This window comes from Ursus americanus, chromosome 16, assembly GCF_024610735.1.
Source record: "Ursus americanus isolate L20-20 chromosome 16, mUrsAme1.1.p, whole genome shotgun sequence".
NCBI lineage: Eukaryota > Metazoa > Chordata > Mammalia > Carnivora > Ursidae > Ursus > Ursus americanus.
The window spans coordinates 63,305,325-63,798,383 of NC_142142.1; the positions used below are offsets into that span (position 1 = coordinate 63,305,325).

General features: G+C 44.3%; 5 protein-coding genes, 2 long non-coding RNA genes and 1 pseudogene across 25 annotated transcripts; 2 read left to right on the forward strand and 6 right to left on the reverse strand.

Moving 5' to 3' along the window:
* Window positions 1-5,920: 5,920 nt before the first annotated feature.
* LOC148108831 (uncharacterized) lies at window positions 5,921-19,219 on the reverse strand. The gene is made up of 4 exons (XR_015727030.1): window positions 18,495-19,219; window positions 16,114-16,290; window positions 15,046-15,147; window positions 5,921-7,112 (listed from the first exon to the last, which is right to left on the reverse strand). It is a non-coding gene; the product is annotated as an uncharacterized LOC148108831 (long non-coding RNA).
* Window positions 19,220-19,284: 65 nt separating this feature from the next.
* LOC123792497 (uncharacterized) lies at window positions 19,285-29,496 on the reverse strand. 6 transcript variants are annotated; one of them, XR_015727031.1, is made up of 5 exons: window positions 29,112-29,496; window positions 28,700-28,748; window positions 28,454-28,579; window positions 27,378-27,499; window positions 19,285-27,284 (listed from the first exon to the last, which is right to left on the reverse strand). It is a non-coding gene; the product is annotated as an uncharacterized LOC123792497 (long non-coding RNA). The 6 variants fall into 6 exon arrangements; XR_006779701.2 differs by having other exon boundaries at window positions 28,454-28,748; XR_006779700.2 differs by having other exon boundaries at window positions 19,285-22,424; window positions 22,520-27,284; window positions 28,454-29,496.
* A 14,812-nt stretch (window positions 29,497-44,308) lies between these two features.
* On the reverse strand, window positions 44,309-158,534 carry YAP1 (Yes1 associated transcriptional regulator). 6 transcript variants are annotated; one of them, XM_087868496.1, is made up of 9 exons: window positions 157,814-158,533; window positions 154,274-154,524; window positions 103,672-103,787; window positions 81,146-81,265; window positions 65,296-65,477; window positions 63,117-63,164; window positions 52,486-52,616; window positions 49,215-49,327; window positions 44,309-47,933 (listed from the first exon to the last, which is right to left on the reverse strand). In XM_087868496.1, exons 1-9 carry the CDS (start codon window positions 158,144-158,146, stop codon window positions 47,695-47,697), a joined length of 1,533 nt encoding a protein of 510 aa, XP_087724622.1. In that variant the 5' UTR covers window positions 158,147-158,533; the 3' UTR covers window positions 44,309-47,694. The 6 variants fall into 6 exon arrangements, with proteins under 6 accessions (XP_087724622.1, XP_045653552.2, XP_087724625.1 ...); XM_045797596.2 differs by having other exon boundaries at window positions 81,152-81,265; window positions 157,814-158,531; XM_087868499.1 differs by lacking the exon at window positions 81,146-81,265 and having other exon boundaries at window positions 157,814-158,534.
* Window positions 158,535-162,767: 4,233 nt separating this feature from the next.
* On the reverse strand, window positions 162,768-194,716 carry CFAP300 (cilia and flagella associated protein 300). Of its 6 annotated transcripts, none has more exons than XM_087868504.1 (7): window positions 194,484-194,715; window positions 193,637-193,805; window positions 186,917-186,992; window positions 181,561-181,727; window positions 177,848-178,020; window positions 167,425-167,498; window positions 162,768-164,605 (listed from the first exon to the last, which is right to left on the reverse strand). In XM_087868504.1, the coding sequence occupies exons 1-6, from the start codon at window positions 194,591-194,593 to the stop codon at window positions 167,456-167,458; spliced, it is 738 nt and encodes a 245-aa protein (XP_087724630.1). In that variant the 5' UTR covers window positions 194,594-194,715; the 3' UTR covers window positions 162,768-164,605; window positions 167,425-167,455. The 6 variants fall into 6 exon arrangements, with proteins under 6 accessions (XP_087724630.1, XP_045653590.1, XP_045653591.1 ...); XM_045797634.2 differs by lacking the exons at window positions 162,768-164,605; window positions 167,425-167,498 and adding exons at window positions 171,506-172,175; window positions 173,024-173,090 and having other exon boundaries at window positions 194,484-194,706; XM_045797635.2 differs by lacking the exons at window positions 162,768-164,605; window positions 167,425-167,498 and adding exons at window positions 171,506-172,175; window positions 173,024-173,090 and having other exon boundaries at window positions 193,724-193,805; window positions 194,484-194,701.
* Window positions 194,717-212,213: 17,497 nt separating this feature from the next.
* Window positions 212,214-304,890, reverse strand: CEP126 (centrosomal protein 126). 4 transcript variants are annotated; one of them, XM_087868507.1, is made up of 14 exons: window positions 304,349-304,890; window positions 299,284-299,403; window positions 269,078-269,223; window positions 264,579-264,690; window positions 253,646-253,844; window positions 248,410-250,528; window positions 235,530-235,642; window positions 232,851-232,926; window positions 231,024-231,233; window positions 226,274-226,338; window positions 217,903-220,448; window positions 216,660-216,804; window positions 216,249-216,339; window positions 212,214-216,096 (listed from the first exon to the last, which is right to left on the reverse strand). In XM_087868507.1, exons 1-11 carry the CDS (start codon window positions 304,474-304,476, stop codon window positions 220,386-220,388), a joined length of 3,351 nt encoding a protein of 1,116 aa, XP_087724633.1. In that variant the 5' UTR covers window positions 304,477-304,890; the 3' UTR covers window positions 212,214-216,096; window positions 216,249-216,339; window positions 216,660-216,804; window positions 217,903-220,385. The 4 variants fall into 4 exon arrangements, with proteins under 4 accessions (XP_087724633.1, XP_087724634.1, XP_087724632.1 ...); XM_087868508.1 differs by having other exon boundaries at window positions 216,660-220,448; window positions 231,024-231,227; XM_087868506.1 differs by having other exon boundaries at window positions 216,660-220,448.
* A 4,788-nt stretch (window positions 304,891-309,678) lies between these two features.
* On the forward strand, window positions 309,679-324,990 carry ANGPTL5 (angiopoietin like 5). Its single transcript, XM_045797631.2, has 8 exons — window positions 309,679-309,811; window positions 311,627-311,771; window positions 313,467-313,570; window positions 314,094-314,187; window positions 316,275-316,375; window positions 318,670-318,790; window positions 320,782-320,967; window positions 324,433-324,990. Exons 1-8 carry the CDS (start codon window positions 309,716-309,718, stop codon window positions 324,750-324,752), a joined length of 1,167 nt encoding a protein of 388 aa, XP_045653587.2. The 5' UTR covers window positions 309,679-309,715; the 3' UTR covers window positions 324,753-324,990.
* Window positions 313,604-474,124, reverse strand: LOC123792493 (uncharacterized). Its single transcript, XM_087868510.1, has 10 exons — window positions 473,986-474,124; window positions 470,007-470,073; window positions 340,230-340,281; window positions 339,017-339,228; window positions 336,109-336,237; window positions 326,008-326,173; window positions 319,873-320,323; window positions 319,031-319,179; window positions 318,023-318,245; window positions 313,604-314,564 (listed from the first exon to the last, which is right to left on the reverse strand). Exons 1-4 carry the CDS (start codon window positions 474,076-474,078, stop codon window positions 339,054-339,056), a joined length of 387 nt encoding a protein of 128 aa, XP_087724636.1. The 5' UTR covers window positions 474,079-474,124; the 3' UTR covers window positions 313,604-314,564; window positions 318,023-318,245; window positions 319,031-319,179; window positions 319,873-320,323; window positions 326,008-326,173; window positions 336,109-336,237; window positions 339,017-339,053.
* LOC123792449 (UMP-CMP kinase pseudogene) lies at window positions 430,603-437,196 on the forward strand (annotated as a pseudogene).
* Window positions 474,125-493,059: the final 18,935 nt, after the last annotated feature.

Genomic DNA, 493,059 nt, shown 5'->3' on the forward strand with positions numbered 1-493,059 from the left:
ACTTATTAATAACAAAGTGTTTAATTTTTTTTTAAGTAGGTCCCACACCCAGTGTGGAGCCCAGTGCAGGGCTCGAACTCATGACCCTGAGATCAAGATCTGAGCTGAGATCAAGAGTCAAGACGCTTAACCAACTGAGCCACCCAGGCACCCCCTTCTGGTTTTGTTGTTTTTTTTCAGCCAATCACATAACACTGTTGATTATGGTTAAAATATTCTACATATTCATTCATGTTAGAAAAATGTGTAGAGCCATTATTGACTTGTACTATGAAAAATTTAATATCCATGTTAATTCTCATACGTATAGAGCTAGGTTACAAAGAAGCTTTTCTGTTGCTTGGAGCTTCACGGTTTGCTTGCTCATACGCAGTGTGGGATGAGTGAGAACACAGAAATCATGCTGCCAGGTTTTGTCTTTGATTATCGAACATTCAGCAAACATTCTTGTTTCAAGAAAATCTTGACTGGTCATAGGAATAAAGGCCACAGCACAAGAAACATAGTCAGTGATATTATCATAGTGTTTTTGGTGACAGATGGTAGTTACATTGAGGTGAGCACAGCACAATGTGTAAACGTGTCCAATCACTATGTTGTACACCTGAAACTGATGTAACATTGTGTGTCAACTATACTCAAATTAAAAAAAAATTATTTAAAAAAAGAAAATCTTGAATTGGAGTTAACAATAATCTAAATCTCTGTAAAAATCTTCTACAAGTCAACCAACGAACATTGGTAAACAACACAAGACCGTCCCATTCGGTGTCTTCTACTTCCTGCAACAGTTCCATCCAGTGGGGCCGATTTGTAGCATTTGTATGTACGGACTGAAAAATTTTAGTAACTATCCACGACACTTTCCATGAACCTGATTCAGAAAACTGAGTAAAAAATATTTTCAATATGGATCACTTGGTGAAACAAAGCAGTGAGGGAAACATTAGTCTCTTGTTTTAAAATTCCTATAAATCTACACTTTTAACCTACTAACTGAAGCTGTTAAATAGAAACTAATATTCTTCATATTTATCTGAGATTGTTTGATAGTCCTAAAAGGTTCAAATACATCTATGTCAGAGTTTGACTTTGTAGTCTGTGAGTTAAGAATACTTCTTCATAAATTTGGAAGTCCTTCAAGACAAAACATACCCGAAGTATTAACTGGGCACAACTCATCTAAAACTAAAAAACAAAACAAAACAAAAAAATTTGCAATCTTACAAATTTTAAATCAACTGATCTTTGAAATTCTTTAAGAACACTTGTGCTCTATGGGCAACGGTTTGGTGACGCCACTGAAGATAGTGGACTTTTTGTAAAATACGATCTTTACTCTTTTCCTAAGAATTTTATAACAACATTTCCATAACTGAGGTACTAATTGCTTTTACCGTGTTGCCATCTAAGAGTGATTTCTCCGGGCTCCTGGCTGGCTCAGTCAGGAGGGCGTGTGACTCTTGATCCCAGGGTCATGACTTTGAGCCCCACCTTGGGTGCAGAGATGACTTTAAAAAATAATAAACAAACTTTAGAGATGATTTCCTTTCCTGAGCAAGAATCTAAGCCACTTAACATTCAGCTAAATTGTATGTTCAGATGTGGTTAAACGTAATTTTTAACCGTTTTTATTGGATATTTATTTCTGATTTCAGGGAACTGATTTATTCTTTTCAAAACTTTTGTGACTACCAAGAGGAAACATCAAATTCACTACGTAGCTGCAGAAAATGTCCCTCCTGTCATGTACTTTATAATTTTAGAGAAAATGTACACATCAAGGAAACAGCTTTTTCGTTTCGCTCTGTCATGACACACGGCAATATCCGCTCACTGTGAAATTTGAGGCGTATCTTCTTCTAGCCCTTATTTTCTTCTCTTTTCTGCTCTGGTTGTGGGACCGGCTTCTGCATGTCCATTTGATTCTCCATCGTTAGTATGCCCTAGTTTTAAACTTAAAATTTTGTCAGTTCTTAAATTTAAAATTAGAATCATATAATTATAATTAAAATAGTAAGTATGTCCACCTACTTACCAATTTACATAGATATCACTATAACCTGTGCTATCTGCAGAAACATCCGGATAATCACATGACAACGTCACACTGGTGTGTAGGAAACATCATTTAGGTCATTTTGTTGACACCGGCCAGATTGGTGATGTGTTTGTGTGGAACGTGAGAAAAGCCAGCTGCCCAAAATGCACAGGACGACACCGCAATTCAACGCTTAACGGATTCAACCCTATCAAAACCATAGGGTTGTATGTTATGGGGAAAAAATTCTACACTGGTTCAATTTAAATTTTTCAATATAAGTTAATTAAAATGAAATTGGAATTAAAAATTCAGTTCTTCAGGGGTGCTAGCCACCTGTGGAGTGCTCAGGAGCCCACGCGCCCAGCGGCCACGGAATTGGACACGACAGCCTGATGCCATCCTTGCTGGTCCTGAGTTGCTTTGGAAGCCCTGTGTGGACCTGTTTGCTATGCAACCCACCCCTCATGCTTCCTGACGGACCCCCGCTCCGACGGCTCTCGCCGTCCCTCCTGCTCTCCACCGAGACCATCCCAGGCTGCCTTTGGCTTTTGGGCTCCCTCCCCCAGCAGCAGCTACTTGGTTAGCGCTTCTGCCTGTCCAGCCTGACCCCTGCCAGGTCTTGGAGGGAATAGGGTAGGACACGTGTCCGTAAGAACACAGAGGTCAAGATAGATAAGGAGGCTGTAAAAAGCAAACGGCAACTGTAAAAAATGTTTGTTTCTTGTCTTGAACAAATGACTTCCAAATGAAAAACATTATTTAATCGACAGAGTTATTTGTAAAAATCACACAGACTAATAGAAAAACTGAAAATAAGTCATCATTCTAATTTTTAAAAAACGAAAAAAAAGGAAATTTTGGACAGTTCAGAGTCAATAACCATCTTGAGCAAGATTCTATGAGGAATGAGTCAAAGGGTAGTAAGCAAGCTTTCAGAAAACGCAGCATCGATGTGCGCCCAGGCCTGACACACCCACTTCCTATTTTGCTGAGACCCGTGGTAATTCCGCCTAAGTCTGAAGCTCATCAGAGCACCCGGAGACGCCTTGCGCTCTCTTTCTGGCAGAATGGACACAAACTGGCCAGATGATGGCATGAGTGGCACTGATTTTCTTTCAAGTAAACTCTACCTCCAGCGTGGGGCTCACAGTCACAGCCCCGCGATCGCGGGCACACGGTGCATGCTGAGCCAGCCAGGTGCCCCACGCGGCACTCAGCTTCATCTGACGTCAATCCAACGTGATGTTTGTCAAAGAGATTCTCCTCTCCCTGCAGATTCTAATGACGTCTCCGAAGAGATGATGTCTCTGGGTCCGACTTTAAATGTGTCTTTGTGATATTTTAGTGAAATAAAATTGAGAGTCACTGGAAGCTAAGCAGGAAGACACTGCTCATCCTTTTCTAAGAGCAGCAGAAATCCCGGACTGGGAGCTGGAACACTGTTAGAACGCAAGCCCTCTGCCGCTGAGGTCTGTGGTTAACGTTGACCTCACCCAGCATAAAATAGCTCAAGCACAGAATTGCAGAGATGTGATTTGTAGTACAGCCTGTGTTAACGCGGCTCCAGAAATGCGCACAGACCCGCGGACGTGGCCATGGTAACAGCAGTCTCTGCTTCCTGTAATTACTGGAACTCTACACCCATGCAAATCCCTCTTCCTGGGTGGCCCCCCCGCTGGCTTCCCCTTCTCCTAGTGGCCGGTACGGGTGTCCGCAGGAGCTGGCCCCTGTCTGGTCCCACGCCCCGTGGCCTCTGCCCCCGTGGCTGGGTGCTGGCTGCTCTTGCTGCCACGCCTGTCTGGCACGCCCCCACAGAGCTGCCCCAGAGCCCCTCACCGCACCAGCTGTGGGAAGGCGTCTGCTCCCACCACCGTTCACCCGCACTCAGCCTCCACTGTGCCGTGCTAACACTGATCTACCAGCATAAACACCGTTGTTCTGTGTCGAGGAAGGCAGAATTTGTACCCGGGAGCAGAACTGGACGTCGCAGGAACCTGCAGCTTTATACAGTTGGCCCTCAACCACCGTGGGGACCAGGAGCGCCCATTCCCCCGCCGTCAAAAGTCCCCTATAACCTTGGGCTCCCCAGCATCTTAACTACTAAAGCCTACTGCTCGCAGGAAGCCTTAACCTAGACGTGAGTGGTTGATCAGTCCACGTACCGCACGTGTTACATACTGTATCCTTACGGGCAAGTCAGCTCGAGAAGAGAGAATGGGATTAAGAAAATCCTACGGGAGGGGCGCCTGGGTGGCACAGAGGTTAAGTGTCTGCCTTCGGCTCAGGGCATGATCCCGGCGTTATGGGATCGTGCCCCAAATCAGGCTCCTCCGCTATGAGCCTGCTTCTTCCTCTCCCACTTCCCCTGCTTGTGTTCCCTCTCTCGCTGGCTGTCTCTATCTCTGTCGAATAAATAAATAAAATCTTAAAAAAAAAAAAAAAAAAAAAGAAAATCCTATGGGAAAGCACCGACCGAGCTGGGCTGAACAAAACCCCAGGTCACCCCGCGCAGTCGGAGGCTCTGCTCTACCTGCTTTCCCAGCCTCTGCACCCCACACAGGTGCGGACCCCGAGCGCCTTCTGCCTCTCCCGCCGTTCACCCCTGCCAGGGCAGACATTGAGGACCGAGAGCTCACTCCTCCCGCGTCTGCACTCTACCCTGAGGCCTCATGACTTTCCCTCCTGGTGTTGGCCACTGTCCTACACTTAGCGTTGCCACAGCCCTACGCGGCAGTGCACAGGCTCGTACTCCCCTGGGCTCTGCACGCACTGGAGGCTAAGTGTGACCGACGCCAGGATGCCCTGCCTCCCGGCCCGGGACAGAGCAAACCCCTCGTCAGTACTTGTTGGGTCAATGAAGAAAATTTCAGTGTAATACACAGAACTTCGTAAGCACGGAAGTGTTCAAACATGGAAAGGACTTCCCCCAAAGGTAGTGACTTTCCCGTGAGCGGGGACACAGCTGACCCCACGTCGGACAACACACGCAGCTGCTGACTGGAAGTGCACGACACCAGAGACTCTGCATTTCCACGAAATGTGACTATTACGGCTTCCCGTAAGCCGCCCGGGGCGAGCTCCGAAAATGGTTTGCTGTTCACTTGACCCAGAAAACCCCACAGAGTCATGCAAATCAAGAGGTTCAAATCTTCGTGTTCACTTTGACACACGTGAAACCGCCCAGGCCATCAAGGGTACGCGGATCCCGAAAAGCCACCAGTTCTGTGAAGGCTGTCACCCTGAAGAAGCCAGGTCTGCCGTCCTGGCAGCGCACACGTGCAGCGGGAGGTGTGCCGCGGGGCGGGGGCGGGCAGACACAGGGTCGGGGTCGGGACACAGGGTGGGGGGGCTGGACACAGGGTCAGGGGTGGGACACAGGGTCAGGGGTGGGGTAGACACAGGGTCGGGGGCCCCAGAAAGAGTGCCTAATTCTTACTGCATGTGCGTAAAAACACAGAGTCATGCTGAACCTCAGGGTTTCGATGTCGGCTCTCTGGTCATGGAGCACATCCAGGTGAACAAAACCCACAGGATGTGGTGCAGAACTTACTGGGTTCACGTCGGACGAAGCCACACGCGGGCTCTCCCTGCCACGCGGAGACGATCCTGACTGAAGACAAGCAGACTGTCCCTAAGCTGGAGGAGACGGCTACACGCAAGAATCAGCCATCCTAGGAGAAACCCAAGAAGCAAAAGCTCAGGGCCCAGAGTACATTCTGCATAAAGCAAACGCAAATAAAGTTTAAAAAAGCTGACTATCATAATACTAAGGATAAAAGATGAAGACACAAATGTTGTGGGAGTTTTCACCAGCACAATGACTGCTCTCCCCGTTCCCCAACACTCGCCCCACCTGCACTTGGCCCCCCATCCCCATCTTCATGTAATCCGCACGCGGCCACTGGAGCGCCCGGCCCACCTCAGCCCTGTCCTGTGAGATCTGTCTCGAGCCCGAGTTCCATCACTGGGGGTGTCCGAATGTCTATGATTTTCTGGAAGGGTACATGTTCTCGTGACCCCCATGTCTCAGGAGTCCTGCTCCCCAACATGCTATGTCTGCCAAGCCGAGGACTCAGACCTCCAGAATCACGGGGTCCGTCATGCACAGCCCACAATGATGGGGACACGTCCACGCAGACCTGTGCACACCCCCATCCTCTCATCTTCCTCCTCACAGAGCAGCACCAGACTCCTTCCTTCTGCAAAGCGATGACCCCCACACCCCCAAACACTCACCAAAGTGTCTGTGCCCCCAACAAAGCGCTGGTGTACCTCGGAGGGGCTGTGGCATGCGGTGTCCCTGTGACTTTTTTAATGGCCTCTTTCTACTCCTACGACGTACTCTGCACTTTTACTATATCCCAATATGCTCAATTTTTACCTTTCAGCCTGAACTGATGCAAATGAACTTCATGCCGGAAAGAATCCGTGGATGGTAAATGAGTTCTTGCTCAGAAAAGCTAGAAAATTAGACATTAAAAAGACCCGACTACCTAGCTTTCTGGGTAAACGAGAACTCACTTACTATTTTTATCCACGGTAATAAATCCGATTCCCTCTTTCCCCACATGACCTATCCAAACAAACAAACACAAAAACAAGAAGTTTATTATCTTTCGGGACGATAACATTAACACACGCATACTCACAAAATCAGAAAATACAGACAACTAGGATGACGGTTCCGAGGGCGAGTATTTTGTGAGTCCTTACTACGTGCTGGACACTCGTCTGCGTGCTTGGCCTGCTGTTCCACGATATCACCACCTGCCCTTGTCGTGTGGACACGGAGAGCCACACAAGTCACGTCTGTTTCTCAAGACCACACAACCAGAAAACAGTGCTAACGAACACGACCTTATCTGGAGCCCATCGTCTGGGGTAATGTTTACCGTCACAGAGTCCGAGCACAACGTCCATTCCTCTCTGCTCACCCGTCCGATGTTTCCCTTGGTGTGAACGTCAGGAGGCACTGTCACGGGTTCGAGAACGCGCCCCGGGTTACTTGACTACATTTCAGAGACAAGAGATCATTTCTTGGTACACATCCCTTCTTCATATTCCTGTTCTGGATTGAACAGTAGTAACAAAGCTGATGATTAGTTGTTTTCCCATTAGACCAAAAACAGACCTTTCACATGTTCTCTCCCTAAATCAAACTACTGTCAGTTGATTGTTCAAAAATAAACATTTCATGGATTTCTCGGCGGGGTTTGACATCCAACAGCGAACCTCCCTTCAGCGGTGCCGTGAGCACCTTCTAGTGGCAAGGAAGCGAAACGTGGCAGGATGGCTCAGGTTTGCTGGGGTTTTTTAAAGTAGAAAAACAAGCATGTTTTATGGCTTCCTGGTATTTCTACTTTTCTTTCCTTTTGTTCAATAAAGCTGCAAAGAGCATGAAATTCCAAAAAAGAGACTAAAATATTTTGAATTCAGTTCGGAGCGTAATTCCGTTGTAAATGTGAAAGTATGTAATGTAGTCGTTACAAAAGGTCAAGAGAGTTCAGGGAATTTTAGGTGCTTTTTTGTTTTTTGAATGGTAACTTTTCACAATGTCTCAGATTTTTAAACAACTCCTGGCTAATTATTTTATGTCCTGACTGGTGTGAGGACAGATCGGCTGACGGAACAGTATCGTGCTGTGTAGTTAACTGAGAAGGACCCTGCACCCTCCAATAGCATCCCCGTACTTGCATTACGCTGTAATTTCTTTAATCCTTTAATGCCTTCTTTAAAGTTTTTAAGCACATCCAGGTGAACAAAACCCCCTTTAATTTCTTTTCTTTTTTGAAGGTTTTTTTTTCCTGTAAGTCATCTCTACACCCAACATGGGGCTTGAACTCACAACCCTGAGATCAAGAGTCGCGTGTTCCACTGACTGAGCCAGTCAGGCGCCCCTGAGGGAAGACACTGAAACACCATGTTGAAGACTTTTTTTTCGACATGGTTCAGAACTCTGGACATAACTGCTTTCCCTTGTATGAGAAGTCTTGCTACGAGTTTTACTTGATGGCTTAGGGTTTTACGATTCTGAGGACAGGATCTAATAGGGCCACGGCCATGAGCTGCGTCCTCTGTGTCACTGCTCTCGGTACCCCCCTTCTGCCAGAAGAACGGGTACAGCGCAGGGAGGCCGTGCGAGGCCGGACACCTGAGAAGTCCATCCCCGCCCGGCCTGACCCGCACTCCCCACCCCAGGCAACATGGCAGCTGAACTGCCGGAGGAAGCGGGACAGTCTGCCCCTTCTCCTCCGGAAGGCGGCTTTTGCTAGAGAGGACAGTTGTTGCCATGAACGAGACGACGTCCTGCCCCCAGTGAGCCGACGCTGCAGGTGGGGGACAAGATGGTGCACAAATAGATAGGAGGGGGCATGCTCTGAGGGCACAAGGCAACGGCCGTTCACACAGACGGCCACGGAGGCCCCAGAGTGTCGGGTCTGGGAGCTGGGCCTGGGCCGGTGCAGCCGGGCTGAGTGCGCGAGGCTGAGCGCGACGGAGCAGGGCGGCTGGGAGCGAGGAAGGTCACGAAGAGATGCTAACATTTTACCGCTGACACGTAGACGGTGTGGGGGAGACAGGCACCGGCCCCGGGGGGTCCAAATTCTAGAGCCGACGCCCCCAAAACCCGACTACTGAGCGCCGAGTGTTGACCAGAAGGAAACAGACTCGGCGCTACAAGCACCGCGTCCTGTGCTCTCGCGACGAAGTCGCCAAGACCCGCCGCGGAGCCGACCGCGAGGAAGAGGAAACGCGTTGCAGCGCGGTCCTGCGCTGACCGAACAAAACGGACGTGGAAACGGGCCGGCGCGCTTCACACCCGTTCGTTCGAGGGCCGACTGTACGTCCTTCATCCGTAAGTGCCGCCTGAAGATGAGGTAACGTACACGGCAAAACGGATGCTGTGAGGCAGCCCCAGGGGAACGCGGACTAAACCGGGGGCGCGCAAAGATGGCACAAAAGACAAACACCACACGGAAACTGCACGGCGGTTGGCTCGCCCCGTAACCGAGTCTGGGGCTCGCACTCGTCCTCCGCGGGGGCACCGGAGCCGGGGCATCTCCGCCGGTGCGCGGACACTCGGCGCGGCCCCTTCCGCTCCTCACCCACGTGACCCCCGCAACCCCGCGGACGCCCGCTCGGCCTCAGCACCTGCTCCCCGGACGGCCCGACGGACGCGGCTCCCCGCCCAGGCGCCGGACGGACGCTCCCAGTCAGCCGCCCCGCCCCCCGCGCCGCATCGCGCCCCCACGTCCGTCCGCCCGAAGTTTCCCGCCAGCAGGGGGCGTGGCCATTGGCTTCCCTGGTTTGCGGATCCAGGCCCGGCGCCGCCGTAATCCACGTCGGAACTTTGAGCCGCAGCTCCTGTCACCCAGAGCATTTTACGTACCGTCCTGCTCTCGCGTACTTTGAGCGCACCTCCGATTCTGAGGGCGGAAACGCCCCTTGTGTCCGCACCAACCAGGGGCCTGGTCTCCGGAACGCCCTGCAGGAGCGCGCGACGGGCGCGAGGGAGGACGGCCGGACGCAGCGACCCACCTACGCGTGAGAAGCTGCCTGTTCAAGCGCCGTGAAAATGCACGCACGTGAGGCGCACGGGCGGGAGGCAGCAGGGCGGGCAGCGGCGCTGGGGCTGACAAGCCAGAAACCCCGGGCTCCACGGAGGCCGGAAGGCGGCCGCGGCACGTGCAGGTTTCACAAAGTGCTGTCACTTCGCGTAAGAAACAAAGCCACGGAAGCTGGGCCTGAGGCGCAAGGGCAGCGAGATCGGGCTGAAGGGTCCGAACGGCAGGGCGGCTGACGCGCAGGGAACTCCTCCGGGAGGAAAAGGGCGACGGCGGCACGCGGGCCGGGGCGCCCTGGGTCAGCGGGCGCAGCCCTGGCAACGGGCCCGGCCGTGGGGTAGGTGTGAAGTCTCTGCGACGGGAAATTATAGCGCTTCGTTTTCTTTTTTATAATGAACAAGTAGCTCAGTGTATTGTCTTCATTTTGGGCTCCCGAGTCTGAGACACCCCAGCTCAATAACTGCTGAGGGCCGAAGGTTTGGCTGTCCCCCACTTTGTTGGCCTGAAAAATCTGGGAACTGGGATAGAACAGATAATGAAGGGGCAGCCACGAGGGGCTGGGTCACGGGGGTCCGGGCACACGGGTTGATGCGATCCTGCCTCAACAACAGCCACCTTGCCCCCGTCCCTCCGCTCCGAAGATTTGCGGCACGGACCCAAGACGCTGCCACCTAGTGGCAACTCCCATGAACTCACCATCCACCCACTCCACCCACCCATCCATCCATCATCCATCCATCATCCATCCTCCGTCCACCCACCCATCCATCCATCATCCATCCATCCATCCTCCGTCCACCCACCCATCCATCCATCATCCATCCATCATCCATCCTCCGTCCACCCACCCATCCATCCATCATCCATCCATCCATCCTCCGTCCACCCACCCATCCATCCATCATCCATCCATCCATCCTCCGTCCACCCTCCGTCCACTGTTTGTTTAACAGCAAACAGTGAAGGGTTGATAACAGTCTCAGTCCTAGAGAGACTGACAATCTAACGGGGGACAGACAAGCCCCAAACCCCTCCGTGGTGGTACAGCCCTCTGCAACTGACTGAGTTCCCATGTCTCAAATTCGGGAGCCCAAAACAAAGATAATACACTGAGCTACTTGTTCACTTTTTTTTTAAGAAGTGAAAATTATCTTTTAATGGAGAAAAGATTATATCATGTTTGGGTAAAGTACCCTCTGAATGAGCCAGCTTGAAAGTTCCTTTTGCACCATATTTTTTAGCTGCTTTATGCTACCTGAAGAACTCTCCCTTTCTTCAATTCTTGAACTTTCTAAGACCTTATGCTAATCTTTAACCTGCTTAAATGTTTTTTTTTATGTTACTGAACACCATGGGGGGGAAGTTTAAGCTACACATTAAACTCTTTATTATTAATAAACATAAAAGTGTTTAAGTCTTTTATTCTCATAGTAAAGAGTCTGACTCCATTACTGATGTGAGACAGGTGACAACTGGCAAGCCCCACCACTTCCCTGCACTGCCCCACATCTGGGCAAGCTGATACGAAACCTGGGGTGTTTCCTCCTTTGGCACCAAAGGGAAGCACACGTCACGCAAGTATGGCCAACATGGAATCCCCACCCCTGATCCCAGTGGAAGCACACGTCACGCAAGTATGGCCAACATGGAATCCCCACCCCTGATCCCAGTGAAAGCAGTCAGTCTCCTCTCCCTGGATCTGCTCGGGAGCCACCCTGTCCTCCCCAGAAAGCCTCGTTATGGGAATAATAAGACTTTTCACACCCTCTTGGTGTGGACATGGCATCATCTCTCTGGACCCCCAAACCGAGTCTGGGGGAAGGGAAGGGTCCGTCCCACCTCTACGTAGTGGCCACAACAATTCTAGTTTTTGAAACAAATACGAAAATGTGTTACATGATTATAATTACTTACCTGACTATTATCTATCGATTATATTTTATATTCTATATAAACGCACTCATTACAGTTCAAGTAGTAAAACACAATGGTTAAAAAGGTTAGAAGATACTTTTGACACAATGATGTGCACTTTTATCCTCAGTATGTAAAGAAAATTTAGAAAATATAAAAGTTCAACTGGAAGGGAAATATCGTTAAACAGACCAGGAGCCATGACTAGCATGTAAACTGAGGGACACCCCTTAGAGCAAATGCGTCCTTGGGGGGACACCGCAAGGGAGAAAAACCCCATTACGGCTCTCGGTGGCTCTCCCCACACGGGACTTTCTGACGCTTCCATCCTCCCCTCTCCCCGGTCTCACAGATCCAGAAGGAAATAGGTCAGTTCTATCTGAGTAAGAATACCACCCACAAACGGCATTACGTTAGTGACCTGGACAGGTCAGAACGCCGTGAGCAGCAGTTCAAATGCATACGCTCTGAAGGAAAACCCCTGTAAGGAGCCGTGATGCGCGTCCGTGCGCAGGAAGCACCCCATCACCAGCCCGGCTCCTGAAACCAACAGCACGGTGTGTGGGAACAAACTGGGAGGTAAATACAGACTAAAAAAGAGAGAGAGAAGGAAATACCTGCGTGGCTTTTCTTCTCTAATTTCATGGCTCCAAACACAGAAAATGTAAAATCTCGGTCTGGATTTTCTCTGTCAAAGCTGGTCACGTCAGCTTCCTTTCTGCTTTGTCTTCCCCGGTTTTGAACCGCAGACTTTCCGAGGCAAACGACAGGTGGTGAGAGGCACATGTAGGTCGGCGTCTGTGCTGCTGTGTGCCCCACCCTCCCAGAGCTCGGAGCCCCGGGTCATGTTACTTCGAGGTCGCCCGGCACATGCAGCATGCTCATGCTCCCCCATCCTGCCCTTTGTGCCCTGGGTTGAGTCTCCTCAGACCCAGCACTGTGTAAGTTTCTTGGGTTGCAGAAAGTGAGCTGCATTCCCTTCGACAGCCCCCGACACACGCACGAGCATCTGGGTTTGCCCTCGGAGCAGCAGGAAACGGGAGCAGAGGCGTGAGTGAGGCTCCGCTCCAGTGACCCCCTCTCTGCATCGGTGGTTCCCGATTCCACATTCTTTAAAAAGAGGATAGGGCAGCCCGGACGAGATTGCTCGTCTGACGGGCCCTCTCTGGCCTCGGGGCGTCCTGCAGGCCTGGCCGGCTGTGGGCGGCTCCCAGCCCGGGCGCAGCGGCGCTGAGCACGGCGTCCGACCCAGAGGGCACCTGCCTGGCACGGGCCCTTGCGCTGATTTTCCGACACTCCCCAAGGCGGGTGCACGAGAGTTCTCAAGGCCAAGAGCCAGTGCGCCCCAGGGTTGAATCCTGATGACCCACCTGCTTACAGAGCTGAAGGCTGGTGACAGGTGTGTGACGCTACGTAAAAACAAGCATAAAAAAGGCAGGAAGGTACTTGCTTTCCATTCTCTAACTTCCAGAAAGAACGCAGTGATGTGTACGTAGTCTGACACTCGCTCGTTGGCAGAGAGATCCGTGCTTCTGTCAGGACGGGCTGTGCCGGCACCCCATGCCCCAGGCACCTCAGCACCGCGGGGACCCTGCGCAGTCCTGCCGGGACCTCAGAACGTGACCCGCTGTGGAAACAGGGTCCTTGCAGATGTGGGTACGGTGAGGACTGCCATGGGCCCGACGTGCAGGGACACGGAGACGATGTGGCCGGCGCGCAGGACACACTCCCAAATGCGGCCCCCGGGCAGAGCGTGTCTCTGAAGGCGAAGGAGCTTGAGCAGCAGCAGAGGCAGGAAGGTCGCCGACCTCACGTGCCCACCGCACCCACGTCCCCTGAAGCAGGTCACGGGGCTGTTGTGGGGGAGAAGCCCCTGCCAGACCCAGACCGGGCGGAAAGCAGCAGCCCTCTCTCTGAGACAAAGGGACACCCGGCCTTGCTGAGCATCCCGCAGCTCACCACGCCTGCCTCCTACTCCCGGCCCTCTGATACCCCTGCCCCTTCATCAGACCCGTCCAACCGTGTCCTCACGAAGGCTCCCGCGCCCCACAGAACTTACACACCACACGTTTACAGGCGTCGTCCTGTTACCGTGTCAGCTCTGGGGGCAGATGCAGCCAGGGACCCTACAACGCTGGAGGAAAAGCTCTCCCTCCCTGACCAGCGCCCCTCAGAGGCTGGGAGACAGCGTGGGGGGGTTTCTCCCTCCCGGCCACCAGTCAAGGAACCCTCTACTGACATGCTGAGTTCGGCCTTCTGGCCTCCTGACGACCAGACAATGTCCTCCTGTCATTGGGAGCCATTCAGCTTGTGACGCTTTGTTAGGACAACCCGAGGAGACTGACAGACTTTCAGAGGTCACTACTGTTATTTGCCCACAGTTTGCACAGTTACCTGCCCGAAATGCGTGTTCCTGAAAAGTTTTATTTGGGTTGGCAATATGTCCACCCCAAACACCACATTTCCTAGGCAGGGATGGCCAAGGGGAGAGAAGCAAAAATCACTGAGAAGACTCTTCAGGGGAGACTGAACTGTTCTCCTGCCAGCAACACCGAGGTCGGGACCGGAGCTCCCGCGGCCAGGAGAGGCCGGGGTGGGAACCGTGCTCCCAGGACGTGGCACAGCGGGAGAAGAGGAGCTTGGGCCCCTGGTCGCTGGGGAGTTGCCCTATGAGCCCTGGGCCTCCGCTTTACAAGACGGTGATCAAACAAACCTGAGCTTCGTTCATATCACCGGGCTCTGGTGAAACCCGGTCCAAATGTCAACCCCTACTAAGCGCCGGAATCCGGATCTGACTCCCAACACACAGGATGCTAGGACCTCACCTGCTTTCCCGCCAGAGGACGCGGGAGGCGACTAGCGCAACTGCACGTACTGAATACAGCATGGATGGGTCACGCGATACCACACAGCAGACAACAATCCCCAGGACGTTAGTGTCCTAATGGGGGCCGACGTGTAGTATCTGAAAATACATCTGTGTAGGGCGTGTGAGCGTAAAGGACTATGGAGAGAGACGGCTCAGTACAGGTGGCTGGAGAGCGCTAGAAAGACAGAAGCCAGACTCGAGGTTTTGTCAGGGTGGTTGTGGGAGCCCCACTGGGAAGGTGACGTTTGGGCCGACACCACGACAGGTGGACAACCAGAGGAGAGGCCTTCCAGCAAGCAGCAGCAGCAAGTGAGAGGACCACGAACAACCCCCAGCTCCCGATCTGTACAATGAGATCACTGGACAAAATCATCTCCAACACGCCTTTGAAGTGTTACAGGGTCTGTGGGAGCGCGTCCAACCAAAGGATGGGCTGGAACCTTGCTTCAGAATACCTCCCACCTGTAAAAGGTCCCGCCTGGAGGCTCTTAATCCAATGGCTGTTTTAAGTGTAATGGGAGTGGAGATTGTTCCAAAGTCCAATAAGCTTTGGAAACTGGCTACTTGCTGCAGGACTTCTCAGGTCCTTTAAAGCACCAGTGTAGACAACAATGATCCGAAAGTGAATTGTGGCATGTAGACTCTGCCAGACTCACCTGATCATGGAAGCCTTTTTAATTGCAGTGTACCCGAGGAGACTGTTCCACGGAACACACTTTGGGAACAAATACTCTACCCTGGGGGCTGGCAAACATTTTCTGTAAAAGACGAAATAATAAATATTTTAGGCTCTGTGGACCAAATGTTCCACTGCAACTATTTGATCTGTCCTTCTAGCTTGCCAACAGCCACAGACAACACGTCATTATAAATGAGTGGGCACGGCTAAGACACTAAACTTCAATTTAATACACTCCTTACATGTCACAAAATGTTAGTCTTGATTTTTTGGCCACACGCAGCTGGAGAGAAGACTGGGTTCGACCTGCAGGTTGTACTTTGCCAACCCCGGCTTTAAGTGTACATTTATCCTATTTTTTTTTTTTTTTTTGGTAATTGGTACATTTGTTTTAACGCACTGCCCAAGGTCACATGGCTGGCATCTTGATCAGCAAGAAAGGTGGTTGCAAATCACATTCCCAAAATGTATTTGAGGCCAAAAATGGTTCAGAAGAAAAATCACATTTTTGGACATAGCTCCTTTATAATTACTTCTTGATAGAAAAATGGAGTTTAATTCTGCACTTACATTTTAATTCTACTTTGAAAACAGAATTATTAAGGGAAAATGGCATATATTTTTCTAGTACTGATTTTTATTTTCCTCTGTAAAATTTTTGAAAGTCTAATTATCATTCTTTCTCTAGAAGAAACTCTAAACGCACTGTCGTTCTGTGGAAAGGAAGCATTTGCATGCAGCCTGGCCTCACCCAAAATTGCACTTACTGTCGTCTGGGACACGCTCACCTGCCCTGCTCCTGTCCACCGGGGTGTCTACTTACTATGATCACTGCTAACAAACTTACTATGATCACTGTCCCCTTTACCTCTCTTGCCAAAATCTAAGTACCCGCATGCTCCTTTCTCTTCCACTCTTCCTTTAAATCTGTGCTCACAGTAAATCAGAGCCCCGCGCTCACGATGATGTAAATGACTTATAAAAGCAAACAGTTGTAGGTCCTGTTGGGTGTGTTTGCATTTTAGCAGAAGGAATGAAGCTTTACCTCTGGCACTCCCATCCTTAAGCGGCTGGCAGGAGGGAGAACCAGGTCTTCCAGGAACCTCAGGTAAGTTTCCAGTTCAGACATCACATCCCATAGGAAGTCACCTCCCTCAGCTACGAGGAGAAGCTCGCCTTGGCCCCGGTGTTCACAGACAAGAACAGGTACTTCCTCCCCTCCCTGTAGAGAAGGACAAATAGTGTTCCCTCCACTCTCTGAGTTCTGGGCTGACACCTCCTGTAATAAAGGACAGATTAACGAGAAAAGCACGAAGTTTACTGACACGCACACTTGGTACATCTCTGGAGATACCCCGGGGGAAGTTAGTAAGTCCCCGAGGTGGCCTGAGCCACCAGCCGAAATACCATCGTCAGGACAGACAGAGAAGGTGTGTGTGACTGAGTCTCCCCTTGTCTTCCTGGTGCAGATGGAGATTTCCTTTATCAGTATCAATGTCCCTTGCAAGAAGCAGGTTTTGGGGCGGCCCATTCTGCTTCCTTCCCAGCAACATGCTGAGCCTGAACCGGGACTTCAACTGGCTCCATTCTGACCTCAGTCTGTACTTTCTAATTAATTAAGTTCTTTCCAGCTTCTCTCTTAACTCAGGCAAAAGCCAGGTGGGGCGGGGGGCGGGCGGGGTGAGCACAGAGACTACCCCTCACGCAACAGGGACGGCCCTGATGCCAGCAAGACCACGAGGGACCTGCCTTTGCCGCCCGCCTGCACGGACCCACCGACCTCTGCCCCATATGCTCCTCATCTCAACCTTGGCGTACTTTCAGTATTTGGGACAGTCTCTGAGACGCCAGCCCAACGTCCTCCCGGTGTTGGCCTCCCTGAAATAAACTCCTTCCAGTGTCTCTGTCTTCAGATGCTGTCAGCGGCGAGTGTCCTCACCTGGTCTGTTTGGGGCCCGAGAGCAAGGTGCTCTTGCACCCCTGAGTCCCGGGTACAAGCCCTATCTCAGAAAACCCAGCCTCTGATTGGAACGCTTACGGGAAAGACTCAAAAGGCAAGGGCCTCTCCCTGCCGGGATTTTCAAGCCCTGACACATGAAGGGAAAGGATTGAGGAGCGTGGCTGGCTGCTGACCACTCACGTGGGGTGTCGAGTTTTCTATCACCGACACTTCCTTAGTCTGACTTTTGTAAGGTACATAAAATACACCAATGAGTATTCAGCCCACTGAGAAATGCTCGCTCTGTCCACCGTCACGGGCTTGGGACTGTCACTCTGTCTGAGCAACAGTCATGTAGAGCAGAGACAGACCCTCAGACACACCCGCGAACAGAAAGCTCTGGTCCAAGGACAGAGTCACCCCACTGCAGCTCTAATGGAGTTCACGCAGCAGGCACTGCATTTCCCTGCCCTTCCGTTCACTTGCTTCTCCACCAGGGGGTGCAATTTCTGAAAGCCTTTATGTTGACGTTTTGCAGGGAACCAGAGAGAGGAGGCTGAGAAAGAAACAGGACCTTCGCGTTCTCACATTACATTATACTTTCCAGCCCTTTGAAGTTAGCGCAACCCTCCACTAAGTACTTGGCAAACTTTAAACCATACATCTGTGAGGCTGGGGTTTTCCTTCACATTACCTTTCACCTACTTTAAAATAAACCACTCATTGTTCAAAAGGGAAAACTCAAATTTGTATTTTTTTAAAGTAATCTATAATGGAGTAAAACATTGCTGGAAGGTTTGCAATTAACTCATTTACTGTGCAATAAATCTCTAAGAAAGAGAACGGGGAAATCAGTTTCAACCTTGAATATGTAGGCCTCTGTTTGCTTTCTTTAATTAACAAAATATAAACACTTTTTTTAAATTAGAAAGGTACATGAACCTGATTCTCTAAATGTTTACATTACACAGAACCCCACAGAATCAAAGGGGAAAAGTCATAGCCCACTTTCTCGTGCTTCTTGATTTAATATTAAAATAATGGAAGCAAATGTATGGAAATAAGTTTGCAAATCATATTAGATTTAAGTTTTGGTTTCGCCTACATTTTTCCAGATTTTGTCACTAGGAGATCATAAAAACTATCCTTAAAGTCACGAACGACAAGGCCTGCAGGGCGCTACACAGACAAATGAGCCAGGGTGGGGGCTCTTTAGCAGAAGGCAGCCTCCCCTTCTGCCTCCCCGACCTGACCGCCTGGTCTCCCACGCAGGGCCTACCTGCCCTGGCCTGACCTTAGGACTCTGTTGGTGGTTCTCCAAACATCCCCCCGCCCAGGCTCTCATGCCTTGCGAACAGCAGCCTCTCTGCCTGCCAAGCCCTCGGCCCTAGGAAGAGCTCGGGAGGAGCTAGGCCTCTCCGCTCCCCCGATCAGGAGGAGCGAGTCACTCCTCGGTCCGGGACGGCCGGCGCCCTCGACGCAGTTACGCGAAGTGAACGTGCGGTGATCACGGAGCTGGTCCGGCGGGGAGCCGTCCTCTTTATCGCCCACGGATCCCGGGGATGACAGCGCCGAGCTGTCGGGCTCGAGCCTGGCCTTGGCCGGCAGCGCTCAGGCGCTCAGGCTGGGTGGACACCGAGCCCCCAGGGACGCGCACCGGGGCTGGGAGCACGGGTCACAGCTCGGACTGCGGCGTCTGCGGCGGGGATGGAGGAGGCACGGACGCCAGACGGCTGTGCGCCGCGGAACGCAGGCCGGCTCTGACGCGGGGCTCGGGGTCAAGGCAGGGCACGCAGCTCCGCGTCCTGTGACGACACGGCTCACCGGAGGGCGGTCGGGCTGCGGCCACGTGCGGAGCAGGTGGCTGCTGGACGGAGGCCGCCAGCCCCGTTTCGGCGCGTTGTGCGCTCAGCGGACTGGGGGCAGCGCGTTGACTCGACTTCCACCCATTTCCACTGACACTGTTTCCACAGGGAAAGGGGCCTGGGTGCTAACTTGAGTTCCAAACGGTTTCTTGGGACGCAGGCCACGCGTCGTATGGGACTGGCTGCTCCGAAGCTCCGGGTCAGGAGGCCAGGGGTTGCAGCAGGCTGAGCGCAGGCGCAGTGAACTCCACAGACAGGACCCCCCCCCCCCCCAACCCGGGGCAGGCAGCTCCGCGCAGGCGCAGTGAACTCCCAAGGGAAGGGCCGCAGGCAGGTCTGCGCAGGCGCAGCGAACTCCGCCGGCAGGACCTCCCCCCCCCCCCCCCCCCCGCGCGGGCAGCTCCGCGCAGGCGCAGCGAACTCCGCGGGCAGGGCCGCAGGCAGGACCGCAGGCCGCCCCGCTCATCTGGACAAGTCACCACTTTGCTGCATCAGAGAGCGCTTGTTCTTTTCCACCACTGAGAAGTGATGTCTACCAGCGTGCCGGCCGGCAGGAACAGAGCTCAGCTTTCGCAGCGCTTTCCTGGCCTGTGCACTGGGGGAAGATGACAGGAAGCGCACGACGCCGGGAAATCACGGCCTTTGTGAACAGAGGGGTGACGACGTGCAACGTGGCCGTCAGGTAGAGACAGCGCCTACACCTCGGAGGAAGCGCCTTGCGCTGACGTCAGGCCGTCGTCCCCGCACAGTGCGCGTAGAAGAAGGTTGAGGCTGGGGTGTCTCGGGGACGCGCCCCAGCCTCGCGTGCGGGGTGTACGCGCCGGGCTTGCGGACTGCGGGGGGCGCGGGCCCCGGCACGTTGGTCCGGCCTGCAGGAGCGCTCTGGGTGCCAACGGTAAGGGCTGGGCCCCGGGTCGTGGGCTCCAGAGTCCGGAGCGTCTGCCGCCCTTCCGGCCCTGCGCCGTCACGGCTTAGCGCTGGCGGGGGCTGCACAGGGGGCTGGGCCGGGGGCTTGCCCACGACCGGCACACCGATGCCGGGGACTGCCCGCGAGACAACGTCCGGAAGCTGCTGTGGACAAGGGACCAGTCCAAATTACGTGTCAGCCGAAAGGCGAAAATCGGCACCTGCAGGGAAAGACGCGCACACGCAGAGCTCGGAACACCGCCGGCGGACAGGCCTGTCCCAGTGGCGCAGTGGCCCAGGGCATGGGCAGACCTGGTGTCACAGGGTCACAATCACCCCGTGCACAGGCAGACCACTGCAGGGGGAGAAGCGAACAGCATCTGGGGCACAGAGCTGCCTGAGGGTGGGGGCAGCGACCGGCCGCTGGTAGCTCACTGCTCGACTGAGCCCAGGGCCGGCAGTGTCTGGACTTCAGGGTCTTGGAACGTTAACTCAGAGAAGCCATATTTGAAGGGTGGCAGAACGCTGTTCACAGGGCAACGTGTATGATTTTAAAAATGTCTTTTGAGTACCTCTTGTTCCCAATCACTGGACAAAACCTGGGAATTGCAAGGGTGGATATAGCACAGGCAGACAGACACTACTGTGTGCTGCCTGATTCTCTTCATGGACAAAGGAGGATTCCACAACTGCTGGGAGCGTTGTGGGCAGAGAGCCCTCAGCTACCAGGTCCCTGCAGGGCCTGCCTCACCCCCAGAGGAGCCCACATCACCCAACTTTGGGGCTGCCCATAGGGTGGACTGAGCCCTCCACTGAACCTGCGTTGCTACTCGGTTTCTCCCTCAGCCCAAATCTCCTTCTTGCCCTTCATTGCCTTCCCTTCTATAGGAATTGACACCAAGAGCACTCACCAGTCAACCTACTTCACACGGAACCCATCCCACAGCACATAGTCTCAGAAGGACCAATGAACCTGGGACCATCCCCTCGGAAATGAGAACGCCGTCACTGGTAGTTACTGGAGCACACACAGCCCAGCACAGCTAGCAGTGGAATTATTAAAAACTGGCACCAAGAATAAAATGGATATGCACCAGCCCTGGTATGGTGTAGCACGTGTTTAAGAAATAGGGGGGAAACAGTAACTCATGGGCAGCTCTTGCTAAGGAGGAGTAATGCTTTGGAAAAAAAAAAAACAAAAGGCCAAGAGTAACTAAAAGGTGAGCATGAAAACCAGAGGGCCTCTTTGGTAGCATATAAAGAGGCTCTCATGGCCTGTGGTGGGAAAGCAGAGAAAGCCAAGGACCAGACCAGGACTTAATGGTAAGAACCCAAATGCAGGTCTGCTATGCCAAGGTCAGGGCCCTAGATGGGAAAGAACAGGACCCTGCATGGAATATGATTCATCTCAGTTGATGACCCCAAACTCTTGAATCCCAACCCTGAGCCTGCAGAAGATGCCCACCGATCCTGCCAGGGGCTAGCACTCCCTACTTTCTCGAGGGTATTGCAGAGGTCTCTCCCCTGCAGACAACCTGTGTGCTCCCGTCCTCAACATCTATAGTGAGCTCACCGCTGGCTTCAAGGATAATAGGTTAATTCAGAGTATAACCGAGATGGGGCCAGGCTGATAAGGAAGGGAAGGAACTATTACAAAGAAGTTGCCATTGCCGGCTGGCGTGTACCTGCAGGGGCCAGGAGATGATGCTCAAGCCTGGATGAAGGAGACGGGAACATAAAGAAGGATCACCTTGGATCAAAACACCCTGGAAAGGACCCCAGGAGATGCAGCAGACATGCTACCAGGATGGCCCCCAGGTGCATGGAAAAAGTGAAACCCATTCTGAATGACAGAGACCTGCCCCCAAAATGGAAGAAAAGACTAAAAGGCTCAGAGAAACAGGCATGCCTGTGAAGATCTACCATGAAAGGCTGAAAAGCCCATTGTTCCATGTGTTGCACAGAAAAGCCCAAGGATACCTTACCTGCAGAGCACCGAGGGATGCATGGGGGAGGGGCTCCAGCATCACTAAGGGGTCAGTGGTGGCTCCTCTCCAGGCCAGGGCTCCTGGTGGGAGATGTCACTACAGAATAGGGATTACTAACAGCTACGTGAATGTTAGGACCCCAAAACAAGAGGCCAGGTGGAAGGGCTGAGCTATGAAAAGGCATGTGGTTGGAATTACTGTCGTGAGTGTGGCAGGATCAGAGGGGCAGCCAGGGAGGCCTGACCCACGGAGAGTTACGGAGACGGCTGACAGAACACAGCCTCGTTAGGGGCAAGATAGATGGGTAGCTGACGAGGGTTCTACTCCATCTGTCTCATCAAAAGAAATCAAGGATGGATAAACAGGAGGTTAAAGGCAGCCGCTCCGTAAAAAATCACAATCCTCTGAAATGTCTGAGCCTGGGCCAGTTTTCCAACTTGGAGCCCACTGACCAAAGGAGAGGCCCAGTCTCCAAGGGGAAGGGCCCTGAAACACCATGGCACTTCTACGTGGTTACGATCCCCGAGCCCCAGACACCAGTGGCCACGTACTTACGGAGCTGCGCACAGGGAACCGGGAAGAGCCAGATGCGTCGAGAGTCCCGGGACACTGGGTCTGCTGCGTGCACCCCGTACAGGGTGCGGCCTATGGTGGGAACCTAAGGAGTGGAGTCCAGGTCACGGTGGGCCCGCCGGCTCTGCAGGACACCCCAGCGTCCACTGCCCTAGTCCCCAGGGGTATCGCTGGACGTACTCGCAGAACCTCACGTAAGGCACTTGTTCTGTGGGGTGAAGACTGTTAGTGAGGAAGTCGGATACAAGCCTAGAGCAGGCCTCCCTTCACTCCGCGAGATCCCACGTCAGGAGCAGTATCTCAGCCCCAGGAGACGGCATCCGTGAGTGAGCACTCGTGTCCGGTGGAGACGGGCGGCACCGAGCAAGTCAGGGACGGAGTACGGAAGTCTGGATGGAGTGGACAGGAAGACAGCGTCTGAGCCAACACCCACAGAGTGTGCGGGTGGATTCGAAAGAAAGAAACTGCCTCCAAGGTGTTTGCTTTGAGCGTCTGAAAGGACAGCGTTGTCATTTTCCAAGATGCAGAGGAGAGCGAGCGGGTTGTGGAGAGCAGCTGGACACCCAAGTGTGCGTCCGAGAGTTCGCTGCCGGACGTGGGAAGTGGGAGCTCTGCACGCTTACCGTAGGAGGGCTTGAAGGCCTGCACGATCCCAGCAAGAGGCTGAGCGTCTGTGAGGCAAGAGAACCACACGGCGAATCTTTGGGATGGAAGGAAAGCCAGGAAATTGGGAAAGAAGCCTATGGGGTAGAAGGAAAATCACAGACCCTACAGTGTCTGGAAACCAAGTAGACAGTCTTTCAAGGAGGTGAGTCTGTCAGCTGTGTGGGACCACGCTCCCGAGACAGCCGAGACCGGGCCCAGAACAGTGCTCTAGACTTTGCAATGCAGAGGTCATTCAGGACCTTGACAAACGCCATTTTGAGGTCAAAAACATGATTGGAATGGATTCGAGAAAGAATGGGAAGAGCAGAAATAGTGACAATGAGCACAGACAACTCTTCAGGTAGTTTTATTATTAAGGGAGCTCTACACCCAACATGGGGCTTGAACTCATGGCCCTGAGATGGAGGGCTGCGTGTTCCATCGACAGACTCAGCCAGGAGCCCCTACAGAGTTTTGAAGAGAAACAGGGCTTTAACCAGGGGAAGGAGGTCAACAGTTTTTTATAGTGCTGGAAGTACCATGTTTGTGATGAGACTGGTCCTGCAGAGAGGGAAACTGGTGATGTGGGAAGAAAGAGGAAGACAGAGTGATGTCCGGGAGCAGCTGAGGGGAGGGGTCTCGGGTGCTCGTGGAGGCCTTGGCGTTAGGCAGCGGTGTGGGCAATTCCTGCATAAAAGCAGGAGGAGAAGGGGTGCCTGGATGGCGCAGTCGGTGAGCCTCTGACTCCTGGTTTCAGCTCAGGTCTCGATCTCAGGGTCAGGGGATCGAGTCCTGCGCTGGGCTCTGTGCTCAGCACACGGAGTCTGCTGGAGATTCTCTCAGTCCCTCTCCCTCTGCCCCTCCCCCACAAATAAATAATCTTAAAAAACACACACAAGGAAAGGCAGAGCGCAGGGGTGCAAATGCAGGCCCGCGTGTAGCTGTGACAGAAGGGTGTGAGCGTCTGTCTGCTTCTGTTTGTTCGGGGCAGTAGGAAGAGAGCGAATCAGCTGGGCGTTTATAGGTGTTCAGGTTTTATTCGCTGAAGTACTGCGAGCAGGGGTGTGACGGGATCAGGTGCGAGCCTAGTGATTCGAGACTGGAGGGCTGTAAGGTGGTGAGGCGTACGGAACACTGCAGATGGGGTAACGACGGGTCTTGACCTTGGCAGTGGGAAGGACAGGACGCGGCCCAGAGACGTTCAGGAGGTGACAGGTGTGGTCAGACGTCCTAAAGCAGGCGCCTTGCGGCCTTACCGTTGCCTGGTTTCCTGCAGGGCCCCGACCGTATCTCGTATTCCAGACTGACTCGTCCCTGACCAGACGAGGAAGGATGTGAGCGGCAGAGACCTTGTCTTGTTCTCGGTTCTGCCTCCTACACCTGCAAACAGCCTGGTGCTTGCTGCCGCCGGAGGAGGGCGTGACGTGAGGCACAGACGCAGGCAGGGTCTTGCCTGGCACACTGGGAGCGCGGGAGTGTGGAGACACGACCAGTCCTGGAAGTCCACTCGACCTGGAAGTCAGAAGCAGCGTGGAGCAGCCCCGAGGCGCACAGCCAGCCTCGCTCTGTTCTGTGGGCCAGGATGTCCCCGGGAGCTCGCAATTCCCTGTAAGGATGGTGCTGCTCAGCTGGTGACACGGGAGCGTCACTAACACGTGGACGAGCGGCTCACACGCAGCGCTCACTGAGTCCCGGCCCGATTGGGGTTAACCTGCCTTTGTTAAGTCATGGAATCCTGTGGGGAAAGAACAAGGAGAAAGGCACAGATTTCTCTGCGACGGCTGCTGGGGTGGTGGGCGTGGTGAGAGCAGCGCTGGCTGGTGCGTTCCCTCCCAAAGTCCCCTGCACTCCCGTGGCTCCGTGCCCACGTGTCTCCTGCGGGACACCCGGGGCAACAGCTTTGCTGGGGGGGTGATGGCCAACCGAGTCGTCGTGTCCTTGAGGGAAAGGAATATTTTCTTTCTTTTCTTTGCATCCTTGACACTTCCTGTGACAGGGAGAAGCCCCCGAACGCAAAGCTGATTTTTTTCCTTGCCGAGGCCTAACTGATGAATGAAAATCGTATGTGTCATGTCAAGGTGTACAGCTTGACGTGACGGCATACACGCTGTGGAACCATCACCCCACGCGGTTACTTTTTCTTTTGAGTTACTATTCGGTAGAGTTTGGGGAAACACAGCCTCAGGAATGGTGCTTTTCTCCGCTGGAACGTACGGGACCGGCTGATGTCCAGCCGTGCGAACGTGGTTGGGGAGGCAGGCCACAGCTGCTTGGGGGTCTTGGAAGTGTGACGCTGGCCCCGCGTCTGGCCTGCAGGGGTGCGGTCGCTGACGCTGTCGCTGATGAGCAGGGCTGAGGCTCAGACTGGCCTGGGCCTCCCTCATGCTATCACCAGAGCTCGAGGGGGCCTCTCCTCGAAGCCCCTCATCTCAGCGCCTAACGTGGTGTCTTCAGTTCCTGCTTGTTCAGTAAACAAATTAATAACGTGATTTTTTCCTCCCACTCCATAATAGACAATAGGCCTTAAAAGTCCATAAAAACAGGATCTTAAAAAAACGAAACATTCAAAGCCAACTAAATGTCTAATAATAAAGTAGGAACGCTAGGATTCGTGTGGCTGTAGCTTGTGTACCCTCTGAGCACAGCACAGCGTGGAAACGTATTTTTGACAGAATAAGAAATGAAAGGAAATGATACAAAAATTTATAAGACAGCAAAAAGCATACAAATAACAAAAAAATAAAATATACCGAAACAATAACAATGATTGTGGTTTAGGGAGATGGAATTAGTAAGTGATTTTTGTTTTATTCTTTCTATTCTCTAAGTGTTCTTAAATGTGTTGATATTACTAATTATAATTAAACATTTTAAGATTTTATTTTTAAGCAACATCTCCGCCCAACATGGGGCTCAAACCCACAACCGCGAGACCGAGAGTCAGCTGCTGCCCCAGTGAGCCAGCCAGGCGCCTCTCTAGTTGAACATTTTCAAGCTGGACCCACACTTCATCTGGCAATAAAGCTACTGTCCTCGATACCATGCAAGATACGTCCCCAACTCACGGTGCAAGAAACGAGAAAGCACATCTGGACAGAAAAGAAAGATGAAAGGAAAAGGTTTTGCCTGGCATGTGTCCGTAAATTCAGTTTCTCCTGAGAATGTGAGGGAGGACAGATAAACATCTGCTATTACCCTCACCTGTGTTCCCCATCTACTTAAATCTGATGTTTCCCTCTGTCCGTCTTCACATCCCTGTTCTCACTGGCACACAGGCCCAGACTGGTTCCCAAACCAGGACTGCTCCAGACTGGTCTAAGTGCAGCATGTCACGCTCTGTTCCACTCCCCAGACCTGGAAAGACTCAGTCTGACCAATTCCAGGGCAGGTCAGTCACACCTGCTGGACCCTGTCTTATCATCTCCCTCCCCTCTTCCTCCATGTCCCCACCAAGCCCTGGATACCCACCTATCCTGGAAGCCCCCACCCTTCCCCAAGGCCACGGTGTCCAACACCAAGGAGGGCGAGGGGTCAGACGGACACTTTGACTTCTACTTTTATTTATTTTTAATTTAATGTGGGCTCCATGCCCAACGTGGGGCTTGAACTCACAACCCTGAGATTAAGAGTCAAACTGCTCTACCGACTGAGCCAGCCAGGCGCCCCAACACCTTTGACTTCTGGCTATGATTTTAGCAACTGTCTGTGTGCTAATCAGAAGTAAGCATATAAAATTGTTAAATATACGTATATATACGTAAACAAATACATAAAATTGTCATATCCATGACTGAGTCATATACATAATACGTACAAAATTTATATATGTAATTCAAGTACATAACTTATAAAATAAATAGGATATATACTATTTTATTTACTCTGGAAAACCTACTAGTTAAAATATGCCAATTAGTATGCAAAATAGATTTTAAAGATGAGGAACCTGAGAGAGGTATTAGGACACGAATCCCTTTGGTGGGGAAGAATTTAGAATATACTGCTATTCAACAAGGAATGTTAGAGATCTTAAATCCTTTTTGAAATAAGATGGAAAATTAGCAACTACAGGAGATTAATGGAATCCAAAAGGAGCCATCCAAAATGAACTCTAATAAGGAACTAAAATTTCTTAGAAAATAAGTAGTTTTCCATTTTATTTAGAAAAAACATCATGAAATGAAGTACCTTTTCTCAGTCTGTGACTCCCCAAGGTCAAGAATTTCCCAGGTACGGGCATGGCTTTCTGAGAAGCTTCATCATCATGTGGCCCCTGCAGCAGCACCGCAGAGACAGTCATCTGCATACAAATATGAAAGGGCTTGACCCTCCTTCCCCGAAGGTCTCCACGGAATCTCGTGCCAGTGGAAGCCCTGGTGTCTCAAGCACTTACGTTGTCACCAGCCTTGCCGATTTTGGCCTCCAGTTTTCATGTACTCTCCCCTGGCTCAGTCCCCGTTTGCCAAACGCTGTGCCATCTCCAACATTACGTTCCTTCCCGAACTTTACGGAATCCTGTGAATTTGACAAGATTTACAGTGTCACTTAGAAATCAATTTCCAATGACAGTGGGGCGCCTGGGTGGCTCAGTCAGTAAGCATGCAGCACTCAATTCTTGGTTTCAGCTCAGGTCATGACCTCAGGGTCATGAGATGGAGCCCTGTGCACTGGGCTCCGCGCTCAGTGGGGAGTCTGCTGGAGACTCTCCCTCTGCCGCCCCCACACTTGCACACTCTTGTGCACTCTCTCTCTCAAATAAATAAGTAAAATCTTAAAAAAAGAAATCAGTTTCCAATGACAAGAAGACCGATGGACAGGCAAGGACCTAGATCCAAAGGAGTGTTTGAGGAGGAGAGGTCATTGGGTTACAGTTTCAGGCTCTGCCTTTAAATGCTCGTGTGATACTCACTGCTCTGATGACCCACATCCTCCCAGAGCAGGAAGGAAACTTCCAGCGTTTAGTCAAACTCCCATTTTGCCATTCAGCCTCAGGGCACACTCCCAGATCACACGACAAAGGGGGAGCAGCTCAGGGCTACACTCCAGATCTGCGTTGTGTCCTCTGCAATCCTGGGGGGCGGTGGGAGGCGATGTGGACAAGACTGGCTCTCTTGCAGGTACCCCCCTCGGAAAACCCAACTGCTCGTCCCCAAACCTGCTCAGGGACCCTCTGCAGGCCAGGCCAGCGCTGCTCGGACAGAGCCCAAAGCCTGCACCCAGCCGTGTGCGATCACATCAGTGTTCACTGGGCCTAAACGAGCACGACAGCATGTTAGCAGCTAATCCTGAAAACTGCTGTTTCATAAGCAATATTCAGGGGCGATCACGGAAATGAAAACAAAACCAACCAACCAACAACTCCCATATCCTCTAACAGGAAACAAAGGGAGAGAGGTCGGCCCCACGACTTGTTCAGGGCCCACACTCTCGCAAGCCCGAGCCTGAAGCCTCCGCCTGGCCCAACCCCACCTTATTCCACTTTTCTCCAGAACATTCTGAGGGAGGGGCTGGTCTTCTGCAAGCAGACGACAGTTCTCGTGGCCTCCTGGCTTCCGGTTCCCAGCAGGGCACGTGCAGGTGAGCGACAAAACCCATCTACATGGAGGCCGTTGAGGAACACAGGTGTAAACGTTTTCGTCTTTTTCCATCTGAGTAATAAAATTCACCTTGGGACCAAACTCGGTTCAGTGAGGGGTATTTTAAAACCCAACTCACCCCCGCAGTCTGCAGCCACTTCTGAGAACTCAGGATTCCGAGGCCTAACCTGAAAAATTCCAAATAGCCTTTTTAACACCGCAGAAGAAGTCGTTATCCGGCCAGGGGAGCTGCTGACGGTGAACGTGGACGCCAACCCATGCGACCTCTCCCCAGAGGAATCTTTCTAAGGATAAAAATCTACAGCCACAAAAATTTCACCACTTGGGCGTTCTCTTCTGATTTGACCTCCAGCTTCACCTTTCCGGCGGGTCCCAGCTCCTCCCCTCATCCCGCCTCTGGTCTAAGGGCCACCGACCCGCCAGGCCATGGCCTTCTCGGCGTCTCCTCCTGCGGGAAGCCCTCCTGGCATCTCGAAGCTGCTGTAGGGCCTCTCTCAAGGGCTCCCGGCGCGCTGCCCGCTGCCACTCACCTGCCGTTTCCAGCGGCCACGCTTCCTGAGGGTGTTTTACGTCATAGCCCCGGTGCCAGGAACCCAGGGGCCCTCGGCCGCCGGAGTTGAGTCTGGGAAGAAACTAACCCTAACGAGCACCTGCCAGGGCCAGGCACGAAGGTGATTTACGGACATCTTTCTGTTAACCGCCAAACATCTCTCAAATGTAAGAGTCGGTAGCCCTATTCTGCGGATAACGACACTGAGTCTCCAGAGTTCACTCCGGCACACGCGGGAGCAAGAGAGCCGTCCGCAGCCACGACGCTCTGCCCCCGCCGCCGGCCTGCGCGCAGGCGGGTCAGCGCGGAACCGCAGGTGGGAGCGCGCAGGCGGCCGCCCCGTGCCCCGCCCTCAACCCAGGTGGCCCCGCCTCAGCCGGGTACTCGCCCACTCCTGCCCAGGGTCCTGCTCCACCTGGATGCCCCGCCCACCCTGCCCGGGGTCCTGCTCCACCTGGATGCCCCGCCCACCCTGCCCGGGGTCCTGCTCCACCTGGATGCCCCGCCCACCCTGCCCGGGGTCCCGCCCCCACTTGGGTGCCCCGCCCACCCCGCCCGGGGTCCCGCCCCCACCCAGGTGGCCCCGCCCACCCTGCCCGGGGTCCCGCTCCACCCGGATGCCCCGCCCACCGAGCGCACAGAGCGGAGAGCCGGTGTCCCCTAGGCCTGCCCGGTACAACGCAACGCGGAGGCGCAGCAGCCGCAAGCCGCGTCCGGGACACCAGCGTCTGCAGCTCGTCGGGGGGCGGTTATGCCCCCGCAGCCACGACAGGGGGTGTCCCGCTCCGCCGGGCCCCGTCTCTCGCACCCGGAGCCCGCCCTCCCCGCGCTCGCTCGGCGATGCGCCCCCGGGCCGGCGCTCTGCTGTCCCTGCGCCCGCAGGGGTCACCGCGGACAGCCTCCCTAGCGGCCCAGGCTGTGCACCGGAGGTCAGCAAGGAAGGTCATTCTCAAGTACCGGGCTCTGCAAACAGGCAGGTGAACGGACCGGTTCGTGGCGTCTTTTACGCACCGAAGCTACTCAGCTGCGTTTGAGGCAAACGCCTGCAAATAATTGCATTTTACGTCTCCCGTCTTTTCCTCCCCGTTTCCAACCCAGGCTTACGTAAATCTAAATTACTGTGCGAATTCTGGACCGGCTAGATAAGTTATATTCAACCAAGAGACTTTGACCCTAACCCATCCTCCTCCACACGTTTCTAGCAGAATGAGTCCTGGGTCCTACAGGAATTGCGTGGTATTAGTTTCAATGATCATAGGGGCCTGAGTATGTGTTTCATTTTACAGAAGGAGGAGTTCATGCTGAACTGCATCTGGGACATTCATTCAGTTACAAATGCTTTTTAAATTTTAATTTAAATATTTAAATAAGTGCTGCCTTTTCTTGGGATGATGTTATATGTTTACGTAACAATGCTGTCATTTCTCAAAACGTTTTTTGACCTATTTTAGGTCATGAGAAAAGCATACCCCAAACACCCAAAATTTCGAAGGCAAGATGAACAGACACGCCGCCTTCAAGTTTCTTAAATTCACAATTAGCGTTCTTTCAACATGAGCAGACTAAAATGTCTTTTCTGAAACAAAAAGGAACATGATTAACCTTATTTCACCAGAGGAAACACATGGTGTCCTTTAACACTAATCCCAGATTCCGATGAAAGGTGTCGCGGGAGCAAGGCCTCTAACTGAAGTAACCGTCTCCTTTCGGAAAGGAGTCGTACAAAGCTCACTTTGCCCTAACAACAACAGAGCACGCCAAAGCTTGTCTAATGCTTGAATACACTTACTTGAAAATCACGGCATTTTCAGATACAACATTTGGAACTAAAGTGCTTGCTGTCCATCTGTCTGCTTCCCTAGCGGGCAGCGCAGCGTCCCCAAGAGCCCCACGGTGCTGGGCTGTGGACGCTGCAAAATCGTAGCCCCGACTCAGATCTGCGTCCATAGCCCTCGTTCCCTGCGGTACCTCTGGCTGCACCTTCCGGCTCCCCTCCGTCACAACCAGCTGCTTCTGCTTTCCCGCAGAGAAGAGAGGTGAAGGCATGAGCTGTCTTCTGCCAAAATCTGATACCCATCGCTGCATTTCCTGCGTTGGCTGGAGGCAAACAGAGCTCATGATGCCATTTCACACGATTTTTGACCCCTGTGTGTTATATAATTTTTTTCAATGATTTCAACTTCTCCTCCAGTTTTTGCACAAAGGTTGATAAAATCTCTAAGAGAAACTTTCTACGATCTACAAATAGGATATGGTCTAAAAATACTTAGAATATGAATAGAGAGGTTAGTCTGAAGAATGACCCTTAAGCAACCGGGAGTCGAAAACCCATGTGTAACTTTGGACTCCCCCAGAATTTAACTATTAAAAGCCAACTGCCAACCAGAAGCCTTACCAATAACATAAAGCATCAATTAACACATATTTTGTATGTTACACGTATTGTATATGGTATCCTTACAATAAAGTCAGCTAGAGAAAAGAAAATGTGCTCAAGAATTAGGATTAAGAATCATAAGGAAGAGAAAATACATGTACAGTCCTGTATTTATCAAAACAATCTGCACATACGTGGGCTCAAAGTTCAAACTGCGTTGTTCAAGGGTCAACCATGCTGTTAAAAACTGAACAACGCTAGGAACCGGAAAAAGGCCACTGAGAGAGAGAAGGAGGACTTCTCAGTGTGCCCTAGGGAACCAAAAGGCAGTGTTCGGGAAGAGAGCAGAGCCGGCTGAAGAGACCGTCTTTGGACAGATTTATGGTCCCCTGGCCCACTGCAGACGTGATTGACAAGGAACATGCAGGGAACGCGGGACTCCGGACGGGACTGTGAGCCTCATCCCACCCGAGTGCTCCCGAACTCACTGCTGGGTCTCAGGGGGCTGCCCCTAAGTCGAGCCGGCACCGGGCAGAAGTGCTCAGGTGCACACAGGTGATCTCTACGAACGGCCTACTGTGACATCAAAGGAGCAGCGTGAGATGGCTTTCTTTCTCCAAATGGGCTTTCCTCCGGCTCCTTCTCTCACACTGTCAGGCTCCCTGTCATATCTGGACGCTCCGAGGTGGAAACGCACTGTCGCTTAGGACTCCCCGTGTGGCTGTGGCTGCCAAGCACGGAATACAACTTCCTGTGCAGAGATGGGACCGTTGTCAGTTCTCCTAAAACAAAACTAAGTGCAGCAAACCCAGGGGGGCTTAGCACATCGTACCAACAAATACCGAGTAAACTTTCCTTAAGGAGTCTGTTTCTATTAGTTTATTTTATAACTCTGCTATTTTCCAAACATTTTAACATATAAGAAATAACCAAAGTTCAGGGGCGCCTGGGTGGCTCAGTCGTTAAGCGTCTGCCTTTGGCTCAGGGCGTGATCCCGGCATTCTGGGATCGAGCCCCGCATCAGGCTCCTCCGCTGGGAGCCTGCTTCTTCCTCTCCCACTCCCCCTGCTTGTGTTCCCTCTCTCGCTGGCTGTCTCTATCTCTGTCAAATAATAAATAAAATCTTTAAAAAAAGAAAAAGAGAAAAGAAATAACCAAAGTTTTGAATTAATCTGTGTAAAATCTCGTACTTGAACATGGGACAGGTTCAGGATATCAGTAAAGCACAAAGATGGAATACAATGTAGTAATTTGATTTTAGGATCTTCGTATCCCCTACTGTGCTACTCTGGACCATAAATAAAATGGAGACTTTAAAATGCCCTTTTAAAATTTTTAAAAACATTTTATTTATTTATTTGAGAGAGAGAGAGAGAGAATGAGAGAATGACTGGGGTGGGGGGGAGAGGGAGAAGCAGACGCCCGCTGAGCAGGGAGCCCAATGCAGGACTTGATCCTGGGACTCTGGAATCATGACCTGAGCCGAAGGCAGACGCTTCACCGACAGAGCCACCCAGGTGCCCTGAAATGCCCTTGTTTAAATGTTGAGGTGATGTTGGGAGCTGAGCTCTTTCTCTGGCTTCCCGCTTCTGCAGAAGTCTCCGTCCGCCGCTGTGGCGGGCGCTGGCACGTGCTTTCCCCGGCTACTCCGGTCTGCAGTGCAGGCGGGCGACCCACGTCTTCCCCAGTCCGTGTCCTGTCCAGCACTCGGGGTCGGAAACCAGTGGTACAAGAATGCAGAAACCATACCCCCTCTGCTGTGGCACAGGCTGGTGGCTCATGTGGCCACCTCCCAGGGCAGCCATGGCCGACACTGCGCGTCCTTGTCCGCAGGGGATGCCAGTGCCGCGAGGGGCAGCTGTGGCTCGGGTGTCCGTGTGACTTCGTGACTCCCAGCTCATTGGTGGCCTCTGTCTCCGTCTCTGGCTCCTGCAGTCTGTGATCCACTCAGTAAATACGTATTTTTAGTCTACTTGTTTCTGTTGCTCACAACAAGCGCCTTGATTCATACAGAAACCAAGGACAGGCAACAGCTTCTTGGGGAATAAGGAGACTCGGGATTCATGATCTGGACGCTGGTGACAGCGTAAGAATCCGTCAGTGTGAAAGCCGGCGCCCCGAGCGCCTGAGCCGCAGAGGCAAGCTGCTCAGCAGAAAAGCATCTCAAGTGCTCATTAGCGGCCTCGCGGCGGAGAAACGCGTGGTGACAGACACGGAACAATACAGAAGCCACGAGGAGCTGACCGATGGGAGGGCTAGTGACTGCTGGAGTCCTCAACTGCTGGCCATGGACCAGCTAAGAACAAAGACCTTCTATGACGGTACTTGTAGGAAAATGCGGGCTAAGGTGCTTGAAGCCAAACTCAAAGTCGGGTCTCACTCATTGCCCAGTTAGTGGAATGCACAGATTCCAAAGTCAGAACACTGGGAACACACGTTGCCAAAGAATTGAAATAGATCTCCGTGTTCTGAGCCTCCCTTGCTGGAGGAAGTCTCCCTGTTCCCTCGTCACGAGCCCGTCTTCCTTGCCTACTTGCAGACCCCACAACAATGCGGCCTGCTTGCAAGAGGAAGCCAGGTCTTCACGAGCCCTCTCCCTGAGCGGCCAGGTACAGTCAAAGTCAGGGGAGACGATTTTGCTAGCTTATATTATATTAGAAAAGAAAACGATGGAATTACGTAGGTGGTATTCTGATGGGGCTCAATTGAGTAGGAAAGAATAAACTTTTAGATTAGACGAAATGATCAACGTGGGTGAGTTACCAGAGATCCTGAAGTCACCGGCTAGATAGGATAGCTGGGAGCCATTCCAGACCTAGGCTTCATTGTTGCAGCAAGCGCTGGCCCACCAAGGCACTCGCCCAGACCCGCCACACAATGTTTCCAGTAGGTCTGATGATGCAGGAACCACGAACACAGGGGAACCAGGGCATGTATCTGCAGTTGCCTAAGAAATTCCTTTTATGGACATAGGAGGACCCCTGAGTGAGGACCTGGGCTGGCCTTCTTCCAGCCTCAAGCGAGCTGAAAGGCTACTCCCAGGCTTCTCAATTCTGCCGACCCAGTGGACCCACGACTGTGTGAGGGCTGCTGAGACCGCCAAGGTTGGGATACTCCTCTGTGGTTAGCGACAGGGACCCGGAGGGGGTTTGTCTACTCCTACCAGCATGCAGTCTTGATGACCTGCGTATATTCTGAAGGAACTGTCAAACCAAGAGAGAGAAGTCCTGGCTCAGTCCGTGCTGTCGTTCCCACCACTGTGCAGGTGTGGACCACCTCCGCGGTCTGCCCTGGATGGCTCCTGCTCATGGACGCTGACGTGCTAGAGGTCCCTGCGTGCACCATGGGGGAAATAGTTCAAAGACTCGGGGACACAGAACGTTGCAGTGAACCTTGAATGGTGAACTGCTCACTCCTCTCCCATCTTTGTCCCTTGAAGAGCTACAAGACACTGTTCCCCAAAACCTTGAGAAATATCGGCAAGGAGAGCACCAGCTCTAACCCTGACCCAGGGTCCTGGGATCGAGTCCCGCGTCAGGCTCCCTGCTCAGCTGGCAGTCACTTCTCCCTCTGCCCCTCCCCCTACTTGCGCTGTCTCTCTCTCAAATAAATGAATGAAATCTTAGGAAGGAAGGGAGGGAGGGAGGGAGGGAGGGAGGGAAATGAAAGGAAAGGATAGAATATCCAATGGAAAAAAGACAGTCTCTTCAACAAATGGTGCTGGGAAAACTGGACAGCCACATGCAGAAGAATGAAACTGGACACTTCCTTACACCACACACAAAGATAGACTCCAAATGGATGAAAGACCTCAGTGTGAGACCTGAAACCATAAAAATCCTACAAGAAAACACAGGCAGTGATCTCTTTGACACTGGCTATAGCAACACTTTCCTAGATATATGACATTAGGAAAGGGAAACAAAAACTAAGATAAACTATTGAGACTACACCAAAATAAAAAGGTTTTGCACAGCAAAGGAAACAACAATATGAAAAAGCAACCTATAGAAGGGGGAAGATATCTGCAAATGACATATCTGATAAGGCATAAGCATCCAAAATATATGAAGAACTTCTACCACTAAACATCAAAAAACCAAATAATCCAATTTAAAAATGGGCAGAAGACACGAAAAGACATTTTTCCAAAGAAGACATCCAGATGCCAACGGACATGAAAAGATGCTCAACATCACTCATCATCAGGGAATACAGATCAGAACCACACGAGATACCACCTGATACTTGTCAAAATGGCTGAAATCAAAAGGACAAAAACAACAAATGTTGGAGAGGATATCGAGAAAGGGGATCCCTCTTACACTGTTGGTGGGAATGCAAGTTGGTACAGCCACTCTGGAAAACAGTGTGGAGGTCCCTTAAAAAGTTAAAAATTGAGCTACTCTATGACCCAGCCATTGCACTAGTGGGTATTTACCCCAAAGATACAGACGTAGTGAAGAGAAGGGCCATATGCACCCCAATGTTCATAGCAGCATTGTCCACAATAGCTAAATCGTGGAAGGAGCCGAGATGCCCTTCAACAGACGACTGGATTAAGAAGATGTGGTCCATATATACAATGGAATATGACTCAGCCATTAGAAAGGATGAGATCTTGCTATTTGCAACAATGTGGATGGAACTAGAGAGGATTATTCTAAGTGAAATAAGTCAGTCAGAGAAAGACAAATACCATGTGATTTCACCCATTCTACCATTCCATATGTGGAATCTAAAAAACAAAAGAAACAGGCAAATGAAGAAACCAACCCAAAACCGCAGACTCTTAAGTACAGAGAACAAACTGACGGTTGCCAGAGGGGAGGTGGATGGCATGAGTGAAATAAAGGGAATTAAGAGGTACAAACTTCCAGTCATAAAATAAATAAGTCTCAGAGATAAAAGTAGGGCACAGGGACTAGTCAATAATACGGTAATAACGTTGCATGGTGACAGATGGTGACTACACTCGTCACAGTGACCACTAACGCATGGAATTGTTGAATCAGTATTTGTGCACCTGAAACTAATAGAACATTGTATACTAATTACATTTCAACTTTTTAAAAAAGAAATCTTTAGTAAAAATGTTTTAAGAAGCCCCCAAGGGATTCTAATGTTCAGTGAGGGTTTAAAACTACTTCCCTACGGACACCTGGGGGGGCCAGTTGGTGAAACATCTACCTTTGGCTAATTGTCATGATCCCAGAGTCCTGGGATCGAGTCACGCATCAGGCTCCCTGCTCAGCGGAGTCTGCTTGTCCCTCTGCCCTTTTCCAGGCTCATGCTCTGTCGCTCTTTCTCTCTCAAATAAATATAATCTTTAAGGGGGAAAAAACCCGACTTCCCTAAACAACGAGCTCTTTGGAAGTTGGGCCCATGTCTGCTCATCTCTGGTATTGAGTCAGTAAACCCGTCAGAATCCTGCCTGGCATGCACCGGGCTCGTGATAGCTGAGCTGCTGTTCGTGGTCGGAGCGGTAGGCGTAGAACTCTCCTCTGGCCGGTACAGCTCCTGACGCGGACGCCTTCCCGCCCAGTGAACTTGCACCAATCCAGCTACACCTGCTGATGACAAAGAGGAGAGAGAGCCAGAGATTTCGAGGGCCGGGTGCCTCCGCGGACCGTCCACTGCATGCCTGAGTCACCCCAGGGGCTGCTGTGGGCCTACGGAGCCTTCCAAACCGCGAGCATCTTGCTGCACTCCATGTACACAGTTCTAGGAGTTTTGAGAGTAATTCTGGCTCTGTGATTTTTATCGGTGTGGTTAGGGGATAAATTCACGGGAGTCCACGTCTGACTTGGCCAGTTCCGTTCCTGGCTCTGCTGCGTACCAGCTGGAGGCTGCAGAGAGAGAGGCCCCTAGAGTCCCTGGGTCCCGTTCCGTCGGAAACTTGGCCACACCCCCTCTCATCTCCCTCTGCGACCTGATGGCCTTGACTCCCCAGTCATGATGCAGCGGGCCTGGCCCCCCGGCGACCCTGCCCCACCCAGCAGCGAGAGCCCCAGAGCCTTCCCACAGCCAGGGAGCGCCGGCCCCACCGCCAGCAGCTGAGCGGGTGGTCTTGGAACCCAGGGGGCACGATCCTTTTAGCCCAAAGAGTCTGCACTCTGCTCCCCCAGAGACCATCTCCTGGTTCCACGGGGACCAGAGCACTCTGGGAGTCCAGCTCAGGCTGTGGGTAGGTTGGGTTTTTTTGTTTTTTTAGATAAAAAGGACTATCTGATGTTTCACGTAGCCTGGTCTTTGTCCCGATCGGGGTGTCTCGGCCTGGCAGCTCAGCGACGGCCGCACGGACGCTCCCCCTGCGAGCCCCAATGGGGTGGAGCGCTCCGCAAACACACGGGCGACCCACAGAGACGCCGCAGAAACCAGGTCAGTTCCTGCTGGGGCTGGAATCACAGGATTGCCAACCTTCGCTGGTGACTCACGTGACTGGGAACGAGTCCGGGTAGGACCAGGGATTTTCGTTTGAATCACGTACAGAAACGTGCTAATGGGACTTGACCTGCGTTTAAAAACAGTGAAGAGACAGACCTTTCACTCTATGTGGTGCATTCCGGAGCCTTGCGTGTTAGTTTGGGCTTCTTTGGGTGGTTTTGCTCTGGATTCTAAAGGGGATGTAGACAGTTGTCATTGTGGTTTCCTGGGTGTCACGTGAGCTAAATGGGATCAGACTCCCGAGCTGCCCCTCGTGACAACATGGCATTAACAGAGCCGTGAGCGTCGTCTGGCACCTGCGTTTAGCCAACACTTTCTGTCAGGGATGCTTCCCTCACACCTCCCCCTGCTCCTCTCACGGCCACAGCCCTGCCCTGTGCCCTGGACGCCAGCAGTTTCCCCACCGGCCCCTGCGCCCCTCACGCAGCCCCGGGCTCCTGGTGGCAGTGCCTCACGCTATCTGCCACACACCCTGTGCGGTCACATCGCACCCCTGCGGCCTGTGTGCAAGGCCTTCCGCCTGGCCTCCCCCGCGCTCCTGTCACGGTGCCCCAGCTACGGGGGCCCACATGCGTGGTTTTTTCAGGGCTGACAGAAGCTCCTCGTCCCTCAAGGCTGCAGAGGATGCGCCGTCCGCCTGCCCCAGCACCAAACCAGCTCCCCTCACCTGTCCTCCCGGTCCTGGTGTGGGTGTCCTGGGAGAGGCTCCCTCCCTGACTAGGGGATCTCTCCCACACCCTCGCAGCTCCCAGACTCTGTAGGGATCAGCAGCGACCACACTCCCGGGGACTGTGACCTCCTGCAGGTCGGCCTCCCCAGTGAGCCGGCGGGCTCCACGAGGCAGGGAGGGCTGTTGTCCTGTCGTTGCCGTGACCCCGCACCCACCACCTCCTGCCCAGCAGGTGCTGTCCGCACGGACCTAAGGCAGGAGTCGCTTCTACACAGCAGGCTTGCTCTCCCCCTATGACTTCCTTCACCCTCCTTCTGATAGGGCTCAGTCTCCCCCTGCATGGTCCCTCTGAACCGCCCGCCAGCCTCTGCAGGAGTGAAGGGTGTAGGGTGCTGGGAGCCCGCCAGCACCGCCCCCTGGGGTCCTGCTCCCTCTGCGGCCTCTCGACCACCTGCCTGCACCTCGCACCGCTGGCTGCCGCTGGTCTGCACGAGAGCCGGGTCAGTGGAAGCAGCTTGGAGACGCGGGCAAGGGTGGCCTCTGCGCCCACGGCCGTGTGGTTGGCACCAGCTGCCATGTGGCTCGCGGCCCAGCGGCCCACGTCTCTGTCCGTGGCTATGCAGAGGGGCCTGCCTTCGGCACCCAGGGAGGTGCAGCGCGCTCTGCTCTCCTCAGGCCCACGAGGTCCTGTTCTGTGACCCCCCACTGACCTGCTCACGGGCTCCAGCCTCCGAAGAGCTGCTCTTGGTGGCCTCACTGCGAGATCCGGAAGTCTCACAAGCGAGAGATCTGCTCAGACAGCTCCTTCCCCTACATTTTTTTTAAAGATTTTATTTATTTGAGAGAGAGACCGTGAGTAGGAAGGGCAGAGGGAGAAGCAGACTCCACACTGAGCAGGAGCCTGACATGGGGCTCGATCCCAGAACCCGGGATCACGACCTGCGCCGGAGGCAGACGCTTCACCGACGGAGCCCCCAGGCGCCCCTCCTATCTCTGTCTCTGTCTCCGCGTGACGAATGCAATCCAACCCCACAGTCTGATTCTGCTGCTGGGGAGACAGCCGTCGCCCCACCGCCTGGCTTCCATGCACCGGGCGCAAGGACAGACCCCAGCCCCAGGGCAGCGAATCAAAGAGGCCGAGTCCATTGTGAGCGTCTGGGGACACGCACGCAGAGATCTCTAAGGCCCTCTACTCTGTGCCAGCCTTTGGGTAAGTTCAGGCACGACTTACTTCAGATTCGGTTGCACAGCCTGAGCTTTGAAGGGCTCTTTGAAGGCCCCGGTCGCTCACTGGACACGCAGGCTCCCTGGACAGGAGCCATGAGCAGCCCGAGGTGGTACGAGGTCAGTTCTGGGCCCAGAGATGAACGACCTCTCAGCCACCCCAGAACCGGCCCAGAGCGGCGCTCGCCACACAGGGACTGCGGCTGTGCGGTCCTGGCCGCGGTGCCAGAGCCTGGCACGGAGGAGGCGGGCGGCGTTCACCGACTGGATCCGTCCAGTGTCCTGCCCAACGGAAGACCCGCCGTCCCCACACGCTCCTCCCAGCGCCTCTGCTTAGTCGCAGCCCCCGGGCTGTGTCGGCGCCGCGGGCACGGGGCCTGTCACCATCCTCCTGGAGACGACGCTCTCCCGGCTCGCGGTGCCAGCTCCACGCAGCACTTCACCGTCTCCTCTCTCCTGTCCCCCGAGCAACGGGAGCGAGGTGCCGGACCGTCTACCGCGTGCGCAGAATCTCACCTGACGGCGTGTCTGTTGAGCCAAGTGCACAAGCTTCTGAAGAAACGCGCAAGGAGATTTAACTGCTCTCGGGTGCAGTCCCTTCGGGACTGTGTGTGCGTGGACGGCCACGTCCCCCCGGCCGGGGCAGGCGGCAGGGAGGATGAGAACCAAGGAAAGATGGTTTTGAGCCCCAGTGAGCATGACTAGCCTCGGACACAAACACCTCCCGGGTATGGGCTACACCCTCACCTCCTAGTTACCTCATAACTACACTGTGGGATCTGGACCCAGCTCTGAGGCTCACAGTGAAGACAGTAAGAACACCACCTTCCCGAAGGATTCGGTACGATCAAATAAGATAATACGTGGAAATGTTTTGATAAACTGTGGAGAAATGAAATATCGTTACTGAAAATAGCATAGTAGTTGGGGTGCCTGCGGGGCTCTGCCTTCGGCTCAGGCCATGATCCCAGAGTCCTGGGATCGAGACCCATGTCGGGGTCCGCGTTCAGCAGGGAGTCTGCTTCTCCCTCTGCCTCTGCCCCTCCCCCACCCCCCGTGTGCTAATAAATAATAAAATCTTCACAAAAGAACAGCACACTTGTAGAAGAATGGGGGGTGACGCGGCGTGTACGCTCAGGACAGCGAGGCAGAGCTTCTCGTACGTACGCAAACATGCGGGTACACCTCCTCGCATCGGAAGGGTTCCGAACGCACCGATCACAACACGACTCTAAAGGAGAGTATACGGAGAGAGACCACAGTTACGTAAACAAACACTGCTTCTGAGGACCGTCAGTTTGCGTACAACCAGAGCACTTGGTTTTGGTCTTCATATCCAGTGTTGGAGATCGTGTAGACGGTAGTGCTTTCACTTCACTCTTCATGGAAAAAGTCTTCAGGTCCCACAGTAAGTGACGGCAGTAGTACATAAACTTGATGAATTTGCTTTTAAAAACTGGCCACATTTACAGACCCCAGCAACGAAACCGTTGGAAATGTCCAGGCTTGAGAGTTCTCGTTAATGACTTTGGAGGACTGACAGAGATTGGCCGGTAGTTAATTTTTAGTCTGAATGAGTGTTACATTTCCTAAACAATATTCCCAATTTGGCCCGGGCCTGCCAGTCTGTTTCAGATCAGTGATGCGTCTTTCCGGGACAGTTCTGAGCTGGTTTGTGCCCGGTGGGGCATCAGCAGAATTCTGACGACACAGCACACGGACTCATGCTGTTCTCCTGCAAATCCCACTGCAGAATCCCACAGAAATTCCTTCGGCCTAGAATGCAGAAAGAGCTACACTGTTGTTCATGGTTGGGACTGTCACAGACAACCGAATCTCAAGGCCACATTCTCCTCCACACAGTACCGCTGACATTGCGACTTCCCGGAGCTCAGAAAACACCGGACAAGCGGCTTCCTCAGCACCCGCACGCGTACTTTTGCAGGCTGTGGCTTCCGGCTCCTCAGTGAGCAGGACTCTGTATGTTTCATCAAATCTCAGGTCTTGGTTTGTGGCCACCCTAGTGATCCGAGTCCTGTGCAGATGCGATATTCTGACTTGACCCGCAGCCAACCAGGAGGCCCGCGTGGGGCCCCAGCTGCAGACGCGGCTCTGGTCCTCAGGAAGGAGAGGTGCTTGGCTACCCCTCACTGCCAGCCACGCTGCGCTGGCCCTCAGGAGCTCGTGCAGGCGGTCCTGAGACGTCGCACGGCCTCTTCACTGGATCCTGCCCCCTAACCTGCAGCTCTGAGAAAATACATTTGTTTCAGTTGGTGGGGGCATCATTTCAATCTCGTGTAAACGCCCCGTAGCCTAAGAACGTGAGATGGAACGGCGCAGACGGCCTTTGGAGGGACGGCGATGTGGCCGCTCGTGTCCCACAGTGAACGTTACGCCCAGCAGGACAGTTCTCCATGGACGCTGTGAGGGCCCCAGGAACTTGTTTCATCCTAGAAGACACGTGGGGACATCCACGGGAGAATACCCCAGCTGAGGTGTGTCCTCTCCCTGAGAACTCAGTCCACGGCCGGCCGAGCATGGTAAGGGTATCCTTGCAGTTCAGATCCTGTTCTGTTTCTTGAAGAGGCTCCTTTGCTAAGATCCAAGCCCTGTCCACTCACTCACTCACCGTGAGTATGAACTCAGATCTATTTCACAAAGTCACAGTAACTGGTTTAAAAAAAACAAACAATTATTAACAGCTTTCCCCTTTTTGGCAAAACCGTTCCAAGCACCAGATTGGCTGTTCAGGGATTTTGCAAAGTTGGCTCTTCACTCAGGTGTCCCCAAATACTGCTTTGAATAGCACACAGATACTGATTTTCTTTCCTCCCATTTCTTTCTTTGGTTTTCCTGTTGCCGTTTTTTAAACTTCTGACAGGGTCCTAGCAGCTTGGATGTCAGGTCTCCTGGTTCAGAAGTCTGTTTTCTGTTAAAATATGGCAGATTTTAAAATTCAGAATATCTTCTCAATCCCATCTTGCTTTTGCTCATGCCTCGATCCTGCACCTGTGTCCCTAGTGACAGGACGAATCCTGCCAGTTCAGGGCCATGTTTACATGCAGGGAGGCACTGACTTCACATCGAGTTTTTCTTTATAGCCAGAGAACATGGCAAAAACATTCTATGTGTGATTTGGAAAAACTGCAATACTAGATGTCACGGAATTGTTTGATCACTCATTCAGTAATTACATTTTTCATCAAAAAAGACAGTTTATCGAGTTTCTTGTGACTGGTGAAACCGAGCGAGCCCGTGCCGACTTCTGAAGGGGGACAGGGACGGGACGTGGTTGACATCGGCAGCACCAGTGTGCGTGGAGCCCCGCGGCCCACAGGTTTACCCAGAAGTCAAGCCAGATCTCCCAAGTGAACAGAAGCCTAGTGTGACTTGTAGCTGCCAGGACGAGGGCCAGCCGGTTGCTCACGCAGAAGACAAGAAGACATGACGGGGTCCAGGCGGCAGGTGGGGGACACTCTTCTTTTGCAACGCCAGCTGACATGAGGGCAGCCGGGGGCACGACGCAGAGCTCACAGTCTACTGGCCTCTCCCCCAGTCACCATGTGGCTTTACCCGTCCCCGTCTTTCTCTGTCTCCAAAAAACCGTATTTCTGTTTACCCCAGCTAAGCAATTCATGTATTCATTAATGGAGCTATTTTACTTATTTTGGGTCTTTCAAAAAAAAAAAAAGAACACTACTCTGTATCAGGTTCTAAGTAAGACTACTAATACTTCCCAAATATTGAGAAAGCACACCCTGTTCTCTCTAGAGGGTGTGCTCCCCGCATCCAAGCTAATCACACTCCTGTGCGGTGCTGCTGACTCACGGCAGCTGAGCCGGTTGTGCACAGGTCGTCCTTACAGGTCGGCCCTCGGCATCAGGAGGACGGGAGCCGCCCCACAGCACGCACACTGCCTCTCAGCACAACGGCCTCGTGGCACAGGCCTGCGGACAGAGGGTACGGCTCTGAGCCGACACGGACAACCACTGCATTCCGGATGAGGGACAGGACACATGTCAAGGGCCACAAAATGGGTGTTTTCTATCGTAAAGAAATCATACATGACGAAAGAGGAAGTTTTCAGATTTCCCTCGATAAAACTGACGTGTGTCAATGAGTGAGGATACCACACACACAAGCACACAAATAAACCATCGTCAAAGACAATCAGATCAAAAAAAAAAAAAAGACAATCAGATCTACTTCTTACTCGAAGTTCAGGACCTACCACCTAAATCTGTGAATGTTTTTATTCATAAAACAGTAACTATTTCACCAATGTAAAGGATATCGTACTTCCAAAGTCCCAAATGCCAAAACCAACCTTCAGCTTAAACCTGCGTACCAGTTACGATGATAACCACCTATCCTTTCCTTCTCATTGTACTTGTTCCACCGGAAGACCGCGAAGAAGCCAAAAAAGTCTTAAATATATTGATCGTTAACACCAACAAAGAAGAGTTTAAAGAAAGAATATATTTGAGCCACATAAACAAACACAAAGGTATTACATAAGAGAAAATAATGTAACATTTTATGTAAGTACCTAACATATGAGCATGCTCTTACATCTAGAACAAAAAATAAAAAGGTAATATGGGTACTATATATATATATATTTGACAAGTGTGCATTAAAGAGTTCTCTATTATAAAACATTTAAATTGTGGAGGATACTTTTCATGACACAGAAAACAACTGTTAATATAGGCACACCCACAATTCTTATAAAAATATGCTTGCTGAAGATAAAATTCATCTGAGCACTCATCTCTCAGATGTGCCAAAACTATGAAGTTATTAATCACAGGATACGACCTCCCACTTTTGTCCTGTGAGTTTCAACACTGACTGGTACGAGTTATGAGTTACAATTAATTACGGTTATTTCTCAGTGTTTCTGTCAAGCTCCCTACAGGATGCATCTATTTAACATGAATACTTAAAACAACAATATAATTTGTATATAAAAGTCACTTAATGTTCTTTTTTTCCTTTTCGAAAAAAGGCACTATATTTAGAAAAGAGTTATGACCACAAGTAGTGCTTTGGAAAATCTGAAACTCCCAATCAGTGTGCTCCAACAATGTGAGCGTATCTAAGCCCTAACTGAAAAGAACACAAAATGTAAAAAGCTGATAAATTTAAAGATTATAAAATTGGTTTATTGTGAAAGCAATTCAAGAATACCCAGTTAAAATCTTACCCCGATGCTACCCAATAAAACCGAGAAGGCATTCAACACTTTAACATTAGGAACAAGGACAAAGAACAGGACAGACCACATCAAGGCTGTGATTCAAAGTCAGAAAGAGGAAGGACTGCTCGGTGTCCTTCAGGTGAGCACAGAGGGCACGGTCGGGTACCCCGTGCCACTATGACACTGTGGGGTGACTGGGCAAACTGGAGTCCGGGGGACATGAAGAACTCTATATTCCTGTTTCATGGGTGAACTCGAGTAGCTGAACTTTTAGGAACAGCTGCCTTTAGTGACAGCGGGGTGCACAACAAGTCTTGGGGGGAGCTTATCGAGTTCTCCATCACGGTCCCACTACGCTCCCAAGACCCCTCCCGCGTCCCCCCACCCCTGGTCTGAAGGTCCTCTGCCGCTGTTCAAGATGCGCACTGGGCCTGCGGCCACCGGCACACCGTAAGCCTCGCAGCCCTGCTCCGCAGCACGCGGCAGCAGACGGCACCCGTCACCCGCACGCTCAGCGTTCTAGGGAGAACTCCACCACTGCTCGTCGACAAGACCAACGAATCTGCACAGTGGCTGTTTCCCCTCAGACCCACTTCAAGATCTACTTTGCTGTTTTCTTAATAAAAAGGCTTAGAGTCAATAATTACGCACGATCGACCTAGGAATCATTATATACAGCACAGTGATTGCATTTTCTGAGCACTGAGTACTTAATGTAAAACCTGTCGCTCCCAACTTCTGAGTCCTCTCAACGGAAGGGTCAGAACTCGGCTTAGATTCTGTAATAAAACCAGAAACCCATCTCCCCAGGCTGAGGCTTTCCATAGCAGTTTCAGCCCTTGAGAATAAGAGTTAGTCTAGAGCTACTGAGAGACCCTTCTGCACAGAGGTGGCGGCCGCCGCCACTCTAACTCACGACCAGCCATGACCTTCACAGCTTAGACTGACACAGTTGATTCATGCTCATTTTGTTCCTTTAAAAAATACTCTTTGGAGACCATTATTATTATTCCTGTAAGATACATACTCTAGTTATAGCTCTTCCTGTAAAAATAAAAGTATAATCATGATTATCTCTATTTCTTTGCTAAATTCAACTACCGATATATATTTATTAATCCGATCACTTTACCAGCTATCTCACGACCTCGGCAGCACCCTATACACTGTCCAGGGTCAATTCTCAGCACAGAGAAGCAGGAGCAAGTCTCTCTTCAGTAAGAACATGCTTGTAGGCAATATTTCAATGTAGTCTTTAATGTGTTTGTTACAAGTGGGAACTAAAGGACTAGAATTTACTTCCAAAACTAGGGCAAAGGTACATTTCCAAACCTAAAGGAAGGTAAACCACCACGTAAAGCTTACTTCTGTCATGTACATTATGAACCTACTTAGTGATTTCCCATCGAGGCTAAACATTAGTCCAAAGGAGTGTCAAGGGGAAAATCAGGCCTTATCTTGTTTGCTCCTTTCAAATTCATCAGATAATACCGTGTGCCCAGAGAGCGCACAGTCCTCCTCTAGACACTCTCCTGACAACAGCCCTTTCTACAACACTGAACTACCTCTCGTGTCTGCAGACTGCCCCAACCAGATTTCAACTACCTGTGAGATAGACAGTACGAGCCACGTATTCTAAATGCATACATTCAAAACTACCATCTTAAAATAAATTGGAAAGTAGGGAAACCTTAAAAAAAAAAAGATACATTCTGCTATCACACTATTATAAACATTATAAGTGTGTGTGTGGGTATATAGAGAGAGAGCAGATAATCAAGATTTAAATAAGATGGTAAAAAATCAGGAAATGTAGATTTTACCAAAGGAACTACAGTAACCACCCCAAGCTACAACTATAAACAGAGTCACTACTATGGCAATCTGTCTAGGTTCTGGAAAAAAAACTAAAACAAAAAAACACAACCCAACCAATCAAAACAAAAAAAGAAAACAAAAACAAACCCACAACAAAACCCATCAAAACCTATACTAGAGTATGTGGCAGTAATTAATATATTTCTATGGAAACTGTCTCATGCCTTATAAGCCCCTAAAATAAAATCAAGGTCACTACGTGACTCACGATAGCACTAGGAGGGAAAACACCAGAAGTAAAACAGTCTTCAGCCTTGGTCGTAGCTAGACATCAAATCAGCATGAAGTACTGGACATCGACACGACATTTTTGGCTTGGCAGACCAGTGAGGCGTGCTTTCCACTGGCTGACAACTGCCTGCACTGCGTAAATGCCGTGATATGGAGCGTGTGACTTCCGAGTCTGAGAATGCAGTGAAAACCATCGGTGAACATCTGACCGGGCAAAAGGAATGGCATCCATCCTCCAAACAGGCTCACTTCCCCCAGCCCCCAAAACAAACAGTAGTTATAATAGCAAAAGAAACAAAAAAAGGTTTTTTTTGATTCTTTAGAGCCAACTATGAAAGAGGTCAGCAATATATAAACAGCAGCAACGGACAAGAGAAAGAGATATCGTGGATGAAAGCATCTTGCGAGACGTCTACTCATCTTTTTCGGTATCAAGCCAGAAGACTGCGACTGGCTTACTTGGAAATTTCGAGCGTACGTGGGTTGTCTCCTTAGATCCTTCACAGATTTGGAATTCAGTCTACCTGAGGGCTCTACAGCCACGTAAGAAAGCTTTCTTTATCGAGCTTGGTGGCAGCCAGCACGGACTCCATGTCATTGAGGATGTCAGAGCTCAGGGCCTCCTGCAGACTCGGCATCAACTCCTCCCCTTCGATGTTCATCCCGTCTCCCTCCAGCGTGCCAAGGTCCACGTTTGTCCCCGGAATGGCTTCTAAGTAGTCTGGGAAACGGTTCTGCTGGGAGGGCAAGGTGCTTTGGTTGATAGTGTCACCTAGTTGGGGCAGAGACAGAGAATAAGGTCGTTTTTGAAAAGCTACCAGCGGAGCTCTATCACGCAAGCATTCGGAAATGCACAGAGAAGGAGACACACTCCCTACTGACCTCCTGAGCCAACGCCCAGGATTTATTTAAGGCTAAACAATGCGTAGAAAACAAAATAATGCCAAATCTACTTCTGCTTCAACATTTGTTCAGGTACCGAAGCAACAGCTCGATTACTTATAACGATGTGGTTGGCACAAAAGGGGATCGTGAGAGAAATAAAAATCCCTCGAAACATTATCTCCAGCAAGGAGAGCAAGGAGGCACACAAGAGCATCACCGCTGCCCCCCAGATACACACCACTGTCGTGAAAGCACATACAAACACTGGCACGCGCCCCTCTTCCCCTGAAGTGCGCTGTGGGCACACTAGCAGGAAGACACTGGGTGCACACTGCAGTCCACTCTTGCAGAGTCCCATTCCCAACTACAAAACAAGCCTCCCTGACGTCCGCGGCTAGCTAAATCTTCTCGCTTTCCTCCTATGGTCCCCAACGTACCCGCCATGACACCGTTTCTGAACATGACAGCTCCACGTTCCTTAGAGCTTCAACAGACACAAACCAGTAAGAGCCACAGGGGTTTGGAGAACAGAGCAATGTGGGGAAAGGAGTAAGGACAGCATGATGGAAAAGACCTGGGTGTGTAGGGTGAGTGAAGATTTAGGGGAGTGAAGAGGAGGAGCTGGTGAGCACTCGAGAAAGCATCAAAGCCATGCGCTGAAGGAGCACAGGCAGAAAAGCCGTGCCAAACACTCTGCGAAGCCATCGGCCAGAGAGCTGGCCAGCGGGAGAGCTGATCCATGCCTGGAGCGTGGGGCAATCAGGGGTCAGCAGACGAGCCCCAGGAGCCGGCTTCCTGACCCCCTGTTCTCCTGCGCCCCCAACACCTACCCTGGACCAGAAACCCTCAGGGGAGAGGAGTGAGGACACCGAATCCACATAGGTCCATGGCAACACACTTCTGGAGAAGGCCCTCACTGCCCTGCCAGCTAGCTCAGGATCAGGACCCTAAGCGCTGGAAGAAGTCACGTCATCAGTTCTGTTCAAACAGAGCGACGCCGTCCATGCTTAGAAACTGGGACATTTTAATTGCAAACTGCCACAGAGAAACAGAGCAGGCCCGATCAGAGCGAGGTTTATGGGGTCATGACTGGTTTTCTTCCCAATAACCTTTGCTCCCAGACCCGGCGACAACAGCCGTGTCCCTGAGGCCAGCAGAGGACGCCCACCTGTGTCCATCTCGTCGACACTGTTCAAGAAGTCGTCCGGGGTCCGCGGGACGCTGTAGCTGCTCATGCTCAGCCCGCTGTCCGTGCTCTCGTCCCGCGAGTGGTAGGTGCCGCTGCAAAACAGGGGCGTCAGACACCGACACTTCCAACGACTCCAGGGTCAGCACGAACCCTTCAAAGCACGGAACGAGCACCCACCCCTTCGCTGGGGCTCAGACAAGGCCCTTGGTGGGCAGAGGCAGGCGGCCTGAAGGGGCCCCAATCTCTCCTACCAGGCTGGGTCTGGTGGCAAGAAAGGAAAAAAAGACAGGCGTGCAGCTTTCCTAGCGGGAAGGAAGTTCTTTGTGCGGGTGTTCTCTCTGTAATACCATTTGAGGCTGGGGATCTGCCTGGCCCACGTATTTCGAGGTCTGCATTTCCCCAGCGGTACCGCACAGGCACACGCAGGAACACAGGCGCCGGGAGACTCAGGCAGAGAGTTCAGGCCAAGGAAAAATCAACCCAAATCAAAGAACCAGGAGTCCTTTCTGGGCTGGACCCAAAGGGAGGTGTCACTGTCCGTGACATAAGAAGCCCCCTGGGAAGCCTGGGCTCCTCACTCAAGCAGCCCGTGGTGATCTCAGGGTCGTGAGGTCAAGCCTCCCGACAGCTCCGCGCTCTTCAGGGAGTCTGTTTGACATTCTCTCCCTCTGTCCCAACTCGCACATGCGTGCTCTCTAAAATAAAAAAAAACAAGTAAAAAAAAAAGGGGGGTGGAGGAAAAACATCTCTCCTTCCTTTCCTTGGGACGGCTCCTTACTTCTTCTGTTTAGGGGAAAAAAGAAACCCCAAACACCTCAGCATGAGGAGAGTCCTTAGAACTCCAGTTAAAGGAGAGAGACTTAAACAGGCACACACCTTCAGTAAAAACAGAAAACTACGAGCAAAGATGGATTTTAACTTTCGGCTAAATGAAGTCCCACCCACGCGTGGTAAGAACCCTCCTGCACACACAGAAACTTCCGAGCCAGCAGCGCGCACACACCACCTGGCACGGACTGGGAACTTCGGGGTTCTGCGAATTCTAGAAATCTGACAGCAAAGTGCAGTAAAGGGAACGGGTATTCTTGACGCTCTCTGACCCTGACATGAACGTTGTTAGGTGTCCTCCAAGCTCGGACACATAAGCAGCTGTTTAGCTCACACAAAGTTAAATAAAAAACAGCTAACTAGTAGAAACAAGCTCTGTCAGTTGCTCAAAGTTGAAAACTCAATCTCCCACCCCAAACTTCTTCTCTTCACACTCCCCCAAAAGAGTGGCTCTAACCTCCCTGCTCCCACCGCTACACTGAGCCCCTGCGTGACTCCACCCGTCCCCCCACTGCTACACTGAGCCCCTGCGTGACTCCAACCGTCCCCCCCACCTCTACACTGAGCCCCTGCATGACTCCACCCATCCCCCCTCACCACTACACTGAGCCCCTGCGTGACTCCATCCGTCCCCCCTCACCACTACACTGAGCCTCTGCGTAACTCCATCCGTCCCCCCCACCTCACCGCTACACTGAGCCCCTGTGTAACTCCATCCGTCCCCCCCACCTCACCGCTACACTGGAGCCCCTGCATGACTCTCAAGCTTCTGACAGATGAGTCAGAAGCCTCACGAAGACCCAAGAAAACATCTATGTGCCTCTAAGGCCATTTTACCCAACAGTGCTGCTTTGGAGAAGGCCTCAGGATGTGGCTGGTTTTTACCGTGTCCCAAGCCCTGAGCTGGACAAGGGCCTGGTCACCACTCCACTCCTGCGCGAAGCAGCTGAGCTCACATCGTCATGTGGAGCTCTGTCCACGCCATGGGACAAGCATGGGGGCCACTTCCTTGCTCACGGCTGCAGCCCACTCATCCCACAAGCAGGTGGGACAGGCAAGAGCCCAGGCTCAGGGGACAGAGAGGCAACGACAAGGTTTCTGAGAGACGCATACCGTCGAGGAGAGAGAGGAACACGTACACTAATGAATCACACTCAAGCACTACGTGAGCAAAGCTTACTCTGAGAACCAAGAGGGGGAGCCTGGAAAAGGTTCTCGGAGGGGAACACAGGACCTGGCCGTGAAGGATCTCGGGGTAAAGGGGAATACAGGGGGACGCTGCAGCAGGGCTGAAAGCTTGGTGGCAAGTGGAGGTAACGGGTGTGTGGAGCCCAAGGGATGTGTATGAATCCAGGAGACAGCAGGGAAACCGTCGAGGGTTTCTGAAGCGTTCCAGGCAGATAAGTGTTTCAGAAACGGGGGGACGACACAGAGTGGACAGAGAGAAGGTTCTGCCCTCATACTGATAACACTGATGATCTCACACCCCATGATCTTTACCAGGAAACACAATCTCCAACGACAGCCCAGCGCGAGGGGGCCTGTTTCTCCCTGTGCCCCTCCCCCTGCTTGTGAGCGTACGCACTCTCTCTTGCTGTCAAATGAAAAAACAAAATCTTAAAAAAAAAAAAAAAAAAAAGACAACACATGATGGAAATACTATTACACTAAATGTTTTGGTAGAAGAGAAATTTCATTTTTCTAAGATCATGAAGTTTTCAATTCACCTGGTGAGAAATGAAAGCACAGTATAATAGCTTTCTTAAACCAAAGTACCTTTAAATGTTTTTAAAAGTGTGGTGTTTAAAACTGGTTTAAAAAACCTAAAAACCTAAAGTACAAAGACAAGAGAAGTATTTGTTCCATATTTTTTAAAACTGAAACTCCATCAATATTTTACAGCCTAGGATGAACTGTCGTCAAACCTGAGTTTTAAATGTTTTGCAGGCAAACCTGTCGGCTCACAGCCACAGTGCCACTCCCATGTGACAGCATGTGCGCTCTGCCCCACAGGCGAGTGTGCGGCACCCACTGCCACGCCGAAGCAAAGCCCGCCCGTGGTGGCCGCGGGCTGCTGAAGGAGCTGCCACCTTCCATTTCACTCCTTGAGCCGCAGCCCTTGAGGCCGTGAGGCCGTGGGAGCTGCTGCAGGGAGACGCAGGTTCCCCACCCCCAGGGCAAGCTCCTCCTGGGCCCACTGACGCCTGCCTCAGTGAGCTCGAGGACGACCTTTCACTGAAGGGGACACACTGCTCCTTCACGACTCTTCCACGTCAGCGGACCGCGTCCTCCCACAGGAGAGGCTTTGGACCCTGGAGCTCCGCGGTGGTCACCGTTCGTGGAAAAGGTCATTACAGCACAGTGCGTGGCCCCAGGAAAGCTACGACCTTTCTCGGACACGGGCCAGGGGCAGCCCACCCACCTGTTCAGAAAGGGATCCGAGCCACTGGTGGTCATGGTTCTCAGTTCCTGAGACATCCCAGGGGAAGGCACGGGGTTTGGAGTCCCACCATCCTGCTCCAGTGTCGGTAATTGGCTACGAAGAGCTAATTCCTAGAAAAAACCAACACAAACAAAATCAGTCTACCGATAACAAACTCGTTCGATTTACAGAAATAAAATGCACGTGACAGCACTAAGTGCACCGAGTTCAGGCGTTAAACACCTACTCAAAGCTCACAGGGTACCCGGTTAGAAGGACCAAGTTCTACAGTTACATTAGATAAATTCAAGGTTTATCTAGTCTTACCAACCCCAGATGGGATGCACTGGATTACCTAATTTCATTGTATTTCTCTTCCTTCCGCAGACCGTCCCATGGGGAGGATGGCAAGTGTGGTCTTTCAGAAAACAATGCTTTGCACAGTTTATTTCCACTCACCAGCCCTCATCAGATTCTGTGCTCGGCACCAGTACTCAAAGCAAAGTCGGAGAAACACCACTGGACAAGGACTGTGGGCCACCGGTGCCCCTGCCGCGCCCCCACCCCCACCCCCACCGTCCCACGCCTGCTGTCAAGTGTCCCCACCCACCTCACGCTCCTTCATCGGGAGCTCAGAGCCACTGGACAATCTCTCAGCAGGACTCCACCTGGATTGCGGGCCAAGGCTGGGGGGTCATTATCAGAGGGCCTGTCTCAACAGGCGTCCAAACGGCCCAGGCCTCAGCCTCCTGTGTGTCCAGGGCCTTGACGCAGGGTCACCTCACTACAATCATCCTGATACCTTCCTCGCTACTCAGTCCTTTCTCACCTTCTCTTTCGCCCAGGCTCCCTGACAACTCCCACCGGCCCCTCACGCTCCCATAAACCTCCTGACTGCAGGAGCACAGGCTCCCTCTCCCTTGGCTTTTCTGGTTAGACTTGAAATGTGGCTTTTTATTGCAAAGGACACTGCTGGCTAATCACACAGGCACGCCTGGGCGACATCAGAGCTCTGCACCCTCACCCCTACACCTCGTGCAGAAACGATGCTTTTTACTCTGGTTTATGCCTGAGGTCTCAACCAGAGGGTCATGACAGAACACAGGCGGAGATCCACCTTCATTTTCACCAACTTCTACCTGAAATTCAGCATTCTCTTCAAATACAAATACAGCAGACGAACACCTGTATTCGCTGACCTCTGACTTTTCATCAATGGACAGCATTTTCACATCCTGTTGTAGTTGCAAAGATCTTAAAATACCATTTATACTCATTACCATTTCAATACTACAGTAGTTGTAAGATGTGCTGGTAGGTGGTTATCTACATGTTAATTACTAGGTGAATGAATGATTCACTCAACAGGGCAGCTCCTCGACCTTCTGGATCCTAATGACCTTGACCTCCACCTCTCTGAATCCCGACTTGTTCGGCCCAGACCATGTGGCCTCAGTCTGGAGTCCCATCTGGGATGAAGATCGCGGTGTCACTTCAGTGCACCTGCGTGCACAGCCCCCACTCCCGCCATCCCTGCACCTAGCCCGCATGACCACCTACCACTGAGAGCCCCGCATCTCCACACAGCAAGAACACGCACCACGCAGCAACACTTTGCAACAGGCTTCGCACTTCCTCCCCCAGGAGTCCTGCACGCATCCATCCCACTTTCTGGGACATTTTCTCCCGCCCAGTTCCCCCATGACCCCAGTCCCTCTCTACCTGCCCTCCAACCTCAGGGACTCTACTTCCTTCTCTCTCCTACTATTCCGGCTGATTGGCTTTTTTTTTTTTCCCATTAAAAAAAAACTGAAGGGCTCCTGGGGGGCTCCATCGGTGAAGCGTCTGCCTTCAGCTCAGGTCATGATCTCAGGGTCCTGGGAATGAGCCCCACATGGGGCTCCCTGCTCAGCGGGGAGCCTGCTTCTCCCTCTGCCCCTCCCCCTGCTTGTGTGATCTCTCTCGCTCGCTCTCTCTCAAATAAATAACATCTTTTTAAAAAATTTAAAACACACACTGAGATGTATCATACAAGACTGCATTAGTTTCAAGTACAACACAATGACTCGTGTTAGTACACACTGTGAAGTGACCACCACACTCATCTGTCTAGCTACCATCCATCACCAGTTACAAAAATTGTTTCCTTAGAACGAGGACTTTTAAGATTTATTCTCTCAGCAACTTTTAAATATGCACTTATTATGCAGTATTATTAACTATAGCCAATAATTACAATTATTAATTACAGTCACCAGGCTGTAGGGTCATCACCATGACTTATTGATTTTGTAACTGGAGGTCTGAAGCTTTTGACCCCCTTCCTGCACACCCTTGGGAACCACCAATCTGTTCTCTTTAATTATAAGCCCGGTTTTTTGTTTTTTAGGTTTCACTTGTAAGTGAGATCACATGGCATCTGTTTCTCTGACTCACCTCACTCAGCATAATGCCCTGTAAGTTCATCCACATTGTCACAAACAGCAAGACACACACACACACACACACACACACACACAAACACACACTTCTTTATCCATTCAATGATGGATGCACACTCAGGCTGTTACGTGACTGACAGCTGAATGGACACTGAGGTTGTCTCCACATCTTGGTTACTACAAATAAGCTGCAGTGAACAGAGGGGTGCATGTATCATTTTGAATTTGTGGTTTTTGTTTTCCTCAGATCAAGACCCAGAGGTGGAACTGCTGGGTCACAGGGTAGCTGTGTATTTAACTTTTCGAAGGACCTGTGTACTGTTTTCCACCAGTTTGCATTCCCGCCAACAGTGCACGAGGGTTCCCGCTTCTCCACATCCTCACTGACACCTGTTTCCTATTGATTTGAGCCATTCCGATAGATGTGAGATGCTATCTCATTGTAGGTTTTTTAAGATTTTATTTATTTGAGAGAGAGAGTACGTGTGCGCGCGAGTGTGGGCACCAGCTGGGGGAGGGGCAGAGGCAGAGGCAGAGGCAGAGGCAGACTTCCTGCTGAGCAGGGAGCCTGATACGGCACTCGATTCCAGGACCCCGGGATCATGAGCTGAGCCAAGCAGACGCCTCACTGACGGAGCCACCCAGGCGCCTCATCCTGGCTTTGATTTACATCTCCCTGATGATGAGTGACGTTGAGCATCTTTCGATGGGCCAATTCCCGGTTTCTTTTTCTCCTTCCCTGCGAGCCTGAGCTCTGAGCAGATCATGTGAAATACACATGAGCACCTTTCACGTCCTGAAATATACGCATAATTTTATCTCAACAAATTGCCACCTTGACTCAATGTTAAAAAAGTGCTCGCTTCATTTCTATACTGAGACTGCTAAGAAATACTAGAGAACAGTCAAACAGCTACTCAGCCTGTTATAAATCAATGGTCTTTGGCTTTGAATGGGTGCTTAGTACCACTCTCTGATTTTGTCCTTTGGGCGGTGTTTCCTCACGTTTTCACAGTCGCCACCCCACATGTGGCACATGCTCTCAGGTGCATTCCCACCTCTGTCCCATGTGAGCAAGGACACCGAGGCCAGTGAGGACTCTGGCTCTGTGGCTCCTCCTGCCATCCCTTTCTGCTCCCCGCAAAGCTATCTCCAGTCACACCCATCCCTGGACCTTCTCAGAAAGCAGGTGTTTCTCCCCTCTTCCTGCTAGAGGCCAACCCACTGTGCCAGTGGCTTCTGTGGACTCCCGTCGTCTGTGTGCCCTGCATCTGCTCCCGGCCCCTCCCACATGTGCTTTTTGACTACAGCACTTCTTTCTTCCTCGCTGTTTCGGACTCGGTTTCTGTCCCCAGGCAACTCTCTGTGATGACCCTAACAGTCTTCAGCATGTATGTAACATCCTCTCAGCACTTATCACACAATGTTGTAATTATTTACTTCTTCTCTGTCCCTGAAGGGCCCCCAAACGAATGAATGGGCAGTTCTGGAGCATAAAAGAGTAACTTCCGACTCTCTGAAGAATTTACGTTGCTATTAAAACATGAGGCTGTAAACAGGAATGGACTTGAGTGTGAGAAAAACCTAGGCCCTGGATGACGCAGAGGCTCGGAGCTCCGTGCGGAGGCCGCGGACCTTCCAATCTTCCAATCAACAAGGGCCTCGGTCCCGTTCACGTCCACCGAAAGCGCACACTGATTCTGCAGCGCAAGCACGTGACAGGACACTAACCCGGAAGTCACTGCTCAAACAGCTGGCACGTCAGTTATCATTTTTACAGTGTTTTTTACAAATTTTTATTTTACTCCTTTTGATAAGTTCCCACTTTTCTGAGATTATTTTTTGAAATTAAAGCTAACTGTCAGGTGGTACTTGGATTTTGCCACTTTGCTTGTTCGAAGCTGCCCTATTTTTACTCGCTGCTGTCTCTGACAACTGAATTTCTGCTGCCAGCACACAGAGCAGAACCATCTACCCACACTCACAAAGGGCGTGAATTTGGAGACAGGCGTAAGGAGATGCCCAACGACCCTGAAGGACTAGAGACATACTTCTCTGGGCCATGACGAAGGGCCATCCAGAGACTCATCTAAAGTGGGCCTCAAAGGGTCAAAGAGGAGGTACCATTTCATTCCACTGGTGGGAGTGGGAGGCTGTCCGCGTTATCAACCAAACAGGGAAGAATCTGGCATGAAAACAAATATAACGCGAGAAGGACAAGGACATGTCTACACAGGTTGTAGAAACCATATCAAGATATGAATATTCAGCTCAGTTTCAAAACTTCTAGTTACAGAAAAAGAACACAACAGATAAGACCCCCTAAGTAATTTCTGAACAGCTTTACTGAGGTATAATAACTTATCCACATATTATCCCAAAACGGATACATTCTTAACATAGTCCAGTATTTGAAAACAAATTGCTTTAAGTAATTAAAGTTGACTTGGAAGCCCCTTCCCCAAGTCATAAATTCTTAATGTTAATATTTTCATCTGTTGTTCATGTAATTTATTTCACTGGGTTCAACAAGGAAGATGGAAAAATTCTGTTGATATTTGAAACAAACTGTCAAAAACAGGGGAAGGAAACTATATGCATTGATGCCTTATTTTCCCTCCCTGACTGAGGACTGGACTTCAAATGAGTATAAAAACAAACACCCGTACCTCCCGTACAACACGCACACCGTACAGACACAGCTCTACGAGGGCAGGTGTCAGAGGTGGAAACTGGGGCGTCTTACACCGCGCTCCACCGCATCAGATCCCACAGGAAAGGGAGCGTGGAGTCAGAGCGGGCCAAGCCCCTGCAGACGCCGCCCAGCTCCGTGAGGAGCCGTGAAATCACGGCTTAAGTGACTTCAGAGAAAAATAATTATAATACGCCTAAGTATGAAACAAAGTTACATAATCTGAATTTTTAAACCAAAAAAATACATTCCATAGAAATTTTTTTCTCCATTATACTGCATTTAAAAATAAAGCCTGTATATATCTATATAAACCATACAGAGGAAGTTTACTGTGATAAAGTCGTTTTAGCAAAACACACTTTGGATGAATATGGACATAAATTTTGTAATTGGGTAAATCTGGCAGAGCGGTTTCAAAAACAAGGTTTGGGACATAACTGGATCGTCTCTAAAAACGGATTTCAGTTGAAACAGTTCATGTTGAAAGTTATGTCTATCTCTAAGGAGTTTCTGACTCTGAACAAATGCCTAAAATTAGAATACTAAGCTAAAAATACAAGTTTGTTAAGCTTCTCTTTTTCCCAAAGGTAGTTAGAATAAATAGTTTGACAGACTTTCAAAAATGGAGAAAAGCAAGTTATAGAAAGTTTAGCCAAAATTTAATCATGCTTCTGTATTTCAAGGGTCAAAAAGTTCTTTCAGAGTATTTGACTTTTTCTAAATGAAGCAAGTATTTTTAGCTCATATTCTTCTGTAATAATACAAAAATGTGGCAGCTTTTCCCACTGAGCTTGTAAACGTTAGCTAATGTGGGACACACTTGGAGTCACAGCTATGCGCACTGTAAGTGCAACGCATGGTCCCAGCTCTGTCTGCAGGGGACTTTCCAGGATGGTCTGTAAGGGAAAACCCAAGTTTGCCTGCTTTATACAGTGGACTTGTATGGCCTTGGGATCTAGCCATGAGCCACTGGTCCTTTTTATATTTCCCTCCTCTTACTTAAATAGCAGTATCATTTCCCACGGGGTAAAAAAAGACACTTTAAGATAATATACATCTGATAGTTAAAGTATTTTGGCCCCATATAAAATCAGTACTTTGGTTCACACCATTTAGAAAAATAAGGAGAAAGGCAGAAGTCAGCAGTCTGGAAACTTTTACAATATTGCTGGGTTACTGAATTCTTAAGGTACCCAAAAGAAATCAAAGCATGTGTCTCCACAAAGTCAAAAATTGGGACAACTCCAATGTCTATCAATAAGTAAAAAGATAAATAATCGCCAGATAGCCCTACAAGGGAATCCTAGTTAACAATAAAAAGGAAGAATGAATGAACATGAACAAACCTCAAAATAATCGTAATAGGTAAAAAATTATGACTCCATTTATAGAAAGTTCTATAAAATACAACACCAACTTTAAATTCCTTTCTTGAGGCAATTTTGTCTTTAGCGCGCACTAAGCTATGCAACGGTCCATCCGTCCATTTTAGGTAACACGTGGCACACAACAGAAGGTTGGTTTGTGTTTCTCTGGGTCACTGATTTGCTTAAGAAGTTTGGTGAACTAGAAATCCAAATTTAGAAATGGAGAGTAACTCTAAAAATATACATCTTATAATAGCTTGTCTTAGTGATAGCAGTGTCTGTCCACAATTTTAAAAACAGAGGAGGAAGAAAGCTATTTCTTCTAGCTGTTCAAGACAGGCCTTGCCATGCCCAGCTTCCCGGCTCAGCATTCAACAGCCACACAAGATTGCAGTATGTCTGAGGGATTTTAAAACATTTAGCCAATGTTTAGAATGCTGCTTTTTAATGTGTGTGCCACTTTACCAAATCATCTTCAACTTCAGAGCAACATTTTTTACTTAAAAAATGTGTACACCCGGCTCGGGGGATTGTTACGGCACTGAACCCCGAAAGGCGATCTCCGAGACAGACTTGCCGTCTGCCGTTTCCAGCAGTATCCTGGGATTCAGCACTCTTTCTGACAGAGGTCTAGAATTAGGTCTTCTATAATTGTGTTAATTATAATGTCAAAGGAATAAACACTTTAACATTCTTCAAATTATAGAGACCTTAATGAATAAAACAAATGAGATAACCTATCAGAGTAACATGGGCGTGAGGCTTAGAGTTCCCAACATGCCTGTTAAAAATAAAATAAACACCTTTAAATAAATTTACGGTTTATTCAATATGAGGACTTCAAAAAGAGGAGGGATAATCTTGGGGAAAGTTAACTGGACTCTGAAACAGCTTTTCTAGCGTCTGTTGACAGGAAAGACAATTTGGAGGAATAAAAAGCCAAATTTTCTACTGGTACTAAATTCAGGGAAAACAAGACTGATGATGGCCATTGTTCTCGCGTGGCCCTGAACAGTGGTATGATTTGCTCCGTTTTGGCCAGAACTGTGGACATCCACCCTCGTTCAGCAGTGCAGGTGCAGAGTGTGACTCAGTGCTCTCCACGCTCATATGAAGGGCTTTCCCGCCCGCTGAACCAGGGGCTGACTCTGATGTGTATTTACTACTACCCATCAGGAATGGCAACTAATACTCATTAGGTGCAAAGTATTTGCAGCTATACTTTCTATGAAGATTGAAGCAATTATTTGCTCAGAAATTAACTTGAGATACCGAGACAGAGCAGTCTTGTCTCTATGCTCTGAGTCGTTTCAAGAATCCTGAGAAGGCCAATAAGGATGGGTTTTGACCTAGGCCCTATAAAGGAACTGGAGAATCTGGATGGGCAAGAGGGGAGGGGACAAGCTCCTGAGCAGAATCAGGGCCAGAGGACAGAAGCCAGAGGAAGAGGGAGGGAGGGAGGGAATGAGGGAGGCTGCTGCAGACAGTGGGGCGGGGCAGGACAGGCTAAGGAATCCAGCCCAGCTTCATCTCATTGGTGTTGGGGAGCCCCATTCTCAGGCACAAGAGAAGGCAAAAATATTCACTCAGGGGTACTATCTTTCTCAAAGTGTTTTGTTTCACAAGACCTTGAAACAGAAACTGTGATGCATTCCTAACCGACTCTCTCTAAAGGTCTCCCAATTTACAAAGCGGTAATTGATATATTAGAAAGAAACAGATCTAGAAAATTGAACATTAAAGGCTCAACTTCCAGGAGCAAAGATGACGTTTATAATTTTGAAAAGTTTCTTCTGAAAACAGAAATAGCTTTTGAAGCATAGAAGTAGTGAATAATCAAAATGAAATTAAAAACCTTAAGTTCTCTGAAGACGTTTTCCCGAAATTCTGCAAACAAACCCTAACAAATTAAGCTGATCATTTCCACCTTTAAGATATACTAACACCTCTAAAGTGGTTTAATTTTTCAGAATTCTGCATTAACCTCTCCCACACTGACGTCACTTTATGTGACCAGAGAACCCTCCTATACAGTCTGTGTAGTTAATCCTATTTGGAAAAAATTAAAAGACAGCTTTTGAAATGACTACTGTTGTAAACATTTTGAAGTCTGGTACCTTCCCACATCCCACAGCATCTGAAGTATATAATTACATACCTAATTATAGAGTAATGACACTGATTTCAGGTTGCTTGGTAACTCATGTGTACTAATTCCTACTAGAAAAGTAAAATAAGACTTTGAACAGTGTTTGGCACTCAAATATTGGATCTGTCCCCCTTTCTCCATTATTCTTTTATGCATTCTGTTCCTTGAGACTGGAAAGCTTTTCTTGGCTTTTCCTGGTTACCGTGGCAACCCTCCAGAGAAGACTCCTCTTTGTGAAACCGTTTCCTGGCATCTACCTGAAGGCCATCCGGAGAACAGGTGAGAACACAATGCTTGCCTGACACAAACACCACCATAGTCTATGTTTTTGAGCTGCTCCAAATTCAACCCCACACCAAATTTCATAACATTTGTTGACATCCCCACAACTGCCCGGTAAATACATTGACAAATAAAAACTTATACAACAAATCGGTACTTCATTCTCTAACATACCCGAGGTTGATTTTTCAAAACCTCTTTCAGGTTTCTTGTTCTGGCTTAAACAAATCTAAGGAATCAAGTCTGCAATTTTAATACCATATAAATTTAATAGAATTTTTATTACTTGTAAGCCTTACCCTTTCTGAAACTTTACTACTAAAAAAAAAAAAAAGCTAAGAACTGATAATTTTAATAAGAGCTACTATTTACACTTACACTCAAATGTGAAATAAAGACCTTAAGGTATTTATTTATCAGATTTACAGTTGAAGATCTCAGTAGGAAAAAAAAGAAACAACTTCAAGACACTTTTGGCATGGAGGACTTTTTGCTTAAACCCAAATCTCATTTGAGTTAATTTCTGCTCCTTAGTCTCCACCTCACTTATCACAAAGAAAAGCCTTCTTTCAGAAACACTTCAGAGCAAAATCAAGGGAAATATCCTCACTTTTTAAAGGCCCGTGCTGCGGGCTCTTGCCAGGTCTATGTGGTGACGGTAGCTCTCACCGCGAGGATGAGCTCTGCTCCATGAAAGACAACTTCCGGGAGTCATGTCCTTACCCACCTGCTGTCTTGCTTAACGAAGGCATTTATGGGATACGGAAGAGAGTTTTTCCTCTCCCCAAGTTAACTGGTCTCTATGGGGACTATCTCTGACATGACTGGCATGGACTCCGATGGGCACGATGACAGTATCCGAAATGAGTGGAATTCTGCCAACTCCCACTTAGGGCACAGGCTCTTCAACCCTGTAGCGCACAAGGTGGCGCGTGGTGGCTTCCGGCCACCATCGAAAAGTGCAATGACCCCCTAGCTCTTCAGTCCTTTAAATCTTGTGAACCCTGAGCACAGAGAATCTGTTTGTTTTCAAGACTGAGACTCTTCCCTTCAATCAGATAAGGGCCTGAGTCAGGACAAATGGCCACAATCTCTCCATCTAAGTAAGATACCTTTTCAACCAGGGCTCTCTGGGGTTCATCAGGGAGACAAGCTGATAAAGTCAACACAGAAACCCACAACACAGCCCAAGCAGACCCTTCCCTCTTCTGATAATTGTGATATTCTTCCTTTGGAATGCCCTGGAAAGAATTTTTCCCCTAAGAGTAGATGAGGACTCTCTTAAAGTAGTCCGCCCAAGGAGACAAGCCGTGCCATTCTGTTACTGTTCCAGTGATTCGTTCCTATCAATCATTATGAATACTATTTTAAGTTAGGCAATGACAATCGGGCACACCTCCAGGCTGACAGGAGGTACGACTGAGACATAACACACTTCAAATATGGAATAAAACAAGACTTCCGTGGACTCAGACTGAGTGCTAGAAGCTCTCTGGAAGGAGCAGGGAGGAAGAAGGCAGCGTAGACCTTCTGGGAATGGCAATGTTAACGTTAAGTATTTCGGAGAAAGACGGCTCAAAGTCACACCCTGGGCTAACGTTCAGTGAGGACAGGCCCCTGGAGTACAAGTTTCTCACTTTCCTAATTTAATATCTTTTTTTTTTTTTTTAACGCTAAAACATCAGATAAGAGCCTACCTGACATTTTGGAGAATTTGCTGTGCTGGGATTGATATTCCGCATTGCCTAAGAGTAAAAAATAAGATGGATAAAAATTACTTTAAGCCACATGGTTTGGCTGTGTAGGCTGACTTACAAATTTCATCCAGACATGTCACCATAGCACAGAACTCCCAAGCCAGCCCAAGAAGCAGCAGACCGAGGAAGACAGGAGCCAATGGAATCACCACGTAAAAAACTGAAACCTCAGGAGTACTGAACAGCAATGAGGACAGGACAGCAGGCTTTAAGTGTCAGGACTCAAACAAAATCGGATACTGGTCAGGGAGGTTTCTGTGCTTCTGAGTATTAGAAGGAGCAGGAAAAATGTCATTGGATGTTCAGTGATAAGAGCAACTAACAAGGGAAGAAATTCACAGGAAGCCAGACTTCAGACTTGCTGAATTTAGTCTGATCGCCAAAAACAAAACCAAAAAAACCCTAACCAACAGACTATTAGTATGAGAGAACAGAGCAGGTCTGTCACTTCAACATGAGAAAAGACAACACAGTTGGTGTAAAGAAGAAACAAAGCCGCCCTTAAAGGAAGTTAGGCTGTTTTGTCTAGGACCCATCACCCGCAGTAAGAGTGAGAATAAGACAGAAAAATTCTCCAGAAGGAAGAGTTTTATAAACAGCAGCATCGCCCACCAAAACAAAACACTACAAAACAACAAAACAAACAAAAATCTCAGGCTGATCTATGGCATACAACAAAATGATGAATGGTGACATGAACAATTAAGTAATTTTTCCTAGTAAGATTTCTTGGTTTTGATAGTCTACAACTCGTGTGTGACACCCAGACTTGTGTGTACTCACACCAGCTAGCCATGAGTAACAAAGCGAAAAGCATTGCAAACAGGCTCTTCCGCTGCTTTATTTCTTCTAACAGATGCACAATTATGTTCTTGATGGTGCTACCTTGTTCTGATGATAAAGTTTTATTTAAATGAAAAATACCTTCTCTTTACAGTCATCTGTTAGTCAAAGGTACAATAAACGGTGTTAATAGGCTTCCTTTCTCCACCTTCTTAATGGCAGATAAAGAAATGCGTCTGTCAGGGACCACGCCCTGACACGACACCGCAGCAAGTGCTCACTGGCCTCCTTCCAGCTTGCTGTGGGCGCCCGGCACGCTAGGATTACACGGGGATGACCGTGCAAGGTGGGTCTGTCTGGACCTCCAGGGCTGAGTCCCCTTCCCCAGGGCCCAGTTTCTCAAGTCCCACATCAGAGTCCGGTGACGCCACCACGACCGTGCACGTCCAGCGACACTCTTGGGACACAGCTCGCCTCATGAACGTGCCTGATTCAAGGCCTGCACCCTGGGAGCAGAAATGTGGAGTGTCATGGTGTCCTCATTCTACACTTGGGAGGCTACAGTTCAGTGGAAAAATAGCAGATACATGCGTTTCATGTGTGTGGACAAAAAGAATGTCAGTGAACAACGAAAACGAGAAGCTAACCATTCCAAACACCCCGAGGACAGGACTCAGGACAGAGAAGGACGTTCTGTCTTCACACACCTTCACCTTCTGCCTACTTTCAAAATTGCACTGTTTCTATTGTCCAAACAATTTCTATGAAAATTACAACATACACTGCTCTGCTAAGACTGCGTCCTGGTCCCTGAACTCAGACCTCACCTCTGGAAAGGAGAGACCGTCGACCCCTGGTTCTGACATGGGGGCTGCATACCCTCCTGACAAAGGAGCCCGACAGCACTTCCTGAAAGAAGACTCACGGAAATGTCAGTCCTGCCGCGGCCCCACCTGAGGGAACGCGCAGAGCAGGTAATTTTAAGGCACAACAGGATTGTCTAAACTTGGGGTTGCTTGTACCATTTTCAATAAAACGTCTCAGATTCAGCGGAAACCTGTCTGCTCATTATGGATGCACTCCCCCAGACAGGGCTCCCCTCACAGCGGCCTCAGAGTCCGGTCACCTACAGCTCTGAGGCCCCCGGACGCGGCCTGTGTGCCACGCCGCGGCCGGTGGGGGACAAGGCCCGAGCCGGAGACCGCGTGTCTGGGTTGCTGCAGAGGTGAAGGACCAGCGCTCCGCTGAGCTACTGAGCGCCACAGGGAAACGCCCGGACTGCACGCAGGAAGCACACCCCAAGAGCAGAAGGCTGGCCTCTAACCTGGGGCCTCACCTGGCGGAGCAGCTCCTGCTGCTTCAGGCGCAGCCGCTCCTTCTCCATCTGCAGCTGCTGGAGCCGCATCTGCTGCTGCTGGCTGGAGCCGCCACTGCCCAGGACGCCCCCGGGAGGGCTCTGTGGGGCCAGGGGCGGGGGCTGCTTCACCGGGGCGCTCTGGCTGATTCTCTGGTTCATGGCTGCAATGAAACAAAACATCTATCCTGAACAACTGGCACCAACTAGGAATATTCAACATAGCCTTTTTGCCTTTAGGGCAGGAAAACTGGAAATAACCTGAAAATCCATCACTAGCACAATGTTGGGTCCACCTGTTATTCCTGTTGCTGCCACTGCTGTCCTTCAAGACACGAGGCAAGGACCAAGAGACAGGAGGGAGCTCCCGTCTGCAACCGAATGGAACGGCTGAAGACGTATGAGGCTAAAAGCCAGGTGTAGGACACAAAGTATACGGAAGGGAGGGGAAATACGTATTCCGTGCAGATCCAGAACACAGGAAGGGACGCACGGCCCAGAAGCAGCTAACGTCTGCTGGCTCTGGAGCTGGGAAACCCCGTGATGAGAGGACGGAGTTGCAAAGACATTTTTTGGTAACTTTTGACATCTGAATGTGAACACATTGTTTATTACAAATATAAATACAGATTTAATTAAAAATACATCTCCCAAAGCAAATGACACAAAGCATTCTGAGCAGTAAAGCCCATTAAAATGCTCAATCCCTGGGGTGCCTGCAGGCTCAGCCGGGGGAGCGTGCGATTGGAGCCCAGGGTCCTGAGTTCCAGCCCCATATCACATGTAGAGATGACTTAAAAATAAAATCTTAAAAAATAATTAAAATGATCAATCCTTAATATACCCTGCACACACACACACACACACACACACACACAGAACCTCTAATAAAGCAAGCAGACGTAAGCCTGCAAGCACCTGAATGTCTCCTCTGTCTCCACAGTCGCCTCAGGCCGCCCAGGCCGTCAGCACTGTCCCTGTGGTGGGGCCTCTGACACCACGTGACAGTCAGTGACGACGGCTTCTCCGACCAGTGGGCTTCTGCACTGACACAACCCTGATCAAACCACGGATCCTACAGCCTCCCTGAGCAGATGCCACGTGTTAGGACAGGAAAATGGTAACGACAGACCACCTTTCAGATACACAGTCAACTGTTTGAGGTGAAATTTTGGGTCCCTGCTTCAGTAAGTGTTTAATATACACCAACCAAGAGAACCTCAGGCCCTGACAACTTCACAAACGTTGAAGGAAGAATACCAGTCTTCTACAACCTTTTCTACAGAAGATTTTTGACGAGACCACCATAATCCTGACACCAGGACGTGAGAAGAAAGGAAAAGGACACACTGGTCTCTCTCACGATGCTCATTACCAAACCCCTGTGACTTATGGGGTCCCAGGCACATGCCCAACTCCTTGTGAGGGTTTCTCACATGTCCCCTGCTGCCCCACAAAGGCCACCTGGTCAAGGCCAAGGGCACAGGGGCAGAAGGCCCAGTCTTTCCCAGAGCCCACGATGCACGGTAAGCACCCCTTCCCTCACGCCACCGCCACCGGGCCGGGCAGAGGATCCTGGTCACGTGTGTGTCCTCAGGGCCTGGCACAGCGTCTGGCACAGAGCTGGTGCTAGAAACACAGAGTGCTCGTGGAGGCATAAGTTTCACTATGTGAGATGTGCTAACAGAGAAACCCTACCACCAGTGTCACTGAAGACTGGCCAACTCTGCCATGATGCCAGCACCACAGTGACACAGAACCGAGGACGTTACCGCAAGACCACTTCTGCTCCTTCACTCAGTCCGCCTCCCAGGCCCCTCGCTGAAGTGCACGGAGGCCAGTCACCACCGTGTCCTACTTCCTGCGCCTGCCTTTTCCCTCCAGACTTTGGGGTTTCTTTTTCTAACTTTTTTTTTAAATCTCTTTTTTTAAAAATAAAGATTCTATTTATTTATTTGACAGAGAGAAAGACACAGTGAGACAGGGAACAGAAGCAGGGGGAGTGGGAGAGGAAGAAGCAGGCTTCCTGCCGAGCAGGGAGCCCCATGCGGGGCTTGATCCCAGGACACCAGGACCATGAACTGAGCCCAAGGCAGATGCTTAACGAATGAGCCATCCAGGCGCCCCTCTTTTTCTAACTTTTTTTTTTTTTTTTAAAGATTTTATTTATTTATTTGACAGAGACAGCCAGCGAGAGAGGGAACACAAGCAGGGGGAGTGGGAGAGGAAGAAGCAGGCTCCCAGCGGAAGAGCCTGACGTGGGACTCGATCCCAGAACTCCGGGATCACACCCTGAGCGGAAGGCAGACGCTTAACGACTGAGCCAGCCAGGCGCCCCCTTTTTCTAACTTCTTGACTTGAATTTACTTAGTTCAAATTTTTTCTTGGAGCATTTAAAATCCATAAATTCACCTTTACCTAATGGTTTTCCCGAGTACCCTACATTTTGAAAGTGTAATTCATGACTGTTCTCTTCCAAGTATCTGTAGTTTCTGCTATGATTTCCACTTAAGTCATGAGCTACTTAGTACACTAGCTGCTATGCTTCCAACATCTTTTAAAGTTTCAAAATAATTTCCCTAAACATACAGAGAAGTAGGAAAAATACAGACGTGAGATAAACCCTCACATGCTTCTCATGCAGCTTTCCAATCAATAAACAGAGACAATTAATCCTGTTTCACCTTTATCCCCACCCACTGTCTCCTGGATTACTGTCAAGCAAACATTACAGCATGTCACCCATAAATTATCTCAGTATGGATCACTCAGGGTTTTTACTTGGCTTCTCTGATCTTGTAAGTATTTTCTCTCTCCTGCCGAGAAGTGCGGCTCTAATAACATTAATATGCATTATCCCTCTAAACGTATGCAGTTATTTCAAATAACATGAGTGAACTTACGCTCAGCAAAATGATGATCAGAAAGTTTCTGGTTTCTTTATTATTGTTGGTCCTTAAGATGTTTCACTGGGTGCATACCTCAAATCGCTGTGGTTAAATCGCCTGAAGGAATTCCTCTCCAGGCGACTCAGCCACCAACTCACAATCACGGTTCGCTTGTGACACCGCGCTTCAGGACTTGCAGACTCGCTTTACTTCGACCCACCAGCCCCCCAACAGTCCCCAGTGTCCTGTGCATTTTTTAAAACACCAAGCAGACACAGGCAGACCTCTTAGCTCTGCGGTGGCACCCACGCTATGACGGCTTCACTCCTCTGCCCCCCGCTCTTACTTGGTAACACATCCTTGGGATCACTCCAAAGCAGAACATAGAGGTTTCCTCTCATTTTCTCTTAAAAATAGGTAATTAGGATTCCATTTCACCAATTTTCTATTTGGTTTTCACTATTTCAGAACAAGCTCATACACACATTATTTTGTCTTTTTGCTACTGTATCTTGGGTCAGAGTCCTAATGGGGAGAGACCACTTAGTTAATGGTTAAAAACAAGTAGTGTCGCCAAACCTCCCCCCTTCTTCCCTTACACCGCCGCGGCTGCACTTCTTGCATCCCCCCCCCCCCCCGTAATGTATACAGGAGGCTTTTTTCCCTCTCAAATCCTTGCCAAACTTTTGAATTTTTTGCCAATCTGAAAGATGAGAAATGGTCTGTGTGACTTCACTTTGCTATTTTTTTATCACCAAAGTTTGAACAATTTCCCTATTTTAAGGGCCATGTGTATTTTTTACATCAATTGTGTTCCTATCTTTTCCAATGGGGTTATTAGTCTTTACATTCTCTACTTGAGACCATCTTTACAGACTAGGGGTGGACAACTGTGGCCATACAGAAGCCAAAAATAATTTCCCTGCTTAACATCTGTCTCTTTAGTTCGCTTTTTCTTTTTTTTACACGTAAGTTATTTTTTAAGCAAATTTATCAATCTTTTTGAAATTTGAGCTGTATGGTTTCCCCATGCCCAGATGGCAAAGGAATTCATCAACTTTTTAATTCAAAAACTATATGCTTCCTTTTAATATACTTACTTGGCAATTCAATCCAATCCATTTGGAATTTATCCTGGAATGTGGCGTGAATGAATCAAATTTTATCTTTTTGTTCCTGTTAGTCCCACTAAGACTTCTGTAAAGTATATCCTTTCCCCAGAAACATCTTCATCACAGACTAAACTGCTGTATGTTGTTGTTCCTGGATTTTCTGTTCTGTTCTGTTCACCTTATACTAGGTACCACAGTTTTAATCACAACATTAATGATATGTGTTAGTACCCAATAAGGCAAACCACATGTATGTTTTTTGAAGCTAACTATTTTATTGGGCACTGTGGTTAAAAGAACAAGGTCTGTGCACCGATTCCTGAAATTTGTGACTTGACACATAGTCAGATCCTTGCTTTGGCACCACAGCCTGTTTCTCTTATCTCCCTCGTTCCTAACACTCTGAGTTCCTGATATCCTCAGGAGCGGAGGACCCTAAATCTGGCAGGCCCCTAGCTCTGCCTGCCCTTGCTCACTGTAGTATGTGGGTTTTATTTTCTGATCCACAGAGATTGTTTTTTAAGAGTTATGACCTCAGTTATGTCTTTTTGGTTATCTGCTTTTAGTATTTTGTTTGGCAGAGCAGAGAAGGGACGTCAAAACAGGACTTGCTGTCCCATATTGTTGGAAAGCCTTATTAGTCTCTTAGAAGGACCCATGAAAGTCATTTACTTATCATTTGTCTTTACAAAGAATAAATGGCTTAAACTTTCATAATCACGGTTTGTAGTTTAGTATTTTGTAAGGGAATAGATAGGAAAAAAAGCCAAAAATTTTACGAGCTAAGATCGGCCAGGCACCCATCCACAGCCTCATTTAATACAACTGCTCACACCTACTTGCCACCAACACAAGATGCACAACCGACAGGCATCACCACGGTCTTTACAGTCAAACCAACCACGACCAGAATCAGTAACCCATCTAATAGTCAGCTTCTTCAGACTGTCTTCACGGGCAGTCCTACGTCCCTTTTGCGGACACTGTGGAGATTAATATATGTGAAGCACCCATTTTAGCCTGGACAACAGGAGATGTGCCATAAATGTTACCTTGCTCCCTTCTCCAGAGTAATTCTTTCTAAACTTTAACATTCCTGCTCTTACAGAAAATCATTTTGCCCTCCGCCTTCTCCCACTTTACCAGGCCACTTGCATTTCTAAGCATGCTACAATTCACAGAGATATGCTTATCTATCTTTCCAATAAAATCTAAATGGAAAAAAACGGGTAGTGGAGATGAAGTGTCCAGTCAGCCGGGAGGCATCCTCCTCCTCTGCACAAACACGTTCCTGGCACTCCACTGCACACTCGCTGCACTTCCCCTCGCACATGTCTCACCCATCGTGCTGGGTCAGTTTCGACAGTATGAGTTCGATCTGAACTGGGGGGCTGATCTGAGAATCCATCACACGCAGTGAACACCTCATAAATTGCCACCTAGAACCAACAGCTATTGGGGAAAATATGTTTTCAGTCCCAAGCAATAACATAAATTAATTTTAAAAAGAAACTGCTAGGAAACGGTCCGTTATTAAGTTGAGGAGTGCTGGAATATGAAACTTGATGAACTGCAAAAGACATTATAGAACGTTACATATTTCATCTGTTAAGAAACACGTGAAAAGCTTCCGAGCTTTCCACACTGGATTTTTATTCAGTAATAGAACATTTAGAAGTTAATATAAATATGTATATTTTTTGTGAAAACTAACTGGACAACATAACTGCATGAAAGTGAAGAGGCAAATATCCTCTACTTCCCAAACGCTTCCCAGAATTAAATACCAGAAGCAGTGATCATTCCTGACAGTGACCACCACTAAAGGCATCATGAATTGGTTGGTAGGGTCTTTTTCAGATCTAAGCTTACTTAACTGTTCAAAACCACAGAAAGAGAGAAACAGGATAGCAAGAGATGAAGAAAAACCAACTCTGCAGAATTAAACAGAAGTCTGCACAAAATCTGCACCACAAATAGTCTCCTGTTCGTTGTGTTGACCTGACCGCGGTTTCCTATGGATACGGGCAGTGCTGCGCGCTCTCCCCACGAAGAGCTTATGTAAATGCCCAACTCACACAACCTTGCTCATCTCCTGTGGCTGAGGCTCATGCCCCTCCCCAAGCAGCCCGTTCTTCACCTTCTGAGCGTCTCCAGCATTTCAACAAAGCGCGGAGCCCGCACCCACGCGGCGTGCAGCAGGGAAGCAGAGACCTCACAAGCAGGCGGGGAAACAAAACAGGCTTTGTTTCCCGGGAACAGGGGGCAGGGCAACTAGAAAAGGAGAGACCAGCAGTACCCAGCTCTTCCCTCCATGACCAACTTCTCCAGTTTTAATAATATTTCTAGAAGGAAAAGAGAAAAAAATCCTTAAAACATGACACAATTTATTTAAAAGCTATTATTTTCAAATCCGGAGTCTGTGCTGCCTGGACTGTGAAATAGTAACTTTCAAGTTTTACTTAACAAATCTGTCCTGTCAGCTTTATGATAGCAAGCTATCGACTAAACAATTACTGAAAGCCCACTGTCTCCGTAAAACAGGGCGTCATCCCCACGGACGGGTCTCCTCCCAGACCTCCTTCTCAACATCTGCATTCTCAAGCTTCAGAAAGTTTTTAGAGTTCCATAACATAACCTCAACCTTGGAATATTACAAAGTGTTACAGATCTGGTAGTCAACCATAAACCTGGGGATAATAAAGTCAATCCTAGCAACCTCATTAAGCATGAATTTAAAATGAGAATCAGTGTTTGAACTTTTAAAACACTAACTGGCACCAAGTCCCCTACAATCCAAGAAGGCGCGTCTCTACTCGACACTGCATGCTTACATATCGGCGTGGCTATGTCAATTCAGAAACAAATTTTAGGTTTTGCACATACTTCAGGGATGCTCAAGAGTATAAAATAGTAAACTTGTTAAAAGAAATGAATGCTTTTCTAAAAACACAAACAAATAGGCAAATCTCTCAATCTGAAAACTAAAAGCAAAACACAAAACACCCACTGCTAGCTAAGTGTTCACTACATGACCTAGGGGACTGGAATCCACATCTACAAAAAATTGCTACTAATTGGCATAATAATTTATGCATTTAAATATAAAATGGTTTTTTCAGTGAAAATTACTTTTTGATTCACTCTGAGAATCTGCCTCTTACAAAAGGTAAAAAAAAACAGGGTCCTAATCTAATGACTGAATTTTTTTTTAAAGACTTTATTTATTTATTTATTGGACATAGAGGGAACACCAGCGGGCAGGGGGGTGGGGAGGGAGATGCAGGCTTCCTGCTGATCAGGGAGCCCGATGCTGGGCTCGATCCCAGGACCCTGGGATCATGACCTGAGCCGAAGGCAGACGCTTAACGACTGAGCCATCCCATGAATCTTTTTCTTTCTTTCTTAAGAGATTTAAAAGATTTTATTCTCAGGTGGGGCTTGAACTCACCACCTGAGACCAGCTTGCATGTGCCACCTTTAGAGCCAGCCAGCCCCCCCCTCCCGAATCTTTTCATCATCAATATGCAAAAGATGTTTTCCAGCACTCCACTGAGCTCTGGACCTAAAGGACAGTGCTGTGCCAGGAATGATTTTTTAAAAAATAAGTTTTCCTGGGGCGGACCACGCCACTCTCCGGTCTGCGGGTGTGGGTCTAGACTCCACACTGGGTGTAAACATTACTTAAAAATAAAACCTTAAAAAAATAGCAAGTTTTACTGAGATATTTCACCCTTTTAACATTTATAGATTCACAAACTTGTGTAGCCATCACCGATTTCAGAACATTTTCATCACCAAATGAACCCTCGTACCCTCTGCAGTACCCCCTCCCCCAGCTCCTGGAGGCCACTGATCTGTTTTCTGACCTACGGACTTGCCTATCCCAGCAGAACACATGCGCGGAACAAAAGCACACGTGGCCTTCTGTGACGGTCTCGTGTCAGCCAGTGTGCGTCCGAGATCCAACTACGGTTAGTGTGTGTCAACACTCCCTTCCTTTCTACTGCCAAGTACATGGCAGGATACGAGCACAGCGCGCTGTGCTCGTCAGCTGATGGACAAGGACTGTTGTAAGGCCGCTATGAACACTCACGTACAGGTTTTCGTGTGGACGCACGATTTCGGCGTCCTTTACACGCATGCCTGCGAGTGGGGCTGCCAGGTCCTAAGCTGACTGTGTGTCTAACTTTCTGAGGGTCTGCCAAACTGCTTTCCAAAGTGGCTGCATTGTTTCTGGATCCCAGCAGCAGTGTATGAGGGTTCCAACTGGTCCACATTCTGGCCAACACTTACGGTCTTCCCTTGATTTCAGCCATCTGATGCGACATCACGCGGGACCATGCCAGGGCTTTGCTCTGCTTGAGGTGGTAGCAGCAGGCCTCCTCTAAGCCCCTACTCTAGGTCTTGTCCCAGGCATAGAAACGCCCCCTTCCCACAGACTGCACTTCTCTCCTTTCCCAAGTACCAACCCACAAACCCCCATAATTGGGCTGAAGTTTTTAAATCCTTAAACTGTTAAAATATTGACATCGAACATCATTACTTAGGTCCATTCAACTTCTTTCGAACACGTATCAAAAAGACTAGCATGAAAATTTATTATAATGGCATTTTTCAAAATGCAATTGTGGATGGAGCTTACAAAAAACCCAACAGCACATTTTCTCCTTATCACGTCATTAAGCAGTTTGGGGCAGGACACAGGCATTGCTAAATGAGGTGAGAAGAAAAGGGAGAAAGTGTGCTAACTAGCTTTCAGTTCTCTCTGTCTCCAGAGTATACCCATGTTTGCCCCCTCTACTACAGAAATAAAGTCTAAAGTCTCGTTTGGAGAGAAAGTTCACATAATGAGACTATTGGTTACAAGAGAAGGGGAATTATATTTTGAAACATACCTGCCATCCTGAAGTCATTAATGACTACACCGTTCCATTAATAACTTTATTTCCAATTACATGTAACTTACTACTATTAATGCTCTTTTTCTAGGGGAATTTATAGTTTAGAAGACCACGCATACCTTAGTTTTGGCTGGTAAGTACAAACTTGGACCTTCTAGTCTAGAGCTTGCTTGACAGGGTTATTCTCGTGCCTCAATGTCCCTCTTCGGAACAGCCCTCCCTGACTGGCCAGCTTCGCCCCACATTATTCCCTTCCAGAGCACCTTGCTTGTCATCCATCCCTCACTGTACCTAACACGTCTGGTCATGATTTATGTAGTAGCCTACAACCCCCCCCCCCAGTGGCTACCAGTATGCTTGGCACATAACTGGCACTCAAACACAGGTCGAAAGTCAATCTGAAACAGTTTCTCTCCCTGCTTAGCAGGATGCTGTCAGTAACGCACAGGACACTCTCCAAGTTGAAGCAAGTCCAGAATGAGCTATAAAATGACCTCAGCAACCAGGGTAGCAGAACAAAGTGAGGATAAAACCAAACAAAGAATAGGCACCACTCTCCTTCTAAGTCGTTCTGATTTATTTCCGCAGAAATCCATCTGACTTTTCCCTTGGGAAGTCTACAATCCGTTTCTTGCATCGGAATCTCTGGGTAGGCACAGAACGTGGCGTCAACAACGGCTTTCTTCACCAGCACATCTTATAGGAGACTTGCTATCAACGCAGAGTTGGTAACACGTAACTTGAAGCAGTTTTCTTTTAAAAGCTAATTAAGGTTTTTTTGTTACTGTTTTTTGTTTGGTTTTGGTGTTTGATGTTAGGCGCTTCAGTACCATAAATAAACCATTAACTTAAATTATTGTTCAGTGACTTTGGTGATCCTAAGTTTTAAATATGAGTAACTTACATAAAAAATCATATTCCTTCAACTTTGTAATCACTCGCACCACTGAGCCGTCACCAGATACAGACAAGTGCACTAACGAGTCGTCAGTCCTGTTAGTCCTGCAAATTGCTTACCGTGACTGACAAACTATCTTGGCCCCACCCTCCTGAACGAACATTGAAAACAAGACGAGACAAACACCACACAAGCACAAGTGGGACTGCAAACCTCCAGTACCGAACTAATTTTGACATTCCATAATCTTATGCATTAAAATATTCACTTCCGTAAATGCCTGTTTAACACTGTGGTGCACGCGGCCGGGACGCGTGCTTCACGTCCCCGTGCCTCACGTCTGCGCCTAGCAGGCTTTTGCTTTCCATCAGGGCAGCTTTATGGGGAATCTAAAATTTTAGAAACAAAGCATACCAAAAATGCACCATCCTTCAGGCAATAAAGCCAAATCCTGCTCACAGAAGCCTTTTAAAACTCCTCCATGCTTCCAAGAGACAAAACTTACCAAGTCCGCATAGCACAGACCCCCCCCCTCCACCACCATCAGATTGGTTTGCCGGGCACACTCACCATGTGATAAGGCTTATCTTTAGATTAAAGGTTGAAAGATCTGTCTCCTCTTCGAAAGTAATTCCCAGCAGTGACCAGAGGACCAAAAGCTAACCCTGAATGATGCAACAGAGTCCACAGACGTCTGAGACCTCAGTGTGCTCAAACCCATAAGAGCCAGGTCCACAGCGGTCGCTGATGAACCGTAATCCAGCATATTGCATTAAATTAAGGACTAGAAGTCATTCTCAAAAAAGCATCCAGGATAATTTAATCACATCTAAGTCGAGAGAAGTCAGGGGGCAGCTGGGTGGCTCAGTCGGTGAAGCATTTGCCTTCGGCTCAGGTCACGATCTCGCAGTCCTGGGATCAAGCCCCAGGTAGCGGGCTCCTTGCTCGGCAGGGAGTCGGCTTCTCCCTCTCCCTCTGCTCATCATGCTCTCTCTCACTCACTCTCTCTCTCTTTCAAATAATAAATAAAATCTTAGAGAGAGAGAGAGAGAGAGAGAGAGGAGGAGCCAGGTATTCTTCTGAACGAGTCGGTTAGATTGTGATTATCAGAAAAAAACTCCGTTCTCTTGATTCCCAACTGAGCAGGTAAAATTTTCTCTATCACACTGCATTTGAACTCAGTACATTATGTAGTAACTACTACACAGAAAACAGGCTGCCAGGTAACTTCTGTAGATTGGACAAAAGGGTTTTTGGAAGGCATATAAAACGCCAGGTGAGAGCAATGCCACAACGGCCTTTCTCAGTGGATAATGTCCACAGGAAACACTGTACTGTGAATTAAAGAGGCACTAGTGAAATGAAGGGCATCCAGAGGAGGGGAGTGAACTGGTTCAGATCCCAGAACACCTAGTGCACGAATACCTGTGGTGTCTCCAGGAGAACACTTCTGGGACTGAACCATATTCACGAATTTGAAGGGAAGTCAATTTCTAGGTAATAAAGGGACACATAGTTTCTGGCCATTGGAGCATTCCTTAAATAGAATGAACTGCCAAGCTCATAGTCTAGGGAAAGGTCAAAACTGAGGAAGACAATCTCTTAAGAACTGATAGAGACAAGGCATGATAATTCACGTAGAAGGCTTTACAATTCTCTTCTGTCAATGGAAACTCATTCCCTTTGGGTCATTTCCTCAAGGTGAGTCACAATATAATACAAGTCACTGCATTAACTTACACTGTCATTTTCCCTCCGAAACCTCCATGTATCTCCATGTATCAGTGTTGAATGAATTAGGGGTGCTTCCAGAAGATTCCCTGCATGAAACCTAAATTTCCAAAAAGTTCTAGGTCTGACTCTAGTTCCGTCATTTACCTATATCAACTTGGAGAGATCACAGCTTCCCTGGACCTCAGATGGACTCCTACTTAGAGCCCTCCTCCCTTCCGCCCCCAGCTCTTCCGTTGCTTTAACACCACCTCCACTGGTGGTGTGGGGAGTCCACAGTGGCTGAGTGGCTCTGTGGCGTCCCGGGGGCAAGGGCCACAGGTATTCAACGTCCCCCAGTGTCACAATACTTCTCACCACCCAGCTACACTTGGAAAACGTTGGTTAGAGGAATTACAAATTTCTTTCCAAGGCCAAATTTTGTGAGATTTATCTGTTAAACTTGTCATCAGCAACAGCCCTTCTTACCTAAACACAACAAACTACTCTTTCCTCTCTATCCCAAGTATCCTGTCCTTAGTAATACAGTCCACAACCAAATACTTGAAATTTAGGATCACCAGGAAAAATTTAAAACAGGGTAAGGAAAAAAAAAAAAAGACTATTTTTTGAATGCATGATTATCAAGAGACCTGGTTCAATAAGATTCAAACGACTGGATGCTACCCCCCTCCAACCAGGACTCCGCGAGCGGGACACATGCTCAGCGCCCGTGGCCTTCAGGGTATCTCCCCAGCTCTCCTAGAGCAGACTTAGGCATGCAGCTGGTCACTGGGTAGGTTTTCATCCAGACTTGAATACAACTTCACTTATAACAGCTACCAAGAATATCTGGAGTTGGAAGGAAAAGGTTAACGAATATCTAAAAAACTAAAATTTGTTAAGACCTCTAAGTATTGACTCAAAACATTTAACTTTGATTAAGAAAGATGTGAACAACTTTTGGCTTTGGGACTTAATAAATATGTATTTTTTATTCTTGTAATCTTATTATTTTAGGAAATTTTCTCTCTCTGTCACATGCATGCACACACACACACACACGTTTTGGGAAACCTTGGGCTCCAACGACCTGGGACATCTCCACGCGCAGAGCATCTGTGTGCACAACCGCTAGCAGTGAGAGGACACTGTGTTTTTGCCACCCTAGATTGTTCATTATATCCTTTAAAACTCAAAAGATGTGTTTTTCAGCCCAAATCTCTGGTCCCAGTATCTCACTGCACCAAACATGACTTTATTCCGTCTCTTTTACCAGTGGTCAGTGGCACCAGCACTCATCGCCAGAACACGGACTGCCGAGCATGGTTTAGTGTGCCCTTCCCCATGCAGTGAGGACAGTAACAGACCTAAACGAGCAGTTCTCTGATGATTCGTGTTTTGGAGATCTCCCATTCTAAAGAACAGAAATTATTTTTTGGGGTGTTTTCATTAGGGCTTTTACCAGAAATTATTCATAGGACTACTACATAAAACAGTATTTCTACAACATACAAGGAAACGTCAGACTCCTTATGTTTACGATATAAAATCTCCAGGGGAAAACAAAGGGTGTTTATATGACTTTAATGACCTACATAACACTCAAGCACCAATTTTCTTTAATCTAGGATCAAAACATCCCTAAAAGGATTTCTTAAAAACAAACAAAAGCCCTCCTTTTCTCAAAGCCAATAAACAGCAGGGAATCCTTAATGCCACTGGATGGCACGTCATGATTTCTTATAAATTACTAATAAACTCTCTAAAATAAGTATCAAAACTACATAGTTTTTTAAATGCTAAACAAGAAAATCAGATAAAAGAAAACCAATCCACAACACACTGTTCTTTAATTCCTTGAAATTGTATGGACAGTTTACCAGCTTTATGCAGGATGCGAAGGACGGATGAATTATTCTAAATATAATTAATCTAAAGCATCTTATACAGAAATGGGAGAGGCTGGTGTCTGAAAGAGGGGAGTGGAAACAGCAAGCTTCCACAGAGCTATATCTTTCATTTCAAAATGTCAAGAGACGTCAGTCAACGTGACCTAAGCTAAACATGGGTAAATACTTTAATACAGATTTGGGAAATACAGGAGAGCAAAGCTCGCCACCATGAAAATAACCTACCGTTTGTTTGTGTCTGCACAGCTCAGAGGGTCAGAGAGAGGCCAGTTTATAGTTTTTTGGCAGAGATAAAACACAGTCCACCACAGAACATGAGATTTCAAGGAAAGCTCCTTCAAATTCAGCAGCTAGCAGCTTGTCTCTCTTTGCTGTCACTCCCGATCAGAGAAGCCCACGCTCTCTCCTTTCCTGCCCCCACCCAGTCATACTCGAGCTCTCGGACTGAAAAGGTCTGGAACAGATTAAAAGTCGGGCCACAAAATAAAAAGCCCTGGCATGTTATCAAAGCTGTCTGGAACACACATACACAGTGGGCCCAAAAAGGGAAACTAAAGGCGGTAAGAGAATTTTATGAAACTTTTTTTTGGCACGCCTAATTGTATGTTTGCGTGTACACACGTGCTAAAGGGAGGGCGGGGGAATTTCTTTTCTTTCAGTACTTTTTCTCATTTGAAACAAAAGACTAAGCCGTGTGTGTAATTAATGCATCTACTGAGGATCCCAGCCAAGTTGTTTTATTTCACTATTTTAACTGAAAGTACTTACACAAAAAAACAAAACAACTTTGTTCCAATTCCTGATTTCTGCAGTTAGCTAAGAGTTAATCATCATCTTTCATAACCTTATGTTGGGGAAAAAAACCATAGATGATTTTTTAAAAATTTCCAAAATGCAGACAAGCTGATCCACTTCACTAAAGATGATTTAAGGAAACATGGTGGCTGTCGCTCCAGTCCATACGAATGGCAGCATTTATTAAGTTCTCTACCTCACTTGGTTTCCTATTTCAACCCCAAGGGCTTATTCAAGTATTAAGTAAAATCCAAAGTTGCAAATTATTAACATGCCACATTACTTTTTTAACACCCAAACAGATCTGAAAGCTCAAAAGGCTAGCATTTAAGCCAAACCGGACATCTGTCAAAATGATGGTCTCTGCCCTGACCCCGCCTGTGACTTCACTTGAACAGGGGGTTCCGTCTGTCCACAGCTGTCCAGGGGCAAACCCACACGTTGGAGTTTCATAAAGGTAACATATACACATAGCAGAACTGTTCACAGTTCTTTTACCCAATCACGGCTGGTCAGAGTTCTCCTTTCTCTTTTGTCCCCCAGGGCTGTGTTTGGAAGGCATTCACAGAGTTAATTCCTCTTTCCCGTAAGGGCCTCACAGTTGTTGTGAGGTCAACCCCTGTGAAGCTTCAAAGGTTCCCCGTCCCCTCTGTCTGACCTACTCAGTGATGTGCACACTGTTTTCATTTAGCTGCATCCAGTCCAAGATGAAGACTTCAAAACCACAACGCTGTGCTCCTTTTCAGATTCATTTTTCCATGGCTTTGGAAGAATATCTCAGAAACCCAACTGAAGAAACTGAGAAGAGTGAAAAAATATGTATAAAAAGCACTACAGAGCTTGCACACGATTTTACCAAAATGTGTGCATTTGTGGGGAGAACATTCTTTTGTGCAAATGGTGACTTAGTCATGCAATTTGGAGGGGAAAATAGCTTTGCTTTTTGTTTCCTAAATAAAAAAAACGAAGGACCTTTCCTTAAAAAAAAAAAAAAAAAAAAAAAAAAGGCAAGCCAGAGTGAGGAGAGAAGGGAGAAATGCGTTCCCTGGTCTATCTCAAGGGCGACGGCCCCCCCCCAGCCCCTCCCAACTGAGGACAGCAAGCACGACACCGCCCAGCACAGGACAGTGCTCGCTGCTCTCTGAGGTCGAGCAGAAGCAGATGCGGGGTCACAGACAAGAGCTGGCACCCCAGGTTTCACGGCAGCCTGGCGCCCTGAGGATGACTGCGGCCAGAAGGACCATTTTAAGCAAAATCACGATGTCTCCCAAATGTGAAAGGAACCGCGAGCCTCAACTCCCGTTAGTAAGCCTCTACAACATTCCCCAATCCTACCCCGAGGAGTCCAAACTACAAAGCTGATTTACGTCTGAATTTCTCTCTCAAGTGTAGACGGAAAGGTATAAAATGAGGTATAAAAAGCATCCTGGAAAAGCTGGGTGGGCAGTCATTTTTTTAATACTATAAAGCAATGCGATTCTGTTTCAGTCAATCTTCCCAAAGTCTCTCTCTCTCTCTCTCTCTCTCTCTCACACACACACACACACACACACACACACACACACACACGCACACAGTTATCAAAAGTATCTAAAAAGGTTTTGAGATGAACCTTTACCAAAACGAGGGTCAAGCCTTGGGTCTAGCCAAGAGGTGGTCTTGTTCTTATGGTTTATATAGTATATCTCTCCATCCTGAGTCATGCCTTGTTCCCATCCATCAGGAAGAGGACCTATAAATACAGAAAAAACAATCACAGTCGGTTTTTATTTGGTGCAGCTAAAAAAAGTGGGAAGGGTGCTAATTTATAAAGAAAACAGGTCTTGACAAAACAATGTATTAAAACAGAATTAAACATGTGTTCAGAGAAGAAAAGTAAACCTATATACCTGATTCTTCTCTACTTCATAAAAGAAACTACTAATTAATAAAATCCATATCCCCAGAGACATGGATAGGAAAAAAAAAAAGAGTCGTGAAAAGTCCTTTCGGAAGTCATGACCCAAATAATTATCACCACTGTTAACATGGCGCACTCAGTGCCAGGGCTCAGGGACGCCCCATCCAGTGAGCTTAGGGACCGTGCTTTCCGACAGACATCAAGGCTCTTCAACGACGAGGACACCAAGTGTCTTCAGAACACGTGAAGTGTTGTGCACATTCTGTTCATGTAAAGCACACTTTGGCTAAGTCTGCCAAGCTCCGTTTATTTCCATGATTTATGTGCCTGGCTCTCACCAAGAAAACGACCACAGAGAAAACTCCATTCCAGAAAAAGCTTATTTTTAGGTAGCCCAGAAGCCGCTAGGAAGTGGGGGTGGGGGCTCAGCGCTAAGTCCGTCACGGGCTGGGCAGAGGGCGGGGTGAGCACTGCAGCTGTGCAAGGCCCACTTCTCAGGAAGAACGAGGAGAGAGACAACTTCAAGGCTACAGAGCATGGGAACGACACCTACGAGATAGGACGGACGGAAGGACCGAGGACCTCCTGGATGCCGGACACTGCCCAAAGCAGACTATGTCCGACAGGTCATGTAATCCTCACAACCACCTCACGGCCCACACAGTGGCCGTCCCTCCATTCCAACGAGGACACTGACACATGGGCTCCATATGGTCTGACATCGCACCTGAGACCCAGCAGCCAGGTCCCCGAGCTGCTGTTCCTTCTCAGCCACCTCCCCTCCAAGACCAGGCACTGAGGGGGCTGCCTGTGCAAAACCGGACTGCGTTCCTCATTCGTAAACTGGCAACGCAAGCCTAACTTGTGAGGGATGCTGAGTAACTCTGCTTAAAGAAAACACTCACAAAGGCCCACGGGACCCAAAGCCACCCTCATTCCAGACCAGTTTCCTTTGTTTGGAAACTGACCAATTCACTACTACCCCACTGTCAGAGGTCTGCTGTGATGGGGATAAAATGGTGACATTGGAGAGCTCCGTACTCCGAGAGGCCCTGGGGAAGCCCCTCCTGCCGTCCTTCTTGTGCACTTCTGTCCACAGTGAAAGCTAACCACAGCCAGAGCTGGAATTTGCCACAGGGGCCCCATATTCACTAACAGGTGAGTGGGAAGCAAACTTGTTTAACACCTACAGATGGAACCCCTTTTCTCGGTAGCATTCACTGTCACTTGGGCTGTTTCACTACCAGGAAAACAGGACCTCCGTAACTGAAGACGAGTGCTTGCGAACGACCTTTAATTGGGAAGCCGGCTCAATGCAAAAGTGACATTCTAAGTGCCTGAGACCCCCTGATGACCAACAGTCAACAGCAGGTGTAGGATGGCTCTGAACACCTCCATCGACAATACCAGCACATCCCATTACAGCCTCCAAACCTGCCGTTTTCACTGGCACTGCTGTCCACCTTGGCCGACTGCGTCAGAACCCAGAGCAGCGCCCTGCACGCAATGCAACCAGCCTGTCCTACAGATGACAGTCATGTTCTTTCTCTGTGACCCCTCTGCTCCGGGGCATCTCTAAGAGCTCAGCCGTCACGAGTCACAGCTCCCTTTTCTCAGCCACCACAGAGCTCCCTTCCTTGGTGCCTGACTTCTCATCACCTCTCCTCATCCCAGCGTCCTCTACCAAACAGCAACCGGGGTTTTCTTCTTCAAATACTGTCTCATCAACTCTTCCATGTAACTTATTACTTGTAAAAGCAGTTCCTTTCCTCTCAAGCATCAAAAGGAAAATGAAGACTGGACTCACTTCTTAACAGGTGTTCTTCACACACCCGATCCCGTCCCCTCAACTTCTCACAAAACCAGGCCATCTCTTTGTGGCTGCTGCTCTTCCACAGACGTCCTTTGACCCCGCCCCTTAAAAACTCGTATTCACCCTGCAGGACAGCTCAGAGGTCAGCTCTTCGAAGCAGCCTTCTCTGAGTCTTCTGTTTGACCCGTGCACACGTGTGTCTTCCTGCTGGCGAGACGCTCACTCGTGTTTGCACGCACAGGCGAGCAGTGTCTGACGAGCTGCTCAATAAATACCTGAAGAAACAATGAAGGTCCTGCCTTGATGCAGTTTGAACTTTCTATAAATGAGCTTAAAATCAAGTAGTACATATATTATTTTCAATTCACATATTTATAAACAGAATAATAAATGACATGTTATTAAACCCAGTGCCTTTGTTCCTTAAGCTTTTTGTCCATAAATGCATGCATTTTCACAGTTCTTTTTTTTAAAATGTTAAAAATTACAGAAATGCAGAATGGAAAAAGTATAAGTTTTTTGTGACCTACTCCCAAGGGCAAAGGCTCAACAATTTCAGTTTTGTGCTAAGTTCTGGGTTCCTCTCCTGTGCCTATGTCTCCGTAGCAGCTGTGTACTCACTGATGTCATGCTCCACCTGCCCCATTCTTGCTTTATTCACTTAATAGATTATGGGCATCTCTTCTTGACACAACACATAGCTCTTTATCCTTTTAACGGCTTCATACATCTTACTGCACAGGCAAAGCTCTGAGATGTTGTGGGTTCCGTTCCAGATCATGAGAATAAAGAGAGTCAAATGAAGGTTTTGGTTTCCCAGTGCATTTAAAAGTTAGGTTTACACTACCCTATTAAGTGTGAATTAGCATTAGGTTTAAAAAAATAATAATTTGAAAGGTTTATTGCTAAAAAATACCATTATCTGAGCTTGCAGTGAGTCCTCATCCCTTTGCTGGATGAGGGTCCTGCCTGGGTGCCGAGGGCTGCCGACGGTCAGGGTGGTGGCTGCTGGAGGCTGGGGTGGCCGTGGCAAGGTCTCAAGGCCAGACAACATGCAGTTTGCTGCCCTGATCCACTCTCCCCGTCAGCAACGATTTCTCTGTAGCACAAGAGGCTGTTTGACAGCATTTTACCCACAGCAGAACTTCTTTCAAAACTGGAGTCCGTCCTCTCAAACCCTCTGCTGCTTTATCAACAAGCTGACGTAATATTCCAAGTCCTTTGTTGTCATCTCAACCTTCACAGCACCTTCACCAGTAGATTCCATCCCAAGAAACCACTGTCTGTGCTCACCCGTGAGAGGCACGTCCTCATCGGTTCAGGTTCGATCATGAGATCGCAGCAGATCAGCCCCGTCTTCAGGCTCCACCTCTGACCCGGCTCTCTTGCTGTTTCCACCTGTCTGCAGCAACTTCCCCCACTGAGGTCCCGAACCCCTCACAGTCGTCCCTGAGGGTGGGAATCCACTGCTGTGAAACCCTTTTTCGTGTTGGTATTTTGACCTCCTCCCATGAATCACGATATTCTTATTGGCATCTAGAGTGGGCAATCCTTTCCAGAAGGTTTTCAGTTTACTTTGCCCGGATCCATCAGAGAATCACCATCTATGGCAGCCATAGCCTAGTGAAATGTATTTCTTACACAGTAAGACCTGAAAGTCGAAACAACTCCTGGCTCCATGGGCTGCCGGCATGAGAACAAGATTCATCCCACTGTCCGTCTGCATCAGAGCTCTGGGGTGCCCGGGTGCACTGTCCATGAGCAGTAATACTTTGAAAGAAATCCTTTTATTCTGAGCAGTAGGTCTCAACAGTGCACTGGAAACACTCAGTAAACCAAGGTGTCAGCAGTTGTGCGCTCACCCAGGCTTTGCTCTTCCATTTCTAGAGCACGGGCAGAGTCGACGGAGCACAATGTGTAAAGGCCCCAGGAACTTTCGGAGTGGCCAATGGCAGGGGCTGCAACTGAAAGTCTCCAGCTGCATTAGCCCCTACGCAGAGAGTCAGCCCGTCAGCCAGGCACTGACTTCTCCTCTCCAGCTATGGAAGTCCTAGACGGCGTCCTCTTCCCATAGAAGGCTGTGTTGTCTATGTTGAAAATGTGCGGTGATCTCAGCTGGGTCTTCTGGATCCACACATCCATGTTCCTTAGCCCTCACAAACCAACTTCCCCCAGCTCCCGGCTCTTCTTCTGCAGCTCTCCACACCCCCCTCAGCCTCCAGAGAACTGAAGAGGCCAGGGCCTTGCTCTGGACAGGTTTTGGTTTACAGGAATGTGGTGATTGGTTTGATCTTCTATCCAGATGACTGAAACTTTCTCCCCCTCAGCAATAAGGATGTTTTGCTTTTTCATTTGTGTGCTCACGGGAGTAGCACCTTTCATTTCCTTCAAGAACTTTCTTTCACATTCACAACTTGACTGTTTGGCACAAGAGCCCCAGCATCAGCCTGTCTTGGCTTCGACATGCCTTCCTCACTCTGGTGGCTTCATCATTTTCTAGCCTTTGGCTTCAAGGGACAGACTTGCGACTCTTCCTTTCGCTTGACCACTCACTGGCCTGCCGTCAATATTGCTGTGTCTCAGGAGGAAGGCGGGAGGGGAGGTGGGCGATGGGGACTGGCCCTCAGCGGGACAGTCGCCACACACACAGCATTTATTAAGCTCACCGCCTTACACGTACACGGCTCATGGCATCCCGAAACATCAAAGATCACGGATCACAGATCACCATAACAAGAACAGTGATGAAAAAGTCAGGACTATGACAAGAATTGCCACAATGTGGGGCGCCTGGGTGGCACAGCGGTTAAGCGTCTGCCTTCGGCTCAGGGCGTGATCCCGGTGTTATGGGATCGAGCCCCACATCAGGCTCCTCCGCTAGGAGCCTGCTTCTCCCTCTCCCACTCTCCCTGCTTGTGTTCCCTCTCTCGCTGGCTGTCTCTCTCTGTCAAATAAATAAATCTTTAAAAAAAAAAAAAAAAAAAAGAATTGCCACAATGTGACACAGAGAGACAATGTGAGCGAACGCTATTGGAAAAATGGCGTTGACAGGCCTATCAGTGCAGCATTGCCATAAACCGTCAGTCTGTACAAAACAGTCTCTGAGAAGCCCCCCAGAGTAAACACATGAGAGTTCATGGATCCCTGCTCCCAGTGTCAGATATCAGAGGGGTCCCTAACTCGTGTGTCTGCTCTAAGGAACAGTACAGCACACAGTCCCTGGGAGCAGCTATGGCGGGGCCACCCCCGCCACCACGGCTCCATCACAGCCACCGCACGCCGATGACACGGCCCACATTCAACCCACATGATGGCCTTGTGTGCCAGGCACCATTCTCATCTCTGTCATATGGATGATGAAACACAGGGACGTCCAGAGACGTCATCCATCCGGGGAGACAGGAAACCTGCTCAAGGTAAAGATGTGAACCCGGGTCTCTGACGTGACAGCTTCTGCTGTTAAGCCTGCAATACGCTGCTTCCCAAACATATCAACATATTCCCCAAAACTCAGGGAAGTGTTTCCATACATTAAATTTGCAAAGTGAAAATAGTGACTTTATCCCTTTATACACAAGTTTAAGTCGTTAAGTATTTATCATATGTAATCCTATAATATCAAGTATTTGTTATATATAAATCATTAAGTATTTAGTATTTCACTAAAAGCAGTAGACTTCAAAAATGAAATTCAGGAAACTTTTCACTAATACCTTTCTTACACACCATAACCATCAAAACCAGAGCTGTGAAGGCACTAATTCCAAACATGAAGGCACAAAGAGAACAGGCCGACTGCTAACTACGGAGTGAAAGGTGCTGGTTTTCACACATATTTCTATACATAAAGAATTAAATGAGGTACTGATGAGACAGAATTATCATACAATTTTATAAGCACTCAAATTAATATGCCAAACAGAAAAGAAAACAATGCTTTCTATATTCGTGTGTATTTTTCATTTAAAACGCTGGGTAACTATAATGTTATATGGAAAGAGAGGTTCAAAATAGGATGTTTCCTTTACATAAAAAGAAAGCTACTGACCAAAGGCAAAGGAGCAGATGAGGAAAGATGACCTTTAAATATCATCGGACCACAATCGAATCCTTAGCAGTAGAAAAAGAAAACTGAAATTGGAAGCAAATCTTCAACGTTAAATGTGAACTAAAACAATACAGACCCAGGGGCGTATGGGTGGCTCAGCCGGTTGAGCGCCTGACTCCTGGTCTCAGCTCAGGTTGTGGGTTCAAGCCCTGTGCGGGGCCCCACGCTGGTGTGAAGCCTATTTGAAAAACAAACTGAAAAACTAAACCTAAACAAACAAACCAGATCCGGGCTTTATACACACAAAACAAGAATTTTTAGTTAAACGGACCTTAGAAGAAATTCAGTGACTTGATACTTAATGCAGGATTCTAAGTCATTATGCTAAGTTAATACGTCAACTGTTGAATAATCATGAAAAGCACAGAAAACAAGAGGGATAGATTTCCTGAGTCATGAGGTCACACGGGCTACTAAAAGTTTGACTCAAATGTGTTCGGGCTAGCCTTAGAACGGAGTAAGGTCCTAAGTCCAAGGGGAAATCTGGGCTTCCCACGTTAAGAGAAGACCACAGGGATAAATCAAAATAAATTTAGAATGCCTTTGAGTTCAATTTATATTCTGACTGAATGTGTTATAAATATAATTTCTTCAATATGGATAATATAAAATGAAGTAAAATACAAGTAGCAAAATGTTATTTACATAAGATGATTTAAAATTTGTGACCAAATCACCTGGAGGGTTTGTTAAAACACATGTTGCTGAGCCCCACCCTTAGAATTTCTGATGAGAAAGTGAGGGGCTGGCCTGGGAGTGCCCACACGACGCTGATGCTGCTGGCCTGGGGACACACTGGGAGAACCACCGACTTAAATAACTACTCAGAATTTGTGAGCTGGCACAGAACTCCCTCTTGCCTACGTCCAGCTTATACACAAGTACAAGTATTCACTATTATGTACCATGGGCAGTTCACAGACCGCACTCTCAAGCGCTGTGTGTCTGAGAACGGCACGCAAGGAGGTCTGCTAGAGATGCTGTGAATGGCTTGCATCCATCAGGATGAAGCAAGTCGTAGTAAGAGTGATGCTTTTTCTCCTGTAAACAAACACACACACACACACACACAACAACCCTGGATGGCTCAAGCAACTATGAAGGAGAAGTACACCACAATTTTTTTGTCCGCTAATGACAACATGAAAGTGAAGAGTAGGGCCCTGGAGGAAAGATGTCACTAGAAACTCTTGACTTTCTCAATTCAAATGAAGAACTCTTGTCATACAGTACAATTTGGTTACGTGTGTTTCCTTCTAGGCTAGGCTGTGAAATGCCTGGACACAGAGTATTTATTTTTGTGTACACTGTGCATTTTTCTATTTTACTGTCTAGCAGAGTGCCCATGACCCAGAAAGAGGGGAGTAAACATTGGCTGAAACTAATGGACAAGAAATTCAGTTAAAACCCTTTATTTAGCTAGTGAAATAAAATGTTCTGAATTTTCCTTTTCATGTAAGCTCAGCCTCTCCATCATCTGGCACGCCTTAAAGGGAAGGCACAGGGATACCGCAAACTCTTTTCTTTGGTAAATCTGTACCGAGGTCCTACTACAGTCGGCCATGATTCTAGGTTCTGAGATGCATAGTAAGCAACAAGCAAAACAGTCCCTGTTTGATGGCACTCCTGTTTTAACCAGGAAAACACACAGATATGTCAAGTACAGGGCTGGCTGGTGAGTGCAGGGAGCAAAAGAAATAGAGCAACATGAAGGCCAACAAGCCTGTGGACCAAGAGGGGCTGCACAGAGGAAGCAACCTCCGGGCTGAGAGTCCAACACAGCGCAAGCTGAAGCCTGTGGTGATCTGGCAGGAGCGTCCCAGGCAGGGACACAGCAAAGGGACCGTGTGCGGGGGCAGAGGGGCAGCGGTGCATGGCTGCCAGAAACTTTCATCATTTCACAACCAGTGCAGTGCCGAACAGCTAACACATAAAGGGGATTCCCAATCCTCAAGGGTAAGAACAATTCTCTAAGCTCAGGGGCAACCTCTAAGCAAGTCAGAGCGGTCCATAAACATTTTTGTGCTAAGTCATGTTCACACACACTGAACACAGGCACTCAGACAAGGCACAGGTGTGGGAGTTTTTCAAGGCTCACCACCACACCAAAGTGTTCTGGGAAGGAAAAGGAGATTAAGGCGCCTGGGTGGCTCAGCCATTAAGCATCTGCCTTCGGCTCAGGTCATGATCCCAGGGTCCTGGGCTTGAGCCCCACATCCGGCTCCCTGCTCAGCGGGAAGCCTCCTTCAGAGGTCAGCATTTTAATGACATATAAAGAGGGTGAGAAATTTTCTTTAAAGTAACTTCTACCACCCAACGGGGGGCTCTACCAACTGAGCCAGGCAGGTGCCCTGAAGAGGAGAAATTTAAATTGGGATAAGCGGAAGAAGAGTGGTAGGCTACCATTAAAGTAATTCATAAACGAAAGTTACGTACCCTTGGGGAAAATAAAATGTTTCGGTAGCATTTACTACTACCGGTGGAATGATAACTCATGTACCACAGGAGTGCAACTTCCTGCAATACTTTAAAAACAAATAAAGTACCCCATGTCATAACACAGAAGGTGACTCCACACCAACGTCCTGCTCTTGCCTCGGGACCTTCTGCATTAGTGATGGCTCACATTTGCAACGTCTCACCAAACAAGAACATCTTGATAAACTACCCCACAACCCTAACCCTAGCCCTAACCCTCCCTCTCACCAGCCCCACGATTCAGGAATAATGTCATCACCCAGGACACTGCAAGTTCACTAAACACACACCGATGAGTGGTGCAAACACAGAACTATCAGGAAGTCATCTCCTTCCAACGCGGGAGCAGCAGCTGGAAAAGATGCCGCGACCTCTGAAAGGTTCTAACACGGACCAATCTGAGTTTTGGAACCGTGGTCTCTTGCGTCTACGATGAACCGCAGAGCGCTCTTCCTATACGCAAGGTATTCTAAGTTCTCCGTGAGCGTCTCCTAACTCACTTCACAGACCCACGGAGTGGCTACTGTTACTCTCAGGCACAGAAAAGCTGCCCAAGCTAGCAGGCAGCGGACTGGGGACTCCAGCTCTCCCGAACCCGTGGTCTTGAGGGCTGCGCTACAAGCACAACCAACCTTCACTGACAACTTTCAAGAAACCCCACAGCTGCAGCCGTGTCCACACAGAGGGACTCCCACACTTGAATGCCTCTCAACAAGGTCAACTCAGGTCGTTCTCCTCCACCAACTAGACACAGACACTTCACAAAATACGTCCCCATATTCTGAGTGGATTTCCCTTTCAACGACAATTGCATCTGCTCCTCAAACAGAACTAAGGCAGACTTTCACACTTCAGGACTCGGTTTTAGCAGCGGCCTCCAAACCGGTCTTCATCGCCGACCACATTCAACGCGGCAACGTCATCTGGCCTCGCTTCCTCCGAGGCCGGGGCTCTCTGACTCAGGCCTCCCTGAGGCCCACAGCGGAAGTCCTCGAATCATTCCGGGGTTACTGACGGCCCTAGACAGGCAGGCAGTACAGGCTGCTGCCTCGGTCCTGAGCTCGCAGCCACCCTCACTCCCAGCCCTCAGCACACAGTGTCCCCCACTCTCTCTGCAGGCCTCCGCATCCCCTCCAGGGGGATACCACTTCCCCAGAAGGACTTTGCCCGCTGATCACTGCCTCTCCCACGGCATCAGGTCCCTGCTCTGTGGTAAGAGGATTCCATCATGCTGTTGATGCAGCAATCCACTCAGTGTCGATCCTCCCAGCTGCACGCCTCACTCAGTCCGTCTGTCCAGTCCCACGCAGTGTCACGCATTTTCACCCCCACATACAGCCCCATTGCTCCCACTTGCAGCCTGTGTCCTCCTCGCCTCCACTGTTTTTTTATATTTATTTTTATTATTTTTGATTTATTTTTTCAAAATATTTAATTTATTTATTTGACAGAGAGAGCATAAGCAGGGGGAGCAGCAGGCAGAGGGAGAGGCAGGCTCCTCGCTGATCACAGAACCCGACATGGGGCTCGACACGGGGTCTGATCCCAGGACCCCTGCGTCATTACCTGAGCCAAAGGCAGACACTTAACCAACTAAGCCACCCAGGAGCCCCTAGCCTCCACTGTTTTTATCCACTGAAATCCTACTCTATTCTCACACTATAGCTTTGGGAAATTTCCTCAATTCTATCCCATGAATAAGGCTTTTCCTCACCGATGTACTGAAATCGCACTTGTTTTTGTTTTTTACTGCAGACTGTCTTGAATTTGCTGTTTTACACTGAGTTTAACTATAGAGCAGGTAGTAGCATGGGAAGAATTTATAATTCTGCCCCAGAATATAGAAAAAGAGGTCTCAATTTTTTCCTAAATGGGTGTGCTCAATTTTCAAGGTTGATCAGGACAAACATGGCAACAGCAACTGGAAACTGCCACTGGGGTTAGTGATACTATCATCTGCAGACATGTAGCTTCCAAACACAAGGGCGCTCAATCAAGTACACGCACCCTGGACTAGTCAGCGGTTCTGCGTCCACAGACAAGCATCTGAAATTTACACGCTCGATCTCATACGTCCCTAACAGTCCCTACTGAAATCCTGCCCTGAATAAAACTTCAGGTAGACATACGTGAAACAGTTGTCATGTACAATCAATATTAAGTATTATTGTCACTGTTTTTTGTGGCTTCAATAACACAAATGTGGGGCAAATATTTATAAATGTACGAGTAGAGGAAAACGCAGTTTATAAAATCAAGTTTTGGTAGAAGAAATAGGATTTCTCCTCAGTTTCTGTTGCAACAGTTTTACTCTCAGGGTGAAAACTGACTTCAAGCACGCAGCCCCAGGTCATGAGGTCAAGGCTGTCATTCTTGTGTGCAGGCCTAGAAGCTAAAAAGATTATGAACATACTGATTAAAATCTGCTTCACAAAAGCAAGAGTGGTGACCAGTCCATTTCTGTTTCTCCTTCAAGTCAGGGTGTACTCCTGGGTCACACGGGTAGCGACGAGAGTCTTCTGCTGAACCAGTGGTCGTGCTGGGAAGCCCAAAGCCCTGGCACCACTTACCTGCACTCCGGGTCCCCAGCCACGATGTTCACGTCCCCTTCCCAGCACACGCCGCACTGCGCTCTCATCTCTCCCTAGACCCCTGCCCTTCCCGAGAGGCCCAATGTCTGAAAGAAGCACGGGCCTCTCTTGTCCTGGTCTCCCCACAGCTGACCACTGCCGCCACACACAACCAGTCCGTGGAGCTGAGATGAGCAAACCCTATCCGTGTAAAGAATGACTGATCGGTCTTATCAGGTCACATCTACCAGATTCTCAGTTTGTGCTTTTATAAATCACAGATTTGTTAAGAGTTGGTAACATTTTACAGAATTTTTATATTAAATAAGTGTTCTATAAAATGATGGATTCCACGTGTCAGTTTGTATAGACTTTATTCCAGTAGGAAACAGGGTAACATTAAAACAGCAGTAAGGAAGCAGACCTCTCGGACTTGTGTGGTTCTGAGCTCACATTCTAGAGTCTCCTGTCTGGTGGCAGCACCACCTGCGGGCCCCTCAGACGCACCATCTCAGCTCCCACTCCACCTGCTGAGTCACAGTCTGATTTTAACAAGTCCCCAGGCGAACCCTCTAACTACCACACACCAAGAACCACCTACCTATAATACAGAAAACTAGTAAGGCTGGCTTGTTTCTATCAAACTCTTTCACAGAGCGACCTACCATTAGCTCAAACTTGACCAACACCACAACACTACCATTCAGGGGATTTGTCGGTTAAAAAAAAAAAAATCACCGTTGATGCATTCCAAATGCAAGTATGATTTCAGCTCTCCATTAACACTCTAGAAAGACAGTGGAGTTCTGAGAGAATGGCAGGAGGGACCTATGGTCAATTCTTGGACCCTATACTTACTATCTTTCTAACCTTGTGCAAGTTCCCTCACCTACTCAGTGCTCACTTTCCTCATCCACAAAGAGGACAGGAGCACTCTTGTCCATTAGTTGTAGAGAGGTTTTAAAAAAAAAAAAAGTACTTGACAGAGGGCAGAGCTTATAGCTGGTACTTTAAAAAGTCAGTTCCCTACTCTTTCCTGGAATAGTTGTGGAATTTTGTTCCAATAATGTACTTAACTTACTAAAATTCACACACAATGCAAAGAGACAGGTTGATCAGTAAATAAATCTGGGTCTCAGAGCTGAAATGATCAGATAACAAAACAGTGAGCCCACAGGTTTGCCCTTCCATGACAGAAGGGCCGTAAAAAAAGGTCCTGTTTTTGGTGGCCTCCCAAACTCTTCAAGATGAAGCTCAGACTTCTCGGCTGATCACACAAAGGCCTTCTGAGGACGTCCACCGTCCCACCACGAGTTACGTAACTGGGAGTTTCAAGCTCCCTCGCCTTCCCTTTCCTTGGGCACACGTCACCTCACGCTCACCTACTAAAGCTCGGGTCCTGCATTCAGCATTCTGTACCAGCACCTCCAGCCCCCCCACACTGGTTATTACAACTGCACCTGACGCGTCTCCCTCCTGTAAGAAAACATGCTCAGGTCGCATCACGCCCTGTAAGCTCCTTTACGCCACGGCTTCTGGGCTACCTCTCCCCGAATCTGTTCCCCAAACATCCCTCCGCAACTCTGAACTGGCTGTTGTGTGATGCGTGGAACATTCTTCTCTTTCCCCCAGATACCTGCATGGCTCTCGGCTCACTCACATCTCTGCTCAATTACAGGACACCTGGACTAGAGACGCTAACGCAGCACCACCTCCCTCTACCCCCAGCCAAGTGCTCTCTGACCTGTAACTGATTTTTCTCTTGCCATTTTTAACTATGCGACACACTGTCCGTTTGTGGATACTCTGTACTCTCATGGGCTATCAGAGTGCGTGGCACACGGTGGCCATTCAGTGTTTGTTGAGGGAATGAATGAGCGCTTGGCTTCTAAGCTGCCTTCTCTAGCCTCCCAACCGCCTTCACACTGTCCTCTCCTCGCTCAGCACTCAGTGCTACGCCTGCCGTAACATTCACTGTTGTCGTTATACGGGGAAACCTGTCCTAACTTGACTCTGCAATCTCAGTGGCCATGAGAGTGCTTGGTACAAAGTAGGGCATGTGGTATTTGTGGAAGGAATAAGTGAGAAAGGGAACAATTGTCTCAAGGTGAAAATGACTTTGTTAAAAATCATTTTCATGTTGGGGGCGCCTGGGTGGCTCAGTCAGTTGAGCGCCTGACTCTTGATTTCGGCTCAGGCTGTGATCTCAGGGTCCTGGGACTAAGCCCGGTGTCGGGCTCCATGCTCAGCACAGAGTCTGCTTGTCCCTCTGCCTCTGCCCCTCCACGTGCATGCATGGGCGCGCCCCCTCTTTCTCTCTCTCTCAAATAAATAAATAAGCAAAAACTTTTAAAAGTTTTTAAAAATTTTCATCTTTGTGACAGCTGAAAGAACTAACGTCCTAGAGGAAAAGGCCAAGTAGAAGCTCAGAGAACTTTCTAGAATACAACCCTTTGAACTTTCTTCAGTGCAACTGGAGTCTTTTATATTTTAACTTAATAGTTCAGACTTTCGGTAAGTAAATTTATGAAAGAGCAGTTTCTTTAAGTTCAGACTTTAGAATGCTTAAAGAAACTACCTTTGAAAAAATATTTGACCTAATATGAGCTCTGCTACCTCCTCTATTTATTGTTGCAGGATTTTGTTTTATTTCACTGATGCTGCCTATATATGGTAGTCAATGGATATCATTTTTAAAGAATTAGCATTTTAATCTTTCACACAAATATTCCTCTTATGAGTCATAAAATTACTGTAGCAATAGAGTAACCAGAAGTATTTGGAAATCAGTGGGAAAGACAAAAATAATGTTCTAACACTATCCAGAGAAGAAATAAAACAGGCATCTATTTTTTTCTTAAATGTAAATAACTGAAACTTTTTCTCATCCTCTCTATTCCAAAGCTGAGCAAAGTTTCCAAAATTCTACAAATAATCACTGAAAAGAGAGTTGAACATGGACACTTCTATTTGTAATAACAACTTATGTCCAGAGAGAGCTGGCAACAAAGACGCTCACACGTCAACTTTTTTCTTTATATTCTTCAACAATATCCTCTGACTCTTCGAAGTTAGTCTGTTGGTTAAAATAACAGAACATTAGGTTCAATATTTGCACAAAAATCTTCTTAACTTCCAGAATTCAAATGAACTTCACTTTCCCGAACAATTCCTTCAAAAACTGCTAGATTTTTAAAAACATCTGTTATTTGTGCCCTAAGATCAGGTCCAGGGAGCTCCACAACCTTGAGTCTGTCCACGTCTCGCCTTCCGTACAAGACAGCCGCTAACACAAAGCAAACAAAGACAGGAAGGAAGTACTCATCTGAAAATGGAGCCCTACGAGAAATACTGACCTCGAGCTACTAGAAGACGGAGAAATGCTCCATACCGACCTTCCACCATGACTGCTGGGATTTCTTCAATAAAGCAATGAAGAAAAGGAATACTTTTAAAAATGCTGTAGATTGCAGAGGCCAATACATGAATATGTAAACACAACCCTCAACTTCAGGATAACCGACTTGAAAGTTTTCTTATGTATTTGGAGACTTGGGCGACCCTTTCCCTGGGGGTTTATTTTAGACTCAGCATTAAGAAAGACAATTTATCAGCCAACATCTATTGTTCCATTTGCCAAATGCTGCTGCCTTGCCCAAGTAATTCTAAGTTTTACTATTACTTAGAAAATATTTTTAAGTTAAGAGTCATGACTGGAGTCGGTTAACACTAAGAGCGATCCCCAGCGGACAGAGGGAAAGGCGCCCACCGTCACAGCACCACAGGGGCCACCGGTGGCCCTGCCAGGAGCCACGCGCCGGGACGCAGCGGAATCCCGAAGCCACGGCCATCAGACAGTGCCGCGTGCGGTGCGTGACAGGGCAGAACACCACGGGAGAAGGCACGGTACCGGCAGCTACGGTCATACGCAAGCCGCCGGACACGCTCCCTGGATTACGGTTTCCACTCCCCAGCCCTCTGGTCTTCATGGCCACCACGCACTGTCCACTCACAGCAGTCCTTCATGACTGACTGCTCCATGGTTTTACATTAGAAACACGGTTCTTCTTTCCATATTACTAACCATTCTTCAGGAACTTAACTATCAAATCAGTCAAGACACAAACTATGTGAAATAAACCAAGTTTCCTGAGAATTAGTTATACTGGTTCTGATTATTATGCTTTTGTTTTTTACTATTTTCCCTTTTCCTGTGGCCTTCTTTTCTTAATATACATACATTCCAAAAAGAAAACAACTTCGGTTTAAAAAAAGGTATTTGGAACAGGAGCTTGAGAATAACTAATAAAATACACCGTCTCTCTTACTCCATTGACTGCTCTGACTTTGGGCTTTGTCACAGTTATAGTCCTGTTTGATATACTTTAGTGTATCTCATTCCATTTGTTATGACTTTAGGTTAACAAAATTCCCATCTTGTAACAGTCAAGAACGTTCACAAGAATCAAAAAAATTTTAACTCAAGTAGGAGAAGAAAACCATATTTTATATAACACTCTACCATCTATACCAGAGAATCTCTAAGAATCTAAACGCCAGAAGTTAACACATGACTTGGGTAAGGGCCAATGACCCGTATTTGTCGATAAAAAATTATTTTAGGGGTGCCTGGGTGGTTCAGTCAGTTAAGCGTCTGCCTTTGTCTCAGGTTGTGGTCCCAGGGTCCTGGGATCGAGCCCCACATCAGGCTCCCTGCTTTGTGGGGGAGTCTGCTTCTCCCTCTGCCCCTCCCCCTGCCTGTGCTCTTTTGCTCTTTCAAAAAAATAAATAAAATCTTTAAAAAAGTAAATAAAAATAAATTTATTTTAAATGAAGAATGGCTACCTGTTAACATAAATGGAGTAAAATGTGAACTACGGGATCAGGTGACATTTACTTATCATGTACGCTGTATATACCGAGCACTGTGTCTGCTGCTGATCTGTGACCGCGCACCCATCACCGGCCGTGTCACAGGGACTGCGGCATTCCATCTCCAGGACAGCCCCATGCTAGTCCTCTTCTTCCCATCTCCCAAGTGAGGGAACGCAGCACAGGGACTTCCTGCAGCTTGTCCAAGATCTCGCAGGCAGGGAGTGACAGGTGGGGTTCAAACCGTCATCCAGCCGACCCTTACTCCCTGCCCCTTCTCCACTCACTCCAAAGAGGAAGAGCAGAACTCGAAGCCGGTGAGCCACAGCACAGGAAGCAGGAATTACCAGCTCCGAAACCTGCCGTCAGCTCTGCAACTTTGTTCCACACGCCTTTACCCTTTCTCTGCTTTTTAAGGTTAAAAACCTCTCATCTACCTTTTAACCTGTCCCTTTCCCATTTCACATCCACTCTCAACCATCATTTTTCTGGGGAACCATCTCTCTGCCCTGCTAGTTTTCGGTGCCAGTACAGAGACTGCACAACGCGGGCGGACAGGGAGGCAGAGCAGCACCCCTCCCCCGGCGTGCTTCTGAACGTCTTCCGCCACCGCAAAGAAGGTGCTGAGCACATTCCTCTAGCATGCATCATCTTTCTTGATCAAGTGGGCACCTGCTCCACCCACCGTGACGTATTCCCCAGGAATTCCACGCGGGTGTTGGGAACAGGGAACTCTGAAAGTGCTGCGCTGCCAGATCTGGACACTAGCCAAATAAATGCCTCACTTTAAAACATAAAAACAACAAATCCTTTAAAATGTACCTGTAAGAAGACATTTGACTTTGGAGTGTTACCAAAGGTATAATTTTAAAAAGCAGAAAATAGGGTTACCGCTTAATTTAAATCAAGGCTTATGATTTTTAATGGTTCTGAACAGTTAGCAGCCCGCTGGCATCAGGTTATCTCTGGATCATCACAGAGTGTACTTTCTTGACTTTACTCCTGCTTTGAGACTCAGCTATCTTGCGGGTCACCGTTAACAAACGACTACTAAAAATTTAGTATCTTCATATAGATAAAGCTGTTTAAAGGAGGACTATCACTTTTCTCTCCCCAAGTCCATATTTCCTAATGTCTAACACAAAAGTCACTAATGTTGCCAAACTCTCAGTATGTAGGACTATTTTATATAGATTCCAACCAGGCATGGAAGGGCTATTAATTCGCTTAATAGAATTTCTAAAGGGCAATCATCTCAAGTAATTTAAATAGTTTTTTTTTTAAAGAAATCTCTACCCAGGGTGCCCAGGTGGCTCAGTTAACGTTTGCCTTCAGCTCGGGTCATGATCCCAGGATCCTGGGATCGAGTCGCGCATCGGAGTCCCTGCTCAGAGGGGAGTCTGCTTCTCCCTCTTTGCCCCTACTCATGCTCTCTCTCTGCTTGTGTTCTCTCTCTCTCTCTCTGTCAAATTAAAAAAAAAAAAGAAGAAAGAAAGAAAAAGAAAAACTAATCTCTCCCTGAAACGTGGGGCTGGAACTCCTGACCCCGAGATGGAGAGTTGCACACTCCACCGAATGAGCCAGTCAGGTACCCATCATCTCAAGTAATATAGGACAGGGCTTATATATACCATTATATAGGTCCATATTATATATTTTAATGTAAACTAAAATAAGACTATTACTGGGGCGCCTGGGTGGCACAGCGGTTAAGCGTCTGCCTTCGGCTCAGGGCGTGATCCCGGCGCTATGGGATCGAGCCCCACATCAGGCTCCTCTGCCGGGAGCCTGCTTCTTCCTCTCCCACTCCCCCTGCTTGTGTTCCCTCTCTTGCTGGCTGTCTCTCTCTGTCGAATAAATAAATAAATAAATAATTTTTAAAAAAAGGCTATTACTGAATTACTCAAATTTCCTTTTAGTTGTTTTTTTTTTTTTTAAGATTTTTATTTATGTATCTAAAGAGAGCACGTCCCAGGTGGGGTGAGGGGCAGAGGCACAGGGAGAGAGAATCTCCAGTAGACGCCCTGCGGAATGCAAAGCCGACTCCCTGAGATCACGACCTGAGCAGAAACCAAGAGTCTCCAACACAGCTGACTGCACCACCCAGGCTCCTCTCAGTTTTCTTTTCCTCTTTTCAAATTCCTTTTACAAGGTTCACTGTCATTTATTTGCCAATTAAATGGACAGTTAAAGATAGAAATTAATCTACGTTACAGAATCTAGTAAGTCATGCCTCTAGAACCCTTTCCAGGTGTTTCACTGGCAAATACGTGATTTCTCAATTATATATATTAACTGGCGGCCAATTACAAACCATGGGTAACCAGTGTAGCAATAAAATCCATCATTTCAACCTCATATTTTGAAAAAGGAGTTAAAACAGAAGTAAACTGATCACTTTGTTAACTGAATTAGACTGAATGCAAGAAATAGGATTTCATAACGTCTTAGAATTAGAATTTTAAAAGACCAGTCAGTATGGTGAACCATTAAAAAATTAGACAGAGCAGGTCTGGAGAGTCTAAAGAAAATGACCGTGTTTTAAGGAAGTGGTCTGATTAGAAACAGACCAGAACACAGAGCTAGATTCATTCTTTTTTAAAAAAAGCAAAGCCAGAAAGTTTTTATTTAAATAATTAACGATAAAAATGTAAATCCAGTTGAATTCAGGACGACTGACCCAGTGTAGTGCTTCAGAAGAGACCTGCGGGTTTTCTCTTTTATCTGAAGTTTCAGATTAGCAAATTCAGAAGGTATTCCCTTCAGGGTGAGAACTGTAAATACCGAGGCTTAGCTGGAAGCCATTTGCTGCTTTGTTACAGCAAGTGCCCTCAAAATTCACTGAAATACCCCCACAATTCTCCTTGCTCACTCATTGTCTCCAGGCTCTAAAAGATGCTTATCCAAGCACAGGTGAGTATCTCACGGAGAAACCTGACAGAGAGAAGGTCCTTCCCTCTGGCAGCGGTGGTTTGAGAAACGGGGCGACCTCCCTGCAGAGAGCACGGCCCCCACGCCGCGTGGGTGCTGCCAGAGGGAGGAAGGGGGCCCCTGGCCTGAGACCTCACCCCGGACAGCAGTCATTCTACAGGAGTGTGAGGTATAGCAAGACTACAGGGCTCGTGACACTCATTTTAGAGCATTTCAAGACCGTGTCAAAGTCCTGTTTGTTCTTGAAGGGGCACTAACCTGGAAGAAACGAAAGACAAGACCGAGTGCGTGAGCCTCAGCCGCTGGCAGTGCTCAGCCGCGCGGCAGCCTGGGCCTGGCTCGGGCCAGCTCTGCGCCACTCGTACCAGTGACCAGATTCACGATAATCCACACTTACAGGAATTTTCATCTCTCCTTAATTTAACGTCTTACTCTCATTCTGAAACTCTGGTGACTCCCTTTCGTTTTTAGGATCAGTTTTTGGTTCTGGGTTAAAAAAACACTTGTTAGTTTTACCACATCCATCTCTTCCTTTCTTCACCCTCAGACTGTCCGACCAGTCCATTACAGACAATGACCTTCAGTGCCCTCCTTCGGTAACCCCGCTCCTGAAGGCGCAGTGTGTTTTACGGCCTGCAGAACCTCCTTCAGCAAACACCCCCACGCCCGCCTTCTGCGCAAGCAGCTCCCCAGTGCGCCTCCTGGGCATTCACAGGTCCTGTCCCCCCGCTGGCTTGGAGGCTCTTCTCTGTCACTTGTCCCAACCCTGCTTCTCGCACAGCAGAGTAAGAGGACGGGCTCGGGAGCCCCGTGACCAAGCAGTGGGTCTTGGCTTCGACCACTGACCAGCTATGTGATTTTGGAAAAGTTACTTAAGTTTTCTCAGAAGGAGAGAGAGAATGATAATAACAGCATAGAACTCCGGGCGCCTGAGTGGCTCAGTCGGCTGGGTGTCTGCCTTCAGCTCAGATCATGATCCCAGGGTCCTAGGATAGAGTCCTGTGTAGGCCTCCCTGCTTGGCAGGGAGTCTGCTTCTCCCCCGCCCTCTCCCCCTGCTTGTGCTCTCGCTCATAAAATAAATTAAAGAATCTTAAACAAGCAAACCAACCAACCAGCACGAACCTCAACGGGCACTGGGAGGGTTAACCAACAGAGTCCAAGCAGAGCCCAGCGGAATGCCTGAAACGGCTCACTCTTCCCACTAACTCCCTCCTCCTACCACGGATACAGGCCCGTGTCTCTCTGACGGGGCTTGGCCCATTTCAGGCCGGTTCTGTACCTCCGAGCTTCTGTCCATACATGCCTCCACCCCTAAGACCACTCTGCTCCAATTGTCCCTACCAACGTCACCTCTGTTTACCAAACACAACTACAAAGAAGCATGCCTGCTAATTTACATGCAGCGTATAAAACATATATTTTACAAAAGAGTTGCAAATATAAACATAAATATTCTGAAGCCCACTAAAACCAATCTGATATATACTTTTGATTTTAAACATAAATTTGAATACAAATTCTCCCTACTTCCTCAGGCCATTACCATTAGAAAATTTAATAAGAAAAAAAAAAAATAAACCAATGTTCTAAAAGAATCACAATCAACCCTGTTAGATGCAAAATGCCTAAATCTTCCAAAATAAACCTTAAATTAATGAGTTATTTATTACTAGTTTCCAAGGCATAGTTTTAGGTGGAGTGTGACAGAATGAATAATGTGAATCATCTTTGGACTATAAATACAAGACAGCTTTCACAATTTTTATTTGGAAATTCGATGATTAAAAAAAACCTAGATGTCAAGTAAAAATATTAGTCACATACTTGCATAATATTTTGCCTTGAAACTTTTGATTTAAATATCACATACAACACAGATTCTGAGAATAAATAAATATATTCTTATTAAAATAAGCTAAAATGGAAGATTTAGGGAATTAATCTTTTTTCAAGAGTTTATATAAAGAAAGTTTATGACAAGACAAGCTTAGTCCTGAATCTTGTGCCATTTTTGCTTTCAGCACTTAACTCTTCAGAATTCAAGTGTTCAGCCCACCAAAGGCAAGAACAGAGTTCCAGAACAGCAGAAACGCTCCACACACTGGCATCATCTCTGGGGGCAGAAGGACATAAAAAATTCTATGAGCTCTCTTAGGCGAGGAGGAGCCCTTTGTCAACCCGTTGTCTGGACCCCCATACGCTGGCAGCCCCTTCCCAAAGGCTGCTGTCTGAGAACATCTACAGGGCAGCTGTCCACGCTGTGGTCAGTGTGCTGGACAAGGAGGATGGACACGCTGAGAAGAAAGCCATCGAGGCCCCAGGGTTGCCCGTTACTGTGGCTGCCACCTGTGCTCGGAACCAGGGCACTCAAGCAAAGGGGGTTAAGTGTGGGGCGCAGGCGAGTGATCAGAGCTCCAGCCCAAAGGCTCCAGTCCCTGCTGCCAGGACTGGGGCTGCATCTTCCCAGAGAAGGGCCGCCTTTTCCCACTGTGCACAAAGATGCATAATGGGGTTAACTTTGGCCTTGGGCCCACATAACAAAGGTATCTAAGGGACTAGAGAAGTAACTAAACCTTTACTGAGTTCCTGTTCTGCATAGAACTGTAAAAAAAAGCTTTATACTTACTCATTTATTTCCTTTAATATTTCCCGCTCTCTAGTAATGGGCATTATAATCCGCATTACGAAGATGAGAAAAACAGCAGGTTTAAAAACATTGCCAAATAAGAACAAAGATTCGTATTTGGGTCTGTTGTCTGTGAAAAGGGTAGAAATGTGTTCAATAATACAACTAGATCTCAGAAAGATGCTTGGCGTTTATACGCTGCTACCTTCCAGCTACTTTCAAGGCAGAATAAATAAGTACTTTAAAAGGTAGTTAAGAGGGGCGCCTGGGTGGCTCAGTCGGTTAAACGTCTGCCTCTGGCTCAGGTCAGGATCCCGGAGTCCTGGGATGGAGCCCCATGGGAGGCTCCCTGCTTGTCCTTCTGTCCCTCCCTCTCCCCCTACTCATGCTCTCCCCCTCTTGCTCACTCTTTCTCAAATAAATAAATAAATAAACAAACAAACAAATAAATAAATCGTAGTTAAGAGCACCATAGCTTCACTTCCCATCCAAACCACAAAGGGAAGAAAGCAAGCTCCAACTCTAGGACAAAAGAGAGCACAGAGTCACACACAAGCCCGCCAACACCAACCAAACGAGGAACCTGAGATACTGACCTCAGAACTGACACTTTCCAAGTGCTGGCTTTTGGCTGGCAGCCCCTCTATGAGTTAATGACTAAACAAGGCCTGGGTAAAGCACACTCATGTGAAAAGGCAGGCCTCCCACAGAAAAACCAGATAGAAATGACCTGCCCCCATGCACCGGTTTCCTTAAAAGAATAATTACCATTTTCTGCAGAGACTCCTGCACGTGCACAAGCCTTCGTCAGTGTGTTGGGACCACAGTGTCTCACTCACCTGAGGCCGAGGTCATCAGACTCTGCTGCACTGGGGGGCTGGTGGGCGCCGTGACACTCATCTGGGAGAGCATGGCCTTCCTGGGGTCCTGCCACGTTGTCGTCTGGTCGATGTGACTGAGACACAACAAACCACCGTGTGAGACAACACACACCAGGTCCTCGGAGCCCCAGCCCCACCTCCCAGAGCGGAGCAGGTGGTGCTCTCCCGCAGCCAGGCCCGGCTGCTCGCCCGCCCTTCCTCTGCCAACCTCCCTCACCCCTGCGCCACGAGGTCCACTCTCATTTCCCACATCCTACCCGAGCAGATCTGAGAAACCACGCTTGCAACTTTGAGGGAAGGGAAACCATTTTCAGCTCGGGGACTATTATTATCTGCTTCTAATTTACAGATAAAAGGTAATTTATAAATTAATCATCCATGACAGCAGTCATGACCAAAACCCAAAATTCACAAGGGAACCACCCACTTTTTCCTCTGGGAGCAAAGAATGCCAATTAACACATACTTTTTAAATCTAAAGTCCCTTAGTAAAACACAAAAGGATGGAAAAGTCTTGTTATACGTATAGACTCCAAAGCCCAGACAGAATTTAAAACCTTCATCTGAAAGTTTTCACTGTCTTGTGACTGTCGAAGGTCTTTGTTAGTTGCTGCACAAAACATTTAACTGTTAAATACTGCATACTGTTAACTTACTACAAAATATCTTATTACACATGCATAGCAATTTGCTCATCTCTAAACCCAGATGACAAGGGTTAAAGACTGTGAACTGCACAACTCCCAGGCAGCTCACACAGCATCCAGTGTAGGATCATTCAGAAATACCAGTTTCCTTTTTCCAGCAAAGTTTGCCTCAGTGAAACAGAAACACTAAATATGTGAAACTGCTTAAGAAATTATCCTGAAGAAATAGCCAGAGAAGTATTCACACACCGATGTGAAGTTCTGTGTAATTTATAAAAGCAAAAATTTGAAAGCCAGCTAACATCTAATGGAAGGGATTGGCCGATTAAATAGTATAACGTATGACAGACTACAACACAGCTACTGAAAATCTCTTAGAAGAATACTTAATCACATGGAAAGTATTTGTAATACTGCTATTTATTTTTATAATACTGCTTTTTAAAGTCGTTTCTAAAACAGTATGTACGGTGTGAGCCTACATGTGTGTGTGCTGAAAACACAGGAATAAGGACAGCCATCAGAATGCTGTCACAGTGCTTATTTCTAGATGGCAAAATTACAGAACTCTGCTTTGCTATGCTAGGTTTTCCTATTATTAAAGATTTTATTTATTTGACAGACAGAGACAGCGAGAGAGAGAACACAAGCAAGGGGAATGTGAGAGGGAGAAGCAGGCTTCCCGCCGAGCAGGGAGCCTGATCCCAGGACTCTGGGATCATGACCTGAGCCGAAGGCAGATGCTTAACGGCTGAGCCACCCAAGCGCCCCTAGGTTCTCCTATTATTAAACAATCATAAACTAACATTACTTTTGAATGGGGGGTGGCCAAAAATAAAGGGTTATTTTTAAGAAGCCCCCTCCCCCTCAATCATTTTTTATATGACTGTTTAAATTTCAAATCTGAGTTCTGTCTTCTTGAATCATCTCATGTCAACGGTAAGGAGGTGACACTCTAGCACTAAACTTTCGTGAGATGGAGCTAGAATGGTCACACACCATTTACTTACTTACTTACTTACTGTAAGACAGTAAGAAAGGAGCGCTGCACTCTGGCTAGCGTGAACCTCAAGGATTATCCACTAGCAATGGGAGAATTATTTGGGTTCCCAGGCAAGAAGAAAGGGGATGAAAACAGAGAGAGGGGAACGTGGAGGGCCTGTCCGCCTCCAAACGGCAGTGGGACCTGTCCAGTCGAGGCTCCTGCAGACCAGCTAGAAATACTCAGAGTATTTATTTATACAGTGGAGCATACACTCTCTCCAGCCCTAACTGACCAGCACGCTCTCCCAGCAGTTACACACTTCTGAGCACGAGCACCAGCATTCGCTCCGGCCCAGACAAGGCAGGTGAAACCTTGTTTCTGTCCTGCCGTGGGAGCACCCCATCCCAGAAGACCAGGTCCTTGCCAAACCCAGTAAGAGCTCATGCTTCTTCCCTTTCAACCCTCCCTGAGCCACTGAACAAATAGAACCACAGAACATCTTCTAGACAGGCAGCATTTCTCATGATTACAGATATCAAGCGATGCGCACATGGTAATTAATACAGTCGTGTTGGAAAGAAGCTTACAATCCACAAGAACACAATTTAGAGAAATGCTAGGAAACCAGGAAAGGAAACGGCCGAGTGACTACTACCAGCTCTTAAATTTCAAAGTATGTGCCCCTGCCTACTCCTTGCCTCTGGTACTTCCTAAAATGCCCCTGCCTGTGAGGGGTACAGGAGAGGAAGGAGACAGACTGGAAGTGAGTTCAAGATCCTGACTGTAGATGGCTTTCTAAATACTCCACAGCTGCAGTTCTCTGAAAACTAAGCAATTCCACAAATCACACTAATCCGTTCATAACTGAAGAGGGCTCTACCTGAGGGGTGAGGAATATGGAATTTCATTCTGATGGAATATGGACACCAATCTGTACATTTGTTCTTAGAGTTTCCTCCTCCTTGAAATCAATCGGGGTTTGAATACAGAGAACATATAGTTTTACTACTCTCAGAAGATCAATTACTTCACTGAAATGTTATGTAAGCATACAAATGCTAAAATTTCTCTTCCTGAAACAGCTGTTAAGCCCCAGTAAGTTAGCTGAGAGCCCCATAAAGCTGTACTACGTTACCTCAGCTAAGGGTGCATTTACTTAAAAACATCTACACCTCTCAGTAATAAAGATGTCATCTAAAGTGTCCAACTATAAAAGCATGCACTTAGATGCCAAAGAAAATGCGAAATAAAATTAACTTAGATTTTGTCTTAACTTATTCTGTAAGATTAAATCATGAAAAACACGGTTTTATCCTAGTAAGTCAATTTGAAACAGTATACCCCAAAATATCCAGGCTTCCTTTTCATCGTGAGAACAAGAATCTTTATAAAAACATTTCATACTTCAAAGAAGTGTTCTTGCTAAGACCACATGAATAGTTTGCAAGGTCTGCTTTTCCCCTAGATATGTCATGGTACCTTTCCTCACCTCCTCTGGTCTTGGCTCTCATGTCATATTCTCAGAGAGGCCTTCCCTATCCATGTCACCTAAAACCTACCCTACCGAAACTTACACTCCCTCTTCTTTGCTTTTTTTCCCCCCGGATAATCCGTTATCATTACCTGACCTATTTTACTTTTTTGCCTGTTTCCTCCAACTAACAAAAGCTCCAGAGAAATAGGGACTTTTACTCATTTTGTTAACTACTACAACTTCAATGATTAGAAGAGTGTTTGATAAATATTTGTCGATGAATTAATGAAAAGAAAGCTTTTTTTCTTTTTTGCCCTAAGAACATCAAACTTTCTCTCCAAGTCCTTGTAGCCTTACTGACTTTATCCAAACATGAAATTACTGGTCAGGATGACAGATACTGCAACTGGCAACGAGGACACTCCTGGCCGCAGTGGCAGGAGAGCTGTGGTGGCGTGATGAGCCTCCAGCAAACAGGAGGTAAGCAAGCAGACAAATGCGGCTGTGTACAGGGAGGAAAGCAAAGGAGTTTCTGCGTTTTCCAAGATGAAGAAATCCAAGTTTAAATGTGAACAGAAACAGAGGAGCTGAAAATGTGCTAAGGGATCCCTCAAGAGTTAGAGTAATCCACCAGAGGGGAGGAAGAACAGAATGCAGACACTGCTTCCACAGGAACACGGGGTGGATGGGCAGAAGCAAAGAATTTCACTGGCTGGTAAAAGCAGAGTGAGTTCTGGTGTGAGGACTTCAATTCCCCTAAGAAACATTAAGATGACTAATGAGGCTGGTATTACTGGTGATCCCACTGTGCAAATAGAAAGTTCAGGAACCTGGGCGCCTGGGTGGCGCAGTCAGGTTCTGGCTCAGGTCATCATCTCAGGATCATGAGATCAAGCCCCACATGGGGCTCCCTGCTCAGCGGGGAGTCTGCTTGAAGATTCTCTCCCTTTGCCCCTCCCCCCTCAATAAAAAAACAATCTTAAAAAAAAGAAAAATGAAAAGAAAAGAAAAGAAAAGAAAAAAGAAAACAAAACAAAACTCAGGGACCTGTACAAAGTCCCATATCCAGGACACAAAAGGACTGCATGTGATATCCAGGAATTCTGAAAACAGTTTATGTACCAAACAAATACATGGAAAGGACACCACTCAAAAATGTACATGCTTTGTAATACATACTGAGTAACACAAAGACTGCATAAATACTACAAGGATAGAATAAAAAGGCATGGGTATTAAAGATTCAATAAAAGATGCCAGAATAGGGGCACCTGGGTGGTTCAGTGGATTCAGTATCTGCCTTCGGCTCAGGTCGTGATCCCAGGGTCCTGGGATCAAGTCCCGTGTCGGGCTCCCTGCTCAGTGGGGAGTCTGCTTCTCCCTCTCCCTCTGCTGCTGCCCCTGCTCTTTTGCTCTCAAGAAAATAAATAAAATATTAAAAAAAAAAAAAAAGATTCCAGAACACTATGAAACACAATTTCTATCACCACTGGAGTAGCAGCTCCTTGAAGGAGATGCACCTGGGAGAGTGCTGGGCCCCAGCAGTGCCTGGGGAGTATGTGCTGATCTCAATGCATTTAATGTGTTTAATGTGATTAAGACTTCATGTAAATGCTAATGTGAAAAAGGGTTGAAAAGAATTTTGTCACTCAAACTATACTAATTCTAAAAATGTCGAATTATAAATAATAGAATCAAAATATATAAACCAAGGAGATGAAATTAAGAAAAACTCATAGAACGGTATTTTCAGAGTTAAAATATGCATAGTTGGGGCGCCTGGGTACCGCAGTCCTTAAACGTCTGCCTTCGGCTCAGGGCGTGATCCCTGCGTTCCAGGATCGAGTCCCACATCGGGCTCCTCTGCTATGAGCCTGCTTCTTCCTCTCCCACTCCCCCTGCTGTGTTCCCTCTCTCGCTGGCTGTCTCTGTCACAGAAATAAATAAAATCTTTAAAAAAAAAATGAAGTTATACGCAGCACAGAAACAAATTAAAGATTCAGTTTATCATGTTCCTAAGAACAGTCTAGATGCTGAACTTACTACAAGAAAATAGGAAGTGTGAATTCCTACAAGCCCCTTCAAAATATGTAAATAAATCTTTGCTATTATTTTGGAAAAGAAAAGCGGCTGGATTTATGACCAAGATAGACCCGACGATCTCACTGTGGAGCAGCCGAAGCTGGTGGACAATGAACTCGTCAGCACTCCAGCCGACGCGACGGAAGCAGCTGCACTCTGCCCAAGGTCCACGTCGGACGGCAGTCTCTCCTGCGTACACAAGGCCACCTCTCCCACTGGCTTTTGTCTTTCTTATTTTACACTGCAGAATGTGGTCTCACACATTGGATGACTTAGCAAAACGTACACAGAACCAAAAGTAAACCATGAGCAATGGACTTTCTGCAGAGTCCCCCAAGTTCACTGCAGCTATGATGTATTTCTCCCGTAAGATGACGTCTTACGAAGCTCAAACCTGGGCCTTGAACATGCAGGGATTCTGACCTTATAAAGAAGAACACTACTATTGTCACATCTTCAAATTACTGAGGAAACCGTAAGAACAGGAAAGGCTCCTTGTAGCTACGATGGGGAGCCCCCAACTCTCACCTCCCCAGGACCACCGTTCAACGCGAAGGATGATATTGCGCCCTAGTTTACGGACTCCTCAGAAAAGGGAAAAGAAAAAAACCACTAACAGAACAAAACAAAACAACCTACGACGTATTAAGACGGCAGCTCTGTCCGAGGGCAGACGGGCAGTAGGCGGCAGAGCTGGGTTTCAGGGCAGAACCGACGCAGCACCTGTGCTCTGTCCTCCACAAGACGCTTTTTTTTTTTTAATATTTTTTTGTTTATTATGTTAGTCACCATACAATACATCCCTGGTTTTTATGTAAAGTTCGGTGATTCATGAGTTGCGTATAACACCCAGTGCACCATGCAATACGTGCCCTCCTTACTACCCATCACCGGTCTATCCCATTCCCCCACCCCCCTCCCCTCTGAAGCCCTCAGTCTGTTTCTCAGAGTCCACAGTCTCTCGTGCTTCATTCCCCCTTCTGATTACCCCCCTTTCTTTATCCCTTTCTTTCCCTACAGACCTTCCTAGCTCTTATGTTCCATAGATGAGAGAAACCGTATGATAATTGTCTTTCTCTGCGCGTTATTCAGATTTCTCAAGACTAACCTTTCCATCACCCCCGCCCCCAGCGAACCCTTGCAGAAAGGAAGCACAGGGAGACAGAAATCCCTGCCCAACACCCAGGACCGCACTCCCCTGCAGTTCTCCCGCTCAAACCCAAAGGGACTGTGGTAGCTGAGGAAAGTTCCTAGGGCTTTCAGATGATGAGATCAATGATGCACAAACCTAACTTCTCACAGCTCCCTCGGACACTAGGGGAAGAGGGAGGAGAAACCCTCTACATAGATTCTGAAGGTCACGAAATGTCCCCCAGGGGTGCCTGGTTGGCTCAGTGGGCAGTGTGCGCGACTCTTCATCTCAGGGTTTTAAGTTTGATGCCCACGGTGGGTGTAGAGATAACTGAAAAAAAAAAAGAAATGTCCCACAGACACTTTTCCACACATGAGATACACGTGCTGCCTCCCCCCAGAAACCCTGGGATTTACCGCACAGAACTGAGTGGCCAACGACAGCATGGGAGGACCTGGGGGTGGATGCAGTCAAGACCTCCCCCCCCGAAGAATGGACCCTTGCACCACAGCTCTCATTCACTGCTCAGGACAATCCTTCCCTAACCAATGGGACACGGGGCTCAGAGAAACTGAGGGGCTGGCCTTCGGTCACACTGCTAGTGAGCATCAGAGCCACTACTAACGTGTCTTTCAGCTCCTAGCTCAGTGCTCTTGTCACCCCATCTGACTGGTCACTAAGTCGAAAAGGATTTTCTAAAATGCTAAATGGCCACTCCAGCAGAATAGAATTTCTTCAAGGAATATAATTAAAAAAGAGACTCAGAATCCTTTTAAATGCTTTCTTTTCCAATTCATCAACTATTAAGACTAATTCAGGACTAGCAAATGAGCTCTGCCATCAGAACAGAAACCTGTCTTTATTACAGAAAACGTACATACAATCATTAGAGAATGTTAGTGATCGGTGAACTGCAGGGACACTGGTAAAGACATAAATCAGTTACGCGGCTATGACACTTACCACTTCTCTTCCTTTAAATTGGTGGTTTATACTCTAAACACGTATGCTGGTTTTTGTTTTTTCTACTTTGTTTCTTAATTTAGAAACAAGATTTCTGGCACTGGTGTAATTTAAGATACAGATACGGTAACATGCAAGTCACTTCCCTAACTACGCATTGTCTTCTTGCTGTGCCAAAGTGTTGAAAGACTCCCGTCAAATCATCTTTCAGAATCTACCAAAAGCAGCTCTTTCTACTGTGTACGTCAACAAAGACTGTCACAGTGGCATATACACACAAATGCATTCTACAAAGAGTAGTGAGCCCACTTTGGAAGTGAATCCTAGAGAATGGCTTAGACAACACGTATCTCATTAAAAAATCCCTCATGCAAATTAAGTGTTATCAGCACCATATAAATCAACAGCTATATAAGCCTAATATGAATCTGATTCTTTCAAAACATCTGCTACACTTCTCGAGACTACTTCAGGTCATCTCTTCCCCAAATGGACTTTTATAAAACACCTGATTCTACCAAACTTTTCCAAGACCCAAATCTCTCCTCTCAGAAGCTTCTCTGTTCTGTTGGAACAGCAAGAAAACCAAGGTGGACATGGATTCAAGTCCCAGCTCTGACGGTGATAATCTGGGTCGTACAGGCAGGTCATTCTGTCAAATGGTTTCATCTTCAGTAAAATGGGAATGATCTGTTTACTTACGTCCCGGGGTTGCAAGGATTCAATACAGCAATCTGTATAAAAGCAGCTAGTATCGTGGCATCAAGTACACAGCAGGCCCTCAAATCTATTTCCTGACTTCATTCCTGTGCTAGCCCAACACTGAAGACAGAAAAACTTGGTGGGGGCTGGGCCATGTCAGAGGACGTGGAGTGAGAGGACAGGCGTGTGAAGTGAGGACGGCAGGTCTCGGGGAAGGAGACAGAAATGATGACAACGCCTCTGCACCATTAGTCCAGCGCACACAGAGCTTTCAGCTAAGAGGCAGAAGGAACGAGAAAAGGAGCCACACAAGGGTAGCCGTCCTGCCTTTTGGGACAGCAACAAAGGAATCTGGGAATAAAAGAAACCTCAACCCCGGAACCAGACGTCTCAGAACACTCACCGGTGAAATCTCTTCATACAATTTTTTCACATAAGCCACGAGAGGCTCAAGTCTATTGACATAAACCAAGGCCAAAGGGGGGGGGGGGCAACATTACTTATGTACCAGCAAAGCCCATTCCAACATATTCAAAGATGCTCTTCAAATTCTTGGCTGTATGCTGTATTATCAAATACTGACTCCATAATCCTTACAAGGGACCCAAGCGACATAATGGGAAACAAGTTTTACAGTTATAAAAAAATACTGATGAAGTTCATTCTCTTTTTTTTTTTTAAAGGAGGATGGGGGAGAGGGAGAGAGAGAATCTCAAGCAGACGCCACGTGGGGCTCTATCTCACGACCCTGAGATCCTGCATGTTACATACACCACTGGCTGCAACGGCCATGGTCTTCTCCACTCCACGCCTTTCATTTAAAACAGAACAAAACAAAACAAAAAGCACTGAGGACTTTCAACAACTGAGTTGATAATGTACCAACATTTTTATTTAGAGCAATGGTTCTCAATTTAGAAATGAGGTGGGGGGGGCATTTTTCGTTATCACAACACAATTCTGCAAACATTTAACGGGGCGAGGGTGCTGGACACCAGACTGCCTGCAATGCAGTCTTCAACAACTTTAGAATGTCCTCCCAGACATTCATGGAGGCAAAAGCCACATGTACACATAAAACTCCACCTCATACATAAAGTATATTTTGCACAATTTTAATTATATGCCAAAATTTTCTGGAAAGTAATCAACTACACTTAGTTTTGTTGGGAAATCTGTTAACAGTATATCTTTTTTGGATAATCACATTATCAACAGTTAATACCCCCTTGGTATTTTTAGTTACCAACTCAACACACTTGGTCTTTATTCAAAAGTGTCACATCCAGGGTACTCAGACATAAGCAGGGGACTACTTTATTACAACTTGTAAAACAGTCATACCCAAGCATGTATGTTAACATACACATCACTGTATCAGAAATTAATTTTTCCTGCACAATACATACTGTTGATTTGTAAAATTATGTATATAGTTAATTTCATATGAATTTTATTTTACTTAAATTCAATTAATTCACATATGCTGTATTATTCAAGGGGTAGAACCTAGTGCTTCAACGGTAGCATATAACACCCACAGCTCATCACATCACGTGCCCTCCTTCATGCCCATCCCCCACTTACCCAATCCCCGCACCTACCTCCCCTCCAGCAACCAACAGTTAGGAGTCTCTCATGAATTTTATTTTAAAATAATAAATACTTCCCTAACAATTTCCTGCTAAAAGGGGCTGATGGGACGGACAGCGTTAAGAAGCATGAACTACAGGGTGCCTGGGTGGCTCAGTGGATTAAGCGTCTGCCTTAGGCTCAGGTCATGATCTCAGGTCCTGGGATCGAGCCCCGCGCCAGGCTCCCTGCTCAGCGGGGAGTCTGCGTTTCCCTCTGCCCCTGCTTGTGCTCTGGAATAAACAAAATCTAAAAAAAAAAAAAAAAAAAGCAGCAGCGTGAACCAAAGGCAGAGAGGGGGTCTTCATGATGCACCTCTCCCGTGGGGCCTGGGGTCCACCCTCCCACCTCATGCATAAGCACAGTGCGTGGCCCGCAAGTGCTCATCACCATGGCACCCACCGAAAGCTTCTTCCATTGGCCTGTTCTTGAGCCACCAAGAAATACTGTGACCTAAATCCTCAACAGGGTCAACTGTCCTGCAGGGATTGGCACCTTATGAGTCATGAGTCAGCAAAATTTTGAGAACAGAGAATCTTGTGCCCATAAGTGCTGGAGTAGCGAGAAACACGCAGCACTATTCCCACATCCAGTGTTGAGCGCGGCACTGCAGTGACACGGAGACAACGGTGAGGACACAAGGAGGCGGGTGTTCTGGGAGGGAGGGTGGACGGAGAACCAGGAGTTAAGTGTCTCCTAAGGGTCACTGCAAAGGCCTTGTCAGTCTGTTGAATGTCAGTCTTGTTTAAAATCCAGAAAGAGTACCACAAACGGGGCAGCTCTGAACTAACCGTATCCCACGACTCGTCGCTGCCTTTTGTAATCCACTTCTGCGCTGTTTTTCTTCTAAACCAGTAAAACCCACCTTTCACAAAATCCCAGCAGTGCAGTCTTTTTAAAGATTTTATTTATTTATTTGAAAGGAGGGGGGGAAGAAGGGGGGGAGGGAGAAGCAGACTCCCTGCTGAGCAGGGAGCCCGACGCGGGACCCAAGCCGCGGGACCCAAGCCGAAGGCGGACGCTCCACCGACTGAGGGACCCGGGTGCCCCCCAGCAGCGGAGTCTTGTGAAACCGCCTGCACCTGCCCAGAGCTACCCACCAAACTGGTTCTTTCCAACTCTGCCAAGATTCTGTGATGTCGACGCCACCAATCAGCTGTAAGAATTTAACAACATAATAAACTATATGAACAGAAACTTTCTAAAAATACATCTGACCAGTGTTTAATCTCCTAAAACACCTTCCAGACCTTCTTCATTGTGTTGCAATAGGGGGAAACCAAAAAATTTAGCATAAATGACCTGCTTATAGTAACCCTTGATAAAATGCATCTTTGTGAAATCATCTTTGCTGCATGGGCTTTTAATTCAACTGTTATGGGAAGGGATAGAAATCCCTAATTTTTAGGGGCACCTGGCTGGCTCAGTCAGTAGAGCATGCAACTCTTGATCTCAGGGCTGTGAGTTCAAGCCCCACACTGGAGGTAGAGATTCCTTAATAAATAAAAGTTAAAAAAAAAAAAAGTGTTGAAACAAAACAACCAGTCTCATTAAAAAAAAAAGAAAAAGAAAAAAGAAATTGCGAATTTTTCCCAATAAAGGTAAACAAAAAATGAAATGACAGAAATACACTCTGCTTCTATGTTAGAGACAACTGAGCAACCAAACCACCACTATCCCTAAAGAAAGCAAGACAGTTCGTACTTACATATGTGTAAGACCATAAAACCTAAATATCTAATGAAAAGCCAAGCAGTCAAACTAAAGAGAAGTTGACTTTTAGGGAACAACAAAAATAAAATTTAAACTGGAAAACCAGGAATAGTACAAAATAGACACGAGGAACATTTTAATTTTTTAAAGTGCTATTACTACTATCAGGCCCTCAAAGTACTATGATGGCAGGACTGGTTTTAAAATTTAGAAGAGTGGGCAGTCAGCCCGGATTTATTGCTCACTTATCAAGCCCGTGTTTGTTGTGCAAGTGTTATTTATAGAGTCACATGCTAGAGGCTGTTCCCAAGCTAGCTAAACCTACACGCTTAATTGATTCTAGGAACAATGACACACTGTTCAATCTAATCCTTCCACGAGCTACAATTCCTAAGCCATAACCATATGCTTTTTATAACTGTATAGATCTACCGTGGACTACCTTTAGAACCCTCAAAAGTTCAGAGATGTGCACATACTGTAACTTCTTGAAAAGGATGAAAAGACTTACGTACTCTGCCCTTAGGATAACATGGTTTTTGTATTACTGGAAATCAGAACCTGACACTGAAATTTAAATAACTCAGCTATCACTAGAGGCTATTAAAATTGGGCTAAAATATGAACAAGTGTGGGCAAAAACACATAAAAGCAAATGTGACAACTGACTATACTCTACAAATTGTACACCACTGTCGTCTGACCCCACGCCCTTAGGTTACATAAAATTAACATCTGCTCACAAGTATGAAATCAGTTGAAACACGACTTAACCACATTGCCATATGAGTGACATGCTTAAATGCGTCTCTCCGCTTGGAAACGGTTGTTCCTCAGGGAAGGGGTGAGGATGGAGCAGCTGAAACTCAAGGGCACGCTTCCTGAAGCAAACACCAAGTTCTCTGAGCCCTGATCCCAGACGGCGTTCACCACAGCAGCGGCCAGTGGCATTCTAGTCATCACGCCACAATGACTGAAACACTCTCCCCATTCTGTACCCTTCTTACTTCATGCTACAGACAATGACAGACGTCACAGTACATACTGACATTCACCGTTGTGCTTAAAGAACCAAGACCAGAATTCAAGTCTCTGGATTCTAAATTACAAGGTCTACCTACCTCCCTTCTTAAGAGTCACCTTAAAAAGAAAGAGAATAAAGAGGGGCACCGGGGGGGGGCCGCGTCTTGGTTTCAGCTCAAGATGTGATCTCAGGGTCGTGAGATCGAGACCCATGTCAGGCTCTGCGCTCAGTAGAGTCTGCTTGTCTCCCTCTCCCTCTGCTCCTCCCTCTCTCTCTCTCAAATAAAATCTTTAAAGAAAGAGAGAGAAAAGAAAGAGAAAAAAGGGCAGAACTATGACCAAATCAAAAAAAAAAAAAAAAGCTGAGACATTTAAAGAGACAAATGTCACTCAAAATGCAGTCCTTAAACCACTTACGCCAGAATTACCTGGAATAATTTTAAGCACAATGAGTTCAGACAGTAAAACATCCAGCGACTTTATGTATTCTTCCACAATCGGAAATCTACACAGAAAAAGAGCCAAGAGAGAGAATCCAGTCTCTTCAAACGATGACTGGTTTTCTCATATTCCCACTATGTTTAAATTGATATTCCTGAGCAAATACTGTTTTAAGTGAAACTACTACATGTCAGATGTCAACAAGTGATCTTTCTTGCACCGTGTTTGAAGACCCTGGCAGGACTACCCTCTCACTGTATAACTGTCACTCTGGGGGTAGGAGAAAACCCGTGAAGATGAGCCAACCGGTGTGCTAAGCACCAACTCTGACCTCATCTGCCACGGCAGGATGGAGGCCGGCGGCCCTCGAGCAGGGACGGAGAAGCAAGACAGGTTTAGGCAGTCAAACAAAGCCATCATCAGCTTTCTGTGTCTCATCAGACAGCAGAGGCTTCCAAATAAGGATCTGTTCACGCTGCTGACTCCTGTGTCTACGGTGAGGAAACCAGTTACTGACAAACCTGGGACCATATTCAACTGTTAATACGACAGAATTTCAGCAACACGGGACCAGCACACCAGTCCGGGAAATATTTCCCAGATGGTAGGAAAGAAAACCCACACTATGGGACACCTGGGTGGCTCAGTCGGTGAAGCTTCTGCCTTCAGCTCAGGTCATGATCCCAGGGTCCCTGGATTGAGCCCTGAGTCAGGATCTTGCTCAACAGGGAGTCTGCTTCTCCCTCTGCCCTCCCCCACCCCAGCTCATGCTCTCTCTCTCTCTGTCAAATAAATAAATGAAATCTTAAGAAAGAAAGAAAGAAAGAAAGAAAGAAAGAAAGAAAGAAAGAAAGAAAGAAAGAAAGAAAGAAAGAAAGAAAGAAAGAAAGAAAGAAAGAAAGAAAGAAAGAAAGAAAGAAAGAAAGAAAACCCACAATAAGCACTTCTAAGCGAAGTAGGCAGATAGGCCTACCAAAACAAACATATATGGAACTTTTAACATAAACTGCTGGCACTCCCTGCCCCCACCATTTTGATGAAAATAATAAAATTACCTTATACACTTTTCTTTAATCACCACTTGCCTTAAGCAAGAGTTTAGTAACACTGTAGAATGTCTTCAATCATCTAAATTAGCAAAATAACTAGGCGAGGGACCCCAAACCTACAAGTTAGCTTGTATTCCCCATTGCAGTTTCAGGATATGATGAACAGTGACAGATGGTTTCTACAGAAATGAGCAGGGAGCACAGTCTTACTTAGCCTTAATTGCCGTTCATTAAATGTTCTATAAAAATTGTTTTTTTTGGTGTTTTGTTATTTACTAGTTGGCTGTCACTTTAGAGGCTATCACTTGTCTAACTCTGAACCTCTGTTAACCTCCAGACGTTCCCCGAGCAGAAGAAAGAAGGTGACACAGCGGTGGTTCACTCTGCTCACTTACTTGACACTTCAGGTTCCTAACCTCGGTCAAGTCCTTTGACCTTTCTGGACCTCAGCATCAGCTTCCAATACTTCACTTTTTGAATGTCTACTGTAACATTTTATCCATATAACCATTTTCAAAGTAAGTATCTGATGGTAACACATGGAAAAAATTTTTTTTTTTTTTAAAGATTTTGTTTATTTATTCGACAGAGATAGAGACAGCCAGCGAGAGAGGGAACACAAGCAGGGGGAGTGGGAGAGGAAGAAGCAGGCTCACAGCGGAGGAGCCTGATGTGGGACTCGATCCCATAACGCCGGGATCACGCCCTGAGCTGAAGGCAGACGCTTAACCTCTGTGCCACCCAGGCGCCCCACATGGAAAAATTTTTAATTGTTTTAATTTATTTTTTAAATTCCAATTAACATACAATGTAGTATTAGTTTCAGATGTGCAATGTAGTGATTCAACACGTCCGTACATCACCCGTGCTCATCACGACAGGTGCACTACCCCGTCCCCCCGCCGCCCGTCTCCCCTCTGGTCACCATCAGTGTGTTCTCTATAGTTCAGAGTCTGTTTCTTGGTTTGTCTCTTGGTTTTCTTTTTTCCCTTTGCTCTTTTGTCTTGTTCCTTAAATTCACATGGTATTTGTCTTTCTCTGACTTATCTCACTTGGAATAATCCTCTCTAGTTCCATCCACATCATTGCAAATGGCAAGATTTCATTCTTTATTACGGCTGAGTAATACTCCATTGTATGTATACCACATCTTCTTTATCTACTCATCAGCTGATGGACAACTGGGGAAAATATATGCTGAATGGAGTGATAGACCCACTCAGCTAAACTCCAGTTATTGGTATTAGTTGATCATGAAGACATGAATAAACTTTACACGAAGGACTACTACAGATACTAATAAGGTGCTTTGCCAGGCCTATGTATTTTAAATGTGGCAAAGGGGGAGTAGGATTCTTTCATCCATAGCCAAGTAAACACCACCCGTCTTCCCTCTACCCATTAAGTTCTCTTCGTGTAGTCATGCCATGCTGTTTTTTGTTTTTTTTTTTTTTTTAAGAAAATGAAAGCTAGACACTCGTCCAAGCCACGCTGACCTTATTAAGCAGGGCTGGTACAGAGAATACGCAGTAGTCTATCAACACTGCATTATAAATACAGATTAAATGCCTCTGCAGTCTCCTCTGGACTTAACATGTTCACTAAAAAGAGAAAAATCACTTTTTAAGTTCCCCAGTTCACCCGAATGAGAGTATTTGTTCGGGCTGAAAACTAGCATTCAACTTTTTTTTTTAAAGTTGCAACTGAAATGTGATCCTGTCACTGAAAATACAGTTTTCTTCTTTGAACCTTGCAAGTTAAATGACTATGAAATTCAGTTATACTATGAAATATATTAACACCTTCTTGAAGGGGATTTTTTTTTTTGGATACTGGTAGAATATGTTACTAAAAGTCACAGGTCATTACAAGGGAACTAACGAGAAGGCTATTCTGCAAACACCACGTCACAGGCACGACCGCAGGTCAGTGGGCTGGATCCTGATTTCACAGGAGACACTGCTCGAGGGACAGGCTGCTAATCTGTAGTTCTCAGGAGTTCGTCTCCACAAAGGGTTCCTGTGTAGGAAGAGGGCATCCCTCTACTCTGGGCATGAAGATGTCAAACATCTACCAGTTTACTGAGGACAAGTCCAAGCTCCAGGAATCAAAAACACGAGGACGCTGGTTACTAGATTGGGAGTTTCACTAAAATTCTCTTTAAAATTCTCTTTTGTTAAATAAATGATTAATAACTGACAGAGGTTCCCAAGAGCAAGAACTTTATTTGGTTACTTAAGGAATTCATATTGTAAAACTTGCAATTCACATATAATGTAGTCACATAAAAACGACAGATTCTTTAAAATAGTGTCAGAACCACTAGATTTTAAGGTGAGAAGGCTGAAATACCTCAGTATGAAATAAAAGCTATTTCTTTGTATCTTAAAAGAAAAAAAAACACTCTCTAAGCAAGGGTTTTCATAAAACATGTTGTCCAGCACAAGCCCAGTGAGAAGGGCCCAGCAGGCCATCACGCCTGCCCACTGTGACCCATGCCACCTGTGCAGCCACGGAAAGCATCCGTCACCACGGTGCAGGACTGAAGAATGGAGCTGCTGGACAGACACCAACTAGTAAAGTGGCTCGAAAGGGACGGCTGAGACTAGGCCTAACTGGAATGCCCCAGTCTAACCAGATAAAGTCCAAGGGGAGAGAGGACTCAAATCACCAGTGGAAAAAATCTAAAATTCTTAAAATAGGAAAACGCCCTTTACACCTGAGGGAAGACTTCAGCCACTGACTGGTTCACGTCTCCCTGCTTCTACACACAGTACCCTGGCCTTCTAGCCCCCAACCCCACCCTGGCCAAAGCCTTTGAGGCGGCTCAAATGCCCACCCCCAGGAAGGCTCCCCTGGGCTCGCCCCACCTCCACTGGGCCCCTAAGAGCTCCAGCAGCCCTCTCCTACTTCCTTGAAAGCTCTCACAGAGCCGCCACCACACTGACCTAAGACACGGCCGCATGTTCCTCAGCCCGCACTAGACTCTCAGCTGGCTGAGGCGCAGGACTTGCCACACATCATCTGTGCTCACACATGTCTAACAAACAAAAGAGGACAGTCGTGGAGTCGTGCAGATTTATGATGCTCTATGGACGTGTTAAGCATTGTGGGGGAAAAAGGACCGGACCACCATAACAAGTACTAAGGCAGTAAAGAAATCTAAGGATCTGAGAATTCATTTCACTATTAGTATTAAGCCAAACTCGATTCTATTCCATGAATCATTTCAGATGCATGAGTTAAAGTAGAAACACATCTGTAGGGGCGCCTGGGTGGCTCAGCCGTTCAAGCCTCTGCCTTTAGCTCAGTTCATGATCCCGGGGTCCTGGGATCAAGGAGCATGTTGGACTCCCTGCTCAGCAAGGAGTCTGCTCCCCCCTCTCCCTCTGCCCCCCACCCCCCGCTCATGCTTTCTCTCTCTTGCTCTACACTCTGTCAAATAAATTAAATCTTAAAAAGAAAAAAAAGAGAAAGAAACACATCCGTATCAAGAGAATTTTTATGTTATCAGAAAGTAGCAGCAGGGGAAGACCGAATATTTGTTAGAAGAACCCCTCAAGATCTCAGAATTCCTTAATCCAACTTATTCATGTTACAGATTGAGAAAATGGCCAATCAATGGTAAAAGGGACTTGTTCTCCTATAACCAAAAATGTCCAAATAAAATCCGGTGGCTTCTGAAGGAGGGAAGGTGAGGAAGGGAAGTAAGGCACAACAAAAAACTGTTAGTTTAAGCAACCTCCGAAACTATGTAAAAAAGATCCCGGATTTGCACATCAAAAGAAACAATGAACGAAATGAAAAGACCAAATCTTCAGATCTGGAAAAAATATTTGCTAAACCATACATCCAATATGGAGTTAACAGCCAAAATATACAGGGAACTCATACAACTTAATAGAAAAAACATTAATCCAATTAAAAATGGACAGACAACCTAAATAGGCATTTGCCTGATGAAGATACACCCATGGCCAATCGGTACTTGAAAAGATGCTCAGTGTCACTTATCATTAGAGCCATGCAAACCACAATGAGATATCACCTCACACCTGTGAGAATGGCTAGCATCAACAAGACAAGAGATAGCAAATGTGTGCGAGGATGTGGAGAAAAAGGAACCCTCGTGCACTGTCGGTGGGACTACAAACTGAGCAGCCGCCACGGAAAACAGTGTGCAGTTTCCTCAAAAAGTTAAAAATAGAAATACCGTAGGATCCAGTAATTCCATGTTTGGAAATGTATCTGAAGGAAACAAAAACACTAATTCAAAAACATCTATGCACTCCCAAGTTCACAGCAGCATTATTTACAGTAGCCAAGATATAGAGACAACCTACATGTCCCTCTACAGATGGATGGATGAAGAAGCTAGGCATGTACACACATAATGGACTATTACTCAGCCACCAAAAAAACAAGGGAATTCTGCCATTTGTGACGACAGGGATGGACCTTGAGGGCATACTGCTAAGTGTGCTACGTCAGAGGAAGCAAAGACTGTACGACCTCATACAGTAAGATGTGTAAGATTTTACGATGTGGAATCTTAAAAAGGAAAAAACTAAACTCATAGAAAAAGCGATGAGGTGGGGGGTGAAGGGAGGGTAACCGGAGGGAAGTGGTGGCATCCCGCTGTGAGATCTCCAAGTCCTGGAGGCGGGATGCACCCCAAGGACGACAGTGAGCACTGCTCTAGGGTACAGCTGGGAGTGGTTCAGACACTTAGTCCAAAAGAGTTCTCATCTCAAGTAAAAAAGGTTCTTTTTTCTCTTTTAATAATGTAATTATTGATTTGAGAGAGAAAGCATGTGTGAGCAGGAGGGAGAGAGAGAGAATCTCAGGCAGACTCGGAGCCGAGTGTGGAGCTGGACACGGGCCCAATCCCACGACCCTGAGACCACGACCCGAGCTGAAACCAAGACTCAGACGCTCCACTGAATGAGCCACCCAGGTGCCCCCTCTTTTCCTTTTCTATCCCCCCCACACACACACACAATTCCCCAAGAGGAAGTGTAGAAGTCAGTTCAAATCGCAGGCGTCAGTATGGCCCGAGAGCAATGGGCAAGCCTCGCCTGGAGAACCACCCTGGTGAGCATGGCTTCTCCCTGCCACGTATTTGTTCTTATTCTGTACCTACCCAAGATGATGGATGTTAACCAGACTGACTTACGGTAATCATCTCACACTCCATGAAGTCAAACCACGGCGCTGCACACCTTCAATTTCAAACACGTACATCGCTCTAAGTCAACTCTACCTCGGTAAAACCGGTGAGGAAAATCCCCAAACTTTTTCTTCTTTCAATAGCCAGTTTAGGTCTCGTGAAAGTGTCTTAATGATCTTTTACAAAATTGTTATAGTACTTACGCTGTTTTACCTACTATCCAATCATTTAAACATCCAAGTTCCTAACACTGATCATGATACTAGGTATAGGAAAACAAAGATCGATAGAAACATTTCAGTTTATAGGGATTCTAAGTCTACAAAATGTTTCTAATTATTTGCTTTGTTTTCCTTTCTTTTATAGAGTAAGGGACAGAATAACAAACTCAAGTCAGGGACAGGGAGGAAAATCAGAGTATGCATTACCTATTCCGACATGGGCTGTTCGAGTCTCTCTCCCATCACCGGACGACAACACAACTTACTTCTGCCGATTAAGGCAGACTCTGGATTGTATTCAGATCATTCACTTATGTTCCAGGCACAGCTCAAGTCTTCTGCATCACTAATTGGTGATTAAGTCAGTACAAATGAAAGAATCGTGGAGATCAAAAGGTAATCTTAAACAGAACAGTCCAGTGTCAGGACCAGAGGGAAACCTACAGACCAACTGTCCCATTCTATAGACTAGAAGTGCAGACAGTCAGTGAGTGCTTGCGATGGGCTGGTAACACACATTTCCTGACTCACAGAGGAGCACGGCTGCCACAGGCAACACCCAGCCTATCTCCTAAACCGCGGACAGACGGAGCTTGGTCTAGAGGGGCTGGAACGAAAGGTGTGGGCACCCCCTACCTGTCCCAACACCTGCTGACACCAAGGTCACTGGGAGAAGCCGCATCGACAACTGCTTTGATGCCAATGACTCAGGTTGAAAAACAAGTCAGAGCAAAGCCATTTTATCAGCATTTTGAAGCTCACCATTAGCCGGGTGAGAGGTGCTCACTGCAGACGGTATGTAACCCACACCGGGTAGGACACTTCACATCCAGGTCAGCAATATGGAAGAAGTGTGCCCTGCACAAGTCCCTTTACAGGTAAGCGAAGGGACCTCCTCACTGGGATTCTGAGTGTTTGGTATTTATTTACTATTAACTACTAATAATAACTGCCTTAAACCACAGGGAAAATATCTGGAAGTTACACGGAGGCCTCTCCTGATCACTCGTGGACACAGAGCTGTGTTCAGTAAGGCGGTCTGGCCTCCAGCTAAGTGGGTGGTGACACAATGCTTGCAAGGTGAGCACTGTCTCTGACCTCCTAAGTCCAATCCTCCCTCGCTTTTCACAGGACAGGACTGAGGTCCACGATGGACTCGACCCCGTGGCAGAGATCATGACAGAGTATCCAGAAGAGGGACAACTAGAATTCAAGTCCCCTTTTTCCTCTGCAACCCCAAACCTCTCCCATACCACACAAAAAAACTAACTCCAAAACCGAACAGTAATATCTGAGCTATAGTTCATTTAAAACACCTAACCGAACACATACTAAGCGCCAAGTACCGCTGACATCGAAATGGGTAAGACACGGTTCCTGACCTGGAGAAGTTCCCACAGAGGGAAGAGCCACAACGAGGACATTTTAATAAACGAGGACAGAGAGGGAAGCTCACGGTACTTGTGGAGAGATTCTTGGTCCAGCCTGGGGCCACAGAGGACACACAGAAGAGGTAACTTCCAACCTGTGCAATGAGCTGGTTGAAAAGGCAATAAAGCACTCCCCAAAGAAGGGGCAAACGTGAGCTCCATCATGGGTGGTTTCTGTCCATTTCAATAGAAGAGCCCAAGTAGATTTTCACTGAACCCCTCTGGCTGAAAAAGATTAACATGATTCTAGCGATCAGATACATCTCTAGACATTACCAAATGCCTCCAGGGAGCAAGAGGACTAAACCAGCCACAGTTAAGTCTTAATAAAGATCACGCTCTACTCCAAGAGTCCCTTGTTACACAGCTGACATGCTACATTAAAACGTTACCTTTTAACAAATACTAGGCCGGGGCGCCAGGGTGGCTCGGTCTGCATGTCCGACTCTGATTCTGGCTCAGGTTGTGACCTCATGGGTTGTGGGTTAGAGACCCATGTCCTCGCTCAGCAGGGAGTCTGCTTATCTCTCTTCCTCTGCTCCTCCCCCAACTCGTGATCTTTCTGTCTCTCGCAAATAAATGAATAAATAAAATCTTAAAAAACAAAAACAAAAAGAGGGGACCGGGGTGGTTCAGTTGGTTAAGCATCTGCCTTCAGCTCAGGTCATGATCCCGGGGGGTCCCTGCTCAGCAGGGACCCTGCTTCTCTCTCTGCCGCTCCCTCCTGCTCTGCTCTCTTTCTCTCACATAAACAAATAAAATCTTTAAAAAATAATAAACAATAAAAATAAACCAAAAACAAACAACACAAATGCTAGGCCAATGGAGATATACACAAAAAACAGAACAGTTGTAAAAGTAAGCTAGATCCGGGAACACGTGAGTCACCAGGACAGGCAGGGCTACGTACCCGAGAGCACCCATAGAACACCCGCGCTATCAACAAGCACGGATATGGTTCCGCATCCACCGCTGCAGAAGAGGCCGTGAGAAACACTAATGATCCTAACACTCAGTAAGAGCCATTTGACTCCAAATTTAGAAGTCTCTATTATCTCTACTGATAGAAACTTTTACTGAGCACCAAAAAATCCCCCAATGCTCTCCCACATTCCCTATGCTCCTTCCAAGTGAGGACAGTCTAGCGGCTAGTTCTTACCCATGGGCGATGAGAAGCTGTTTCTCTTTGAGGCCAAAGCACGGACAACAACAGGTGTGAATCGTGCCTGTTTCTCTGTCCTCTGTGCAAAGACACAAAAGGGAAACACGGCAACATCACCCAAGAGAGACACCCGGGATGCCTGGTCACCACAGGGATGGGAGCACCCTGGAAAGCTGCCCGATCACAGAAATTATTCTGCGAACGAGAAAGGGTTCAGGCACTGAAATCTCGGGGTCGTCTGCTTCCCAGCATCACCTCGCCTGTCCTAATACAAAGCACAGAAAAGTCGGGGCACCTGGGTGGCTCAGTCGTTAAGCGTCTGCCTTTGGCTCGGGGCATGATCCTGGGGTCCTGGGATCGAGCCCCACATCAGGCTCCCTGCTCCGCTGGGAGCCTGCTTCTTCCTCTCCCACTCCTGCTTGTGTTCCCTCTCTCGCTGGCTGTCTCTCTCTTTCTGTCAAATAAATAAATAAAATCTTAAAAAAAAAAAAAAGAAAAGAAAAGAAAAGTGCCGCCATTTGATGTGTCCACTCACAAGTACTTCCTGAAGAATCTTCTCAGGCTCTAAACTCCTTACCTGTCACACAAAAGAAATAAGGGTTCGATATGTTCACTATGATTATGATCTTGGATGAAAAAGGGAAGGACGGACCAAAGTAGACCTTGCTCCAAAGAAGATGCAAAGGTCAACGGGCACAAGAAAAGATGCCGACATCACCAGTCACTGGGGAAACACAACTGAGCTACCGCCTCACACCCATGGGGAAGAAGACTAGTGTCGCTGGGGACGTGGGGCAGTTAAGGACCCATGCATGCTGACGCGAATGCAAGATGGGGCAGCTCTCATGGGAATGGTGGCAGCTCCTCAAAACCCCATCGAGTTACCATATGAGCCAGCGATTCCACTTCTAGACATACACCCAAGAGAAGTGACAGAAGGGACTCCAACAGATGGGTGTATACCAACATTCAGAGCAGCATTATTCACAACGGCCAAAAGGTGGGAACAACCCAAGGGTCCATCAACACATGAATGAACAACTTAAACAAAAACACCAACAATGCCACAAGAATGAAAGTCTAATACACAAAAGGACAAATATTGTCTTCTTTTACTTACAGGAAGCATCTAGAATACGCAAATGCACAGAGAAGAATCAAGGTTTCCACTAGGGCCGGGAGAAAGGAGAATGGAGAGTCACTCTTTAGTACGACAGGTACAGAGTTTCTGTTTGGGATTATGAGCAAACTGGAAGGGGAGACTGGGACAGCTGCATAATCCTGTGAATGTAATTAATGCCACCCAACGGTATGCTTTAAAAAGTGTAAGTGGCAAACTTTACAGTATGTATGCACATGCTATGTACCACAATTTAAAAAAATGATTTTAAAGGAAAATAAGGAAATCACACAGACTGCTGGATGGGTCTTTTTCACAGCCTAAGACCTGGTGAAAATTCTTCTAAATATGCTACTGAACCACATCTTCAATTGTGTCTTCCAAGAATTGCAACCAGCTTCATCTCAAAAGAAGTTCAGTGAACCTGCAAACAAGGAAAAATTAAAAGAAAAGCAAGATCTCTCTGCAGTCTCTGCTGACTCTCCAAATCTGCTTGACGGCACTGGCAGACCCAGGCTCCAGCAGCCAACAAGCAGGGCCACCACGGAAGGGGGCAGAAATTCCTGAAGGGAACCAGAGCTATGGCCAAGGAGCTCCAGCCACCAAACTGAAGGCAGATGGACCGCCTTGCAAGCAGTCCACACAGGTAAAGGTTCCAGAGCTCATTCCGTACTCCCAAGAGGCATCACTGTGGCTGACCCTGCAAACACTGGATTCTGGCACACGTTGAAACAGAACACTGAGCTGAGTGGGGTGAAGGGCTCGGTGCACGGCTATCAGACGGACAGTCCCCACACCACCGTCAAAATCACGGACACCTCTCCTAAATGGAATCCTAAACCATAAAGACTCTATGTGGATTGAAAAATGTTTGATAACTTCATGAAGGTCAAGAAAAAGAAATTTCACACTATAATTACAACCACATAAAAAAAATACTGTTTGGATATATGCATTTCCATAAGGAAATGTGGACAAAAAGAAAAAGATTTGCATGTATAAGAATTTTTTCACCTTTTAAAAGTTTTATTAACACTCTTAATCTGATGAAATAAAAATATTTTAAGGATTAAAGCATGTATCAGGCCAGTATACATGGTATTTTTAAATCAATGGAGGCCATGCACAACTCTGCAGGCATTGTGGGAACTGGGAAATAAATACTACGAGATGGAACCGTAACTCTCTTGAGGACGCCATCTCAAGGGAGAGAGGGAGTAGAATCAAGCTACTGGATCACCACATACGTATTAACTCAGGCTTAATTTGATAACTAAAGCTATTCGTCATTAGACTTCATATCTCAACAATTTGCCATGCAAGATAACTGAGCACTAACCCATCACTTTACAAGTTCCCCAAATGCTGGCTGGCAAGACTTCAGTTGGCCAAAGGTGAAAACATCCTGAGACTTCTTGTTTGACAGACACAAGACAAGACACACTCAAGTGCCACTCCCAATTTCTGTGAAAGGAAGTGAGCCCACTGCTTGCAGTCTCTGGGCACGGCGGAGAGGGCCAACGGTCCTCGGCAGACCTCGTGCACGTCCCACAGCTGTCTTCTCCCTTCACTGCCGACAGCTTCTCCTGTTCACTTAGCCTTGAGAAATTATAGGCAGTGACAGCCTCTGGGTCCACCACAGGATTTGAAATGCCCCCCAGAAATACACACTCCTCCATGTATGTGATTAGTCCATGAATGGTCCTGGGCGCCAACTACAGGCAACACCATCACTCAGGGAGACCCAGCCCCAACCACACTCCCAGGTCTCAGCAGGACAAGGACTTGAAGGGAAATACATTTACTATTTTATACAGCCGCAAACAAAAGTTATCATTTTCAGTTTCCCAAACAACTCCTTCTCACTTTCCCATGAGCATAAAAGCAGTGCTAAATCATTTATATGCCCTTCCTTGTTCACTTCCCACACTCAGCTGTCCCAAGTTTGGCCAATCAGCTCACATCCCTCTTTAGAGAGTTCATTAAACTGGACGGCCTGCCTCCCAGGCCACCGTCCATACAAGGATTCCTTAAACAGAAGTCTGGTCTCTCCCTTCCCTTCAGAACAATACGTCCGGCCTCCCCTTTCATGCGTCCCCTGGCGGGACCCCTACTGCCCCCTGCGTATCTCACCAGCTTCTGTTCTCTCTTGCAGATGGACAGGCCACTTCTTACCCAGCACACACGTGACGCTCCATCTCCCTGCACAAACCAGGCCTCTGCTCTCTCTTGTCCTGCAGCCCCTTCAAATTCTGACCTTGTAGCAGCTCGTTCAGGAAACTGTGGACTGACCACTGGCTAGTGATCATCCCATCAGAATGGGCTCAAGGTACACAGTATTCACTGCACTGCTCTGGAGAAACAATCTCAAGTTTCCTCCACACCCTCCAGCATGGTGTTCTGCCCACCGTGATGGTCACTTTAATAATGTAAAGAAACTCATGCTTCAAAATGTAATAAAAACTACACAGCAATATGCGGAGAGATATAAGACAATCTACCAGGATACCGCAGGCAGCAGTAAAAATGTCCTCATCCAACAGGCTCTCCCATGCTGCCAGTGGAAAGTGAATAGTCACACCTTTCCTGGAGCGGGCTCTGCTCACACCCAGGGACTCACACTCACTGCACAGAGCCCGAAAACACACGGACAAATGCTACCAATGGGCACTGACATCACGCGCAACTTACTTGGGTTTTTTTGGTCTTTCTGTTTTTCTAATTCTCCCCTCTTCGCTGAACCTCCGCCACTTGTGCAATAACAAATATAATTTGTATCTGTTCTTAAAAACAGACTGATCAAACGGTGGGGACTGGCAAACACGTCTCAGATGTCGGTGTGCTGTCCAGAGAACAGTAAGATAGCCTCTAGAAGGGCCCACCCAACCTCTCTAGGCGTTCCGGTGTTGTGCAGCTACCCCCAATTTGACAGCAACGCGGAGCTGGGTCCTTAAACCCAACACAGCCAGGCCCTCCCGAAACCACGAGCATGGGGCACACCGTGAGCACACAGGACTTACTGGACGGAACGAACCACTGCTGAGCCACGCAGGGCTTAGTCGCAGGTCCTGTTTTGTCAGTTCTTATCTAGGACACAAGATTTTCCAGACAGATAAGCTAAATCCAAGCCTGTCCTCCCTCTGCAGAAACATGGGGTGTCATAAACCTACACTTACTTCAGCTTTCAAACCAATGGTGTTCCTAGGCTCCTGGAGAGCCCTGAAGCCAGGCATTTACAGAGAAGTCAGGATGTTGACTGGCAATTTAGAGATCAAAGCTGCAATCTCTCTTACAAGTCAGCTGAGAAACAACCAAGCGTCCCAGGTCTATGCATGCCCTCATGTTTTCTTATGTTACGAAATGCCTAGAATTTAAAACAAACGTTAAAAATTCTTATTTCTAACACAGACGTACTCTGTACTCATTATTCTAAATAATCAAGGATAGTCATAGTTACAGTACACTCAGAAAAGTCACAAGGATGATTTTAAAGCTTTTTAAAGACTTCTAAAGCTTTGTTTTACCACAATTCCACAAGATACTCTAGTAACTTCTAAATCCTAAATAAATGTTCCATCTCTTTTTTTCATGACTGTCATTCTGATTTCTTTTTTTTTTTAATATATCAGTTTTTTAAAGCCCAGGTCATGACTATTATTAAATATAAATACAAGGTTATAAAAGTTTTGTTAACAGCTATTGAATGATTTTTAGAATAATTCTTTGGTAGAATAAAACGATGGTAGGGAAAAAAGACTTCCTAAAACCTGTAAGATAAAACAGCAACACAAGGGACCTTCTCGGGGCGGAGGGAGCCCAGCACTGCCAGGAGCCCATGCTCTGTGCTCATCAGGGGCCCAGACGCCCACTCCCTTCCGCGCACACAGGGTGTAGTTCATGTCCTTCAGGAATTCATGTTACCAACTGAATTTAATGATTTCAAAAGGTAGGGGAGACCCAGAAAGATCATTTTAATTAACTCCATACTCTAGCATGTACACTCCCTAGTGGGAGGAAATTACCTTCTTCTCCTTTCAAAGTAACATAATCTATTCATCCAATGGACATCGCTTGTGCACGAACGTGAGGGTTTCCCTCTCACTGCTCGAAGCCAGTCTCAGGGTACTTAACCCCGTACAGTTATCACACAAACCTTATTTTTGTATGAGTGATTGAGAATAAATACTATTAAAGCTAAACTCTCTCATTCTAACTTACTGTCTTTCTTTTAAATTTAATTAAGTTTTTTACTTTAATTCCAGGGTAGTTAACATCAGCTCCATGTACAACACAGCGATTCAACAGTTCTGTGTATCACCCGGTGCTCATCACGACAGGTACCCCTTCATCCCCGCCCCCCTCCCCCGCCCTCCTCCCCTCTGGTGACCATTAGTGTGTTCTCTAGAGTTAAGAGTCTCGGATTTTTTGTCTCTTTTTAATTTGTTCACTTTTTTTTTAATTCCCCATGAGTGAAATCATATGGTATTTGTCTTTCTCTGACCGACTTATTTCATTTAGCCTAATACACTCTATTTCTATCCATGTCGTTGCAAATGGCAAGATTTCATTCTTTTTCCATGGCTGAGTAATATTCCTATGTATGTGTGTGTGTGTGTGTATACACCACATCTCTTTCATCCACTCACTAGTCCATGGACACTTGGGCTGCTTCCATAATTTGGCTATTATAGATAATACTGCTATAAACATCAGGGAGCACGTATTTTTTTGAATTACTGTTTTCACATTCTTTGGGTAAATACCAGTTGTGGAATGACTGGATCGTAGGGTAGCTCTATTCGCAGTTTTCTGAGGAGCCTCCACACTGTTTTCCAGAGTGGCTGCACCGATTTGCACTGCCACCACCAGTGCAAGAGGGTTCCCCTTTCTCCACATCCTCACTGACACTTTCCTTATAGGAAATTATCTTATTTCTTTATAGTGTCAGAATATGGACTAAAATTTATATCTAGGAATGACTAGGAGTGTTCTATTATGTTGCATTACAAATCCCCACGGAGCTATGACGAAGAGTATATGAGAAAAGCAGCTTAAAGGACACAGCATAACGCCTGGCTAACTCTTCATTTGTATTTTAGTACAGAATACTGGGTGAGAGCACGGACTCTGGTGCTGGCCCGGCAGAGCTGGAACCGGGCTGTGTCACCTATCAGCTGTAGGATCTTGGGTGGAAATGTGCCTTAGTTTCCACATCGATAAAATGGGGTAACAGAGTTGCTGTGAGGATTCCGTGAGTTGCTCCACAGGAAGGACTTACCCAGTACCTGACACATGTGAACACTCAACAAACGCTAGTCGATATTGTTATCCCTGTGTAGGGATCTGAGAGTAAGTCAGGCCTGTGAAATTCACTCAAACAGAGGGAAAGCCCGATGAGGTGCTTCAATCGCATTCAACGCCGTGTGAACACCAGCGGTCAGGCGCCGTGTGGGGAGACCAATCAGAGCCGCGGCCTCACCGCAGCACACAAGCCGTGTGCGTACAAGCCCCAGCACAGAACCTCACTTGTCTGTGGCATGTACCCTCTTTCATCCAATCTAAGAGCTCAGGGGCGCCTGGGGGGCTCCTTGGGTTCATCTCTTGGTTTCGGTTCAGGTCGTGATCTCAGGATCCTGGGATCCAGTGCCACCTCGGGCTCTGCGGGGAGTCTGCTGGAGATTCTCTCTCTCTCCCCCTCTGCCCATCCCCCTGCATTCTCGCTCTAATATAAATGGGTAAAACTTAAAAAAAAAAAAAAAGCTACAGAAGTTGAGATGGGAAGGTTCAAATATGGTCACTACAAGCTAGGGAAGAATTTGGGCCAGTGTCTGAGCCTTAAATGACTAAAATAAAAAATGGGCAGAGGCTGAGGGGACCCCCTCTGGGAAGCAGCCCTAACAGTGAGCACAAGCACCTGAACACACACTCACTGGGGTGCCTACTGGGGGCTGGGGGGGGGGGGTAAACAGAAAGGAGGCTAGAAAGGAGATCTGGAGCCAGGCTTCGGACCCGCATCTCTAGGTGAGTGGTTCCGTGGACTTGCACACTGCTTATAAGTGTCTTAACTAATTTATAACCAAGCAAATTAATTCTTTGATATAACTGACTCAACTAAGTCAACCTAAGCAAATTTCTATTAAGTGACCTATCTTAACTACTTGGGTCAGGTAAGAGCACTTTTCTTCTGTATCTCTCTGGTGGACCATGATTTTGCAACCACTTTTGTCCTGAAAGACTCCAAAATATTTGGGCATCAAAACACTGCAAATTTTGAAAAGCATGAAGAACAAGATGACTAAGCAAAGGAGTAGGAAAAGTAGAAACACAGAGAAGACAGCCTGGATCTGAGAACAAGAATCCTGAATCTTGTCCATCAAATGCAGGCCCATGAGGCTGTGTCCGGATTGTGAACAGTTCAAACTAACAGGCTGAATACAAATACTTCTCGCCTCCGCAACGAACCTGCTTCGCGTGCTTCCCCCCGACTGTTCTGTGCCTTCTGTCTTCTCAGGTCAGCACTGATGGCTTCTAGGGTTTAAGTCTGCAAGGATGAAAAGACCTGGATGGTACATTTACCACATGTTTCTTTTCAGGTTAGCATAGAGACTTCTCTTTGCACCTGAAGACAACTTCTGGAGGGCCAGGTCTCCCCTACCAGGGCTGTCGGTCCTCTAGAACTCCTTCCCAAACCCTGAAGAAATCATGCACATTTCCCCTCTCGTCCCTACAAAGAAACAAGTTGCTTGTCCACTCAAAAGACATAAAAAACCAACCAGTGTATCTGGGATTCTGACTAATTACTGGAGAACATCGCAAGCACTGAGTAGAACTCCAATCCTTAAGCAGAGTACCTCTATTCTTAGGAAACAACAAGGTTTGGTTCAGTCCGCAACACTCCTGGCCTCTGGATCAAGAGGTCACGGTCTCACATTTCACACAGGAACTCCAGTTTACAACCCGTGCTAACACTCCTGCAGAATCCTTCAAGAGGTATTAAATGACAGTCCCATCAAAAACCAAGTCTCCCGCAAAACTTCAAACCTCGAAATACAACGTGGAAACGAACTAGACATACTAACTCCTCTTTTAAACAACAGCCCATGTGCTTAGAATCAGGAGAGAGAAAAAGAAAGAGAGTGAGAGTGACTAGGTTTTGGCCAAACGTAGGATAAATGAATTAGATTTCATAACAACATTGGCATTTGCTTTTAAACACTGCCCTGGTTCCAAAGAGAGTGCAGCAGCATGTGCAATAAAGATCTCATTAAAAGTCAGCTCTGGTGTCTAAATATTTCTATTAAATAATTTAGCTTCACACTAGGGTGGTGGGCTAAAAATACAGGACAAATTTTTGCAGACACGAGAGGCCGTGTGGAGAGACTTCATGTAGACAATCCAGGAGCACACGAGTCAGACAGGGCGGCACCAAGTGATTAACAGCCCTTTACAAAAATAGATAAATAATGGTGCAATACACACACTCTCACTGGAAACACTAGGCTGAATTCCTGAAAGCAGAAGCTGATTCTGTACTTTAAAATAGGCATCCTAGCAAAATCAGTAAACCTAATTTAAAATTTACACAACAGGTATCTTAATTTAAAGAACACCAGAGTTCCTAAAATGTGCAGAGGCCCTTAAATAAAACTATGTTTTCCTTACTTAAAGTTATACAATGAAATATTTTCCTCCCATGGAAATAAGTCAGCCATAGGATCATGTTAAAAACTCCATCACTTGAACTAATTTTCAGCACAGCTGGGAAAAAATTATGTGTGTGGGGGTGTAAATAAAGTTTTCAAATGCCACGAATTTTCAGTTTTCATTTTCAGTGGGCTTGTCTGGTCTCATGACTTCCAGTGTTCAAACAGCTTCAGCTGAGCATAGGTTTGGAGCCAGAGGCAGCGGAGGTCAGGCCGCCCCCCCGCACGGACACGGACTGCCAGCGCTGGAGTGCCTCCCAGCACACACCTGCCACGCTGCCCGTCCTTATGAGCAAAGCCACTTTATCTTCATCAGGTACTATGAGCAAAACCACTGCTGTTACTTAACACTCCCAGAGGTGGGAAATCCCAAGCAGGACAGAACCGCCAAGCAAGTTACCATAAACAAGCATCCATTTGCATTTGCTACTGTTTTCAGTTATTTTATTGGAGCAGAGCAACGCGAGCTAAATGAAATCCTTACAGATTCTAACGCAGTACATAAACACTGACATCTAATGTGTTGGACTAAAACACTGATTTTCAGATAAAGCAAGATGTCGTGCAACCTCTTCTCCCTTCGTGCCTGCTCTTCACAATCAACAAAGCCAGGTCACAGCGGACAACAGAGATGATCCTTCCACGGCTCGTGCAGTCCTCTCACACGCACTACTGCACACACACACAACATCGTGAAGGGACCGCGGTCAAGCAGAGGTGGGCGTGGCGGCAGGAGCGCGGGAGTGCTGGCTGAACCTCCAATTGTGTGACAGGAAAATCCACCCATTTCACAGCTGGGTACGCGCGTCCGAGCCTATGAAGGAGTATGTAAACATACATGAAATCTAAAAATCCTTCTCAATTCATTCCAGAACTATTTGATAAGGGGATGTACACATCATAATCACTCAGGAAGCTCTCATAGGAGTAGGTAATTCATCCTTACCGGGGTCATTGCTTCTAAGGAACATGGTAAAGAAGGTAAAACATCCTGGTGTGTGCTTAGAAGGCAGACGGAACGTCTCTTTTTCTAGGCAAAAATCAGTAAATAAAGCATCCTATATTAGTTCAACAAGTGTTTATTAATCCCCAAATGAGTACTCAGTATTGAATGAGCCTCTACAGGAAATACAGTGTAGACTTAACTCAGTCTACAAAAAAATCTGTTGTAGGTCAAGAACTAAAAAAACTTTTATGATCATAAAGAGACAGCCACAGATTTAACAGAAATAGTTTGTGGGTGCATCTGTACGTTTCTGCACCTCTTCAAGGAAGACCTGCCGTCTGTACGACCGAACGAGACCCACAGAAGCCCGCGCAGGACAAGGCACAGTAAGCGTCCTTGCGAAGCACACACACAGCACGTCTCCACGACACGACGATGCGAACCGGAAACACTAACAGCAGGAATACCGAAGGTGGTACACAGACTTTATACACTCAAAAGGAAGTGTCTTCATGTGTTTTTCTCTCCAATTAACGCTTCATACGATCACTACCCTGCTCACAGGACATCAGCCTCTTCCACACCCTGGAATGAATAAAGTACCTGAAGACCACCAGCAATTTGTATTACGGCCTACAGTGGGCGTGAAGACAAAATTCTAAGTTACATGTGACAATCAAACTGTCCAAAACTAAATTAAAACAGACGATATGGAGAATGTGTGGCGCTGCAGTGCTGCAGCCCAGCCGGCCTCGGACAGCACTTGCCGCAGGAAGCCAGAGAAGCCTCTGGCTCTCAGGGACGGCGACGAGAACTCCCAGTTTCTATGCTAACCGAGGAGACACAAATGAAAAAGAGCCGAAGTTTCAATCTCCAATTCTTGTTTCTAGTATCTTTAGATAATAAGCAACTAGTGACGTGTCGGTATTTTCTCAAACAAAACCAGGATTTCTTAAAATCGGTGTGCATTCTTACCTAACTATACGCCAAAACTAATCACCGAGTCTTCATCTAGAAAGGTCAGCCCTGTCTCCATCCCTAAATATCAATTCCATCTTAATTCCTACCTAAATCCCCTCATGTCAGCGTCTGAGCTTCTTTACTTTCCCTTTTCCTCCACAGCTAAGTCACAATAACAAAAATCCCTCCTCTAAATATATCCCTCCTGTTGTCCAAGTTACTGTTTTTGCTTAACAGTGGTTAATTATATACTAAACTTAGTATACTTTATGCTGAATGGAAAGCACTGTAAATACAACATCATGTCAGACAAGACATTGTATAAAGACCTGGGAAGTCATGTAAAGGTTCTCACTGATTGTCACAGAATTTGAGATCACACATTTCAATCCACTAAGTCTACAGAGGAGGCAGGAGAGTTAGCCAGTCAGCCACACTGCTGGACACTCACTGTAGGCCAGCCCCTACACCACGTGCTAGAGACAGAACGATGCACTGAAAAGGGCCCTGCCACGGCGGGGGGCCCAGCAAACAATCAGGCAACTGAAATTCAAGAGGGAAAAGTTTTTTAAACCAGATGTACGATTTTACTAAAATCACAGAATTGTGAAGTTACTAAAGCACAAATAAAGACAACGAAAGGATTCATTATTCAGTGCAGAATAAAATCCTTCTAAACAACCAAAGACCAGACTGCCCCACAAACCTCCAACACAGCGATCTCGTCTTTTTCTGGGTTACCAACACAGACTACTGTTGAGCCCATGCCATTTCTAACTGTTCCCGCACTCCCTGCCTCCTGACTGAGGACAGAGACCCTGGGGCTTTCAGTCCTTTTCTTCCTCGCTCTGAGCATGGCGCTGAAGCCTTCAGAAGGCAGCACAACAGAGGAAAAGAACTATTTCTGAAATGACTGGGAAAGACACGGAAAAGCAATTCTCAGCATTTTTGGGGGAGCAGTTAAGACGTGCCGGCACGATGGTGGGTGTGGGGGGTACAGCACGTCTGTAGGTGAAACCCGACTCCCAGCAAGGCCCATGGGAGGCCAGAAGAGGGGACAGTAAGGCAGACTTGGGGCTAGGAAAAATCTGGAAAGACACTCTAGGGGGCATGTGTATTTCATCTAAATAGTTCCTGGAAGGGGGCAGTGAGGAAATACAAAAAGCAGTTCCCACTATTTTGCTAATGGCAGAAATGTCCAAAATCTCAGCTTAGGTTAAAAACTAAGAATTTTCTCTGAATTGTAATTGCCACCATTAAGAGACTCACTATTTCACACAATCTAACTGTGGAACTCAAGGAGATTATTCAGAGATCAGGGTGCCTTTTCTACCAGGCCCCATGTCATGTGCGGGACATCCTGCGTCCTGCATTCGTCCATATGGGGGGGGGGGCTGCAGACACAGTAAGTTAGGACATACTTATCTCCTACAGATAATGTGCGTGACTAGAAAACCGTTTCAGATAGCCTACATTATCACAGCTACAAATGTCAACACTTCCAGAGAATCTGAATTAAAAGCAGATTTCAATTCTTGTAACATAAATCTGGATTTTATGAATTGATGCTTTCTTGAAATTAAAATTACAGGCATTACTAAAAACCATTTTTCTCTGTCATTTAAAATTTTCCTGAAATGGAATGCAGAACAGCGGGAAAATGGATTTTTTTAATAGAGTGGAGAATATCATAGAACAGTACCTGAATTTTTTATAGAAAAGCTACCAAGTTTTAAAAGTTTGACACAGAAGAATAGAAAGGTTATAAAATTCAGATTAGAAGTGTCCTGTTGAAAAAAAATAAATAAATAAAATAAAATTAAAAAAAAAAAGTGTCCTGTTGGACACATGAAAAAATGTTCAAAATCATTAGCCATCAGGGAAATTCAAATCAAAACCACACTGAGATACCACCTTACGCCAGTTAGAATGGCAAAAATAGACAAGGCAAGAAACAACAATTGTTGGAGAGGATGTGGAGAAAGGGGATCCCTCCTACATTGTTGGTGGGAATGCAAGTTGGTACAGCCACTCTGGAAAACAGTGTGGAGGTCCCTTAAAAAGTTAAAAATTGAGCTACCCTATGATCCAGCTATTGCACTACTGGGTGTTTACCCCAAAGATACAGACGTAGTGAAGAGAAGGGCCATATGCACCCCAATGTCCATAGCAGCAATGTCCACAATAGCTAAATCGTGGAAGGAGCCGAGATGCCCTTCAACAGATGACTGGATTAAGAAGATGTGGTCCATACACACAACGGAATATTACTCACCTATCAGAAAGAATGATTTCTCAACATTTGCTGCAACATGGACGGCACTGAAGGAGATAATGCTAAGTGAAATAAGTCAAGCAGAGAAAGAATTATCATATGATTTCTTTCATCTATGGAACATAAGAACTAGGAAGATCGGTAGGGGAAGAAAGGGATAAAGAAAGGGGGGGTAATCAGAAGGGGGAATGAAGCATGAGAGACTATGGACTCTGAGAAACAGACTGAGGGCTTCAGAGGGGAGAGGGGCGGGGGAATGAGATAGGCTGGTGATGGGTACTAAGGAGGGCATGTATTGCATGGTGCACTGGGTGTTATACGCAACTAATGAATCATCGAGCCTTACATCGGAAACCGGGGATGTACTGTATGGTGACTAACATAATATAATAAAAAATCATTAAAAAAAAAAAAAAGTGTCCTGTTGAAGATAAAACTATTAATTTTTTTTAAAGATTTTATTTATTTATTTGACAGAGAGAGAGACAGCCAGCCAGAGAGGGAACACGAGCAGGGGGAGGGGCAGAGGGAGAAGCAGGATACCAGCAGAGCAGGGAGCCCGATGTGGGACTCCATCCCAGGACCCTGCGATCACGACCTGAGCCGAAGGCAGACGCTTAATGACTGAGCCACCCAGCTGCCCCAAAACTCCTATTAATTTTATCCTAAGCAGAAGGAAGGTCACTCGTTTTAGTTCATCATTGCTGTCATCTAAACAAATACAATTTCCAAAAACATTCGGATAACCCAATTTCATTCAATGATGACAAAAAAACCACAGATGAGACTTTTTTATTTTCGACCACTATTAAAAAATCCCCCAAATGGACGCCTGGGTGGCTCAGTTGGTTAAGCGTATGCCTTCAGCCCAGGTCGTGATCTCAGGGTCCTGGGATCGAGTCCCACGTGGGGCTCCCTGCTCAGCGGGGAGCCTGCTTGTCCCTCTCCCTCTCCCCCCACTCCTTGTGCTCTATAATAAATGAATAAAATCTTAAAACAAACAAACAAAAAAAAACCCCAAAACACCAAAAAAAAAAACCACCCCAAAACTCTATGGAGAAATGAATGTTTTCATAGGTAAGCAACAAAGTTACATAAAATCCAAAATCAAACTCCTCCCAAACACAGACTCCAGGTCTAAAGGACGTATACGTTACGCTGGAATTCCTTTGACGCGTGAGTCCCAACATCTGTTTTTGTGAGCTTAAGCAAAACTGCCGGATAAGTTCTGCGTTCGCTAAGACAACCTGATTTTAAGCAACTACAAGGGAGTGGGGGCCAGGGGGCCACTGTACTCCTGGGTGCTGATCAGTTTCCTAAGAACTCAACAAGGAGCTTGTCTCCTGCATCCTGGCTCGCAGCAGCAGCAGTCCCCAGCTCTTGCTGCACACAGGCCACAGGGTGGGGGCCGGGCGGGCGGCAGGGGCCGCAGGCAGAACCCCTGGCAGAATCACGGCCTTGCTCAGCAGCTCTGCTCTGATGGCTTCAGATTGCAGGCCTGAGGAAATGCTCCATAAATAGCGGCTCTTTTTTCTTGTAAAGCCTCCTCATAGACCTAATACAGCTCCACTACCAAAAATGGAGGGGTCACCATAGACCTTTTCCCTTTTTTTCAAGTCCAAAGAACAACTAGGGATATCCTGCTCACCACGTTACTCATTCTGGGAGTATGAATCACAGGGCTAAAATCTGATTCACTGTTTAAATTCAACTTTTAGATAACGTAAATTACAATGGATTAAAAACCATATTTGTAACTCCTCAATTTCACGAAGAGGAAAAGAACTGCTGTTTTTAGAGGCCTTGGTTCTGACATTAAACGTGGGAGAACGTGTTCACTAACTGCCCGTGAGGCAGCGTTCCTCACGTGTTCGCTCATCCGACAGGTGCCGCGGGGCCACAGCCGAGCAGCACCGGTGCCCGGACACGGCTCCCGCTGCACATCACTTGTATTCTCGCGTATTCACACACACACCTGTGACTTCATCACTCAGACAACTCACCAGTCTGTGCAGTTACAAAGCCTCAATGAATAAAGTCAAAACTACCGGCAAGAACAATGCAGATTTTTCTCAGCTCCGTGGAATTTGGGTAGGGAGAGAAAGCAGCCCCGTAATTCAACCAAACACGAGGCGGTACCTAAGTCCACACTCGTTTCTGCTGTGGTTTTCCGTGTGGATCCATAACTCTGTTAACCCAAAGCTAAATAACTTAAAATGAAACTGTTTTTTTGATAAAATACGAGAGTCAAGTTTTAGAGGATGATTTGAATTAGACGCTAATTGGAATTCACAGGCTTGAACACAAACCCTCAAGTGTAACCAAAAAGCCCACACTCTGTCTAACCCACTGAGCGGTTTCAAAATAACCTGGCTGATCAGATGGTCTCCTGAAAGGAAACACCTATCAACTTATTATATTACATTATTCACAAAGAATGAGATTTTACTTCACAGTATAAACTGTTTTCCAGTGAGATTATGTTCCACCCTGAGTTTTTTTGGCCCCAGATGGTAATTCATCTGTCCTGCACATCATTTCTTACAATTTCCCATCTAGTGTGGTGGACACACACACAGGCGAGGTATTCTGCAGTTCCTCCCATCGGGGAGCACTCCACTTCTCAAGCTCTTGAGTCTGGGCTGACCCTGTGTGGAGCTTATTAGACCCATAGGGCCTCCAAGAACAACAGCGGGCTCAGGAGCACACAGCAGGAAGGCAGCCGCCTTCAGGGCAAAAGGACCTCAGAGCGAAACATACCTTGCCAGCACCTGGGAGAGGCACCGGAGAGAAATCCGGGTCCTGTGTCAGCCCCCAGCTGGAGAGCTTCTGCTTGGGCAGCCCAGCTTACCCAGACAGCCCGCAGCGAAGGAGAAGGGCCTCCACGTGCTTTCCTGTGGGAGCTGACATCTGAGCGGCCGCAGATGCCGCTGCTGTTGACTACACTCATTTCTCAATCACCAGCATTCCTCCAACTACCAACGGACTCCTGCAGCCACAGTAAACTCAGAGTTTATATAAAGAAATTAAGAATGTTCTGCCCCCACAAAACTTTTATTAATAAATTTAAAGTCCTCCATGTGTTTTATAAGGCAAAACTTAGGGGCACCTGGGTGGCTCAGTTGGTGAAGCGTCTGCCTTCAGCTCAGGTCATGATCTCGGGGTCCCGGGATCGATCCCCCATCACCGCATCATCAGGCTCCCTGCTCAGCGGGAAGCCTGCTTCTCCCTCTCCCTTTGTCCTTCCCCCGCTTGTGCGCTTACTCTCTCACGAGCTCTCTCTCAAATAAAATCTTAAAAAAAAAAAAAAAAGATAAAACTTAGTTTCCACAGTAACTTATACTGATGATAGGCAGAATATTAGATTTGTTTCACTATTTATTTATTTATTTATTTAAATTTATTTATTTGACAGAGATAGAGACAGCCAGCGAGAGAGGGAACACAAGCAGGGGGAGTGGGAGAGGAAGAAGCAGGCTCATAGCCGAGGAGCCTGATGTGGGGCTCGATCCCATAACGCCGGGATCACGCCCTGAGCCGAAGGCAGACACCTAACCGCTGTGCCACCCAGGCGCCCCTCACTATTTATTTTTTTTAAAGATTTTATTTATTTGAGAGAGAGAGTGAGAGCGCGCCTGAGCAGGGGAAGGAGGAGCAAGGAGCCGGATGTGGGGCTCGATCGCAGGACCCTGAGACATCATGACCTGAGCTGAAGGCAGACGCTTCACCGACTGAGCCACCCAGGTACCCTGTTTTACAATTTATTTTAATAAACTGATTGATAAGCACTCAAATATTTAGTTTGGTAACATAAAATGGACTAAGCCATCTGATTCTGCTTGTCTAAAATGAATTCTAAAGTTTAACTTAAAAAAATTCTTTAAATCTCTGAGAAAATTTTAGGTATCAGCAGCTTTCCAATGCAACTTTAACAAGTAAAGAACCAGGGGCGCCTGCCTAACCTGGTAGATGAAGCATGTGACTCTTGATCTCAGGGTTGTGAGTCTGAGCCCCACACGGGTGTAGGGATTACTCAAATAGATAAAACTTCAAAAAAAATAATAAAATAGGGGCCCCTGGGTGGCTCAGCCAGTTAAGTGTCTGCCTTTGGCTCGGGTCATGATCTCGGGGTCCTGGGCTCGAGTCCCACACTGGGCTCCCTGCCCGGTGGGGGGCCTGCTTCTCCCTCTGCCTCTCTGTCTCTCATGAGTACATAATTGAAATCTTTAAAAAATAATTGTAATAAAATAAAATAAATAAATAAAAAGTTAAAAATTGTTAATTTCTTACACTGAACTTTACTATTAATTCTATTTGTACAGCATATGAAATAATGTAGGAAAAGGGCCCATATTCACTTTCCATAATGCTAACAAAGTTTACATGATAAACAAACGGACTACGGTAAGCTGCGCTTAGTACCAGAAAAATGGAAAGAAACCCTTTACCGAGCATTTTCTGACAAATATTGTCAAAAAATAGCAAAAAAAAAAAAAAATCTTAAAATAGGCTGCAACATCAAAATAAACTTTCAAGCTGCACACAGGATAAAACTGTATTTTCAATGTTCTTGTAATGAGTGGTCCTCACTTTTAAAACACTTTTCCCAAGCAATGAATCAGACCAAACCATTTAATGGTTTTTCAAGTGTTATGATATTGGAACTGTTGTGTTGTGTTTTTTCTTTATTTTAATGCCCAAAGTCAGGGTACAGATATAACAGTTAATAGGTTCATTTTCATGAAGGGAGGGAGTCTCTCAAAGACACAAATGTCATTCAAGAGGAGAAGGGCAAACCCTTTAGCTGCTCCCAGAAAAACTGTGTGCAGCTCCCTCTTGACTCCCCACTCATCCACGTCCGAAGACGCGGAGTAGAGGGTGCTGACCGCATTCACAGGAGCATTCACAGGTCGGGACTAGAGCCTGCTCAGGGCCCCCTGCCACCACCTCCTTACTTCTCCCCTGGACTACCAGGCGTCTTCTCCTCACTGGTATCACTCTCCAACAACACGTTTACTCCTTCTTCATCTAATTCACAGTCAACTAGTCATTGTCCGTGGAACAAACTTGTAATAACCAAAGTAGAACTACTATTCATTTGCACCCAGAAAACATGCAGTATTTTTTTAGTAGGACTAGTTATCTGAGTTTAAGAACAATCTCAAACTTACAAAATTAACTTCAGAATACAGAAAGTAAATACTCTAGCATCTTTTTAGGATGGAGCTGAGTAGCCCCAGTAATTACGCAGGGACTACAGGCATTCATCAGGCTGGCCATCAAGCAACGGACTCTGAAATACATGAGCAATCGGAGGGATGGCATCCGTCATAAACACGGCGAGAACAAGAGGGCAACATCTGCCTTTAGTGAGCTTATACTGAGTTAGCCTCAGCAGACTCTCCATGGAGAGAGTCAGCAACGAAAAGGCAAACAAGATAACGTGCAAGAAATGGGAATCTTGAGACCTATCCAGGCCTGACTGACATAGTATGAATCTGGTTCCAACTCCACAGAGTGGGACCCAGCAAACCCTTAAGACAATGTCTGCTCCCTAAACCCACTACGCAGGTGTTTATGAAATCAAGAGACCTCTATGCACGTCTACTGAGCTCAAAGAAAACAACAAAGAAGAGCAGAGAGAAAGACCGCCAAGTACATCAATGCCAGCGACCCAACACACACCATCCAGAACCAAGTGGCTCTTTCTTGAGAAAAATCATCATGTTTACAGAAGTGGAGGGGGTCAGGCTACTGACAGATAGGCTGTGCCAACTCTTACCTACGGTGTGACAGACACAAACTGGAAACTCATACACAGGCGCACAAAGGGCGTGCTTCGTCTTCAAATAAAGGACAACAATCTTAATTCTACGTATCACTGTCTAGTAACAGTGTTCATTTTGTCACCCAGAAGAAGAGATCTGTACCACGCCTAACAGGAAAGTCTGCACACCCTCCAGCTGGGAGGGGTTAAAAGTGAACCTATTACGTCATCTGGAGCCCATCCAAACTACACGATTTCGGAAACATAACCTATATCAGTCTGAACATGTGTAGAGGAAAAACAGAAACATCTGTATTTTGGCCAACTATTCCCCAGAGGGCTTTAAAAAAAAAAAAAAGTTATGCAAGAGGGTTCAGTAAATTTTAACTGTGACCCCCATTACTGGTAAGGATTAGTTCCAGGCAGGTCTCAGAAATCTCCATTCATTTAGCTCCTTCCTAACTTTAGCATTTGGCTACTTTTATATACTCCCTTACTCTACATATTTAACTAAGATAAGATACACTGACTCTACTCCATTCTTCTGTAGCATACAACATTTTAACACCTTTTCCAATCCAGATTTATCCACGTTTTGATATCTTTCACACTGTTCTCTGATGGCTAGAGTGCTCTGGTCTGGTTTTGTATTGCTCATTTAGGACTATGTGTGGTTTTTTAAAAGGTTTTCTTCCTCTTCTTCCACAAAGTATTTCCATATGTAACTGCTTTTTTACCTAATCAAGGCAGAGGCTGCTGAAAAAATGGATCTGGATAAATTCAATGACGTCAGCAACAAAGGGGCTTAACACATGTCAGTCACTACTATGGGTGAATCCATTTAAAACGAAACCCAGTTTTCACAAAATTCTAACCACTTACCTCTCCACGATTTTATCACAGGTAGAAAACATTCTATGTTGTTTTATGACATCTACAATAACCTATTGAAAAATGAGCACTTGCCAAGGAAAGCAACTGCCAAAACAAAGATAAAACCAAGTTATATACCTCTGGAGGTTAACCTACATTAAGTACACCAATAATATCTAACCAATTTAGATATGCACAAATGTTTTCTTTATCCTAACACCATCTATACCGATGCAAACCAGGGGGAGGAAGACACGACATAATTTTGTAAGGCCGTTTTACTGTATAGCCGTGTATACCAGACAAAGAACATGAAAATGACCTCCAAGCAGGAGCATCTCCATGGTCACATGGAGGAACAGGAATCAGGTCTCCCAAGCTTCTGTCCCTGCACACTATTTCAGAATCTGAGCCCTCCGAACAAAATGTCTATTACCTAGTTGTGAAAGTATACAGTTCCCCCTTTAGGGAAATCTAACACAAAGATGTAAACTAGCACAACTATCACTAAAGGGGACAAATGTAACTGAATTAATCATCTGTCTAGTAAAAGTACTTAATGAAGTATCCATTAAAAGTGATCCTGCAGGGGCACCTGGGTGGCTCAGTCAGTTAAGCGTTGGACTCTTGGTTTTGGCTCACAGCACAACCTCAGGGTCGTGAGATCGAGCCCCTCGCTGGGCTCCACACTTGGAGCGGAGTTGGCTGGAGACTCTCCCTCTGTCCCTCCTGTTCATGCTCTCTCTGTCTCAAATACATAAATCTTTGAAAAAAAAAAAAGTGATCCTGTAATATGTACGTCAAGTCATATGCAATTGTCAGTAGTCACGGGGGCATAGAAAACTGGCAACTTTACATAGTTAACCTATTACAAATTGGATTCACGAAAATTCATTTTACCTACAACTTCTTAAAAAACTATTGCATACCCCCCTCTCGGCCCAAGTAGGAGATGGGAAATTTATGTTACAGAGAAATGGACCCAGAGGCTCTGGATTCCGATGCCTGCCACAGCCAAGAGCAGGGATAAAGCCGCTTAAGCCCTACGCTGGTGTGCCCTGAAACAGGGGCAGTCAGTCTTACCCACCACCTTCAGTACTCTTGGATGGGAGAGGATGGCAGGTTTTTATCGGAAGAAACTGGCCACTACAGGAGAAGGGGCATTTAGGGCCCCGCACAACTTGAGGGCCTGGTTGGTCCCAGTTATACCCCTCTACAGTAAAGCCCACTAAAGAAATGAAAGCAGCCAGAGAAAATTTAAAAAGAAACATCCAGGGGCATCTGAGTGGCTCAGTAGATGAAGGATCTGCCTTCAGCTTAGGTCATGATCTCAGGGTCCTGGGATGGAGCCCCAAGTGGGCCTCCCTGCTCAGTGGGGAGTCTGCTTCTCCCTCTCCCTCTGTCCCTCCCCCAGCTCATGCTCTCTCTCAAATAAAATCTTTAAAAAAAAAAAAAAAAGAAAGAAAGAAAGAAAGACCCACTATGTCAACCATACTCAGGAAAAAAAAAGGAAAGAACAAAAAAACACCCACTACGAAATCCTCAGAGAGATATTCTATCACTACATCCATGAAATAAAAATGGCATGTTTTTAAAAATAGCAAAGGAACAATGAGCTCAGAAAAAGAATTCCTGGAAATTAAGAATGATGAAGAGCTCTTGGGGAAAAAAAACAAAACAATGATTAAAAAATTAAAAGCTAGGGGCGCCTGGGTGGCACAGCGGTTAAGTGTCTGCCTTCAGCTCAGGGCGTGATCCTGGCGTTCTGGGATCGAGCCCCACATCGGGCTCTTCCGCTATGAGCCTGCTTCTTCCTCTCCCACTCCCCCTGCTTGTGTTCCCTCTCTCGCTGGCTGTCTCTATCTCTGTCGAATAAATAAATAAAATCTTAAAAAAAAAATTAAAAGCTAAAGTTAAAGGAATCTTCCAGAAGGCAAAACAAAAGGATTAGGGAAGAAAAACAGAGATAAAATTAAAGAGTTATTCTGATGAGCAGGAATTCCAGAAGAAGAAAACAGAACAGAGTGGAAGAAGTTATCCAAGAACCAACAAAAGAAATCTTTCCCCGGACCCAAGGACAAGCTGGGCACCTGCGCCACGGACCTTAAAGAGGCAACTTACCTTCCAAGCCATTTTGTGAAATCTTCACAATTAAGAAGAAAAGGTACATACCAAGGCCTATCTTGAAATTTAAGGACCTCCCCCAAAGATAAAGACAAAAAATACTAAAATCCCCAAAGGAGGCAAAACGGGTTTAACTGTTCAATGCGAAAACTGGAAGCTAAAATAAAATGTAGCACTGCCTTCAAAACTCCAAGGGAAAATAATCTTAGCCTTGAACCCTACAACCTAACTGCCCATCAAATGTCAACGACAAAAATGTTTTTACACATAGAGGATCTCAATGAAGTTACCTACCATTCACCCCTTTTCTCAGTAAATTCCTGAAGGATGAGCCAACTCTTACAGTGCACAAACCAAGAAAAACAGTCAACAGGGTTCCCAACAGACAGAGTGATGCAGGCACTTGCCAGGATGAGAACAGGGGAGCCCCCAGGGAGCCCCTGTAGGACGACTCTGAAGCAACCATTCTAATCCAGAGCGCAAAGACAAAGAAAGGACTCAGGGTTGTTTCCAAGGGGGCAAAACACCAACAGAAACAAACCCTAATGAAAAAACAAGGCAATTAACAATTCCAAGAAAATATCAAAGCTGTTCAGAAACTCCTATACGTTATACAGCTCAGCTACAGGCAAACGGGAAAGAGCCTTAACACTGTAAAAGTCCCTAACAAAAAAATTAGGAGGATTAAGGGAAGAAGGATTTTAGGAGGTGCAGAAACTTTAAGAAACAGCAGTACAGCACATTTCATAAATACGGAGGAGTTTTCTTAAGTATGTGGGGGAGGGGAGGGATCTCGAGTTCCAAGCTTTGCCTCGGGAGAATGCAAGCCAGAGATAAAGCAAAGTGGGCCAGAAGTGCCTTTTTTCTTCATAAATCTTATAGTACTAAGGGACTTCCTAAAACTATGTATATGTTATTTCCCCTCAAAATTAAATATCAAAATACGTATTTATATGTGAGGCTGTGAAAATGAGAATCTTCAAACCCCTCTCTCCTTGGCAGAATCTAGGTGCTTCTGGCCCTACTTTCTCCTCTCCTGAATTTTCCAATTTCCTCTAATGAACACGTCACTTTCATAATAAAAGAAAACATGTTACTAAAAATCCACAAAATCTGACTGACACATGGAAGAGGAAGAAGAGGAACCACAATTTTATAAATGTAAAACAAAACCCCACATTCACGCTCATACGGAGAGACAATCCACCTTACACCTCCCCCGCCCCCCGCCGGCCTCCTAGATGGTGGGGTTCAGCTCCCCAGAAGCTACTCCAGGTTAGAGGCACTTCAAGATACGTGGGAAGTTAAATTTCAAACAACTTTCTGGTGCACATTCAATTTTGTGAAAGTTGAGTTACACTGAGTAAAGCCATCGTTCCTCTAAACCCCAAACCAAATAGTCTATGTCAAAAAGCACATCTCTCTAAATGTACTTTTTGGTCAAATAAAGAAACCTTACCTTAAGAACAAATAAAAACCCTCCTCACTTTAGGCTAAGTAAGCAACTGCAAGAGGAAGAAAAGAGCTTTCAACAAACCATACCCTCCCCACTCCCAAATCAGGACCTGGCTGCTGAGGAATTTGATAAGTCTAGTGACTAACAGTACCCATGAAGAGATAGAGAAGTAATAGCCCTAACCACAAAGAAAGCACTGGAAATATCTGGTGGAGGAAAACAGTAGTATTTTAATAGACACCCTTATTGGCGTTATTCTGTTAAGTTTCTACATTATTCAGGGAAACAACATGTTATCGACTGATACGTTAAAGGTTTTGATTCTTCTCATGCTAAGAGCCAAAAGAGGATTAAACTGACCACTCTTTCTTGTCTAAAATATTAAAAGGGAAGAAGAAAGAAAAGGACCATTGTGATTTAGACCAAACTTCTTTGCTTTTAGAAGGGGTCGAGCCCTTTGCAAGTAAAAGTGCTCCCCCTCATAGCAGTCCTCATCTCCAGGAACTCAATGCTGCAGGACTTGCACAGCCAGAACCACGAAACAATTCTTCTTCCTAAAAACAGCAACGTCCCTTTCACGCCTTGCAGTTTTGATGGCCCCTAGAATCACTTAGTAACCAGAGCTATGGAACCACACAGCCCTGAAGACCTCCTCTATCCAATGCTACTCAACTATTATTCAACTTTCAAGTCATAATTAATGGCTAAATTATGCTATTACTGAAGGGGGTAAATTAAGTATGAATAATCTTAAAACTTAACAACTGATTTTTAAAATGACTTCACTCTGATTTGCCCTCAGCCTAAACTTCAGTACACATTTTGACAAAAGGTTAGGCTTAGAGTCTGCCTCTCCCCCAAATCCTCCAGGTAAAAGGCAATTCACATTCATGCTAGCAATACTATTCGAGGGTGCTAATTTACATTCTTTTTCTAACTATCAAGTAAAACTCATTACTCTCCATTACTAATGGGGACCGATCTCAGGATTTCAAAAACATGTTTTCTTAAGTTTCAACTATTCAAACGCTACCTAGCTTTTTTTCTTAATAGTTAACGTGAGGCTCTTGGGGAAGAGTATTTTTTCACTGTCATTTTTTACAGAAAATGAGCCAACCATCTTGCAGCCAACTGAGAGTCTGCTGTATTTCACAGCTAGTTTGTCAACTACCTTTCTTAGTTCACACAAAAATTGCTCACTATTCTCCTCAGGAAATAAATTAATCTCTGTGTTCTATTTACTCTGTCACATCCGCTAACTCCAAACTGTTTTTCTTCTGCCCCTGTACTCAACGGTGCCTCCAGTTCTTCTGCTTAAGTCACGTGGCACTGTGGCCACTCTTCCCCAGGCCGCCCACCCACTGAGCAGCGCAAGGTGGGGGGGGGGCAAACTTTCATCTTCCCTCCCCTCCACTGAGCCCCCATAGCAAGACAAACAGGCACACACCCGCCCTCCCCGCAGACAGGGAAACACACTCTGTGATTGCAATCTGAACTTTTTTTGTTTTTGCAGCTTAATCAACATTTAATGGCAATATTACAAGCTTTCCATTTTTGATGGGAAATCATTTGGGTTACCCTAGTCATATCAAGAAACCAGAAAACAGAACAGCCTTCTTCTCTATGAAGCCGTTCCTTTTTAAAATATCCAATCTGTATTACAGAAACATATACTGTGTTTTTAGTCTCTTACTGGGCAAGTGTGTGGGAGAAGCATACGTCAAATTATAGTACAAAATGGTTTAATCATCTCCTTTAATCAATACATTTCTGGGGTAGCTTTAATTAGGGCAGTGGAACATGCACTTGTGAAATAACACGGAGCAAAAAAAAAGAAGCAAACCACTTACAGTGATCAATAACACCTGCAAGCAAGTTCATTTAATGTTGAAATACTGGCCAAGTTATATGCTGTGCGATGCTGAAAATCTCTGGAAAAATACCTTCTTAAAATGTGGATCAAGACACTCAATGTAACTTGTCATCAAATCATGGCCACAAGAAACCTTCAATCTTCAAGGACTCAAAACACTGTGGCCAGTTATTCAGAAAATGACAAACAGCAGAAATGAAACAAAATCATCTTTAAAAATTAGAACATTATTACAACAATGCAAATTTACAAACTCTTAAGATCAGTGAATCAGATTTCTTAGACCATATTATAATTCTATATGGTACATTATATACAAGAAGTTCTTTGTAACTATGACCATTAACAGTTACAAGGTATCAGATTCAGTAAAATAAAATCTGAGAAGTAAAAACACCCCTTGTAACCAGAAATATTATAGAATACTAATTCAGGAAGTTATTCAGCAGCTTATAAAGAAATAGGAAGTCGTTGACCACCTACTTGAAGAACCATTTCCTGTAGGAAAACTGTAAGACAGCTGAAGAACGCAACAATTCTCAGAGTAATACAGGGAAGAATTCATTTAAAACAAAACCTCGATATACAATGTTGACAAGATTAGTTTTAAAACAATAAACTCACTAGCACAAATAGTACACGTAATATACAGACGGAGCTTTCCTCACCTCCTTCGATCATACCAGAGCTCAAGTACACGTTGGTGATAAATGCAGCTCCCTTCCTTACCACTTGCCAGGCTAAGAAATGTCTTTTCTCCAGATCTCACTGAGCTATGGAGGGCTTCAAAAATAGCAATGATCACCTGCTTATAATCCTTCAGTAATTATGCTGCTTTGAAACTAGAAGATGGGCCAAATGACTTCAAAAAGTCATTCATCTATGGTCACAAGGCAACAACTGGTTTCCAAAGTCAACATTTCTAAGTTTTCAATCAAATTACATCACCTTACATGTTTGGACCATTCACAGATTTCTTCATGCCAAGTATAAACCTCAACAAATTATATACTTAGTAACTTAAAAGTTAGTTCCGATGATTATTTAAAAAGATGTAAACGAAAATAAAAAACAAAAAGATGTATATAGGGGTGCCTGGGTGGCACAGCGGTTAAGCGTCTGCCTTCGGCTCAGGGCGTGATCCCGGCGTTACGGGATCGAGCCCCACATCAGGCTCCTCGGCTATGAGCCTGCTTCTTCCTCTCCCACTCCCCCTGCTTGTGTTCCCTCTCTCGCTGGCTGTCTCTATCTCTGTCAAATAAATAAATAAAATCTTAAAAAAAAAAAAAAAAGATGTATATAGTAAAATACAGTTTTTCATCATTGAAATGAGTATAAAGTAGCCAGTATAAATCTACATTCTACATCTCGATGGCAACATGAATCCTCTTCAGACACAAGAAAAATACAAATATTGGTCCCAAACAGAGCCTGACTTGAAAACATCACAACGAGGATAAAAATGAACTTGGGACAACAGGCACCTTGGCTCCAAAAGAAGGTTCACTTACCATCATCTCTGACTCACAGGACATATACTAATGAGCTCATTTACCTGTGCAGTACACAAAAATGTCGTTTATGGCAACTCATACTTCCCCGGCCTGGTTTACCTTCCCCACAGACCCATTCAACTGGGGTGTTCAGGGTGGTGTGGTGTAGACACCTCGACCCTTCGTTAACCTATCTTTATCAATATCATTAAGAGAAACATTTGTTCTCAAAGGAAAAACACTGGAAACTTTTTTAAAATGGACATACAGAATATTTATTTCAGGTCAAAATAACAAGATCACTGAAAATAACAAAAACGTGGGCGGATGTCACCTGTAAGCAACTATTACAAGACACAAAAGACTAAAAAGAGCATAAACGCTGCTCTTTAACCATATACTTTTAGCTACAGGATCAACCAAAGAAAGGAGGCAAGCAGGCTATTAAGCTGTTTAAAAAATTTCCCCAGGTCAGCATGTGACCCAGCAAGGAGAGGTTCAAAAAAGTATAGGCTTTCTTTTTCCTTGCAAGGACCTGGTTAGGGTATGTCTCGGGAAACCGTTCCTTTTCCCTTCAAGACACATCCCTCACAGCTAGCAGCTCTTTCAATCATTTACTTTGGATGTCTCCTGGAGAACAAATGATCTTGCTCATGCAGATGAGTTTGCCAGACTTGTGTGTACTTTCCAGTCTCAGGCCCTTTATTGTTCTGGTTGAAACCTGACCCTTTGAAATGGATACCAGGACACCAGAAAACAAATTTTAAAAAGAAGAAAAATGTTATAGGAGATGGGGGCAAAAAAACGGTAGAAACTTCTCAAGATCAAACTTTTTTCCCTGCTCTTCTGAACAAGCCTGTCTGAAAACCCTATATTACATTACAAACCCTGGAAGACAAGCAATATAAAATACTTACTAAGACTCACACAACAAAACAGTATCACTAATTGTATTATCTGATCTAATAAATAAATGTTACATTTGCCTTAGGAGTAGACTGCCAAGACAGACTTCAATCAAAACTTGGATGGTGTGTCACTTTATTACCTCACCTGATTAAACAGCAAGAAGTAAGCAACTTTTTAAAAACATCAATTTCAGTCATAATAATTACTTTAAGTTTTGTATACACTTAAATCCAAAAAGCCAGATAAAAATACTTAGGTCTTATCTACAAATTCAAAGTGAGAAAGGATAAAATTATATTTTGATCTTTTCAGCCTGAATGAAATTTTGCCATTTTGTTAAAGACAAAAAGTCTCATAAAAATAAATAATGCAATGGCCTTGTTTCTGTTTTTCCAGAAGAGGATTGTTTTGAAGACCTGCTAACTTGAAAGAAGTCTGCCACCGAGCAACTGTATAAACATGAAAACTCATACTACCTCTCTTTACATTGCGGGGGGGGGGGGGGGATCAATCACATCAAACTGCAGCTAAAGGGTTTGCAATTTGACAATCTCAAATATCATAATCTTTTTTTTTAAAGATTTTATTTATTTATTCGACAGAGATACAGAAAGCCAGCGAGAGAGGGAACACAAGCGGGGGGAGTGGGAGAGGAAGAAGCAGGCTCCTAGCGGAGGAGCCTGATGTGGGGCTCGATCCCGGAACGCAGGGATCACGCCCTGAGCCGAAGGCAGACGCCTAACCGCTGTGCCACCCAGGCGCCCCTCAAATATTGTAATCTGACTCCCAAAGACGACCTACTTATTCTGTAGTTCTTCTCTACCAATAAAATGTCCATTTAAAGAGATGTCAGTTATGGCACTTCCTAAGACTATGCTAGCCTGTAATTCCCATAATTTGAAATGCTTCACAGTACTCTTTCAGTTTTAAGCTAAGCTAATGAGAATATCCAAACTGCCACAAAAGAAAAGATTATTAAAAAGCTCTGAACCAAGAATCAAGCTTTCATAACGTTACCCAAGCTAAAGAAGGTAATTAGGTCATTTTAAAGTAAAAATAGAAACCACACATTTATGTGTGTATGTATATATATGTATATATTACAGGTGTATCTATATATATATAGATAAAGATAAAACTAAACTTGACAAAACATAAAGTAAAACGTAAAAACCAATGATACTTTACGTCCCGATACCACCTTGCTGTGCTTTTCAAAACAGGTTTTCACTTACTTTAAGAAGTACCTCTGACCAGAAGAGGTCTTGGCCATCTCCCAGCCCGCGGGCAGAGGCACGTCATCCGGGATCTCGAAGGAAGACTGTCGAAGGTGCTGGGCGGTGGGCGCAGCTGCTGGGCCAGAGACCACTCCGGTGGGCGTCAGGTTCCCTGGGGATACGGCTCCCAGCTGCAGGGAAGCTGGCGAGGAATGAGCGCGAACGTGCTGTGGAGTCAGGGCGCCCGCAGTGCCTGCATCAGTACTGGCCTATTGGGAACAGTAAAACGAAAATTTCTTTAAAATTATTTTTAAAGAGGGTCCCTTTAAATTTCCTTGACAGGATTTCATGGCAACCAAATATCTAAATACCAAAGGCAAAATTTAAGTTTGACACAGAGGAATATAGGCTTATAGGTGTGTATTTTTTAAATGGTTTGTGTGATTTTAAAGTGTACTTTCACAAACATTTGTTAACTTTATAAATCAGCAGTCCATCTAAGTTAATTTCTACCTAGCACACATTAGATGTGCAGTCTATATATTTTAGAGGAAAACTGTACAAAATGAATGGAACATTTCTACAGTATGTCAGATTTTAAAATTCCATTTCTTAAAAAAAATATTTTATTTATTTGAGAGAGAGAGAGACACACGGAGACAGCGAGCGCGTGCTCACGAGAGGGTGGGGGGAGGGGGAGGGGAGTGGAGAAGGGGCAGAGGCGGAGGGAGAGGCAGACTCCCCGCAGAGCAAGGAGCCCCAGGCGGGCAGATCTGGGGACTCAGGGATCATGACCTGAGCCAAAGGCAGACGCTTAACCAAGTGACTGAGCCACCCAGGCACCCCTAATACTTAATTTCTAAAAGACCAAGGCAGTATGGGTGCTATTCTGAGCTCTAAAACATCCCAGGTGTAACACGACCCAAGGAATACAGTAACTACACGCTTCCTCTTTTTCAGCTAGGCTTTAAGTAGTTAATGTTTCTTTCCAAGCCAAGACCTAAACACAGGACAACTGTCATTTTTTCTCACCATGGGCCAATGCCATCAATAAAACCATCACAAACTACACAACTTTTAATGAATGCAAGATATTCAGAATCAAACGTTCTTAAAAGACAGCTAATGAAATCAAAACCCAACCATGTATTCCTACCTAGACGATAAAACTGTGAACATACACACCCAGACCCCAACGATCTCAGCTCCAGTCCACACTGGCTACTGGGACAGCGAACAATGATTGGTGTCTGTGAGCCTCAGTTCTGTCATTTGCAAGAGGGCTTCAGACACAGGTGTGTGTACACAGAAGCGAATTTATATCCAATAGCTTGTGGACAACAGTATTTATAACCCACACTCGTACTATTCACAATCCAGCACGGCTGTTTAAATTCCTCATTAGAATTAGGGTCTGATTATTAAAGTAAGAATTTCCTGGACCGATAGGGGAAAGGAGACTACGAAAATCAGCAGAGGCATTTATGCCTTAAAGTCAGCCACACTGCTGAGCTTACCATCAAAATAAACCTCAATTAGGAAATCACTAGCAGAAATAAAAACCAAACTTACAGAAGCACAACACTGAGTTAAGAAACTTATCAAAAGCAAACAAAACTAGAGATTATGAATAGAGTATGAATCCATAAACCGGACATAATTCTCGGGGTTATTTACTAGAACTTTTTTTGCAACTTTCCCGTTGTAGTTCTTCTTGGCTTACAGATGCCACAAAATGAGAAAACTCAGTCTCCTTTTGTGTATTACGCTTTCAAAACACTCTCAGGAGCCCGCAGCCCAGCTGTGTCGTCTGTAAGGTGCACCGCCAACACACATTTCCCCGGAATGAGTCCGAGAGCAACCTCCAAGCCTAGGAGAAGGAAGAGCCCCCTAACGTGCCCCCCCCCCCGCAAGCTGCAGCGTGCACGCAGCTCGACTGTTTCTCCTTCCTCCTGCCGAAGCCAGGCTTTCGCCAGCAGGTTCCCGGAGTTTTTCCGAGTTCCCAAACCGCTTGGTCTGCAGCAGCAGAGCCTACAACAGGCCTCACAAACAGGAGGGAACGGGGGCGCTCACTCTTCTTTCCACTCAAGTTACAGCCCGACTGGACCAACTGCATCGCAGTATTTGGAAAACCAATTAACTTTTGGGCAAAGTTCCTATGCTCAAGTTTAGCCCGAAGCAAGCTCTTTTCAAAAAAAGAAAGCGGCAGCAAGCAAGCCCTACGCAAACAGCTGTCCGGAGAGCGGTGGGAATGTGCACACTTTCCCAACAGTCTCTCCCCGGGGCTGGATCGCACCGGCCAGGGGAGCGGGCGTCGAGGGCGCCACAGCCGCGCTCCCGTCCCCGGGGCGAACTCCAGGGCCAGGGCGAGCCTCGCATTAGTCATCGCTTCCCCAGCACCGCGCGGGGTCGCGGCGGCGCCACGCAGCCCCGGCACCCCAGCCCCGCGAGGTCCCGCTCCCCCGCGCCAAGGACGCGGTCGGCGGCCCGGACGCCCTCCCCGCGGGAAGCCGACCCCCCCAGGTCCCCCCAGTCCCCCACGAGGGGCCCCCACCGTTCCCCCCCCCCCACGGAGCCGACCCCTGACAGACCCCAGAGTCCCCGCATGGTCTAACCCCCTCAGTCTCCCCTGGGAGCCGGTCCCTCGAGTCCCCTCCCCGGGACGCCCCCTGAACCCCCGCACGGGCCCCCCAGTCTCCCGCGGGAGCCGGACCCTCGAGTCCCCGCACGGGCCCCCCAAGTCTCCCCCGGGAGCCGGGCCTCCGAGTCCCCTCCCCCGGGGCGCCCCCTGAACCCCCGCACGGGTCCCGACCCCGGACTACCCCCGTCCCCCGGGCGCCGGCGCCGGGCGCTGACCCCGCAGCGCCTTCCAGGAAAGCCTGGACGCCGCCCGCAGAAGGCGCCGGGCGCTCTCGGGAGCGGAGCGGGAGCGGGGAAAGAGCCAGAAAGTCCACGCACTGCTCCAACCCCCACCCCTAATCAACACTGCAAAACAAGAGAACAATTATCCGACTCCCCCGGACACTCGCGCGGCCCCACAGGCTCCCCGCCACCAACTCGGCCGCCGCGGGCCACTCACCCCACACGGAGGCCAGCGGCCCCTCCCCCGGCCCGACCCCCACCCCCACCCCGGCCCCCCGGCCTCCTCCCCTCCCCCACCCCTCCTTTCCCCCGCCCCCTCTCCCCCTCGCGCCCCCCCCGTCCCGTTCCCGTCCCGGCGGCGGCCGAGGTGCGGGGCGCGGACGCGCGCACATTGTGCGAGCCCACCCGGCCCCCCCGCCTTCCTTCCTCCCCCTCCCCCGCGTCTCCCGCCAACCTCCCGGGAGCCCCAGGAAGAAAGAAAGGAAGAAAGGAAGAAGGGGAAAGCACGCCCCCCGGGGCCGCGGCCGCGCCGACCAACTCTGAGGGAAAACAAATCTCGGCCCGGGACTCCGGAGGCGCCTCCCGGCCGGACTCCGGCCCCGCTCCGGGTCCCCCGGCCGCCCCCCGGCCCCCCCACACCCCCCCCCCGCGAGCCCCCGCGGCCCGGGCCCGTCTGACGGCCGTTAGGGCGGCTACCTGGCGGGAGTGGGACTTGGGCTCCGGCGGCTTGAAGAAGGAGTCGGGCAGCTTCCGCAGCCGCATGGGCACGGTCTGGGGCACGTTGGCCGTCTTGGGGTTCATGACGGCGTTGAAGAGCGCCTCCAGGTCGGTCTCCGAGTCCCCCCGGACGTGCACGATCTGGTGGCCGGCCGGGGGGGCCTGCGGCGCCGCCTGCGATCCCGGCCCCGCGGGCGGCCCGGGCGCCGACGAAGGGCCCTGGCCCGAGGGGGGCTGCGCGGCCGGCGGCCCCTGGCCCTGCGCGGCGGCGGGCGGGGGCTGCGGCGCCTGCGGCGGCGGCCCGGGATCCATGCTCCCCGACGACGCGGGCGACGACGGCTCCGCCCGGGCTCCGAGCTGCGGGCGTCCGCGGGGCCGGCGGGGGAGGCTGCGCCGCAGGCCCGCCCGCGCCCCGCGGCCCCCCGGCGGTCTCCCCCGGCCGCTGCTCCTCGGGCGGGGCGGCGAGCGCTCGGGCGCTGCGCTCCCCCGACGGACGCGGGGCCGCGGGCGGCCGCTCCCCTCCCCCGCTGCCCGGCTTCCTCCGGGGCTTCCTTCCTTCCTCTCTTTCTTTTCCCTGGCGGCGGCTGCGCCCGACTGAGACAGAAACTCGCCGCCGACGCCAAAACTAAAGTTGAGAGAACCGCCCGCCCGAGCGGCGCGCCGGCCCCGCCTCCTCGCGGCCCTTCCTTCCTCTGCGCGCCCGCCCGCCCCGGGTCCGCGGCCGGCGCGCGCAGAGACGCTCCCCCGCGGGCCGCCGCATTCCTGCGCACTCGCCGCAGCCCCGCCCGGCCCGCCGCCGCCGCACGTGACCCGGCCGCCCGCGCGCGCGGCCCCGGGGGAGGCGGGGCGGCCGGGCGGCGCCCAGGTGCGGGCGCCGCGGGGCGGCGGGGGCGGCGCGGGGTCCCCAGCTTCCCGAGCACCGACCCGCCGCGTCGGGGGCTCGCGTTCGGCCCCGGCCACCTCGCCGGCAACTGCGAGCAAAAACTGGCGTCGTTTAAAAGTGAACACTTTTTTTTTTTTTTTTTTTGCAGTTGAGCTTGCAACATAGTCATGACCCACCTCAACAGCAGAAAAGAATCCCTGCTGAGCTTGGGTCGCCCGCATTCGTCCGCATAGCTGCCTGTCATCGTGCAGTGCTCCCCTGACCCTGTGCCAGGCACGGGGGTGGGGGGAGGCTCCGAGCGCCTGGGGAGGGGGGCCCGGCCCAAATCCTGCGGCTCCGTGGGAGTCCTGTCCCACCTGCAAGGAGGCCCCTGAAATCACGCAGAAGCCATGGAAATTTGCTTTTATTTTTTATTTTTAAAGGTTTTATTTATTTATTTATGAGAGAGACAGCAGGGGGAGGGGCAGAGGGAGAGGGAGAAGCAGACTCCCCACTGAGCTTGATTTCAGGACCTGACCCAAAGGCAGACGCTTAGCCGACTGAACCACCCAGGCGCCCCGCACCCCCGAATTTGCTTTTAAAGTCATACAAATTCATACATTCTGATGTTTTTTTAAAAGCATTTTATTGAGATGTGATTCACATACCATACAACTCAGTTCATTTTAGCAAGTCAGCGAGTTTAGTTTATTCACAGGGTTGTGCAAGAGCACTCTGACTTTCAGGCTTTGATGTTAGCCCATGCTCAAGAAACCTAGCTTTTTAATGATTTTGTCTGTAATGCTAGTGAAGCAGATGTATACATAGGATTGAGCAAGAAAAGGTCTCCTGGTCTTCCTCCAGCCGGGACATGCCCGGGAGAATTCTGAGCCGGGATCTGGATCCCTCTGTGTGTAGGCAGGGCCTGCAGAGAGGCTCCAGAAATCTGGAGATTGTCAAGCAAGATTCTCACCCACTGCTCTGGACCCTGCCTTCCTCCCAAAGGCTCTGCAGTCAGTGAGTCCCTGACTGCCTCTCGGACTTCTCCGCAGCCCCAGCCCCAAATGTCAAGGCCATTTAAGCACAAACTTGTAGGTTCTGGAGTTACAGAGATGTGAGTTCAGACACTAGCTCCACCATTTAGTAGTTGGGAGACCTAGGACATGTGACTGGTTTCCTGTTCTTTTATTTAATATTGGGGTCAGAGTAATAACACCTGCTTCATGTGTTGGGGCCTGAAATGAGTCAAATGAACAAAAAGTATGCACTTATCCCAATTTCGGGCACTTGGTGCATTCCGCGTGGACGTCAGTAACGATCATTGTCCCATGTTCACAGACTGCCTGTTGTGACGGTCTCTGCAGAAACCCCTCGGGGGACCCTACTGTTGTCCCTTCCTCTCACTTCCAATAGTTAGTCCACACAGAAGAAGCCTGTGGGTAGAAACTGTGCATTAGAAACTTCAACTGGGGGAAAAAAAAACTTTTTAAGAACCAAAGTACTAGAAAACCACTGTCTTTTAGCTAGAGCACTCAATGCTGGGAACACTGTAATTCAAGGGTTGGTGTATGGCAAACGCTGCTTTCTTTATTATTGTTACGCCTGCCACTAAATGGAGAACAGATTACTTTGATAAGTGGATTGAAACACTGTTAGGAATGATTTTATGTCCTACAAGGACCTCTGTAGCACCACCCAAGATTTTGTAATTTACTATTTCTTTTCCATAAAATTTCGGTCACAGGTTAGTAAGGGATGAAGATGACATGTATTCAACCCTTTGTCCCCTCTCTTCTTCCCCAGCAATTACCAGCTTAAGGCACCTTGAGACAGGGAGTCCTCTCCATTGAAAGACCGTGATTTCCAGCGTCCCTGAGGATCACATCTCAAAGAGCTAGCGTTTAGGATGATCTGCTGTGACCAGTGCAGGGGCGGCTCCAGCTCCCACATCCACCCTCCATCCCACCCAGAAATACCCCGCTGTGAGATCGCTCTCTGCGGTGCCACTCTCTGACTAGCCATTGGGTTCCTTGGTTTCCTTACTCACACCTCGTTGGGTATTAATCTCTTTTCTACCAACCTATCACTCCCTTTTGTTTCCACTTCTTTCCCAATTCGGCTGAGAAATCATAACTCAGGGCGCCTGGGGGGCTCAGTCAGTTAAGCATCTGACTCTTGATTTCAGCTGAGGTCAGGATCTCAGGGTCGTGAGATGGCACTCCTATTGGAGTGGGGAGTCTGCTTGAGATTCTCTCCCTCTGCCCCTCCCCCTGCACACGTGTGTGCTCTCGCTCCCTCTCTGTCAAATAAATAAAATCTTTAAAAAAAGAAATCAGAAATCATTGCTTCAACCTGTCATAGCCATCTCTGCCCTCCATTCCATGCCCTGTGTATTTCTGCAAACTGGATCTGTTAAACCAGACAAGTCTGGTCACCTGTCTTTTCCATTCCAATACCAAGGCTTAGGGGAGGCCAGGCCCCACACTCATTAAAAGCTTCAAAGCTTTGACCTTGTGTGCAAGTGAGGTTATACCATCATCCCAGAGGTGTATCTACACGGTTACAAGAAGGCATTCTTTGTACAGCTCTAAACTTTGTCCTGTTACCAAATGACGCTGTGTGCAATGCATTATGAATTAATATTTTAGATAAATTCTGTAATCATCTGGTATACCTGTGGATATGGTTATATTGGATTGTAATCATTGCATGCTAAAATGTACACATTTGAAACATACCCTGCTCCTTCCACGATTTAGCTATTGTGGACAGAGCTGCTATGAACATGGGGCGCATATGGCCCTTCTCTTGTTTGTCACTGTCTCTTGGCATGCCAGCATGTTTGAATATATTAGGGGCTTAAAAAGAGGAAGTGTCCAGCCCTCTCGCAGCCTCCAGAAAGCCTGACTACGCCCCAGTTCTCAGCGACAACTGGAGGGAATCTTGCTGGGCAGTGCATTGGTGCCACCCATATTTATGGTCTCTAATCATGTTTCCTTGTATCTGCAGTCAGCTTCTCTCTTTTTTTTTAAAGACATTTTTTAAAAAAATTCTGTGATCATGTGGCAACTTAACTTTCATTGCCACTTTAAGCTTCACAGTATTTTTTTTTTTTAATTTATCTGAGGGAGAGAGAGAGAGAGACAGCAGAAGAAGGCAGAGGAGCAGAAGGAGAGGAAGAAGCAGACTTCTCACTGAGGAAGGAGCCTGACATGGGGCTCCACCCCAGGACCCTGGGATCATGACCTGAGCCGAAGGCAGACACTTAACCCGCTGAGCCACTGAGGTGCCCCATAACACCCCTTTAAAGTTAAAAATTAAAATTAACAGCCTGTCGTAGATGAAGAAAGAGGCAGAGAGAGGTCAAATAATGTGGACCTACCTCTGAACCTACATTTCTGACTCCAGAACTCAAACTCTCCACCAGGAAGATTATACTCAATTTCAGGCAGTTCGCAAGGGTTATTGACAAATTTATGCTCACAGAATGATAAAGGGGTGTAGGAACCCTGTCATTTCAGGAAAAATGTACTTCTATTGACCAATAAGTAGTGGTTTAGGGCGATAGGGTCTTCATGTCAAATGCTACAGACAGGAGCACCGGGTGGCTCAGTCAGTGCCGGACTCACCTCAGCTTCTACATGATCTTGGGGTCCTGTGATCGAGGCCCCACATCGTGGGGTCTGCACTCAGCAGCAGTCTGCGTGTCCCTCTGCCTCTGCCACCACTCGTGCTCGCTCTCTCTCTAAGAAATAAATAAAATCTTCAAAAAATATTAAGGACAAAGCTGGGTTGATCACTGGGAAGTCAGATTGAAACTATGAAGACACAAATTCTCTCGTTGCAAAAAAGGGGTTGTTCAGGAAGAATGACCCTGTGCACTCCCAGCCTGGGCTCCTCCTCTGTTTCGGGCTCTTGCTGCTGGTACTCAAGGTGCGACGGCTCACAGCAGGTGTAGCTCCGAGGACACGTTTGTGCGTGTGTTTGTGATGCCGATGACGTGCCAGGCCCAGGCAGTGATCAGTATAATGAGGCCTATTTTCAGGATGATAATGAAGAGTACACAAAATAGCAAGAATGAATAAGTTTTTATTACGGCATCGTGAGGATTAAGAATCCTGAGATTAGGGGCGCCCGGCCAGCTCAGGGCCTGGAGCAGCTGACTCCTGATCTCAGAGTCGCGAGTTCGAGCCCTACACGGGGCGCTTTTTAAAAAATGATTTTACTTTTTAAAAAATCATTTAAATCAGATTTCTTTTATTCTAAAATGTAGCCGAAGTTATCCACATGGAAGAAATTAAAGTTAGTCCTGAGAGCTAGACGTGAAGAATTTTGGAGTCCGAAGCCCTCCACGCTCAGGGCAGACCCACGTGGGGCATGTCGGGGAGGCCCCAGAGAGCCTTTCCAGGGCTGTGCACGGTACAGAGCCCACTTTCCACATCCCGGCTTGAAAGGAGAGGCTACTGAAGCTCATCATTTACTATACTTTACTAAATTATACTAAAAATGGAAGGTGACTTCTAAAAACGCTCAGTGTATTATGTTCTCTATCAGTGGTCCCAAACCAGCAGCATCAGCCTCACTGAAAATTTGTTAAGATGTGTAAGTTCTCAGGCCATAACCCAGATCTACTGAGACTCTGGAGGGGGACACAGCAACCGGTTTTAACAAGCCCCTCTAGGTGGTTCTGATCCATGCTAATGTTCGAGAACGACTACATTATAGTATACTCCACATTCTGTTTTCGTTCTATGAATAATAAGTATCAAGCTTTGTAAACATGCAAGGTAAATATCTTCACCCTTTTATAGGTAAGGATCCCCTTAATCTTATTATTTATTCTATTAATATCAAAATCTAGCATAGATTATGTATTTGATAATTGAAAAGATCATGTTGTAAAGGACCTCAAAGAGTGATGTCTTGAGTCTTATCCGAAGGCTGACAACGAATCCTATCTTAAAAGATCCATTAGGTAGTGATCCCAGTTTGTTTATAGTTCTAACATTCTGTGGCTATGTTTCGACATACGCATATCTTCAATACGGTATGTGGCACAAGAAATGCTTTAAAAGCCATTAAAAACTAAATTTCTTTTGAGCATTTAATATGCCAAACTCTCTGAAAGTGCCTCAATATCTAACAGACGTCCTCTTTAACCGGAGTTTCCAGTGCTCCGTCTACTAAACGGAGAACATCTGGACACCAGCTCTAATTACTGTTTGAACACTTGAATACGATTTGTAAGTCGGCCCTCCATCTCTTTTTCTAGACAATCCCAGTTCCTCCTCCTCTACTTGGTGTCTTGTCTCTTTCATCAACTCCGCAACCGTCCAGCAGGCTTCTGTGTCCCCGCCAAGTGCTCCGTGTTCTTCTCCAGGTAATGTCACCGGACAACACGCTACACTGTCCAGGATCAGTATTCACATGCTTATTTCACGTCATCTACATACTTAAATATTTACGTATTTTCTAAATGTGAAAGTGTAAAATTTAACATTCTGTAGAAGTGATATTTGAACTCTTGAAATGTGTGCACGGATTTGTTGTGTTGAACTGAAGAACAGCATTTTGAGCTAAAAGTGAAGGAGACGGCTTGGCCCAGGTCTCCTTTTTCTCGCCAGAACCTGACGTCTTGAGGCAGCAGCCCTGTCCCACAAGGCGGCCACAGCCACAGAGTAAATGGAAAACTCCGTTCCGTAAGCACACTGGCCATGCTTCCAGGGCTCAGTCGCTGCACATGAGGCCAGTAGCTCTGGGACGAAGCAGCACACATCTAGAACATTCCCCTCATCGCAGGAAGTTCTGTTGGGCAGCAGTGGGTGAAATGGCCCAAAGCCATACAGCCCGTCGGTGGCCGAGCCAGACTTTCCGGTTCCTGGTCCACACATATCCCGCCGTACTACTCTCTTTTAAAAGAAGGAAAATATGATAGATTACTTATCCTATCTACAACATTTATTAAGTTTTTCTACAAAGCACTGTGCTAGGCAAGGATCTTGACCCCAAGAAGATTTCAAAGAAAATTACTTTGGGTGAGATCGTCACCCGTAGGGAAAATGGCAGGTGTGTTAGTCACCTCTCCTTTCTGGCTCCCCGCTGTCAAATGTATACATGTATATAAATGCATGTGTCTATGGAAATGTCTGCAGTCCCTTTGACCTTTCTTGCTCCCATCCATCTTTTGGGTTCTATACCGTTTTCCCTCAAATGCCATTTTCACTCATGCTCTCCCCCTTGAAACTGTAGTGTATCACACATGACCAACAACTATGATCACATTGACAACGACTCATATTTGCATGACACTTTTACTGGCACATACGTTATCCTTTTTCTTTTCTTTTCTTTCCTTTTTCTTTCTTTCTTTTCTTTCTTTCTTTTCTTTTCTCTTCTTTTCTTTTTTTCTTTTCTTTTCTTTCCTCTACACACGACCAACAACTATGATCACATTGACAACGACTCATATTTGCATGACACTTTTACTGGCACATACGTTATCCTTTTTCTTTTCTTTTCTTTCCTTTTTCTTTCTTTCTTTTCTTTCTTTCTTTTCTTTTCTCTTCTTTTCTTTTTTTCTTTTCTTTTCTTTCCTCTACACCTCTACAAGTGCGGCTTGAACTCACAATCCAAGATCAAGGGTCGCACGCTCTACGAACTGAGCCAGCCGGGCGCCCCATCCCATTTCATTTAATTCCTATCTTTCTTTCCAGATTTCAAGACCTTCAATCAACTGTTGCCCTTTTATTTCATAAGATTGTTTTTTCTCAAACATTTTAAGTAGATTTGTTCTAAAAGTTCTAAAACCAGGAACATGAGCGTCATCTTTGACTTCTCTCACCTCCACTCCCCACCTCCAATTCAATCCATCAAGCAACATTGGCTCTGGGTCCAAAAATACATCTGGAATACACCCACTTCCCTCCATACGTTACTCGGCTAGCCTTCCCATAGCAAAGTATCACTGAGTGAGATAACGGAAATTAATTTCCCCACAGTCCTGGAGGCCAGAAATCCAACCACAAGGTGTCGGCAAGGCTGGCTTCGTCTGAGGTTTCCCTCAGCTTGGAGACGGTGGTCTCCTGGTGTCCTCACACGGCCGTCCCTCGGGGTCTCCGTGTCTTAATCTCTTATCAGAACACCAGTCACATTGGGTGAAGGCCCACCAACAGCACCTCATCTTACTGTAATGACCTCTCTGAAGGCTTCGTCTCCTCATACAGCCACATTGTGAGGTACTTCCACACATGAGTTTTGGGGAGGACACAATTCGGCCCATTGTGCTCCATTGACACCGAAGCCATCCATGCCCAAATTGCCTTCATGTCTGACTAGATGGCGATGCTTTCCACGTCTTCTCACTCCATCGACCGTACAATAGCCACAGTGCTCTATCTTTTAAAAACATGCACCACTCCCTTGCTTAAAGCCTTAGAGTGGTTCCCCGTTGCACTGCCATTAAATTCCAAACTCATTTCGATGGCTTATAAGATGTGTGTGATCTATTTCCCCAACTTCAACTCAGGCCATTCCTTCTTGCCTGCTCTGTGCCATTCGCAGCGACGTCTGTCCGTTCCTAGAACCCGCTAAACTCATCTCCATGTCAGGCCATGTGCATGTGCTGTTCTCCTGAGAACATTCAAATGCTTACGTCTCAGGTCACGTGTTACCTCCTCAGAAGAGTCTTCTCAGACTAACCACTCTTTCTTAAACATTTTTTTTCTTATTTTTTAAGTGAGCTCTATGCCCAACATGGGGCTCAAACACGCGATGCAAGATGAAGAGTCCCATGCTCCACCGACTGAGCCAGCCAGGTGCCCCTTGGGCTAGTCACTCGCGATTTATTTCCTAGAAAAATCGTAATTTATAATTACTTTATGCACTTTATCGTATTTTTGTCACTAGGCTGTATGTTTTTTAGAAGCAGTGATTTTGTGTTTTGTTCACAGTGTCCCGAGCATTAGCACTGTGCCTGGCGTCCAGTAGACTTCGTTGAATGGTCTCCCTCTCTCAGCATCTCTGCGCTCTATTCAAGGACGTCTGTAATCCCTCCTCTACACCATAGCAGGGAGCATTCTCTCGCCTGGAAACTGTTCCTCCTCTAAGCCAGTCTACGACTGTCATTCTCTCTTAGTTTTTTTTTTAATTAGAAATATTTATTTTTACGATTTGTTGGTAAATCTAAAGCATCATGAGGCATTTAGGTATGTGGCCATGAAGAGAACTACTTCGATGTATCATTTGTATTTCTGTGCTGTACATACTACCATTCCTCTTCTCTAAACCTTTGTAGTCATTTCCATCCCAATACTCTACTAGTAACCAACATATTATAAAAATACTGACAATGAACAGATCAAATAGCATTTCTCTTTTCTGTCACAATAAAAAAACTCCTGAAGAAAAATATTACATTGATTTTACTATTTTGCTCTGTGTTTAATAGTTTGTTTTTTAGGGGCGCCTGGGTGGCTCAGTCAGTGAAGCGTCTGCCTTCGGCTCAGGTCATGATCTCAGGGTCCTGGGATAGAGTCCCGCATCGGGCTCCCTGCTCAGCGGGGAGCCTGCTTCTCCCTCTTCCTCTGCCCCTCCCCCTGCTTGTGCACACACGCTCTCTCTCTCTCTCAAATAAATAAAATTTTTAAAAAAATAGTTTGTTTTTTCTTTCCATGTGCAATCACTTTAAAAAATGTTTTCATTATTGAAGTACATTGACCCGCAACGTTACCTTAGTTTTGGGTGCAGGAGAATCCCATGTGTCACTCAGTGCTCACGCGACGAGGGGGGTCACCGTCTGTCACCCTGCAACGTTATCAAGCTTTAACCGACTATGCTCCGTCCGCTGTGCCGCTCATCCCCGCAACTGGAAGCTTTGATCTCTCGACCCCCTGGCCCCTTCCCCTCTGGTGACCACGGGTTTGTTCTCCACATTTAGGAGCCTGTTCCTGGTGGTGGTGTTTCGTTTGTTAGACTCCACATGTGGCAGCGCATGTTACTTGTCGTTCTCTGACTTACTTCACTGAGCACAACACCCTCTGCTTCCCTCGTGTTGTTGCAGAACCATCATTTATTATTATTTTTTTAAGATTTTAAGTCATCTCTGCACCCAACGTGGGGCTTGAACTCTCAACCCCGAGATCGAGAGTCACAGACTCCATGGACGGAGCTGGCCAGGCACCCCCAGTTCCCTCTCGTTATGGATCGACCTTGGCCCCGACCTCTCCAGGTGCCCTCGGAGCTTTGGTGCTGTGTTTAGCCTTCACGTGTGAAGTACTTTTAAGCAGAATCTCTGTTTTATTCTATCATATGTTACGGGAATACAGGTGAGAGTTGACCAAGAATTTGGTTGAATTAAAGTTAATTTCTATTGTCATAGCTGGTTTTCACTTTACTATTTCTGTCACATGCCTTTCTAGTCATGAAAAAGGCAAGGAAAATAATTTGCAGATTCCTAGCTTCTGCTAAACCCCAGGGACTTATTTTTTCTCTTAAAGAAAAAAACCGCACACACACACACACCACCAAACCCAGTTTGGCCTGCCTATCGCCATGACCTCTACTGTGTGCCGACTCAGGACACGGAGCGGGTAGGGATGGCCGCGGCCGGGCTGCAGGGCGGACGCTGCTAAATGTGGCTTTTACTGTACGACTGCACGCTTCCCTTCTGTTCTTTGCTCTGCTCTTTTGTTTGTGTCTGTCTCTCTCGCTTAAACTGAAGCAGTGGAGAGCAGAGCACTGGGGTTGCCCACCGTCACCACGGACGTGGCCAAGGAAATACACAGGATCACGCTCGGCCCCACACAAACAGTGAGAGCATCTAAAAACGTAAATACCCCTTCACGTCCATCAGACCAAAAACCACGACAGCTTGTGACTCCTGTCTCCAGGAAAACTTCAAGGTTCTTGAGAGGGACTGGGTATTTCTCTGTAGGTCTCACCGCACCTGACACTGTCACAGGCACTAGAACGGAAACCCTCCAACGTAGACATTTTGTCTAATTTGCTCACTGCTGTACCTGCAAGGGCCTCGGAAGTGCCCAGCACGGGGTCGGCAGTCCACAGACACTTGCTGGAGAAGGAAGGACCTGGCTGGCTCGCTGGCTGACTAGGAAGCCTGCAGGCCTCTCTTGGACCGTCAGAGTCAGGTTTTCAAAGCTGTGATGACCAACGTTGATTGAGCGCGGCGCTGGGACAGGAATGACAGGGCAGGACAAGGGATTTCCCCTCCCCGACCACAACTTCCTACCACAGTTCCCACTTCCCAGTCCTCGGTACCGCAAATACTCAACATGTCATTATTAACCATTGCTAATGTTTTTGGGGGCCATGTTTGATGTTCTCTGCTGAGCATTCCATTGTCACACACTTCAGGATGCCCAGAGAGGTTTCCCTCGCTAGTAACTCAAGACGGGTCAATTCTGTGCTTTGACAACTATGATAATCTGCTAGTCGATCTTTGGACTTTCTTCATCCCCATTCGTCACCGCCAGACTAATCTTTCCAGAACACCACTTTCCTGATGCTACTGCCCTGCTCAGAAGTCTTCATGACCACTAGGCAACCCCATTTCCTGGTGGTGTGCCCGCAGCCCCCAGAGACCAGGTCACTCTGCCTCCTCTGTGTTATTACCCACACCTCCTCCACAGGACTCCTGAGCTCTAGCCGGTCGGGTGTACTGGAGTCCTCAAACCACCTGTGGAGTCCCCCAAACCGTCTGTATTGTCTTTGCTCACGAGACCCCAGGGTCCCAAGCTCTCTGGTCTTCAGCCTAAGGCCCCTTTGAATTGTCCAAATCACAATCCGGTGAGCCTTCGTCCCTTAAGTAACGTCTGGAATTTCTGGAATGCTCTCAAGTCCCAGGACACCGCTCTGTGGTCACCTGTCCCCATGGTCCAATTCCCCCTGCAGAGAAACCCTGCCCCCCTGGGTGGTCACAGGGGCTGCTTCCGAGACGGCTTGGGGGGCCGCTGCTGCCCTGTGTGCCCAGGCTGCCTGTCTAGTCCCACCGGTGTGGCTACATCAGGATCACAGCAGTGTGCGGAACGAACATGGGGCTGAGCGTGAGGGTGCTCTGGGACCTTCCTCACCCGTCTCCCCATGCCCCTCCCCACACCTGCAGTCACGCCAGAGAAGAGATGCTGAGCATCAGTCAAGCGCCAGGCACTGTGCTAGGCTCCCGGGTGTTTTCATGACAGACACTAAACAGTTACAAATAGGCGAGCTGAGCAAATCATTCTACATGTGTGACACGCTGCCAACGGAGCTCGGGGCACACGCGCACGTCCTCCCCATTCTCTGGGGCCCAGAGCAGGGGAGCTAGTGCCCCACCTCTCATGCCAGCTCTGGTCAAATCAGCAATAAAAGAACCTATGAAAAAGCAATTCCGAACTTAAGGAAGACAGTTTTTTACATTATTATGCAGTTCAGCTCCCGATTTTTTCACATTTCCTCAAATATAGAATGAAAAGAGCCCAAATCCACACACACCGAGACCAAGTGCTTGGCCCCGTTCTAAGCCCAATAAGATGTATTAACGTATGTAATTGTCACAGTAACCTACAAAGGGAAGCCCTGCTCTCCCATTTTACAGATGAGGCAAGTCAGGCGGGAGAGGTTGTAAGCAGCTCAGTCCCACAGCAAGTACAGCAGAGGTAAGAGCCCAGGCCGCCAGGCTGCCCGGCCCAAACTCCTCATTGCTGTGCTGCTGTACCCTCAACACCGATAATGCGCGTGACCACAGAGGGTCACTGAAGTGATCGCCCAGAACCACGGGGTCATCTTCCTCAGAGGTGTTTTGTGCCTCCGCCTCTCATGCAGAGACAGGACACTGGCCACCCCACAGGATCCGTCCCCAGCTTGGGCTCGGGACTTGGACCCCAGGGCCAGGCTCCCGCTCCCTGCCACCTCTCGCGTCCTGCCCCCACACTCCCCTGTCCAGGTGCTGATGCCCTGCCCCTCCTCCGTGGAAGCCAGACTAAGGCTGGACTCAGGCAGCAGCTGGGCTCCACAGACACACTCTTACATGTGACCTTCTCTGGTAGGCTTAGAGAGACTGGGTCTTCCCAAAGTAAACAGCACAATGCCTCGCTACAAGAACCGCTGATTGACCAATTGACAGATTAGGAGAGGGTCCTCAGGTTGTAGAGTCTGTGTGGTATGCAGCAGGGCTGGTGCGACGTTTTAGTTCTTAATGTTACGTTTCTTATATGGCTGAAAAAATACCTACAGATATTAGGAACATATCTGGAAAATATTCATTCAATAAATATTTGATATGCCAAGCACTGTATTAGAAATGAGGCAAACTGTCCTGAGCTCTATACCCTAATTGCCAACTGTTTTCCAGATAAATCCACAGGGACAAATCCCTATCCCTACAACACAGAAGCATATTCCAAACTTGCCTCTCCTCAAAGTCTCAACATTTTTTGTACGCTCTTTATCACCTTTGGGATGCCCATCAATCATTTCTTTCTTTCTTCCTCCCTCTCTCTCTCTTTCAAGATTTTATTTTTAAGGATTCTCTGCCTGCAACGTAGGGCTCAAACCCACAACCCTGAGATCAAGAGTCACATGTTCCACGAACGGAGCCAGCCAGACTCCCCCAGTCATTTTTTCCATTAAAAATCTTAAGTCACATATTCATGCTACGAACGTAACGAGGACACAGGAGAATGTAATGTAAGGCTCTCTACTTGTCTGCCAGCTCAGTTCCATCAGGGCAACTCTCTGTGCATATGTGGCTCCTCTCCTAGCTGGGGGATAGCTGCAGTTTTAATTTATCATGTGATAAAAGAGTTTACGATTACTTTCAGATCGTTACTTTTTTATTGAGGATTTTAAGTGGGACAAATGAAGCAAAGGAATTCCTACGCACTTTACAGCCCTAGAGATGTAAATCTTTATGCAATGAAGAATGTAATGAAATGAAACTCAGATTTAAAAAGCAAACAGTTCATATTAATGACCAATAGAGCGATGTTCAGTTTCCCGCCACAATTTCAACCCAGAATTAATTAGCTTCTAAAACAAAACACATGGAAAATTGAGGGCTTACATAAACCTTAATGCAACAAATATGAGCTAGATTTTTAGTTCTTTGTAACTCTCTGTAAAAAGTCCACAACTGTACTGGCGTGGATTGTGCTCGGGATGGACTGTGGCCCTTACGTTATCTTCCAGATACGTTTAAAGAAAGGCATCTCGGTACTTGTCTCCTTCTGCTCCAGGCAGGTTCTCTACATTTTACTTGAATTAACTTGCAAAGTAAATGTTTACCTATAAATTGGCATTAAAATTAAAAACTGGTAAATAAAACATTATCAAAATAGGTAATCTGAAGGAATACCGTTAAGACATCTCCCCCACACCGTAACAGTGGTATAAAACGTGAACATGACGCTTGATCGGGTCCACGATGAAGTAAGAAAACGTCTGTTCGTGACTCTTTGTCGAAGGGTAGCACGCACCAGCAGAGTCCTGCAAGAGGTACAGCTGCATTGTAGATTAGTCTACCACGACATTCAAGGAATAGCCAACATATTTAACTATTATATATTTTCTGTTAAAATGTCATGAAACATACATCAAATCTTTGACAGTAATTGGTAATTAACTGATATTTTAAAATATCTATTGACAGCACAGTCTACTGCACTAGGTACGTACAAACCCACATAATTCTTGACCTTAAGGAATTCATAGCCCAACAGGAAATCTTATCTTTTGACAAGTATTTTTAAAGTGCTACTATTGCAAAAATTTCTATTTTGCAATTTTTTTCTACCTTTGCTTTCTTTTAGAATGTGGTCCTTACCTACTATGAGGGAAGCAACTATGTTTCCCTTGTTTATCAACAAACAGTGCCCTAGCCCAGCACGGCAGCTGTACACAATAGATGCTCAATATTTACTGATTGAATAAAGATACTTAGAAACCGCTTCAAATGTGCGGGTAACCTTCGCATGACCCTAGAATTTGAGCGTCGGATTCTGTGATATAAAGCCACGTACGGCGTTCTTACTCGTGTGCCGCATACATGATGGCCTGACAGACTAGAGAGCCGTGCCCCACTCCATCTGACCCACAGAATCAGGCCTTAAATACGTGAGGACTATTATTAGACACGCACGACACAGAGGAGGGGAGAGGTTCGGGTGACTCTCCAAATAAAGGCAAACCTGATCAACTTTTACTTTTAACAAAGAACTAAATACCACCCTATTTCCTCCTCAGCACAACCTTGACCTGGCTGCTCACTGCAGTTGTAACAGTCCTCCGAGTAACAAGTGATTAAGCTGATCGTCCGAATCCCCCTCCACACTTACATACGCTGTGACTTTAAAGACGGAAGACGTAATTTGTATTTTCTTGGTCTGAGGATTCTTTCGAACACTAAAATGGGGGAAAGGGGGCACATTTTAAATATAGCAAGCACTGGCATATTACATTTAAAACACTGATCGTTTTAGTTTTCAGGTGTTCTTATTCATATATAACAGAAATAGGTCATGTCCACCTAGACTGGTTTGAGAAGGACGGCGTCTGCAGCTTTATCCAAGGACAGGGCAAGGTCACCTAGCTGAATGGCAGAAAACGGAACTTGAGGGTGGGAGGCGTTGTGCTCTGATGATGAAAGGTCTCCCAGTCCAGAGACAGTTATTAGAACAAGAGGAGATAGTAAGAGTCGAACTGGAGCGTACACGGCTCTACGGGGCAGGTACGAGCACGTGAACTATGGGATTAAACCATCTCAGCACACAGGCCAGTTCTGCCCATTGGGCAGCATCAACCCTCCTGAACGTCACTTTTCTCCCAGGTGACGTAGGCGTGCCGGTTCCCTTGAGGATTACCTGAGAACTGAGTGGGATAAGGTCTAAGAAAACTGTTCGTTAAGTTATGGATTATTAAATTCTGTCATGTGACAGTCGTTTTCTCTCAGTCACTCTCCCCACGGAAGATCGCCTGTGGCAATGTGTAGTGGGGGGCGTGCTGGGACACGGGGGACGAGCCACAGAGAGAGACTTAGACACATGATCTTTGTCGTGCTTTACAATCTGCCAAACGCCCTCATATACTGGACTCCATCTGAAGATACCACAGCTCAGGGAGCTTGGTTGGCACTATTTTACCAAGTCTATAGACAACAGAACCAGAGAAGTTAAACTAGATATTTAAGACATTCCGACTACAGGTGGTATTTCTGGGAACAGAGTCAGGTGACATGGCGTGCGGTTCCTTTCCCTGCGCTCGCTAACACACGGCTCCAAGGCACTCCTCACGTGGGACACATGTAGGTGACATTTAATGGAAGATACACGTCTTCTTCACTTTACAGGCCCAAGTACTGCTTCTCCTTCACTACGAATTTAAACCCAGAAATCATGCAATTAAATTAATTTCCATATACCTCTATGACATGGATTGAGGTCACTTTCTTTTTTTAAGTAGGCTCCACGACCTGCGCAGAGCCCAACATGGGGCTTGAACCCACCACTCTTGAGGTCGAGACCTGAGCTGAGATCAAAAGCTCACCGCTCAAGTGACTGAGCCACCCAGGCACCCCAAGGTCATTTTCTTTTATTTCTCAAATGCTTAACACGTACTGCTTAAAACCTGAAGACGACACTTACAATTCTGTGCTTACGCAAGGGATGACTGTAACTACGACGTAGGAAACACTTACACCGTGCCCACCGGTACGACACCCGAATCAACCCACGGAACACACCTACGGCTACCACTGACTTTCAGTCTGGATCTGGAGGTGGTTATAGGGTATGAACATATAACAATTCACTGTGCTGCAGGTGCACTGGGATTCGTTCACTTCACTGTAAATCAGCCCAGTTAAAAAAATGATCAAAAAACCCCCAAACAAACCCCTATGAAAGTTTGTGCTTATCAAATAAACTTAGAAGAAAATTTAGTGTTTAACAATCACTCAAACATACCAACATGCACCATGCGTAAGCATGTTACTTACAAAAAAGGAACTGCCATTTGAACGTTATTAGAAGTCGGTTCCTAATAGAAATAAACCATATTATTCCATTCTATTACCTCTGATTCTGTATTACTATTACTTTAAAGTAGCTCTAAAATAATTTCTATTTGTTATAGATCAAGTAGAGAGTCCCCTGCCCGATATCTCCCAGGTGACAAGAGGAGGAAAGACAGAGTGACGCTCGCTCGGGCTCCAGGCTGCACTACTAACAGCAGACCTACGTCCGACCTGCGGCGTCACCCCTCACTCCAGATAACCGAGGCTTTCCAGTGCGAGAACATGGTTTCGGTAGAGTTCTGTTTAAAAGTGTGATTATACTAATGGTTTAGAAATAAAATAACGAACAGTTTCTTAAAATCATCTGTGCTAACTTCTGAGGCTCCATCCCACATTGACTCTAAACAAGTTGCACAGACCATTCTAGGTAACTCTGCTCATTTTGAGAAACAAGAATCCCACTGTTTAATTAGCGTCTGAAGCCATAATCTAAGTCTCTCAGTTCAAATCATAAAATTTCACATCTGGGGCAGATATGCAGTTTGGAAAACCTCTTCAAAAACTCTGACAAGAGCATGTGTTTAATATTGGAAGCAGAAAAGACAACGGCACCTTTAGTAACTACGCAATTATTTCTGCATCGACATTTCTGAAACGTAACAACTGTTCATTCACTCTCTAATGAAATGGTTCTAAAGTACCACCATATTATTTAAAAGAACCATAATCCTTGAAAAGAAGGCATTTTCCAGAACATTTAAAAAGTGTTATTTTATAGGACTTGTAATAATGGACGAGTGAAAAATATCTTAAGAATGTTTTTACCCTTCTGCGTGAGCCAGAGACCACTAACACCCAGCTCTGTGATGTGCGTCCAGCGCTACAGACATGAGGGACGGACTTTTCCGGAGGGGACTGGTGATGACGTTTCTCTGCAAGGGCACAGCTACTATGTGTACAATTAGAAAGACAGCAGATGTTTTTCTAAAAAATGTGAAAACATCCAAAACTCAAGGGAAGGAACAGGAGAAAATGATTAATTTGGTTAACTGGTTAATTTGGCTTGTACAAATGACTTGTTTGGATATGTGGCTCAGGATTCTGAAAAATTACTGACGACACTTGGTGTTCCCACATCCCTTGATAACAGCTGTGTTGATCCACCCTATATCCTTACCTTAACCAAATGACACAGCATCGGACCTGAATCAACACAACGCAAGTTAGAGAGGCCGCAGGCCGTACAAGTGATAAGCAAACCAACGCACAGCTCTGAAGGGACTGGGATCATTTAATCCGTTCGATTGCCTGGTGTTGGCACTTACACCAGCTTAAGCAAGTGTTTATTCTAATCTTAATTTTCTACCAAAGTTGCTTTGGGAAGACAATTCCACATCTCCTCCTCATCCAGCAATGAAATTCATAAGCGTGCTTAAACTCGGGGCATCAGGAGAAATATTTAGTGGTTCTCAAGTAGGAGCGATGCTTTAAGACTTGTGACGTGTCTCCTGTGGGCAGGGGACAGACTGCCCTTCTCTCCACCGCCCTCAGGGACTCTATCCCGTCAAGACTTCCTAACTCCCACCTACCCTGACAAGCCCCTTTCCGAACTTCCGGGGGCATTTCTTACAGTCTCAATAGCGGCAAACATTTGCTTATACCAAATTGAACACCTGATTTCATGAAATTTTTACTTATTAAATATTTTAAACAATTCCTTTATGATACATTCGTTTCTTGTAATCTCCTTAAGGTCAAGGACTATCTGATGCTCCTCTTGTCATCTCTCTGGACCCTGGCACAGCTCTGTGCACAGAATTAACACCTGCTGGTTGCCTGATAAAGTGATTCTGTGGACCCGATTCCTACCCTTTCTGTAAGATGCCCTGAGTTTTGAATCCTCATTTTACAAGTGGCCGTCACCCCCGGAGCCGTACTTTTTCTTAGCACCCAAGGAATGTAGGAGAGAGTCATAGGTGAGAATCCAGGAAAGGGGACGCTGGGGAAAATGTCAGTTCCTCCAGGTCTAGGTTCTGAAGTTACTACTATTTCAAACACCTCCAGCAGAATCCCCTCCTCCGCCACACAGGCTGGTGAGGAATTCCTCAGGTTCATGTGGCCAATGAAGCAGAGCACGCTGTAGTGGCAGCAGTGTGTGTGTGACCGTGCGTGTGCGCGTGTGTACGCGAGTGCATGTGCACGCACGTGTACATGTGTGCGTGAGCGCGTGTGTGCGCGTGGGACGAGGTACACCGAGGGGACACTACAGGCAGCGCTAGGAGGAAGCTTCGTGAGCTGTAAACGCTAAGGACAGAATATCTTGGATGAAAGTATGCATATGTTTTCTGAAATTCTGTTTCTAACATAGCTCTTTTCACCATCTTTATGTACTGACACAATAACTTTTTCACAAAAATCAGAGGCAAATTAAAGAAAATGTTTTTAAAACTGTACTAAAACAACAAAGTAAGATAACTAAATCACGTAGCTTGTTGTGCAGCTGTAGGACACACGGAGCAGAACTGACAACTGAGGTCAGTATGGGTAACAATCAAGAGTCCAATGAGACGCAAATTCTGCTGTTTTCCTATTAAAGTACAATTTTGTAACTAAACCCTGGGACCCTTTGCTTTCACTGTTTTATCGCTTTAGCCTATAAAGGTACCAGTATCTGCATCACTGAAAAACCCAACCCAATGAAAGCAAAAATAAATGATTTATAAAGTTTTTATCCTAATCTGATCTTCAAAAAGAAAAAAAAAAAAACCCTAGTGGGATACCTAAAACAAACTGGGACTTGGGATTAATTTGGAAAGGTAAAGATCGCACCCAGATGAAAATTCTTGCACCTCCTTCGAACACAGGTGATACTTTACTGCTGGTGCAGTGAATTCACACATGCCGAGGGATCTCTCGCACAGGCCTGGGGGACGGCGCCGTGTGGCGGGCTGGCAGCCAGTTTGCAGGGGAAGCAGGGACAGGTGGGTCCTGGCCTGGGAGAGCAGGGGTGGCTGGGAGGCGGGGCGGGGCCCTGCGTTCACACTCTTGGGGTGCTAACAGGACCACAGCAGACGCAGGTGATCCCGCTGCACACAGACGACGCGCTCTAGGAGCCAGCGATGTCCCTGCTGTGGTCTGGCCACATTACCTCACTAGATCTTTATAGAGAAGCTTCGTGGTTTCCAAATACGGGGAAAGCACATCTTCATACTGACAAAGGGCTCCACCGAGGCAAAGATGTTTGAAAAGACAAAACAGAAACTCTTCTCTGTCAGGTTGGCTGAATACTTCATACTTTTCTGAGTCTTCCATGAGCAAAACCTATGGATGATGATAAAATTCATCTTAATGAAACATGATTTGAGGTTCTAATTTTTGTTTTCAAAAGTTTCAATTTATTTATTTACAAATAATCTTAGGCCTGTTTTAAGAACGAACCCTGAACAACTGGAAGGAGTGATCTACGAGACCGGCTCTCATTTTCCCTCCATTTTCTCAGGAGGTACTGATGTTCAGTGGCAGGAATAAACCTGAATCGAAGCCTTCTCTTCCTTCCCTCTGCACCTTTGCTCTAGTTTCTGTCTTTAGTCCTTGTACTACTGCAATCTTAGCATGGAGTCACCTGAAATCTGGGCAAACAAGGAGCTGTAAAAAGGTGGAGAAACCTCTCCATCCCATAAGGCCTACAACCTTTGCTTCAATCTGGAGGCCACCCCAAGGGTGGTGTCCTAATCCCCCCGAGCGTGTGCATGGCCTCCCTGCCCCGCTCACTCCACTGTGGACTCTTCAGGCCTCTTCTTCCTACACACCACCAGTCCACACCGACTCTTGCTCTCTGGAGACCCTGCCAGCTCCTTCAGAGAACAGTGGGACTGGGTCTGATGTGGGCGATTTTCTCATCTTATGGGGCATTACACACAACGGACTAGTTTGTTGGCCGCGGCAGCTACGAACAAGGGGATGAGTGTACGCTGTAACATACGTTTCTTTTACCCAATTGTCCACATTCTGATCTCAAATGAATGTTCATCACAAGGTCACCAGACAGGAGGCATTTAAAAAACAATCAATTCTGGGGCACCTGGGTGGCTCAGTTGTTAAGCCTCTGCCTTCGGCTCAGGGCGTGATCCCGGCGTTCTGGGATCGAGCCCCACATCAGGCTCCTCTGCTGGGAGCCTGCTTCTTCCTCTCCCACTCCCCCTGCTTCTGTTCCCTCTCTCGCTGGCTGTCTCTCTCTGGCTCAAATAAATAAATAAAATCTTAAAAAAAACAAAAACAAAAACAATCAATTCTGTGGTGTTGTCCCTGTGCAGGTGACGCAGTTCGTGAAAGCTAAAGTTCCACACAGGAGAAGACAGGTCCCGGGACCCGGACGCGCCACCTGCCCTGTGGCCCGCGGCCCCCTCCCTCCCTGGGAGGAAATGATGTGAGTTTGCAGCTACCTAAAGATCTGGCTTAACGTTAAGAGCGACTAAAGCTCTCAGGAATGACAAATTAACACATTCCTTGCGTGAGCACTCTTGTTACTGAACTGATTAGGCCGTGCAATTTCAAGATTACAGGAATGTGAGTATTTTGGGAATAAAGGTGAAAACAGTACGCATGTCTGGCTGCTCTCCCTCTCCACCCACAGCAGAGCCCGGCAGCGTCAGGGCCCTTGGAGAGCAGGTATGAGATGGTCAATGCGTCAGGCTGTAGGTTGCGATCAGCCCTACGGGACTCTGTGCCGCTGCACGGCTCGGGCTCACGCTGGAGGGCATTCACTCATTTTTTCAGCCAGAGAGCAACCAAGTTAAACCTTCCCTGTTGTCACAGAGTGGCAAAGAACACAAGAGCAAAACAGAGAGGCAACACGTAGGAAAACAGACACCCAGCACTTCCTGAACACAAGGGCTGCTCCTGGAAATAACCAAGACAGATCTGCAGAGCCGAGAAGGCACACCCGCCCCTGGAAGGTCGGCTGGCGAGCTCTCTGAAGCCAGGGACAAGGGCCTCGAGACCAAGGGGCACGTGTGCGGGCAGAGAGCAGTGACGAGACAAGAGCTGGCATCAGCAGCGCCCAAAAGAAGGAGCGCCAGACGAGACTAGCGATGCGATCTAAAGGTGAACTTCCCGTCCTTGCTAAAGAAGAGTAAGTGATGCCGGATTCTCACTGTGCAGTAGCCGCACCGTCTTCTGTTACACGTAATACACTTCACTACAGAGCAACGATACGGTCTCTCCAATTGTGTGTGCGTTTACTCTCAATGACTTAACTGTATTTTCTTGAACTAAGAGTTCTAGGTGTTCCACTAGTGTAGATGAACACACACTGGCTGGATACCTCCTGGTCCCCAACACACACAACTCCTGTGTGCAGAGCGCGTAGCAGTGACTTCCCTAGGTCATGCCCATCTAGATTTGCAAGAAATTAGACTTTGACTTCCATTCCCTCTTAGGGTAGAATAATGTGAGTAATTAATAGTAGTCATTAGTATTCCTGGAGCCTTACTGAGTGCCAGGCACTGAGCTACATAATTCTTACATCATCCCTACTTTACAGATGAAGAGAGAGGTCAAGTATCACAGTTATTAAATGGCAGAGCCTGGATTTGAACCTGTGTCTATTTGATACCAAAGCCCTAAATTCTGGGGCCCCTGGGTGGCTCAGTCGGTTAACCGGCAGGTCATGATCCCTGCTCAGTGGGGAGCCTGCTTCTCCCCCTCCCTCAGGTCCCCCCCCCCCCCGCTTGTGCTCTCTCTCAAATAAACCAATAAAACCTTTTAAAAAAAGAAGCCCTAATTTGTACCCACTTTGTAAATAGTCTTTCTTCATAATTAAAACAATGATAATAAATTTCATTTTATAACATTTCATACTTTTTAAAAAGTGCATTTAAATGCTTTCTCAACTCATCTCAACAATTTCAGAAAAAAGGCAGAATGGGCATTTTTATTATTATTGTTTTATTTATTTGAGTAATCTCTATACCCAACGTGGGGCTCAAACTCATGACTCTGAGATCAAGAGTCGCAGGCTCTTCTCATTGAGCCAGCCAGGCACCCCAAATGGGGCATTTTTAATAAGATTTATTTATGGCGGGGGGGGGGAGAGGCAGAGGGAGAGGGAGAGGGAGAGAGAATCCCAAGCAGACTTTGCACCAAGCATGGAGCCCAACATGGGGCTCAACCTCACGACCTGAGCTGAAACCAAGAGTCAGATGCTTAACTGACTGAACCACCCAGGTGCCCTGCCTACCCCCCCCCCCAGGCATTTTAATCTCTATATTGTACAGATAAGATCTTGGGGCTCTAGGTATTGAGTGATTTGCCTCAAGTTATTATCTTAAAAATAAAACTCAGGAATTAGGTAAATAATCTAGGTCTTCTGATTGAAGTTCAATACACCTCTTGCTAGAACCACAACAAGTTAATCAAATGGCTTTTTTGATCTCAGCAGTGAGATAAGAGGATTTTTACTACAGGGATGTTTTTATATATTCGTTGGATACGTTCAGAGCCCCATACTGAGGACAAACAGCCATCAGCTGAGCAGGTGAGGCTTTCTCTGCTCCAGCACCACTGATGTTCTGGGTCAGAGAACTCCGCGGTGGGGGCGGGGCTGCACATGGTAGGGTGCTTGGTGGCACCTCTGGCCTCGACACATTAACGTCAGTTGCGTCTGGTTGAAAACTGAAGTATACAACTAAGTTGATAGGAAAAGTCCCACCCAAGGAAAAAATCTACCAATGTAATGACTATTGCTGATCATTATTCATTGATAAGAGGTATTTTATATATTTTAGGCTGGCAAAAGTTTTTGACATTAAGCATTTCCTGAAATAAAAATTTATTAGTGAAATTTTAAAAATCTGTACTTACTTTTCGTAACTCATCAGAAATAGGAAAGGGATCACAAAAAGAATCTAAACATTTAACGATATGTCCATTGTCTCGTACGATATCTTCATCATACAACCGATTAAAAAATGACATTGAAAGCTGTGTACAAGGAACATTTATAGCTTCAATTTTTTTCACTTCAGTTCCTGAAAAAAAATTATTTTACAGATATAAAAATTAACTTAGTATTCTCAATTATTTCTAAAATAAATACCACCATGCAGAGATTCTAAGTAGCCAAATATGACATATATCAAAGGACACATTGGTTTAGGGACTTTATTATAAAGTTCTTACTTTGCAGTTTGTTCATTTTTATTAATCATTAAAAGTCTGGAACAAAATTTCACTATTTCAGGCCTAGATGAGGGATATGTAAATTAGAAAATGCTTGAAAATGAGATACATGTTTTGTGTAGGTGTTCTGACCTCAGTTTTAATCCATATGTTAGAAGTGCCTATAAAAGCATAGGAACGTTTTGCAAAATGATTTTGGATTTGTATTATGTTCAATGCCTTATAATTCATATTTCAAAAACTTTAATTAATGTAAGTAATGGGTGTTTCTAAAGCCCTGAGGATGTCTTGAAAATTTTTCTCCGCATTTAAAAATTTCTCCCTTGTGATCTCATTTACAGCGTTTATTACGAAAAACAGCTTTTCCAAGTCAAGGTAAGTTTCAAGCCTGGCCCCAATCATGTCACAAGTCTGGAATCAGAGAAACTTGTAACCACGGTGCTCTTTCTGTTTTCCTCTTGTACCTCTACCCCCCGCCCCCCACCCCACCCCCACACTTCACACCTTCCCGCACCCCAAACTGATTTCCTCAATGTGTCCTTTGGGAGTGGATTTTCCATTATGAGAAGTTCTTCTAAATTACAGAAAGGCACAAGGATTAAAATGAGCATTTTTATTATTTCGTCGAAGAATCACTCAATTTCTCTTTTATGCGCCCTCATACACACATGCGCACACACACACACACTCTCAGATATAAGGGAGCGGTGTTCTTTCTTGTGAGTTCTCCCTAGAACAGCATACCCAGATGGGGGAGCCCTTGCTCCTCCCTCTCCCTGATACATCTGCTTCATCTCTGACTCCAGATGTAGCCTGAGCTTGAGAAGAGTAACACTGGTGATTATTTGCACTTCCTCCTCCTGGCTGTCCACCCAGTCTGGCTAGGACCTGCTGCTCTTCTTCTGGTCCTGCGCTGGACTTCTGTGGAGGCACGATGGTGTCTGGAGACAGGAACTGGGTCTCGACAGCACAGCGTAGATCCAGACAGTCTTTGAAGATGGGCTGGTTGCCACTGGAGTTGGAGGGACTGATATTGGGCAACATGCCCTGTTAATAAATCTACCCTAGCTCTGATGCGGGGAGTGGCAGCAGGGTTTGGATGGTGAGAAAAGGTAATTAAATTCAAAACACTTCATCGGAGGCACGGAAATAGCATTTGCTATGGACTGAATTATGTCCCTCCAAAATTAATATATTGAAGTCTAACCCCCAAATGTAATGGTATTTTGAGATGGGGGCTTTGGGTCGGGTCAGGACTTCATCAGATGAATTTTGAAGGGATACAATTCAGCCCCTAGCATTCTACCTCTGCCCCTCCACCCAGTTCATGTCCTTCTCACATGCAAAATAAACTTACCCTATCCTAACAGTCCCCAAAGTCTAACCTCATTCTAGCATCAACCCTGAAGTCTAGAGTCCAAAGTCTCACCTACATATTACCTCAATCAGATATGGGTGAGACTGGAGGTTCAATTCATCCTGGGGCAAAATTCCTCTCTCACTATGAACCTGTGAAACCAGACAAGTTACATGCTTCCAAAATACAATGGGGAGACAAGGAATCGACATTTCCATTCCAAAAGGGGGAAGCAGAAAAAAAGGGGTGATGGTCCCAATCAAGCCTGAAACCTGGCAAGGCAAATTTCACGAGATTTTAAGCCTCAAGAATAATCCGTTTTGGTTCAATGTTCTGCCTTCCCCACCCACTGGGGACGGTGGCCCAGCCTCTGAGGTGCTCCCCCTCTGTGCGTTCCTGAAACCGCGGGGCGGCCCTGAGGATCCAAAAGTTGCCTTTCAGTCCTTCTCTGCTCCTGAAGCATGGCTGTGTCTGTAGCCAAATGGCTCTCTGGTCTGGTCCTGTAGGATCTACGAAGTCTGTCCCCTGTAGTTCAAACTGGGCACAATTCCACCTCCATCCGGGCTTCTGTTGAAGTGCCTGGGTGAGGCCGAGTTACGTGCATTCTCTCATATCACACAGCTGTTCAGCCACATTTGTTCTCTTCAGACTAATCTTTCTCATTTGTTTTTGTTTGTTTGTTTTTTACAATATGATAAGGCTGAGAATATTCCAAATCTTCAAGCTCTGGTTCCTCCCTAACAATTCCTGCTTTAATCCATCTCTTTCCTTTCTTACTTTATTACAAACATCCGGGAAGAACCTGGCGGCTCCTGCAACACTGGGTTTAGATCTCTCTCAGCTAAACATACAATTTTATCACTTGCAAATTCTACCTTCCACAAAACACTACACCATCATTCAGCCAAGTCTCTGCCATTTTATGGACTGTTCTTCCTCCCGTTTCTGACAACAAGGTCCTTATTTCTGTATGAGACCTCCCTAGAATCAAGCTTCCCATCCATAGATCTGGGCTAGGATGCACCTCAAAACCCTCCCAGCTGATACCCATAGCGCAGTTTCAAAGCCACCTCCCCCTCTCTAGGTGTGTTACAGACACGCGCTGCTGCTCGGTGCCACAATCTGGACTAGTCTGCTTAAGCTGCTATCACAAAAACCAGAGACTGGCTGCTGTAAACGAGAGCCGCGGATTTCTCACCATTCGGCAGGCTGGGAAGTCCGAGATCGTGGCCCAGTGGACCTGGTTCCTGGTGACGCCCTTCCTGACTCGCACATGGCTGGGAGCTCTGCTCTCTCTCTTGTTCTAAGAGCGCTAACCCTGTCCTGAGGGCCCCTCACGATGTCATCAAAACTTAATTATCTCCCAAAGACCTCATCTCCAGATACTATAATGTTGCAGGTTAAAGCTTCAACATAAGAATTTTGGGGGGACATAATTCAGTCCATAGCACATGCTACCAGTTACGTAGAAATACGGTCAAATTATGTCTCCAGCATTTACAAGATACGTAGTGCATTGCTAGGATCACAAAGTTAAGAATGTATTTTCCCCCATGATACTAGCATTAAAATACACAGGTGTTCCCTATTTATTTGCTGTCCACATTGGTGCTTTTCTGACTGTACTTGTTTTAATGCTAAAATGGCAGAGGCAGGATAGTGGAGACGTCAGGGTCTTGAAGTCCGGAGCCTGGATTTGAATCTCAACTCTGCTGAACCCGGCCAGCTGTCAAATGGTGGCAAAGACATAGCTCATGAAGCTGACTCTTCGTCTGTGAAATAGGGACCACACTAACACCTCTTGGAGTTACTTCGGGAATTAAAGGACGTAATGACTAGAATGCTCTTAAGTGAGCACAGACGACGCATCCGTTCTACGTCCACCAGCAAAGAGCACAGCATGTCCGTGTGCAGAGGGCCGTGGCTGCTGGCGGAGGGGACACAGCGGCCCCAACAGCGGCAGGCCAGGCACTAAAGCCGGCAGGGACCGAGCTGCCGTCATCGCACTCTTCAAAACGGTTCACCTGCTAGAAGAATGTCTGCTCGCTCAGGTTTAAAAGGTGTTTATTTGCTTATAAAGGCCCACAGAGGGAAAAAGAGGGAGGACAGTTGATAATTCAGAGAAAGAAAAGCTGGCAGGAAAAAAAAAAGAGCTAGTGGGAGAACACTTGCAAACCACTGGAGACTTCTGCCTGGGAAATGGCGCTAATCTCCTGCCAACTTGTCAGAGGACTTCTAACTGACTCTGTCAGGCGCATGTGGAATTTCAGAGCCTCTCTCTTTGCAATGCCTTTTGTAAACACCAGCACAAAAGTCAGGACTGTTTTACTGTTTTGTGAAGTGTGTACCAATAGAGGGGAAGGTTGACTTTTTTTAACGAACCTTCTTTTTGTAAAACCTTCTTTTTGTAAACGAATTGACTGAAGTTACTGTAAACACGTTTTACACACACTGCGGTATGTATGCGCCTCTGATGATTTCCTCTTGACGACTCTGAACCAGTGGCACATTTGCTCAGATAGTTTAACTCCGTAAGTACTCTTAAGATCACAGCGTACCAGCTTTTTCCTTTATAAATTATGCAGTGGTCTTTAGCCAAAAGCAATAAAATGTGACCTATTAATTCTAACATCATGAACTGTTTGTAATCTTGTTCTTGACTAATACTTTAAGCAAAGTAATTTTTGTGTAAGACTACTAGAATTCCATGAACATGCAATGTACGAATTTACCAAAACAACCCCATCTCATTTAAAATCCACTTACATTTCTCTTGAGCACAAATCCACATTACTAACCAGATTTTCCTCCTAAAAGGAAGAACGATTTGTTCTCTTGTTAAAACACCTCAATCTAAAAATTGAAGTACAGTGTTCATGTTTTTGTTTTCAAAACAGCATTCTCTATTAACTCTGGTTTATTCCTTGACCTGAGAGTTACTTAAGAGATTTGAGTGTTATTAAGTGTTTGGGTAATTTTTTTAAAATTAATTAATTTTGGGGAGGGCAGAGGCAGAGGGAAAGAGAGAATCCTCAAACAGACTCCTCGCTGAGCACAGAGCCCAACAACCACAATGACGCGGGGCTCAATCCCTGGACCCTGAGATCATGACCTGAGCCAAAATCTAGAGTTGGACCCTCAACCCACTGAGCTGCCCAGGGACCCTGGGTGATTTTCCTTAAAGATATCTATGTTTCAAGGTACCATGAAATTATGATGTATATAAGGTTCTCTTTGTAAGAATGTAAGACTCTCTCCCGTGGTCTTATGTATTACTTTAGGAATTGCTCTGTGGCAGTGGCTCCCTCAGTCAGAAATCCAGGGCCCCACCCCCACTGACTGGGCCCCGGAATCCTCCCATCAGTGGACTCTTCCGTGACGCTCCCTCCTCTTGCTCGTACACTACTGCTCTGTTTTTACCCATGTCAGCCAGTTTCTGCAGTTTCCCTCACCGTTCCCTGCATCTAGTGGCGTCCACGGAAGGGGCACAAGAAGTACTTCCCCAGTGAAGGCAAAGAGAGAACGAGCGCTCTTGTGCGCCAAGCCAGGACAGGACCCTGATGTGATCAAACCAGCCAGTCATTGCTCACAATGTGGATGTGAATAATGAAAATTCCTGAGCAAAATTTTGTCACAATAATAAAACAGTCATCTGAAAAGATGACAGGAAATTTTATTTACCTAATGTAATCCACTGTCCAGAAGAATCAGAAAGTAACTTCAAATTGGGAATAACATTTGGGTCTTTGAAGAAAGCCTAAAATACAAATTTGAGGGGAGCCAGTTAGATATTTTATTATAAACAGCAGTCAGAATTAACTTCTAAAATAACTGTAATAAAATCTCATTTAACTCAAATTGGGGAAGGAGGACAATTTTAAATGGGTAAAATGTCTAATAAATGTTTTATAAAGAGATGAAGTTTTGTTAACTTCAAGTTGTTACCCTCAAATATGAACAAAACTGTATATCCAAGTACGGATATCTTCGGGACTTAATAAATAGAAATTCAAGATTTCCGGTGAAAAGTAGGAGGTTTTATATTTGAAAATTTTGATTTTCTTCAATCTTCAATCTTGCTTTCCCAAGTAATTGTTTTAGTAATCGCCACTCCCCTCACCCCACCCCCCCAACTAGAGCTAAAAATCTGAAAGTCATCAGCAACTGAGCTCTACCCAAGAGCCACATAGAAAAGTGACATATTTGACCTTCACCAGACCATTGCTGCTTCTGCCTGGTCACACTGAGCCTCTTTACTTTCCTTGAATGGGATGTCCCCTCCCTTCTCACAGACTTTAAACTTCCTGATTTCTCCACCTTAAAAAAGAGACTTCTTTAGTGTCCTGCTGGAACCAGTTCAGGACAGCCTGACAGCTAAACTCTCAGGAATCTTTGTTCGCTGGTTTTTATTTTATTTTTATTTTTTTATTTTAATTTTTTTTAAAGATTTTATTTATTTATGTGACACAGAGACAGCCAGTGAGAGAGGGAACACAGCAGGGGGAGTGGGAGACGAAGAAGCAGGCTCCCAGCAGAGGAGCCCAATGTGGGACTCCATCCTGGAACACCAGCCCAATGTGGGACTCCATCCTGGAACACCAGGATCACGCCCTGAGCCCAAGGCAGCCGCCTAACGACTGCGCTACCCAGGCGCCCCTGTTCGCTGGTTTTTAAACTACGGACCTTGTAGGTCAGGTCGCAGATTTTGATCTTGATCTAATGCTGGTTTAGACGAATGAGCATTGTGATCTAAAGGCAGTAGGAAGACACTACAGAGATTCAAGCAAGGAAAGATGGGACTAGTTCTGTGTTTACAGTTCGTTCTGGCAGCAGTGTGCAGAATGGACTGAGCTGCTAGTAAGAGAACAGTGTGGAGGGAAGGTACCACAGAAATCCAGAAAGATGTGATGCTCACATGAGTCAAGAGGACAGCAAGGGGGGAGGTAGAGAAGTGAATGGATCCAGTGACTATTTAGGAGGAGGGGACAAAGAGGGGAAGAGGAACCACAGATGACCCCTAGAATTTTTGCATGAATGTCATTTGAGGCTGAGAAACGGAAAAGTGAAGAGGACTAGGTGTGCAGGGTGAAGATTAATACAATAGGTATCTGTGAATGCCCACATTATGCAAGGCAAAAACTCCTCTTTCCGTGGTGTTTACATTCTATTGGTGGGGGAATAAAGGTAAACACTTCAAAGGTATCCTATGTGCCCAATTACAAAAAAATAACTTTTCCCCAAAACTATTCCTCAGGAAAAAAAGAAAGTTGCCTTATAACTTTATAAAGTCTTCCAAGCTAAAGAGGGTTTGTTCAATTATCTTAAATTGCATAATATACATTTTGAAAAGAAACATAAACTGGAATTAACCTGGTTTAATACTGATTAAACGTGGAATTAATACTGGTTTCGAATGCTTTTTAGATGTCTTCTGCAAAAATCAGTAAAAGGGAATTTTAATTCAGATTTAGTAATTATTCCTGGGGGGAAAGAATATCAACTCATTTTTTTTTTTTAGTATCGACTTATAATTGAATTTTATAGGCCATTATAAATGGAAGTAGTCTAAGTGACCTGCAGTGAACTGACCCGGAGTCAATGGAAATGTCTTCATAAGGCCCCTCAAAACAAGCAACATGATAGCTGTTATGTTGTTGGGGCTAATTATACACCCATAGAATAAAAACAAAAACAAAAGCACCAAAAAGCCCTCCCCTGATATATGCAAATGGTATTTTGGGTTTGTTACAGAATTTCCAGGGAGGCATTAGAATGGACTACCTCAACTTTAGGGAAGCTGATGCACTTTGGAAATACAGGAGATGATTCACAAACAAGTCACACTGATAACAGACACTGATGTCAAAGTGCATGTAAAGATTAGAATAAACTTGTTTCATAAGATGTGAGAGTGGGAAAAGTATTTCTAAATTATTCTTTTATATAACATAGAATTTTCAATGTATTTCTATTTTATGCCGCACACAGGGAATAGAAGTAGATATTTAACTCTATCGTCTATCTGGCAAATTGCTGGGTTCTGATCCAATATCCGTTCCCTTCGTCCTTAAGGAATCCAGTTTTATTTCGGATAGCAACGTGCTCAGCTCAAAGCCTGCCCTCCTTGTTCCTGTGGTGTGAGGCCATGGAGTGTGAGAAGTGTGCTGCAGACCTGGGGAAAGCTCTAGAACTGGCTTCCCTGCACTTTATATGAGAGTCCCCTCCTTACCCTCCATCCCATGGGGAGGATGTCCACACCATACACCGTGCTCAGAGCTCTCTCAAGACTCAAAGCAAGATCTTAGATTCAACAATTCAGGATATTGCCACTTGGATGCACTTCAAGTTTAGAATGCCTGAAACCGAGCTCATTTTCCTTGTTTATTCTTTTGCATTTTTTGTGGCTTTAATGGCATCATCTACCACTCCGGTCAACCCAATCAGAAACTTGCTCATTCTACACGTCCCTCTCTGCCTTATCCTCAATATCCTATCAGTTCCTGAGTACTGCCTTTCTCCGAAGCATCTCTCCAGGTCATCCCGGTGGCTGCTGTCGTAATTCAGGGTGTCCTCTACCCCCTGCAGGACAAGTTTCCAGCCTGGTCTCACTGCCACCAGACTCAGTCCTAACAATCTACCCTCCACGCTTCTGCTAAGGTGACCTCAGTATTGTAAACGTTACTGGCTTCCGGAAAACCTCTCAGCGACTCCTCATTAGCCAGATAAAGCCCGAAATCCTCTGCATGGCACAAAAGGTCTAAAATACCCTCCCCGCCAAAGGTTGTCCATCTAACAAACTCCTACCTATCTTTCAGGGCCACCCTCAAATAAGATTGTCTTTTGTAAACCCTCCTCTGATCACCTCAATCAAAACGAAAAGAAAACCAAGACTTCTCTCTCTTCTGTGCCACCAACAGTGGGCTGCACATCCGGCCTGTTTCACCTGACTCCTCGCTCTGCAGCGCCAGCTTTGGACTATTTCCCTCTTTCACTGTGTCTTGTTCATCTGCACAGATCTAGAGACTACAAAAATGCTTCCGGAGGGAATGATTCCTTCCTTCCATCTATTTACTCTCTCGCAAATGAACTTTGGGAACATAATTTTTTTTTTTTTTTTAAAGATTTATTTATTTATTTATTTGACAGAGATAGAGACAGCCAGCGAGAGAGGGAACACAAGCAGGGGGAGTGGGAGAGGAAGAAGCAGGCTCATAGTGGAGAAGCCTGACGTGGGGCTCGATCCCATAACGCCGGGATCACGCCCTGAGCCGAAGGCAGACGCTTAACCGCTGTGCCACCCAGGCGCCCCCATAATTTGTTTTTAAAATTGAAAGGGAGGGGCGCCTGGGTGGCTCAGTTGTTAAGCGTCTGCCTTCAGCTCAGGTCATGGTCCCAGGGTCCTGGGATTGAGCCCCACATCGGGCTCCTTGCTCCGCTGGGAGCCTGCCTCTTCCTCTCCCACTCCCCCTGCTTTTGTTCCCACTCTTGCTGGCTGTCTCCGTCAAATAAATAAAATCTTAAAAAAAAAAAAAGATTAAAAATAAAATAAAATTGAAAGGGAAAAATTTAAATCTGGAATTCTAGTTTTAAGCAATATCCTTTGTTCAGTTACAAATGTTTGTAGGAGAAATGACATGGAGGGGCGCCTGGGTGGCACAGAGGTTAAGCGTCTGCCTTCGGCTCAGGGCGTGATCCCGGCGTTACAGGATGGAGCCCCACATCAGGCTCCTCTGCTGTGAGCCTGCTTCTTCCTCTCCCACTCCCCCTGCTTGTGTTCCCTCTCTCGCTGGCTATCTCTCTCTCTGTTAAAAAAAAAAAAAAAAAAAATCTTAAAAAAAAAAAAAAAAGAAATGACATGGAAGTTTGTGTCAAAAGGCCCCTGGGTCTTACCATTTGCTGGGCATTCTTGCACAAGTTATTTAACCATTTTGAGCCTCCATGTCCTAAGCTGTAAAATGGGGGTCAAAACACCAAATTTACCAGATTGTTGTAAAGATCAGTGACAAATGTCTAAGAAGGGCTGAAAGCTCAATCTGGCACTCAAGAGTCACTACTGATATAGAAAAACACTTTGTGGGCATCTGGGGGGCTCAGTCGGTTAGGCATCTGCCTTCAGCTCAGGTCATGATCTTGGGGTCCTGGGATTGAGCCCCATGTTGGGCTCCCTGCTCAGCAGAGATCCTGCTTCTCCCTCTGTTGCTGCCCCATATTTGTGCTGCGCTCTCCCGTTCTCTCAAATAAGTGAAATCTTAAAAAAAAAAAAAAAAAACCACTGTGTAAAGTAGCACACAAACATTAATAACAATAACACTACTTATTACGAGGCAAGCATTTTGCTGAATATTATTTCCTTTAATCTTTTTTTTAAGGTTTGATTTTTAAGTCGTCTCTACACCCAGCATGGGGCTTGAACTCACAACCCCAATATCAAGAGTGGCACGTTCTACCGATTGAGCCAGCCAGGTGCCCCAATTTCCTTTACTCTTCTTAACAATCCATCCGCTACTCAGTATTATTTTCATATTCAAAAATGCTTATGTGCCGAGCACTGTGATCATTTTGCAGAAGAGTAAACTGAAGGTGAGGAGGCGGTGACGAGTCGTGCCCAGTGTCAAAGAGCTCAGGGGTGGCAGTGGTGGAATTTGACAGACAGCTGGAGGCCAAATCAGGGGAGGACCCAGGTTTTGTTGGCCCTAAGCTCATACAATTTTAGGAACTCTCAGAATACAGAGATGTCTATCTTAGAAAATATTCAAAACCACAGGATTATGGGAACATACTGCTAGATCCTCAGGGTTCCTTGGAAGCACCTTCTGCAAGTGAGGTGCTTGGCCAGCGAGGAGTCCCGAGGACTCCTTAGCTTCAGAGTGGATCCCCTCCTGGGCCACAGTCTGAGCCATGAAGCTCTCTGGCCTCCAAATCAGTTTCGTGGGTAAAAATGTTTCTATAAGTACATTTCTTTGAACTGAATATATGGGAATATTTATAAATAAACACGGGAATCTCGAAATTTAGAAAAAAGTGGCCTGGTATTGTGCTTTATGGATAAATCTCGAATCTTGAAGAATTCTCTGTCTGTTGAACAGCCCAAATTTATTTTATGCCCTCCTCCATGAGATTTTTCCTGACACCAATGTCCCTCCACCAGCTGATGTTTCTGGGCCTAAGGCAGCTTGTACCCTCCATGGTAGCATTTATTTTATTGTGTTGCAGAGAAGTTTTTGCATTTCTAGCTTCCATGCCTTGCAAGCTGGGATAAGGGCTCTTCCTCTTTTCAACATCCTCCAGCAGGGAAATAGTAAGTATTTGACAAATATTTATTGAATAGATGATTTATATGAAAAATTCTGTAGCACTTTAACTCAGTGAATTAAAATCCTGATTAAAAAAATCTCGATCAATTTGAAAGCCAATGCTGGTATGAATAAAAAATCTAACCACGATAATTTAGATGTCATGTGGTCCTAATAGCATTGTATTATTATTACAACACTATCTTCAGGAAAGGGAAAGACACTGGACCAACTTACCCTCTATCAATGGTTGAGAAGTGCCTGTCCCCCCCACGCCCAATTTCTGTCCTTCCTGGTGCCTCAGAAAGAGGTTGTACTTATTTGGAAAGAGGTTACACTTGGGCAAGGTGGTCCTTCCTCCCGTGGCCAGTGCTGCACAAAGTGCAGAGGGGCCCGGCACCTGGGGGACCGCAGGGAGCAGGAGGAGGGCTGGAGGAGGATGGCTCCTGCTGAAGGCTGGATCCCGCACCTGCTGGACAAGTGGCTCCTATGCGCGCTCTGCGGCTGTCACCCAGCAGTGGTGGACCGCAGGCCCCCCTCCTCCCCACACACAACCCTGTGCGGGAGACAAGGCGCTGTCGGTGCCCTGCTGTGTGCACACCCGCAGTTCCCCGCGCACTGCGGTCTCCCGCCCACATGCAGCCCCCCCGCACTCTCCCGTGCACCCCGCAACCCCCCACCGCACCCTCCGCCCCCCTAAGTCTCCCGCACACCCGCAGCCCCCCCGCAACCTTCCGCAGCCCCCCCGCCGTGTACCCGTGGTCTCCTGCGCATCCGCAGCCCCGGCGCACGCACAGCCTCCAGCGCACCCCGCAGCCACCCGCTCCGTGCACCCGTGGTCTCCCGCTCACCCGCAGCCCCGGCGCACGCACAGCTTCCCGCGCACCCCGCAGTCCCCCGCCCCGTGCACCCGTGGTCTCCCGCACACCCGCAGCCCCCGCGCACGCACAGCTCCCAGCGCACCCGCAACCTCCCGCAGCCATCCCGTGCACCCGTGGTCTCCCGCGCACCGCGGACAGAGCACCCTTTCCCGTGTGCGTGGGGGGGGCTGTCTAACGACGGCCCCGAACTCGTCCTGTGGGGCGGCTCCCCTTCCCCACGCGGTCACCTCTGCCGGCCAGCCTGGGGGGCGGAGAGTACTCCGCGGTCTCCAGCCGGGGTCCGGCCGCCCGGCGCCCCCTACCCTCACACCAACCATGACGAAGTCGTCCTTGCGGTACGCCTGGAACGTCTGGTCGAAGCCGAACGCCTGTGCCGCGACTCTGCCCAACATGGACCTGCGGGGGGAGGGGGCGATCAGCGCGGGCGCGGGGCGGAGTGGGACCAGCGTGGAGCGGGGGGAAGGGGGAGGGGTCAGCGCGGGGCGCGAGGGGAGGGATCAGGGCGGTGTTAGCGTGAGGAGGTGGGAGGGGAGGGGTGAGCGCGGGGAGGGGAGAGCGCGGGGAGGGGAGAGCGCGGGAGGGCGGCGGTGGGAGGGGAGGGGTGAGCGCGGAGGGAGGGGCGATAGGAGGGGAGGGGTGAGCGCGGGGAGGGGCGGTGGGAGGGGAGGGGAGGGATGAGCGCGGGGAGGGGCGGGGAGAGGGGAGGGGAGGGCTGAGCGCGGGGAGGGGCGGTGGGAGGGTACGGGTGAGCGCGGGGAGGGGCGGTGGGAGGGGAGGGATGAGCGCGGGGAGGGGCGGGGAGAGGGGAGGGGAGGGCTGAGCGCGGGGAGGGGCGGTGGGAGGGTACGGGTGAGCGCGGGGAGGGGCGGTGGGAGGGAGGGAGTGAGCGCGGGGCGGGACGAGCGCGGGGCGGGCCGGGGAGACAGGTCAGTGTGGGGCCAGCCAGCGTACCGCGCTCCCTGCACTCCCCCCTTCCCCCGCTATCTCCAGGGAGGCGGCCCTGCGCGCGGTCCGGACTCCGCCGCCCCGCCGCCGGGCTCAGGAGCTCGTCCCGCCCTGCCCTCGGCCTCTCACCACTGGCGGAGCCGGCTGGTGGTCTCCGGGGTGCTCAGACACTGGAAGGTTTTCTGAGGCAGGAATCTGAAGTAGTAGCCGCCCAAATCCCCCGGCTCCCCGGCCGCCATCGCCCGCCTCACTCAGCGGAAGTGGGCCCCGTTTCCATGGAGACGCGGAGGCCAGGCGTCAGCCCAATGCGGCAGGGGCGGGCCACGCTGATTCTCGGGCCAGGAAGTCCGGCTCGCGGCGAGGGCGGGGCGAGGCTGTGGCTGAGGGCAAGTAGTACAGGCTCTCCGCGCGCGAGGGGGCGGGGCTACGAGGCCGCTCCCGCGCAGGAGGCGTCGTTCCTGGCGGGGGCGGGGCCACACGGAGGAGGTGGGGATCATGGTGGGGGCGGGGCGGGGCTAGGAGAGGTGGGGGAGGGGCCACGCTGAGGAGGCCGGGCTCACCGCGAGGGCGGGGCGAGGGTGTTGCTCAGGGCCTGCAGTCCAGGCTCGTGGCGGGGGCGGGGCCAGCAGAGGCGGCCGGGCTCCAGGCGGGGGTGGGCCCTGTGGGCGGGGCCAGGAGGAGGGGGGAGGGCCCCGCGCTCGGTCTCGGGGCACCGGGGTCCTGGGAAAGAGGGTCGTGGGAAGAAAAGTGCAGGTGGATTCTAGCTGAAATCGACTCCTAATCATAATTACTGAGCATAGGTTAATTTCCTGATCTGAAGCCTGCTATCTCAGTTTTCTGGCTAAGCGTCACGACTCACATTTCTGAAGACGTTATTCTGAATTAATTAGGTTTAGTTTGGAAGACACAGTCAGTATGACTAATTGGAAAACTATTCTCTTTTACCATTTGGCTCTTTTTTTCTTTTCCACTTACATCTGAAAGCTGAAAGATTTATTCCATACACACTCCAGTAGAGAGTCCTGGTTGATACAAATTCACGCTTATTTTTATATGTGTATATATATATATAATTTTTAGTTTTTAAAAAAGATTTTAAGAATCTCTATGCCCAACGTAGAGCTTGAACTCAGAACCGTGAGACTAAGAGTCCCATCGCTTTACCAACTGAGCCAGCCAGGCGCCCCGAAACTAATACTTGCTATTTTCTATCGAAAATTAACTTTTCTATCTACAGTTTTTGTTGTTTTGTTTCATCTAAGAGCAGTGCATCCGGTTTTTCAACTTTACCAGGGTGCGGAAGCAATACTCGCTCAGTAGAAACGATGTGGAATTTTGAGTTCTGCTTGCTCTTGGGCCCCCACGTGCCCACCAGGGCAAAGCACCCGTGAGCTCACAGCCAGGGTGTACTACCCAGCCGCCGCTGTTTCACTCTCAGAGCAGCCAGCGTCCAGCAGTGTGTAGGGAGTCAACAGTTCAGTGAAAACTAGGCTCACCTGGGTGCTGTCGGACAGCCAGAGGCTAATGTAAGTGTTCTGAGCCCGCTTGAGGTGGGGCAGCCGAAGCGATGATATTCCGTGCGTTACATGTAGTAAATGCATGTTTGACTCATGGTGTCTTCAATTGAGAATGGATTTATTGGGATGGAATCCTATTATAAGCTGAGGGAGATATGCATTATTTTTCATTATTGATTACTACTCCATTGCATTACTATGCCACAGCCCATCCTTTTGGGTTTACTGTTTGAAGCTATTCTGAAAGCAGCTATGAACATTTGGGGGCATGTTTTATGATAAACTCACTCCTTGTGGAAATATACACAGCATTGGAAGAGCTCAGTCATAGAGTATAAGTAGGTCTTGTTTAACTAGATACTGCCAAAACATTTTCTAAAGTAGATCAATTTACACTCCAACCAGCTTCCATAAAATTTCTAACTGTTCTACATTCTTGCCAACACATAGTATCAGTTTTTAAAAAAAAATTAGGCTTTCTGCTGAGGTTATATTTCTTTTTTTTTTTTTTTAAGATTTTATTTATTCAACAGAGATAGAGACAGCCAGCGAGAGAGGGAACACAGGCAGGGGGAGTGGGAGAGGAAGAAGCAGGCTCATAGCAGAGGAGCCTGATGTGGGGCTCGATCCCATAATGCCAGGATCACGTCCTGAGCCGAAGGCAGACGCTTAACCGCTGTGCCACCCAGGCGCCCCTGAGGTTATATTTCTCATTGTGATTTTGATTTTGCGTTTCCTTGATAGTTGTTGTCAAGCAATTTTTTAATATGCATATTGGTCATTTGGATATCTTCTTTACTGAAGTGTTTTGTCCATGAAGCATTGTCCATCTTTTAAAATTTTTTTTAGAAAATGTCTAGTCTGGATGTAAGTCCATTGCCAAATATATGCATTACAAATGTGTTTTTTTTGTTGTTGTTGTTGAGTAAGCTTTATGCCCAGTGTGGGGTTTAAACTCATGACCCCAAGATCGAGAGTAGCGTGGTCCACCAACTGCGCCAGCCAGGCACTCCTCACATATTTTCTTTTTTCTTTTTTTTTTTTTTAAAGATTTTATTTATTTATTCGACAGAGATAGAGACAGCCAGCGAGAGAGGGAACACAAGCAGGAGGAGTGGGAGAGGAAGAAGCAGGCTCATAGCGGAGGAGCCTGATGTGGGGCTCGATCCCATAACGCCAGGATCACGCCCTGAGCCGAAGGCAGACGCCCAACCGCTGTGCCACCCAGGCGCCCCACATATTTTCTTTTTTGTCTATAGCTTGCTTGTAGCTTTGAAGTTCACAAATTCTTAATTTTAATGAAGTACAATTAATTTTCTTTTTCCTACCTTTTTTTTTGCCTACACAGAATTATGGAGATAGTTTCACATTTATGTCTATGATCCATCTCAAAATATTTTTTCATCTCAAAATATTTTTTAAATCTCATTTTATTTTTTCCATATGGTTACCCAGTTGACCTAGCTCTACATATATTTTTGTGAGTTTTTGTTTAAATTCCAATGTTAATATACAGTGTAGTATTAGTTTGAGGTGTACAATGTAGTGATTCAACACGTCCATACATCACCTGTGCTCATCATGACAGGTGCACTACCCCATCCCCATCACCTGTTCCCCCACCCTCCGTCCCGTCTGGTGACCATCAGTGTGTTCTCTGTAATGGAGCTAGGTTTACATGCCAATAGGACCATTCCTAACCCACTGAACCGCAATGGCATTTAGGAGCGAAGTCAGGCGACGGTGTCTGGGCTCACTTCTCTGTTCCACTCGTGCACTGGACTGTCTTCGTACCCATTCATCATTTTCTCTGTGGCCTTATGAAAAGATTTAATAGCTGGTGGTATTGGCTTCTGGCTTTGTTATTCTTTTTCTTCAGGACTGCTTAGGCTATTGCCTTCACATTTCCATATACATTTGAAATTATGTTTGTCATTTTCTGTCATTTCTGAGCACTAATTGGTCGAGAGAAGTGGGAATTTTTTTCTTTTAAAGCAGTCGAATCTCTTCAATAAAATTCTTTTTTTAAAGATTTTATTTTATTTATTTATTAGAGAGAGAGAGCGCACACAAGCAGAGGGAACAGCAGAGGCAGAGTGAGAAGCAGATTCCCCGCTGAGCAGGGAGCCCAACTCGGGGCTGGATCCCAAGACCTGGGATCACGACCTGAGCCGAAGGCAGATGCTTCACCGACTGAGTCACCCAGGTGCCCCTTCTTCGATAACATTCTTGTCTGGAAACATCAACATATAAATCAGGTGAATTAAAAAAAATACACACACACATATATAAAATGAAACCATAAAATTACTATAAAAATATAAATATTTATAAAATATTGAGGTTTTCCTTTAAAGCATGATACCATAGGAGTTACCTGGGGCATTATTTTTAAACATGAGAAAGAAAGAAAGAAAGAAAGAAAGAAAGAAAGAAAGAAAGAAAGAAAGAAAGAAAGAAAGAAAGAAAGAAAGAAAGATTGACAGATTCATATGAAAAATTAGAAACATACCTGCACATGTAAAAAAAATTACCAAAAAAGAAAGTCAAATGATAATTGGAAATATATATTTTGAAATAAATAAAATAGATTAAGGATTGCTATCCTGAATATATAAATGGCTCACAAAGGTCAATTTGAAAATGGAAAATTGGGTAAAGTATTTGATCAACCAATTCATAAAAGAAAAATATTAAATAACCAAGCAAAATGGACTCCCCCCCCATTTCTAATAATAACAATTAAAAAGTGTAAGGTAAACAGGGATGTCCTTTTTCTTCACTTACCAACTTGTCAGAGTATGACACATCCTGTTGGTGGCCTGCCCAAAAGTCTGCTCAGCCTGCTTCCTCGCCCACAGACGCATCGTGATGTTTTCACACTGAGTAGAGGTCCAATGTGCTCAATGAAGGCCGTTCCAGTCCCTCGTTTAGGGATAAATCTGAGGTCAATTTACGCTGTTGAAATAGAAGGCTAGGTCAGCTAGAAACCTGCTAAGGAGGACTTTCCTCCCTGGACTCCCAACATTGCTGGGCCATCCTGTGTATTTCTCCTGTGCGTTCACTTCCCCACTTTCCGAAACCCTGGACCACAACTTCATCCATAGCCTCTCAATTGTACGTTCCCTTTCCCACCGCAGCTGGTGGCCTTGCCTCCTACCTGAATGAGAAACAGAAGCAGTCAGAGGGAACACCACCATTTTCACAGCATCCAGTGTGTCAGCCTATTTGGATCACTGTTGCCCCTTATCCTATCAAACTTTCAACCCTTCACTTCAACCCCTCTATGTCCTCAAGGAGTTACCCCCTGCATTCGTAGTAATTTTGAAGCTAGGGGCCCCATGTTTTTTATTTGGCTGGGTCCTGCCCATTATAGTTGTCTTGACGGCATGATTCCCCTGATCTTTCTAGAGACGGTAAAATGCTACTGACAGCAGATTGGAGGGGAATGGCTACGGAGGAGGAGGAAACTTTTCTGAGCACTGAAGGTGTTTTACATCATAGATCATGGTGTTGATGACACAACTGTGTTTTTAAAAACTAAATTGTAGGTTCAAAATTAGAGGATTTTATTGTGTCTGAATTATAGTCAGTAAAGCTGACACACACGTGTTTCATACAAAATAGCCACCAATGTCTTCCCTTCACATGTGCAGTGGAGCTCCACACCCCCCTCTCCCCTGCCGGGGGCCCAGACTGGCCCAGGCTCTCCGCCTCATCTCCCTGCTGCGCTGCGGTCGGTCCCTCAGCCTTCTTGCCCTTTCTCATGCGGGGCCAGCTTATTCCTGCCTTAGGCCTTTGCACTAACTTAGCTACTTGTCTGCAAAATTCTTACCATCATCTTTGCATTTGATCTCAACCCAAGACTGGCAGCGAAGCTTTCTCCGACCATTCACCTGCGAGGAGTCTCACACAACCACATCACCTTGTTTTCATTCTTTGCATAGCACCTCTCAGCCCTGCGTTTTCATTCTGTGCATTATTTCCTTCCTTTCTCCTGCAGCAGCCTGACCCCTCCTCGAGGCTGGGAACCCTCTCTGATGCTCACCACGGTACCCTTGGTGCCTAGGACAGCACCTGACATGTGCTGTGTGTCCTGTCACTGTTGGCTGAGCAAGTGAAACGTCTGATTAAACATCACTTATTGATATGGAAAGAGCTTCTTGATACATCATTAGGCAAAAAAGAGGAGCTACGAAAGGTTACGTAACGATGATCCCGTCATTTGTAAAAGTCAAACATAAGGAAAAAGCCTGGAATATATCGCAGGTTGTTGTCCAGCTGCTCATTACACCCAAACCTGCTCCGGAAGAGGTGGCCTTGGCTGGTGGACAGGTATGCTGAGGGCGATGGTGGTCTGCAAGATTGTCCCTGTGAGTGATACCTGGGCTTGGATTCTGAGGGTCAGCCATTTCCCTCATTTGTTGCCTCGAAGTCTCAGTCTCTGTTGTTTGGAAACCCACACCCTACACCTCCTTTACCTCGGACTTGTGACAACAGCATTACCTAGGACTCCCATAAACTTGCCCTAAAGCTCCCCCTCTGTCCCAGCTTCCCAAACCCCACGGGCCTTGAATCCTAAACAAAGGTTACTTAGCAGAGGATAGTTTCAAACTCCCAGGTTTTGCCTTCTTGGCTCTTTACACAGGTTTTAATATCTGTTTCTAGATTATTTATTTGAAGTTCACTCTGGCTTCTTGATGTTTAGTTTCCTGTTCTTCTAATTTGGGCATTGCAACCTTGTGGTCTTGGGAGCTATCTGTTTCTGCAGCTTGGGGAGCAGGGCGGGAATTCATACAACTGGAAAATGAACTCTGTGCTAGGAAGGAGGTGAGTTAACTTTGGGGTTTCTTAAATTAAGATGAAGTTTTGAGTCCTTGGACTCCTTCAAAAAAGATTTCTATGGAAAATATTTCACATTTTGAGATGTGTATGCTTGAGCTGCTTGTGGCTCACGCGCTCTTGTATTACGCCTGGCGATAATTTGCCGCTGGTCCCCGTCTGTTTCATAGGCATATCGTCCATGACTTCATCCGAGCTACCGATGAAAGCTGTGGGATGCGACAGGACCAGATACAGAGTCCGTCTGCTAGAGAGGGGAAAATGTATTGTTGCTTAACTGTATTATACGGAGTCGTATTTATCCCCTTTGTCTATGAGAACATCAATAAATATTTTGTCCAATGGCTTTCGGAAAATAAGATCCACTGGGTCTACAGCAATGTCTCTGTCAACCTCAGCGATTCTCAGGCTGTCTTCCACGAAACCCTGAATTCTTGGGAAGAGTCTGGGGTCTGCTGGGGCGGAAGGCACGTACGGCTCTGCCTTTCCTACTTTCGATAAAGCGACACCACTCTTACCTGTTTGAGAAATCGAAGTGCAGGATAAGATTCCACTTGTAAAGAGAATTCTTTAAAATGTTTGAAATCCCTTTTCTTCCCCTAAGGTAATGACCATTGCTAAAAATGGAGCTAAAATACTCCTTTTGCAATCAACTCCTTCTGTGTCCTTACAGTCCAGCTATGGGTGTGTCTGGTCTATCGTCTAGACACATTTCTAGGCTTTTATGGACTCTCGACAGTTACAATATGGGCCAGAGAAAATTCACTCTGGATTTTAAGAGGTAGTACAGTAGTTAAGAGTGTAGGTTCTGTGGTGAGATCTCCTGGTTCACGATTCCAGCTTATCATACTCTGTGTGTCTTTGGGCAACTTTAACCTCTCTGTGCTTCACTGTTCCCAGGTGTTAAAGGGGGAGGACTATCCCACCCACATGATAGGGTCTTGAGAGCATTAAATGAGGTTATCACACACTGTGTCTGTCAGAATGCCTGGCAAGTGCTCGATAAATTGTCATTAAATTATCATTGTCAGCGTCAGTTGACATCAGTTATAAAGGTCAAGACAATGTCATTACTGCAACTTGTTCCAAAGCTGCCCAGAGCACATGTCACTGTTTGTTTCCGAAGATGCGCCCAGAGCACCTTCGCTGATGAAGGCTTGACGCAGGGCCCTCAGCAAAAGCTCCCGAAGATGCGCCCAGAGCACCTTCGCTGATGAAGGCTTGACGCAGGGCCCTCAGCCAAAGCTCAGGGAAACTGCAGTCAGAGCTTCCCTGCCTTTCCGTTCATGCACTGCTGGAACCTATCGTCGGGTCACAGACGTTAACTTATTTTGTTTGCTTTAATCTTAAAAAAGGCATATCAAAATATTTCATTAATAGGAAGTTTGAGTTTTACCTTAAAACCAAATGTGTTCTGGAAATTGTGGGACATGAAACTGATCACTCTTTTTGAAAGTGGGAAATCCTCCGAGTAGTACGTCCGAACAGGCACATTTTCAAGTATGTTAAGGTTATTTTCACAAGAGTAGACGCACTACGTGGATTTTAACATGGCCCTAGCATTTCTAATTCCTACCGTCAAGGCAGGCAGACCGGTTGGGCGTAGCAGCACAGCCGTGCCTTCCAAATGTCCCAGACGAGGTGCTTGAATGCCCTACACCTTGCTCTGATTCTTGTTTTGTGGTTATGCTTTTTACAAATTTCTGAAAGCCGCAGCTACACGAACCCTTTAAGACCTGATCTCAGAGAGAACATGCCGGAGAGGTCACTCAGCACGTGTTTCTGGGAAGACATTACCTTTTGTTTCTATCTGACTTACAAATACGACTCAAATCATTAAAAAACTAACTCTGCCAATTAAATCCCTTGTCATTTCTAGCTTGTTTGTCATGGAAATAAACTGGAAGGTGAGGACACAGTTTTAAGTAACAGCTGATTCCATTTTCCCCATTTAACAGGATGCTGCTGGCTCATGATTCATTTGGGTGGAAGGTCCCCTTGGCTTCCTGGCCACGCACACCTTCCAAGCCCTTTCTTGTAATGCTCCGATAGCATCTCTGGGTCTCTGATGATATTTTTGCCTTCCTGATCCTTTTGGTAAAAAGCCATCTGAAAACCTTACTCACTTCAGCTAATAAAGCACATTTGGAAAGCAACCTAAATAAATACAATGGCTGTTTTGCACTGGGGTAGATCAGTTAGATTCTCCCTGAAATGCAGTATTGCTTGTTAAGCCTGAGGCTTTAAGAGCTTTTTTTTTTTTTTAAGTTTATTTATTTGAGAGAGAGAGAGAGTGAGCAGGAGGGAGAGGGAGAGAGAATATCAGGCAAAGTCCTCGCTGAGCACAGAGTCCAACGTGGGGCTCGATCTCATAACTGTGAGATCATGACCTGAGCTGAAATCAGGAGTCAGACACCCAACTGAGCCACACAGGCACCCCAATAGTTCTTTTTTAAAAAAAAATCTCATTTTATTTTTTATCTTTTTTGTCAAGCCAAGGAGAAAACAATTCTACTTCTCTATGTTGATAAAATAGGTCCTGTGGTAGGTTTTTATTCTAATCCCTAGACCTTAAAAATGTTATCTTGAGCTATTTGAACTTTTGTGTGTGTGTGGTAATTGGTATGTAAGAAAAAATATTTTCTATATATAAATAACACATTAAAAGAAAGATGACTCAGGGCTCCTGGCTGGCTCAGTTGGGAGAGCATGTGACTCTTGATCTCGGGTTTTGGGTTTGAGCCTCATGTTCAGTGTAGATGTTACTTGAAAATACAGTCTTCATACAGGAAAGAACTATGACTCATACTCTGTGTTCAAATTTGAGACATGAACTCCAATCTGTGACACCATGAGTACAGATCTCTGTGACAGATCACTCACATATTTAACCATGAAACATATTTGTGGTTTTTTGGTTTTCTTATATTTCCTTCTCTTTTAATCTTACTATTTTCTTCTGCTCTACACTTCTCATTTTTAAAAATATTCAAAATTTTTTTCTGTGGTTTTATTTTTGACAAGTTTTATTGCGATGTAGTTCACATACCATAACATATACAATTCAGTGATTTTTAATACAGTCACAGAATTGTGCCATGAGGGGTGCTTGGGTGGCTCAGTCGGTTAAGCGTCTTCCTTTGGCTCAGGTCACGGTCCCAGGGTCCTGGGATTGAGTTGCTCATCGGGCTCCTTGTTCAGCAGGGAGCCTGCTTCTCCCTCTCCCACTGCTTCTCCCCTGCTTGTGCTCTCTCTTTCTGTCTCTCAAATAAATATTTTTAAAAAAGAATTGTGCAATCAACTCCACTATTTAATTTTAGAATATTTTCATAACTCCACAAAATAATGCCACATCCATCAGCAGAAACTCCTTATTTTTCCCTCCACCATCCTCTGGTAACTCATACTAACTAGCACTAAGCTATTTTCTGCTCCTGTGGACATTTCATACAAGTGGAATCATACAACATGTGGCCTTGTGTGACTGGCTTCTTTCACTCAGCAAAATATGTTCAAGATTCATCTACGTTGCAACGTGGATCAAAATACCATTCTTCTTTGCTGCTGAATACTATTCCGTTACGTGGATGCACCACCTTTCGTTTGTCCACCCTTCAGTTGCTGGAGAATGGTATTATGGGAAACACTGGTATGAACATGTGTGTACAGGCTTGTGTGGACATGTTTGGATTCTCCGGGATATACATCTAGAAGTGCGGTCATTGCTTTTTCTATTTTAACCTTAACTAATTCTGAAATGAAATGTCTTTATGTTCTTATTCACATTTTTAGTTCTCTTATGAATCACCTCTTTATTTACATGGTGGATTTTTTTGGTTGGTTTGTCAAATTATAACTGCCACATATGATTGTCATATTTACGATCTCATTTTTAATAAATAATTTTCATTTAAACTCTACCAAAGTTACACATAAAAATCTACAATTATTATGATGAGATCATCAGCAGTACCAATCTCCACTCCTTCTTATTAGACACACTTTTAATTCTTTCAGCTTTCTTTTGTATTTAATTCCGTATTTCCAAACAAAGTGCCTATGTTGTCATTCTTTTTTTTCCTGACAGTTCAGTTTCATGTGTAGTATGTTAAACTCCTCCTTGACATTTTTCATACCACTCTCCACCCTTCTCCCCACATTTCCCCTCCTCTCAGCCTACTAAAATACTCACCAATATATTATAATTTTTCAGGGATGTACTGTATGGTGACTAACATAATATAATAAAAAATCATTATAAAATATATATATTTTTGTTAATATTTAATAATTGCATTATTATGATTATGTAAATATATATTTTTGCTGTTGTCATGTAGTATACTTTGAATATATTTTTTTCTTGTTCAACTTTTTATTTTGGTTATTAAAAATTATGAATTTGTTTGGATGTTAATGTAATTTATTGCGAGTTTTTACTCGGCCACAGTGCAGGGAATAGCATTCAAGCACGGTAGGTTTTCTGTTATTTTTATCTTCTTGCAGCCGTCCCCTTCGGCGCTGATCTTGACCAATTGCTTCCTAGGCCTGGTGCAGAGCAGCAATCTTCCTTTATCATCATCCTGGGGACTCTTTTAGCCTTTTCCTGTGTTGGCACTGGGTCCTCTAAGGGTCAGATACCAAGACAGGGTTACATGAGCAAAGATTCTATTAGGGAAATGCCTGTAAGCAAAAATGGAGAGAGAGGCTGAGGGACTCATCAGCCCATGAGGCAAGTCTGGCTGTGAGGGAAAGACGGTGGGATGGAAGGGTCTTCAAGTGGCCCATCAGAAGAGCTGTGTAGGAACGGCATCATTTGCTGGGACCAGTGCATGGGAAGTGTGGGCTGGGCCGGACGACAGAGCAGAGCACGAAGGGCCTGTGGTCAGTCAAGCTCCTACAGATGCAGGGCTGCAGGTGCATTCTCATGGCCCCAAGAGCTGCCTTGTTTCTCAGATTTCCCAGCTTTGTTTTCTCAGTTTACTCCTTTGTCCTATTAGATCACATCCTCTAGTTAATCTTAAAATCGCTATGCTCTATATTCCTGAAATATGTGGTTATTCCCCTTTTCTCAGTGTCCTTTCACTGAAATGGCTGTAGGTCATTTAGGTAGGGACTGAGGGGACCTTTACAGCATGTATTTGTTGGGTGTGTCTGCTGGGCCCTTCTTTCTGGGGTCCTAGCTGTCTCTTCATTCATCGGCTCAGCTCAGGGAACTGAACAAGGCATTGTGACTTTTTATTGGGAGCCCCGTCTTCAGCCTCCTGCCCCTCCATTCTTACCCTCCGATTACAGAGGGTCAGTAGTACCTTGCAGGGTGCCTGGCTACTTTGTCCCTAGGAAAATCATCTTCCTGCCAGTCAGGCTCTCTTGGCCGCCTCTTTAACCTTGCTGGTTATGGTAACCATGGTCCCCTGGCTTCTGGCAGGTAAGTGCTGCTTTCTAGGCTCTCTTCCTTTGGGGCTCATTGTGTGCATGGCAATTAATAAGCCCAGCTCTGGGACTGCTTCTCATACCTTCAGGGCCTGGCCTACAAAGGAGACCAGCACTGATGTTCTTAGTGATACTCCTCCTCTCTGTTAAGACCTAGCACTCACCCCGTGTGAGAAGGCCCTACCAGGACCTCCCCACCACAAGGCAGCAGGTACCCCTTAGCATTGCTGCCACTTCCTCTCCTGGCTGTTGGCAGATGACTATTGTCAAATCCCAGCACAATGCCGCTAGGGACGTGCTGGTCCTGAGAGGTCTGCAGGAAGCATGGTGAGACACACCGCATCGCCAAGAGCTTGGGTGGTGGTTCTCTTCTGCAGCCTGGGGCTGATGGTGGGCGGGGGGCACCGAGCTGAGAGTCTGTTGAGCCCCAGCTCTTGTGCACACCCACCCAGATGTCCCCATCCCATGTGTCAGGGCTCCGACCAAATGACAGCAGAGCATCGATTGCCTCTGTAGCTCCCCGTGGCTGTTCCTCAGCTGTATTCTGTCTTCTAGTGCTGGGAGATGAGGCTCTCTCTGTGGCCACCACAAGACTATGTTGGCTCTCACAGCATTTACCTGCCCTCAGGCTCCCAGGATTCTTCTGAAGGGCAATGCACTGGGCAACAACCAGCCACTGTCCTTGCAGGCGGGGGCCCTCCTGTTTTTTAAAGGTCCGAATTACTGCATTGGTCTGTTTTCTCTACTGTGATGTTTCCCCAGGTCGTTATGTGTGAAACACTCAGCAGCTGAGCAACCCCTGGGGGCCAGGGACAGTCTGTGGCCACCACCGTGCTCAGGTCGGAGCTCTCCCCCACACCAGCCAGTGACTGCTGCGGTCTCTGTGCCGCAGGCTGCTTTCTTGGGCCCCTCCCAGCGCCGTCTCTGGTTCATTCCTGAGAGGCAGATGCCATGACGGATTTAGAGGTGTAGGGGATTTGCGGGAAGGAAACACACGTGAAGGGGAGCAGGGCGAGCTAGGAGAGCCTTGCAGCAATGATGCAGGTCTGACCCCTGAGACGGGAGACAGGGAAGGAAGCCCAGGTCTGGGAAAGTCCTGTGCAGGCCGGGGAGCTCCCTGTGGACAGCGGCTGCTGCTGAGAGGAATCCCCACACAGGGCAAGAACGGACTGCCGCCAGCACACTCACCGTAGTCCATCACAGCGACAGCCTCCCGGGAGCCTGGCCCTGTGGGAATGCGGTGCCGGGGCCGGAGGGAGGGCAGCCAGATGCTGTCAGGCAGTGTCCTCCTGGGTGCGGGTTATGTCCTGAAGGCGCATTTGAGCCGGGCACACCCACGGCTGCCATGTCCTCCCTTGCCCCCTTGACAGGAAGACCTGCTTTGTCATGAATCAGGTTTCTCTGTGTGCTTGGGTTTACATTCGGGTTCTCTGTTCCACTGATTTTAATATGTGTCCCTGGGCGACCACCATGTTATCATAGGAAGCCCTGTGGATCAAGGCACACCTCCACACCATTCTTCTCATCTCAGTGTATCCACCCTCTTCTTGTTTCTTTCCTCCTTCATGTACATTTTTGGATCCGCTTGTCAAATTTCCAAACAGCCCTTTAATGTTTCAGTTGGAATTGCATTGAATAATTAAGGTCAATGAGAAAAAGTGACATCTTTATGAAACTGAGTCTTCAAGTCCAATGATGTGGTATATCCTGTTTATTTAAGTCTCTTTAGAGGCCTTTCAACATGATACATATATATATATATTTTCCAGAAAAGGTCTGATTGCTGTTGCAAGGACTTCTAGTACTATGATGAACAATAGTGGTGAGAATGGGCATCCCTGCCACGTTCCTGACCTTAGGGGAAAAGCTCTCAGTTTTTCCCCATTGAGAATGATATTCATCGTGGGCTTTTCATAGATGGCTTTTATGATATTAAGCTATGTTCCCTCTATCCCTATAGTAGTACTCAGCAATCAGACAACAAAAAGAAAGAAAAGGCATCCAAATTGGCAAAGAAGTGATGTGATGAGCACTGGGTGTTATATGCAACTAATGAATTAGTGAATATTACATCAAAAACTAATGATGTACTGTATGTTGGCTAATTGAATTTAAATAAAAATAAATAAGTCCGCGTTTTAAAAGAGTAAAAGCTGCTTGCGTTGATTGTGATACAAAGGCCATTGTTTTATAGCCACTAGAGGGCAGTATATCATATTAGTTTTTAAAAAATCTCAAACCAAACAGTTCAGTACTAATTGACCTAGTTTTACAACTGATTATGGTAGACAGGAAATTGCATTAAAAGCATTCTCTGACTGTTAATTTCCCATTATTTAAGGACCTACTGGGTGGCACAGACTGATGACTAAGATCTGCGCTAAGACAGAGCAGAGCACAGGAAGTCACCCTCCACAGTTCCAGCCTGAGGTCCTGCCTCCCTAGATGCACAACCTGAGCCACAGTCCTGCTGTGCTCCCTGAAGTTGCACACGCTCTCCTCGCTACCCGGTGAGCCCCAACTCACACCGCAAGCCCCGACATCCTGATTTCCCCAGCAGAGCTGAGTCAAGGACTGCTTTCTCCACTGTGCTCCTTTGGGGTCATGGCTAGTCCCATTACAGTGAGCGCCTATGTCTCTTTTCCCCAGGAAGCCGAGCTCAGTTTTCCTTCTCTAGCTGTGGCTGTGCCTGTCACACGGGCAGTGCTTCAAGTACAGGTTTCATGCGTGAGCACATAGCAGGGGCCGCAGAAAAGCAGCCATCCAACCCCCAGAGCAAACCCCGCACAGACCACCGTGACTGGCTGGTGCTGAGGGACAGTCACACTGGGCCACATAAGAAAAGGAGAGGGGATTTCAGAGGATGACCTTCGGAGGAGGTCTCCAAATATTTCCCATGTGAAAACTTGGGGGATGGTAGGAACTTGGGGGCTGAGACTAGATCATTCTTGTTCTTCCTTTCTTACTAACTCACCAAAGAGGTAAAGGAGTTTTGTTTGCAATCTGGTTGGCAGGTAACCGCCCTGACGCCATCAGCATGAAGGACACAGGGTGCCTAGAACATTCCACGTGTGGTCTACAAAAGCTAACGGACTTAGACTCAAGTTTCAACCCACCCTACGTACTCATACAGCTAACAAACAATTCTCCACCCAGACGGCCTATGTGTTTGTTCGTAAAAGTTTCTGATCCTGTAGATATACCCAAAATCATCTAGAGATTTCTGCTCTGTCATGGGAGCCGGCTATCCACGACAGGGGTTAAGTGAGCTCTCAAGTCAAACAGACTTTGGTTTCACTGCCGGAGATGTCCTTTTCCTATCTCTGTGACCTTGGGCACATGACTCAGCTCTTCGGTGCAGAGCGTGCCCTTAACAACTCGGCTCCTAGCTCACTGGGCTGCCGGGATGAGAGGAGATCCTGTTGTTCACACACAGTTGCACCACCTCTGACACAAGCTTTCAAACAACTGTTAGCTGTTATTACAGGGGAAGGATCTTTATTGCAAGACAGTCATTTTTCCTGCCATGTAGGCTTTTCGTTTTCTTTCAAGCGATCAGTACATACGAATTTTTCCCCTACCATGAAAGGGGTTACGTTTTCATTTTGATCAGACATATGCCAGAAGTAAATGAGGGCTCGTGACCACATGAACCCGGTGGAGGGGAAGAGAAGCCCCCCTGTGTGGGAAGCTACAGCCCAGGAGCCTCCAGGAGCCCCAAGAATGCCTTCCAGGGTCTCCAGACCACAGCGCTCACCTCTGCTGTCCTGGAGACGCAGCAGGTGGTTCTGTCGTCATCAAGCCCCTGTCCCTCTTCTGCTACTGCGGCAACGGCAGCACTCTTCCGCAGTATCCCTCACCTTCACTTGGAATTTGGCTTTCAAACAGATGACCTCAATGGTTAATTCTATATAATCCATATTAAAATGGCATATGTAGACATAAGTGCTTAATACATTTTTAAGAAACTACAAAGTATATGTTTTAATGTTTTATATAATTATAGTGGTATTTGTTCTGAGCCAAAAATTGGGACATAAGGTACAACACAAGATTTTAAATATTTTGAGAGTTAAAATTTTAACTTTTCTCTTTTTTTGTGGGGAGAGAGTGGGAGGGGAGGGAGAAAGAAAGAATCATAAGCAGGCTCCATGCCCAGTGTGAAGCCTGACCTGGGGCTCGATCCCATGACCCTGAGATCATAACCTGAGCCAAAATCAAGAGTTGGACGCTCAACGGACTGAGCCCCCCAGGAGCCCTGTCACTGTTTCTTCTGAAGTAATTTTAGACCTATGGAGGACTCGTCATAATAGTGCAGAGTTCCTATATTCTGTTCCAGCTTTCACTACTGTTAACATCTCACAGAACCATAGCAGAGGCATCAAAACTTGGAAACAAACATTGTTTTAAGACTATCAACTACACTACAGACTTTCTTAGGATTTCAGCAGTTTTTTCCACTACTGTCCTTCTCTGTCATATTATATTTTATGTCCTCTCGTCTCTTCTCATCTGTGACAGTTCCTCTCTTATTCCTTTCATGACCTTGATGCTTGAAGGTGCCAGTGGGGCGTTGTGTGGAACGTCCCTCGGTTTGAGTTTGTGTGATGCTTTTCTCCTGACTGAATTGCAGTTATACCCTTTTCACTGCATTGGATCAGAGGTCATGGCATGATTTCGAAATGTGTCCTTACTGGTAAGTATGTGGTAAGTACGTGGGTCTTTTGGCATCCGTTTGTGGGTCTTGTTTGCAACCATTGTGTGGCTTTCCAACGGTGATTTTTCTATGTCCTCATTTCTTCCATATGTCCTGGAACCCTTCTGTAAAGAAGTCATTACTTCTTCCCCATCTACTCATGTGATCATTTATTTGTATCAGTATGGGTTTAGACTTGTTTTATTCTTTGGGCCATAATCTAGTATCACCATTATTTATTTTCCTGCTAACTGGGATCACCGTCAGATTGCTCCTGTGGACAGGTGGGACATTTTGAAATGTCCTGCTTTTAATTGTGTATTTCATTTAGTACATCCTTACTCCAGGCCCATGTTGTATTTTCTCTGCACAGGCCCGGAATAATCACTTCCCCCAGAACCTGGGTTCCTTTCATTAGGGAAGAAGGTCTGAGTGCCAGGTCCTGTCGGGGGGCAGAGCGAGGAGGCCCATGTGAGCGTCCAGGTCTGTCTGTATGGATCCACCCCCATGTGCACATTCCTGCTCACGCCTGTGACTCAGGTCCAGCACCACAGGCTCAGTCCTAGCAGTGCTCCTTTCTGGAAAGGGCAAACCAGCATGAGACACAGACCGCTCACTGCTCGGGCTGCATGAAAGAGTGTTCAGCCTGACAGAGCTGGTCCTCACGGTGCAGTGGTGGCGGACCCACAGGCTCTGTGCCTTGTCCATTCATATACACTATATGCCACGGAAAGGAAATTTGACTCCATGCAAATTTGAGAAAACTTATCTTCTCAATTGGAAAGAGGTCATTTTTTCCTAAAATTAAAAACTCAGTGTACATGGTATTTTTTCCCCTTGTATTTTAAGATGTCATATATATATAGAATCACATCGTCACTTAGTCTTCACTTCTATAGGTATTCTCTTCCACTTTAATTCACAACAATTTCTACATACCTTTGTCATCGTCAGTGACCCCTCCTGGCTCTGTTAAGACCCCAGCGCCTCTCTCTGGAGGTGTTATGGCCAGTGTTGCACAGGGATTCTGGTTGCCCCGTTTCACGGAAGGATGACATCACAATGTTCAAGCACTAGTAAAATAAAGACTTGTCCTGCTTTACAAGTTCACCAGAGGAGCCTGTTTGCTCCAACTGGACCAGAGTCCTACTGTTTTAAATGACCTTTTGTTTGTAGAAACATTCTTGGGGACACAGATCAGAGGGTACAGCTGGGGATTATTCTTGGGGACACAGATCAGAGGGTACAGCTGGGGATTATTCTTGGGGACACAGATCAGAGGGCACGGTTGGGGATTATTCTTGGGGACACAGATCAGAGGGTACAGTGGGGATTATTCTTGGGGACACAGATCAGAGGGCACAGTTGGGGATTATTCTTGGGGACACAGATCAGAGGGCACAGTTGGGGATTATTCTTTTTTTTTTTTAAAGATTTTATTTATTTATTTGACAGAGAGAGAGACAGCCAGCGAGAGAGGGAACACAAGCAGGGGGAGTGGGAGAGGAAGAAGCAGGCTCATGGCGAAGGAGCCTGATGTGGGGCTCGATCCCAGAACGCCGGGATCACGCCCTGAGCCGAAGGCAGACGCTTAACTGCTGTGCCACCCAGGCGCCCCAGTTGGGGATTATTCTTGGGGACACAGATCAGAGGGTACAGTGGGGATTATTCTTGGGGACACAGATCAGAGGGCACAGTTGGGGATTACTCTTGGGGACACAGATCAGAGGGCACAGTTGGGGATTATTCTTGGGGACACAGATCAGAGGGTACAGCTGGGGATTATTCTTGGGGACACAGATCAGAGGGTACAGCTGGGGATTATTCTTGGGGACACAGATCAGAGGGTACAGTTGGGGATTATTCTTGGGGACACAGATCAGAGGGCACAGTTGGGGATTATTCTTGGGGACACAGATCAGAGGGCACGGTTGGGGATTATTCTTGGGGACACAGATCAGAGGGTACAGTGGGGATTATTCTTGGGGACACAGATCAGAGGGTACAGTTGGGGATTATTCTTGGGGACACAGATCAGAGGGTACAGTTGGGGATTATTCTTGGGGACACAGATCAGAGGGTACGGTTGGGGATTATTCTTGGGGACACAGATCAGAGGGCACGGTTGGGGATTACTCTTGGGGACACAGATCAGAGGGTACAGTTGGGGATTATTCTTGGGGACACAGATCAGAGGGCACAGTTGGGGATTACTCTTGGGGACACAGATCAGAGGGCACAGGTGGGGATTACTCTTGGGGACACAGATCAGAGGGTACGGTTGGGGATTACTCTTGGGGACACAGATCAGAAGGCACAGTTGGGGATTATTCTTGGGGACACAGATCAGAGGGCACAGTTGGGGATTATTCTTGGGGACACAGATCAGAGGGCACAGTTGGGGATTATTCTTTTTTTTTTTTTAAGATTTTATTTATTTATTTGACAGAGAGAGAGACAGCCAGCGAGAGAGGGAACACAAGCAGGGGGAGTGGGAGAGGAAGAAGCAGGCTCATGGCGAAGGAGCCTGATGTGGGGCTCGATCCCAGAACGCCGGGATCACGCCCTGAGCCGAAGGCAGACGCTTAACTGCTGTGCCACCCAGGCGCCCCAGTTGGGGATTATTCTTGGGGACACAGATCAGAGGGTACAGTGGGGATTATTCTTGGGGACACAGATCAGAGGGCACAGTTGGGGATTACTCTTGGGGACACAGATCAGAGGGCACAGTTGGGGATTATTCTTGGGGACACAGATCAGAGGGTACAGCTGGGGATTATTCTTGGGGACACAGATCAGAGGGTACAGCTGGGGATTATTCTTGGGGACACAGATCAGAGGGTACAGTTGGGGATTATTCTTGGGGACACAGATCAGAGGGCACAGTTGGGGATTATTCTTGGGGACACAGATCAGAGGGCACGGTTGGGGATTATTCTTGGGGACACAGATCAGAGGGTACAGTGGGGATTATTCTTGGGGACACAGATCAGAGGGTACAGTTGGGGATTATTCTTGGGGACACAGATCAGAGGGTACAGTTGGGGATTATTCTTGGGGACACAGATCAGAGGGTACGGTTGGGGATTATTCTTGGGGACACAGATCAGAGGGCACGGTTGGGGATTACTCTTGGGGACACAGATCAGAGGGTACAGTTGGGGATTATTCTTGGGGACACAGATCAGAGGGCACAGTTGGGGATTACTCTTGGGGACACAGATCAGAGGGCACAGGTGGGGATTACTCTTGGGGACACAGATCAGAGGGTACGGTTGGGGATTACTCTTGGGGACACAGATCAGAGGGCACAGTTGGGGATTATTCTTGGGGACACAGATCAGAGGGCACAGTTGGGGATTATTCTTTTTTTTTTTTAAAGATTTTATTTATTTATTTGACAGAGAGAGAGACAGCCAGCGAGAGAGGGAACACAAGCAGGGGGAGTGGGAGAGGAAGAAGCAGGCTCATGGCAGAGGAGCCTGATGTGGGGCTCGATCCCAGAACGCCGGGATCACGCCCTGAGCCGAAGGCAGACGCTTAACTGCTGTGCCACCCAGGCGCCCCAGTTGGGGATTATTCTTGGGGACACAGATCAGAGGGTACAGTGGGGATTATTCTTGGGGACACAGATCAGAGGGCACAGTTGGGGATTACTCTTGGGGACACAGATCAGAGGGTACAGTGGGGATTATTCTTGGGGACACAGATCAGAGGGTACAGTTGGGGATTATTCTTGGGGACACAGATCAGAGGGTACAGTTGGGGATTATTCTTGGGGACACAGATCAGAGGGTACAGTTGGGGATTATTCTTGGGGACACAGATCAGAGGGTACAGTTGGGGATTATTCTTGGGGACACAGATCAGAGGGTACAGTTGGGGATTATTCTTGGGGACACAGATCAGAGGGTACGGTTGGGGATTATTCTTGGGGACACAGATCAGAGGGTACGGTTGGGGATTATTCTTGGGGACACAGATCAGAGGGTACGGTTGGGGATTATTCTTGGGGACACAGATCAGAGGGTACGGTTGGGGATTATTCTTGGGGACACAGATCAGAGGGTACGGTTGGGGATTATTCTTGGGGACACAGATCAGAGGGTACGGTTGGGGATTATTCTTGGGGACACAGATCAGAGGGTACGGTTGGGGATTATTCTTGGGGACACAGATCAGAGGGTACGGTTGGGGATTATTCTTGGGGACACAGATCAGAGGGTACGGTTGGGGATTATTCTTGGGGACACAGATCAGAGGGTACGGTTGGGGATTATTCTTGGGGACACAGATCAGAGGGTACGGTTGGGGATTATTCTTGGGGACACAGATCAGAGGGCACAGTTGGGGATTATTCTTGGGGACACAGATCAGAGGGTACAGTTGGGGATTATTCTTGGGGACACAGATCAGAGGGTACAGTTGGGGATTATTCTTGGGGACACAGATCAGAGGGTACAGTTAGGGATTATTCTTGAGAACACAGATCAGAGGGTACAGCTGGGGATTATTCTTGGGGACACAGATCAGAGGGTACAGTCAGGGACAAAGATCAGAGGGGATTACTCTTGGGGACACAGATCAGAGGGTACAGTTGGGGATTATTCTTGGGGGCACATATCAGAGGGTACAGTCGGGGACACAGGTCAGAGGGTACTCCTGGGGATTATTAGCTGCGACGTGGGTTTTGTACGCGGGCTGCTGCTGAGTACAGCGACAATAGCACCTAAGTATAAATCCTTGCTGTTTTAAAAAAAGAGAGTTGAGTTTTAATCTGAGGTGCTTGGAAGCCTTCACAGAAATCATGGTGTAGCCCTTTGGCCTGCTTACCCCACTGGAATGTCATTTTGTAAATAATATCCCAATTCACAAGACTGTATCTTGACGGCATAAAAATGCCCCAAATACTTACTAGTAGTGGCATGCAGCTTTCTGTTTTTTAAAATCTGAACTTTAACTTATCCTAAATCCTATGCTTCTCCCCCCAAAATAGGAAAGTACAAAATGTTTCCTGTTGCAGTCATTTTTTCATTTCCTTTTCTCTTCTCCCTAATTTTGTCCAGTAGTTCCCATTTTTCCCCATATAGCGTCGCAGAAAGAACACGGGGGCTGCAGACAGACAGACCTGGGTTTGCACTGTGATCCTGCCACTGACCAGCTACGTGACCCAGCGGGGGGCGGGGTGGCACGTCTCTGAGCCTTTGTGCTCATCTGTCCACGGAGATGAAAACGTGGTGCTCTGGCTGCCTGTCTGGATGAAATAACAGCACGTGCACAGTATGTGGCAGGATGCCGTGACTCACCTCCCACACAGGCTTGGCAGACCAGAACTAAGCGGTACCATTAAAAGGCCACAATAATTTGCTCTCTTAAAACTTGTAATTTCTGATTTCAATTCATTACCTTCTAATGAATTCTCCCCCTCCTCCTGCTGCTGCTGCTTCTCCTCCTCCTCCTTCTTCTCCTTCTTCTTTTTGTATTCCAAAAGTGCCAACTGTTTGATTTGGAAGACACAGTGTGATCCCAGGGCCACAGGAAGGCCTCCCTCCACCACACAGAAAGCTAACCTTGGCTCTAATGCTGCCACCAAGGGCTATTTTGGGGGTTGTGGTAACTTCAGGACTCTATATTTATATTATACCAAAATAGACAATTAAAAAAATCCAAATGCCATTTTTCATAAAATGTTCTCACAAGTTACAGTAAGAGGTTTCATCACTAGAAATTTCCATTTCACCTATATTTCAAGTACTCCACCTACAGCTGCAAAGCAGCGCTGGGAACTTGGGAAGAATGCGTATTCGCTCTACTCACAGGGAGCAATGTGTGTGGAGCGGGGTCTGCTCGGAGCTCTGCTGGACTCCGCTGCTCTCCAGTCCCGGGTTGGGACACGGATTCAGTAGTTCCGTTGCCCACTTGCTTTCCTGGGTATGATTCAAGCAAATGTGTGCGTCCAGTACTAGACAGACAGAAACAAAGTCCTCTTAGTCCCTGAGGCTGTTAGTCCTGTCCTCTCTCTCCTCCTAGAAATGCGAAGAGGAAGCAGACATACACCTGCCCAAACCCCGCAGCTACACACCTGGCCAGCATGTCAAAAAGTGACATCTTCGGTGAATCCTGCCTTAGTTCTCCCAGGACCACTGACCTCAATTCTCATGTTACTTTCATCAATACCTTTCTACTCGAAAAGGAAAATTCTCATTTCGGAAATGTCCATTTTATAATTTCATTAAAAATTCAGATTTGAGAGCATAGTTTTAAATTCTAATTTATTTGCATCTGTATTTCAAGTTCTTTGTTTGAAATTTCTTTCTAGATAACTCTGTATACCAAGAAAGCTCTATGGGTTTGCCGAGCTGAAAGGAGGCTCTGGGGCAGTGGTGAAATCTGGTCAGAAGGAACCAGTCATCAAAGGGCGAGAGCCTGTGTGGTTGGGGCACTTACCAGGACGGTGTTTTGGACCCTGCTTCCTCCCTGTCTCCTGGCTCTGTCTCATCTAAACCTGGGAGGCTCTTCTTTTCATTCTCTAGAACAATATCCATTTGGCTAACTCTGAAGCTTTTTTCAAATTCAGAATGTCATTCACCTCCCACGTGTGTCTCCTCCATCAGACTGTATTAGTCAGGAAACACAGCCGCTATAAGACTTGTGGGACTAAGGGATTTGTTACAAGAATGACATTTTGCCAACTATGGGAGGAGCTGAAGGAGGAGGGTCTAGGAGGGGAGAAGGGGAGGTGCAGAATACTGGGGCAGGGGTCAAATCTAGCCTGCATTAGTGAGGAGGAGGGAGCTTGGGTGACACTGTCTCTGTGGGTCTCAGCCTAGTGCCTGGCAGTGGGCCGAGGGCTGCTGCTGTCAGCGGGGCCGTGGTTGGGGAGATGCTGTAGAGCGGAGAAGCCAGGCACCCTGTGTCAGCCTGTCCCCTCCGTGAGCGACCACAGTGACCTGCTAAGAGTAACAGCTTCCTGTCACTTCCACTTTCCCCTTTGGCCACTTCTAACCCGGAAACGTGGAACTCAGCGAATCTGACCACACAAGGGCTATTTCATACTCACGGCGTACTCTGAGAGCGCAGCAAGCCCTTGGCACAGGAACAGCACTAAATACTGAACGAATGAAGTGAGGCATGACACGGATGGAGCAAAGCCAAACCCGCTTCCATCAGAGCTCCCCGAATCTCTCCCACTACAGCTGACCACCACAACAGTGAAACAGTCATGTAGTACGGCGACTTCAGTAACAGACCGGGGACCGAGGGGAGCCCAAAGAGACAATGTCCAACGCAGAACAGTTGCCCGTGCGTGTGTCCAGTCCCACCGGCCAGAGAGGGGCCCAGACTGGTTGCTTTGCTGGCGGTCTTCATGCTGCAGGCTGCGTTTGGGTTCCTCAGCCCCATGACTTGTTTCTCATTGTTGCTTCTAGACTGTTTCTTTTTTTTTTTTTTTTTTTTTTAAAGATTTTATTTATTTATTTGACAGAGATAGAGACAGCCAGCGAGAGAGGGAACACAAGCAGGGGGAGTGGGAGAGGAAGAAGCAGGCTCATAGCGGAAGAGCCTGATGTGGGACTCGATCCCGCAACGCCGGGATCACGCCCTGAGCCCAAGGCAGACGCTTAACCGCTGTGCCACCCAGGCGCCCCTAGACTGTTTCTTAACCCTGGCTGCTCATTACAATCTATCCGGGGAGATTTAAAAAAAATCTAAATGCTCAAATTGCACCTTGGTGTAACCCAGACTTCAGTACTTTTTAAAGTTCCTCTTGTGGTTTCAATATGCAGCCAAGGTTATGCTCCAGACCCTTGTGGTTCTAAATGGGATCCACAGACCAGCAGCACTGGTACGGTTTGGTCCCACCCAGACCTCTCAGACTAGGAAATGCATTTTACCACCATCTGTAGGTGATGGGAAGATGTGTTCCATTAGTGTTGGAGGGGCCCTGTTCCAGACCGCTGACCCTCTGTTCCCCCTAACAAGCCCCACCTGCTCTGAAATACTCTAGGAGAACACCCAGCTTTCCTGCCCTCTGGCTTATCTGTTCTCCTGCTGCTGCCTGGCTGGCTCCCCTTCACTTCATTCCTCAGAGACCTTCTCTGGCCACCCCATCTGTCTCACGTGGCACCCCAGTACTCTGCCCCTTCCTGTGCTCTGCTTTATAACCCTCTGGTGATACATTCTTATGCTTGAAATCTGTATTCCCGACACAAATGTAAGCTCCATGATAGAAGAAAATAATTACTTTTGTTTTTTTACTGTCTTCCTAATACATGGAACAGCCCCTAGCATGTAGTAGGGGCCTGATAAATCGCACACTTGACTATTTTCTCTTCCTTCATTATTTTGATTTGCCACTGCATCCCCCACTTTAATTCCTAAGGGCACAGACACCAACGGTGACCTCTAGCTGCCAGGAGCTCTTCATCTAGAAGAGGGTTACATACACAGAAGTGATTATGGTTCAGAATAAGAAGGACATAACTGACACAAAGGTGGCAGAGGGTTATTAGGAAACACCAGACAACATTCAACCTGAGCAGAATTTAAAAGAACAAGTAAACGTGATTCAGGCGGATGTCAGTGGAGGGACAGGAAGGCATTCCGAGCTGGGGGACAGTGTGCACTTGGGCAGAGAGGCATGGGACAGAAGCTGGGGGCCTGCCAGGGGTCTGGGCATTAGTGCAAGCACGGTCCCTCCAGAGGCCAAAGGGAAAGGGCTGAAAACTTTTAAGATGGGAGCCCAATGCAGGCATGAACTCACGACCCTGAGATCAAGGTCTAGGCTGAGACCAAGGGATGGACGCTCAACCGAGGGAGCCCCCCACGCACTTCTAAGATGGGATTGATATGACAGATTTTTACTCTGCCAGTCCACCACACTTAAGGAATGCCCTCTGTCAGCTTTCCTGGAGGGAGAGGTAAGTAGTCCAGATGAGAGCCTGAAGCAGAATGGGTGAGGGAAAATAAAAAGATATATGAGATTATCATAATTTTATGAAAAAACTTCTAAAATCATAAAAGGAGTTTCATGATTATACAAGGAGTTTCTTTTGGTTTTCTTAATCAAGCCCCTTGGCAACACCTCCGAAGTACAGAGACCCTTCGACGGCTTAGTCAGATGGCTTTACTATTTATATGTGGTATTACTGATCAATCATGAACTTTTTATACCACTGTACCAAAATTTAATAGAATTTATTAGGAATTTCAGAAAAAACAAAGCTTCACAACTAAAGCTAATACATAATTTGAATAACAAAATATCCTCTTTTATTTTTAAATATAATGAATGTTTTCAGTAGCATGCTCATGAAAAACAATGAAGCATTTCCACTCACTAAAAATGTACTTATCAATAAAATACATAATAACCTTGTAGCATAAATGTAAACTAGTCAATTTATCTCCACTACTCATGTTATGATTTACCTTTATCTTATGGTTATAGTATCTTAAATCATTAACAAATGCAGAAATCTATGCTCTATTTACAGGAGATTGTCAACGATAACGACTCTGGGTAATACTCGCTGTTGTACTCCGTCAGTATTTTCTCTGCGATCTGGATCCGACTCTAGGAGACGGGCTGCCCCTTGGCTGGCTGTTCTGTAACACAACGTCACAATATTATTGCACTCTAGTATTCACAGGCTTTAACACGGGCACCTCTTCACAGATGGCGGACTGTGTAACATGACACTCATCACTCCAATCCCCAAGTGGTACATGACCCTCAGTCCCAACGTGAGTTCCACTTCACGTAAGGCGTCACGCACGTTCTAAGAATTCATAACCCTCACTCCTTCTATTGGTGAAAATGTGCTTAGGAGGTGCTTTTGTCACATGGGCTGTGAAAATGGTCACAGTGAGTAGTTTTATGTTCTAAGAGAGGCACGAGCCGCTCATGGAACACCCTAGGAGTAGTTTACCGACATATATTGGGTTAAAGAAGTTAAGTTGCTTGGGAGGGCAACTGTTAAAAATTCATTAAATTCATAAAATTTATTTTTACGAAGTAAATAAAATATTCCAAAATGAAAATTGTGCTTCTCAGATTCAGAGTATTTCGGCAGAAAGACCACCTCTCCGGATGCCCTGCTGCGGGCCTACTCGGCGATGGTGCCTGCAGGCTGTGTCTGGGGGCACAAAGCCTGGCAGGCAAGAGCGTGTTTTCCTGGTTCTCATCCCAGCCCTGGAACAGCACCTGACACAGGGGAAGAGCTCAGGCAAGAGCTGTTCAGTGAAAAAGAGAGACCATAACTTGTATGAAAACGAAACATCAGACCACTACAGTTGCCAAAAAGAGGAACCGGTAGATTTTGGACAGGATACAACTCGGGCCGAATAAGCCTTCCCAGAGGGGGGATGGCACTGACGTCCAGGGTCAGAGGAGGAGCAGGAGAGAGGCCAGCAGGAGGGCGGGGGGGGGGGGGGAGGGGGGCGGCGGTGGAGGGAAGCAGGGAGTTTCAGGGAGCTGGGGCTGGGGCTCAGGAGTGTGGCTCAGGAGTGTGAGTGACGCGCAGGGAGTGAGCGGATGGCTGGAAGGTCATGGCCGAGGTGACAGGTAACCGCTGGCCAGAGAGCGATGCGATCTGTTCATATTCGTGCTGTACAAAGACTGTTCTGGTAGTGATGGTGTGAACCACGTGCTGGGAGACAGCACATCTGGAGGAGAGACACCACCCATTCTTGACTAAGACATGCTCAGCAGGAGTGAAGAATCGTGGGTGGATGTGGGGTGCACTTAGTATTATTAGGGGGCTTTATTGCCTGGGGCTACAGGAGAATGAGAAGCCTGGCTGAGACTCATGCTTCTGTCTGGGAAATCTGGAGGATGATGGTGTCATCAACTGAAATAAGAATTATAAAAGGTAGAAGAGATTTGGGGGAAACAGGGGAAAGGGCCACTCCTGGCTCTGCCACTGAACATTTCTTAGACTTGAGAAGATTACACAAGAGAATGTGTGTGAAACCATTTGGCGAAGTACTTCATCCTCTGAGGGATGTGGCAGGAACCCCATAATGTGCCTCCTTTCTTCTAATTATATCTCAACAATGTTCAGTTGTCACCAAAGAGTTTTAATTGATTAAATATTAACATATTTAGGACTTGGAAGGACTTTGGAAGAACTCCAGAAATAGTGGTATTTTATGAAGCATAAAATCTTGCCCTAGAACACTAAAAGTTTCAAGTTCCAATAAATCACCTCATTTTATTGCAGTCTGACAAAGGTAGATAATCTATATTCAAAGACCATGTACAAAAAAAATCATTGTCTCAACCCACATTTTCAAGTATTTAGTATGTGCCAGTTGCTGTGAAGTGGACAGGTTAAGTGGAAAAACAGCCTCAACACTATAGTTCCAAAGATTAATCATGTAAAAAGACAGAAATTCCTATGGAGTGTAAGTACAAAACTAGCGATACTGCAGTAATACGTTCAGAGGAAGGTGTGCTTGTCATCAGCTGCACTGGTCATGGAGGGCTTCATGGGGGAAGTGACATTACACTGGCACCAGATGGACTGGATTAGGAATGTAGAGCAAATGCACAGCTAGTATGGGTCAGAACTGGGCACCAACACCAGCAAAGCATGAGCAAACCACAGAGGAGGAACAGAGTCCTGCGGATCAGGGGACAACTGGCGAGGCTGCTTTGTCCAGAACGGAAGAGGAGAGGCAGGTGGGACTACGGATTGCTACAAATCACCCATTAGAGTGAGTCCTACTATTTATAAGGGAAAGTTATGCTTTGCATGTAGATTTCACTTAAGTATTTTGAGGAATGTTCCCTTTTCTTGCAACAACGTGGACAAATGAGATGATCGTGGCAGAGGCAGTAATGATGCTGCACACTGAGCTGCACCACAGGCTCTGTGCTAAGAGCTTCGCAGGAGTGACCGTCTCACAGAACCCTCCCAGGTGCCCTCAGAGGATGAAGACGGCTAGGAGGAATCAGGGCACGGTTACAGGAAGGGGTGGGCTGGGTTCCAGTCCTCTGAAATCTCAGAGCAGCGCTGGCTTTAAGCCCAGCTTGCTGATGCCTGAGGTGGGAGATGCTGAGATGACTCTCCTGCTCAAAATTATTCCAAAATCCCACTAAAATCCTGCTACTAGAAACTCACCAGTGTTCTTCCCAGATATTGTTTTTAAGTGACTTAAACGGTTTTATATCTTTTTGAATGATTTTTAAAAATGATAAATCATCTTTTAAAATTCATGCTAAATACCCTAGCATGAATGAATATATCAGTTCACTTTTCTGCCTAAGAGGAGAAACCCAAATCAACACCACCAAACTCTGCGAGAGAAAAAACACAAAGGGCGACAGAATGGGGGGAAATACACAAAACCAGCAACAAAAACATGCATGTGGGGGTGCAGGGTGGTGGATTTATATATACACTTAACCCAGGTTGTGAATTTTCCAGAGAGATGTATGATTTTTGAGAATTAAACATAAATTCTCAAATCTCAAACCAATGGTATGTGAGTTTTCTGTATTGGGGCACCTGGCAGATTTATTACACAATTAATATTCCTCTGCTGAGAATTTCAGTTCCCAAGTTAACTACATAATGCATCTAGATTTTAAAGCTAGACATATAGGACATATATTATCATTTAAAAACAAAATTCTTATACGTTCATGTGGGTATGAAAACACTGGAGTGGAAATGTAAAATAAAATAAAAACCACTAATAAACACCTTAACTGCAACATCTCCAAACCAATAAATATTTCTGAATAGATATTTCTCCATTATATGGGGAGAACTAGGCTATGCCACAAGTGTCCTGGTAAAAACGAGGTAGCTTTGCCGATCTCTTGTGTCATACACAGAAAGTATAGGAATATGATTACATATTGCCTTTCTAGAACATACATATTAAATAATTTACTTATTTGAAATTGTGATGGACATACAGGAACAAATTTTGAAAGCTTTCCAAAAACCAGGTGATGGGGATTAAGATTGCATTTATCGTAATGAAAACAAAAGACTGAAATGTATCTAAAGCCCATGCACTTTATTCCTGGGGGAGGCACGAAGCACTTAGTTATTCATGCTTTAAACATAACTCCAAAAGCTTGCACATCTGTTTTCTGGACTCAAAATAAATTATAAGCAGTAAATAGAGAACCTGAAGGCGAGATACAGGTAGAATCAAGAAGGTGGTAAAATGAAAACAAACAGGCTCTAAGGACACAAACATTGAAACTTTGCATCCACCATAAATGTTAACCCATATCTAGTGAGAAAACCATCAGAAACCTCCACATCATGGGACAGTCAACAAGACAACTGGCCCGGACTCTTCAAAGGTGTGCATGAAAGATTGGAGAAGGAAGAGACTCTTCTAGATTAAGAGACAAGACAACAATGTACAATGTATATTCCTGGGCTGCATCCTGCATCAGAGAAGACACTTTGTTTTCAAACTGGGGAATTTTGAATATGGAGTATCAGTATTAAATTACTTGGATGTGATGATGGTGCTGTGGTTACGCAGGAGAATGTCTGTTCTTAAGAGAACATGGATGCTCCAGTATTTAGTGGGAAAGTATTGTCATGTCTATAATTGACTTTCAAACAGCTCATTGAAATATACATTTGTGTGTGTATATGTATGAATCTCTATCCTGTCCTTTCCTCTTCTATTTATTCTATCCTTTCATCCATCCATCCACCCTTCCATCTATCAGATAAAGCAAGCATGACAAAATGTCAACAATCAGTGAATCCTACTGAGGAGTAGAAAAGAATAAAAATAGTAGAAAAAAGGCAAACAAGATTAAAATGTTCAAATCCTCATGCAGGATATGCAAATGAAGCAATTCTGACGGGGGAGGGGGATGGGGTACTTTTGAGGTCAGTTGTTTAAACTGGCAGTTGATGATTCTGTGATTTTATACCATTTCCCCGGAAAATAAATGGAAGCTTTCTGACCTAGGTCAGTGATGATAAAGTAAGAAGAGTGACATGTGTGGAGATAAGGGAATAAAGAAAGCTCATGGTTACCAACTGTCTTAATGAATGTGAACGATCTAAGATAAAAATGATGCCAGGCCTCTCGGTGGTCCTTCCTGCACACATCTAACTTTTCGGTTATGAGTCAGATGCTTCTGCGATATAGAGCCACGGTGCACCAACGTGCACACAGAGTGCTTTGCTGAGTGTGTGACCTCCTCTCCTTCCTGAACAGGATCTCCGGTTCACGCTCTGTTAGCTGTCTGGGGTCAGCACACTGTTTTCAGGTTGAGCTGAAGTGTGGAGAAGAGTGATCTCTGTCACTGTAGGTATTATCTCACTCAAGTGAGGTGAAGACCATTTATGTTATAAATAACAGAAAACTGTCATAAATTCAGACACACGACAATTTTCACTGAAAAAATTACTTAAGTTGCTACATCAGCGGAGATGAAAAATTGAGCGAAAAGGCAAACTGGCGTGTGCACAGCAGCCACGTACACATCTAGCCGCAGCCAAAGCGACAGTCACAGCAGGAGGAAGGCCGTCTCCCAGAACCCTTTGCCCAGAGGGAAATGAAAAGCTTCAAGAGGGTAGGGGCAGCCTCTTTCTTACTATTTACCACCGTACCCAGGACATCTCAAAGTCTAAATCATGGGTAAGAAATGTATCACTTTACGTAACAGCAAATAATAAGAAATGAAGTATACTTGTGTAATCTTACTTTTTCCCATCCAGATTTCAGAACTGAGCAAGCATCCAGTTATTTCTCTAACAAAATGTTTCCTTGCTGAACACCTATGTTGAGGATAGTGAGGGTACAGGTGGCCTCTTAGTCTGAGATGCCCTTTCCAGAGACCTGTCTCTGGTCACCTCTGGCCCCTAAGATCTCTTCCTTCCCTGATTTCCTAAGGCTGTGCCGCCCACACACGGTCTCAAGACATATTGCAGTGATTGGTATGCACTCTCCACTGGCTCTTTCTCCCTGTTAGACTGAAAATTCCTTAGTGCAACAAATTGCCATCAATATGTGGATCTTTACCAGAATCAGTTGTCAAGGCAAAAAATAAAAAAATTCCAAATAACAATGTCTAGTTTTGAACTTTGAAGACATGAAAGGGATGGGAGCAAGGGTGGGATCATTACCAAGATAAAATTCTTAACAATTTTCCAATTAGGCTACACATCCAAAATCATCTGGAGAGTAGTGCATGATCCCTTTTGCTGTTCCCACAAATGATGAAATACTCTGGATGTAAAAAAATTTTATATTTTGGTCATTTTTAATGAGAGGATATTTGCTGATTCTAACAAAACATCTCATAATTGGAAGTTAACTGGGGAGGAAAACTCACTAAAAGCCAATCTCAAGAAAAATTAATTTCAATACAGGATGCTTACACATGAAATCATGACATTTCCTAAAATGAGAAAAAAAAAGCTTCTTAAAATACTTACCAGAAGTGGTATTATTTGTAAGTTATCTTTGATGGATGGATTCTTGCAAATGGCTTCTTGTACATCTGAAAGAATTATGCCACAATACAAAATTTAGTTATGTATTCGACTGGGAAGAACGACTTAAAGAATCAGATATTAAATTCTGGTATGTCAAAATACTAAAACTGAGTTAAGAGTCTTTTTTCTATCATGCCCAGGAACAGTGTTTACACTTACATTAGGTAGGAAACAGAAGTAGTTTGGTTAAAAACAATGACATAAAACCTAAGTTGATAAAAAGGAATTCCTCATACTTTGACCATTCTATAACAATCTTTCTTCAAATACTGGGTTTTCTGTTCTTTCCATTTGTCTTTCTTCTTCCGCTTTTTTAAACCGAAAGGCAATTCCATTCTTGGAGGTGCCAGGAAAGAGGAGACGTTTATTTAGCTGGTGAGACACAAAAGCCGAGGGACTTGTCCCCTCTTGCCTTTTCAGGGCTTGGGCTTCTGTCCATGCAACAGCAAGGGTCTGGGCAAAAGAAAAGCAGAATCCTTTATGTGAAGCGTTTAAATGTGTGGAAGTATCTAATAGGGAAAAACCCTCTAAAAAAGCTGACTTGCGTTTTTCAGTATCTGCGTAATGTGACGTCTTAAACTTAGAGCTTTATGGTTCCGTATGGCTCCCGTGGCTGCGGCACCCTGCTTTTTATGAGTATGCCCTTCTTACATTTTAGTGTTGAAACGAACACAGGGTATACAGAGTATATATACGTGGTGCAATGAATCCTAATGAGCCAGCAATGTACGCGCTGTGGCTACTTGTGCTCCGGAAACCCCCGCCTCCCCGCCAACCCCAGGGGCTGCACTCCCTGTCCCTGCCCCGCGAGGCGGACTGAGTGTCTTCCTAGTTCGCACATGCACATCCAGGACCCAGACGAATGGCTTCGACCTGTTTTTCTCCTGTGATTTGCCTTATTTTGCCCCAAGCTGTGGATTATTTAGGTTCATTTACGATGCTGACGTGTAGCTGGCGGTCTGTGTAAGTCCCTGCTGGACTGCGCTCCCGCGCACATCCAGGCGCTTCACAAGCGCTGATGGTCTCGGTGCGCCCTCCATGTCCCGGGGCACCTGCGCGCGCTCTTCTCGGTTTTCGGGGGGGCGGGGGGCTCTGGAGGTGAGGGTGCTGCGCCGAAGGCACGCCCGTGTTGGACGGCGGCGGCCGCAGCTCACACCTGGCCTGCGGGCCTGCAGCTGCCGGCTGGACTGCGCTCCCGCGCGCACCTCCCCCGGAGAAGCTCCCGTGCGCTCTCATCCCCCTTCGGTCTGCGGTCTCTGCTCTTCCTGATTGATAGAGTTCTTTACGTCTTGGGAGTGAGAGTCCTTCCATGTACTCTAAATACTTCCCCACTTTGTGGCTGTCTTTGCATTCTTTTAATGACCTTTTAACGCAGATTCATTTGTTGGAGAGCGTGTGTGCGGGAGGCGGGGCAGGGGGAGAGCCCCCTCTGGCTGACGCGGTCCGTCCCAGGACCCTGACCTCACCATCCGGCGAAACCAAGAGCCGGCGGCTTCAGGGGCGCAGCCACCCAGGCGCCCCAGTGATGTTCTGATATGAAGAGAAGTTGACAGTTTTAATATAATTAATTTTCTCCTCTACAAATTATGTTCTTTGTGCTCTAAGAAATATTTCCTCACCCTGAGGTTAGAAAAAATTTTTATATTATCTCCCAAAAGCTTTATAACTTTTATTTCGTATTTAATCTTTAATTAAACAGTAATTTGGCACTAAGCTTTATAGATGCGATTTGATAGGAGTTCAATTTAGCCTCTACTTGGTATCCAGTTTTTCCACTATGGAGTGACAGACAAGCAGACTCCATGCTGAGCCGGGAGCTGGACTTCGGGCTCAATCCCAGGACCCTGAGGTCACGACCTGAGCCAAAATCAAGAGTTGGACACCTGACCGACTGAGCCACCCAGGAGTTCCTAGAAATGTGCTTCTTAATGGGTTATCTTTTTGTTATTCATTTTTAGCTAAATTGCATTGTGGTCAGAGTCTGTGCATAACTCCAATCCTTTGAAATGTTTCAGGTTTGTTTTATGTACAATATATGGCTCATTTTAATAAATAATGTGTGTACACTTGCAAAGAATGTATTCCTTAATCAAGTTTGTTAATCATGTTTGATTCTTACACATCTATTTATTTTGTCTGTTCTATCAATTACTAGCAATGTAAAAAAGAAATCTCACACCATGGCTAAAACATATTTTATATATTTTGAGGCATATTCCTAAATGCATATAAAATGAAAATGTTTTATATATTTCTCCTGAATTAAAGCTTCAATCATCATGATCTTTTTTATGTCTACTAATGCTTTCTGCTTTATAATCAATTTTGTCTGATAATAGTACATTGAAATCAGTTTTCCTCTGGCTAGAATTTTTTTTTTAAAGATTTTATGTATTTATTTGACAGAGATAGAGACAGCCAGTGAGAGAGGGAACACAAGCAGGGGGAGTGGGAGAGGAAGAAGCAGGCTCATAGCAGAGGAGCCTGATGTGGGTCTCGATCCCATAACGCCGGGATCACGCCCTGAGCCGAAGGCAGACGCTTAACCGCTGTGCCACCCAGGCGCCCCCCTCTGGCTAGAATTTGCTTGGTACGTATTTCCATCTTTTTTATTTTCAGCTATTCTATATCCTTATGTTTTAAATATATTGTTTATAAACAAAATATAGTTGTGTTCTAAAAAATATAGATTTTTAAAAGATCTTTTAGATGTAGTATATAATCCACATATATTCATTGTAAGTACATTGTATATACCATTTTATAGCACAGTATGTCCTCTATGTTTATTTTTCTCTCCATTTTTGTCTTATTTTGAATCAATTTGATTTTTTTCTTTTTTTGGTATGCCCGTTTTCTTCTTTACCAGTTTGGAAGTTGTATACTCTACTCTAGTCCTTTAGTTGTGACCCTTGTAACTACCAGAAGCATACTTCCTTTACCAATATCTAAAATTAATCTGACCTAGAAAGTATAATGCTATGTGAAATAAGTCAGAGGAGGACAAATAGTGTACAATTTCACCCACATGTGTAATTTAAGAGACAAAACAAGCAAAGAAAAAAGAGGCAAACCAAGAACGAGACTGAACTGTGGAAGACAAGCTGATGGTCAGCAGAGGGGAGGTGGGTGAGGTGATGGGGAAACAGGTGATGGGGATGAAGAATGCACTTAGAGCGATGAGCACGGAGTTACGTAGACAATGTGGAATCACTACATTGTACACCTGAAACTAATATAAACTAATATAACACTGTATGTTAGTTATACTTGAATAAAAAAAGCTAAACTGTACCAAATTCCTTAAGAATCCTAGTACACTTTAATACCGTTTTTGTTCTCCCAACTTATACACTACTTTTAATGGGTATTTTAGTGCACATGTTTTTCTCTTTGAAACACACACCACCTTATTACATTTTTTGTTTAATATAATGTTTGTTCAAATTTATCCTCTCAGACTGTCCTTCTGAGATTACTTTTGGTCTGCTGAAATGCATTCTTTAGCATTTCCTTTGGTAAGAATTTGCTATTAACAAAATCTCATAGAGAAAGTGCTACATCCAACACAGACATATACACCCAGAGACAGAGAGAGGTGAAAAAACCTCACGTCTTCCTCCCTCATCTGCTCAACCTTGAAACTCAAGATACGCAAGCTTTTTCCACCCCTCTCCATCTCACTGTGTGTATCTGCAGCGTGTAGCTCTTTAGGAGGCCCAACTTTATGGGGGGAGGTCTTCTGTGAGACTACCCATCTTGAGTACCATCTGGGTTTTCTCTCCTGTTCCTTTTTCTGTGAAGCAGTGAAAAGTAAAGCTCAATTTCACTGTGTGGGTTAAATAAATCTCAAGACAACAGCTAGCTGCAGCGTTCTCCTTAACTTTCTGGATTTTTATCTATATTCAGTTTCTGGTCTTAAGAATGAATCCTTATATTCAGGGTGCCTCGGGGCTCAGTCACTCAAGTGTCTGACTCTTGATTTTGGCTCAAGGCATGATCTCAGGGTTGTGAGATCGACACCCACATCCACACTGAGCGTGCAGCCTGCTTAAGATTCTCTCTTTCCCTCTCCCCCTCCCTCCGCCCCTCCCCACCAAGGATTCCTTATATTCTTACCAGTTTATTGTTCTATTTAAGATTTTTTGAAGTACTTAATCCAGAATTTATGGTTGTTTTGAAGGATGTCAGTAAAGATACCTATCCTGTCCCATTGCTGAAACAGAAGTGTATTCATACATTGCTAAAAGAGAAGCCTGTCAAATTGACATCATCATAAATGACGCAAGTAGGAAACAGCAGGGTATACCCAAATATATATATATATATATTATATATATATATATATATATATAATATATATATATTTCTTCTTCTTCTTAGCGTGTGCGTGTGAGTGTGGGAGAGAACCCTCCAGCGGACCCCCGCTGGGCACGGAGCCTGACCCCGTGCTTACTATCAGGACCCTGAGGTCACAACCTGAGCTGAAATCAAGACTTCACTGACTGAGCCACCCTGGCTCTTCTGCTCAAATATATTTCTAACTGTTCTATTCTTGATTTAAGTAGCTAGTAATCTGGATACATTTTGTATTTTTATTTCTGATTTTTAAATTAAATTAAATTTTAAGTTAAAATTGTCTAAGTACAAAATACAACCATTTTTATGAAAGGTGTTCTTCCATACTCACAGTACAACCTTTCGTTGAGACGACCGAGGGACTGTAGGATCCTCTGTTCTTCAACTGAGAGTGCACAGATGTCGAATGGCTGGGTCTTATTTAAAGCCAGGTTTGGTTTCTGTAGCTGCTTGCTATTCATGACAGTGAGAATTTCATCCTCAGGCACTGAAGCTTTCACTAGGTTTTCAGCCATCAAAAACTGAGAAGTACTATCTGAAACTACAGAAACTTTACGTTAATCATTCTTTGATCCCCTTTTGTCTTTGAGATCTTCCCACATACCTACTTAACTGACATGCGTTTGTATGTATTCATTTCACAAATAGAAACCCAGTAAATCTTCTGTTACTTTGCATTTTATTCAGCAGGATTATCTATATCTAGCATTTTCCCATCCCTGATTAAAAAATAGAAATTCAAAATGATGGCAGGGAGGCATGAAAACCCCCAGCATGTTTATCTGAGCTAAAGGAAACCTGCATCACCTTTAGATTATGTGTGTGTTGTGTTTTAGTTATCCATTGGTAGTTCAAAGAGAAGATGAAGTAGATTGTCTTTATAATAACAATTAAGATAAGTTACGAATAAAAGAGTAAAATAAAAGGAATGTGAAGAAAAGTTAGAAAGTGAGCTGAGGAGCTGAACAGGACTACCCAGAACAGCCCCAGGTAGACACAAGAATTTAACATACGATCAAAGAAGCATCAACGTCTTGAGAGAAGGGAAAGATGACTCAATAAATTAGTTTTGCTGCTTATAAGAGAATCAATCTGCAGTTTTCCTGTACATCATCCATTTAAACAAATTCAAAGGAAATGAAAGAATTTAACTTAAGGAATGAAACCATTAGAGCAATCTAGAGGAGAAAGAAAGAAACACTTCTGAATTGCTGTATTGCGAAGGTTCTTTGCTCTTAAAAGTAATGGAGAAATAACTAAGGAAAGACTAAAAGACGTGTTTATTTAAAGGGCAGTCTTCCCCTAATGGGCTTGAAATTTCTGAAAGGCAAGAAGACTCTTGTGTGTCTTGTGCATTACCATATATCCAGCGTCTAGTTGGAGGCAGGAAATTAGCTCTCGATCATTCATTGGATGAAAAAATAAAAAGGAAGGCTTCTAAATATAAACATGTAGGGGAATAAAATGCAAATAATAAAGTAACAAAAACATTTGCAACTAATATGAAGAACAGAACCCTTGATCTTTAAGAATTTGCATAAATCAGTAAGGAAATACCAAAATTCCAATATCTACTGGGGAAAACAATACAAAGGACCAATTCACCAAAAGTAAAGATACATACAAAAGCAATTAGGCATATTATTAATAAAAGATATACAATTCAAAACTAATACAACAAAATTTATTTGCCTGTCATGTAAGCAAATCATAGAAATAATTCTATCTCAAGTTGGCATACACCCCAGAAAAGTTTTAAATGTTATTTCTCAGGAAAATACTTTGGAATCTGGATAAGGAGCTATAACAATGCTTATTTCCTCTGATCCAGTATTCATTTAATACACAGAGCTTCATTCAACAAATATTTATTAGGTGCTAATGACATGTCAAATACTGTAATTGTGATTCCTGGTATCTCCATCTTATGGAAATGATGGAAAAGTCAGGCAAAAGCTTCATGTAGAAAGATGTTCAATACATTATTACTTAGAATAAACAAACCTGGCAATAGTCTAAATGTGCAGGATAAGGGGGCTCGAATCCCACATGGTGGCTTACCTGTCACATGGTGTGTACATACTTGGGAAAACACACATAACAAAAATTGAAATCACTGGGAACAAAGCTCAGAGAAAAAATTTAAACTGAAACATACCTTCTTCAACATCAGAAGTACCCCTTATAGTGTGTTTTGGCTCACTGGAACTTAGCTGGACACTTTGTCCAAAATTCTACAAAAATATAGTATTACATCAGAATAGATTTCCATATTTAAAAATTTATTAAAAACATGTGCACTCTATCTAGTTTCAGTTATCACTGCTCATGTAACCTGTATATTTTCTTTCTCTTGGAGCAGAAACCAAGAATTACTGGGATAAGGCTTTTCTACAGGGTACCTGAATATTTTAAAGAATGTTTTATGTCAATTTTGGAAAATTTTCAGGTTGCAGTGTTATCTTGGGTATTTGGAAGAGGGAAGCAAGGTGCTGCTTAAAGGATCAGCAACACTTTACCTTAAGGGTTATGACCTAACTGGGTTTCCCTTGTAAGGGCAGAGCCTCTGATGCGGACTAGTGCCAAGGACAAGACTTGCACAGAGCTGTGGGCGGGGCACACTCCTCAGGGCCCTGGGGCTGGCTGGACGTGGCCGGCTGTGCTGCCGCACGCGGATGCTTGGCTGGTGGCCTGGCTGCCCCTGTCCCTGGCTGGTGCTCGATGCTCAGCCGGTCCCAACGGTCGCTGGTGCAGGTGTCTGCCCTTGCGCTCATGGCCTCGCCCCGCCTCCCCTGGAGACGGAGATTGTCTACGCAGAGACACAGACCTGGCACAAAGTGGAACTCTGCTTCTCCCACCTTTCAAGGATCTCTCTCAGATTCTCTCTACGTGGAAGTACAATAAAACACATTTCCCAGGGGCGCCTGGGTGGCTCAGTCCTTAGGTGTCTGCCTTCAGCTCAGGTCATGAATCCAGCGTTCTGGGATCCAGCCCCGCATGGGCTGCCTGCTCAGCGGGAAGCCTGCTTCTCCCTCTCCCACTCCCCCTGCTTGTGTTCCCTCTCTCGCTGCCTCTCTGTCAAATAAATGAATAAAATCTTTAAAAAAAAACCACATTTCCCAATAAAAGGTGACAGAGGCCATCGCTATAGTAACTGCACCCCTGCGGTGGCTCTTTAGTTAAAAAACAAAACAAAACAAAAACCCCCAAATCAAAACAAAACAGGAGGGCTGAAAAAATTAAACTTCAAATCTTGATTTTGATTCGGGAACACTGACCTACTCTAAAGCTAACGAGACTGTGGAAGATGTTTAAGCAGGTGTGTGAGTGGAGGGTGGATGTGAGGCTTATGGGCTCAAAACCAGGGAGACAGCGTGCAAAGGGCACACGCAGGACAGAGTAAGACCAGAAAGATGAAGATGAATTTAGAGAGTGCACTCATCAGGAACACTTCAAATTTCCTTCGTTTGTTGTTGTTATAACAGCTACATACTGCTTTAGCATTTAACATACATTAACACTAATCAACACTTGAGCGCTTACAGAGTTGGAGATGCTGGATGTGAAAATGCAGGTTGAAAGGAAGGCCTTCTTAGGCAGTCCTGTACTGACGATCAGGAAGGTGGGTTTGTAAGTGCATGCTGGGCTATTAAGCATTAAGAATATCATGGTCATGGAGCAGCTTTGTTTACATTGTACAGAACTGAATGACTTTTGTCTTGCTCTTAAGAATACTTTACGGTTGATTTTCCTCCACAGTAAAAATCTTATCTACATAAAACAATTAATAGTTCCTACAATATACAAATAATAGAATCCTCAACTCATAAGTCAGATATAAATTCTTCCTAAGGCACTCTATTCCACTGCTATCAAAAATCAGAAGTGCTGTTTAGAGTAGAAATTCCAAGTGAAATGCTATTTACTCATCCATCTAGATGTTTTAATCATTCATTAATTCATTAAAGATTTTATTTCTTTATCTGACAGAGTGAGAGAGACAGAGCACAAGCAGAGGGAGCAGGAGAGGGAGATTCAGGGCTCAATCTCAGGACCCCAGGATCAGGACACGAGCTGAAGGCAGACGCTCAACCAACTGAGCCACCCACGTGCCCCTGTTGTAATATTTTAAATTCAATCCTTGGGTGAAGTTAGACATCCAGAAAATGTCATATTTAGGTCACATTTACTTAGCTCCCACAGGATTACCTCCATTAATTTTAAAATGACCTTTATTAGGCTTTGACTTTTACTGAAGATCTCTATCTCGGACAGCTATATGAAAGTCCTGATTCGTCCGCTGTGGACTCTGAAGAGGAGTCTATCCATTATGAACTCCAGGCACCCCACAGAAGGACCTCAGGGGAGCTGTCTCTTCCTAAATTGCACCTCAAACAGCATTGTTATCAATGACCCCTGATAACCATATACCTCATCCTATTTTCCTTTTAAGCATGTGAACTAGACTAGTCTTTATGATTAACACACTTCCTCTATCCAGGGCTATTTGCTTTTCTGTTTTTCTTTTTTTACATATACTTAAAAACTTTGTTGCAAATAGCAGGTATAAATAATAAAAGAATAATGGTGATTTGTTAGGGTTGGTTTAAAATCTTCATTAGTAATTGATCATATAGGCAAAGAGAATATAGCAAATAAGTCTAGTATAGTAAGTTCCTAGGGCAGAGATTCCTGGGCTGCTTCATAATGACCTTGGCTATATTTATATTTATGTTGCGGTCCACACTTTACAGCAAAAGCACAGTCCTTTGAGAACATTTTGTTTTCCAAGCAATTTTTCACTACTGAATAGACAGTGTTACAACACCGTACTTACACTCATTTGCTCATTGCACTTCCTTCCTGCAGACCCAGAGTTTTGTCTTTTCAGTTCTAAAAGGCTTCTCTGCTTATTTTCAACAATTCGCTTTCTTCTTACAACAGTAGAGCCTTAAACAATGCCAACAAAATGTCAAAATGAACACGTGTACGTTATATGCACAAACTTACAAGTTATCCTCAAACATTGCAAAACCCTACGTTTCATTTGTTCAGTCAGAAAACCCTTATCGAGCTTCTGTTATATGCACCATGCACAGCACAGTTACAATAATGAATTAAACAAAATCTCTGCTTCTGAGGAGTCTATGGTTTTGACCGGTGGCCTCCAAAGTGTGCTGCTAGAACGCCAGGAGGAGAGTAAGACAGATCACTGCTGTGCGGGAAGGACATACTACAATTCCACTTTGTGCTAATTATCTACACGCCGTCACCAGGTCATATGTGGTTGACACTGTCACCTTGTCCCCTTGCAAGGTAGATGGTTGTAGACTGCATACAGTAAAGCGCATTCTCTCGGAGGAAGAGTATGGGTTCTCCGTGAGCGATCGGCACTGGCATCAGTCACCAGTGCTCTCTTGCCTCCTGTAATGTAACTAAATGTTACATGTGCCCGCTAAGTGCATGTATAGCTATCTCATAGCATCTGAATGAGTCCTCACACAATGGAAGTGTCTAAAAAACACTTTTGTAGTGCCTCCATTGTATGTGCAATGTTTTATTATTTAAGGTGAGTAGTGGGCATATGGATATTTATTTTTTCTAGGCTTTTGATACAACTAATCAAAAACATTTTCTCAGAGAAAGCAAACCAAGAAACAGACTCTGAACTACAGAGAACACACTGACGGTGATCAGAGGGGAGGTGGGCGGGGGATGCGCTAGACGCGTGATGGAGTTGAAGGAGGGCATTGGTTGTGATGAGCACCAGGTGTTGTATGCAAGTGTTGAATCACTGTATTGTACACCTGAAAGTAATATTACACTGTATGTTAACTAACTGGAATTTGAATAAAAACTCAAAGAAAAAAAGAGTGAAAACAGCCACAGACAAGATACAGAAACAACCTAAGTGCCCATCAATGGATGAATGAATAAAGAAGACATGGTTTATATAAACAGACTATTATTCAGCCATGAGAAAGAAGGAAGTCCTGCCATTTGTGACAACATGGATGGGACCTTGAGAGTATTATGTTAAGTGAAATAAGTCACATAAAGACCAATATTGTATGGTATCGCTTATATGTGGAATCTAAAAAAGCTGAACTAGGGACATCTGACTGGCTCAGTTGGTAGAGCATGCAACTCTTAAACTCAGGGTTGTGAGTTCAAGCCCCATGTTGAGCACGGTGCCTACTTAAAAAAATTTTTAAAAAGCTGAACTAGTAGAAACTGTTGAACAGTGGTTGTAGGGTAGGGAGCGTGGGACTCGAGATGTTGGTCAAAGTACAAACTTGCAGTTAGCAGATGAGTAAGTTCCGGAGTTCTGATGCACAGCATCATGATTATAGTCAACAACACGGTGTCATATGCTTCCAAGTTGCTGAGAGACTAGATCTGAAATGTTCTTACCACAACAGAGACATGACATTACGTGATTAATGGAGGTGTTAGCGAGCTACGGTAGTAATCATATCGCAATACATAAATCTATCGAGTCAATACATAGTACACCTTAAACCTACACGATGTAATCTCAATTATCTCACAATAAAAACAAGCATGTTTCTGCAAAAAACCCCCATCTTCTTGCAAAACCATAGATCAAAGATAAAACTAATAACACAAGCACAGTGAATAAGAAAAAGAGCTGACATACCTCATTCTCCTTATAAACTCTTTGCCACATAATGACAATGACAGTATAATTATATTATAACAAAGTTAGAGTCACAAACTGAAAAATTATCAAACAAATTGTAAAAAATAACCTCAGCCTAAATGCATATTGTACTCTGAGATATTAGCTAATAATGGTATATGAAATGAAGTCATCATAATTGATAAGACATTTGAAACTAAACATTCAGAGCATTATTAATAATACATGAGAGAAAAAGTATTTTATAGAATAGATAACATTTTATTTTAAAAATTTAAAAACATTTATAAAATACAAAATTTTAAAATTATTTTAAAAGTTTATATTTCGTTTTTATCTCATTCTTTATTTCTATTTCTGATTAAGGTTATGTATTTATTAGTACAGTAAAACATGTGTATGGCATGTTTATATGTGTGTGCTCAAAATTTTTACTAATGGTGGTATATGTTCTGTATCTAACTATATCGTTAAATGCATACATTGTAAGTATACGTATAAAATTATAGCTGTATATATCTATCTATATCTAAATAACAACAAAGACCCCAAAACTTCCAACTTTCAAGAAAGTTGGCTAGTAATTGAACACCTGACCTTTGACAGTAAGTAGTAATAACATAATTCTAGCTAATATTAGTTCAACATTTACAATTGCCCAGGCATTGTTTTACAGGTTGTAGGCACTATTATCATCACTATTTTTACAGATAAAGAAATGAGGCACAGGAAAGGAAAAGTAAATTGCCTAAGGTCACAGAGTCAGTAAGGGGCAAAGCTGGAGTTTACCTCCAACCAGTTAATCTCTAAAATGTGAAATTCTAGCTCTTACTCTTCATGCTGGTAACTTTTATTCTGATTTGACTTGTCTCACAGAAAGAAATATATTTTGCATTGTGATCCAGGATGCACATGCAGTTCTGTGAGCACATTTACCTTTACAATATATGATGCCCTCTGGTAGTTTCTATCTTAGAACATTCTGATTCTAAAATTATATTTTATTAAAAAATTCTGATCACCACTCATGAAGTCGATTTCATAATCCACTAATGAGACACAACCTATACTTTAAAAAGCTCTGTATTACTTTATTCCCACCCATATGGGTAAGCTAAATGCTAAATATGCTAAGCTACATATGCTAAATGTTAGAGTTTCTAGTGAGATCGTCTGGGCATCAAATGAGTTTCTATACTGTTTTCTATGCTTAGAAGATCTTGGGAAGTCCCTATCTTTCCCTTTTTGAAGAGCTTGAAAAATAGTTTAAGTGAAAATTTTCTTGGCCACATGACTGCTGTGTCAAGAATTTTTCACTTCCTTTAACCTGTTTGTACATCTTTTGGAGTCAAGATCTGCCAACACTTTCATACTTTCTTGATTTGCAGCATAATTATTTGCTTTTGAGCTTTATTGTTCTTTGTGTAGATGTTCAGTTTTGTGGATTGTAAATTACTGACCCCAGGGATACAGTTTATGTTTAAAACTGTGTATTGTTCCATTCACATACATGCAGTTAAATACTATCTAATAATTAACATAATAGCTGAGAACCTTGGTATATTTGTAAACTAAATATATATATGCACTGGCATCTTTGACCAAATTTCTCATATGAAAATTCTACACATGATAGTCTTTCTACCAAAACTCAAAATAAAGCTACTTATCATTAATTATTACATACATAAAATGTATAGTATTCTTAATTATCAACATCAGGACAAATTCTGGAGATGTTCAGAGAATGATAGCTTTGAAAGAGACCTTAGAAGGTAACAGGTCAACCTTTCACTCAGAGACCTACCTTACTCACCCACAGACGTTCAGCCTCTGCTCCAATGGCCTGGCGATGGGGAGCCACTACTTCTTGCATTGTTGGTGGTTTTAGCTCAAACCCTTCCTTACACTGAGCTGAAAACATCCTTGCAATTTTTACCCTTCATTTAGTTCTGTTTTCTCTTTCTTTCATATAGTAAATCTTCAAATATTTGTGCACAGTTATCATGTCTCTTAGGCTTGTGCTTCTTTATTGGTCTTCAGACCCAAACCCTGGTTCCAGAGCTCTGTGTCACTCCAGTTTGTTTAAAGAGCCATTGAAATACATAGACAATACAGGAAATAATGTAGACTATAGCAGTACTTCCAAACACCAAAAGTTGCCTACAACTTTATTAAATTTTTAACAGCTACAGCAAACTCTTTTTTGGGGAGTTTAGTTTTGTATGGATTTTTTCTCTTTTTTTTTTAAAGAACAGTGTCAAGACAGATATCTCTTTTCTTGGAAATGAAAAAAAAAAACAACTCTAGCAAACTAAACACATACAAGCAAGCTGCAAGGGAGAAGACCACATTTAAATGAACGTTTATTCATCACAAAAAATGAAACTACAAATCACAAACCGGCAGAAAATAAATGCAACACATAAAAGGATACAGGACTCTAGAATGTATAAACAACTTCTGTCAATAAGGGAAAAAGAACCCAAGAACAGATATTTCTCAGAAGAGGAAATGCAAACTGTTCATAAACACACGAGAGCGTTCAATTCATCAGTAATCAGGGTGATGCAAGCTGTTATAAGTAGACATTATTTCTCATCCACAAGAAGCATTATCCCTTAAAGCAAGAAACTGGAGGCAACCCAAATGTCCAATGACAGAAGAATGAAAAATATTTGTATGTTCATATAATGAAACGTAATACAGTGATGAACAAGAAGTACAGCTAAATTAATGGCAATGAACCTAAAACATAAAATTGATTGAAAAAAGCAAATCATAGAAGAACACAGACGAAATGACTTCATTTATATAAATTGTAGGACTCGGCAAAACTACCTACATTGAGATAAATTTATATGTGGTAAAATTATACAAAAAGCATGGAAGGATGAACACCACCCTACGTGGTGGAGGGACGCAGCTGGGGAGGGCATGTGAGGCCTAGCAACACCAGTGAGTTTCTATTTCTGAACTGGGCAGTGGGTACAGAGTTCTTCTGTTATTATGAGCCCTTAATTTGTTCCTATATATTATACACATTTATTTTCTAAGATATAGTTCACAATAAAAAAAACTTTAAAAAGTAAATTGAATGCAAATACATTACTTTGCAGTTATCTTTGCTAAACTGAACTTTGTTACTTTTGATTTATCATTTCAGTTAGTAAAGATGATTTGAATATTAATTTCATCCTCTATTTTATTAATGACTTTCTTCACTACTCTATGCCTTCTACAAATTGTATGTATGGATCAATGTACTTTTAAAAAACGTATATCACTGAAAAATCTGTGGTTACTCAGTTTTAAAAATTTTGGGTAGTTAATACACATTTTCTGAGACTTTTGGGGAAGATGGCAGTGTAAGACGATCCTAGGCTCACCTTGCCTGTCCCATGGATACAACTAGATAACACCCTCATCAGCATAGATAACCCAGAAAATGACCTGGAGACAAGCAGAGCAGATTCTCCACAGCTAAATGTAGAGGGCAGGCCACATTGAAGATCGCAGGAGGGTGGAGTTGTGGTCGGGAGCTAGACAGACCCGGGAGATTGTCCCTGGGAGGGAGGGACTCATGGGCTCAGAGGGGGAGAAAAACAGACCCTCACACCAGGGAGCCCGCATGGGGAAGATGACTCACCAGAACATCTGACTCTGAAGACCAGAGGGACCAAATTCTGCGAGTTCTTACAACCAGTGGGCCTTACTTAACACCTGGAACTTCAAAAATCAGTGGGCTTAGAGAGCCGGGAAGGTGAGAGGAAAGTTGAGTCCCCACCCTTACAAAGACAGGCCTACAAACAGCCCCAAAGAGATACAACACAGGTAGCAATTTGAAAAACAGGGCACATAGGAGAGAGATTTGTTTACTAATTTCAGAGCGTGTGGTGAGGGGCTGGAATCATTGGGAGACTCCTCCAGGAACAAAGTAGATGGCAAGTGCCATTTCCCTCCCCTGCCCCACAGCATAAACACAAGGCCACCTGCAGGAGCCAGCAAAGGGGCCAACGCCCGCTACCTAACTTGCTAACATAGCACTCTGCCCCACTGTGGACCCAACCTCTCCAGCCAGTCCTTGGCTCCAAATCTCCTCCCACAGGACAATCTGCAAACCTTCCCAACACCCCATGTCCTGCCCTGTGCGCTTCTGTGGATCTGGCCCCTCCAACCTGGCCTGCCTCAATCCTGGCAGCTGCAGGTCCCCTTCCACAGGGGACTGGTGCAAACCTTGCTAACACTGCCTACTCCACCCCCCTGTTCTCCTGTGGTCCTGCCCCCTCCAATAGGCTCTTGTTTGGAGCCCATCAACAGCAGGGCCACAAGCCTGGCTAAAAATACACTGCATGGAAGAAATAATAGAGGAAGCAGAAGAACAAATCAGTGATCTGGAGGACAGAGTAACATAGAGCAATCAAACTGAACAGAAGAGAAAAAAAAATGAAAACAGACTTAGGGAACTCAGTACATTTGCCTTATAGGGTCCCAGGAAGGAGAAGAGAGAGAAAAGGGGGCAGAAAATTTATTTCAAGAATTAATAGCTGAATCTAGGAAAGGAAACAGAAATCCAGATCCAGGAGGCACAGAGAGACCCCAATAAAATCAACCCAAGGGGTCCATACATAGACACATATAATTAAAATGGCAAAAGGTAGAGATAGAGAATTTTTAAAGCAGCAAGAGAAAAGAAGACAGGTACATACAAGTTACATACATCCCATAAAGCTATCAGCAGATCTTTCAGCAGAAACATGGTAGGACAGATGGGAGTGGCATGATATATCCAGAGTGCTGAAAGAAAAACACCTGCAGCCAAGGGTACTCTATCCAGCAAGGCTATCATTCAGAATAAAAGGAGAGATAAAGAGTTTCCCAGACAAACAAAAGTTAAAGTAATTCTTCACCACCAAACCAGCCCTACAAGGAATATTAAAGGGAACTCCAGGGGCGCCTGGGTAGCGCAGTCGTTAAGAGTCTGCCTTTGGCTCAGGGCGTGATCCCGGCGTTCCGGGATCGAGTCCCACATCAGGCTCCTCCGCTGTGAGCCTACTTCTTCCTCTCCCACTCCCCTGCTGTGTTCCCTCTCTCGCTGGCTGTCTCTCTGTCACATAAATAAATAAAATCTTTAAAAAAAAATAAAATAAAGGGAACTCCAGAATATTATAGGCATTTTCTTTCCACCATAGGAGTAAGAAAAATAGGAACCACAAAAGCAGTAAAAATAACTATATCTATAAAAATCAGTCACAGGATCCACAGACTAAAAGTATGTAAGGTATGACACCATATACCTAAAATATGGATGGCAGAGAAATAAAAAAATGGGTTCGAATTTAAGTAACCACCAACGTAAGATAGACTGCTGTATGCAGAATTTGTTAGATATAAACCTAATGGTTATCATTAAATCATAAACCAGTAATAGATATGCAAAAAATTAAGAGAAAGAAATTCAAGATATCACTAAAAAAAAAAAAAAAAAGCCAGCAAACCATGAGAGAAGAGAGCATGAGAAGAAAGGAACAGAGAAGAACTACAAAAACAACCGTAAAACAATTAACAAAATAACAATTAGCTACAGACCTGTCAATAATTACTTTGAATGTAAATGGACTAAACACTCTAATCAAAACACACAGGGTGACAAAACGGATAGAAAACAAGACCCATCTGTATGCTTCCTGTAAGAGACTCATTCAGACCTAAAGAAAGACATCTGCAGATTGAATGTGAAGGGATAGAAAAGCATTTATTATACATATGGAAGTGAAAAGAGACTGAGGTATGATGTGTGTGTGTGTGTGTGTGTGTGTGTGTGTGTGTGTGTGTGTGTGTATGACAATCTAGACTTTATTTATTTTGACAAAATAGACTTTAAAACAAAGAATGTAACAAGAGACAAAGAAGGGCAGTATGTAATCATGAAGGAATTCAATCCAACAAGAAGATATAACAATTGTAAATATTTATGCATCCAACAGGGGAGCACCTGAATACATAAGACAGTTAATAATAAACATAAAGGAACTAACTGATAGTGATACGATAATAGTAGGGGATTTTAACATCCCCCCTTACATCAATGGATACATCATCCAAACAGAAAATCAACAAGGAAACAATGGCTTTGAATGACACACTGGACCAGAGAGATCTAACAGATATATTCGGAACATTCCATTCTAAAACAGCAGAATACATATTCTTTTCAAGTGCACATGGGACATTCTCCAGAATACATAACATATTAGGCCACAAAACAAGTCTCAATGAATTAAAAAAGATAGAAGTCATACTATGCAACTTTTCTGACCACAACCCTATGAAACTAGAAATCAATCAGAAGAAAAAATCTGGAAAGAACACAAATACATGGAGAGTAAATAACATGCTACCAAGCAATGAATGGGTGAATTAAGAAATCAAAGAGGATATCAAAAATTACATAGAGACAAATGAAAAATGAAAACACAATGGTCCCAAATCTTTGGGATGCAGCAAGAGTGGTTCTAAGAGAGAAGTTTATAGCAATATAGGCCTACCTCAAGAAGCAAGAAAAATCTCAAATAAACAACCTAACTTTACACTTAAAGGAGCTAGAAAAAGAACAATAAACAAAATCCCAAAACAGCAGAAGGAAGGAAATAATAAAGATTAGAGCAGAAATAAATGATACATAAACAATAAAAACAACAGGACAGATCAATGACACCAGGAGCTGGTTCTTTGAAAAAACAAACAAACAAACAATAAAATTGATAAATCTCTAGCCAGATTCATAAAAAAAGGAAAAAGAGAGAAGACTCAAATAAAAAAAATCAGAAATGAAAGAGAAAAAATAACAGCTGACACCACAGAAATGCCAAGGGTTGTAAGAGAATATTATGAAAAATTATATGCCAATAAATTGGACAACCTAGAAGACATGGATAAATTACTAGAAACATATAAACTATCAAAACTGAAGCAGGAAGAAATAGAAAGTTTGAACAGACCAATTATTAGCAATAAAATGGAATCAGTAATCAGAAAACTCCCAATAAACAAAATTCCAGGACCTGATGGCTTCACAGATACATTCTTTCAAACATTTAAAGAACAGTTAATACCTATTCTTCTCAAACTATTCCAAAAAATAGAAGAAGATAAACTTCCAAATTCATTGTATGAAGCCAGCATTACCCTGATACCAAAGCCAGATAAAGACACTACAAAAAAAGATAACTACAGGCCAATATCTCTGATGAACATTGATGCAAAAATCGTCAACAAAATATTACTAAACCGAATTCAACAATACATTTAAGAAAATCATTCACTGAGATCAAGTGGGATTTATTCCTAGGATGCAAAGTGGTTTAATATTTGCAAATCAATCACTGTGATATACCACATTAATAATAAAGGATAAGATCCATATGATCGTTTCAATAGATTCAGAAAAAAGTACATTTGATAAAGTACAATATCCATTCAAGATAAAAACCCTCAACAAAGTAGGTTTACAGGGAATGTACCTCAACATAATAAAGGCCACATATGAAAAACCCACAGCTAACATCATACTCAATGGTGAAAAACAGATTTTCCCCTAAGGTCAGGAATAAGACAAGGGTGTCTGCTTTCACCACTTTTATTCAACACAGTACTGGAAGTCCTGGCTGCAGCAATTAGACAACAAAAAGAGATAAAAGGCATCTGAATCAGTAAGGAAGAAGTAAAATTTCCAGTATTTGCAGATGACATAGTACCATATATAGAAAACTCTAAAGACTCCACCAGAAAACTACTAGAACTGATAAATGAATTCAGTAAGATTGCAGGATACAAAATCAATAGACAGAAAGCTGGTGCATTTCTCTATACTAATAATGAAGTAGCAGAAAGAGAGATGAAGAAAACAATCACATTTACAACAGCATCAAAAATAATAAAATACCTAAGAATAAACTCAATCAAGGAGGTGAAAGACCTGTACTTTGAAAACTATAAAACACTGATGGAAGAAATTGAAGACAACACAAATGAATGGAAAGATATTCCATGTTCATGGGTTGGAAGAACAAATATTATTAAAATGTCCACACTATCCAAAGCAATATACATATTTAATACAATTGCTATCAAAATGTCAACAGCATTTTTCACAGAACTAGAACAATCCCAAAATCTGTAGGGAACCACAAAAGACCCCAAATAGCCAAAGCAATCTTGAAAAAGAAAAATAAAGCTGGAGGTATCACAATCCCAGATTTCAAGATATACTAAAAAGCCACAGTAATCAAAACAGTATGGTACTGGCACAAAAATAGATACATAGATTAATGGAACAGAATAGAAAACCCAGAAGTAAACCCACAATTATATGGTCAATTAATCTTTGACAAAGTAGATAAGAATATGCAATGGGAGAAAGTCCCTTGAACAAATGGTGTTGGGAAAACTGAACAGCAACATGCAAAACAATGAAACTGGACCAGCTTCTTATACCATACACAAAAATAAACTCAAAATGAATTAAGGACCTAAATGAGAGACCTGAAACCATACAAACCCTAGAAGAGAGCACAGGCACCAATTTCTCTGATACTGGCTGTAGCAACATTTTTCTAGATATATCTTGGGAGGCGAGGGAAACAAAAGCAAAAATAAACTATTGAGACTACATCAAAATAAAAAGCTTCAGTACAGCAAGGGAAGCAATCAATAAAACAAAAAGACAACCACTGAATGGGAGAAGATATCCACAAATGACATTTCCAACAAAGGGTTAGTATCCAAAATATATAAAGAACTGATACAACTCAACACCCAAAAAACAAATAATCCAATTAAAAAATGGGCAGAAGACATGAACAGACATTTCTCTGAAGAAGACATACAAATGGCCAACAGACACATGAAGAAATGCTGCACATCACTTGCCATCAGGGAAATACAGATCAAAACCACAATGAGATACCACCTCACACCCGTCAGAATGGCTAAAATCAACAACACAGGAAACAACAAGTGTCAGTGAGGATGTAGAGAAAGGGGATCCCTCATGAACTGTTGGTGGGAATGCAAACGGGCACAGCCACAGTGGAAAACAGTATGGAGGGTCCTCAAAAAGTTAAAAATTGAACTACCATATGATCCAATAAATTATGAAGCAATCTAAGTGTCCACTGATAGATGAAGGGATAAAGAAGACATCACACACACACACACACACACACACACACTGGAATATTATTCAGCCATAAGAAGAATGAAATCTTGCCATTTGCAACCACAGGGGTGGATCTGGAGAGTTTAATGGTAAACAAAGTAAGTCAGTCAGGAAAAGACAAATACCACATGATCTCACTCATATGTGGAATTTAAGAAACAAAACAAATGAAGAAAAAAGTGAGAAATCAAAAAACAGACTCTTCAACTATAGAGAACTGGTGGGATGTGGTATACGTGTGTGTGTGTGTGTATGTGTGTATATATACATACGTACATATATATATACATACATACATATACACACATACAATGGTTTTTACTCAATCTATATGATTCTTTCTTTCTTTCTTTCTTTCTTTCTTTCTTTCTTTCTTTCTTTCTTTCTTTGGAAGTAGTGTGAAAACTAAAGTTACATTATAAAATGCCTAGATTAAAAAGGAATAAAATCTTTAGTGAGAAAAATAACTTTTAAAAATCTAGGTTTTTGCCGAGAAACAGACTCTTAACTATAAAGAACACATTGATGGTGACCAGAGGGGAGGTGGGTGGGGGAATGGGTGAAACAGGTGATGGGGATGAAGGAGGGCACTTGTGATGAAAAAATTAAAAAAAAAAAGACTAGATTTTTGTAGACAAGTACTGAAAGTTTTTAGATTAGAGTCTTTGCATTTAGCTTCCCATCTGCTAATACGACTTAACATCCATTCATTTAAGAAAAGTGTGGGTGACCACTAAGTGCCAGGACCTGGGGAGACAGTGATGAATTACAACAAAAGCCCGCTGTCCTTAAAATCTCAGTCTAATTAAAGAAGACTTTGAATATTAAATTTTAAACTAGCTCCCTCTTTACATCATCTTAGTATTTACTCATACCTTTGGGAAAAGAAAAGAATTACTTTTCTGATTTTTTCCCAAGTCCTATCTATTTCTCAATAGGCCACTGATTCCCACTGGCAGGAAAATGTGTTTCTAGTTCATTTCCCCCAGAGGAAAAGAGCTTCAGGAGGAGTTAGCCGGCTACTATGGGTAATTCTAAGGCGTTCTACGGGGGGCTAGTCTTCAAACTGTTTAAAGGAATACCATCACTTTTTATCCACATGAAAACCAGCTACATAAGGGATAAAAGTAGGGCTGCCAGTCTTTTGGAAAGGGAATGGGAGGGTTAAGCACACCTATCATTAGCTTATACCTATTCAATTTAACAAATATTTTATATAATAATATTTTTTATTATATTATGTTAGTCACCATACAGAACATCCCTGGTTTTTTATGTAAAGTTTGATGATTCAGTAGTTGTGTATAACACCCAGTGGTGGGGGGGTAATCAGAAGAGGGAATGAAGCATGAGAGACTATGGACTCTGAGAATCAATTTAACAAATATTTTAAAGAAAAATAAAAGAAAGTACTATAACTACATTTATTTACCTATTTAGAATAATTTTAAAAATATTTTCCACTGTGCATATTTTGACAGGAATTTTGACTCGAATATTGGGGTGATGTAATGACAGAATGATATTGGATAAAAATCAGACCCTATTCTTTGTCCTCCCTCTTTTAAACTAACAAGAAAAGTCACAGGAAGAAAATGGAGGCTGGCAAGTTTCTAATTTTAGTTGAGTGCGGGTTGGGTGGTTCTTTTAAAAGCTCCAGCTAGACGGACGAGGAGAGAATGTTCAGGGAGGGACGCTGTTTCTGTACAAGCTAAGCTATGATTGAATACTGTATCTCCAGGGTGCACGTTGCTGTGCCTCAATAAGAAAAATTTCACAGGAACTTAAAACGTTGTACAATTTATTTGTAAAAATATATAAGTTTATTCTTACCAGCAGCCTTTTCATTTTGACCCAGAATATCCTTCTGTCTTTTCCACAAGGGAACGGAGTCTTCTCGAGCAGTTCTCAGAGTCACGGAGGGATGGCTTTCTTCAACAGGACACCGGTGGGCGGAGTGTGAGGTCCCATCTTGCAGGACCACCACTTGAGTGCCATCTGAACCGTTTACTTTTGCTAAAGTTTGGCACTCAGAAGAACAACATGGAAGAGAAGGCATCATAGTGACGGAGTCCGAACAGGCATCTGTGGGTGGAGAACTACTTTCCTGATTCCAGTGATTGAACCTGTGTTCCTTTGGAAGCACATGTTTTGAAGGAAAATAGTTACGAGTAACCACGTTTTGAGAATTCTCAAGTGTCACTGGTTGACACTGAGACGCTTGCATACTTTTACCACTCCTAATCTTTGACGGAGACTGAGGAGGAGGATGAGGCACAATCAGTCTACCCTGAGCTTGTGAAAGTCTGGTGGCTTTGCTGGCAGACTGGGGCCGAAGGCCGGTGCCTTTTCTGTGCGCGCACACAAAGGCTGACTGCACCTGAGCAGATCTTGTTCTTCTGATCACTCTCGCACCACCTCGTTGTGGATTTGCTTTCTGAGCTTTAGAACCACCACCGTGTACAGGGGCTTGAGTTCCCTCTTTCTTTGAGGGTGGCCAGGCTTGTTTAGCAACGTTATAACCTGAAGGCATAAAACAGTTCAGACGCGCATGGTCTGTTGCAGGTTCTCCTAAAGCAGCGACCTTTTCAGAGACAGAACCCTCCTTGGGCTGCGTTCCATCAGCAGGACCTACAGCACAGGCAGGAACTCTAATTACCTTGCTGGCAGCACCACTTTTAGTCTGAATGTGGAAAGGCTGAGACCACTGTTGACATAGTTCTATTCTGTTCTTCAGTGAATGACCGTCTGCAGCATTTTTGTCTGTATCTCCAGTTTCGTCAAACCACCTCAGTTTTTTAATAGTCTTCGGAATTTCTGTACCTTTTTCTTTTGTTAATTCAATACTATCTCTGATAGCCGCTGCTTTTTGATTTCCTAACTTAAAGCTATGGTTTATAACTAGTGCCTTGAAACAATTGTGTTCGTATTTAGATTCTTTTTTTAAAATACCTTTCAGAAACCTCACACCATTTCTCTCAGGAGTGTTGTATTTCATCTTCTTGTGCTGACCAACTAAGTCACAGTTAGAAATTACGGTAGACACTGATATTGATGTTTGGGCTATTTTGTGTTTCTTATCGTTTGAATCAGAGTTGTGAGGTATATAGACAACTTGAAAATCATCTGAAAACAAAGGCAACTCTTCCTTATTACAATGAAAATATTTTAACTTCTCATCTTTAACATCTGTCAATTCTCCTAACGTATCAGAACACTGCACCGGGTCGACCTCTTTTATATGTAGACTGCTCTTCGGTAAAGGCCTAGCTGACTGCATATTACATGGCAAAACTATACGTGTTGCCGTAGGTACAAATGAAGTAGGTCTGTTTTCTTGTGTTAATTCAGAATTGTTCCCTTGGTCTGAAAACGTAGCCATTCCCTGTGTTAAACGATCTGGACTGGCCCAGACTCTGCTAAGTTTAAATGTTGGGCTCTCAGTGACAAATGGTCTCTCCCTTTGGAATGTTCCAGAAGATGAGTCAGTAGTCCTCATAGTGCTAGTTTCAGAGACTGCTTTGCCTTTTCCATCTTGTACAAATATAGTTGGACTATATACAAAGGCTACTGAATTATCAGCACTATTTGTCACTCTTTCCACAGGTGGATTTTGTTCCTTACTGTTAAAACATTCGCAGGAAGGCAGAACATCAGGTTTACTTACACTATCTGAGAAAGGTGTGACGGTCTGAGTATCTGGATCACTTACATTTATGAGCCAATTATTGATATGTTGACTTTTAGAGAATGCCAGTTTATCTTCATCACAGCAGCTTACATTAGTTGATTGCAGATTTACTGATTTGAGAGAAATGGAATCCTTCTGGTTTGATGTGGAAGGCTCCTTGTTAAGTGTTAAGTATATTTCTTCATGTTCCCCAGCCTCAAGACTGTCTATACTTGAGAGGGTTTCAGAATTTGTTATTTGATTAACTTCATCACAAAATTTCTGAAAGGAAAAAAAAAGGAACAGTTATATAGCTTAGAACTTTTAAAACATCAAAATTAATGATTCGACACACCACTGTTACTGAGCCCTACTGTCCGTGGCATGTAAAATAAAGTAATACACTATAAACAGTGTAAGTATCTAAATAATCTACATCCCTGCAGTAGTCCTCAAGAGTGAAAAGAAGGGAGCCAACAAAGACTTACAATAAATGGTGTTTGCTTTAATTTCTACGCCTAAAGTAACTACCTAATTATTCTAGCCACGGTTATAGCTTAGAAAATAATTTTACTATTGCTATTCCATTTGGAGTTTTGAGTTTCTTGAAGGTTTTATAACACCATGTGAAATTCTGAAAAATAGTTATTTACAAAGGGTATTTTTTCCCTGAAAGCTTCACTGGACTTGAGGGAGGCTCGTGAAAGCTCTGTGGCCCTAATGTGAGTTTCCTGTTGGTAGGGCTGCATCTTCGGAGAGCAGGTAACCTCACGGCCTACACTGTGGGGTTCTAGACTCTGACTGCATATTACAATCATGGGAAGAGTTTTGTAGAAATAACCACGCCTGGGTCCTGCTAATTAAATACTCGGATGGGGTCCGTGTATTTGTATTTTTATTTTAAAGTACTCCAGGCAATTCTAATAAGGATGTAGAATTGACAATTACTGATTTTAATGAGCCCTTTTTTGGGACTTAGAACAGTAATAATTTCTATGAATTTCATAGACATTGTCATCATTATTTCAATGAAATTTCATGGAACTTGTCTGTCTTTAATAAAATTTCATGATCACTTCAAAGTGTGGTATGTGTTTAAAGATATTTCTAATTTTTCACATATACCTAGAATGCATTAATTTATATCACATGTAAATAAATACATTCAAGAGGATTTTAGATTGTAAATCTTGTCAAAGAGTTAAATGGACTCAAAAGAAAGGAAATGACTGTCCCTTAAGATTTTTGACAAATTTTAGAAAATTTAAATATTCTGATACTGAACAAAAATATATTATTTTTCTAGCCCATTAAATAAATGAAGAAGCCCATGAAATCAATTACAGAATAAAAATATTTTGTTTATATACTTAATGCTTATTGATATATTATCACAAAATAAATTTTGAAAATGACTCACAAGAGTTTGATATTACTAGCATTTATCACCTACTTATCACATCGTCAGTGCTCTGGTGTCTGTTGAAAGTGATGGCCACTCAGCCTACCAGGAGAACAAAACAGAGCACACTCTCGACAGTGCTTTTCTGCGCTGAGCTGCTTTAACAGACAATCATAAGGAAACCCTCGAGGCCTTCCTGGAGATGACTGCTACAAGATTAAGAAGAAATCTGAGTTTGAGGGGCTTTCTAGATGTATGTGTGATGTTCATGGCTCTGAGACTTTTGTTGTTACAGGTCTGTGATGGCCTCATACCCCAAAGCACCTGAAAAGAAGTTTAGCAAATTCTGATTTCACTAAACTATACTTTTTGCCCCCAGATTTTTTCTCATCACTAAGAAATGAAACAATATGATCAGCTTGAACTTTTGCTTGTAAGTTATTGATATGCAAACTGTACTAGTTTATACTTTGTGTTTCAGTTTTAAAATCAACGTCATTGAGGTAGACTTATCTACCAAATGCACCCATTTTAAATGTCTAGTTTGATGGATTTTGACAAATTATTCACCCATACACACCATTTCAAACAATCCATAGAATCTTTCCATCTGCTGGAAGTCCACACCTAACCACCACTAACGACCACTAATCCGCTATCACCACAGATCTGAGTTATCGTCTGATAACATTTTCCTTCAGCCTGAAAAACTTCGAGGGGCATTTGTTAATCATGCAGATGCTAGTGGAGGGTGGGGGTGTTCAGCTCTTGTTTGTTTGAAGATGCCTATTTTGCCTTCATTCCAGAAGGATATCATCAGCTGGATACAGAATTCTAGGCTGGGAGTTTCCTGATCTTAGAACTTTAAAAATGTCTTCTGGCCTGAAATTAATGCGGTCTGTCTTATCTTTGTTCACCCACATGCTATGGATCTTTTTTCCCCTCTCTAGATAAATTTTTACATTTTTCAAAATAATTTTTTAAGTTTGAGTGTGGTTGACACAATGTTACATGAGTTTCAGGTGTACAACACAGTGACTTGACAAATCTACACATCATGTTGTGCTCACCACAAGTGTGGCTGCCTCTGTACCCACATGACACCATTGACTACATCCCTGTGCTGTGTAGCTTAAGTTAATGTTGATGTGCCTTTTGCAGGGGGTGTGGATTTTTTTTGAGGCTTGTCCAAAGATTATGTCAGGTAGAAAGCCTATGTGATTATAGGGCTTACCTCATTTGTTTTCCTTTTTTTAGGATCATATCCTATATTGCCTATATTGTCTCATGTCTAAAAATAGCTGTTTCATATGTTTTATTCAGAATTATACTTGTTTATGGCCCAAAGTCATTTCATCATTGCCAGAAGAAGTCTCCTGCTTTCCGTTTTTTTTGTTTTGTTTTGTTTTGTTTTTAAAGTCTTGTCATTATTACTTAGTTACTGGATAAATCAGGCAAAGGTTAGGAATTTAATCTTGATATCAGCCTACTAAAAACATCATAAATGTGTGTAATTACTCATGAAATGTAAAGTGCATGAACATTTCAGGAAAATCAGCTGAAATCCATATTTTGTGGGGGGAAAAAAACTGAGTGCGTGACCAGAGATAGAACAGAAATGTCATTTCTAGTTGATTGTGACATATTTTCATTAAGAACCTAATGTCCACATGTATTATAATTTTCAGGGTGCTTTTTATAATCCAGTCTCTAACAATGATACTTATACTACATTGTAGTTTTAAATAGCTTTCATGTTTGATCGGAAAACATTCATAGAGCATATTTTTCCAAATATGAGATGGAAAAGGAATAGAGAAAGCAGGGTGAAAAATGAGCAAAAGGTAGAAAAATCTAAACAATTATTTCTGTAGTTTCGTGATGGATTTGTGTCGACTCATTCACGCCCTATCCTTGGTTAATGGTGCAGATCACTGCAGAGATGGGACAGAATTATTACTAGGTACTGAAATATTAACGTATTTACAGTTTCATACTTGCAAAGTGCTTAGATGCTGATCTTCTAGGAGTTTCTGAGTTTCTTCCAGTTTAAGCTGGAACGCATCTTTGTTAGTAGCCAAGTTTGCCCTGTTGTTTTCCTTCATTTCTTTACCACAATTGATTTTGGATAAGAGATGTTTCTGATGCTTGTGACCATTTTTTGACAATGATGAAGGCAGGGCATTATCTATAGCTCTGTGAACCATACATAAAAAATATTTAGTACATTTAAATAAAGTTAACCTCTATCTATACAAGTGACACATTTATGTTGTATGGGTGTGTGTGTGGGTCTGTGCTCAGATAATCACATTTAAGGGTTTTGGAATGGGAATTTAAGGCAGTCAATAGTAGAATAAAAATGATTGTGGGATTATAGTGCCAACAAAACACTCCCCCTTCATGTAGGAATACCCAATTATTCATGGCTTTGGTTATTATTATTAAGTTCTATTTCTCTATTGTTTGGGACAGATGTAGAAGGAATTCCTGTAGATACGTAGTCATTTCCTCATTCTGTAAGAGCATTCCTATCTGGATAAAAACGTACTGCACTACCCTTAGTTCTCAGTTGATGTTATAGCTGGTAGGTGTTCCCGTAACCCACATGAAGTTGGTTGAAGAGTCAAGCAGATAGAAAATAGGAAAACTGCCTGTTGGCGCAGGCAGGAATTTCCATCCTACTTTACTAGGTTTGGAAGCCTGGCTCTTCCTTGATGGAGGAGAATACACACACTTGTTTTCAGTGGTATCACGAACACAAGCATGGTTTTCAGGCCACACAAGGGCTATCTTCAGTGCAGGGTCTGCCTGTAGTGTCCTGAAGTGCCACCCACCATTTTCTACTGGAACTTTGCATCTTCTGGAAACGTCTAGCAAGTTCTATCTCAGCACATGTACAAAGTGAGAAGCGAGGAGCAGAGGAGCACTGTTCTGGGGGGCTGGGCAGGAAGTGTATCAAACAGCCGACTGCTGCTGCACTACACCCAGCAGTGTGATTCCCAAGAGCATTCAGTCCCAGCTCACTTCAGTTACTCCTATTTAATGAGGATAAAAAGGTTTGGAGGACACGTGGCCACAGGTAACACATACCTATCTCCAATACACATATATATCTTTATCTGGACAAACTGGAATAGTCAAGGTCCATAGTTACTAGATTCCAGCCTATCTTTTTTGTGACCACAGGGAGGTCACAGACAGCAACAAGGATTTAACACAAGTTCCTGAACGCTGAGAGTATGTTTTTCTTTTAGGCTCTCCTACTCTCACAGATTCCTTCCCCTTCAGTCACCCTTCCCAAACAAAATATTGCTAAATCTACAAAATATCTAATAAACCCAATATTTACCTTTAAAGTTGACGTCTCTCAACTTTTTCTTCTCTATTTCTTTCTTCTCTACTCCACTTGCTTCTCTTCTCTTCTCTACTTTCTTCCCCCAGTGAGGAGGATTGAGGGGATGAACAGGAATAAAAGGAGAGGGGGAAGTAGGAAGTGAGGGAGAGTAAAGCTTGGGGGGAAAGGAGGAAGACACAGGATGGATTGGAGAGGAAGCTGAATAGAGAGAAGAGGAAAAGAAAGGAACAGATGAAGAAGGTAAGGATGGAGAGGCAGGAGAGGAGGGTAAAGAAGAGGAAAGGATAGAGGAAGAGGAAGAAGACCGCACAGGAGATGAAGAAGGTGTGAAAGTGGAAGGCGATGAAGACCAAGAAGAGCATGGGGAACGACAGGGAGGTAGGTGGGAGTGAACTGAGGCAGGAGGATGTTCTACGAAGGCCTGGGGCAGATCTGACAATGTGGTGGTTTGCGGAACAGACCGCTGGGCTGACCAAAAAGGATCTAAGGTAGCAGGATGTTCAGGGAACGGACTGATATCAGAAAGAGCGGGGACTGGTTGATGAGGGGGGTGACTGGATAAACAGGAAGGCTTCAAAACAGGGAGAGCTTCCAAAGGGGTTGGGGAAACAACCAGTCGAGCTGGAAGGGAACGACGAATGAGGGCAGGCATTAGAGTGGCCTGAGTAGAACGCTGTGGAGGGAAATGTTTGGGTCTGAAAGTTTTGTAAAATAACTTGCTCTGTGTGTCAGAATCAGGGAGGACTGTGGAAATTCGGGGTGGGTGGGGTAGATGGTCAGGTGGGCCAGAAGGAATTGGGGCTGGTAGGTGTGGGAAACTGCTGGGGAAGCTGGGGGTAACTGGGGCTGGAGGGTGAGGAAGATATTTGACTGGGTAGGACGGTAACAGGGCTGGTATAGAGGTCTTTGGGAGAGCAGAGGGGATGGATGGATGAATAGGGAGGGTTTGGGGCTGGTTGGGGGCAGAGACAGCTGGATAGCTGGGAAGAATCTGGGAATGGTGGGACAGAAATGGGGCCCGTGGAGGAGGCAGCTGAACTGTTAAGTAGGGATAAGGTGTGGAGACAGCTGGACAGGCAGGAATGGATCTGCACAGGTGGAAAAGCATTTGGACAGGCAGGTAGAGAGACAGCCTTATTAAGATGTTATTTTTGTTGTGGATGCTTATTAGGCTGTCTCTAGGCTTTTGATTCATAGTATATTTTTGTCCTGAGCGTCCATGCGTGTGTTCTTCTGATCAACCAGGGTCCTCTCACATGTGCTGACAAATGTACGTAGCTTATTCACGGTCCCCTTTTCTGATTCCTCTCAAGAGTATTTTCCCCTCTCAGGAGTCTGGTAGTCATACAGATAATGAATATGGGCTAGAAAATCTGGTTTAAATTACTGGTACAAAGGGAAAATAGAGGTCAAATAGGTCACTGCTCAGCTCTGGCCAGATTTCTCAGGGTTGCATGTGGTTCAGGATCAATTGTGTCACCACAAATACATGGATATTGGAGATAGATATCTGATAATATCATTTTAAAAGTATAAAAATTTAATATGGGGAAAATATAGGTTCTTTTGCCTTATATCTATCAGAAGGGTGAAGTATATTATCTTTGTGATAAGGATTTGGTTGTGATGGAAGGCTGATTACTTGCATTTTTAATGTTAGTCCCTTATTAATATTCTTATATATCATTATCTCCTGAGGCAGCTTCTATTTTCATGTGGATATATTCTTTGATTGGTCTTAGGCTTTAGCATTGAATACCCTCTAGTTTTTCATACAATTTTTTTGCCTTTAGATGATCACATTACCAACATCTTAAATTATTTTTATCTGCCATTAATAGTTTCCACGTTAGAACAATTGTTTATGAGTCCTGATGGAATCAACTACTTTGGATGCTCCCTGTTTCCTGCCATTACTTTATTCCTTAACACATTTTAGGTTTATATTCCACATATAATGGATTTTTAATGTGACAATAGCTGATCAATATTTGTAGCTTAATCATATTTTCAATAAATAGTACACATATTTCTGTTAACCTAACACCTGATTCTTAATATTCCAATATTTCATATTTGTATAGCATTTTATAACTTACAAAGCATTTTCATACATATCATTTAATACTGTTAGTTATCTGTGGAGAGAAGTTCAACGTTTTAATAAGTAAGCCAAAATGTTCTCTCTGTAAATTGTAACATTTGTTGTTTCCAAATACATAACATCTATTGTGTGTGTGTATACAGATAGGTGTACATAGTCATAATCAAAATAGTGCATCACAATAATAAGTGAAAACTGTGTACTCTAACTTAGAACGGAGATCATCTCTCGTAAAACAAAATGACGTATGCTATTTAGTGGTCCCAGCACAGATCCGGGTCATGCTAACTCTACGTTTGTGCACTACAAGGAAATCAAAGTGGTTTTGACACTTTATCTCTTCTAAGACTTTAAGGAACTGTACAGTGTTGAGCAAAAATAGTCTATACTTCCATTCCTAGCACTAAAGAGCTTTTTTAATTGAAAATATCTAACAACACAAAGGATGACAATTGATATGCACAAAGAGAAACCTGTGAGGAAAACCGGTATACAAAAGTGCACATTATTTTTGTACTAGATGATTTGGAATTTTTATTACTCTAAATTCCCCCTCTAAATGTCTGTCATCTTCCCTTCCCCACAGAGTACTCTAAAGTTATACTGCCTTCACCCCCGCGACTTCCTTGGCCACTGCTGTCTGGCATCCACCTGTGGCTCCGAGATACGGCTTTTGCTCATGATTAACTAAAAACAGACACTACAGGACCGCTGTCTTTCTGAATTTAATTCCCTTGGTTTGCATGTCATTGTGCTTTCCTGGTTATTTTCCTACTTCTCCAATTGTTCCTTCTCAGGTTCTTTCTTGAGCTCCTTTCTTTGCTTGTCCTTTATATGCTAGAATTTCTTTTTTATAGTAAACTTTAAAGACTTTATTTCCATGTCATTCACTTATACTTCTTGGAATGGGAATATATACATTATTCACCAATAAATGCTTAATGCTTTAAATTTACAATTACCCTATTTGTAGAAACTTGAACATTATTCCAATTAAATGAAAAAAAAGTACAAAAAATTTCTTTTGTTCTTACCATTGAAATGTATTTTAAAACATTTTTATAGCAGCCAAAACCTTTAACCCAAAATTGAGAACTGCAGTCTCATAAGCATAACAAAATGGCCACAATCTACTTAATTATCTTGGTTATTAACAGTGGGGAAAGTGTGGTGGTCCCTAAATAAGAAAACACAGACTGACAACTGGGATGGATTCTCTTCTGGACACTCAGAACTCCATCCCTGATCATTAGTTTTATTTCATCGTAACAGATAATTGCTGCAACTTTAACAAAAAGTTTAAATGGACTCTTGGTGTTTATTATTGGTGATGTTTGCTACGATTTACGAATGCCAAAAATGAGAATCAGGAAATGATCCACAATTTAAAAATCCTAAGGGACTGACTGCTACACAGTGTCATCTGGTGCTCCATATCAATAGTGTTTTTGAATTAGATGGTATTTTTTCACAAGCAAACACCTTGTTAAATATCTGGTAAACACTTTGCAATCACAGTAAGTGCTGGGAGACGAAGTTCCAAAGAGAATTAATGTGATTTGCTTAACCTAACGTTGCAAGACAAATCTCAGGCATAATCAAGATTAGGAACTCAATCTGTTGGTCCCCACAGCCCTAGGGGAAGCTCATCTCTATACGGGCACCATCTTATTAAGACTTGGTACTTTGCTTCCAAAATCCAGAGAGTAGCTAAACATTGCAATGGACTGTTGCTTTATAAATGATCTGTTAAATATACTTGTGAAACTAAAAAAAATTTTCCAAAAGGTCAAAATATATATAATTATTTTATCTCCTTACTCCAGGTAATTCTGTTAAAAAAAAATACTGACTGAACTCCAGTTTTAATTTATATAGTTTTGGTGTAAAAGTGAATGTACTGGGGCGCCTGGGTGGCTCAGTCGGTGAAGCATCTGCCTTCAGCTCAGGTCATGATCTCGGAGTCCCGGGATCGAGCCCCACATTGGGGTTCCTGCTCAGTGGGGAGTCTGCTTCTCTCTCCCTCTGCCCCTCCCCACTGCTCATTCTCTAAAACAAATAAATACTTTTAAAAAAGCTAATATTGAAAAAGCTAGTATTGAAATCCAGTAAAGTTTTGAACTTTCATCTAAATTAACAAAACAACTATTCATTTTGGTGAGTTTTTACAAGGTGTACTTTTGACCTGAAGAATCACTTTTTTTATTATGCTGGAAGTTTTGAGAGCTCTGTGACCTTCTTCTTTGCTTATCTATCCATACTCTCTGTAACGTAGAGGACTGAATCAACCATAGATAGCTGATACCAAGCTACAGCTTTGGTTTTTCCCGAGTGTGGTAATTCTTATTACTGGACGTGTCTCTCCCATGGACCTCGGCATTATCCATATGGAGCCATTACCAGGAATACTGGTTCCCGTGTGGAACACGGGGTTTCTGGCCAGGGCGGCCATACACCCACTCCTGTGATCTTGTTTCCTTGTAGCCGAGCTGTCATGTGCGGGGACAGGGGCATAGCAAAGACTGACTGCTTTGTGGTCTGCCAGGAGGATTCCTTCCATTGAAGAATGTTGCCTACTGCCGTGAAATGTTTTCTGTCCTCTAACTGAAGCCAAACATGGCTTGCTGGGAGTTTCACTGTGTAGCTGAACTCACGAACCATGTCTTTAACTTTATTCATTCATTGGCAATTATCATATCTAGATCCGTGGCTGAGAGTTCTTACCATGGGAAATTGTCTCAGGAATATCCCATAAGTGTCTCAGACTTACAACTTACTATCCTCTTTTCAGTCACTCCCTCCTTCAAACCTCTTCTTCCCTAAAAGTTCTTATGGTTTCACTACCTGTTAACTGACCAATCCCAATCTCCAGTCATGCTTCACTCCTTCTGAACACCTTCCAGTTCTTAAACAGTTACCAAATCATGTTGATTCCACCTCCTAAATAGCTCTCAAGAAGTCTTCATTTTTATTAACTGACATATCACTTTAGCTGATTCTCCCACCTTTAGCTGTACCCCACTCCTTCCCATTCTGGCAGTATTTCTAAAGTATAAATGTTGATTGCTTGCTTCAGTAATTATTTATAGAACAAACTCTTAACAAGGCTCTTCCTGAGTCAACTCATGGCTTCCTTTCCAATTAACCTGTCTGCTCACACCTCCCCTTCCGACTGTGCATGCTAGCAGGACTGAGCTACGTTCACTGCCCTCAACACAGCATGCCCTTTCATGCCAGCACACCTTTCCCCACACTACCTGCTCCCCCATCTGGAGTTCCCTCTTGGTGTTTGTCTCTGACGAATAGCCTCCTCATCTACTGACTTAGGTCAAGTTCATACTCTCGGAGGCGTGTCCACTACGTCAGGGATGTTCCTCCACTCATAGTCTTTACCGAACGCCTCCAACATGCACAGCACTGAGACAGGAACTACAGGGAATACCTGCGTGTGTACCATTTAGCCACTGTTCCCTAGAATATCACAGTCTGGTTGGGGAGACATAACTACATATAAAAATGATGCAACAACGTATACAATCACGACTTTCAAGTGTATTTCTACAGCCTGGATCTCTCATTTCATTTTAGGGCCAATTGTTTGTATACATTTCTACTTGAATATTTATCCCCTCAATTCAGATGCCTGAAATGAAATTGCAAATGAATCTTGCCAAACTTGCACTGTTTCCTTTTGTTCTTTTTCTTTTTAAAAATTTTTTTTATAATAATTTTTTATTGTTATGTTAGTCACCATACAGTATATCCTTAGTTTTTGATGTAAAGTTCCATGATTCATTACTTGCGTCTAACACCCAGTGCTCCATGCAATACGTGCCCTCCTTAATCCCATCACCGGCCTATCCCAGTCCTCTACCCCCCTCCCCTCTGAAGCCCTCAGTTTGTTTCCCAGAGTCCACAGTCTCTTATGCTTCATTCCCCCTTCTGATTACCCCCCCTTCATTCTTCCTTTCCTTCTCCTACCGATCTTCCTGCTAGTTCTTATGTGCCATAAATGAGTGAAACCATATGATAGTTGTCTTTCTCTGCTTGACTTATTTTGTTCTTTTTATTTTTAAAGTCAACAGATTCCCTCAATCATCAAGACTCAAAATTCTAGCTTCTTTGGTCTCTTTTGCTTCTTTTCATTTTCTTTATCCCATCATACACCAAACTCATAATCTAATTTCCATAATCTATTTCTATGAAATGTCTTTTCCTTCTATCTTTCCTTTTGACTTCACTACTACTACCCTTTTAACATAAGTCCTTTCAAATTCATGGCTGGATACCTCCTGATTTTCCTGCCACTGATCACTCCATGCTCCATGTTTTATACTTCTATCTGGTCAACATTCTTAAATCCTCTTTCTTACATCACTTCTCTGTACTGTGAAAAGGTGTTTGCACCCTTCCTTCTCTTATCCTTTCCTTCTAACCACTCAAAATATTTTTATTCCTTCACAGACCTATCATTTCTCACTATTCAAAACGGTACTATTCCAGTTTAAGCTGTGATGATCTATCCTTTGGATTATCCCATTAATCTTCTCTTGTCCCCTAGCCTTCAGTTTCTTTCCATCCTTTTCATTCTTCAACATTCGCACCAATTATCTTTCTAAAATGATAAAGAGGATTATATCAGTCCCTCATTGGGGGGCCTGGGTGGCTCAGTCAGTTAAGTGCCTGCCTCCCGCTCAGGTCATGATCCCAGGGGCCTGGGATCAAGCCCTTGGGTTGGGCTTCCTGCTCAGAGGGGAGTCTAGTTCTCCCTCTGCCTCTCCTCCACACCCTGCTCCTGCTCTCTCTCTCAAATAAATAAAATAAAATAAAATAAAAATCAGTCCCTGAGTAAAAACCTTCACTGCTTCTCTACTAGTTATAGTAAAAGGTGCCTTCAAACTTTCCAGCTAGACATAAAAACATTTCACACTGGATCTCAATCTACATTTCTAGATTATCTCCTGTCCTCCTAGCAACACATCCTACAGTCCTGCCACTCTGAGCAAGCTCTCTGTCCTTAGGGGTCTGTGCCTTTTACAACACTGTAGGCCTGGACATGCTCAACCCAACCTATGCTTCCTCATTAGACAATTGGTATTCATCCTTCAAGCCTTCCCAACTTGACATTTCATACTTGATCACTTCGCTAATACCTCTGTAACAGTCCCCCTTACACGTATTACACGTATATTATCATGTAACTGCAGAGCTGTCCTGAGAGGAGAACTACATCTCACTCAGCCATGCTGATCGCTGTGAGGCTCAAAAGATGAAAGTAAGACACTCAGCACGGTTAGCCTCCTCCAACTTCTGCACTCAGCTCTGTTACTCATCAGTTTGATGTCATCTTTCAGACTGTTGTTCTATCACTCTTTTCCTTTCATAAACAAACTTTTACCTTTCTCTCTGTTCCTTTTCAACCCATGGCAATCTCTTTTCTGTCCTCATCCTGTCACTGACACTGCTCTGACAGAAGTCCCCAGGGTGACAGTTTATTGTGAAACAGAGTGGACACACTGCCTCCATAGTGGATACTCTCTCTTTTCCAGATTCACTTTCCATGCTTCTCCACTTGTCTCTGCTTGGCAGAGACTAAATGGTCCTTTGCCTTTTGATTTATGGTTCATTTTGGCCAATGGAAGGCACTAGAAAGAGTCAGGGTGACAGAAGAAAGAAGTTTTTGATCATTAGTCTTCTAGTTTCCACTGTGCTGGGCTCCTCCACCGAGGACACAGTTCTGTCTGGCAGCCCCCTTCTGTGGCTACCCATGTCTCCAGGTCAGGTTTGTGGGGGTAATACTGATTCTGTGGTGGTCAGTTCTTGGGGGGGCTCCCCATCCTGTGCTGGCTTTCCACTTCCTTCATTAACCCGTCTCCCATTACCCCTTTTAAATGGGCCACGTGTTTGAGGCCAGGATAGCAGCTTGCGTGACTGATTCCCTAGAAGCCATTTGATCTCTATAAACTGTTTTTTTTTCCCAAGAAACTCTATCCTTCTTTAGTTTCCATGATACAACCCTCTCCTAGTCCTGTATCAACCTTTCTGCTCCTATTTGTAGGCTTCTTTCTTCTACTTCCTTAAATGTGGGTGTTTTCAGGGCTCTGTCCTAGACCGGGTCATCACAGTACACAACCTCCGTGGCTGTGTCTCATCCACCATGTAGTGTTCAATGACCTTAAGCCTGGATCTTTCTCTAGACTTCTGAACTCATATAATTTCAATTACATATATTGAAATAACCTCCTGTCTTGTTCTCTTCCAATCCATTATTCACATTTGTTCACAGTAGATTGGAATGATATATTAAAAAAGAAAAGCTGATCTTACCACCCATCTACTGAAGATCCTTCACTCACTCCTCTTGAACTCTCAAGAGAAAGTTTCTATTCCTTAGTGTACAGATGCTTTTACTCTCCAATCTCCTGCCTAGCCAAGCTACTGGTACTGTGCACACTCCAACCCCCAGAACACACCATTCCTTCCGTCACTCTTGGCCCTTGCACACGCTCATCCCTCTGTCTGGAGTCCCAGGGCCCATTTGTTTCATAACCAATTTCTATCTTCAAAGCTCTGTTGAAGACTCTTCTATTCCATGAGGTCCTTCCTGAACTATAATAAAGACTGAGAAAATGAATTTAATTGTTTTTAGCTCTGATCAAGGGAACTATTGGCCACACACAGTCTAAAAATGGAAGTACTTCAGTAAATAACATTATGTACAGGTAAAATATTAACATAATTAATGTCTGAATTGTAAATGTCTTTATATAAATAAATATTATATAGTATTGTCATTACTCATTTGGTAGTATTCTATACTTTTTGAAGCACTATTTTGCTTCTCTCCTAGATTATAGACTAGGAATTGTATTTTACAGTATAATATTTCGCCACAACCCCTTTACAATGCTTGACCTAGTGCTATGCATGTTGTAGCTTCAATAAACATTTATAATAAATAAATGGAGAATATAAGATGTCACAGGGTTCTCTAGTTGATCCATTCTACTGCTCCTAGATAATTCACTTAAGCTACCCTGGAGAGGAAGCAGGAGATATTAGCTTTTTCAAGACATCCAAGAAAGATTTTTCCATGAGGAAAAACCCATTTCTACCATAAATTACTCCTTTTATCTAAACTTATATCACTACAATTCAACACAATTTTTTCCTCTCAGTGAAGATAAATAATGAACATTAATATTTTAAAATGGTTTTAGTGATAGTTTCCATAGAAAATTACTCAACATAGGCAGCACTGTAATACCAAAGACAATGAATTAGAATTTTGCCTTATTCTTGAAGCAATTTATATTCTACTCTACCTCAAATTAATCTATGAAAATAAAATAGTAAACTCTACAACAAAGGTGAAGAGTAACTGATGAAAAGGCCTACAAACTCAGCAAAAGAAAGCTATTTAATTATTATATATTAATAATTATACATTATAATAATAATTACTCACCTCCAATTTATTGTTGGTCTGTGGGAAGGGAGGAGGTTTACTTCTGACTTTAAATTGGATTCCTGAATTTGCTTGAGGGCTTCTTCCAATGGAGGAACCGGTTTTTGAAAAACTGAAGGGATAATAAAGAAAAAGCAAATAGTACAGAATCCCTTCACCTTCAATTATCTTTTTATATAATTTAATTGGTCAATAATAAAATACTACTTTAAAACTTTTGTAAAAAGAAAATATTTTTTAGGGTAGTGTAAATATTTTAAATTTAGACATCTAATTCCCCACAGAGAAACTGTTACATTGCCAATATTAAGAATATTTATCTGGGAAAAAACTTTGAGAATTGTCCAGGCTCTTCGTTCTAGCATGCAAACCCCACTATATTTGATCTTGGGATTCCATAGATTTTTTTTTTTTTAAGATTTTATTTATTTATTTGACAGAGAGAGAGACAGTGAGAGAGGGAACACAAGCAGGGGGAGTGGGAGAGGAAGAAGCAGGCTCCCAGCGGAGCAGGGAGCCTGATGCGGGGCTCGATCCCAGGACCCTGGGATCGCGCCCTGAGCCGAAGGCAGATGCTTAATGACTGAACCACCCAGGTGCCCTGAGGATTCCATAAATTTCTGACAAAATTTACTAATATTTTTTTTTAAAGATTTATTTATTTGAGAAAGAGAGAGCAAGAGCACAACAGCGAGGGGAGGGGCAGAGGTAGAGGGAGAGAATCTCAAGTAGACTCCCTCCCAGAGCGTGGAGCCAGAGGCGGGCTCGATCCCTCAACCCTGACATCATGACCTGACCTGAAATAAAGAGTATGCCACTCAACCAAGTGAGCCACCAGGTGCCCCAAAGTTTATTAATATTCTTATGAAGAAAATGGGAAGGTGTAAAAAAATCAACATTGTTTACTGAGCACTTACTGTTACAGACATTATTTTTAAGCACGCAGTAACTATTAGCTAATTTAATCCTCACTACGGTCTTTGAGGCAGATGCTATTTGAATCTCCACTTTGCAATGGAGGAAATGGGCCCAGAGAAATAGCTCGTTCAAGGTCATAGATTCTGTGGACATTTGTCTCCACACTATGCAGCACAGCCTCTAACCCAACTCTGCTTCCCATGTGCCCGCTTCCCCGAAGCCTTCCACTGTGCACTCTGTACTCAGCGTGCTCTGCGTCTCCTACTTCGGTCAGTATTCTTCTCACCTTCCTGCTCCAGGTGAAGCAGCCGTCTTCTAGGGATACTGCTTCTCTTGCGGCCCGCTTCAGTGGGGGTGCTACTTTCCTACCGTCACGTATCACAGACAACCCAAGGCATGGAGGTAGGGTAGCTGAATTTCTAGGTCTCCACTGACACCTCCAAACTGTCTCTCCTCCTCCTTTTTTTAAAAGCCCCTATGTTATCAGACTTTCCCGCTATTGTGACGTTTGTTTTTTACTTTAAAATGCCGAAGCAAAGCCAGTATATTATTATATATGGGTTAGGTCACATTGAACTCTAGATACAGTCCATTTCCTTAATCAAGGGGTGATGGCATTAATGTACCATCAGTTATGACAGGGCTGGCAGGATATTCCAGTCATAAAGGACCAATCCTTTTGAGGCAGATACTACTAAGTGTTATATATCGACTGGTTTTCTAATTAGTATACTCAACGTCTAACATGGGTTTTTATTGGTGAAAGTAACAGCCTGTTGAATAGCTTGATGAATGTTAAAATGGGCTTTCTTTGTTGAAATTAAAGGAATTCAAGACAAGTGCATTTTCCTAAACATATGTTAATCACTCCCTACCTTTACATAAACAGAGAATAAGAATCCAGGGAGTTCTATATCCTTTACCCTATGGATGACCTCTGAGTCTTGATGTCTGATCAGTCTTGTATCCAACCATTAATACAGGAACATTTCTGAATGTCCAAAGCCAGAGGGCACACAGCTCTGCCTCTGGAATGTGGCTGTGTGTGCCTCGGTAACCCTTTCATACAAGGTGTAGTTAGAGCACCTATAAGGACAGAATGCTGGGACTTCATACTCAGCTTACGGAACAAGCTGTATTAATGGTCTGTGTCTAGTCATGCAACATTATGGTCTGAGACTTGCTTTTATTAAGCACCACTCATTGCCGATCAAAGAGAGCCTAGACACTAACTTTAACACTAACGCAGCTCAACAAAAACATTAGACTGAAGAGATAGATGCACCCATATGTTCATCCCAGCATTATTTACAACAGCCTAGAAATGGAAACAGCCTCCATCCATTGATAGATGAATGGATAAGGAAGACATGGTATACATACATGATGGGATATTACTCAACCATAAAAAAGAACGAAATCTTGTCATTTGAGACAAAGTGATGGACTAGCATTATGCTAAGTGAAATAAGTCAGAGGCCAAATACCGTATGATGTCACTTATATGTGGACTCTAAAAAACAAAACAAATGAACACACGAAACAAAACAGACAGACTCAGAGAGAAAGGAAACAAACTGGTATCAAAGGGGGTAAAGATTGAGGGGCTGGTGAAGTGTGAGGTAGCTGAAAGGGATTAAGAGGTACAGACTTCCGGGCATAAAATAAGTACGTCATGGGCATGTGACATACAGCACAGGGAGGAGAGTCAGTAACACTGTCCTCACGTTGTGTGGTGACAGATGGAACTACACTTATTGTGGGGATCATTTACTAACATATAAAAATGCCGAATCACAAAGATGTACACCTGAAATTAACAGGCTATCATATGTCAGTTACACCTCAATGAAAAGAAAAGTGCCTGAGATGAGTTTACCACCACCCATTACTGCTTGTGCTGCTGGTGTCCGAGGACCTCCCAGTGCCTCCCTCTCATTCTCTGCTGATCATGGAAGCCTGTGCTCTTGCAGAACGACCTCAGTTACTCCGGGACCTCAGAGCCTTCCAGTTCTTGTACTCCCACAGTCTTCCGACCTCCTGAGACCCCAATCTGCTGCCCTTCTTTGTAAGAAGGGGGAGAGCCAACTATCATGCTTACCTGCTGAGTCTTCAGTTAACCTTCAGGATTTGGGAATAAACTAAACTAATAGACAATTAAGTAAATAGTTGTCTTTCATAGCTTTGTTCTTGCTCTTCATTCATAGCATTGAATTTTCCTGAAGTATTAATTTGATATTTTGTATGGATAATATATTCAGAAGTTAAAAAATATACATGACACACATTTGGAAGTCTCATTTTCCTTGGTCATTTGTATATTCTTTCACTGTTTCTTTATGCAAATATAAGCAAATATAAATATATATTCTAATTTTCCCCTTTACTTACCAAAAGGCAGAATATCATATATTGTGATTTGGACCTTTTTTATGATTATCGATATATCCTGAAAATCCGGGATAGACACAAGTTCTATGAGAGCATAGGGCTTATACAACTTGGGGCCTTTGTTAAGAAAAAATAATGCAAAATTGCTAATATAAAATTAGGTGTAGGGGCCGGGACAGTGAGGACTCATGAAACTCAAGCCTAAGTAGCTTCACAGTAAATCTACTTCTGCTGGAGAACTTCCCACATCACTCCCTTCCCCTTCTTCCTTTCCTTCCTTCCTTTCTTTCTTTTTCATGTTTGCTGAACGTAAAGGTTCTGCCTGTTCTCTCTTTCTTTCTTTCTTTCTTTCTTTCTTTCTTTCTTTCTTTCTTTCTTTCTTTCTTTCTTTCCTTCTATTTTTTTCTTTCTTTCTTTCCTTTTTTCTTTACTTTTTTTAAAAGAGAAAGCACATGTACGTGAGTGGGGGGTAGGTAAGGTGCGGAGGGAGAGGGAGAGAGAGAATCTTAAGTAGGATCCATGCCCAGTACTCAGAGCCTGACATGGGGCTCAATTTCATGACCCTTAGATCATGACCTGAGCTGAAATCAAGAGTTGGACGCTTAACCAACTAACCCACTCAGGGACCCTGGCCTTTTTTTTTTTTTTTTTAAACTTTGACATTTTATAGTTAATTACGTGTTGCTATTTAAGGTATAAAAAATGTAGATCTGGTACCAAAGAATCAACCATCATCGTATTTAAATTCTTAATTGATTCCACGTCTCAGATTGTTAGATTATATTACTTTGTACACTTTCTTTTTTATTTTGTCAGTCTCTTCAATAAGAATTTGAACCAAAATGTGAATAAAATGCCAGAATGAATGTGACGCTAATTTACTGAGCCTAAATATTAAATTTTATTTTTACTACATCAGTTTTAAAAAGACAAAACACTGTAAACCAGTATGAAGTAGAATAAAACTTGTGAACTTTCAAAATTTACTAATAGGACCAACAAAATATTCTCTAAATTAAACCTAAATCAAATTACAATTTTTCATTTGGTTAAAGTCTTATTGCTCAAAAGGCACATTTTTTAGTTTGAATTTACACTTTCTTTCTTAATTTGTCATTTTATTGTCTACTCAAGTTAAATATGATATGATTTTCATTTTTGCCCTCATATTGTTCCAGAAGTTCAGTTACCTGCTCCCCTCCGTTGTGAAAGAGGAATATGAGCACGCTGGAATTTTTCAGTGACTTCTTCAAACTTCTCTTTTCTTTGTTGAAGTATTTGTTCTCTGATTTGTTGTTCTCTTTCTTCTTGTTCTTTTCGTTTCTCTTCAAAAGCTCTATATGTGAAACACAAAGTAGATAACTGAATGAGGCAATAAGTCTTAAAAATGTGAACACAGAAAATAGTTTCAAACTAATGATTTGTTATATAATGATGTTTTCATATTTCAAAAGTCTACTTACTTAGAAACAACACATTTTAAATTTAAAAAAAAAAAAGGTCCTTAGCTAAGAATTTTTATATCTTCATATGTGGTAATTCCAGAATCTTATCCAGGCACTTTGCAACTAAGGGAAGGCTCTTTAATGGGGGTCTTTCTAATTTCTGGCAGGCCTGCATCCATGTTCCCACCTCCCAAAGCCTGCTGTGGAAGAATTCTTTACTAAAAAGCTACACTATTTTCTGGAATGAGAAAAACTAATTCATTGGTGAAGGAAGAAGCATTGCAAATTATAGGGCAGTCAAGATGATACTACAGATTTTTCTTCTGCTTTTAGACCAGAAGTTTAAAATTGACTATCATATTAAGTCTGAGCTATACTAGAAATCCACACAATTTACATAAAAATTTTGATTTTCACCTTCTCTTGAAAATCTGCAAGATTTGTCAACCCTGGACTCCTATCCCCACATGACTACAAACGCCTGCCCATAACCCTATTTTTCTTAACTTTCCTATTTCATTTATTTCTGACTGCCTGGGCACTTGAATTCATGTTCTCTAGTTTCAACTGTTTCAAAAAAGTAATTTTGTTTGTGGAAAACATGTGCATGTGTGTGTGTGTGTGTGTTAATAATTATTTTCTGGACGAAGAGAAAAATGAAGAAGGAAAATGGCAACTCACTGGTTAAGAAACTGCCAAGTGGTTCTTCTCTTTGGAATGTATGGGATTGACAGGCGGTAGATAAGAACTCTAAGATTTTTAGTGTCATGGGTTACTATTAACAATCTTTCCAAAGACCTTCATGGGCCAAAGCATTATTCTCATTTAAATAACTCAGCTTTAAGAAACTACAATTCTATGAAGTAGGGTTACAGATCTTCAAATAGTCCTACCCCTGTGGCAGGTAGGAGATAATGCTGTAGTGCCACAGATAGGCACCCCCAAGCCATCTCCTTCAGGAGTCCCCTCACGGTAAGATGAGGAAGTTTGCTTTCACCACTTGGTTCAACATAAAACTGGAAGTCCTAGCCAGAGCAATTAGGCAAGAAAATTAAATAAAAGTCATCCAAAATGGAGAGAAAAAAGGTAAAATGATCTCTGTTCATAGGTGGCACGGGCAGAAAACTTTAAAAGTTCCACAAAAACACTGTTAGAACTAGTAAATAAATTTAGCAAAGTTGCAGGACACAATATCAATACACAAGAATCAGTTGTGTTTCTATATATTAACAATTAAGAATCTAGACAGGTAATTAAGAAAGCAATCCCATTTACAACAGCATCAAAAAGAATAAAATACTTGGGAATAAACTCAGCCAAGGAGGTGAAAGACCTGCACACCAAAAACACAAAATATTGCTGCAATTTTTTAAAAACACACATAAACGGAAAGATATCTTACGTTCATGGATTAGTAGACTTAATTAAAAAATCCATCTTAAAATTCATATGAAATCTCAAGGGACCCCTTAATAGCCACAACATTCTTGAAAAAGAACACAGGTGGACAGAAAGAATGATTACACAGCATTTGCAGCAACATGGACGGGACTGGAGGAGATTATGCTAAGTGAAATAAATCAAGCACAGAAAGACAATTATCATATGGTTTCACTCATTTATGGAACATAAGAAATAGGAAGATTGGTAGGAGAAGGAAGGGAAGAATGACGGGGAGTAAAGAGAAGGGGGAATGAACCATAAGAAACTGTGGACTCTGGGAAACAAACTGAGGGCTTCAGAGGGGAGGGGGGGTGGGGAACGGGATAGGATGGTGATGGTATTAAGGAGGGCACGTATTGCATGGTGCACTGGGTATTATATGCAAACAATGAATCATGGAACATTGCCATCAAAAACTAAGGATATACTGTATGGTGACTAACATAACATAATAAAAAATTATTATAAAAAATAAAATAAAAAATAAAAACTTACCTTAAATTTATAGTAATCAAGGTAGTATAGTACGAGCATAAAGACAGACATATCAATGGAATAGATTAGAGAGCCTAGAAATAAACCCATGTGTAGTCAAATGATTTTCCACAACGGTGCCAAAACTACTTAATGAGGAAGAAACAGTCTTTTTCAACAAATGATGTTGGGAAAACTGGATATCCATATGCAAAAGAATGAAGATGGACTCTTATCTTACAGCATATGCAAACATTAACTCAAAATAGATCAAAGACCTAAACATAGGAGCTAAAACTATGGAACTCTTAGAGAGAAACATAGGGGAAAAGCTTTGTTGGATTTGGCAATGATTTCTTGGATATGATGTCAAAAGCATAGTCAACAAAAGAAAAAATAAATTGGACTACATCAAAATTAAAAGGTTTTATGCATCCAAGAACACTATCATAAGTGAAAAGGCAACTGAGAGAATGGAAAAACATATTTGTAAGTCATATATCTGATAAGCAATTGGTTCAGGAATATATTTAAAAACTCCCACATTTGGATAACAACAAAAATAATCTACTTAAACAACGGGCAAAGGACTTGAACACATATTTCTCCAAAGAAGATATACAAATACCAACAAGAACATGAAGTGATGCTCAACCTCACTAATCATTAGGGAAATGCAAATCACAACTGCAATGAGACACCACTTTACACCCATTAGGGTGGTTATGATAAAAACAAAACAAAACAAACAGAAAATTACAAGAACTTATGAGGATGTGAAGAAACTGGAAACCTTATACGTTGGTGAGAATGCAAAATAGGCAGTTGTTGTAAAAAGGGTATGGTGATTCCTCAGAAAATTACTGGGAATTACCAATATGATCTGGCAATTCCACTTTTGGGAATATACCCCAAAGAAGTGAAAGCAGAGGCTCAAACAAATGTTTATATACTTATGTTCATAACAACATTGTTCACAATAGCCAAAAGGTACGAACCTTAAGTGTCCCTTGACAGACGAATAAACAAAATGTGACATACATGTACAATTAAAGAGGAAATTCTGACATATGCTACAACATGAATGAACCCTGAATACATTCCACTAAGTAAAATAAGCCAATTACAGAAGGACAAATATTGTCTTATTCCACAATCATATTACCTAGACTAGTCAAATTTGAGGACAGAAAGTACTAAGGTGGCTGCCAGAGGCTGGGTGAAAAAGGGTATGGGGAGTTAAGTGTGTAATGGGTATAGAATTTCAGTTGGGAAGATGATGGTGACAGTTGTACGGCAATGTGAATGTCCTTAGTGCCACTTAAGTGGTATACTTAAAAATGGTAAATTTTGTGTTATGTATGTTTCATCACAATAAAAAATAAGAATCCCCCCAGGTCTTTGATACTGAGTATTTTTCCTCAACCTTATATAATGTACAATGCAAGTGTAGCTTTAAGTTCCTTTATCCAACCAGTTGAACCCCTGAGCCCCTCCACACTGAGACATGATTTCTCAGCACTGTCCACTAGAAATAAAATGTAAGCTACAGGGGCGCCTGGGTGGCTCAGTTAGTTAAGCGTCTGCCTTTCACTCAGGTCAGGATCCTGGAATCCTGGGACCGAGTCCCGCATGGGGCTCCCTGCTCAGCAGGAAGTCTGCTTCTCCCTCTCCCTCTCTTCCTCCCTCCTGCTTGTGCTCTCTGTGTCAAATAAATAAATAAAATCTTAAAAAAAAAAAACCCATAAGCTACATATGCAATTTTACATTTTTTAGTAGCCACATTAAAAAACCCCAGTAGAAATTAATTTCAATATTTTATTTAACTTATATCAAAAATATTTCAAAATGTATCAATATAAAAACGAGAATATTTTATATCCTTTTTGTACTCAGTGTATTTTCATGTCTCGGTTTGGATTAGTCACATTTTAAGTGCTCAGTAGACACATGAGGCTAGCGGCTATGTCAATAGACTAGAATCTGTGCTGGTAGGCAGTGTGCTTTTGTGAAGAAGGAAAGGGTTTTAGAGACAGGCAAAGATTTGAAGACAAGGAAACCAGGTTAAAAACAAAGCAGGTCTTTAAAAGGATTCATGTAACTTCGTAAATAGTTTTCCCTTCGATTATAGGAAAACATATAATTGTCAATTTTATGAAATATTTCTGTTTTTAAGTAGTGTTTTCTTTAATGACTCTAATCCAGTAGTTTTCAATCTGGGACATTTCCCCTTCACCAGGAGTGCTTAGGAACTTCTGGAGTTCTGATTGCCACAATAATTAGGGTGGGCTACCAGATTTCAGTTCCCCAGCACCAGGAACGCTAAGTAAGTGTTATATAACCCATGGGACATGTCCACCCAAGAAAGAATTATTCTACTCCAAAAACTAAAGGTTCATCGACTCAACTCTTTCAATAAAGTGTGATATCCCCCTACAGCCTTGTGTGGTGGGATCCTGGAGAATGGTGGACCTGCCAGACCTTGATACTTCTGCTGCCACACACGCAGACTATCAAGGGGACTAATCCAAAAATTCTGGGCAATAACTAGCAGCAAGCCCCAACAATACTGGTGATGGCTAGGGTCAGTTGATGTAGAGAAATAAAACCACGTGAACAATTAGGGTGGAGGTAAGACAAAAACCTACTTTCCTACTCCTGCCCTTGATTTCCATGAGATTAGAGAAAGGTAACCTTTGAGGGAGGAGGAAGGCAGAGGTTCAAGTTGCACATGAATCTTAAGACATCTAAATTGGACATAACTATAAAGAGAGAATTAGGAGTTGAGAAAAGAAAAATAAAATATATGGCAGACCATTCATTTGTTTAATTCAGGTTTTGAAAAGAAATAAACCGAGGCAACTAAATGGAAGCGTTAACTGAGTATTCTAGTTTCTGTTAGGCAGAGGGGGCTAAGATGCCTGTGGCAGAAGCTGATCGAGTCAACTCAGGAAGTTCTAAATTCATATGCTCTCACTTGAGATGAAGATGGCAGTGTCAAGGGCACTCAAACATGAGTGCACTCCTATGGTAGCTCATCCCCAAAGACAGTCGCCAATGAACCAGGATTATGCAGTTCTCTCTGCTTTAATCAGTCTGGTCCTGTAGCTCTCTGCTAATCCATAGGACTTTATAGAAGTGGGGTTAGATTAGAAACGTTGCAGCTTCCAACTTGGTCTGTGGCATGCTTGCTCTAGGAAAAGCCAGATCCATGTATAAAGTCTGGCGACCCTGATATCATCATGCTGATAAGTCCATGCTAGGTAAAGGGAGAGGCAGCATGGAAAGAGAATCCTGGCTATCCTCCAGCTGTCCTAGTCACCCAAGCCCAAGTCCAAAAACATGTGCCCAGCAGACATCTCAGTGCGGCAGCAGGAGACTTCCTCCCGAGCCACTGAACACACAGAACTGTAATAAATTGTTTTTTGAAGCCACTACATTTTAGGGTGGTTTGTTAGACAGCAGAAAATGACCAGAATAATAACTTTAAACCAATTTTTTCTCCAGTTAACATTTATTTAGTGGGGATGGGGACAAATCTTTATTAATAAAAATTATTTACTTTATTTATGTTAATTATAAAGGATTTATTAATCCACTTACTATATATGCTTTTCTGACTAAGAAAATTTAGGGACATATAGGAAGTTAGTATTTTGATAATAAAGTGTTCTCAGTAAACAGCACGAGGTCATGAATTCAGTTTCAGAGTATCTGTAAACTACAGCTGCCAATGTAGACAGCTGTCATCTTTATGTCTCACTGTTGAGAGTGCACCAAGGAATTGTACAAAACTACTTATACTTATTATATCTTTTTTTTAAATAGAGATGTCTGTTTCAGTTTTTTTTATTTTTGTATCTTTCATCTCAAGTACCATTTCACTGGTAATAAGAACAATTTACATCTGTCTAGTTAGATAAGGAGGAAATCTTAGCTGGTATGTATTACTGATTTATTTTAGTGATGCCTCAGGGATCCTTATAGATTTCCTCTCCCTCTGGAAAAATGCTTTCTTTGAGGGCTGATATGAAGCTAACTCCAAACAAAATTATATACCTGTGAGTTAGCTTGAGAAATCTAGGGCTGCCTAAATGCTTAAGGGAATTTGTTAAATAATGGTTATGCAAACCTTCCTCTATCTCAAGTATGTGAAGTTGTTCAGTTAGATCTCTTATCTGAATCATCAAATTAAGACATTGAAAATTTATGTGGAGTATCAGACACACAAAAAAAGAAGCAAAAGTTTTTCGGTTTAGTGTCTCAAAACAGGCAAATGAATGAATAACCATCCCATAGGTATTGTAAAGATAAGAGAACCTGAAAATATTCCAGCGAGGAAGGAATAACAATAAAAAATTTGTTACACATTATTACTATTATATGAGAGATAAAATGTAATTGATGTTCACAATGGTTTTATATTAGAAAATGTAAAACAGTAAATATGTGAGGATTTGTTACAGTCTGAGAACTTAAAAAACAAAAACATAGTGAGAAGAGAAATGAAAATTGTTTTAAAAAAAAGAACCAAATGGAAATTTTGCAATTGAAATGATAAAATCTGAAATAAAAATTTTACCAGTAGGTGAACAGCAGATTGGTGTTATCAGAAAAGAATCAGCAAACTTGAGGACAGATTCACAGAAATTATCTAACCTGAGAACAGAACAAAAAAGATGGAGAAAAGAATACATAATAGTTTCAGTGAACTGTGGGTCACTAAATGATAAGTGGTCATTATCATGTGTAAGTGTACAATATATGTGCAATTAGAGTCCCAGAAATAAAAGAAAAAGAGAGAGATTGGCAGAAAACACTTGACTACGGCCTACAATTTTCCAAATTTGGTGAAAAAATATTAAATTACAGATGAGAGAAGTTCAGTGAACTACTAGATAATTATTAACAACACCGACCTAGGCAGATTTTAGTCAAACTGATGGAAACAAAAGATAAAAATAATATCTTCAAAGTAGTCATAGAAAAGACACATTATATATGGAGAACAATACTCCCAAAGCCTGCTAACTTCTCATGAGAATGTGGAGGTCAGCAGACAGTAGAATGGCATTTCGATAGTGCTAAAGAAAATGGCCGTTAACTCAGAATTCTATACTCAGTGCAACTATCTTTCAAAAACAAAAGCAAAATAAAGTTATGTTCAGATAAGCAAAAACTGAGAGTGTTTATGGACAGAATCCTGCCTTGCAACAAGTGCCAAAGGAAGTTCTTCAGGCTAAAGGGAGATGACCCCAGACGGAAACACCAGCCTACGGACAGCAGCCAACAACACCAGAAACAATAAACATGCGGGCAGATGGAAAAGAGTATGTTCTTCTCTTTGTCTTACTGGTAAAAAGACAACTGAGGGTTTAATGCAGAAATTACAACACGGTGTTGGGAACTTTATAACACGCAGATAGACAGAAATTCATTAGCACAAAGGATGCCAGCATGGGGGTGGGACAGACAGAATTATAAAGTTGAAGGATCCTTATATTTATGTGAAATGGTCCAATTATAACTCCAGATAGTTAAGATCGAATACTGTAATCCCTAGAGGAGCCACTAAAGAAAAGTAAAATTGAATTTTTTTTTTTTTTTTACTGACTCAAAGGGAGGCAGGAAATGAGGAAAAAACAAGAGGGAAAATATAGAATGAATAGAAAACAAATAGCTAAATGATAGAACTACAACAAACTGTTTTAAGAATTATTAGATATCAATGGACTAAACATTCCATTTACAAGGCAGAGTCTTGTTTTTGGGAGACAATTCTCTGTAAATATTTTATATTTGTGCACAGCCCAGGTCCTCTGAACGAAGGTATTCACAGCCAAGTTAAAAGTGTTTGTACAAAGAGACATTCCAGGATAGTAAAGCTTAGAGAGCTCTCCCTTTCTGGAGACGGGAGTAAAGATAGAGATCTCTCCCTCCCTTCTCCAGAGAGTGCTTAAGTTGCAGAGTAAAGATAAGGTTTCTTCCTCTCTAGGGGGCAAGATGGGCGGGAGCCTTATGTAAGATCCGGGTTTCCACATTTTATGGTTACTAGACTGTAATGAACTAGTTCTCACTCTGTGCAGGAACCATCTGGCCCTCACTGCATTGCCCTTTGGGGACTGGAGTTTAGGAAACTGACAAAAGATGAAGCAAACACAGAACCAAAGGGAGAAACCGATGAATCCATGATCATAGTTGCATATTGTAATATCTCTCTCAATAATAGAACAATCAGATAAAAAATAGCAGTAGTACAGAAGATTTGAACAAAACTATCAACTACCTTGAACTTGTTGATATTTATAGAACAACTATTTATACCCAACAATTGCAATATACATTCTTTTTAAGTACAACATAAGAAATCTTATATTGGGCCATAAAACAAATATCATTGAATTTCATAAGACTTAAATCTTCCAGAAGATGCTCTCTGATCAAAACAGATTTAAATCAGAAGTCAATTATAATATCTAGAAAAGCTCAATAACTGGAAATTTTAAAAAACATATTTCTAAATAAGCTACAGCTCAAAAAAGAAATCAAAAGGGAAGTAGCAAAGCGTTTTAAACTACATGAAAATGAAAACTCAGCATACCAAATTTATTAACTGCAGTTGTTCAGAGGGAAAATTATAACCTTAAATGCCTATAGTGGGAAAGGAGAAGTTTAAAATCAATGATTCTTGTTCCTACCTTAAGAAGCTAGAAGATGCGCACATTTATTCTAAAGTAAGAAGAAAGAAACTAATAAAAATAAAAGAAGAAACTAATGAAACAGTAAACTAAAAAATAGAGCCCACACAGACTAAAGTTGTATATGAAAATTTTAGTAAAATTGATAAGCTCCTACCAAGAATGATGAAAGAAAAAAAGCAAACAAAAATGATCATTATCATGAATGAAAGACAGGATATCACTACAAATACCATAGACATTAAAAGAATAATGTGAACAACTTTATGCTAATAAATTCAACAACTTAGATAAAATGGACCAATTTCTTGAAAGAATCAACTTACCAAAACTGACAAAGAAAAATAAAATGTGAAAAACTCTGTATTTATTAATGAAATTAATTTATAATTAGCAAGCTTCCTACAAAGAAAACTCCAGGTTCGGATATTTTATTATCTTTTGTCAAACATTTAAAGGAGAAATAACAATCATACAACCTTTTTTCAAATATAGATGTGGAGGAAACATTTCCCCAACATATTTTATAAGGCCTATATAACCCTGATTTCCAAACCTGACAAAGATATTACAAGGAATTTATAGACCAACATCTCTCAAACATTACACAAAAATCCTTCACAAAATATTAGCAAATAAAATCCATCAGTTTATTAAAAAACTCCATTATCATTACTCCATATCATTACCAAATGAGAGCTACCCCTGGAAGGCAAGGTTGACTTGACATATCAAAATTAATCAGTGAAATTAACCACACTGACCAAATAAAGGAGAACAAGTATATGATAATATTTAACACAAGTTCATGATAAGAACTCTGAGCAAACTAGGAATGAAAGGAAACTTCCTCAATCTAATGAAGGCATCTACCCAAATCCGTAGCTAGCAGAATAGTTAACAGTAAAATAGTTAATACTTCCCTTCAAAGGGATAGAAGGCGAAAAAGCTCACTCATACTGCTTCTATTCCTCATTACACTGGAGCTCCTAGAAAGTTCAATAAGGCCAACATAAAAGTAAAAGGCATATCAACTGGAAAGATAGGTGTTAAATTCCCTTTATTTGCAAATGACCTGATTATACAAATGGAATATGCTAAGGAATTTAGAACTAATGAGTGGATTTAACAAGCTCTCGGAATACAAGGTCAATATAGAAAAATCAATTGTATTTCTACATATAACAATGGAAAATGAAATTTAAATAAATCCATCTACAACAGCATCACAGAAAATGAAATGCCTAAGTTACATAACAAAAGACATGTAAGAACTTTCCAATAAAAACCAGAAAATACAGCTAAGAGAAATTACACACACATACAAAGAGGAAAGAGGAAAGGAGAAATATACTAGTTCATGGATTTCATGTATTACAAGACTCAATACTGTTATGATATTAATTCTCCCTAAATGATCTGTATATTCATTACAATCCCACTCAAAACCAGGCAGGTTTATTTGTATGGAAAACCAAAAATACCTAGAATAGGCAAAACAATCTTGAATTAAAACAAAACTGGAGGGTGTGCACTATCTTATTTCACTATAAAACAGTGGTTCTCAACTGGGGGCAATTTTGCCCCTTTCCCTCTCAGTGAACGTTTGGCAATGTCTGGAAACATTTTTAATTGCCACCACTGGGGTGTGCTGCTGGTATCTAGTAGGCAGAGGCCAGGATGCTGCTAAACATCTTAAAATACACAGGTAGTCCCCCATAACAAAGAATGCTCTTACCCAAAACGTTAACAGTGCTGTGGACAGTTTCTGACATAATGCCACAATAATCAAGGCAGTGTAGTATTGGTATAAGAATAAATAGACCAATGGAATATGATACAGAATGCAGAAATAAACCCTCACATATGCTGATTTTTGAAAAAGGAGGCAAAGCCTCTAAATGTGGAAAGGAATTTTTTTCCCCAACAAATGCTGCTGGAACAACTAAATCAACTTAAAAAAAAAAAGGAAACTCAACCTTACATAACACCACATACAAATAATTGAGATAGATGATAAACTTAAACCTAAAAGCTAAAAGTATAAACTTTCCAGAAGAAAACAAGAAAACACTTCACAATCTTGGGGTAGCCAAATGTCTTAGGGAGTTCAGAAGAAGCACTAACTACAGAAAAAAAATTGACAAACTATACTTCATCAAAACTTAAAACCACTTTTTGAAAGATTTCGTTAAGAAAATAAAAAGGCAGGCCACAGATTGGAAGAAAATACTTGCAATAGATATCTCTGACAAAGGAACTACATCCAGAATATATAAAAGAATCTTACAACTTGAAGACAAATTATCCAATTAAAAATGGACAAAATATTTGAATAGAGATGTCACAAAAATCACAAAAAAATCGCTAATAAGGGAAGTGCAAATTAAAACCATTTCATACCTACTATACGGCTAAAATTAAAAAGACTGAGTGGGAAAGTTATGAAGCAACTGAGAACTCATGTACATGTACATTTCTGGTGGGTAAAATAGTCCTCTTGGGAAGCTTTTTGAAGTTTCATATATGGAAAACATACATGTGCCCTAGGATCTAGCAATTCTACCTTTACTCAGGGAAAATGAAACATATGTCCATAAAAAGATGTCTTACTAACTGATTCTCTCATGTTTTACAATTTCAGCTTGAGTTAACTTTCAGCCAGCAGCTTTATTAATAGCCCCCAATTAGAACAACCTAAAGTCCATCAATAGGAGAATGGATAAACAAATTATGATACATCCTTACAATGCAATACCCCTCAGCAATAAAAAAAAGTATGAACTACTGATGTATGTAATGACATGAATAAATCTCAATATTAGTGAAAGAGACCATTAACAAACGTGTAGGAACTGGCCAAACTGATTCTGATGATAGCAATTAGAACAGTGGTTCCTGAGGGTTGGAGACTGACTAAAGGGATTTGAAGGTATATGCAAGGGAATGATAGTGACAAACCATGGAGTAAGAAGCTCAGTTTGAAAAGAAGTGAGAATAAGAGAGATAGGAACAACAAAGAAAGGATGATAAGAGAAATGGACTGGGATGGGGTCTTACAATTGCTAAACTCACGTTACTAGAGGAAGAGACATGGAGAGATAGGAGGTATAGATCAGAGATTGAGATTCCTGAAACTGAAATTTTTGAGATGGAGGAATAATTGGTAGTAGCTGAGGTGAGATGCCACTGAATGGGTGAAGTTCAAGAAAATGAAGATACTGAAATTATAAAGAACGATCACTGGAATAGCGGTAAGGAGGCAAGAAGAGCCAGGTGCTAAAACTTTCAAGCAATAACACAGAGGATCTATAGATCACTGTAATAATGAGAGGTACTGGTGAACAGTATAGTTAGATAGCATATGTTTTAAAAGAGCCTGGGGACCAGGGAAACCTCTGCCCACTTTGGCCCACATCTACTTTAGCTCTGGCTATCCCACCAGGGTAGCCACAGCATAGATTGCCCTGGAACCCCCAGCCCATGCCAGCCATAGCTCCAGTCAGCCAGCCAAAGTCACATCTACACAAGGGACAATGATACACAAAACCATTCCTCCAGGTTTAGGAAAATTAGATGTTCTACCTATTTCATAGAAACAAGCACAGAAAGTCAAGCAAAATGAAGACAAAGGAATATGCTTCAAATAACAAGACAAAAACCTCAGAAAAAGAACTAAACAAAATGGAGATAACAAATCTACCTGATAAAGAGTTCAAAGTAATAGTCATCAAGATGCTCACCACATTGGAGAGAAAAATGGATGAACTCAGTGAAAACTTTAACAAACAGATAGAAAATATTAAAAAGACCAAATCAAGAATCAAAACATACAATAACTGAAATGAAAAAATAACACTAGAAGGAATCAACAGATTAGAGGATACAGAAGAATGGATGAGCAATCTGGAAGACAAAGTACTGGAAAACAAAACACCCAAGCTGAACAGCAAAAAGAAAAGGAAGAAAAAAAAAAAGATAGGTTAAAGGATCTCTTGGACAACATTAAGCAAACGAATATTTGCATCATAGGGATCTCGTAAGGAAAAGAGAGAAGGGGCAGAAAGCTTATTTGAAGAAATAATAGCTGAAAACTTCCTAACCTGGGGAAGGAAACAGACATCCAGGTTCAGGAAGCACAGAGAATTCCAGACGAGATGAACCCACAGAGGTCTACACCATGATGCATAATAATTAAAATGCCAAAGATTAAAGACCAAGAGAGAATTTTAAAAGCAGCAAAAGAGAAGAAACTAATTATGTACAAGGGAAACCCCATAAGTCTGTCAGCTGATTTTTTCAACAGAAACTTTGCAGGCCAGAAGAGTGACATGATATATTCAAAGCGCTAAAAGGAAAAACCCTAGAACTTAGAATACTCTACTTGGCAAGGTTATCATTCAGAATTGAAGGAGAGATAAAGAGTTTCCCAGACAAACAAAAATTAAAGGAGTTCATCACCAGTAACCTGGCCTTACAATAAATGTGAAAGGGATTACTTTTAGTGGAAAAGAAAATACCATAATTAGAAGAAAAGCTATAAAAAGAAATAATATCAAGAGTAAAAGGAAACATACAGTAAAGGTAATAGAGCAATCACTTGTAAAGCTAGTATGACAGTTAAAAGACAAAAGTAGTAAAATCAATTATATCTAAAAAATAGAGGGGACTCACAAAATAAAAAGGATGTAAAATATGACAACATTTACATTAAACATGGAGAAGGAAGTAAAAATGAAGTTCTTTTACAATGTGTTTGAACTTAAGTGACATCAACTTAATATAGACTACTATGTACTTAGGATGTTATATGTGAATCTCACAGTAACCACAAGCCGAAAACCTATAATAGAGACAAAAAATAAAGAGAAAGAAAGCCAAGCATAACACTGAAGAAAGTCCTCAATCACAAGGAAAGAAGGCAAAAGAGGAAAGGAACAGAGAACTATAAAAACAGCTAGAAAACAATGAACAAAATGGCAATAAGTACATGTCTATCAATGATAAAATGTAAATTGTCTAAATGCTCCAGTCAAAAGATACAGGAGGGGTCTCCAAGGGAGAAAGAGGACTGAGGAATGAGGGTTCACTGCCTCCTCTTTGTGCTGTGGGGCCAGTTCTTTCACAGGGGAAGGTTTTATCAAGTGTGAATATCCATTTCCCCTCCCGACCAGTGTCAAGAGCATATGATGGTGCTGACCTGCGGGTGTAGCTCAAAGGACTTGAGACCTGGAGTTCTTGGGGAGGACAGACAGACCTCACCATCTCCAGCTGAGGAAGACACATTTCCATTTAGACTAGTCCCATGTCAAGGGCTCAGAAGCAGGCCTTGGCCAGTGTGGCTGGAGCAGCCTGGGGTGTGCTGTGTAAGACACAGGAGAAGAGACAGTTCGAGCCATCGTGCAGCCATCTAGGACAAGCCTCAAACTAAAAGTCAGTGTGGGAGCCTGGGAAGATGGTAGAGTAGGAGGATCTCCACAGCTCACCTCATCCCACAGATACACCTTGGCAGCACCACCTCAGTCAGTCAACTAACCTAGAAACTCACCCAAAGACTGGCAGAACAGACTCTCCACAGTCAACGGTAGAGACGAGGCCACATCAAAAAGGGTAGAGGGGTGGAGATGTGGTCAGTAGCCAAACTCCCAGGGAGATTAACCACAAATGGAAGGGACACCACAAGCCCGAAGAAGGGAGAGAAAAAGACCCCACACCAGGTACCCCAGACACAGGGGCCCTGTGCTGGGAAGACAAATCCCTGTAACATTTGGCCTTGAAAACCAGTGGGGCTTCACTTCTTGAGATTTTACAATCAGTGGGGCTTAACTCCATTGCCTTTAAAACCAGTGAGCTTAGCTCTGGGAGAGCCAGAAGGCGACAGGGAACGGAGTGTCTGCCTTGAAGAAACAGCATAACAAACCACCTCACTGAGATACCGCACAGAAGCAGCAGTTTGAAGAGTACCTAGGGCGGACACGAAGGAGATTTATTTACTAATCCCAGAGGTTGGTGGAGGGGAGGGAATCTTTAGGACACTTCTCCAAGAACAAAAGAGCTGGCAGAAAACTGAACAGCTACATGCAAAAGAATGAAACTGGACCACTTTCTTACATTATACACAGAAATAAACTCAAAATGGTTTAAAGACCTAAATGTCAGACGTGAAACCATAAACCTCCTAAAAGAAAACACAGGCAATAATCTCTTGGCCATTAACTTAGCAACATTTTTCAAGATATGCCTCCTTAGGAAAGAAAAACAAAAGCAAAAATAAACTATTGGGACTACATCTTTGGTAAAAAAATCTTTGGCACACTGAAGGAAACCACTGACAGAATGAAAAGGCAATCTACTGAATGGGAGAAGATATTTGCAAAATGATATATCTGATAAGGGCTGAAGAGTCAAAATAAATAACTTACACCACTCAACACTAAAAAATTAAACAATCCATTAAAAATGGTTAGAGGACCTGAATAGACATTTTCCCAAAAGGACACACAGATGGCCAATAGGCACATGAAAAGATGCTCAACATCATCAAGGAAATGAAAATCAAAACTACAATGAGATATCACCTTACACCTGACAGAATGGCCAATATCCAAACCGCAAGAAACAAGTGTTGGTGAGGATGTGGAGAAAAAGGAACCCCCACGCACTGTTGGCAGGAATGCAAACTGGTGCAGCCACTGTGGAAAACAGTACGGAGGTTCCTCAAAAGGTTAAAAATAGAAATATCCTATGATTCAATAATTCTGCTACTGGGCATCTACTTAAAGAAAACAAAACATTGGTGTGCCTGAGTGGCTCAATTGGCTAAGTGTCTGCTTTCAGCTCAGGGCATGATCCCAGGGGCCTGGGATTGAGTCCCATGTCAGGCTCCTTCTTCAGGGAGTCTGCTTCTCCATCTCCCTTTGCCCCTGCTCCTGCTGTCTCTCTGTCTCTCTCTCTTGCTCTCTCAAATAAATAAAATTCTTAAAAAAGAAAATAAAACATTAATTATGCACCCCTATTTTTACTGCAGCATTATTTACAATAGCCAAGATATGGAAGCAACCTCAGTATCTATTGATAGAGGAATGGATAAAGTTGTGTTTGTTCTGCTTATCATCTATCTATCTACACACACACACACACACACACACACACACTGGGATATTAACCATAAAAAGGAATGAGATCTTGCCATCAGTGACAATACAGATGGAGCTAGAGGGTGTTATGCTAAGTGAAATAAGTCAGACTGAGAAAGACAAAAACCATATGATTTCACCCATATGTGGAATCTAAAAAAAAAAAGAAAGAAAAAAGAAACAAACAAAGCAGAAACAGATCCATAAATACAGAGAAAAAAACTGGTAGATGCCAGAGGGGAGGGAATGGGGAGATGGGCAAAATGGGTGGAGGGCTGTGGGAGGCACAGAATTCTAGTTATGGAATGAATAAGTCAGGAGGATGGAAGGCACAGCATAGGGAAGAGAGTCAATGACACTGTGACGGTGTTGTATGGGGACAAATGGCAGCTTCAGTTGTGGTGAGCACAAGGTATAGAGATGTCCAATCCTTATGTTGTACACTTAAAACTAATGTAACATTGTGTATGTCGACTACACTTCAAAGAAAAAAAAAGTTAAAAAAAGAAAAAGACCTGATGGATTTTAAAGAAAAGAGAACCATGGTTAGAAGTGACAATGAGGAGGGGCGCCTGGGTAGCGCAGTCGTTAAGCGTCTGCCTTCGGCTCAGGGTGTGAAAGATGTTTAACAAATAATTGCTGAATGAATGCTTGACCATATGTCAACTTCCAATATAATCAGAGCATGTTTAACAGCGATTATGTATTATCTTGACTTACTATTATCTGCTGGGGATATAACAGTAAGCAATACAGATGTGGTCTATGCAGTTATTTATAATCTAATGAAGCAAGCTAACAAAACCAAGTAAGTGGTTATAGATGCTATGAAGTAAATTAAAAAAGAAAAACAAAACTCTAGTGCAAGACAGAGAGCCAAGGGAACTCACTTTAAATAAGGTGAAAGGGAATATTTCTCTGGGAACATGACATTTAAGATAAAAAATTCAGAATAAGGCCAGTCATGAAAAGAAGTGGGTGGGGGAAAAGTGCTCTAGGTAGAAGAAATAGCATGCCAAGGTTCTGAGTTGCGGGGGTGAGGTGGGGGGGAGAAATTAGCATTTTGAGAAAATGAAAATAATACCAGTTCAGCAAAGTTTGAGGCAATGAAGAATAATGAATCTCTAAAGCTAACATGTAATGTTTTCCTTGCTATAACCAGAGAGTGATTTTGATAGTGAGTTATCATGACTATTATCTCATATTGTTCTCTGGGCTCAAATGTATATAGAAAGTAATAATAATTTCACATAGTACTTTCCAGGACCATAGGAAAGAAAGTGTGTGCTAGATTGAATAAAATTAAACCAGGGATGGAACATGACCAAGAAGCAGAAGCTTTTGCTCCTAAACTCAGTGATGGGCCTAATAATAAAAAAGTTTTAATAAGCAATTGTAGACATGACTGATATAGTTCTTTCCCTAGTTCCCGAGCTCCCTTTATGCTGTTATGTGCCGGATGCTATGGGAAGTGCTATGGGAATTGAAAGACCTGGTGACAAAACCAAGAAAGATAGGCTCTCTGTCATTGTAGGATTCAGAGTTGGGAGAGTATGTTGCTGTTTCCCATTAACACTGGAATTAGCCTTTCTCACAGAAGAAAAATGGTCTGCCTTAGCAACTTAAAAAAACTCATTTACTTATTTTTGAAAAATAAAAACTACATATTTAAAGTATACAACATGATGTCTATATATATATGTATATATCGTGAAATGATTGTCACAACCAAAGTTGTGCACATATGCTCCTCCTCCCATAGTTATCTTTTTTTTTTTTTTTTGGTGGTGAGAAAACTTGCAGATTTCAGGCATATAATACATTATTACTTACAGTCATCATGCTATACATTAGATTTCCAGAACTCACTCATCTCATAGCTGAAAGTTTGTACCCTATGAGCATTATGTCTTCTTTCCCCTGGCCCCTCCCCCCAGCCTTTGGTAAGCACCATTCCACTCTGTTACTATGAGTTCCATTTTTTTTTGGATTCCACATGTAAGTGAGATCATGTGATATTTATCTGTGTCTGGCTCATTTCACTTAGCATAATGTCCTCCAAGTTCATTCCTGTTGTCACAAATGGCAGGATATCCTTCTTTTCTTAGGCTGAAGTCATATTACATGGTGTATGTATCTCCCACATTTTCTTTATATATTCACCTGTTGATGGACATTTCGATTGTCTTCTGATCTTGGGTACTATGAAAAATGTACCTTAGCAAATTTTGAAGGGTGTGTTTAACACGTGCAATTGTGCCTCATAAAACATATATACCACCTGGGCTCAAAGTTAGCCCCTGAATCAAATGATGACACATGTCAAATAGTTCATTCTGGTTTCCCAGGAATTCACAGCTATGGAATATCATTTTCATCTCTGGAAATACTGTTGAAAAGTGAAGAAATAACTGTCAATGGCAACAACTTTAACAACAGAATCTACACATAGTAGTAACAGTTCCTGAGGCCACAGGAGACACAGGCAGAATTGGAAAGCTGGCTTTTTGTTATGTAATTCTTTATTCTAGATGGAACTATTTTCACATTTAGGTAGTTACAATTTTCTAGAGATATGATCTTTTTTTAAAGATATGATCAAATTTAAGTTTAAAAACATATTTTAAGATAATTAGAAATTTAAAAAATGTAAAAATAGAATATCACTCCAATTAAAAAAATACAACTGGAGAAAAGGTAGTTTTCAGGAATAAAGCATAACATTTTAAATAAATAATAATGCCAACAGCCTATAAGAAATAAAGTTAACCTGAAGAATATACTGTCACTTTTCATTGCTTGGCAAAGAAACATGTGTCACAGATTATTAATTCTATACTTGCTAACACTTAAAATTATTTGAAATCCCAAAAACCTACATTGAAAATCATATTTCCAACTGATTGTCTTTCTCTTGACTGGAAAAGAAAGTAAGTGAATAGTTTAAAACAACCCTTAGGGGCGCCTGGGTGGCTCGGCCATTTAAGCTTCTGCCTTTGACTCAGGTCACGATCCCAGGGTCCTGGGATCCAGCCCCGCATCAGGCTCCCTGCTTGGCGGGAAGCCTGCTTCTCCCTCTCCCACTCCCCTTGCTTGTGTTCCCTCTCTTGCTGTCTCTCTGTCAAATAAATAAATAAAATCTTTAAAAAAAAAACCTTAACACACTATGGGAGGAAAAAACACCCAAACAACAAAGATCTATATTCCAATTTGCCACACAGAATTAGTAATGCACATACTACAAAGGGAAACTATATTATCTCGTTTCTTTTAAAGACTGAGGTGTCAGTCAAAATAAACATGCCAATATCAATTAACTGAAGTTCATAAATTTTAATCATTAGAGAGTCTTTTAGCTTCTTATTCACATATACATTTTTTTCAATTTAAATTCAGTTAGCCAACATACAGTACACCCTTAGTTTGTGATGTAGTGTTCAATGATTCATTAGTTGTGTATAATACACAGTGCTCATCACCACACATGCCCTCCTTAATACCTATCACCTGGTTACCCCATCTCCACACCCACCTCCCTTCAGTAACCCTCAGTTTGTTTCCTGGAGTCCAGCCAGAGTCTCTCATGGTTCGTCTCCCTCTCTGATTTCTTCCCATTCAGTTTTCCCTCCCTTCCTCTATGGTCCTCTGCACGATTTCTTATGTTCCACATATGAGTATTCACATGTATTCTTATCTCAGATTCAGTTCTAAAGAAGATGTCTATTTACTGGGTCACAATGTATTAGAAATATAAAAGAGGAAAGGCTAAGGAGTTAGTTCTTTTTTCTTTTTTTTAAGATTTTATCTGAGAGCGAGCGAGCGAGCAGGGGGCAGGAGCAGAGGGAGAGGGACAAGCAGACTCCTGGCTGAGCGCAGAGCTGGGATGATCCCACGATCCTGAGATCAGGACCTACGCAAAAACCAAGAGTGCCCCCCTCAACACTGATACCCCCAGGCAGCCAGTTCTCAAAGAGAAATACTGACATCAAAAAGAAACAAATTCTGCTTCAGGTAAGACGGAGGTAGACCTACTTTCTGCTAGTTCTCCCACTAAGTACAAATGCAAATCCTAGACATGATAGATTATGAAAAAATAAGAGGACCGTAAACGGTGGAAAGCAGGAAGCGGACCGACTTGGGACTGTGGGGCAGCCTGACCAACGACTTCCAATAGCCCATCAGTGGAAGAAGCAGGCAGCGGGCACAGGTCAACAGGCGGATCCGCCAAACCAGCGGCAGCTGAAGCTTGCTGTCTGTAGCCCAGGCCAGAGGAGGAGAAGCCAGCCCCGCAGACGGAAAGCCCGCTAGCGCATCCCACAGAGCGGAGAAAGCACCGCGGTCCTGCTCGCGTCCCGGGCAGCTCAGGTGAGTGTAGAGCCCGCACTCACCGGCTTGCCCCTGCCACAGGGCACCGCCCCCCCCTCCCCAACCCGCCGCCGCGCCGGCTGGAGCAGCGGGCCCGCGCCCCGACCCTGGAGGGTGGAGGCGCAATGAGGCACCCAGCGCTCCCAGAACAGTCCTGAGGCCGCTCGCACTGTGGTGTCCGTGGGAACCACGGCAGGGGCCACTGTGGCGCCCACTACTGCTGCAGTTATGGGGGCCCTCATGCAGCCAGACTTCCACCTCCATCTGCGAGCACTGACGCAGTGTCCGCCCCCACGCTCCTTCCGCAGCGGGCACCGTGCCAGAGAGAGCGGGCTGAGCTGCCGTTGAAGAAGTCTCAGTCTCATGACATGATAGGACTACGCCCAGGTTTTAACCGAAAACCACTTACTCCAAGAACCAGGAAGATCTCAAACTGAGTGAAAACCAAGATGGCAGAGAGGTTAGAATTATCTGACAAAGATTTTAAAGCAGCCATGATAACAGTGCTCAATGAGCAATTATAAACATGTTTGCAAATGGAAAAATACAAAATCTCAAAAATACAAGATATAATCAATATAAAGAAGAACCAACTGAAAATTTTAGAACTGAAAAATACGATAACTCAAATAAAATAGGCGACTCAACAAACCATGTCATTTCTCCTCACACCACGTAGATATAAAGGTAGAAGGCAATTCCTGTAAAAATCTCATCAATATTTTTTACAGATATAGATAAGGTTATTCTAAATTTTATATATAAACGCAAAGGAATTAGAATACCTAAAACAATTCTGAAAAAGAATCAAGTGGGAGGAATCAGTCTATGTGATTTGAAGACTGACCTTACAGGTACACAATCACAATTCCATATCTACACATTATACAGTGACACAATCACAATTCCACAACTACACGTGATACGGCGACACGGTCACAATTCCACAACTACACGTGATATGGTGACACGGTCACAATTCCACAACTACACGTGATACGGCGACACGGTCACAATTCCACAACTACACGTGATATGGTGACACGGTCACAATTCCACAACTACACGTGATATGGTGACACGGTCACAATTCCACAACTACACGTGATACGGTGACACGTCACAATTCCATAACTACATATGATACAGTGACACAGTCACAATCAAAATTGAAGTATTGGTGGAGGCAAAGACATATAGATGAATAGAATAGAGAACCCAGAAATAGAGCCACATGAATATGCTCAATTGAATTCTGATGAGGGGGTCCTAAGTCTTACAGGTTATACAAAAATTAACTCACAATGTAATCATGGGCTTAACCATGAAATAAAAAATATAAACTGTTAGGAAAAAACAGGAGAAAGTTTTCTGGATCTAGGGTTAAGCAAAGAGTTCTTAGACTTGATACCAAAGCACAATTTATAAAAAGAAAAAGCAGATAAACTGGACTTTATAAAAATAAGTGTTGCTCCAGGAAAGACCCAGTGAAGATGAAAAGAGAACCTCCAGAGTAGACATTACCTGCAAACCACCAAGTCTGAAAAAGTATCTAGAATGTATATAGTTCTCTCACACTCAACAGTAAAGAAGTAATCTGATTAGAAAACATACAAAAGACTAACGGAAATGTCATTAAAGAGGGTAAGCAGATAGCAAATAAGTGCACAAAATAATATTGTGCATCACTCGCCATTATGGAAATGAAAATTAAAAATACAATGAGATATTACTATACACCCATAAAAATGGCTAAAATAAAAAACACTAACACTACCAATGCTCATGAGGACATGGAAAACTGGGATCAATCTGACAGTGTTGGTGGGCACAGTCACTCTGAAACACAGTTTGGCAATTTCTTAACACACTAACATGCAACCACCATATGTTCCAGCAATTTACTTCCAGTCATTTATCCAAAGAAATAAAAACTTACACTCACACAAAAACCTATACATGCATATTTATAGCAGCTTTATTCACAGTAACCCAAACTGAATATTAGCCAGATGTCCTTCAATGAAGGAATGGTTAAACAAACTTTGGTCCATCCATATCATGGAAAACACTTAACAAAAAAAAAAAAAAAGAACTGATACATACGACAACCTGGATGGACTCCAGAGTACTGTGCTGAGTGAAAAAAGTCAATTCCAAAAGGTTACATACAGTATAACAGCATTTATATAACACCCTAGAAATGAAAAAACTGTAGAAATGAGGACAGATTAGTGATTTCTGGGGGTAGGAGTGGGAGGGAAGTGGGTGTCACTATAAAAGGGCAATGTGAGGAATCTTTGTGATGATGCAAATGTTCTGCATCTTGACTGTAAAAATGTCATTATTCTCGTTGTGAGACTGAACTTTAATTTTTCAAGATGCTATCATTGGGGGGAACTGAGTAAAGGGTACTATGGGATCTCTATTATTTTTTTCACAACTGCTTGTGAATCTATAATTATCTTAAAATAAAGACTTAAATCTGAAAAAGAGAAATTTCAGCTAAAAGTGAAAGAGAAAATCTTTAACAGATAAATGCACCAAGCTTACCTGTCAGGCTACTATTATGAACTAAATAAAGCTTAAGAGCTCAAGGGCAAAACAGCAAGAAAACAGAGTAGAATATTTGATGCTTATGATAATAATCCTAGGGCATAAAGGAAAACTCCAACAATATTTATTATAATCTGTATAAAAGATCACAGAAATGTGCACTATAATTTAGAGAGATTTATATTAAAAATATTAAAGTTTGCGTGACCCGCAAGTATTCCCTTTCTGACAAAGCTCTTCGTGGAGCGCCCATACCTGACCTTAGACTCCTTCCGACCCTACCCACTCAGTCACAACCCGGCCTCTGTGCTCGTGTTCTCCCCAGATCAGTAGAACAACTTCCTACTTGTTCTCTCTGCCTCCCATTGCTTTCATTTCACCGTCTAACCCTTTGCTGTAATGAGCTAAAATAAATCTGATTATGATACTCTGATTTTTCTCCTTCAACAGCATCTCCAAATACTAAGGAAAAGGTTTAATTTCTTTAGATTGGCATAGACACTATGTTATAAAATGTCTTTGACCAACTCTTTAGCTTCATCTCCTGATACTCTTCCCCATTTTCCTGTGTAAATGACATAAATATTTTGTCTTATATTTCATGACATTAAACTTTTTCACATAATGTCCTCTTTGTGTTAACCACCCTTAACCCTCAGGACCCTGGACAACACCTGGTCATCTAATAAAACTTGATCCTTCCTGGAGTTCTTCTCTGTCCTGCAGCATGTTAAGTATGGCCCCAGAGAACCTCGCTGGTGACTGTCACAGTATTCTATGCATAGCATTGCCATCCTTTATTACTTCACTAATAGTAATTCCAGGGCAGGAATCACGCATTTTATTTTTTATTCTTTAGTATATGAAATCTTTAAGTCTCCCAGCAAATATTAGTTTAGTGAATAAATGGCTGTCCTCTGGAACATTTTTAAATGGTCAAAGATTACTTGTAAATATCCTAAATTCTTTAATTTTCTATTATTATATTATGTATAATATACCCATGGATATTTACACATACTGACATCTGACCTTATTTGAATCTATGTATATTTTTTCGCTTACAATATATATCCACATGATAAACATAATAAATATGACTTATTGCTTAAAGTATAATTCCTTCTTATTCTAAGGGTACATATCTCCTGCTTCATGAGAAGCTTCAAACTGCATCATTTTCACAAACAGATAATGCAGATACCCCATTATTTCATGTTCACCAGGTAATTCATTCCATGATTCTTTAGGTAATTTCCTTCTGCCTCCAGGGTATTTAAGGAATCTTTTTTGTCATAGATTTTAGTGAGTCTTCCAAAGTGCTTGCCCCTCATGTATTACCTGGTAACCTTTCTTCTCTTTATTTGGGCAATTTTCTGCATTCTGTCCTTTTCTCTCTTATTCTGCTGGTTAGTTCACAGGAATTTTGTCTGATCATCTGAACTTTTAAGTCTATATGCTTACATTAGTATTTTAAAACTATCTGAAGGTTGAGTTGGGTTCAAGATAACAGCCTAGCAAGATCCTGAACCACCTCCTCCCATGGACATAAATTTACAACTACATATGGAATAATTTTCTCTGAAAGGGACCTGAAAATGGAATGAATGGAGCCTCCACAACAAAGGATAAAGGGACAACATCAATAAGGGAAAGAGGCAGAAACACAAATTTGCTAGAGGAAAAACTGCACCCCAATTGCTGTGAGTCACGATCAGAAGGGATATAAAAGGTATGGAATGTTTCCCTGAGGAGTAAGAGTTTCCAGCTTCATACTAGGTGCCTCAAACTTTAGATCCTGCACAGGAGAGATGAGCCCCAAACCTGGTCTTTGAAAATCAACAGGGATTAGAAAACTATAAAACTGTAGGGAACAGAAAACTCACTTTTAAAGGGCTTTTGTGCAGATTCAAACACCAATCTGAACTGTGCACAGACAACAGGTAAGAGTGACCCATTTAGGAACCTTTAAGTGTCTGCCAGAGGGGTGGGAAACAGTAGGGACTCTCCCCTGGGGACTGAGACAATGGCAGAAGCCATTTTTGCTGTCTCAGTTGACCTTACTAACTCCAGCACTGGGGAGCAGCCTTTTGGAATTCTCCCTCTAGCCTGCTGCTAGCAGCAGTGGGTGTGTCCCCCAAGAGCCGTGTCCATGATGTGTAGTCAGGAATGCACTTCACAGCTGGGGTCAGAGGCCATCCCTGCCTGCCAACACATGGCAGCAGTCACAGCTCCTTCCTGCAGCCAGACTGAGCTCCAGCCCTGCCCACAAGTGTGCATGGCTATGGCCTTACCACAGTAAGAGTGCACACAGCCCACACAGGAGATAGTTCCTGAGTGCCTTGCTCTGGTGACCAGGGGAGACTACACTTCTTGGCCTTGTAGGACATCGCTTACACAAGGCCACCCCTTCAAGACCGGGAGAGGTTGCTGCCTTACTGAAATATATAGAAACAAACATAGAGCATTAGGAAAAATGAGGAGAAAGACAAATGTGTTCCAAGAAAAAGGACAAGATAATACTTCAGAAAAAACTAAATGAAATGGTGATAAGCAATCTATCTGATAAAGAGTTCAAAGTAATGGTTATAAAGATGTTCACCAAACTTGGGAGAAGAATAGATGAACATCAAGTAGCAAACGGAAGTTGTAACTGAACTGAAAACTACACCAAAGGGTCGGCAGTGGCCTGAATGAGGCAGAACAAACCAGTGAGCGGAAGACAAAGCAGTGGAACCCACACAGACTGAGCAGCCAAAGTAAACATGGACGAAGACCAGTGAACACACTCCAAGGGACCTTTGGGACAAGAGCACACAGAATAACATCTGTACTATAGAGAGCTTAGAAGACGACAACAGACAGAAAGAGCCAGAGAAATTACCTGAGAAATAATGTCTGAAAACTTCCTCAACCTGGGGAGGGAATCAGACACTGAAGCCCAGGAATCCCAGAGAGTTCCAAATAAGATGAACACGAAGAAATCCATAGAAGACATATAATTAAAAAGGTAAAAGTTAAGGACAAAGAGAGAATCCTAAAAGCAGCAAGGGAAAAACAATTTGTTCTGTACAAGGGAAACCCCATAAACTCTCGAGCAGATCTTCCAGCAGAAACCTTATAAGCCAGGAGGGAACGCCATGACGTGAACTGAAGATGCTAAACAAACAAACAAACAAACAAACAAACACCCAATACCTTTCAACTGAGAATTCGCTACACAACAGAGGATACAAAATCAATATACAGAAATCCATTGTGTTTCTATACACTAATAATGATGCATCAGAAAGGTAAATCAAGAAAACAATCCCATTTACAATTGCATCAGAAAGAATAAGTTATCTGGCAATAAATGTAACCAAGGGGATGAAAGCCCTCTATATGGAAAACTATAAGACACTGGTGAAAGAATTTGAAGAAGCAAATAAATGGAAAGGTATTCTATGTTCACAGATGAGAAGAATTGGTATTGTGAGAATGTTCATACCACATAGAGCAATCTACGGATTCAATGCAATCCCTATCAAAATACCAATGGCATACTTTATAGAACCAGAATCATTCTAAAATTTCTATGGAACCACAAAAGATCTCAAATAGTCAAAACAATCTTGAGAAAGATTCGTATCACACTCGCTGATATCAAACTATACAACAAATCTATAGTAATCAAAACAGTATGTTATTGGTATAAAAATAGACACACAGATTAATGGAACCGGATTGAGAACCCAGAAATAAATCTACACATATACAGATAATTAATCTATAACAAAGAAGCCAAGAACATACAAAGGAGAAAGGACAGTCTCTTCAATTAATGGTGCTGAGGAAAGGGAACAGCCATGCAAAAGAATGGAATTAGACCACTGTCTTACACCATACACAGAAATCAACTTAAAATGGATTAAAGACTTGAATGTAAGATCTGAAGCCATAAAACGCCTAGAAGAAAACCAGTAGTAAGTTCCTTGAAGTTAGTCATAGCTATTGGGTTTTTTTGGGGTGTTTTTTTGGGGGTGTTTTTTTGGGGGGGTCACAAAAAGCAAAGGGAACAAAAAAAGCAAAAATCAACAAATGGGACTGTATCAAACTAAAATCCTGCTGCACAGCAAGGGAAACCATCCACAAGATGAAAAGGCAGCCTGCTGAGCTGCACACCATGTATCTGAACCTCAAACCACATGTCCAATAAGGGGCTAACACCTGAATTCATGCAACTCAAGAACAAAAAAGTGAACAACCTGGTTAAAAATGGCAGGGGGTCTGAGTAGAAATTTTTCCAAAGAAGACATACACATGGCCAACAGGCATATAGAGTAAGATGCTCAACACCATTAATTATTAGAAAAATTCAAATCAAAACCCCTATGAGAAATCACCTCACAGCTGGAATGGCTATTTCCAAAACGACAAGAAATCTCAGGTATTGGAGAGGATATGGAGAAATGGGAACCTTTACCCACGGTTGATAAGATTGTAAACTGGTGTAAACACTATGGAAACCCATATGGAGATTCCTCAATAAATGAAGAATAGAACTACCATACGACCCAGCTATTCCATTTCTGGGTATTTATCATTTATCTGAATAACATAAAAAGAGCAATTTAAAAAAAATATACATTCTTATGTTCACTGCAGAATTAATTACAATAGTCAAGATATTGAGTGCCTATTGATAGATGAGTGAATGAAGAAGATATTTTGATATACTGGGATACTACTCAGCCATAGAGTATAATGAAATCTTGCCACTGGTAACAACATGGATGAAACCGAAGAGTATTATGCAAAGTGAAATGAACCACAAGGAGAAAAACAAATGCCACATGAATTTACTCATATCTGAAATCTAAAAATACAGACTGAAGAAACAAAATTAAAACAAACTTAAAAAAAAACCCTATCTGCTAAAAAAAAAAAAAACTATCTGAGGCTCCTTTTGCACACTTCTTAAAACCTTTTTCAATTTTCTTTTCCTTATGAAGTCACGTTAAATCAGATTGTTATTTCTAGAGTGTAATAACAGAATAAACAAAATTTTTTTTTCTCCTGGTACAATGTTTAATCGGTGGTACTCAACCAGTTATGCTCATTCAGTAAATAAATGCCTGTTCAGTTATTGACTAAAGATAGTTCTGAAATTGAAAATTTAAAAAATGTAGGAAATAGTTAATTTCCTTATGTGTACGTGTATCTTAAAATCATTTGGTCTACATATTGGAGAACTCTGTGAGGATGTGCGCCAGTGAACTAACGTTGTAAAACAAAACAAAAGGGATACTGTGGGAAGCAAAAGCAAAAAAGGGAAGTCCCAGAATGCCAGTTATGCATTAGGCCTAACGATAACCAGTACATACCGGGGCAGTATCTACTGAAGGTAGGGGTGAGGGCAGAGGTCTCGGGAGTAAGACAAACGGGACTCCATCTATAGATACTGAATGAGAGAATGGAAAACTTGAGAATGTAATAAAAACATAAAAGAAAAATACTGGCAAATAGAAAAGCCAAGCAGTAGTAAATAACAAGAAAATTAAAATATGTGTGATTTTAAGCAACTGATGGCAATAAACAGAGAACTTGATGCTATGAACATTCTCCTTTGAAAACTACAGGGGACACAGCACTGTTAATGTCAAAATGTAACTCACTAAGAGTGGAAGGAGAACATCTCTGCTTCTAAGAAAAATAGTTTTTTTAAAGAAAAACTGTGTGAGCATAATGTGAGTGGACAGCATAAACTTAGATAATGTAAAACATAAATGGATAGATAATGGCAAGGCCAAAAAGGCCATGATGATAGACATATTTTGAAATTCAGAAGTGCACAAATAAGTTAGCCCCTTTTAAAAAGTAAAATGATTAGCATTTAATAAGAAATGTTTATGTGTCTTTATACAGCACCGTAGGGTAACAGAAAAATAAAACAAAAATTATATTGGAATATGTTCTGACTCTTAGAATGCCAAACCAAAATTTCTCTTCTTTTTACACCAGAATTCTGGGTTTTTTTAAATGAGAAAAGTGTTTGATGAGAGAAGACAGGAAGGCACTTTGTGCTATTTTACAAAGTAACTCCATTATTAGAAAACACACAATTGACAAATATTAATTATTAATCAACAAAATAAACTAAGAAGAAGCACTATGGTCAGACAGTGCGATAAATATTTTCCACATGTTTTCAACTGTTCCTCTCTAATATTACCTTTTTGCTCTACATAACAATCCCTTGAAATAGATGTTATTAATTCCAATCATAACTAAGAAACCGAGGCTCAAAGAGATTAAGTAAATTACTCTAACTCATGGAATGGGGACTTAAACCTAGATCTCTTCTGACTCCAGAGCCCATGACTTATGCACCATATGACTATGCATCTTTATTGAACACCCGTTGTGTGCCTTTTATACGCCCCTGGAGATAAGAGGTAGGAAAAAAACAGTAAGACACAAATACAAAACACAAGCTTCATTAAGTAACTTCAACTACACCAGACAGTGAAAGGGTTAATCTAAAGAGAAATTCAATGCCACAACAAAGTTACAGGTAAACAATTTTGTATTCCTCAAGTGGGATTTGCAACACATGCCCAATGATGTAGTTAATACACTCTAGGGATTTGCTATTGATGTACTGACGAAACACCGACAAGGTAGCAAAAACATTATTAACAATCTGTCTAAAAAACAAAATCTAATCATTCAAAGAAACCTTGAAAAATGTTAAGCAGTGACTGGATGGTTCATTCTTCTATTTTATTAGGCTTCCAGCTTAGAAAGCTTTCTTTTTTTTTAATGGTAGTCACTTAAAATATTCTCTGCATCATATTTCCACCATTATTTATATTTTCCCCCATTTTCTGATTGGATGAATGAGCATAGCTATATAGAAAAATTATATAAAAGTGAATAGTAAATTAAAATCAAATTACATTCCATTAGAGACTAAACACTAATTAGTGATCTTTTAATTTACTGTGAAAGATACAGAAAACAAAGAGGATAGCACATTTTGCAGCAACCCCATGACACTGTGACAAGACACCCTATGACAAGAAAAGACTGCTATGGCCCCACTCGGTGGAACGAACCAACTTTGTGCTGTAGGCAGAAAAACAACAAGAAAATTTACGAAGGCACACAAATCTTGATCAGTGTTTTACAGAAAAAGCAATGTCATGACTTAGGTTCATAAAATGCTACGAAGTAGAGAAACTATGAAGTTATGACTTCGCATTTCTACACTTCTGAAGAAAATACAATTACTTACTTTTTTCTCCGGTTTGATTCCACAAAATATTTACGTGCTCGATTTCGACATATTTTTTGTTGCTGCAGTAATATTTGACGCTCTTCTTCTAAATTTTTCTCCAGATGGATTTTCATATCTCTAACGACAGCATAAAGTTAAGGACAATGGCTTGTATCTCCAGTGGACGAGCATCAGTGCTATCTGACTGGTCAATATAGTCTCAGCCTCATACTAAGGAGGCAATGACTTTCTGTGGAACAGCTAACAGGTATACAATTAGTGTTAGTATGTGACCAGCATGTGCTCTGTGTAAAAAAAAAAAAATCTGACTTCGTATTAGAACTGAACATTTATTTCACTTGCCCTGGGGAAAAAATTGTACTTTTAGACATCGTGAGCTCAGATAAGGAGACTGCATATATTTCATTATGAACCCCCTCAAAACCTGCTAAATGCAAATCTGACTGGATTTCTCATTCTTATTCTCTTAAAGCTCCCTGTTACATTCACAATAAATTCTAAATCTCCTGACCTAGTATATAAAGCATTATAATCTGGTCTGTTTTTTCAACTTCAAATCTCAACACTTTCCTGAATGAATCCTTTGACCACACCCGAAGACACTTACCAACAGAACAAGCCCTGACACATCATGCCACCATCTCTCCGCACATGCTTGGCTAACTCCACCCATGATTCAGAGCCATCTCAAGCAGTTCCCCTCCTATTTTCTAGGAGAAAACCCTCCCTGGAGACTCGACACCTTCACGAGTACATCCTATGAGTACACGTCTCCTCGGCATTTCTGTAACTCCAGTGCCTGGCATGGTGCTTAAAATGGAATAATGGGGGGCGCCTGGGTGGCTCAGTCATTGAGCATCTGCCTTCAGCTCAGGGCGTGATCCCAGAGTCCTGGGATCGAGCCCCACATTGGGCTCCTCCGCTAGGAGCCTGCTTCTTCCTCTCCCACTCCCCCTGCTTGTGTTCCCTCTCTCGCTGGCTGTCTCTCTGTCTGTCAAATAAATAACATCTTTTAAAAAATAAAATAAAATAAAATAAAATAAAATAAAATAAAATAATAATGGCTTAATAAAAATCTCGCTGAACAAGTTCCTTGGAGAAAATTTTCAGTAGATATACGGGACAAAAGATACATACATTTTTTATAGACTTTAGTGCCTTACAGACAAAAATAGGTTTCTAAAAGTGTTATACAAACTTATGTCATTAAAAATGTATGTATGTATGTTTCAAAACCTCACGAGCATAGGATAGTACTTTTTTTCCCCTAGAAAGACCATGTGGAAAACCATGTTTTATTATATATGTATTAACAAAATAGACTACTTTCCATGTATGATGACTAATTTTTATTTTCCTCTTTGGTGAATTGTTAGCTCACAGTCACTGGCCATTCATCTATTGAGAAGTTGATTTCTTAAAAAATCAATTTCAATAAATTCAATAGAGATAGTGTAGATACTAATCCTCTACTATAGTGTTAAGTATTTTTCCTGGATCATTGTATTTATACAATTTCTCCTTCCACTGAAGTTTTAAATTAATGAGTCACCTTTGAAATATTTTTCCCTTAAAATTTCTTTCCTTTCAAAAGGTAAACTTACTATACCTTCAAACACATGAAAAATACGAAATTCTATTTTCTGTTAGTATTCTTTTACAATCTCATATTTATATTTTATTGGCTTAAGTTAATTTTAGAATGTAGTACCGAGTGTGACTCAAGGTAGAGATGGTGAATTTAGACTACTCTTTTTAGAGGTCTGAATATGGAGACAGGAGATACTAGAACAAAGTTAAAAGGGCTCTTATGATCAAAGGGTTTGATTGTTAGTTTAGTTTGTTTTAAGGATAGCCAAGACCTGAGGGTGTTTAGAGGCTGGAGGGCAAGAATGCCATTACAAGTTGAAATAAATTATAAGGTGGGATAATTTATAATCTAGGGGTACAGAGGAGGAAAATAAAAAAGACTACGTTAATAAGACAGAAAAATAAAAAAGACTATGTTAATAAGACACAGGTGAATAGACTCATCTTCTACTGTAAAAGTGATATCCCATCAGTGAGCCTGGAAAAAAAGATGGGGTTGGGGGTTGGGGGTGATGTTTTGTAGTATGTGGGTTTGTGTTTTGTGAAGAAGGACCTGAGAGCCTTCCTGGTGTCTACTGTCTCATGATGTAGTAAGATAGTCTACTGAGAGCTGGGGGAGATGATAAAGATCTGGCACAGGGATTAAGAGGAACAACAGAGGCGAAGCTGGGAACTGTTCACCTGTGTGGAGTCAGTTGTATTGTTTTGCGATTTTTCTCTGACAGCATTGTTATTACTCCAGTGAAGGAGTAGAGAAGACTCTAGTAGTTTTTGGGTGGTTGAGGTAGAGGAATAGGGGTGCAAAGGACCAAGGATGTCAGAGAGAACATGTGTAGGCAATCAAGAATAGGGTATAAACCAGGTAGAGAAGGGACAGGCAAAGTGGGTGCTAAAATAAAATGAAAGGGGAAAAGAGATATTTGTGAGAAAAAAGAGGCACAGTGTGAAGGGAACACGAGAGATCTTTCACCTTTTTTATTTTTTAAAGATTTTATTTATTTGAGAGAGAGGAAGAGAGAGAGCACGACTGAGGGGAGAGGAGAGAAGCAGGCCCCCCCCACCAAGCGGGGAGCCCGATGAGGGATTTGATCCCAGGACCCCAGGTCATAACCTGAGCAGAAGGCAGACGCTTAACTGACTGAGCCACCCAGGTGCTCCCTCACATTTTTTTTAAAAGAAAAATTTATTCAATTTCTATTCTAGATTGAAATGATAGAAATTTAGGTAATTTTAATTAGATGAACTTTATAGGGTTTTGTTCTTTCATAGCCTTTGAGTCAGGGGATTCTGACTTGAGAAAGAAAATGTCTTCAACAGAAAGCTGGATGGTCTCTGAGTACTGAATTCACATTCAGAAATTACATGTAGAAATTTTACCAAGGCACTTGCTTATTTTATGACTAAAGTTTTTTCGTTTGTTCTCCCCCCATTTAGTTATTTGTTCAATAAATTTGAGCTCCTACTCTGTTAACAGGTATCCAATGGAAAACATTACAGACATTAAGAACATTCAAATACTTACAAAAGGTACTTAAGTGTTTTTCCAATTAGTAATATAATGATATTCTTGATTTAGTGTCATAGCCCTTACTATGTTAAAGAATCTCTTTATCCCAATTTAAACTTATATATATGTCATATATGTATACATACATACATATATATAAGCAAAAGATAGATGTGTAGATACATATTTACATATATGTACACACACATATTAGCAGAAGTTGTTGGATTTCATTAAAGCCTCTTGGGCATCTATTTAAATAGTCATTTACAGCTTTCTTAATTCCAACCATAGATGTAGTATTTAAGTATGTTTTTAGTAATGTATTTCGTTACAGGAAACCATGATTACAATTCTGGAATTAATGTTTGGTTTTGTTCCTTTGAGGTACTACTAATTCATTTACAACCATTTTCTGATGTTTAATCAGTGTTCCCACTACATCCATTTAAAAAACGAAGTCTATAACACCTAATGAATCATCGAGCCTTACATCGGAAACCTGGGATGTACTGTATGGTGACTAACATAATATAATAAAAAATCATTATAAAAAAATAAAAAAAAATAAAAAAAATAAAAATATTTTCTTGAAATAAAAAACGAAGTCTACGACCATTTCATTCCTGAAAATGATGGAAAGATACACTGTGTCAATGAGCCATTGACCCTGCTTCCCCATTTTCCGATTTAGAATAAATTAGGGTCAGTGTAATAGGACTTCAGTGTTTATGAAAATACAACGTCAAGGGAACAAGATCAAATGTATAGGGAACGAGCCCGTTTGTTTCAGAACACATGTCTGAGAGCGCAGTTTTGGGGACAAGCAACCGGCCAGGGAGAGCGATGGCTCGCTGAGAGGCCAGCGGCAGGAGCCGCAAGGTCAGGGGAAGTTCCGTCCACACCTGCCGTCCTCACTGTCACGGGGTCTGCACCCCGAAGCCCACGACAGCGCACGTCAGAGCCTGTGCTCGCTCGCTGTCAAAGCGCATCGTCTCAGAACCGGGGCCAGCGCGGGGTAGGGACACCGGCAGAGCGGAGACAGAAGTCACTGCATTCTGCCGCGGGAGTGACTGCGGAGGCCGCCACCGCCCGTCCCGGCCTCCGCCAGCCCCGCCACCAGCACCACGCGACTTGTCACCCTCCTAGCGTCCTCGGAAGTGGGACACACGCTCCACATTCCGCAAACACAACTCTTCCCTTCTGAACTCTCTATGGAGATGGAGCAGCCGTGGCCGCGGCAGAGGCGGGCTCCAGCTCATCCCGGGGCAGGCGGTCCCCCTGACCGCCCGACGCCCACCGTAAACCGACCGCTCTGCGAATGAACCGGGGCTGTGCCAGCCTGACCTGCTAACTCCGACTCTCGCAGGACACGGAGACCTTTAACTCGCGGGATTCTTCCCTCCTGGCGGCACGGTGAACCAGGAGGTGCACAGAACACAGAGGCGTGGTTCTGAAGGCCGCCGAGCAATGCCCGCACAATGCGGGTCGGTGCTCCGACGTTCCAGAAAACCTCGCTTCGAGGCCAGGCGTGGGGGAGGGGACCCCGGCAGGGGATGGGGGGACGGGGCTCACGGACCCGGACAGTGGGGGGATGAGGGGGACGGGGCTCACGGACCCGGACGGTGGGGGGATGAGGGGGACGGGGCTCACGGACCCGGACGGTGGGGGGATGGGGGGACGGGGCTCACGGACCCGGACGGTGGGGGGATGGGGGGACGGGGCTCACGGACCCGGACGGTGGGGGGATGGGGGGACGGGGCTCACGCACCGGGACGACAGCGGAGAAGGGGGGACGGCGCTCAAGGATTCGGACGGCGGGGGTCGGGCGCAGGGCCGGGAAGCCCACCGCCCCACAGCCGGGGCGCACCCCCGCGCCCAGCCTGCCCCAAGTCCGCGGGGTCCCAGGGGGCGAGGGGCCCGCCGCCCACGCCGCCACCCCGGCCACCACCCCCGGAAGGATACAGGTCGGCGGCAGGCCGGCAGCGCCCGCGGCCCAAGCGGGGGCTGAAGGGGGCTCCGTCGCGGGCGTCCGACGACTCGGGGTCCCGTTCCGCGACTGCGCTCCGGGCTCCAGGCCTCCAGGCCAGCATCCTTCACCTCAGCGCCGCCTCCCCGCCCGCCGCTGTCGCCTCCCTCATGGCAGCCCCGGCCTCTTCCTCCTCCTCCCTCCACTCCGTCTCTCAGGCCTCGCGTCACGGGCGCGGAAGGGTTGGCCGCGGCAGCCTCGGTTCCCGTGCAGCAGCGATGGTGGCTGTGGCGGCCGCGGCGGCGACCTTGCCCGGCACTGGCGGAGGGGGCGGCAGCGGCCCCGCCGACGCCGCCGCCATCTTGGCAACCGACGGACGCCGCGTCCTTGGCGACGGAAACCAGGGCGCCGGGGCGGGGCGGGGCTACGCGCCGGGCAGCCAATAGGCGGCGTGGGCGGGACCAGGCCTCCCGGGAATCGAGTCTGCGCAGCAGCCCCGAACGGCGTGGTGTGTTAGCGCATGGCTCAGGCAGTCCCTGCTCCCTGGTCCTGAGGGTGTTGTCGTGGGGCTGTTGAGGGATGCGAGGGTTGCCACGGGTTCATTCGGGGTGGGAGGGGGGGGATTGTCGATGGAACCACCGAATCATGTGGGGTTCGAGCTGGGAGTCTTTGGAGGCATGAGTATCCCCAGACACCGTCCCTTTCCCCAGGCTGGACGAGGTGGAAATTTCCCTTCCTGGGCATTCCCTCACCGCCGTGATGCTCTGCCAGCTCCTCGGCAGTCTCTCCCTTACCTCTCCCTGCTGTAAAGATCTGCCTTTCCACGGCTCCCGATGATGCCTGCCCTGCTGCCAGATTCTGGAGACAGCCCATCGCCGCGTCGGTGGCCTGGAAAGAAGTCCAGATTTAATTTAGAGATCTCCCGGAGAGTCTGCCAAAACACATCACCATGCTTAGAGTGCTGCAGGAGGTGTGCAAAACTGAATGGGTTTCTGAGCCGTTAATGTAATGGCTTTGCAAGTGCAAATGTGAAAAAAAGGCTGAAAATTTCTGTTGGAGCTCAATAGAAAAGTACGTATAAATTCCGACTGTGTTTCAGCCAGGGTTTTTTTTTTTTTTTTTTTTTTGGTGGAAAAACTCCCAGATTGGAAGCAGAATGTACAAACCAAATAAAAATCACTCACTCGGCTTTGAAATGTCTCTGCCTTTGTGAATTAATTTGTTCATTTTTAGAGTTCAAATAAACTTTTCCAGTTGAAACTATTTAAAACAGTTTTTGCAAAGTTCGATGCAGTGACTCAAATTGAAATGTCATTTGGTGACTGGGATTTTAAAATGCCACAGCAAATCCAGCTTTGATTTAACACACAAAGCACTTAAGTTTCCTTCAGGACAATGCCAAGAAGATAGAATATGTAATTTTGGCAAAGAAAGACTAAATGTATATACATGGACCATTAGCTATCTTGGCAAGTTTTAGACTGGCCTAGCCACACCGTTGACCTTGATTCTGTTCCCAGTGCTATCATCACAAGTCTGTTTCTCTAGGGCCTATTTAAAAGAGAGTAAGAAAAGCGGGCAGTGCAAAGTGTACGCCAAAGTGAGAAGATTGTGGTTGCTGTTGGGAGTACTTAGGCGTGCTTAGACTTCCTCAAAGCCTAACTTTTGCTATCTTATTAGTTTGGCATTTTGTAATTCCTAGGCACCCTCTTGCTTTGTTGCATGACTATTAGCATTAGGAAGCACAGCTTGGTTTCTCAAGTGCCTAGAAATGCTTGTTCATATTAATCATTCTTCATTCAAATTTTGTTTTGCAATGAAGACCAAGAAGAAAAGAAACTTTAAGCACAGTGCTGTTAGTTTCTTTTTTTAATCACAGGATCTTTTTTTTTAAACCTTTAAATTATTTATTTCTTCAAAATATTGATCAGTTTCCACGTTTATTTAAGTTGTATAGTCCTAGATTCTAAAAAAAAGAGACTTTAAGATTACATATTTGGATAATAGATAATGAGGCATTTATAAACTTTTTCTCTTGACAGGAAAGTCAAGTATGATTCAAGCAACAAAAAGAATATTACACTAAAGTTTGTATTTTTATCAGAAGATACATCTGCATTGAATACAATGCTTAATTCTTTTGTACTTTAAAACCGCAGTATAACATATTGTATATATGTTATATGATATTTTTATTTTATAAATATTTTATTCATTCTTTTAATATGTATAATTTATTCTTTTATTAAGGAAATGTATATTGAGCACCTACTATGTCCCAAAGACTTTCTAGCTGCTGGGGATACAGTGGTGAAAAAAACTGCAAAGTCCTTATGCTCATGGAGCTTGTATTTATTTTTCTTGCCCATGACAATATATTAGATAGTGAAAATCACTGTGAGAAAAATGGAGTAGTATAGGGGAATAGAGACTGATATAATTCTATTTTAGATATGGTGCTCAGGGAGAGCTTCTGATTAAGGGAAATTAAGGCAGAGTATAAATGAAGAAAGGAGGTTGCCATGCAGATAGCTGGATGAAGAATATTATAGGCAGAGGGTGCTATAAGTAAAAAAGGCTCTGAGGGCAGAATTATATTTGATGTGTTCATAGACCAGCAAGAAGACACTGTGACTAGAACAGGGTGAGGGAGGGAAAGTGTGCTAACACTCGAGAATGGAGAAATGCTTTGGGGATGTAGTTTAGATTTAGCAGGGACTGACACAGTATTCAAGGAATCGATGTAAAATCCAAATGCAAATGAAGCGGAAGCCATTGGAGAGTTTTGAGCTGCAGAATAATGTGATCTAAGTTAACCTTTAGAAAGAATCACTATAGCTTTGGTAGGGAAGCTTAGACTATAGTTGATAAGACTAGATACGATGAGGTTAGTTTGAATGATATTGTAGTAGGTTAGGTGAGAGATTATGGAGACTGGGAGTAGGATGGTGGTAATCAAGGTGGTAAAATGTGTTCACAATTTTATTTATTTATTTTTAGAGATTTTATTTTTATTTGAGAGAGAGCATATGTGGGTGTAGGGGCAGAGGAAGAAGGAGAAGCAGGCTTTCCACTGAGCCATGAGCCCACATAGGGCTCCATCCTAGGACCCTGGAATCATGACCTGAGCCAAAGGCAGTTGCTTAACTGGCTAGGCCACCGAAGGGCCCCAGAAGTGTTCAGAATTTTAAACCTTGGGGCGCCTGGGTGGCGCAGCGGTTGAGCGTCTGCCTTCGGCTCAGGGCGTGATCCCGGCGTTGTGGGATCGAGCCCCACATCGGGCTCCTCTGCTATGAGCCTGCTTCTTCCTCTCCCACTCCCCCTGCTTTTGTTCCCTCTCTCGCTGGCTGTCTCTATCTCTGTCAAATAAATAAGTGGAATCTTAAAAAAAAAAAAAGAATTTTAAACCTTGAGCCAGTAAGAGGTTGACGAATGGTTGTGGCAAGTGGGTGAAATGGCTGTGTTTCAAGTGAGGGAAAAAAAGAGTCAAATGTGACTGTGATTTGGGGCTGGACCAACTGGATGAAGGGTATTGCCATTTACTAAGATGGGGAGGAACAGATTGAAGGTGGAAGGAGTAAGATTTGGGCTTCAGACGAGCTAAGGAGGAGATGCCTAGTAGACACCCAACGTCATTAACATGCCTCATAAACTGTTAATGATGTTCTGTTTACAAAAGAAATAATAACCCCTTTATGTTACAAAGCATGTCTACATAACTTACCTAATTTGAATACTCTAATAACCTTTTGAGTTATGCAAAGCAGCCTGTGAGGGACAATTTCCTGAGCTTTCACTTTCATCTTGGCTGAGGCTATTTTTTTCCATCTTCTGCTGAAGTATTTTCTTGCTCCAGTAAGAATTTCCTGGATTTGTTTCTGGGAAAGCTATGAAAGAACAAAGAATTTTAACATCTGGCTGATTTAAAATTAACTTAAGTTCTGCCATATTTATTACAAATTTCATAAGACTTCAACCAGAAATTAAAAATAAGTGCTCATCTAGTCCTAATACAGATTATAAAGGCCATGAACATTGTCAGCAATGTTAGAACTGCATTGTAGATCAAGCCAAATAATAGTAATAATAGTAACCCCTAACATTCGAGTGCCTGCTTTCTCCCAGGCACTGTGCTGAGTGCTTATGTATATTAAATCACTGAATGCAGAGCATAATCCTCATTCTACAAAGGAAGTAGTTAAGCTATAGTGATGTTAGATGACTTTGCACAAGGTCCCAGAGCAAAGGCGTGGCGGAATTCACATTCGAACCCAGGCAGTTTGGTCTCAGATTCCAGTCTCCCAGCCACCTCATGCTGCCCCCTGGAAAAACTCTGATAATAAGAGAGAAGAGTGTTTGGGATTAATAGCGGGTGGTGAGGAAGTACAGTCAGAGAATACCTAATTGTTTGAAGGTATTAATGCACTAATCAGCATTTGAGTGTCTACTGTGCCCCAGTCAGCATTATTAGCTCCAGAAACACTATGGTGCTGTCCCTGCCCGGTAGCTCTCGGGCTGGGAAAGGGAGTGGAGAACGTAATACCTGGACCAGGAAGCAAGACTCAGGAAAGGTTTGGATCCTTTTATTTTATTTAATTTTAGTATAGTGAATATTTAGTCATGTTTATAGAATGAAGAGATGGAATTGGGTAAGGGAGTATTTGGAGACTCCTTACGGACATTGATCTATCAGCTCTCGGAGAGCAGTAATTTTCAATAATATTCCCTGACACCCAGAATTTTTGAAGTTTTAGTAGCACAGATGTAAAACATACAAATCAGAGTCCTAGAAATTTGGCGTTTATGTGGTTACTATGACCATCACTGGAAGCTGGATTCAGGGCAAGCTTACTTTACACTGAATTAGCTGTCCTGCATCGACTAAATTTCTGCTTAGTGTTTTTGTAAAAAACAATTTCAATATAACATTCTTTCTACTCCATCACTCATGTCTACTTCCTTACTATTTTTATGCAAGCTGGTTTACAATTATTAAGGGATATTTTATCAAAGGTGTTTTTCCAAGGCCCCCAAAAATCCAACTCACAAACATTAGGTGGTCCTATAAATTCATGCTTTATCTATTTACTTATTTATCTAGCTGTTGCCTATATTCTAAAAGCAGGCATATAGTCATTAAAAAAGATTTGTATAACTTACAAATGACAGGATCTCTACAGGCTACCTTGTTTTTCATACGAAGGGTGTTGTTTCAAACGAGGGCATGGAAACCAGTAAGTATTGGCTTCTGTTTTTGTTGAACACCTTCCAGAAGTTTTCAACTGAAGACTCTATGCACTGTAGTTCTTTCCACAGAGAGCTGACTGATACTTGAAGAGGTGTTTCATTTCTCCAAGAAGAATATGATGTATCTTCCTCAAGCTTCACTTTTATTCTTAAACACATTTATTTTTATCTGCAGAGGAGTTATTCAAGGTAACTGTGTACATCATTCTACGGTAAGAATTTCAGCAATATTATTTTAGCTAGGAAGTATGATTATATTGTTTTCAAGATACATATTAAAAGTTTGAAAAGATTAACTGTAGTACCCAATATAATCACAGAGCAATTAAAGTGTTTGTTTAGAAATGCTGAGTCTCTGCTTAAATGATATTATTTTTAAATTTAAGAAACCATAAACTGAGGATTGACACTTAACACATTTCTTGCGAAAAAATTTTTAAAGAAATTACAGGCCTAGGTTAAAAACTAGCTGGCACCTTTTGGGTTAACGATGATAAATATCTGATAAGGTAATGAAAAAAATTCACTTTGCTGTTTAAAAAATTAAGTATGCCATAAGCATTTATAATCAAATACAGTCTTGTAAGTGGTTACCTAGGAAATCAGAAACTTTTATTTAAAAAATGTCAGAGCGACAGCTAATAAAGTATATGCAATATTCTGAGTTGATGGGGATTTGAATCTGTATCTATTCAAATATTAGTTTATAATTTTAAAATGTTATAAATATATTCACCATGGTATCAATACCAAATTCCAAAGTTCCAAGGTTAAAGAAAGAAGAAATTTTAGGAAAGACACAGAAATATTAATAATACAATTCTCTAAAATACTAAAAATTTAAGAACCTTTTTTTAGATCTGAAAAAAATGTGGTTGTCACCTAGGTTTTTGAAAACATCTAGTATGCCAATTATTACAGGAGGAAGGGTGAAAGAGCAAGAAGTTAAAAATAGGTCAATGTAACAAAATGCCAGCGTCTTTTGGGGGCAAATGTCTTTTTTTTTTAAAGATTTTTTAAAATTTATTTATTTGACAGGGACAGCCAGAGAGAGAGGGAACACAAGCAGGGGGAGTGGGACAGGAAGAAGCAGGCTCATAGTGGAGGAGCCTGATGTGGGGCTCAATCCCAGAACACCGGGATCACGCCCTGAGCCGAAGGCAGATGTTTAATGACTGCGCCACCCAGGCGCCCCTGGGGGCAAATATCTTTTATAATATGATTAGCTCTTTACCTTTCTCTCAATATTCAGGTCAAAGGGAGGTAAAGCTTGTTACTATTTTCTTTCAATAAGTTACTTAAATCTATGTGACTTCTACCAAAGAATGTTTTCATATTGGAAAACCAATATTTACCAACAGAAATAAATACGTTTGGAACGGCAGCCATATTGGCTTTCCAAGATGACATCTGTTGTTGATTTTGCAAAGCGAAATTCTGTGCTTTTCTATTGCTGTCACTGATATCTTTCAAATCAATGAGTAATTGACCTTTCAAATCTGTAAATAGCTTAGCTTATATAAAAGCAAAAACTTTCCACACATCCCCCCTTCCAGCCCCCAATTCCTAATGGTTGCTGGCAGAAAGCCCATTTGGCATAGAAATGCAGGTATCCCAGGGAACATTCCTAGTCCTGGTCAAGGAACTTCAGACCGCCAGATAGATAGATGCCTAGAGGAGGGATGGCTGGACGCTGCATCAGACATGGAAACATGCCAAAGTTCAAGGTCAAGGCCACGGCGCCACGTTGTGGAAAGTAGACCCTAAATATATCCCTTAGGAATTGGAGAAGAAAAAGGCAGAGCAAAAATGTTGAATTAACGTATACTTTTTATTCTTACCTAAAATTTACCTGTAAGGTTTATTTGTGGAAGTTTAATTAACCAGTTCATTGTTTTTTTTTCCTAAAGATGATCCTTGTGTACGTCCTGAAGTTTCGTTTCCATGCACTCTTCTTACTTATTATCCGTTATGTATAGAACATACTTCATATATTGTTTCCTTATTTCTGTTTTTTTAATGTAAAGGATTCTCCAACAGTTGACGTTGTAGAAGCTGTATCTAATGCAAAAGATGAGAGTAAAAGTAATGATACTGTTTACAAGGAAGACTGTGAGGGGTCATGTGATGGTAAAATCAAAATTACGCGAGAAGAAAAACATTTCATGTGTCGTAAGTATGAAAAACGACCAAATTATAAGGGCATATGATTTATGATTTCTAGAGTATACATAGAAGGAAATAGACCTTAGCTTTGTCTGGGTTATTTTTTAAAAATTTAAATTCAATTAGCGTCATTAGTGTCAGATGTAGTGTTCAACAATTCATCAGTTGCGTGTCACACCCAGTGCTCGTCACATCACGTGCCCTCCTTGATGTGTTGGGCCATTTCACATGTATTGTGATCATCCTAGGCCAGAAGTTTTCTGTGCTCGGCACATAGTAGGTGCTTAGTAAATATTTGGTGAATGAACGAATGAATCCTTGTACGCAACTCTGCGGCATCTGCTGGCCACAGAGGGCAGAGGACGCTGAGGGCGTTTTATCAGTCCACTGATGGCTATTTTCGATCTTCATCTGAGCCACTAGGAAATTGCACTTAGTTTTGAGGGGGAGTTCATTAATATGGAACAGCTGCTACGATCAGTATATTACAAATCCATAGCAAATTTATGTACCAAAGTACAAAAATAAACTCTCAAAGTCTTGATTTTTGTTTAAAACTATCCAGTAACAGTGCAGGAATTTTCGTGGTCTGTTACATGCACATGGTGGGCGGGATGACGAAGGGGGGTTGGAGAGGGAGGGGTGATGCTCCGGTCTAGCTCTTACAGGGTGGACAGCCTAGGACAAATTATGTGCTTAATTCTATGCGCACCATGAGTACCTCTGGTTTCTCAAGCCGGTGAGTGCCCCGTGGGTTCCTTAAGACAGATGTCTAAGTCCAGGAAGAATCTCACAGAAAGTGAGAGACTGGAAGTAAGAAAGAAGGATGAAGCTGGGTGGGGTGGTTTTAAGATATCAAGGGTTATTAGTAATGTGATTCTGCTGTGGGAATGAAAGTTAGGAACATAGAGATAAAGTAATCTTTTAAAGAATAGCGTATGCAAGACTATGTAGATGCTTTTGTTATAAAGGTCTGGGAAGTACACGGTAGAGGGTGGTTAGTTCCGGATTTTGAGAGCTGTGTCCTGGTAGAGAACGTCTTTGGTGTAAGAAGTACAGACTGAAACACCCAGGGACAACACGGTAGCCTGCTTGCAGATGATTTGGGTTATCTGTTCTGCTCTGGCAACTCTTCTAAGAATACGACTGCTTTAAAATGAAAAAAAAATTTTAAAAATGAAAAACATATCGTAAACGTTCAATCAGAAATGAACTGAAACTTTGACTAAGACTTATTATTTGTGAATATGTGTTTGCGATTTCCTTATATAAAAATATATAGCAGTATTAGAACAAACTAAGAGAAAGATTTATTTTGAAAATTAACTTGCATGATATGGATTACTGCCTTTTACTTTCTTATATGGTAAAAATTGAGGACTTCTGGACCTCCTGCTTTTGTATCTCTCATCTTATGAAGTGAGAATTAATATTCAGAATGGTGTCTCTCTGTTACATGAGATTAAATCATTTGGGGGTCATCTAAACTATTAGAACGCATAGTTTCACTAAGAAGTGTTGAAACAGTTGTTTTCTTGGTTAATCCTGAGTTAAACAAAAATTGTACTAACAAGTACTTAGATTGAGATATTATTGTGTCTACATATTCATCCAAAATCACGTAAAATCCATTATATTTCACTCTAATTATTTTCTCTAACAATATAACATTTAGCAAACACTTTTGTATTATGATTTAAGGAAATTTGCAGAATTCAATTGTTTCCTACACACGAAGCACCAAAAAGCTGCTAAGAAATATGATGGACGAGCAACAAACTTCCTTGGATTACTTATCCAATCAGGTACGGGGGGGGGGGGGGTCTTCGCTACTGTGCTGCTTTTGCACACCCTCGCCGACGCGGTTGGAGGTACGGCTGTTCGTTTTGTAACGCGATCATGCAGACGCGGGCTTAGTGCCTATTGCTGTTAGAGGCGTCACAGCAAGCGTCAGGCAGACGCAGAGCTGCTCGGAGCCGGTGCTGGTGAGGTTGCAGGTGGACAGGGACAACCGACCTGAAGACACAGGCCCTAAGTGGTGCCCACCGGGAGCCCCGCAGTGTGTGAGCGGGGGGCTGGAGGGACCGGGCTGGGGCCTGCCAGGCTGCCCACGACCCTCGCGAGCAGGTGCAAGCCACCTGCGGGGACCGTAGCTGTGGCCCTGCCTTTGCAGCCTTGCCGCAGGGGCGGGGGACGCGGAGGGGGGCAGTGGGCATTATTACATAGTACAGAGCGGGGTTTGTAAGAGGCTTGGGGTGCCAGCTATAGAATCCAGTGGAGGGGGTTTTGTTCAGCTATAAAGTGTTAAAGGTGAGCCTGTGTCCTCAGGTGAACGAGCTCATGAATCGGGTTCTCCTTCTGACCACAGAAGTTCTCAGAAAGCAGCTGGATCCTTTTCCTCACAGGCCGGTTCAGTCACATGGTGAGAACTTTGCTATTTCAGACTTTGCGTACTCGTCTTTAATTGCTTCAAATTTTCCTGATGACTTGGTGCCTTTAGAGGTTTTGTTTATAAAATGCAGCTCGCTACTATCGAACAGGCTGGAGGAGTGACCTGCCAGTGAGCGGACTTCCACGCAGACAAATGCGCTTTCCTAAGTCGGGAAGGTTTTCCAGCCGCTGAAGGCCGCGGCCGTACTGAGTCTGTCGCAAACTGCGCGGTTTTATGTACGTTGTTTCTGGGCTGGCCTACATTTCATTCACAATCTTCAGTGAGAAGAAAAGAAGGTTTCAGAGTTGTTTCCACCTGTAAAGAGTATTTTTGATATGTTCCAAGTATTTCAAATTGGAACCTAAAATCTGAAAAGAAAAAGAAACTTAAGACAGAAATAAAGTGGAATTTAGAGCTTTTTGTATAAATATACAGTGTAGTAACTCTTAGAGGCCTGGGTTTCTAAGGAAAATACCGTATCATATCTTACAAATATGAATTAATACCAAAGAGTTCCACGTAAATAAATATTACCGGGGGCCTAGGGTATGATCTTTCTTCCTTACAAAGGGAAGAAAATGAACAATTACTGAGGATCTCCTATGTGTCAGGTGTAAGACAGGCACTTACACATGTTACTTTATTTTAAATTATTTTATTGTAGCTCATGTAGTTACGGGCGTGGGCTCTGAGGCCAGACCGCCGCTGGCCTTCCACTAACTCAGGCAGTCTCCTTATCAGCAAACTGATGACAGTACTTCCTCCCGTAGTTGTTGCAAGGACTACGTGACTAAGTGCACGGAAAGCTCTTCGAGTATTGCCTGATGGACGGTGAGACAATATAAGGGTTTGCTGTGATGATGATGATCAGAGGAGGAATATGCAGCCCAGAAGATCCTAAAGAATCTGTGCACACTTGTTTGTTTGGATGGTGACGGCGAGGCGCGATTCCAGCCCAGATCAGTCCTTTATTGTGAAGTCCTATCGTATTTCTGAGCGTAAGGCTCTATAAGAACGTCTCTTAGCAATTCAGAACAAAGGCAACAAATCCATTATCTTCTGGAAATAAAGAGGGACGCAAACAATCTTTAATGGCTAATTTTTTGTAGATAAAGTTTTCTGCATATGTATTGTGTGCTAGGCCCTGCGCTAAGCGCTTTACATAATGCCTCACTGTGCAAATCGCCAGAACAACGCTATAAGGTAGACAGCGTTGTTATCAGGAGAAAAGAAGGAAAATGGTTGAGTAACCTAGCGAAGGGTCTCGGCTGACGAGGAGGAGGGCTAGGACTCTAACCCAGGCTTCTGGCTCTGGAGTCTCAGGCTTGCCTGTGTGTTTCTCCGGGTAATTAACAATGTCAGGGTTGCATTTATTTTATTACATTTATGAAAGATAACACAAAGTGCCTTAGAATAAAATGTAATACCCACATCCATATACTATGCTTACAATTCCCTGGGAAGTGGGATCTTTGGAGAAGGTGACCACGGGATGCCACCATTCTAACTGTGGGCCGCAGAGCCCACTCTGGCCTCAAGCATAATTTCTTCTTGGTGAAGAATGATTTCCCTGTCCCCTCCCTTTGGCTCCTGTAATGGTGGTTCCCGACCAGAGTCTCTCGTTTCCAGTAGTCAAGGATGTGTCACCTGTAGTTAATCTATTTATTCATTTGGGTTTCTCCTTCCCATTCATATAGATTTCCTTTACACATTATGTCCCCCCAAAAGGCCTACATTCCAGAAAGAGTGTTATTTATTGGGTGAGAGAATGCATAACTATAAAACTTATTAAATAAATGTGGATCCCAAGTGGAACGTTTAAGCAGTACAGAGTACTAATCACTAAGAGTGATGTTATTAGTGAAGGTTTATTGCGGAAGGAATTCCTCAATCCTGTTTCTTGCATGTATTGTCTCCTGATTTCTAAAATCGAGATCATTTTTCATTTCTAAGAACTTAAAATCATCATATCGTTAATGGAAGTTATAATTTCAGATAGCACTGTCAGATCTCCACAGTAAAGTGATTAAGTCTTAAACATGCCCTTGAAAATATCCTAACTGATTTTACTTTTCTAGGTTTAGATTGTACTGATATTAAAGATACCATCGGCTCTGTCACCAAAACACCAAGTGGTTTATACATAATCTACCCGGAAGGATCTAGCTACCCATTTGAGGTAAAGTTTTCCCTTATCATATGAAACAGGATAAGCAGCCAGTCTACTTAATTAATATTAAAATTTTAATTGCTTTCATATCTTATGTTTTCTTGACATTTGTAATATAAATGGGTAGAAGTTTCAGTTTCAAAATTTTGGTTTTCTGAAATTCTTTGCCCAAACCACAAACCCGTAAAACAGCTTGAGAGTCTCTCACTTTTCCATTTGAGGCTTCATGTTTATACTCTTTGAAGTAAATCCATTTGGTGTAAGAGCTTATATTATCTTTACAGTAGGCAGAAATATGCCTATAAATTCTTGCTTTAATTAGCTCGTGAATATTAGAAAGTAGTGGGGTGCTCTGCCTTGGAAACTCCTAAAAAAAACTTTGATTTCCCTTCCTATATATGGAGGTGACAAATGATTTTATGTGATTATATAAGAAGTTCATAATTTAAAAACAACTTTCACTAAAGTATGAAGCAGATTGAGAAAATCTTTTCTTAAATTAAAACTATTTTTAAATAGGGGCGCCTGGGTGGCTCAGCCTTTAAGCGTCTGCCCTCAGCTCAGGGCGTGATCCCAGTGTTCTGGGATCGAGCCCCACGTCAGGCTCCTCCACTAGGAGCCTGCTTCTTCCTCTCCCACTCCCCCTGCCTGTGTTCCCTCTCTCGCTGGCTCTCTCTCTCTGTCAAATAAATAAAATCTTTAAAAAACAAAACAAAACAAAACCCATTTTTAAATTGAATAAGATAAATTACCCTCATGTCTATCTTTAGTAGTCCTATGCTTTGATTTCTGGAAGAAATCTCTATCAGAAATTACTGTTATTGACAGGATATATATATAATATCATATTATAATGTTAACCTAGTAATATTACATATACAATAATATATAAATTATTTATATATAATTTTTTTCTGTTTACTCTTTTGTGCATAAGAAAGTTTATGATGTCACTATTACACCTTATTGATAATCTCATTACACAATAAAATAATTTTTCTCCTGAGTAGATACTACCAGTTTCTCATCTTGAAATTACTAAATTATTTATGTATTTTTTCTAACATTATTTTATCATCTATTGACAAAATGTCAAAAAATTGGGGTCTAGGGGCCCTGCAACTTATGGAGCTGGTCTCAGGAGCAGAGATGACATGTGCTTATCAGAAAATGTAAATGTGGGATGATGAGCAAGTTACTCGTGGGGAAGGAAATACAGGTAATTTTTGGAGGGAAATTCACTTAAAAATTAATGTTGGTCCCAGAAGGAATCTTGGGGACCTCACTCCAACCTTTGAACTCAGCAAGCAGTGGTCGAGGCTGCAGTGAGATCCTTTTAACCATCGTACACAGGTACATACACCATATCAGACGTTGGCTGATGGTGGAGACTTTCTTTTATCCTTGCTAAGAAAGTGTCAGATGTTTTACTCTTCCGGTGATGACTCCTCTCTGAAAGTCTTTTGTGTACCCTCAACTGTCAGAGTAAATGACTTGTTCTAGAATGTTCTCATGGCAAAAAAAAAAAATGGGGTCTTAGGTGGGAAATAATTTTAAAATTACCTAAGTCGCTTCACCTACAGATTCAAAAATGAGCCTGAACATATGTGGAGAGGAAAGGCTTCTAATTTTGTTAAGAGTGGGATGCATAATTACCTTTTCAAATCGTTGATTTCCTAATTCCTCCACGCTGCGTTTCTCTGCGTGCAGGGAGTTTCTGAGGGGGACGCTTGCTTGGATTTTTTCCCCATGTCACTCCTCTAGGTCCCTCCAGCTGTCCTCTTAGAGGCATTTACAGATGCAGCCAGGAACACCTGCCGAGGTGGGGGAGATCACACCTTTCTGTCTGCAGATCCCGTCTGAACACAGGTCTCTCAGGCTTTTGGAGAAAAGAGTAATCAAAGACAGGGACATGGGCATATTTAATGAACACTTAAAAAAAAATCAGTGTTTTCATTCAAAGAAAAAGTTAATTTGCAGATTCCTCACTCTGCTACAGCACATTGGTAGCATTACCGCTCAACTGAAAAATATCCATGGCATTGAGGAATACGAGGATACAGCACTTACACGGAAACAGATGACTGACACAGGGTACTGTAATTAGCTTGGCTACAAGTTTTCTTAGAATAAACAGCATTATTTCTAAAGATTTACATCTGAATATATGAATAGCGTACAACTGCATCGAAACTTTCAGTGAACTGTCTTTGCTTTCTCTAGGCTTAAGGGTGAAGCATGAGTTTTATGTCAACAAATGAAAATGATAGTATATGATTTTTGTGTTTTCTGGTCTGTTTTAGGTAATGTGTGACATGGATTACCGAGGAGGCGGATGGACTGTGATACAGAAAAGGGCTGATGGGGTCGTTGATTTCCAAAGGCTGTGGTGTGATTATCTGGATGGATTTGGCGACCTTTTAGGTCAAATGTTATTTCTCCTCTTTTTTTCTTTGTTTTGGCATGACATCTGCGGACTGTTTCTCTGTTGGTCACATCATTAACAAAAACAGCAAATCCTCTCTCTCTCAAACTGCGATCTCTTCACTGCTATTACTTAGAATGAGTGGGTCTTAGGTTGGGGTCTGGAAATCCCTATCTTTAGATACCTGTTGAAATGGGGTTGAGTGGAAGTTCTGACCTGCGTATTTATTAAGTACTTACTGTGTACCCAGCAGAGTTCTGGTAGATGCCCAACAACTGTAGAATGGACAGGCAGGGTTGTCATGAACCTTGAAATTCTTGGCATGTGTGGTGTGTCTCCGAGAATGGAGAATTGAGGTGCACGGCAGTACAAATATGTATCACATGACCTGGGAGTAGTATTTTATAAAAATATCAGTAAAAATCACTATGCTCAACATTCGAAAACTATAAACCTCAAAAAAATTGTAAAATCTGTTCACATTATTGCTGCACGACAGTATTACCTTTGCCAGCAAATGGGAATGCCGGTATTTCTGAACTCTGCACAATGTTAACTTGGTTGGAAGTTCTGCCGGTGACTTTGATCACTTTCATGCTATTATTTTAAGTTACGTTGTTTTAATTTAAAAGCTTTAACATCCGTAATAATATCACCCAAGGATTTAGTAAGTGGTGGTGTTAGTTCTGTCGCTACAATCCCGACTGCACGCTAATGATTTTAGAAAGGATGTGACATGTGATGAAGTGTTATGGACGCGGCTGGACAGCTGCAGTTACTATACTGTAGCGTGATTAATATAGTGTATTTTCTCAGCATTACCTCTAATTTTCTGGCAAGTGCTACCTCCTGATTTCAGTAGTTATAGATCTACAGGCTCTGATTTGTCATCCTTCCTACTTGATGCTTATTTCTATGGGGAAGTTATCTGAGTTTTGAGACAAAGGTCTCCAGGCAGGTATATTTCATGTGAACAGACTATACTTGGTATAGTTTAGAAAATAAACTTGGGATTAAGGAAAATATATTGTTAATTCAAATTAGGGGCTGGGTAGAGGGGCAAGATGGCGAGGACACTTACAATGGAGTGTCATGGGCTGGAGACACCAAGGAGACCCCCTTCCTTCCTGTCCTTCTTCTGGGTAATTTTCACTTGTGAATGGGTGTGCAGTTAGAGTGCCCCAGCCAGCCCTGCTGGGGGACTTGGTATCTTAGCTAGAGTTTCAACGATGTGAATGCTGTCACTCCGTCTCCCAGCTCTCCGAGGTTTGTTTCCACTAGACCCGACCTTCCTTCAGTCATCTCAGGATTCAGCTGGGGGAATGTATGTTAGAGCAGAGCCTATGCCAAGGTGGGCAGGGGGAGGTCCAAAGCCAGTGGCTAGAACATGCAAAGAGTATGCAGTCCCAACGCTGAGTTTCCTAATTCACCCTGGAACTCATTTTCATTCATCACATGACATGACATGTTTATTTGTAGGTGGCTGACATCCTGCATTCTAACGAAGAAATGCTTATTCACAGAGCGTCATTCTGGAAGACAAAAAAAAAATAGTTTCAACTGAACATTTTCAGGAAATGTTTCTTTAGGAGCTGCTGATTTAGAGGTTAAATTCTTAACATTTATAAGTACACATTATTTTGTTACCTGCCATAATATTTCAACAGCTTTTTTGTTGACATACCTTAAGGTAAATTTTGAAATTTTAGTTAGTCATTAAATGAATTTTTGAATTTATTTTGGTGAGATAAAAATAAAACAGTCTAGTTACCCCAGCCTGGTGAAGTAGAAGTGGGAAGATTACATATATATATATAATTTTTTTTTTTTGTAAATTAGGCAAACACTGATAATTTGAGCTAGGGGTATCTAGTCTCTCAAATAATTTATGTGAGCCATTTCAGTGTTCAAAAACTAAACAATACCAAACAATAATAAAGGGTTATTCTAAGTTGTATTAAAATATGTTAAAAAACTTTTTTTTTAACAGGCGAATTTTGGCTAGGACTAAAAAAGATTTTTTATATAGTAAATCAGAAAAATACCAGTTTTATGCTGTATATTGCATTGGAATCTGAAGATGACACATTTGCTTATGCATCATATGATAACTTTTGGCTAGAAGATGAAACAAGATTTTTTAAGATGCACTTAGGACGGTATTCAGGAAATGCAGGTAAGTTTTTTATTCCCCAAATTATGCAGGATATTTAAATAGAGCTGGCTCAATATTAGGTGAAGATAAAGTAATGTGTTTCTCTTGGTCTAGGACATGTAACAAATAGATCAGGAATGAGAGAACTGAGTTTTGAAGCCCTGCTATGATCACTGAACCACCTCATGATTTTGAAAAGCTTATATTCTTTAAAACTATTTTCCATGTGTAATTGCAACTGACTCTTCAGAAGGAGAGTCCATGGGGCAGGCTGGGAAGGAACTGCTGACATTTTCATGTTTGGAGAGGCTAGCAAATTGCAGAATGCTAGAGCTGATCTCCATTCTTCTCACTTTCCAGGTCAAGGAACCTGAAAGATTAAGGGACTTGACCATGAGTCTCAGCTCATCACACCTGAGCCAGGGCAAGAAGCCAGGTTGACAGAACAGCTAGTTTAGTGGGTTGTTGTTGTTGTTGTTTTTTTTTTTCACTATACTTTGGTGCCTCTACTCATTTCCAAATAAATTTAATTTTTAAGAATTTCAAAATACTTCATGTTAAATTTATAATTTGATGCTGAAATCTTAAATTTGAGTTAATACCAAATTCAACTCTCCTAATGCTACTCATCATGGAACTTGCTTATTGTGTATATTTAGTGTTAGAAATCCAAAAACAAGTGAGATAGTTCCCAGTTCTTTACCTGATTACAATATAGAGGGAGGATAAAGAAAACCCCAAACTTGGAATACTGAATACTGACCAAGCTTTGGGGGTTTAAGAAAGGGAGAGAAGGATCCTAATTGATTGTATCCAGAAAATCTTCACAGAAGGGTGGTTTCTAACAAGGAGTTAATGTTAGATTCAATGTGGGAAGGTTTTTTGAAAGTACATACTATTCGGTAACTTTGAGCCCAGGTATTTGTTTCCAAAGTTGGAGATATTGGTATCCTTATAGTTGAGAACCACTAATCTGTACTTGGAGGAAGGGATAGGCTTCTGGCCAATGACTGTTGGCAAAGAGAGCATTTTGAGCAGGCACAGCAGGAGGAAAATGGCTGAGCATGAAGACATGCCGAGTATGGCTGGAGTCCTGACACCTGACGGGGCTTAGCCTTGGGATATTAGGTGAAATTCTGAAATTCCCATCTTGATATATAGGGAAAATTTTCAAGAGTTACAATACGTGATCTTTAATGCTGCATCTGTAAAAGTGTGAAGAACTGTTTCAATACGGAAAATATTATGTTATGAAAAGGTTGGGTGGGTTTCTCTATCAGAGTAGGATCTAGAGGATACGATTCTTAAAGGCTCAAGTGTTTTATCACAGAGCCCTCAGACTCTGCCCTCAGAAAATACTCTGCATTTTTCCAACAAGGTTAAGTAACTTCCTGCAGATGATCGCATAATACAATCAAGATAGAGAAAATGTGTCAGTAGAACATACGTGTGATCAGGTACATGGTAGAGTTGAGCTGCAAATTTGATTTTGACCTCAGAGCAAAAATAGAAATATGAATTTGAGCATTTGAGCAACACAGTTGTTCCAGGAAGACAAATATTCTTGATTCTAAAACTTGAGAGAGCTTTATTTGGGTTCTCAGAGAAAACAGTGTCACGTTCTGAGTATACTCTCACAGGAAATATAGCAGTGGGTTTTACTGGGCTAGTTCTTTTTTTTTTTTTTAAAGAGTTTATTTATTTATTTGACAGAGATAGAGACAGCCAGCGAGAGAGGGAACACAAGCAGGGGGAGTGGGAGAGGAAGAAGCAGGCTCATAGCGGAGGAGCCTGATATGGGGCTTGATCCCCAGAACGCCAGGATCACGCCCTGAGCCGAAGGCAGACGCTTAACACTGTGCCACCCAGGCACCCCACTACTGGGCTAGTTCTTAAAAATAGAACTCTGCATTATATTATATTATAGTATTATTTTTTAAGGATTTTATTTGTAAGTCATCTCTACACCCAACATGGGACTCAAAGCTACAACCCTGAGATCAAGAGTTGCATGCTCCACTGACTGAGCCAGCCAGATGCCCCCTATGCATTGTATTTTAAGAATCATTTATTAAATACAACCCAGTGAGGAGCCCATATAATATATGATCCTTCTGGTGGTTGGTCTTTGTCCATAGAAAGTATCTGTGGAGGGATCATATAATTTAGGCAACACTCCTCAAGTGTCATCTCTCATCTGAACTTCCAAGAGGTATAGCTCTGTGTGGGTGTTGACAGTTATATTCTCCCTGCAGATCCCTGCAATGTGGGCATTTCATTTCCTGTGAAGTGCAGGGTAAGAGGCTTTGATAAGCAGCTGAGCTGGGGTATAGGAAGGGCCACTACCACTTAGGAAGTTCCTACGCTCCTCAAAGACCCAAATATTCAGAACATAATGAAACAAATGTGGGCTTTGGATTCCTCAAAGATTTTGCATGGCTTCGCTTTAAGTCAGTGTTTGAAACAGATTAGCAAAGGTTTTGTTTTATTTTTTTAGAGATGTATTTATTTATTTTAGAGAGACTGAGCAAGAGAGAGAAAGAGAGAGTGAGAGTGTGGGGAGGAGGTTGGCAGGGGAGGGGCAGAGAGAGAATCTCCAGCAGACTCCCTGCTGAGCCCGGAGCCCAACATGGGGCTCAATCTCATGACCCCGAGATCAGGACCTAAGTGAAACCAAGAGTCAGACGTTCAACCTACTGCGCCCCCCAGCGCCCCTAGATTAGTGATGTTTACCTGTAGGTGAGATCTCGGTGTAATGGGACTAATTAGAACCTTCTGTTTATATAGTTTTGGTAAAACAGAGCATGACTCCCACCCCTGCTGCTTACTTACATGGGCGGCCTTGGCCAAGATACTTACTCTGAGGTTTTCGTGACTATCGGGGATGCCATAAAATGGTTCTCCTTTAACTGCTCTCCACGTGTGGGAGCCGTGAAGGAAAGGCAGCCCTTGGTGGTGTGGCTGACGACAAGCTGGAGGCCACTGGGTGTTTTATACCAACTTGGTGGCCCCCACATAAAACCAAACAACGTGTGTGTTTACAGACGTGAGCATCTGAAAGGTGGCAGCTCCCTCTCCAGCCGAGCGATGGAGAAGGGTCGTGGCATGAAACTATAGTTATTACGTAGAAATTCTTCTTTTCCCTAAATTACCAAGTACCGCATTACCCTTCCCCAAAGTGTGACAGGTTGTACAGCACCATTTTTGGCCTGAGTTATCTGATTCTGTCTACAGAGCCAAACTTCCATTTGGACTGTGATTTTACATCAAATATCCACTTCCCGAAGCCTGTCATGCTGAGGAATTCATTTCCAGGTTCTGCTATATTGCAATCTGGAGGAGAGGCTTTAATACGATACCTAGTAGAAAATAATTGAAACCTTAGCTCTAGATGTGAAGCTGTGTAACAATGGTTTTGGTAAAGGTCAATTAAAATGACAAAAATTGCCTTAAATGTAGTCATGTAAAAAAATCTGTTTTGCCCAGGTGATGCATTCCGGGGCTTCAGTAACGAAGAAAACCAAAATGCAATGCCTTTCAGCACATCGGATGTGGATAATGATGGGTGTCGCCCCGCATGCCTGGTCAGGGGTCAGTCCGTGAAAAGCTGTAGTCACCTGAGTAACAACACCGGCTGGTGGTTCAACCAGTGTGGTCTAGCGAACTTAAACGGCATTCATCACTTCCCCGGAAAATTGCTTGCAACTGGAATCCAATGGGGCACGTGGACCAAAAACAACGCGCCCGTCAGAATTAAATCTGTTTCAATGAAGATCAGAAGAACTTACAATCCATATTTTAAGTAATCTCCTTTTAAATTGTAATGTGTGTTCTACAGTTATTTTTGATAATACCGAAAAGATTTCATATAGTTTCTCTTTTTACTGTTCAAACAATTTAGCCAAAATTTAACTATAGATGACGTCTAGGTGTTAAGGGTTTATCATAAATTTTTAATTTTGTAGAGTTTTATAAAACATGGCTCAATGTATGCTTTTCTACAAACTACATTAGCACTATATAATAAAATTTGTTTTAAATGAATTGCATTGTCTTCCTGGAATCTGTTGTCTTTCAAAGAATTGTCCCTTCTCTTCAAAGCACATGTACTACAGTAGATTTTTAGGAAAATTGAAGAGAGCATTATACTTATTTCCATATTCATTAGAAATGGTTAACTCTATAATCTACAGATAATTTCTATTGAAGACCGTTATAAGGAATAACTGTGCAGATTAATATACACATGGTTTAAATACTTTACTATTTCCAGGTGATTCCACAATATTTTACAGGTAATAAGAGTTTGCTGCACAAAGAAAGTCCTTTTCTTCACATTTTATTGTGGCTGATAATTTTATTCTTGTTTGTAATAAATGTACTATATGTTTATATCCTTTATATCCTATATCAAGCCAGTGGGAATGGTAGGAACTTCATTAGTGAAGAACAACGAGAAAGAGCCATGACCCAGCTGTCTAGCGGGAGCTCCTGGAACAAGCTTGTCCCCTACACTTCTTCCACTAAGTTGGAAAGAGTTGGAATGGTAAGTATTCTGTGGGAAAACACAGCAGGGGACATCCTGAGCCAAGTGTCAGTCATCGATAAAAAGGACGAGGGAGACAAGAATCAGTACTGAACTGAAAAGCACGCTGTACAGAGTGAGGGTGATACTCTAGGCGGGAAGAGGACTGAGTCAGAAATACATGGGAACATGTAGATCAAGGTGACATCAACCCAGATAGGGCTGAGCTTGATCAGAACAGAGAATCTGACCTGAGCTCAGGGACGGGCGAAAATGCTGGGGTGGTCATGCAAGACTGCTTTCGCTTTGATCCCCTCTCAAAGCTGTGAACAAATCACATCTGGAATCTGCACGGGGTCAGGTTGCATGTGGGGAACACGGTTCCCCACGCCTCCCATGCATTTCACGGAGGCACCGTTGAGTGTCTGTGTCTTGGCAGTGGAGAAGACATCTACCGGGCTGGAAGGACACAGAGCCAAGGGTCCACTGGTGTTTATACCTGCAGTCATATGAGCCCCAGAAACAAATTTACTTACAAATTCAGGAGATCACTTTGCTACTTAGCACGCCGTGTCTTACATGCGGATTCTGGACCTTGGGATTCTCCCGGAGGCTCTCCTGGCACAGTCTCATTTACTGCACTGCCAAGTTCAAGGGCTTCCATGCTCATCCCACCGTGAAGGCCTGCAGACCGCGGGAACACTGCAGGAAAAGCAGGATGGAAGTACATGTTGAGAGGTGAAGGGAAAGGCAGACCCAAAGAACACCAAGGAAGTTTTTTAAAGATTTTATTTCTTTGAGAGAAAGAGAGAGAGCCTGAGTGGGAGGGAGAGGGAGAGAGAATCCCAAGCAGACTCCACGCTGAGCATAGAGCCCAATGCAGGGCTTGATCTCATGACCCTGAGATCATGACCTGAGCTGAAACCAAGGGTCGGACGCTTAACTGACTGAGCCACCCAGATGCCCCAAGAAATTTTAACTTCTCTGGGTCTGAGACTAGGAAGATACACTTGACTTTGAATGGCTAAGGGGCAACAGCCCCCAAGAAGCCTTGTGCCCCCACACTCCAACTCCATGGCGAAGGAGAAGGTGTATTTTGGTTAACACCCCTGAGCTCAAGGTTCCCAGAAATGAGGTGACCTGACCCTTGGGAGAAGCTAAGGGATCAGGACAAACGTTCCTTTTTTGCTGTGTCTACTATCTCAACAGCACAAGTGCATTCTTGGCACACACCACATAGTCCATGGTCTCAACAACATCATCACAGAGCCAACCTTCCAGGGTCTGAGGGCCGCCCCAGATAAATGGTCCCCTGTAACACACATACACTTAAGTAAAATAAATCACAATAAAAACACGCTATTCTTTCGTCAATTACACCCTCCTTATTAGTAAACACCGAAACAGTGTCTGGTTAAAAATCAAAAGAAAAATACGCAGACCCAGAGGCCCCTCTCCAGAGCAGCTTTTATGTTAATTATAAATAGAAAAAGCTTAGCAGTCATGGTAACTTTGAGAACTATAGTACTTAGAAGCAGGCTAGAAACAAGCTGTAATCCGTTTAAACATAATTATAAAACATCACTCGTGTCTAATACGTCCATTCTCTGTGTTTTCTGTAAAAGCACGGGTTAAGAAGTCAGACACTTGGTTTGTGGGTTTGAGAACTCGGTGCATTCCCAGCTGGGAGTAAGACCCGAGGCAGTGCGTTTTCCAGGGCTGCCAAAGGTTTTCATACTCGAGCAGAGCTAGATTCCTGAAACCAAAACAAATGGTATAATGAGGACTTTGATTTTTTGGTAAGTCACACAAATTTCTGAGAAACCTATCTGAAAACGTATTTAATTTACATCTTTAACAATACTGCAATTTCACACTTGGATGTAAGTTTTGTTACAAAATACATTTTTGGGGGGTAAAATTCCATAAATATCTCAAAATAAGACTTCTAAAACCTGCCAGATATTCAAGCAGTAAACAGACCGGGTATCATAAATCAGAAGTATGAAAGCAGCTGATACTCTGAAAACTAAGGACTTTATTCAGTGTTCTACCATCTGGACCCAGGACCCGAATTAAACTTGCATTTGAAATGAGTATGCGTGTAACAGACATGGATTTCTCATACTGCAGCTGTCTCAGCTCCAATGTGCTGATCCAGTCAGCCCCTGCGAGGCATCCACGAGCCCTGGGTGTCCACACGTGCCCGGGCCCGGGGCGCACACGTCTCACTAGCCGCCACATGACAGCTCAGGCTGCCTGGTGTCCTCATGACATGCTCAGCCGGAGACACCTCACAGAGCCACCACCGAACTTCAGATGAAGACGTCTGGGCAGACAGATGATTTATGTCTGCCCTCCCCAAAAGTGAGGAAGAATGAAGTCAGCTCTGTTTATTGTGTGTGTGTTAAAGTCCTTCGCTGCTTTTCCATCTGCCCAGGTAGAGTGCAGCCATCCTATGGGGAACAGGACTGACGCCCAGAGCCTCTTCCTTGGAGAGTCTGGATCACCGTTCCTCAGTTCCCATTCCTTCGAGGACAAAGATGGTCCTGGAGGAAAAGTCAACTGGATCCCCTCCCACCCAAACATGAACGAACAAAAACAAAGTTAGGAGAATCTGTTTTCTCCTCTGGGCTGTCTGCTTTCAGAGAAAGAGGCAAAGGTATTTTAAAGAAGAACAGTGACTCTGTGGCTGAAATGGAGTTTTTAGGGCCTGGGAGGGTCCCCTAGAAGGAGGCCCCGCACTCAGGCTCTTACAGACCCCGGGGTCCATCCCAGCAACTAAGCAAGTGGGAAGGACGGGCTGCTGAGCCAGGACGCTGTCCAGACGCACAGGTCTCCCAGGCACGTGGTGCCAGGTGGTGACGTGGAGGATGTGGCCATGAGAGGAAGGGACAAGATTGAGCCAGTACTGTCAGAATCCAGCAAGCCTGGCCATGCACCAGTGACGTTTTGGGTGGAAAGGGTGACAGTCAGGTGGTCATGATGGAATGAACAAGTGGTTAAGTAGCAGCCAGAAGGGGTGGGTCTGGTATTAGATTCAGGGAGCGGTGCCTTCCCTGCACACGTCCATAGGGTGAGCTCAGGAAAAGCAGAGGGAAGTGTCTGAGGTTCACTCCAAAGCAGTGAGGATACGATGTTTGTGCCCTGATACTTTACCCCTGGTGTAATGTGGAGAAATTGGAACACCCATGCCAGAGCCCGGGTTAGACATGAGGAAAGCTCTGTTGGTTGAGAGGACCTGACTGTGCATTGTGGAGGTAGGAATTTGGGGGGAAACTTGTCTTCCTCATTTGGATGTTCTGGAGAATTGTTTTGGGAAATTTCAACCCCAAACCTTTCTCTACCCAGATACAACTGCTGATGTTTGTCATAAATTTGCTGAAGCCTTGGAAGGTTGTGAGAGTCTCTGACTCAGACCCTAGCCCACGAGATAGATGACGTGTGTGGGTACCTAGAAGTACACTCTTAGATTCAGAGCTTGGTGGCCTGATCCTTACTGCCCAAATCACCGAGAAAGTTCTTGTTCTTTCACAAAGAGGACTTCTGCACCTTGTCTGTAGAATGTACCAATTATGGTGGTTTGAGCTGGGAGACCTGGTTGAGTTTCCAGGTGTGGGAGGGGCAAGATCCTCCCTCCCTCCCTCCCTTCCTTCCTTCCTTCCTCCCTCCCTCCCTCCCTCCCTCCCTCCCTCCCTCCCTCCCTCCCTCCCTCCCTCTCTCCTTCCCTTTCTTTTTAAAGATATTTATTTATTTACTTTAGTGAGAGACAGAGAGAGAGAGAGAGCAAGCATGGGGAGCAGGGAGAGGGAGAGAGAGAATCTCAAGCAGACTCCCCACTGAGCACGGAGCCTGACATGGGGCCCCATCTCAGGACCCTGAGACCATGACCTGGGCTGAAATCAAACGTCAGTCGCTTAACCAACGGCACCACCCAGGCACCCTTGGGAATTTCTCTTCACGAACAACTGCAGGGTACGTTGGCACTGTCCCAGGGATGGGGGACTACCCTCTGCTTACATTTGTTAACAGGATTTTGGGGCCTCACTGAAATAGAATTTCTGAGGCTGTCCCCTCTTTACCTTTTACAAAAAGAACAGTTCGCAGGAGGGGATGCGTTATCAGGACAAGGATTGCGTTTGGTCGGAAAGCTGGAAGACTTACCAGGCCTCCCAGAGCACCATCAGAAAAGACAAAGGAAATAGTGCAGAAGGAGAAAGAGTCCAAGCAAACATTGGGAGCACAAGAAACTTCCTCATGTAGCCCCCCAGTGTCCTTGTTATTTGTACAAGGATGGACTTTGTCTCTAGACTGCACTGCCAAGAGCTGTGTGATGATGGATCTCTGTTCTGGGAGAGGCACTTCAAAGTTTCCATCAGGGTCTTTTATGTCTCTTGTGGTCACGTAGCCAAGCCAGGCTGTCCAACTGGTTACACCGGGAATAAGCCATCAATAAACAAACTGGTCCTGCCTGACACCAGCAGACTCCGAACTTTAAACAGCACATCATAAATCATTAGCTCACTGCCCTTATCTTGGCTAAGTGTCCATGCCAGAATCTCAGGCATCCCAGAGATAAGCACGGAGTCGTGCTGTAGCTATCCTATATAATCTACCCTCTGACACTAGGTCATGCCTTTTAAGTTATACATTGTGTGTTATTCTTTTCCCTGGAACTTTGGCTCTTTATAGAACAAGGGAGAAAACATTTTCCAAAGTAATAACTATCTCCCAATGAGTATTATTTTAAATAGGTATTGTTTTACATACATTTCAGTTTACCAAATTTCCAGCGCAAGAATGCCCATAATTACATACAAGCTTAACAATGGTTTTACCTCCTTCCACCACTGAATATGTTTTGGGGAGAGGGGATTGCTTTTTAAAGAACTGAGATGTAATTTATAAACCATAAAAGCCATGCTTTAAAAGTGTACAGTTCGGTGATATTAATACTTTGACAAGATGTTGTTAACATTACCACCATGCAATTCCAGAAAATTTTTATCACCCCAAAAAGAAATCCCATACCCATTAGCAGTTGCTCCCCATTTGCCTATCCCCCCAGCCTGTGTGAGTACGAATTTACTTTCTGTGTCTATAGAACTATTAGGAATGCACTCAGATCCTATGTGACTGGCTTCTTGCACTGAGCATAACGTTTTCAATCTTCATCCATGTTGTAGCAGGTCCCGGCACCTCACCCTCTTCTTTTTTGAGCTGTAATTCACGTGCTACACGATTTACACACACAGTGCACTCTGTTTACGGAGTACAATTCAACGCCTTCAGTATATTCAGAGTTGTTCACCACAATCAGCTCTAGAATATTTTTACTGCATCTTCGAGTGTACTCTATTTGGATTTCTTGAGCTTCTTGGATATGTAGATAGATTATTTTCATCAAATTTGGTATATTTTTGGTCATTATTCAGAATTTTTAATGCTTCTTTCTCTCTCTCCTCTCCTTCTTGGACTACCATTTTGCATCTGTTGGTACCGTTGATGGTGCCCCATAAGATTCTGAGACTTTACTCATTTTTCTTTATTCTCTTTCTTTCTGTCCTCAAACTGGGTAATCTCAATTGACCTATATTCAAGTTTGTTGATTCTTTCTTCTGCCTGCTCAAATCTGGGCTCCTTCTCTTCGATTATTGTACTTTTCAACCCAAGGATTTATATTTGTTGTTTTTTTAAAAATAATTTCTATCTCTGTGTTGATATTCTCTATTTGATGACATATCATTCTTATACTTTCCTGTAAGTCTTTATATATGGTTTCTCTTAGTTCTTTGAATATATTTAAACAACAGATTTAAGGTCTTTGTCTACTAAGTCCAATATCTGAGCTTCCTTAGGGACAGTTTCTATTAACTGTTTTCTATTTGTTTGTTATTTTTTTTGTCCAGTATGTTGGCCATATTTTCTTGTTTCTTTGCATGTCTTATAACTTTTGTTGCAAATCAAAGACTTAAAATAATATCATGTGTCAACTCTGGATTTCAGATTCTTTTTCACTCCTCACGACTTGTTGTTTTTGCTGCTTTTCTTGTTATTTGTTTGTTTGCTTAGTGAATTTTCAGAATTAATTTTGTAGAGTCCTTTTTCTTCTTCAGGTGTGCCCATTCAAGTGTCTGCTTGGTTATCACTTAATGGTTTGATAGAGATTTCCTTAAATGCCTGGAACCAATAAGCCTCCCAATCTGCTAAGTGGCTCTGTGTCTGTTACAGGGGCTTGCCTTCAAGACTCAGCCAGGAAGTTCACAACTCTGTTTTAGCCTTCATTTTCTCCTTGTGCAGAAGCTCAAAGTGAGCCAGAGGTGAGAGTTTAGGGCCTTCTTAAATCTTTCCTGAGCATGTGCAGAGCCCTGTGAGGGCATACAGCTCTCTACATGCAAACAGCCTTCCAGATTCCCAGGAACCTAGAAGAATCCCAGAAAGATCCCCAAGCTTCATACTAACAGTTATACAGCTTTTTAGAGCCCCCATCAACGTCTTATTTGCTAGATTTTCCTTTTCAGTTTTTTGGTTAGTCTATTGTTTGGCCCAAATCTTATCCACTATTTTAGGCAACCACAATGTTACATAATTGCCTCTAATTGTTTTTAGCAAAGGCCCCTGGAGAAAAGACTTCTTAGCAATGGAAGTGTTCCAAGTAAGGTAAACTACAGTATTATAAGTGGGTTCTTCTAGGGAACCACCAAGCAATAAAAGCATGATAATTCTCTATGAATGTGCTTGAGGGAGCTCTGACCCCATTTTACCCTCTCCAGTATATTCCAGGCTGCTGATTTTTACTGTGATTGCAGATTATTGGTTTTCAAAACTTTGACTGGTCTGAGTAGAAGTAGGAATGGATCAAATTATAAAAATCACAAAGCTCACTGTTCTTACCAAGATTGAGCCATTTTTCTTGAATAAATTACCCCTAGATTGTTGCAAGCCTTTGGTTAATTTCTAAAGTTCTTCAACAGTTGATTCTGACCATTTCCCTCCAGTGTTCTCCTTGATTTTATAGATTTTTGGAGGATTATATAAAGGAATAGTTTTGGAGATTATTTGTAAGAATCAGGTTCAAATAGAAGAACATCTTGTAGATATTTTTAACTAAATCTCCTCGTACATTTTATTGTTGATATTGGTAGTATCATAAACTGTGTTAAAAATCAACTTAATCTTACTAATTATACCAGATAATCGTTACATTATGAGTTAAAGTAAAATCATTACAAAATTAACTAGTCATAATTACACTAATACTTTTTTTTAACTAAAAGTGACAATACACCAAATACTGTTATGGATTGGAGAATAAATCAAGGGCCAAGTCTCATTTAATTCTAGATTGCAAATCTTGTGGGCATACCATAGGCCATGCTTCATACTAAGGGTTATACTGACATGAGATCTCAGTGGGCTTTATCTTTAAGTAATGGTCAACTTTTCCTGAATGTTAAAATGCTAATCAGGCTTTTTAAAAAAAGATTTTATTTATTTTGAGAGACAGTGAGAGAGAGAGTGCACATGCATACAAGTGGGGGGAGGGACAGAGGCAGAGGGGGAGAGAGAATCTAAAGCAGACTCCATGCTGAGCATGGAGCCCAATGTGGGGTTTGATCCCAGGACCCCAAGATCACAACCTGAGCCAAAACCAAGAGTTGGATGCTTAACCAATTGAGCCACCCAAGCATTCCACTAATCAAATTTAATAGGCATCCTATTCTAACTGCAAAATTGGGTACACCTAGTTTTTGGTTATGCATGGTGCCTTGGCCGTTAGAGAGGATCTATGCAAATTATGCTCTCCATGAACTCCCATAGGCTAGGGGGTCCACACAGCTTTACATTCATTCCATGTACTTCCACTGCCAAGATTCCAGGCCATTTTCCTTAAACTATTTCTGCTTCTATCTCAAGGGGCATATTTACTTGTCTATTTTGGGTCAGTGTGATCCCTAGTATTCTATCTAGCCAGTTGTTGAGTCTTTATTCACTTCTCCAAGGCTGTACTATCTGTCCAGGCTGCTTGTCACTCTTTCTCTTCCTCCTCAAATAAAATCTTTGCTAAACGTCCAACATGGGCCAATAAATTTTTTTCCTGAGTGTGTCTTTAAAGAAAAGACAAATTTGAACTTTTAGACCTGTGCCATTTTCACCAAAGGTGCTTATAGGGTGTTTTGACCAATGTTGGTTTATTTATCCAATGGGTTGTTGCCATAGAGTACTTATTGCTTCAGTAGATTTGAATATATATTTTGTACCCCAAAATGTGGAGCTCCACACAATAATGTCAAATGGGCATCAGTGCCCAAAATACAGTTTGAGTATGCAAGAGCTTCCCATAGATGCTCTTGGCAGACAATGGGCTACCATCAGTAGGTATATAAGCCCACCAAGTTACTGCAACTAACATTGATTTGTTTGCCAAGTATTATTTACCTTAGATTTTTGGCCCCTGCCCACAAAAACATAGTCTACAGGCATTGGGACACATATACAAGGACAAGTTTAACATGCTACAGTAGATTCCCCTTTGAGTATCCAATGTCTACAACTTTAGGAATTTAAATCATTTGGGGATAAACTGGAGCAGAGTGTTGGTGGTGAGCGGTATAAAATCTTTGGGCTTCCAAATGACCTCTTCTTTGAAGTCAGGGAGAAGCTGTGGGTTAAGTCTCTGGTAAACCAGGCTGAGAGACACCCATGGGTGCAGGCAAAAAAACCACCTTATGCTGGGAATTGTCAACAGGGATCCTGACGGCGAATCACAGCTGTAGAAACTGGGAACCTATGGAAGGGAGGCACTTAATTTTGCAAACCTTGCTCGAGCTACCTAGTGAGGGCTTCCATCTTCAAAATGTTTGGTTAGGAGGCGCTGAAGTTAGAAATGTGAGACATCAGGGTCCTGGGCATGTACTCAAAAGTCACATCGAGTCGCCAGCAGGAAGAACAGCAGAGCGGAAAGAACTAACTACCAGCCACGGCAGAAGCAGGATCTTTCCTGGGATAAGGGGCAGCCTATGTATAGTGGCCTTGCATTCTCTCCTGGGAATTGTTGTACACTCTATTTAAGGGTTGATTCTCTGCCGAGGAACCAAGGATGGATTGCTCTAAATCTCCCTGAAGCTTGAAACCTCTGGCCCCAAATTCTGCACGGAGTTTTTTCTTGCAGGGCCCCAGCGGTTTGGAAATGTCAGTGGAATTCTTAAAGAATTCTCCTGCTGGTTTTGGGCTGCTGGCTGTCTTGCCAAGAACAGCCCCATTGCGCAAGCCCGCCTCCTTTGTTCTCGGTGGGCCCCTCCTCCCTCCTCCCCCGTGCTGTCAGGACATCAGAAGGTAGTTAGCACAAACATCTTTTCTGGGCTTCAGCCACAACTTGCGTCGTGCTCCCTCCAGCGGGGCCTCCGTGGAACTGACAGTCTAAGTTTCCCCCAGAGCGGGTGTCGTGGTTCCTGTTCATATAGTGTTTGGCCTGGGATTGCACTTGCTTTCTTTCCTCCTGCAGCCTCCAGCTTGTCTCGCATCCTTCCTCGTCCCTGTGATCTTCCAGGAACTGGCTTGGTAATAAAATGCAGCCCAAGTTTAGAGCATTAGAGAAAGAGTGTGAGATTAGTGAGATGTTCTGGCACTGGTAGGGCTGTTTCTAACTCTCGTGTAGGCTTGATAGGTCTTCGCAGGCTCTGAGAGGGCAGTTCCCCACTTGGCATGAGGTCCTAGATGCTTACAGTAGGATACTGCCAGGTTTTCGTGCACAAGAAGGGTAAAGGGAGTCTCCACCTGGTTAAACTTAAAATATTTCTCTCATTTTCTAAGATGTATGTACATTCATTAGTGGCCAAACCAGGAAACCGAGTGGGGATGTAGTTACAAATCCTCACCCTGAGTTTCTCCAAGACTTTAGAGATGCTTATATGGTTGAGGCATTGCTTTTGATTGATTCGTGATAGAACTGGAGAGCTAGAGGGGCTTCTGCCTGGATTTTCCTTTCTGTTTTTAAAAGATATTATTTATTTATTTATTTATTTATTTATTTATTTATTTATTTATTTGAGCCGGGGGAGGGGCAGAGGGAGAGAGAGAATCCCAAGCAGATTTGCTGACTACCGAGCCAACACAGGGCTCCATCCCACGATGCTGAGATCATGACCTGAGCTGAAACCAAGGACTGGACACTCAGCCAATTGAGCCACCCAGGAACCCCTGGATTTTTCTGTATATTATTGTGCAGATTCTGCCAGTGACCAAAGATACCTACTCAATAGAACTTTGAGGAACTGGGGAAATAATCACGTGGTGCCTTTGGGTCCCAGTGGGCTTATGAGAGAGCAGTCTTGGGTCAAATATCCATTTATTTGATCCCTGCTAGTCTCCATAATGATGAGACAATCACAGGAGCATTTTATTTTTCCTGGAATTAACTACCAAGACTACAAGCCAACAGTCCCTCAGAGGTTTGGGTAGTTTGCTTTCTCCAGGGCATGGTTAGCCTTGAGCCTTTCTGCACTTCCCCCTGGACAAATCTAGGACGGACTTGCCTCCCTACTTGTGATGGTTGGGTAGGATTCAGCACCAGGTGACCCTCTCTGCCGGGGTTGACACTGGACAGATTGGAAAGCAGCCCCTGGTCCTCAACATACCTTATTGTCTCGTGCTGCTAAACGTCCCGGTGGTGAACGGCGTCCTCTAAAGTTGTGTGCTGCACAGTCTGGCTGTTTGTGTTCCCCGGTCCTCCTGGCCTCCCGTTGTTCAAAGGGGTAGTCTGTGACCTGGCGGGGTTGTAGGAATTAGGTGACGGCCCCCGGCTCTCCGCACTGCAGGCTCCACTGGGACCCTTGTGTTCAAGACAGGATTTCTGCTATACCAATGAAGCTGAACATTCCTGGGCTGCCCGTGTGTTCAAATAACAATGAGCAGAACCACAAATAGCATCATTTCTATAAAATGCTGCAGAAGTTTTTAATACAAAAGGTTTGAGCAGTAGGGCTCGTTGGGCCCTGTGGTGAAGAGCTGTTACTTCACTGCTCCGGAGGCTTCTTGCCTCTGAAATGAGTGGGGCCACCTGACTCTCTCTGTCTCCCGCCAGCGGGTCTGTCCTGTGGAGAGCCGGCCCTGGCTCCCCAGATGATGGCCTGTGCCCCTCTGACGACTCTGTGCACAGTGTGACTTCGCATCCCTAATAGGATGCAGTTGAGGATGGGTACGAATCAGCTAATTCATGTTATAAATCCACTCAGGACTTCCATCCTGTGAAGTCCTCAGTTGGCAGAAATGCTTTGTTCACAGCCTAGAAGCCAGAACCCAGCTGGGGCCGCCTTTGAGTTCAAACTTCTGTCCATCAGTTGAGAAGCAAGAGAGCAACTCCTTCACTGCTCCTGCTTTTATAGTTGAATCCTTCATCTGGTAATTCTATCACTGAAGACAGCCTGACTGAGGGTGCTGCTTGCTGGGTCCCGCAGCTCAGACTCGCAGCTGCCGCACCTTCTCGGACCCGCCGGGGCAAGTTCAGGGACCGGCAGCTTCGCGTTCTCGGACCCGCAGCTACACGTTCCCCGTCCCGCAGGTGCACGTTCTCCGTCCCGCAGCCGCGCGTTCTCTGATCCAGCCCCACACGCGTTCCCCGGGTTCTGCGCGCTCCAGGCTGCAGCCTCCCGTAGTGGTTCCCCCCAATCTCAGCCCGGTTCCCTACCGCCACCGCGTGGTAGACGTGGAGCCGGGCGACCCGCCTGGCTCCAGGTCAGGATTCACAGCCCCCGCGTGCGGAGGGGAAGGCCCAGCCGGCTGCCAGCTCCTCAGGCTCGGCCTTAGGGTCACCTTGCTCAGCAAGGTCACTCCCTGGTTGGGGAAGCTCACACCCAGGGACCAGGAAGCACAAGGCAAACGGGCGTGTCATTGCGGCGAGGCTGGAGAACTCCGGTGCTCAATATTCACTCTGGAATTGCTGGGCCTGCACCGCAGTTCGACTCTCCTTCTGCCCCCATCTGCTTCCTCCTGTTCCTTTCGTAGATGTTAATTCCTTAAGAAATATCTTGCACCCTGAATTCCGTCTCAGATTTAGCTTCTGGAAAGCCCCATGTGCAACAATTACTACCAGATGTGGTAAGGACTCAAAACAGGTGATGAGATGGGGTTTTGGAGGCAGGACACTCCCTGCGCCACTGGAGATGAGGACCCCACCGCTGCTGGCAGGAGAAGCATGTACAAACTTTCACCGGTGGCTTGCTGCCACGGTCTGCCATGGAAAGGAAGGCTGTAGCAGGGGCAAGCCTCCAGTGTTCGAGACATGGAACAAGGAGAAGCAATGAGCATGAATGAGTTGGGTTCCTATCACTAAGCATCTTCATGACTCAGAAAGATAATAAACAGACAACTGAAATTAGGTAAAAAGCCAGAAGGACTATTAATTGCATATAAAGAAACATTTACCCAATGTTCATAGCAGCATTATCAACAATAACGAAATTATGGAAAGAGCCCAAATGTCCATGGACAGATGAATGGGTACAGAGATGTGGTGTGTATACACACACTGGAATATTACTCAACCATCAAAAAGAATGAACTCTTGCCATTTGCCACGACGTGGATGGAGCTAGAGGGTATTATGCTAAGCAAAATAAATCAGTCAGAGAAAGACAAATACCATATGATTTCACTCATATATGGAATCTAAGAAACAAAACAGATGAACATGGGGGAAAAAAGAGAGACACAAACCAAGAAACAGAGTCTAAACTATAGGGAACACACTGATGGTGACCAGCGGGGAGGTGGGCGGGGGATGGGAGAACAGGTGACGGGGTAGTGCACCTGTCGTGATGAGCACGGGTGATGTATGGATGCGCTGAACCGCTACCTTGTACACCTGAGACTAATACTACATTGTATGTTAACAACACTGGAATTTAAATAAAAACTTGAAACTAAAAAAACCCAAACACCTCTGCTATCAGGAAGGCAGAGGAAAAAATGACCAAGCCCAACATCCAATTGTTGGAGTTGATAGAATGTCAAAAATGGTTAAAATGCCCAGTCAAGACAGACCCATCATGTCAAGTTTAGGAAACTTGTTGGGAGAGTCGGGGCCCCTAACACCTGAGATGGGGACATCTGGGTAGATGACTGTGAATTTTGGCTCCTCAGAATTCCCTGAGTCTGCAGAAATGGCCCATGCCTTCCTATTAGAGCTCGTGGTTTCCCGTGTGGAAAGGCAGTGAACGCATAGACAGTCCTCCTGCAGAGCAACACGTGCCCCCCTCACAACCTGCTCCCCATCTCCTGTCCTGGCCGGGAGGTCTGTCACAGTCAAGTTACAGACTACTCAGTTTGGCAGGTACTGGATTTGATAAGGGAGGAACGGGAACACAGCCCGAAGGAGTTGCAGAAGTGTCCAGCAGGAGTCAGAGGAGAAGAACGGACACTGGACGTGAGAGCGCCTGACGCTGGGGCTGAGACACTGCACTTGAAAGCATTTCTTGCCTCGGTAGTGCTCTCCTGAGAGAAAGGATCAAAGACCGGTAAGGATACCAAGAAATGAGGCAAACTTACAGTTAGGATGGGTCTAGAAGCGTAAAAACATCACGGCTCAAGCTGAGGGACGTTGAAATGCTGTGATCCTCATGCAGACGGGGGTGGGCTGGGAGGCTCTGGGAAGCAGGCACGGCATACGCCGTCTCCATAGCGTTGGGATACTCAGCTGGTGACCATGTTCCGGGGGCCCTTGTGGCCATTCCCGGAAGCCTAGCCAGTTGGTTATGTGCCTGGAAGGAAAAGGGTTGGGAAATGAGACAAGGTCTCCACGGTGGTCCTCTGGAGGGACATGTTGAAGTAGGTACGAAATGTGAAGATTTTTTTTTTAATCACAGATAATGTTCACCAGAAACGTTATCCACGGAGGAAAAATGAAATGACCAGAATTACCGAGTGACTTGGCCCATTGGCATCAGCCAGCCTCGGCACTGACTGGGCGCCCGGGGCATCCTGGGGGGCCCTGTTACTGCCCTTGTGAGAACCCCTCACGTTCCGTGTGCTCAGACTTCTAACCGACACAACGAAGCAGGAGTGAGACGGAACAGAAGAAAATCTCGTCGAGACACACGTAACTGCACAGAACCCTTAACATCACTGTCACTGCTTCCATGAATATCCGTGTCCTCGATCCAGGACGTTAAGTCTGCAGAGCGTCTGACCCAACTAACCTAGCGCCATAACCCTGAATTCAGTGTGGGGAGCGTAGATGTGACCTCAGTAATGCGAGGCCGGCACCCCTCACTGCAAGAGGAAAACTACCTCTGTATTCGTTTCTTCCTCCCCCTGAGCAAATCATCAAAGTTTAGTAAATTACAGCCAAACTCGTTTATTTTCTTGTGGTTTCTGTGGGACAGGAGCCTGGGCATGGCTGAGCTGGGTTTTCGGCTCCGGGTCTCCCAGGCTTCCATCAGGCGGTCAGCCAGACAAATTCCCCGCCGGGGTCTTGCCTGGGGAAGAATCTTCCTTCAGGCTCACTAAGGCTGGGGGCGGAGTTCCCGTCCTGGGGGCTCAGGAGCCACCGTGTGGCCTTCTCGACAGGCTGTCCACAAATGGCTCTTTGCTTCTTCATGGTGGCAGCAAACCCATTCTCCAGTCTGCAAAGACTGAGTCTTACAAAGGTAGCAGTGACATCCCATCACCTTTGTCATATTCCGTTGGCATGGAGGTTGGTCACGGGCTCCACCCACACTCGGGGAAGGGAACTTTACCAGGCTGCACGGGCACGACTCACTTTAAAGAGATTCCAAAGGTGTGTTGACTGCAACCTTCCAGATGCTGAATACCTTTAAAAAAAAAGGCGAACATGTATCTAGCAGAATAACCTTACGCAAAATCAAATGCTTAGGATACTTTGTTACTCAAAGACATCAGTCTCCCTGTCTGATGACTAATGTGGTTTATCAGTTACCCTGATGGGGGAAAGTGCTAGGGAATAATATGCCTCACTTAACCTGTAAGTGACCTTCTGTATAACTTAGTAACTTTAATTTATTACTGTGATATTACTCAGGAGTCCCCAGAAAAAACAGAGCTCATACATCTCTTGTTCTGTTTTTCGATTAAAACTTTCAACTGATAGGATGAGGCCCACCAGATTAGAGAGGATAATCTGCTTTACTAAAATGTTTCAATGATTTAAATGCTAAGATTGTCTAAAAAGTACTTTCATACAAATATCTAGAATACTGTTTTAACAAATACCTGAGTAACCCTGCCTAGCCACACTGACACATAAGTTAACCCTCACACCACGAAACCTAGCTGCCTTCTTAGTCCGGCCGACAGACGAGAAAACAGAGATGAAGCGATGTGCACCTGATGTGCACCTGACTCCCCTGCAGGGTTCTTGTAAGGCTGGCACTCCTGACTCTTCCCTGACTCCCTCGTCCATGGATTCCAGCAAAGGAGCACCTTCACTTTCCGCAGGGGAGTTACTTCCTTACTGAACAGTGTTACACAGCCCACATGTAGGTTCCTTCCGTGGGATAGCAATCCTACTACGACCATAAGCACCAAAGAAAATCCATAATCTATGGGGAAAAAATCCAGAATTCTGAGCTCACAGTGTATTTAGGCTTTGTTTTCATCTGACTTGTATCCATACCTGTGAATGTCAGCTATTAGTGTCGGTCAACATTTGTGAACTTTATCATTGAACAGATACCCGAAAACCTAAACACATGGGCGTCTGGCTGGCTGAGTCAGTGAAGAGTCTGCCTTCAGCTCAGGTCATGATCTCAGGGTCTTGGAATCGAGTCCCGCATCAAGTTCCTTACCCAGCGGAGAGTCTGCTTCTCCCTCTGCCTGCAGCTCCTCATGCTTGTGCTCTCTCTCAAATAGATAAAAAATCTTTCAAAAAATCCTAAACACTGACCATAACTCTAGCACGTGCCCATGCTCCATCTCTAAGAATAATAGATAGTTCGCAGATCCCCCTGCTGGCATTCAGGAGGCGAGGTCCTCTGCACAAGCATTTCTGTATCCATGGCAACGCTGGAAGTGCCTTGTCGGGGTCTGGGAGACCCCATAAGTTTCCCGATTTTGCATGTATTTTCTGTTTCTTTCTGCTTTTCTTTCTCTCTTGCCACCAGTTGCTTTTATGTGAGCACTGCACTGGCACGATTCCAGAGAATCCTGGACTTGTCTGCTTTCTCAGCGTCCGTGCCTTTGCCGGAGAACATTCTCCACCCCGGCTGCTGACAGCCTTGGCTTCAGGGACACGGCTGAGTGTCCTGTGGACTAGAGCAGAGGGTGGCAAGCAGCCACACCCGGCGTGTCAATCAATACGCTTACAAATCTGCCTCCATGTGTGTGTTTTCCCAGCGCATAGCTTGTAATATGCCTTAACTGTGTTCCAGATTTATATGACCGTTCAATGGTGTTCTCCTATGAGTTTTTCAATTTTAGTATGAAGTTTACATTCATTGAAAACAATAGCAGAAATGTTAAGCTTAATTTAAAACAGAATAAGATTTACGTCATTATGTGATCATCTTAAAATATCCGCCAGCAGATGGCAATATAATCTTTAATATTACAGTAATAGGAGATTCAATAATTTACTAAAATAAATAAGTGTAATTAACTAACTACTTAATGAAAATAAAGATGTATGATTTTCCTGCACCAAGATTTTTGTCTTTTTAAAATGCTCATCTTCGCAGCAAACTGTTAGGAGGAATGACCCCGAGAAACACAGAATCCACTGGGGTTGTGTGATTCTGGCCCACATCCACTCCTTTTTCTGGTTCTTTAAGTGTAATTTTCTGGTAGCTTGGACACATTATAAAATAAAGGCATGTGGATAGAAAAAAGACTTTCTGCCGATATTTGGTGTGGAAGGTGGGTGCAGGTATCATCTTTTGTGGTTCCTCCATGTTTCCGAGCCTATTAAATGCACTGATTAGTCAATACTTGTCCTACTGGTACATTTCCAAATCACGGAATTGGAGCCGTTGTTAGAACATCAATGAGAGGGAATTTGTTCATAACGCAAAAACTGAAAAAGCTCTACTTTCTACCCGCATAGTCCAAATTAATTCAGTGCTATTAATGTGGGAGAAGACATAATATAATTCCAGATGCAAATGAAAACTGATTGAATTTTCTGAGAATTATAACCTGGCTGTATTTTAAAAATATTACCCAATTGTTGGGCTTTTAATTTTTTCAATCTGCTCTGCAACAGAGCCACAAAGGACCGTGTAGGGTTTTGTATTTTTGACGTCCACGGTACGTATGCCCATCAAACGGCTTCGGTCTTGTGGTTACAGAGCAGACGTGAACCTAAACATAGAAAGAAACGCTTCCTGCTGCAGAGGGCGCTCTGTATCCTTTCCAGGGTGCTTCCTTTTGTCATCACTTTTATTTTTAAAAACTATTTTCCTTATTCTGAAAGAAGACCTTAGAAAATATGTAAAAGCACAAAGAAAAAAGTCTCATACCGTCATCACTCAGTGCCAGTAACTGCGAACCCCCCCAAGTAACACTGGAGGACAGATATAAGGGCATGTGCACCCAGTTTTGTAACCGAGTACATAATATCCAGTGTTTGGTTGTCAGTCTGTAGGAAAGTATTAACAGGTGCAGGAGGGGAGGCATGTTGAAATGGGTCTGTTATGTGAGGCCAGAAGACCCCAGAGATGTGTTCCCGTAGTTCATGTACATGTAAACGGGTTGTGGAGACCCCTCTGTGCAAGCCAGGCCTGGCAGTAGGGAAACAGTCATGGAGCTGGGCTTGGTCGTCGCATTGGGGCGAGGCGGTGCACGCAATGGAGATTGACGGAGTGTCGCTTCCAGAAGACAGGGGGGCACAATTACTTGTGAGGGTCAGCAAGGTGGGAAAGGCAGTCCTCCAAGTGGCTTGACCTTGAGGGAATGGTGGAGATGGTTAAAGAACATAGTGTCCCCAGGGGCAAAACAGTCTTGACCTACATGCTAAGAGCAGACAAAGGCAAGAATACATGGGCAGGAGACCGAGGTCGTCCTTTCCCCCACCCTCAACACTACCACCACCACCAATAACCTACTCAGCATTTAGATCTAATCCATTCCCACACCTGGGACTTGTTTATTGATGAGCTGGCCAGTGTAGGATTGCTAGTTAAAATACTAGACACCCCATTAAATTTGAATTTCAGATAAACGACGAATAGTGTTTTAGTATAAGTATATCCCAGGCAATGCTTGAGACATACGTATGCTAAACATTTTTATTGTCCCAAAGGACACAGAAATACTGATCCGAAGGGGCACATGCACCCCAGGGTTCATAGCAGCAATGTCCACAATAGCCAAACTAAGTAAAGAGCCCAGATGTCCATCAACAGATGAATGGATCAAGAAGATGTGGTATTTAGATATACAATGGAATATTACTCAGCCATAAAAAATGAAATCTTGTCATTTGCAACGACGGGGATGGAACTAGAGGGCATTATGCTAAGCAAAATAAGTCAATCAGAGAAAGACAATTATCATATGATCTCACTCATATGTGGAATTTAAGAAACAAAATAGATGAACATAGCAGAAGAGAGGAAAAAATTAGATGAAAACAGAGAGGAAGCCAAACCATAAGAGACTCTTAATCACAGGAAAAAACTGAGGGTTGCTGGAGGGGAGGGTGGGGAGGGATGGGGTAACTAGGTGATGGACTTTAAGGAGGGCATGTGATGTAATGAGCACTGGGTGTTATATAAGATCAATGAATCACTGAACTCTACCCCTGAAATTAATAATACACTATATGTTGACAAAATTGAATTTAAAGAAAGAAAGAAGGAAAGAAAGAAAGAAATGTAAAAAAGAAAAAGAAAAAAGAAAAAAGTGTCAGAAACTATTTGCCTTCACAGGGAATAGGCAAAAATGTACACAACAGTTTTGCTGTAGGGCTCTCTGTCACAATACAGCCAGAAGAGATGTGGACCATCTGAACCACACAGAACACCACAGTGATCCATTACATTGATGACATCACCTTGATTAAGTCAGATGAGCAAGATGTGGGTAGCACGCAGGAAACCATGGCAAGAAACTTGCTGTCCAGAGCACGGGTGATTCAATAACTTGCCACTTAGGGAAATCTTTCAGAGGTGCAGTGGTCAGAGTCATCCTGGGACATCTACTCCAAAGTGAAAGATCATTTGCTGCGTCTTGCACCCTCTGCTACCAGGAAAGAAGCCCAGCACCTGTGAGGTCTCTTTGGGTTTTGAAGGCAGCACCTCCCCTACCTACGACTTGTATCCTAGACCGTACACTGGATGATCCAGAGGCCTCCCGACTGCAGGAGGGCCCAGGCTGGAGGCATTTCTGCAGAAGGACTGGCTGCGGTGCACTTGCCTCTATTGCCAGTCTGTATCATTTGGCTGATATTGGAGACATCAGTTGTGGGAAGAGACACAGTGCGCAGTTTATGGCAAACCCCAGTGGGAGAACTACAGGGCAAGCCCCTGGGTTTCTGAACTGGGCCTTCTGTAGCAGAGATGTTTACGTCTTTCAGAAACAGCTGCTGGTGCGTTACTAGACATTGGCTAAGTAGAAACGCTTGCCTGTTTTCACCAAATGACCATCCTTCCAGAACTAGCCATTATAACCTGATTCTCTTAGATCCAGAAAGTTGTAATATTGAGTGGGCCCAGCAGCAGTCCATCTTGAGTTGGAAATGGCATGTCTGGGATTGAGCCTCCGCCAAACCAGAGCACATGAGTCAGTTGCAAGAGCAAGTAGCTGTTGGAGGAGGTCACAGGAAGGACATTACCACTGGTTGACCTGGAAGCTGGACCTGGGCAAGTAGGGGCTCCTTATCCGTGCTCTTGTCCTTGGAATGTACATTTTGCCCACTGTTTCCACAGTGGGTGCCATTTTCAAGGACACAGCCTTGAAAGGGCAAATGTGTTGAGACCATCGGGACTGAATACTTGACTGAACTCAGTGAAGAGCTCTACATAAACCACTGAGATTCTGATGGGTGGGTGTGGAGACTTACTCGTTTTGTGTCTGCCCGAGACAAGGCTCGTCGGCAAGTCCCTTGCTTGTTGAAACCACCGCTTATCAAACTGGAGTGGCCTTCCTCTTTCTTTGATCTCTCCTTGCCCTCCAAGTATGGGGGCCAGTTTGCAAACCAACAGCCGCCCAGACCCCACATCACCTTCCAGGTTGGTGCTACCATCGTTCCTCAGCTTGTGCTTTGACAGTGTGTCCAGGCAGGGGGGTGTTTCGGCAGATGGGGGGGAAAGGAGCAGAGGTGATTTCCCAGTTTTTAATGTTTATAACACAGGAAGCTAAGACCTGGACGAGGTTAAGTGGTTTGCTCAAAGAAGATGAAGTTACCGCGTGATCTCTCCTGGTCTGTGTCTGGTTCTTATACTGAATGTATTCTATTTGGGTCCTAACCAATTATATTTTTGCTTTTTAAAATGGGAATGACCAACTGGAGGAAGAACGTCTCTATAATGTTGATGCACAGCCCGAGACACCCGTGGGGCTTTACTGTGAGGTAGGGGTCACATGGCCTTCCTGGACGCCCACACTTGCCCCTTGCCCTTCCTGCCCTCCCCTGTGATGTAAAATCCAGTCATCCCCTCAGTTCCAAAATGCAGTGATCCAAAGGCAGAAACGACAAAAATATTTATTTCATTATTGTCTTAAAAATAGAAGTTAATTTCATTCCTTATTTGAAGCTTAAAATAGTATGTAATTACAGTCCAATCCATGCTAATCATGAAATATTTGACTGCAAAAATCTAGCTATTTTATAACGAACAGTGTTAATAATAGAATCACAGAATTTCAGAGTAGAAGAGACCCAATAGATCATTTATATTAGTGCTTCTTACCCTTTTACGATTGTGGGTCCTGTTGTGTACTTTAAAATGTTGGACCCTATTCTCCAGGAGATCGTGTGAGCGTGCGTCTTTATTTATTTTAGCCACTGTACAGATAGCTGAACTTCATTCACAGATCTCTCCCTTGGCTTCTAAGACTACCTGACACATTTATGATTTTGGAAAATCGCACTTGAAAGGTTTGTAAGAAGCAATTCATTAACATGTGGGCAGCTCTGTACTCTAACCATTTAAACACCCTTGACTTGTAAATACAGAGAACAAACTAGTGGTTGCCAGAGCAGGGGGTGTGGGCGGTGGGCTTCGGGGGAGATACCAGCTCCCAGTGACAGAATGAGTAAGTCACGGGAGTAGGAGACCCAGCACAGGAAGCGCAGTCCGCGGTACTGCGGCAGCACTACGCACGGTGAGCACCGCACGGCATAGAGACTTCCCAGGCACCACGCTGGACGCCGGAAACTCACGCGACACCGTGTGTCAACTACACTCAAGTAAAATATTTTAAAAACCATGAAAACACCAAAACCAAAACACATTTATCCTTCTTTACCAATATGCTGTAAGAGAAAGGACGCAATAATGAAAGAATTGATCCTTCAAACGGCCAGCTGTTTGTGTTTGACCCTCTGGGTCCTGTTCCATCACATGGGGACACCACCCCAAACTCCAGTCCTGATTCATTATGGCTTTGTCAACGGCACTGGCCAGTGTTCATCACCCATGCCAGAGTTCTGCACACACAAGACCTATCGCTGAGCGGAGAACACCACACTAACTCATGAAGGGACGTGGGGGTACTGCTTCGTCAGACGGTTTGTGTGTGCACTCGTCAGGGAGGCAGGGTGAGTCCTGCCTATATTCATCAGCTCCTCGGGGGAGGGTCTGGACGTGGACTCAGGCAGCCGGCTCCAGACTCTGTGCTGGAAACCACCGCACAACCTCGACTGCAAAGTCCACATCCGTGTGAGCAGAGGGGCCGCGGGGGCTCTTTGCTGCTGCTCGAGCTGCCCCTGAGAGGTGAGGCGGCGTCGGGGAAAGATGGGGTGTTCAGGTGAGTCCAACAGCGTGGGAAGATTTCACAGGGAGTGTGAGCGGCTCACATTACCGTAGGCAGCGCGGTAAGGGTGTGCAGAGCCTTCCTCCCGGGTCCCTGTCTGGGACTTACCAGCCACCAACACCGCCTGGATCTCAGCTCCCTCTACATTCGGCAGTGTTGGAGCTCACGTCTCGGACAGAACTCTGTGCCGTGTCTGTTCCACACACGGCCCCAATTTTGTGAGGGCCAGTGGAGGAGGACGGAGTCCTTAGGACTCCTTCCAGCTCTAAAACACCACAAACATCTCAACACTAGGAACAGCAGTGGCCACCGTATGTCTCCTTACTCCCTCTCTGGTGTTCCTTGTACACATCACCAAAAAAAATAAGATAGCGCACTTTTTGACTTTTTGAGGCAAACATTACGTTCTTGTGTCCTGGTCCTATCATTGGTCGTGAGAAATCGCATCACTCTGGGTTTCTATTTGGGTAAATTTTGCATATCTTGTTTTAAAATATCAATTCTATTTCTTTTTCTGGCTCTATATTGAGCGGTTTTACAACACTACATGAAACCCACTTACGGAAAACACTAAAGACCACTGCTTTGTCTAACTAAAAGTCACAATGGGGATATTCGTGCTTTTGTCAGGAATTTTAGACGACATTATTTCAAATGCCAAATTCAAAAATGACAAAGGACTGGCAAAGTTACACTAAACGTATAAATAAATATTTATGTTCTCTTCTTTCTGTAGGCCCTAAGCAGTTGGTTACGTTCTATAATATCATTTTCTTCTCAAGTTGTGTCACTTTCCTCTGAGTCTCCACAGCAGCTGAGCTCCCAGGAGGCAAGGAGTATCCTAGCCCATGGTGTAGACACTGCGGATAGCAGGGAGGGAGCGTGGACGAATGGATGGATGGTTGGGCAAGTGAATAAAAGATATGAAGGGTGAGAGGGAAGAATTAATCTGTTTAGCAAAATTAACTTTTGGAGAACCTTATTATATTAATATGTTTGCAAATATGTGTTGCTTTCGATAATGCAGTTTTTTTTATGTCAATGGAGTATTTCAATAAATGATTTAGGACTCCTTACTTTGCAAGATACAAAGATATATTTGAATTACCTTGAGGATAAGGATGTTTGTTTTCAGAATATTAATGGAAAACTGCCAAATATCAAAAAGGAGTTATAATACCTTTTAAACTGAAATCTAGAAATACCCAAATAAATGAAGTCATAAGCTGTAGATGTTTTTATATATTTAACCAATTATTGCCCCAAACCCATTATTATTGATTCTTCAGTTTTGAACAACTTCTAAGGATTCTTGAGTTTCTGTTTCCTCATCTAGAAAATATTTATATATTCCAGTCACTGTGAGGTTTAAATGAGAACTTTCATTAAAAAAAAAAACCTCAGTGACTATCTATTTTAACTGCTAAACTGTAATATTAATTTCTTTCTCCATTCCTCTGCTTAGAAAAACAAAAAAAATATGTTTTGCCTGTGCAGCATTCTCTGAATCAATGCTCACAACAATAAATTATGTGAACGGCTGTGGAAATGTGAAACTGCTTCAGGAATACTAGGCTGGTACTGATATCAAAACCACGCAAGGGAAAAGCTGAGCAAGATCCAGAAACTTTGAGAAGTGATCCTCTTTTTCAAAAAAAATTAAATCAAGGCTCTGAATTCATTTGCATGCTCAAAAATGAGGAGTAAACTCAGATACATACAAACATAAAAATTAAATATAGTCTATAATGAGATATTTAAACCAAGTCATTAATGAAGTTTAATTCAAAAATAGATGGAAAATTGTCATTTATGGTCATAGGCATTTCCTTAGTGTCTGATTTCTTAATAGGAAGTTGTCTTTCATGGCTTAGCTCGGAACAAACAGAAAATTCCATTTCCAACAGTGAGTCTTTATAAATAGCTTTCTAATTGTTTCCCATTTGTATTTTTAAAAAGCATCCGCTGAAATAATGTGAATTATTTGTGCCATTATTTCATGTCTTTGGTGTTTTGTTAAGTGAAGAGTATTTATTGAGCAACAGATTTGCCTGGAGTAAGACCGGCAGAGCCAGGAACGCCCCATGCTCTAGAGATCATCTTCTTCAAACTTCTTTTCCAACCACCGTCTTGACAGAACTATGGCTGAGTCGTCTGAGACTCCAGGCCCGTGAGAGTAATTAACAACCACACAGCTGTGAGCGGAAACTGTGTCACTAGGACTAGGAGGTGGGACCCAGTTCTGAGGCACCACGCATTTCACCGCGGGGCTGGCCTCTGATCCCTGATGGCAATCCTGACATCATCTTGTATTTTGAAAGGACTAATTTTCAGATCACTAACACAAATTTCTCTTACCATTAGCAGGACATAATAGGAGCTATTTCTCTTTTCCATGTAACTGTTAACTTCTCACCACAAACAAATCATCAGTTTCAGACAGTGATGTCATGAACACCCTAGCCTATCATTAAAGCCTCGGGTTAATTCCCAAAGCTCACGCCCTGGATCATCAGCACTGGCGTCTCCCGTGCACCTGCTAGGACCGTGAATTCTCAGGCCCCCTCCCGCTCCTTCTGAATCAGGAATTCTGATTCAGATCTGATTCTGATCAGGCGTAGGGCTCATGGCTCTGCTCAAGCAGGCCGCCAGCTACTTCTGACGCGGGCTGAGGCAGCTAACGCAGTGCTCTGACTCAGCAGCCTTTGTTAGGTCAGGATGACTTTGGAAGAATGTAATTTAAGAGCAGGGAAGACTTCTTCCTCTTCTCTGTGCGGATTGGAATTAGCTGTGGTACCCAAAGCCTCAGAGGGGACTAAAATAGTGTGGGATCAACCACTTCTCCTTGGAAAATAATAGGAAAACTACTACTTCTAAAATTACTGGCAAGTCCTGTTTCTTGGGAACATTTTGATGTTGTGTTCCCCAGTTAGCTGAGCACAGCTGAAAGGATGTTTCCCGTGACTTCTCTTCTTGTTTCCCAGGGGCTGGATATACCCTCCCCAGCAGATTTCTGGTTGCTCTGAGTAAAAGCTCTGACGTCATCATTCACTCAGGACAACATACACTACCCCCAGCAGTGTCTTCTCGTGCTATCCAGGTAGGTCAGTGGAATGAGTTTTTGATTTGTGAGAGTATCTTTGCTTGGGTTAAAAAACAAGGTTAAATATCTCTTGGAAAAGTGAAGTTGCTGCTGACATTTATAAGGTGTTCTGTGGCTTCTGGATTGTAAGGATTAAAAAGTCAATGTATGTGAGACATAAAATGTACATGGATGCTGCTCTTTACTCTTGAACCAGGTGAAAGGGTCCCAGGAAAATCAACTCCCCAGTGAGAACAGGACCTTTTTTTATCAGCTAACTTCCCTAACTAGGACTTTTTAAAGGATGACCACAGGGAAAAATACAGGAAGGCATAGGCTTCCGGCACCAGATGCAGGGAGGCAGGTGAAGGGAGGCAGGTCTGAGACGCGGCTTGTTGCTTGAACCTCACTGGGTCTCGGGCTGTTCAGACAGCTGCCCTCGTACTTTCCAGCTGTCCTGGCTGTGGTCAGGGCTAAGCTTCCTACACTTGGGAACTGAGGACAGGGATGGGGGTGGGGCTGTGGTTGCCAGAGGGACAGAGAATGGGCAAAAGGAAAGAAATGTGAGAGATTCGGAAAGAATGTTTCACTGCTCGTGCCTTCTCATGAGGCTTTGTTTCCCAGTTGTTCATAAATGAGATGAACAACTCTAGGTGAACGAAATAAAACAGAGGACATAATGATTCTGTTCTGTTGATCACACCGCCATTTTACCTTTCTCGCGAGTGAGCGTATCGTCTCCACATAGATGTGCGTAGTATCATCGAGCTAAATTTGCCCATGATCTCTGCGCAAACCTCTGGGCCTGAAGTCGGTCTACACCTAGTAAAGAATGAATTAAACTGCACAAAGACATTAGACCTCTCAGTTATTGAGAGTCCATTACATTTACATGAGATGTGCGCACAGAAAGGAAGGACAGAATGGGTGGGAGGTACGCAGGATACAGGACCCCTACGTGTTTGCCTGCAGTTGAAAAAAAATAACTAGAGAAGGAATTGGTGTCTACTCTTTAAAAAAAGCACTCCTATAAAATAAGCTTTTGGAAAAGATCTTAAAACATAAAAAAAAGTTTGGACTATGTCTCGCCCTTACTTTACTGTAGTCAAGCAAGGGTTCCATTGTTCGTGCTGATTTTTGTCATTAGATTATAGTGCAAAGTCATGCACTCAACAAAAATTGAGCAAGTATGGACATACAGAGAGAAAGAAGTGAATTTAAAATGAAGAGTCCATTGCAATACTTAATTGTTTTACAGAAAAAAGAGAAAGATTTACTGTTTCCTTAAATTACGATTCTCAAACATGGAGTCACTTTCACCGGCCAGGGAAGGACTGACCCGATGATACAAGTTACTGCACGTGGAGAGCGTTTGGAGAGAGCAGCCGGTCTCTGGAGTAGCGCTCTGCTCGTGCCCAACACTGAATTTCATTGTACGCATACTCCACATTGTGGAAAACAGTTGATACGATCTCCTAGAGCTCATGTGATGACAAGGATATATTAAGCATTACACATAAGAGGAGAGAAAACCACATTTGAAAATAACGTTAAGAGAAAATCTTATTTCTGAGAGCACACTAATGACGACATTCGAAAGAGACCTTGATACACTGACACTGGGACCTACCAGGTGGGATCATTTCTCATTGGTTTGTTAAGGAGTCTCTATTTGCTGAAGAATGGCTCACTTGTATTTTTTTAGTGTGAAAATAGGTGGATAGAGCTTGATCCTTTAACATTATTCTTTCTGAGCAACTATCTATAACAGTTGTAAAAACCTCTAGGATTGATTTGGGTAATCATCTATTGGGGTTTTGCTGACCTGGAGTAAAGGGAAAGAAAACCAGTATTTATTGACCAAAAAAAGCTTCCCAATGAGGTTTTCACCACACGGAGGTCTTAGAGCGCTATCATGTCAAGGTGTGTTGGTGGTGTGGGAAGTTGCTGTCAGCGGCGTCATAATTGGGAGACTGTCTACAGTGAGATGGGCATTGTTATTTCTCCTGAGAGATGACCGCTAAGATGATCACTTGTTTTCTCGTGATTTCAATATGTAACGCTTTCTGTTAAGTGATTAATAATTTGTGAATATATAGACTCAAAAATACCCTTGGAGGATAACAGAGGAGTTACCTTTTGGAGTTGTCATGAGGGAGAAAGTGAGAATGCATGTAATAGTTCTAGAATAATGTCTGGTATACGGTAGGGCTCAGAACATGGGTCTCACACCTCTCTTGCCCTTGCGCTGGGGACAGAGACCCCTCCTCCCTTTTCCCTGGGGACAGGTACCATTCCTTCTCCGACTGCTTTTAGACAACTTGGACATTCTATGAATACTTGTTTATTTACTGATTATTGAAAGTATTTTTTAAATAGTGATCTCTTTGAGAAAGAAAGAGAGCGAGTGGAGGGAGGGGCAGAGGGAGAGAATCTCCAGCAGACTCCTGCTGAGCACGGAGCCCCACTCAGGGCTTGATCTCACGACCCCGAGATCATGACCTGAGACGAAACCAAGAGTTGGACAGTCAACTGGCTGACCCACCCAGGCACCCCTTGAAGGTATTTTTTTAAAAGGTTTTCATTAAAAGTGGTTCAATAGGAATAGGAAGAGCCTAACGTCATGCAGAGCCTAATGTCAAATGATTGCAAATGTAGTTTTGACACCTAAGTGGCTTAGATATTTGCATAACTATTTAACATCTGAAGCTTTGGCCATAAGCTCATGGGATTTATGCCATTTTGGGGCTTGTGGGAATAAAGTGCCTTCCCCACCTCCCCTATCTTTAATATAGTCTCACGATCTTCTCTTCAAACTTTCTACTGAGAAACTCAGCTAATCCACATGCCCTAAAGACACACATAAACACATACATATAACCGATATATTTATGAGTTATATATAAACTAGATACATACAAAGTATATTTATACTAAATATACAGAATTACATGGATAAGCTCTAATATACCTAAATAAGCCAAACAGACACCATCGCAGTAAACTATCTAAACCAATGTCTGCATCCATACCCATGCCTGTCTCTGCGTCTCCAGCGTAACTGTGGGTTGATGAGGTGCTAGAAAGCCTGCCAGGTTTGTAAGGTGAATAAAATACAACTCCTGCCATCGTCAAGATTGTATTTTACTTGGTGAAGTAGATAAAGCAGTATGTGTTTCTAGCTGACGAAACAGGATTCTAACAGAGAAAGAAGAGCAGAGGGGAGAACAGGTCTGCGTATGGGGTTTGTGGACAGGACTTCTGTGAGCACTTGTGGTCCACGGAGCGCACGTGGCTTGCTCTTGGGGCGCTGCACGGCTGTGGGCAGAGCCAGGTGGTCTGGGCTGGGAGGGTCGTAAGAGCAGATGAACCTGAAAATGAACAGAAGCCCCGTGTCTCTCCTGAGGCTAATGTGCTGTAGGAAATATGAACGAAAGACGATCACTTTTCTTTTGGAAATTTAAACTGGAAACTGGAAGAGAAAGAAACAGACAGACCTCATTAAATTCAAGACAGATGATGTAGGGGGCACCTGAGTGGCACAGCGGTTAAGCGTCTGCCTTCGGCTCAAGGCGTGATCCCGGCGTTATGAGATCGAGCCCCACATCAGGCTCCTCCGCTATGAGCCTGCTTCTTCCTCTCCCACTCCCCCTGCTTGTGTTCCCTCTCTCGCTGGCTGTCTCTATCTCTGTCAAATAAATAAAGAAAATCTTTAAAAAAAAAAGACAGATGATGTAGAGAAGTCTAAACCATTGTTTCTCAAATCCTAAGGTGTGCACAGCTGGCCTGGGATGCTGTCCCAATACGCATCTGACGAGTATGTCTGGGGCAACCTGAGACCTTCCCAGGTGATGTCCAGGCTGCGGGTCTGTGAGGGGCCACAGCCCACGAGCTGCAGGGAGATGGGGAGAGACAGGGATCCTGGCAGGAAGGGTCTGAGTGAGCGGCAGGCTCTCTGGGACGGCCGGGGGTGGAACGGGACCGGCAGAGAGGCATTGAGGCAGGCACGCCGTGTTTGAGGAAGAATTAATTTGGAAACAATTACCAAAATTTCATGGCGGGAGCAGTTTCACATAAGCAGTGACTCACAATGGTTTTGCCTGTCCTAAAATAACATGGTGAAGATTAATAAACTGAATTCCCAAAACACACGCGTGTTCTGTGGGATAGGGTACTGTTTGCGCGTCGTCTTTCCCCAATGACAGACTGTTACTAACGCTGTCCCACAGGCCCTGTGTTCTCAAGGCCAGGCTTTGATGTGCCTTTGGTTGAGAGCGATTTCCACATCCTTTGACCTCTGAGGTCTTCCCGTGACCCTGCAAGCTCAGATGGCTCTCCACCAGCCGTCGCTCCTCCTCTCCACCTACCCCAGCAAACTCAGATCTTAGCAGTTTGCATCTTCCTCCAATTCTCCAGTCCCCTCTTGGCATAGCCGACGTCCTGAGATGCTAGGCCGCCGCCTACCTTGGGCAAACCCCCGCGGTGCGTGAATTCCATCTTTCTTCCCCCTTCTCAGGACTTCCCAGTCCCCTTCTTTCGTCTCCGATGTCTCCCTACATAGGGACTCTTCACCCCCACGTGCACACGCTCCGGTGTCTGTACCCGCAGTGATCTCTTGCTACCTTCCCTCCGAGCTGCCGCCCTCCTGTCCGGCTGACCCTGTCCCTACCACGTCCTCCCTCACCCACGGCACCCGATTTCTATCCCCCCAAGTGGCTGCACTGCGAGGACTGCTGCCGGGTCAGCATGAACTGAGAAATGAGACGCTCCAGCATCTTCCTTTCCTCGCTGTGTGGTTCATTGTCAGCGCAGAGCTCCTTCCTCTCCCGAGAGGCTCCTTTCCTTTGCTTCTGTGAGAACACTTTCTCGTGTTCCTCGTCTGACTTTAGGGAAGTCCCTTCTCAGCCGCTGTTATTCTCTACCTAGTCTTTGAGGATTTTCTTTTTTGAAATTATTTATTTATTTATATTTATTTATTTGACAGAGAGACAGAGCAAGCACAAGCAGGGGGAGGGGCAGAGGGAGAAGCAGACTCCCCGCTGAGCAGGGAGCCCGATGCGGGGCTCCATCCCAGGACCCCAGGATCATGACCTGAGCCGAAGGCAGACACTTCACCGACTGAGCCACCCAGGCGCCCGTATTTCCTACCTAGTCTCTAAAATTTGCTTTTCCTACACATAGAATGTATAACATGAGGGTTCCGTCTGTTCCGGATTCTTCGGCGTAACTAAGATGGCACAGCAGCTTGGCACAGTTTGGATTCAGTAACTAGCAGCCAGGAAAGGTAGGATCGCGGTCAGTACGCAGACTCCAGACTCAATTCCTGCATTCACATCCTGGCTGTGACTTTTCAGCTTTGTGACTTTGGGAGAATTCCGCAGCCTCTCTGTTTCTTTATCTCCTCCTCTGTAGGATGGAGAGATCGTCCTGAAATCGTTAGGAGTCAATGACGTAGCGTGCTGAAGAAACTTAGTACGGTGCCTGGCGACTAATAAATTCTCAATTATCATTGTCTATTAATAAAAAAATCTTATTTTGTTATCCAATTTTGTCATAAAATTACCCAAAACCAGCTTTAACTTTCTATTTGTCGTTCAATGACCTCAGGCTTCCCAAACTTTTTTTAAATTTTAATTTTTTTCTTTAAGTAGCTGTTATTAATCTTTTAAAAAGGATCTAAATAACATGAACCCATTTTCTACCAGTGGTCTCTAGGTCAAGTGCTCAGGACCCCTTCTGCAGTGAAGGGCGTCCCTCTTTCTACTACTTAACTTTCATGAAGAAGCTAGGTCTTCTCTCATTGTTGGAAGTTTCTGAACCACTCAGTGTAAGTGCAGGTGGTGAGAAGCACCGGGACCGTGGCCACCGGAAGCCCGACACTCGAGTCCTGGCTCCTCCACCAACTCATCCCATGACTTTGCTCAAAACCTACGCCTCTGAACTTTAGTTTCTACAATTGAACAATGAAAGTATTTGCTTTATGGTGTGCATGTCAAAACATCCAAAATTACGAGTGGCAGAAAGTCGTACAGTGCACATTTACGAAGCACTCTACAGATGTGAAATGTAGCTAAACTGCTTTATTTACGCTCTTCTTCAGCGTCTCAATGATCTAAATTTTGGTTATCGTCACAAAATGAGTGTCTGTGCTTTCTGACTCATTGACCTGTGCCCCTGGCGCTTCCTGTCCTCACTCCACCTGGGCTGCTCTTTCCAAGTCTATGATTGCCCCACCTTTATTCCAATGGTTTTGGGGTCTTTAATCTCAAGGTTTCAAAACTCTTCAAATAAATGATTTTACCTTCCATCTTCATGGCATATTGAAAGAAAAATCAAAACAAATATGAACTGTCCTTAGACACATGTGTACCCACAACAAAGCAAAACAACAAAAATAGAGCTAATAGCTCCAAGCGTCTCCTCTTTAAGCAAAAGCAGCACCATGAGTCTTCTTGTTTCTGGTATAATACTTCAAACTTGGAAGAGAACTTGACATGGAAAACAACACAGGCTGGTTGTGGATGCAAGTACATTTCTGATGAGCACGTGAGCTATGAGAGCACAGTGGTGGCTGATGAGTTCCCACCTGTGTCTGAGCCCGCCGTGACTGCGCTGGTGCTGAGGATACGCTCAGGGTTGGCTTATACGTTGGGTTGTACACGGCTGCCACTTTTTCTGTTATGCAGAATCAGCTGAACGAACAGGAAGAGTACGAAATCCACTTAACACATGTGATTTAGCCGGGAGGAGGCGGATTCCGCCAGCACTGACTACGACGTATCTCCGATGCGTTTTCAAACAGCGCAAGTGGGAAGCTAATAACTTGGAATCAGTTTAGACTCTTTTCATCAATGAGAAGTGAGTTGGGGGTGGGTGGGTGGAGATCCACTACTAACTTAGCATCCTTAAGTTGCCCGCATGGAATTTTATGCAGATATATTTCATATTCAAATTTTTTTGATGCAAGAAGAATGTCATGAACTTTAAATGGGTCATAGTTTCCTTTTTTCTCCCCCTTAGCCTGTGACTTACTAAAATAGTAGGATGTTTTGTAAAGGTCATTAAATAGATTTTTTGGGGGGGTTTTAGTTACATATTTCTAATGTTCCATTTGCAGAAAATCTTACTTGCTCTTTCCCCAGCTGGAAGTGATATCTCTCATAGGCTTTTATTTTTGGATCTCTTTTATGACATGTTTCACTTCCTGTTTTAGCTCATAGATACCTAAATGTGTTTTATTTTTCGTATTAGAATGTAAAACAGCCTTGAGAAAAGGTGTTTTATGTACTGTATTTCCAGTATTTTGGATAGGTACATCAATAAATAAATCAATAAATTCCTACTTTGAATACAACAGCAAAAAAAAAAAAAAAGCATAGTTCCTAAAAGTGAACAGAGATCCAGGGGAAAGTGTTCCTGACTTGAGTAAAAAACCCCAGCTCTGCTGTTTTCTGGCTTCTAAGGAGCCTACAAGTTGGTGTGACTTTAGGCAAAATGATGCCTCTTAGTTTTTTATCTGTAAAATGAAAATATGTTTGCCTCGCGGAACTGACGAGAAGCTCTGAGTTAGGAAACACATGTGAAGGTGTTTTGTGAACTCCAAGGTGAAGGGGCATGTGGAGCTTTTGTGAATTCTCACATTTTACTTAGATTGCAGTCCTCCGGAAATGTATGTGCCATGCATTAAGTATATGGAAGAACGTGAGCCTCATTGTAGGTACTCAGCACATGTCTGCTGAACTGAATACTGTGAACGTCAATTATCCAAACAGGTTCCCTTGGAGGGTCAAGGGCGGAGGGCTCTGAGCTGCGCACAGGAGCAGAAAACTGACCACTAGCTCTGTGACTCTGTGACAGCTATAGGATTTGTGCTCAGGTCCCGATTCCACAGAGCTTTGGATCCATCCCACAAGAGAGCTGTTGTTGGAAAGAGCTGTGTGGGATTTTACCTAGAGGGATCAGCAGGGACCCTTTCTTGAATTGCTCCGTAGAAGCTGAGCTCAGAAATTACCTTGAGCTATCCAGTTGCTAGAAATCTAAGAGTTGTCCAGAGGCAAGAAATACCTAAGTGGTTAAGGTGAGCAGATACTAACGGCAATTTTCGTTAGTGGTTGCTGCCAAATGGAGTGATAGCAGTTGCTAAAATCTAGTCCTTTATTGTACGTATTTAAAACAATTTATTGAATGCCTACTGGGTGACAGCCACTATTTAGACCCAGGGATTCAGGGGAAGGCAAGAAGGATGGCAGTCCCTGCTGTCAGAGGTGAAAGCCCTTAGGAGTAGCTCTCGGAAGGTACAGTCAGCAGGGCTGGCGTCAACAGATCCCTCGCTACAGGTGGCAGCTCCGCCCCTGGATCCATGAACAGCTCGCGCTGACAGAAGCACCTATGGGGGGAAACCAGGGGTCTCCCCCCATCCAATATGAAACATCCTAACATTCAGGGGAAGAAGGATGATCTTTGAGCTTTAAAAATAAACTTTTATTTTCCAAAAGGAAAGTTATGGCTTGATTCCCGTGTCAGTTGACACGTGATTTCCCACCTCTGTGTGCAGTCCTCACCCTATGCAGCACTTCCCAGCTCCCACTGCAGCTAACTTTTCTCCAAGGCAATACGGGCGAGGATTAAGCATTCCTGGAAAACCTGTGTGTAAAGATACTCATGCTGTAATAAGAAGTTTAATATAGTCTCTGGAAAGTTGGCTGACTCATTAGTAACATTCTCTTCCCACGGCCTCCTGACATATCGGTTTGACCCGCAGCGGCCTCCCTCCTACTTTCAGACATCAGCATTTAGTATTTATTATGGCACCTTGAAATGATGCCAAAAGATCGAAGAGAGCATGAACATATTTATAGGATGGAAAGGCATTCTATAGACTCTTGAGTACCACTCCAAGAAGTTGAATGTGTTCGGGCAAAATAAGAGAATTGAGGTTAATTACATAAAAAATAAAAGAGTTTTCTTTTAAAATTTTGTCATTCAGAATGGTTTCTTACATTTTATGGTTTTATTGATTATAGCTTCAGATGATGAGCACGGACTTTGAGGTCAGCCTGCTGGGGTTTCAACAGCATTTCTGGTACGTCCTTATAGGTTGGTACATTAGGAAAATCAAGTACAATAACGCACGTAAACCACTCAGTAGAGTGTCGTGCCTACACCCTAGTAACCGTATACAAACGTACACTCATGGTGGTGTTCTTATTCCCAGGCACGCACATCTACGTATACGTTTGTTAACTCCCTACCAGATACCTCAGGTATCATTCAAGGTTATACTGTCTTGCCTAGGAAACAATATTCTGCCCGTGATTGGCTGGTAAGGGGGGATTTAAGCCTCATTTTAGGACCGTTCTGAAAAGCCCTTGAGCTTTAGAACAACCTGCTGGATTGAAGTCTCATTTGTGACTTCATTGTCATTGGGCCACCAACACCTAACCGGGTAGGGTCCCCACAGCAGTTGCTGTGCTGGATGTAGCATCTTTTCTAGAGAAGACGGACACTGCTCGGCTGGCGTGGGGTATGAATTACTGATGTGCTAAATGCATTCTTTTGCTTACTCACCAAGAAGGAAGATTGGAAACAGATAAGGGAGGGTTAACAGTATACAAAATCTTACCCAAGGCTGCACTGATTCTACTATTTGTCATAATTTAGTCCGAAGGGACCTAGATTGTCTGCAAATTCTGCAGAAGACCATTGTTCCCCTATACTGATGATGTCATGTCAATGGGATCTGATGAGCAAGAACTGGCGAGTATTCGGAGTGCTTTGGTAAAACATTTGTGCTCCAGAGGCAGGAAAAAAACTGACATGTTTTCCTAGAAGAATTCAGGGACATGGCACATTAGTAAAGTGTTTAGGGATCTCATGGTCTGGGGTACACCTCACACGCCTTCCAGGATGTGGGATAGTTATTGCACCTCGTGCTTACTGCCCCTAAGGAAGAGGCACAAAGCTTGGTAGGGCTTTTCGGGTTTTGTAGTCCATACAGTCTCCACTTGGGGTTACTTTAATGCTCAATTTATTGAGTGAAATGAAAGCCTTCTCACCTAGAGAGGGACTGAGATCAAGATCAAGAAAGGACACCGTAGCTGGTCTAGTTTGCACAATGAGCAGTCCTGCAGTTTGGGCCATACAACCCAGCAGATCCCATAATTCCAGAGGTAGCTGTAGTAAAGAAAGATACTGTGTGGAGTTTCTGGAAGACTGAGTAGAGAAACACAGTACAGGCTCATAAAATTCTGGAATAAGGACAAGCCTTACACGGCTCCCAACCGCTCTAGACCATCCAAACAGCTCTAAGGTCAGGTGAATGAGAAGCTATCCTGTGATGGGGGCGTGCACCTCAGGGCTAGTGCAGAAGGGGGCGCGCACCTCAGGGCTAGTGCAGAAGGCACAGTAGGCTTCCATGAGTAGGTGGCCCAGAACTCATGGCCTACCACTATTGTTGATGCTTCTTATCAGCCAAATTTATTTATGAAGGGTGGGGAAGGTGCCCTGGGACCAGATGACGAAGAAAGAAGAGGGTCAACTTGATCACAGAGAGGTTAGCTGAAAATGGACAGCCCTGTCCCGTAGCCCCTTGAGGGTGGCTCTGAACACCAGTGGCGAGGTGAAGTTCTCCCAGTGGGCAGAGCTCTGTGTGGAGGGAAAATGGCACAAGGCAAGGTCTGTGTGGATTTGGAGGCTGTGGTGAACAGCTTGCTGGGGCCTGAAAGGAGGAAAACTGGAAAGTGCAGGACAAGGAATACTTGAGAGGAGACACGGCCATGAACCTGTGAGGACTGGATGCTCAGTGTGAGGATAACAGTATTGTGAGTGAACGGCCACCAGAAAGTGTCCACCTCAAGAAGGGGCACTGACCTAAGCAGGCACCTGGAATCATCAGGGGTCAACGGCGAGTCTCTGTCCCTGGCCACGGCCACACCTGTGCCGTGAACTCAGGCATGGGAATGGTACTAGTTACAGGGACGCCCCACTCCCTGCCCCCTGCCTGCACTGCCCCAGGCTGACCAAAACCAATGACTGACAGTCATACGACAGACAGGGGTACAGCCCCCTTCCGTGGAGTGACGCGGTCTGCCTTCCAGAGCCTCCTCAGGGGTCCAGCTAAAGCTAGCCTCCAGATGGGACCACATTCTTGCCTGGTTGTTTTCTCCACCTCTTCTTGCTTCCCTTACCTCCCTTCTCGTGAGAACACTCCTTCAATAGGTAATTTTAACAAGGACCGTGGTCCAGGGCTGTTTCCAGGGAATCTGACCTAAGCCCGCAGTCGTCAGCATACTGTGGTATTTGGAGCCGAGCGTGCGAGTGCGAGTGAGATCACCGCTGACTGGGAGCAACAATGGGTAGAGAGCAGCAAGCAGAGGCAACACCGAGACGGTGACATAGAGGACAGAACCCAGCCGTCACAGAAGCCGAGAAAGAGTGAGTCGAGAATGCAAAGGCAGTTCAAGTGTTGAGCACGAAGCGAGTTCTGGCAGGTGCCGTTGGTGCTCTCCCCAATTCGCTAGGTTCTCCTTGCGCTGGGGGTCTGGCAGTTACCCCAGAGTCTGACCCGCGGGGGCAAGGGCTCGGATCCTTCGCAGCAGGTGGAGCAGACTCTGCAGTGCACACTCCGGAGCCTCCGTGGGGTCAGGTGGGGGCTCGTCGTCACCTGGAGCCACATCCCTGCCTCCTCGTCCTCTTTCCCATCTGGCAACCTCACTGCCTCACAGACTCCTCCTGACAGCGTGGGCTCCGGAGAAGCCGGCCTGGGACTTTGGTTCTGGGGATTCGTTAAAGCATCGTTAAGACAAGAATTCAAGGAAAGCAAGTATCAGAATGTGATTTCAGGATATGCAAACTAGGACGTAACTAGTAAAATGGGGCAAAAGTCATAGGAGGGCGGAAGAGAAATGAATGGAAGGGGAGTCACAGAAGCCCATCGGTTCCAACAAGTGCACCAAGCACTTTGCTGGGAAACCAGCAGAGCCCAAAGGGTAGATAGACTGGGAAACAGGGTAAGGAGGAGTACACCTTGGCGTGCACACGTGCTGTACAAGTGTGTGCATGCACACGTTTGAAGACGCAGAGTCCTGAGTGTTCTATGTTTACAGAAAATAACCAACAGGAAGGGAGAGGTTGACAGTCCAGGAAAAGAGGTGGAGCCTGTGTCACTGGACACCTGTGAGAGTCTCACAAAAATTTACGTGATTAAAACCCAGAAACTCAGAATAAAGGATGAATGGCAACATATTTCATTTTTATATTTAATGAAAGTATGTGCAGCATATGGCCTCACTTACTCATGCATCCAAACCTCCTGAATAGATAATGATGATATTTTCTGTAAAATGGATGAGCAGGACCTTAAAAATAATAGGTTGCTGATTACCTGACTCGCGCCATGTAAAATACATTTCCTGTTGCTAGGTGTCAGGTGTGATAAATATATGGCAAGCGATGTGTGCTATTTTAGGTGTTTGCCAATTATTTAAAAGCAGACTGATGATATAACTAAACTGGGATGGATGAAGGCAACAAAAATCTGGATATGGAAAAAAGAGACTAAGAGAGCTTTGATGGTTTAATTTCAGTTAATATAAACTCACAAGTAGGCTCCATGGGGGAGGGGCTTCAAAAAGATTAGACAATGATTCCTGTCCCCGTGATATTGTAATTATTGTTATTCAACATCCTTATCTTAAAGTCAAAAGTTATTCCTAGCAGAGCAGGCTTATCATGTGAATGTTTCCCTCTAAATTTTTCCATCTACAAATGCCAACTGGCCATCACGGTCATTCACCTTATTTTCCAGCCTCTCCTTGTTATTTTTCAAACAGTTTGTCCTCTTAGTTCTGGGAACTCTTACTTATTTGCCCACTTTCTTCTGTTGGCGTAATTCAGGAAACCTGCAAACCGACAATTCTTCGTCACACTCAGCTTCTCCTATTTGCTCCGATACATGCAGGTGGATGTTGAAGAATTGGCTCCAAAGCCAGGGATGTAGCAGCACCATCAAGTCGGACACGTGGCAAGAACTATTACCTTCCTGAGCATCCCCTCGTCATCCTTATACTCCAGCATGTCAGTTCATTTCTGTTTTTTCCTTGGTACTTCCATTATTTCTTTTCATGTTTTATGATGTTTTATTTAGAGAAGCAAGTGTGAGGAGTTAAAAGGCATCTGGTTCTCAGGCTTCTGCAAGGGCTTGAGCTGAAATGTAAGTTCTGCACTGTGCTTGTGGGTCAGCCGACTCGGACGCTGCCAGGCCCTCGGGGATAGTCATTGCAAAGGCCACACGCCATCTTGCGAGACTGTCTGTTCTCTGTCCACCATGACTTTCTTCCCCGCTTTCTTGTTCTCATCTCAATACCAAGGTCAGTCAGTGTGGCCCGGATCAGAGATGACCTTCCTATGATAGTCAGGTCTGGTAATTGTTGTCCTTACCCTTTCCAATAAAAATAATAAGTAGTGATTGTGAACCTTTGCAAAGATAATGCCTCTGTTAGAGGTTCAGCCCCAAATCTTTAATTGCTCAGTGTTTTTACCCACGGTGTTATTACCAGGAGCTAATGCTCTGTCACTGACTGTCACTGTGGTCCCTTTCTAAATCCCTTGGTTTCCAGAAGTCATCATGAGTTATCCTCAGAAAATTGTAGGTATAAAAACCTTCCATGTGTAAAAAAACTCATGGGAGGTGACAGACTAATGCAAACCACAAGGTCGGGAATTCTGGGTTTCCAGCTTTTGTCAAAAAGCCAGACGCATCTTCAGAGTTACTCCAAACATTCATGAGCATGTCTTTTAAAATTCCAGGTTAACTAATCCAGGTAGATATGGTCACCAAATCACCAAGCAAAAGATGTAATAATTCTATAAAAACCTGCCTGTCTTTTGTAGTCCTACCTTTGCCCTATCTTTTCTCATTCATCTTTTCCTTGTCAATTGTATTGAGAATGAGACTACCTAAGTAGAGAAATTAAACTCAGACTGTGAGAAAGCCAGGACTGCAATACTTATATCAGGTGAATTAGACTTTAAAAAAAGACTGTAACAACAGAGAAAGAAGGACATTTATAACAATAAAGTAGAGAATCCAACAAGAAGACCTAATGATGGTAAATATTTACACATCCAACATGGGAACACCCAAATACATAAAACAGTTAATAACAAACACAAAGGAAATAATTGATAGTAATACAAAAATAGTAGGGGACTTTAACACCCAACTTACATCAACGGACAGATCATCCAAACAGAAAATCAATAAAGAAACAATGGCTTTGAATGACATATTGGACCAGATGGATTTAACAGGCATAGTCAAAACATTCCATTATAAATACAGCAGAATACACATTCTTTTCAAGTGCACAAGAACATTTGCCAGAAAAGATCACATAATAGGACACAAAATAAACCTCAACAAATTAAAAGAGATCAAAGTCATACCATGCATATTTTCTGACCACAATGCAGTAAAACTAGACGTCAGCCACAAGAAAAAAATCTGGGAAGACCACAAATACACAGAGGTTAAATAACATGCTACTGAGCAATGCATCGGTCAACCAGGAAATCGAAGAAGACATAAAAAATTACATGGAAACAAATAAAAATCAAAACAAATTGGTCCAAAATCTTTGGGATGAAACAGAAGTGGTTCTAAGAGGGACGTTTATAGCAATACAGGCCTACCTCAGGACGCAAGAAAAATCTCAAATACACAACCTAACTTTACACCTAAAGGAACTAGAAAAAGTACAAAAAAAACCTAAAACCAGCAGAAGGAAAGAAATATAAAGATTAGAGCAGAAATAAGTGATATAGAAATTCAAAAACAAAACAAAACAAAAAATCCAGTAGAACAACAGATCGATGAAACCAGGAGCTGGTTCTTTGAAAAGGTCAACACACTGATAAACCTCTAGCAAGACTCAGCACAAAAAAGAGAGAGAAGACCCAATATAAACAAAATCACAAACGAAAGAAGAGAAATAACAACCAACACCACAGAAATAGAAACAACTTCAAGGGAATATTATAAACAACTGTATGCCAACAAACTACACAACCTAGAAGACATGGATAAATCCCTAAAAACAGATCACCTACCAAAACTGAATCAGGAAGAAACAGAAATTTGAACAGACCAATTAATGAAATTGGGTCAGTAATCAGAAAACTCTCAACAAACAGAAGTCCAGGGCCAGCCAGATGGCTTCACAGGTGACCAAACATTAAAAGAAGAGTTAATACCTATTCTTCTCAAACCATTCCAAAAAACAGAAGAGAAGAGAAAACTTCCAAATGCATTCTATGAAGCCAGCATTACCCTGATACCAAAACCAGATAAAGACTCCACTAAAAAAGAGAACTACAGGCCAATATCTATGGACATAGATGCAAAAATTCTCAATAGAATACTAGCAAACCGAATTCAACAATAAATTATTTTAAAAAAATCATTCACCATGATTAAGTGGGTTTGTTCCCAGGATGCAAGAGTGGTTCAATATTTGCAAATTAATTAACATGATACATGACGTCAATAAGAGAAAAGATAAAAACCATATGATCATCTCAGCAGATGCAGAAAAAGCATTTGACAAAGTATGACATTCACTCATGAGAAAAACCCTCAACAAAGTAGATTCAGAGGGAACACACCTCAACATAATAAAGGCCTATATGAAAAACCCACAGCTAACATTAGACTCAATGGTGAAAAACTGAGGGCTTTCCCCCTGAGGTCAGGAACAAAACAAGGATGTCCACTCTCACCCTTTTCAATGCAGTACTAGAAGTCCTAGCCATCAGTCCTAGTAATCAGACACAAAAGAAATAAAAGGCATCCAAATTGGTAAGGAAGAAGCAAAATTTCATTGTTTGCAGAAGACATGATACTATATATAGAAAACACTAAAGACTCCACCAGAAAAACCTATTAGAACTGAAAAATGAATTCAGTAAGGTCGCAGAATACAAAATCAATGTACAGAAATCTATTGCATTTCTATACACTAATAATGAGGCAATAGAAAGAGAAATTAAGAAAACAATCCCATTTACAATTGCACCAAAATAATAAATTTCTAGGACTAAACTTAACCAAAGAAGTGAAAAACCTATATTCTGAAAACACAAAACACTGATGAAAGATATTGATGATGGCACAAAGAATCCATGCTCATGAATCGGAAGAAGAAACATTGTTAAAATGTGTGTAGTACCCAAAGCATTCTACACAGTTAATGCCATCCTTATCAAAATACTGACAGCATTTTTCACAGAAACTTGAACAAACAATTTCAAAATTTGTATGGAACCCCAAAAGACCATGAACAGCCAAAGCAATCTTGAAAAAGAAAAGCAAAGCTGGAGGCATCTCAGTTCTGGACTCCAAGTTATATTACAAAAGCTGTAGTGACCAAGACAGTATGGTACTGGCACAAAAATAGACACGGATCAATAGAATGGAATAGAAAACCCGAAATAAACTCACAACTATATGGTCAATTAATCTTTGACAAAGCAGGAAAGAATATCCAGTGGGAAAACACAGTCTCTTCAACAAATGGTGCTGGGAACACTGGGCGGCTACATGCAGAAGAATAAAACTGGACCACATTTTCTTACACCATACAGAAAAATAAACTCAAAATGCATTAAATACCTAAATGTGAGACCTGAAACCATAAAATCCTAGAAGGGAACACAGGCAATAAACTCTCTGGCATTGGCCATAGAAACTTTTTCTTCCTTCCTTCCTTCCTTCCTTCCTTCCTTCCTTCCTTCCTTCCTTCCTTCCTTCCTTTCTTTCTATTTTATTTATTTATGTGACGAGAGAGAGCACAAGCAGGGGGAAGGGCAGAGGCAGAGGGAGAAGCAGACTTTCCGCTGAGCAGGGAGCCTGACTCGGGGCTCGATTCCAGGACCCTGGGATCATGACCTGACCCGAAGGCAGATGCTTAACCAACTGAGCCACCCAGGTGCCCCTAGAAACATCTTTCTAGATCTGTCTCCTGAGGCAAGGGGAAAAAAGCAAAATTAATCTATTGAGACTACATCAAAATAAAAAGCTTCTGCACAGTGAAGGAAACAACCAACAAAACTAAAAGGAACCTACAGAATGGGAGAAGATATTCACAAATGACATATCCTATAAAGCATTAGTACCCAAAATAAATAAAGATCTTATATAACTTAATAGCCAAAACCCAAATAATCCAATTAAAAAATGGCAGTAGACTTGAATAGACAATTTTCCAAAGAAGACATACGAATGGCCAACAGACACATGAAAAGATGCTCCACATCACTCCTCATCAGGGAAACGCAGATCAGAACCACGATGAGATACCACCCCACACATGTCAGAATGGTTACAATTAAGTCAGGAAACAACACATGTTGGCAAGGAGCCGAGAAAGGGGAACCTCTTACACTGTTGGCGGGAATGCAAACTGGTGCAGCCACTCTGGAGAACAGTGTGGAGTTTCCTCAAGAAGTTAAAAATAGAGCTACCCTAAAATCCAGCGATTGCACTGCTGGGTATTTACCCAAAGGACACAGAAATACTGATTCGAAGGAGCACATGCACCTTGTTTACAGCGTCATTATCAACAATAGCCAAACTGTGGGAAGAGCCCATGTCCGCTGACCGATGAACGGATAAGAAAGAGGTGGTACATACACACAGTGGAATGTCACTCAACCATCCGAGAGGATGAAATCTTGCCATTTGCAACGATATGGATGGAGCCAGAGAGTACTATGTTAAGTGAAATAAGTCAGAGAAAGACAAATACCGTATGATCTCACTCACGTGTGGGATTTAAGAAAGGAAACAGATGAACATATGGGAAGGGGGAAAGGAAAAAAAAGGAGAGAGAGAAACAAAGCATAAAAGACCCTTAACTATGGGAAACAAACTGAGGGTTGCTGGAGGGGCGGTGGGTGGGGGAGGGGCTAGGGCGATGGGCATTAAAGAGGGCGTTGTTGTGATGAGCACTGGGTGTTGTATGTAAGTGATGAATCACTGAATTCTACTCCTGAAACCAATATTGCACTATATGTTAACTAACTAGAATCTACATAAAAATTAAAAGAAATAAAAAAGAAAAAGAAAAAATTACCTTTATACCTACCACCTCAAACACAACCATTTTAAAGTAGCTTCGGATAGATCCTTCTAGCATTTTGCCCCTACATTTAAAGATTTTTTTAAAAATATATTTAACTCCATTTGGAATGTGGGGAATAACATGAAAGGGGCAGATGGAGGAAGGGGGATTTCTGAAGACAATAGGAAGGATGTGGGAGCAGAAGCATGTAAAGAACTGGTAGAGAATGTCACTGGGGAAGTTAAGGAAAAGAATGGCAACTGGTCAATACTGCCGTGACTGCTACTGAAAACGCTTTTGTTGCATAATTAGGAAGTCTTCGGTGATCTCAGGCAGCACAATGCTACGTAAAAGAAGACTGCCAGGCTCAGTTTAGAGTCCCTGAAGCCTGCAGACTAGCCTCATTAAACTATGCCTCCAGCACATGCTGTTATGTTCAAGTCATAAAACACGAACATCCAAAAAGACTAGAGGCCTGCTGAGGAACCCGTCAACAAAGACAATAGAGAAGGTGAATAAATGACAAATACTTGCCAGAAAAAAACAGAAACACACTCCAAATAATCCATAATAGCACTTAAGCATTTCATGCCTACCATTGACTCAGTTTTTCTGGGTATTATTTTGAATCTCTGTACATGTTCTCACAGGGAGAACACCAGTTTGTGGACACAGTGGTTCTGAAGGAGAACTCTGGAGATCCTCCGTTCACCGTGTAAATCACACAAAAACAGGAAGAGTGGTTTTCATGGCAATTCAAACTGTCAGTTTAAAAAAAAACCTAATGTGTAATTTTAAAGTACATTAACACACAAGGGTTTTGTTACAAAGCATATACTGATGGGGCTTTTGATTCCACTCCTCAAACTGTGGATAACTTTAATTTATTAATTTGGTTAACATGACCTCATCTCTTTGGACTGAAAAATCCTTGATAACAAACGAAGAACCTCAAATACAGCATTTCATTGCATCCTTGACTCGTGCTTTGAAGATATACCAAGTGCTTCTTGTCCTTTCTTGTTTAAAAAAAATCAAGGAGGTTCGTTAATATGAGTACATTTTACTCCTTTTAATCATATTCCATATTTTATTATTATGTGCATTGTGCTGACTTATTCCACTGGCCAGCACCCCCTCCATACTAAGGAGCATTCCTACCTTCACACCCCTATGGCCCCTACTTCTCTCTCAGATGGAAAAAGAACAATTGGAAAACTTATAAACCACAAGATGTTTGTGATGCTTGATAATTTTCCCTAAATAACATTTTCTTGGTGCGTATGTTTTTCTAACTATTTGTTTTGTTACATATTTTGAAAATATTTCAGCCTTCAAAATAGTTGAAGGAAAATTGGAAAACATGTTGTTTTCTCAGATCCAGGTATGTGAGTCTAAGATGCCTGGAATTTTTAATTGGCTGGAATGAAGGAAAAACATAGACATGTAGTATGAACTTGCCTTTTTATGAAATTGATTCCTTTTTTGCTTTGATTACAAACTCATCATTTTGTTATTAATTTTATTTTTAGAAAATAGTGGGAGTTGGAAAAATGGCAAGAATATGTAGATTTATGACTAAGGTAGTGGTTTGTGGGCCTGACAAGGACGATGGTATCAGGGTGTTTTGCAATGCGTCCCACTTGCTAGCATTGACATAGCTACAAAAGTAAAATGTTTAAATAGGGTTCGGTTTCTTTTTCTTGGTTTCAGTAACTTTTAATCTTTAAAGAGTACTATCCTACTATCATTTAAGAGCTTGAGGTATTTATGTTATTTTATAAAAAGCAAAAATAATGTTAAAAATAAGTTCTCTGGAAGTTGAGGGAAGAGAGATCAGTGCACGTGGGAGTGTTTCTCAAACTTCATTAAGATGGCTGATCTTGACTTGGATCTAGCTTCCAGAGGGATGTGCAGAAGGATTTAGTTGGTGAGCGGGGAGGGAGAGCACCCAGGCAGAACACACGGACACTGCTGATTCACCACTCCTCTCACTCATGGCTGCCGACAATCGGCAGGTGGTGGGTGTCCTGTTAGATTAAAGTGGGCAAAGTGTTTTTCCACCATTATCCTAAGCCTGGATTGTGGGTTTTTGTTCCAAGAAAGTGGTGGGATTTTGAGTGTGGAATTGATGCAAGCCTATATATAAAGAGAATAATGTAAAAGACGTGGAAGCCTGTTCCATTAAAGTTTCTTTTGCTTTCCAGGTATGTGCTATTTTCATAAATGATGCTGACATCTATTACAAACATTTTAAAATACATATTTAAATATATTTTACATAAATAAATATGGTCAAGAAATCATCATGAAAGTAATTATCTGGTGGCTGTTGATAATACTTTTTTTTTTTTAAAGATTTTATTTATTTATTTGACAGAGATAGAGACAGCCAGCGAGAGATGGAACACAAGCAGGGGGAGTGGGAGAGGAAGAAGCAGGCTCATAGCAGAGGAGCCTGATGTGGGGCTCGATCCCATAACGCCGGGATCACGCCCTGAGCCGAAGGCAGACGCCCAACCGCTGTGCCACCCAGGCGCCCCTGTTGATAATACTTTTTACCAGTTTTTTCCCCTTTGAAAATTTCTGTAAGTCAAAATGAAATTTTAAAAAACTATCCAAAAAAGTGATGTCAGCAAACAAGATGGAATGGGTAACTACAAAGGCCCATCCCTCACAGAAATACCAAAAAATAAAGCAAAAACAGTCAGAAGCAACTTTGTCAGAACTCTGGAAAACAGCCAAAGGTTTACAGAAAGCAAGCAAATGCTGTATAAGAAAGGGGTGGTGGTGGTGGCAATTTAAACAGAATAGGAAAGCTCTGTAGGATTTTTTTTTTTTTTTTTTTTTGCTCTTGCCTCACTCCCCTTCCTGGTCGGGGGTGGCCTTAAAGATAGCCAGAGTTCTCCATGTGGACCCTGGTCTCTGGTTCTGTAGGGAGCAGAAAAGATCATATTCTCAGAGAATTATGTCTTGTCTGTTTTGACCTATGTGGAGACTACCTAAAGGACTGATGTAAGCTCCTTATGTTGGTTCCACCTAACCTGGAACTCTTTTGGGGCCAAAGAGCGGTTATACAGAGGGCATTCCTTGAAAACACTGTAAGGCAAATGAACACTGTGCTACTCCCTGGGGCGAAAGATTGCATTTGAGGCAAAAAATCGCACTTCAACAGTCTAGAGACAGAAACTGGAGAGAGAGTTTCCTTGGGAGATTAGGGCATTGAGAAGTGCCTGCATACACCAGGGAATCTAGAAAGTCATGTGCACACCCAGGGCAGAATGCATGCTCAGGAAGACCAGAGAACACCCAGAGCTTTCACCTCTGGCCATTCTTGAGGCTTAGGGAAAGCACAAAGTGCAGGCTAATGCAGAGTTGTAAACAGCCGGGCTAACCATTGAGAGAACCAGTCTGCAAACACTGGGAGATGCTCTTTTTCCCTTCCCTTACCATCCCTTCCCTTCCCTTCTCTTCCCATCCTTTCTCTTCCTGTTATCTTTCCTCTTTCTTTCTTCCCTTCCTTCCTTCCTTCCTTCCTTCCTTCCTTCCTTCCTTTTCCTTCCTTCCTTTTCCTTCCTTCCTTCCTTCCTTCCTTCCTTCCTTCCTTCCTTCCTTCCTCTCTCTCTCTCTCTCTCTCTCTCTCTTCTTTCTTTCTTTCTTTCTTTCTTTCTTTCTTTCTTTCTTTCTTTCTTTCTTTCTTTCTTTCTTTCACCCAGGCATTCAAGACAATCTCTGTCAACACAAGCTGACTGCAAGCCAAAGGGATAAAGACTTCAGAGACCACACCCAACAAAGAATACAGACTTTACAAAAGTAGTTTAGAAAAGTAACAAAAGAAACAAACCAGTAGAACCTGCAGCAAGCAAAAATAAAATAAATTACCCAAGGAGGGGGGAAGAATCTGATTTCCAGTTATCACAATATTCAAATATCCAGTTTTCCACAAAAAATATGCAGTATGCAAAGAAAAAAGAAAGTAGAGCCTAGTCACAGAGGACATTAACAGAAATTGTCCTTTAGAAAGCACAGGTATTGAATATATGAGACAAAGATTTTAAACCAACTGACCTACCAGGCTAACAGAGTTAAAGGAAACCGTGGACAAAAAGATAGAGGTTAGGGACACCTGGGTGGCTCAGTTGTTAAGCATCTGCCTTCGGCTCAGGGCATGATCCCGGGATCCTGGGATCAAGTCCCACATCGGGCTCCCTGCTCTGCTGGGAGCCTCTTCTTTCTCTCCCACGCCCCCTGCTTTAAAAAAAAAAAAGAGAGAGAGAGAGAGAGAGAGGTTAATAAAAGGATGTTTCAACTAATAGGGAATATCAATAAAGATACAGAAATTATAAAAAGGACCTCAACAGAAATTCTGGACCTGAAATGTACAATAACAGAAATGAAAAATTCAGTAGTAGGTTTCAACACCATATTTGAGCAGGTAGAAGAAAGAACCAGCAAACTTGAAGACAGATTAATTGAAATTACCCATGGTGGGGAGAAGAAAGAAGAAGGAATAGAGAAAAAGGGGTCCGTTGGACATCATCAAACACACAAACATACTCATCAGGGGAGTCCCAAGAGAGAGAACATAAAGAAGGAGACAGAGAGAATATCTGAAGTAATAATAGCTCCAAACTCCCCCAATCTGAACATGAATCTAGACATCTGAGAGCCTCGACAAACTTTAAGGAGGATAAACACAGGATAACCATACTGACACATACTGTAATCAAATTGTTGAAAATCAAAAACAGAGTATCTTGAAAGGAGTGAATAAACAATGCACTATGTATGAATGATTCTCAATAAGTTTAACACTAGTTTCTCAGCACAACCCATGGAATCAGAAGCCATGGAATGACATATTTAAAGTGCTGGAAGAAAAAAAAATCTGCCAACCAAAAATTGTATATCCAGCAAAACTGCCCTTCAGAAATGAAGGAAAAACTAGGACATTTCCCAATAAAGAAAAGCTGAGGCAGTTCATCACTAGTAGAGCTACTGTAGGGAAATATTAAAGGGAAACCTTCAGGTGGAAATGAAAGACCACTGGATGATGACCTGAAGCTGCACAAAGAAACAAGGACACTGGCAAATTAACCACACAGGTAAATACAAGAGATAGTATCAGTGTTTTACTGTATTTTTGGTTGGTAACTCTGTTTTCTAATCCTATGATTTAAAAGACAAATGCAAAGACATAAATTACCAACCCATGGTCATGGTTACACAGCATATAAAGATGTAATTCCTGATGACAGTGGTGTAGGGGGGGGTGGGATGGAGCGGTGTAGGTGCAGAGTTATAGTGGCAGAGGATAACCAGTAAGAAGATAACAAAAAACTGCACAGAAAATAAACTAAGAAAAGAATAAAGATGATACACTATAAAACAACAACTAAACACTAAGGAAAGCAGTAAGGAAGGAAATGAGGAACAAAAAGATATGAAATATAGAAAACAAATAGAAATAGTCCTTCTTGGCAGTAATCACTTTAAATGTAAATGGATTAAAAGTCAAAGATAGGCAGACTGGATTAAAAAAAACTACCATCCTCTCTAAAAGAGGCTTGCTTTAGATCTGGCATTAATACCAAAGCCAGATAATGACATCGCAAGAAAAGAAAACTAGCGACAGCATTCCATATGAATATATATGTAAAAATCCCCAATAAAATTAAATCAAGCAACATGTAAAATAATTATACACCATGACCAAATAAGATGTATTTGCAAAATTCAAGTAAGGCTCAATATATGACAATCAATATAATATATGACATTAATACAATCAAGAACAAAAATACACCACGCCATCATCTTAACTCATGCAGGAAAACACTTGACAAAATCCAGCACCATTTCAAGAACAAAAATACACCACGCCATCATCTTAACTCATGCAGGAAAACACTTGACAAAATCCAGCACCATTTCATTTTTACCATTTCATGATAAAAATAGCTTAACCAAATAGGAGGAAGGAAACTTCCTCAATCTCATAAAGGGAATATGTGGAAAGCCCACAAATAACCTCATACTCAGTGTTTAGAGACTGAAAGCCTTCCTCATAAGATGAGGAACAAGACAAGGATGCCCAGTTTTGCCACTTCTGTTCAGCACTATACTGGACATTCTAGCCAGAGCAATTAGGCAAGCAAAAGAAACAAAGACCTCCAAATTGGAGAGGAAGAAGTGAAGCTATCTCTATCCACAGATGATCTTATATGCAGAAAATCCTACAGAATGCACAAAATACAAATAGGGCTAATAAACAAATTCTGAAAAATTGCAGGATACAAGATCAATATACAAAAATCAGTTTTATTTTTATACACTAGCAATGAATTCTCCACAAATAAAATTAAGAAAACTTTCACTTACAGTAGCAACCAAAATAATGAAATACCTATAAATAAACATAATCAAGGCGAAAGACCTAAATAAATGGAGACAATCTATGTTAATGGACTGGAAGACTTAATAGTCATGTGATCTACAGATTTCGGTGTAATCTCTATTAAAATTCCAATAGTCTTTCTTTCTCCCCAGTAATAGCCAATCCTAGAATTCATATGGTATTGGAAGGACTCAAAACAATTCTGAGAAGGAACAGAGTTGGAGGACTCCCACTTTCTCATTTCAAAATTAATAAAAATCTACTGTAACCCAAACAGTGTGGTCCTGGCATGAAGATGGACATAAACATCTGTGGAATAGGCAGAAAGCCCAGGGATAAATCTTCACACATATGGTTGATTTTCAGCAAGATTGCCAGGACCATCATATAGGAAATGAATAGTTTCCTCAGCAGGTGATGCTGGGCAACTGGACAGTCACATGTTAAAGGATGAAGTTGCACCCCTAACCCATACTACATACAAAATTAACTCAAAAGTGATAAACAACCTAAATGTAGGAGCTAATGTTATAAAACCCTTAGAAGAAGAGGTGAATCTTCATGACAGTGGATTTGGCAATGGATTATTAGATAATTCAAAAGCATAAACAATAAAAGAAAAAGCAAATAAACAAAGCACCATCAAAATTAAAACTTTTGTACACTGAAAGACAGTAACGAAAAAGTGAAAAGACAACCTACAGAATGTGAGAAAATATTTGCAAATCATACATCTGATCCAGAATATATAAAGAGCTCCTACAAGTCAACAACAAAAAGACACATGACCCAATTAAAAAAATGGGCAAAGGAGCGGAATAGACATATATTTAAAGAAAATAAACAAATGGCCAACAAGCATATGACGAGATGCTTAACATCATTAGTTGTGAGGTAAATGCAAATTTAAACCATAATAAGACATCTCTTTACACCCACGGGGATGGCTATAATAACACAAAAAAGTGTTGCCAAGGATGTGGAGAAATTGGAACCCTTGCACACTGCGAGTGGGAATGTAAAATGGTGCAGCCACTGTGGAAAATCGTTTAGTGGTTCCTCAAAAAGTTAAACAGAATTACCGTATGACCCAGCAATTCCACTCTTAGGCATATCACCACCCCCAAATTGAAAAGAGGTACTCAAGGGGCACCTGGGGGGCTCAGTCAGTTAACCATCCGACTCTTGATTTTGGCTCAGGTCATGATCTCAGGGTCATGAGACGGAACCCGTGAGATTGAGCCCCGTGGCGGGCTCCATGCTGGGCGTGGAGCCTGCTTGAGATTCTCTCTCTCCCTCTGCCCCTCCACCCACCCCTGTTCACATGCACTCTCTCTCTATCTCTCTCAAAAAAATTAAAATTGGAAAATTTTTAAAAAGAAAAGATGTACTCAAACAAATACTTGTACAGGAATCTTTACCGCAGTACTTTTCACAATAGACAAAAGGTAGAAAGAATCAAAATGTCCATCAGTGGATGAATGGATGACCAATGTGGTTGGTATGTATGATGGGTTATTTCAGCAATAAAAAAGAATGAAGTATCTGTACATGTTATACTATTGACGAATCTCAGAAACATTGTGCTAAGTGAAAGAAGCCGGACACAGAAGGTCTTAAACTGTATGGCTCCATTTATATGAAATGTCCAGAACAGGTAAACCCACAGGGACAAAACCAGCTTGGTGCTTGCCAGGGGCTGGGGGGGGGGGGGGGAACAGGGAGCCTGCTTACTGGGCTCGGGGTTTTCTTTTCAGCTCATGAAATGTTTCGAAACTTGATATGGATAGCCACACAGTGTTATGAATATACTAAATGCCATTCACTTTAAAGTGGTTCATTTTACATTATGAAAATTTCACCTCAATAAAAAAGCACTGGATCCTGTGTTCCAGGCAGAATGAAAAGAGAAAAGAGAGATATTGAATTCTTTTGATCAGCACTGTAATTAAAATTGAGCTCCTCAGATAAAGGGCACGTACGGTCATTCTGTAATTTATTTCTTACAACTTCACTGAATGTCTAATTATCTCAAAATTAAAAGTTTAATTAAAAAGACTATGGGAGTTTGTTGAAAAACTGAGAGATGGTTTAAATGGGGAGATATAATCTGTAGATACTCAGTACTTGGTCGATTTATCTACTTTCTATTTGTTTAATAGACACATGCTACTTACTATGTGGTGGGCACAGTGCTAAGTGCTAATTTACAAATATTAACTCCGTAAGTGGCTATAACAATAGCAGGTGGCAAGTGCTACATCGATAAAGTGCTGAAGGGTTAGATGATACTGTGACCAAGTTTCTCTCACTGCCTGGGTTTCAGTATCCAAATTCCCATGGTCTAGATGACACTAGACCTTACGATATTTGGTATCTTTGTTTGGCTTCTTCTGAAAGCAGAACCTGAGATGGGAAGCAGGGAGCAGGTGCTCGGACTGGGACGGGAGCCCAGGACGCAGTGGTCAAGGTGCACAGAGCACGAGTGGGGGAGGGAGAAGGAGCCCATATCACGGCGAGTCCTTGACGTTGGAGTGGCATAATTTTGCAAGAGTGTCTGGGGGACATACAGAATGGTGCCTGGGACTGTCCCCCTGAAGGAAGGAGGTCGGGCACTTGTCTTCAGGTCCCATGCCTCCCAGCTTGAGTGCTGCCCCAGGCTCCTGGGCTGTGCTTTGCGGGGCTGAGCAAGCTCTCTGGCCCCGAGCAGAGACATGGACCAGGGCGTGGACTGCTGTAGATGGGATGTTGGCAGCTTGTACAGACCCATCGTGGGGATGACATTCAGGGTAGCAGGGGCACTTCCTACACCTGACGGGGGTAATTTTTAATTCAGTGAACAGTTTTTAAATGAAGATAGAAGGAAATACCATAAATTAAATGCACACATAAAACCATTACAAACTGTTACCTAAAAGCCAGCATCCATTTTCAGAAAAAGGATCACCATCTCAATGGGCCGGGAGATATTTATGGTGATAGACACGATATGTACAAACTGTCCACCCTTGGGTCACAGAAGCTTTCTGCTGTCGGCCATCCCTTCCACCCACTCCCCCAGACTCAAGCTTTTCGGTTTATGGCTGGCTCTTCTCGAGTGTCTGTGTTTACTGAATGGCAGTTCAAACATTCCCATAAATGGTCTGTGCTTCTCTAGAAAAATGCTTGTCTTTCAGCATCATCACTGGTGTGTATTGGGATTGCTCAGAGTTTAATGGAAGGGTTATGACTGGTTTATACTCTGGGATCATTAGTGGGCTGTGACCCACCTGAAGTTTATAATACAGCATTTTCTCAGAAATCAGTCACAGGACCCGGGATAATCGGAAAAGAATGAGCACACATCTTTATCAAAGAGTATTTCCGTGCGGATGGAGAGCTGTGTCTATTTTTGAACATTAGCCTTTTTTCACTTATTTTTAATCACAGAGTACTTTTCCCTGAATATAACAATTAGAAAGTAGTTAATTTTCCTGTAGAAAGATCTCTGAAGAGCTCTCTCATCCTTTTTCGTTTCTGTCATCTCCCAAGTGACTGGAAATATGGAGGAAGAGGTGATGGGGTTCCTCTGGGGATAAAGAGCTCACAGTTCGTGGCGGGGGGAGCTGTCATAGTCGGGGACAAAAGTCACTGGGTAGCTTGGGAGTCAAATAAGATCTGGCAATCTTGAGAGAGGAAAGTAATTTGGAACATGGCATGCTCACGGGACTGGGTCTTTCATCCTGCTGGGCTGGAAAGGGCGTTCAGGCGTCCCGGTGTCCGATAGTCCTGGGAACCTCTGCGGTTCTTTACCTCTAAACTAAAGCCTGGGAGATGAGTCTGAGTTGAGGAGATGCCTTTTTCCCAAGAGTAAGAATACTTCCGATTTGCAGTATTTCAAGTGGAGTAGTTCCCTCCAGGAAAGTTGTGGGAGCTGCATGCCAATTGATGTTATGCCAAAAGTATTTAGAACATATTCTTGATTAATTACAAGAAAATTTGGCCTGGTAGGGCCACATGGACCCATATGGACACACAAGCATCCTAGTCTACCCTTAAAGGATTAAAGAAAGAAAGAAAGAAAGAAAGAAAGAAAGAAAGAAAGAAAGAAAGAAAGAAAGAGAAAGTAAGCGAGAGAGAGAGGTACCTCCTTTCTCAAACCGAGGATCAGATCCTGCTTCTTTTTTTAAAATTCAATTTAATTTAATTTTTAATTTTTAAGTTAACATATAATGTATCATTTGTTTCAGGGGTACAGGTCTGTGATTCATCAGTCTTACATAGCACCCAGCCCTCACCACAACACATACAAATTTGTTGAGATGATCTCACTTATGTGTGGGATCTAAAATAGTCAAACTCACAGAAGGAGAGAGTGGAATGGTGGTCACTGCGGGTGCAGGTCAGGGGATGAGGAGACCTCAAAGGGTGCAAGATTTCAGTTGTGCAAGACAAATGAGGTCTGCAGAGCTCATGTGCAGCTTGATGACCGTAGTTAACAATACTGTACACTTAAAATTTGCTGAGAGACGGATCATGCTTCTAAAACTTGACTTTCTGGTCTCAGCTGTTCCCAGAAGGCGTCTGAGGCCAGTGAGACTCAGTCTTCCTCATGTCTGTTTACAGCCGGCCCCTCTTGGTCCCTCTCCCACCCCCTTGCTTCTTGGCTTTAGTGAGGTTGATGGGTTTCACCTGTTACCTGAAGGGGTCTCCATGTCCCTGTTGTCGTCTAAGAAACAAGGGGCCTGATGTACTGTGTGCATGTGTAATAAAAGCACAACCCCTCGCTGTCTTCTTCTAGTTTGGAAGTTCCTGTCCTAACACACACATTTCACTGCTTTCATTTTACCTAAAGTCCTACAACCAAACACGAAAGTGACCCCGGTGTGAGAATGCCATTTTCTAGAAGGGAGTAACAGCATTGTTCAGGAGCTCAGATCGATCTCCCCCCTTTCAGCCCTGCTCCACTCTTCATGGGTCTGGGACGGCTTCAGTCTTCCAGAGCCCTGTCCCTGGACAGCCCTCCTTCCCAAGGCGAAACTTCCCAAGGTCAACCTGGGCTTGTATCTCCTGGTAATGGTGCTCGGTGGTGCGAGCCAAAGAGCAGGAATATTCCCATGAAGTATGTTAGTACACAGGGGAGACAGACATTCTTTCCTGAGGAACTTCGTCTGTTCTTCAGTTCACCTGTGATTAAGATGCGGAAGAACACGTGTGATGTAAGAGATGGAGCCTGCACTGGATCGCCAAAGCGTACTTGTATTTATCCTCCATCCTGCCGCATCTTATCTCTACCGCGCCTGCGGTGCAGCAGTATTTACTGAGCGCACGGGATTTTCAGGCGCATGTGGAACTTCCTGTACAGCGTCTCACTGAATTATCAAACTGTTCCCACGTGCTAGATACGCTTTCTTCCCACTGTCACTCAGCGAGGAAGGTGGTAGAATTTAAAGTCAGGTCTGATCCCAAGGCCACAGCTGTTCATGTTCTAATTGGGAAGGGTTACACTATAGTGTGGTGATTAATTCAAGCCACACGAAAAAGCATTTATTAAGCATCTGTGCTGTGAGATTTTCTGTGCTAGGGAGCCTGGGGGCTCAGTCATTAAACATCTGCCTTTGGCTCAGGTCATGATCTCAGGTCCTGGGATCGAGCCCCACATCGGGCTCCCTGCTCAGCGGGGAGTCTGCTTCTCCCTCTGCCCCTCTCTCTCTCTGTCTCTCATGAATAAATAAATAGAATCTTTAAAAAAAAAGGAATTCTCTGTGCTAAATGCTCTGAGCAAGGAAGGCAGAGAGGCAGTGGGTGAGTCGGCTAAGGTCTCCGTAACAAAGTACCACAGCCCGGGGGGCTTAGCAGTAGAAATGTATTTCCTCGGTTCTGGGGGCTGGGACTCTGGGATCGAGGAGTTGGCAGGGCTCCTTCTTGGGCAGAATCTGCCCCAGGTCCCTCTCCTTGGCTTGCACGTGGCCATTTTCTCTTATTTTCCACATCATCGTCTCTTTGCCCATGTCTGTCTAAATTTCCTGTTCTTATAAAGACAGCAGTCATAGTGACAGGAGGGTAAAGTGGTCCACATGTGACCGGGATGTAGGGGACGACAAGCCATGTGGGGTCTTCTCGATGATGCTAATGATTCTGGTGTTTATCCAACGACCAAAAGGCAGGCCCCACATGGTTTTCAGCGTATCATGAAGTGATCAAGACCGCACACGCTTTTGCCCTGGGTGTGACAGGAATAGATGTGAACTTTGGAAAGGTGACCGACTCCAGTGTGATGAGCTCGTTGCAGGGAATGCAGGCTGCCTGTGAGAAGAGCAGCTGGAGGTTACTGCAGGGGAGGGGTGAGGCACGGAGGTGGGCCAGAGACCTCCACGGCACAGGCCTCGAGATCTGACTGCCGTCCCTACTAACAGGCATCGGGGTCCCTGGAGCAACGCTGTTTCCAGGTTTGGAGAAAGGAAAGTAAAAGCACAGCCTCGTCGGGTCAGAAAGCAAAGAAATGTTCAAGAAATTATAGCAGCACAGAAAAATGAATCAGGGAGTTCCTCCTGCTTGAACCTGGGACGGTTTGAGCACCAAAATCAAGAAAGGCCATGGATCACCATGCAGAAGGCAGAAATGGAATCTGTGATACGGCAATAAAGGAACGTGCGGAGGGAGAGCCTCGCAGCCCATCAACGCAGGAGCGAGAGGACGGGAAAGGCAGTACTTCGCAGAGCTCGGTAACAATGAGCTCAAGCAAGCCTCATCTGTGGACACTAGGTTCGTTGCAATAACAGAATATTCAGGCTCAGACATCACCCCACAGACGACTCCCCACAGGAGTGACGTGGTCACGCTGCCTAACCACGGGGTCAGATGTGGCGTCATTAATATCAGAACACGACGGGGCGCCTGGGGGGCTCAGGCGGTGAAACGTCTGCCTGCAGCTCAGGTCATGATCTCAGGTCCTGGGATCGAGCCCCACACTGAGCAGGGAGCCTGCTTCTCCCTGTCCCGCTGCCCCTCCTCCTGCCTGTGCTCGCTCGCTCCTCTCAAACAAATAAAATCTTTTTAAAAATATCAGAACAAAACTGACATTATATTCTCCCTGTAGTGACACATATGTCCTCTGAGACACACAAAATCAACCAAGTAGCATTTTTGCCAAAAATATTTAACTTGCACCCAAAACGAAGAAGCCATCACACAAATCCAGGTGGAGATATATTTTACAAGACAAATGACCTGAACTCCTTAGAAATGCCAATGTCATGAAGAATTTTAAAAGTGTGCTTGTGGGGGGAGGGGCGTCCCATCCAGATTAAAGGACACTAAGGGGGCCAGACGACCAAACCCAACACCCAGTCCATTGACTGAATCTGCAGGGAAAATAGCTCCAAAGGGCCATTTATCTAAGGAAAGCTTTACCAGTGCTTGTATTATTTTATCACGTTTTCCATTAGTTAAAATTCAGGAGAGTAAGGAAACTAGAACAAAGGCACGGAAAAGGCCACAGCTGAAGCCCGCACGCGGTACAGCGCTCACAGCTCACAACGAATCCACACACAGAAATAAACGCAGCGCAAAAATTGTCTGATTTGTAGTAAAGGTGTTTCAGTATAAGATCCAGCCTTTCTCAAAATTCTCCTCCTACGGTCCCCTTCTTCTGATTTCGTTCCTCTAACTGGGCGGTGCTCTACGCCTGTCAATGTTCACGACACCTTGAACGTCAGGCTGGGCCAGGGCTGAGGCACAGAGATAGACATATAAATAGCAGTGTTTTGTGCCCCAGAGGGATTTACGGGCTATGAAGGAGGAGACCAGAAAACAGATGACGGTTCCTTAAGAACCTTAATGGGCTGATTTGTTTACACGATCTGTGCCTGTGAGCTCCAGCTTAGAGCAATGCCAGCCACCATCACCAGCAGCAAATGCAGGTTATCTCGGATCCCTTCTTCTTTTTTAAGATTTTATTTATTTATTTATTTATTTATTTATTTATTTATTTATTTATTAAAGCTTTTATTTATTTATTTGACAGAAAGGGAGAGAGAGCACAAGCAGGGACGGAGGCAGAGGGAGAAGCAGACCCCCCGCCCCCACGGAGCAGGGAGCCCCACACGAGACTTGATCCCAGGACCCTGAGATCATGACCTGAGCCAAAGGCAGATGCTTAACCACCCGGATGCCCATTAAAATTTTATTTTTAAGTAACCTCTACACACCCAGAGTGGGGCTCGAACCCACGACCCTGAGGTCAAAATCTCATGCTCCACCACCTGACCCAGCCCACCTGAGCCAGCCAGGCACCCCTATCTTGGATTCCTTCTTAGAACCAAGTCGCGGTAAAGGAGAGACAGTGGCGGGACCACGTAAAACTCAGGCTTAGGGAAAACGTTAAGACCAGAATCTTGTTCAAGTCCGCCTGCGTCTGAGGGAGATGGCCCTGCACTGAGAGGGGCGCACACAGGCTGGGCGTGTAGGGCGAGGCTGTTGGAAGGATGCAGGGAGACACTCTGCACTCCGGTCTGTGCGTCCTGATGCGGAGACCTCGATTCGTCCCAGGGACACACCTGCCCCGACTTTCTAGGGGACGGGACTCTGTCCTTCTCTCCTTCCTACACCGACTTGTAATTTCATAGCTAATTATGAAGTACTTCAAGCACACACAACAGTAAAGAGAAGGTGTAACAGAAATTCATGCGCCTCCACCTAGATTTTGTCAAGTGTCATCCTTTTTTATTTAATAAAAGGAAACAGAAGTAGAAGGCTTCTTACCCCCAGTGTTTACTCTCTCCCATCGCAGAGGCAACCCTGAGGTTAGTACGTATTTTTCCCTTCCACGTTTTTACTTTTAGGTATTATTTCATTTTTTTTAAAGATTTTTTTCATTTATTTGAGAGAGAGACAGAGAGAGGGCTCGGGGGGAGGGGCAGAGGGAGAGAGACCCAAGCAGACCCGGTGCTGAGTGCAAGCCTCAATCTCACGACCCTGAGATCCTGACCCCCGCCCAGGTCAAGAGGTCACTCAACCGACTGAACCACCCAGGCGCCCCTGGTATTATTTCAAACAACGCTCATGTACCTAAAATGAATACTGTTCCTTTCTGTGTTTTCATAAGTCATAAGAATCAATATACGTGATTTAAATCATACTGAACTTGTATTTTTTAACCTGTTTTTATTCACTCAGTATTTTCAGTATTACCTTGTCTACACGTGTAAATCTTCTTTCATTCTTTTTACAGATGCGTTCCCATTCCCTCCCTCTCTTTGGTTCCGGAGAGCACTCTGTCCTTTCTGCACCTTCTCCCTGGTAGGGAGGTTGAGCTCTTCAGTAGACCACCTGGGGCCCTCGCTCTTGGCCTTCTGGTCCGATGCAGCAAACGGCAGGACTCAGACGAAGAGCCACGGGTGGAAGCAGAGTGAAATCATAGTACTGACCTCCTGCTTACTCTCTGCAGGCCCCGGATCTGTTGGGGACCATGCTCACTGGGTCCTGGAAACCGTGCCGCACTCTCCCCCGCCCCTGCAGGCCAGTCAGGTGAGGGCTTCCCTGGCGCCTTATCACCCCTGTTGGATTCCTCACCCTCCATCAGCAGATGTTTCTTGAAATTCGTATCAGTCATCCATCTGACTGTGCCGTCTGCTTTTCTGCCATGACCCCAGCCACTGAAGTTGGTAATAAATAAGCCAGCAGGTTTCCAGTATGTCAGCAATGACTAGCAAGCCGTGCAGAAAATGTCTCAGGTGCTGAAGCAAATCTGTGCCATTATGTAGGTGCCCGTAATTGTGCGGTGTGGGCTGTTTGTGTATGTAACCCATCTGCTTTTGTATATTGGCACACACACTAGATTCTTTAATATCATATTAGCAAGATCTACTTGAAAAAAAATACCATGGGCCCTAAAAAGTACAAGTGATTAAATTATGCTGTATGTCACATTCCTGAATGGAAAGGCTAAATATTATAAAAAATAAATTTCCAAATTAATTTATAATGTAACACTTATAAAAATCCCATTAGAATAATTTTTGAAATTGGTGGTGATTTTGAAGTTCTCTTGAAGAATAAACAAGGAAGAATGGCTTATAAAAATCTGAAGCCCATTCCAAGAATAAGCAAATAAGGATAGCTAATAAAATTTCGTAAATGTATTTAAATGTGGGATGCATTAGTTAACGAAACAATGTATTTAACGTAAGGATTTAGAGGTGAATGGGACAATGAAGTAAACTACGGAGGTATTCTCATGGGCATATATGTGACTTCATTAAGCAATATATTGCAAGCAACTAGGAGAAACAAAGACTCGATCAATATTTTAGGGATAACTGAATAATAATTTGAAGAAATTCCTATCAATATATTAAAATAAATTCCATATATATTAAGGTGTTAAATGAAAAAAAAGCCACTAAAATCTATAACAAAACCTAAACGTACATTTCTGATGTGGAGACAAGAAGAACTTTTGAACCTAAAAATGACCAAAAATAACACCTAGTTTCAAACATATTATAATCTTAAAAATTATCTTAAATGGCTAGGTTTGACTCTGTTGTACATCTTTGGTATGCCATAATATAAAGAAATTTAAAAGGCAATTGTAAAATTATAGAAAGTATAATATGATGAACTCACATCAGTTTAACTTACACTCTCTCACACACACACACTGCAAATGAACAACAGGGGTATAAAACTACCCAAATAATTAAAATAAAGGTTGAAGGTGATATACGGTGCCCTGTGTCTTGTTGAAGGTAAAGAGGAAATCAAAATACTTAGTATTGGGGAGGTTTTGTAGAAACTACCCCTTTTATATACTATTGGTTAGAATTTAAATTGGATTAACTGTTCCATTTTTTCTTTTAGTTTCTTTCTTTTTTTAAGTTTATTTTTTAGTAATCTCTATTTTTTAGTAATCTTATTTTTTAGTAATCTCTTTAGTAATCTCTATTTATTTTACTTTTTAGTAATCTCTAGTAAACCCAACATGGGGCTTGACCTCACAACCCCAAGACAAGTTGCATGCTCTACCAGCCGAGCCAGCCAGGCAGGTGCCCCTGGGATTAACTTTTCTAAAGGCATTTTGACAATATTTTTTAAAAAGTATATGCCCTTTGACACAAAAATTCCGCACTGAGAAATATAACTTGGTATAGACACGTGCAAAGTGTACACTTGCGGGGATCTCGGAGCGCTCTCACGGAGCCTGAGTAATTCCAGCCTACACAGTGGGCCCTCTGCTGGCTCGCTCAGAGCTCGCTACCTGCAGGCGGGGCATCAGTAGACGTGGAGGGGCAGGCCAGCCCTGGAGTTTACGCGTCCTGCCCACAGGTCCAGTCACTCTCCACTATGTAGCCTGCACTGGAATCTGACTACAGCTCATGACATCACCTCGAATCACTGCTTTAGATTTCAGAGACCCGAACCAGAGCTTCACCCAGAGGAAGGTGGCGTATTTCATTAATGAACAGATAAAAAGGAGGACTATTAGTCTAAAGAAAATATGCCAACTTTTTGGTTGAGAAGTACTAAAATGAAACATGTCAGAGTCCAAGTTGACAATTCAAGAAGCCTATGCCTAGACTATTCCAGCTGAGAAGTCAGCTTTGTTCAGGAACTCAAGAGGAAGAAGTCTGAATTGAAAAACATATTTCAGTCTTATTATCCTTCAGAGATATGCACCCAGCAGTGGACCTGTAGACCATACGGCAGGTCTAGCTTTAACTCTTTAACGAGGCTCTGTACTGGTTTCCATCATGGCTGCACCAGCTGGGACATGTGTTTATTTCTCATTCATGCAATGGTTTGCGGGATGAGCGGTCTTCCATGTGTTTTAGGAATCCAGCTTCTGTCCTCCTGCTGCCTTCTTCATCCCCTAGAAACTCAAAGTCATTTGTTGAGATCCCTGTATCCATCCAGGAGATGAGGAAGAAGGGGGTGCTGAAGATTGCTGAGAGGTTGTTGATGCCAGGCTTGAAAATAACTTACACTTTTTTTGTCCTTATTTCCTTGGCCAGGATCCCATTGTTGGTGGCTGTCCTCTGTCTTGCAGTTTAATTTAAGGGGGCTGGAAAATACAGACGGTACACGCCCAAGGAAACAGAGACTCTTAACTCCTTTATCACTACATCGTCAATGCCTAGAACAGTGACAGGCACAAGAAGAAACTCAAATATTTGCTAAAGGTATGTTTTAATGAGTTGATGAGTGCGTGAATGAATGAATGAATCAATCAATCCATGTCAGCACCGTAGGAAAAGTCCTGTCCAAACAGGAAGTAGTGAGCCTTGGAGTTCTTGGTGACATTTAAGGTCAATGTCGACCAGATAGAAGCCGTAAGTTCTAGAGCAAGTGCTTCTTTGTCAGGTGGAGGAAGAGGAAAGATTCTCAGTTCCACCCCTAAGTTCATAATTTTTTGTGAGGACAAAGTCTCAGAAAATATGGTGAGGTTATGCATTCAATATTATAGCACACAGAATTTTTTTAAAACCGTCTTTTTATTGGAATGGGATATTGGGAAATTTCTTAGCTATAAAAGTCATTGTTTTGTCTGTATTATTCAAAGCATTTTTATTTTAAAACTTTAAAAGTAAATACGTTGCTCATGGACGGCACTGGAGGAGATAATGCTAAGTGAAATAAGTCAAGCAGAGAAAGACAATTATCATATGGTTTCACTCATCTATGGAACATAAGAACTAGGAAGATCTGTAGAAGAAAGGGAAGAAGAAAGGGGGGGTAATCAGAAGGGGGAATGAAGCACGAGAGACTATGGACTCTGAGAAACAAACTGAGGGCCTCAGAGGGGAGGGGGGTGGGGGAATGGGACAGGCTGGTGATGGGTAGTAAGGAGGGCACATATTGCATGGAGCACTGGGTGTTATACACAACTAATGAATCATGGAACTTTACATCAAAAACTAAGGATGTACTGTATGGTGACTAACATAATATAATAAAAATATTATTATAATATAAAAATAAATAAATAAATAAAAGTAAATACGTTGCTTACAAAATTACCCTTGTGAATTTTGCAGATTTCTAGGATAGACATTTTGAAACTATGTGCTGTTAGAAATATTTCTTTCAATTGACTTGTAAACACTTTCTTATTATCTTTTACTGACTAATGGATTCACCTAAAAGTTAAGTTCGAGAGAAATCATATTTCCTTAAAATTGGTATTTTATCATTGGAGTTAATATCTGTTTGCTAAAGAAATGGGAAGTGGAGAGAACCAGGCTCTGGAGTCAGAAGGAGAGAGGCGGGAATCCAGACCCTGCCACGTCTCAGCCAGGGGTCCACAGCAGTGTGTACCTTCTCGTGTCCCTTCCCCATTGTACTCACTAGTAGAATGTGGATAACACTCGTATGCTGGCACTATGTGAGGATTAAGTGGGGTTAAAGATGCAAACAATTTCGCAGTGTCCGACCCTTTGCTGGTTTGCTAGTCCTTCCCTCCCCATGCAAGACAGGGCTCCACAGACAGAGAATGAGACTGGGCATTTGGGATGGTCTAGCCTTGGCTTCTAACAGGCAATATGCTGCAGGACAGCAGATGACTTTCTGTTTACTGGCCTGATGGCGGGGTGATGAGACGACTAATTTCTCCCAGGTCCTGGGAAGAGAGCACAGGGTTGGCTGGATGGAGCTCTCCAACTTCTTGCGCAAATCCCACCCACAATGTTCCTGCTTCCTTGTAAGTAACGTAAGAATTCAACAACACGGCAATACATTTGAAGGCAAGTTTTCTAGATTTTTATGATCTCGTTCCTTGTGTTTTGAGCTGTCTTCCTCATGACCAAATCAACAGGAATTTTACACTCAAACTTTTTTTATTGAGTTGTTCTAAAGTAGTCACTGAGTTGTTCAGAGGAACAATTTTCTTTTTATACTGACAGTTCATCGATTTACATCAGATTTAATTTAACCAAATTATATGTTAATTATACAATACCTACGACTGGCATAAATGGTTTTGGGAAGAAACACAACTCATTCTCAATTGGCATATGACTCAAGCGGGGCTGGTGAGCACATACGGGGAATGTGCTACCACCACAGACGGCATCAGTGAGGTTTTGGGTTTTTTTTAAGGTTTGTTTTTAAGAGAGAGAGAGCATGTGAATGTGAGTGGGGGGCAGAGGAGAGGGAGAGAGAATCTCACGCAGACTCCCCAGTGAGCCGCACCTGATCCCACAACCCTGAGATTATGACCTGAGCCGAAACCAAGAGTTGGGTGCTTAACTGACTGAGCCACCCAGACGCCCCAACAGTGAGTTTTAAAGCAAGAAAGCAAGCTTGCGATGAGTCCAGCGAGCCTTTTAAGTACAAGTTGATTAAAAGAGCTTATACAAACTGAACTATAGACTCCGACAGGGCTTTCTCTTACAGAAGGCGTGACGTGCATACAAACAGGAAATGTGGCGACTTCCACACGACACTCAACGTTTGGAATAAAATTATGCCTCGACATCAGCTATCCAGATGTTTCCATTTGTAAAGACATAATTTTAATGACTGAATGTTTCAGTTTTCATCTGAATGTTTTTGAACATGATGCATCATTTTCGGTGCTAAATGAATACTTGTTCAGTTTTTAAAAGTGAACTCAATGAAATGTCATCACAGCTTTCTGGTCTTCAATGGCTTGTAACCCTGGTGTTTTATTCATAAAACAGCTAGCTGACACGGTAAACAAAAAGAGCTCTGCGTGGTGAGCTCCCGCATGTAGGCTGGACAACACTGAGCTCTGAGCTGACGGCTCGGGGACAAAATGAGCAAAGAGGAAGTTTGATGAAAAAGAAAAAAAAAATGAGCCAAGGAGCTCAGCTGGTTCCAAAGCATAACCCAAAAAGGGGTGGCGTTGTTTCAACGAAAGAGGTTCCAGTGATCTTGGCAGGAAGTAGTACGTATTCTGGACTATATTTTGGAAGATGAAGAAGACATGAACATGAAGACTGAATTTAAAAGACACTAAAAGAAGGTTCTGGCTCAGCTATTTACCAATTTTCATTAAGGTAGGGGCTCACGCACACACACACACAGACACACACAGACACACACAGGCCTTCAGTCTTCAGCGCAGGGAAGAAACGGTGTGTGCAAGTGGCTGCTGGGTCGGTAGCCAGGGGTTCCTACTGACCAAGAACACCTTTCTGCGGGCTGAGGGGTCCCGGCCCTACGTGGGCGTCTCAGGTGTGGGTCCTGGGATGCTCCGTCCGCAGACCCCCTCCCGCGTCATCTGCGGAGGCCGATTTGCCTCAATGGTTTTCAGGTTTCACCTGGGTTTGCGTGTCTCTCTTGTCCTTGGAGATTTCACTTCCTTTCCTCTGATCTCAGCGACGCACCCAAAAGCGTGATTGTCGGGACCCACCCGGGAGGGGAGCCTGTTGGGGCACAGCGGAGGGTCTGAGGAGCATCTGTCCGTCCTCCCGGAGGCCGGCCGGACACCTGGCTCGGAAGAGGAGCACGGAGCACAGGTGTGATGGGAGCAGGTGCACAGATCGCTGATGCCTCTAAACGCAAGTAGCTGTTTCTGCGTTTGCCTCGGCCTTTCCTCCTGTGTCTTCCGGCATCTTCCTCTGTGTCCGGCCGAGCAGGTCCCCACTGACACCTGTTGCGACCGCCCATGTCCAGGGACCGCCGGACACCAACATGCCCGTCGTACTCACTCGACATGAGGCTGCTTCTCACCAAGGGCAGGTCAGCAAGGAGGCTCAAACACACGGAATTCAATGCCGTCGAACTTGAGACACGTCTCCGAAAGCTCTCAGGTTTAGGGTCATTTCCGAGGTAGGGTGTGATGTGTCTTCTAAATGTACCTTTTTGGATTTTAGACAATGTGTCATTCAAAATAAATGACAAATTTGTTTAAAAAATAAAATGAGATATTAAAACAGTAACGGCGGTTGGAGGAGAGTCCTTTGACCTACACACATTCTTTATGGGTTTGAGATGAATAAACTAAGTGTTAGTGTTCGCTTAAAATACTCCAACGACCACAATCATCTGTATCAATTTGATACGGGATGGGGAGGCCTCTTGAGACGGTAGGAAAATATCAAAAAAAAGGTTGTGTCAACTACATACAGCTAAACATTTCTGTATATAAAAAGCACTATGTTCAGTCAAAATATGAACTACTAATTTAGAAAAGGACAAATTATAACAAAAACTGAGACAAATACGTGATGTATTCTTCTAGGTAAAGAAAAATATCTTTGAATACTTCACTATAAGAATATTCAAAAATATAATTCTAATTCACTAATAATGGAAACAATATTTAAAATGTTAACAAATTTTTGTTTTTGAATTTGGTATAAAGTTTTAAAAAATTATAATGCCCAGTGCGGTGGAGGTGACGCAAGGGTTGTACTCGTGAGCTGTGTGGGTCAGTGTGTATCAGTATCAGCTTCAGAACCCTTAGAAACATTCATACCTTTGACCCAGTAATTCCATTTCTGACATTTTTAGGAAGCTGTGTTTAAGAAGTAATTGGGACATGTGCAAGATTTAGTTAAGATGGTGCTTACTTCAGCATGATTTATAATGTAATATCATTTAAGTAACCTGGGTTCCAACAAGACAGTAATGATCAAGTTAATTATGGTAAACCTAAGCTATTATGCCATGTATTTAACTTAATAGATTACAACGTTCATGGCAAATTTCTAAAGAATAGAAAGCTTATTTATTTATTTTTAAAGATTTTATTTATTTATTTGTCAGAGAGAGAGAGCTCGAGCAGCAGAGGCAGAGGGAGAAGCAGACTCCCCGCTGAGCAGAGAGCCTGATGCGGGACTCGATCCCAGGACCCTGGGATGATGACCTGAGCCGAAGGCAGACGCTTCACTGCCTGAGCCCCCCCAGGTGTCCTAAAGAATTGAAAGTTTAGAAAATATATGCAGTACACTTCCATTTTATGTGTGTGAATTCCACAAAAGCTGAGGGAAACATTGCAAAACATAAATCGTAATACTTTCGGGTACTGAGATTATGGATAAGCTTATTTTATATTTTTCTATAACATAGTGTTTGTTATACTGCACTTAACACATTCACTTCTAAATTTACAGGTTTTTGTAATAAGCTACTAAGGTAAGAACTTTATAAAGAATGCTTCTCAGGTGCGTCCCGCAGAATCTAGTTAACAAGCAGGGGAAGGAGGAGGGAGCTGCAGCAGGAATAGACAAGAAAACACACAGAAGAAAGTTTCCCCTGTCTGTAGTTTCCCAAAGGGCCTTGTCTCCTGTTTCAGAGGCGGGAGATGATGTCAGTGAGAAGAAAATAGAAAGAAAGTAACTCATCACACGGATTCGAGGATGCACTTAAGTGTACCGTGAGATCTGCGACGGTTCACTGCTACCCACACGTGGGTAGAAAGGACTCACTATTTTAATAAAGGGGCGATCGGCTGGTTCCGTCGCTTCAGCGTCTGATTCTTGTCTCAACTCAGGTCTTGATCTCAGGGTCGTGAGTTCGAGCCCCACATCAGGCTTCACTTAAAAAACAATGCAAAGAGCGTTGTGTTTTTGCTGTACATCTGCAGTGAAAAGCAGCGGAGAGAACCCACGGCAGTTCACAGAGGGCTCCTCGAGTTTTCACCTGAGGAACATTCCTGCATCTACACGGTTCAGTTCTACAGGTCGATGAGGTTGTGGCACTGACCGTGAGAACGGACCGCTAACTCGGCGGCGGGGAGCGCGCCATGGTGGTGCCGTGAAAGCTCTCTCTGGGGGTGCCCGTCCGTTCCTTCTCTGTGTCAGCTAACGTTGTTACGTCCGTGTTTGTTGACATCACAATCACCGTTTCACCTTTCCAACGGGCTGAGGATGTACCCTCTCAATTCAGTATGTGGACAGTCCTCGCCTTTCTCAGAGTTTAGCATGTCAGGCGTCGGCTTCGTAGCGCTTTCTGTTCTCATGCACAGCTGTGGTCAGCAAGGAGGAAGCCAAGATCTGAGTTTAGTCTCGAGTGAGAGGTCACAGAGATAGCACGACCCAGCACATTATCCCATGGACTCCAGTTGCATTGTTTTGCCATGAATATACTTGGAATAAACGTTCCTCTTGCTCTTCTCCTGTGTGTGAGCTGCCCAGGAACTAGCCTCTCCTTTTCTTGTCTTCACTAGGAGAGAGCACAAATCCAAACCTAATTTCTGTAGTTAGAATAACTTCTGCAAATTTCTGTATGAGACTGACCTTTTCTGTGTTCTTGTCTCTGATGCATTTTCAGATTCACTGGGTTTTCTGAATTCCAGGCACTTGATTGTATTATCTGGGTTCCTAGACCTTCAGCATATTCTTAATGATGATAAACCATCACTTCCTAAGTACAGTCTTGTTCTCGTTGCTTCCAGACTTTTGCCCCTGGCCCACTGAGCTCTTCAGAATCCTTCCACCTGCCCCAGGACCTTGCCATCTTCCCCACAGCCAGATGATCCTAACTCTCATTTCACAGGTCCCTTCTTTCTTTTTAAATGTTTTTAAAATTTTTTGTTTATTCATTTATTTTAGAGACAGAGAGCGTGCACAAGAAGGGCAGGGGGAGAGGAGGAGAGAGAGAGAGAGAGAAAGAATCTGAACAGACTTCACACTGAGCATGGAGCCCAATGGGGGGCTTGATCCCACGACCCTGAGATCATGACCTGAGCCAAAACCAAGAGTCGGATGCCTAACCCACTGAGCCACCCAGATGCCCCTCTGTTTGTCCTATCTTAACACAATTTAGGTTTTCTATAAAATTAGAAAGGTATTGTTTGGCAATTTATGTTTAACACCTAACAATGTGATTTGGCTATCTTTTTATGATGATGCATATAGACATATTTCATTTCTTTGGAGTGCTGCAGACTAGAATCACAGTATGGTATCAATCACAGCATTTAATTATTCCCTTGTTGGTGGGTCTACAGCAGGGTTTGGTGGTTGTTTTTTTTTTTTATCATAAAGAATGCTGTAGTGAAAATCCTTAGACATGTATTTTTGTTCATGAGTTTAAAAATGTGAAACTATGGAACAGGTATATAGATTTGAATTGTTGGGTCAAAGGGTCTACACTTTTGCTATTTTAATAATTAGTTACTTTTAATTAATATTGCTAATTGTTCACTAATATGGCTATATTGCTTTCTACTCTATGAACCATATTTAACAGTGTGGATTCCTCACATCTTAGCAATGCTGGTTATAATGTCTCCTTAATTTTTAACAGTTGGATGATGGGAAAAAACCCTCTTTAAAAACTTCATATTTTGATTACTAGTGAAAGTGAGTGTGTTTTCATCAGGTCATTGACTATCTTCTTTTTTTCTGTGTTGTTCCTCTTATGATTTCTTGCTAATTTTTGTATTTTATTTTTTAAAGATTTTATTTATTTATTCGACAGAGATAGAGACAGCCAGCGAGAGAGGGAACACAAGCAGGGGGAGTGGGAGATGAAGAAGCAGGCTCATAGCGGAGGAGCCTGATGTGGGGCTCGATCCCATAATGCTGGGATCACGCCCTGAGCTGAAGGCAGATGCTTAATCGCTGTGCCACCCAGGCGCCCCTCATTTTTTTTATTATTATTATTTTTTTAATGATTTTTTATTATATTATGTTAGTCACCAGACAGTACATCCCCAGTTTCCGATGTAAGGCTCGATGATTCATTAGTTGTGTATAACACCCAGTGCACCATGCAATACGTGCCCTCCTTACTACCCATCACCGGTCTATCCCATTCCCCCACCCCCCTCCCCTCTGAAGTCCTCAGTTTGTTTCTCATAGTCCATAGTCTCTCATGTTTCATTCCCCCTTCTGATTATCATTTTTGTATTTTTAAATGTTATTTACGACACACGAAAAAATGCTCAACATCATTAGCCATCAGGGAAATTCAAATCAAAACCACACTGAGATACCACCTTATGCCAGTTAGAATGGCAAAAATTGACAAGGCAAGAAACAACATATGTTGGCGAGGATGTGGAGAAAGGGGAACCTCTTACGCTGTTGGTGGGAATGTAAGTTGGTACAGCCACTTTGGAAAACAGTGTGGAGGTCCCTCAAAAAGTTAAAAATCGAGGTACCCTATGATCCACAATTGCACTACTGGGTATTTACCCCAAAGATACAGACGTAGTGAAGAGAAGGGCCATATGCACCCCAATGTTCATAGCAGCATTGTCTAAAATAGCCAAACTCTGGAAGGAGCCAAGATATTCTTGAACAGATGAATGGATAAAGAAGATGTGGTCCATATATACAATGGAATATTACTCAGCCATTAGAAAGGATGAATACCCACCATTTGCATCGACATGGATGGAACTGGAGGGGATTATGCCAAGTGAAATAAGTCAAGCAGAGAAAGACAATTATCATACGGTCTCAATCATTTGTGGAACATAAGAAATAGGAAGATCAGTAGGACAAGGAAGGGAAGAATGAAGGGGGGGGGTAAACAGAAGGGGGAATGAACCACGAGAGATTACGGACTCTGGGAAACAAACTGAGGGCTTCAGAGGGGAGGGAGATGGGGGACTGGGATAAGCCAGTGATGGGTATTAAGGAGGGCACATATTGCATGGAGCACTGGGTGTTATATGCAAACAATGAATCATGGAACACTACATCGAAAACTAATGATATTCTGTATGGTGACTAACATAACATAATAAAAATAAATATAAATAAATAAATAAATAAATAAAATAAAGGTTATTTATGAAACTTCTTTATATATTATGGAATTGATTCATTTTGATATTTAAAACCCTTTTTATTGTGAACCATAACACATACAGAGATAGAAAAATTCATTCCAAGTTACTATTAAAGCAAAGAAGCCTGGATCTATGCAAGTCAAACATGATTTTAAGATTAAAAAATATTTCTTCCTGCTGTTTTAGTTGTCTGAAGAGGCAGGCTTAATCAAAATCCCCTTGTCTGCCAGAACCAGATGCAGAAGTCTCTTGTCCCCGCCCCCCCTTTTTGGGGTCATAGTTTTGTATATTCCTGCAGGACTGATAATGGTTTTATTCATACAGTTTGTCAGACCTACAGAAACCACAGAAGAACCTTAGATGAGTTCACCACTACGAGTGCCGCTCGACGCTGGACGGTCAATACATAGTTTTGCCATCTCCTGCTCCTTCTGGGAATAGTGCGAACGCTGCCCCTGGCCACAGAGGACGGGGTGATTCAGGATGAGGTCATTTTCTCTCTGCAGCCGACAGGGAAGCCGAAAAGCTGAGAGAATCACTTATGGGAGGAAGGTGGGGGGAGGGAGGGAAGGAATAATATTTGAGTCCATTTTTCAAGTTTCATTCTGAGGTCATGTAATGATTTTGTGCTTGGATCCACGAGAACATGGTGTTGTTAGGGTGATTTTCTTGTATGTTGAAACTCAAGATGGGTTTTTGGGGTGTGCAGCAGGAAGCAACCCCATGAATGCAGACTCCTACCCAGTTTTGAGGTCGATGAGTTTATTTCCTTCCAATAAAGAGCTCAAATGTAAATTTCTAGGAAGGACACCAGCAACCCACTGAATAAGAAGCCGTGTGCAGACACATTAATTAATTGATAATTGATACCCCTGCCCCTTTTGTTTCCAGATTGTAGAGGTCAGTGAAGTTGGGGGAAGGTTAGTGGACAGAATAATAGGGAGAAGGGAAGGTTGCGGATTTGGGACAGGTTGACAAAAACACGGGATTCAAATTTCAGTGACTGTGTTTTCTTGTCCAAGAGGGGCTAGTTAACCCTTTTTACAGACCATCCCCTCACTCTTCACTGTCTGATTCCTTTCAGTGATTCTCAAGGTTAAAGTAAACACACACTGTTTCACAGAATGTACGATAATCTCAACAAACGAAGTCTTTACGAGTCTGTCTCACTGCGTCGTCCCCTTCCAGGAGGGTGATCTCGGTGTCTGATTACCCAAGTTTAAGGATTTGGCTTCCTTTAATACTTGGGCTGCAAATCTGGAAACACATCTGGGAGCTCTTCCTCTGAGGGGCCCAATGTAAAGAATGGGCGGAGGTCTCCTCAAGCTTCCTGACAGGTGGGCACTGGCTTCGCCTCGGTTGCCCTCATTCCAAGAAGCCACTCACACCCCTGTTCTGCTCACAGCTGTGTCTTCCTGGGGGAAAATGTCCTCGGCCACAGCAGTTTGGGGGAACTGTTCTTGCCTCCTTGGGAGGGTTCGCACGTGTTCCTGCATCTTGGTCTGGTGATTTTCATACAAATTATCATTCACGTGCATGTCACACCTTACACACATAACGTTGACTTTTAGCTGTCCTCACTGGAAAAGTTGGTGTGAATTACCCAGGAAGTCCTTCCTCCCAGCACCACAAGCACACGAGGTGACTATAAATGGGTATGAGAGAACATTTTAGGGTGATGCGAGGGTTCTGAAACTGCATCATGGTGATGGTCATGCAACTGTATGCATTTACCAAAATGCACTAATCTGTACACTAAAATGGGTAAGTTTTATGGCATGTGAATCATACCACACTGAAGCTGCGTAAAGAGGAAACTCTGGAGGTGGTTACTGAAGAGTGGGAGAAATCTCAGGTAGATTAAGGGCGGATGTGAAAGCAGAGGGAGCTTGTACCCTCATTTCCTGCGAGGGTCTCAGGAAGGAGGCCACTTCACGGGGAGCCCTCGGCCAATGTGGAGTGAACACAACTGAGGAGAAATGGTGACCTGGTGTGTCTGGGCAGAGAAGGTAGAGATTGCCTCCCCGTCTCACAAACCGCCATGGCTGGAGGCGTGGGGGAGACCCAGGTGCTCTGGTGGAGGCTCGGAGAGCGGCTGAGCAAGAACCCAGGGCGTTGCTATGGGGAGGTCCGTGTGGGCCCCACAGCAGAGGCCACGGTGTGGCCGTCTGAAGCAGACGCCAGACAGAGAAGCAGAAGAGACCAGACGACATGACGTACCAGCGGGAGCCAGGGGGCAGAGGTTTGGGGGTCATGAGCAAGCACTGAGTGATATGAGGAACACACAGGCCATAAGTCACGTCAGTTGAACACCCTCGAAGCAGATGTGGTGAGGACAGGGGCTGGCACATGTCCGACGCCTCCTCTCCATCTGGAGGGCAACCAGAGACCAAACGCAGCCCCCGCCCTCCACCTCCCTGGGCGCACGCGAGTTCTCCTGTGTGCCCAGAAACTGTCTTGTGAAGGAGGAAGCCGGCCCTTTTGAGAGAGGAGTGACAGTCCTGACGGAGAGACTGAACTTTGAATGAGCTGCATATTTTCCTCCAACGGACTTCTAAATAACAAAAGACCATTTTGGACTAGAAAGGAGTGATTCGCCTCTAATTGGCATTTTCATGCTCTGCCCCCATCCCACCCCCAGCCGTATGCCAGAGCCGTGCTTGGCAGGAAGTCTGTGCGTTTGTAGAGAAGTGAAGACGCCCCGCTCTTGTTGCACATCCGAGCTCTTGTGGGTAAGTCTGGACATGCCGCTATCACCGCCACGACTGCCATAACCTCGCTAGAGTTCACTATGCGATGGGCTACAGATCCCGGGTACTTGGCTGCAAATAAGCACATAGTGTTTTCCTCATGGCTACCGGCCGTCTGGTCTCGCAATACTGGTGTATACTTCGTCTCTGCTTAAGAAAGACCATCAGACAACACCACCTCAGAGGGGACAGTTTTCAACAGTGTGGGGACCACTTCTCATCCCCCTGGTTTCAGCCAAGTTGGTTGGGTCTGTTCCAGAAATGTCGTACTGGTTTCTCAACAGCTCTGAGATCTACGTCTGCTGCTTCCACTGCTTTCTTTTTTTTTTTTTTTTAAAGATTTTATTTATTTATTTGACAGAGATAGAGACAGCCAGCGAGAGAGGGAACACAAGCAGGGGGAGTGGGAGAGGAAGAAGCAGGCTCATAGAGGAGGAGCCTGACGTGGGGCTCGATCCTGGAACGCCGGGATCATGCCCTGAGCCGAAGGCAGACGCTTTAACCGCTGTGCCACCCAGGCGCCCCCCACTGCTTTCTATCCTCCTTCTCCTGCCCGCTTGCCCAAACGCTGCCATTCCCACGCGGCCGGCCTGTGCACCTGGTGCTCCCCGCCCTGACCCCCGTCCAAGAACCTCATGCCTCATCTTTGCCAAAGGCTGCAAGGCAAGCCGGGCTTACAGTCACTCTCCCTCCCGCTCTGGACTCACGAAGCACTTAGTGCAGACCACGCACGTGGCTTTCGACCGCACACGGCCCAGGGTTACCACCTAACTCTATTCCATACATTGATCTGTTTCCCGAGCTCCAGGAGGTCAGGACTGACAGCCCACGGGTCTGTGTGGACCTGCAGTCTACGGGTCCCATCAGCGCTGAGCTCCCCCTGCAGGAGCCCAGTCTCCACGTTGGGCTGTTGAGAAGACAGAGGCAGGAGGCATGTGAAGAGCTCTGCTCGGCGCATGTACGATTTTTGGCACACAAATACCAAATAAGTGCCCGTCATCACAGAGGGAGACCCTCGAGGGCTGGGATTGGGCTCCTCTCCTCCAACTTGTTAGCTGCACCTGCAGAATGCCTTCACACCTGAGCACTTCTCACGACCCTCGTTGCCCCACCCTGGCCGCTGCGGGCTCTGAAGACTGGCGAGACCGTGCAGACTTAAGAAACTTCCTGTAGCTTCTGTTCTCCCCTGGCGTCAAGCCCTGTCATTTTAGGGACTGCTTCCAACACCAACTCCCTGACCTCGTCTGGTGTCACTTTATCCGGGGGTCTCCCCTCAACGATCCAACACAAATACCATTCCTCACCTCAACTCCCAACACACCCTTTCTCCCCTGCTTGGCTTTATTTCTCCCTGTCTCACTTATTCTCTGACATATCCTATTTTTGTTTGTAAATTTGTTTTCTGTCTCCTTCCACTGGAAGGCAAGATCCATGTGGGTAAAGTCTTATTTAAGAATGAATATATGAATGAAAAAGCAATTAATAATGGCATGTAATTATACCTATATGTTGAAAAGTCATCTGATATTATCAAGATTTCTCTAGGTTGGTGGGAAAAGGGGTATTCTCTGTGGTTTTATTTTCTAGCTTGTTTGTCTTCCTTAGCTTTTAAAATAATGTAATGTAGTGCCTACTAGTTTTGCAAAATAAAAACTTTAACCAAAAAAAAAGAAAAGTGATCCGAATGTGTTAGCAATAGAAATGATGAGACAATTCTAACCTGCAAGTTTATGCTACACATTTCAAAGTTACGCATACTTTCTAACTGAATTAACTGTGTATTCTGTGAATTTGGATTGTGCCAGAGAGGGCCATCTACACCTTGGACTGTGTATTCTACCATTTTTCGTGACGGGTTTCCGTTCGGAGCTCAGTCAGACACTGCCATTAGAATTGTTGAAATCCACTCTGAGAAACAAACTGAGGGCTTCGGAGGGAAGGGGGGCGGGGGAATGAGATAGGCTGGTGATGGGTAGTAAGGAGGGCACGTATTGCATGGTGCACTGGGTGTTATATGCAACTAATGAATCATTGAACTTTACATCAAAAACCAGGGATGTACTGTATGGTGACTAATACAATATAATAAAAAAAAATTTTAAAAAAGAATTGCTGAAATCCGTGATGAGTAGCGTTGCAGATTTAGCAGGTAAAATATAGAACGTCCAGTTAAATTTGAATTTCAGATAAGCAACAAGTAGTTTCATCCGAGTATATCCCAAATATCGCATGGGCCATACTTATACTAAAAAATGCTCATTGTTTCACGTTTGACCGGACATCTGTATTCTATGTGCTGACCAGTCACTGGCGTGAATGTCCCACCTGTCTGCCTCACAGTTCTCAGTGCTTCCTACTTTTTTCAGTCAAAATCAGGTGACGTTAGCTGAGCCACCTCAGCCTGGGCTTTGCTGTTGATATATTTTACCACTAGAGGGATTATTTCCCTTTTGGTTTTGCTATTTGTAGAGAGAGAAGAAAGATAAGAGATTAAAGAAGAGCCCTTTCTTCCCAGTAAGAGGACGGCTCCCTGCTCACGGACGGGAGCTCACTCCATGAGGAGTGCGTACCAGGAGTTGCTCTCTGCCGTGGAATCGGCCGCTCGGCTGACCATCTATCAACCCGCCACGAGGAAGCAGCAGACGACGGGGTGTGGCATGTGCCCACGGAGCTGTTTATGGGGGAAACGTTTGCTTCTCTTTTTAACTTGCTCATTTGGTGGAGATATGTTTGGACTTTCCAGGGATTGGCATTACTAAGTTGAAGATTTGATTTGAAAGCCACGTGACTTGTGTGGGCATCTCACATCTAAACTCTTGGTTTTATATGGTTCCAGGCTTTTGATATTGTCGTCCACGAAGGCCCGAGTAAAATAATTCTGGCCACGAGTTACTTTCAAGTTTCTTTATACAATGATGGCAGTTGTTCTGCTTAAGAATGTACAAAAACGTGCAACTTCCTCTAAAAAGTTTACTTTCTTTTTTGCTTTACTACTCTTTGCTTAGCAGATTGTGTTTATACTTCCAATTTGAATCCCAGACAGAACACCATGAGTTGATGCGAGCATGGGTCCCTCCATCTGACAAGGGGCCCCCTCCACCCCCAGGGCTACTGGGGAGGCTACTGGATTTCAAAGCCAAGGGACTCAGGAGGCAGACTTGAACATCTCTTGTGTGATGTGTTCTTTTTTTGTTCTCCTATTTGGCCCATGAACTATCTCTAGTTTTGCTTTTCTAAAGATAAGTAAACCCTGTGAGGAAATTGCATTCTTAGAATTATCAGACCAACATGAAGGGCAAACATTTATAAAGAGAGTAAATATTAAAAGAACAGGCAGGGCGGTGTAGAGCTTAGATTAAATAGTATTTGGTTTGCTTTGTTCTCTTACCTTCCAGGTCCTGCTTACTCAGAGGCGCCATACGGACAGAAACACGCATTATTGTATACACTTTGGGCCAGTAAGAGAGAACGGGTACTTCTTGAAGAATATCAAGTACTCAGTGCCTGTGTCCTCAAGGCTATTGTTTCCTGGCTCAAATAGCAATAGTAATGGTAATAATAAAAATTAGAGTTAATAATTTCAAGCACCTACTATGTTCTAAGCATTTTTTTAAAAACATTTTATTTATTTATTTGTGAGAGATAGAGCACAAGCAGAGGGAGCAACAGAGGGAGAGAGAGGGAGAAGCAGGCTCCCCGCTGAGCAGGGAGCCCAATGCGGGGCTCGATCCCAGGACCCTGAGATCATGACCTGAGCCGAAGGCAGACGCTTCACCGACGGAGCCACCCAGCTGCCCCTGCTCTAAGCACTTTTTTATGCAACATTTTATTTATTCTTCTTATTCATGGAGAATTGCAATCGTGTTGTTAAACTCCTTTCACCAGATTATAAGCTATTCAAGGACACCAACCGTCTTTGAATCCCTCGTACCTAGCATGGTGCCTGACTCATTGCATTTCCACAGTAAGTGGAGAATAAATAGAGAAGTAAACGAGAAGACTATTTCTTTACTCTTAAATGACTAAAGGACAATATTTACTGGATGGTCCATAGTATTTAGTCAGTTTTTTATCATACTTTTAAATTATGTATATTTGTGTTATTTTTTCTTTCTTTTTAATACAGGATTTGATATATATTAAAGAATAAATACACAAAATAAAGCATGATATAACAGCTAATCACAACCCACAACCCAAATCAGGTCCTGGATCATTGTCAATAACTCTCACCTACTTACATGACCTTCCCCTCATCTAGCCTCCTGTCTCCCCCACTGTGGGGAATAACTTCTGAAATTTTGGTTTGTCATTCTATCACTTTCATTCTTTATATTTTTGTTACATACATATATGTACTTCCATAATGTACTGTTTAGCTTTATTTGTTTTTGAGCTTTGTAAAATATGGTATCATACTATATGAAGCCTGAAGAAATGTGCTTTTTTTCACTCAATACCATGCTTCTAAGATTCATATATGTTGTTATATGCAACTGTGGTTCATTAATTTTTACTATTGTATAGTATTCCATTGTGCAAATAAACCACAACCTATTTATTTCTTCTCCTGTCAACAGACTTTGGGCTTGCTTTTTCACCATTTTTCTAGTAAGAAAAGTGATATTATCAACATTCTTGGAAACATCTTCTTGCACGTGTGGTAGAATTTCCTTCAGGCATAGACCTATTAGAATTACTAGGATGAAGTATATGTGATTTTTCAGCATTATAAGATAGACCCAAATGACTTAAGAAGGTGATCACCTTATTTCCTCGGGTGAAACAGAACTAAGAATTCAAAATTAATCTAATTTGAAGTACTTACCTTGTTTTCTATTCTGAATTATGTCCCAGAAGCTGTATATCTTGTTAGAGAGCAAACTCTCATTGAGAAATCTGTTGTATTCCTACACACTAATAATGAAGCAGCAGAAAGTGAAATTAAGAAAACCCCACTTACAGTTGCACCAAAAACAATAAAACACCTAAGAATAAATATAACGAAAGAGGTGAAAACCCTGTACTCTGAAAACTATAAAACACAGATGAAAGAAGTTGAAGATGACACAAAGAAATGGAAAAACACTCCATGCTCATGGATTGGAAGAACAAATATTCTTCATATGTCTATGCTACCCAAAGCAATCTATACTTTATTTTTTAAGATTTTATTTATTTATTTGACAGAGAGAGAGAGACAGCCAGTGAGAGAGGGAACACAAGCAGGGGGAGTGGGAGAGGAAGAAGCAGGCTCCCAGCATAGCAGGGAGCCCGATGCAGGGCTCGATCCCAGGACTCCAGGATCACACCCTGAGCCGAAGGCAGACGCTTAACGACTGAGCCACCCAGGCACCCCAGCAATCTACATATTTAATGCAATCCCTATCAAAATACCGACAGCATATTTCACAGAACTGGAACAAACAACCCTAAAATTTGTATAGAAGCACAAAAAACCTCAAATAGTCAAAGTGACCTTGAAAAAGAAAAACAAAACTGGAGGTATCACAATTTCAGATTTCAAGTTATATTACAAAGTGATAGTAATCAAGACATCGTGATCCTGACATAAAAATATACAAAGATCAATGGACTAGAATAGAAAACCCAGAAATAAACCCACAATTACATGGTCAATTAATCTTTGACAAAGCAGGAAAGAACATCCAATGGGAAAAAAGTCTCTTTAACAAATGGTGCTGGGAACACTGGACAGCCACATGCAGAAGAATGAAACTGAGAAGAATGAAATGCTTTCTTACACGATACACAAAAATTAACTCAAAATGGATTAAAGACCTCAACGTGAGACCTGAAACCATAAAAATCCTGGAAGAGAGCGCAAGCAGTAACTTCTTTGACACTGGCCTAGCAACTTCTTTCCAGATACGTCTCCTGAGGTGAGAGAAATAAAAGCAAAAATAAACTATTGAGATTAATATCAAAATAAAAAGCTTTTCCACAGCGAAGGAAACAATCAACAAAACTAAAAGGCAGCCTACTGAATGGGAGAAGATATGTGCAATGACATTATCTGATAAAGAGTTCATATCCAAAATATATAAAGATCTTATACAACTCAACACCAAAAAACAAATAATCCAATTAACAAATGGAAAGAAGACATGAACAGACATTTCTCTAAAGAAGACATACGAATGGCCAACAAACACATGAAAATGTGCTCAACATCACTTGACATCAGGTAAATACAGATCAGAATCACAATGAGATACCACCTCACACCTGTCAGAATGGCTAAAATCAACAACACAAGAGAAAACAGGTGTTGGTGAGGATGTGGAGAAAGGGGGACCTCGTGCACTGTAGGCGGGAACGCAAGCTGATGCAGCCACTGTGGAGAACAGTGTGGAGGTGCCTCAAAAAGTTAAAAATAGAACCACCCTACAATCCTGGAATCACACTATTGGGTATTTACCCCAAAAATACAAGAACAATAATTCAGAGAGGTACATGCATCCTGATGTTTATAGCAGCGTTATTTACAATAGTGAAAATAGGGAAATAGCCTAAGTATGCATTGATAGATGAATGGATAAAGAAGAAGTGGTATAGATACAAAATGGAATATTACTCAGCCACAAAAAGAATGAAATCTTGCCATTTGAAATGACATGGATGGAGCTGGGGAGTATTATGCCGAATGAAGTAAGTTGGTCAGAGAAAGACAAATACCATATGATTTCAGTCAGATGTGGAATTTGAGAAACACATGAGCAAAGGGAGAAAAAGAGAAAGAGACAAACCAAGAAACAGATTCTTAACTGCAGAGAACACACTGATGGTCACCAGAGGGGAGGTAGGTAGGGGAAAGAAGGGGTGGGGATTAAAGAATACACTTCTCTTGATGAAAAAAAAAAAGAATTAAAAAAAAACCCACAACATTTTACTAATCTGAACGGAGTGTTCCTGAGGGCAGTATATAATCTATAAAGGAAACTTGTTAGGTAAGGTCATTAAGTGATGTCTTTGTGAACTAAAAGTCTAAACTCTGCAGTAGTTGCAAAAATATAGAATGTTATAATTAGACTAGTCCTGAAGACTTTGCAAATCCCAAGAGCCACTCATCTAAATCCCCTGAGAGCACAAGCATTCTTCTGAGAAAATAACATGGCTACAGTATTTCCAGTCCTACTAATAATGTGGAGAGCACCTGGATACAAAATAAACTGAATGTGCCTCCCTAGATATTTCTAGAGCTCCCATAATTTATCCTTCTCAGGACAGTAGGCTAGTCTGTAGTTATGTTGTAAGAACTAGAAAAGAAATGTCAGTTTAGTAAAATTGACTGCTAAAAGAGTATCCACATATGCTCTAAGAAAAAAACATTCATAGAGTTATTTATACACATATGGTCATATCTTTATCGGGCAACTTGATACATCTGCTACATATTGGAAATTTCTGACTAGAGGAGAATCTGTGTGTTTTAAGTAAGATTTCATCTGACCTAAAGGTACTCTGATCCATTTGGTTGATTATTTCTCAGTGGATTCCAACTGTAATCCAGATTCTTAAATTGACTCTACCGTTTAGATTCAGACATGGTGTAAATGTTACCAGAAAAGAGAGCTACTCTGTACGGAACCATTAGTGCGCCCTTGTATGCAGAGATCACTCCCTCAAGCATTGTGTCTTGAATTGATGCTGAATTGATCAAATTATTGGTCTTTTGTTTGAAATTTGTCACAGAGTTTCAATTCTCATCACCTGGAAAAGGTAGGAGAGTTAAATAAATGACGACAAGCTTAGTCTACAGAATGATGTTACTGAGCACATGCCAGGCTCCGCGTTCCGCCGTGGACACTGTGGGCACGCAGCAGGGGCCGCGGCCGAGAGCGACATCCATATTGTAATAAATAAATGCCAAGTGAAAGCTGCAACAATTTGGGGGAGAGAGCCCCCTATTGAACAACTTATTTCTGTCTGTATTTATAAATATAAATAGAAGTTCCAGAGATTCCTTTCATTTTGTCACTTCTTGTGTTGAATAGCTAGATTTGCTGATATTAAATCTACTCAGACATAGATTTGTAATTAGTAGAAACATTATTTTTGGTTTGGCTCACGCCTTATCCTCACTGTTTACAGAAGTGTTCAGTATGCTGTAACTGCCCAATTAACATTAATTCTACGAACTATCACCATTCAGAAAAACAACTATAAAAACGAAGGTAAAATATACTAAACCAGTACAACGGTGTCCAGTATCTAGTGTGCAGAACAAATGGGAAAAACTCAACCGACGTCTGAAAACACTGCTTGACAACCAAAGCTTAGACCTGATAGACTCTAATTTCTCTATAATATAGTCAGCAGAGCCATACTCAGGATGTTTTACTGTAAACTATGGTTTCTAAGATAATATTGGAAATGAGAATTTAATGATGTGAAAACTATGTGACACTGGATTGTTTTACTTGAGTCGTCACTGGAATTTCCTTAAAAGAGTTTGCTATTTTTCCTATATAGTTGGTATATTATAATCATATATATCACACATATATATGATTAAACTTTGACCCAAATTTGAAATTCATATTTTTCTGGGGAAATCATTAAGCCAAAGATGGAAGAGTCACTCATTCACAACATACAAATGTTAATAATCAGAGGAGATCATAACTCATGGTGAATCATGAAAATCACTGTTTAACATTTATGAAGATCTTTGTAATTTGTAAAATGGCTTTTATTTATATCATCTGACTCACCCTTCCCTATGTGACTATATAACTATAAACTCATACACATGTAACAGATAAGGAAACAGCCTCATTTCAGGGATGACTTCCCAGTATCTCATGATGAATAACTTGGCTTCATCCTTCTGAAGAGGAAACTTACCCGAGCAGGCCCAGGCCAGCAGACCCCAGAAGATGGAAAGTTACTTGCTCAGCTGATAGAGCAAGAGATAACCAGCCGTTCCTGCTTCTGCGAACAGGCTTCCCGCCACAGGCTCCCCAGCCGCTGCCCTAAAGCAGCCCCCCGCCTACTCCCCCAGTTTAAACTCACCTACCAGCAGTCAGCACAGCCCTTGGAACCTGACCCCCTGCACCCCCTATAAAACTTTTGTAACCCCACTATCCTGTGCCCAGAATTTCAAGCACGACTTCGGCTGGGTCCACAGAGTTCTCCTACTTCTCCGAGTGTCCCTTGGTCTCTCGCCGGTCTGATTTTTATTTTTCACAACATTTCTGGGGGCCCCAGAGAGATTCCAACTGTTCTGGCCCCTTGAGCCCCCGGCCCGTGGCTCGACTGCACTGGAGCAGGAAGGGACTTGGGATCAAACAAAGCCGCGTGACACCCGACACTATTCCGGGTCCTTCACCTCGGAGTTCCAATCCCCGGGCAGTCTTGCCCCGCCGGACTCCAAGGAGAAGTGAACCCACCCGCCTGGCAACTCATCTGGACTTGGTAAGCATCCTGGGCGTCTGTAGCCAATACCTGCTCCACCCAGCGGAAGGGGAGCCCAGCCACCTTCCAGGAATCTCCATGAGGAATTCCACAGGACAGGAACCTCCCGAGGGGGAGGAACTGTAATAACTTCGGCGTGAATGTGTGAGTGAATGAACAGCCTGTTTGTGTCTGTGGCTCCAAGGTCTTGAGACTACGGAGTCTGAGTGGGCCCCAACTGGTTCCCGTGGTGACCTCATAGAGTCTAGGGTGAGCCCTTCAGGGCACCAGTCCGGGGCTTATACGGACTCGCTACGGCTAAGAGGCACCCACGTCTCCTCTGGGAGAGCAGACAGGTGGGCATCTGATTGGTCTCTCCTTGGACGGACACCCACCCTTGTTTATCTTTGTGCCACCGAGACAGGGAGGAACACATAGGGTGGGCAAGAGAGCCCCAATTCGCCATGGGCTGGAAGCTCTTCAAACCCTACAGTTCTAGACTGTATGCTCAAAATTTTAAGAAGGGATTCTCAGGAGACTATGGGATCAGAATGCCTCCTGGAAAATTACGCACATTAGGTGAACTGGAATGGGCCACCTTTGGGGTTGACTGGCTCTCCGAGGGTGCCCTAAGATCTACCCACTGTCCAGTTCGTTTACAAAATTATGGTCGGGACTTCCAGACACCCTGACCAATTACCTTATATTGATTCTTGGCTCCTGATAGCCCAAACTCTGCCCCTGTGAGTCAGATTCTGTGCTAATAGGAAGGGCCAGAGTAGGATATCTGTAACCCAAGTAAAGATCCCAAAGGCTGTAAGGAAGCAGAGCCTGTTTATCAGAGAGGCCCCGCCCAGGAGCCCCAGGGGCAGCAGTGGGGATGAGCTCTGGACAAGGGTGAGCCCGTCAGAAAGCGTGGGGACTGCTGTCCTCCTCTGACTCGGGGCCTGAGGCTGAGCTCCAGAGAAGAGGAAATGATAGATGGGAAGAAAATGGAGATTTGGAAATATCTCTTTTAATTGGCAATAAGACTCTATGTGAAACAATGGTTTTAGAAATCAGAATAAAATATGGCAAAATGCAGATCAATGGAACAGAAGAGAAAACCCAGGAATGGACCTACCACTATATGGTCAATTACTCTTTCACAAAGTAGGAAAGAACATCCAGTGGGAAAAAGACAGTCTCGTCAACAAATGGTGTTGGGGAAACTGAACAGCTACATGCAGAAGAATGAAACTGGACCACTTTCTTACATCATACAAAAAGATAAATTCAAAATGGGTTAAAGACCTAAATGAGAGACCTGAAACCATAAAATCCTAGTGGAGAACACAGGCAGTAACTTCTTTGACATCGGCCATAGCAACTTCTTTCCAGACATATCTCCGGAGGCAAGGGAAATAAAAGCAAAAATAAACTATTAGGACTTCGCTGAAATTGAAAGCTTTTGCACAGCAAAGGAAACCATCAACAAAACTGAAAGGCAGCCTACAGAATGGGAGAAGATATTCACAATGACATATCTGATAAAGAGTTCATGTCCAAAATATATAAAGATCTTATACAACTCAACACCAAAAAACAAATAATCCAATTAACAAATGGAAAGAAGACATGAACAGACATTTCTCTGAAGAAGACATACAGATGACCAACAGACACATGAAGAAATGCTCCACATTACTCAACATCAGGGAAATGCCAATCAAAACCACAATGAGATACCACCTCACACCCGTCAGAATGGCTAAAATCAACAACACAAAAAACGACAGGTGCTGGGGGGATGTGGAGAAAGGGAACCCTCTTACACTGCTGGTGGGAATGCAAACTGGTGCAGCCACTGTGGAAAACACTATGGAGGTTTCCGAAAAATGTTAAAAATAGAGCTACCCTACAACCCAGCAATTGCACTAGTAGGTTTTACCCAGAGATACAGAAACACTAATTCAAAGGGATACATGCACGCAATAGCCAAGTCATGGAAACAGACCAAATGCTCACTGACTGATGAATGGATAAAAAAGATGTGGTCTATACACACAATGGAATATTACTCAGCCATAAAAAGAATGACACCTTGCCATTTGCAATGACATGGGTGGAGCTAGAGAGTGCAATGCTAAGTGAGATAAGTCAGTCAGAGAAAGCCAAACCATACGGTTTCACTCCTATGTGGAATTTAAGAAACAAAACACGAGTAAAGAGAGAAAAAAAGAGAGAGAGACAAACCAAGAAACAGACTGAACTACAGAGAACACACTGATGGGGACTAGATGGGAGGTGGGTAGAGGGATGCGGGAAACAGGTGATGGGGACAAAGGAGGGCACCTGTCATGATGAGCACCGGGTGATGTATGGACGTGCTGAATCCCTACATTGTACACCTGAAACTGATATTACACTGTATGTTAACTAACTGGAATTTAAATAAAACCTTAAAAATACAACTTTGGGGATACATACAAAAATAAATATACAAAACTAAATGACATTTCTATATACTAACAACAAACAATCCAAAAAGGAAATTAAGAAAGCAATTTCATGCACAGTGTCATAAAAAAGAATAAATTATTTAGGATAAATTAACAAAAGGTGTGGAAAAACTATTATTAAAAACAACAACATAAGGCTGAGAGAAATTAGGGCACATCTAAACAAATAGGATTTTTAAAATAAAATTCAGGCCGTGATTCTAAAGGTTACATAGAAATTCAGAGAACCTAGTTAGCCAAAACAATACAGAAAAAAAAAAGTTGGAAGAGTTACACTTACTATCCACTATACAACTAAAGTCATCAAGACTTATGGTATTGACATTAGGGTAGACCCTTATGTCAATGGAATGGAATAGGAAGTCCAGAAATAGCATTTATAGTTATGGTTATTTGCTTTCGGCAAAGCTGCCAAGGAAGTTCAATGGAAAGAGGACAGTCTTTTCAACACACATTACTCGAAAAATTGGATATCTTATGTTTAAAGAGCTAGCTTTGATTCCTACCTGATGCCATATATAAAAATTAACGCAAAATTGATCATCACCCAAGGGTGCCTGGGTGGCTCAGTTGGTTCAGTGTCCGACTCTTGATTTCAGCTCAGGTCATGACCTCAGAGTCATGAGACTGAGCCCCGTGTTGGGCTCTGTGCTGAGCGTGGAGTCTGCTTGATTCTCTCTCTCCCTCTGCCCTCCCCCTACTTGCACTCTTTCTCTCTCTCTCTAAATAAGTACAGTCTTCTTTAAAAAATTGATCATTATTATCCAAACATAAAAATTAAAACAATAAAGCTTTTACAGAAAACATAGGAGAGGCCAAGGAGACCTTGACATAAGCAGAGATTTCTTAGGTATGACACTAAAAGTATGATGCACAAAAGTCAACAACTGAAAAACAGGATCTCGTCAAAATGAAAACTGTGTGCTCCTGGAGAGAGACCATTAAGAAAGTGACAAGGCAAGCCAAAAATCTGGTGAATATGTTTGTAAATGATGTAGTTGTTAAGGGGTTTACATCAGTAATACATGAAGAATGCTTGCAACTGAATAATAACACAACAACCCAGTAAATCAATTAGAAATTTCTATTAATTGGCAAAAGGTTTGAACATTTTGCAAAGAAGACGTACAAATAACTAATACGCTCATTAGAAGATATTCAACATCATAGTCATTGGGAAAATGCAAAGTAAGACCACATGAGGTACATACAACCTCACACCCACCAGAATGGCTACAAGCATAGGGACAGAACGGACAACTGGACCCTTGGTGGTGTTCTGGGGAATGTAACGGTCACCTTGCTTTTGAAAACAGTCTGCAGTTTCTTCAAAAAGTAAACATAACTTTACCATATAATCTAGCAGTTCTACTCCCAGGTATCTGCTCAAAACAAGTGAAAATATATGTCCGCCAAATACTTCTTTGCCAATATCTATAGCGGTATTGTTTAACGTAGTCCCAAACGGGAAACACCCAAATGTTTGTCAGCTGGGGAATGCAATGTGAGCTATCTGTAAATGGCATACTATTCAGCAGTAAAAAGGAACAAATTACTGACCCGTGCCCGCACATGGAAAAACCTCCAAAATACTACCCTAACTGAAAAAGCCAGACGCAAAGGACTACGTGTGTGATTCCATTTATGTCCTGTTTCCAGAAAAGTCACATCTCTAAGACACAGAAAACAAGTCCAGGGTCACCAGGAGTGGAATGGGGATTGACTGCTAATGGACACAGAGGAACTCTGGTGCTGGGGGGCTGAGCGGGCAATGAGATGCTCTGAACCCATTGGTTATGCAGGGCACACAGCTTAGTGAACTTACTAAAAATGACTGAACTCTGTAATTGCAATAGACAAGTGTAATTACATGTAGACAGCTCACTAAAGGTGTTAAAATAACCACTACCACCACAACAAAACAGAATTTGAAAGACAGATATATTTTTATAATAAAAAATTGCAAATGTGAAGCATGAATCTCATGAATGGACTATTCAGTATTTGTGTAACCTTGGGCTACTCACTTCATCTGTGGGGAGCTCAGAGATCAGGTAGCTGAAAATGCTTATAAAGGAAGAAACTGAATTTTGGTTTTACATAAATCTGATCCATCCTGTTGGTCAACTTCTCTGTCCCTGGGCTGTTTTACTGATCACAGCTTCAAAGTGAGTCTTACAGGTTTTTGAGCAAATTCCAGCATGTTACATATAGCAAGATATACTGTTAAAAGATTAAAAGCAGCTGGGGCATCTGGGTGGCTCCATTGGTTAAGCGGTTAAGTGTCTGATCTTGATTTCAGCCCAGGTCATGATCTCAGGGTTGTGAGATCGAGCCCTGAGTTGGGCTCTGCACTAGCATGGAGTCCGCTTGAGATTCTCTCTCTCCCTCTGCTCCTCCCCACCCACGGCTTGCACTTGTGCACTCTCTCTCACTCTCAAAAAAAATTTTTTTAAAAAGCTCAAATAACATACTCCTAAGAAATATGTGCATGATAAAATGCTGTTAAGAACAAAGAGAAAGAAGGAGGATCACCAGTTTCAGGACAGTGTTAAGCTTGAGTGGGGAGGAGGCAGAGGGAGTAACGGCTTGTCCTTCTCCTACTGCTTGCTGGGCTCATGGTATTCATGACCTTAATAAATAAACAAGCACACGAATACACAAATAAAAAGAAACTAAGTTTCTTCTCTGAAAGATAGCAAGATGTGTCAGATGTCACAAAGGTTATACTTTGTATAGGAAATAAGCAATAGACACAAATTGTTGAGTTGAATACTTACTAATACTGAATACTTCAAGTATGGACAACAATGGGTAGACTTTAGAGCTTACACAGCAGTTTCACATATTATCTCTTTGATTCCTCTCATCACACAAGAATGTAGGCAAAATACATACTATAGTCCCAATTCTCCTAATAAGCAATTGCGTCAAGTGACTTATCCAAAGAAACACAACCAAAAAATAAGGAACGTGACTTGAACCCTCCCTGTCGTTTCTCCCCCCGTGACCGCCGCCTCTTGAAAAACAGAACATGAAAGACGACCAAGCCGACATACGTTATAGGAGAATCAAATAAGGATTTGGAACTGACTTCACTGCACTGTGTTTTCCTTTCTCTCCAGTTTCAAGGCTGAGCTTAGCTGTCGACAGACTGCCTTCTGATTGGCTTCTTCTATACGGCATGACTCGGTGACAGGGATATTTGGGACGTGTTTTCCCAGGACATTTGAACTACTTCGGGGTAGATGTTTTTCATCCTGTGTTGCTGTGAACATGCCATTTGGCAGCATGCGGAGTCCTAACTGCAGCCCTCTAGGCCCCTTGTGGTCAGGGGGCCCGTGGACAGAGGTCACTTGGCTTCCTTGCCAAGTTTATAATGATTAATTGTTAATTTATGGAACATGTTCCCACAAACTCTTCAGTTATTCATACACCCTACGCTAGGGTTCGGCAGGGGTAAATGAACAAAATAGATATTTTCTTCGCAAGTTAACGATTGAGAGAATTTTCTAGGCACCAAAGGAATTCAGAGACAGATCTGCATTTGGAGTTCTGTTGTGCTAAATCATTTAACAATAAAATAGCTTCACACTAGATTTAACTTAGAGAAGGAGTTGCATTTCCCAAATCCTAATGGTTATTTTAAATACTGGATATATGACTTTATTGAATTTATTTAAGTCTATAAATGTGATTTTCCACTTCTCTCCTTTGCCACAAAAATGTGATATAGCTAAATTTATACCTGTTTTTCTTATATTCTCCCCCCCCAAAGCTAGTTTTAATTGGAACTATATACCATAAATCATTGAAATATATTGCTTTTCTACTGTTGTAAGCTTAGTGGTTGCTTTATAAATTTTTTAAAAAATTTTTATGTAAATTCTGGTTAGTTAAAACACAGAGTAACATCGGTTTCCGGGGTAGAATTCAGTGACTCACCATTTACACAAAACACCCAGAGCTCATCGCAATTGCCTCCTTCCATCTAGCCCCTCCCCCACCCGCTGCCGGCCAGTAACTTCAGTGCAAATGACTTTGGAATTAATCTTCTACCCCAAAGTTCTCATTTATGGATTAGGAAATTAAGGTCAAGAGGTTAAGAGATGTGCTCAATGCTCAAAAATCCACAGCTACTTGGGAAGAGAATTAGGATTATAGCCAAGATCACAAGACCTCATCCTCTGTTCTTTGCACTGTAGCATAACACAGACCAAATCTAAAATCTTCACGAAGACTGCACTTTCAGGGATCATTTCTATAGTTTGTTCAAATGCTCACGACACAACATGGTTGCAGTCTTATTATTCTATCAGTATTCATGATGGGACGGGATTCATAAGCAAAAACACACAGGTTTTAAACATTTTCTTTCAAATTAAACCCTAAATGTGCATTTTTCACCGATCTGGCATACAACCCCAGTCATGTTCCTTGCTACGGGCCTTTCGACAGCGTTACTCATGGCTTTTCTTAAATAAGTCACCCCAATAGCACAGCACTTACTCTTTCCAGTGTCCATTTCTTTAGGTTGTTAGAGAACTTAAATACACTTACAAAGTAATCTGAGTCTTTCTGGATTTTTATCCTTCTGCCTCCCCATTCCTTTAAACTGTTAGTCCCACATGTTAAGGCAAACCCTTCCTTCATTCCCTCCTGCCGCCTTCCCTCCTCCTTTCCTTCCTTTTTTTCTTCCTTCTAAATGACTAGACTTGATGGAGTTTTCTCAAAACCTCCAACTTGGTTCTTAGAAACAGCAGCTTTCTTTGTTTCCCTGCTCTTCTTTCAACTGTTTACGTACTCGTTAATTAAATTACAGTGTGACAATAAGACGGGCAGCTGGCAAGCATGAGCTTGGAAACAGTGCTGGACCCCTGTAAACAGCACTTAACTGCCGGGAACATAATGCTGGAGCGAACCGGAGAGCATCCTGCGACTTCGAGAGCTCAGCAAGTGCAAGAACCAGGAGAATGTGGAGGAGGGCATGGGGACTCCATTGGGAGTGCCGACTGAACATTATAATTATAGTGCCTATGTAATGACTAAAATAGCTTCTTTATTTTTCTCTGAAGGCAACATATCATGTTTTCAAAAATCAGAAGAAATTAACACTGCTACTCTGAGCTTATATCATCATTAATAATTTGCTGTAGTTCCCTGGGGTCTTTTTGTGATCACATCCATTTTTATTTATAGACTTGGGATCATATTGGACATACAGTTTCATTTGTATTTTTTTAATCAGTGATTTGTACTGTGGGTATTTCCTACATTAAATATTTTTCAAGATGTACATTTTTAATGATTTCACAGGATTGCATTTGGATTTCACTAAAATTTTCTATCTGATTGCATTGTATAGTACATTTAATCATTTCTAAGCCCTTCCTTCAGTAATTTTAAAGAGGTAATATCAGAGTGAATAAAAACATGGACATTATAATCAAACCCACTAGTTATAGAACATGACACATAGTGTAAATGCCTAAAAGTATTAATGATAAATACATATAAATATATAAATATTTACAGTTTTTTAAACCATACACTTTGGGTAATGATTGGATTTGCATTATTCTTATTAACGAATTTGACAGGAAATAATATGTTGTCAGATATTTTCTATTGAGTCTTGTCATCAAAAAACATTCGAGTGTTATCTTCCAATCTATTTAGGTTTTCTTTTAGATCCCTCTATTAAGTTCTGTGGTTTCTTTGATATAGGTGATGCATATTTCTTCTTGTTTCCAGGTAATATTTCTGTGATTCCTGTACAAAGAAGCTTGCTTTAGGGTTACATTCTGATTTGCTAAATTGTAAGCTTTTGAACGTTAGTCTTAGTTTTTAATAGTTTTTAATAGTTTCCTAGTTAACTTGTTTTCTTAAAAGCTATTTAACACAAGTGGTCATTACAACTGAATGTGGACTACTAATAAAAGGTCCAAAAACAGAAGAAAGAAATTTCTGAACCAGGCGAATTTAATAGACAGCCGCCTGTACTGTGTCTGTTTCCCAGGTAACTGGAAACTATGTTCATCTTCAAGCGTCTTGTTCTCTTTTGGCCACATTGTAACTGATTGGTTGTAACGCTGAATATCAACACTGTCAGACCAATGCTGTTTTTTATGATAAATAAATCTTTAGTCCTGAAAGGAAAATCATATACATATAATTGTACATTTGAAAATGTCTATTCGAGTTAAAAAAAGATCTAACTCAATATTTAGCCAGACCTGAACGGTACCGTAGTGCTGTGAACTACTTACAAAAAATAAATGTGAATTTAAGAGAATACAAGGATCAGAAGTCACACCAAACAAGCTCAGGGAAACGGAAGAAAAAGATACAAGAACATAAACACTCGAGTCCATGACTGAGCAGACTGAAGGACACAGAACAAAAGTCAGACGCCTAGGGTCAAGTCCAGCCTTACCGCTCCCTTCGGAGGATGCGGGGCACAGCCAGGTTGTTCATTTCCTCGTGTCTCCCCTCCCTGTGTGTAAAATGGGAATAATAACAGTATCTCCCTCCTTCCACTTGGAATTAAGTTAGTTAAACCAGCGATTTTCAAGGTGTGATCCTCAAACCAGCAACAACAGCCTGATCTGGGGGCTTACCAGAATGCAGGTTGCCTGGCTCTACCCAGACCGACCAAATCGCACGCCGTCTAGCTCGTGATGCATGTGCCAAGGTTGGAGAAACCAAGTTAAACTGTGAAAAACGTAGAGCAGTGCCCAGCACATAACACGCATTCAGTAAGTGTGAACTACTGTTATCAGCAACGCTTTGTAAGCTTTTCTGTAGCAGTTTACTGCCTCCTTCCTTATTTTGAAACATTTATTTTTGAAAGAAACAAAAAAAATAATTGACCAGATTAATTTGCACACAAGACAAAAAGGAAATAACAGGCAGAAACAAACCTCAGATTTCAGAGTGGGAAGCATGAGGGCGTTAGTCTCGGAAGCGGGCTTGGCTTCCGTCCTCACTGAGTTCCGAATTCCCGAGCTCCACCCTTCGTTTTCCTGCATCTTGCCCGCACCTCTACCAGTAGTCCCTTTCCATTCTCCCGGGTTAGCAGATCTGAGTGCGCTGTTCCTGCGGTACAGGAATTCATCTTTGAGACGGGTCCGGTACACACACTCTAAGCTGGGATCCTGGGGATGCCCATGTGTTTAAGGAGAACAGGCAAACGTCTGACAGCGGAAACTGAGGCAGGGCAAAACATCACGTGCTCACTTCAGCTTACCTCTGTCGTCCTTGGTGGCGTTGGGTGGAGGGCAAGGCGTTGGCGGTCAGATGCCTGAGTGGGGAAAACACCCCCTTGTGTTTCTCCCTTGATCTCCCACGACCACCACACTCAGAACATTTCTGCCACCACACGTGTAGGTCTTGCTTTTGGTTTTCTTCCCGCCAAGTGATTCTCTGTGATACCAGCTGGGCGTCCTACAATTTCACTGAATTCTAACACTATCTACTTGGACATAGTGTCAGATCCTACAGGCAAGGGCTCAGGCCCAAGGCCCTGCTCCCTACTTGAGATGCCACCTGAAATAGAGGGTTCCCAGGTAACCCTCAGCGTCTGTGTGACGTGGTACAGACTGGAGGGAGCCATTAACACTCTGCCTGGGGCTCGGTTGTCAGCTGGAACAGCCCAAGAACTAGGGAAACACTTACATTTACCAGTTTTTTATATAATAAAAGATATATAAAAATGTATAAAGGATAGAGTTGAGCAGCCAGATGAAGAGACAGAGGATGAGGTCTGGAAGGGTCCCCAGCATGGGAGATTCCGTCCCCAGGGAGCTGGGATGCACCACCTTCCCAGCATTGGAAGCTCTCCAAACAGTCCTTGTGGAATTTCTACAGAGCCTTTATTACGTAGGATCATGGATCATTAACTCAATCTCCAGCCCCTCTCCCCTTCCCAGACACTGGGTGCAGGACCAAAGGTCCCAGGCTTCTAATCATGGCTTGGTCCTTCTGGTCCTCAGCCTTCATCCTGAAGTTATCAGGCAGTCCGATGAGAGTCACCTTACTAGAAGGAAATCAAATCTATCACTCAGGAAATTTCAAGGGCTTGGGGGCTCCGTGTCAGGAACTGGGGGCAGAGACCAACAAATAATATTTTCTCATCTCACAACCGCTAAGTCAACCAGTATGATTACAAACTGACTGTGGAGCTGGCTTAGATTCCTCGTGTCAGTGTGGACCATGCACACCCCTGGCGACTTCTCGACTCCCTAGCAACACCGCAGGAACGCGTTCATTCACTGCACGGATCCCTCGGTCTGCATGTGCACTCCACCTGTGTGTCCTGGCGGGGACCTGCAGGGGAGACTGTCCCTGCAGGACGTCCCGAACTACACACGATCTTCTGTAAAACAGGACCCAGGTGAGAGCGGTCTGCCTGCACATCCGTTTCTTGGAGCGAATTCTTTGTCGCTGTTGTTGGCTTACCTCGTTATCTAGACAGTATTCCTGATTTTTCTGCTAGCTTACTTTCTTTGGGCTTATTCCCGTCTAACTGCTGCAAAGATGAAACGAAAATTCTCTGTGACTAAAATAATCAATAAACTATGTCTGTGGTTAGAGCCCCGAATCATTCTCATCACTTCGCCGAGGCTGATTTGGTTTCCTGCATCTAAGTACGAGCCTCATGAACTTTTCAAAGACGAGAAAGACGCGTATCATGTTGTACTGTTTCAATTTTTAGTGTCTATTTTCTCAGTGTTTGAATGGAAATATGAACAACGGCATCAAATGGGAAACAAACTTTTAAACAGTTTCCTTCAGAGAGCCACCGCCCTTCCACGTTCAAGACGTTCGAGCTGTTCTTCCCACGTGACGACACCGCCCAGCGCGCTGCTCTGAACCCCGTTACTAGCCCTGAACTCGCTGCTTTGTGGGGCCCCCCATTTACATTCTTGGTGACTAACTGTGCTGAGTGAACAACACAGTGAATTCCCAAAACGTCTAGTGCTGCTTTCCTAAAGTTCGCCATGCTTTCACACTGCTAAACGGTGCTGCCGTTCCATCTGTTTTTCTAATGTAAAGGCATTTAAAATTTTTTTCTATGAAGTACTTAGAAAGATTTCAGACATCTAATTTTGGTGATTCCTTTGTATCCATTTCCAGTAATTCTGAAAATTAACATTATCTTGCAAACTCTTTATACTTCAAAAAAGCTAAAATATGTGGGACGCCTGGGGGGCTCTGTCGGTGATGCGTCTGCCTTCGGCTCAGGTCATGATCCTCGGGTCCTGGGATCAAGTCCTGCATCAGGCTCCTTGCTCAGCAGGGAGTCTGCTTCCCCCTCTGCCCCTTCCCCTGCTGCTCCCCCTGCTCCTTCTCTCTCTCTCCCTCTCTCAAATAAACAAAAACTTTTTTAAAAAAAGCTAATACACGTGAGTAATAAAATGTTGTTATGTGAGCCCCAGTCTGAGTCCAAAGGCCTAAGAAGTGTGGATGCCGATGTCTGGGGACGGGGAGATAGGTGTCTCAGCTGAAGCAGAGAGAGCGGATTTGCCCCGTCCCTGTCTTTTTGTTCTACTTGGGCCCTTAACAGATGGGGTGACGCTTGTCCACGCTGCTGACGGCAGAGCTGCCGAGGCTCACCTGTTCGGGTCGCGCTCTCACAGCCACACCCAGAAGTGATGTGTCGGCGGTTACCTGCCCGTGCGTGTGCTCCGTCGGGTGACGTGAAGTTACGCATGGCATGGTGCCCTCACAAACCTCCCTGAGAAAGGATTTTCTATCTCTAATTAATTTCTCCAGGGACTAGCAGCTCACTACCTTTAAAGGCCGTCCGTTCAGTGTCACAAAATCTCACCTTTGCAAAGTCCTTGATAAACCAAACTCAAGTCTGCCTGTTTGCAGCCCCCGCAGAGGTAGGACAAAGCCCAGGTCGCCAAGGGGGAAGGGCGTTTGTGCACGGGCTGCCTAGCTCTGTTCGGTTCGTGTGTGGTCATTCTAGAACACGGTATGTTCTGGTGACTCAACCAAGGCTTTTGCTGATGCTACAGAGTCAGAGAAATAAGTGGTTTTATCAGAACAGCATCTTTCAGATCCCATCTCCCTTTCCATGAAGCAAGGTTCAAAATCTTGCTTGTTAGGCCTCCCACACATGGGAAACAGCAGGACTGTCTCCAGCCGAATAGGGATTATTCTCTCCAGGGCAGGAGTCCAAAGCAGAAGTCTGCCTTTCAAGCTGCCTTTCTTCTTTTCTCTCTAAACACCGCGTTCCTGAAGCCTCCGTCTCCAGCCCTCTGTGCTTACTCACCCACGCGTGGTTCCCCAGCCAGCTGCACACGAGGACTCCCGCGTCCGCTTCTCCAGCTCAGATGCCCGGCTTGGGCTCAGAACCTGTTTATATAAGCAACACCCATCTGCACGACGGAGAGCGGTTCAGACCGGAAGCCTTCGTCCTCGCTCTCTCCTGCGCCGGCACGTGATCCCACCCAAACCAACACCTGCAGGTTCTGTGGGGCTCCTCGAACGCCCCGCCTACACTCACTCAGTGACCTCTCCCCTAGCTGCCTCGTTCCTTCCAACCTCTCCAGCATCCCAGGGCCTTAGTAATAATGCTGTTCCGCCAATGACAATGATTGTTTGCCGGAAACTCTGCCAGACTTTGCACATATATTTTTATTTATTCCCTCACAACGCACTGAAAGACCGTGATGTTATTCTAATCTTACCCATGAAGGGCCTCCACACTGGTCTCCACCATGGCTGCACCCATCACCCTCGTCCCAACAGCACGCGGTCTTCCCTGTCCCCCGCGTCCTTGCCGCGTCCAGGCCTCTTGTCCTCTTGACCCTAGTTATCCTGACAGGTGTGAGCCGGTATCTCACTGTGGTTTTGCTTGATTTCCCCAATGACGAGTGGTGTCCCGGGCCTTTTTACGTACCTGCTGGCCATCGGATGTCCTCCCTGGAAAACGTCTATTCGGTCCTCTGCCCAGTAGTTAATCAGATGTGCTGTTGATGCTGTGACCGACTTGTTCGTCACATACAGATTGCATATTGGTCCCTATCAGATACGCGATTTGCAAACACTCTCCCACTCCAGGGGCCGTTGGTTGTTTTTGTTGTGCAGAATCTGTTTGGTTTGATGTCGTCCCACTTGCTGATTTTTGCTTTAGTGGCTTGTGCTTTTGCTGTTATTTTAAAAAATCATTGCCCAAACCACTTTTTCCTCTATGTTCTCTAGGAGCTTTTTCGCTGTTTTTTTCCAGAAGTTTTAGGGCTTTGTGTCTTATATTTAAGTCTTTAATCTATTTCGAGTTGACTTTTGTGAGTGGTGTAGGTACTGGTTCAATCTCACCCTTCTGCGCAGGTTCCCCAGTTCCCCAGTTGAAGAGACTGTCCTTCCCCCTTGAGCACCCTGACCCCCTTGTCAAATACTAGCTGACGCTATCCAGGAGCATTTATTTCTGGGCTCTCGATTTGTTCTGTGGGTCTATGGGCCTGTTTCTGTCCATAACATACTGTCTTGATTACTACAGTATAGTTTTGAGATCTGGAAGTTCAATGCCTTAAGCTTTGTTCTTTTTACTCATAGTTGCTTTTGCTATTTGGAGTCTTTTGTGGTTCTGTACAAATTTTAGAATTATTTGTTCTATTTTTGTGAAAAATGTCTTTGGGATTTTCATAGGGATTGCGCTGAATCTACCAATAGCTTTGGTTAGTGTGGAAGTTTCAACAATATTAATTCTTCTGATCTGTGAGCATGAGGTATCTTTCCATTTTTTGTGTCTTCTTCAGTTTCTTCCATCAAAGTCTTGTAGTTTTTGTTGTAGGTATCTTTCCCTCCCTAGGTTAAACTTATCCCCAAGATATTTTGTTATTTCTTTTTCAGATATCTTATTGTTAGTGTATAGAAATGCAACTGACTTCTATTATGTTGGTTTTGTATCCTGCGACCCCTGAATTCGTTCACAGTTCCAACGGTTTTCGGGTGGAGCCCAAGGATTTTCCATATGCAAAATCATGTCGTCTGCAAACAAAGACAATTTTATTTCTTGTTTTCTGAGGTGGGTGCCTTTTCTTTTTCTTGCCTGACGAATCTGGTTCAGACTTCAGGGCTGTGGGGCAGCAGCGGTTCTGGCTGTCGGTTTTCTCAGTGTTGAGAGCTGCTGGTCTGGTCTGCAGGCTCCCGCCCCCGCGGCTGCTCCTGGTGGCCCGGGCTGTTCTGCCTCCCTCCTCCTCCTCCCTGTGCGTTGCCTTTGTTCAGCTGCATGAGCTGAAGCAAGGCCTTTGTGCACTGCCCCAGAAAGCTGGGGAAGGTGGCAGCTCACCCCGCTCGTCCGTCCTCTCCTGGTGAGAGAACTCTCTAACTCTTCCCCGCTTGCTGCTGAGCAGGGCTGCTCGGGGGATGGGACATCTTCCTCTGCTTTTTGTGTGCTTATTTTTTTTTTCCATCATGTTGTTCAAGTTTCTTAAGTGGACTTCAGAGTTCTCCCTGAGATGTTTTTGCTCATGGATAGCTTTTTATTTTATTTTATTTTATTTTATTTTATTTTATTTTATTTTATTTTATTTTATTTTATTTTATTTTATTTTATTTATGAGAGAGAGAGAAATCTCACAGGCAGAGAGTGGGGAGGGACACAGGGAGAGAGAAAATCTCAAGTCAACTCCCTGCTGAGCACAGAGCCCAACACGGGGCTCAATCTCACAACCCCGAGATCATGATCTGAGCCAAAATCAATTGCCAGACGCTTTCCTGACTGACCCCCAGGCACCCCCATGGACAGCTTTCTAACTGTTTGTCCCTGTGGTGGCCGAGGCTGGGGGCTCCTGCATCACCACACTGATGGTATTTCTCTACTGATTCCTTTGCCATCTACTGCTCAGAATAAGAAAGGCTGGAGATGCTTATAGAGCTGTGCAGGGGTCTGGGGGGAACCTGAAGGAACGGCTCCATGTAGTTAACGTCCGTTGGGATCTGAGGATTTTACAGGTCACGTGTCAGTGAAACAGGTGGGAGATCACGAGGGGCCAGGACGCTGTGATTAAAGCTGTCCCCCTCGGTGTACGACAATACGGCCATCAGTACCTGTGAAGGCAACTTTCTATCTGACCTTGGCAGTGTCCTTTCCAAAACCCCTCCCTCAGAGTCCACATCCTACCAGTACTAATACCTGAAGGGGTTTAGAGAAATACTGGCTAATTAGAGTCAACTCTCCTTTACCCTCATGGAGACTCAGCTGAGAAAATACAAAAATGTGTGAGAGACACTGAAGTATTTGTTTTCATTTTGGGAAAACACTGGATTAGATACTGTGTCTTCAGGGGCGCCTGGGTGGCACAGCGGTTAAGCATCTGCCTTCAGCTCAGGGCGTGATCCCAGCGTTCTGGGATCGAGTCCCACATCAGGCTCCTCCGTTATGAGCCTGCTTCTTCCACTCCCACTCCCCCTGCTTGTGTTTCCTCTCTCGCTGGCTGTCTCTATCTCTGTCAAATAAATAAATAAAATCTTTAAAAAAAAAAAGATACTGTGTCTTCAGAGCCCCTGTTGGCCTTCCCAAAGCCTTCTCCCCACAAGTCTTGATTCTGGGTCTACCAGTCTGATGGGGAGTGAGGCTGGCACAGCAGACATGCTTCTAGAGATAGACGAGCCTTTGAACCTGCCTCTAAGAAGCTGGCCTGGGCTCTCATCTGTCCATCACACAAGGTAAGGAGGAGCACCCTTTCTGAAAGGAAGCAGATACGGAGAGAGAGAGATGCTAAGACCTGGGCTTCACATGCTCACTTGCTTCTCTCAAAGTTGCTCAAAGAGAAGCTTCCCTTCCTCTCTTAAGTCAAAGATAAAAGTCACAGAAGAGGGGCGTCTCGGTGGCACAGTGGTTAAGCGTCTGCCTCCGGCTCAGGGCGTGATCCCGGCGTTCCGGGATCGAGCCCCACATCAGGCTCCTCGGCCATGAGCCTGCTTCTTCATCTCCCACTCCCCCTGCTTGTGTTCCCTCTTTCGCTGGCTGTCTCTATCTCTGTCACATAAATAAAATCTTTTTTTTAAAAAAAAAAGTCACAGAAGAGCTGCTCTACTAGAAAGCTACTCCTGGCAATTTGAGGACAGAAGAGTAGTGGCCTCAAACTGTTGCTGGCATCTACCACACAGCTTCTTCCTTCTGTATCCTTGCCCACGTTGTTACTTCTGCCTGAAACAGTCTTCTTGCCATGTTTCCTGGATCATCTACCAGTTACCTCTCTTCAGGTCCCTCACTACCCTGTCCGTATCCGTCCGACTCAGGGTTAGATGTTCCTTGGGACCCCAGCTAAAACAGTCTGTTGTATTATCAGTGCATGTTCTCCGGTCTGTATTCCTTACTGTTTTTCCATGCTTTCCTTTACATTGAAAGTTTAATCAGATTCACATCGTGTATCATTGTACCCCTAGTACCTCCCATAACGTGTGGTGGGCAGTCAATGAACATTCATTGAAATGGAACCTGAAAATGGGATGTCATGCAATAATTATTGTCTTTTAGCATAGAGGTGACTTAAATCAATTTTCCTTATGATAAATGTTTTCTTTTATGGTGTTTGAGCTGTTCTAAGTTTGAATTCTTGGTCCACCTTAGAAGGAAATTCATAGCTTAAATGTATCTCAGAGGAGACTGTTATGTGAAAGATGGAAGCCCTGTTCACTACAGATGACCCTGAACGGCCAAGCTTGCAGGCCTGCCAAGCAGAAACAGGATGGAGACCAGCTCCCCTGCGTCTTTTAAGTCTCTACGGGTAGCATTAAAGATGCCATCACTTACCTCCCAAGTGGTTTATTATCTTGGCTGGGGAGAGAGTAGTAGTTTTAGAAGCTTCTCATTGGTGCTTCTCACCCCAAAGGTCAAGAAACCAACATGGGGTTTATGCCAATCGCTAAGAATGACTATTTTAGTTATAGATTCGGTGACCAGGAAAGTGACCACCACATGGGTCCACAGACCCAGAGGACTGACCTTAAGCCTGGCCGGGACTGTTTTATTATCTGGCTTCCCTATGCTGTTACTCTAACACTGGGACTATGACGATGCTTTGGGTCTTTAGGAATCAGCGTGAATTTGAGCCCTGTGTCTAACAATTTGGAAGTGCAGCTGAGTAAATGGCTGTAGACACTCTGGGGAAAACCTGTGAGAAACATAACTGTGTATGTGCCATGTTACGGATGTGTCCTTCCTCCAGGGATCCAGCCTCTTTTCCAGAGAAAATGGGTCTGAAAATTGGCTTAGATCTAGAAGCTACGTAAAACTCTGTGAATTTATATTGTGATGAGTTCCTTTGGCCTTCTGATAATTTAATTCTTGATTTCTTTTGTTGTGCAGATTGAGTATTACCCTCCAGGCCTATTTTGCCCACAGGAACACTGTATTGTATTCTCCACATCCATAATTCTCTGTAGCTCAGACACCCCCGGATGACGTTTCTAACTGCCACACGTCATGATAACTGCATCCACAGGTCTTGTGACTGTTACGTGTCATCATCTCGCCATTGCTGTCTCGCTGCCTAGCATCCCCATTGCGATCATGACCTCAACCCTCCAAGGGCCTCTCCTGCGATCAGCCTTGGTCTGTAGAGAAGAGCCACTGCCGAACTTTTCTTAGTGATGCTTTGAGAGATGTGTGTGCTCTGGGCTGACAATAAAGATGTGGTGGGTCTGGGGGAGCTTTACCCCAGCTGCTGCCCTAGCCCGATGGTGGGGGGATGCAGCAGGTGAGCCCCACACGTCTGAGCTGCAGTATGCAGACCAACCTCCAGAGCACAGAGCAGCTGCTGTCTCATGTCTGCTTTCAAATCTCATGCAGACTTTTCTTGCCACCAACCCTGACCTGGAACCTTGTAAAGAACAGAATTCTGAGCAACGCGGTCCAACTTGACACTACAAATTCACAACGGCTTCCATTACCTCTGAGTTCAAGTGTCTTATGTAAAGGAGTTATACTTTTCAGTAAAAATAATACCCCAAGCCATGGTCAGTGTAAGTACTGGACTCCCATCCTTAGGGCTCCTGTCTCAGCCTCTCCACTCTTTTATTTACTTAAAAAAATGTTCTTTCTTCCTTTGTTTTCCTTGTAACTACAAATCTAATTCCTGATTTATTCAGAGGTTACTAGAAGAGCCTAAGTAACCCTTGCTCACTTTATTTTTTTAAGATTTTATTTATTTATTTGATAGAGAGAGAGACAGCCAGCGAGAGAGGGAACACAGGCATGGGGAGTGGGAGAGGAAGAAGCAGGCTTCCCGCTGAGCAGGGAGCCCGATGGAGGGCTCGATCCCAGACCCTGGGATCGTGACCTGAGTCAAAGGCAGACGCTTCACTGACTGAGCCACCCAGGTGCCACTGTCCTCGCTCACCTTATCTTCACCATCAGACGGGAACCCTGACTATACCTGCAGTTTCCATCAGCTGATGAAACGTAATATTTAAGTAAAGCACGCTCACTTGCGTGCCTTCCCATGTCTCTAAAAAATACAGGGGATCGCATCTAGTCTGCTAACTTTCTTAAGTCAGGGTACAATGTCCTCCCCATTTCCTGGAGGACAGTGAAACCAGCCTGTTTTCATGGTCAACCCCACCACCAAGAAAATAGGACTGTGGAGGGAGGTCAGTGGTAATGTGCTGTTCCTGAGTTTGTAGGGTTCTGCACGTACATGGTGAGTACCCAGCCCCGCCCCAGGGAAGCTCTTCCAGTGCTTTTACAGAGGAGTTTTCTAGCAAATACAACTCAGCGAGTCAGAAAATGCTAGAGTCCTCCTCTTTGTCATGTGTCCTAGGACAGAACGAGGAATGTGACTAGTGATAAGAACTGATGGAGGAACAGAATGTCTCAGATTTTCTCTCTCTCCCCATGTCTCTCTATTAAACACGAACATTGTGATAAGAACTGAAATAGCTTAGAATTTTCACAGAGATATTGGACATCTTAAAACTGCTACTAATTCATTGTTTTAATACATTAAATTAACATCCTTAAGCCAATGAATTGAGAGTGTTTGTGGGAGTAATCAGTTTTCAAAATTTTCTTTTAGATAAAAAAAAAAAAAGTTGCCCAGAGGAAATCCCTAGGAGATGAATTAATTAGCTTGGCTGGTGCCAGGCAATTCCTTTCTACTTTCCTCGTAAACGACCCAGCGTGGTAGGACTGGACCACCTCTTCTGTGTGTCTGTTACGAGGCCCGGTGTCAGCGTATTAAACCAGCCAGGATGCTCTGCGATGAGTTGCACATTTCATTCCTGCAAATGTGCTTGCCTCTGTACCAGCTGGCCCAGTTTCCGGAACCTTCTGCCTTAGAAGTCCTAGAGACAAGTCCTGGTCACATTGATCCCTTCATCTGCCCTGTTTAGATGAATTTACTTCAGTCTGGGACCTTCTGTTCCATTCGCCTTAAATCCGCAAAGAGCAAGTCGGTCCGGTCTCCCTGCGTGTGGTCCTGGCATCCAGTTAAACCATTAGGATGTTTCAGGCTCCAATAAACAGAAACCAGAATTTAAACTGGGGTAAACACAAGCGTGTGTTAGCTCATAAAGGGAAGTCCAGGGGGACAGCACTCTGTGGGTTTCCTTAACATATCAGGTCCAAGACTCTTGCTCCCCTGACCTGCTTCCTTCCGCAGAGGCTTTGCTCCCAGGCGGCGTCAGTGCTGACAGCAGCTCCAGGCACCATTTCCAGACACAGCCGTATCCAGAGATGAAGACCACAGTGTTTTGTTTGTTCTAAAGAAAGAGGAAACTTCTTTCCCAGAGCATTTCCCACCGTGGCCCTTCCACCGGCCGATCTTGGGTAACATGTCATCAGCCAGAACTGAGCCACGTTTCCACTCCTCGCTGGTCATTGCAAGGGCAGTGGCGATGACCGTTCCCCAGGTGCCCCTAGAGGGGCAGATGAGGACCAGCTCTGAACTGCATGCTGCTGTGAGGGAGGGTGGACCCCTTACCAACACCGGGTTTTATCAAGAAGCAAGACAAGAGGATGGATGCTGGGGAGCAAGCAGTGGTGTCTGCCGTGTTACCATGCGCCATTTTGTCATGCGGACAGAGCCTTGGCTGTGGAGTCAGGCAGATCGAGACCCAAGCCCAGAATAAGCCTTGGTCCTTCCAGGTGACCTGGATCACATGACTTAATTTTTATGAGGCTTGGGGAATTTTTGTTTGCTTTTTGTTCCCGCCTTTAAAGTGGTTATAACTCTATTTTAGGGTTATTGAAATTATTAAAAAAGAATGGCAACAACGATAAAACAAAAAAAGACATAGAACTCTGGCCTTAGTAAGTTCTCAACTTAGTTTTTGTTCTTCATTCCCTGAAACCCGTCAGCTCCCCATCCCTGGCAAAATCGCCTGGAATTCTATACATTCCGTTCACTTCGCGGCAAAGGTTGTACTTGAGAAACACAGAATCGAAGCTCCTCCAATCCCACTACGAAGCATCCACTTCATTTCCGTGCTAGTGGGTGTGGAAGTGCTTACTGAGTTGGAACATTAGCAAAATTTTTATTTATAAAGTAAAACATTAATGGTTACGTAACCCGCCTCACAGGAAGACAGTGCCGTGTTGTTCTGACGGAGGAGATGGTAAATATGCAGAAGGGTGACAGTCAGATACTCGAGACACAAAACACTTGCCAGCTTGTTACAGAACCTGAGACAGACGAGCAGACACCAACCCCACTCCCATGGCATCTCATCCGACCTGGTTTCAAACAACGTTTTGAACGGAAGCTGGTCTCAGGCCAATAATCCCCAAATTGCAAGGGAGCGGTGGCCATGCCTGATGTCCCATTCCAATGCACGGCGTGAGGGAAGCGACCTGATGGTCCTCTTGACACGATCTGAGCTCGTTCTGCATGATTCACGTCCATTAGCTGAAACAATGTAACGTGGTGAGTTATGAGGGTACATCTAGGGCAGGAAATCTACCCAAGATGAAGCTGTATCATTGTGTTAGTGAGCTCACTCACTGTTCACTAAAATTTTCTAGTAAACACATCTTGAGAGAATTTCTTTCCATCCTTTGTCAGGCTGGACTTTTTACCTTTGCACTTGAGGGCAGCCAAACACATTGAAAAAATCTGACTTTCCCGTTCGTCTGCTTCAGGGCGCGTGAGGGTCTCAGAACCGTGAGAAGGAACATTTCCTGCCTACGTGTCCTGCGCGGGGCGGCCCCAGCAGAGAGGGGGAGCGGCTTCTCTGAGGGTTAGCGGGTCCCAGCAGCCGCGTCCCCACTGTGCGGCCAGCAGCATAGAGCCGTGCTCTCCGGCCGACGCCGAGCTTGGAGCTTCCCCGCTAGTCTCATTTCTCCAGCCTTTGCTCTGCGTGTTCTCTCTGCTGCGCTCGTTTCAGAACAGCAACTCGGCTGGATCTCCTGGCTTTCTATCTCAGGTCCTCTTAATGATGATGTATTAATTCAGCCCCAGCTCCCAGGCGCTGTTAACGTTGGCATCAGGGCAGAGCCATGCACGCGGGGACACCGGCCAACATGCCCACCGGGCTCCCCTGAGGACAGGCCGACAACTCCACCCAGTTCTGGTGTCGCCCCTGTCTTGATGGGCAATGGGACAGAGCTAAAGTGCAGTAAACCACGGGAATGGTAGTAGAGCTGGGTTCGAGTTCAAATGCTGCTATTTTCTATGTGATCGTGGACAGGTCACGCCCCTGCCAGAAGGCTGCACAGCCTCACCTGTAAAACGCTGGTGAACTGATTTCCCACACAAAGTCGTCTAAATAGAGCCTGGGAAATATGTTCTCATTTCATCTTCAAAAGCGATATGAAACTAGAATGTATCGTATTTCTTGACTTGGAATAACGGCCTCACCGGTTCCTTGTTACCATCAGAGTGTAGGGATGAATGCTGGAGAACGTGGCTATGAAAGCCGCACGGTCCTCTGAGGATAAGACCCTGACTTGAACCAGCCACGACTTTATCTGTGTCCACACCCACCACAGGCAGCTCTTCCCTATGAATGGACAGCGAGTAGAGGGAAATAGTTCTCCAAATGCATAGTGTATTTTGTTAACGAATCAGCTGTTCGTGGTCAGGAGCCAAGATACGTGAAGGGAAGGGCCTTCGCTGTGTTTGTGTCCTAAGGGATGCTTGTGTGGTCGTAGAACAATCGCGCCGAGGCCATGAAGGTGACACGGAGCTAAGCGAGTAGGAGATTTGCAGCGGACGCTGGCATTTCTGATGCATGAAAGAAGACATTTTTAGAGCCACGGACCTGATTCTTAGCGCTCAGGGAGGATGGTAAAAATGCTGCTTCGGCGTGCGACGTGGTACCGGCTCCAACCAGTGCGATGGTACCGGTTACAACGATGCCAGAACGCCGCAGAGACGGGGAAGAGCCCAGGACGGGCCGGGAGCCAAGAAGAGTAAGATGGTGCTAGAAAACGAGGAAGAGGCAGCAGGAGAGGGGCCAGTCTTGTACGAGGACCCCTCCCAGGTCAGGAAGGTCAGGAAACCCTGCCCAGGGCTAAACAAGCCACACTCTCGAGATCTGCTCCTGGAAGGTGATGGGCTTCGAGCCTGGATTCAGAGGAAAGGGTTCGACTGGGTGATGGGAGAGGCCGCAGATATCCTGTGCCTCTGAGACCACAGGTTCAGGGAACACATGAGCTTCAAGAGTTTCTTGGCCGGGCCCGCGGCCTGGTTAGCGCCTGCAGACAAGGCAGGTACCATGGCTGTCCCGTGGCTTGGGCCGCTCAGTGTCCTGTGGCACTGGTGATGGGGAGCAGATCAGGATGGTCGGGTAAGGCTGGATCTGACCCGTTTGTGCTGTAACAGCCTGTGTACCTCATGCAGGCCGAGGTCTGGTGCGCCTGGGGCGCGGGAGCCTGGACTGCAGGAGCCTGGGGCGCGGGAGCCTGGGCTGGAGCCCTTAAGACAGAAGGGCCTGGCTTCCCTCAAGCCCGTTGTGCTGTGTGGGGGCCTCTGTGTGGGTCACGAAGAAACCCACTCTTGCCGGCCCACAGGAAACAGAACCAAATGCTGGCCTCACCCCCTGGGAGTGTCAGGGCTGTGGGGAGCTCCAGGCCGCTCCTGAGGCCGGCAGTCTCCACATGCCTACCCCGCACGGCCCACCTGCTGAACGCTCCATCCAAAGTGCTGGTTGGCACCCAGATTACGTTTTGTGGTCTCGCTGTCACCTTCCCCCGCCCTGGGCAGTGACCACGGTCCCATCACCCTGTCCCTAGCACTTGACAAACTGCCCCCAAATTACGTCAAGCCTGGGAAATGAGCCCCCAAGCTTGCTTTAAAACAGACCCTCCCCAGACTCCTTCAAAGACTGCTCCCCACAGAAATCTGTGTTTCTCTTCTGAAAAGATGAACCCTCTACCAGGCTCCTGATGACACTTTCCTTTAAACCCAAAAATGCTTTTTTTTTTTTTTTACATTAAACCAACGCTACTGATGACTTCCTTTGAACCGTGCACATGAACATAAAGAGCCGTAGTTTCAAAACAAATAAATCAAGCCCCTGGTGGAGGCATTGGGCACACATCTGTGAGGGTCCACTGCGTGTCGGCAGCCGGGAGCCAGACGCGCTCCTGCCTTCGAGGGCCGGGAGCCTGACAGCCCGCGTGTGCGAAGACAGGGGTGTTTGCCACGGGACAGTGACACAGACGCCAGCGTCAAGGCATCTGCACGCACGTAGGAGGACTGATGACCCGGGAGGCTTTCAGGAGGCGTGTCAGCAAAGTGCGCGAGACACACCAGCCGTCAGACGCGGGACAGGAGAGGAGGCTCCCTCCAGGCAATCACGCTGAGAGCAGAGCCCAGATCTACCCCCTCCACACACGTCTAAGTGCACCATGTGGTGTAGGTAATTAGAGGGTCTCCGGGACTCAATCCCTGGACAGTGGCCACCTCCTTCCTCAGGCCCTGGCCGCCGTCCTGCAGCGGCTTCTGTCTGGGCACTCCAGGCCCCTCCAGCTGCAGCCACGCAGCGTTCTCCTCCCGTAACTAATTCGCTGAGCGTGACGTCCTCAAGGTCACCCACATTGCTGCTCCTGCAGGGCTCGCTCGTTTTACAGGCTGACTAGTAGTCCACCGTCGCGGGGTGTCTACACTGGTTCCGAATCTCGGCTGTTGTGAATAATGCTGCAATGAGCACAAGGGCATAGACCGCTCGTCACGACCCGGGTTTCAGTTGTTTGGAATGAACACCCAGAAGTGGGATTTCTGGAGCACATGGTTCCTCTAGTTTCAATGTTCTGAGGAGGAGAAGGGCTTATCCTTTTATTGGACAAAAGACGACAAGCTTATGACCCAGGAATTCAAAAGCCGCTTCTACTTGGTATAATGCTCTGTAATGCGTATTTCTGGCTGTCTCTGGAGTTTCATCAACCTGTCGAGATCCAGTAGGAGAGAGAGTGTAGCTTAATGGTTACGGGCATGATCCTTGGAGGCAGACTGCCTGGATTTCAATCCTGCCTCTGTCTTTAGGACTTGTGCGAATTGGAGCAAATAACTCAGCTTCTCTGTGCCTGTTTCCTTGTCATAAATATAAGAGAAATATTAACAATACTACGTACTTTACGACATAGCTGTGAGGACGACATACGTGAATTTATGTAAAGCATACAGATAAATACACTAATAATTGTATGTTGAACATCGGTACTATTCTAAGTGTCGTCATTATTATTTCCCTAGATTTTTGCTAGTATCACATTCTTTAAGTGGCTATATTTTTATAAGAAAGCTAGATATCTGGGAAAGCCAGGTGCCCGTTCTGTTGTCTCACAAATGGACATAGACACAGATTTCTGCTTCTAGTCATGATGGAGTAACTGGGATTGGCTTCTCTCTCCTGCCTTAAATAACTGAGATATATGAATGGTTTTTAAACTTTCTTAAAAATATTTATTTATTTTAGAGAGAGTGTATATGCGTGAGTGGGGGGAGGAGCAGAGGGAGAGAGAGAGAATGCCCAGCAGACTCTGTGCTGAGCATGGAGCCCGACGCGGGGCTCGATGCCACGACCCTGAGATCATGACATGAGCTGAAATCAAGAGCCAGATGCTAAACCGACTGAGCTGCCCAGGTGCTCCTTCACAACTTTAAAATATACAATATAAAATATATAGTAGTGTTAATTACAGTTTCCACGCTGTACGTTACACTCCCAGAACTGATCGATGTTATAACTGGAATTTGTACCTTCTGACCACCTTTGCCCATTTCCCTCAACCCACCAAATCTGTCCTCTGTTTCTCTGAGTTCAGATTTTTTAGATTCTACGTATATGTGAGATCGTACAGTGTTTGACTTACTTCACTCAACGTAACACCCTCAAGGGCCATCCTTGTTGTCACGAATGGCAGGATTTCCTCCTTTTCTTATGGCTGAGTAACAATCTGTTGCGTGGTGTGTGTGTGTGTGTCTCACATATACACCACTTCTCTAACCATTCATCCGTCGGTGCACTCGGTTGTTTCCACGTCTCGGCTATTGTAAACAACGCTGCGGTGAACAGGGGAGTGCAGATATTTGAGGAAGTGATTTCATTTCCTTTGGATATATTCCCAGAAGTGGGACTGCTGGATCATGTTCGTTCTATTTCTAATTCTTGAGGACCCTCCATACTGTTCTCTAGACTGGCTGCACCAGCTTGTGTTCCCGCAACAGTGCATGGGGTGGGGGGGGGGGTCCTTTTGGTCCACATCCTCACCAACTCTTATCACGTGTCTTTCTTTCTTTCTTTTTTTTTTTTTTAAGATTTTATTTATTTATGTGACAGAGAGACAGCCAGTGAGAGAGGGAACACAAGCAGGGGGAGTGGGAGAGGAAAAAGCAGGCTCCCAGCAGAGGAGCCTGATGTGGGGCTCGATCCCAGAACGCCAGGATCACTCCCTGAGCGGAAGGCAGAAGCTTAACGACTGCGCTACCCAGGTGCCCCCAAAGTTTTTTTTGTTTTGTTTTAAGATTATCACGTGTCTTTCTGATTCTAGCCGTTCTGACACACACGAGGTGATATCTCATCGTGGATTTGCATTTGCACTTCAATAGCTGATATTTTAAAACCTTGAAACTGGCTCTTTTAAAGTCACTTGGGGATGAGTAGAGAGAGAAGGCAAGAGGTCCTAGGGATGAGCTGGGGGCAGGCCAGGATACGGAGACGGGGTTTACGAGGAGAATGGGCTACATTACTGATGCAACGCATCACCACAAATTCAGTGGCTTAAAACCACATCAGTTTATTCTCTCACAGTCATGGAGGTCAGAAGTCCAGAAGAAAGAACCAGGTAAAGACAGTGCTTTACGAAGAAGGGAGTCATCGCTCTGCTAAATCCCACTCATTGATCCACGAAGGTGAGGATGAGAACTACCAGGTTAAGCAAATGGAAACCATTGCTGATGTTGACAAGACTCTACTAGTGGAACTGGTGGCAGCTGAGAGCCTAACTCTAGCAGGTTGGGTGACCTGGATGGATGACCCACACAGTCACGCAATGTCCCACCTTTACAAGAGCCTCATGTTGGATGAAAGCTCTGCTATCACTGTCTGAAATTCCTAATAATTTTGAACAAGAGGCCTCTGGGCCCAGCAAATCATGTACCTGGTCCTGCACCAGAAGAAGCAGACTTGCAGACAAAGATTATGGAGGACTCTCTCAAGGGATCTCATGTAAATGAGATCAGAAAGTTGGAGCCAGAGGAGGAAAGGGGGTTGCAGGAGAGTTTTTAAACTTAGGATGGCTGCTTACGATGGTCTGGTGCTGCCTCTGTGGCCCCAGAGAGCGGGGTTGGCGGGGATGCTTTGTCCCTGCTGCCAGCGTGTGGTTTCACGGGATCCCTGCACTGAGGGCACACTCTGTGCCCCTGGCTCACCTCCATCATTTTTCCAGGGGGCTGGTGGTTTCACGCAGGAAGGATCAAAACCTTATAGACTTGAACTACAACATATCTTCTTAATCTACCAAACTCATGTCACTCTGAACCCTGGCTTATGAGATTAATTTTCCATCTTTGTTCTTCACAGAGCTGTGTTCTTTTAAAAGCATTTGCAAATTGATTTTATCCTGATTTCTTCTAGCATTTTCCCAGGCATACCAGTTAACCTGAGTCAGAGTCAGAGCCATCCATTGCTGTCCTCAGGAAAGACACAATGTTGGCATCTGTCCAAGCTGCAGGCATTTCCCCATCGATCAAAGTCCCTGGAAATGAATTTCACTGTGCAGGGTTCCTAAGTATACTTAACACATAACTACGCAAAGAGCCAAACATACCAACTCCCCCCCCGCCCCACACCAGGTATGCACAATGTAATGCCTGCACTCCCTGGTCTGGGGAAGTCATCCGACCCTGACCGTGATAGATGAGAGACTTCCAGAAATCCCTGACACGGATGCTGCTGAAACTATGAACGGGAAGAGAAAAACTGTCAGTCTCTCGAACCATCTCTAACACTTACGTAGAGTCATTCAACTTGTTGGAGCAAATTATTTTGTGCTACAGTTTCACTTTTGCCCAAGGAATAACAATTCCTCAACCTGCTCCATATTAGTAATTTCCGTAAAATTTAGGTGCAATCTGAAATGTGTGAATTTCCTTTTATACAGGATGTCCTTTCCTTCCCTCTTCACTGACAGCACTCACTGCATCATCTCCTAGTATTTGCTCCGTAAGTGCCTGAAGGTGGGAAGGGGTTGCGGGAAAAAGAATGAGACTGGACGGATGGAAGCACAGGTCTCAAGAAAGCGGGAACAGACTTTTCACCGACTTGGCTGTTTCTTGCCGATTCTATACAGGAACACAAGGTCAGGGACTCTAACGCACGCAGGCAAGATGCTCACAATGCAGTTAGGGGACAGACAGGTAAACAGGAAGTTGCCATATATCATGGGAGGTGGCAGGTGGTGTGCAATCAAAGCCCAAGTGTCTCGGACCCTTCCTTTCCTTCCCAGGTTTGTTTTGTTTTGTTTTGGTTTTTACATCTTGAGTCTTCTTGTGGTACTCAGACTTCTCTTCTTTGTTTAATCTCACCCACCTTCCATCCTTCTCACTCTTCCATCAACACTCACCTAATTCCATCTTGTTTTTTCAGAGTCTGTTCTTTATTCTGAGTTGATTTAAAAAAAAAAACCACACACTCCTAATATGTTAGCAAGCAGATAGGTCTTTTCCCAGATAACACTGTTAAGAATTTTAAGTTTAGTTTTAAGTCTTAAAAGGTGTTCATTTAAAAGTAAACTTAAGCTGCGTTGGTGAACACATGGAGATTCAGGGGGAGACCCTTGCCTGGGGAGGTCGCAAGCCCTGTGCCCTGGAGCTATGCATCTAACTGGCTGTTCCTGAATTACATCCTCTTTATAGTAAACCAGTGACCTAAAATATGGCAACACACACCTTTCTGCAGGAGAACTTCTTCATGATGAAAACAAGAACCCAAATTCACAGTATGGTAAACTCACTGAAAAGTACATTAAAGACAGAAAGATGGTGCCAGCTGAGACAACCATCAGATTGTTAAAGTGGTAAATGGATCAGACAGTGGCTGCCCATGCTCTGATGGGTTCCAAGAAATCAAGACAACCTTCTGGGCTGGAAGAAGACCATGGATGGGAAGGCAGGTGTGTCTTTAGTTCTGTTTTTTGACTGTAATAACGAGATCTGATTGGATGATGTCTTGAGAGGGGAAAGTGTAGTTGGTAGAGGTGATGATAACAGAGAGTACTTGGAAAACAGAATTCAGACCTATTTTCAGTCAACAGAGCCAATTATTGCTATGAAGAAATGGGGAAAGTCAAGAAAATAGAGGCCTCTGAGTCTGTTGAGGACGTTTCTGATGAAGTTGTGAAGACTTCTGACAAAGAAGGCTACCTCTGCACCTGAAAGCACCCTCGAGATCATGCTTGAATATTGCTTTGATAGCTGCTATCACAAACCCCCTTTTAAGGCAATTTTAATCTTTCATGATTACATCTCAAGTAATGGCTGGAAAGTGTGTAGTAAAACAAATTAAATTTTTTGTCTTCAATTTTTTTGGTTACAGGAGTAGACTGTGAATTTGGGTCTAACTTCACCTTAGTTATGGTGCTCACGAAACAAAGAAGGATATCAGCTAGCTCTGTCTCGACTCAAAAAGCATATCCCTTTTATAGTTGAGCCTTCTGTGAGCAAAACTTTTTAGTGTGTGTGTATATCCCTTTAATAATTACATGTTAGGATTAGGATTCCCCACTTCCTTGTTTTCTCACAGGTTTTAAATTTCCAACCTGTTAAGTGAATTTGGGAAATGAATACTTGATAATGTCTAGCCAAGTATCACATAAAATAATTTAGAAGTACCCATTTCAATTAAAATGGATTGTAAATTTTATCCAAAGGGTAACTTCCTTTAAGAAAAAAAATCAAATAAAAATCTCATATTTTGTTCTTTTTCTTATATAAGGAGTTGATTTCAAATAAAACTGTTCACAAAAGTTATCTTCAACATCTGATCTTATTCATAAAACACTGCATACAGTGAAGCCTCTTTAAACTAATATTGCTCTTCCAAATAATAGAAAATAAAGTAGGTGCTATCCTTGTTGATTTTCCTTATTATTCTTTAATAAAAATATTGATAATTAAAACCTATTTAAGTCCATTTTCCATTTTCTTGAATTTCCATCAGTATATTTTGTTGAATCATGTTTTGGTATGGTCAGCATTGCTGCCAAACCAAGAAACTTAAGTAAAATGGTCTTTTCCCCCAAAATGGAATATTCTCTTCTAAATAAGTTACAGCCTGTGGAATAGTTATTTGTGACTTGAAAGGTCCTGTTTCCTCTTAAAATGAGGGAATTTGATTGATTATATTTAAACATTTGCTGATACCTTGAATGTACAGGGAAAGTCCATTTAGGGACATAATACTCCACTGTTTGAACATTTACATTTTTCATATATCTGTATGAAAATAGAGGCTTAAAATTAGATTTACCAACTTAAAGTCTAAATCCAAGCCAATAAATATATAAATATTTCAAGTAGTAACTTGGAATCACTGAAGGGAGCAGTTGGGTTTGTCCAAAAAACATCTGAAATCCTGACTCAGTTATTTATTTTTTCACTGTTGTCTTGTCAAATAACTATTTATCACTGCTTTGTTTTTGAGATGTTTTGTGTTTACGTCCTACGAGAAACGAAGTGCTGCTCTGCACAGTGCACCTAATAGACCACAGAAGCATAAAATGTAAACGTCCCGGCGTTTGTCCGTTTTAGGCAGTGCATCTTTCTAAGGCTAGTTTATCTTGTAAGTCGAAGGACACGTTCATTTTAAACCAGTAAGTAGAAAAACTAGGTCATAAATTTATAAATTATTAGCTACTAGAACACTTTTTAAAATCAAAGTTCTGGTTAGTGTTCGCTCGGTGGACCAAGAGGTGGGAGCTGTGGGCGACCACCCCAGGTCTCTGTGACATGGCCTGGGTCCCCAATTTCACTAAGATGGGAATCCCCTTCCTGGGCCAGTGACCATGACATCACAGTCCCACCCTTCATCCCTCGTCTCATCCTTGCTGTGAGTAGTGCAACATGCTTTCTTTTCTCTTTGTTGAAGAGCAGAAGGGCCACAGGCAGCACCTCATTTGGATACGTCTGGAGTCCTGGAAGCTTGACCACCACACGTTCCCCTACAAATGGACCCTGAAAGCTTGTTTGGAGGTTCTAGCAGGAGCACAGCTACTCTATACCCTTGACCAAAGAACGGTCCTCCTCTACTGGGGAAGGTCGTCCTCTTCAACTGAGCACACAGCTTCAGGAGGAATGCACATGGAACAGTGGGGGAGGAAGGGGACACCCACCTAGTCAGCCAGATCAGCCCAGTCACCCCTGGTGATCAATGGGGTGACAGATGTCCAGCCAGATCACCCTCACATCCTCCAACATGCTTTCAAGACAGCCTCTTAAATCCAATCCATTCCGCCAGACTACATAAGGGATATCCTAAATAAACACACCTTGTAGGTTATAACAAAGACATAATCTGACTTGCGTCTCTCACTACTTAGTATGTTGAGTAAACAGCAAGGTGAATTGTGTCCTTGTGTCAGGACAAGATCTATGTCTTAGGTAGGCCCAATACTGTTCTGGAGCCTTGAGGCAGCATCAGGAACCCTGGCGAGAAGTCCAGGGGTCAGGAAACTGTGTGTTGGGCTCTGGCACCTCACTTGGACGTGCAGCTTCTGTTGTTTCATCTGTCCTGGTGGAAACCTTGATGTCAAACCTTCATGGCTTTCCTGTAGCTGTCAAGATTGATAAAGCTGACAAATACAGCAGAGGGTAATGACAGTAGAGTCTCAGCTTTAGGTGCTTCATGAAGTTGATTTAACTTAGAGGTGCCCTCTGTTCTTTGACTCAGCCTTGAACCCCACATCTCCCTAGTCCAGGTTCCATGAACATCATCCTACTTCCCTGTGTGGTGCAGGGTAGATACCAGTTGTGTTCTCTGGATTGCCAAAACGATCAGCTCAAATGTTATTCCAGTCTTTTATTTAAAAATTGCTTATTTTAATTTTCAGATTCTATATATTCTTTTTTTAATTTAAATTCAATTAGCCAACATATAGTACATCATTGGTTTTGTTTTTTTTTTTAAGATTTTATTTATTTATTTGACAGAGATAGAGACAGCCAGCGAGAGAGGAAACACAAGTAGGGGGAGTGGGAGAGGAAGAAGCAGGCTCATAGCGGAGGAGCTATGATGTGGGGCTCGATCCCATAACGCCGGGATCACACCCTGAGCCGAAGGCAGACGCCCAACCGCTGTGCCACCCAGGCGCCCCGTACATCATTAGTTTTTGATATAGTGTTCAGTGATTCATTAGTTGTGTATAACACCCAGTGCTCATCACCACATGTGCCCTCCTTAATGCCCATCCCCCAATTACTCCATCCCCCCCATCCCCATGCCTTCTGTAACCCTCAGTTTGTTTCCCAGAGTCCACAGTCTCTCGTAGTTTGTCTCCCTCTCTGATTCCTTCCCACTCAGTTTTCCCTCCCTTCCCCTATGATCCTCTGCTCTATTTCTTATGTTCCACATATGAGCGAAACCATATAATTGTCTTTCTCTGCTTGACTTATTTCACTTAGCATAATCCCCTCCAGTTCCATCCATGTAGATGCAAATGGTGGGTATTCATCCTTTCTGATGGCTGAGTAATATTCCATTGTGTATATGGACCACATCTTCTTTATCCATTCATCTGTTGGTGGACATTCTATATATTGTATGTTGTCAGCATTTAAGAAATCAAAGGCTCACATGACACAAACTATGCCTTCAGATTCCTACAACATAGCCCATTTATTCAACAGAACTTTATCAGATGCTTTATTGGAGAATGATATATTTATATGTGAGAAAATAGAAAAGATAATGACCCAAGATACGACATATATAAGAGATAAATATTGGTACAAATGACAGCAGCTACAGAAAGGAGAGAGAAGAGCACAGTCTCATGGAAAGAGCACCATGTCTGGTCTGAAAGTGTCCTGGGAGCTTCCTAGAAGACGCAGACTCTCGGGACCCACACTACCCAACTTGGGATCTGTATTTGAACAAATCTTTGATGAAGCTTTGAGGGACACCGCTCAAGAACGCTCAGATTAGGATACGCTACTCATTTATTACTTACATATTTAGCCCACAACACATTGTCTCCTACCCTGTAAAGCTCTGAACTCTCCAAGCCCTTCCTGCACTTCTTATTATATGAAGTAGAATGATCACGAGCATGGACATAACATAGTAAGGGGCTGATAGTGCTGCAGGAGCGCCTTTCTTGAATTTGTTTAAACTCTACTTTGCCTTCACACTGACTTTATTTATGTGTGTGTGTGTGTGCTCCTTAGGCCCACTGCTAAAAGCAATAGTATAGACTTTCTACAGCGTGCCACACTTTGTGTTAGCTGCAATGATGGATAACACGGTCTCCTCCCTCAGAGTCTCCATGGAATAAGCGTGCAGAAAAGATCTACCAGAGAAGTATTGAGAGGTAGGTGAACAATGCAATATCAGAGGACACGCCCAAAATAGTAAACAGAAGACATAAAAAACACTCCTTGATCTAGCATTTTAAAGTCAACTCTGTGGGAATATCTTATTTACAATAAAATGCTCCCATTAAAAACAAAACACTTCTAGGAGCTACTTATGAGTGTACGGCCACGAACGCCTTTGACGGAATGACTGATGTCAACTGCATAAGATCATAATGAGTTTCGAACTTAAGATAATGGACGAGAAACTCCTCTACAAACGACCAAATTATGTACAGACCAGAGTTACCTGTATTTTCAGAAAAAGTTTACATGGAAAGTATTTAACTTTCTGGATAATCTGTGGAATAAGCATGCAACCTGACTACCTCCTTGGTCCCCAGCTGCCACGAGCTAACTTCCCTTTCTGTCTCATAAGGACACTGTCCTTCCCCCACGTTCCTGGACACTGTTTCTGACGTGTTTTCATGCTTGTTTGTTTGTTCCACTTTAGGGTTCTTGAGCCGTTCTACTTCCCCCAGAAGAGTCAGCATGATCTTTTTTAAAACTCTTTATAAATTAAGACTTAACAATGAACTATTTATCTTTCTTTAGCATATTTTATTTATTTATTTGAGTGAACGAAAGAGAGCACGAGCAGGAGGAAGGGCAGAGGGGGAGGGAGAAGCAGGCTCCCCGCTGAACAGGGAGCCCCACACAGGCTCGATTCCAGGACCCTGGGATCATGATCTGAAGTGAAGGCAGACGTGTCACCGACTGAGCCACCCAGGCACCCCCAACAATGAACTATTATGAATATAGATAATTATTTAACATAAAGCATCATACTCAAAAGGGATCAGATTCCAAAGCTCAGGGGACAGGAGTAACCTGGCACAAAATATATTGTATGTTATCACTTGTCGGAAACTCAGAAGCAGGGGCGCCTGGGTGGCTCAGTCGTTAAGCATCTGCCTTCGGCTCAGGGCATGATCCCAGGGTCCTGGGATCGAGCCCCACATCGGGCTCCCTGCTCTGCTGGGAGCCTGCTTCTCCCTCTCCCACTCCCCCTGCTTGTGTTCTCTCTCTCGCTGGCTGTCTCTCTCTGTGTCAAATAAATAAATAAAATCTAAAGAAAAAAAAAAAAGAAACTCAGAAGCCTGTGGGGATTTAATCTTTGTAATACTAATCTTATATCCCACTAGCACGTTGGTGCGAGGCAAACGGCACCAGCTTCAGTCGGCGACGATGCTTCCCCTCCACTTCCCGCTACGTCATTTCCTTCAAAGATGCAAACGCGCACGGCCCAGGCACCACTACCAACCAAGCACGGTGGTTAAGCCGGAATCACCAGCAAATGGAGTCACTTCCCTCCAACCATCCTTCAGATCTACAGTTGCTGGCTGAAGTGGTTTTCCATTCGAATACCTCATTTCCAAAGAACCATATGGAATATTTAAGGGTCAGCATATCGATTTTTCTAGTTATTTGTTGCTTGTGGTGTGGGGCAAGGAGGAAGAAGCAGAGACGGGTGTGTGTCATATTTGAGGCAAGCTTGCAGTTGTAAGATTCCTTGTTGGAAAAATATTTTAAACCTAGATAACTAAGCTGCATATCAAAAGGTTTATTTTAGTTATAAATAGTGGACTGATAACTAGCTCCTCACATATTTTGTCTCTGATTGGGATGTGACGGGTGGGTGATTACCATACTTAGATCTTCTAGTTCTTAAAACTTAAAAAAAAAAAATTAAATACCAACATTCATCAGCCCCATGTCCCCAAACATAACTTGTGGGAAAACACTGGGTCAGAAGCTGCTTTATTACTTGGACTTTATTCGCTTTTGAACTCAAAGTACGTGAGTGCTTCTCCCGACTCTTACGACATTTGTGTCATTCTGTTATGACACGGAGAGCAATTACGTTTGATTTAAGGTAATGCATTTGATTGGGGTGACATTGTTAGGAGCTCTCTATGTTTACTGGGTCATCTGCAATTTTTTCAACACCACTGAGTGCTATGTGACAGCTAGCGAATTGGATTACTCATTTTTGGAAAATCAAAGGAATATTCAATGTTTTGTTTTCCTTAAGAGAAGTGTTTATTTAATCTGAATGTTATACAGTGACCTTCATAATTGTTCCAAGATTTTTCTCTCCTTGGAACCTGAAATTTCACAACTACGTTAATTAATAATAATGTTCTGCACGTCCCTGACACACTTTTGTCTGAAAATCTCAGTGTTTACTTGTCTTCATCATGTCTTCAAGGAGATGTGAATCTGTGATTTTTTTCCTTTTTAAGTATAAAGAGTGCATTAATTCAAAATGCCCACTTTTTGTCCAGCATTGCTTTCGTGCCAAGGAAGGAGGGTCTCACTCCACTGTTCTCGAGAACGCACGGCCCTTACGACCTCCCTTCCTGCGCTGGGTGAGGCCTCCGTGAGTGTGCGAGAGCATCGCATAGACTTTGTGGGGACACAGATCACACTTTCACTTTTTCACGTTTATTTAACAGTTGTCGTGTCACAGGTGAAGCCAGTAGCCCTGATCCATACACATACGTCCTCTGCGATAATGAGGCGAGGAACCTGCAGGCTAAGGCAGACCACCGCTGCGGACACTTCTGAGAACCACAGACGAAGTCTAGGCTCCGGGCATTCGCGGTTGCGGCTGCGTCCACACGCGCGTCCATACTCTTGCGGTCTCTGGAGGTCTGAGACTACCCAGGTTCTCCGCTTAGGATCCTGAACCGCTGTAAGCACAGTGTAGACTGAGTGCTGTGAACGTCCGCAGGCTCACTGGGGAAGAACTCACTTCCGAGCTGACTCAGGTTGGCAGCAGGATCCGTTTCCCTTTGGTTGCAGGACCGAGGACCCTGGTTTGCTGCCGGCTGTTGGATGCAGACCACTCTCAGATCCTAGACACCACCCTGAGCCTCTCGCCAAGTGCGCCTTCCAGCACGGCCATTTCTGCAAGGGTAGCTAGGGTGACTGTGTCCAGAGTGACTCTGGAGTGCAGCACAGACACAAGTGCCTCCCTTCACCTTTGCCCTTCTCTGCTCTGGTGCACCGTCAAGGGCAGACGATTGTACACGGCCACAAACACTAGGAGGTGGGGATTACAGGTCCACCCTTACCCCGTCTGTACCGACTGAGATTTGGGAAAGCTGCGTATAATGGAAAAACCAGGTTAACAGTGACTAAAGCAAAACAGACGTTCTTTCTCAAGTAAACAGAGAAAGTAAATTCAGAGCAGAGCACGTCATGACTGGTACAGCAGCCCCTGCTCGTCTGGGGCCCGTACTGTCTCTCTCTCTCTCTTTGTTCTACACGATTTCTAGTACCTTCCGGTTACAGCTTCTGGTCTTAAGATCACTTCATAGTCCAAGATGGCTGTTTAACAGTTACAGTCATAGGGGCGCCTGGGTGGCACAGCGGTTAAGTGTCTGCCTTCGGCTCAGGGCGTGATCCCGGCGTTCTGGGATCGAGCTCCACATCAGGCTCCTCTGCTATGAGCCTGCTTCTTCCTCTCCCACTCCCCCTGCTTGTGTTCCCTCTCTCGCTGGCTGTCTCTATCTCTGTCGAATAAATAATTAAAATCTTAAAAAAAAAAAAAGCAACAGTTACAGCCATTACCAACATAAAGAAGGAAAAGCAGAAAATAGTTCAACCCACAGCCTTCCCGGCTCTCCCACAGAATGTGCCTCCGTGTGGACGCGTCTTCCATACTGCTGAGGGTCACACAGAGCTTCGCTCCACACGGCTGAGAGAGGCTGAGAAGCTGGTTCCTAACCTCAGCTGCTGTTGCCCAAATAAGTAGGGGTTCTCTTACTAAGGAAGGAAGAATAGCCGTGAGGCGGTAACTTGCTGCTTCTGCCAAGCTGGCATGGGGAGCTTCTCACAGGCTTGCTGAGACGAGATGTTGAAATTCAGCATCCCACATTGGCCTCCGATCATGCCCGAGGCCTGCCTCCAGCCACTCCGAAACCGAGAGAATATGCTGGTCCTGCCTGTGCTGGCAGAGGCTGGGCCGTGGAAAGTTCCACAAGTTGACTTTCCCATCCTTGCCAGAGTCCCGCACCGGCAACATGTGCACTCAATCAATCAGCTGTACTCGGGCCTTGTTTTGACTGATTCCACCCTTCTTCTCCACCGTCAGTTCCCAAAACTCCTGGGTCAGAGTCCTGGCCCCGGGCCTGTGTCCTTCTCTGTGGTGATTTATGGCCTGTTCTGGAATCACCATCGCTGCGTGCTGGCCGCATTTCTGGACACAGATCGCTCCCTCCTGCACCTCTGATGCCAGGCCCTTCCCTGGGCAGACGCCGCTCTCTGCCCCTGTGCCCCTGCTCACCTCAGCGGGGACTGACCCCAAGGCCTGCCACGTTGCCCTGGATCTGGTTCACCTTCTGTCTCCTGCAGACTTAGCTGGACACTCTAACAGCAATTCCCTGGGCCATCCAGACGGTAAACAACAGGTGCATAAGAGGCACTTGGTGAATATCTGAGCTGGGAGGGACAAGTTCTGTATTTCCGGGTAAGATTCTTGGATCTTACTGATGGCAACCTCCCTCTCATACTCGGGTTATGCTCTTTTCTTCTCAGAGAATATTCTAGTACAAGTCTAAGACCGGTTAGGTCTCAGGCAATGGTCTCGGGACCTAACTTTGTCAATGCCAAAAATAATTTGGGTGGAAATCTCCACAGTGGTGAAATATCTGGGGGGCTATTTTGGGCTTTGAGCCCCCAGGGACCTGGCTGCTGAGGTTGGAACTGTCGGGGGGACGGGAAGGGAGACCAGAACTCTGCTGAGCTTCCTGGGGTTTCCGCTGCCGTGCTTTTATCGAGGTTGTTCCTGAAACGCTTCCTCCTCCCGTTTCACCACGGTTGCTGGGGGTTCTACAAAGGGTTTGCTTCCCTGAAACAACACTTCTCCGTTGGATGACTGCCTTGGCCTATCCCACCCTCCAAGTCACCTCTCTGCCCTGATCTGACCTACGTCGACCCCCTAGGTTCCTAGGATGAAGTCACAGGCATATTGGCCAATATTCCCACCCTCTCTGCTCAAACAGTTAAGACATCACAGTCTCAGTTTCCAACCACACTACAAATGTTTATGAAACCTTTCTTTATGCAAGACACTGTTCTTGGTATTTGGGACAAAAGGATGAACAAAAGAATGTCCTTAATCTCTTGTCACTTATAATCTATAAAAAAAATCACAGGCAATGAGCAAGTAAATGAGCAAACATAAAAACAGAAAGTAATGATAAATGCATAGTAGGGAATTAAAATAAGCTATTGTATTAATGAGTGACTTGGGTTTAAGTAATTAAGAAAGGCCTCTGAAGAATTAAAATACATGCTGATAATTATTCCCAACGGACAAGATATGGAAGCGATTTAAGTGTCTGTTGACGGATGGGTAAGGAAAATATGGTACATGCACAATGGAATATTATTCAGGTTGCAACAAGAAGAAAATCCTGCCGATCGTGACAACACGGATGAAGCTGGAGGGCCTTATGCTCAGTGAACTAAGACGACAGAGAGAGAAATACTGTGTGGTATCACTGACATGTGGAACCAAAAAAAAAAAAATCGAAGACATACAAACACAGAAGTAGAATGGCGGTTATTAGGGGCTGGGGGAGGGGTGGAAATAGGGAAAGATTGTTCAAAGGGTACAAAGTTCAGTTAAAAGGCACCATGACCGTAGCTAATAATACTGTATTGTGTACCTGAAATTTGCTGAGAGCGTAAATCTTAAGCATTCTTACAAAATGCTGGCGGGATACCTGTGCCAGGGGATGGGTGTGTGAATCAGCGACACTGTGGGCGTGTATATCAAATCGTCGCGTTGTACACTTTAGACATCCTTCAAATATATTACAATTTTGTCAATTACATCTTAATAAAAAATAAAAATGGATCAAGTAAAAATTTTAAAATATGTATGCTGGGATCTTAAAAAATACCTATCACTGGAGAATTGATAACGTACTGTTTAGCGCGTCCGTTCAGAATGCCGCGAACACTAAGGACGTGTATATTTGGTGCGGTGGAAGCTGCACGTGCGTCTGAGCGCGTATGAGTCTGCAGTGCCGAACGCGTACAACAATGATCTCTGGGTGGTGAGCGGAAGGGCCATCTTCAAAAATTTGCTCTTCCTGTTGTTTTCTGATTTTTTTTTTTTTGCAGAGTGTAAGATTTTATTTTATAGCGAGACAAGGAAAACAGTAAAAGTACTTGATAAAATAGAGACAAAGGAATCTAGACAGCTGCCTCTGCGGATGGAGGGTGATGGCCTCCGTCCTCACAGAGAGGAGCTGCTCCCCGAACTCACCCTCTCTTTGGCAGCCCGACGGAGTGCTACCTGAGACTAATTCACTCGAGGTCTGTCTGAGCAAGGAGGGAGCCCTGTGCAGCTGCTCACAGTCACGGGGAAATGAGACTTCAGACCAGCTAATGAGAGAAGACAGAAGCAGGCCACTGAAGACGTCTGCTGGTCACTGAGCTATAAATCCTTTGCCCAATTACTCCCCTCTGCCAGCTGTGCTGTGCGACCCGGTGTACAGGTCATCCACGTTCGGGGATGTGGTGCAGCAACGGCTCACTTGCAGGGGCACTTACTGCTTCCGAAGGGGAGGGCGAGGCAAGGTTAAGAACAACAGGATTCTTACATTGTGCTGATCTCTTTTTGATGTACATGCACGTAATTGTAAGTAAGCTCAACTGACAAAACGTTGACCGTGAGGACAGAATGCTCCAGACTGACTCTGAAAGAGGGACTCAGACTAATTATTATAGGGGTACATCTATCCTGTTTTTCCATTTTATTATACTCCTGGATAATATTCCGTCCAGAACTGCAGTCAGTATGCACTGAAGTACAATACATATTACACTAAAATTTCAATTTTAACTCTTCAATAAATACAGAGGTTTGTTTCTATATATGTTACAATCTATTTACTGCTCGAAATTGAATCCAAAGCCCCGAGTAAGAATGTCCCTTACAAATCATCTTGTCTGATTCTGTTTCCAACAGCAGCAGAGACGCTTATCTCAGGAATTTGAGAGTGACAAAGAGCAGGATAGAGGCTGCAAATGATATCCCGCACAAAGGAGGAAAACCTCACTGGCAGGGATGCACTTCAATATGGCTTTTTCTCTGAGGTAACTCCCTATCTAGTCTGAAAGGCACAGAGCAGCTGAAAATAAGCAGAAGGCTATTGTGTTATTGACTTGAGATATCCGAGGACAGAGTTGAGCTGGAAATTGAATTGAGAAATTCTGGCAAGAAGGAAGCCATGGAGAGAGGGGTCTCAACATCAGCATATAAATTCCCCTCAAAAGCTTGGCTCACCCCTGATGTGCATCTGCATGAAAGCAACAGCTGAGACCTTGAGAGAAATTTCTGTTGCTGCTCTTCATAAGGGCGACAGAGTTTAGAATTTGAGTCTGGCCATGTTGGAGGGCTTGGTAAACTCAAGCTATTCACGGAAACCCCACAAGTTTCCCGCCATGGGAGTAAAGATCCCAGACCTAAAGGGCTCTAAGTCTAAGAATAAAGCATGAGACCTACTCCAACAAGGATAAAACCAAGCTGCTATGAGTTCAATGTGATCAGCCAAGAATTTAACTGCCTGTTAGAACAAAACCCAGCACCATCCCAAGGATGATAACAGAATCCAGAGTCTCTGCGATACTTCCTCCACAGGGCCTAGCACATACTGAAAATCAGCAGGTATGCAAATGACCAGGAGAACTGACTCACAGTCAAGAGAAAAATGAGTCAAAAGAACCAGCCCTAAGATGACATAGCTGCTAGAACCAGCAGACAAGAATTCTGAGCAGCTGCTTCAACTCTGCTCAGGCTCGACATCATCAGTGTCCTGTTTCTCAGCTCTGACGTCACCTTTCTTTGACTGCTCTGTGACATCAGAGTGTGGGTCTCTAAACGTTTCTCTTTGGCCAGACGGCACAATATTGAGCTTTGTTGATACACGGTACCGAATGGGGACACTGTAGGAGGAAGAAGCTTCTCTTCCTGGTTCTCTTGTGCTTTTAATTAAAAAAAAATTCTGGCTCTTGCAGCATGAGGGAGTCAGCAGAATGTGTGACACCCAGAAGGTGGCTTTCCAAGGAACTTCAACAGCATCTCAGCAGGCAGCTTCCCACTGCCTTTCCCCTGGCCCGGCACACCAGAGGGTGACTTCCAGCTTGCCATCCTGAGCCTGATACACCCTGACCTTACCAGCCATCCTGTGTGCTAACCCCACACTTCCTCTAATGAGGATGAGTCTCAGCTGTGGGGGCGAAAGTGGTTTATTCCATGTCTATTCATGCCTCTTCCCTAAAGGCAGTGGCCACTCCCAATATCTGCTATTTCTACAGTCTTTCAAGTTCTCTTTATCTCATAGCAGCTAATACTCTGCGAATAGTTAATAATTCTTTCTATTACATGTTTCCTACTCAAATTATTGGTGTGTTTTCTACCTCCTGACTGGACCCTGAACTACAAAATATAAATGAACAGCCAATTATCATAAAATATGTTCAAAATGAATAGGAAAATCTCAGTCGAGAGTCTAAGCTAAAAAATAAAGTGACTGAAGTATAAAATAACATAAATAAAATATAAAATATATAAAATAAAATTAATGGCATGGACTTAACATAAAACATATTGACAGCACGACAAAGGAGCAAGTCTGGACTTAAAAATGGATGATGACCATGTATTTCTGTGAAGAACTGAAAGAACGGAAATTCAAAAAATCAGTGGAGAGAGTCTTCAGGATATGAGGAACACCATCGTAAAAACACCGCATGTACGTAAGTCGTAGTCTCCAAAGGAGAGAGGAAGGGAAAGTGAGACAGAAAAACTGTTTTTAAGGAGTAATGGCTGAAAACTCCCCAACGTGGGAAAACATAAATCTGTAGATTCAGAAAGTTCAGCAACTGTGTGTAGAGAGTACCGTCCTCAGGCACAGCAGAGTCGAACTGCTGAAAATCGGTGACGGAGAATCTCGAAAGCAGACCAGGAAAAGAGATAGTCATGTAGAGAGCGGCAAGGACAGGATGGCTGCCCAGCTCCCACCAGACCCAAAGGGACCGGAACACGGAACAACATCCCTGAGGTGCTGACAGAGGGGACAAAGTCAGTCCTGAATTCCTGCAATAACATATCCCTCAAAAATATACAAAGATAAGAAAACAAATAAGAATTTTCTCAGAGGGACACCTGTGGGGCTTAGTCAGTCAAGTGTCTGCCTTCGGCTCAGGTCATGATCCTGGGGTCCTGGGATCGAGCCCCACGTTGGGCTCCCTGCTCAGCGGGGAGTCTGCTTCTCCCTCTGCTGTTCTTTCTTCTCGTGCTTTCTCCCTCTCATTCTATCTCACTCTCTCAAATGAATAAATAAAATATTTTTTTAAAAAAGAATTTTCTCGGATAAGTAAAAAGAGAAAATTCCTCAGCAGCAGTCCCTATACTGTAAGAAATACTGAAGGGATTTGTTTGGGCCAAAGAAAGTTTCCCGACACGAAAAATCTTACCTGCCGTGGGGAACAAGGACACTAGAAACTTTAAATATGCAGGTAAATATAATAGAAACAGGTTTTTCTCCTGATTTTTATAAAATACATACAATCAAGTAAAATAAAATAAAACAAAATTTGTAACATATGCAGATACAAAACATGTGAAAACAGTAACACAAAACAGGGACTAAGAGGAATTATAATGTTGCAAGATTCTTCCATCTTATAAAAGGCAGCTGAATTTTAATTCTGTTTCGAATGTGACAAGTTAAAGAACATGGTGTAATTCCTAGAGCTGCAATTTAGAAAGGAAAGGTACACACAAATAGAAGGTATTAAAGTGCAATAACACAGTTGCTAAATTAATGGTAAATAAAGGCGATGGGGGAGAAATCAGAGAGACAAATAGAAATCAAATTGTGAAATGACAGACAAGCTCAGCCACATAAATAATTCTATGTAAATGAACTAAGTACTCCAATGAAAAGCTAGAGATTATCAGATTGCTTTTCATTTAAAAAAGCAATACCTGAATTCTAGTGTACAAGAAATACACTATCAATATAAGGACACAGGTATGTAGAAAGTAAAAGGATGGAAAAAAATATATACCATTCAAAAAGCAAGTCTATAAAAGCTGATGTAGCTATGTCAATACCAACAAAACAGAGTTCAAGACAAGGATATTAATAAAGTGCATTTCATAATGATGAAAGGGAAAGTCCATCAGGGAGACATAATCATGCAGCTATATACACACATACATACAAACAGCTTCAAAATACACGAGGCGAACCTGACAGAACCAAAAGGAGATGAGGACAAGTCCAAGATGGTAGCATGGGATTCTCCCACCCCTCTCTCTTTAATTACTAGCAGAACTGGCTAATGAAACAGTAAGAATGTCCAATGTGTTTAACAACATAATCCATCATCTTGGTCAACTGACATTTACGGACCAATGAACAGTGACAGAACAGAAGAATACACATCCCTCTCAACACATAAAATGTACCTCACTATTGATTATACGTTGGGCCATAAAAATCCTCAGTTAGTTAAAAAAAAAGATTGATTCTTACAAAGGGTGTTCTCTGACAAAAATCAAATTAAATTAGAGATTAACAAAAATTAAATATCTAGAGGAGCTCAAGTAAGGAGAAATTAAGCAACACGTTTTTAAATACCCTATGGATCGAAGGGAAAAAAATTAGGAGAATTTGAAAATATTTACAAGTTAAAGATAATGAAAATAATATATAAAAGTTGTAGAATGCAGTTAAACTAATGTTGAGTACAAAGTTTATGACATAAATGCTTATATTGCATTTTTAATTTTAAACCTGCTTTTTTAACCTTCTAACTTGAAAAGGTTCAAAAAGATGTGTAAATGAAAGCCAAATCGATAGAAAACAGACACGCACAATACATAAAATTAACAAAACCAAAAGTCCATTTTTAAAGAGATTAATAAAATATATTTTTAAAAACCTGGGCAGGTAAATCAAGAAAGAAAAAAAACAAACACCTATCTCCTTTTTAATTCCTGCTATTAGCAATTCAACTGCTGATATTACGGTCCTAACAAGGTAAAGAAGAAACTAGCATAAATAACTATAACTTTGAAAATGAGTTGGACAACTTATTGAATTGGAAAAACTCCTTGAAAAATACTTTTCAAAAAAGACACAAGATGAATCTGAAAATATGAATAACCTTACATTTATCTGACACTGAATGTTTTTTAACCGAAATTCCAAACAAAGAGAACAACGATAGACCTGTTTCAATTGTGTCAAATACGTATGGAAGAAGTAATATTAATTTTATACAAACTACCTCAGACAATAGGATGAGGCCACACTGCTCAGCTGGTTTTAGGCCAGTACAACCCTGATAAAAAAAAAAATACTTGCCAGACACATTACAACAAAAGAAAATTATAGAACAATATCTATCATGAGCAATGAATATAATGCAGAAATCCTTCCCAAGACATTAGCAAACCAGTTCATTAGTATAAAAAAGGAACATCATGGCTAAGTCTGGTTATTCCCTAGGAATGCAAATCTGGCTTAGCAATAAAATCTCAATGTGATCAGCCACGTTAAACAGAATAAAGGAGAAGTATATGATCTTGTTGATGGATGTAAAAAAAGCCCTTCTGCCAGAATGCGTCCCGTCCTCTCCTGGCTTCTGTGACTCTGTGCTGAGTCTTCCTCAGAGCTGTGGTTCCTTGCTCTTTCCTTTAGAGACCCCTCCTCTGCTATCTCTCAGCGTTGCTCACAGGATCCATCATCTGTCACCTCTCCTCCCCACTCCATCCTTGGGTAACATCCTTGTCTCCACGGCTTCCGTTCCCACGTGCATTTGCAGCTCTTGGCCGACCTCTCCTCTGCATGGAAGCTACTGTTTGGGCATCTCACACCTGTGTGCAAGCTGAGCTCCTAAACCATAAACAAAACTCCTTCTCTCCGCCCCCCTCTATTTCTCCTCTAGCCTCTCCCTTTGCAAGCGATGTCACTATGATCTACCCAGTTGTTGAAGGAAAGGCTCTGCTCTCTGGCTTGAGTCCTCCTTCTCACCACTCCCCCACCCAGTTTGCCAGAAGGCACCGCACTTGCCACCTCCACAGCACCTCTCAGCCTGTTCGTTTTTGCTCATCCTCACTGACAGCACCTGCAGTAAGAGGTGCCGTCTCCCGCCTGCTCCACCACGCTAGCATCTCTTCCTGACTCCGCACTTGCTCTCCACGTGTGATTTACATACAGCATCCAGTGCAATCCTATTTTTCCTCGGGATAAAGCCTCGAGTGTCTTCCCGTGCATTATAAACACAGCCTAAACTTCGAATATTGATCTTTAATGCCCGCTTAACCTGGCCCTTGTTCACCGTTCAACCTCACCTCATCGCATGTCAGTCTCCATACTTTGTCCACACTTGCTCCTTTGCTCCACAAATATGCCAGTTGTTTCATAACCTAAGGAATCTCAGAGTAGATGCTGCGATAAAGTTAGACCAAGTCTACCAATGCTCTGGGAGACGTGGGGGATAATCTTACCAACACTTTGTGGGAGTCCTGGAATCTATGTGACATACCAGTGCGACGCATTTGTGTGTGATGGTCCTTCATTCATTTTCCCATGTTGAGATGCAATGGACAATTAATACAAATGAGACCTTGCGTGAAGAGAAAGCAAGGACGTGAGGGACTAATTCCCACTTTGAGTCTTGGGGGAAGGGGAAGCCAGAGGGATACAGAAGATGCAAAGGGTGAATCCTTAGAACAAGGAAGGAAAGAGAAAGGAATAAGAAGGCAGAGGTTGTGGGGCGCCTGGGTGGCACAGCGGTTAGGCGTCTGCCTTCAGCTCAGGGCGTGATCCCGGCGTTCCGGGATCGAGCCCCACATCAGGCTCCTCCGCTATAAGCCTGCTTCTTCCTCTCCCACTCCCCCTGCTTGTGTTCCCTCTCTCGCTGGCTGTCTCTGTCTCTGTCGAATAAATAAATAAAATCTTTAAAAAAAAAAAAAAAAGAAGGCAGAGGTTGGGATAAGGGCATCTCGCCTGGATAGAGTTTGGATTTAAGCACAGGTGAATTCCCAGAAGACTGAACTGTCTTGAGAATGTAGTTTCTGGAATGGAGAGCTGGTACGTCTCAGTCTGCAGGCAGAAGAGAGCTGACTCAGTAGGCAGGCCTGCATCAACGGTAAAAGACAATCCAATGGACTTGGCTGTTCCTTGGGAACAGATGCAATGAGGGGACGAGAGGAAGTCCAGGCCAGAATAGCACGGTTTCCATGGCAACGCAGAAGCAGCTGAAGTCTCGGCTGATCCATGGGATAAGCATAGATTCTCTGAATCGCCTTCATCAGCGAGTCTAAGAGCTGAATGCACATAAATCCCGGCCACCGGAGGGGGTACCAGATTGAATAGCAAACTGCAGCACGTCCCCACTGCCAGGGTAGGACCAGGACCCAAATCCAGTGAGACTAGTGAAGAGTGGGGCAGGTCGAGTGGGGGACAACCTGCGGAACGAGGCACGTGGGCCCGGGCTGAGACGACAACACTCTTAGATGTGCAGGTTAAAAAGGAAAGCAGCGACCGAGCAGAGGGCAGTACCAGAAACATCCCAGCGCGGGGACGCTGATCACTCCTTAGCTGTTGTGGGCCAAACACCAGGTCCGAGCCTTAGTAAAGCTCTCACGGTGACACTCACAGGCTAACTGATACCTGTGAAAATAAAGTGGGTTCAAGCCTGCCGTGCAGTACAACTAAAGCCTGACTAATGGGCTCGTGACCCAGGATCCAGGCTGCGTCAATTATGTAACGCTCGCAAGGTATAAACATCCTCAGGAGAAGAAGAAACCGTGCCCCTGGAGGTCGCCGTCACCTGGGTGTGAGGTCGGCCTAGCTGTGCGTGCGGGCTGCAAGTGCGACCCTCACTGCGGCTCATGGCCTGCTGAAGTCCTTAGAGCTTTAAATCGTCATCTGTCAGTAGACGACTGGCGTCCCCTATTCCTTCCCTTGCTCAGAGGTCTTGCAGAATCGATGGGACCAAGCCCACGCAATGTCGAAAGGACTTCTAGCCCACCGTCAGAGCATTAGGCTTTCCATCAGGGCTCAGCACCGTGCTCTTATCAACCCTGAAGAACTGAGTGTTCTGGAAGGCTTTAGAGAGGAAGCCAACAGCACCTTAGGGTGACATGTTTACTCGTCGGATTAATTACCTATAGACGTGCAACAAAATATCCCCAAATATCCCCAAACTTAAGCTTCACACTGTGAATGTTTATTAGCTCACAGTCTCCGCGGTCAGGAATGCTGGTGTGACCTGCCTGGTGTCTCGGTCCTGACTTCTCTCCCCAAATTATAGCTGGAATGCTGCCCAGGATTGTAGTCATTTCCAGACTTGACCGGAGCTGAAAGGTTCCCCTTCAAATCACATCTGTGGTTGTTGGCAGGCCTCAGTTCCTCACTGGACGTTGTCCAGCACCTCGCCACACGAACCTCTCCTTCGGCCGCCTGAGTGTCCCCAAATATGGCAGCTAGCTTCCCGCAGGGCGAGCCATCCAAGAGAGAACAAGACTGCTCACAAAAGAGATCGGAAGGCGGACGTCACAGGCTTTTTATAACTGAATCTAGAACCGATCCACCATCACGTCTGTTCTGCTCTGTTCCTTAGAATCCGGTCACTAAGTCCCCCCCAACCCAAGGGGAGGGGCTCGCGCAGGCTGTGAGTACCGGGATTGCTAGAGGCCATTTCAGAGACTGCCCACCCCACTCATCATTTAACTCGGCGATGGGCCTTCGGGTGTGGGGGCAGGTAGCCCCGAGACCGCGTGGGGAGCGGACGATGCGCACGACGCGTTGTAACGATGTCGGGAACGAGTCCGTGCCACCCCTGACTAAGTCCTGTGACACACACCACGACGGGGTCATGACAGCTCAATGTCATCATAAACCCAGAAACACACTGACATCGTGGGCATAATCAAATTTGAGCCAAAACCTTGTACAATCTAAATAATCATACCAAAATAGATCTTCAAAGGTTCTGGAATGCAACAGAAATTATTTTTAAAAATTGCCCTGACTCTATGTTTATAAACTGAAACTGTAAAAATACTTTTCAGAATATAAACAGCTTAGAGTGGGATATTTTGAATACATACATAGCACACATACCTTATTCTAATATTAACTATTAATAAAGAAAGTACTAATTATAATTTTTTTCTTAAATCAACATTCGAAGCTAGTAATCAGCTTTACAGATACATTCTCGGTGTCACTACCTCAGGCCCCAAATAAAATCATTAAGATAAATACTCAGGCCCTGTTCATTTTATATTTAATATCTGGGGCTAAAAAAATTTAACAGGGCACGATAGCTGAGACATGCTGGGCGCTCACAGTGAGCTCCTAAAATTCGGAGCAACTAAGGGGGTTATAGGACAGGCAGCAACAATTAGGAATGGAGCCCAAAAGAGTCACCACAAATACAGTTTCTTCCTGGGTGGGTCACAGACATCCAGGCCGGGGGAGACAACGGGGCAAGACACGTCATTGGAACCACGCATCGGGGTCAGGGATCATGCCGGAGCACTCAGGGAGGAGTCGGTGAGAACACATAAGATTGAGCCCTGGTTCCCCACAGCTTCAGGAGTTTATCTTTTTCAGAATTATTTGCTGGCTCCTTCTCTTTGGCTTTAAAATTCATTTTTTAAGATTTTTAATTTGAATATAGCTGACACACGCTAGGTTAGTTTCAGGTGTCCAACATAGTGATTCAGCATCTCTATGCATCACGCCGTGCTCACCGCAAATGTAGCTGCCACCTGTCACCGAACAACACTACCACACCAGTGCCTCTTCGTCCCGTGATCACTCCTTCCATAACGAAACCTGTGTCTCCCATGGCCCTTCGCCCGTTTTGCCCATCCCCCACTCCCTTCCTTCTGGCAATCACCAGTCTGTTCTCTGTATTTATGGGTCTGATTTGGCTTTTTGTTTTCATTTGTTTTGTTTTTACATATCACATCTGAGTGAAATCATATGGCTTCTCTATCTGACTTCTTTCACTTTGGCATAATACTGTCTAGATCCATCCACGTTGTTGCAAATGGCAGGATTTCATTCTTTCTTATGGCTGAATGATATTCCATCGTGTGTCACCACATCTTCCTTACCCGTTCATCTACTGATGGACACTTAGGTTGCTTCCATATCTTGGCTATTGTTAATAACACTGCAATAAACAAGGGGTGCATATATCTTTTTGAATTAGCACTTTTGTTTTGTTAGGGTACAAACCCTGCAGTGCATTATTGGATCATATGGTATTTCTATCTTAAATTTTTTTGAGGAACTTCAAAGCATTTTCACAGTGGCTGCACCAATTTACATTCCCACCAGACTACGGGAGGGTTCCTTCTCCACATCCTCGGCGATACTTTCATTTCTTGTGTTTTATTTTAGCCATTCTAACTGATGTGAGGTGGTATCTCTTTGTGCTTTTGAGTTGCATTTCCCTGATTATGAGAGATGTTGAGCATCTTTTCATGTGTCTGTTGGCCGTCTCTATGTCTTCTTTGGAAAAATGTCTATTGAGGTCTTCTGCCCATCTTTTAATCATATTGTTTGGGTTTGGGGGAGGGTTTTGGGTGTTGAGTTGTATAAGTTCTTTATATTTCCAATATTAACACTTTATTGGATATATTATTTGCAAATATTTTCTCCCTTTTAGTAGGTTGCCTCTTCGTTTTGTCAATGGCTTCCTTCACTTTGCGAAAGCTTTTTATTTTGATGTAGTCCTAATACTTGATTTTTACTTTTGTTTCCCTTGACTTAGGAGACATATCTAGAAAAATGCTGCTACTGTCTGATGTCACAGACATTACTGCCTGTGTTCTCTTCTAGGATTTTTATGGTTTCGGGTCTCACATAGAGGTCTTTAATCCATTTTGAGTTTATTTTTGTGTATGGTACAGGAAAGTAGTCCAGTTTCATTCTTTTGCATGTAGCTTTCCAGTTTTCCTAACACCATTTGTTGAAGAGACTGTCTTTTCCTCATTGTCTATTCTTGCCTTCTTTGTTATAGATTAATTGACCATATAAGTGTGGGTTTATTTCTGAGCTCTCTATTCTGTTACACTGATCTATGTGTCTCTTTTTGTGCCAGTACCATACTGTTTTGATTACTATAGCTTTGCAGTGTGTCTTGAAATCTGGGGTTATGATTCCTCCAGCTTTGTTCTTCTCTCTCAAGATTTCTTTGGCTATTTGGGGTCTTTTGTGGCTTCATGCAAATTTTAGTATTATTTTTTTCCAGTCCTGGGGAAAATGGTGTTGGTGTTTTAATAGGGATTGCATTGAATCTGTAGAATGCTTTGGGTAGTATGGACATTCTTCCAACCCACAAGCATGGAATATCTTTCCATTTGTTCGTGTCATCTTCAATTTCTTTCATCAGTGTTTCATCGTTTTCAGAGTACAGGCCTTCCATCACCTTGGTTAAGTGTCTTCCTAGGTATTTTATTCTTTTTGATACAATTGTAAACAGAATTGTTTCCTTAATTTCTTTTTCTGCTACTTTGCTATAAGTGTATGGGAACACTACCAATTTCTGGGTATTAATTTTGTATACTACAATTTCACTGAATTCATTTATTACTTCTAATAGTTTTTTGGTAGAGTCTTTGGGATTTTCTATGTATAATATCATGTTACCTGCAAATTGTGAAAAATTAACATCTTTCTTTCCAGAATGGATGCCTCTTATTTCTTTTTCTTGTTTGATTGTGGTGGCTAGGACTTCTAGTACTACGTAGTATAAAAACGGTGGGAGTGGACTTCTCTATATTGTTCCTGATCTTAGAGGGAAAATTCAGTTTTTCACCATTGAGTGTGATGTTACCTGTGGGGTTTTCATATGTGGTCTTTATTATGTTGAGTTATATTCCCTCCAAACCCACTTGGTCAAGAGTTTTTATCATAAACAATTGTTGGATTTTGTCAAATGTTTTTTCTGCATCTATTGAGATGATCGTACGATTTTTATCCTTTGTCTTGTTGATATGGTGTATCATCATGTGGAATTGATTGGTGAATACTGAACCACCCTTATATCCCTGGACTAAGTCCAATTGATCATGGTAGAATTGACCTGTGAAGCCATCTGTTCCTGGACTTTTGTTTGTTGGGAGTTTTTTGTTGACTGATTCAGTTCTGTTACTACTAATTGGTCTGTTCAGATTTTCTATTTCTTCCTGATTTCGGTTTTGGAAGATCATATATTTCTAGAAAGTTATCCATTTCATCTAGGATGTCCGGTTTGTTGGCATATAATTTTTTGTAGTATCTTCTTACAATCCTTTGTATTTCATGGTGTTGGTTGTTACTTCTCTTTCATTCCTGATTTTATTTATTTGGGTCCTTTCTCTTTTTCTTGATATGTCTGGCTAAGGGTTTATCAATTTTGTTTGTCCTTTCAAAGAACCAGCTCTTGGTTTCATCAATTATTTTCAATTTTTTAAAGTCTCTAAGTCCCTTATTTCTGCCCTGATCTTTATTATTTTTTTCCTTCTACTTATCTTGGGTTTCTTTGTTCTTCGTTTTCTAGGTCCGTAAGGGTAAACATAGATTGTTTATTTGAGCATTTTCTTATTTCTTGAGGTAGGCCTGTATTGCTATGTATTTCTCTCTCAGAACTGCTTTTGTAGTATCCCAGAGGTTTTGGACTGTTGTGTTTTCGTTTTCATTTGTCTCCATGTATTTTTTGACTTCTTCACTGACCCATTGGTTGTTTAGTATTATGTTGTTTAGACTCTGTGTGCATATTTTTTCTAGTTTTTTCTTGTGATTTATTTCTAGTTTTATACTGTTGTGGTCAGAAAAGATGCATCCTATGATTTCAATCTTCTTGAATGATTGAGACTTGTTTTGTGGCCTAACACAATCTGTTCTGGAGAATATTCCATGTGCATTTGAAAAGAATGTGTTTTCTATTGATTTTGGATAAAATGTCCTGTTTCTATCTGTTATGTCCATCTGGTCTAGTGTGTTGTTCAAAGACACTGTTTCCTTACTGATTTTCTGCTCTTTGACATCTAATACTGTAATACTTCAGTACTGAGTCACGAGCCGTCTTTCCTTCTTCAATTATATCCTTTCCAGAATCAATCTTATTAAATTACATTACTTTAAATACCATGATATCCTCATGATTTCCAAATTAAATCCCGACATAGGACAACTGTATTAAATTTCAGACTCGTGTGTCTCATAGCCTACTCACCATCCTGATTCCAAATCTAGTAGGCATCTCAAATTTAAATGATCAACATAAAAAAATTCAGCTCTAACCAAGGTATAAGTGATGTATAAAATTGTCTGACTTTTAAAATACACATTATGGTGATTTAATATACATATATGGCGATTCCCCTCATCTAGTTAATTAACATATCACCTGACTTTTTGTGTGTAAGAACATTTTAATTAAGAACTTTTTAATTAACAGATCACCTGACTTTTTTTGTGTAAGAACATTTAAGTTCTACTCTTCTAGCAAGTTTCAATTATACAACAGTGTTTCAACTATCGTCGCCATATTTTACATTAGATCTTCAAATATTTTTCAACTATGGCTAGAAATTTTACCAACCTCTCCCTATTTCTCCCACTCTCACGAAACTCTTAATTACTCATTCCCTAAAATCAGTTTCTCCTGGAGGCTTCCCATCTCAGTATATGACATTATTCGTCCAATCAAGCAAAAAAACTAGTTTTTCTCACCTCTCATATCCAATCTGTAAGTGACGTTAGTTTTATCTCCAGTGTCACCTCTAGACCTAGGCAAGTGAGGCAACCCCTTTCCCTAGGCTTTTGTCTTAGGAGATCCCCCTAAAAGTACCTGCCTGGGAAATTTTCTAAATCTCTCTAAATTGCCTGGGACAAGCCTAGGCAGGCAGTACCCCAAGGCCAGATTGAGATGTGTATAGTCCCCAAACCCCATTTCTCTCCTTTGGGGTACTCTCCACTCCTTTAATCACCCAACACATGTAGGCTCCATCTATTGCCCCCAGAAGCTCTGAAACTTGCACTATGGAGTTATCCCAGAGCCCTTATACCACGGCACACCTGTCAGAATCTTTATCCCAGTAGGCCCCCTCTGATTCTCGTCTGCTGGGTGGATCTCTCCCACTGGCCTTGAGATGAGATGACCAGAATCAAGCTGACATGCTGATTTGGAGCTATTCCTACTCATGTAGGACACAGGAACAAGATCAGGCTTATGCATGGACTCTTACCATCAATGTTCTGACCAAAATGCCCCTCTGGTCTATACCACCTGGAAAAGCTAAGGGTGGCAGCAGGCATCATCCTTATGCCATGTGTCTTCAGAGCTGGACCCAAGGTGATCACCCACCCAGCCTGTAGGCTCTGTGGCACATGTCAGACACACAGTCCTCCAGAGGTGGCTGTCCTATTACTTTCTAGGGCCTCTGCAATGCCAATGACTGATGTCCTCTCTTGCCTCTGATTAATGTTCATCAACAGGAGAATGCATAATGGTGTGAATAGACTACAAACAACTGATACATGCAATAGCATGGGAGCATCTCAACACATCATGATTAGTGAAAGAAGCCAAAAGAGTACATAATATGTGATTCCTTTTAGGTGAAGGTCAAGAGCAAACAAATGGATATGTTAGGATTTTTTATTAGGAAGGTGCATAGAGAATGATGAAAATGTTCTATATCATTTTTCAAATTGAGGTGATGGTTACATGAATGTGCATATATGAAAAATTCACTGATCTCTGTCATTAAGATTTGTACATTTTCTCACCTGTATAATTCATTAACAATTAGACTTTTAAACAAAAAAGAAAAACTATGTATTGAGTGAAAGAATAAGAAAATTATTAATACATACAGGAAAATGTTCGACAAAGCCTGCAATACATTTTTCCTTTAGAATCATACTTATCCCAGTTGATATCAAATACTTAATAATGCTGTATATTTTAAAAGAGTAATTATACATGCTAACGAAACATCAATTTCTATTCAGAATTTCGAGCCAAAAGTTTAAACTCTTCTTAACTGAAGAAAGGGGAAAGCCATAATTTCTACTTCACAAACAACAGAAAGTGTCCTAATGCATGCCTATTGCAAACAAACTATATCCTACTGTGAACAGCAGTGACGAACCCATAATAACAGCACGATGACCTTCCCTTCTGGCTCCGTGAGATAAACAGCTTAACATCCTAAGTCAGTCACAAATGCTTATCTTGGATAGCAGCGAGAGTGGAACATATTTATAAACCATGCTTTGTATGTTTCATATTCTTCTATTTATGGTTTTTAAATTCTGTCGTTCTCCTCCTCACTGTATATTTCATATTTAGCCTCTACTTCTCAATTCCCAGGGTCGGGCCATAATTTAAGACTTGGCACCCTTCTCATGGAGGGTAAAGACGGCATAATAAACATGACACCACTTCCCCCAAGTTATCATCTGATTCTACTTTCAGCGATGGCTTCCGCAGATGGAGGGGCCCTTGACCCAAGTAAGCATGTGTTATGACCCAGGACATTAAACCCTTCCCCATTTTACTCCCTATCTTCTTCACATGCACCTCCTTTCAAGCTCTCATAACTTTTTTCTCTATCATTTTTCTTATGATTCCCTCAACCATTCTCTACAACTCAAGGTAATGACTTCCCATTGCATTTTCCGCTGCAGACTTTTCACTCGGCCTTCCTGGTCTGTCCGGCACTCTGTCCTTCACACGCACCTACGGCCTTGATAGGTGGTATACATAGGTCACCTAATGGTTTGGACATTGCTGTGCACTGACTGCTTTAACTGTTTCACTCACACTCGTTCACTCTCTAGCTTCTGATTGGATTTTGCAGGTGACTCTTATTGGCCAGATATTGGTAAGTTGGGGGGGAGACAGGAGTATTTATTTTGAGGGGATTGCAGTATCTGCATTCCGCGAAGGCCACCATTACTCCACAACTATAAATTTTGCTGAGTTCCGCTAAAAACCACCTCCTCCTACCCCTTCAAGCCAAGTGAGGGTAGACACTTCCTGCCATTTCTAATCCCAGAATTCCTCACCACTCTGTGTGGGCTCCTGGAACCCACCCAGAGCCTCTCAAACCGTCTCTTCTCTTCGTAAAATTCCCTTTACTTCCTCTTCGGGTGTGGTGTCTCCCAAGACCCTGACCGATACACCCATTTAATGTAAAACAGAACAAAAGCCTCGAATACTGTGACTATCTCAGAGGACGTGATTGTCCTCTCAGCTTTAAGATAATTCATCTCTTGGATCTCCACAGGATGTGCGTACAGAGCTCAGTGGCAGCAGCATGGCACTCAGCCCGTGCCCAGCATTTTATTACACTGGTATCTACCTGGCCGGCTGCTTGGGTTCCAGACTCATTGCAGACTTCAGTCACAGAACCACAGAATCCAAACCAGAGGGGACTTTCGCTATCATCTAATGTAAGGCTGACTTTCGGCTGTATTCACTGGAGCCAGGTAGGGCCCTAGACTGTGGAACGGACGGAGAAGGGAGCAGGGAAGACAGTAGCCCTTGCAACCCTCTCTGCACGAGCACTTTCACCTGTTCTGTTGTTTGGACTTTTACAAATAGCTGGGTTTGAACTGAGTTATTTAAGGTCAACCTCTGGAAACAAAGGTTACTGAAATAGTAAACAACAGCCAGCATTTATCAAATGCTTACTACACATTGGGATAACTGCTTTAAATTTGTTATGTCACTTAATTATGACCCTCCCAACCCCCAAAAAGGTAATAAGAGCTCACCCCAGACTCTGGGATTTTACTGCATTTGAGATATAACTCTACGCTGTAATATTTGGCCCCGTCAGCTGACAGCTGTCAAGAGGATGGGAAAACGAGAAGACCACATACCAAGGTATCTTTAAAGCTTATTCACTGGAAATGTTTTATTTCTCTGATTAAATCCATCCCCTGAAAGGGTATACCTGGGTTAATATTCCTCATGGTGAGCTGCCTTGTGATGAAGGATCGCTTCAATAACGTTTACTGAAGAGTCACTGAATATCCGCTACGCATAAGACACTATTCTCTCAGGGATGGACAAGCGATCGGGGCAAAGCCTGTGCTCGTGCACGAGCATGAGCAGAGTGGCCCCGCAATATAAAGTCTTACTTAGGTCCCCCGGCTGTAGCTCATGAAGGACCCTGGAAACCATCTGCTCATTTTATGCACTAAACCCAACTATAAAGGGCACATGCAGGTCCCACATCATTGAACTCATGCGCTCTTCAGCGAGTGGTCGTGAGGTCGTCTTCCCCTGTGTTGGGGGGGTGGCGCGTCTTGCCCAAGGCATGCAGCTTGTCAGGGATTTGAATTTCTACCATCCCATCCCACTCCACTTTCATAGTTTTAAGACACTTGGTCCTCTTCAGGTTTTCCCTCCTGCGACCATTCTCTGAGATGGCCAAGACACAGAACCCAGCTCCCACCTGTGACGTCCCAGAAGCCTCCCCCACGCAAGGCCGTCTGCAGGTTTGAGGGGAGTGTGAGATACACTGCAACATACCAAATCAGGAAAAACTGAATATTAAATGTCCTGGTTCATAAAGTCACGGCACATTCTCCACAGGAGAAATTATGTGGAAGAAACAGTATCATCTGCTGGGTCTTAAGGAACAATAGGACTTTACAGCTAGAGACTGGGGAGAGGGGCGTTCAGGGAGCAAACATCGGAAGCCAAGATATGACTGGGGATGGCGCATGAACAAACACCCTTGGTGAAAATGTCTTTCCAGACGGTCCACCCTATTCCTACATTCACACTGTTCATCTGGGAGCAGCAGCAGTGGCCTCAACCAGCTTAGGGATCGTGCTTTGTCTCAATGGAAGGTTTATAAAATAAGGACCGTAGATAAAACTTAAAAATGTGGTTTGGGGGGAAATGATGGAGAATCAGCCAAATTTAATTTTACTGAACTTGCTAGTCTGATGAAAGCCTGGGAAGGTTTCTGAGCAGTAATAGGATGTGACGAAGCCTAGGCTGTCGGAAGATTCGCCGGGCACGTGTGCGGTGGATTCCACGGGGGACACGGAGAAGGGAGGGAAGAGCAGTGGGATGTGCTCCTCGGGTAGGGGGAGCCCTGCAGGGAGTGTTGCTCATAGACGGCCTACATTTATCACGCTTGCCGCGGATTGGCTCGCCTGCAGAGCGTTGCCTTGGCCACAGTCAGGCCCCTTGTAGAAGAACTCACACCCAGAGGCGCTCTATACAGGACCATAAAGGCCTAGGCACTTTGTCTCAGCTGGGACAACAATGACGGTCATTCGTTCTCGCTTCCGAGCTTCCCAGGGGGTGGGCAGGGCACCTAGGCTGTCCTTCGGCCTGACTACAGCCTGACTTTTCTCTCTCCACTCCTTCTCCCCTCACCTCCCTTTCACAGGTATGGATCCCAAGGGCACTTCTTAATAACTATCCTGCATCCTAAACTCCATTCAGTCATTTTCCAGGGAACCCGATCTGTGACTTAGTCAGGACTTGATGAGAGTAGTTTGGGCAATAGGCAACAAGGACCTAGATCAGAGTAACGTCATTTGGGAGAGAAAGGTCAGACATAAAGAAGGAGTCACGGGACAGTTGTGCTGCCCTGTAGACATCACTGAGGATTCCAGAATTAGGATTCGCCAGGACCAAGTCTGTGAGTCTGCAAAAATGATACTGTCTTGTCTATGCAGAGCGTGTGTGAAGACATGAATGAGAGAATAAATTAATTAACAGATAACTAACAAACAAGAGAAACAGATGTGGTGGGTCCGTGCGTAGGTCCGTGGACGGAGGGGTCCTAGGAATGCAGATTTTGTTTGTAGGGCTGTGGTGACAAGCCTTTGTCTGCGTATCGGATTCTGCTGCACTTACAGATACACAGGCTGAGACAAGAAAGCAGCGCAGAGCATTTCCAACGAAACCCTCTGCGTGCGAATCAGAGACTTGAGATCCTCTAAGTGGGTGCGTCTCAGCACAGTCCGTGCGAGCTGGGAAACCTGAAATGGCCGTTTCCCGATGAAGGCACCAGCACGAACAGGGCAGGCTGAAGCTTCACCAGCGACACCTGAATACTTGTAACTGGGGAGCAGCGAGGAACCATTTTATAATCAACATTTTCACCACGACTCAGTAAAAATAAGACAAGATAAACAGAATTCAGATTATCCTTTGTCTCTTTCTGCTAAAGACAGAGAGCAAAAAAACCTGGGTAATTTTAAATATTGTTAATTGGGGACTGGCTCCCTGGCTTTTTATCCTCTTAAGAAAAGATAGTTGAGGGAATGGCCTAATTTCTACACGGACTGAGGAGCTTTCTGTCTTGAGCACGTCCGTCGCTCAGACGTCATAGTCCCTAGCCACGGAGAGCCACTTAATCCCCAAGAAAACTCGTCTTTGCTCAACATGCTGTCATTATCAAGGGCATCGTACTAACTCCACAAACGCTTATCGAGCCCCGAACGCGGATCAGATGCCATGCTAACCAGGAGCACTTGGGGTGATACGAGAACCAGATGGAGCAAGGAGAAAGGGAGGAGGGGGTGTGCGGAAGGGGGCAGGGGGCGTCTAGAGGGGGTTCCCCACAGCATCACTCTCCCCGAGGGTTCAGACACCATGAGAACCAAAGAGCATCCATTGGATTTGGCATCCGGCACGTTTCAGGCAGACGTGAAAACCACTTTCTGCAGAGCAGAGGCCAGAGTGAGGGGGCTTTGCACTAAGGAAGCAGGAGGACACGGAAGGTTCTGGTAGCTTTCCGGGAGCCGGACCTAAAGCAAAGGGAAAACACAGGGGGTGCCTTCGGAACAGAAAACAAAGCAGAGGAAGAAGGTTTGGGGTTTTTTTTTTCCTTTTTCAGATGTGAGAGAGTTGAGCTTCCACGCTGAGAGAAAAGAACTACTGGAGATGAATATGCAGAAAGGCGGGGCGAGAGATGAGCTAACTGGAAGCGAGGCCCCCCGAGGTGGTCTGGGATGGGACCGAGGACAGATGCTGGGGTCAGGTCTGCACAACAGCCCTACTAAGAGCAAGGATGATAACAAATCAGTATTGACCACTCTGCACCACACGTGCCTAGGGGGTCCATATTATCTAATCTCCCCTGCAAAGCACTATTCATGTGTATAGTTATTACCCGATTTTCACAGCCGAGGGGAATGGGACACAAAGAGGAGTAGAGCAGGTGCGGACCAGGGAAAGAAGCAGGTGTTTACTCCATGTGGACCTCAGTTTGGCCCTATAAGCAGAAGGCAGGGAAATCTGCTGAGAAGGGGGAGGAAGCTGGTTCACGAAGGGCTGGAGGTGGAGTCTGAAGGTCAGGAATGGTTGTGAAGGACTCGAGAGTGGGCTTTACCTAGAAACCACGACAGGTTTCCTGAGCAGTTTACAGACACCAGCGGAGGCTCAAGACTGGATTGCCACTGGTTCTGACCAACCCAGCTGTGCAGCACTGGCTTCTAGCAGCGGCGGCGGCGGTGACCCTGGGCACTGACACCAGGATCACAGTCATTCTGTACACTCCTGTGAACTTCCAGCATCTGGAGGAACCTCAGGGTCACATGATGGCCCCTGGAAAACCCCGTCACCGAAGTCCCTTGACGCCCTCTATCCACTGACCTTCCTTGGCCCTCTATTCCGTCCACTCGCTGCACGGAGAGTTCACAAACCTTGTCACGACCACAATATGTGCACTGGGACCTTATTAAGACTCCCAGTAACTTAAATCCTCCATCCTCCCCCAACCTATAAGATTCCTCCTAGCCAGCCCTGATCCCAAGTTTAACCATTTCACACATTCATCGATCCCGTCCAAACTATCAGCTCTCCATGTCCTTGCAGATGCTGCTCCCTCTGTCTAGTATTTACTTTTCTACTTGCCTGGCAAAGTGGTCCCATACTTCAAATTGGCTCAACATCAAACTTTCATCGCTAAGCTTTTTTACTTAACGTGTCTCCCTTATGCTTCCTTCCACGGCTTTCTGCATGACTCCTCACATCCTGCAAAGTGATTATGAGTTTATTTTCTGGCCTCTCCCACACAATTAAGTCATGAGGCTCTTGAAGGCTGGGATTGTGTTTTTGTTTCATGTCTGCGGGCATGTAACCTTGTGTAGTGACTTATATAGAGTGATTTCTTAATAAATACTTGGAAGACAGAGTCAGTTTCTTTTAATATTCATTTGAGACTATATGAATGTACCTCTTCTTGTTATTTCATAAAGTTGAAAATCAAATTCTGGATTCAGATGCCCATCCATTGTGTAAAGATTTAATGAGACCAGACTACCACACTAATTTTTAGTAAGCTGCATGATCATTCAGGAGTCTTGATGCAGTACTTACCCCCTTATTTATGATTTTTTAGATGGTGATGTATCACATTCCACTCCTGAGGAAGTATCTCAATACCAACATGAGTGATGTTAGCACCGGACTGACATGACAAAGTTATCACTACTCTTGTGCTAAGTTTTACAGCCACAGAGACATTAACACTGAGATCCGACAGGACCTAGCTTCGCTCTCTGCATTCCTTCTCTCTTGGTATTGCTCACGTCTGTCCTCAATGGACATAGAGCATTGTTTTTGCTATTGATGAAACATTTGGCTATTTCAAAATGGAGATAAACAGCTGGTCTTCAAAAATTAAACTTCTACCAATTCATGAGTTATATAACATTTCAAGACAAAAGTAACACAATGGGAGTAACAATCTAGTAGAAAAGTTTATAATTGTAACACTTAAATCTGGAAGCTTGTGATGTATCACCACCTCCCTCGTGACAGCCGATCTACACACAGATTGCATAGAGCGGTGGCCCTTCTGACCCAAGAACAGTGAGCTGCCTGCAGATGTCACTCAGAGGGAAGTCCAGTGGCTCTACACCTGTTTTCCTCTCTTCTTTCTGGGTCACTGTTTCCTCAGTTAAACAAAGAGGAAGAGAACGAGAATTCTATCGTCTGCTACGTGCCAGGCCTTATTCCAAGTACTTTATGTTATCGCGTCCCGCCCTCACACAATACTGCAATGGAGGTATTCTTTAGTATTGCCAGGGAAGGAAACTGGGGGCTAGCTACGTCGATTAGAATCAGTGGGACCCACTGAAAGGAGCACAAGCTTTGGATTCAAGCATTGGCCTTAACCACTGGCCAAGATAATACCTTGTGCAAGCTATGTACCCTCTCCAATCCCCAGTTTTTTAATGTATAAATGATGATAATAAATACCTCCCTTGGAGCATGGATGTGAAGGTTAAAGGTACTGTGTAAAGCACCTGGCACAGTGCTAGGAACACAGTACTAACAGATGTGTATTATTATGCATCGTTGTCTGGAGTCTAATGTTCCAGTCAACAGCCAAGCTAACTCCAGTCTGAAACCGCTGTCCCTACCCCTCCCTGCACCACCTCTGCTGACCTCACCGCACACACCATGATAAAGCAGAACACATTTCCAATTAATGGCTGTGACGGGGAGGGCCGCCTGCTGTAGTGGAAAACAGAATTTAGAGCGTGGAGACACAGAGTCTCCTCGCAGGTACTTACCAGCCAGTCTTGAGCAGGAGATTGAAGTTCTACAAGTTTCCGCATCTGTAAGATGGAGACGATCCACCTGTTAGAAGGATACAGTGAGATGACTTATGTGAAAGTATTGCAGGAATAACACTTCGGTGTCTTCCACCCGATTACCGTAACCACTGCTGCTGCTTGTATCTCTTGAGCCCGTACTTCTAGAGCCGAGCCAGGAGCTTTCCATACACGCTCTCGTCTGAGCCTCACGAAACCCTTAATATAGTGACCTTTATAATCCAGTATTTACAGATGAAGAAATGAAACCCTAGGGAGTTTAAATCACTTTCTCAAGGTAACACAGCTAGTAAGTGGCAGAGTAACTTGTTACAGAAAGACACGCTGCAAAGTAGTTTGCCAGCAGAGACAAAACATAGAGGCACAAGTTAGTATTATCATATAACAGAATGTCCGAGACTCTCAAACGGGCCTTTCAAAATTTTCTCAAGAATTCATACTGAAGCTACCTCCCTCTGAATTAACTGGAGCTGCGTGTACTGATGAGCTTTCCATCATTACTCAGCCTGGAGCAATGACAGTCCACTGCTTGGGCAGCAGGAGGGAAGCTCACATGCATGCCCAGAGCAACGAGGGCTTGGACCTGGGCATGGAGCAAGGTAACACCAGGCACCGGAAGGAGCCCCTGCTTAGGTCTACTCACGGGTGAACCAGAAACCAGCTTTGGCCAGTAAGTATTCTGTACCCCATTTTTCATTAACTATAAAATAGGAATGACTGTACATTAATGACTTAATTAACCTGATAACATAAACAGGGACTCATTAGCCAGATGACTTCAAAGAAACTAACTAGAAGGCTAGGGCAGATCTGTAACCCCTCACCAGGAAGATGTCTTTCAAATAATCCTTTAAAAAAAAGATTTATTTATTTATTTGCGTGTGTGCATGTGCACACACAGAGGGAAGTGGCAGAGGCAGAGGGAGAGAATCTTAAGCAGGCTCTGAGCACAGAGCCTGATGTGGGGCTGGGTCTCACAACCCTGACATCATGACCTGAGCCAAAACCAAGAGCTGCATGCTCAGCCAACCGAGCCACCCCGGCGCCCTAAGTAGGCCGTGGGTACGGTGCATATACCTCCCTTTCTGTGACCTTGTTCCCGCTTCCCGATTCCTCACAGCTGGGTGAACCAGCCTGAATCCCAGTGTTACAATGATACTTCATAACACAGAACTCAAAGATGCACCTGAATATTTTAGTCTGACCATTGTTTTCCAATCTGTAAGTGGGAGGTATGAATGCCCTCTGTGCATGCATCCATAGCACAGCTCAGGACGGAGACGACCATCTGGATGAGTGAGTGATTCCTCTATTTATGCAGCATTCCATACCTTCAATATACTCATAGAGTCTCAGACACATTTTCCTCTTAAAAGCCATCCCCTCATTTTCCAGCTTTGTTCTATTAGCTTAAATTCACTCTGAATTCAATTACATGGTTAATTATATTCAATAACTGAAAAATAATTTAAAAATTGAGCGTGTAATATCATAACCACTTATCATCAATAGTGATTCTGGAAAAGGGAAAATTAGGATAGTTGAAGGTCTGTATTTTGGAAAGGTTTGGCTACAGTGGAATGTGTTTTTCAGAAAGAAGACATCTAGTCAAGGTTAACCTATTTTGGCACTAGAATCCCACCTCACATGTGGTCACATAAATGATTTACACGGGGTGGATGCTTTAACAGTCAGCATCCGCCTGCGGAGACAGAAATCACTTTAGCTCTTTCTGACAGAGTGAATTTCATGTAAACCCATGGTTACATGTGGTAGAAATGATGAACAGCCAATGGGAGGTGTTGAGGCAACCTAGAGATTAGGAACATCAGAAACACAGCAGAAACATGCCACACCCTGGAAGCCAGGCTATCTGGAAGGTGCCAGAAGAATATGGGAGTGGCTCGATGGAAGCTGAGAACACAGCTTTTTAGGATCTTGAGACATGGTGAAGGTGTAATTGCTGCCAGACACCATAAGAAGCGAAGAGGAAAAGGGAGGGAAATACCCTAACTCATCCCTTCCTCCTCTCTCCTTCCCTACCAGTGACACAAATTACTCAAAACTACTATGAAGTCAGGAGGAAGAGATCCTAGGAAGTGTATCTCTGTACTACGCAGAGCATAGGAAGGAAAGCATAGGAAATGGATCTGAGAGAAAAGAGACTGTTGAGCTCCTAAATGCTGTTTTACTCATCTGCATTTGACCTAAGAAGAGGCTAATACGACATGAACTAGTGCAAAGCATTTAGAGGAAGCCAGTCATGAACTTCTCCTATTGCCCTTCTCCACTCCACCAACTCCTCTTCATCACGCTGATTCTTACTCTTTTACTGCTTTCTTCAAGGAGGGCCATCCTTGTGGAACACAGGTCTCATAAATCTACCTGTTTTCCACCGTTTTCCCGCCATAACTTTATCCCACCTACTAATCCATCTATTCCTCCTCTAACCAACACCCTACTTCTCTCTCTTTTCTCAGCCAAGATTGTGAATATTTTTGCACTCAACATCAGAACACCTAAATCTATGGAGCAAATATTAATAGGACCCCAAAGAGAAATGAACAGCAATAATAGTGGGGAACTTCAATGCTCCATTTCAGCATTGGATAGGTGATGCACATAGAAAATCTGTAAGGAAACTAAGGACCTGAATTCCCGGTTAGACAAAATGGACTTAATACCCTACACAGAACATTCCAACCAACAGCACCAGAACACACATTCTTCTCAAGGATAGATCACATGTTGGGCCACAGAGCAAGTCTCAACACACTTAAGAAGACTGAAATCATATTAAGCAATTTTTCATGATCCCAAAGTTACGAAACTAGAAATCAATAATAGGAGGAAAACTGGAAAATTCACAAACATGTGGAAATTAAACAATATACTCTTGAACAGTCAGTGGATCAAAGTAGAAATCAAAAGAAGGAAAGAAAAATTCATATCTTAAGATAAATGAAAATGAAAATACAACATACCAAAACCTATGGAATGCAGCGAAAGCAGTTCCAAGAGGAAAGTTTATAGTAATAGATGTCTCTATTAAGAAAAAAAAAGGTCTGAAATAAACTAACTTAACTTTGCATCTGAAAGAATTAGAAAAAGAAAACTAAAGGCCACAGCAGAAGGAAGAAAAAAAATAAAGACTAGAGCAGAAATCAATGAAACAGGAAAATAAAAGGCTAGAAAAGATAAATGAAACTAAGAGTTGTTTTTTTTTTTTTAAGATAAATGAAATTGAGAAGACCTTACCTAGATAAAGAAAAAATTTTAAAAAGACAGATGGAGCACCTGGCTGGCTCCGTCAGTGGAGCGTGGGACTCTTGATCTCGGGGTTGTGAGTTTGAGACCCCTGTTGGGTGTAGAGATTACTTAAAAATAAAATCATAAAAGAGAAGGAAAAAAAGAAAAAAAGACAGAGGACTCATATAAATAAATTATAAATGAAAGAGGAGACATTATAATTAACACCCCAAAATACAAAGGATCATAAGAGGCTACTATGAACAATAATATGCCAACAGTTGGACAACCTAGAAGAAATGAATAAATTCCTGGAAACGTATAATGCACCAAATCTGAATCATGAATAAATAGAAAATCTGAACAGGTCAATAATGAGTAAGGAGATTGAATTAATAATCAAAACCTCCCAAAAAAGAAAAACCTAGGATTAAATTATTTCACTGGTGAATTCTACCAAACATTTTAAGGAAAAATTAATTCTAATTCTTCTCAAATTCTTCCAAAAAATTGAAGAAGAGGAATACTCCCAGACTTTTATGAAGCCACATTATCCTGATACCAAAACCGGATAAGGACACTACAAAAAAAAAAAAAAAAATTCAGGCCAATATCTCTGATGAGTATGGATCGAAAAATTCTCAAAAATATTAACAAACTGGTACCTCCCAGAAAGGCGCTTACATACTTGCCTGAAGCCCCAATTTTTGCAGCTCTCACCCGAGAAGACACCTCCAGATCTGGTCTGATTATGGTTCCATAGGACTGTATATATTTGCATATTTTAAACATTGCTGCCTGGGACTCTGACTTGTAATCAGCATGAGACTGTGCTGACTGAGATCACTGTCTTTGGAGCCTGGCAGGTCTTGATACACCCTCAGCAATGGGGGCCTTCGAAGAATAAATCAGACAACCTAGATAATTACAGTTTCTTCAACAAATGGGGTTGGGAAAATACAACAGCCACTTATAAAAGAATAAAATTAGACCACTGTCTTATGCCACTCACAAAAATTAACTCAACATGGATTGAAGATTTAAATGTAAGACAGAAAACTGAAACTCTTAGAAGAAAACAGAGGGAAGAAGTTCCTTGACACAGGTCTTTGCAGTGATCTTTTGGACATGACACAAAAAGCACAAGCAAGAAAAAGAAAAAGCTTCTGCATAGCAAAGAAACAACAAAGTGAAAGGAAATTATGAAACACAAGAAAATGTCTGCAAACCATATGTCCAACGAGGGATTGATACACAAATATATTAGGACCTCCTTAACCCAATAGCAAAAAAAAAAAAAAAAAAAAAAGGCATTTTGATATAAAATGGACAAAAGACTTGAATAGAGTTTTTTCCCCAAGTAAGACATACAGACGGCCAACAGACACATGAAGCAATGCTCAACATCACTCATCATCAGGGAAATGCAACTCAAAACCATGATGATACCACCTCACGTCTGTTAGAATGAATATTATTAAGAAGACAAGAGCTAAGAAGAATTGGTGAGTATGTAGACGAAAGAAAACCCTTGTGCACTGTTGGTGGGAATGTAAATTGCTACGGTCATTATGGAAAACAGTATGGAGTTTTTTTTCAAAACACTAAAAACAGAACTATTGTATGACCCAGGAATTCCATTCTGTGAATATGTCTGAAGGAAACAAAATCACTATTTCAGAGTTATTTGGCCCCTGGTTCACTGCTGCGTTCTTCATAACAGTCAAGACATGGAAACAATCTGTGTCCACTGAAGAAACAATAAATGAAGAAGATGTGGTATCTGTGTATGTACACACGCACGCACACACGCACACACGCACGCACACACACGCACGCACACACGCACACGCACGCACACACACGCACGCACACACGCACGCACACACACGCACAAAGGAAAGAAGGAAAGAGAAAGAAGGAAATCTTGCCATTTGTGACAACTTGCATGGACCTTAAGTGAAATAAGTCAGATAAAGACAAGTACTGCATGATCTCATTTTTCTATGGAATGTGAAAAAAGCCAAATACATAGAAACAGAGAGTAGAATTGTGGTTGCCAGGGAGGGAGGTGTGGGGAAAGTGGGGAGATGCTGGTCAAGCAGTACAAAGTTCTGTCTATTGGATGAATGCGTCCCTGGGATTGGAGTTACAAGCCTGGTGCGTAGAGTTAGCGGTACTGTATTCTTTGTACGCTTGGAAGTCTCTATGAGAGTAGACCCTCACTGTTCTGAAGCCACAGGAACAACAAGATGATAATTACACGTGGGAGAGGACACGCTAACAACCCTACCGGGGTAAACACTTGCGACATGTATGTGTATCCACACATCACATGGTACAACTTGCACTTACACAATGTTACATATCAGTTATACCCGAATAAGGCTGGAGAAAGTAGTAACCTCACTGCTGGATTGTATTCTATGGACCTCTACCTTCTTCACATTCCTCACTTGTCTCTTAGTTCCTCTAAGTTTTTCTTTCTTCTTACGCCAGGAAAGAATATGTTTATTATCCTGATGGGAAGGTACAAGAAGAGGACGGCAAGGCCAAACAGAGGAAATAATGCACAATCTTTCTCGGAAAGAAAGGAGCGGGAGGGAAGTTCAAAGCACCCCAGTCATCTCGCAGGGCAAAACTGTCTTGTTCAAACCACGTGGATGTTAGGAGTGTGAGAGTCCCAGGGAAATGCCACATTTTTCTTGAAAAGGAAGGGAAGTCTAATAGACCCTAATGTTTCCAGTAGAGAGGATGCTGTCCGCCCCCACCCACAGGCTGTCCTCACACAATGCTTCAGAGCTGAGCTGGTCCCATCAGAGGTTGATAAAGACTGTGTATAGTTTCAAACCAAAGAGCTAAAATATTGGAAGGAATTGAATTCTCTGGTGTGCGCTTCCATGCCACTAACAATTGGCCGCTCCCACGGAGACCGTGGGCCCCAGCTTTGGGTCCCAGAGCTCCTCTCCGGCTAGGTCCTTGGGCTCCGTCAGGCATCTCGCACTGTAGCCAAGCCAGCTGGCTGGGACTTACTCGCATTCCTTTCCCATTCCTGCCCAGCTCTGTTTCTTTATACTCAGCCCTGTTTTGAGTATTCCGTGGTTCATCTTAGAAAGAGATTATCCAGGGCATGTCTCTGATGTCTGGTTGCCAAGCCTATCTCTGCTCTGCCCTCCCGAAATAAACCCTTTGCTTTGTTTCTCAAACCTTGAGGCTTTGTCACTTGATGTGAAGCTTGGTGGCCACCCTACCCCTAGGACTAAAGCATCCCTACCCCTGCTGGTGCCCCCTCACTCCTGCTGGCTCTCCCCTCTCTCGTAAGTCTCCCGTGTTGGATGGGATGAGAGAATGTGGATGGGAGCGCACTGTCCAAATAGTTAAAGCATGCTCTGAGAGGACAGGTCTCCTGAGGCTGAATACTTGCTACACAATTACCCAGTTCATCAGTATTATTAAGCTTGTACCCCCACTGTTCCCAGTGTGCCAGACACCACCGAGGAGACAGAAGAAGGGTATTCACAGACCCAGCCCCACTGAGAATGAGGGGTTCTAGCCGATTAAGGGCTCAGCCGAACAGTGCCTAATACTTGCTCATAGCAGGTGCTTAATACTTGCTACGCACTTCCAACTCTGCGATTTTCTTCAACCTTCACAACGCTCTGAACGTAATCACGGGCAGCTCACTTTAAGAATGCAGAAGCTGAGGTTTGGAGAAGCTGATTCCATGTGTCTAAAAAGTGCTCCCTAACCCAGGACCCTGGGATCATGACCTGAGCCAAAGGCAGACGCTCAGCTGGCTGAGCCATCCAGCCGCCCCAAGTATTTAAAATTTAAATGAAGGCTGTTCTTAACAATCTGCCTGCCCTTCTGTCCCCGAAGCAAGGAAATAAAACTGCTGGTTTCTAAAAAAGACTATTATTTTTGAGCAGTCTTAGTTTCAAAAACCCATACTTTTCATGGGAACAGCATATGAATGCAAAGGAGACTTTATCAAGGGTTTTCGTGATTTAGTAATATTTAAAATATACCTGACCTTACTCGGCGAAGGTGGGACAGGATTAACCATTACTTTAAATTAAGAGGCTGTTTACAGAGTTTTTTACACGGCTCCTTGATAATGTATAGCACCGGCAAGTTCGACTCTGCTTCTCAGTGAATCTCCTCAGATGTGTGTGTGTGTGAGTCAGGCTCTGAAGCAGGAAACCGCACGGCCCTCCCCACCCGCACACTGGTGGTGGTGACGTTCGAGGCTGCCTTGAGCTTCTGCACTCCTCTCCGTGCCGCCCACCTTGCCTGCCCACCAGCTGCTGAGCCGCTCTGGGGCAGGACGTGGGACCGAGCAGGTGTCTGGAGCAGGCGGGGGCCAAGCACGTGTTGGCCGATCACCGTCATTAAATGACCTGCACAAGGTCTTACTGATGAGGCCACGGGGGATCCTGTTTCTGTCTCTTCTGTTTCTCCTGCCAATTATCCACACGAGCCTTGACGGAGTGCATCTGACAAACACCCTTGTGCCCTCGTGCTCTCTGTCCTGTGGTCAGAACGCTGCCGACCACTTTTCAGACACATGAATCAACAACACTGAGCAGAAAGTATTTGTCTTCTCACCACTGTACAGAGACCAGGTTCCTGATCTTTCCTAACATCTGTGTTGGCTGTCACTGCAGCAATGGCTTGTTTATGGCTTATGTCACATCACTTCAGAGACACAGAAATTAATCTAAAGTCTTCCCTCAAGTATTAATTCCATGTATATGAGAAGGAAAATCAAGGCAGATGGAGGCAGGTAAATCCAGGCGGTGAGGATGCTAGGATTAGTGGGGGAACGTCCAATAAATCCTCCCAGGGAGGCTCAAAGGAGGGGCTCTGCTTAAGCAGGATGGGAAAGGTCACCCTTGCTTATTTTCTCTGCTTCAGGGAGAGAAGCAGCAGACTTACATATATTTAAGGGCTTAAAACAGAATGAAGTTGAGACTGTCTGGGTTATCTGGCTGCTGGACTTTCTCAGCACCACTGGACCCTAAACAGAGTCCATCTGTGTGAAGTGTTCAAAGCCCACGCTGAGAAAACAGAAGACCCAGAGCCATGAAGACTAGAAAACAAACCAAATTCAAGAGAGCTGATCCACAAGGTTTGTGTAAATGTCACCTGTAAACATCATAAAACAAGGCACATCCTGAGCCCAGCAACCTAGGAAAGTTAAACCATCTTCCTGAAAGATCTATGAATATGGGAACTTCCGACATGAACTCTAAGAAAGCGAATTCTGATACATTGACACATAGCACTGAATTCCTAATTTCAGTCCATATTTTACCATGATGCAGATTGATCGAATATAATTGGCCAAGTACTGATTTGTCCAATGTCTAATTTGAGATATTCACATAATAGCATCATTCTCTGTGTGTGTCCGGAGATTATCAAAGTGCCCGCTGGGGAAGACTGATGGTGGGGGCTCGTTTCCTGCCCAGCAGGAGGCTGCCAAGTGTGAAAAACAGTCTAAGGAGAAGGAGCTGGGGCACAGGCCAGCAGCGACAATCAGTGAGATGAGCCGGTGGTCCGAGCTGAGACGGCTAGTGCCGAGCCGGGCGCTGCGCTGGAGCTCTCAGTCCTCTGGCTGAGCAGGGTCCTGCGTCGGACCAGGAAGCCCGGAAGGGAGGGACCACGACCAGTGGGGCAATGCAGAGCTGGGACCGGCTTCCAACCCCGCCCGGGGAAGCCCCCAGAGCAGATGTGGGCGCTGCAGAAAGACAGGATGAGAGTAGGAAAGCCCCGTGCTCAGAGCTGCCCTGCAGGGCTCCCCCTGCTGACCTGAGAGGACCACTGCAGCTTCTGCGTCACCTGTGGTCTGTCCCGGGGCAGGAGGGACCCCACCAGACTCCTCTCCCCACTGTAAGCCAGGGTGGGCCACCCTCCAATCTGTTCCACCTTGAATCAGAGCGCAGATTATCGTGCTAAGACTTGGCTGTGAGGAGAACAGGGAAGCAAAACGTAAGCTAGAGAACCTCAAAATAAAAACCCAGGACTAAGTCTCTGAGAGAGTTCTACGCCAGAAAAACGGATGCTCGAAGCTGTTGTCAAGGTAGATTAGACCATTCTTACAGGATCCAGGTAATGCAAAATACGGTTTTTCAAAATATTTTCATTTGCCAGTCGGTTTAATTCTCAATTTCACCTTGCTCAAAGGGGTTTACTGTGAAGGGCGGGAATGGCCTCTGGGAAACACTCTGAGCTTAGATCACGCCACTTCACGGTTCCCAGGGTCTTCGAAGTAAAAGAAGCCAACGTGTTCATTTTGCAGTGGAGAGAAAGAAGGCCCAAAGAGTCGAACAACACTTCGGCAAACACACAACCCATTCACTTATTCTTAAAGATTCGTATGGTCTTCAGGGCGCCACATATGCGCACCCAACAGTGACAAAGCCAGGACCAGATCGCAGGCCAAACTGTAAGTGCCCAAATCCTTCTGGCTCCACCGTCCCTTTCAGAGGAAAGATGGTACCAAGTAGTGCTTTTACGCACACACACACACACACACACACACACACGAGCAATTGAAATCGGTCTCCCCGGCTCCTGACTATACCGCGTTGCCAGAGTCCAATAGGAAACGCCCTGTCCCTATCGGATCTGTTCTTCGCCAAGAACAGATACTAGGAAACGGTGGCTGGTCCCTCAAACTGTTGCTCAGTCGGGAGTGCACTACGCCATAGGACTCTCCGGCAGGTGAACTGGCTGCCTTCCCGTGTCCCCGCAGTTTCCCCTACCGCTCTTTATCCAGGGTCCAGGGACAGCAAAGACCTGCAGGGCAGCGCTGGGTAGGAAAGGCTGCTGGCCACAGGGAAGCACCCAACGTGAGGCTAAAGGGGAAAAGAGAAGTCAGAAGAGGGAGCATGAAAGGTTTTGAGCCACAATAAGGATCTGGATTTCATTTTACTGAGGAAGAACAAGATCAATCTATGGCTTTGAAAGATCTCTCAGGGCACCTGGGTGGTGCAGTCAGTCAAGCATCTGACTCACGGTTTCAGCTCCGATTATGATCTCAGGATCCTGGGATCTAGCCCCATGTCGGGCTCCACGCTCAGAGGAGAGCCTGCTTCTCTCTCCCTCCTCCTTCCCCAACCCCCATACTCACTCTCTCTCTCTAAAGTAAATAAATAACTATTTAAAATAAATAAATAAATAAATAAATAAATAAATAAAAGATCTCTTAATAAAACCTAGTACAATATATAACTGAAAATTCAACAGTACATTTCTATAATAAGTTAAGCAATTATTATTGACCACATGTAGAAAGATGGAATTTCATTAACTGTAAAATTAAGATGAGAAAACAAAAATGTATTTCAAGTGACCAAATATTAGAGAGGTAAAGAGAGAGACTGTGGTAGGTCTAATGACCTCCTCCAGCTTAACAAAGTCCTTTGGGATCCAGCCTCAGATTTTCTGAATAATGTATACAAAGTCTCATTGCTGCAGCAGGGAGAATGTAGAAAAAAGTTTTCAGAGAAAAGCAATAAAGCTATGGCTTAAGTTCATGATCAAATAAGCTGAATGTATGACAAGTGATGTATCTTCAGCAGCCAGTGGGGCTGTGCTTCGCAAGGGAAAGGTCAGAGAAGGTGGGGAACACGGGAGTTCACACCATCTTTTGTATTAAGAACTTGGATGATTATCTTCTAAGCCTTCACATAAATTTCCTCTGAATAGTCAGTAACTTTTGAGATTTCTTGCCTTATTGTAATGGTGAGAACGCAGACAGATCTTCAGAGACCTAAACTTCTCACAGTATGTGGGCATCACTCAAGTTCTACTTGAGACTTCTGGCAGACCTGACCTTCCAGAGCGAGTTTTCTGGTTACACTAAGGACATGGGAGGAGACACTGCGAGAAAGGAAATTTATTATTCCTTAGTAGATTTTAATATTCCTAGATACTGTATGTTCTTTCTTTTTTGGTGGGATTCCTGGTAGATCTGTGATCCTTTAGATTTCAGTAGGCGTCAGGACGGCACCGTGAGTGAGTGGAAAGATGTGAGAAGGCATAAGGGCACCTAAAGGGTTTCTGGTTGGTGATGTAATTGTCTTCATAGTGCCTGGAACGAATCAGGCCCAGCTTGGAAGATGGTATCTAGTGGTAGATGAAACTATTTCAAATGACTTGAATCAGAACACGTGAGTCAGGGTTCCTAACCATCTTGGTGTTTGCAAGCTCTGTTTCAAGCTCTATATTCATACCAGAGTGTAATTTCTAAAACCTAACTCTGTCCCTCGCCTGCTGAAAACTTCCCAAAGAGTCCCCGTACACTTGAGCATAATGACCCAACCCCTGGGCATGATTCGAGCCCGCACCTTTCCTGACCTGCCCCGGGAACTACTTCCCTGACAATAACGTTGCTTCTGATTTGGAGGGATTTGGACCGATGCGTTCTCTTCCTGAAACACCCCTTCCTTCCACTCTTCACCTAATTAACTAACTCCAAATCATTCTTTAAAATTTGACTCGGAAAATTCTCCATCCAGGTTCATCTCTGAACTTTCATCTCTGAACCTCGGTGAAGAATTTTCCCAGTCGAATAGAATAAAGATCAAAGAGGGTTAAGATTTCTTACTAATTAGCTTCTCATGAGAACCTTTATTAAATGTATCAGTCTTTGTCTTCATCAGGGTTGACGAAGTACCTGGTACTAGATGCAATTCTTTAAACGTTTATTAATGAAAAGAGAAATATAAACAAAATTCAAATATTCAAACTCCCGAGACAGCCACTTTTCAAATGTTTGAAAAGTTCTAGCGTACAAGTAAACAATACAAAACTAATGGAACCATAAGACACCATTCTTAACAATTACGATACAGCCGTACGATGGAATAGCATCCAGCCATCAAATGTGCTATAATAAGAGAATATTTAAATCACATGCGGGTTGTTTACCACTTGAGGTTACATGAAAAAAAAGGACACAAACTCTGCCTACAGACTACACCATTTTTGTGAAAGAAAAGTGTAAATGGAAAGGTAAAATTTTGGAAGAATATATATCAAATGGTTGTTTTGGGTTGCTAGGATTATGATTTTTATTTTTAGCGTTCTACCTTGTTTATATTGTCTAACATTAATATCTAGTCCGTGTTGTGAAAGAGAAACTATTGTAGGAAACAGAATGAACTCCCGCGATGTCCCTCGTGAGGAACGTTCTAGACAGACATCATGCTGATCCCGTGGCTTGGGAATCAGTGAGGCTGTGGATGTGTCCGGACGGCTCCCGCGGCTCCTCATATCCTCACGTGGGGTGGGACACCCAGCTCAACAAGGGAGTCATGACGCGGTGTGTGTTTGGTGGGAAGAGGCCCCAGGAGTTTTTAACTCGTACGCTTCAAAGTCGTTATGGTCCGTGAGGAAAAACACAGCAGAAGTGAAAGCTATGGGGATTCCCCTGTGGGCACCGTGTCGCCATGAGAATGTGCTCCTTCGTCCTGTTTCTCTGAGAGTAATTCCTCCCTCAGATTCCAGGCTGTGAATCCCACCCCCTCCACCCCAGCAGCTGCTGGGCTCTGGAATCGAGGGTCCACTCCCCAGGCTAACACCTGTTAAACAGTGTGGGGGACATGCAGCCCGACAGGGTGTCCTAGACTGAGGAAACATTACATGGGCATCAACAAAATAGCGTAAGAGCCTGCGGTGGTTTCATCTCAGATCTGACCATCTTATGAGTCCCTTGACGGACACAGATAAACACATGGAAATGTTTCCTCCTTTGCTTCTGGACCAGGAAAATCTTGAGAATACACGAACTATTATGTGCAAAATGTATTTTTCCAGTTTCTGAATGACTACCAACCCCTTTTTTAAAAAAAGATTTTTAAATAAAATAGAGAGAGGGGGAGAGAGAGAGCACGAGCAGGGGGAGGGACAGACAGAGAAGGAGGTGCAAACTCCCCGCTGAGCAGGGAGCCCACTCGACTCTGCGTAGAGGGAATGAAATCGGACTTCATGTAGGAGGGTATGAGGTAGCAAGAGAGATTCTGAGTTTGGACAATTTTCAAAGAAACAAGAATCTTCAGGAAGATGCTTCTGAAAGGGAAGTTAGATTTCCCTGGGAGTCAAGCAGCCCCTTCATTCTCGTCTTCCTGCTTCAAATCTGTGCCCCAATGAGACCAAAGTCTCCAGGGTCCCTGGACCTTGCATGCTGCCTGACATAATCAGGTTACTCCCCCATCCTGAACACCTGGGAATCACCCCCACTGCCTCCCCTAACTCCTGGCGGCCAGCCTCCTGATGTTGCAATGTCTCCTCTGATGTTAGAAAAGACTCAGTCCCCACCCCAGACATCTCCCTACCCCTCTGTTTGCCTTGTCATAGATGCCGTCCCAGTGCGTCTGCTTTTCCTGCAAACCAAAAAGCAGCCTGGCCACGTGAATGGTTCACCTTTGTGTTCTCGGAGGGTTCCAGACACCAGTGGAACTCAAGACATTTTCTAAAAATAGACTTGACTTTTTAGAGCTGTTTTAGGTACACAGCAAAACTGGGAGGAATTTACAGAGATTTCCCATATGCCCCTCACCCCCACATATCCTTAGCCTCCCCACTGTCATCATCCCCAATCAGAGTGATAACGTTTGTCATAATCAATGAGCCTAAATTGACAGATTATTTTCACCCAGAGTCCATATTTACATTGAGGTTCATTCTTGGGGTGCATCTTATGGGTTTGGACAAGTGGGTAATGTACCCACCACTATAGTGTTGTTTATAATAGTCTCACTGCCCTAAAAATCCTCCGTTCTGTCTATCCCTCCCTCCTCGCACACTCACCCCCAGCAACCACTCATCTTTTACTGCCTCCATAGGTGTGTCTTTTCCAGAGGACCATGGAATTCCAAATCACACAGTACGTGGCCCCTCAGACTGGCTTCTTTCACTTAGTAAGACGCATTTAAGTTTCCTGCATGTGTCTTCGTGGCTCAGTAACTCACACTGTCAGCGCTGTACAACATCCTCTCGTCTGGGTTTACCACAGTTGCTAACCCGTCCAAGGTGTACTGAAGGATATCTTGCTTGCTTTTACGTTTCCGCAAGTACGAGTAAAGCCACTATAAACGCGAAAGTGCACATTTTTGGGCAGACATAAGTTTCCAGCTCCTTTGCGTGAATAACAAGGAGCATGACTGCTGGATCATTTGGTAAGAGCATCTTTGGTTTTGTAAAAAACCATAAAATTGTCTTCCAAAGCAACCATTATTTTGCTCTTGTACTTAGCAGTGAGTTCCAGTGGTGTGTGATGCTGTTTCTCTGTGGGTTTTTAATTTGCGTTTCCTTGAGGACCCGGTGTGGAGTGTCTTTCCATATTTTCCATCCATATCTTCTAGGGCAAGGTGTCTGTTAAGATCTCCGCTCATTTTTTAATTGGGCTGTTTGTTTCCTTATCGTTAAGTTTTAAGAGTTCATTGTGTATTTTATCAAGTATGTCTTTTACAAATATTTCCTCCCAGCCTGTGGCTTGTCTTCTCATTCTCTGGCCAATGTCTTTTGCAGAGCTGAGAATGTGAATTTTCATGAAGTCCAGCTAATTAATTCTTTCATGGGTCGTGACTTTGGTGTTGGGTGTTTAGATCACCAGCTCCAAGGCCCTAGATTCTCTCCTACGTGATTGTCCACACATTTTGTAATTTGCATTTTATTTTTAGGTCTATGATCCATTTTGAGTTCATTTTCATGAAGAGTGAAAACTCTGTGTATAAATTCTTTGTTTGTGAATGTCCAGTTGTTCCAGCACCATTAGTGAGAAGATGCTCTTTTCTCTCCTGTATTTCTTTGCCCCTTTGTCAAAGATCATTTAACTAGAACTGCATGGGGCTATTTCTATGTTCTCTGTTCTGTATTTTACCATAATAAAAAAAAATGGTGGTATTAAGGGGAAAAATAAGTGTATTGTTTGATTTTCAAGTATTTGAGGATTTTCTAGCTATCTTTCTGTTAACTGATTTTTTTAAAAGATTTTATTTATTTATTTGATAGAAAGACAGCGAGAGAGGGAACACAAGCAGGGGGAGAGGAAAAAGCAGGCTCCTAGTGGAGCATGGAGCCCGATGCGGGGCTTGATCCCAGGATCCTGAGATTGTGACCTGAGCCGAAGGCAGATGCTTAACTGACTGAGCCACCCAGGCATCCCTGTTATTGATTTCTAGTTTAATTATACTGTGGTCTCAGAGCAGACATTATATGATTTAAATAATTTTAGAGCGGCTAAGGTGTGTTTTATAGCCCGGTACGTGGTCTCTCCCGGTGTGTGTTCTGTGGGAGCCTGAGAAGGACGTGTGTTCTCTGCTGCCGGAGAAGTCCGTCGTGCACAGTTGAGCTCAGCCTTGGTGATCATCTGCCTGCAAATGTGCTCGTTTCTGAGAGAGGGCTGCAGGACACTCGGGCTGTGCTAGTGGGTTCATCTGTCCTCCCTTGCAGCTCTGTCAGGTTTTCACCTCAAATATTCTAATGCTCTTTTGTTAGACACATGCATGTCGAGGGCTGCTACGTCTTCTTGGAGAACTGATCTCTTTATCATTATATAATGTCCTCCTTTGTTCCTGATAACTTTCCTTACTCTGAAATCTGCTCTGTCCGAAATCAACAGTTACTGCTTTCTTATGATTAGTGTTAGCATGGTACATCTTTCTCTATCCCTTTACTTTTAATCTATATGTGTTCTTCTATATAAGGCAGGTTTCTTACAGAGGACATCATTCCATCTTGTTTCTTGATCCGCTCATCTCTTCTAACTGATGCATTTAGACCCCTGATTTCAAAGTGATTTTTGATACAGTTGGATTAATACCTACCATATTTTATTGTTTTTGTCTGTTGTTCATGCTCTTTGGGCCTGTTTTTGTCTTCCATTGTTTTTCTGTCTTTTGTGGTTTTCATTGAGCAATTTATAAGATTCTATTTTCCCTCCTCTCTTAGCATATCAATTATATTTCTTCTATTTTTATTTTTATTTTATTTTATCTTGGAAGAACACTTCATGTGTGATCTATCCTCAACACATTGTTGAGTTATACTTATCACTTTCCCCTTTTTTTAGCAGTTGCCCTAGAGCTTATGCTATACTTTTAAAACTAGTATTAGTCCAATTTTTTTTTTAAGATTTTATTTATTTGAGAGAGGGAGAGGGAGAGGGAGTGAGAGCATGAGCAGGGGGAGGGACAGAGGGAGTGGAAGAAGTGGGCTCCCCTCTGAGCAGGGAGCCCGACTTGGGGCTTGACCCCAGGACCCTGAGATCATGACCTGAGCAGAAGGCAGACGCTTAACTGACTGAGCCACTCAGGCGCCCCAATACTACTGTACTTTCAAGTTATACAATAGCACTTCGTGGGTAGTTGTGAGCACTTTATAATAACAAAGTAATCCTAATTTCTCTCTTGTCCCTTGTATCACCGCAGTCACTCATTGTGCTCATCCGTAACCATGTATATACACAATCATATACGCTGTTGTTATTATTTTAAACAAATTGTTATCGGTTAGGTCAATTAAGAAAAATAAGTTTTTATTTTACCTTCACTTATTCTTTCTCTAATGATCTTCCTTTCTCTATATAGATCCCAATTTATGACCTATATCATTTTCTCTTTACCTAAAGAATTTCTTCTAACATTTCTTTCAAGGCTAGTCTACTGACAACAAATTCACTCAATTCTCAGTTTCTGTCTGAGAAATTCTTTATTTTCCTTCACTTTTGAAGGATAATTTCACAGGGTACAAAATTCTAGGTTGGTGGTTTTCTTCTTTCAACACTGGAGATTTCACTCCACAGTCGCTGCTCGCGTGATATCTGAAAAGCTGGATATGGTTCCTGTCTTGGCTCCTCTACTGGTAAGGTGGTTCTTTTCCATCCCCTGGCCTTCTTTCAGTATTTTTTATCTTTAATTTTCTGTAATTTGAAAATTACATGCCTAGGTGTAGTTTTGGAGGCATTTATCCTGTTTGGTATTCCCTGAGATTCCTGAATCTGTGGACTGGTGTCTGACATTAATGTGGGGAAATTCTCCGTCCTTAATGTTTAAACATGTCTTCTTTCCCTTTCTTTCTTTTCCTTCTGGTATTTCCATTATGCAGAAAGTTACACCTTTTGTAGATTTCCTACTGTTATTAGATACTCCGTTCTGATGTTTGCAGTTCGATTTTTGGTTTTGGAGGTTTCTATTGAGATATTCCTGAGATTCCTTTTCCAGCGGCTTCTAGTTTAAAAATAAGTCAAGTGAAGCCATTCTTTGTTTCTGTTAGTGATTTTGATTTCTACCATTTCTTTTTTATTCCTTCTTAGAATTTTCGTCTCTATTTTTACACTGCCATATGTTTTTGTATTCTGTCTACTTTATCCATTAGAGCCCTTTGCATATTGATCGTAGGTGTTTCAAGTTCCTGGTCTGATAATTCCAGCATCCCCACCGTATCTGAGTCTGGTTCTGATGTGTGCTCTGTGTCCTCAAATTCTTGTTTTGGTTTGTTTTTATCTTTTAGTGTGTCTTGCAATTTCTTTTATTGATAGTTGGACATCCAGTAGGTAAGTAAGCTGTTAGAAAAAGGCTTTCAGTAATATGGTGGTGAGATTGTGGGGGAATGTGTTCTATAGTCCTGTGACTAGGTCTCGGTCTCTCACTGAGCCTTTACCTCTGGCTGTGAACCGCACACCAGCGCCTCCGTCTCCCCCTTCTCCCCGTAGGTGAGCTGGGCAGCTAGACCGGGCTGGAGCTGGGTATTTTCCTTCTGCCACAGACTTAGGTCTGATTAAACCCTGGCCAGCGAAGCTCTGGATGACTAGTTTCTCCTTAGGGCGACCTTATTATTAGGAAGAACAGAGTACTCTGGTGTATTTTAAAAGGGTTGCTCTCCCCCTCCTCCTGCAGAAAGCACTGTGGGGTTTCTCTGATAGTCACTGTGAGAGTTTCAGGAGGTAAAATTCACAAAGGGAAGGGGGGCCCCAGTAAGAGGCTGCTGGACTTCTTATTTCCCAGACTTTGCTCCACTGTGCCTCCAGCAATTTGTTAATGACAGTTCCTGTCTTCCTCTCTCAGCCCTGGATCCCATGGAGGGTTCTGCTCCAGCCAGCTGTGAGTCTCTGGAGGTCTGCCCTGTGACCTCACTTCTTTTATGAATCTAAGAATTGTTGATTTTTCCATTTTCTCAGTTTTTACTTGTTATGCTGAAGTGGTAACTTCCAAGATCCTTATGTGTTAGATCAGAAACTGGGAGTCTCAATACATTAAAAAAAAATGAGAACCATTTGGGTTTGGATTTGAGGGGATGATCAGAGATATACAGACAAATAAAATTAAAAACAATTTTTCTCAAGCTGAAAAAAAAAACACTTTTTTTTTTTTTGTCTAACTTACAACTGTTTAACTCAGAGAACTGACATCCTTATCTATTTCCACTGCCTACAGCAAAAGGCATGGGTCACCCTGGAGAGGGCCCACTGGAGGAAATGTGTTACAAAAATAAACTTTCCACCTTTTTATTTTCTCTGTGACTGACAGAAACTGAGTTGTCTTTGGAATGTAAAGCCTTTTCAAATGTATTTCAGGAATATCTTGGTATCATTCATCTGGGAAAAAAAACAAATTTTCTCTCTCCATAGTTCCCTCCAATTCCCAGGGGCCTTCTAGGGCAGAATCACAGACTAAAAATAGCGTAGACTAATTTGGGCTCACTTAGGCAAGCTATTTATCCTGTTGTACATAGTTAGTTTTTTTTTCCTTTTCAAACATCTAGTCATTCCATTAACGCTATGAAAACATCTATGTGGTATGAGCAAGACTGCTGTACTTACCGAGTCACTTTCTCGAAAGTGATTCTCAGAATTCAGCTTTTGTTGAGCACATATTACTTGTCTCTCCAAGTATATGTCAATACACACTGTTACCACGTCATAACCATGAACCCTTATCATCTGCCTAATCACTAAACAAGTCCAATTAGGCAAACACATTCTTAGCATCTCAATATTTTGGTTCTAACTAAGGAAAATTAGGTAATTTTATACATTTTCCTTCCTTTAATTTCTGGATTTCACAGATCCCTCTGTACTGAGCCGTTGAGTCCAGCTGTTCCCTTGGTGTTTATTTCACACACATAGAAATTTTACTGGAGTGAAGACGCTTCTTTCATTTTCTTCCTTGGACACTGGGATGATCATTCATTAATTCTTCATCCATGCTTAGATTTCTTACTTGTTATATTTTCTGAATTGTTCCTTCAAACCTCTTTCAAATTCTCCAGGGGCTCCTGGGTGTCTCAGTCAGTTAAGCTCTACCTTGGGCTCAGGTCATGATCTCGGGGTCCTGGGATGGAGCCTCACATCAGGATTCCTGCTCAGCAGGGAGTCTGCTTCTTCCTCTGCCCTCCCCTGCTCGTGCTTTCTCTCTCTCTGTCTCTCTCAAATAAACAAAATCTTTTAAAAAAAAGAAAGAAAAAATTCTCCAAAAAGTATCTATTCTATTGCCTCATAGAGCTTTTTTTTTTTTTTAAAGATTTTATTTATTCGACAGAGATAGAGACAGCCAGCGAGAGAGGGAACACAAGCAGGGGGAGTGGGAGAGGAAGAAGCAGGCTCATAGCGGAAGAGCCCGATGTGGGGCTCGATCCCAGAACGCCGGGATCACGCCCTGAGCCGAAGGCAGACACTTAACCGCTGTGCCACCCAGGCGCCCCTACTCATAGAGCTTTTTATGAAATCCAGTTCGTGAATCTCTCAATGCAAGTGGGATGGCTGGAAAAACTAGTGGCAGGTATGCACTTGCCGTGGTTAAGTACTTTCTGGTTAAATACTCTGAATCCCATTGTAAGTGTTCTATCTTCTAGCAACTTCTTGGTGTGGTTTTGGAATATTGGTGAGGTCCAGTGGGGTGGAGTCCAGAGCCGACGACCAAGAAAGAATTCTTGAGATGTCTTTGGTGCAAAATGGTGGTTTATTAAAGCACGGGGACGGGACCCGTGGGCAGAGAGACCTGCTGCCCTGGGTTGTGAGGGGGGTGGCTGATTATATATTATGGAGTTGGGGGAGGTAAGGAAGAAGGGAGGTTGAGAAAGTACTTTCTTATGTTAAAGAAGACTCACAGGATATCCCAGGCCTCCCTATTGTCAAGTTAAGGTGGTTTCCCCTCTATCAAGGCATTAACAGGAAGGTAGTTGGGAGCTTCCTGAAGAATGTCACACAGATCCCACCCAGGATTGGGGGTGGGGGGGTTGCAGGGTGTCCACTGATGCTTTGTCCTCAGCCTGCCTGCTGCTCCCTCATCAACCTGACTCCCATCTTACTTCATCACCCTCATCCCAACACATACCAGACTCTAGTGCATTATGTTTTCCTAAATTGATAAAGGTTAAAGTGGTTGAATCAGTAAGATTCAAGGCATACATTTAAGGTAGCAAATAACCCTTGAATAGTAATTATATGCCAGGCACTATTGTAGGCACTAAAGATTCAGTGGTAATACAGGAAAAGTCCCTGCACTCATGGATCTCATAATCCAGTCAGGGAGACAGCCAAGGAAACAATTAGCCTTAGGTGCTTCCAAGAAACTGGGAAAACAGGTTAGAGAGTGATGCCTTGAATTTTTCCTTCATAGATACACTACTTTTCTGTTCAGGGAAGACTTCTCTGGTGAGATAAGGAGAAGGCAGAGGTGTGAACGAAGGTGAGAAGTGGGCTGTCAGACATCTCCACGAAGGAGCTTTCCAGATGGAGGGAGCAGGAGGGATGGAGGCAGAAGCGCCCTCGGTCTGTTTGAGGAATAGAAGAGACGAAACAGGAAAGAACCCCATTTGCAAGTCTCCAAAGGAATTGCATCTGCTAACACCCTGGCCAAAGGAAGCCTCACAGACAACCTCGAATCAAAGGTGAGGAAATCAACTGCGGCTCTCTGGTGGGAGGAACTGTTGCAGGGCAGAGGGCTCGACAGAGAAGCAGGGAAAGACGGGACTCCCTTAGAAAGTCTCTACCCACAGCCCTCGTTACTCACTTAAAACAGAACCCCAAAACAGGAACAGATGACAAATGATCTTCTGAGTTTTCTCCCTTAAAGTATTAATGCAGCAAATAACTTGTTTGATTTTTAATTACTAAATGCTCCTTCTATTCCTAGGATGAAGTCAATGGGTTCACAATGCACGTGATTTTTAGCAATTTATGCGTTTGGCTTGTTTGTAGGCGTTTGGGCTTTTGGGTGGACTTCTGGAGATCCGTGAGCGCACAGGAACGAGTGGGACCGGCCTGCAGTCTTCAATCTTTCACCGCCCGGTTTGCTCAGATAGTAAGACTATACTGCTCCTGGGGCACCTGATGCTGAGATCAAGCCCCACTTGGGCTCTGCACTCAGCTCAGAGTGGAGTCTGCCTGCCCCTCTCCCTCCCCCCTGCTCCTTCCCATGCTCCCTTGCGAGCACGTGCTCTCTCTCTCTCAAATAAATAAAATCTTTTTTAAAAAAGACTATGTTGCTCCTAGAACAGTAATTGGAAAACACACCCTCTCTTACTGTTCTGTGGATAAGTTGGTTTAAGATTGGATTCATTGCTTCTCAAAATGTTTGGTACAATTCTCCAGGGAAGTCATTTGTACTGTTTTCTTTATAGGACAGTTTTACATTTTTTTTTAAATTTTTATTTATTTATTTGACAGAGACACAGCCAGCGAGAGAAGGAACACAGGCAGGGGAGTGGGAGAGGAAGAAGCAGGCTCTCAGCGGAGGAGCCTGATGCGGGGCTCGATCCCAGATCACCGGGATCACGCCCTGAGCTGAAGGCAGACGCTTAACGACTGAGCCACCCAGGCGCCCCATTTTATGGGACAGTTTTATTTTTATTTTTTTTAAAGATTTTATTTATTTATGTGATAGAGAGACAGCCAGCGAGAGAGGGAACACAGCAGGGGAGTGGGAGAGGAAGAAGCAGGCTCCCAGTGGAGGAGCCCGATGTGGGACTGGATCCCGGAACCGGGATCACGCCCTGAGCCGAAGGCAGACGCTTAACGACTGCGCTACCCAGGCGCCCCATGGGACAGTTTTAAATGTTGATTCAATCCTTTAATAATATAAGACTGGTAAGAGTTCCTGTTTCTTCTTGTGCTAGTTTTGATAAAATGCACTTTTCTAGGAGTTTTTCAGCTTTCACACATTTATAATATTTTCCCATGATTTCTTCATGTCTGTAGATTGCAACAGGGAAACCAAGGGGACCTCATGAGGGAAAAGGCTATTTTCTTCCTTCACTCCTTTTCCTGCTTCTATTCCTGCAAGGACCTGGCACCCCACCTGACACGGGCCCCAGAGTGCTCATAGCGCACGTCTTCCTTGTAAGGGACCAGGAGCTAATGATTCTCTAGAACAGAGAGTATCTGAGGAAGGACAGGTGAGAATGACCAGCCGAAGCGACCATACCACTCCAGGCGGCCAGAGCCGGACATCCAGAGCTGGACATCCCGATGCCAAGACCCCTGGCTTCAGGGACTAAGGGACTCAGGATGGACACCGGGCTCTTGTCTATTCTGACCAGTTCCTGGATGTCCGAGAGGACAGGTCCAGCAGACCACAGTCCTCAGTAAAAACCCCAGACCCTGAGCAAAGTCGAGACTCTCCTTCCTTTCTGGCTCTCCCCGCCGGTCCGTCTGTATCCATATATCTTCAACAAAGTCAGCTTTCACCTCCTGCTGGCTCGTGTTTGACTTCCATCCTGCGTGAAGCTGGGGACCCTCTTGGCTGGTCCT

Excerpts from the sequence above, each read along its gene's own strand:
- YAP1 (XM_087868496.1), bottom strand. The coding sequence starts at position 158,146 with ATGGATCCCGGGCCGCCGCCGCAGGCGCCGCAGCCCCCGCCCGCCGCC. Across the intron at positions 154,525-157,813 it reads CCAAGTCCCACTCCCGCCAG|GCCAGTACTGATGCAGGCAC; the intron begins GTAGCCGCCCTA and ends TGTTCCCAATAG. Across the intron at positions 103,788-154,273 it reads GGTCAGAGGTACTTCTTAAA|TCACATCGACCAGACGACAA; the intron begins GTAAGTGAAAAC and ends GTTGTGTCTCAG.
- CFAP300 (XM_045797634.2), bottom strand. The coding sequence starts at position 194,593 with ATGGCGGCCGGGGAGCCGGGGGATTTGGGCGGCTACTACTTCAGATTC. Across the intron at positions 186,993-193,636 it reads CCCCAGGCTGGCCGGCAGAG|GCTTTCTTCAAAGACCCAAA; the intron begins GTGACCGCGTGG and ends TTTGTATTTTAG. Across the intron at positions 172,176-173,023 it reads TCTTTAAAGTCACAGCGTAT|GACTCTGCTGGTGCGTGCTA; the intron begins GTAAGTGTGGAG and ends TACCTCTTGCAG.
- CEP126 (XM_087868507.1), bottom strand. The coding sequence starts at position 304,476 with ATGCTGGCCTGGAGGCCTGGAGCCCGGAGCGCAGTCGCGGAACGGGAC. Across the intron at positions 231,234-232,850 it reads TACTTCTGATGTTGAAGAAG|TTTCAGATAGTACTTCTCAG; the intron begins GTATGTTTCAGT and ends AAGTTTCTGTAG. Across the intron at positions 220,449-226,273 it reads TACAAATAATACCACTTCTG|AACAGCCAGCCAAGGGGCAG; the intron begins GTAAGTATTTTA and ends GTTGTGTTACAG.
- ANGPTL5 (XM_045797631.2), top strand. The coding sequence starts at position 309,716 with ATGATGTATCTTCCTCAAGCTTCACTTTTATTCTTAAACACATTTATT. Across the intron at positions 314,188-316,274 it reads CAGGCCGGTTCAGTCACATG|GTTTAGATTGTACTGATATT; the intron begins GTGAGAACTTTG and ends TTACTTTTCTAG. Across the intron at positions 318,791-320,781 it reads TGGATTTGGCGACCTTTTAG|GCGAATTTTGGCTAGGACTA; the intron begins GTCAAATGTTAT and ends TTTTTTTAACAG.
- LOC123792493 (XM_087868510.1), bottom strand. The coding sequence starts at position 474,078 with ATGCAAATATATACAGTCCTATGGAACCATAATCAGACCAGATCTGGA. Across the intron at positions 340,282-470,006 it reads CTCCTGCTCAAGACTGGCTG|GTATTCAGCATCTGGAAGGT; the intron begins GTAAGTACCTGC and ends TTTTTTTTAAAG. Across the intron at positions 339,229-340,229 it reads ACCTTTGGAATCTCTTTAAA|GCACATAACCAACTGGCTAG; the intron begins GTGAGTCGTGCC and ends TTTTCCTTCCAG.